The following is a 541,023-nucleotide window of genomic DNA, read 5'->3' on the forward strand; positions in this document are numbered from 1 at the left end:
ACCTATGCACTAACTAGAAGCAATACACCTAAAACACAGGATACAAAAGTTGAAAATAAAAAGTGAAGAAAAATATGCTAACCAAATAACCTAAAAGAAAACTGTTGTGGCTATATTATCAGCCAAAATTGATATGTAAACAAAAGCAATACTAGAGATAAAGAGGGTCATTGCCATTAATAAAGTTAACATTTATTAAGAATATATAACAATCCTGATTATATGCACCTAATACCATATATAAATCTGAAATTTACAGAACTACAAAGAGAAACCATAAGAATAACAAGACTCCAACACAACTTTATAATTAATAGATTAATAAATTGATAAAAGTTTGGAAGAGTTGAAAAATACAGTTAATAATATTGACACAACGTAAAACTTATAAGTTGCTGTGCTGGGCTCTGGCAAACTGTTATACTGTAAAAGGGTTAGAAGTTGATTCAGATCTTAATTTTCTTCATCATAAGGATAGCTAAAGTGGTCTGGGTGTCTTCAACCTTACAGGTCAGTCTCATCTGACCTCAGGCAGCTTCATTCATTTACTTTAGCATGACATGACACAAGAAAGTTTGAGAAGAACTGAGATAATGGACTTATACAGAAGACTATGTTAAGTAACCGAACATCATTTTCAAGAATATATGGAACATTTATGAATATTATCGACTATATTGTAAGCCATAAACTAAGTCTCACTATACATCAAAGAATCAGAATTAAGCAAACATGTTCCTTTACAATTACATTAAATTAGAAATCAGTTTCTAAAAGGTAAGTAAAAGTCCATATATTTGGGAATTATAAAAATACATTTCTGGCTGGGCTCAGTGGCTCACGCCTGTAATCCCAGCACTTTGGGAGGCCGAGGTGGGCGGATGGATCATGAGGTCAGGAGATCGAGACCATCCTGGCTAACAAGGTGAAACCCCGTCTCTACTAAAAATACAAAAAAAAAAAAAAAAATTAGCCGGGCGTGGTGGTGGGCGCCTGTGGTCCTAGCTACTTAGGAGGCTGAGGCAGGAGAATGGCGTGAACCCGGGAGGCAGAGCTTGCCTTGAGCCGAGATCGTGCCACTGCACTCCAGCCTGGGCCACAGAGCGAGACTCTGTTTCAAAAATAAATAAATAAATAAATAAATAAATAAATAAATAAATAAATAAATATACACTTCTAAATACCCATGAGTAAAAAAACCTGAAAGCTGAAATTTAAAATGAAACTGAAATACCACTTACTTGTAGATTATAGTTACGTGATACTTAGAGGAAAATATGTAGCCTTAAGTGTATATATTAGGAAACCAAAGGTGAACATTGATTTATTGAATACTAATCATAAAAAGTTAGGAAATAAACATCAATAAGCCAAATTAGAAAAAGAAAAACTGGCTGGGTTTGGTGGCTTACACCTGTAATCCCAACACTTTGGGAGGCTGAGGCGGGAGGATCAGGAGTCTAGGAGTTTGAGAGCAGCCTAGGCAACAGAGTGAGATCCCACTTCTACAAAATTTTTTTAAAAATTAGCCAGGCAGGGCTGGGCGCGGTGGCTCACGCCTGTAATCCCAGCACTTTGGGAGGCCCAGGTGGGCGGATCACGAGGTCGGAGATCGAGACCATCCTGGCTAATATCGTGAAACCCCGTCTCTACTAAAAATACAAAAAAATTAGCCGGGCGTAGTGGCGGGCGCCTGTAGTCCCAGCTGCTCCGGAGGCTGCGGCAGGAGAATGGCATGAACCTGGGAGGCGGAGCTTGCAGTGAGCCAAGATCGTGCCACTGCACTCCAGCCTGGGCGACAGAACGAGACTCTTCTCAAAAATTAGCCAGGCAGGCCGGGCACAGTGGCCCACACCTCTAACCCCAGCACTTTGGGAGACCAAGGCGGGCAGATCACCTGAGGTAACGAGTTTGAGACCAGCCTGGCGAACATGGTGAAACCCCTTCTCTACTAAAAATATAAAAATTAGGTGGGCGCAGTGGCAGGCACCTGTAATCCCAGCTACTCAGGAGGCTGAGGCATGAGAATCACTTGAACACAGGAGGTGGAGGTTGCAGTGAGCCAAGACCGTGCCACCTCACTCTAGCCTGGGCAGCAGGCTGGAATGAAGTCTCAAAAAAAAAAAAATTAGCCAGGCATTGTGGCACACACCTATAGTCCCAGCTATTTGGGAGGCTGAGGTGGGAGGACCACTTGAGCCTGGGAGGTCGAGGCTGCAGTGAGCTGTGATCCGCCACTGCATTCCAGCCTGGACGGCAGAGTGAGACCCTGTAACAACAACAACAACAACAACAAACAAACAAACACCAAAAACAGAAAAAGAGCAACGATTAATTAAAGAAAAAAGAAGAAATAGAATTAACAAAACTCAAATTAATTCTTTAAAAACACTGATCATACTGCCAAACGTCTAGAATAGTAATGTGCAACGGAGGGCAATTTTGCCCCCCAATGCCCTCCCTGTTCCTCTTTCCTAGGAGATATTTGGTAACGTCTGGAGACATTTTGTGTATACAGGCACAACCTGTGGTGGGGATGCTAGTGGCATCTAGTAAATAGAAGCCAGAAATGCTGCTAAACATCCTACAACGCACAAGACAGCCGCCTACAAGAAAGAAGCCTCGGACCCAAAATGTCAAGGTTGAGAAATGCCATCTAGATAGATGGATCAAGAGTAGAGAGAAGTCACAAGTAAACAATATTAAGGATGAGAAATGGGGCCATGTCTGCAAGTACTGCAAAACTTAAAAAAGAAAATAAGAATATTAACTTCATGCAAAAATGGGTGAACATTTAGATGACATAGATAAATTCCCAGAAAAGTATAAACTACCAAAATAAACTCAAGAAGAAACAGAAAAATGAAAAGATTCTACAACGATTAAAAAATGGTCTCAGTGTAAAACTTTCCTGCAGAGAACAGGCATGCTCCTACACTATGGGTATAGAGTGTAGTATAGCACATACTCTGAAGGGCAATTTGCCATATTTACAAAAATTATAAATGTTTTATTCTGTGACATAGCACTCTCATTTTTAAGAATCCATTCTATAGATACAGCAGGATATATATTAAATGATATTTTACCAGCATACATGCAGTATTATTTATAATAGCAAAAGTTTGACGACAATAGAAATCTGCTTAAATGAATTTTGCTATAACTGCCACATGGAATATTACAAAACTACAAAGAAGAATAAAGATAAGCTCTATAGACTGATGTAAAAAGGTCTCTGCGATATATGTTAAAAATGTAAGAAAAGCATCCTGGCGCAGTGGCTCACGCCTGTAATCCCAACACTTTGGGAGGCCGAGGCGGGCGGATCACAAGGTCGGGAGAACAAGACCATCCTGGCCAATATGGGGAAACCCTGTCTCTGCTAAAAATACAAAAATTAACTGGGCCTGGTGGCATGTGCCTGTAATCCCAGCTACTCAGGAGGCTGAGGCAAGAGAATCGCTTGAACCAGGGAGTCGGAGGTTGCAGTGAGCAGATATCACGACACTGCACTCCAGCCTGGCGACAGAGCGAGACTCTGTCTCAAAAAAAAAAAAGTAAGAAAACCATAGTGCAGAACAATGTATAATGTATGCTGCCTTTTGCATACGGATGGCAGGGGTGGAGGAAGAAAAATATGCGTATATTTGTACTTACTTATATTTGTATAAAGAAAATCAGTGCACACGTGCACGCGCACACACACACACAAAATCAAGAGAATGGGTGAATCTTGAGAGGGCTGGAACATGAATTTTCAGTCAAAGAATAGAAAAAGAAAATTCTCAATTCGTTTTATGAGGTTATGATAATCTTGATAACAAAAACAGATGACAACAATGGTTTAAGATTGGAAAATACTCAAAGCCACTCAAGAATATAGGTATAAAAAACTCCAAACAAAACATTAGTAAAACCATTACTAAAATATATTTAAAACATCTTGACAAGTTTGCATTCCAGAGGCATAAATAATTTGAGTACATTAAAGATCTCAATAGATGAAGAAATGCAATAGAGAAAAGTCAACATTTATTTATTAAAAAACAACCAACCAAACAAAAAACCTCCCAGGAAACTGAGTCTAAAAAACATCTTACTTAACGAGAGCAAAAAACTATCCAAAACCCTACCACAAACATCATATATAAATACTAAATGCATAAGCCTTCAAATCAATAGCAAGAGAGGGATGCCTGTTATTATTGCTTTTATTTGGCATGTCTCTGTGGCTTCCTTATCAGGAAAATAAATTGAAAAAGAATTATAACTACCTATATAATATAATGTATTTCAAAAATCCCAAAGAAATTACAGAAATATTAGAATTAGAGAGTTTATAGGGATGCCATACATAAAAATCAGTATGCAAAAGTGATTTCATTTTTACACGATAGTAAAGGGTGCAACTTAAAATAGTTAACATTTAGAAATAAATAAATGGTGCCTTGATGTAAATCTAGCAAAGATGTGCAAAACTCTGCTGAAAAACATTAAAGTTGATCTAAATAAATGGAGAAAAGTACCATGTTTGTGAATAACAAAAAAATGCAATGTTGTGAAGATATCATTTTTTTCCCAAATTTATTTATAGTCTCAATGTAATTCCAATCTAAATCCCAACACGCTTTTTAATGAAGGCTGAAAGACTGATTCTAAAATTTATTTGAAAGTGTAGAGGGCCAAGAATAGCTAAAATAACTCTTGAAGGAGAAGTGTAAAGTTGTCAACATTGGATTTGTTGGGACACTATTGTGTTCGCACAGTGATAGATAGACCAGTAGCACAGAATAGAGAGCCCAGAAGAAATCCAGAGTAACATTGGGTCACTGAGGTGGCACTGTAGATGGGTGGTGACATTATGGCCTATTAAATAAGCTATATTGGCACAACTGCATAGCCATCTGGATAAACAAAACAAAACAAAAACCATTCCTTTTTCACATGAAACACAACAATTATGATTAAGGTTGTAACTGTGAAAGACAAAAATTTACAATTTTTAGAGGAAAATGTAAAAGAATATCTCTGTGTCATTGAGATTTGGGGAAGATTTTTAAAACAAGGTATAAAAATCACAAACAATAAAGGAAAAGCTAGATAAACTCAGTAAAATTAAAAATCTTTCTTCAAAGAAAGGGTAAAGAGAATGAAAAGACAAGTTACATACTGGAATAGAATCCAGAATATTTAAATAACGTGTTTGAACTAATAAGGAAGAGGCAAATAACTCAATAGGAAAATGGCAAAAAAGACATTATGGCCAACGAACAATAAATCTTCCATTTATCAAGACATATCATTTAAAAATTAAAAGACAAGCTTCAGACTGAGAAAAGATATTTGCAACTCATATAACCAACAGGGGATTAGAATGGAGGATATCTGAAACATTCTTTTTTTTTTTCTTTAAGACAGAGTCTTGCTCTGTTGCCCAGACTGGAGTGCAGTGGCATGATCTCAGCTCACTGCAAGCTCCGACTCCCGGGTTCACGCCATTCTCCTGCCTCAGCCTCCCGAGTAGCTGGGACTACAGGCACCTGCCACCACACCTGGCTAATTTTTTTGTATTTTTAGTAGAGACGGGGTTTCACCATGTTAGTCAGGATGGTCTCGATCTCCTGACCTCGTGATCCACCCACCTCGGCCTCCCAAAGTGCTGGGATTACAGGCGGAGCCACCACGCCTGGCTGGATATCTGAAACATTCTTAAACATCAGTAAGGAACAGATAAACCACGTGCCAAAAAAATGCACAAAAACTATAAACAGGTTATCATACATACAAAACCTAATGGCCATATGGAAAGATGGCGAACCTCATTAATAATCAGGGAAAAGTAATAAGGTACATTTCAGACACTAAAAAGTAATAAGGTACATTACATACACATTTGGCAACAGCAAAAATGTTAACATCTGACAAAATCCATTTTGTCTGGAATGTGGAAGAGTTGGCATGCATATTGCCACTGGTGAGTTTGTACTTTATTACTTATACTTTGAAAAATTATTTGACAATGTCCACTTGAAAATGTCTGTTGAAGGGATGCATGTTCTTTTATAGAGCAATAACACTGCTAGGTTCATATCCTAGAGAAAATCCCAGACGTGTAAACAAGATTTGTGTGAGAATGTTTGCAGCAGCAGTGTTTATAAAGATGAATAAATGGGTAACATCCTAAATGTCCTACAACAGGCAGTGAATATGGTCAGCTGTAAACTCTTACAAGGCACAGAGCCCTTGCCTAAACACTGTGCTAAGAGAGTAAACTCTAGCCTGCTCTCACCACACCAGGCCACCTTCTAAAGGCAGCCCCAGCTCCCAAGCTAAGTCTTTGCTAAAGAAAATGCAACGGTCTGGCGCAGTGGCTTGGCTCCCTCCTGTAATCCCAGCACTTTGGGAGGCCAAGGTGGGTGGATCATGAGGTCAGGAGACCGAGACCATCCTGGCTAACATGGTGAAACCCCATCTCTACTAAAAATACAAAAAAATAGCCAGGTGTGGTGGCACACACCTGTAATCCCAGCTACTTGGGAGGCTGAGGCAGGAGAATAGCTTGAACCCGGGAGGTGGAGGTTACAGTGAGCCGAGATCGCACCACTGCACTCCAGCCTGGGTGACAGAGCAAGACTCCATCCCATAAAAAGAAAACGCAATAATGCCAAACTGCAAAATGTATATTGTTCAACCCATCTTGCCAAACCATTTTCAGCAATTCTTCACCTAATTCCCCTTCTATAATTTTCCATTTTCACATACCCCTCTTAGTCCTTTTTTTGTTCCCCTTTTGCACTTCCCAATAATCCTTTTTTATTCTTTATCTGTTTTCCCCTTAAAAACCTCAGTCATCTTCCTCTTAGTTGGAGTTGAGCTAGGATTTATACTGGAGTCTCTCTCCCCTACAGCAGCAGTATGAATAAAATATCTGTCTTGCTACCTTTAATAAGTGTCTGGCTCTCTTTTTCTTTGGAAATAAAAATATCTCATTTTATTCCTATACTGGAATACTGCACAGCAATGAAAATCAATAAACTAAAGCCACATGTATTAATATGGATATATATTACAAATATAATGATATTGAGAAAAAGGAAAGCTGCCAAAAGTGCACATAGAATATTTATGTAAAATTTTAAAAAAATGACACTGCACTATATATTGTTTAGAAACACATACCTAAGTAGTAAAAATACACAGAAATGAAAGAAAATGATAACACCAGATTCTGGATGATGTTTACCTCTGAGAGAGAGGGAAGGAAGGAAGGAGGGGAATGCATCAGACAGTGTGCACACAAGACAAGGGGCTGTGACTATCTTAGTTTTATTTCTCAAACTAAGTGGTGGGTACATAGTTGGCCATTGTACTAAGCTTGATGTCTTCTTAAATACATGAAAGTTTTCACAATATGTGTAATAGATGACTCCCAACCTAGGGGAAATTTACCAACTACATTAGAAGTCCTAGCATATATACAAAATGTCAGTGAAAAAGGAGGCAGATATAGATTAGCACAAAGCCTAGAAAAAAGAAGGAAAAATTATGGAGCATGACCCCCAAAACCAATTTAGAGACAATTTCCCGACCCAGGCCCAAGTTCTGGTGTTTCCATTTCTCTGTTGCTGAAACTGATGTATCAGGCTAAGACATACAGTGCACTCACTCTGATCTGACTTCAATCTCGTCAAGTGATGGCATCATTTGGTCTCCTGTACAGATATTGTCTACAGGGAGAGAATTTACTGATCATGTTCAAATAAGTATCTGGTCTAGTTGCCACTTTATTTCTAATTTTCAGTTAATTGGTGGGCATTTTGACCTTTTAATTACAATCTTGTTGACTTCCATAGCACGATTCAGCATCCAAGCCCTGAATCTGCACAGACAAGGGATAGGCTCTGAGTCACAGTGAATTTACAAGGAAGGTCATACTACTTTGAGCACCTTTTATATGGCTGGACAATTGCATTCCACTGGTGAAATCCAACCAAGAAGTGCTTTTCATCGAAAGCACAAGCAGTAACCGTACCTATGTGCATACATAACTTATTAAAATGTTCATGTCAGGTGTTGTTGTTTTAGTAGAATTGGAGGTATATTTACTTCCTTGTACCTTGAAGGCAGGCATGTACTTCCAAGTTCCTCTGTCTCAAGGGGGTTTGCTTATAGCATTTACCCTCTGAGTTAAAAATGAAAACTTCAAGTCCCTGCTCTTCAACCCCAGGACATTTCTCTGTCTTCAATTGTTTCTTTGGGAGTTTAATTATAGGTGGGCAAAAAGGGAGAAGTTGATGCTGGGAGTCAAAAGAGCAAATCTTGACATGGAGAAAGAGAAAGGGAAAGAGGCAAGTAGGCAGGAGAGAAAGAGAGAGAGAGAATATATAACTTTTTCAAGCATGAGAAGATAATGAGTGTTTAGGGCGTATCTTTGAGGGACAGAGATATATGCCCCACTTACACTTGCTATGCTACATTGGAGGTTAGCTGTGCTATGAAACATCTGTGGAGGGAGACTTCCAAGCACAGACACTTTGAGAGGACAGCCAAAAGCCTCTGTGGAAGAACCTTGGAGAGGACTCCCGTGAGAACCAGATCAACAGCAAAATGCAGAAGGAACAAAGATGGGGACAGGAACCTCATTTTCTGGGCAACATGAAAGACTACTTCTAAGGAGGTAGAGGACCTCCTAAAACACTTTCATAATTGAATTTCATGCAACCTTGAGAAGTGGGGCCATGACATGAGAATTAATTTGATTTACACAAATAAAGCAATGTAAAATTTCTTGTAGTAGAGTGTTGAATAATTCATATCTACTATACTACAGTGGTGAATTAATGTTTTCAATAATTGCTTGATTTCACATTATCGTATTTGAAGGCCAGTCCTCCTTTGGAGTATGCAAATAAGAAACTTAAGAGACAGAGGGGTTAGTACTTTATTTAGGATCCTGTCATTGTTACCTGTTACTGCCTACAAAGACCCATATTTAGACCATACAGTCTACTTAGAAATACCCACCCAAATGCACAGGCATCTCTTTGCAGAAATAAGCCATGCTTGTGCTTTGTTGCCACTGCCCTGCTTTTTAGCCTCCAATTTTACACTGGAGCATTTACATCAAGTAAACCTTTCTTGATGTAGGGAAGATATTATGGGAAAAGACTGAGTATTATAACATAGGAAAGAATTACCTTTCTCACACCACATGTATTTGCTTTTGCCATATTTAATTGTTTGCCTACAATGTGGCAGCATAGTTTTAGACACTGGGGTTATAAAGAGGAATGCATGAGTCTCTGCCCTCAAGAAGATTCAAATCAGTGCAATTCCATCTACTCTGCATTGCTGAATTAAGTCAGAAAAGTCTCAGGTCCTTCATTAGCAGTGGTTGGCAGAGCTACATTGTTCTCGGATGCTGGCTGCTAGGCGAGTTGGTGTTTTATTTTTCAGAAATTTATAGCCCTAAAGTGTTATTAGGGCCAGAGGGAAGGGGGAAAGGGCAACTTTCCCTCTTAAGACTTTTGTTTAATGATTGCACCAGATTCACTATGGCTCAAATGGCTGACACTAAGTACACTAAATATTAAGAAAGCAATATCACAAAATTGACTTTTTAAGTGTTGACATTGTGTCCTGATTATTTTACTTGGCTGCTGTTTGTCAATGTTAGCTGCACTAAAATGATACAAATTTCTGTCTTGAAAATTTTATTGTCCTCATTTTCTACCCATGATAATTAAAGAAGTAAAGATAATTGGGCAAATGAAGATGAAAAAAGCATGGTAATCACTTGTCATTCTATTCTAATCAGCAGATAATTCATCTAATTTAGACACATTACTATTTAATCTACCACCTTTCAATTTGGGTAATGTTGCACTCTAATCAGGAGAATTAAAAGCTTATTCAATTATAAAGGGATGTTCCATAAGGTGGAAAAACAGGAAGATCTTAGTTATTTCTATGTGCATTTTGCTTAATAGCATTACTTATGTCACCAGTGAAAGGCAAACTCTTCAGCTCTACTTTTGGAGGGCTTCAATGAAAAGTAAATAAAAGCTTGCTTAATCAATACCTCATGTTCAATAGGAAAAAAGAAACGATTCTAAAGAAAAGTGAAAACAAAAGGCTCTACTGAAATTTCAAATTGGTCTCATTTCTCCAAAATTAAATATACTCATATGAAATCATTCCACTGGTTCTTTCAGATTTAGTAATTTTATCACACTTCATTCATAATAGCCTTTTCCTTTCATCTGTAGATACAAGAGAAAAAAGCCCACCAAACAACATAATGACAAACAGCTGTTGGATATGATAGACATTTCCTAGGGAAAAATATGCTTAATATTATTTTTTCATGTTTTGTAAGTTGCTTGTCATGGAACAGTTTGTTTATAATGTATTTGTCATTTTACATAAAAAATGGGAGATTATGCAATGAGTCTAATTACATTCATTCTGCATGTTAAAAGCAGTTTTTCCCTGAGTATGGCTAGGAAAAGAATTCCTACCAAAAATTCAAAGTTTACACCAGTTCTGCACTGCTGTCTCTTACCTGTCATGCTGGGCAGCAGCAGTTGATTCTGACATTTTTGTTTTTGTATATTTCCAAGAGATCTCAGAAAAGCACTGTAGTGGAGCCATAATATCTGAGACACAGAATTCTCCCTATACCCCAAGAACTCTCAAGGGTCTTGTGGGGTCCCACTAGGATAGGCTTCAAAGAAAAGGGCTTTGTCACTTTTCTGACAAAACATTAAACGCAAGAGGAAAGCCCTTCTACTTGTTCTATACTAAAATTCAATTTCATTTCAAAAATAAAAGTTGAGTTAAACTATTTGCTACTTGTTGAATAGATTCTTAAGTTTTTCAAGGAGCTAAATCTTTTCCTAGCCAGAATGTCTAAAAAGTCAGGGGTCATTTTTGGTAAATGTTTAGCTATGATTATGTTTTTGTTTTCTAAGATGCTGGCTGAGTAGCTTGGATACAGATGTAACCGTTAATAGAAGGATTTGAGGATTTTATTTTTAAATCTAAAATTTTACAAATCTACAGAGTTGTCTGAGTTGTCTAAGAACATTAGAAAAGAATTGATTCATTCTTGGGCCTCTGCTTTGTCCTCTTGCTGTTGCTGAGAGAACTGCCCTAGGCAATTTATCAAGCAGAGGTACCCATTTACTATACCACACGACCCAAGACTGAGCCAAGGGATTCCATGGCCACTGACCTACAATGTGATGTTATAGGAGCTTTGTCAATTCACTGGATGAGTCAGATTCTTTTTTTTTTAAATCTAGAGATTATTGAGAAAACCACATAGTTGGTAGTAGGTTTGGACTGAGAAAGGCAGAGGGAAGCAGAGGGATAAAGAATACCTAAGAAATACAGTAGAATATTAAGACAGGGATCCATGTATAAATGCTTCCAAAGGAACATGTAATAGAGTTCATCTTTTGTCATCATCACAGCTGCTGTCACTCAGACCACCAGAGCTATTGCTGCATCATGAAAAATTTCTACCTCAACGAAGCTTGGAAGGTCATTTATTCATTCAGCAGATATTTATTGAGCACTTCCTATATGTCAGGCACTGTTTTTAATGTGGACAACACAGCAATAAAATAGACAATACATCATACCCTGCATGGGTTTATATTTTAATGGAGAGAGGCGAAAAGTAAAGAAACTAAAATAGTAAAATGCATGGGAGAGAGGAGAAAAGTAAACAAACTAAAATAGTAAAGTGCATGGTATATTAGAAGAGGAAATTGCTACGGAGAATATAAAGCAAGAAGAGGAACATGGAGGGTAGAGAAAGTGACAGATGGTTGCAGCGTTAACCAAGATGGTAAGGAAAGGCCTGGGAAGGTTATACATTTGAACAAAGATCTGCAAGAAGTGAAGGAGCTATCCACGAGGATACATATGGGGCAAGAGTGTTGCAGACAAAGGAAAGAACTAATGCAAAGATCCTGAGGTGGGGATAAGCCCCACATGTGAGAGGAACACCATGGTTGCATCAGATTGAGTGAGGGGCAGAATAGGAGGAAGTGAGGTCAAAAGGGTGGGTGCAGAATTTGTAGGGCCTTGTAAGCCATTGTACAGATTTCTGCTTTTACCCTGAGGGTGGTTGGGGAACACGTGGGAAAATTTTCAGCAGTGATCAGACTCATGTTTTAATAGGATCCCTATGGATTCTGTAATAAATATAGAAAGTAGCGGGTAGGGGCAAGCAGTCATGAGATCATTCCAATAATTCAGATGAGAGACGGTCGTGGTTTGGACCACAGTAGAGACTGTGATGAAGGTGAATAGTGTTTGGATTCTGGGCATATATTTTGGGTATGTCCATGTTCCTTTGCGAATTATGTAGATTCTTATTTACTGAACTCAAGAAGAGACTACATGTGGAATAAAAATGCATTAATCAGAAAAATTAATTGACTGGCTTCTGCTTCTGGAAGGATTGAGTAGAAGTACTTATCCCTATTCCCTCTGTTAAATACAAGTAAAACTCCGGACGTTATACATAAGAAAACTCTGGACATTATATGGAGAGAAGCAGCCAACCAGCTAGGGCCCTAGAGACTCAGAAAACAACAAAGCAGTGAGTTCCCCGGTTTCCCTTTCTGTATCATATATTCCTTACTGGGAACTGAAGAAGCCAGAGACCTGAAAATGCCAATGAGCACGGACAAAAAGGCCTTCTCTCTCTAAAAGGACCAGGATAGGGAAGCCTAGCAAGACAGAAAACTTTTAGCTATAACCTCTCTATTCCATTCAAACAGCATGAAGAAAACTGTGGCCTCCCTCCCACCCATGCAGACAAACTCACTGTGGGAAGTTACACTTCCTCACTCAATAAACTGCAATGAGGCATTCCAAAATTCCCACCGGGGCAGTGTTAACAAAGTCCAAGTAGCGAGGCAGGATTTTCATCCCAAAACCACCCATCCTGATAACAAGGCCCCACCGTTTATCCCATGGTGGTATCTGCAGAGATCACTGGAGGACCCTGGACTTCTTACCCAGCTGTAATGAGGCACTCTTCCTCTCACCACATGGGGAAGAAGATGTCAGAAGAAACTTAGTGGAGAGTCACGACACTCAGTTTCACCAGCAGCAATGAGACCACCCCACGCTAGTGTCAGTGGAGACCCCATCAGCAGCAGAAACTCTCCCCCAATCTAGCAGTAACAAGGACTTCCCACCTGTCCTCAGGAGGCTGGGTAGGGAACCTAGACTTCTGCTTCCACCTAGCGGTAACAAGGCAGTGCCCCTCTACACTTGTCAGAGCTCTTAGAAAAACCAGTTAAAATAGTCTAAATATGATTGAGTCTCCTTAACATAAGACAAAAATGTCCAGGTTTCAATTTTTAAAAATACTATCAGCCAGGCGCGTGGCTCACGCCTGAAATCCCAGCACTTCGGGAGGTCGAGGCGGGCGGATCACGAGGTCAGGAGATCGAGACCATCCTGGCTAACACGGTGAAACCCCGTCTCTACTAAAAATACAAAAAATTAGCCGGGCGCGGCGGCGGACCTGTAGTCCCAGCTACTCGGGAGGCTGAGGCAGGAGAATGGTGTGAACCCGGGAGGCAGAGCTTGCAGTGAGCCCAGATAGCGCCACTGCACTCCGGCCTGGGCGAAAGAGCAAGACTCGGTCTCAAAAAAAAAAAAAAAAAAAAAAAAAACCATCACATCATAGTAATACTAAGAACCAGGATGATTTCAACTGAATGGCAAAAGACAATCAATGAATGCTAACACCAAGAGAACCAAGATGCAACAATGATCTGAAAGAGATTTTAAAGCAGCCATAACAAAAATACATAGATGAGCAATTATGAACATGCTTGAGATGAATGATGAACTAGAAAGCCTCAGCAAGGAAATAAAAGATATGAAGAAGAACCAAAGGGAAATTTTAGAACAACCACCAAAATGAACACCTCAGTGGATGGGCTCAAGAGCAGAATGGAGAGGACAGGAGAATCAGTGAACTGGGAGACTGAGCAATGAAAGTTACCCAGTGTGAACAAAAGAGAGGAAAGTAGACTGAACGAATAAACAGAGCCTTGGAAATATGTGGGATTATAACAGATCTAATATGTATGTCATTGGTGTTTCCAAAAGAGAGGAGAAAAAGAATGGGACTGAAATGGTATTCAAAGAAATCATAGCTAGAAATTCCCCAGATTCAGCAAGAGACATAAACCTGCACATTAAAAGAAACTGACTGGCGGGGGGCGGTGGTTCATGCCTGTAATCCCAGCACTTTGGGAGGCTGAGGTGGGCGGATCACGAGGTCAGGAGATTGAGACCATCCTGGCTAACATGGTGAAACCCCGTCTCTACTAAAAATACAGAAATAGCCGGGCGTGGTGGCGGGTGCCTGTAGTCCCAGCTACTCGGGAGGCTGAGGCAGGAGAATGGCGTGAACCCGGGAGACGGAGCTTGCAGTGAGCCGAGATCACGCCACTGCACTCCAGCCTGGGCGACAGAGCGAGACTCCGTCTCAAAAAAAAAAAAAAAAAGGAAGCTGACTGAACCAAAAGCAGGATAAACCCAAAGACATTCATAGCTTGAATGGGTATTGAATTTTGTCAAATGCCTTCTCTGCATCAATTGATATGATCATGTGATTTTTCCTCTTTGATCTTTTAATATGATTGATTTTCAAATATTAGACCTAACTTCCATCCCTGGAATAAACTACACTTGCTGGTGGTGTATAATTCTCATAATATATTGCTGAATTTGATTTGCTAATATATTGCTGAGGTTTCACATCTGTATTCATGAGGGAAACCAAAATCTCTGAAAGATTTTTTTAAAGATATAAATAAATTTATTCTAAAATTTATGTGGACAGGCAAGGCAACTAGATATAGCTAAAACAATTTTGAAAAAGAGAAATAAAGTGAAAGTAATCAGTCTACCCAATTTCAATACTTATTATATAGCTAAGATAATCAAGATTGTGTGGTATTGTCAGAAGAACAGACACATACATATCAATGGAACAGAATAGAGAACTCAGAAACAGACTCACAAGAAATATGCCCAGCTGATTCATCACAAAGTTGCTAATGTATTTCAATAAAGAAAAGAGCCTTTACAACTAAAGATGCTGGAGCAATTGGACATCCACAGATGAAAAAATAAGCATTAATCTAAGACCTATATCTTATATAAAAATTAACTCAACGTAGATTACAGACATAAATGTAAAATGCAAAACTATAAAATGGAAAAAAAAAACATTGGGCTCTAGCACTAGTCAAAGACTTCTTAGACTTCACATCAAAATCACTACCTATAAAAGAAAAAAATGGAAAAATTGTTATCAAATTTAAAACTTTAGTCTGTGAAAGACCCAGACCCTGTTAAGAGGATGAAAAGATAAACTACAGATGGAAAGAAAATATTTGCAAAACACGTATCTGACAAAAGACTAGTATCTAAAAATATATAATGAACCCTCAAAATTCAACAGTTAAAAAAATTCCATTGGAAAATGGGCAAAAGACATGAACAGATATTTCACTAAACAGGTTATACAGATTGCAAATAAGTACATTGAACGGTGTTCAACGTCATTAGACATTAGGAAAACACAATTAAAAACCACAAAGAGAGGCAGGTGCAATAGTGCATGGCTGTAGTCTCAGCTACTCAGGAGGCTGACACAGGAGGATCCCTTGAGCTCAGGAGTTGAAGACCAGCCTGGGCAAGATAGTGAGACATCATCTCCAAAAAATAAAAAAAATTTAAAAAAAAACTACAAAGAGTTATCACTATATAGCTATAAGAATGGCTAAAATAAAAAATAGTGACAACACCAAATGCTAGTGGAGATGTAGAGAAACTGAATCATTCACACTGTACTGGTGGGAATGTAAAATGGTACAGTCTCTTTGGAAAATAGTAAGGCAATTTGTTGAAAAAGGAAGCATGCAATTACCATATAACCCAGCAATTTCTTCTGAGCATTTATCTCACACCTATACCTGAATTTTTATAGCAGCATTGTTCATAGTCACCCCAAACCAGAAACAACCCATATGTCCTTCACTGGTGACTAGTTAAGCAAACTATGGTATACTCATATCATGGAATACTAACTCAGCAATAGAAAGGAACTGACTAATGATACATGCAACATGAATTAATCTCCAGAGAATTATGCTGGGTTTTAAAAGCAAGTTCCAAAAGGTTACATATTGTATAATTCTATTTATATATCATTCTTTAAATGACAAAATTATAGAAATGGAGAACAGTTAGGCCGGGCGCTGTGACTCACACCTATAATCCCAGCACCTTGGGAGGCCAAGGCAGATGGATCACGATGTCAGGAGATCGAGACCATCCTGGCCAACATGGTGAAACCTCATCTCTACTAAAAATACAAAAATTAGCTGGGCATAGTGGCACGTGCCTGTAATCCCAGCTACACAGGAGGCTGAGCAGGAGAATCGCTTGACCAGGGAATTGGAGGTTGTAGTGAGCCAAGATTGTGCCACTGCACTCTAGTCTGGGCAACAGAGTGAGACTCCGTCTCAAAATAAAAAAAAAGAAAAAGAAAAAGAAAAGAAAAGAAATGGAGAACAGTTTAGTGGTCATCAGGTGTTGAGGAGGTGGAGGCAGGAAGGAAGTGGGTGGGATTATAAAAGGGCAACATGAGATCCTTGTGGTGATGGAAATATTCTGTAGCTTGACTGTGTCAATGTCAATGTAATATAGTACCTATTGTGATATTTTACTGTGGTTTTGATAGCTGTCACCATTAGAGGAAATGAGTGAAAGATCTCTGTATATTTCTTATAATTACATGTTAATCTATAATTATCACAAAATAAAAAGTTTAATTTTTAAAAAAAGCAAATACATGAAAATCAGTATGGAAAAATAAACAAAGTGGTGCTAACCAATCTGAGTCCAAGATTGAAGTTGTGCTATTACCAACATTGGCAAGTAATTATAATTAATTTAAAATCGAATTAAATATTTTTTCTTTCAAAAATATTTGTTTTCTTCCAGGTAATGAAAAACCTACATAATCCTTCCCCCTTGTGCTTTTGCACCAATTCAACAACAACGCCTTTGCAAAAACAAGGAAAGGCACTGAAATGTACCCTTTCCAAGATCTCAAACATATTCTGAAAGTGGCCAGATAATGTCCTTCATGTTCACTGAATTAATAACTGAACTAACATTGTTTGTAAAACCTTGAGCTGAATTGGTCTGGCCCTTTCCTAGTGCTTGTTCAGAGTTGCAATTTTATACTCATAATGTAATTTACTTGATTAACAACTCCTCTGGCTTGTAAACTCCAAAAGGACATGGTCCATGCCTGGCTTTATTAACTTTGTCTCCATATGGTCTATCCCAGAGTCCGGTGCATATAAGTCTACCATATACAATAGATGCTTGATGAATTGAAGAATGCATTAATAAATGACTCTTTCTGTCTCTGCTCACTTCATCATTACCACTGCCCTAGCAGGAAAGAGCCTCATAGACTTATCTTTCAGCCTAGGGAATGCACTAGGCAGTTAGCTCATTGGGACCTATGGTTAGATTGATCTCGAAGCATCTTTCCCACTCCATTTTTGTTTATAAGGTTAAGGGATATTCAGCTGTACCTAGGGTTGTAGCTGCTGCTGCTTCTACTTCTCCTATTTCTATTAGAAGTGATTTTTCTAAAATGAAAGAAAAAGAATACTTGGTATCCACTCAATTGGAAACAATGCAATTGTAGAAAATAACTTTGCACTCTAGTTCATATAACCTGGATTTAGTTAGGGACTTCCTTTTCTTTGAGCTACACGGCCATTAGTTGGATTTTCCTTATAATTTTTTCTAGTGAGCCCAATAAGTCACAGAGAAAAATACAACTGATCGTCTACCATCGTACCTGCATTTTAATGTTCTAGGATCCAAAACAAGTAACACATTCTATTTTTCTCATTTAATATGACCTTAGGATTTTAAGTTGTTATTCGATCACTATACAGGTATGCTAGCTGTGACCACACTAGCTTTGTTGAAATGTATTTTTGCCTAAAGGATGAAGTTGAAAATACTAAACAATTTTCAAAACAGAAAGTAAGCAGAGAGTAGATGTTTTAACGGACGATCTTGCCCTAAAGATAAAATATGCATTTACTAACTTAGAACTGAAGGCAGTGTAGAAAGCTATATATTTTTATTTGTATAGTCACCAATTATTTTACAAAGAGAGATCATTGAACTATTTGTAATATGTTAATTACGTTGGACATTCACTGCTAATGCACAAATTTTACATTTTTTTTTCAAAACAGAATTTCTGAGCAATCAACAGGAAAAAGAATAGCAATGTAAAGTTCCTATGTAGGAACTACATTTCATATGCAACTATCTTGATTATCAGCGTCTCCTCGAACCTTTCCACCGTCCCCTACCTCCAAAAGCCCACTCTTCTACTTCTGGTCTTAATCTTGATTACCTGTCATAACTTACCACGTACTAAAATTAAAGGGCTAATTTAAAAAAAGGAATGTGGGGTTCAGGTCCTCAAAACTTATGGTTGAGTCACAATCTACCTTTTTAGATTATTTCAGGAAAATTCCAAATAGCAGAAATAAAATTTTGAAGTCAAACTGCTTGCTTTCAATAGTATCCTTCTTAAATTATCACTGAACAGAATCACTGAACAAATCCCCATATCTTCTTTATATAGTACATTTCATACTTTTTTTTGCAAAGTAAAAATGTTAAGACCAAAGAAAGCTTTTCCCCCTCAAATGGACGGTGTTGAAAAAAGATTAAAGGGATCAATGCTTTAGATGGTGACTTTTTTTTGCCTTTTAAATTCTTTTTTCTGTAATTGAATTGTTAGCAGAATAGTTTTCCATATCCATACTTGTGTGTGGATTCTTGGTAATGTAGATTACATTATAAACAAAATGTCTGCATCATAAGCAAAATACCTGCCTCATTTATTTTTGTTCAATTTCAAATAAACTATTGTACTTTTTAGCTTACTTTAAATCATCTCCCTATAAATGTGTCTTACTCCTTAGCTTTTTTATCAGACAGGGTCTCACTGTAACCTACACTGGACTGCAATGGCGCATCCATGGCTAACTGCAGCCTCGACCTCTCAGGCTCAAGCGATCCTACCTCAGCCTTCTTTGCAGTTGTAACCACAGGTGCAGCCACCAATCCCAGCTAATTTTTAAAATTTTTTTGGTAGAGACAAGGTTTCACTATGTTGCTTGGCTGATTTCAAGCTCCTGGGCTCAAGTGATCCACCTGCCTCAGCCTCCCAAAGTGCTGGGATTATAGGTGTGCACCATCACACCTGGCCTTCCTTAGCTTTAGCAGCTTCCATTATAGCTGTGGGAAATGAAAACTGGGTTGGTTAGATAGTAAGCTGTTCACATCCAAATTGTCACCGTTTTACCTTCCTAAATGTTTTGGTGGGGTGGGGGTTGCTTTTTTGTGTGTGTGATTAAAATAATATATTATCATTTAAAATTGTACCACCAGAATGTATAGTAATATCTTTCAAAAGAAGCAAATGGTCAGAATGAATAATATTTCCTAAATATTAGCACTTGGTAGGGTTTCTAAGAAACCCTGAGAAAACTGAGAAAGCATCACCACTTATAAAAATTTCCTGGCCGGGCGCAGTGGTTCACGCCTGTAATCCCAGCACTTTGGGAGGCTGAGGCAGGCAGATCATGAGGTCAGGAGATCGAGACCATCCTGGCTAACACAGTGAAACCCCATCCCTACTAACAAAATACAAAAAATTAGCCAGGTGTGGTGGCGGACGCCTGTAGTCCCAGCTATTCGGGAGGCTGAGGCAAGAGAATGGCCTGAACCTGGGAGGCGGAGCTTGCAGTGAGCCGAGATTGTGCCACTGCACTCCAGCCTGGGCGACAGAGTGAAACTCCGTCTCAAAAAAAAAAAAAAAAAATTTCCTTAAGAATTTAAGTCTGCCTTAGATATTCAAATTAGCATATCTGATTTTCATGAAAAATGAAATTTTAGTAATGTTTTACACAATCTAAATGAGCTACATCTGAAGGGAAGTTGTATGTCAAAGGATTTATAATGACATCTAATCTGAAGGTAAGCTACATTTTAAACAGAGAATATGAACAGAGAATAAGAGCAGAGTTTGTGATTACAAATTACAAGCTTTTGAGAGCATCCAGCCAATTTGAAAATTCTACTATTTCATAGGGTAATGAGCTGCCATTTTCCCCATTAATTGGTGTGTTATTACAATGACAGGATACACTGTAAATATCACTAGGCAGAATAAATGGCATTTGGGAAAAAATAAAAAACTGTCACCGGCTTTTGTCGGTTTTTTGCAGCCCATCTTTGCAACCTTTGACCCCAATTCTGGGAAACAGCATGTCCCTGCAGATTCATGTTGCTCATTAAACAAGGTCTGGTGACTCCGTGAGATAATCATCACCACAGAGTGTAATTGGCCTTTCGGAAGAAAAAAGAAAACTAGGCACATTTATCCATTTATTTGATTCTAGTGCCTGCTGGAAGCAGGCACTGCAATTAAAGAGGAAAAGGAAGCATGCAGAGATGAAAACAGGTAAGAGAGAGTGGAGAGGACCTGCTCAACAAGTAGGCTTGGATCTAGCTTTACATATAGGTACGATCTCTCAGTTCATTTATTCAACAATTTTTTGTGCAATGCCTACCAATTGCCAGCTCTCTGCAAACTGTTAGAATAGGGGAAATGAATAATCATAGAAATGTAAACCAGTAACTCTAGAAAAATAAAGACAAAGGATCTTGGGAGCGAAATTGAGAAAATTTCCAAGGCTATGCTATTTGAGCTAAAGTCTGAAGACGAGAAATACCAGACAAAGAGGGAAAAAGTTATTTCTGAAGGTAGGTATAGCAGAGCAAATGCCCTATGTTAAGAGGAAGCATAGCAAAGACAAATGGAAAAAAGGGTGAGTGTCTGGGGTGGAGAAAGCACAGGGGAAGTGTTGTATGAGTTGAGGCTGGAGATAAGGAAAAAGCCAGACTACGTAGAGCCTTGTAGACCCTCACATGGCCTGTGGAGGGTTCCGAATTCCACTGACTAATATATTACCTCCCTCAAACACATGCCATTGGTCTTGTCACTGGGAAATAAGGCATACTGATTAAGAGTTGGTTGCCCACACTGCTAATTGAAAGTCTTAGGCAGGAATTTGGATGACAAAAGAGCTACAGAAAACTGTGATTCCAAAAAGTTAACTTTGCATTCTACATACTGGTTTGGGTTCTGCCTTTGGGTTGGTAAGGTGATAAACAGAAGAGGCTATCTGAAGAGAGACCTGGAGAGAAGTGATACTGTAAGAGTGACTGACTGTTTCCCTTTCTCTTTATTTTAATATTCTCGGGAAAAAGGTCTGCCCCTGTGGAAGTTAGATAGATTTCAGATCATTATAACAAATAACTCTTGTTTTTTTTTTTTTTTTCTTTTCCTGAAACAGGGTTTCGCTCTGTCACTTAGGCTGGAGTGCAGTGGTGCAATCATAGCTCACTGCAGCCTCAACCTCCTGGGCTCAAGTGATCCTCCCACCTCAGCCTCCCAAGTAGCTGGGACCACAGGCATGCATCACTGCACCTGGCTAACAAATAACTTTCTAATAGAGCAATCTGAAGACTGGGCAAGCTTTCAAAGAGGAAGACTGTTTTTGTGCTTGAGATGTTTGTGTATAGTCTTGACAGATGGGCCAGGTGCCTGAAGCAGATATGGAAAATAAATATTGAAATACAGAGTAGCCATACATTTGCCATTCCTTGTATTCCTTATTATGCAGTGAACATTCTTTTGTTTAGTCAGCAGCATTTTGTTGCCTGAGTGGGTATGAAACAACAGCAAAAAAAAAAAAAAAGCCTCTTGGTTTTCAAAAGCCAAGGCCTAAGAGCCTCAAAGGACCCAGACCATAAAAATTTCACCCTAAACAATAGATTTGGGGAGATATATTTGGAGACACAGTCTACAGTCCCCTCTATTAAAGAAAAAGTCTTTGGATCAGAAAAGGAGGAGAGAGTTGGAAACAAAGTTAGAAGCTGAGATGTATTTCTGAAAATTATCTGTACTCTGACCATTTCTGGTCCCTGACTCCCGTCTCTAACCTGGTCCAAATCCAATTTAAACCTTGATAAGCATGAGGAACTGAAGACCAGGGTAACTCACTGGCTCCCTGCACAACCAGATTCTTGACTACCTCTAGGAAAATGCAAGGATCATAATTTTACCTATGTCCTAAGGAGCAGAGGAGTAGAGAAGACAGTTTCCATGGCCAAAAGTAGAATAGGAGTAGCATACTGCATTTAAAGCATCTGAGAAGCACTTGCACATGGCACAGAAACTTGAAAAGGTTTTTCTACAGGGGCAAAGAGATGTAACTGTAGCTTGGGTGGACCAATAGTTGCAGACCAGAAGAAAAAGAATTTCAGTATGTTCTTGTTTGCTTGTGCTAGTTAGTTACTGCAGACATCCATTTTGATTGTCTTTGCCTGCGCCATTTTCACTTTTAGACATTTAAAAAATATATTTTGATATGATCACTGATTACAACAGAAGTCAGCGGGATATATGGCAATAAAGACCAGGTCCCACCTTCCTATATATTGCCATTTGATAAGTTTCCTAGACAGATGAAAAGAGGAGGATGGGAAAGAGCTCCTAAATTGAGATTACATTTTCATTACCCAGAAGAGTGGTAACCTGAAAATAGAATTTATATTCATTTTTAGAAAGATGATGTTATGGCCCCTCCAGCCGGACTGTGTGGGCTGAGAGTTATATTTATCTATTCCTCAGAGTTTGTAGCAACATGCAGTGGTGGGTTTTCGTGTAGACTTACTTTTTGAGACACCTATCAATATGAGACAGGTAGTGCTAAATCAGAACTTTGTTTACCATCTGAAACAAAAATCTATTCCCCTTTGGAGAAGAAAAACTATTTATCTGAGAATAAAATAAATTTAAAATATAGATATGTAGAAGTGAAAACAAAAACCCTGAGCCCAAACAATCTAGATTCTCCAGGAAAATGTCACCGGCGTGTCAAGAATCAGCAAGGATGTTGTTTGTCTTACACAGTTTCCACCAAAGTCATAGCCCAATTCTCACAGGCATCTCAAACCTAATAAACTTCTCGCTAGAGTAACACAGACTACACATGATTTTTTGTAAACCTGACGGTAGTCACTTTGACTCAGAGAACATTGGCAAGCTGTCCCCTGCCTCTAAGCCTGTCTGTCAGAACTATTTCAACTAAAACACATCACTGAAGCAGTACACACATCTCTTTGGTCCACATTTAGTTTGACCCTAATGTATTTCTACTGCACCAAACTATTGCCTTTAAACATGTTTTGCAATCTGGGATACCAGAAAACAATTTGGGGAAGTCAAGTGAGAATGGAACCCTCGCTCTGCCTGGTACACAGTTATTCTTTAAATGAACTGAGGGTAGAAGAACAGTGTTGTGCTACTATAACAGAACACTACAGACTGGGTACTCTATGAAAAAACAGAAATTTATTCACTCACAGTTCTGCAGACTGGCAAGTCCAAGATCAAGGCACTGGCACCTGGTCAAGTGACAGCTTCCTCGCTGCAGCCACATGTGCAGAAGGCAAAAGCCTCCTGACAGCTAAAAACAATGTGAAGCTACTTTTATAAGGGCCTCAATCCCACTAATAAGGGAACAGCCTTCATAGCCTAATCAGCTCTTGATACTTAAGAGGCCCAACCTCTTAATACTATCACATTGGCAACACCTGAATTTTGGAGGGAACACATTCATACCATAGCAGTAGGTAAGACGAACTTAGATGATGGCGGATCAGTAAACCTACAAATAACAATAAATGGACAAAAAATAATACCTTATAGGGATTAGTGTCCAGAGAGGCCCAGGAACTTGAAAAAAATGTGCTGTGACTCTGTTATTCCAAGCTTATACCAAATTATCATTCTTATACTTGGTTTGCCTCTCTTCAGTATTCCTCTTTCATATAGATACATTATTTAAATGTTAATAGAAATAATACACAAATGGAGTCTCCTTTAAAATATATATATATAGGCTGGGCGCGGTGGTTTACACCTGTAATCCCAGCACTTTGGGAGGCTGAGGTGGGTGGATCACGTGGTCAGGAGATAGAGACCATCTGGGTTAACATGGTGAAACCCCGTCTCTACTGAAAATACAAAAAATTAGCCGGGCTTGGTGGCAGGTGCCTGTAGTTACAGACACTTGGGAGGCTGAGGCAGGAGAATCGCTTGAATTGAGGAGGCAGAGGTTGCAGTGAGCTGAGATTGTGCCACTGCACTCCAGCCTGGGGGACAGAGCGAGACTCCATCTCAAAATAAAATAAAATAAAATAAAATAAAAATAACACATCAGTCTTGTCTCTTTCAAGTCTTGTGTTTGTAATGATAATCAAGGATGGATGTCAGTATAGCACAGAAGCTGCGTTGATTCCTACATGAAATTTTTGTATCTTACTAGTATTTTGAAGTGATCACAACAGGCTTTCTTGTAATTAAAGAGAAAGTCTTAGTAACATATGAAGACCTTGACAGAAAAAAAAGGAAATCCTGCAGGAGTGCCTTCCTTTAGTCCAAGTAGTAACTGGTCTGCCTCGATTTCCATACCTTTAAGCTATCTGGTGAAGCCATGAGTGCAGACGAAGCAGTTGTGAGGGAAATATTTTCCCCTGGTTTTAAAAAAAAGTGATTGATGAAAAAAAGCTGCTCCTTCTTTTTAATTTTGACGAAGCTGGTCTCTACTGGAAGCAAATGCCCTGAGGATGCCCTGATGAAGAAAACAGGAATCAGGGTTTAAGGCTGTAAGGATCTACTGATTGTGGTTGGAGATTAACTGTTAAAGTTGATTTTATTGGTTCTCCACTTATACAGTCAGATAGATTTTGAATAGTTTGTCCCAATCCTATCTTTTTCATAAGCCTGGCTATTTTTAGTGTGCAATTATACAAAATATTTGGTGTTTCAGGAACACACATATCACTTCACAACAGAACAAACACTCTCACAGGTTGGGTTCTTTGGGAAGTAGATTCCGAGACAGACTTGGGTGTGCAGAATGTTTGCTATGAAGGACTCTTGAACAACATCTGTGGAAGCGAAGAGAAGGAAACAGGGGAAAGGGGAAAATTAGCCACAGTGCAGGCTGAACAGCCTCAGCTGATTCCACTGGGTGGCTCTGGAGATAAATGGCCGTTAGAGTGCTCAATATTGATCCAAAATAGCTGGGCCTTTATACTCTGCCATTGATCAGTTAGTTGGTGAATGTGGGCCACCCACTCCTGCCATCCAGGGCCATAACCTTGAGTGAGGCAGCTTTGCACCTAAAGCAACCGCAGAAGGGGATGGCAGTTGGAGGTTGTCTGCTGAAAACATTGTGACTGGCAGCAAGTCCTTCCTTAAAAGGGGATCTGGACAACATATCTCCATGTCCACCTCAACCTGAATTATCAATAAACTAGAGATTCACAACTTTTACTCCCACAATTCATCATTCTTAGGATTTGGTGTGCATCCTTCCAGACCTTTCCCTCTGTATTAGTTTCCTGTTCTCTGTGTCTGTATGCATGGATGTGAGTGTACAAATAGCATTATACAATAGGTTTTTTCATTCATCATGTCTCAGAGATCTATCTAGTTTGATTCTTTTGGATCTGGCACATCCCTAACAATTTTCCATTTATGAGTATTGTTGAAGGAATAGCTGTTTGCCAATCCAGGATCTATTCTACCTTCCTCCTTCCTCCTGATTTTATTTAGAATCACGACATGCCCACATAAAATGCTACATGCTCTCTTGTAGCTAGGGTGATACATGACACAGTTCTGGCTCAAATCTGGAAGTGGAGGTCACTATGTGAGGCTTTTAGAAAAGCTTTTCAAATGCCACTGACTCTGCTGTCACAATGTCCCGTCCCTTCTTCCTTCTGAAACACAGTTGTGACGGTCAGAGAGGGGGGTCAGGAGCCCCCTGTGACCATGTGGTTGGGAGCAACACTTACAGGCAGCAGATCAGAAAGACAGAAGGAGTCTGACACTTGGATGATATTTTGAATTTGCTACACCAGCCCTGGACCAACTACCTCTACATTCTGCAGTGTGAAAAAAAATAATAATAATGCATTTGGTCAGAACACTCCAAATTGAGTTATCTATTGTGTACAACAGGAACTAATCCCCAACTAATTCAAGTGTATCTGTTTACTTACCTGTTCCAAATTGATAGACAATTTGTTTTCGACTTTCCCTCTTACAAAGCCGCAATACGTATCCTTGTATATGTCTCCTTAAGCATATGTGTGAATGTTTCTCTAGAGTAGATTTAAAAAGGAGGAAACCCAGGCTGATAGGGTATGCACATATTTAGTTTTAACCAGTGACCTGAGAGATTATGATATTTCCACAGCAGTGAATGAGGACTCTTCTTCGCCCTCATCCATCCTAGATACCAACTTTGATATTATTCCTTTGTTTTTTTTTCTAGTCTGACAATAAAACAATTATTGCTTTATTTTGTATTTTTCTGATTACCAGTGAGGCTAAATGTCTTTTCATATGTTTGTGGGATAATTCTGTTTCCAAACTTTATGCATTTTTCCACATAGTTGCTTGTCTTTTTCTTACTGATTTTAGGAACCTTGCATTTGACATTTATCTTTCCCTCTGATATCATGATGTTTTAAACATATAATATAAAATTAAATTCTGGAATTTCATCAATTTTTTTTCCTCAAGTTTAATTTTAGTTGATAATGTCTTAAAATTTGTTACTATGATAATTACAGTTATAAAAGTAACTTTTTTACAGTAAAGTTTCACTGGATCAACTGAGAGAAACCAGACTGAATGAGAGGAAAGCCCAATTTACAGACTAATAAATTAGTGATTATTAAATTGCATTAATCAGTAAATATTTGCTATAGTACTTCACTATTAAAAAGATATTTAAAATTAATAAACTAATTGTTTAACTTTTAATAGGTATCATCACATTATTCTAAAAACATTTTGCATATTCTAGAGTGCAGAATTTATCAAAATCTCCACCAAGGATCTTTTTGGAATTTGTACATCAAAATTTACAAAGTTGTTTATCTTAGTTCAATGTAACATTTATTCAATGTAACTAAAAATGTATACTAAGTGCAAGAAACCATGGCAAGGACACACCAAATAAAAAGTCAGCTGTAAAAAAGATTGGAAGGATAATTGTAATAATTATAAGAACTAAAATGTACTGTTCATTTACACTACATATCCAGGCACAATGCCAAGTTATTTACCTTCAATAAGGAGAAAATAATGACAAATCAGAAACTGTCAATCTAGATAGATAGTTATTTCTGAAATAGAGTTTCTCTCTAAATCCTGTATATGAAATTCAAGAGTCAAGGAATCAAAATATTTTGTCAATTTCCTTTCTGAATCCCTAGCAAATTATATTTCACCATATGTTTGGTAAATATTATGGAGTTATATAAGTTTCAAAGTGAACTTCAGTTTAGAAAGGTTTAAATTTTTCAAAATTTCTGGATAAGTAAAGTACAAATTAATGTTTACGGTACCGATGGTGCTCGTTTGGCCCTTAGCCAAATTAATCGTGAGTTTAAGGCCCTGCTTTATAACAGGCAGGCAGCTGTAACCGGTTTTAGCTTGCGCTAGGTATGGTCCGAGGATGCCTTATGCATATAATCAGCACCCAGAGATCCTAGAGTTTTCTAGCTCCATTACCCATGACAACTTTTCAACATGCCTTTCAAGCTGTTATTGTTCTTTGGGGAGGAGTACAACATGTTATAATTGAGAGTATGGGATTTAAGATAAAAAGCATATATTCAAGTCCTGATTTGGGGACTTAATGACCTAAAATCTCTTGAAATCATCTGAGCCTCAATTTTTTCATCTGTGAAGTAGGAAGCATAATAAAGCCTTCTGCATGTAACTTCTATGAAGATCAGATGAAAAATGAGTGTGAACGTTCTCTGTAAATTGGAATGTACTGTACATGCTATTATTTGTGGTTGTTGAATTAAATAATTGCATTGAATGAATTCTGCCTCAAGGTGTTAAGTTTGCCTACGTGGAGAAGAGAATCATTGAGATCTGTCGGCATCTCCTTTATGTCCCTGTGATAGCCATGGTGGCTCTATCTATACCTACATCTCAATTATATCTGCATCAGTGCATCTTTATATCTGTGTTAAAAGAGAGTGACGAAACTATGACAAACCGGAAAATCCATTTTCTGCCTCGAGAAGGTTGTTGTTACTCAACAGCAGCTCACTAGTTGCTGCCCAGTATTGCCTCAATCTTTAAATTTCAAGACAAGATTAAAAAATCCATGTGATTTTTTTTAATTGTTAAAATATGCTCTGGGTACCATAAATGATTGGGTCTGGCCCATTAGCTTCTTTTTTGGGATTCATGGCCTAAAACCAATGCAGACAGAGCTATAATACTTTGTCGTCCATTCTCTCTCGGGTCATTATTCAATCTTAGTCCTCTATGTTTTATCACTCCGGTAGGAAAGCAAGGATTGTCTAGGATGAGTCAGCAGATAGGCTGCCGTCCACTGGATCAGGTACCCAACCTTGGTTGCAAATTGGAAACACCCAAAGACCTTTAAAAATTGCTGAAGTCTGGGTCTCAATCCCATAGATTCTGATTCACATGGCCTCAGGTATAACCCGATCTTCGGGATTTTGTAAAGCTTCCCGAGAGATTCTAATGGGCAGCCAGGATTGTGGTCACTGAAGTGATGAAGGGAAATTGGGAGGGTTCACCCAGTGCCTGGAGCAGTGGTTATTAGTAGGTGATTGGGGGTAAATTCTCCAGCTGGCAGTGGGAACGTGCCAAAGTCTTATGGGGATCATGTTAGCAATAGGAATAGTCCTGAGTACTTAGAGAAATGCTCGTGGCTGAATGAATGGATAAAGAAAATGGATAAGAAAATTTCTTAAATAATATTTCTTTAAGTATTAATTATTTAAGTACATATATACTTAAAGAAATATTATTCAGCCATGAAAATGGAAGAAATACTTCTATATGAGAAAATGTGAATGAACCTTGAGGGCTTTATGCAAAGTGAAATAAGCCAGACACAAAAAGACAAAAACTGCATTATCTCATTTGTACTTGGAATCTAAAAGAGTCCAACTCAGAGAAGCAGAGTACAGTAGTGGTTGCCAGGGGCTGTGGGGTCCGGGGAATTAGGAGATGTTTGTCAAACGGCACAAACTTATAAAATGAATAGATTCTGGGGATCTATTGTACAGCATGGCAACTATAATTAATAATACTATATTGTATGCTCGAAAATTGCTAAAAAAGTGTTCTTGGCCCAGCACGGTGGCTCACGCCTGTAATCCCAGCACTTTGGGAGGCTGAGGCTGGCAGATTACAAAGTCAGGAGATCGAGACCATCCTGGCTAACACGGTGAAACCCCTTCTCTACTAAAAATATTAAAAAAAAAAAAAACTAGCCGGGTTTGGTGGCCGGCGCCTGTAGTCCCCCCTACTGGGGAGGCTGAGGCAGGAGAATGGCTTGAACCTGGGGGGCAGAGTTTGCAGTGAGCCAAGATCGCACCACTCCGAGATTGCATGCACTGCAGCTTGCATGACAGAGCGAGACTCCGTCTCAAAAAAAAAAAAAAAAAAAAAAAGGAGTGTTCTCACCACAGACACATGTGAGGTGATGGTTGTGCTAATTAACTTAATTGTGGCAATCATTTCACAATGTATACACATATAATATCATCATGTTGTATCTCTTAAACATGTACAATTTTAATTCATCAATTTTACCTCAATAAATCTAGGGGTAAAGTCCTAATAGGAAAGGACTTCTACAGTATTTTAGACCATGCTTAAATTTAAAAAAATTTTTCAGACAATGCTTAAAATTTGCATTAATTCTATAATAGTTTGTTTCTACAGTATTTAACAAAAGATGCTTTGCTTTACTTTGTCATTCACTTAGCTTTGTACCATATGTGATGTGAAATGAGGCTCCGTACTTTTGTAACTTCAGCACCATGTGCTATTCTTGCCTGTCCAGCTCTCTGCCTTCTGGAAACAGAACTCCTCTCTGCTGTAGGAAACCCATTTCTGAGATTCAGGTGAGGTTGAGGATGGCTCCCCATGCAGCCTGCCCCCATCCCACAATATACACCAAGACAAAGAAGGTGTGTGTGTGTGAGCAAAGCTAGACATACCCTCCACCTTCCTAGGCACAGTGGCTGATACAGACAATAGTCTCAAGCAGCATAGGCTTCCCTCAGATTTGATACATGGGTGTTGGTGGAGCGGGTGGGAGGAAGGGACTGTTCTCCTTGGGGATGGAGAATTGGGTTAGATTCATTTGTGGCCATCTATCTCAGCCTTAGAGAGGACACTGAAGAAGAGTATGAGGCCAGAGTACAGAGAGAGAAACAAAGATGAGAGATCCAGAGAGCTGATAACATCGTCATTTGAGCCCTTTGTATCCAGCTGTCTGAATGTTTAAGTTACACGTGTGAGGATATTTTCCTTTTTGCTGAAGCTATGTCAAGCTAGGATTCTGCTGTTGACTGTTCTACTGAAAGTAATTCTTATCCTCCACTCCTAAGCTGATGTAAGCAAAGTCATCAATTTACCTGAAATCATGACATAAACACCTGCTAAAATAGGACTGGAATGCAGCAGCTCGATCTAGGCTCACTGCAAGCTCCGCCTCCCGGGTTCAAGCGATTCTCCCCCTCCCGAGTAGCTGGGACTACAGGTGCCCACCACCATGCCTGGCTGATTTTTTAATTATTATTATTTTGGTAGAAACGGGGTTTCACCATGTTGCCCAGGCTGGTCTTGAACTCCTGAGCTCAGGCAATCCACCCACCTCCGCCTCCCAAAGTGCTAGGATTACAGGTGTGAGCCACCGCACCCGGCCGAGAGCTTTATCTTTCATACCAGATTAATATTTTATCAGAAAAGAATCCTCCGCATAGAAAAATAAACTGTATACCAATTAGACCAGACAGTAAATCTGGAGAGATCCAAGCTCTGGTCAGGTCCAGCTTTACTCTTTTTACAAGACCTAGGAGAGGAGCTCACAGAGATAAAAGAGGAAGATACACTCAGTGTGCTATTGTTACAGCTCACATTTTTTCTCTTTCACTTTTACATTTTTGTCTTTCACTTTTCTTTCCCCTAACTGACCTATAAATTCAATGTTATTCTCATAGACAATCCCAGCAGTGGTTTTGTGAAAACTGGCAAGCTGACTTTACATTTTACCTAAAAATACCAAGGGTCAGGTATAGCCAAGGAAATTGCAAGAAGAAAAAAGAAAGCAGATATCAGATATCAAGACTTATTGTAATGTTATAGTAATTTACAGAATATGGTATTGATGCAGGAATAGACAAATAGATCAATAAAACTCAACAGAGCATTTTTTTAACCTTTAAACCAATTTCAGACTTACAGAAAAGTTGTAAAAACAGTACAAAGAATTCCCTCATATCTGTCAACCTCCTTCTCCGAATGTTACCATCAGATTGATTTTCAAAGCAACTTTAAATTTGACATATAAAATTGTTTTCTAAGTTTTGTTTTAATTTGTGGGTTTTTTTCTTATCATCTGTGACCCTGAAATATTTTTTGTATGTTTAGTAGTCAGTGTATTTTCTCCTTTGCAAATTTTCTATCCTGATAGTTTCCCCATCTTTGGAATCTTCGCGTTGTTCTTGTAAATTTGTCTGAGGTTTTGTATTTTAAATGTGTTAGATGTGTTTGTCGTACTTGTACAAACGAATTTAACTTATTCTTTTCTTTTTAATTTTTTGATTACATAGTTTTGTGTTTTTAAGTATTTAAAAAATCTATTTATATTTTGAGAACCATTTTGCATTTAGTGGTGGTACATCATTTTATTTTTTCAGGATATATTTTGAATTCTGGAAAAAGCCAGAAACAATTAGTAAGTCAAGTGTCCAGAGTACAGATAAACAAATGTTACTGTGGTAAGAAAACTACAGATCAAAAACCAAAACCATCAGCAGCTGGATGATAATATGATGATAACATTATGATTTTCTTGTGTGATCAAGCAATTGCTTAAAAGCCAATTTCAAAAATATTTTTTAAATGGCAGCATCAGTTGGATGATATGAGATCCCATGGAAATTAATTTGAAGGATAACAGAAAAAACTATTTTCCCATTATGACTTCTGCGATCTAATGAAGGGACACATAGTATGAAAGACTCTGAATTTCTTTCACAGTATGAAAGAAATTGAGTTTTGTTAGCTCTGTCACTTTTAAGGTGTGTAATTATTGACAAGGTTTGTATTTCCTCTGTTCATTCAACATATTTGTTAAGTGCCTACTATGCACTAGGCTGTGTCTTAAGTGCTGAGTATCTGTTAATAAACTAAAGAGCCAAAAATCTTTGCCTTGTAGAATTCATATTCCAGAGAAGACAAACAAAGAATAAACAAAATAAACAATGGCATAGTAGGTTAGAAGATAGCAAACACTACCTTCTAACATTACTTCTAAAATTAAGTAGGGTAGGAGCATAGAGGGTGTGAGGGTGAAGGAAATGGACTTTTGCAATTTAGAAAGGTGGTCAGGAAAGGCCTCACTGAGAAGGTTACAATTTAGCAAAAGCTTCAATGGAGCAAAAGCTTGATGGAGGCGAAAGAAAAAGTCGTGTTGATATTCTGGAGGTAAATATCCCAGGCAGAGGAGAGCAAGAGCCAAGTCCCTGAGGAGGGCTGTGCTTGGAGTGGTTTAGAAGTGGCCTCTGTGGCTGAAGTGGAGTGAATGAGGGCAAGAGTAGCAGCAAATGAAGCGAGAAAAATAAGGGGAGAAGAGCAGGTAGATTATGCAAAGCCCTAAAGGCCACTCTGAGAACTTTGGCTTTTATCTTGAATGAAAATAGGAGCTACATGAGAGTTTTAAATCAGGATCTGCCTTATGCTTTTTTAAAACAATAATATGTATTTTTATTATAGCATAATTTTTTTTCACTCGGCAACCACTCATGAACATTTTCCTGTGTCAATATACGTTTATCTATAGGTAAGATTATTTTTTCTTTTTTTAATTTATGCATAATAGATGTACATAGTTTGGGGGTACATGTAATAATTTGATATATTCATATAATTTGTAAAGATCAAGTCAGTGTGCCTTATGCTTTAATTGGATCACTCTGGCTGCTCTATTGAGAATAGACTGTGGAGGGACAAGGGTTGAAGTGGGGAGATTAGTTAGGAAATCGCTAGAATAATCCAGATGAGACATAGTGACAGCCTAGCACAGGCCAGTAGGGTAAGAGGTAGTAGCTTGGTACAGAAAGGGTTCAAATTCTAGATATATTTCAATTTAATTTTCTCATATATACCGATCTGAATAATAGGTATTAAATGATAGTCATAATAGCTACATGTATATCAAAATTATCTTAATGAATTGCTATCAATTTTGACGTTACATTTCTTAAAATGCTCCTTAAAAGTGTAAGTTATTACAGAAATGTGAAGTGTATGGTTGGAAGAAATAAACATCTCTGCTGGAGTAATATTCATGTGTGGAATAGAGGCCAACCATGCCATCTAATTGTAAGACTTTTCCATGAAAACAGATGAGGGCTCAGGGTCATTCTAAGAGCATGGGGAAAAATCTTAAAGATTGGTATAATCTTTATACCAATGACGGTAAAGTTTGAGGGCCAGTCGAAAAGGCCTGTTGGTATTTGATAGATTTTGTCCATCCAGAGATAATTGTTTATAGATGGTTATATTCTTAGACCTCATTGGAATGGCCAATTAAATGTGACTCAAGAGCCAAGATATTAAAGTATCTTGGACAAGTATATAGCCTTCCTCAAGGTCAGACTGGGAAATATTCCCTAAGAAGCAACCTTAGCTTCATGTACCTGAGGCCTTAAAGATTCTAAAAGTTGGAGGTGCCAGAATGCACTGATACATGATGAGGGCCGGGCACCATGCTAGACATTTATGTGTGTTAGCTCATGTCATCCACACAGTAACCCAACCAGATACCTGAAATCTCATTTCATGGGTATGGAAACTCTGGTTTATCAAGGTAAAATAGGTACAATGACTTACCCAGAGTGATAGAGTTAGCGAGTGGTGGAGACGAGATCTGCATGCATGGAAGCCTGTGACCTTTTTCTTATATTTTACAAAGGAAATATGTAGGACTCCATGTCCCCAAGGTACTTTAAAGGTCAATGCTAGGAGATAGAATGTGGATGGATTCTGGCCATTTCCATGGCAACCATGGGGATGGGACGCTCAAAGAGATGTGAGAAGTTATGGTTTCCACACCTGGTCACGCATTACAACCACCATGACTATCAGAGATACACATTTTCTTTCATGTTGAAAGATTTCCAGGTAACTTTTATGTAGACAGCCTATCACTGGCCTGCCATTCTGTGCTTGATGAAGAGCACTCAGAATTAGGTGTAGGGAAAAAAGTAAATCGCCTGTGACGTAGAGTCCATAGGCAGCAATCTGAGACTCAGTGGCCAGAAGAGTCCAAAGAAATCTGGGCTTGCCATTTAAATCAAATGTAAAAATTTTTTCCTCGATTTTGTTTCTAAACAATTAATCCTTTTGAGGTGCTAAAGGCATCATTTCCTGCATTGTGAAAGTCTCATGGAATGATACAATATTAGAGGTGGAAGGAAACTCAGCAATTGTTTCTCTTCAAGAGCGGAGAAGACCAAGACTCAGACGTAAAGTGACTTGTCAAAGGTCACTAGAATCCAGATCTGACGCTCACTCCAGTGCAGTCTCCACCAAGCCATTCTGCCTCTCTAAATACTTTTCTCAACATTGTGTGCCATTCTGCTGAAAAAAACTTGGTATTCTCGGGGTTTAATTTCAACATTCAATTTTGCCTACCTGCAGCTGTCCCCAGAAACAAATACTGAGTACTGAAAAAGCTATTCCCTGTCCACCCAATTTTAATGATTTAAATTTCTTCAGCAAGCACAGGACCCTACCTTGGGTTTTTTGTTGTTGTTGTTGTTGTTGTTGTTGTTGTTGTTGTTTTGAGACAGATTCTTGCTCTGTCGCCCAGGCTGGAGTGCAGTGGCGCGATCTCAGCTCACTGCAAGCTCCGCCTCCCGGGTTCGCGCCATTCTTCTGCCTCAGCCTCCCAAGTAGCTGGGACTACAGGCGCCCACCACCGCGCCCGGCTAATTTTTTGTATTTTTAGTAGAAACGGGGTTTCACCGTGTTAGCCAGGATGGTCTCGATCTCCTGATCTCGTGATCTGCCCACCTCAGCCTCCCAAAGTGCTGGGATTATAGGCGTGAGCCACCGCGCCCGGCCCTACCTTGGTTTTAAATGTCAGGACTTTTCTGTATTTCATTTTCATTTCTAAAGGTTATTCTAATATAAATGGGGGAGGGGGAGCAGAGCTTGTAGGTCTCTTCATTTGCCTCTTAGTCATGCTTTCAGTGTTAAACAAACCACATTTTCTGAGTTATTTCCCCAATAACTTTTACACCAACACGTTTTGGAAAGAAAAATGAGGGAAACATTTGCTACACCTAAGCCATTTCCTATCTACTCTTCTGCTTTAAACAAACACTTCTCTAGCTAAAATGTTCTCTGTTCATGCCTGGAGAACCCAGGCTTCACTGAAGGAGCAGCTGCTGATTGGCTGCTGCAGTGTGGGGAAGGGAGGGAAATCAGATCAGTGCCGTCCTCCTCCTGGACCAGCTGCAACTCATCTGTTTCCTTCTCTCTTTATCTTCATATTTTGGGCCAAAGAATCGGGACATCTGCTTCCTGGTGCATCTTCAGTTGTACAGAAAAACTTGAGTAACATGCTGTTAGCCTAATATTTAAAATTTTTTCTGTCATTTTTATAAGGCAAAAATTATTACAAGCTTTAGTGTCTTTCTCTTCATCTTTCTCTCTTTTTAAAATAATGTCTCTTAAAAAAATAGTAAAAAAAAAAAATGTTGCTTTCCCCAGGAAACACTCCTTGACTGTTAATACAGGTTAGATTCCAGTTATATGCCCTCATAACCCCTTGTATGTCAGCTTTTAGCATTTAACTACAATTACAATGAATTATTCAATCATGTAACTCACTGATGTCTCTTACCCACTATGACGGCAAGGACAATATATGTCTGATTTACTGCTTTATCCCTGGCCTAGTACAGTGCCATGCACCTGGAAAGCACTCAGTAAATATTTCTTTAATGAAAAAAGTAAAATAAAATAATATCTCTTTACTTCGAAGCATCAAAAATTGTGGTAAAAAAAAAACAGGAAAGTAGTAGGAAGATCTAGATTCTTCTTAAACAGTGATGTCATTCTGGTTTGGCCACTACTCTTTGGTCAATGGGAGTCTCAGAAATTAATTAAGGTTCTTGAGGTTCTTCAGACACTTGGCCCACATATCATGGAATCCCTTACTTGAAATGTTACTGTATCGCGGCCGGGTGCGGTGGCTCACACCTGTAATCCCAGCACTTTGGGAGGCCGAGGTGGGCAGATCACGAGGTCAGGAGATCCAGACCATCCTGGCTAATATGGTGAAACCCCGTCTCTACTAAAAATACAAAAAATTAGCCAGATGTGGTGGCGGGCGCCTGTAGTCCCAGCTACTTGGGAGACTGAGGCAGGAGAATGGCGTGAACCCGGGAGGCGGAGCTTGCAGTGAGCCAAGATCACGCCACTGCACTCCAGCCTGGGAGACAGCGAGACTCCGTCTCAAAAGAAAAAAAAAAAAGTTACTGTATAGCCATAAGAAGGAAAACTCATGTAATTCCAATTAAATACAATAAAACTGAACTAAAGTTTTTTAAAAAGTCACTGGACAGTAGGCTCTACTTAAGGCTTATCATCTGAAAGAGGAAGACATTTATTTTAAAATATTCGGTTTATTAAAATACCATGACTTGATATGTAGATTAGGACTATTCCTTTGGACTCAGCATCATGTTGTTAAATTGCAGAGAAAATAATGGAGAAGGAGCAGGACTTTGGTAGAGATGACTTTAAGGAGAGTTGAGGGAAAGAATATGGCTTTCCCCCACAGTCTCTCTCTCTCTTTCTTTTCCCCTCACCTCACCTAACCATGAACTTAACCTAATTTTTTTTTTTTTTTTTTTTTACATGGAGTCTTGCTCTGTTGTCCAGGCTGGAGTGCAGTGGTGCAATCTCGGCTCACCACAACCTCCGCCTCCCAGATACAAGTGATTCTCCTGCCTCAGCCTCCCGAGTAGCTGGGATTGCAGGCATGCACCACAACGCCCGGCTAATTTTTGTTTTTTAGTAGAGATGGGGTTTCACTATGTTGGCCAGGCTGGTCTCGAACTCCTGACCTCGTGATCCGCCCACCTCGGCCTCCCAAATTGCTGGGATTACAGGCGTGAGCCACTGCACTTAGCCCTAAAATTATTTTGCTCCTGAATTTCTGACTTATCTCCTTCTTTGGACCACCCTCAGAAAAAACTATCACATAGATATTGTTTTATGATTTGTTTTCTTATAATGAACAGTTAGCATCTTCACATTCTCCTAATCCACCAACCAGTGCTTTTTGTTTTTGTTTTTGTTTGAGACAGGGTTTTACTCTATCATGCAGGCTGGAGTGCAGTGGCATGATCATGACTCACTGCAGCCTCAATCTCCCAGGCTTAAGAGATCCTCCCACCTCAGCCTCCCAAGTAGCTGGGACCACAAGGTGCACGCCACCACACCTGGCTAATTTTTGTATTTTTTGCAGAGATGGGGTTTTGCCATGTTGCCCAGGCTGTTCTTGAACTTATGGGCTCAAGCGATTCTCCTGCCTCAGCCTCCCAAAGTGCTGGGAATAGAGATGTGAGCCACCGTGTCTGGCCTCAACAAGTTTTCCTAAGCAACCTACCAGGGTGTGCTATGTGACACCAAGAGAGGACACACAGATAGGACAAAGCTATTCTTTGGAAAGGGAAGTGAGTACCCCTTTCACTTCTCTGCTATGAACCTGGGGGGTCAGTTTGGGAGGCAGAAGACCTGGAGTGAGCTTTGGAGACAGCACACAGAACAGAACTTAGAAATCTAAGAGGCAGCATCTCGGGAAAAACCGAAACCAGATCTGGGCAAACTACACAAACCAGTCATGATGCCAAATGGACTATATGCTGAGAGAGAGGATCAAGGCATGAGGCAGCAGAGTGACGGGAGCCTGGGGAAGTCAAAGGGAAACTACAGGGTTCAAAACAGACAGTGGGAGGCAGGGCCCAGGCTAAAGCTGAGCTTGGATGCTCTTAATATGCTACCTATGATGGTGATGGTGTCTGGACGGTGTCCCCTTGGCTCTTCCTACCCATCCCATCTGTGCTGGTAATTAAGTCATGAACTCTCAGCTCCAAGCCCATCCTTCTATAATAGGCTCTGTGATGCTGGGGTGGAGTCCTACTGACAATTCTCCTTTGCCAGCTGTTTCCCTGGTAGGCTCAGCCCATAGCGGGTGCTAGAGAGAAACTGCTAGGCAAGAGGAGGTAGAACGACCTGATCCCTCCCGCTCCTGTCAGCCTTGCCTCAGCAACAGCCCTGTCGTAGCAGTGATCATTGATTGCAATGCTTTTCCTACAGTCCTCTGAGGCACCCTGTGTTCCTTCCATGGAAAACTGGGTCCCAGCTCTCCTCTTTCAAGCTTCTGTGTTCTAATAACCCCAACCTCTTCCCTTTGCTCCCCTAGCCTAGGATGGTAGCTGCTTCCTGCCATTACTAGTTCTGTGTTATTTCAGTGTCCTCTCTTTGCATTTCCAGTCTTCCAATGCCTTTTAAATCAATTCCTTATATTAAACTCTCTCTGTTAATGTAAGTGTGGTCTCCATGTGTTTCCTTGACTGGATCTTGCCTGACTGAAGGGTCAATCCTGTTGAAGGTGGGGAACCCACCTGCTTCTTTTTCTACGTGCACCGAGCACTTACTCTGGAATTTTGTTGAGTGGACTTATTTAATCCTAATAGTCCAGTGATGTTGCTGTTATCCCCATTTAATCCTGGTAGCTGAGACTCAAAGAAGTTATGTCGTTTCCCCAGAGTCACAAAGTACATGCTATTAGAACATGCTAATAGAACTTGATTCAGACCCAGGCTTGCCTGACTCCCAAGCCCTTCTCTTGTATTCCAACTTGCTGTCTGCTGTTCCTGCCAGTGTCCCAACTTCCTCCTTGCACTCTCCCATCATCTCCTTCTCTTTCCTCTGAGTGGGGTGTGCGGAGGTGGTTGAGTCCTGGGGCAGAGGAACAGAAGGGCCCTGAGTGCCCATGAAAGATGGGTGGAGGGGAGGATGTTGAGGCTACAGAGTCCACTGAGTTGAAAGGATCCATGAATACAATACAATGCCTGGAGTGAGAATGGCGCCGCCAGTAGTGAAAATAGCCAGGCCAGGGAGGGAAGCATTGGGTGGGAATTCTGAAAGCGAAAGCCAAGACAGGATGAACTTGGGAAGCAATAGCTTCTGCTTTGAAACTGCTGCCTTTTCCCTAAATAGGTTCAGATACCTTGAGAAAGATTAAGCTACAAGGAAAATGAGTTCTGTTTAGCATTATCCTTATAGCTTGCATTTGCAAATCTTAACAATACATGGAACATTGGACAGTTTAAGGCACAATGTCATCTGGCAACACAACAACTTTGTGGGATTGTTTACCTTGCTGATGTTCTGGCTCTTATAATGATGTTTCCCTTTTCACTTCTAGGAGGCTCAGAGTCCAAAGAGTAACCCACCTTTTGCAAATGAGTAAACTTTGTGTCACCACAGCTACAATAATTTTCCTTATATTATCTGTGATAATTTTATTTCAACATTTTATCTTGCATTGCATACATCTTTGTGAATCTCCTCGAAATCTTTTGGAAAAAAATTCCGAGGACATTTCTACCTCCATCTATATGTTCATCTAAATGTTCTTCTATAACTTTTTCTCGACCTCCATTTATACTTCATTTCTACTGTCATTTATTTCCTCCTTGCCTCCGTTTCTGCACTGATCTGCTCGGACAGCTGTGAGGGAGAAATGGATAGTCCAACTCTGTCTTTGTAGTCTTCCAGTTGTGTGTTTTTAACCCAAATTTGAATATGAAAGCCTAATTATGAAGCTTTTGACATAAAGATGGTTCACATCTGGTCTTAGAAACCTCCACTGTGTTTCTACAAGAAAGCCAGTCGTTGACAGACATACTAATGGGCCTGTGATATAGAACTCAAGCCTTAAAAAGTTCTAACCCATCAAGAAATCCCATTCATCATTTCATTTTCTGGAAAGGATATAAAAAATGAAATGTCAGAGCTATAATGTCAGGACTGTTTAAAATGTCAAGTGCTTGTTGTTGCATAGCCTGGCTGTCTGCTGTTCTGATCAAACCTCCAACTGGCATAATAATTACAGATGATACATCGCATTTTCATGCACAACTGGATGCAAATTTATAATGAATCATATGAAAACATTCTCACTGCCCAGCCTGAAGTTTTTCCCTCTTACTACATAGCTTAAGATTTTTCTTTTGAAGCAGAGCATCATTACTAATGCAAGACAGCATTCATGAATAAGAAATAAGTGCAGAAAAAAAAGTTTCTCAGATAAGCCAGAACTCAGTCATTTATAATATACAGATGCAACAGGAGCAAAGAGGCAGCAAGCACATTTACCACATGGATGTTTAATCTAAGAATGCTAAACTGTGGAGACACTTTCCAATGGATAATCCAGATCTATTTCAAGGTGTAGATTAAGTGCACAAGGAAACACATATGAGAGCTCTAATTTGAACAGATAGGTATGGAGACAATCCTTTAGTGTAATCATTATGTTTTAATCTGCAGAGACAGCACAGAAAAGCAACAATGCATCTGTTTAGGATCTTTATGCAAGTCTCTACTGGATTAAAATAAGTGCTATATTCACAAGCCTATATGAATTATAACAAAGACCTGAAATCAACAGCATGTACATGGGGAAGATTCTATTTCTTCTCTACTGAAATGTTGTGCTCATTGATAGCTGGGACAGGTATTCTCACAGCTACTTCATTTTCACCTTCCCTAGACCAGCCTTGTCAGGAGATTTGGAGGAGTCTGTCTCCATGTCTGGCTGCTTCCCATTACAGATTACTCTCAGCACATTGGAGAAGTCGAAGCTCTTGTAAACAATCTCCAGGAGATCCTGATCTTTTGCCATGCCATTGATAAATTCTTCTAAAGTCAATTCCCCTGGAAAATAATAAACAGTTAATAAGAGGCTTTGTCTATACCACTCACTGGCACAAATGATATACTCACTGGTATGTTTATTGATATTCTTTTGATATCCTTTCCCCTCAACCAGACTCTAAGATCTTTGAAGATCTTCATTTAAACAAAAAAAAAAAAAAAAAGCATTCACTGGTGGTGTTGCCAATGAAAATAAAGATAATGAAACTATTTTTACGTTTAGTTGAAAACATCAGGTAATGCCCCAGATGAAATAAGAGCACATATGCAATTATATCTCTGCACAGTATTGGTTTTTGGACTTTTAATCTTGAAGATATGACCAAGTCTTAGGAGCATGACAGATTGGAGATTTTTAAGATCAAGACAAAATGACTACTCACAAGGCTATTTTCAATATTCTTCTCTCTGAAGAAATAATTCTTGGGACTGTCTAAAGCTGTGAGAAAGCTTCAACATGTGTTCATTCCACAGGTTATTTTTGCTCATTAGTTCTCTACTCCTTTTCTGGTTTTTGAGTCCTGATCTTATCACCTTGACTTACACCTTAGGTCTGTGCTGGCCAGCCCACTGCTGTAAATTTATCGCCTTATATCCATGTGTCCTGGCTGCCATGTTTTTCTACTACCTTCACCCCACAAGATGACTTTCAAACATTTTTGGGGAGGGGGAATTCTCTGTTGATATAAATCATTTGGGTTGGGATTATGAGTGTGTTCAAGTTGAAGGGTACAGATGCAGTTATTGATCTCAAAGAGACTGTACCCAGGGGAGGTTTGTGGATGGATAGATCAGCCAAAGACGGACGGAGTGCATTCAAGAACTGGAGAAAGTACATTCAAGGAAGGAAGTCAACAGGGACTGAAGTCAGGTGTTAGGCTGTACCTATACTTTTTAATGGAGAAGACAAATATCTAAAATACCACAATATTGATTCAAATGTCAAACAGCATGCATCATCATATATTCGTAAGACACCTCCCTTTTGGTTTCAATGCAAAATGCTAAAATGCATTTTTTAAGAGAAAAATCTAATCTGTGTTCTTTATGTTTTGCTTATGCCAAAGAAAGGTCTGTGAAAAACCTTAGTTAACAGCAGTCATGAGTAGGGCCCCATGTGTGTCACAGAAAAGGTACAATCGTAGAATAAACCATAGGGAGTAGAGAAGATTGCAAATTTTTAAAAGTGGTATGTGTGTGGCAGGGGAGAGTCCCATGGGTCAGTGGCAACGGGGTAGGGAACCTCAAACAATCACAGAATAACCGCCCTTTGCAAAAGAAAATCACAGCTGGCAAATTCCCAACCCCAAAGACTTTTCAAATTTATCGGGGCTCAGCATGACCAAGAGAGAAGTGGAAGTGGAGCTGGAGACAGTTTTGACTGTTTAGTTATCAAACTTCTCTGCTATAACTACTGGCTATAGAAGAGGCAGCATCTGAAAGAACCGGGATATAGTAGTGGTCTCAGCTGAAAAGCAATACAGGTTACTGACATGGAAAAGACAGAAAAGATGGAAGTATTCACTGCTGTTTTTTCACTTTCTTCAAAACACTTGTGAATTCTGCTTATTAACTTTTTTCATGTTACCTAACCACTTACCATAAAAAAAAATCTCTGTTCCAAATCATCAAACTCTACCTATAGTAACATGTTTACCATATCTAAACTACTTCTTTTGAAATTTTCCTCAGTTTCCCTCCAGCACTCAACATTCATTCATTTATTCATCATGTTTATTAAGCCCTAACCACAATTACCATTTCTATTACCACACAGCTACCGCCACTATAGCCGACGACAGTGCTATGAATATGGTAGGTGCTCAGAAGGCACACACTGACTAATTGCCTTCCTTTATCTGATGTTCTTTAACATTACTTCCTATTCTGCTTTGATTTGACTGTGGATTTACGCCCCAACAAATTAAAAGAATGGGCTTCCGTATTTCCCTAGAAAGAGTCACCTGTGGAGGTCCAGAAGCTTCCCACTAAAGAATCTACCAGCAAGGCCGTGAGCGGTGGCTCACGCCTGTAAACCCAGCACTTTGGGAGGCCAAGGTGGGCGGATCACGAGGTCAGGAGTTCCAGACCAGTCTGGCCAACATAGTGGAACCCCATCTCTATTAAAAATACAAAAAAGTAGCCGAGCGTGGTGGAGGGCGCCTGTAGTCCCACCTACTTGGGAGGCTGAGGCAGGAGATTCGCGTGAACCCGGGAGGCGGAGGTTGCAGTGAGCCGAGATGGCGCCACTGCACTCCAGCCTGGGTGACACAGCGAGACTGTCTGAAAAAAAAAAAAGGCAAAGATTCTACCAGCAAAAAGCCAATGCCTGTGAGAGATGATAGAGCAGGGAGATCATGGGACTTAGAAGTAATCTGAAGTCATTACTGAGTTTTTATTACTTTGTTTTATATATACAGACACATTTCAATTTTTTTTTCTTCTTCTTCTTTTTTTTGAGACGGAGTCTCCCTCTGTCTCCCAGGCTGGAGTGCAGTGGGGCTATCTCGGCTGACTGCAAGCTCCGCCTCCCGGGTTCACATCATTCTCCTGTCTCAGCCTCCCGAGTAGCTGGGACTACAGGCGCCCACCACCACACCTGGCTAATTTTTTGTAATTTTTGGTAGAGACGGGGTTTCACCATGTTAGCCAGGATGGTCTCGATCTCCTGACCTCGTGATCCACCCACCTCGGCCCCCCAAAGTGCTGGGATTACAGGCGTGAGCCACCGCACCCGGCCGACACATTTCAATTTTTGTAGGACATTATTCAGAAACTTCACGATTTTATTTTTATAAGTTGAAATATATGTAATTGGAATCTACGTTGTTTAGGGCTATTTGTTGTATTGGTGGGTGCATTCTGTATGTCTGGGGACCCTGAAGGTCAGTATCACTGGTGGCCCTTTCATCACTCACTACCAATTTCAGGAGTTTCATTAGTAATAGAATAGCTACCCAGGAATGTTTAATTAGTCCTGTTTTTGCAATCCGGTTACCTGTTGATATTCCTAAATCGTGCATTTCTTCCCATTTACATCTTAAATAATCTTTTATAACAAAACAAAACATTCTCCTTCACCCCCACCCCCTCAAAAAAGCAGAATTTACTGTGCATGCCTACATTAGCATTTCTGGTCTAAAGAAGTCATCCTGGTTTTAAAATAAATCAGCCTGTGTAGAGGATTTTTTAAATTTTAATTTCTTTTCATTATAACTTCATAAAATATTGAGCTGGGGCTGGAACAGTAGCAAAGATAGGTTGGAGAAGATTCAGGAGATAAGAATAACCAAGTTGTCAAGGGAGGATGCTGGTGAAGATTTTGAATGTCACAGAATTGTGTTTATTAGCAAGGTGGCACTAGAAGCATTTAGCAACATTTTACAGGAGAGCTTTAGCATGCAGTAGTTTCTTTTCCTCTACGTGGAAACTCAGTTCCCTCTTATCTCCTGGTAATTCTCGTTTTCCCAGTTTGATTCAATGTGACCCTCGTGGCTTTTCACAATATTCCAGTCTAAAGCACTGGTCTTTCTTGTTAGTTAATCAATAACATTTATTTGTGTCCTGACTTTGTTCTTTTTACCCAAAATATCTGCTCAATAATCACCCTTTTTGGCCGGGCATGGTGGCTCATGCCTGTAATCCCTGAACTTTGGGAGGCCGAGGCGGGCGGATCGCCTGAGGTCAGGAGATTGAGACCAGCCTGGCCAATATGGTGAAACCCCGTTTCTACTAAAAATACAAAAATTAGCCGGGCGTAGTGGTGGGTGACTGTAATCCCAGCTACTCGGGAGGCTGAGGCAGGAGAATCACTTGAACCCGGGAGGCGGAGGTTGCAGTGAGCCGAGTAGTGCCATTGCACTCCAGCCTGGTGACAGAGAGAGACTCCGTCTCAATAATAATAATAATAATAATCACCCTTTTCATTTCCTGTTTGGCCTCTTTTCACCTTCACCGTTTGTTATTAAGAGCCACTTAAGTCTCCCTTACCCCTGTGCCTTAGTTGGCTCTATGTGAGACTTACCGAGGCACTTTCTGCACTTGATGTTGTGAACACCTATAAATCTCCCTAAATCATGTCAAGAATGATGCCTAAATAGAGCATGGTAGAATATGGATTGCTATTCTTCTGGTGGTAAAGCCTGCAGAATTCCACACTGAATCATTTTTCCTGACTTGTCTTGTTGTCTTCTCTGTTTTCATTTTTGAATAATATTGAATGTTTAGCTTCAATTTTTTGCCTCTGTCTCTTCAAGCTCTCTTTCCTGATGCTTTTGTTCGTAATATAAAAATAAAACTAATTTGTTAAATTATAACAATAATATGTCCTCATGATTAAAAAAATTGAATAATACAGAAAGATGTAAAGAAAAGAAAAAAATTGCCCTTTAACCTCTTTCTGGCACCTGGTCTGATTTCCCAAAGGTAATTAACTCCTGCTAACTGATCCAGGTTTATATTTTATGAAGTTTTTAACATATATACATGTATTTGTTAATTTCAAAAAAAAAAAAAAATTCTAGATACCTTTCTTCCTATAGACAGAATTGCATATTGTTTCTTGATTTAATCTTTTCTTTATTTCTTACATGACATCTTCTTAGCAGACACTCTTTCATTTCACAGTTATTTATAGAGCACCTACTGTGTGCCAGCATAGGAAATATCAAAGTAAACAAAACGGAAATGGTTCTGGCCTTTGTGGAGCTCATAGCTCTTCATCTTGTTATAAATCTAGCATTAATCCTGTACCTTTATTTTGCTTAACCTTCTAACTTTGATTTGCTATTATGAGAATTATGTTTAGAATATTTCACAACTGTTGTGTATTTTTCTGTCACAACAGATGTGATGTTGACCATTCTTTTGCAAACAATTAACAATCAAATTGGGATTTTCATATGCATACCTAAAGTCTTTTTAGTTGTATCTTTGTGTGCTGTGATCATCTTTACTTTTGGTTTCAATATTCATTATATTATCGGCATAATGATGTGCTTGCTTTTTATTTTGAGAAATAAATATATATATATATATATGTCAGTGTACAGTCAACAGCATTTTGGTATACTTAATTGAGCATCTCTATTTCTATCAATGCTGATGTTTTGATAACAATGATAATGAACAATAAAAAATTATATTTGAGGTATACAGAGTTTAGCTTTTACAAATGTGAATAGACATTCTCCTCTGTGGTGCTAATTCCCCCTTTATTTGTAAATGAAGCACTTCATATTATTCTTCTCTGTCAAATACTGGCCAAATCCTTTTGTACTTCTGCAAATATCAACCTTTTATGTCTTCATCACTTTTTCTTCCTTGTCTTTGATTACACTGGGCTGTCTCTGTTCACCAGCACATTTGTTAACATCTTTTTCTTGATGTATGGAATGATCCAGCTGTCTCATGATGAAACGATGTAACAAATGTCAATAATTTTTATACAAAAGCAAGTTCTATCAGTTTTAGTTCTGTATATGCATTTGCTAAGAAATAGCGATTCATAGGTACTCCAAAGTGTATATAGATGTGGATGTGCGTATATTTTTTTTACTTAAAATACAAGTTTTTGGGGCTGGGCACGGTGGCTCACACCTGTAATCCCAGCACTTTGGGAGGCTGAGGAGGGTGGATCACAAGGTCAGGAGTTCGAGACCAGCCTGGCCAATATGGTGAAACCCCGTCTCTACTAAAAATACAAAAATTAGCTGGGCATGGTGGGGGGAGCCTGTAGTCCCAGCTACTTGGGAGATTGAGGCAGAAGAATTGCTTGAACCCAGGAGGCGGAGGTTGCAGTGAGCCGAGATCACACCACTGCACTCCAGCCTGGGTGACAAAGCAAGACTCCATTTTAAATAATAATAATAATAGTAATACAAGTTTTTATAAGAGGAAACAATTAGTGTATTTAGTTTTATAAACTATTCTAGAAACCATAATTCATCTCCTTTTTTCTGTCGCTGACTTATTGTTGTAAGTGAAAGAGCTCATCTCTCTAACTTCAGGTAACCTCAGCTATTGCCCAGGCACAATTTCTCTTTTCTGAATTCACGTCTCTTTTAACCCAGCCCTTTCTACTTCAAGTTCCTTTCTAATCACAGTCCCCATTTTATCGATTCCTTATACTTTGCCCTTGGGGAACCTTCTTGGATAGTAAACAAAAAGTCCTGAATCATATTCATGTTTTCTCGAATACACTATCTGTGTCCTCAAACTAATAGAATCTTAGTGTTTTCCTAAGAATACCAAAATCTTCGTACTTCTCCGAGGAAGGTCACTTTCCTATTCCCCTCACTCCTAGCACTAGAAGCAGTGTTCATGGATATTATTAAACATTCTTGACCTGCCCTTTTGAAAGTCACTGTATAAACCAAGTCTTAAAACTTTGTGATGTCCCATCTACTTCCGGAGTACTCATTCTTCTACATCAGTGCTTTCAGCCCCAGGCTGAAATGGATGATTTACTCTACTCCAATCCCTGCCATCCTGCAGCACCTCTAAGATTAAAAACAAAGTGAAACAGAATAAAATCTACAGCATTTCTCCAGTTCGATGACCACGATTTTCAGTGGCATATTCCAAATAAAGTCTTCATTGTCCTCATCAGACCCTCCACTCTCCATTTCTCTGGTCCTTTCCTGGCTGCACGTAGCCTCCTTATCTACTCTGGGTAGTCTGACTCTGTTTCTTACAAGCTTTCACATGTACTGACATGTTTCATTATTTGATGTCAGTATACTAGTAAGTGAGCATACTGAATTGAGATTCAGGAGAGGCAGATCTACACCGAGGTGCTTAAGAGAAGAAGATTGATGCAACTGATGCATCTTCAAATTTCTTTCTTGAGCAGTATACTCTTGTCCAGTCGTTTGGCTTTTTTGCAGCAGTGGCTGCATTTGAGCTTCCTCCCGGCCTCACCATCCCATCCTGCCACGCTGAGCTGCCACATTTTACTAGTACAACCTGTCACACTCAACATGGGAACATGTGTCTCTACTGCCCTCTTGTGTCCACCAGAAGAAGTGATGCATGGTGGGCAGGTTGATGCCTTTGGAAGGAGTTTTGGAATGATGACAACTGTGATTGGCATGCCAATGCCTCTTATCCGTTTTCTTAAACCTTTTACTAATATCCTATATTTTTAACAATGTCAAATTTTCTGTTTTTCAAGGACCATTCCTAGATCTTCTGCCTCAATCTCAAGTCTTTATGCTCACCTACCTGTTTGCTGATATCAAAGCTACATGGTAGAAGCACTCATTTCTCTTGGGCTGTCTGTGTCTTCTCTCTTCACTCCTACCTCTGAAGAAGAAAGGTACCTCCTCTGAGCTAAACAGGAACCCAGATTACAGAGTAGAAAGAGCAGATGGAGAAATAATCAGAGCAGAAATGTAGATAGAAAAGGTAGAAAAAGCAGAAATGGAGGCAAGTGTGGACTCTTCTCCAGAAATGTTTAGTCCAAAGGAAGAAAAAAGCCTGATAGTAGAAGAAGATAGCATAAATGAAGGAAAGTTTTCTGCAGTAGGGAAAACTTGAGTTTATTTATAAGCTCAAGTTTTCTGTTACTGGAGAGTTTTCCTCTCCAGTGGAGAGGAACTGATTAATAGAATGTGTCTCAGAGCAAACAGCAGAAGGTACTTACTTCATCCTATATTATTCTGATTTATTTGCTCATCTCACCTTTACTCTTTATATATCCCAACATGTCAAGCACCACACATTGGAAATGAATATGATCAATAAATATTTACTCAATTGAATCATACTGAGAACATTGGATTGGTCCCATTATGAAGCCTAAGTCACAACTAGGGTTCTCTTGAATGGTTCCTGCTTTTGTCTAAATAACACTCCCCACTACCACCATCTCCTACTTTGTAGGAAAAGTGATCCAGTAGAGAGTAGCTCCATTACCATCATTGTTTATATCGATCTTATGGAACACCAAGTTGATGAATTCTTCAGGACTCAGAGTTTGCTGGCCATTGAGGGCTTGTACCGCCTGCAAAAAGACATTAAATGAAAGAGGTCAACTTTTCTGGAAGCAAATACATTTTGCAACATTTCTGCTCCGATGTGACAGAATTTGGGGATGTGTTGTCGGTTGCTATCCAACCTGTACCAGTTGTTAAAAGTAAATAAAAAGAAAAGATTGTATGTCAGTTCTGGGTAATGAGACTTGGAAATTAAATGAACTGAATAAAGACTGAAGCCCTATTTTATACAGCATACAGGGATCCATTCAACATATTAGATCACAACAGATGCAATGAGCCCATTGGAGAAAATATTGTAGTGGTCATGATCATAAGAATTCCAGACCCAGAAAACAGATATTGCTCTCAATTTCAGACAGATTGATTTGGGTCTTATGGATGAAAGTAAAAGGATGACCACAATGCTGTAAGAGTCTCAAGCTTCCTCTCCGGCTTCCACCGCTGGCACCCCTGGTTCTTTGTGCCCTTTTGTGGAATGATTGACTGGGGAGACAGATATATACACCTTAGAAGGGCCCTGAATTTCTCCCACATACTGTCAGGGCCCAGGGGGCAAATGACATTTCCAGCCTTCCTAGAGGGAAGATGTAGCCAGCCTCCCCTAACTCCAAGGTGATTAAATTAAATGACCCAGACTTGACATAGAACTTCAAAATAAAATGAAAGAGGATTATTCATTTGGGAATTTGAACATAACTATCTTGATTGAACATGAAGGAATCTTTAGAAAAACTTCTAGCAACATATTTCAATTAGAGGACACAATCATAAATATGACTCTCTCTCTCTTGCTTCTTCTCAAGCATTACCAAACTTGAGTTCCAGGAGTAATCATAATAAATGATGGTAGCTTTTTATTATCATTATTAACCAGTCTTGGCTTTAGCAAGTTTAGGTCTGATGGATCTCATGGTTAAATATAGGACAGTATTTAAAGTAATAGTTACATACATACAGCATCACATTTGAAGAAAATTTTAAGGATTTCTCAGTGTTTGGTCAGAGGCTTCAAAAGCCTAGAAAATGTGGCCAAGTATCCAGTATCCCCACATTCTGAAGTGATATTAGCCCACATAAAAAGTCATGATAAAAAATTGTGAGATCTTGATTTGTTCATCACCAATCTTCAGGTCATATAAGTGAAAGTGAAATACTGATTGGAAAGTGGAGGAGCACTGAGGGGATAATATTTTTGGAGGGAGTCCTCAGCTTGCTCCGTTTTCCTTCTTTTTTTTAATAGAAGCAGCAGGATCAGGGGATAGGCAAGAAGCTTTTTTTTCTTCTTCTTCTTTCCTTCCTCATTTACTATATGCACTCTTTCTTCCCTAGTTTCCTAATCGCAGTCTCTGAGTACTCCCTATGTGGGAGCAGGAGGACGCAGGAGAGAAAGGGAAGCAGGAGAGTTCTCACTTGGCAAGTACTGTCCCCATTAGCTAATTTCAGTGTTCCCTGGCCTGAGAGGTGTAGACTCTCTCTCCTGCAATTCTGTAGGCATGAATCATGCATCTTGATTCCAGCTGGTCCCTTTCCCGCTTAGAATTTCTTAAAATCTGCAGCCGGGCACGGTGACTCATACCTTTGGTCCCAGCACTTTGGGAGGCTGAGGTGGGCGGATCACGAGGTCAGGAGTTCATAGACCAGCCTGGCCAATATGGTGAAACCCCGTTTCTACTAAAAATACAAAAATTAGCCAGGCGTGGTGGCGGGCGCCTGTAATCCTAGCTACTCAGGAGGCTGAGGCAGGAGAATCGCTTGAATCCAGGAGGTGGAGGTTGCAGTGAGCCGAGATCGTGCCATTGCACTCCAGCCTGGGTGACAGAGCGAGACTCCGTCTCAAAAAAATAAAAAAAACTCTTAAAATCCGCACAATTGCCATTTTTAGACTAGGCAATTCTTTCTTGTTCAGGGCTGTCCTGTGCACCGTTGAATACTTAGCGGCATCCCTGGTCTCTGAGCAATAGATGGCAACAGCCCTACGCCCTCTCTACTCTCCAACTCACCAAAATGTCTCCAGACATTGTGAAATGTCCCCTGAATAGACAGTACTCTAGGTCTACCTGCAGCTTTGAGTTTTCTTCACCTCTTCCAGTGGCTCTGCAGGATAAGATCTAACATAGCTCTATGCCAGCTTCCTCTCACAGTGTTCCATGCCTGATCTATGGAAAACACCCTAGCATCCTTTGTCCCAACAAATTCTAGGAAGGCAGATACTTCCAAAATGTGCACCCTTGCTGCCACTGTTTGCTTCTTTAGACTTCTCACTCATGACTCAGACACTCACTGCTGTGGCCCTCAAATTGCAGGATACAACCACATCTCAATGGTTTCCTAACATCCCCATGTTATTGACCTGGGGGGTCCTACTAAACAAATGTCCCTCAAAAATCCTTAAAAACCTTTCTCTTGACTGTTTTATACCCTTGAAGTGAGATTAAGCTGTAACTATCTCCTTTGTAGAGCCTGCCTATACTGTGGTACTTCCTTGCAATCTCTTAATGCCTGGGCTGAATTCCATTTTAGCCTCTGTATTGTATGCAGAGAGAACTTAGATTATACACTTTGTATTTACCTTGCTGATTTTTTTCACCTGCCCATTATATAGAAAGTGTGTTCCTAGGCTACCAATTTCTCAATAAGTATATATTCCATTGCATTAATTTATTTAAACATTTTCCTCTTTCAGTTTTTTAAAATTTTTTGCTATCTTAAGAGATTCTGTGATATAAATCACAGGACTTTTATCCTTAATAATTGTTTTTCCTGACTCAAAATAAGTAATGCTAACTCTAAAACAAAGATCAGCTTTTAGCCTCTTGACGCAGATTACCACATTTCCCGGAATGTTTTCTCCACTTACACCCTCTCCACAGTGTGTAAGGTGCATTCCTTACCATGCTCTTACCAGAATTTGCTATTATTGTTTTTAGTACTGATTAATTTAATTAGAGACGAATGGTATCTAATTATTAAATTTCTGTTCTGTGCTTTTATTATTTCCATTTTCCTATGTTCTTTTTTTCCCTTTCTAAGTTTAGCCCTTAACTTTAAGGGCTTAATGCATTAAGCATTAAGAAATGCTTTGGTGGCATCCTAAGATCTGTATGCTGTATTTACATTTTCATTGTTTTTAGAAAAAGCTGAGTATTTAAGAGAATATTTTAAAATTTACACGAGGTTGTGTATTCTCTATAGAATATTTGATTTCTAATTTTGTGTTGCAATATATAAGGTATAGGCAGAATTTCTAAATTGTTCACTTGCCAAGTGAATCCTAGCACATTTTTTTTGTGTGAATGATCTATGTGAAATTAAAACATTAGCAATATCGGTATTATCCTACCCTTGAATTCTTTCCATATGTTGGTTAACTCTACATTCGCTTATTTAGCTTTACATTTTTATCTGCTTTGAACGTTTGTTGAGAAGTTTAATTATAAAAGTAGTTCTACTCACTTATTTTTCTGGCATTTTTGCTAATATTTCTACTACGTATTTTATTTGTAACTCAGCTCCTTCATCTATGAAACAAATAATTTGGACCAGATCATTTCTAAGACATCTAATTCTAATGCTCTTTGAGTCTGCCTTACAAATTCAATGTCTTGAATTCATAATATTAATTACACCTCTTATCTTCATTTAGGTATAGTGTCCTGCTTAACCATTTTTTTACTCTGGGATCTTTGTTGTTTCATACCATGATAATAACTATCTCCTACTCCATTGGGGTGGTGGTACAGTGGCTTATAAAGGCACTTATTGAACTTTAGATATGGAAAAGATCTGAGATCCCTGAACCAACTATTAGAAATACTTCAGTATAGCTCCCAGAAAGATTAGTCCTCACATACCTTCATTCTTAGTCCATGTCTCTTGTTAAATATATATAAACCATCTCATAGTTTAGCTATTCCTCACAAGGCATTCTGCACTGAGGCACAGAAAAAGATAAGTTGCTTTACAATATCATATTTGTTTCATTTCTTCATCGCAATGCTCTGTTAAATTTGTGAATGTCAGGGTGGACTGCACCAAGAAGAAAAAGCTGATTTGCTGTTGCCCATTCAGTAATCAATAGGTTAAGTAAAGCTTATATTACTTCAGCAATTCAAAATGTATATCGCCAAAATAGCCAACCCCATAGACAGCTGTTACCTACTCCATAGGAAGGGAAATTGGGTTAACTATATAGCGGCCTGAAAAGGATACTTTACTACTTCACTTACCATGAACATGTCCAGTAGTTCATTTTTGTCAATAGAACCATTTCCATCAGCATCATACAGCTTAAAATACCATTTTAATTTTTGCTCCATTTTTTCTTGCATGATTAGATTTACAGCAGCAATAAACTCCAAAAAGTCAACAAATCCATCCTATGGAAAGTAAGATGAAAAGAGAAATAAATATTTAAGAAGAATAATTGTTTTTTATTTGAGAACTCAGCATTCGTGAGCAGGGCCTTTAGTATAACTTAAATCAATCCATAAGATTTCAGCATAAAACTTTTCCCTAGTGTTTCATTTAAAAAAAAGTTTATAGACACAAGTGACTTTAATTTTACAATTAAGCGCCTTAAGTAAATAGGCATTATTTTTTAGTGTAGTTTTAGGCTCACAGCAAAATTGAATGGAAGCTACAGAGGTTTCCTGTATACTCCCCGTCCCCACACATGCATAGCCTCCCACCAGAATGGTACATTTGTTACAGTTGCTGAACCTACACTGACACATCATCATCACCCAAAGTCCATAGTTTACATTAGTGTCCACTCTTTGTATTTTACATTCTGCAAGTCTAGATATATAATGCCATGTACACACCATTATAGTATTGCATAGAGTAGTTTTGCTATCCTAAAATTCCTCTGTGCTGTGCCTATTTAATCTTCCCTAACTCCTGGCAACCATTAATCTTTTTACGGTCTCCATAGCTTTACCTTTCTAGAAAGTCATATGGTTAAAATTATATAGTATGTAGTATATAGTATGTAGCTTTTTCAGGTTGGCGTCTTTCACTTAGTAATATGCATTTAAATTTCCTCCATGTCTTTCCAGGGTTTGATAGCTCATTTCTTTTCAGCACTAAATAATACTCCATTGTCTGGATGTACCTCAGTTTATTTATCCATTCACTTCCTGCAGGACATTTTGGTTGCTTCCAGATTTTGGCAATTATAAATAAAGTTGCTATAAATATCTATGTGCAGATTTCTTGTGGACTTAAGTTTTTAACCCCTTTGGACAAATATCAGGGGATTTGGATGATATGTAGGAGTATGTTTAGTTTTTAAGAAACTGCCAAACTATCTTTCAAAGTAGTTGAACCATTTTACATTTCTACCAGCACTGAATGAGAGCTCCTGTTGCACCACATCCTCACTGGCATTTGGTGTTTTTAGTGTTCTGGATTTTGGCCATTCTAATAGGTGTGTAGTGGTATCTCCTTGTTTTAACTTGCAATTCCCTAATAATATATGATGTTGAACATCTTTTTGTGTGCTTGTTTACCACCTGTATTTCTTCTTTGGTGAAATATTTGGCCTATTTCTTAATCAGATTGTTTTCCTTTTTTCAATTTTTTTATTTCAATAGGTTTTTGGGGATCAGGGGGCATTTGGTTACATGAATACGTTTTTTAGTGGTGATTTCTGAGATTTTGGTGCACCCATCACCTGAGCAGTGAACACTGTACCCAATGTGTAGTCTTTTATCCCTCGCCACCCTCTACCCTTTCCCCAAAGTCCAATGTATCATTCTTATACCTTTGCATCCTCATAGCTTAACTCCCACATATGAGTGAGAACAGACATTGTTTGGTTTTTCCATTTCTGAGTTACTTCACTTAGAATAATAGCCTCTACTTTTTTCCAGGTTGCTGTGAATGCCATTGTTTCATTACTTTTTATGGCTGAGTAGTATTCCATGGTGTATACACACACACATACACAAACACACACACACACACACACACACACACACACACACACACACATATATATATGGATAATTTTCTTTATCCACTCATTGAATGACAGGCATTTAAGCTGGTTCCATATTTTTGCATTTGCAAATTGTGCTGCCATACACATGCATGTGCAAGTATCTTTTTCATATAATGACTTCTTTTTCTCTGGGTAGATACCTAGTAGTGGGATTGCTGGATCAAACAGTAGGTCTATGTTTAGTTTTTAAGGAATCTCCACACTGTTTCACATAGTAGTTGTACTAGTTTACATTCCCACCAGCAGTGTAAAAGTGTTCCCTTTTCTCTGCATCCACACCAACATTTGTTGTTTTTTTTATTTTTTGATTATGGCCATTCTTGCAGGAGTGAGGTGATATTGCATTGTGGTTTTGATTTACATTTCCCTGATAATTAGTTATTTTAAACATTTTTCCATATGCTTGTTGGCCATGTGTATATCTTCTTTTGAGAATTGTCTATTCATGTCCTTAGCCCACTTTTTTATTATTATTATACTTTAAATTCTGGGATACATGTGCAGAACGTGCAGGTTTGTTACACAGGTATACACGTGCCATGGTGGTTTGCTGCACCCATCAACCCATCATCTACATTAGGTATTTCTCCTAATGCTATCCCTCCCCTAGCCCCCTACCCGCCGACAGGCCCCTCCCTGTGTCCATGTGTTCTCATTGTTCAACTCCCACTTATGAGTGAGAACATGAGGTGTTTGGTTTTCTGTTCCTGTGTTAGTTTGCTGAGAATGATGGTTTCCAGCTTCATCCATGTCCCTGCAAAGGACATGAACTCATTCTTTTTTATTAACCCACTTTTTGGTGGGTTTGTTTGGTTTTTTCTTGTTAATTTGTTTGAGTTCTTTGTAGATTCTCGCTATTAGTCCTTCGTCGAATGTACAGATTGTGATATTTTCTCCCACTCTATGGGTTGTCTGTAAACTCTGCTGATTATTTCTTTCGCTGCAGAAGCTTTTTAGTTTGATTCCTATGTATTTATTTTTGTTTTTGTTGCATTTGCTTTTGGATTCTTGATCATGAAGTCTTTGCCTAAGCCAAGGTCTAGAAGGGTTTTTCTAGTGTTATCTTCTAGAATCTTTATGGTTTCGGATCTTTGATTTAAGTCTTTGATCCATCTTGATTTGAGACAAGGATCTAGATTTATTCTTCTACATGTGGCTTGCCAATTATCCCAGCACCATTTGATGAATAGGGTGTTCTTTCCCCCACTTTATGTTTTTGTTTGCTTTGTCAAAGATCAGTTGGCTGTAAGTATTTGGCTTTATTTCTGGGTTCTCTACTCTGTTCTATTTGTCTATGTGCCAGTTTTTATACCAGTGCCATGCTGTTTGGTTGACTATGGCCTTATAGTATAATTTGAAGTTGGAAATATGACGTCTCTATATTTGTTCTTTCTGCTTCATCTTGATTTAGCTATGCAGGCTTTTTTTTGTTGTTGTTCCATATGAATTTTAGAATTTTTTTTCTAGCTCTGTGAAAAATGGTGGTATTTTGATGGGAGTTGCGTTTAATTTGAAGATTGCTTTTGGTACTATGGTCATTTTCACAATATTGATTCTACTCATCCATGAGCATGGGGTGTGTTTTCATTTGTTTGTGTCATCAATGATTTCTTTCAGCAGTGTTTTGTAGTTTTCCTCGTAGAGGTGTTTCGACTCCTTGGTTAGGTATATTCCTAAGTATTTAACTTTTTGCAGCTATTGTGAAAGGGGTTGAGTTCTTAACTTGATTCTCAGCTTGATCGCTGTTGGTGTATAGAAGAGCTACTGGTTTGTGTACATTAATTTTGTATCCTTAACTTTTGCTGAATTCATTTATCAGTTCTAGGGGCTTTTTGGAGGAGTCTTTAGAGTTCTTTAGGTATATGATCACATCATCAGCAAGCAGCAACAATTTGATTTCCTCTTTACTGATTTGGATTCCCTTTATTTCTTTCTCTTGTCTTATTGCTCTTGGTAGGACTTCCAGTACTAAGTTGAACAGAAGTGGTGAAAGTGGGCATCTTGTCTTATTCTCAGGGGAAATGCTTTCAACTTTTACCCATTCAGTATGATGTTGGCTGTGGGTTTGTCACAGATTACTTTTATTACCTTAAGGTATGTCCCTTCTATACCAATTTTGCTGAGGGTTTTAATCATAAAGGGATGCTAGATTTTGTCAAATGCTTTTTCTGTGTCTATTGACATGATCATGTGATTTTTTTAAATTCTGTTTATGTGGTGTATTACATTTATTAACTTATGTATGTTAAGCCATCCCTGCATCCCTAATATAAAACCCACTTGATCTTGGTGGATTATTTTTTTGATATGCTGTTGGATTCGGTTTGCTAGTATTTTATTGAGGGTTTTTGCATCTTTGTTCATCAGGGTTATTGGTCTGTGGTTTTCTTTTTTCTGTTAGGTCCTTCCTGATTTTGGTATTAGGGTGATACTGGCTTAATAGAAGGATTTAGGGAGGATTCCCTCTTTCTCTAGCTTTTGGAGTGGTGTCAATAGGATTGGTACCAATTCTTTTTTGACTGTCTAATATAATTCAGCTGTGAATCCTGGACTTTTTTGTTGGCAATTTTTTTGTTACCATTTCAATCTTGCTGCTTGTTATTAGTCTGTTCATAGATTCAATATCTTCCTGATTTAATCTAGGAGGTTTGTGTATTTCCAGGACTTTATCCATTTCCTCTAGGTTTTCTATTTTATGCACAAAAAGGTGTTCATAGCAGCCTTGAATGATATTTTGTATTTCTGTGGTATCGGTTGTAATATCTCCTGTTTCATTTCTAATTGAGCTTATTTGGATCTTCTCTCTTCTTTTCTTGGTTAATCTAGTTAATGGCCTGTCAATTTTATTTATCTTTTCAAAGAACCAGCTTTTTGTTTCATATACCTTTTGTATTTTTTTTTTTGTTTCAATTTCATTTAGTTCTGCTCTGATCTTCATTATTTATTTTCTTCTGCTGGGTTTAGGTTTAGATTAATCACGTTTATCCAGTTCCGTGAGGTGTGACCTTATTTGTGCTCTTTCAGACTTTTTGATGTAGGCATTTAATGCTATAAAGTTTCCTCTTAGCACCACTTTTGCTGTATCACAGAGGTTTTGATAGCTTGTGTCACTATTATCATTCAGTTCAAGGAATTTTTAAATTTCCATCTTAATCTCATTGTTGACCCAACAATCATTCTGAAGCAGGTTATTTAATTTCCATGTATTTGCATGGTTTTGAGGGTTCCTTTTGGAGTTGATTTCCAATTTTATTCCACTGCAGTCTGAGAGACTACTTGACATAATTTCAATTTTCTCAAATTTACTGAGACTTGTTTTGTGGCCTACCATATGGTCTATCTTGAGAATGTCCCATGTGCTGATGAATAGAATGTATATTCTATAGGTGTTGGGTAGAATGCTCTGTAAATATGTGTTAAGTCCATTTGTTCTAGGGTATAGTTTAAGTTCATTGTTTCTTTGTTGACTTTCTGTCTTAATGACCTGTGTAGTGGTATCAGTGGAGTATTAAAGTCCTCCGCTATTATTGTGTTGCCATCTATTTCATTTCTTAGGTCTAGTAATAATTGTTTATAAATTTGGGAGCTCCAGGCTGGGCATAGTGGCTCACGCCTGTAATCCCAGCACTTTGGGAGGCTGAGGCAGGTGGATCACCTGAGATCAAGAGTTTGAGACCAGACTGACCAACATGGTGAAACCCTGTCTCTACTAAAAATACAAAAATTAGCCAGGCATGGTGGCAGATGCCTGTAATCCCAGCTACACGGGAGGCTGAGGCAGGAGAATCGTTTGAACCCAGGAGGCAGATGTTGCAGTGAGCTGAGATCATGCCATTGCACTCCAGCCTGGGTGACAGAGCAAGACTCCATCTCAAAAAAAAAAAATTGGGGAACTCCAGTGTTAGGTGAATATATATTTAGAATTGTGATATTTTCCTGTTGGCTAGTCCATTTATTACTATATATTCCCCTTTGTCTTTTTTAACTGCTGTTACTTTAAAGTTTGTTTTGTCTGATATAAGAACAGCTACTCCTGCTCGCTTTTGGTGTTCATTTGCTTGGAATGTCTTTTTCCACCCCCTTACCTTAAGTTTATGTGAGTCCTTATTTGTTAGGTGAGTCTCTTGAAGGCAGCAGATAGTTGTTTGGTGAAGTCCTATTTATTCTGCCATTCTGCATCTTTTAAGTGGAGCATTTAGGCCATCTATATTCAATGTTAATATTCAGATGTGAGGTATTATTCTATTGATTGTGCTATTTGTTGCCTGAAGGTCTGGTTTTTTTTGAGACGGAGTCTCGCTCTGTCCCCCAGGCTGGAGTGCAGTGGCGTAATCTCAGCTTACTGAAAGCTCTGCCTCCCGGGTTCACACCATTCTCCTGCCTCGGCCTCCCGAGTAGCTGGGACTACAGGTGCACGCCACCACGCCCAGCTAATTTTTTGTATTTTTAGTAGAGATGAGATTTCACCATGTTAGCTAGGATGGTCTCGATCTCCTGACCTCATGATCTCCCTGCCTCTGCCTCCCAAAGTGCTGGGATTACAGGCATGAGCCACTATGCCCGGCCTGTTTTTTTTTTTTTCTTTTCATTGTGTTATTGTTATATAGGTCCTGTGAGATTTATGCTTTAAGGAGGTTCTATTTTGGTTTATTTTGAGGATTTGTTTCAAGATTTAGAGCTCCTTTTAGCAGTTCTTGTAGTGCTAGCTTGGTACTGGAGAATTCTCTCAGTATTTGTTTGTCTGTAAATGACTGTATCTTTCCTTCATTTATGAAGCTCGGTTTCACTGGATACAAAATTCTTGGCTGATAATTGCTTTGTTTAAGGAGGCCAAAAATAGGACCCCAATCCCTTCTAGCTTGTAGGGTTTCTGCTAGAAATCTGCTGTTAATCTGATAGATTTTCCCTTATAGGTTGCCTGATGCTTTTGCCTCGCAGCTCTTAAGATTCTTTCATTTGTCTTGACTTTAGATAACCTGATGACTATGTGCCTAGGCAATGATCTTTTTGTGAAAAATTTCCCAGGTGATCTTTGAGCCTCTTGTATTTGGATATCTAAATCTCCAGCAAGGCTGAGGAAGTTTTACTTTACTATTCCCTCAAATATGTTTTCTAAACTTTTAGATTTCTCTTCTTCCTCAGGAACCCAATTATTCTTAGGTTTCGACATTTAACATAGTCCCAAACTTCTTGGAGGTTCTGTTCATTTTTTTTAATTCTTTTTTTTTTTTTTTTGTCTCTGACTGATTGGGTTAATTCAAAAGCCTTGTCTTTGAGCTCTAAAGTTCTTTCTTATGCTTATTTGATTCTATTGCTGAGACTTTCTAGTGTATTTTGCATTTCTCTAACTGGGTCCTTGATTTCCAGAAGTTGTGATTGTTTTTTATTTACACTATCTATTTCACTGAAGAATTTTCCTTTTCCTTTCATATCCTGTATCTTTAAGTTGGTCTTCACCTTCCTCTGGTGCTTCCTTGATTAGCTTAATAATCGACCTTCTGAATTCTATTTTGCAGTTCAGAGATTTTGTCTTGTTTTGAATCCATTGCTGGTGAGCTGGTATGATCTTGGAGTCTTCTTTTGTCATACTATCAGAATTGTTTTTCTGGTTCCTTCTCATTTGGGTAGACTATAACAGAGGGAAGAACTGAGATTCAAGGCTGCTGTTCAGATTCTTTTGTCCCATGGGATGCTCCCTTGATGTGATGTTCTCCCCCTTCCCCTAGGAATGGAGCTTCCTGAGAGCCAAACTGTAGTAATTATTTTTGCTCTTCTGGGTCTAGTCACCTAGCGGAGCTACTGTGCTCCAGGCTGGTACTGGGGAGTATCTGCAAAGAGTCTTGTGATCTGTCTTCAGGCTTTGCAGTCGTGGATACCACCACAGTTTTTCAGCATCTCAGGGAGACTGCAGTGGTGATCTAGTTCTTTCAAAGTGTCTGTGGATTCTCTCGACTTTCCTGGTATGTACCTGTGGTAGTTCTTGGAGCAAAAGTCCATGATGTCAGTCTCCACACACTGCTCCATCCATCTGAGCAGGAGCTGCAAGCTAGTCCTGCCCCTCTCCACCATCCTAATCCAGATTGTCTTCTTATTGTTGAGTTTTAGGAGTTCTTTTTGTATTCTGGATAACAGCCCTTCATCAGCTATGTTTTTTGCAGATATTTTCTCCCAGTTGGTGGCTTGTCTTTTCATTCTCTGACAATGTCTTTTGCAGAGCAGAAGTTTTTAATTTTGATAAACTCCAGCTTATTATTTTTCATGAGTTATGCCTTTAGCATTGTATCGAAAACATCATTACCAAACCCAATGTCATCTAGATTTTCTCCTAAGTTATCTTTTAGGAGTTTTATAGTTTTGCATTTTATATTTAGGTCTCTGATTCATTTTGAGTAAATTTTTGTGAAAGGTGTAAGGTCTTTGTCTAGATGCTTTTCTTTGCACGTGGATGTTTCATTGTTTCAGCACCATTTGTTGAAAAGACTGTCTTTTCTCCACTGTATTGCCTTTGTTTCTTTGTCAATGATTAGTTGACTAGATATATGTGGGTCTATTTCTGGCCCTCTATTCCATCATATTGATTGATGTAACTATTCTTTCAGAAATACCACACTGTCTCAATTACTATACTTTTACGGTAAGTCTTGAAGTCAGGTAGTTTCAGTCCCCCAAATTTGTTCTTCTCCTTCAATATTATATTGGCGATTCTGGGTCTTTTGCCTCTCCATATAACATTAGAATCAATTTGTCAATATTTACAAAGTAACTTGCTAGGATTTTGATTTGAATTTCATTGAATCTACAGATCAACTTGGGAAGAAGTGACACCTTGACAATACTGAGTCTCCCTTTCCATGAATATAGAATCTCTCTCCTTTTATTTAGTTCTTTGATTTCTTTTATCAGAGTTTTGTAGTTTTCCTCATATAGATTTTGTACAGATTTTGTTAGATTTATACCTAATAATTTCATTTGAGAGTGCCAATGTAAATGGTAATATGTTAACTCCACTTATTTATTGCTGGTATATAGGAAAGTGATGACTGATGACTTTTGTATAGAAAACTTTGTGTCTGAAACCTTGCTAAAATCTCGTATTAGTTCTAGGAGGTTTGTCTTTTGTTTTTGTTTTTGGTTTTTTGGTTAATTCTTTTGAGTTTTCCGAAGTTGAATATCACGTTATTTGCAAAGACAGTTTTATTTTCTCCTTCCCAAACAGTTTAAATTTTATATACTTTTCTTGTCTTAATGCAGTAGCTAGGACTTCCAGTAAAATGTTGAAAAGCAGTGATGAGAGGGGACATCCTTGCCTTGTTTCTGATCTCAGTGGGAAAGCTCTTAGTTTCTTACCATTAAGTATAAGGCTTACTGTCAAGTTTTTGTAGATATTCTTTATCAAGTTGAGATTAACTACCTTTTTAGAGAAAATGTTTACTTCTTATGCCAAAGAAACAAACATAAAATGCCATGATAGAAGGCTGAATCCTCACCACTGAACTTCTTCAATGCCTTTCTTCTTCTGAATTTCTTCAGATTTTGTCCTCTTCTGAAGACAAAGTACCAATTTTTAATAGAAGGAAAACATATCAAGCAGACAAATTTTATATTCCTTTTAATAGGAACTGGTTGATATTTTTGGACTGCTAAATTCCAGGTTAGGATTTAAGTGCACAGTTTTAGGTATGAATCAAAATTAATGAGGCTCTTTTCTATAAAGATTTTGTCGTATTCATCAATCTTGGAGAAGATTATTTAAGGACTGCAAGTTTAGGTAGTGTCCCTTATCCTGTTTTCTTATTGGTAAAACATTTTCAGTTGAAACAGAAACAATCTGTGTCACTCTTTAGAATCATATGCTTCAAACCTGGCATACGTAAATGTTCAACTGTTTTAGGAAAGGTGGCCAGCTCTAGGGAGGCATGTGACTCATTCTTCGCTATTTTCCCATGTGAGTTCTGATGCTAACGGTGGCATATCCAGCACAAGAAAACATGCTGCAGGCTGTAGTCTTTCTGGAGTATTTGTGATGCCAGGGCCTGTTTACAAAACCGGGATGTGACATAAAGTAAACCACTGCTCCCCGGAAATAAAGAGCTTTAGATTTATCAGTCTGTAAAGTGTTACGTGTTTGACTGAGTCTCAAGCTTTTGTGAATAGTTTCACGAAGTCTATAAGAAAAGCAACTGAGAAACAACCAATAGTTCTGAATTGGGAAGCAAAGGCTATTTGGCTTTTTAAAAGTTTTTAAAAATAAGATTACCACAATATTTCAGATGTTGGAAGCTAATACGGTAATCACTGTAGCATTGTTTTCTAAACTTATTATACTTTTATTTTCTACACTGTGGATGTTTTACTTTTACAGTCAGAAAGTGATAAGAAAACATTTCAAAGTCATTTTACTACATTTAGTATTAGATTTTTGTGTTTTACAACTTAGACCTCTTTACCCCATCACTAACTCTGATACTTCTTATAAGAGATAAGATTTCTTCTAACAGATAGGATTCTATTTGAATGGGTCTCCTAAAAGAAATTTGTTCAAATACACAAAACCTAACTGATTTTACCTTTTCGCTGCTTGCCTTTCCTACTGCTCACTGCCACTTCACTTTATTAATCCCTAGCAGAGCTATGACTGAGACAAGCGAAATATGTTATTATAGGGTTGAAATTTATTTAAGATGACAACGAGGTATCATATCTCCAGATTGAGCAGGACATGACCATTATTTTTCAGAAACAGGTCTGGAAGTGTGGATGAAATAAGCTGAATGGACAGTATCCAACCAGAGGTACATTTACTCCCAGGCCTTCCTCCAGGGTCTTTAGGGTTGACCAATCAATTCAGCAGTCTCCTGGACAGTTATTGTGTGAATTTACCAAAGAGTCACAGGAGCATCCTCCCTGCAAGCCTGGCTTGTTATTAAGTTGATCCTCCAGAGTTTCCATAAAAGCCTTTTATTTGATGATGGTCTGTTTCACTTTACAAGTTCCACTTCAGTGACTGCATTTTTCAATGTCACCTGCATGATGAATGGCAAAAGGCTAAATAGAGCAATGTTGCCCTTAGAACATTTGATATTTTATTTTTAGGTACAGTACATGGGTGGTCCTAATATCTTTCAATTCAGGCTTTAAGAGCTCTGGGCAAGCCCTTACCATGAGATGCACATAAATATTTTCACTGTATGGTTTTTAAATGAACAACCTGGTTAATCAAACCTTTCTACTTAGACAAGGGCATCCTCTTTCAAAAACTTTTGTAAGCAAAACATTTTGTGTTTTCATTTCAGTATTCTGTCATGCACCCAGGCAAGTTAATCTTTACAATTTACAGCCAATTCTTCTGTTCCATTATCTTTCTGTTAAGATTTTGTAGAAATTTGCATTGGTGAAATGACTTTGGCAAATGTGATTTAATGGCTTGTGTTAGTGTTGGAGGGGGTTTAGGGTACATACTTATTCTATGAATCAGGAGGAAAAAAATTATTGTTTTCAGTTCATCTATGGATTTCAAGGGCTGGAGAGGGGGATAATTATCACTGCAAAGGTGAGGAGATGTCCCTGCAAATGTGACTAAGAAGGATGCAATAGAGAAAGCCCAAAGGTTTTCTTTGGGGTGATCCAAGGGAACAGTTTTTTTTCTTCCTTCTTTTTTTTTTTTTTTTTTTTTGAGACGGAGTCTCGCTCTGTCACCCAGGCTGGAGTGCAGTAGTGCAATCTGGCCTCCCGAGTTCATGCCATTCTCCTGCTCAGCCTCCCGAGTAACTGGGACTACAGGCGCCCACCACCACGCCCAGGTAATTTTTTGTATTTTTAGTAGAGACGGGGTTTCACCGTGTTAGCCAGGATGGTCTCAATCTCCTGACCTCGTGATCCGCCCACCTCGGCCTCCCAAAGTGCTGGGATTGCAGGCTTGAGCCACCGCACCCGGCCGGGAACACTCTTAAGCTCACGTTTCCGTAGTTGAACTTCAGGAGTCCCCTGACACACAGAACTGTTTGGAAATGACGAATTCTTATTGGCCTGAGCCTGAGTGGGGTTCATAAATTCCTTGCATGAGAATCATATGGGGGATAATGAAACATGCAGATTCCTAGACCTCCCACCAAAAAAAAAAAAAAAACAAAAAAAAAAAACAGCATCAAAGCTCCTTGGGATATAGTCCAAGAGTCTGCATTTTAAAATGCTCCCCAGATAAGTCTTATATATCCTAAGATTGGAGAACCATGGACCTAAGCTGTTTTTCTAATCCACACCTTTCTCTGTAGGCAATTTTATCATCTAGCCATCTCTCCAAGTGGCTACTGTAGTTGTGATTTATTCCAATGTGAATTTATGTAACCTTATTAAAACTAATTTGAAAAATTATGACCCATATGGCTCAGTCTCAAAATGATATATGCTATAACAATAAAGTCCAGCAGGCCGGGCACGGTGGCTCACGCCTGTAATCCCAGCACTTTGGGAGGCTGAGGCGGGTGGATCACCTGAAGTTGGGAGTTCAAGACAAGCCTGACCAACATGGAGAAAGCCCATCTCTACTAAACATACAGAATTAGCCGGGCGTGGCGGCGCATGCCTGTAATCCCAGCTACTTGGGAAGCTGAGGCAGGAGAAATGGCTTGAACCTGGGAGGCAGAGGTTGCGGTGAGCCGAGATCGCGCCATTGCACTCCAGCCTGGGCCACAAGAAAAAAAAAAAAAATCTCAAAAAAAAAAAAAAAAAAAGAAGAAGTCCAGCAATCAAACATTAATTTCAAAATAATGGAAGGCATTTGCTTGCATTTCTGGAATACATATGAGTTGCAAGAAATTTTAAGGATTTCTTCACAACACCCCCTTCCTCTCTCATCTGCTTCTCCACATATGTCATACTCTTCCATTTCCTAATCTCTCACTGCCAGCCCTAGCATGAGAACATTTTATCCTTTTACTCCACCAATTTTTCTTGTAATTCTACATCACAAAATTGTAAAGAATCTATTTGGCAATGGCAGAATCCCCCTTTGAAACTGAGGAAGGAGAAGAAATTAAGAGCTCGCAAAGCCAGAACCCATTTTACCCATTCTAGTGAGGCTCAGGAAAGGAGAGTTTGGAAGCATGCATATAAAATATAAAATAATTTTAACCCCAACATGTTTATTGATGTATACATCATGTTCTGGAGTGGATTCCAGGGAAAAGTTTAATGGGGGGCTAGGGGAGGAGGTGTCAGGATATGAAAGTATAACAGCTTCTCAGGCCCTTAAGGGAGTTTGGCTCCATTATATATTGTGAATCGTTTCATAAGGGGGAGAGGAAAGAAATAAAAACTATATGGAGACTTCAAATTTAAGGTTTCTTCTGGTTCCTAAAACCTATGGAAGGTCAACATCACTAATCTTCAGAGAAATGCAAATCAAAACCACAGTGAGATATCATCTCATACCAGTCAGAATGCCTATTATTAAAAAGTTAAAAAACAGTAGAGGCTGGTGAGGCTGCAGAGAAGAAGGAACATTTATATACTGTTGGTGGGAATGTAAATTAGTTCAGCCACTACAGAAAGCAGTTTGGAGATTTCTCAAAGACCTTAAAACAGAGCTACAATTTGACCCAGCAATCCCATTACTGGGTATATACCCAAAGGATTATAAATCATTATACTATAAAGACACATGCACACTCATGTTTATTGCAGCACTATTCACAATAGCAAAGACTTGGAACCAACCCAAATGCCCATCAATGATAGATGGGATAAAGAAAACATTGTACATATACACCATGGAATACTATACAGCCATAAAAAATGAGTTCATGTCCTTTGCAGGGACATGGATGAATCTGGAAACCATCATCTTCAGCAAACTAACACAGGAACAGAAAACCAAACACTGCATGTTCTCACTCATAAGTGGGAGCTGAACAATGAGAACACATGGACACAGGGAGGGGAACATCACACACCAGGGCCTGCTGGGGGGTGGGTGGCAAGGGGAGGGAAAGCATTAGGACAAATACATAATGCATTCAGGGCTGAAAACCTAGATGACAGGTTGATGGGTGCAGACAACCACCATGCCACATGTATACCTATGTAACAAACCTGCATGCTTTGCACATGTATACCAGGACTTAAAATATAATTTTTAAAAAGTCAAAAAACAATAGATCCCGCCGAGGCTGCAGAGAAGAAGGAATGTTTATATACTGTTGGTGGGGATGTAAATTAGTTCAGCCACTACAGAAAGCAGTTTGGAGATTTCTCAAACCACTTAAAACAGAGCTGCCATTTCACCCAGCAATCCCATTACTGGGTATATATCCTAAAAGAAAACAAATCATTCTACCAAAAAGACGTATGCACTTGTAAGTTCACAACAGCACTACTCACAATAGCAAAGACAAGGAATCAACCTAGGTGCCCATCAACAGTGGACTGGATAAAGAAAATGTGGTGCATGTACACCATGAAATACTATGCAGCCGAAAAACAGAACAAAATCATGTCTTTTGCAGCAACATGGATGAAGCTGGAGGCCACTATCCTAAGGAAATTAACACAGGTACAGAAAAGCAAATACCACATATTCTCACTTATGTTCTTGATCTTTTTTTTTTTTTTTTTTTTTTTGAGACTGAGTCTCCCTCTTTCACCCAGGCCTGAGTGCAGTGGCGCTATCTCAGCTCACTGCAAGCTCCGCCTCCCGGGTTCACGCCATTCTCCTGCCTCAGCCTCCCGAGTAGCTGGGACTACAGGCGCCCGCCACCACGCCCGGCTAATTTTTTGTATTTTTAGTAGAGACGGGGTTTCACCGTGTTAGCCAGGACGGTCTCGATCTCCTGACCTCGTGATCCGCCCGCCTCGGCCTCCCAAAGTGCTGGGATTACAGGCATGAGTCACCACACCTGGCCTGTTCTTGCTCTTAAGTAGGAGCTAAACGTTGGGTACTCATGGACATAAACATGGCAACAATAGAAACTGGGGACTACTGGTTGGGGAAGGAGAGGAAGGGAGCAGGTGTTGAAAAACTACCTATTGGGTACTATAATCACTATCCGGATGATGGGATCAGTAGTATTCAAAACCTCAGCATCATGCAAAATACCCAGATAACAAACCTGTACTCCTGAATTTAAAATGAAAATTGAAAAAAAAATAAAAAATAAAAAATATAAGCACATTTTTATATCTATAAAGAAAGCATAAAGGCCGGGTGCGGTGGCTCATGCCTGTAATCCCAGCACTTTGGGAGGCCGAGGAAGGCAGATCATGAGGTTAGGAAATGGAGACCATCCTGGCTAACGTGGTGAAACCACGTCTCTACTAAAAATAGAAAAAAAAAAAATTAGCTAAGCATGGTGGCATGCACCTGTAGTCCCAGCTACTTGGGAGGCTGAGGCAGGAGAATCGCTTGAACCTGGGAGGCGGAGGTTACAGTGAGCCAAGATTGCGCCACTGCACTCCAGCCTGGGCAACAGGGCAAGACTCCGTCTCAAAAAAAACAAAAACAACAAAAAAAGAAAGCATAAAAATATGTATGTACGAATATATGGTTAATTTTTTTCCTTTCTACCATTAAATAGATGAAACTTTAGAAGTCGAAATAAGGAAATAATCAAAATAAGGAAAACGAGAGCTTGTAGTGCTTCTGTCCAACAGAAAACCAGAAGTGGAATATATGGTCTTCAGGCAATGTTCATGAGCTCCCAGAAATCACAGGTGTTTTCAGGATATGATCAATTTGTAGGCAGGTACAAAGTTAAATTATAAGGCTTATATGAGGTGGGGTGTGGCGGCTTATGCTTGTAATCCCACCACTTTGGGCAACTAAGACAGGTGAATCGCTTGAGCCTAGGAGCTTGAAACCAGCCTGGGCAACATGGTGAAGCCCCGTCTCTACAAAAAATACAAAAATAAACCAGGTGTTGTGGTGTGCACCTGTAGTCCCAGCTATTCAGGTTGAAGTGAAAGGATCACCTGAGCCCGGGAGTTGGAGGTTGAGATGAGCTGTGATCTCAACACTGCACTCCAGCCTGGGTGACAGAGTGAGACCCTGTCTCGAAAAAAAAGGCTTATGTACATGTGAAAATATTATCTTATTATTTATTGCTAAGTATAAAAGCTACCATTAATTTTTCAAAAAAAAAGAAAGAAAAAAGCCTATGTCCTGGACACTGTGTTAGTCACTTTCAATGCATTATTTCTAATTCTAACAGCAATTTTGTAGGTCATCTTATTATTCTTACTTTACAGAGAATAAAACTGATTTTCAGAGAAGTTAAATAAATGAATTAAAGTAACAAAAATGAGGACGGGGTAAATGCAGGATTTAAACCCAGTCAGCCACACTCTTAAAGGCCTTGGTTTTTGGTACCACCCACTGTTACCCTCAGAATTCATTACAATTAAATTGTCTTTCTAGGAGAGGCGTCACAGACTTGAGTAGATGGGACACGTTCAGTGCAGTGCGCTATTCTGGATTCCTGTGTGTGAGCTACTTGGTAGTAGACAGAATTGTATAAAGTAAGGAAATTCAGAGGTGCTTGGAGATGAAGATGCTGCACCTTGGAGCCTGTGTTCTTTTCATACTAGCTCAAGGGAAGTCTGGCCTGGGTACAATAATCTGCTCAGCCTCCTGGAGACTTTGAGCCCAGACAGCTCTTGGGGCCACCACTTCTAGGGCCCTCCCACACCTCTCCTTCAGTGCCATCTGGCTCATTCTCTTTTTATCCTCCTCTGCTTCCTGGTGTATTTCATGAACATTTCTTGTGTCCATTTTGGAATCCTTAGCCCTCTGCCACCCGCCCGTAAGTTTAACTTTCAGCACCCCATAGACAATAGTCTCCCTCAGCCTACAGTGTACCCAGGAAATGTTCCCAAATGCCCTTCCAAGGCCTGACGTGTTCATCCTTGTCCAGCCTCAACTGACCTTGTTGTTAATCTTCACCCACACTCTCGGCCAGGAATCCACAGCTGGCTTTTGCTGTGCAGTCTGTCTTTGCTTTGATTCAGCATCTCTCCACCCACCTGCCATCCAGGGGGCCTCGTAGCTGCATTATAGGCCAGACTAATTCTTCCATTCTCCCCACCCTGTGCAATCCCTGGGTGAAATTTCACTGCAGATACCATCTGATATGCCCAGTATGGTCCCACCGTTGCTCCCTCTCTGTTTGCTTGCGTAACTCCAGAAACAGATACTAAAATGTTATCTTAGTATATTTCAGAGACATCTGCTTTGGGGTTTTGTCCCAATAATAGAGCTATGAATTTATAAATTGAGTAATGTCATTAAGGGAACTTGGCTTGATTTCATTGCTTCAAATCTTAAGAATTTTAGTTCTAGAAACAGTCCTTTGATTTTAGATGGGAAACAGACTGAACTAATAATAATAACATAATAAACGTTATCATGATGACAATTATAATTACTGGTGTTGATGTAATACTTGCTATCCATATAAGACCAGGCACTGTGCTTTGCACACATGAGGCCTACACAGTGTTAACAAAGAGTTCTAATAAGGCCCTACACAGTGTTAACTAAGAACCATAGCATCTAGAGTTCTAGTAATATTAAGACTACAGAAGGAGGGGAACGCGGTGGCTCAAGCCTGTAATCCCAGCACTTTGGGAGGCCGAGGAGGGTGGATCATGAGGTCAGGAGTTCAAGACCAGCCTGACAAAGATGGTGAAACCCCGTCTCTACTAAAAATACAAAACTTAGCGGGGCGTGGTGGCAGGCGCCTGCAATTCCAGCTACTCGGGAGGCTAAGACAGAGAATTGCTTGAACCCGGGAGGCGGAGGTTGCAGTGAGCCGAGATCGCACCACTGCACTCTGATAGAGCAAGACTCTGTCTAAAAAAAAAAACAAAAAACACAGAAATAGAAATTGTTGTTATTACAGCAACTAGGGATAAACCCATTTATTCTATGTACTCTCTAATTTAGGAAAACAATCCATCTCCAACAAAAATTCACTGAACTATAGACTCAGATCAAAACTGATTCCCCACACAGCATTAACTTTCAGTTATTTTTCATAGCATCACTATCTGTGAAAAATTCATGAATTTTCACAGCCCCATAACCTGAAGACATTTGCATGCTTTCTTTAACATATGACACTTTTCAATGACATTTTACCAGCTGTGGTGAGTTGGTAGCAACATATGATTGAAATGTCTCTGAAAATGATTACTCAGATGGTCAGAAGTAAGGAAACCCAGACGGCTAGCATAAGCACATTACACAATTGATCAATAATTGTCAGTGACATTTAATTTACATTTTAGGAACTTTAAAAATAGGCAATATAAGGTCCTTTCAGATTAAATATATATTAATACCTTTTGTGAATTTTAAAAATCTGTAAGGGAAATGTTGCGTACAGGATTTATGACCTAGCCTATTTTCACCCACAGATACTAATATTAGCAGCAAACACAGTCTCTATGAAACATGGAATTGCTGGAACGTCCTGATGAGAGGCTTGCCTCTGTGAGATCAGAAATATACTGCTGGCTTGGAAATTGGTTATATAATGTGATCTTTATGCAGATCTGAGATCACACACTGTTGTTCTTGACTTGACCATGACTGTAATAATTCAAGGGGTTCTGAGACAAATGACTTCTCATAATATTTACCAAATGAGCTCTTGATTATTAATAGGTTTTCTGGATATCAGAAAGCCCTAGCCATCTGCCCCCAGAATGCAGCCAGCTTAGCAGGTCCACTGTGAATCAGAAGTCATCTCATGTGGGTTTGGGGAAGGCAAGACAATTGTCCAAGTTTGACCACTTCTGAATACTATAGTTAATTACTGCAGACCTAGGACTACAGTCACAGTAGCCTTTTGCAAGGAAATTCCTCAGGTAGACATTATGGGCTTCCTCTTATAAGCATCTGTCTTCCTAAACTGATATTGCAACAGATAAAATAAAACCCAGCTTCACCCTTATTCAATCAGCCTTTCTCCTACAAGTGTTTCATTTCCCTTTTAAGAGCCTGGATCCTTGCTCCTTAATGAATAGAAGAGGTGAGTTGAGAATGTAGAAAATGGCAGAATTTGATGGTGGGATGGATGGTTATATAACTGTTAATATATTACTTGCTTCAAGGCTTTTTTTTTTTTTTTTTTTTTTTTTGAGACGGAATCTTGCTCTGTCACCCAGGTGGGAGTGCAGTGGCATGCTCTCACTGCAACCTCCGCCTCCCGGGTTCAAGAGATTCTCCTGCCTCAGCCACCCGAGTCGCTGGGATTACAGGCGCCCGCCACCATGCCCGGCTCATTTTTGTATTTTTAGTAGAGACAGGGTTTCACCATGTTGGCCAGGTTGATCTCAAACTCCTGACCTCAGGTGATCCACCAGCCTCAGCCTCCCAAAGTGTTGGGATTACAGGCATGAGCCACCGCGCCCGGCCAAGGCTGACTTTTTTTTTTTTAACCAGGACTGTAACTAAAAGTCAGAAGAACTGCTTCTGAATTAGTAGTTTTGGACTCAGAATCCCCTTTCTTTATGTACCCATGGCACACATATAGACGGCCCCTTAGTTTTCTGTCACTTAGACTGCGGTCTCTCTTGGATAGCAGTGATCCTCATGTGTGGCTACACATTAGAATCATCAGGCAGCTTAAAAAACAAAACATTGTTTTGATTTAGTTGTTCTGAGTTAGAAACACAGCCACTGGTATTTTTAATAATGTCTCTAGGTGCTTCTCATATATAGCCAGAATGAAGAACCACAATTTCAATAGATTCTGTTAAAATACATGAATTACAACAGCTTACATTTAAATGTATGTCAGTGGGTAAAGTTGATGTCTTTAACAGGTAAAATTCTGTGAGAAGCTTAACCAAAATGTTGTGCTTGATAGTATATATGAAAATTCTTTGTAAATTATGAAGTGCCAAACAAATATGATGTACTTTATTATCACAACAAATGCTTCCTGAGAGCTTCCATGCTAGTAGCTCTGAACCCTTAAGAGATTGCAACTTAATGATTTACAATGTAATATAAGATCATTTGCTTCCAGTAAATGTATCTTATGAATATAAACCGTTAATTGTGGTCACCTTGTAGGCCAGAAAACCCAGTACAGCGTTATAGGTTGCAGGGTAGCCACGGGTTAATGAACAGCAGTGATTATGACACAAGTTAAAAGGCATGTTGCCTGCTCCAATTTTTAAGGGCTCCTATACAAAGAAGCTAGAGAGCAGATAACCAAAGGTCACTTCTGAATTTCAAGTAGAGCTGGGGCTCCCAAGCATGAGTCCTGGGTTATAGTAAGACGATAGTCAAAATACTAAGATGATTCTCATTTAATGAATTTCATGCCATGATTGGCAGCCATTGCAAGGGGCAAATGTTGCCCAAAACAGCACGAATAAATGTCCAAAGCATTAAGAAAAATTAAAAACAAGAAATGGCAGGAAAGCAACTCCTGCACCTGTAGAAACACCTTTCGTTTGGAAATACAAGCTTGATAAGAAGTACTGTTAAATCTGCACTGTTATCAAACCTGTGAGGGCTGAGGTCAGAGTTATCTGCATTTTACAGACAAACATTCCATTCATTTGTGGACTGGATTGCACATTTTTTCAAAGTGTTTTCAACTGCATTATTTCACATGAGCTCAACGATAATGCAGGCAGCATAGGTCTTGTCCCAGTTTTGGAAATGAACGATTTGAGACACAGAGAGGTTAATGGTCTTGTCCAAGATTACATACCCCAAGTAAGGGTCAGAGTGGGGACAGGAGGCCAGACATTCTGATTCTTCCCAAGGTGCTGCCTGCACTCTCCTGTTGCTGGGCTGTGATTCATATCATAAAGAGATTCCCTAAGGGGCTCATTTAAAAAAAAAACAAAACCAGCAAGGACTTCTGCTACATTAAAGCTAAGATGTGGTTTATGAACAGATTTGTAGGTAAACCATCATCACATCCACTGTAATAATCATTATTCAAATCCCACAGCCCCGCTACTTCTCATTCCTCTTCCTGTCCAGGATAAACCTCTGCCCTGTTTCTAAGAATTCACTCATCATCCCCTCAGTCCTGATGTCCAGGCTTTGGCTGAAGCTGCTAACTGAAAATAACAACCTAAGGATTTTCTGGGTGTTTTGTTTTATCCTGGAGTTTACATGAACCTAATGCTGACAACTGTTCTTCTGGCTTAAACTGGCACTCCATTTGTGGTTTGAGTTCCAAACCCATACATTTAGAGAAACCATTTTACCTCCCTCTGTAAAGATCTTTGGAGTCCCAAAAGAGGCAAAGACTTTTGACAAGTCTTTTAGACCCGTTTCCCTCCTCCATTTCATTCCCCTGCCACCAAAAATCAGACTTCTATTAGTCCAGTTTTGCCCTTTGGAAATGGGCTCATCCCTGCCTTCCTGCATCTGACAAGTGAGTATTCTTAGAGGAGTTTTGGCCTAGTTTAAGGGTCAACAATGACACTCTATTTGGATAAAACCCAGATGCCTAGGTGTGGCCCTGAGGGCCATTTATTTACCTTCACACCTATTACAGCAACAAGAAGTTGGACCAGAAGCTGGAGGTATCATCAAAGGCTGACTTTCTGCTCTGAGACTCTCCAAGCATCTCAGTGCTCTGAGTGTCTCATTTCTCAGCTAGGATGTAAGTGTAGTCCTGACGACTGTTTGGTTACCCATATGGAGCAAAAGTTCTAGTTGAGACACCTAGAGTCTGTAGCCAGTTATGCTCTAGCTGTAACCCTCTGCCTCAACTAGACCCCCAAATGCCATCTCCCTCTTCCCTCCTGCTCTAATTAGAGCTGTTTTTTCCATTACAATTCTCAACTCCTTTGTTAAAGGTGGAATAACACACCAATTCAAGGGTGCAGTCAGCATTCTAATCCTGATGTGTAGTTTCTGGCAAGTTACTTAACTTCTCTGTGCCTCAGGTTCCTCATGTGTAAATGCGGATGAGAAAAATAGTATCTACTCTATAATATTGTTGTAAGGATTCTATGAAATAATAAACATAAAATGCATAAAAGGGTGACTGGCACAGAAGTGTTGAGTGTTAGCCTTTATGAGTAATAATCAAAGTTTTTCACTTCTTTCAAGATCCCCAAATGCCTCAACTTCTCCAGAAAGCCTTTCCTAACTAAGTCCATCGCTCAACCTCTGCTGCATCTTCTGATCCCAGCAAATGAACCTTGGATCACACAGTCAGTCCTGCTTATACTGTCTTGCTTTATTCATTGGTTATATAATCTCGATATAACTTTTTTCCTCACCTAGGTTATAAATTATTCGAGGGAACAGAAAATCATGTTTTCTACCTATTCACACACCCCTAGCCCCACACAACCCTAATATTTGAATGTAATTTTTCTATTCTTACCTGCCCTGCTGGGATGGGATTGAAGAATTCCCCTAGGGGACCCTTCACCATATTACCAGGTTTAAAAGCAGCCCTTAACACCATGGGTCCATTTGGAACCTTGGAACCACAGAGTTAGTACAATGTGAGGGAAACCTCTCTCAAGCTTTGATTCTTTATTTACTTCTTTTTATTTTCTGAGGATGTGCCTATCTTCCCCACTAGATTGTAAAGTCAATTTAGGACAGAGACTAATTATTATCCATCTTTGTGGCATCCTTCCCTCCTCCATGCCTCCAGGTGCTTAGTAAATATTTGCAAGTGCAGTGAGATAATAATACAGATGTTAACTATGTGAGTTTGCTCCTGGCAATCTCTCCTGTCATCCAGGTCTCCCCACATTCATAAAGACATTCATTGCCTAAGAGATAGGTCACTGTAGCAGAAAATGAAGCAGGAATCAAGAGTTCATTCTTAGCTCTCAAGTTTCAAAGGTTGAAGCCATTTAGGATTCAGAGCATAAAGTTTATGCCATAAACAAAAGATTTAGAAGAATGCATAATTAGAGAGAGTTTTTCTAGTTTCTCCACTCTACTCCTAAACTACATGAAGATTCCATAGGCTGGGAAGGTGTGGAATAAGGGAAGGAAGAGAGAGTTGCCAGGTATCGAGGGGGAGTGGGGGCGCTGATATGTGAGAGCCAAGAATGGTTGGATGACAGATAATAGAAACACCACGTTTGGCAATTGTAAGAGCAGAAGCACCCGTGATTCACCTCCTGGGTAGAGATACACCAAGTTCCCCTGCACCTAGCGTAGACTGGGAGAAAAGGCTGTAGGTGTATGTGGCCAGAGAAGCCTGACCCAGACTAAGAGGCCTTGGAGTATAAAGTAGCTGAGGGAGAATCTGACTTAGGAGGCATAGCTGTGAAGAAACAACAGCCCTCTGCATGAATCAGGAGATAAGGAGGGGGACTATCTCCACAAATACTGGTGTAGACAGATTCTCCCCCAACACCTTGAGGTTTGGATGCACATTTGGGGTTTACATGCAATCCTGGAGAGTGGCGGGAGAGCCCTCCTTCGTAAAGGAGGACTCAAAATATAAATTTAGTAGAAAACTACAGTAACATTTCTTGAATGCCTGAGTATGGAAGCTGAAATTCTTACCAGATACACAAATAAGAAATACATTTTAGTCTGTTATCCCTCACGCCCCCCTCACTTTTCCCCACAAGTCCCCAAAGTCCATTGTATGATTCTTAAGTCTTTGCGTCCTCATAGCTTAGCTCCCACATATTACTGAGAACATACGGTGTTTAGTTTTCCATTCCTGAGTTACTTCACTTAGAATAATAGTCTCCAATCTCATCCAGGTCACTCCACCTGTACCCCAATAACTTATAGAAAAAATTTTTAATTAAATAAATAAATATAATGATAAACCAAATTTAAAATAAGCATATAAAGTCTGTGGACAAAACAAGAAATCCAAATAAAAAATAAACATATAAAGAAAAGAAATATATTTTAAACTTCTTCTTGAGATAATTACTCCAATTAAGCACTAAGTTACAATGTGGAAGATATGGTGGCCTCCTTTAGAATATATATGGGGAAAAAAAGGAGGGAAAGAGAGGAATGGAAAGGAAAGAAGTGCATATGTAAAAGTGAGCCTACTTAAGTTGTTTCCTGCAGGGTAAACACACCTGATAGGAATAATTTCAAGGGAAACCTGAGGATGACCCTGTCTGGCAGATGCACCTGAATGTGTTCTGAGCTAGAGAATCTGGGAGTGGCCAACCCAGAGATTTGTTTCTTGTCTATGAGGAACATCTAAGCCCCTGTCCCGTCCTGTGGAACATGGGTCACAGGTGATTGAGGCCCTGAATTTTAGGTTAAATGAAGGTTGCCAGGTGGAGGTCAGTAAGGGGAGGGTCTTAACTGAAAACACTATAGCAACTGCATGCTGTTTGTAAGTGACTGCAGTTTTCCTGCCCAGCCCGCCACCACTGGGCCATGCAGTTATGTTGTGCAGCCCCTGCCACTGGGCTCTCTCTCATATATAAGCCCCTAATGCAACCCCGTGTCTCATTTGCTGGCTCTGGGCAGCTTGTTTGGCCTCTTGAACCTGGTGCCTTCCTTATGAAGGTTAATAGGGGTTCAGCACAACATCTATTATTTTATTTAATCACTCAGTAAATATGTTTGCTATCTCCTGTATGCCATCATGCTATAATAGGTGCCCGTTCTAGGGAAATGTGGGATTTGAGGGGGTCAATAATCCTCTTATTCTTCATATTTCTGTACTGTTGTTTCATGAGGATGAATTGATGCACCACTTGCACTTAAAAAGAGAAAGGAGACTTGGAGAGGAGTAAACGGAGGGTGAGAAAGAAGGCAGCATGCCTGAAGTGCAGAGCACAGGATGAGTGCAGGGCCAGGTGCTCCTTCATCCTCAGCCTCTGCATGGATGTCAGTACAGCAGAAGGAAGTTCCACTCTGTGCACTCCCTAGGAGCAGAGCCAGAGTGCAGGTGCATTCCCAGAACAGCAAGTACTTTCCCGAGAATTGGGTGTTTTGTATCAATCTCCAAGTGAAGCCTACGGATGCTTAGGTGAGAATAGTGCAGTCCCTGCCCACTTTCACTGCCTTTGAGGAACCAATGGCCAGCAACAAAAATCTACAGTTTCTGTTATATCTGTGCTGGCCCGCACCTGGCCCTCAAAGGCTCACTAGGCTGTCACCAGGTTTTGCGTTGGCAGTGGTAGTTGCTGTGGCTGGTCTTTGGAGCCCACCTAACTTCAAGTCCCATCATCTCACCTGGTTTAGGTGTAACACTGACCACAAGAGCCACATACTTTCATTTTGTACTCATCATGGAGACTTTATATTTTGACACGTTTGCGCCAGTCTAGGACATTGGCTTTGAAGTCGGTAGAATTTTAATAATGGAATGGACGATTCCCAGTTGTAGAAACTAAGGAACTTGTGTTGCCAAGTCTTTCCCAGAGACAGATCTTAATTTTGAGAGGAGCAGTTTCCATCACTGACCTCACCTAGTAAGATTTGCTGTCTTCTGTGCTATCTTTAAATTTTTAAAGCATCCTGTTTTTAAGCATGTACGTAGAACATGTACATATTTAAAAATAAATACAATTAAAAGGCCTATAATTAAAAACACTGAACTTGTGGGGTTTTTCCTAGTCTTAACGTTTGTAATTAAGATGCTTATTCTTATATCTTGATTTATTAATTTTAGACATTGGCTTCCTGTTATACTAAAAGAGAAGTATTTAATTTTATGACCCTCATATAACCCAATGATATGCTGGAGCGTATTTCATCTGCCAGTGTGAGCTGATTGTTAAATTGTATAAGCCAAGTATTAAACAGTCATTAGTTTCAAAATTGGCCACCGCGCGAGTATTTACTCTATGGAAATCAGCAAATGTCACCAGAGTTACCTGCCCTTGAACCCTCTGAGCTAATGAAGGATTCGCCAGCACACTATTGTTCTCCCACCAGATTCCCTTAACTGTAGTTAATCTAAAAGAGTTTCATTTTAATGATTGTGGTAATTTGTTTTTTGAAACAGGGTCTCTGTCACTCAGGCTAGAGTGCAATGGTGCAATCACTGCTCACTGCAGTCTCAACCGCTCCAGACTCAAGCGATCCTCCCACCTCAGCCTCCTAAGTATCTGAGACTATAGATGTGAGCCACTGTGCCCAGCTACTTTTTTTGTGCGTTTTTTTTAGAGACAAGGTTTTGCTATGTTGCCCATGCTGGTCTCGAACTCCTGCACTCAAGCCATCTGCTCGCTTTCTTGGCCTTTCAAGAGTGTTGGGATTACAGGCGTGAGCCACCATGCACAGCCTATGGTACATTTTGTTCTCTGCATAGCCGTGGCATACCAAAATTATTGACTTCCTTGTTATACATGGAGTTAGTAATTGCCTCATTGTAATCAGCCTGACACCACCTGAACCTAGCAGACAATTCACTAAAGTAAGACAACCAATAATTATGTGCCTGTAAAGTATTCTTGCCAAACAAATCTGAATCTATTTACGTTTCTATAGCTAAATACCGGTTTATAGGTAATATGAAGAATCAAAAGCAAGTTAGATGACACAAGAGGACAATCAGATACATTTACAATGCGGGATATTCTACAGAACCAATGACTCACTTTCCCTAATGAATCATTGGCATGAAAAAGGAAGAAGACGATTAGAGAACTATTACAGAAAAAAAAATGAAGACTTGAGAGTCATAACCACAACTGCAACATGAGCACCTTGTTTGGATCCTAGCTCAAATCAAGAATCTGAAAAAAAAAAAAAAAAAAAAGTATGCTTGAAACAATCGAAAATTGGTCCACAGACTGGGTATTAGATGATATTAGCAATTATTAGTTAATAATAATGTGTATTTCAAAATCACTAAAAGAGTAGATTTTAAATGTTCTCACCACAAAGAAATGATAAGTATGTGAGATGATGTATATTTTAATTAGCTTGAGTTAATCATTTCACAATGTATTAACTACTAACAGCCTGCTATTGCTTGGAAGCCTTACCAATAACAGAAACAGTTGATTAACACACTGTTTCTATGTTATGTATACTGTATAATGCATTCTAACAATAAAGTAAGCTAGAGAAAATAAAATGTTATGAAGAAAATAATACGGAAGAGAAAATATATTTACTATTCTTTAAGTAGAAGTGGATCATCATAAAGGTCTTCATCCTCATCAGGATATCCTCACGTTTGAGTAGGCTGAGGAGGAGGAGGAAGAGGAGGGGTTGGTTTTGCTGTCTCAGGGGTGGCAGAGAAGGAAGAAAATCTGTAAGTGGACCCTCACAGTTCAAACCTGTGTTGTTCAAGGGTCAACTGTGTATCATACCATAGCATTATACCCCATAAATATATACCATTATTTAAAGTTTGTCTATTTAAAGTTTGTCTATTTAAAGTTTAAGATGGAATTACTGTTATTTTTAGGTATGCTAATGGCATAGTACTTATGGTTTAAAAATGTCCTTATTGGTATAGATGAATAATAAATATTTTTAGGATAAAATTACATAATGTTGGAGTATTTTTTCTTTTAAAAAATCCAGAAAACATGTAGGAGGACAGATGAAACAAAAATGGCAAAATTTTTATAATTGCTGAAGCTGGGTGATGGGTCTATGAGAGCTATTCTACTTTTGTATGTGGAAAATTTTCATAATAAAAATGTTTAAGGTATTTCATTTTAAATTTTGGTAGTTTTCCTTGTACTTTGCCTTGTTACTTTCAGTCAAATATAGCATCAGATTTGTTAAATATTAAAAAATTAATATTGCTTTTGAAATCCTCAAACATAGTAGCTGATTCATCAATGTCATTTTTTAAGGTCTTCCTCCCAGGGTCCCCCTTCTTCCTTCTCAAACGGGATTAGCAGCTCACTGGGCTTTCTGCATATAGCTGTTGATCTGGACTTTCCTGTTCTATGATCCTCAGACTGCCCTCACCTGATTTCCTATGTTGGATTCCTCTTTCCCTGTTTGTTGATACATGTCCTCTGATATGGTTTGGCTCTGTGTCCCCACCCAAATCTCATGTTGAATTGTAATCTTCAATGTTGGGAGAGGGACCTGGTGGGAGGTGATTGGATCATGGGGGCGGTTCTCCCCTTGCTGTTCTCATGATAGTGAGTTCTCACGAGATCTGGTTGTTTAAAAGTGTGTAGCACTTTCCCCTTCGCCCTCTCTCTCCCGCCACCATGTAAAGACGTGCTTCACCCTTCTATCATGATTGTAAGTTTCCTGAGGCCTCCCCAGCCATGTCTCCTGTGCAGCCTGCAGAACTGTAAGCCAATTAAACCTCTTTTCTTTATAAATTACCCAGTCTCACGTAGTTCTTTATGGCAGTGTGAGAACAGACTAATAAACCCTCATTTTTGATGGAGCACCTACTCCAGAGCTTCCTAAAAAAAAGTAAGTGTGAAATAAATTTTCTAGTCTTTGCATGTCTTTATTCTCTCTTCATGTTTGATTTGGCTCGATAATTTCCTCTCAGAATTTTGGAAGGTTTTTTTCCACTTTTAGCTTCTGGTGTTGGTGTTAAGAAGCTCAATGCTATTTTGGTTTCTATTTCTGTTTTCTTTCCTTTCTTGAAAGACTTTAGGATTTTCTCTTTACCCTTCTTATAAAATTTCTCAGAATATGCTGTAGGTTGATGTCTTTCTGCATATTGTGCTGGGCCTTGTGAAACTTGTGTCTAACAGATCTGGGAATTTTTTTTTTTTTTTCCTGAGATGGAGTCTCACTCTGTCACCCAGGCTGGAGTACAAGGGCACGATCTCAACTCTCTGCAACTTCCGCCTCCCAGGTTCAAGCAATTCTCTTGTCTCAGCCTCCCGAGCAGCTGGGATTACAGGTGCCCACCACCACGCCCGGCTAATTTTTGTATTTTCAATAGAGATGGGATTTCATCATGCTGGCCAGGCCGGTCTCGAACTCCTGACCTCAAGTGATTTGCCTGCCTCGGCCTCCCAAAGTGCTGGGATTACAGGCATGAGCCACTGCAGTGGCCAATTTTTCTGATTTTTTTGTTATAATCTCCTATTTTCTCTGGCCCCTTTTTCTGTGAGTCTTATTAATAGGATAGTAGACCTATTCAGCTCAATTTAAGGAGTTTACTTGGAGAAATCCATGTGTGGAAGGAAACAGGGAGGGAGTCTGTAACAGTTGAGCCAGCTGTCAGACCATGGTGTCAATCTGATCCAGGTGAAGAAGAGAGGAAGGGAAGGTTGGGAGAAGTGTCCTAGGCACTCCTGCAACCGAAGGTCCAGCAAAGCTGCCAGGGAATCCCTGAGCCAAAGCCTGTAGACAGAGGACTCTCCTGTCTGTTAGGAATAACCCGGCCTTAGTATTTTTGCTGCACTCAATCACTGGTGGTAGTCTAAGCCCAGGCAGCATGGACTCAGGGCAAGCACAATTTGAATTCTAAAGTGAAGCATCTAGGGCATTGGTCAATTACATTCCCCAAAGGTCTGAGGTGCTAAGGCCATAGCCATTCCTATAAAATAGGTTCCATTACCATTGTGACGGTTGAATGTATTCATCTATTCAGTGCACCTAGAGCAGTGTCAGGCACATCATAACCACTCAAAAAGTGGGTTTTGTTTTCCAGCTTTATTAAGGAATAGTTGACAAATAAAAATTATATATATTTATGGTATACAATATGTTATTTTTATGTGTATTCAATGTGAGATGATTAAAAGAAGCTAATTTCTATATCCATCACCTTATCACATACTTACCTTTTTTTGTGGTGAGAACATCCAAGATTTTCTTTCTTAGAAATTTTCAAGTATGAAATATTTTATTAACCATAGTCACCATGCTATACAAGATGCCCAGAACTTATTCATCCTGCATAACTAAAACTTTGTACCCTTTGACAAACATCTCCCTATTACTCCTCTTCCCCATCACCCCCAGTCCTTGGCAAGAGCCATTCTACTCTCTGCTTCTATGAGCTTGACTTTCTTAGGCTCCACATATCAGTGAGGTTGATTATGCATTACTTGTCTTTCTGTGTCTGGCTTATTTCACCAAGCATGTCCCCCAGGTTCATCTATGTTGCTGGAAATGACAGGATTTCCCTGTTTTTTTAAGGCTGAATAGTATTCCATTGCATATACATGGCACAGTTTCTTAATCCATTCATTTGCTGATGGGTAATACTTGGGTTGATTCCATATCTTGCCTGTTGTGAATAGTGCTGCAATAAACATGGAGTGCAGATAACCTTTCAACATACTGTTTCCATTTCCTTTGGATATATACCCAGAAGTGAGATTTCTGGTTCATATGGTAGTTCTATTTTTAATTTTGTGAGGAACCTGCATACTGTTTTCCATAGTAGCTGTACTAGTTTATATTCCCACCAACAGTGTGTAAGGTCTCTCTTTTCCCCACATCCTTGACACTCAGAAAGTGTTATTGTTATTGAATGCCAAGGAGAAATCCACCATGCTGTGTGATTAGCAAAAAATATTATTATAAATTTTATGCTTTAAATCTCAGAATGTATTTACTTTTATTTTAAGCACTATCCTAATAGGCTTGCTTAGCTTGAATACAATCCAAAGCCAGGTTAGAAATGGCACATTAAAAAGAGATCAAAAGCTCATTAATATTATAACAATAAGAAAGCTGTGAAATGTGAGGTTGACAGCAGGAGAAAAGACAGAACAACAAGAAAAAGCAAACAGAATGATAAAAGCACAAATTTTCAGGGTTTTTAACATTAGGAAACAGCTCCAGAAACTTCAATGGGAATGGGTGTCTCATGATATTACACAGAATGTAACAACTGCTGTTCATAATAATGACCCTGATATATTAAGGAAGTGCTTTACCAGCACTTTGAGGAGGTAGAAAAGTATGAAATGCATTTTAAAATAATTTCCATCTATAGCACATAAAAGAAAAAGAAAAATATTGCATGATCTCATTTACATGTGGAATCTAAAAAAAAAATCAAATAGAGTGGTTACGAGGAGTGGGGTGGGAGAAGAGGAAATGGGGAGATGTAGGTCAGAGGATAAAAGTAGCAGATATGTAGGAGGAACAAGTCTGGAGATTCATCACACACCATGAGGACTACAGTAATAAAATTATACTTATACGCAACTCATGCTAAATGAGTAGATTTTACTGCTCTTGCCACAAAGACCAAAAAATGGGTAATTATGTGAGATGATGGATGTTAATTTGCTTCATTACAGTAACCCTTTTTCCTATCCATATGTATCTCATAACATCATGTTGCATACCTTAGACATACACAATAAAATTCATTTTAAAAATAAAATTTAAAAAATAAAGTCGAACTTATAAAAACACAAAGAAAAAAAGAAAACTGCAGAGAAGCTGCATAGAAATAGTAAATCTTTGGGGATTCTGGACAGTTGCTAGTTTTATCAATTCATCTAATTAAATATATGACTTTTCCTGTGCATAATTGCACATCATTTCTTAGTATCACTTGATAATGAACAATCCTTACCCTTGTCATTTTACCACCTGATTTTATATTGAGATCCCCACACCTTTTGTGGCATTTGTCATTACTGCTTAGGCTCACTTCCTTCCTAAGCAAACATAAAATCTCTTTGATGAATAGCAGCAGAACTTCCAAGCCATCTAAATTAAGCTCCTGGGATGGGTCGGGCCATTCCTGTGGTGGACACTGAGAGGGCTCTCACACCAAGGACACACACACACCTGTTTGGACATTGTCCCTGCTTCCTTGACAGTGGGCTTCATCTGACAGCAGATCCTTGCTTCCACCCAGGACTCCTTTCCACATGTTCCCACTCTTGCATGTGAACCACTGACATGTACAATGCGTTCACAAATACTGGGCTAGCAACCTAACGGCTGGCATGGGATATGACATCAACGCCTTTGGATAATAACTGTAAAACTCGATAGCTCATTTTCTAACCTCTCAGGAGTACTTAGAGCCTAAGAAGCTGCTGTCTAGAGCAACAGACTTTCATCCTGATATTGGGCTGCTTATAGCAGCCATACAAAGAGTGAAGCACAGAGAATGACAGAGAGAAAGAAAGAGAAAACTGAGATTGAGAGCTGAGAGAGACATACACAGGGAGAGGCAAATAAAGACAACGTGGCATCATGCTTATAGTATCTGGAACACACTTCCAGGATTAATAACAAAAGCGGAATCTGTCACATTTTCCCACTGATTTGTCAGCTCCTTGAAGATCGCCTTTTGCTTGCATTGACACTAAGTAAAATTGATGAGGAGGAAAGCACTGTCATGCTGAACAGGCAGTGCTTAACTCATATTTGGTAACAAAGCACAAAAGACCATACCATAATGTCCTAAAGAAATCTGTTCCTGACATTGCTACAAGGATTAAAACAGCTGTTAATTTTGCACAGGTTTAATCTTCCCAAGTTCCTGCCTGTTACCTCCTTTTAAGTCACCTGCTTCTTGGTTTAAAGTATTTTGCTAAATTCTACACATCCTATCAAACAACCAGTTTTTTTTTTAATTTTACTCAATTTACCTCCCCTTCTTTCTCTTCTATTATCAGTTGGATGGCCTTCTAAAGTCATTATTTTCTATTAGCATTTTCTCTGTTCCTTTTTATTCTAGTCAATATCTACACATTTTGAAATATACAAATCTACAGTAAAATAACCAAAATAAACAAGTAAAAGCAGGCAGAACCTGAGCCTGATATTTCAGGTTGTTGCTTTTTTGTCTCTCTTTTTTTTTTCAATTCCATATATTCTTTTCTCTTCTTTGTATTTTTTCAAGAAATGAAATTAAATGCACTACAGCTCCTCAGGAATGAGTAAATTCAAGATAAAAGTTGAGTAACAATCTTTAGAAACAAAAATTTGTCTGAATTTAAAACTGTTAAGCTTCCATTTTTCCCAAACTAAATTGGTAAACTATGGGGAAAAAAGTAATATGAAGCAGTTTAACTTTTGATTTGAGTACAGACAACATGTTGGCTAATTTGTATTGATTATATCTGCCAATCTAGATGCAATCACACTTTTAAAAGCAGAGTCCTGTAATTTGCTTTTCTATAAAATGTCACCAATGCATTAAATACTTCGAAAACAGTCTTTGTAAATCAATCTGTACTTATTAGATTTATTTAAATGATAGCATTAGAATTCCATGCCGAGATTTAATCTGGTTTTAAAATAACTCCCTACATGCAGAACACTTCCTAGGGTGGGAGAGGCTAGTTCCCAATTATTTTCATGCCGTCAGTACTAAAAGTATTTAATGACTCACTTACCTACAAGCTGTGAGTTGCCTGAAGACCTCTCCATTCAGTGGGATGTACACATTTTACTTAAGGCTATTTTACAGGAAAAAAAAAAAAAAGGGAAGAGTGCAGAACCACAGCATTTTCAAATGAAATGAAAAATGAAAGATCTTACCTTGTTCGTGTCAAAGGTATTATAAACTTGATCAATATGTTTATTGGCCTTCTGATTCAGACCTTGCAGACCCAAAAGTGTCTTAAATTCATGTAGTGTTTGCAGGCCGGATGGATATTCCATCATAAATGTTCTGTACCACACATGGGTCTCTTGTGTAGGAACTGCTTTCTGATCACCAGCTATAGATTTGCCATTCCCCATCTTGACTCACAGTCTACAGCTTTTCCTCAGGTTGTTTTCACTTAAGTTTTTGCTGGATTTAGTCCCTTACTCCTCACTAAAACTGAAGGCTAACATATGCCCTCAGAAAGCTACTCTAAACCTCTTACAGCAACAAGCTAAATAAGAATAGAAAGCCAGTGAGATTAACTTATCTGCCCAGTTTTAAAACCAAGGTCACTTGGCACTTGGTAACTAACATGCTTACAGTCATGCAGAGACATAGTTTTTTGTGAAGGGAACACGCAATATTTTAGAGAGGGTGATCCTTGTTATATTGTTAGCCATAAATTTTGCCTACATTATTGAGTGGTACAGTGGGTCTAATGGCAGGAACTTTGAGTTGCAATCAGGAAGCCTAGATTCTATGCTTTGTTCTACCACTTATTAACTATATTGAAACATTACTTACATTCTCGTGTTTCCTCATCTGTAAAACAGTAATAAAAGTTTCTGCCTTTTCATACCTGAGTATTGTGAAGATATATTTAGATAACATTTTACATGAAAAAATCATACATTGAGTATTATTAAAAAGAAGTCTATGTATAAGAGAGAAAAATAGGTAAAGAGAATTAAATAGTAGTAAGAAGAACTTCAGATGTAGTAGTCAGATAAAGGAACATATTGGGCTGTGTCTTCTGGCAGTGTTCTTCCTTTCTCTCCCCCACCCTCTGTTCTTACCTTTTTCTGGTCTCTCAAGTATCTACACATGCCACTGGCCTGCCAGCTTTATCTCACTCCAGTTTTCTAATCTGGCTAATCTTGTCCTAACCAAGCCCCATTTGCCAATGAACTTAAGAACAGGGTCAATGGACCTAAGAACTGTATCCAAGGTCCAGTAGTGGAAATGAATGCTTTGTGTGGTCCTCAACCCATTTTGGTACCAACCATACTTAGAACCAGAAAACCCCAGGTAGAATATAATTCTGTTACCCCTAAATTATAGTTCTCCTTTTTTTTTTTTTTTTTTTGAGATGGAGTCTCGCTCTGTCCCTCAGGCTGGAGTGCAGTGGCATGATCTCAGCTCACTGCAAGCTCCACCTCCTGGGTTCACGCCATTCTCCTGCCTCAGCCTCCAGAGTAGCTGGGACTACAGGCGCCCGCCACCACGCCCAGCTAATTTTTTGTATTTTTAGTAGACATGGGGTTTCACCGTGTTAGCCAGGATGGTCTCGATCTCCTGACCTCATGATCCGCCTCAGCCTCCCAAAGTGCTGGGATTACAGGCACAAGTCACCACACCTGGCCTACAGTTCTCTTTTCTAACCTCACTCAATTCTTTCTTTTATTTTCATTTTGGCCCAGCTCATATATCTGGTCTCTGTCTTTGTCCCTATTCCTTAGTCCTGACTGATTACCTGTTTATTATGAAACCCTTGATTCCTAAGAAGTAGCCATCATGGCCTAAATGAACTGCCTTGACCAGAAGTGGTGGTGGTTACAGTGAATATGGTTAATTTTGTTTCAAACATATCAATGTAGACTCTCAATGGGACATTTCGATGTCATAATTAGAGTTAAATAAAAGGGCTGGGCACAGTGGCTCATGCCTGAAATCTCAGCACTTTGGGAGGCCAAGGTGGGTGGATCCCTTGAGGTCAGGAGTTCGAGACCAGCTTGGGCAACTGGTGAAATCCCATTTCTACTAAAAATACAAAAATTAGCCGGGCATAGTGGTGCACGCCTGTAATCCCAGCTACTCGGGAGGCTGAGGCAAGAGAATCAGTTGAATCCTGGAGGCAGAGGTTGCAAGTGAACTGAGATTGTGCCACTGCACTCCAGCCTGGGCGACAGTGAGACTCTGTCTAAAAAAAAAAAAAAAAAAAAAAAAAAAAAAAAAAAAAAAAAGGTGAAAATAAGGTCATAGAATGTAAAACTCACCCATTTGAACCCATTTGAAAGAATTACTTGAAACCATTAAAGTGAATGATACTCTTTTTTGGACAGTAAAAAGGACAAAGGGGAGACAGTGAGGACTCAGCCTCGGGATTATTCAGCTAGGAATTAGAGAAATATCCTGCTAGAATTTTCAAAAAGCATTCTTTGGGGAAGTCCCCTTTAAGACTGTTTCTAAATGTCTGCCAGAGGATGCTCAGAGGTGCTGACTTTTTATCACCATTAACATTTATTAATCACTAATTTTTAAATTAAAGAAAAAATGGATACAGATGATGGCAGAGGAAGGTAGTAAAAGTTTTCAAGGAGGCAGGAAAATCCTTTGAGGAAGGAAAACTTTGGATGGATCAAGAATATAAGGACCTGAGATCCAGAAACTGTTTCTTCATATAAATTCTACTTTAAAGAAAATTGGCCAAGCGCAGTGGCTCACACCTGTAATCCCAGCACTTTGGGAGGCCGAGGTGGGCGGATCACCTGAGGTCAGGAGTTTGAGAGCAGCCTGACCAACATGGTGAAACCCAGTCTCTACTAAAAATGCACAATTAGCCAGGCATGGTGGCACGGCACCTGTAATCCCAGCTACTCGGGAGGCTGAGACAGGAGAATCGCTTGAACCCGGGAGACGGAGGTTGCTGTGAGCGGAGATCGTGCCATTGTACTCCAGCCTGGGCAACAGGAGTGAAACTCCGTCTCAAAAAAAAAAAAAAAAAAAAGAGAAAAGAAACAAAAAGAAAACCTGCATAATGATCATTTGCTGATGCAGAAAAAAACTTTAAAATTATTTGTAAAATGAGAATTCTTATATTGAATACAATATTGTATTAAAAAATCAGGAGTCTTGCTGTATAGAACATTAGCCAGTCATAAGATCATGGGAAAAAGCCTTCATTCATGATAGGCTAAAAAATAAATCTAACTGCAATAAATATAACTAGGAATGTGCAAGATGTATTTGAAGAAAATTTTAAAATGGTACTGTAGGGTTCCAATGAAGACTTGAGGATATGCAAAGGCGTATCTTGGTCTTGGGTAGAAAGACTTACTATTAAAAACCATATCAGTTCTCTCTATATTAATCTGTATTATCACCACAAACCCCCATCTAAAAAAAAAATAGAATTTGAGGGATATTGGTGGCTACAAAATGTAATTCTGAGAATCAAGCACAAAAAATACACAAAAAATTTTGAAAAATAAAATTATTAAATAGCCCTACCAAAAACACCATGAATCTGGCATGAGAAAAGATGAAGCACTCAATGAAAAATAAATAGATTCTTTTTTAACTAGACTCAATTACAAATAAGAATTTAATATGCAATAAAGGTGGTATGGTAAGAGAGTAGGAAAGAACTGATTATCAATTAATAATTCTGGGACAAAGCTATGGCTATGTGGAAATGCACATACACACATACATAAACACAAAGGATTTCTAACTTACTTCTTACACCAAAATAAATTTTAGATGAATCATAGGTTTAACAATATAAATCACTATAAGAAAACAAAGCAAAATTGTTTTATAATTTTAGAATAGGAGAGTCCTCTCTAAATATGACCATAGAAGCCATAAACAAAAGGAAATTAAATCGTAATCTTTAAAAAAATCCCAGATGACTCAAAACACCATAAAAACAAAAATAAAAAGTTTGTTAGAAAATATCTGTAATATATATCATATAAAAAAGATAATATCCCTAATGCGAAGATAGTTCTTACAAATCAATAAGAAAAATACCCACCACCAAGTAGAAAAATTGACAAAGTCCAATTTAAAAATCTGAATGACTTCTAAACATATGAAAAGATGCTCAATCACACTCAAAGTATAAGAAATGTATGTTCAAACTACAAGGATATACCACTTTTCACCTGTTTGATCAGCAAGATAAGAAAGTCTGGTAATCCACCAGGTAGGTGAAGGTGTGAGGAAAAAAACTCATACACTGCTGTAGGAGTGTAGACTAAAAAAATTTTTTCAAAGTGCTATTAGGCAATATCTATTCATAATAAATGTATATACCCTTTGATCCAGCAATTTGTTTGCTGAGACATTTGACAGACATAATTGTACATGTGTGAAATGAACAAATTTATAAGGATATTCAAATGTTGTGCATATGTAAATCCAAAAGAACAATAAAAACCTAAACATGCATTGATAAGGAAATGGTTAAACAGATTTAGTATTTCCATTGAATAAAATAATAAGGAGCAGTTGAAGATAACGAGAGGTTATCTCATTAGCTCTCTATACATATGTATTATTACATGTACTGGTCTCAATATGGAATGATCTTGAAGGTATATTGAGTGGAAAAAAGCAACAGCAGCATCTTTTGGATGCTATTACATCCATATCTATAGCTATATCATGATATATATGGTTTTACAGATATTGATTGGGGACAGATTTACGAGGAACTGGTAAAAACATGCCTCTTGAGAAGAGTACCTAAGTGGCTAAAGACAAAAATGAAATAGTTTACCATATTCCATTTCCCATGTTCCAGGCTTTTGCTATGTGCATATACATAAATTAAAATTATACAGTTTCACAAATGAATATTAAATGTTTTACTGTTTTTGTCTAAAGTTTCAGACATTTCTAAACAAAAAAAAAACACTTATCAAGAAAAGTGTAAAAACATACTTCTTTACGTATATGTAAATGTAAAACAACAATTTTTACATATGTGTAATATGTATACATATTATGCTTAGGAGATTTATTCTTTTACTATGACTAAATAATAAAATTATATAAGCTATGTCTCAAAGTTTTGGGGGGATTTGTATTTTCTGCTTGACTGAGTGTTGGCTATAGTGGAGAAAGGGCATAATGTCTTTCTTTTTCAATATCTTCAAGAGGAGGTGATTCTGTAGTCCTTCACATATCGATTTTGAAAAAATCTGCTTTTAAATGTTTTTAAGGAATAACAAAATTACAATAACAATCTTTTAAGGAATAACAAAAGTTAAGCTTGAGTGACATTTTCATTTTTTTCAGTAGCTCACATGAAAATTAGAGAACTCTAGATATTATTAATATTTCTGAAAGAAAAGGAAGATTTAGATAATTGGATTAGGGAATACATAAATTGTAAATCGGTCTCCATTTCTAGAGTACACAATTTTCTTATTTGAAAAAAATTATTTCTTATTTCTTATTGTTAAACAGAATAGACTTTACAGTAACAACAACAAAAAAGAAAAATTTTTAAAAGAATCTTCCAATTTTCTTATTAGCATTTTTTAAAAGGTAATACCATCTCTGACTTAATTTTCCGAAGTCTTTTCATTTTTTTCTAAAGGGAGTCTATGTCTTGCATCTATAGTTACTTTATTTAAATTGTTCTGGAAGAGAAGATTATCTTCTTTAAGCAAAGCTTCTAAATAAGTGTCAGTCTGCTCCAGGTCACCTTCTGGACCACCCTGGAAAAGAGAAGCAACAGTCACACCAGGGAAAGAAGCTGCAGAGCTTATTCCTGTAATTTGGGCAGCCTCCTAACAGTCTTCCCTATGACTCATGCTGCAACAAAAGCCACCTTACATTTGAATCATGCTTTTAACCTTTCAAAAGGTTTTCTCATTTAATGTCATTTTATGCTAACAAGCGGTTAGAAACTTGGTTCATTTTTTTTATTCTGTAGTGGAAGTTAGTACAACTTTTTTTCTCTTTTTAAAAAATTACTTGCTATATTCCTAAAGCCTCCTCAGTCTAATCTCATCCTTCTTTGTTATAGACTGTAATCTCCTATTTTTAAAATTAATGAATCTTTAGCCTTGTAGGCAAAAACAGACAAGTAGCCAAATTTTGTCTTCTTTGTTTCCTCTATTTCCATTGCAGCGTCTTTTCCCTCAGCTCTTGGCTTACTACCCTGGTCTGTCTCCTGTTTATCCTCCCCTTCTCTCTTTTACTCAGCTCCCTACTGAGGCGATTTCATGCTCTCCTTTCCTGGACTTCTTGATCCATGGAACAGTTAGACGTATGAGTTGGGTCTTCAAAAAGTTCATGGAAAATGCATATTATGAAAAAACTACGTAGGCATGGATTTCAAAAATTTTGAACAAAAATCAACTCACACTAAGTTGTTATGACATATTTGACCAGGATCTAGTCTGAAGCACTAAAAGGATAAGATATCAGTTTGAAAGCAGCCCCTATCAGAGCAACATGAATTCTGCTGCAATTGAAGCAAGAACATACATCAAATTTATGGTGAGGCTTGGGTGGAAGAATGGTAAAATCATTCATGCTTCATGAAAAGTTTATGGGGACAATGTCCCCAATGGAGAGCCTATAACAGAGAAGGATGAGATTAGACTGAGGGGGCTATAGGACTATGGCAAGTAATTTTTTAAAAAGAGAGAAATCAGCAGTTAACAAATAACAGATAACTTAAGAACAGATGAGATGATGTTGAAGAGGAAGCTAGCAATGTCAGACTGTCCACATCCCTTTGCAAGGAAAAAGTTAATCTTGTTCATGCTCTAACTGGAGAGGATGGATGATGCTTAATAGCAGAAACAATCGCCAACACCACAGACATCTCAAGTGGTTCAGTTAACACAATTCTGACTGAAAAATTAAACTTGAGCAAACTTTCCACTCAATGGGTGCCAAAACCATTGTGCCTAGATCAGCTGCAGACAAGAGCAAAGCTTTCAATGGAGATTTTAGACAAATGGGATCACGATCCTGAAGGATTTCTTCAAAAAACTGTAACAGGAGATGAAACATGGCTTTGCAAGTATGATCTTGAAGACAAAGCAATGGCTACCTAGAGGTGGAAGTGGTCCAGTCAAAGCAACAGTGGTCGGTCAAGAGCAAAGGTCATGACAACAATTTTTTGGGATACTCAGGGCATTTTGCTTGTTGACTTTTTTGAGGGCCAAAGAACAATAACATCAGCTTATTATAATGGTGTTTTGAGAAAGTTAGCCAAAGCTTTCACAGAAAAATGCCTGGGAAAGCTTCATCAGACAGTCCTCTTCCACCAAGACAATGTTCCTGCTTATTCCTCTCATCAGACAAGGGCAATTTTGTGACAGTTTTGACAGGAAATCATTAGGCATACACCTTATAGTCCTGATCTGACTCCTTCTGACTTCTTTTTAAAAATCTTTAAAAAAAAATCTGTAAAGGGCATCCATTTTTCTTTAATAATGTAAAAAAGACTGCATTGACATGGTTAAATTCCAAGGACTCTTAGATCTTTAGAGATGGACTAAAAGGCTGCTGCCATTGCTTACATAAGTGTCTTGACCTTGATGGAGATTATGTTGAGAAATAAAGTTTACATTTTGACTTTTAACTTTTAATCCCGTTTTTCCATAAACTGAGGTCTCCTTGAATGTTCCCTCTTGGCTGACTGATCTAAATCTCATTCCCTTGGGCCCAACTATGGGATCAACTAACTCTCCAACTGAACGAACAGATAAGAGGATTTTTAGGAAGGGCCTTTCAGAAACAATCCTAGCACTAAGTGTCTAGCACCATTAACCTCGCCTCTGCATCTTTTCTCTGGTTCCATAAAATATGCTTCAACTTTACTCCCTCTACCACAGATTTGCTCTAACAAGGCTGAATTTTACTGAGTTCCAGCTTGGTGACTGGGACACTGTTCCTACAGATGGATTACAATGATGTTGATATTTACCTTGACTTCCAAATATTCGCTGACCCTGAAGAATGCCCTGTGACCCTGACACAAAGCACTTCTCGTCCTGTTAGATATAATCTCATCTTTTGGCTATTATCCTCTGCCTGGTGGAATAAACTTCTTCCAGGATGCTACATTATTTCCACACTCGGCTTCTTCATGTGCCTGCCCCATCTCTATCTGCTCTGGGTCCCTCATCTCGATTCTCTGCTGTACTCTACGGCAGTGGCTCTGGCAACCAGAAACTGTGAAATAGAAATTTCATGTGGGGCGATGAGAGTAATACATTTGGGCAGGAGCCCTTTGAGTACCTCTCCACTGAGATTAGGCAAAAGAGTTTCATACTCTGCTGGCTGAAGCCCTTAACTTGCCTACCAAACTTTGTGAATACAGCAAATTAAATTAGTATGGTTACTCTGGCTGCTGCTTAAGAACCTAGAGGTTTGGCAGAGAAGGAGTAGTAAACGATTATTCTTTCAGTTTTTCTTAGCCTAACGTGGATTTGCTATTATGAAAGCCAATTATTTTATAAACTTGTTTAATAGTCAGGAAGTGGTATTCAATTTCTAGGATACATAATTTCTTTGGTCTTTCTAGTTTACTTGTTAGTGAAACAATAATCGTCACTGAAACACTACCATGTGCTAGGCTCCATACCAGACTTTTAACACATGAAAACATTTGGCATTCTTCACAGCCACAAGAACCAAAAGGAGCTCTACTGAAATCCTACTCTCATAGCAATAAATAAACTAGACAAATTGGCTGAAGTGGTATGGTTGATAGAAGCGCAAATACAATTACCTTTATATAAAAATTAGCATTAAACATCTTTCTAAATTTTAATAACATAACATTTTAACTGTTGCCTAGACCATCAAAGGGGAGAGGGACATCTCTTTTGGCAATATACTTAAATTAAGCAAATAAAAAAAAAAAAAGCTTTTCTGCATTTTGTTTTGTACTTAATACAAGATAAATTTCAGATAAATTAAAAATTTTTTTGAAGTGGGAAGGGACTCCCACGTTTAAATGTTCACAACCAGGAATGAAACCCAGGCAGCCTGGCTTCAAGGTCCATGTTCTTCACACATTATACAGATATATGTATGGCGAGTTTCTTGTCTCTCCCTAGCCTTTTCAAGGGCAAGGCAATCCTCTAGCCAATCCTCCATAAGGGTCTCAGTTCTTGTCCCCTCACCTTGCATGGCCCAGGAAGGCTCTGTCTCCTGTTCCAGCACTCAGGGCCTATATTTGAGGACAAAATGCCACAGGCTCCCTAGGCTCACTGTTCTGGCTTGGATTTCTCAATTTATTTCTAGAATCCACAGGAAGACTTTCAATCCTGACTACATATATTTTCAGTTTTGTTGTATTTTATGCAACATTTCCATGTGCTATAGAAGATGGGCTCTTCCTCATCAGTTCAACCTATCACATAACTCAATTCTTTATGCATTGAAACGTACAAACAAAACTGACAGTAATCCATACTTACATGATGTTTCCTGACTTCTCCAAAACTGTCCTCTAAGATTAAGAGGATTTTTATTTATGCATTAAAATAAAAGTAAAGTAAAATATTTCGCTGTCTGAAAAAACTGAAAAAATTACCTACTGGTCACATGTTATTAAGGGGACACCAAGGATGATCATGCTATACCAACAGCACAAGCAAAGATTCTGAACTAAGATACAAAAGAATGTGTGCCTGTAGTTCCAGCTACTCGGAAGGCTGAGGCAGGAGGAATCACCTGAACCCAGGAGGCGGAGGTTGCAGTGAGCCAAGGTCGCGCCACTGCACTCCAGCCTGGCAACACAGCAAGACTCCATCTCAAAAAAAAAAAAAAAAAGATACGAAAGAACACAGAGTTTCTAAATGTTCTAATATATGCCTTCACAGTTCATTTATTTATGATTTCAAAATCCTTATGCAGAGAGTAAGGGCTGACTTAAGTGACTTGTCCAGGTCAGTAAGTGAATGACAATGTTAGGAGAAGTTAGCTGAGTTCTCGTTCCATAGAGTCTACTCCTACTGCTCAAATACAACTTTTTCACTCACCAGTTGGAGTTTCTGCAACAATAGTGCCAGTTTTATACGAAGATTCTTCAGCTTATCCTCAGAGATTTTTCTTTTATTTTCACATTGCCCCAGAGAGATTTCATTATGTATTCCTCTTGTATTTGAATCATAGATAATGGACTGCAATTTCCTCTTTATTTTTTTTTCATATTGGACCATGTAAGTATTCTGTATCTGGGAATGTTTTAAAAACAGTTTTAGCATGTTTTTAAAATATTACTTTCCCTCTAATATCACTAGACAATTTCATATTCCAACTCTGCCTACATGTACCAAGTGTCAACTTCGTAGGTGGTCTAAATTTAGGAAATATTGATACCCTTAAGGAACTTACATACACTCTGATAGAAGACTAAGAGAGAAGAGAAAAATGTATAATATTTCAATAATTGTAATTATAAGGAGGAAAGAGACACATGACAGTGAGCTTGGAGACCTTTGGTCTGGAATGAAGAAGAAACCTCGTAAAGGTTGAATCTGTTCTCCCAATGGCGATCACCAGATTATTTAAGGCACAAAGTGAGCAGGTGCCTGTGACTCTCTCCACAGCACCAGTAATTCACAGGCAATGACAGAATGGCCCACCACTTGGGGCTGTCTGGCAGATGATGTAGTGTTACTTGTAAGGCAAGGCTGTAGCATCTAGAAAGCACAGAAACTACAGAAAGAGGAATTCCTGTTCTCACTCTCTTCGGGTTCCTTATCGTGATACAAAAAGTACAGATAGTTATGTATATGACCCTCATTAATAGAAGAATCTTGGTTGTTCTCCAAAATTTCATGCTGTGCCTGAGGCACTCATGAAGCAGAAAGAGGTAATGGAGAGGCCAAATGCTTCAGTTTCAGAATGACATTAATTGCTTGTATAAACATTTCTAGAAGGCCAAGAGATATTCTGAGAAAAGAGATACACGGCAAATCCCATTTTGATAAGCATTTTGATGTTTATGTAATAAGGAGATTTCTGCATTCTAACATGACTGGGTTGCCAAGAAAGTTGTAAGGTAGCCTCATTTGTCTTTTGGGCCTACCCTTCCCTTTTCAGACCCTCCACTACGTTGACTATGTGCAGACCCTTCTCTGACATCCACATCATCTCCTTTAGCATTCGCTGACCTCACGAGTTTCCCCTTTTTCTACAAAATCCTTTAAACAAGCAAACAAAAATCCCTACATATAGGAAATTCTGTTTAATAAATATTCACTAACTAGTTCCTAACTCGAAAGCACTGCATTTAATTATAGATGACGTGGAGATATATAGGGTACAGTCTTTGCCCTCAAGAACTCTCTAGTTCACAGCATGAGATAATACAAATGTGCACATAAATCTTATGGAACATAAGGACCTTGTGCCCCCAAGAAAGGCACTAAATAGCAGGGATTCAGGACAGCAGATAATGCAGCACTCACAGCAAGGGAATTTCAAACACATGGGTAAATCCTGCCTTGAAATCCACGCCACATTTCAAGATCCTGGAAGGGAATCCACTTTTGAACATCTTTAATTCAACCTAACAAGTTGATGACTTACAACTAAGGTAACCACCACCTCCACCAGGAAGCTTCATAGATGCTTCCTATAGAGGCTGCAGGCAAACCCAGGGAGAGATATCTACTGCCTGAAGGTGGAGTAGAAGGAATAACTTAACTCAGCTGGAATAAGGAGGACAGTGTTACATACAGTTCACCTGTCACTAGCCACTTAATTACAGTTTTCAGAACTCCAGAATTTTATAGCTTTTGCCATGCTGAATAACAGTCAGAAAACACTTTTTTCATAAAAATAAAAGCCACAATAAAATAAACCAAAACAAATCAAAGATAAATATCAAAAATGGCAAACATTATGGAAACATTATTTGAAAAAACAATAGTATTGCTAATCAGCCATCAAAAGGAACCTGCTATTGACACACTTAAATGGACCCGAAGTGACGCTGAATAAATAAAGCAATTGTCAAATGACACACACATATGATTCCATTTCTACAGCATTCCTGAAAAGACAAAGCAATAGAGATGGAGAACATATTAGTGGATGCCAGGAGTTAGAGGTAATTGTGGAAGGCCTGAGTGGATATGACTATAAAAAGGTAGCATAAGGGAGATAATTATGGTAATGAGAATTCTGCATCCTGATTTCAGTAATGAGAATTCTGCATCCTGATTTCGGTAATGGTTATACAAACTTCCATGTATGATAAAATGACATACAACTATACACACACATTTTACCAAATTCAATTTCCTGGTTTTGATATTGTACCATAATTATGCATAATTATGCACTGGGGAAACCGGGTGATGAGTACACAGGACCTCTCTGTACTATTTTTGCAACTTCCTATGAATCTATAATTATTTTGAAATTGAAAGAAAGAAGCAAAAACAAAAAGCCTCGACACTATTAATACGAGATGAGACCAAGAATGTTTATATAGTACACTACAAAGTCATATTCAGTCTCTGAAAGTTTACCTTTTAGTAACCAGTAAACTACGTTTTTATCAAATTCTACAGGCCAGCCTTTTGGTTTATTCTCTTGCCTTTCTCTCCAGGAGGTTCTGCTAACCTCTCCAGGAAGTTTCTATGAAAGGTAACACTTTTGACAACTTTTCAAGCTCAGTGTAAAAGGACATCTAGTTGTACTAGCTTTTTTGTGTGTTAACATTTTAATTAAGGTGAGAAAATAATTGTAACAAGATGAGAGGCTTAGTTCTGCTGGTTAAACCCACTCTTGTAGAAGTATCTGCAGATCAAAAACCAAAGTCTTTCCGAACTACATTAATTCAGAATGGAATTAGGATTTGAAAGAAAGGATATTTAACTGAGATTTTAATTTTCTACCTTGAATTCAAAGAGTAGGAGCTCTAGCAGTTTTGCAGCTCCAAAATCCTAATGAGTTTGTGCAAAGTAAGGAAGGCCTACAACATCTATAGATTTTGTACCATACAAACAGGAATATTCATTTAAGTGTTTATGTTGGCAGTCACTAAAGCAGAAACAATCAACTTTGATTCAACACGTAACTATTAAGATCCAGATGCATTCAAAGGCACTGGTTGAATGCTGCTAGAATACAGAGTTTGATGACAGGATTATTAACTTCAAGGATTCTATCATCTAACTGAGGAGAAAGTGAAATATAATAAACTATTATAAGATAGAAATGTTAACTAATGCTAAAACAAAGTTTTAAGGTTCTCCCAGAACACAGAGAGGTCAAGATTAATTTCACATGGAAAAACTGAGAGTCTTCATATAAAACATAATATTGACCAAGCTCAATGGGGAAGGATTTCAAGAGGCCCACTGTGTATTGGGAGAGTCGATAGGAGTATTTTGGGGAATATCAGGAGGGGAAAGGCTCAGAGGTAGACCAGTGTAAGTAAGTTGGAATAACTCTGGGGCACTCATTTTAGATGGAACAGAGGCCTGTGAGGAAAGAATAAAAGATAATGGTTTGAGTCAGGTGATGCAGGACCACCAATGCTATTATGAATCATCTACTACTACAATAGTAGTTATGAAAACCACTGTTGTGACCAAAGAAGCCAGTGACTTATGTAAGTTTCTCCCGTGCTTTGATGTGGCTCTCTTTATTAAATGCACACACCTTAAATCAAGTTGTTCTGTGTTTTGCTTACAAGATCTCATTTCAGTAGGAACTGCTGGTCTCCTGACTGTTTATCTCGCTTTGATTTTTTAATCCGACTTGTCCTGCATGTTAAGGGGATACTGCTCATCATCTATGCTAACTCTGTTCACCCTGAATAAACACATGTCTTATTCACTCTGGCTCCATTACTAATGGTGTAGACATTGGAAAAAATATTTAGAAACAGATATAAAACGGTATATATAAGCTTGGATAAACAGCTGTATGACAGTATAATTCTTAGCAAATTTCAAAGTTTTACAGTGCATTCAAATCAGAGTCCCCTAACCAGTAAGTGGAGAGCTACAGGAAGATCCAGGAGCCTTACAGATAAGCTCCTCAAGCTGACTGCCACAGACTTTCGGTTGGGACAATGAATTCCTGGTGGGCCAATACGCCAACCCATCTACCACACATACCCCACAGAAATATATTACTGTCAGCATCTCCTCAATATATGTCTCATGATGTAATGTCAGGTCTCTAGTAACTTAAAAATAATTTTTCTACACCAACAGGCTGAGAAGTTGTAATATACTTATTGCAAGTAATACATGTGACCTCTATCACAAAGATGAAGTATTCAAGTCTGGATGAGACTAAGATGAAATAGCCAGGTGTGGTGGTACAAGCCTGTAATCCTAGCCACTTCAAGGCTAAGCCAGGAGGACTGCTGGAACCCATGAGTTCAAGATCAGCCTGGGCAATGTAGCAAGATCCTATTTCAAGACAAAAACAAGCGACACGAAAATAGAGGGGGTGGGCAAAAAAAAGTTGAAAAAAAGTAGAATGAAAACAACTTTGGAGCGGGAAAAATCAGGCTCCAGTTCTGAATCTGATCATGACACTGGGATATTATCTTTCTGAATCTCTATTTCCTCATTGCTAAAAGAGATAGTGGTACCTACCTACCAAAGTTGTGAGGATAAATGTGTTAATATAGAAAAGACCTAGTTCAGTGCCTGGCAGCTCTAGTGGCTCCCAATCAATCAATCCCAGTTTTACATTATTGATGAAAATAATATTAGTGGTAGAACAGCATCAAAATATATTGAAAGTAAACTTTGTCTTTTATTCTTGTTAGGAAATGTTGACAAGTAACTCTTCAAACTGAAAATGTTCAGTTACTGCTTTTACAGCAAAATGTTATTCAAAAAATAAATTCACTTTTCAGTTGAACAGTAATGGGAGACCAATAATTACACCTCCCCTTTTATTTCCAGTTGTTTATCACCGTCCAGTTGATAGAAACATCAAAGGCAAACGTATGAACAAGGGTTGTTAAATTTAGGCCCAGTCTGAACTTTAAATACTGTGTGATACAGTCTTTGTAAGAAGGAATATGGTTTAGGTTCTACTTGTCAAGTTTGCCTAGTTGTATGTCTTTTGGGAATTTACTTCACCATTCTTTTTCACTTATAAAACAAGAATATTCAGATGTCTTCCATTGTAATTGCTTCTTGGACTTTTGGCTAAGATCAAATGCAAAGGTACTCCATTACCTATAAAAACTATGAGGCAGTGTCTCTGCTTAGAGTCATTCTTTGCACAACTCCAGGAAGGGCCAGTCACCTCTCAATCTTTACAGATTTTCATTATATGAGAGCTTTCTAAAGATGGCTGTAAACATAAGCATACAGAAGAAGATGCTAATGGATGCACTAATATGGAGCTAGTGATTAGGTGAGAAAGCACAGGTAAAGTGTCAACAAAGACCCAACATTTCAGTATTGATCCTGGTGTCAAAGTTCTTGACTACTCTGGCCTGTGCGATGAATCTGGGAATCTTCATGGCCATCCTGGCTCCAACATTCATCCCCTACATCAGCTTGGCCAAGTTCACATCTTGGAGTACCAGGGTTTTTTTTTTTATTATTAAGTGTAAAATAAGGGATTTGAGGACATATGATTTTTTGAGATACTTCTGTAGTAGAACTGAAGGGCACTCTGGACTCTTTCTCCCCCAGGAAATCCTTAAGGACTAGATACACAGCATTATTTGATAACTGTTAAAAAAAAATCTACCCAGAGGAAGAGAAAGGTTGTAAGGAAATACATAAAAATATTAATATCAGTGATCTTGGAATGGCTTGAGGCTATGGATGAATTTTTAAAAATTGCTTTTACTTCTTATATTAGCATTAATTACTTTTATGTCTACTTTTAGAATGGAAAAATCACTAACTTAAAAACTATTGATAAGGTACTTAAAAAACTCAGAGCGATATCAAATTGTTGGAAATAATTTAAAACTTTAAAATTTCTGCTTCAGTCTAGCATTTTGAGGATTCGGTGAAAATATTTCTTTAAAAGCTCAGAATGTCCTGTTTCCTATTCAAGATACAGTCCTACTCCAAGTGTTTCATAGCTTTATGTTATAGAAATGTTAGTATTTTAAAATTCAAAAATATGTTGCTTTATGACACCTGATAAGCTATACATTAATCTAAGTCTCGATAAGTGAATGCAAATTTGATTTCCTTTCAAACCTAACATTTGGAAATGTACATTATTTATCCTTTCGAACACAGGATCATTTAGAATATAAATGGTGATACTGAAAGGAAGCTTACCTGGTTGAAACACATTTTCAGCTTTTTGTTCATCTGCTCTGGGCACTGCTCCAGCTGTTTTCATAAATGATAATAGAACAGGATATTAGCTTTTAGAGAATGTGCTGTCTACAGCAGAGTTATATCACACAAGCATTGAGTATAAAAAGCATCAAAGCCTAGAACTGGCCAACATTGGTACTATGGGCCTTTTAAGTCTGGGTCTAATTAAATTAATTAACTAAATTATACTTTGCTTCCTTCCAAAAAAGGATTAAGTCAGCTTACATAAATGAATACAGCACAGTTAAAAAATTGTGCAGATACAAAACTCAAGGTGAAGGAAAATTAAGCGATAAAATAATAAATATTCAAAGGGAGATGTCGAGAGCGCAGCTGGAGTCTGGGTTTCTTGGAAGGGAGTGTCAGAGAAACAGATGGGGAAGTCACTGGCATGTGGGGGGTAGTATTAATATTTTAAAGTTAGAAATTAGACGAGGTTACCTAGAAACAGCATTTAATAGAGAAAAGAAAGTGGCCCAGGAATGAGCCTTCAGACATGCCAACATTGAGAAACCGTGTACAACAGGAGCTGCCACAAAGAAGATGGGAGGGAGGAAAGCAAAAAAAATAAAAATAAAAATAAATAAAAAATAAAATGGGCAGTGTGCAGTCACAGGAGCTACACAAAGAAGGTGCTTCAAGAAGGTGAAAGTGGTCACCTAGGTTGAAGGCCTCTGACAGGTCAGGTAAGAGTGACACTGCACTTATCAAGAGGTCACTGGTGGCCCTGACAAGAACAGTCATAGTTCAGCTGTGGAATCAGAAGCCCCACGGGAGAGGATGAGGTGAGAGTAGAGGGTAAAGAGGCAGAAACAATGATTACAGACTAGAAAATTAGGGATTGTGCCCAAGATCAGACTCATATAGTCCCTCTGTTGCATTCATAATTTGTGCTATTTTCACCAATACCAAGTGTATCCATCATCTCCACAGGCAACACCGAGCATGGAGGTGGAGAAAAGGCCTCCCACCCTCCTGCACTAGGCAGCTCTTCCCTCCACTTCTGCTGAGCAGCTTGTCAGGCATGTGCACCTCACTCAACTTCACCACAGCCCTGCGGGAGCCCTTTGTAGACTACTCACTGTTACTTAAGCATAGCCAATAGATGTGAGGCTTACTCTTTGCACCCCAAGCAGCTGTTCAAAGTTTTCTTTCCAATCACATCTGGTACTGTTCCTGAGAGGAGATTTGGTAAACACAATTTTCTTCATCTATCTCAGTGATGTCTTGGTGATTTCGGTAAGATTAGTGCTTTGGATACCTAATGTGCCTGACCTACCCAATCCTCAGCTCAGCTGCTCATAAGAAGCAGCTGAGGAGATGTATCTAAGGAACAGAAACTCTGTTTTTGGTGGGGGAGAGAGAAGTCAGGGACTATGTCCTGTTTCTTTTCATCTCTGCAACTATCTGTCTGTAAGATATTTTCCACCTTGTTTAACTCACAGCCACAATAATTTCAAATATAGCTTTAATTATGAATCACCATTTGGTATAAAGATGCTCATCTTTATTCACTTAAGCCACTCTAGGTCCTCTTATTGGAAACACTTTACATTTTTCTTCACTGAGATTCAGGCTATTCTATCATTCCCTCACAGTTCCAAAAAAAACCAGCTTACCTCACAACTTAATGCAGGTTCTTCCAATTCTGATGGTAGCTGATGCTCAGGAAAAAAATACAGAAGAATCTCCCTAGGAATACAAGCACAGCAGATATGGGAATATACTAGGATAACAGAGGTAGCACTCAACTGTCAGAACTGGGTTTGTCTCCTGGGTATTAAATATCCTGGCAAAGATGAACATTAGTTCCCCCCAAACATTTTGTTTTTATCACTGACATCAAAGTGTTCTTCAGAAAGCATAGACTGGGGAGAGGAAGGTGGGTGTGGCTATAAAAAGGCAATAGGAGGGACCATTCTGGCAAAGGAACTGGTCTGTATCTTGACTGCATCAATGTCAATATCCTGATTGTGATTCTGTTCCAGAGTTTTGCAAGAAGCTAGGTGAAGGGTACAGGGGATCTCTCAGCATTATTTCTTACAACTTAATGTGAACATACATTTATCTCAAAATAAAAAGGTTACTGAAAGAGGAAGGAAGGAAGGAAGGAAGGAAGGGAGGGAGGGAGGGAGGCAGGGAGGAGAAAAAAAAAGAAAAGAAACCAGCCAACCTCACAATGCCTCGCAATCCATGAACAACCAGTCCAGGAAAGGCCTGTACCTAGTTGAGTGTTCTCTTCTGCAGAGAACTCAGCATTGCAAATTTCCTGGAAGAAAGTAGGCTGACTACAGACTTACTGACTTTTTTCCTGAGAAAAACCAAAGAGTTTAAGTCTCCAGAGTAATTTTTGCATAAGGGACTCCAAGACTACTCTTAGAAATCATACATGGACCCTGCTCTTTCTAAACAGTGGTGGCCATTGTTCTGACAGGTGCTTCATTTTGTCAAAGGACAATAGCACCCATCCTTCTACTGTGACAGCTTTTCTAGGATTAATCACCTATATGACACATATTTCATTCCTGGGAGAATATGAGATCTAGAAATTTACAGCCACCACATCTTAAAGTGTATAGTATTCTAATGCTGACGTATTCCAAGAGCCTCATGTATATTATCTAAGGGATTTGCAAAATTTTTCCAGTTGTAAAATAATATGGTATACCAAAGAGAAAACAGCTCTTTCTTCCACAATTTATATTCCCCATACTTTAAGTATATTATTTGTATTAATACATATTTATAATTTCAAGGAGATTCAAACCGAAAAGCTGAAAATTCTTGGCATTGCCCAAACATTAAATATGACATACAACACTCCTTAGAGTTATTTGTCTGGCTAGCAAGAAGATAAATGGGGTAGGAACAGGATTTAAAAAAGGTGGAGCAGCTTCCAGGTATATGAGATGAGAAGAAATCATATGAAAAGAAAAGTTGCAACAGGAGTTCCTGGGAAAGAACACCTGGGTCAACACTACGGCCGTTTTGTTGGAGCAGGAGGGGTGAGAGACCTTTTACACAAACTAAACCTTGCTTCTCCTCAAATTCAGGCTCCCTTTCCCCACCACAGGCTTGAAACCTTTTCAGAGCATTGGTTCTTTCCATTGTGAGTATAAATTCTTTTGCCTTTAAATTTAGAGCAAATCAGAAATCCCCTAAGAAAACGCTCTTAGACAAATAAATATTAGATGGCAGCATTTACTAGGGAAGGGGAAAAACCAAAGGAGAAAATTGGGGTGAGAAAAAGTTCTGGATTAGTTCTCGATTACTTTCAATCTGTGGCATCTCTATTTCAAAATCTACAGCAAACATCATCTATAGTCTGAATACTGTCTTACACATGTACTATTATTTCTAAAATTAGACACATAATAGATATCTTTAAACACGATTTCATGTTTACTGAAATCACAGTACCTTTTGCCATTTTGCATTTTCTCAACTCATTAATTCCACAGACATTCTTTAAACCTCTACTAAAACACCTTTGACCTTCAGTGCCCCACAGAGCCTGGCATCATGCCCCCATGCCAGGAACCCAATACAATCTTACTGAACTGATTTGGCCTAGTGGGGCAATAGAGACAAGAAAGCAAGCTATTCCAATACCATGTGATAAATGCTTGGAGGACAATGAGAAAGGTGCACCATGGAGACCAGAAGAAGGGGTTCTAACTCATATTTCAGTAGTGATAAAGGAAGAGTGGGAGTTAGCCAGGTGTAGCAGATGGGGGCATGTGAAGGAAGTATTCCAGGCCACCTGCACCATACACCAGAGAATTTTGTATTTTTCTTTGGGAAAAAATCTGACCAAAAAGTTGGTCAGATTCAAGTATTTTTTCTTGGTGTTTTTTTGTTCGTTTTTTGTTTGCTTTGTTTTGGTTTTTTTTTTTTTTTTTCAGACTGAGTCTCACTCTGTTGCTGAGGCTGGAATGCAGTGGTGCGTGATCTCAGCTCACTGCATCCTCGGCCTCCTGGGCTCAAGTAATCCTCCCAACTCACCCACCTGAGTAGCTGGGATTACAGGCGCACGCCACCACACCCAGCTCATTTTTGTTATTTTTGTTTTAGAGATGGGGTTTTGCCATGTTGCCCAGGTCTCAAACTCCTGGGCTTAAGTGATCCACCCACCTTGGCCTCCCAAAGTTCTGGGATTACAGTCGTGAGCCACCGCACCCGGCCAATCCAACTATTCTTTATAAAGTACTAGAATTGTGCTAAGCACTGCTATCATTTTCTACACATAGTTTCATGTAATCTTTATGGAAACTCTTTGATTGAGGAATTATTCCTATTTTCTCTGATTTCCTGGCTATTACAGACACCCCCACCCCCCCACCAGGCCCAAGCAAGTTCCCTGGACCCTCCTTCAGTGTCTGTCTCCCTCCTGGACTCCCTGGTATTGAGCCTTTCACTCTCTTCCACATCAGATTGCTCCTAAATAGCTTCTCCCTTGGAGATTCTGGTCTGTAAGACTGACTAGAGAGGAAGACAAATTACCCAGCAACTTGCAGTCTCTAAACACAAACACACAGGCCTTTCCATTTTCCTGTAAAATTAATTCAGGAAAGCAATTAGATTCTGTAAAAACCTATAGGATACCAAAAATCACATACGTAGGGTCTGATTGTAGATGCTTAAGAACTCTTTAAAAATTACTTCAGTTTTATTGTCTTGAGTCCCTTTCTTGAATGATATTCTTCAGCAATACTTTCTTTGCTCTTGAGGGTACATCTTATCAAACCTCTCTCTATCCTCAAACTTGAGATTTCCCCTAGAACAGACACAGTGAGCCAGGAATCCATAAAGTACATTTAAAGGTGGGCCAGGAGACACGAAGCACAAAATTATAGGAATAAACCTGGATTCATTCACTAGTATCCACTGCATTAAGTAGATGCACTTGGGGCAACTCCTGAACCAAGTGCTGCCATTTCAATGGGACTTTTGTCCCACTTAGGAACAGGAATAGTCCTTCTCTTGAAGCATTTACTCAGAATTTTACGCCCAGAGTTGATAATAAAATCAGAAATTTGTCTTTGTTTAACATTGTCTTTCTTCTCAAGAATTCAAGAAATAAATATCTTAAAGATATCTTCCAAAGTTGTTACTTTCATTCAGAATCTTGGCTATGAAGCCCATCTCAGATGAATTTCTGTGGAATCCACATCTATATCTGCAAGTTTGAATTCAAAGTTTTTAGAGAGTTTAGTTAAGTGAGCTGAACCACTAAATCAACACCATCTCTACAAATTATGGCCAAGCTTTGAAAAGTTCCAGCTAAGGGCCATTTCCATTTCACTCCATAGTCATATTCCTTTCTCAACAAAATAATTTTTACTAAGAAAAATCTTTGACCCATGTTGATACAACTCTACTCTTTCTAAACATGGTAGACATGGGCAGGAGTCCATAGAGTTACCTGGTCATCCAGCTGTTCTTTTAAACAATAACCTAGTTAATTAGCTTAGTCCTAGCTGAGGAGAAGAGCAAGCCTCCTACTGGAGGTTGACCAAAACTGTCTTCCTTAACTCAGTAAAAGACTAGTATGAAATGGAAATGGCACAGTTGTAATAATGTTTTTTGGCAGACCTCAACTGCTAGTATATGTATTTTCATGGCCTTTTCCTTTAACAACTGGCAGAAATGTTAAAAAGTTACTTTCTTTTTAAAACTTTTTTTTGGTATTTTAAAAATCTAAGATAACAAAAAGCATGTTTATATTTTATAGAGATGAAATAAATGGAGTCTGCCTTATCAAGTTTACATACACAACAATAAACCAAAACAAGGCATTACATTTCAACAGTTAAGAGCAAGGACTGTGAGGTCAGATTGCCAGGGTTCAAATCCAAGCTCTGTCACTTAAGTGTTATATAATGCTAGGCAAATTACTTATCCTCTACATGTCTCAGTTTTCTCATCTGCAAAATGGTGATAATAAAAATATCTATTTATAGGATTGTTGTAAGATGACTGAGCTATCATATGCAAAGCCCTTAGGACTGTGCCTAGCATATAGTAAGTGCATAACAAATATGTATTATTACTAATATTATTGCTATTATTATTATTATTGAAAGAGATTTGAAATGTAATACTACTCCAATGTTTAGGATCATCTGATAAAATTTAATAGTCTGGAACCAGTTCAGCTTATGTACCACTAACTTAACACCACTCAGTTGCACTCCAATATTTAAAAGTATTTTAACATCCAGTAATACTATTTACTGCTTTTTACATGAATCCCTTTCAATTAAATTAAAAGTATTATTTAAATATATGCTGATATATGTTAGACATACTGTTGACAATTCAATCTGTTTTCAAAGATGTTACTTTATTTGGGAAGTCAACAAACTAATACACAAAAAGCAAGAAGTAATATAAGACAGGAAAATGCCTGACTGAGCATAATTAGGTAATGAGTATGTACAGTAAAAACTACATTTTTAATTAATTGTTAGCATTAATTACACAGAGATGGCCAGACACTACCTTGGCATTGTGGAAATTGATAAGGATGACGTCACGTCCAAAGTGACCCAAATGGAGGGAACACCCTTTATACTTCAAAGGTCTCTAACTACTACTCTTTTTTATCATGTGACAAGAAAGGTAAATATGGTAAACAATTCTGAGTATTTCTTTATACTTTATACCCTTTACATTGTACACAGCTGACCACAATCTTCATGCCTTGAAAAACTAAAAGTCTAGTAAATTCAAGAAATTACATGTGGACCAGATATAAAATAGCAAATAATACTACAAAAACAACAACAAGAAAAACAACAAAATACCTTACAAAGAAAACAAGAAATCTGTTTTCACTGGTGAAATTTGAGAAAACATACTACATGTTGCTGAAAGCAAAAGAGAAAACTGGTATGACAAGGAGCTCATTTTGTTTCAGTTAAATCCTGTGTTCTGTCCAAATTTTTTTATCATAGAATATTTTTAATAAAATAATCACCATACAAAATTTAAGCTGGTACAGAATAGAGCTGATATATTAACGCATTCAGCTTTCAGAGTGCTCAGTTGGTAACAGTATGATGATTCTAAGCAATAAAGAGTCTGCCTGTTCATTAGAGTTTCTGGGAAATTTTAATTTTCTAGTGATGCCTAATGATAGAAGTGGATGCAATTTAAAGTCTTAGTACACTCAATCAGATTATCCCCTTTTTGATCACATGTAACTCACTAAAATTAATAGAAATGTTACACTTAGACAAATAAAAATTAGCCAAGAAAAAAAATCAGGAAAATAATGAATTTGAAAAAGAAAGTTGATCTATCTGAAAAAGAAATTTAAGTAGCTATGCATCCAAACTCTGCTGCAACACACTCAGACAGGTCTCTCTAGGTCTCCTAGTGTGAAGAGAGGGTATATGCTATATATGATTAAGAGCATGGGATTCCAAATCAGAAAGCCTTGCCTTAAACCCCAGCCCCATCCTTCATATTTGTGTAATTGTCCATGAGACTTGTAATGTGTTAGTTCCTCCAAGTTTCAGTCTCCTCATCCATACACAATATTTAAAAATAACACCATTCTCATGAATTTGTGAGAATAGAAACTAATTTATAAAAAGTAAGTGGGTGGATGCCTGAAATATAATAAAGGTTCAAACCTGATAGCTATTATTGTTATAGCTATTATTGTTACTATTATTTTTATGGAGACAGGGTCTTGCTATGTTGCCCAGGCTGATCTCGAACTGCTTGTTCAAGCAATCCTCCCACCTTGGCCTCCCAAAGTACTGGGATAATAGGCATGAGCCACGGTGCCTGGTGTGATAGCTACTATTATTAAGAAGGCCTGATTCACTTGTAGTAATGTCCGAATAATTGAACATGTGGTCATATCTATACATTTTTAATGATACTCACATTTATTCAAATATATACAGGCACATGCATATAAAATTTACTGTATACTACTATGCTTTAGTGACCAACCAATAGGCCTGAATTTTAGGACCAGTAACATATCAGGGTTCAAATTTACAGCAATCCAACTTCAAAGCTGAGGACCTTAAATACCACTTCTAGAAAAATACAGGCAGAGGGTGGGAAACTAGTTAGAGAATCCCATTCTTTAGGGATTATACTGTAAGCTACAGCAGTATAATACTGACATCTATCTAGATCATTGGATAAGTGGCTTTTTTTTGAGATGGAGTCTTGCTCTGTCACCCAGGCTGGAGTGCAGTGGCGCGATCTCAGCTCACTGCAAGCTCCGCCTCCCGGGTTCACGCCATTCTCCTGCCTCAGCCTCCCTAGCAGCTGGGACTACAGGCGCCTGCCACCCTGACTGGCTAATTTTTTGTATTTTTAGTAGAGATGGGGTTTCACCGTGTTAGCCAGGATGGTCTCGATCTCCTGACCTCATGATCCGCCCACCTCGGCCTCCCAAAGTGCTGGGATTACAGGCATGAGCCACTGCGCCCGGCCAAGGCCTTTTTCAACCTTATAATGCCTGAACCATGCTGAGGTCTGGCCTGCTTTTGTCCCATTTCCAGGCTAGTGGAAGACTGCCAACCAGACCGAAAGGGATATTTGGTGGTCAGAACTTGGTGTTCTGGAATGTAGCAGTCTGTATTCATTGCTCCATCAACAACTTGTCTCTGGATCCCTAGTGTCAGTAGTGAAAATAGATCCCTCTACAAGGTCCTTCCACATGTAACCAGGAGTGCTTCCTCCCTCCTGGGGCAGGACTGGTGTTAGGCATGAGACAGCAGGTGGGGTCTTCATGCCCATGTAGTAATCACAGCCCTGCACTCTGGATGCTGCTACAAAGACTTTCACCACACCCATGGCATCTGTGGAATTGAGTTCAAGTCTACTGGGGTTAGCAGTCTCCTCTCATAAACAGGACCACAGCCTGGGCCTTAGTAGAGGCTACAGTCCCTATGTACGTGTTCTCCTCCACCTTTCTCTTTCTTCCTACCTGCTTCTACTGTTTGAGAACTCTCATCTTCAGGAAGATCATGTCAATCACTGACGAAAAAATCAAGTAGCTATCCTAAGGAAAAATACCATTCCAGGTAGGGCATGTTGTTTGTTTTCCCTGGCCCGAGCATCTCACCCCACACAAGACCCTTAAAACCCAACAAAAGTCTGTGGATCCCAACAAAACCAATGAGGTACATTAATTTAGTGGTGCTACCAGCCCCACCTCCCACCCTCCCATATGGCACCTATTTTAGAGCACAAGTCTGTATATAGACTTCTTTGACTTGATTTTAAGGCCCCCATCTATTATCAGTCTCTATTTGGAAAAACCCTGAATCATGAACTTTTTCCTCTCCTTGTCTCCATCCTTTGAGAAATGAGACCCAGACATTTAAATTCCTCAAATACCATGTCCACAAATGTTAACATTCTACACAGAACAAAACAAGTAAAACTCAATTTCCCTCAATAAGTTCAGTATCCAAGACTAAAACAAACCAAAAAAAACCCAGAGTTTTTAAAAGGCCATACAATGTCATAAGAGCCTTTGTTGGGGAAAAAAGAAAGAAAATTCAGTAAAAATTATTTATTACATTCAAGAGAAGACTAATGTCCACCATACTGCCAGACTATGTAACAACAGGCAGTTACCAGTTCTATTACAAGGGATATTTAACCCATAGTATATCTAAATCAGCATAGTTAGGAGACAAGTCATAATGTCACTCTACTGAATTTATTCAGTATCATTAAAACTCAGTAGGGAAAACAACAGGAGTTGTCACTGCTTAGAAAGTTAAACAAAGCATGTGGAAATATGTGAGTAAATATCTTTACCTTAACTTAGACTTCAGTTTTCTCACTGTTTCCTTGACAGGTGTGCTTTGAGAAGACGCTGGCGAAGAAGCAACTTTACAACTGCCACTCACAGAAACTCTGGCTATGTGTCCAGAACTTAGATTCACATCTTCCATCGGCACATTGAGCAAGCTGAGGTTTGTCATTTCAAAGTAGAAATCATGTTAGGTATTAATAATTTCAGAAACACTAATATACAAAAATGAGTGAAATGTTCATATACAACAAATGAGAACAAGAACATGCGTGTAATGCCGAAAACTGCCACCACTGTAGTTACATGAAACAAATTCTTAATTAGAAGAATTTATATTTATTCCAGTCACATATTTTTTTCAAAGTTTTTAGGTAGTGACAATTAAATGGAATTGGTGATAATTTATTTTTAACAGTAGTCATATACTACTTGTCTTTCACTTGATGAAAGAGACTTTTTAAACCTGTTAAACAACTATACAATATTTTTTGTAAGCCTCATGGTAACCATATGGCAAAAATCTACAATGGATATACTTAAAAAGCAACAAATTAAAACATACTGTAACCAAGTAGCCCCATTTTTCTAGGAAAAAGAAAATGAGTTACTATTATTTTTTATTTTCTCTTTTCTCCATTTCCCCATTCCCCACTTACCTACATAGTCCTTTAGAAATACAATTATAACCTTTTACCTCCCCTTCACCAGAAACTCCCTAGAGGGCAAGTTCATGTAACTTTATGCTTAGAAGCTCCAGAGTGGAACTTTCAGCCACCAGGAGACTGCCTCCAGAGGTAACAGTTGATTTACAATCCAAAGTCCCACTACGAAACTCTCTCCCACCTAGAGAGTTTTCAGCCACCTTTACAACCTATTTCTGCCCATGAAATGCTAACTCAACTGCCCAGTAGATAAGGCACCAAGCTAGCATGGGGACCCACACACCTGCTCACCTCCTCCCCTGAGGTGCCATTCATGATAGGCCCCCTTTAAAAGTGTCCACTTTCTGCTGCAAAGGTGAAGTGGTACCCTTAAGGCAGGAAGCCCATACTTCTTCCCCTAAGCTAGCTTTGGAATAAAAAGTCACTTTCTTTACACCAGACCTAGCTCTTGTTAATTAGACTCTGCAAGCAGTGGGCAAGTGAACCTGCGATGTGGTTACAATATTACCAGAAAAAATCACTTAACTAAGAATGCAAGAGACTTTTAAACTAAAGTTTATTTTAGCCTGAGAGAAAAGCATAGAATAAAACAGAAAAAGAACAAAGTAAGTTGAGAGAAATACTTAGTCATGATCTGGAAGAGGAAGAAGAATGTTCAGAGCTACTGGGCTGGAGTGAGCAGGAAGCAGATGGAAAGAGATGAGATGAGAACGGTCAGTGTTGGGATTGCAGGGCATCGTGGGCATGGGGAGGGAACTAGAGTTTCTTTGAAGCAGAGTGGGCACTACCATTGGAAGTTTTCAGGCATGGGAACAAGGTGATCTGATGCAGGTTTTAAAAAGATACATGGCTGCAGCATGAAAAATAACTCACGGTAAGGATGTATAGTTTGTTGATGAGACTAAAGCTTTCAGTACCATAGGGGGAAAAAAGTACAAGAGTCTGGGGGCAGTACGACATGGGAAATGGAGCTGGGGAGGGCAGGTAGAGGTCAGATCATGAAGGGTTTTGTTTGTCAAGTAATAAAAAGATTTTTTTTTGTAATCCTTTCATGCTGATGTCCATAAATTAAGATCACAGCTCTAGAGAATTTTACATGTTTATAAGATGAGGATCTTTTAAAATTGGATAACAGTTTATATCAAACGGAATGTGCTTCTACTGTCAACAGCTCTTTGGCATTAATTATACTGTCTAACTTTGCTGATTTTTTTAAGATTAAGAACATTATATAAACTAATGCTTAATTGCCTGTTAAAGAATATTTACACAATGTCTGAATGCTCATTAGTTATAACCTTCTTTATGCTGACACTTCATTAAAGAAGTCTTTTTCTTTAACCATTTTAGGGATGTTAAAGATTCATTCATGTTGGCATTGAGGTTGAAGGGTAAAAAGTACTATACTAGAGCACAGGAGATTCCTCTCTAAACCTCTGTTTCTTGTTCTGTTGAATAATAATAGGGCCTACCTTATAGAGTTGTACTGAGGATATACAAAGAATGTAGCTCAATGTTTAGTGTAAGTGGTCAGTAAATAATACCTATTTTTGTTGTTATGATCATCTTTATCATCACCATCATTAGTAATGCATTTGATAAGTTTCTTCCATTAAGATTGTTTTTCCCTAGAAGAAAACCTAGGCAATACCATTCAGGACATAGGCATGGACAAGGACTTCATGACTAAAACACCAAAAGCAATGGCAACAAAATCCAAAATAGACAAGTGGGATCTAATTAAACTAAAGAGCTTCTGCACAGCAAAAGAAACTACCATCAGAGTGAACAGGCAACCTACAGAATGGGAGAAAATTTTTGCAATCTATACATCTGACAAAGGGCTAATATCCAGAATCTACAAAGAACTCAAACAAATGTACAAGAAATAAACAACCCCATCAAAAAGTGGGTGAAGGATATGAACAGACACTTCTCAAAAGAAGACATTTATGCAGCCAACAGACACATGAAAAGACGCTCATCATCACTGGTCACCAGAGAAATGCAAATCAAAACCACAATGAGATACCATCTCACACCAGTTAGAATGGCGATCATTAAAAAGTCAGGAAACAACATGCTGGAGAGGATGTGGAGAAACAGGAACGCTTTTACACTGTTGGTGGGAGTGTAAACTAGTTCAACTATTGTGGAAGACAGTGTGACAATTCCTCAAGGATCTAGAACTAGAAATACCATTTGACCCAGCAATCCCACTACTGGGTATATACCCAAAGGATTATAAATCATGCTACTATAAAGACACAATGCACACGTATGTTTATTGTGGCACTATTCACAATAGCAAAAAAACACTGCATGTTCTCACTCATAGGTGGGAATCGAACAATAAGAACACTTGGACACAGGGTGGGGAACATCACACACGGGGACCTGTCGTGGGATGGGGGGGGCAGGGGGAGGGATAGCATTAGGAGAAATACCTAACATAAATGACGAGTTAATGGGTGCAGCAAACCAACATGGCACATGTATACCTATGTAACAAACCCACACGTTGTGCACATGTACCCTAGAACTTAAAGTATAAAAAAAAAAAAAAAGAAGAAGAAGAAGAAAGAAAGAAACGATCACCCAGATCAAGTTATGGGACATTTTCACCAGCCCAAAAAGTCGTTAAGGCCCCTTTCCAGTCAATCCTCACCCATTCCCACTTTGGCAATCACCATTCTGATTTCTATCTCCATGGATTATTTTTGCTTCTTCGTGAAATTCACATAAAGGAATATACTAGTTTTGGTTTTTTTTTAAATGCAAAAAAAAAAAGATTGTTTTTCGTGGACTGTTTCTAACATTCATATTGTATTTACAAGTCAACAGTGATTCCAAAAAAAAAACAATCTCATAAAGACCAAAAAGTATTACATGAAATAATATATACATGCATACACACACCTGCATACACACAAATGTGTTTTAGTTTTTGGATGATTCTTAAATTGTAAAGCAAATTTTCATAAATAATTCTAAGTCAAAGTATTGGCCATGAGAAGACCTGGCAACAGCACTGGGGAAAAAAAGTTACATCACTTATTTAATCAACAAATATTACTGAGTGCCAAGTATGAGTCAGTGTCATTCTGGATATCAGAGACACAGGGATAAGCAAGACAGTCCCTACTCTCATGGAGTGCATTGGCATCTAGTGAAAAATAGAGAAAATAAGCAAGCTAAAATTAAAAAATGGTAAAAAGAAATAGGTGGTAAAGGAGATACTTTAAAATAGTAATACACGCTTTGAAAAAAATAAAACAGGATGATAAAAGTGTGACTTGTCAGAAATGAGATGGGCTACTTTAGATGGAGTTGTCAGAGAAGACCTTTCAAAAGCTTAGAATTATGAAGAAGACAAGAAGGCCTCTATCCTTTAGGAACCTGTATGCAATGGGAAGACAGAGATTCAAACAGATAACTTCACTTGACTGTGATCACTGCTCACCACTGCATGTCAGATCACAGAATTTAACAAATAACTACGGAACAAATTACAATATAATCTCATCATTGCAACAGTGACTCTGTGAATACCTGAGTTTGGTGAGGAGAGTCAAGGAGACCCTAAAGAAGGGAACACTTGAACTGAGACTTAAATGAAAGGGTAACTGACACTGGCATATGAGTTGCTGAGGGCATTCAAGTAAAGGAAGTGGTACAGACAAAGGGGGGATGAGAAGATGTAATAAAAGAGAACTACTAGTAATTTAGAACCCTTTGGGAAGCAAAGTGGGGGCTAAAAGTAGAGGCATGAGAGAAGAGGATCTGTGCCATGCTAAGGAGTTTGTGACTTACCTTAAAAGTAGTAGGGGCTGAAAAGGCTTTGGAGTGGAAGAGTGAAGTGATGAGGTTTGAGTGCTGGATTGACTCACTACCCTGTCAGCAAGTGCAGGAAAATAGCCCCTCTCTGTTTTTTCTTGCTCTTAATTCAGTGTGCTCCTATGCAAAGAGCACAGGATTTGGATTCAGAGAAACTGGGTCTGAATGCCTGGAAAGCAGCTTAGATGGGTTTGTACAGAGGATAAGAGTTTGCTTCCTTTAAAACATTCTTTTAATTCTATTGGATATCCAAAACATTCAGCTGATTTCATTTTAAAAGTGATAAAATTCTCATGTCAAAAAAATTCTAGCACACAATGATTATAATTACATGTATGTATGACAATAAGATAATGAACCACAGAGAAAAAAAAATCAGTTAATGATTTCATAATCATACCTTATATATGTGTGACATTTTCAGTTCTTTGACTACATTAAAGTAATTTGAATTGGTTACTTGCTGTGGGTAGGAAGTTAAGCCAGCTCCATTTCATTATTTCCAGTTCTTCACGAAAGAAATGAAAAGGTTTGGGGGTAAGGTGTATTGCTAATTCTTTCACATCTCTGTTGTAAAATTTGGTTCCATTCTTGATTGCTTTTGTTGCTATTATTTCCTTTCTTCTTGTATTTAAACATTGATAATTACTTTTCAGCAGGATAATTGCACTCACTTGGAATTTGTATAACTGTAGTACACTCACCTTTTCCAGCTAGGTAATGAAGAGCTTCTTTTCATTGCTAGAACATCATTGCACAGCTCCTGTTTTTCTTCAAAAGAACATAGACAAACAATCGCATTTGGATGATCACACAATAAACTGAACCAAAAGAAATGTTAGCAGTTCATTAACTACCTCTGTATAATATGGATTTGTATTGAAACATCCATTTATAAAACTGTACCAGTTGTAACGAGATCTATAATATGTTCTTAAGGTAGTTTATAATGTTTTAAAATAAAGTTTATGTAGTATATATAGTTATCCAAGAGAGTGTAGCTTTTTTTTGGTAATTTTTAAATGGACATTTTTTACCAGAGCCTGGAGTATGATCAGAACTGTTGATTCCCTGCTTTCACCAGCCTCTACCAAGACAACCATCTTCCCCCAATAACCCACTCTCTCCTATTTGGGGTTCAGGTTCAAAGACATTCTGACAGATCCCGATGAAAAATGTGTCTCCAGTAGGAAAGTGAACTTTAAAGCAGGAAGAGACCTAGAGTCATTTAGTTAGTCTTCTCACTCAGAGGACCTCAGAATTATAGGTTCACAGAACTTGGTGATTTATTTCCAGCTCACAGCAAAGCAGAAATTCTATGATCCACTTGGATTGTTTTAAGAGTGTCTTGGGGACAGTATAAGCAATGAGTCAATGTGTCCTTCTTCCATGTAGAAGTCTTTATTACAACTGTCCAGATATCTTGTTCCACCAAGTAAACCTTTACCAAGAAGTTTAGGGTTATTGAAGGCTAAGTAGAAGAGGACATCAACAAGCAAAGTTCTAGATGGTGGGTAAATGGCTGAGGATCTGCCTGACCCTTTTAAGGAAAAAGAATGAATGGACAGATGTTTTCCAACCATGCTGTAGGCACCATTGGTTTTACTCACTGACTTGCAATGCAAAGTGAAAATTTTTAACCCAACAGCTAACTAATTCAAAATAATAGTCATTTGAAAACATTTCACAATTTGTTCCTGCCAAACCTAGGATGAGTATTTAAAATTAAATATTAATTTTAGGATAAAATTGTATTAGCAATTTTTCTAGTACAATTTGGAAATCCAACAGAACCATACTTGAAGTCACAGTAGTAGTTTGAACTGTCTATAAAAGATTGGCTTTAAAATTAAGACACCCTTACAAAAGAAATCCTGATGGTGGAATTGCAAATTATTGTAATTAAGATGAAAAAGAAAAAGTGTGATTTCTTAGGGACCTCACTAATGGGTTCAAACATAAAGTTGTGAATGAATAGCTGATTAGGTTACCTAAGCAACAAAGTATGAAGGAAGGAAAAACGTGCCACCAAAAGAGAACATAAAACCATGGCATGGATTGATAAAGAAAAGGATTGGGAATGATGAAACCAAATGAGCTGAGACTAAGAAGACTAAGATCTTTAAAACTTATTTCAAAAGAAGATGAAGACAATGAAAATAATGGATGTGTTTCTTGGGTCCAATGGTATAATATCAAAATTAAAAGATAATGGCATAATAACATTAGAATGCATAATAAAAATTACAGTAATAATAATGAGCACTAAGAAAATAAAATATTTTGAATCCAGTTTGTTTTCAGCTTCTCTATCCACAGAATTATTACTGGATTGAATACTATCAGATGGAAACTTCATGCCTTAAATAAGTTCCAGTCTTTTACCTGAGACACATTACATCCCCTGGGCATGAAAAAACTAATAAATGTGTTTGTTGAACTACTTTTAGGGACCTCAGAAGAATCACGAAAAGCAGAAAGTTACTAAAAGATGAAAAAACGGGGACTGTCATCATCATAATTTTCAAAACAGATTTTGAAAATTATTGACCTGATATCAATCCTAATCAAAATTAGAAGGAGAATTCAAGACAGAGAGTGGCATAAGTCTATGGAAATTTCAGGCAGTGTGGCAGTGCTGGGGACACTGTCCTCAGCCAGAAAGTGTCTCTCTGCCCCGTCAAAACACACAAGGTTGGCAGCTCACCCTCTCTCTACTCCTCTCACTTCTAGAACAACAAACTTAATTTTTTAAAATCCAAGTTGCTGACAAACTTCTGATCTATATATCAGGCTGTCAAGCCATATTGAAAATGTCTCAAACATTATAGCTAATATATATATATACATGAGCTGATTTTTTTTTACCTTGGTTTAAAAGAGGAATTTCCTTTTTTTCTTGTTTCAATGAAACATCAGTGTTGCTTTTATCTGAAACCTGAAAAACAAGCTCTTTATTTAAAACTGTACAAAAACATAGGACATATTATAAACTTGACAAAAGACCTTGAAAAGCAGTGTCCCCAGCAGAAAAGAAATCATAATGTTAGCAGCAGTAAAGCTATGCACTTTTTATAAAGGGAACAAATGGTACATGTACAAAACGATAATCGCATAAATCTCAAGGATGATTGCATTATCATAGTCATGTTTACTCATTTGATTTCTTTAAAGGGATTTTTGTATTTCTACTAATATTTGTGCAGATATTTTAAAAATTGATATTACACATTGATGTAACAATGTCTACAACAAATGGGTCAAGTATTTGATTCACCAGCAACAACCATTGAGCCTCTATCGTTTTGAGGAAGCTTAGGGTACCTCTGGTTGCTGCAAAGCAGACAGAGTAGGAGCTCAGCATCCCTGCAATGAAAACTTTGAAGAGTTTGGGGCTGGGGCCTGTAGTCCCAAAGCATAATAGATAAGAAGATGGGGAAAGGGAGTTGACCTGGAATACTGGGGGATGGGATATCTCATCTTCTGACAGAATCCCAGGCCAGTTGCCTGAAAGGGGCTGCAGAGCCTTAGTGTGTTGATTGTTGGAGCCAGGAGGGTTACTGGCACCTGGAGAGAGAGGATGGATATGTGCTGGTGTGCGATTGGGAGGCTGAGAGGGTGGGAGTGGATGGGGGACATTTGAGGGGTGGAATGTACCATTAATAAGCCAGGTATATCATCACTTTGGGAATCCTGTTAAGATCCATTTTACAAGGCTCACATAAAGCTGACTTACACTTTGGGAATATACCTTAGATGAGAGAGAGAGAGAGAATGTGTCTGTTTATGCCTGCGGGGAAAGACACCCAGAATGCTCCCTCTATGTATTTTGTAAAACTGTGAGAAGCTGGAGGAACAGGCAGTTATGAAAGAAAGAAAATGAAGAAAGCAAGCAGAAGGCAAAAGCTCCTGTCTGCTCCTTGTTCCGAAGACCCCTGAACACGCACTGATACGCACGCAACCATGTCCCCATCTGTTACTTCATGTAAGATAGGGAGCTGTCAGGTTTTTTGAAGTTTGCTCATTGTGGACATATCTTTCATCTTTCATGCCCTCTCTAACCTGCTAAACAAATGTAGTCTAGAGAGGATGTCAACTCTCTTTTTTTTCCCCTCCCAGGAAATAAAGGAGTATTTTTACGTAGCATTCTGGAAACTGTGCTCTCTCAGGAAGCAGGTTAAATGGGCACATGTGTAGCCTAGCAACAAAATAACTGTGTAGCTGCCTATCATTGCCATTTTCCATTTCACCTAAATCAAGAGCAAGAAAAGCCTTATGGATAAGGGGAAAATAAATAAGACTACTTCTAAGCTACTTTTGTCTATTTCAAAAAATTTTTGTACTTAAACTGTAAATAAGTTCCTGCCCCAGGAAATAATAAACATGCATATTTTTAAAGATTCATTTTGAAAAAAATCTTGAAAGTGACCTTAAAGTGTATGTTTTATTTACTTCTGATTAACATAAAATTTAAAGTTTTCTTCTGATGCACTGATATATAAGGAAAATCTACATGATATTAAGTGTCTCCAACTTCAGACTAAAGACTTTTCAGACCAGTTTATAAGCAGCATAGACTATTATCAACAACAGCTAATAGGAACCACAAGATAAGCTTATGAGAGGAACTATTTAATGTCTTTTCCTATAAGCACTTTGTTATAATCCATGATGATTATAACAAAATGTGTTAATTTTCTTTGGTAACTTTCTTTTATGATGAAATCAAACAAGATGAAAGTATCCAAGGTTAATGAAAATGACAGCACTCCCAGAAGAGAAATTTTGTTGTTGGTTTTATTAATACAGCCTCACGAAATTAATTATGTTTGTATTCTATTGTTTAGTTCTCTGCTTTGAGCTCTAAAGGGCTGTTTTTCCTAGGATCAGATATGCCTTCTTTCCCCAAAAATGTTACTTGTACAAAGCTCTGCCATCTCTATAACATGAAAAATTTCTTTTATTTTCCTTTGCTGTATTATCTTTATTCTGATGTTTAAAAGATTTTTGGATAAATGATTTAAAGCCTACAGTATTTTCTTTGAAATAACATTGTGTAAATCTGATTTTATAGGATGCTGCCTTCTATTACAATATAGTTGAGGGTCTGAATTTTTTCAAGATGAGACAAGAAAACAGACAGTTGTTTTTTCGATTATGTTATTTGTATATTTGATCTTACTTACAAAGGTCTTTCATTTACATTAATTGGTTTCCTTATAGAAATGTTCTTCAGTCACTTAGGCTTAACTGTGTCTCATATTCTGAAGCTGGAGGAAATCTCTTGCCTGAGATTTTTACCTATATCATGAAATAGACAACACCTCATACAAAGTAAATGAGATTATAGCTAAGTCTTAACATAGAGTTTAAGACATCTTAATTAAAATTATGTTAACAATGAGCAGGATGGGATTTGTCAGTTCTCCAAGGGATGTGATGGATCAACATAATACTGCATGCTCAATTTTGTAAAGTATCTACTTAAGAAGATAAATAAATCATAAATAAGTCAGAGGAAAAAAGAACACGCCACAGGCAGCTGTGCAACACCTATTTAATTTCATTGCTGTTAAGGAAACTTAAAAACTGAGTGATATCACTTTATCTGATTTCTTTACTTCTACTCCTTTACCTCTCCACACCTACTTCAAGCACTTATTATTATGAAGGAGCCATAAGGACTATAAGACCAGTAAATACCTTTCTGCCAACTTCAAAGACCCCTTCTGTTTGCACTCGTCCACAGTTAACATTATGTTCCAGGCCCTCCCCTTCAGTCAGTAATTTATTCACTAACATTGGGTTTCTAGTGTGGGCCAGATACTACCACGGCGAAAAGTTCGAAGTCCTGCTGATATGGTTTGGCTGTGTCCCCACCCAAATCTCATCTTGAATTGTAGCTCCCATAATCCCCACCTGTCATGGGAGGGACCTGGTGGGAGGTAATTGAGTCATGGGGGCGGGTTTTTCCTGGCTGTTCTTGTGACAGTAAGTCTCATGAGATCTGATGGTTTTATAAAGGGCAGTTCCCCTACACATTCTCTCTTGCCTGCTGCCATGTAAGACATGCCTTTTCTCCTCTGCCTTCCACCACGATTGGAGGCCTCCCCAGCCATGTGGAATCTCTTTCTTTATAAATTATCCAGTCTCAGGTATTTCTTCATAGCAGTATGAAAATGGACTAATATACCTACCTTTATGGAACACATTTTCTACATTCAATAAATAAAAATATAAATAATATACTGTCAGGTAATGGAAGTTCTGTGAAGAAAAATAACACAGGTGAGAGAGAGTGATGCAAGTTCCTGCATAATCTGACCCCCCCACCTCTCTGTCGTCATCTCACATCTCCATCTGGCTCTTCAGAAGCTCTTTTACAAATATGCCAGGCACACTCCTCTCACGTCTTTGGCTTGTTGTTTTATAGACTTGTTTGTTCCCCCAGCTTTTTCCTAGTCTTTCCTAAGCATCCACTCAGTGGGGCCATCTGCGGTCACTCTACCTAAAATTGCAACTCCTGTTCATCACATGCAACACAGATACTTCCTATTCCCTTCCCATGCTTTCTTTTTCTCCCTAATACTTGTCATTATCTACCATACACCATATTTACTTATTCATCTTGTCTATTGAATGATCCCCCAACTAGAATGGAAGCTCTGCAAAGGCAGGGAGGATCGTCTGTTTTTACCCCTGCTGGATCCCTATTGTTTAGGACAGTAACTGATGTTCAAGATAGTCACAGAATAAAAGAAAGTAAAAAAAAATCAAGTCATGAAAATACATGTGTGCTGCTGACAGTGGTGATGGGGGTGGTGTGGGTAGTGGAGTCCAGGTATATGAACGACAAAGGAAAAGGCTTAGGTTTATGTTTCTCTCTTTCTCTCTCTCTCTCTCTCTCTCTCTCTCTCAACTGTATTATTTTTCTTCACAGAATTTATATGACCTGATATTATATTACATATTTATACTTTTATTTATTTAATATTCCTTAGGGTACTGGAGGCCAACAATGGTCAGGGTGGCTACAGTAGACTAAGAGAAGGAATGAGCAGTGGGGTCTGTAGCCTCAAAAGACATCAGGCCAGGACATCTAGGGCCTTGAGGGCCACAGCAAAGTCACTGAGTTTTGTTCTAAGTATGAGCAGAAGCCATGGAAGTGTTCTGAGTAGGAGAATGACATAATATGACATATTCTGGATGATATACTCAGATTTTTACACTGTAGAGGCCAAGAGAAACAGTAAGATGATTTATAGGAGTACCGCTGTAGTCCAGGTAAGAGATGTCAGTGTGTTGGCCAAGGTGGTAGCTATGGAGGTGGTAGAATATGTTCTATGTTTAAAGGTTGATTCAGCAAGATTGCCTGATGGGTTGAGTGCAGGATGAGAAAGGAGGAGAGAAATTCAGGATGATTCCCAGGTTTTGGCCAGAGTAGCAGTGAATGGTGGTATCATTTACTCAGTTAAGGAAGCATGAAGATATTTCTTGGAATTCTTTCCTCTCTTGATCTTCATAGCCTTCTATGTCTCAACTCTCTCTGGGTAGTTCATCCTTTTTCTGTCTACTCTCAACTTCTCAAGGAACCTATTAAAATTTCTGGAGTTAAGCTGTCACACTTTAGGCAAACAATGGCTTCATCGGCATCATCAACCCTAACTTTTCACCTTTGCTCCAGTTATTTCCAACTGATCTCATGACACACGTGAATGTCTTGCTGAAACTTCAAATCCTCAGTCCTATCCAGTCCTATCTTTGACCACTTGGTCAGATTCCCCATCAATGCTCTTCATTCTATTCACAGTACTGTTTTTGTTCCAGATTGCCATCTCAGAACTGCTTTCATTATTTAGTTTTCCATATTTCTTACCAAGCTGTACTACCTTTCTTTTAAAATTGCTTAAGTTTTTCTTGTCTTTCTATACTACGATTTTCAGGAAGCATCCATCCTACGTGTTTTTGTTGGTCTTTAGTTTCTCCTTTTTACAGTCCAAGCCATTATCCCAATCTGATTAATTTTTTTAAACAAAATATCCATGATTAAGTGTTCCTTCTTAAAACCATCCCTAGGCCCTGCATGCTACTATCTCAATCACAAACTCTTTATCTGTCTTTCAAAGCTCTTTTCAATGTGATTCTAAGTTATCCAGACACAATTTTAGTATTTCTTAACAAATATCTCTTGTTATAATCAAAATGTTCTCTTCAGAGTTCCCTAAAATTACCATACACACTCTTGCTTCCACATCTCTGCCATGTAAATGTTCTACCTGGAATGGCTTCTCTCTTCTCTTCCTTTCTTAAAAGTTGTATCCACAACTTTTAAAGACAAGTATACATCCTACTCTTTCCAAAACATCTTTTTTGTTATTACTCCAGCACATATTCTTCCTTCCTCTGAATAACTATTAACAGTAAGTTGCATACAGTTTATTTACTCTTACTACTGTCATCAAGTCAAGCATTTTATCTATATGACCCAGATAAGACTGGACCCTACAGCAGCCTTGGATTCTTACTTGATCCTTCTAAGCAAAACTCAAAACGTGACTCCATCTCCCAAAAACAAATCCAACTCTATAAAGCTTTGATAAACTTACAGATTTTACTAAAGATTATATTGGAAAATGGAGGAAATGATTACATGTAGCAAAAAATTGTATCAACTAAATAATTTTAACTTCTTCATCTGCTAACTGCCTCATCTCTCTCTGCACACCTGCAGCTTCTCCAGTTCTGCAGCTCCCGGTATTTTCACTTTTGGCAGTGCCCCTCTCCTCTTCTATCTTCCACATAAGCTCACTCTTTAAGCTCTCTTTTTCCACAAAGAAATTTTACTTTGTCAATTTTCATTCTCCTAGCTCACCCAATAAAGGCTGAATTTGTCTTCTTCAGAATTACAGAAGGTGGCTTTAAAAAATACTTTTTATAATGCAAATAATTATTTTCATTCTATCATGAATATAATTCTCATAACAACCTTGAGAATAGATGGCATTATTACTCTCGTTTTATATACAAGAAAACAGAATATCAAAATTTGACACAACTGACAAACCTCATGGAGGTCTGAATTTGAGCCTGGGTCAGCCTGTCAGAGTGTACAGCCTGTATCCTTTCCATAACATAATACTACCTCATGGTGTTGTAAAACTGTCTTAACCAATTTTTTTGTTCCTTCAGCACAACAATCAGATACTTGACTTTTTTGGTGTCCCTCAAAAATGTCTAACATAGTATTGTTCAATAAATTTGTTTTGATTAATTGGCTCGTGGTTGCTGGTAGTTCAGACTTTAGCACTTGAATATTTAGATTCCTTATAAGTCATCCACAAGGTTTTTCCTTAGATCAGGGACTATATCACACATTGTTTTTGTGTCTCTCCGTACGTTTGCTGGAGAACTGATGAACAATCCTGTGGAGGATGAGTATAGATGATCTTTCCTTCAAAGCCCTTAGGGCAGCTCTGGTTTGCATTTTGTAAGAGGGCTTCCCGTGAAATGTCTAGTATTATTAGCAATGATCATAGCATTATACAGATTCATAAAGAGGTAATGGTAGCATCATCAACCAGGAATGGTAGCATCATCAAAGCTGATGAGAAATCACCCGCTTTTGAAATTAAGGCAACTTCAGTAATCTGAAATTATGTTATTGTACTACCTGTACAGTTTTCTATTTTAAAAAGGCATTCTGTTGGGAGTCAGAAAAATGATGTGTATCTAGGGTGAATGCAGTTGATTTAGGGACTAATTTTGCAAGTTTTTGTTTTTCTTTTTTATCTGCTTTTAGGTTACTTTGTCACCTTTTCAGTCTCATTGTTATGATTCGCTATCATGTAGTACTGATGCCAAACACAGTACTTATAGTTGTTTTTCATTTGTTTTGGCCACCATAAAACATAAACCTAGACACGGTAGCAACTCATCAGCTCATCTAGATGTTCTCCAGTTTTTATAACATACCATGAAGGCCCTGGTAATGATCTTAGGGATTCAGAGTGCACTGATGCTTTTTCTAAGCTGGAATCTGCCTCTTTTGAAAGCTTCCCCAAAGAGCTGACCAGGTACAACTGGTAAATGACTTGGCTCAGTTCTGAGACAGGAAGATGGTTCCATCTACTCATTGCTATGTATCTTTCTTGAGCCTCAGAAAGTGCTCTGTTCTAGACACCAGAGGATACATGTTTCATAATAAATACAAGGTTTCATTGCCAAACTCCTGAAATACTTTTGTCAGCAGTGTTCTGACCATCACGTGCTTAAAAATGTCTATAGATTGGGAAAATGAAACACATCCCTCTGTCAGTCTGCTCTTGAGGCCAGCTGCAAGCCAAAAGAAGACCTAAATGACCACAGAGACAAAAGGGCCAGTCAGTCAATAAAAAAAATTGTATGGTTCCTGGTTATTAAATAGAAGGTCTATTCTAACCTTACTATAACCACACCATACAGATTCTTTCATGTCTTAGCAAATCTGGGTTTGCCTCTAACATTCAGAATAGTAACTGAAAGATTATTATTATAAAATATGAATAAACAACAAACACCAATATTTATGAGAAGGGTATATGTTGCTTCATGTTAGAATTAGAAAATTTCTACAATGTCGGTTTGGAGAGTGTGTTCCTCCAAGATGAAAAAAAGGCATGTACATGCCTTTTTTTAAATAAAGTCAGTACTTTTATCGCTCTGTCTTGAGCCTCAGCACATTATTGCTATTCAACTTCTCCAACTGCTGGCATCGGTAATTTTATTCCCCTGGTGTTCCTCAGTTTTGCGGCTCATTTCAAATTGATCATTTGCTTTCCTGGCCATCTATTGTGGTCTGCCAACCTATTCTTCCCAGTCACCTTTCAGAATAGATCCCCTAGGATGTTTAGTCTGTGTGGTTACTTCTTACCTCTCACCTGGTGATGTAATTTGGATGAGCTGTTTACTTCTTTGATAGGATGTAAGATTATCTAATCTCATTGTTTCATTTGTACTTTTATCGTTTTTATGAAGCATTGTATAGTAACACCTGATCAGAGTGCATCACTTTTGAGGGGCATGGAAAATACCAGATCCATTCCCAGATCCAGGGTGGTATGGAGTTTGCCTGGAGTAAAGTTGAACTGCCAGTTTATCACACAGCAGTGCACAGGAGTTTGTAACTATATCTAAACAAACCCTTAATTACAGCAGTACCACAGGACACTGTTCTTGCAATAACAGCAGAACTATAGCAACATCTACTCAGACACTGATCCTCCTGACAAAGGCTAGCATACCTATAAAAGGTGTGATTTAAAAAAAATTCCACTTCCTTCCCATCCGGGATTAACTGGGACAAATTTGAACTTTACACATGGGTTTGGAAATGCCTGAGACAGAACACACTTCAGAATACCCACTATTCATTAAAAAACAGGGCAGGACATGTGTTTTGAGCATGGAAGACAGAAAATAATAAGATTTTCTGGAGGCCAAAGGTAAAGCAACAACAGCTCATGGAAGGGGTTGGTGGTAAAGTTATGACCACAACCATATTACTAGAGTGATAATCTTGGACAAGAAAAATACTTTCTTTTTTTAGAAGCCAGGAATTAGTGGAGACCCCAAGAAGATGAGCCTCATGACTATGACTGGACTCTAGCTTGACTAGAAGGACAAAAGCTGGGTCTTAGAAGAAAAGAACTATTAATACATTGTTTAGGTCAGATTTAGGGTGAATATGGAGGGAAACGGGCTAAAGAGAGCTTAGGCTGGGCAAGGCATGGATGATGGATTGGTCTTTTAAAATTGATTCAAGACACTTGGCTGGAGATGCCCATCTAAAAAACTTTGGAAACACAAGCCAAAATGCTGAATGTTAGCCAGTGCCATATATCGGTGGACCTTGAAACTCTCATGCCTGAGTAAAGTGTATTTATGTACTTCAACTGACCCAAGTGGAATGGGGTGATTGAATTCATGTAGGGGACAGTTATGAAGGTGGGAGGTAAAGGGAGATGTCATATGGGGAGTGATTACAAAAGGAGGAGCAAAGTCAAACAGCTGGGGCTCAAGGTGCCTACTTCCTGGCAGTGTGACCTTTAGCAAGTTTAATTTTTCCCATCTGTAAAATAGGGGTGAAAAGAATACTTGCCTCTCAGGTTATGAAGAGGTGAGATGAGATGATGGAAGAACAGTACCTGAATTTCATCATGGCCACACAGAAAGAGAAAAGCCTGACGCTACCACAATACACATGCCTGTGCACATGTGCGCGTGCGTGCGCGCGCGCGCACACACACACACACACACACAACTAGAATTTCTGGACAATTCAGCTTTATAGGGTCAGAGATAATAAATATGAACCACCCTAGTTACCCTAAAATGGTGGAGGGAGCTGTAGCTGTGCTAACAAGATTATGAAAAATAAGAAGTTTGCTGAAATGCAGAGTCCCATACCAAATATCTCCGAAGGTCCAACTGAGAGGCTATCTAGAGCATTTGGAAAAGGATTAAGATTTTGTAAAGAAAAACTCCTCATTATTTTCCTGGCAGTTTTTTAATCTCCAGAAAATGCCTGGAGCTTTAACCAAATCCCAGTTGGAAACTTCTACAGCTCCAAATGATGTGCAAGGTCTTGCCAAGAACATGCTCATTGCATGGACTTTGAAAATGAATGGTTCACACTGGCTAAAAGGCCAAGCACAAACTAATATCAAAAACAAAAAATGCGGCCGGGAGTAGTGGCTCATGCCTGTAATCCCAGCACTCTGGGAGGCTGAGGCGGGCGGATCATGAGTTGAGGAGATGGAGACCATCCTGGCTAACATGGAGAAACCCTGTGTCTACTAAAAATAAAAAAAATTAGCCGGGCATGGTGGCGGGTGCCTGTAGTCCCAGTTACTCGTGAGGCTGAGGCAGGAGAATGGCGTGAACCTGGGAGGCAGAGCTTGCAGTGAGCCAAGATCGCGCCACTGCACTCTAGCCTGGGTGACAGAGCGAGACTCTGTCTCAAAAAAAAAAAAAAAAAAAAAAAAAAATGCTGTGGAAGCAATACCAACAAAGAATATGAGCAGAAGTAACTAGAGATGGGACAAATGAAGCTCCACACCACATGAATGACTTGGAGCATGTTAAATGGGAGGCATGGTGCAGAACGAAATGCCAGACATTAGAAATGATCAGAAAATAAGGATTGTCCCACTGGGAAAAGAGGAAACAAGAAGAATGTGGTTTTTAAAAATTGCTTCAACAAGGCTGGGCATGGGGCTCATGCCTGTAATCCCACCACTTTGGGAGGCCAAGGTGGGTGGATCACTTGAGGCCAGGAGTTTGGGCCAGCCTTGCCAAGATGGAAAAACCCTGTCTCTATTAAAAATACAAAAATTAGCTGGATGTGGTGGTGCATGTAATTCCAGCTACTCGGGAGGCTGAGGCAAGAGAATCGCTTACAGTGAGTGGAGATTGTGCCACTGCACTCCAGCCTGGGTGACACAGGGAGACTCTGTCTCAAAAAAATTTAAAAGGTAAAATAAAAAAATAAAAAATTGCTTCAACAGACCACAGGCCTTAGAATAAAAACAATAAGAGCATTCAATCAAGAATTGAGGGACTCAGTGGGGGTAGGGAGGGAAGTTAGGAAAATAAATAAAACATAACAGTGAGCTACAGCAGTGAGGTAATTTTGGAGAATGAATGATCAGATGGCTAAAATAATCAGCAATGGTAGGGTTAAATATGAATCTGGAAAGTAACAAATACTTTTTTTTTCATTTCACTAGAAATTGCATAACTATTAGTACAAGAACCAGAGTGAGATGTTGCCTGAAACATGGAACAGAGAAAAATAAAGTGCCTTAATATGGAAAAAAAAATCCTTTCAAAAGGCAGACTGATAGACATTTATTGATTTTATTAACATAGCAAAAACAAATCTGCCAGTCAGAATGGAGTTATTGTCCCGAAAGCCTGAAAAAAAGTACAGTTATAGGAGCACAGGTAGGCATAGGGCAAAGGTTCGCTGAGTCAGTGCTCTTTTAGTATTATAGTTGCATTGGTAACATCATCTCTGTCATGTCTCTTGGGGAGGTGGACACAGCAGGCTGTCTTAGCTGGACGCCTTTTAAATATTCAGGCACCTAGCTCACCAGCAACTGTCAGATTATAATTGGCCAGCCCATGCAGATGGGCATAACGGGACAGAACGCATAGCTTAAGTCAATATGTGCCTTCCAGTTGAACTGAAGCTGTATTTATCTTTTAAATGACTGAACTGATGTTATGCTATAATACCACAGTTTCATGAATTTGGATAATGTGAAGTCATCCCCGTGAGATGAAGTTTCTTTGGTGTGCTGAATATACCATATTTCTTAGTTTCTTACACCTAAAAATAAGACCCTAGGTCCCACAACCAGTAAACTTGCCAAAATAATAAATACCACCTTTGGGGGTCAGGGGAGGGAGTCTTTTGTGGTAGCTAATTATTCTTCCTTAAGTGACAACCTCCTGCACCACCATTAGCACTGAGTGCCTTCCTTCTTGAAATTTAATAGACACAGGGGCACATACACTCACACGTGCACACAGACACATGCTATAATTAGAAGATAATTAGGAAGGAGCACGGGGGATGGGATGATCTTTTTTTAATTTCTAGGTTTAAGAAAGTACAGACAGACAACTTTGAGGAGCAATTATTTCCTACTTGAATTATTGCAACTACAGCCAAACAGAAATTAATGTGCATCTCTGGATAATACGTGTTTATCCAAGTTAATTAGACACCATGAGTATGAAAACAGACATCCTGCTAGGATCACAGAGACACTAATAAATCATACCACATAGCTACACACAAGTAATGTAAGAACTTGAGAACTATTACCTAAAAAGACAATATTTTAAATATAAACATCATCTCTAATTCCTGAAAAGGCACTTGCCAAAAGCTGTGTGCAAAGCTGAGAGAGGTGACAAAGTAAGGGCTCCATGAAAAACTCACACAGACTTTGAAACTTCTGAAAAGCAAGTGGTGAACAGTAATATTCACAGGTACAATTATATTACATTTTGCTTTGAAGAGGTCAAGAGAGGCGGCATTATTTACAACACCAGTTGCAGTTTTGTCTTTCTTTCTAGCCTCCGATTAAATTTTGACCCTTTTCCTTTTGAAAATACTTTGGTGTTTACTTTTTTCATTTAGTTGTTCTTTATTGTTAATAGTGAGGCTATTTCTGTTCCCATTCACAAATTATGTCTGCACCTTTTTAACATCCCTTCAAAGGGCTACTTCAAATAATTACAATTTATGCATGAAATCATATGATGTCTGGGAATAATGGGGGCAGGGAGGGAATATGGATGAAACAAGGCTGGCCACAAGTTGGTAAACACTGGAGCTGGGAAATGGGCACACAGGAGTTGGTTGCACTATGTTTAAAATTTTCCAAAATGAAAAAATTTTTAAATAAAACTTTCATTATAGTTACATCAGGTACCTTGTGACAATAACTTTCTGGTGAAGGACATTATCATAAGTTAAGCTAAAGTCAGAAGAAATGATATGTCTCTCATTGGCACAAGTGCAATTTAAACCTAATCCACAAATCTATATAGCATTTTGAGGGACCTTACCCTAAAGACACGTCCAAAGAGGCCAGGTCCTTTTCTAAATACTCTCACTTATCATGTCAATAATAGAACCACCTAGGCTACTGTAGTTACTCTTACGCGGGTTAAAGTTTAGCTATAAGCTTCTTGGCAATCAAGGTAAAAATGAAACTATAATGAGTAATAAAATTTATATTCAGATAAAAGAAAATACCAAATAGATTTTTCCCTGACATTAAATTCTAATGTGTAAATTACTTTTAGTGAGTTTTTTTTAACAGAAAGGACACTATATAACATAATGAACACCATGGCTTCACAGATGAAGCATTTCTTATATAGTCAGTCCTTGAATCATTTCCTCCTAAACACCAAGGGCTTTTTACACTTGGTTCAGTGAAGGCAAAGCAACTCGATTCTACAGAAGCCCAGATATGTATTCTTTGATATCAACTATCAAGTTAGAAATACGAACATATTATTTAAAGGAGAAAATGGGGAGCATGCCAATAATCCTTGAATACACTTTTCTCTGCCTAATTTAAGTCAATTCAGAATTAAACCTTCTGGTGAGAGTCCAAATTACAAATTACAGAAAGGTTCATATTCTTCGGATTTGGGAATGAGTTTTCACAATGACCTTCAAGTTATATATATAACTTTTGTATATTTTTGCCTATTTACATATATATTAAGGCTTTCTTACCCAGATAACTAAAACAGAAAGGTGCCGTGGACTAGGGGTGGAGATGTGTAAGTTCCAGATATATCCCTACTAGTTTATGTAGCCTTGAGCAAGTAACTTAAACTTTTCTGAGTCTTATTTCTTCATCTCAAAACTAGGTTTTCCAACTAAATGTTTCCACTACTTTGAGACACTAACAGATCCCTCTAATCTTTGTGAATATGAAAATCTCAAGGTGTCATTTAGTGTATAGTTTATCTCACCAGGATTATATCTGAATCACTCGTGTTCTCATCTTCAGTCAATACCTTACATTCCTCTACAAAGTTCAGACTCTGCTTCCTTTTCATTTCCCAAGAAGCGGCCTATAACAAGGAATTAACAAAAAAAATACAAGGATTAGTGGCAATCAATGGTACATACTAAACTACCTTCACTCTTCATTCTGCCTCTACTTACTGCAGACTTTTGTAGGATATATAGCGAAAATTCAATTTCCGATCTTTGTGTATGATAAGCGCTTGATAAGACTTAGAGCATATCTGCCTTCCTAATGCCATGCTGCTTAGGTTAATATTAAAATTAATTATATTTCCTGCACCTTCTCTGTTAGTGGTAATGCCTAGTGTGTTTATTGGACAGGATATTAGAAATTTACTACAAGTAATCTTCGAGTAATCAAATGTTGTTTCAATTACAGTTTAAAATCTGATTAAATTCATTTTTCAAGTGCTTATAAAGAATTTCACAATCTCCTGATTTATCCAGGAGAAAATTGGGTTTTCTAGATTTTCTTAAAGATATAATGTCTTCTGGAGTGAAATTAGCTTATCTTTCTTTTTATTTTTATTTTTTTTGAGATGGAGTTTCGCTCTTTCACCCAGGCTGGAGTGCAGTGGTGTGATCTTGGCTCACTGCAACCTCCACCTTCCAGTTTCAAGCAATTATCCTACCTCAGTCTCTAGAACAGCTGAGATTACAGGTGCCCACCACCACGCCTGGGAAATTAGCTTATCTTTCTAAGAGCTGATATACAATCTGTCACCATTTCTTCATCTTCCACTTAGCAGTAAATTCATTACTTTTAATGGCAAAAACAGCAATTACTTTTGCACGAATCTATAATCTTGTTTCTACCCTTTCTACTCCAACAACAAAAATACTCCTGAGATCATCCCTCTTACCTCTAAATCATTAAGCCAACAGACAATTTTTAGGCCTTTGGCCAGTTGAGTTGGCTTCTCAACAGAATTTAGCCTTCGTGACAGTCTCTCTTCAAATCACCCTTTTCCCCCATTTTGGCTTTAATGAAATAATAAATTCCTGGTTTCTTCTCTTACTGCTCTGGCAATTCCTTCACAATCTCTGTGCACATCTATACTCTCGTAGCTAGCCACAAAATGCTAAAATTCCTCAAGCTTCTGTCTAGTCCTTCTTTTCTTCTTACCCATTCAACCTCACTCATCCTTAGGTATGTAAATACCTCACAAGACTGTCTCCTATTTAAACCTCACCTCTGAAATCCAGACTCATGTATATGACTTTTCTCTTGGCACATCCTCTTGGAAGCCTCAAATTATGTAAGCTGAACTCATGCTGTTCTCCACAAGCCCAGTCACCTTCTACAATTCCCAATTTCAATTAATGGAATCACCATTCAACCTGGTGAAAGAACTCAAAATTCTGTAGTCATTCTGCCATTTTCCTCTACATGATCCTCTATATCCAATAAAGACTGCCTCCAGGAAAGGGCAGAGTTACCTCCTCCATCACCATCATCCTAGCCTACACCACTGTGATCTCTCCATCAGAGCATGGTCAAGTCTCCTAACTGCTCTGCCCACATTCACTTTTGTTAAGCATTATCTGTGAAACAGAAATACCATGTACTGGTTATCAGTTCCAGAGGAGGAGTCTCATAACTTCTGCCTATAGTATCTTGGTTATTGGAGTTGCCAAAGAAAACACAACGCAGTCAGGCACTAGATGGAACAATGCTTTACTCACATAGAGAAGAGATAAAGCAAGATCAGCCTCAGAAGTGTGTATCAGTCCCCCATGGCCCAGCAGCCTCCTCCATCAGCCAATGTTGGGCAATTGGCTACATGCACCCTTCTCATGCTACAGGAGACAGATGCTGTGTTCCCTCCCCAAGGAAGACAGATATAGCAGTGGGGTTGACCAAGGTTTCATGTGACACACGCATTTAAGCAGTATAGAAGAGCATACACTGGGCTTGCAACAGAGAAAGATATTTCTGCACAAGGCAAAAAACCCAGCATAGGCCATGTGTGCTCTTTATCTCTCGGTAAGAAAGAGTCCCAGGCTCAAGGTCCATCTTTATGCATCAAAGTGGAGGCTAAAAGGCTATACCCCTGAGACTGTCTTTCCCAACAACTCTGCTCTCTACTAACCTTTCTTCTATACTCGGCCAAAGCAATCTTTACTAAAGAAAACTCTGGTCATGTCACTTCCCTGCTTGAAACTCTTCAATGGTTTCCCATTACTTATAGGATAAATGCAAAACCCCTTATGACTGGCCTATAGTACCTGCCCTACTCCTTCACACCACAGTCCATTTCCATCTCTTTTCCCTGCCATAGATTACTTGTCTTTTTAAAGTTCTTTGTATTCACCATATTCCCTCTTTAGCAAATGCTGTTCTCATTGCTTAGAAGTGCTTTTCCTCCCCTTCTACCAATGTAATTACATTTCAATCCTAAAAGGCTAGTTACCATATTTTCTGGGAAGATGTTCCTGTCCTATCAGAGTCAAAAACCCTTATTATAAACAGTCATGCTACTGTGTCATAAAAACTGCCATAGTAGCAGTTGACGTTTGTCTCTGTAATTATTGGGTGTCTGTCTCTATCACTAGACTGTAAGTTTGATGGTGGCAAAAACCATATGTGGTTTTATTAGCAAATCTCCTGTGACTGGCATACTGAATGGCACACAGTAAAATTATACATATATATATATATACACACACAGACACATCTATGTTTACATTGGTATATGTATACATATATGTGTATATATATCTACATGAAGTGTGTGTATATTGCTTCACATAGCTTTACATATTATATGTGTATGCACACACACACACACACACACACACACACACACACACACGCATGCATACTGAGTCCCTGTATTTAATGTCTAAAATGTTTTGCTCTAATACTTGGACACACTCCCAACTTCTCAATGGACTGTATGTTTTTAGAGCATGCAACATATCTATACAATAAACTGACAAATCCTAAATCTTGAAACTGCACAGCTAATGAGTTTTTCTGGAATTCCAAGTTAAAAGAGATATGATTATAAAGTGATAACATGCAGGAGTTCGAACACAGCAAGGGTTGAATATCTGAATATATAAAACTTTACATTCAAGTACAATACATAATTCAAATCAACAAAAAACCTGAAATTCTGTAGGTTGTAAACAGATTCAGCTTGGCTCATATAGTCTCAAGAAAAGATTTGGGCAAAAATTTCAAAATCATAGGAAAATGGACTTGAAATACTTTAAGAGGATGAGCAGCCCAAAAATGGTATTAAGGAAAGGCTGCCTTAGGAGGTAAGGATTTTTACTAAAGATTTTCAGAGAGTCTGTATACCATTTGCCGAATATATTATAAAGGAATGTGTGAGAGATTTCTATAATGTAACTACTATTCAAAATAATTCCTTTTGAAGCTTGCAGTGAGCTGAGATCACGCCACTGCACTCCAGCCTGGGCGACAGAGCGAGACTTCGTCTCAAAAAAAATAAGAATAAGAATAAGAATAAGAATAATTCCTTTTGAAAAGACCATGCATAAAATATCTTGCCTCCCTCCATGACTACACTCCCACCATGACTACCCACTGTCTTACACTGGGCAGAACTCAGCAGATATTTGCTAATTAAATAAGTTTATGGCTTTCAGAGCCTATAGCAGTTCATTTGAATATTTTCTATGGTGAACAATATCGACTCTTTAAGGTCGAATTTAATTTGTGGAAATAGTAAAAGGGCATTAGAAGTCAAATGTGATGGACAAGGTAGATAAACTAGGCAGTAAATTTTGGCTTAAGAAGATATAAAATGAAAGTTATTGAGATGATGTCTATAATCATTCAGCACTGCACCTAGCACAGGGTAAATGCCCATTCAATTGTAGGCATTAATATTGTTATAAGCTGAATCTGAGGGCAAATTCTCAAAAAAAAAGAATTAAATAATGGCAACTCTGTAAGAATAAATGTGTTGTGATTCTTTTCAAAGAAGTAAACTCATTTGGACACATGAAAATTCTAGAGTTGTGCATTTGTTAACATGACTCTCAACACTTAGTAATACATTAACATTATATCCCAGTTTTTTCAGAACCTTGATTACAGGGTAACAATATGTATGATTTAGTTAAGCATTTTTCCTATAAAGCATTGAATGCAAAACTTAAAGATTAAAGGTTTATCCTATATGAATATTTCTCCCTTAAATACAAATTTAAAAGCCTTTTCCCACCTGGGCATTCTTCAGGCACCCTTCAGTTGGTTGAGCTCTCCAGACAGTGGTAATATTAGCAATCTGACTTCTCTTTCAAAACAGAGAATACAGAAAAAAAAATTAGAAATTGGGACCTTGTCCAGGAAACACAGATTGCAATGTATATTTTATAATTAAAGTGTCTTAAAATGTGAAAATGAAGCAAAACCTTGACTGAATGCTATTTCCAGAATGAGTGAATTGTTTTGTGAATAAGAAACAATAATAATACCTGGGATCTCTCAGCTAGTTTGACATTTTCTGGCAGAGCTACTGGAATTCTCTGCTGTTGAGAGTTCATTTTCTCCTCCATAGACTTTTTCATAATTTTTGTTTCTGAAATATACTCTACATCAGAGTCTGTCTCTTCTATGTTTCTTTTCTGTCCTCTACGGCTCGCTGAAAGCTCAAAGGATGAAAGAGATTCATGCTTCAAGTCATCGCCCAAAAGCCTGATTTTCTGGGTTTTGGTATTTTCCTTAAATAACAAAGAACATGTTTTTATTTTTTGGTAGATAGCCTATTTATAATTAATCACCACTTCTCTCATAACCTCATTATAATAGGTATTTCTTATTACTACTAAAAAGTTTTTAAATCAGAAGCTTAGAAACAACTTTAATAATGTATAATGCCACAATGGCTCATTAAGAATTTGATTCATAAATAGCTGCAAAGTTGTGCTGGGTCAAGAAATCTGATTTTGAGGAATAAAAAGCCCAGCAATTGAGAACATACTGTGCATTCTGACTTTCCCCCAATAGAGGTTCGCTTGCCTTTGGCTCCCCGCTGCAAACAAGGCTGGTCGTCATCCCTACCCACATTCACATCCTGCTTCCTGCCCCTTGCTAGCTGCTACTGCAGCCAATGAAAGATGTATTTGCTAAGAGATCTAGAATACATGTGCCTGCTTGTTAGAGCCTACTCTCTTTTGTAAGAAACCAAAAATAACTATTAGAAGGACAGGAGTTGAGGGCAGACCACCAAGTGACACTCTAGTTATCCTAAGCATATCATTATCCTCCATAGTATTAGTGTCCACTAGTCAAGTAACCCTCTCCGCAACAGTGCTGAGGGCTCAACGAAACTCTTTAGCTCTCATTTTCCTTCACATAAACCACCAACATTTTGTAAAGTTATGATACAGTTGTGTATACTAGTTTGTTCATGGCTAAGTCAAATCTCAAGGCATGAGACAATGTTATTATTACAGAGGACTTACGATGACATGTTACAATCTATTTCCCATGGCAAATTACTTGCAGGTGATTTTTACTGCTCTCCACTCCAGAAGAATCCCTTTCTTCATCTTGCTCTCAGACTCTGGTGATAATTTATTACAAAACGGGTAGGTTCTAAGTCTGGTTCTGCAATTCAGGTATGTGGTGATCTTAGATAAATTACTATAAAAGGAGGGAGTTGGATTATAAGACTATACCAGCTCCAACTTATTTCTGGGTTCATTGGTCTCTGATTCCTTGATATACTAGCAGAAGGTGCAAATTTAAAAAACACAAACACAAACTAAGAAGATAGCATGGAAACAACTGTTCCAATATTTAAAGTGAATAGTAAAGAAATGCCAAAGATACAAAATACATTATGTATATCAGAAATCTATTTATTTAAAGGTTGTCTGAGTTTATAAATCCCATCGTCTGCCTGTTAAGAAATGTGAATAATTAAAATTATAAAGAGTTCCATATTTTTGTGTGTGACTGATATAACTGAGAAGCTCTAACTAAAGGCTCAAAAATGTTCCTCTCTAAATTTTAAATTCTACATAAGAACAGACATTTGAGGAATATAACGTAACATGACATTTAGCAAACACAAGAAATGATATAGGAACTATATATACAACATATTTCTAGGCAAATTCACATCCATAGACAAAAAATATATATGTATATATCCCTAGAAAGTATTGGAAAGAAATACATTATTTAAAAAGGTTTTTATGTGCAGGAAGTAAGATAATGGGTGATTTAAATTTTATTTATATTTTACTTTCTAACTTATCCCTAATAAACATGTATTACTCTAACAAGAATAAAATGGCAGTTAAAATCTACTAGTGCTTCACTATGTGAACCTCATAAACCATGATGACAGTTGGCCCTTGATAAGGCTTCTCCTTCACATGGTTAAAACATGACACAAATTGCTTAATCCTATATTAATTACTCACCTTATGTGCTGAAGTTAGGCAGGTGGAAGTGACAGTGATTTCGTCCACTGGTATAAATTGAGGCTTTATGGGAAAGCAAACCATTAAGGCAAATGTAAGTAAAAATAAGCTTCAACTGGCATAGGGTAATAATTCAGCATTCTCCATTTCTTAAAGAAGGGTCAAGATAGCAAACCCTCATGAATAATTGTTCAAGGAGTGCATTTAAGTTTAGATATCCTGTAGTAATGTTCTGATTAGTAGTGACAAGACAGTGCAAGAAAATCCAATGGTTTGTTGAAGCATTATGGATCAAATGTGTTATGAACAAGGCACTGCTCTGTTGAACTGGGTCTCGTTTCCAGCCTCCACAGCCCTTGTCTCTTTTCTCTCAAGACTCTGTTCCCCACCTACAGAGTACAGGGTCTGGAAGGAATTCTGACCTTAGGCAGTAGCACTATCTAGTTCAGAGCTCTAGGTGTCAGCTTCAATGGACTCTTGAGGGTAAACTGGCCTCGACTGTGTCCTTAACGCACTCAATGCCCAATCACATTTACTATTCCTCAGGCTTATTTTCATGTTTCCATACTTTGGCCTGAAATGACTTTCCCAACCTTGTCCATTTGTCAAATTCCACTCACCCTTCAAGTCTCAGTTAAATTATCTATCCTGAAGGTCTCCTCCAATTCCCCAAGGGAGAACTAATTGCTTTATCTTCTATGCCGTCATGGCATTGTTTCTCTTCACATGTTTATGGAGGTAATATAGTCACATATGACAACACATGTTTAGAAGTATATTAAAATGAAGCCTCTTTACTACTTCATTCTCCACTTGTCTAATTCATATTCCATTAATATGTGACCACTGATACCACTGTCTCGCTTAATCTTTCTGGAGATGTGTTTATATAGCATATATAAGCACATATATATGTGTGTGTGTGTGTGTGTGTGTATACATATATATACAAATTTTTCCCACTTTTTGTGGTAGGGAAATATGGTAGCATATTATACACATGGTCTGAATTGTTGAATCGTGCCTTTTCATCGAAGGATATATCCTAGAGGTTTTTCTCTTTAGTGTATAAAGAGCTTCTTATTCTTTTACAGCTGTATTATATTCCAGTGTATTGTTGTAAAAAAGTGTATTTAACCAGGTCTATTGACAGACATTTGGATCTTCTCAATCTTTTACTATACAAACAACCTTGTAAATAGGTAATTTCACATTTGGGTGAATATGTCCATATAATCAATTTCCAAAAGTGACATTTCTGGGTCAACAGGTACATGCATTTATAATTTGGATAGACACTGCTAAATTTCTCCACCAGGCTTTTTGGTGGCCTAGCATATAGGCCTAGTATATACGATTATTCCAAGGGTACTTGAAGAGAAATACATACTTACATACTCTATTTTGAGAGTGCAGAGTATATATATATATATAATTATATGTATATTGCTATTATTATTATTGATTGTTTAGGTATCCCTGAGCTGAGAGTAAGTTAAAGTTTCCTATTACTAGTATGATTGTCTCTTTTTTCATGTATCACTTGTAATTATTGCTTTATTGATGTCATATACATGTTTGACATTAGTTCAATCATTTTATTTTATCCTTTACTTTTATAATTTAAGTTTTTAATGATACATTGTATTTTCTTTTTTTCTGGTGACCTCCATTATGATGATAACTATATATAATATTTTTAGCTTTCTCTGTCTTTAGACAGGATCTATGTATTTCCTACTCTGAACAGTGGCAAAATTTGTTTATTTTTTCTTCCCCGTTTTCTTCCCCTGATATTTATCAACAGTATGATCCTTCTCAGTGTTTACCTTAGTACTAAGAAGTATGCTAAAATCAAATAAATGACACCTCTTGGTCTCCTATTACAGTTGAGGCAAACGTCAAACTACTTTTCCCCTTCTATCACCCTTGACTTTCCTTTTTGGTTAGCCGAATTATTTTTACATTGCCAGGGTATTTACATTCAGTTTGGTGTCTAATGTCACATTTGTTTTAGGCTTTTTGCTTTAATTAAATACAGTCAATGCTTACATTCAGTCCTTTGATGTAGAATTTTCAGACATCTCTTGCTGGTTGAAGTTTGATCCCTAGTAGTTTCCTCAAAAAGAGACCATGAGAATATTTCCTGAGTTCTTTCCTATTTTTACGTTTTTTGTTGTTTTTTTTTTTTTTTTTGAGACAGAGTCTTGCTCTGTCACCAGGCTGGAGTGCAGTGGCGCAATCTCTGCTCACCGCAACCTCCACCTCCTGGGTTCGAGTGATCCTCCTGCCTCAGCCTCCCAAGTAGCTGGGACTACAGGCGCATGCCACCACGCCCAGCTAATTTTTGTATTTTTAGTAGAGACAGGGTTTCACCATGTTGGCCAGGATGGTCTCCATCTCTTGACCTCATGATCCGCCCACCTCAGCCTCCCAAAGTGCTGGGATTACAGGCGTGAGCCACCACGCCTGGCCCTTTCCTACTTTTAAATCTATTTAGCTGTAGGCTTTTTATGTGAAGAGTAATTTGGTGAATATAAAAGTCTTGGTTTACACTTCCTTTCCATGAGGATCTTACAGTTTTTACTTCATCACCTGAAGCTGATTTTTTTTAGAGAAGTTTGAAGCCAAAGTGAACTGTTTTGTCCCTATAGGTGACTTGATGTTTATACCTCTTGGTCAAAGGAATCTATATTTTTTTTTTACAGTGGAGTAATTTTATTATAATATATGTCTTACTGTTGACTATTCTGGGGACAGTTTTTCCCTATTGTGGAGCATACCATTTCAAACACGTAGCTTCAAGTTTTACCGTTTTCCTGAAAAGTGTGCCTGATTTATACCTTTAAAAATGTGTTCTTCCATTACTCTGTTTTCCCTGGGTATTCAAATTGTTCAAATATTGTGTCTCCTTCTTACTGCTATCATTCATGATCATTTTCTGTGTAACTAATTGTAAGCAATTCTTTCCTAATTTCTATTATTTTATTTGCTTTTTACTTTTATCTTCTATACCAGGGGACAGCAAACTTTTTCTGTAAAAGGCTAGATAGTAAATAGTTTTGCAGGTCACATACAGTCTCTGTTGTGTATTCTTTTCTCTCTCTCTCTTCTCCCTCTTTCTCTCTTTACCATCTACAAATGTAAAAGTCATTTTCAGCTTGTGGGCCATAAATGAACAGGACTAGATTTGGCCCATAGGTAATAGTTGGTGACCTTTGCTCTATATCCCCACTATGCTTACCAAAATGATAATTTGCCTTGTGTTTTTTCCAATTGTATGATTTCATTTCTTCTGTTTAAGTTCTGCAAATTATGTTTTATTTCATTGTCTCGTATAGTCTCAGCATCTCTTCATAAATCCTTATATTTGTTTCAGAATCTTCTTTCATAAAAATGATTTTTTTCATTGGGTTTTTAAAAATGTATGTATAAATGTGTATGTTTAATTTCCTTCTGATGTGCATTTTAATTTTTCTTTTCTCTAATTTACAGCTTTAGTGAGATATAGTTGACGAACAAATAACAGCACAAAATTCAAATACATAATTTGAAAGATTTTGATATATGTATAATAATCAAGATAATTAACATACTGATCATCCCCAAAAGTTTCCTTGTCTCCCCACCACCTCTTCCAACCCTGCCCCATCCCTAACCAACCACTGATCTGCTTTCTCTTGCTGTCAATTAGCTGTATCTTCTGGAGTTTTATATTAAGTGAAATCACACAGTATGTAATCTTGACTTCTTTCACTTAGAATAATTATTTAAAAACTCATCCATATTGCTGTGTGAATCAAGAGTGCACTCCTTCCTGTTACTAAGTAGCTTTCCACTGAATGGACATGCCATAATTTGTCCTTTCGCCTTTTGATGGTCATCTGGATGTTTTCCAGGTTTTGGCAATTACAAAGCTACTTAGTATAAGCACACATGTACAAGTTTTGCGGTGGATATATGCTTACATTTCTCTTGACTAATACCTAGGAGTGGAATATCTGGGTCATATGATAGGTATATCTTTAACTTTTTAAAAAACTGCCAAACTAGGCTTACTCCTATAATCCCAACCCTTTGGGAGGCCAAGGCAGGAGGATCACTTGAGGCTAGGAGTTTGAGACTGCTGTGAGCTATAATTGTGCCACTGCACTCCAGCATGGGCAACACAGTGAGACCACATCTCAAAAAACAAAAACCAAAACAAAAAAAACCCTGCCAAACTGTTTTCCTATGTCACTTTACCATTTTGCATTTTCAATGGTTGCTCTCTATCCTAGGTCAACATAGCGTAATCATTTTAACTTTATCCATCGTAGTGAGTGTGTAGTGGTTATCTCATTGTGGTTTTAATTTGCAGTTCCCTTAATGATTAACGAAATTGACTTTTCATGTGTTTATTGGCTATCTGCATGTCTCCTTTGATTAAGTACCTGCTTAAATGTGTCTATTTTTTAACTGCATTGTCTTATTATTGTTTTTGTGCTTTGTTTTTGTTTTTTTTTTTTTTGAGATGGAGTTTCGCTCTTGCTGCCCAGGCTGAAGTGCAATGGCACAATCTGAGCTCACCGCAACCTCCGCCTCCCAGGTTCAAGCAATTCTACTGCTTCAGCCTCCAGAGTAGCTATGATTACAGGCATGCGCCACCACGCCTGGCTAATTTTGTATTTTTAGCAGAGACGGGGTTTCTCCATGTTGGTCAGGCTGGTCTTGAACTCCCAACGTCAGGTGATCCGCCCACCTTGGCCTCCCAAAGTGCTAGGATTACAGGCGTGAGCCACTGAGCCCAGCCGAGTTTTAAAAGTTCTCTCCATACTCCAGATACAAGTCCACTGTCAGGTATTATTTTGCAAATATTTTCTCCCAGTCTGTAGCTTGACTTTTCAATTTCTTAACAATGTCTTTTGAAGAGCAAAAGTCATTAATTTTGATGAGGTACAATTTAAAAAATTTTCTTTTTATAGATCATGCATTATGTGTCATTTTTTAGAAATATATGCCAAATATCAGGTCACTAAAATTTCTTCCTATATTTTCTTCTAGGTTATCTTTTACATTTAGCCCTATGATCTATTTCAAAATAATGTTGTATATGACAGGAGGTAAGAATCAATGTTTGTTATTTTGGGGGATATATGGCTATCCAAATGTTTTGGTTCCATTTGTTGAAAAGATTCTTATTCTCTCATTAAAATGTCTTGATCCCTTAGTTGAAAATCAGCTGGCTATATACATGTGGGTCTATTTCTAAACTCTCTATTCCATTTCATTGCTATATTTGTCTCTTTTTACACCAATACCACACTGACTTAATTACAGTTTTATTATGAGTATTAAAATTAGGTAGTATGATTCCTCCATCTTTGTTCTTTTTTAAGGTTATTTTTTCTAAATTCTTTGCATGCCATATAAATTTTAGAATCAGTTTTTAGTATCTATCAAAATACTTGTTTGAATTTTAATTGATGCCAACTGGGGAGAATAGACATCTTAGCAATGTTGACTCTTCAAACTCATGACATGGAATCTGTCTTCATTTATGTGTTTTATTTAATGTTTTCAGCAGTGTTCTACAGCTTTCAGTGTACAGGTCTTACATGTATTTCGTCAACGTTATCTGTAAGTAGTTCATATATTTTAATGCTATTGGAAATGGTATTTTTCAATTTCAATTTCCAACTGTTTGCTAATATATAGAAAAAGTTAATTTTTATATATTGATTTTGTGTCCTGCAACCTTGCTAAAGCTCATTTCAGTAGTTCTAGTAACTTTCTGTAAATATTATCTGTTTTCTACATAAACTATCAAATCTTGAAAGAAAAAAAACTTTTACCTCTTCTTCTGTAATCTGAGTGCCTTTTCTTTCTTTTTCTCTCTTTTCACACCATCTAGAACCTCTTGTACAATGTGGAACTGGAGGGGTGAGAGTGAAACTCCCTTGCCTCATTCCTGACCTTAGTGGGAGAACATTGATTCTTTCACTAATAAGCAAGATTTTAGCTGCAAGTGTTTTGTAGATGCCCTTTATCAGTTGAGAGAGTTTTCTTCTATTCCTGATTTTCTGAAAATTTTATCAGGAATGGCTATAGTTGCTTCTTTTTTGTCATTTATATTTTGCTAGAATTCTTTAACGTTTTTCTTGCAGTATTTTATTTATGTTATATAATTATATGGTTTCTTATTGACATTTTACTGGAATCTTTGTTTTTTTAGTGTATCTGTTTAGATGCTACACTAGTTTGTTTTTTTAAACATGTCATTATAAAAGTTGGATTTTCCAGGACCAGCTCTTTGCCAGAGCTTTCTATAGAAAGCGTTAAGTGGAGGGCAAATTTCTAGGCAAGTTATTTTTCACAAGCCTAGCTTCTTTTCCTCTGATCTCTACAAAAAATACTGCTTCTGCAAATTGTGACTTATTTGAGTCCTTTCATGTGCATTTCACATTTTCTACTAATGTGAATCAAAGTTGGTCCAGTAGGGTTCCTGTTGCCTGCTGGCTATTGCAGATAACGGCTATAGCTTTTCCATCTCTAGATGTGTCCTTCTTCAGTAAGTGTATTTGTATGGATTCTTTTGATATGCTACCGCTGGGCTCTTCCTTAGATTTCTCTTCTATTCTTCCTGTGGAGCTCCTGCATCATCTTGATTGCTTTGAGCAGCCCTGAGAAATATGTTGATATACATCTATGCTATGGCTTGAATGTGTCCCCCCAAAAGCATGTACTGGAAACTTAATCTGCAATGCAACAGTGTTGGGAGGTGGGGCCTAAAGGGAGGTGTTTAGGTTATGAGGATTCCATTCTCATGAATGGATTAATGCCAATTATTACAGGATTTGAGACTGCAAGTTCAATCTCTCTCTCTCTTGCCTTCTTTCCCTCCCTTGCTTTCTGCCATGGGATTACACAGCAAGAAGGCCCTGACAAGATACTGGCACCTTGATATTGAACTTCCCAGCCTCTAGAACTGTGAGAAATAAATTTCTTTTCTTTATAAATTACCCAATCTTTGGTATTTTGTTATAGTATCACAAAAGAGACTAAGACAGTTTCCTAGTTTGACTAAAATTTCAGTTTGCATTTTTGTCTTCCATTTTCTGTGTTGCTCTTAGAAGACTTTCAGAAAATGGGGAAATGCTAAATCTATATAGCCATATTTATACCAAAAGTCCCCTATAACACTTTACCTACCTTTATCATTGTACATATCACAATGTCTAATAGTTACATGTTGACATGTGGATCTCTTTCAATAAATTGTAAACTCCCAATTATTTGTTTTTATCTGTAGTACCTCATACAAGATTTTGAGTATTATAGGTTCTCAACAAAATGTTGATGATTGGCAGGATAAACAGATGCTTCTAGAGCCCACTGCTCACCTCTTTCATAGCCAAAACAGTACCACAAGTCTACTCTACATTCAAAAGGTGGTTATTTCTCCACTACTTGTGGGAGCTTATTACACCATTCAGATGCTTTATATTAAATTCCAGTGTATACTCTCTTCCAGTGTTTGAATCACTCTGGGATGAGTCTTGTTCCTGATACAGCAAAATGGATTTCACAATGTATGATTCTCTTAAATTATTTGGGTTTGTAATATTTTAGGTGCTAGCTTGAAGATAATTATTTCGTGCTAGTTTTATTGTAATGGATTTTGACCTGAACTATTAATCACATCACTAAACAGAATTTTGAGTAAATAAAAATTTTATAAGTTCTATAAATTACACTCTTTCATTTTAACATCAGAGTTGCTTCTAAAAAAGAACTTAAGATATTATAGAAAAACACAGCAAAGATGTATGTCTCAACTACATTTTGAGTAGAAAGACATTAATAATTATGTCAAATAAAACTTGTTTGTTTTTTGAGACAGAGTCTCACTCTGTCACCCAGGCTGGAGTGCAGTGGCGTAATCTCGGCTCACTGCAACCTCTGCCTCCTGGGTTCAAGCGATTCTCCTGCCTCAGCCTCCCGAGTAGCTGGGGTTACAGGCACCTGCCACCACGCCCAGCTAATTTGTTCGTATTTTTAGTAGAGACGGGGTTTCACCATGTTAGCCAGGTTTCGAACTCCTGACCTCAAGTGATCCGCCCTCCTTTGCCTCCCAAAGTGCTAGGATTACAGGCGGGAGCCACCACACCCAGCCCCAAATGAAACGTTTTAAGGTAGTACAGAAGCAAGAACAGACATAGCAATGACCTCCAGTAACAGGGTGAAGGCAAAAATTCACTCACAATTGGAAGAACACAGCAAGAGATAGGGGAAGAATTCAAAGACAGCTGCACTGAGCACCTTTTCTACCTTAGATCTATACCTAGAAGATTATACCATAGTCAATGAGTGGGTTACATTTTAACTGTATCTTTAGTAAAGTGCACCATATCCTTAAGAATGTTGGGTCTATTCCTCCCACCCATCTGAGTTCTGCTCATCTTCTTTAATTCTATCACATGCTACTTTCACTTTGTAACTCCAGGGGTAGCTGAAATTCAGTCACTTTGAGGAACTTACACTGGTCAGTCTTTTCATCTCTTAAAACTTATCTACCTCTGAAATGCTTTTCTCTTCTTTATAATTTATAGTTCTTCTAATTCTTTCAGGATTATTATCAATGTTCTTCATATGCATAGAAACTTCTTTTCCCACAGTTCTTTCTCTGAATTTACTATACCCCTCTTGACTTCCAGTCCATTCCCAATTCTGCCTGAGAAAAACAGTCCATCACATCAGCTATGCTCTGCCACGCATAATCCTCAATCTTGGATCAATGACATCATTTTCCATCTTTGCAGAAATTCCAAGCTGCTAAAATTTGTGCAAGTTGAGTATCTCTTATCCAAAATGCCTGGGGACAGAAGTGATTCCCAGGACAGTCTGTCTGGGAATCAGATTTGGGACTTTTTGAATTTTGGAATATTTGCATATATATAATTAGTTATCTAGGGAACCCAAGTCTGAACATGAAAACCATTTATGTTTCATATACACCTCATACACACAGTCTCAAGGTAATTTTATACAATATTTTAAATACTTTTGTGCATGAAACAACGTTTTGACTGTTTTGACTGCAACCTGTCACATAAACCAGATGAATTTTCCTCTTGTAGTGTTGTATCACACTGAAAAAATTTTAAATTTTGGATTATTTTGAATTTCAAATTTTCAGATCAGTGATGCTTAAACTATATATAACCACTGAATCCACACTACAAGAAATATGCATAATTCTCATACTCTTCTGGACAATCTTTTCACTTGTCCCTAACTAGCTTCTGTATCCATCTCCACAAAGATTGTTCCAAATCTTTACTGTACCCTCCATATAAAGCCTGCCTCTTTCACTCAGATGACCCTGACTCCTCTTTATAGGAAGGAAAAAAAAGTTAAGATTTTTAGGTGTGTGTGAACACCCTTAACTTCTTTTCTACAATCTCAGAGGAAAAAATGTCCCTCTTCCTGCCCTAACTTAAACCCTGCACCGGGGTCCTCATAATCCTTACTTCCTGTCCTTGCTGGACTCTCTACATGAAAAAGGTCCCAGGCCGGGCGCAGTGGCTCATGCCTGTAATCCCAGCACTTTGGGAGGCCGAGGTGCGCAGATGACTTGAGGTCAGGAGTTCAAGACCAGCCTGATCAACATGGTGAAACCCTGTCTCTACTAAAAAATACAAAAATTAACCAGGCATGGTGGCGGGCGCCTGTAATCCCAGCTACTGGGGAAGCTGAGGCAGGAGAATCGCTTAAATCCTGGGAGGCGGAGGTTGCAGTGAGCTGAGATCGCACCACTGCATTCCAGACTGGGTGACAGAGCAAAACTCCATCTCAAAAAAAGAAAAAAGAAAAGAAAGAAAAAAGGAAAAGGTCCCATCACACCTGTGTGCTGTATTTCTTCAATTTTACTGGCTTTTTCCTCTTACTCCAGAAACATTGTCTAATCTCTCCTAACCATGAATTTACCTCAACCCTACCTAATGCTCTAGCTGTAACCCCATGTTTCTTTGCTCCTTTAGTACAAAACTTCCTAACACAGCTTATTACCCATGGCGTCTATTTCTTTACTTTCCATTCACTACTTCCCCTCATCCCACCTGGCTTTCCCTCTGAAACTTATCTTGCTGAGCTTGGCAATCAATCGCCTTTCTGTTATAAGGCCCAATGGACTTAGCACGATGCTTAGATCATAATAGATATAAAGGAAATACTTGCATACTTAATTTAATAATCTAATGGAATTGAAGTGAAAAAGTCAAAGCAAAATAGTAAAACACAAGATCAGGAGAAAGTTTTCTAAAGCATTAAGACAAAAAGTAGGATACTTTTGGTTTATCTTTTGAAGCATCTTCTGTGGAAAGAGCGATATACATAAAATTAGTGCACTAAATTTGCACATGTTAAGTGTACTAAATGAAGTTGACCTAAACGAAAAATGTAAATAGTTCCCCTAAAAGTTTTCCTTCTGGTTCTAATTAGAGATAGAGATTTCCACTAATAGATACATTTCAACTAATAGATGAAGATTTTCAGCATCAGTTTTGGGGCTGGCCTATAGTTTTAAAAATACATTTTTTTAAAATCACATATGTACTTTTTTTGAGGAATGCATTCTTACATCTTTGATTGAATTTTTGTAAAATAGAAATCTGAATAACACAGTTAACCTACTTCAAAATCTGAGTTACTTAATGAGTAGCTGTTTACCAATGATAGCATCTTTTTTTATCATCATCATCATCTTTTCAGATTTCAAAGAAGAATCATTACCCTAGAAAGCTTGAAAATATCAGTATTCATTTTTAAATGACACTTATAACTTCTCCCAGCAAGACTATTACATTTCTTTATGAGTTCAGAAAGTCCCGCAAATCACACACTGAATCAGTGAGAGCTGCATAAGATGAACTGTCTCTGGAAGTAGAAACACTGAAGAATCCTTAAACCAGGAATAAAGAAGTGAATATTGGTGGTGCATACATCTGGGAAGCAGCAGAAATGGAGATTCCAAAGCACCAGACCAAGAGATTCTTGTTTAGTCCGTCTGGTGTAGATCTCAGGAGTGAATATTTCTATAAAATTGTGACATTGTTTTCAAACAGACAGTCCCATAATCTTAGACTCACAGCCCTGGAAAGTAAAGAATGCTCCTTTCTAATTTTCTATCAATTCTTTGTGGGACTATAGAGAAAATACTTTTATGTTTCTGTACAGTTAGGATTTTCTGATTAAATTTACTTCACTTGGGACCTGGACTAAAAGAACAAATCTTAGAATTTAATCTGCAACTGATTATTAGTGGAGAGGGCATGTGAAGAGATTTGCCTCCAGAGACATTTACCTCCCTGGAAATATGTGTTTACATTTTAAGGGAGGAATAAAATCTGGGACCACAGAGACAAGACCAGAATTGTAAAGCTGGAGAAACTAGTCTCATCTTCCCCTACCCCCAGAGATCTGTTTATATTCCAAAGGGTAAGAGTTACAACTCAGGGCCCTTCCCAAAGAGCAAAAGAATGTGGAGAGGGTGGTTGCCACTCTCATACAGAAATGTCCAGATACATTTTCTTAGGAGTTCTTTGCCTGCAGTACAAATTGTAAGATATCATCTGATCTGACTCTCACCCAATCCATTGCTCCAGGGGTAAAAACCAGAGCAAAGGGTGATTCCTTGTGTTATATATAATACTTTGCTCTGCTCCAGAAATATCATGTTTATATTCAAAATGGTATTAGTAAATATAGATATTTCAAACATAACTGCTTGTGATAGAAGATTGGCAACTGATATTCACGGGTTCTAAAATTTGAATGGGTCTTTGCAAACATCTAGCTTAATTCCTCACCTCCACCTTTTTTACTTGTTAAAACAGGAACTCCTCGACTGTGTCCTCTCCCTATTCCTCTCCCAAAGGAAGAGAGGAATGATCACCAAGAGCAAATGAACGGCCAGTTGCAGTGAAGCAACACCGGTTCCATGCTCAGGAGAGAATGCTGCGCCTCCTCGTGGTTTCCTGTGCCCTAAATGTTCAGAGAAGCTTCTCTAGAAATGACCTATAGACATGATCCCTGAAAATACAGTCTTAATCTTCTTCTTTTCACCGGCCTGGTGGTACTCAGATCAAGGACTACAGACACCAGACAGGCCTGAGGTCACTTGGCTTATGAACAACAGAGCTGGGACCTGAAGGCAGGGATCCTAACGCCAGGCCAATGCTGTCCACCACATCCTGCTGCTTGCATCTCCTTCTTCAAAGAGCTCGTAAGCATTGCCCCTTCTGTAAAGCTTTCCAAAGTCACTTTGCCTTCCAAACCTGCCCACTATAGACAGAGCTACTCAGAAAAAGAAATTATGTTTACAATTAGCAGTTAATTTCTCAACTTCTCTTACACAGAAGAGCTACTGAGCCAAACTGAAAATAGAAAAGCAGAGTCGTTTGAACAGCTTTGAACTAAGAATCAATCCTACATTTCAGATCTACCCCTATTCTTACATTGTTTACGTCACGTTGGCCAGAGGGGCAATATAATTTAGTAATAGAATGAGGGGTCTGGAACCAGTCTGCGTTGGCTGAAATCATGGTTCTGCAGTTTCCTAACTCCATCTTTGGCAGATTATTTCTCTGTGACTCAGTTTCCTCATCCACAAAATAGGAATCATAACAATCATAGCATTGTAATAAGGATTAAATGTCAGTGAATTTACAGCACTGCTGATAGAGGCACATTCTAAGTGTTATTATCATTTCACCCCTCCATTCATCCTTCTCGTTAGGTTTCTTCTCGTTAGGTTCCTACAGTTACAGGAATTAGGTAGTTTTAGAATTCACCAAAAGTATAGATAATTATGGAAATCTTGGGGGAGAGATTGGAGAGAAGGGAATTGGAAATATGAAAAATATGTAATTCTCCTTTATTACAAAAAAACCCTGCAGTGACCACATGGTATAATACATGCAAAAACAAATGGTGGGTGAACCATGAAGTATATGTAGCTTAAGTGGCAACATCCCTCCCTTACAAAGCCTCTTCCATGGCGCTGTCCTAACTTCATATTTATAGTTTGGTATTTTCTGTTTTAAAAGGGATCCCAAAAATTGTATGAACCTCAGGCTCAAACAAAACAAAACAAAACAAAACTAGATCTGCTCCTGTTCAGATGCATTTTAAGTAATACTTCATTTTATTTTCAAATGCCAGAAATTATTCCTAGTGGTCTTGGCTTGTGCCTACAAGGGGGGTCCCGCCAAGTGGAGGAAAAGTTATTCTAGACCCTTGTGAAGCAAAGTTCATGGACTAACGTCAGTTAGTTCTTCAGGACTCAATGCAAATCCCTGATGTGTCAGGAGACCTTACACCCTGGTTAGAATGCTGGACTTGGTGGGGGAAGACTAACTGAAGGAGTGGAGAGGTTAAATCACATGTTGGTAAAGTACAAGGTAAAAAATAGACCCCAGTTAAGATTAAGTATGAGCCTGTAATCCCAGCACTTTGGGAGGCCGAGGCGGGTGGATCACGAGGTCAGGAGATCGAGACCATCCTGGCTAACACGGTGAAACCCCGTCTCTACTAAAAATACAAAAAATTAGCCGGGTGTGGTGGCGGGTGCCTGTGGTCCCAGCTACTCGGGAGGCTGAGGCAGGAGAATGGTGTGAACCCGGGGGCAGAGCTTGCAGTGAGCCGAGTTTGCGTCACTGCACTCCAGCCTGGGCGACACAGTGAGACTCTGTCTCAAAAAAAAAAAAGATTAGGTATGAATTTTACTCCAGCCTCCAGGAATTGAGACAGAGGAAGGGAGCAGATTCAGATCACAAATATGGTCAGGTGACAAGGATTGAATGAGGTTGAATCAGGGGTACAAGATACAAGGTTTAAGTTCAAAATCAGAACAACAGTCATGAAACACAATTCCCCAAACTGAATTCAAAATGTAAAGTTAGGTCCTAAGTAAGAAGGAAATTGGGTCAAGCAAATTGAAAAACAGGATTCAAGCTGAGAGAGGAAGACTCAGGTGGGCTGGTGCCCAGAGGGTACAGGCGTGGAGGCACAGACTTCCTTGACAGGGGAGCAGCGAGCAGCCTGCTGCGGAAGGAAGCCAAAGACTTGTATCTTACTCTGAGCACAGTCAGGGAACAGGCCCTGAGGTGTACCCCAGACGCCAGACAGCCTCTGATAGTCCCTGATTAACATGCACACTAACTGGGGACTGGTTGTACCTAGAGTTTAGATGCTTAAGGAGTTTTTGTAGGGTAGAGATCAAATAGGTGTATTTGCATTAAAACCCAAATCAGTATTCCCTGCAGTGAAAATCATTTCAGGCAACACATCTGAACCTCTACTCCTCTCTCCATCTCTGCTGATGTGAACAGGAATCACTGACTAGCATGCAAACAGAGGGATGTAATGTGGCAAGACTGCCTGCAACTGTCAAAGCTATTGCTGTCCTTCTGGGAGGAAAAATGTGTTCCCTCTGGACTCAAACTCCTCTTGGCCTTTGACGACAGCATTTGGTCACTTCTGTGAAACCCAGGAGTAGACAACAATGGATGGCATTCCTCAGTGTCAACCCCATGGCAAAATAAAGTTGCTTATGAAGCCAGGAGCTGAGAATATCCTGAGTTCCCTGCACCATGCTATGCCACAATGCCAGGCTGTTCTGATGCCCTTTAATCATTAGTGCTGTCCGGGTCTGTTTAGTAAACCACAAATGCTGTTCCATCAGGAAGTATGATGTCAGCTTCTCCAAAAAGGATGAGTAAGAAAATAATTTGGAGAAGCAGTGCAAGTTAAGGAGTTGAACTCCTGTTAGACATCTACTGTGCCCAGCATTGCACCAGGTGTGGTAGTAGGAGGTACACAGAAGAAAGCAACAGATGATACCTGCCTTCAAAGGACTTGTACACTAGTTAATCATAAGGCAATTTGTTTAATGTCTCATTTGGTATGCCATGAACACAGGGCATAGGACCCACAAGTGTGAATATATCATGCATTATCCCTCTTCGAAAAGCAATACATCACCATAGAGAAATGAGATCTTTGTAGTAAGAGTAATAAAGTAAAATATTTCATCTACAATAACTAGAATAGCCTCTTGTTAGACAAGGGCCTTTAGGTGTCACAAATTTTAGATCATGACAGTTTATATAAGGAGGCTGAAAAGCACTCTTGAAGAATAAATATATTTTCTATGGCATCTGTCACTATAGTTATAGAGATTTGAAACCTCAGCAGCCTACACAATAATGACACATTAAAAAGATTAAGTTCTACATGGAAAAATGCATTCACATTCTTCATACAAAGCTGTACTCAGATACGCCATTCAATCTGAAAAACACAGCTAAAAGTTCGGCAAGCCTTCTTTGTTATGCATTTACTGCTAAAACAATCAATGTGGGAATTGCCAGATTATACTATTTCATTTCTGTCTGTATGTGTGTCCACATGAGCACTGAAGAAGAACAGAATTCTATTGCTGGAGTTTCTTCTCACCAGGCATGAAGTCTTATAAATGCTATATATTTGATGGGATGACTATGAACATGACGAATGAAATCCAAATGCAGTCTCTGTACTCCAATCCAAATACAACAGTTTATTGTGACCAGGTATAAGAACATTTTGGTCTTCAGTAATATATGCAGAAGTTGGTCAGCCTAACCTATGTAGAGTCAACCAATCCAATCAAATATAAAATATTCACCTTTCAGGAATTCTGCATAAATCAAATTATTCTTTCCATCCTTCATTGTTTGCTAAATACCTATTACATGAAAGCTGCAGGCCTAGGTACTATTGGGAATGCAAAGATGAAGAGAAATAGTCCTTTATTTCAAAAAGCATATAGTCTGATATGGCAGACAGATGAGACACATAAGTAACTATAATATTAGACATAAAGTGACTATAATACCAGGTAGAAGTAAAACATGCTCTAAGAAAAACCACATGGGACAAAGGGAACTGGAAGGAAGAAGGTACTTTTCTAAGTAGGTAAATGAAAGATACTTTTCTAAGTAGGTAAATGAAGGAGATACTTTTCCAAGTAGGTAAATGAAATGAAGGAGATACTTTTCTAAGTAGGTAAATCATACAGGGATTGGCAATAGTTTTGGATCTTGAAGGACTGGAGAAGGACCAGAGGCTGCTCCAGACAAGAATGCACAAACAAAGGCCTGCAGAGCCACATGGAAGTGAACACTTGTAAGAAATATGGAGAAGCTCAGTAGCAGCACCATACAGAGTGAAAGAAACGAATGCTATTATATTAATAGAAAGGCAACTAGTGTCAGATTATAGACAGCCTGGGCTGTAGGCCAAGAAATGTATAGTAAATACAAAAGATTAATTCAGAAAGACCTAGGGGACACATAAGCAATTCATCACACATTGCAGAAATATATTGATTATGCAAATACACTACTCATTAACATTACTTAGGTATAAAGGGGTAAATATAGGGTAGCTTAATTCAGGGAGAAAGGTATGATCTGTCTTTTAATGATTGAGGGTATTAAGTGGATTTTAGATGGTACCATAAAATCCTGAATAAAGTGTAACTAAAACTAGATTCTGTGTGCATGATAATGACACAATCATCCTTGTCACACAATAGAAGGTAGAAGAGAAATTTTAAGTTAAATCTGAGAAAGAGGCAAATTTGAGAACGGAGAGGTCCTGAAATACAGAGAAATTTATTTTATAACATTATGGTTTTTAAATTATTGCCTAGGTTTACCAAAAAATAACAATTATCCAGCTAATATGCCAATTACAACTGAGCAATCCAGTGAAACAATAGAAATAAAAGCTTCATCACTTGGCCAGCAGGTGGCACTTGTCACTCGGTATAGAAAACAGCAGGTAATGTGGAATGAAGCTGAAAGTAGTTAGAAACAGATTACTTATTCATCTATTCAAAAGGATAAAGATGGGGATGGGTTGTATTCAGAAGCACAATTTATAACAAGGATCTTGGCTTGTTGACATAGCTTATCAATTACATGGAGGACAACCCCTTTAGTCTATAAAATGCACCACAGGTGACAGATCTTGAATTTGAGCTCTCCTATTAGGTTTACTGAACTTAGGTATTTCCCTTAACAAATATGATTTGCAATATATAAGTTTGTTGCTACTGTAAATGTTCTTATGTCCTTTTTGTCTGTATTTTTCCTATAAGACTGCGAGAAATATGGTGCTGGAATTGGGCAAAAAGGAAATAAATTCCAACTTCACCATTTAAAGTTACGTGCTTTGATTAAAATTATTTTTAACTTTTTTGGATTTCACTTTCCTCTTTGTTAAAATAGATATAACTAGCTGGAATGTTGTAGGAATTAAATAAGATACCATGTGGAAACGATACCTTTAGATCTAGCTACTTCATTTTCTCCTATGGGACAACATCTAATAATTAGGATAACTCTCTTACCATCTAATCATTAGATACCCATAGAACCTAAAATCCAGAAAGATTTTTGATTTACCTGGTCAACCTTTCATTTTCCAGATCAAGATGCCTGCTACCATTAAAGCTGAAATGCAAGAGAGTTAAGAGATAGGGTGTGCAGGTTTAGGTCATTTTTATATTCACTACACAGGTCTGGTCAATGGATAAGTGGTCATTGGGAGTGGGATGGAGGAAGAGAAAACAGGAGGTGGGCAAATAATAATTACATGGCATATATTGTATGATTCTGTGATACTGAATGGGTGAATGGACACCAAAAATAGACATACAGTGAATCATAGTAATAAACTAGCCAGTTCTTGATTTTTTCAGTGATGTCTAGCCTATATTTGAAACTGAATGGGGCCAATGATGGCCTGTTTTTCTAGCTTTCCCATCCTTTCTTATCTCACATTCCAAAACTACTTCTAAAGGGTTTTAGAATGAGGACAGGAAATTTACACTGAACATTGCATGGTTTTTAGTCTTAGTTTTGACATCAGATAAATATCACCAAAACATAGTTTCTGAACATGTTCATGGATTATTTTTGTGAAAGGAGGAATCAAGGTCATCTTTCAGAGGTCTTCTGTTCAGTAATTACCATATTATAACTATATGGGAGTTGCATCATTGTAACAAGTCACACCATTTTTAAAAGAGAGATGCCACACAAATACTGAGTTTAATTTTTAAAATATGAAAGCTTAACATGTAATTTAAGTGACTGGTTCCATGAAAGAACAAATCAGTGTTCAGCTCCAAGTGTTCCTTTAGGTTGTTTTTCTCACCTGAAATGCCCTATCCTTTTCCCTCTATTTATCCTAAATAGACTTCAAGATACAAGTATCACTTCCCCTATATAACTTTCTTTGGTTTCTTTTTCTTTTTTCTTTTTTTTTTTTTTTTTTTTTTTTTTGAGACAGAGTCTCATCTTTCCCCCAGGCTGGAATGCAGTGGCGTGGGCTCACTGCAACTTCTGCCTCCCAGGTTCAAAGGATTCTCCCACCTCAGCCTCTGAAGTAGCTGGGATTACAGGCGTGAGCCACCACACCCAGCTAATTTTTTGTATTTTCTGTAGAGATGATGTTTCACCATGTTGGCCAGGCTGGTCTCAAACTCCTGACCTCAAGTGATCTGCCCATCTCAGCCTCCCAAAGTGCTGGGATTACAGGTGTGAGCCACCATGCCCAACACCCCTATATAACTTTCTTTGATTGAAGCTGCCCTCACTATCTCCTGCAGTAAACTTCTATTGCAGTGTCAGTTACAATAAGAAAACACATGTGAATTAATATTACTTTATAGTGGTTGCTCATTTTTAAATAGCTGTTAGACTTGATCCACAAAAAGACTGTATAATATCTGACGGCATGTTTTACTTATTGATTCAACTACCTATTGAGTACCTGGTATATGCCAGGCACTGTTTTGGTTAATACAGATTCACAGTAAGTAAAACCAACACTACCCCTGCTCTCACAGAACTTACATTTTGGTATTACAGATACTCTGTATTTCCCATAATTCCCAGCCTGGGACAGACCTGAGGGCAAGTATGTGCTCAATGATCACCTCAAAATTAACTGGTTGCCTTTGGTTCAGTGAACCACAACCCAAAGCTTTCCTTGGTTACCACAAAAGCAGGGTCAGTTACAAGCCCTGAGTACCAGAAAGTATGTAAAAGATGTTAGGAATCTTTTCACAAAAAGATTTTGTAAAATCTTCCTTTTGCAAAAGGAAAAAGGAGGATGGAGTGGATTCTTATGTCCTTTGAAGTACTGGCAGTGAATTTCTATATAAGTACTGCTAAATTTCTTTGTTTACATTTGAAACAAACTGGATCTATAACCTTGGCTTAAATCTTATGAAAAAAAATCAACTACCAACAAAAAAGAATAAACAGAACTGTTGGCCCAAATCTGCTATTCCACCAGCTGCCATCAGATTCTCTACCTCAATGATGAACACAACATCCAATTCTAAACAAACAACAAGCTAATTAAGTCTTGATGATTGGCATTATTAGTATACTGGGGTTGGCTATCACTGCTATAGAAAAGAAAAACAATGTCCAGAGATGGCAATAAAGATGCAATCAATTCATAATGTGCTGAATGCCTTCACAAAGCTACCAAGTGTGGTAAATAAGAAACAAAATTAAAATATTTCATAACAAAAAGATCTGAATGTACCTAATTATTTATTAAAAGTCTGTGAAACCTTTATTTCTGACTTTTGTCTGACAAGAAACCATGACTAAAGGCCTTAAAAACTGTAGAAAGTTGAGCTACTTTTTGGAGGTGGGGAGTGCTTAGGAGAATGTGTTTCCAAAGTGACTCTCAGTATCTTTCCAAGAGAGACCCTAAGACTCCAGGGTAAAAAGGAAAGCTCTGGTTTCTTTGGTTGTAATCTCAGGTGGTATCTGACTTGCACTGCAGAACCCTAGCAAGCTAAGTGAGGTAAAAGAGTAATCTTCTATGAGCCCAGGAAAACACTTACTATAAGCTGCTACAGCTGGGGAGCTTAAATCCCACTTCATCATTGAATTTTCTATTTTAATAAGCATTTTATTTCCTGACATCTATAGAAGTGTCCACACATTTGGACATATGCTACAACTGCTATTTGAGGAAGCCAACAGGCTTCACATTTAAAAAATGATGAATTTATGTGCTAAATCTATAGAGGTTTAATTATTAGTCAAGAAAATAAAATAATTTTTCTACATGCCACATTTTCTTACACTCGAAATTGTCATGGTTACCTATGTTGATTGATAGTAATGTTTTATTTATTGAATTTTCTTAACAATTAAATATGCTTTGACTTTCTAAGTTAATAGGTTAATGTTTTTTAAAAGAACTCTTTACCTTAAAACCCTCCCTCAGGGAAGAATGAAATAAAAACAGCCTAACCTTTGGAGTTACACAAATTTGTGTTGCGCCTTGACCACATGACCTTGGACATGCTGACTGACTCTATAAGGTTCTATGTGCAGCTGTGGAGTAGAAATAAATGTCCCTATTTCTCACATGCATTGTCGTATAGATGGGCTTAGATATCACATATACAGTATTTTTTTTTTTTTTACAAAACTCACCCTCTAGAACAGGTCTTAGATCCAAAATTAAAAGATGTCAAAAAGGACAGGAAAAAGATTATACACATTTTATTGTGTAAACCACTTTAGTCAATTTGCACATATGAAACCAACAGTTAAAGAGTCACAGTAGAATTAGGGAGGAATTAATCACAACTCACCTGTGGCTGCTGTTCTGCCAGTCTATTTTGATACTTTATGACCGACTCTCTAAGTTGCTTCTCTTTCTCATTTTTTGATGGTGATATTGTGCTCATGGTGCCCAGTGGGATGGAAGGTAGACATTCTACCTGATGACAACTTCAGAATCAACAAGTACAAGATTAACATCAGGAGAAATATAAAACTACTTACTGTCTGTAAAAGACGATTTACTTCTACAAGGAGTTACTCTTTATGTCATATATCCAAAATTCAAATAGGAAGGAAAAGCATTGTATCCGTGGCTTTCGATAACAAATAACCTTACATCTCCAATTTGCATGGAAAACAGCCTAATAAAAAATGTGGACAGTACCATATATTAACGAGGATGGGAAAGCATCAATTATATTGCTAATGCTTCACTTATTCTACATTATCATAAAATGAGGCCTTTTGCAAAAATTATTTTAGATCACTGAGCTTATCTCATCACTGCCATTTCCCCCCCCAAAAAAGGTAGCGAAATATATATGTCTCTTTAAAATATAGCAAATAATTATGCCTCTGAAACATATGGATTATCTGTTTAATAACCCCAGGATCACTGTGAAGACCCGTGACTACCCGTGATGTGATGTAGGATTCAGCAATAGCCTTGGGAGGTAATGAGATGCGTTAAAGCCCCTTCCCCAAATCGCCCACTGGTCCTGATGGCAGCATCCTGCCCAAGTGCTCTGCTGTCGTAAGAGTATCTGCTTTCCAGCCTTACAGATATGCTGTTCTAATAACTTGTGGGTTAGTAAATACATAATAATGTAGGATGATTTGTAAATGAACAATAAACAGGCTATGGATGAGCACATTCCTTGTTAAAATTACAAAAAAATACTAATAACCCTCAAAGCATATGGTTTGGAAGGTTTGAGGCCATTTTTCCTTTTCTTACTTTTGTTTTTGTGGTTATGTACTGGGGAACTGAGTCAGCCAAACTGCTGAAAAAATAAGATATTATTTTGTTCACTTCGGTATCAAGGCTTGATACAGACAAGAAGTTCAGCTCCCACTGGGCATAGCTTTGATTCAGGGCATGGAGGGGAAGGAACACGCAGTAGTGTCGTAAGACGCTGAGGTCAGTTCTTCGAGCCCACTCTAGGTCACAGAGTTTTCTATTATTGATTAGGGGTAGGGAGGGGAGGAGTTCCACTGAGCTACCAAAAAGAGGAGGGACAAAGTCCACAGAAAATACATGGGTGTTAGGCCAGGCAAGGGAGGAGGAGGCTGAGGATCGAGAGAGGACTTTCTCCCATCTGAAACAGTGAGGGAAAAGGGAGGCAGATGAGACCCATCACTTCTCTGTTCTTCAGGGCTGCAGCATATATTTTTCTCGCCCCATACCAACAGAGAAGAGTTAGGAACTACAATCAAATTCAGGTACTACTGTGAAAAAACACTTAATTCCACCCACATATGGTGTTTGTTATTATCGTTATTTTCAAAGAAAGGTGTTAGGTAAACAAATTCTAGGGACAACTTCTATATATACAGCAACCCACAGTGTTGATTTGAAGACATCTGTGGGGTGGCATCTATACAGGCTTCTACTTCATTTCAGAAAAGAACCTGTGACAACATTAAGTTTTTATTCAGAAGGAAGAAACCTCAAGCATTTTATTAGAATGCAATTCATTCAACTGTCTTCATTTAAAGATGTTTGGAAATGAATTACACTTTAATATGCAATACAATCCATAAATATTTTTTAACATCCTTTTCAAAATTCAGACATTTTTGGTTCAGCCAAGTAATAGGCATCATTTTTTCTCTGCTGGTAATCCCTATTTTCAATGCAGATAAGTGCATGGTATGAATGTAATGGAAGCAAACTGATGGCTATTTCTCAGATACTGTGTCAAAAATGTATAGCCTCCCTCTGTGCTTGAAGTGGAAAACAAAACCAGGCTCCAGTGGTTTGAAAAAAGAATGGCTCCACCTTACCCTCTCCGGGTATTACTGAATACTACCATTTGTAAGATGTATTTTGTCCACTAAAAAGTATCTGAATGAAACTAGGCTTCCTGAAATGGAGAAGGATGCCTTCCAACAGACAATGTGATAAGGCAGGAAGAGTACAGGTTTTGCATCAGAAACTTGGCTTCCAGTTTCAGCTGTAGTGAAGAATTCTGGGCAAGTCACTAATCCTTTCTTAGCCTCTCTATTTTCTTCTCTGAGAAATGGGGAAAGTTCATAGGCCTTTTATAAAAATGGAATGAGCATATATAATTGCAAAGTAAGAGAAAGTTATTACTATGTTTCCAGCCCAAGTTCTAGTTACACATTGTTCATTCAAATGCTGTCTGTTGGTAATGGCCTTGCTGACAATTGGCAAATAACTACTGACAAGAAACCGTATTTTCTGTAAATATAGACAATGACACTTTTCACCCCATTACTCCGTCCTGCTACTCACAGACTATTCCCTAATAAATAATTATACTTGTCATCACTTTAATACACTTATTTTAAGTGATTCTATCCAAGTCCAATGGCACATATGTCAGGGGTTTTGCCTAGCAATAATGTATTTTGAAGCATATTCTCAAGGTATAGATGGCCCATCCTACCATTTTGAATCAAAGAACTGAGCAAGGTCATCAGAACAATTTCTTCCCCCTCCCTGGGAATCATCATATCTACATCACTGTTAAGGAGCTCCCATGAAGGAAGTGCCAAATCTCAATTAACTGCCCTTTTAATCAATTTTGCTTTACATCTCCCCTAAATTTCTTGCTGCCACTTTAAGCATATTTTTGTCACAATCTTTTCAGTGAAAATAAAACACAGATGGTTAATATCATGTCAGTATATTTAAAGAATCAAGGACTTAAGAAAATTATAAATATAAGAAAACTTTTTTGCACTTTAGACCTTTAAGGTCCATCAGTTTTCTGTCAACATGGCTAAATTTATCTAGCCACTCATCACAAGTGGCACTGTTTTTACGTGTAAAAGAGACAGAATTAAATCAATAAGATCTTGTATTTGATAGCGCAAGGTGACTACAATCAGCAATAGCTTATTATACATTTTATAACTAAAAGTATTATTTGAAACATTCTAACACAAAGAAATGATAAATGCTTGAAGTGATGAATACCTCTATTTACCCCGATGTGATTATTACATACTATATGCCTTATCAAAGTATCTCATATACTCACAAATATATATACATATCATGTACTCATACAAATTAAAAATTAAATTTTTAAAGAGAGACAGAATTAATACAGCTTTGAAACCAATTTTACAATGCTCTGAGGTGGTACTGTTACTTTTCAGAAGGGGGTGAGTCTGTGCCAATGCAGGGACAACAGTAAGTTGAAGGTAAGGGAAACTGCAGACGACAGCTTCCCAGTTCTGTAGGTCTGAGAGTGCCCAAGACTGGTCTAAGAAATCCTAGGGATAGGGTTACATCTGTGGGAAGTAGCCTAAATTCTGGGATCAAGGGCCTCTAGTGACCAGGGACTTTCAGCAGATTGTCCTAACTATGGGGCTTAGCTGGATCCAGAGAAGATGCATAAAGATCCTATAATTATACCACATTCCAGTGTATGGGAAGCTTAGTTAAAGGGAGGTTATGTAATTTCTGAGATTTCACAGCTAATAGAACCAGGAGTCAAACCCAGGCAGTCTGTCTCCAGAGTCTGAACTCTAAATACAATCCTAGACTATATGAAAGTTCTTAGTTCATGGTAAGTTCATATGATTAACTATTCTTAATATTGAAACTGAGCCAACACTTTGTTCCTATTTGGGAGATATTTAAGTCCCAAGTTGGGGATGAACGCAGGTTAGGAAACAGAAGATCTTGGCCAGTGGCTTCATACATAGGTTTCTTAGCCTGGATTTGCGTTTTAATTCTCATTTTTCCAAAATAAAGAAGAATAGAACAGTGTTTTATAATCACGGTCCCTGGAGCTCTAGGCTTTCTGCAGAGTAGGGAACAGAAATAAAAAGTGGATACCTTAGGTTCCCAGCCTCTAATTCAATCAGGACAGTTTTGCATTTATCTACTTATTTTTGGGTTCTGTGACAAGTTTTTATTTGGGAAAAACAAGGTTGCATTGCAAAACAAGAAAGGGATACGAAAAAACCTGGGCCATGAGAAATCTAAGACCCTTTGCCACCTCTGACATTTTTCTTCAGTCTCTAAATATAAATAACCTGAGGACTCTAGATGAAAGGGGTTTTAGCAGCAGTTTCCAAATGTTTTCTTTTTCTTTTATCTTTTTGCTCTTCTTTTTCAGAGCTAGATAAAAAAATAACCAAACAGGAGTTATTACCCTAATGTCTATATTAAAAATATTGATTCACGTATCCAGCTCAAAGGACTTAGAACAGACTGCATGGAAAAGCAATGCTTGACTTAGGGGTGCTTTTGTTAAAGGGGAATACTAACCATTTTCCCTATGGGGGAAAATATTAGTCTAAAAGGGCTTGTAATAACATTGACATCCTTCAATATTTAATCAGTCTTTTTCCTGTTTTAGTCTGAACTTTTTCCTCCAAGAGTGTAAAGCAATGAAATCAATATATGATTTAAGCAGAAAAAGCATACGGTCTAACAGTTTAATGCCCCTGGAGACACTCTCTGAGTAACACTCCTGTACAATAAGGACATATGTTGTATGAAAATGAACTGGAAGGAAGAACTCTTAAGTACCAGGTTGTGGTCTCCCATGGGTGGAAGTGCAGAGCTGCTCACCCCAACGTCTTCAGATAGTTACACCCAGATTTCTATTACTTGATGGAAAAGCACGCCAATGAAATAATCTTTGCACAGGTAGCAGGGCATTAGAAAGAGTTTGAAGAGATACCAGATACTAAGCTAAAATCTATATTATAGATTGACATTTTCAAGGTTCATACATATGAACTTTAGAAATTAAAAATGAATAAAGAATTTTAGAAAATAATCAAAAATACCTGTTTTCCAAGCGGTTGGGATTATTAGCACAAATCCAAATGTCAAAAAATTCTTTTTCCTGATAATTAGTAGAGGAAGGCAAGACTCTCCATTTAAGACAAAGATCTGACAATCAAAACAAAATGACACAGAAAAGAGATCAGAAATGAATCTATCATAGTAAGATGTCAGTTTGCACATATCAAAAGTATGAGGTATCTCTCAATCCAAAGACAACTGAATCCTTCATCATATACCATTATTCTTGATGACACATCTATTCTAGGGTTCTATGAGCTACTTCAAGACCCCACCAACAAGTTATTATTATTATTATCTCAGTTCCCTCCAGTTAGTTTCTGCTACTTTCAGCCAAAAGAACCTTAAATAATACATCCACTTCACCTCTTCTAAAACCAAATTAATAATTTCAGTGACTTGACTCTCCCATTTTCTCTGACCTACTACCTGTCTGCTGACAATACCACTTTCTGTCTCCAACTACATGATTAACATAAGAAGGAAAACCATGATCTCAACTAGTATAAAATTAAACTGAAAGAAAGAAAGAAGGAAAGCAAGAAAGGAGGAAGGAAGGAAGGAAGGAAGGAAGGAAGGAAGGAAGGAAGGAAGGAAGGAAGGAAGGGAAGTTAGTTTTTTGAACCATATACACATTTTCTTCTGTACTTTCTTCTGTTCTTATTCCCCTCTCCAGTCTATAGTTTCTGATTTCTTCACCCACTTTCCAAAACAGTCCTTCCTTGCCTTTAGGACGAAGGCACACTTCCCTCTCCAGGCTACACTTACATTTAATCCTGAATTCCCTCCAGACACACTGCTAACGGCTCGTAGGTTAACACTTGTCCCTTTCATCTAAGGCAGAGAGAGTCAGTACACACAAAGGTTAAGAACTTGAACAGCTCCACCTCTTACCACCTCTATGATCTTGGACAAATTATTTAACTGCTTATATTTCAGTATCATTATCTATTAAAAGATTAATATTATATTAGTACTTATCTAAAAGTTACTGAGAATGAAATGACATCCTCCTCCTCATCATCATCATAAAAACCAACACTGCTAGACACTATCCTTAGCACTTAGTAAACTTTATTAATTCACATTATTCTCAAAACTCTATAATGTAGCTACAAGTACTAATCTCATTTCATAAAAGAAGAAACTGAGACTTAAAGAAGTTAAACAATTTGCCCAATTTTGTATAGCTCTTGAGTACTGGAGATTGGATTCTAACAGTACCTGGTACAAATCAAAATCACAGTAACTGTTATCCATTATTATTAGCATGTGACAGGCTGTCACATACTGTCATCAATTTCCTCAATTATACCTTCTAAGTAACTGTCTTTTAACTCTCACTGCCACACCTTCATTCAGACATTTATAATTCGTCACCTGGATCCTAGATTACAACAATAGTCTCCTGTTCTAGCCCTTCACCAAGTCATCCTTCACTGAGCTGCCAGAACAACTTTAACTACAAGTTACCTCTGACCAGTCAGGTCTTCCTTGGAATACTCCTAGGCAAAAGGCTGCGGAGGTGCTCCCCGAGAGCTGTATAAATACTTCTACAGAGTTTTACACACTATAGGCTGCTTTTTTGTTTGCTCGTCTGTTTTTCTCTACTGAGCTGTTAGTTACAGATATTAGAGACTGTCTTTAACTCCCTGCCCCTTTGTGTAGTGGCTAGAAAACATATCAGTAAGTGCTGAATGTAATTATCCTCCTATGGAAAAAATTCCAATACCTCCTGCTTGCTTATCAAAGTAAAACCTTATCCTGACATTCAAGAATCTCTAACACCTTTACCCAACCTAATACTTTTGTCTTATTATTTATTCATTGTTCAGTGATTCAGTTGTCAGTTACTAAATTCCTACTATGTATTAAATAGTGTTACATATTAAAAATAGAAAGATGGCTCTTTCTATTACTATTTCACAAACATTTTAGCTGAAGTGTACACCTGATATTAATTCACATTTCTCTACTCTTCATCTCTGCCTATCAAAATTCTATTTTAATTAATTAATTTATTTTTTTGAGACAGGGACTCACTGTGTTGCCCAGGGTGGAGTGCAGAGGCACAATCACAGCTCACCACAGCCTCAACCTCCCAGGCTCAAGCGATCCTCCCACTTCAGCCTCTCAAGTAGCTGCGACCACAGGTGTGCACTATCATGCCTGGCTAATTTTTGTATTTTTTGTAGGGGTGGGGTTTTGCCATGTTGCATAGGCTGGTATCAAACTCCTGAGCTCAAGCAATCTACCCACCTCAGCCTCCCTAAGTGCTAGGATTATAGGCATGAGCCACCATGCCTGGCCTGAAACTAGTTTAAAGACTATCACAAATGCTACTCCATCATAGAATCTTGCCTCTACTCCCCCATCCTTTTCTTTGAACCCTCAAATAATTATTTGTCTCTAGTATATCACTTACCTTATTTTTCCCTGTATTACAATTATTTTCACACTTATAACTTTCTTCCAGACTGTAAACTCCTGGAAAGCAAGATGTCTTACCTTTGTCTCCCTCATCCCTCATTTCTTAACACAATGACTTGCATATTTAAGAGCCCTTAACATTTGGTAATTATAATGGACTTCAACACTCACCACATTGTATGATGAATGGGATACCCATGGCTTGTCTTCTTTGATATTGAAAAGAATTTAAAGGTTTCTCCACATCGATGTCATTCTGGTATCCAAATTCATTGCAAAACAATGTTAAATTTCTATTATCTTTTAAAAAAAAAAGCAGGCAAAGAATAACAAAAAAAAATCATTAAAATCAAAACAATTGGCAAAGGGAAGTTTGTATATACAATATGATCTCAACTGTGTAAGTATTAATACATATACAGAAATAAGAGATTAAAATATCAATATTGGTTGTCTCTGAATAGTGATATGATGAGTGAAAACTATTTTCTGCTTTAGTCTTTTTACATTTTCCAAATTATATGCAGTAAATCTGCAATATCTTTATAATAAAAATAAATAGCATGTATTTTAAAAGTTATGTGTTTATGCAATAAAACATATTGACATTTAAAGCATTGTTCTTAAGCATTCCCAGGAAAGACTGTACTGATTAAACTTTAAAGGGCACTCTTAAAATTATTGATAGAAATATTTATCTTTCTTATCTCACAGACAGAGGTGGGGTTTTTAATCTTTATTTTATCTCTGGTTCCTTTTCTCTCCAGTCTTTATTGTTTATGCACTATCCTATCCCCAAATTGTGTATTTCCTCCTTGCTTGAAAACACTACTCATCATGGAGGACTGTTAGAGAGTCGTTTTGTTCTTATTCTTTGATCCAGCAATTATACTGTTAGGAATTATCCTTACACACATACATAAGTTGCCATGTATATTATAGCATTGCTCGACTAGTAAAAAGTTGGAGATAATGTAAAAGCATATGAATAAAGAACTGACAAATTCTGTTCCCCAAAAATGGAACAGTGGGAAACCTTTAAAACGGAGGAAGTAGAGCTAAATGTAGTGTTGCATCAAGATCTCCAAGTTAAAGTTTTAATTTTTTAAAAATATATATATATCAAAGAGTATCCCTAGTGTAATCACTTTATGTAATGTATGAAAAGCCTGTCCATATAAAATTGCGATGCACATTTTCCTGAATGGATACAAAAGAAAGTTTTAACAGTGGATATCTTTAGAGCAGAAAGAGAGGTGGAGAGGAAGGCAAGGGAAAATACTTTTACTTTTCACTTTTTATTTTTCTTAGCACTTTGAGTATCTGTACATGTGCATATAAAATTTAAAGAAAAAAAAAGAATCCATGTTTGACTGTTTTGTCCAATATGATAACCACTAACCATGGTACCAGCCTTACAACAACCTTAACATACGGCTATGTAATCCATGAAAAATGCAAATAAATGACCTAACACTTTATTATTCCTGTTAAAATTTTGGCTCAGGGTGCTATGGGGCTTAGAGATCAGCAGAGAAAGAACTCAGCTTTCAAAAGGGTCTTCACAGTTGGGCTGGGCTAAGCAGACCTCACAAATTCTCAGGTCTGCCCTCTTGTCTCTTCACAAAATCCCCAGCTGCTCTTGCTCCAAATTTTCCTTTGGATTTGGCTTTTGGGGCTTTTAATTCAGACTTTCAGTTTCTTCTCTTGGCCCAGTATTTGGTTTTTGTGGAGAATCAAGCAATTCCATCTTAAATACTAATCTGCCGTGTTGACTTATGATTAACCCCTGTTCTGGAAATGCCTCTAAAATTTCTACTTTATCTACTGTTACTGTAAATCCTTCCCTTAGGTCAAAACAACCCTTGACCATAAAACCTGGAATTAGGTAGATTCACATTGCATTCTTACAATTCACTGAGGGGTTGACTTCAATTGTCCTACACATTCTTTCCCTACGGTTTTTAAGTCCTGGGTCTGGGGGTTAATGGCACAGGGATCCACCATTCTTATCTCACCACAGCCTAAGACATAGCTTTTGTTCCTAAGACCCTATTAAATGTTTCTTTCTAAGAAACTGGATTTGTCAGCCTCTTTCTTCGGCCTCTCAGCTTCCTTAGCCTTTGAGGGTAGCGTCACATGGACTTGTTAACAGTGGAACTGTCTTGGTTCATCTCATACTCTTCTTCTCTGTACACCAGCTCCTGATGTACTACTCCCTGGTATCTAGAAGGGTTGATGAGGTTTTGCTTCTCTGATTTCTTTCTATGTGTTTGTGTGTTTTTAATTATACTTTAAGTTCTAGGGTACATGTGCACAACGTGCAGGTTTGTTACGTAGGCATACATGTGCCATGTTGGTTTGCTGCACCCATCAACTCGTCGTTTACATTAGGTATTTCTCCTAATACTATCTCTCTCCCAGCTCCCCCACCCCCTGACAGGCCCTGGTGTGTTATGTTCCCCTCCCTGTGTCCAAGTGTTCTCATTGTTCAATTCCCACCTATGAGTGAGAACATGAGGTGTTTGGTTTTCTGTCCTTGTTATAGTTTGCTCAGAATGATAGTTTCTGGCTTCATCCATGTCCCTGCAAAGGATATGAACTCATCCTTTTTTATGGCAGCATAGTATTCCATGGTGTATATGCGCCACATTTTCTTTATCTAGTCTATCATTGATGGACATTTGGGTTGGTTCCAAGTCTTTGCTATTGTGAATAGTTCCTCAGTAAACATACATGTGCATGTGTCTTTATAGCAGCATGATTTCTAATCCTTTGGGTATATACCCAGTAATGGGATTGCTGGGTCAAATGGTATTTCTAGCCCTAGATCCTTGAGGAATTGCCACACTGTCTTCCACAATGGTTGAACTAATTTACACTCCCACCAACAGTGTAAAAGCATTCCTATTTCTCCACATCCTCTCCAGTGTGTGTTGTTTCATGACTTTTTAATGATCACCATTTTAACTGGTATGAGATGGTATCTCACTGTGGTTCTGATTTGCATTTCTCTGATGAGCAGTGATGATGAGCATTTTTTCATTTGTCTGTTGTCTGCATAAATGTCTTCTTTTGAGAAATGTCTGTTCATATCCTTTGCCCACTTGTTGATGGGGTTTTTTTTTTTTGTAAATTTGTTTAAATTCTTTGTAGATTCTGATATTAGTCCTTTGCCAGATGGGTAGATTGCAAACATTTTCTCCCATTCTGCAGGTTGCCTGTTCACTCTGATGGTAGTTTCTTTTGCTGTGCTGAAGCTCTTCAGTTTAATTAGATCCCATTTGTCTATTTTGGCTTTTGTTGCCATTGCTTTTTGTGTTTTAGTCATGAAGCCTTTGTCCATGCCTATGTCCTGAATGGTATTGCCTAGGTTTTCTTCTAGGGTTTTTATGGTTTTAGGTCTTACGTTTAAGTCTTTAATCCATCTTGAGTTAATTTTTGTAAAGGGTGTAAGGAAGGGATCCACTTTCGGCTTTCTTCATATGGCTAGCCAGTTTTCCCAGCACTATTTATTAAATAGGGAATCCTTTCCCCATTTCTTGTTTTTGTCAGGTTTGTCAAAGACCAGATGGTTGCAGATGTGTGGTGTTATTTCTGAGGACTCTGTTCTGTTCCATTGGTCTATATATCTGTTTTGGTACCAGTACCATGCTGTTTTGGTTACTGTAGCCTTGTAGTATAGTTTGAAGTCAGGTAGCGCGATGCCTCCAGCTTTGTTCTTTTTGCTTAGGATTGTCTTGGCTATACAGGCTCTTTTTTTGTTAAGACAGAGTCTCACTCCTTCACTCAGGCTGAAGTGCAGTGGTGTGATCTTGGCTCACTGCAACCTCTGCCTCCTGGGTTCAAGCAATTCTCATGACTCAGCCTCCTGAATAGCTGGGATTACAGGTGTGAAGCATAATGCCTGGCTAATTTTTGTATTTTTAGTAGAGATGGACTTCACCATGTTGGCCAGGTTGGTCTTGAACTCCTGACCTGAAGTGATCCACCCGCCTCAGCCTCCCAAAGTGCTAGGATTACAGGCGTGAGCCACCGTGCCCCGCCTGCTTCTCTGATTTCTACATTAACTATTTAGTATTTACTATATCAAAGCAGAGGGTGCTGTAGATTAAAAGAAACATGGATTTGAGTGCTGGTTCTGTTACATATTAGTTGTATAGTTGTGGGCAAGCCACTAAACTTTCTCATCTATCAAGTGAGTGACTGCAGTAACCTGCCTTGCAAATTTATCACAAAGAATAAATGTGAAGGCACACTAAAAACTATAAAACTTGGAGGATTCTGGGAAGAAGATAGAGTAGGAAGCATCAGAAGTCTGTTTCACCACCTAGACAAAAACTGCACTGGCAGAATCTCATGTAACTATTTGGGAACTCTGGAGTCTACTGAAGGCTTACAACTTTCAGGGGAAGGGATGGATATTAAATTGCAGTTAATTTCCGTCATTTCAGCTCTCAGCCAGTAGTAGCTACCCATCCTACACTCCATGTTCCCGGAAGATCTTTCACACAGCTTGCTGAAATTAGGGTGGGGAGAAAAAAAGACCCTGTCCTCCAAATAATGGGGACTCCTGCTCTGATCACTGATTACTGGCTATGATCACAGAAGTATAGATGAAGAGGTGAAGGCCATTTTTGTTATGCCTCTCCCTCATGGTTGCAAGCCCCTCCCCTTCTAGCTGGAGTGAATTCCAGGGGATTTAAGGGACTGGTGTCTTTTTTTTACCTCCTTTCATTTATCTCCTTTTCACCTTATGGAAACCAGACATTGAAGACTAGTGCATCCAAAAGCTGCTACATGTAGAGAGGAAATTAGGAAGTCACTGCACGTGTCCAGGCAAAGGCACAGGCTCAGGCTCAGAAAAACCCAAGAAAACCTTAAGTGTATAGCTCAGGCTGATCTGCACAGAGAGAGCCTACAACAATTTAAACAACAACAACAACAAAAAACAGTAAGTCTTAGAGAAGGAAGAGACTCTGATTTCCGGAAATACAACACTGTTAGATTCAAATGTCCAGTTTTCGGCAAAAAAAGAAATCACAAGTCATACGTAGAAACAGGAAAGTATGGCACATTCCAAGCAAAAGAATGAATCAACAGAAATTGTGCCTGAAAAACACCTGATGGCAGATCTACCAGACAAAGACCTTAAAATGACTGTCTCAAAGACACTCAAAGAACTGAAAGAAAGAAAGAAAGAAAGAAAGAAAGAAAGAAAGAAAGAAAGAAAGAGAAGGAAGGAAGGAAGGAAGGAAGGAAAGAAAGAAAGAAAGAAAGAAAGAAAGAAAGAAAGAAAGAAAGAAAGAAAGAAAGAAAGGAAAGAAAAGAAAGGAAGGAAGGAAGAAAGAAACAAAGAAATAAAGAAAGAAAAAAGAAGGCCAGGCACAGTGGCTCATGCCTGTAATCCCAGCACTGTGGGAAGCTGAGGCAGGTGGATTACCTGGGGTCAGGAGTTTGAGATCAGCCTGATCAACATGGTGAAACCCCATCTCTACTAAAAATACAAAAATTAGCCAGGTGTGGTGGCACACACCTGTAATCCCAACTACCTGGGTGGCTGAGGCATGAGAATCTCTTGAAACTGGGAGGCAGAGGTTGCAGTGAGCACAGATTGTGCCACTGCACTCCAGACTGGCTGACAGAGTAAAACTCTGTGTCAAAAAAAAAAAAAAAAAAAAAGAAAGAAAGAAATGTGAAAAAGTCAAGAAAATGATGTATGAACAAAATGTAAATATCATAAAGAAATATAGAACTTAAAAAGAAAATAGAAATTATGGAGCTGAAAAAATACTGTAACTGAAATTTAAAAATCACTAGAGGGATACAGAGTCAGATTTGAGAAAGCAGAAGAGAAGAGCCACCAGGTGTGGTGGCTCACGCCTGTAATCCCAGCACTTTGGGAGGCCAAGGTGGGTGGATCACAAGGTCCAGAGATCAAGACCATCCTGGCCAACATGGTGAAACCCCGTCTCTACTAAAAATACAAAAAAATAGCCAGGCGTGGTGGCGGGCGCCTGTAGTCCCAGCTACTCAGGAGGCTGAAGCAGGAAAATGGCGTGAATCTGGGAGGCAGAGCTTGCAGTGAGCCGAGATCGCGCCACTGCACTCCAGCCTGGGCGACAGACAAAGACTCCATCTCAAAAAAAAAGAAAAAAAAGAGAAAGCAGAAGAGAAAATCTGAACACAGAAGTGAACTTTAATACAGAATAATGAAAACTAAGTCTAATGAACAACAACAAAAAAATATTGAATAAAAGTGGCCAGGCACAGTGGCTCACACCTGTAATTCTAGCACTTTGGGAGGCCGAGGTGGGCGGATCACCTGAGATCAGGAGTTCAAGACCAGCCTGGCCAACATGGTAAACCCCATCTCTACTAAAAATGCAAAAAAATTAGCCCGGGCGCCATGGCTCAAGCCTGTAATCCCAGCACTTTCAGAGGCCAAGGCGGGCAGCTCATGAGGTCAAGAGATCAAGACCAACCTGGCTAACATGGCGAAACCACGTCTCTACTAAAAATACAAAAGTTAGCTGGGTGTGGTGGCGCATACCTGTAGTCCCAGCGACTCAGGAGGCTGAGGCAGGAGAATTGCTTGAACCAGAAGGCGGAGGTTGCAATGAGCTGAGATCGTGCCATTGCACTCCAGCCTGGTGACAGACTAAGACTCTATCTCAAAGCATGAGAATTGTTTGAACCCAGGAGGTAGAGGTTGCAGTGAGCCGAGATTGTGCCACTACACTCCAGCCTGGGCAACAGAGTGAGACTCCATCTCAAAAAAAAAAAAATTGAATAAAAGTGAACAGAGCCTAAGAACTAGACATCATCAAGTAAGCCATTATACACCTTATGGAAACCCTAGAAGAAATGAGAGAAAGAAAGGGAGAGACTATTCAAATAAACTGCAATGAGATACCACTTTATACTCATTAGAATCCTACTCATTAGGATTAGGATTATTTTGTGGGAAAGAACCCAGTCGGTGGGAAGTAAAATGGTGTGGCCACTGTGGAAAAGAATATGGTAGTTCCTCAAAAAATTAAAAATAGAATTACCATGTGATCTGGCAATTCCACTGCTGGGTATATACACAAAAGAACTTAAAGCAGGGTCTCAATTTTCAAAAGAAGACATATAAGTGGCCAACACGTATATATTTTTTAAATGCTCCATGTGACTAAGCACCTGGGAAATACAAATTAAAACCACAGGGAGATATCACCTCATACCTGTTAGAATGACTATTACCAAAGACATGAAAGGTAAGTGTTGGCAAGGATGCGGATAGAAACAAACCCTAACACTGGTGGCAAGAGTATGAATTAGTGTAGCCATTATGAAAAATAATATGGAGTTTCCTTCAAAAATTAAAAATAGAACTACTATATGATCCAGCATGTCCTCTTCTGTATATTTATCCAAAGGAAATGAAATCAGTATGTTAAAGAGATACCTGCACACCCATATTCATTGCAGCACTATTTATAAATAGCTAAGATATGGGATCAATCTACATGTCCATCAATAGATAAAGGGTTTCAGAACATGTGGTACCTATACAATGGAATACTATTTAGCCTTTTAAAAGAAGGAAATGTCATTTGCAAAGCCATGAATGAACCTGGTGAACATTACGTTAAGTGAAATAAGCCAGGCACTGAAAGACAAATACTGTATATTTCATTTATATGTGAAATCTTAAAAAGTCAAACTCATAGAAGCACAGAGTAGAATGATGGTTACCAGAGGCTGGGGGAGGGGGTTGGGGAGATGTTGGTAAAAGGATACACAATTTTAGTTAGGCAGGATAAATAAGTTCAGAAGATCTATTGTACATCATTGTGACTATAATTAATAACAATATGTTATGTACTTGAAAATTGCTTTTAAAAAACACAGGGCCTTGAAGAGAAATGTGTATACCCATCTTCATAGTAACATTATTCACAATAGCTAAAACATGGAAGCAACTCAAGTGTCTATCCACAGATGAATGGATAAGCAAAATGTGGCAAAATGTGGGGGGGGGGGGGTGTGTATAACAGAATATTATTCAGCCTTAAAAATGAAGGGAATTTGACATATGCTATAACATGGATGAACTTTGAGGACATTATGCTAAGTGAAATAAGCCAGTCAGAAAAGGATAAATACTGTATTGTTCCACTTACATGAGGTACTTAGAGTAGTCAAAATCATAGAGACAGAAAGTAGAATGGTGGTTGTCAGAGGATGGAAAAGCGGGGAATTGGGAGCTATTGTTTCATGGGTATAGCATTTTAGTTGTGCAAGATGAAAAGAGTTTTAGAGATGGATGGTAGTGACAGTTGTACAGCATTTAAATGTCCTTAACATTACTCAACTGTACACTTAAAAGTGGTTAAGATGGTAAATTTCATGTTATATGTATTTCATCATAATGAAAAAAAAAGAAAAAAAACACAAAAGAGCCCTGCAGAAATTTAAGTTTGCTGTTGTCACGTATTTTTCCTCTTTAAAAGTTACTTCTCCATGAGCACTGCACTTTTCCAAAGGAGGAAGTGTGCTTTATAATTCTGCATGTCTTCAACTTGTAGGTCGGCATCCTGCACCTAACAAGCCCTCAACCAACGTTGCTGCTATTCTTGACAAAATGCCTCATTAATATGTTGTCTGAAATAAAATGAAAGTGGAATAATGTCTCTTCCAAAAAACATTAACCAAAATATTTCTATCCACCTATAAAAAGAGCCATGCAGATAACCCCAAATTCATTAACTCCAAAATTATAAATTATTTTAACATCCTCAAGATAGGTCGATTAAAAAATTCAGTTTACTACTACAAAGAGTAGATGGCTGAAAGCACACAGCTAATTTTCAAAATTATAAAAGAGTACATATCTTAAGACTTTTGTATGAAGAACCAATAAGCTCATTAAATTAATAGGATAATCCGGGATTAATGCACACAGAATTAAATTCTCAATTTCTAGAAGAAGTATCTGTGAGAAAAAAACTGAAAGGTTAATTTACTGCCAGCTATGTATGGAATACTTTATTCAGTAGATTCCTAATATTTAAATTAATCTAATGAATTGTTCAGGAGCCTCTTTAAACCAAGCACCTGGGGAAAAAAAAAAGGGAAATACTTGTAATCCCAGCACTTTGGGAGGCTGAGGCGGGCGGATCGCGAGGTCAGGAGATCCAGACCATCCTGGCTAACACAGTGAAACCCCATCTCTACTAAAAATACAAAAAATTAGCCAGGCATGGTGGCGGGCACCTGTAGTCCCAGCTACTTGGGAGGCTGAGGCAGGAGAATGGCGTGAACCCAGGAGGCAGAGCTTGCAGTGAGCCGATATCACGCCACTGCACTCCAGCCTGGGCAACAGAGCGAGACTCCACCTCAAAAAAAAAAAGGAAATACTGCAATAATTTACTGAAAATTTGCCAAAAACCAGTAACTACAAGAGCAGCTGACACATATTTTGCCTCTTAAAAATAAGAGAAATGTGTGGGGCATGGTGGCTCATGCCTGTAATCCCAGCACTTTGGGAAGCTGAGGTGAGCAGCTCATTCAAGGTCAGGAGTTCAAGACCAGCCTGACCAACATGGTGAAACTCTGTCTCTACTAAAACACAAAAAATTAGCCAGGTGTGGTGGCGGGCATCTGTAATCCCAGCTACTTGGGAGGCTTAGGCAGGAGAATTGCTTGAAGCCAGGAGGTGGAGGTTGCAGTGAGCGGAGATCATGCCACTGCACTCCAGCCTAGGCAACAGAGTGAGACTCTGTCTCAAAAAAAAAAAAAAAAGAAAAAGAAATACAACATCCTCTTAGATGTCAGTTTTGTATCTGTTCATAGAACATACAATGACATTCAGGGAATCAGTGAGCCTAGGAGAGACTCAATCAAATTCAATAGTAAACTACCACAGCAAAGCTTTGATGGTCTCCATCAAAATAAGGAGGCCTGAAACAGTTTATAAACTCAAAGCACCAGAAAAATGGTATACCTGGAGAATGTTAAATCAGTTCCCACTTTCAGGTGGTTCTGCATCTAAATAGATGATTATATTCTAAAGATCTCCTGAGATCGAAATTTCATACCTTTTCTCAGGGAACAGTTAAATCACTCTTCCTCCTCTGTTGAATACTGTCCTGTTTGTCATTACCCCTCTCATTTAAAGCTAATGTAACAGCCAGGCATCAGACCCTTCCTAATCTGGTCCAAGGTGGGATCGCTTATCATCTTTGTTCTTAATGAAAGCTCTGGATTAGGGATGACAAACTGGTTTCAATTGATAATGTCAACTCCAATCAGTTGGTAATGATGCCTGGTACACTGTTGAGAAGAACCATGAGGCCAACTGCCGTTTATCAGGAAGAATTGCCATGATGATTTAGTGTGTGGTGCAAGGGTAATTGAGGCCTATTTGCTATCCCTGTTTGTTTTTCACTTCCCAAGGTGGTCTACTTGAAGTGAAAAAAAGCAAGACAAGATATATTCAGTGGTGGTGAAGATGCTACAGTCCTTCTTCCCTTTCTCTTGGCTCCTGGGTATGGTGGCATGCGGTTGTGCTAGTCTCATGTTATGAGTCCAGTCAGTGGCAAAAGTTATGTGGCAGCTGCTGTCAGAACATTTCCACTTCTCCACTCTACTGTAAGCACAGTACGCTCCCCTGCAAAACTCCAGTAGTCTGCAGCTGGCCCAATTCACTCCAAATGTCAGCTTCCTCATTTGACATGGCCATGTAGCATCATTTTCTCTAGTTCCGTATCACTGGTTACCCACCTTCTTAAGTGTGAGGACCTCCGTATGCTGCAAGAAACTTTTAGAACCCCCACCCTCAACCTAAGAAAATATATGATGACAAAAAATAAACAAATTATGAATTTAATAACACTGAGTAATTTTATATTTTACTACCCACAACTACATCTCTATACATATAAAAATCTATAGCATATAGATGTATGAGGCATAACGCCATCTTAGACAATTATTTGTAGACTTAGGAATTCATGGACTCCCTGGTATACTCTGAGATTCCCTAGGGCATTTTGGCTCCCAGTTGGGAACCACATGATGCTGTGCGTGGAGACTAGAAGGGAGAGGGCTACAGGCCTCATTACGGCAAATCTTCAAAAACAACACTGGGGAAAATTATGTTTCTCCTGGTTCTTTCTTCAAGAAGAAATAAATTTGACCTTCTTTTTTTAGGTTATATTTTTATTTAGTCATTGTCACTGCTCTCCTTTGGATATATTCCAGTTTCCCTCTAAAATGTGGAAATCAAAACTAGACATAAAAATCAAGTCCAAAGTGTATTCCTAAGGAATTCTGTGTTATCATGGGCAATAGCCTAGTCAGCTCTGTATGTGTCCCCAATACCTGGGTTAGACTACCTTTCTACTAGAACTCTCCTTACTCAAGATATACATGAAGCCTACTGACTAAACTAATGCTCCTAAAAGCCTAAAGACCCATATTTGATTTTTATTAATACAATGTATGCTTAATTGTCTACATTATTTTATTTTTAATGGATTAGAGGAATATTTTAAAATAAACTTTATTGTGTGTATTTAAAGTATACAACATGTGTTATAGGATACATACAGATAGTAAAAGGGTTACTACAGTGAAATAAATTAATATATCCATTTCACACAGCTACCTATTTTTCTTGTTTTTGTAGCAAGAGCAGCTAAAACCTACTCAGTGTAAGTCCCATATACAGTACTTTTTTTTCTTCAAAGATGCATTGTGAGCTGCTTTATTATAGTGAAATGAACCATTTAGCAAACTGTGAACTTCATAAGCAAGTGTTTAAAACATGATTTTCAAAGACATTCCTTACCATTGTGTTTAAAGCCATAATGGAAAGAGTTTACATGTACACGTTTAAAAGATGAATCTCAGCATATTACTTCAAAGATGCATTGTGAGCTGCTTTATTACAGGGAAGTGAACTGTTTACCAAACCACAAACTCCCATATACAGTACAACTGTATTACCTACAGTCCTCATATTGTACATTAGGTTTCTGATTGCAGTTTTAAATTCAGACTCATTAAATATAACTTACTCTTCTTAAGCAGGCTGATGAGGAGAGTTTTGAGGTCTTCCTTTAGGTATGGCAGGGAAAAATCAAACTATAAGAATCAAATTTTATTGAATTCCAGAAAGAATAAGGGTCCTAAACTTTTTAGTATTTTATTTGCAATACGGCTGAGATCCTCGGAGATATTTTAGCAAAAAACTTCATTGTAGATGTAAAAAATGTCATTATCATGATAATACAGGTACAGTCAGAAAGGAAGCATAAGTGCTTTCAATGGTAGTAATTTCAATTACCAGCTGAAAGCAATGTAAATGAATTAAATCTAAGAATGTGGTTTTTTTTTTCCAACAGTCAATTTGATGAACTCCTGAACCATCTTTTTATTTGCTGGGAGCTGACATGAAGTAATTATTTTAAACAGAGTACATATTTATGTCATGTAAATCAATTAGGCAAAATGTCTATATCATATTTTAATCTTTTAATTGTCTCTTACTCTTTTCACATCAAGCTTTTATCCAAAGCAATTCTTTAGCAGTATAGAGTTCAGTTGCTTCTGTTAAACAGTAAAAATACCAACAAGGGTAACCAAGTAGTAGATGAAAGACAGTTTTTCCTTATAGAAGTATTAGAGCTGATGAAGAAAACATAATAGAATGAGAATATAATTTTTTGAACTCCTAAGGAATCTACGCATTGATCATGACTGCTAATATCATTAAAAGAGAGACAATCAGCCTCACAATGGAAGAACACACTACCACCTATGAAACATCTTGACAAAAAGCCACATCTGAATGGGCAAGCTGCTAGTCTACCAATTTAAATAAAAATGAACACAATGGAAGAACCTGTTGAACTACTCCTAGTAATGCAGTGAGCAAAATCTAGACTGTGTGATAACTATAAGACAACCAATCTGGTTTTCTTACAAATAAACTTAAGGAAGAACAGAGAGGAGGGGAGTGGAAGAGGGAGAGAGTGTGAGACAGCGATAGAGAAAGAACCTTGCAGTTTATGACAGGAGATAATTAGAAATATGAACAACAGACTGGATATTTTATTATATTAAGAAGGTAATAACTTTTAGGTAATGATATTTGTAATGTGGTTTTTAAACAGTACTTACTTTTAGAAATGAATGCTAAAATACTTAGGGATATAATTATACAGGGTCTGAGACTGCCTTCATAATCCAGTTGTGGGGGAATAGTTGGGCTACAGATGAAACCAGTTCACCTACAAGTTGATCACTGAGGCTGGCTGATGGGTTTATAGAGTTTCATTATAATATTCTCTTTAATTCTAATTTTGAAATCTCCCATATGTATTAGTTTGCTAGGGCTGCCGTGAAAAAATACCACAGACTGGGCGGCCTAAACAACAGAAGTTTATTTATTTTCTCACTATTCTGGAGGCTGGAAGCCCAAGATCAAGGTATTGGCAGGCTTGGTTTCTTCTGAGGCTTCCCTACTTTGCTTACAGATGGTCACCTTCTCCCTGTGTCCTCACATGTTTTTTTCTTTGTGTGCACCTATCCCTGGTATGTCTCTTTGTGTATGAATTTCCTCTTCTTATGAGGACACTAGTCAGACTGCATTAGGGCCCACCCAAACGACTCCATTTTAAATTAACTATTTCTTAAAGGCCCTATCTCCAAATACAGCCCGAGCTACTGGGAGCTAGGGCTTCAACTTATGAATTTGAAAGGAATACAATTCAGCCTATAACACCATAATAAATTTAAAAGTAATATAAAATATAATATTGATAATATTTTTAAGTAAAACGGGTACATACATAAAATCTTTAACTTCAAAAACTGAATTAAAAAGATATGAACTGTTTCTCAGACTACATCTGCAAATAAACTTGTCTCATATTCTCACCTTTTAATATTTGCTTCATCACTCGACGTGTATCCTTAGCAAAGCTGTTATATTCATTTTCCTGGTAGTCCCTTTCTGAGATCTTAGAGACTAAATTGCATCATATGGAAAACAAAATTCTGTTGTGAGCAACTAGCTACATCCAGGTACTACAGCATTGTCTATGTTTTAAGGAAAATATTCATGTAACAAATATTATTTCTCACTTTCAAAATTATGCACAAACTGGGTAATTGACAAGGGTTAGGTGATAGCATAATCAGGAAAACATGTCCCAAGGTACCCACTTTTACTCAGTGGAGATCACTGATAGAAGGCCAGGGTCTGATTTTCCTGTCCTATGCAACAGGGTTTACATGAAGTCATAGAGAAAATACTAGCCAGACTTTACGTAAATCTGGGAATATAACACATTAGTTAGAAGTTAGCATTAGATTCCAAAAAAAAGGTCATTACAACCTGAAAGAATGAGGCCTAATAAGGCGATAAACTTTACGAGGGATAAATGTATGATTCTACACTAGGGCTCAAAACCACTTACTGGAAAAAATAAGAAAAGAGAGGTATGGCTTTACAAGAACACATATTAATATTTTTGTTAAAAACTTTAATGGTAAGGGGGACACTGAGGGTCAATAATGTGTTTACGGAGAGTTCACATATTATTAGGTGTACCAATAAGATTCCAACAACTCAAAAGAAAGATGAGGATCCCATTTCAGTCAAGGCTGTTCAGGTTTCATCTGGCACATTTTGTTTCCAGATGATACACTTTAAAATACAATACTAGGACGGTAAATATATTTAATACCATGTCAAATGAAGAATAATTACTATTCTTGAACTTGGAAGTGTTAGTCAAGATTAAACAAAGACTGAAGAGAGACATAATCTTGTCTTCAAATACCTGGGGGGGCTGCCATTTGGAAAAGCTTTAGGCCTATCCTCCTGGGCCCCAAGCAGGAAGAACTCAGGAGACCCAGCTAACCCCTCCCCAACCTTTAGGAATATCACTTCCTCAGGGAGGCCTTCCCCGGCCTACAGACTGTGGGCTCCTGGCCACTGGTTTCTGCAGTTTTCATTCTTCTCTGTTGGGCACTAATCCTATTTCTAATTGTCAAATCGTGTTAGCCTGTGTCTTAGTCCATTCAGTTGCTTTTAACAAAATACTATAGACTAAGTGGCTTATAAATAACACATTTATTTCTCACAGTTCTGGAGACTGGGAAGTCCGAGTTCAAGGCACAGCCAGATTCTGAGTCTGGTGAGGGCTTGCTTCCTGGTTCTTAGATGGCTGTCTCTCACTTGAACATCACATGGAGAAGGGGATAAGGGGTCTCTCTTGGACCTCCTTTATAAATACACTAATGCCAATCACGAAGGCTCTGCTCTCATGATCTCATCACCCCCGTAAAGTCCCAGTTGCTAATACCATCATCCTGGGGGTCAGATTTTCAACACATGAATTTGCAGGAGAGACATAAACATTCAGACCATAGCACCACCCTAGACTGTAAGTTCTCAGAGAAGACAGACCATGTCTGATTTGTTGGTCCTAGAACACTTGTGCCTAGCATAGTTGAATGAAAGAACCCATGAGATATGGATTTGGATTTAATATGAAGATTTATGTATTTTTTTAATAGTGTTGTGCAAATTCATGGGCTGCCTCAAGAGGGAGCAGTTTTCCTTTCACGGGTGGCCTGCATTCAGTCTTAAAACGGCAGTGAGAGTGAGCGGATTAAAGGTGACTAGGCTAAATGAATTTTACCCTCTTTGCCAACTGAAGAACTATGATTTGAATTCTTCTGGGAAACATCAGCTCAATTCTGATCCATTTTGGAAAAGTTTAATAATAAATTTTTCATAATTGCTCCTGTTCAAACCCAAATTTCATTTGTTTCTCCCCACTTTTTATTTATCCTTCTCTCCCTACTCCCCAAAGCTGATGATTAATATTTCTATTTTATTGTAAGGATGTATAAAGCTTCAGAAAACATAGTAGCAGACAGTGAGGTGAAGTCAGACTTAGAGACAAGGAAAATATTTCTGAGATTGTTAGCATCAGCTGGGCCAAAAGTAAATGTAGATTTGATAAATGACACAAAGTCATTACCTCTCCATTTCTCTTTTTGCTGATTCGATTTTTACAAGGACCCAATTTTCCCTAAAAACACATCAGACTTTCAGCAAATATTAAGACTGCATCTTTTATTTACAAGGCAAAAAAATCTACCTAAATACTTTTCATTAAAACTGTGTGCCCTGTAATACTGGTTTTCAGATAGTCAAATATTATATAACTTTGGTTATTCCTGTGGGAGTTAATGGGCAAAGACCTTGAAGGTCATTCTCCTTACAAATTACTAAAACTACCAATTCTGACCTTGATTACTTGATTTAGTTTGATAATGAAGTTTGAGGATGAAGTGAAATATGTGAATAAATACACATGCCTGCTATCCTTCCTCTACTCTCTACCTTCCTTCTAGAGGAACATCTTTTGTGACAGTATCCTCTAGCCCTCTATCAATTCATAGATAACTATGGAATTGGGAAAACAATATGTTATCAAACAATAATAATAAAAACACAAATATATTTATTTCAAACCCTATTATATCTGTTGAAAAGGTTAAGAAACAGGTAGATAGAAACAATTAGGTAGAAGGTGAGAAACAATTAGATAAGGACAGGGAATTAGGTAAGGAGTGGGGGCTAGCAAATGATACCCTGTAGTTGGGAGTACAACTGTTGGGAGGGTACCCACACACCAAGCAAAGGGGCTTCGAGAGAGCTCCACCCACAAAGAGGACTGAGTATGACTCTCCTAAGTGTGACCTAGATGGAAATAATTTTTATGACCTTTAAATCTAATGCCTACCTCTTTCTGAAGACTTAATTCTTTCTTCTAAGGATGAAGACAAGGAACGGATTACAGCGAAGACAAGAGGAGTATGGGGAGGTTCATGATTTTCAAATGCTTAATGTTTTCCTTTTGTACCATGTCATACTAGCAGTTAAAGACCAGAGAGTAGATGTTTGAGTTAAACCTCACTATGTTTATGTTGATATTTATACCTTACACGTTTTCTACAGCTTTAAGCAAACCTTGCCAAACAATGTAATGAGTCTCATGTTTAGCATAACTTCATACATGTCTCTGAAAAAAAAATACATGTGGAAAAAGATATGCCTATCCCAGGAAAAATTACATAGGTATACTCTTCAGAGCAGTGCTTCTCAAATTTGATTGTGAATATAAATCACCTGGAGATCTTGTAAAAATGCAGATTTTAATTCAGTGGGTCTCAGGTGGGGCCTGGGATTCTGCATTTCTAACAAGTTCCAGGTGATGTTGATAATATTAGTGCACAGAACACACTCTGAGTATGTTTTAGACCATGACATGAAAACTCAGCTTCGGCAGGAAATCTGTCCCCTCAACCTCATTTCCCCTTTCATAATTTCCCACTGAGTTCCTACGCTTTTCCGTTTTGCTGGTGAGAAAGTTTTAGGTACGGCAGGATGGATACAAATGGAAAGAAAATATTCTAAAATTACAACTTCAAGTGAAGATTTTAAGTTGACTCAAGGGTAGAGACATATTTTTAATGTACATGAATTACACATACTTCACCCAAATCATTGAATACATGATATTCTATTTCTTGACATAAATGGAGCCCTATGTCTGCCTAATTTAAAAGTAAGTTTATTTACAGACGACCTATAGAATGGGAGAAAATATTCACAAACTATTCCTCTGACAAAGGTCTAATACCCAGAATCTATAAGGAACTTAAAGAAATCAACAAGCAAAAGATAACCCCATTAAAAAGTGAGCAAAGAACACAAACAGATACTTCTCAGAAGAAGACATACATGCAGCCAACAAACATGAAAAAAAATGGTCCACATCACAAATCACCAGAGAAATGCAAATCAAAACCACAATGAAATACCATCTCACACCAGTCAGAATGGCTTTTGTTATAAAGTAAAAAAAAAAAAAAAAAATGTTGGTCAGGCTGTGGAGAGAAAGGGACACTTACACAATGTTGGTGGGAATGTAAATTTGTCTCGCCACTATGGAAACCAGTCTGGAGATTTCTTTAAAAACTAAGATTTCAACTACCATTCAACCCAGCAATCCTATTACTGGGTATATACTCAAAGGAAACTCAGTTGTTCTACCGAAAGGACACATGCACCCACATGTATGTTCATTACAGTGTTATTTCCAATAGCAAAGACACGGAATCAACCCAGGTGTCCAACAACAGTGGACTGGATAAAGAAAATGTGGCACACATATGCCATGGAATACTACACAGCCATAAAAAAGAATGAAATTGTGTCCTTTGCAGCAACATGGATGCAGCTAGAGGCCGTTATCCTAAGCAAACTAATGCAGAAAAAAAAAACCAAATACCACATATTCTCACTTATAAGTGGGAGCTAAACACTGGGTAAACATGAACATAAAGATGGAAACAATAGACACTGAGGAATATAAAAGAGGAGAGGAAGGGAGACAAGGGCTGAAAAACTACCTATTGGGTACTATGCTCAACACCAGGGTGACAAGTTTAGTCATATCCCAAACCTCAGCATCACAAAATATACCTCTGTAACAACCTTGTACATGTACACCTTGATTCTAAAATATATGTTGAAAAACAAAAAGAAGTTTAATTAATACACAGCACATAATCTCATTGTTCAGGTGTCTCTGAGGAGTGAGGTGATCTAAATAAATCACATTTTTCAGATAACTAAAGTTTATCTTTTTAAGTTTCCAGATGTATTTATTTTAGAAATTTTTAATTGAAATCTTTCTGGAATTAACATACTCAAGAATTTTTAACTATGCAAAACAAAGTCTAACATATCTGCCCAGGCGTGGTGGCTCAGGCCTGTAATCCCAGCACTTTGGGAGGCCGAGGAGGGTGGATCACGAGGTCAGGAGTTCAAGACCAGCCTGGCCAAGATGGTAAAACTCTGTCTCTACTAAAAATACAAAAATTAGGCGGGCGTGGTGGCAGGTGCCTGTAATCCCAGCCACTCGGGAGGCTGAGGCAGAGAATTGCTTGAACCAGGGAGATAGAGGTTGCAGTGAGCCGAGATTGCATCACTGCACTCCAGCCTGGGCAACAGAACAAGACTCCATCTCAAAAAAAAAAAAAAAAGTTTAACATATCTACAATTACCCAGGGTCAGTAGTTTTTACTCCATGGTATGACATAACAACATTATAAGAGCTACTAAGGTCTGCATGGGACTATGTGCTCTCACACAGTGGAGTCCCAGTGCCCAGAGCAGGGTTTCTCAGTCTATTTGGAGCAATCTTCTGCTTCCTTCCACCATGGTCAGCTGCCACCTCACTCTGTTCTCTGATTGCCATTCCCTTGCAATTTCTAATCTGCTGCTTTGTTTTTCACGACAGTCTGGGAAAGATTCTGAAATGGGCTCCCTTCTCACTCCTGTTTTTAAAGCAGGAGCTCCCTTTCAGAGTTTTCAGTTGCTGGTAATCTGAATTCAGATAATCATGTCAGCTTAAAGAAATCACAGAAAGTAATCCCTCTGTAAGTATCTCCTACTATGACTATTGAATACTCACTGATGCCGGTGTCCTTACAGTACTGGACCAAGTACTGTCCCATGACTTTTAGTAGATGATTATACTCTTGGACATTGAGAAATTCCTGTTTATTATGGGATGGTTCCATGACCTCCAAGGGTATATTAACAATTCCAACCACGCCTGCGCCAAGTCTGAGAAAATATATGCATATTTAAATTTTGAAAATTTGGCTAAAGAAAAAAATCAAATATATTCTGGTCATTTGAAATCATTTTTTTTTTCAAAAATAAATTCATTCTGTTGATCTGGACCATGTCAAAGTTTAACAAGTTAGCTAATTATGTTATCATAAGTCTGTGGTGATCCCAACATGTTTGGTCCCATAATAAAAAAATCACTTTAGCACAATGTTACAGAGTTAATACGACTCGTTTTACAAATCTATCGCCTTACGTGGAGAGTGAGGGTGGGTGGGAAGGCAAGGCCTTTTGACATTAAAAACCATGGTGCCTTACTGCAATAAAGGGCATGATCTTCTAAATGACAGTGGCCAGAGAACCCCTTTCTTTCTCCGCATTTCATCTAACAGATTGGATTTCTCCTCTTCATTGCAGAGGTCCTTGGGGTGCTCAGTGAATTCTATGAAGGAATCACAGAGTTGGCTTATCCATGAGGATCTCACTGGAAATCTGGTTGGTGACATAACCTGCTTTGGCAAAGAGCATACCACTGTCTAAGCCTTTAGGGCTCCCCACTGCCTTTTGCACGGCACATGTGTCAAAGCCTCACAATTTGGGGTCCCTGCCTATAGTGTTTTCTTACCACTTCACTCTTCCACCTTGCTTTCCTTTCACTATTCATTCTCTAAGTCTAAATTTGGGCTTCATTCTTCTAGAAGGCCTAAATTGACTTCTCCAGTTTGCTCTACTGCCCCTCCTAAATGCTCTTTTTGCACTGGATGCTCACCTCTAACATAACATTCATTCATTCATTCAAGCTCAGCACCAAGCCCTGTTCCAGGAACTAAGAATATGGTGAGAACCAGAAATACAGGTTCCCCCTGGCTTTGAAGTTTCTCTTTTACCGAAGGGTGGCAGGCATGAAGCTAATAAACAGATAAATATACAAGATCATTTCAGATGGTGATAAGTGGGGTGAGGAACATAATGCAGGTGCTGTGATATGTGAAGAGTGACAGGTGGTGGGGAAGGAAATGGACCAGTTTTAATTAGACAGTCAAGGAAGACCTTCCTGTGGAGAATACTTTAGGCTCATGGCTGAATGGCATGTTAGGGCCAGCAGTAAGAAAATCTGAGAACAGAAGATTCAAGGCCAAGGAAATGGCATGTCCCAAGGTCTCAATGCAGAAGTGAGCTTAGGAGGTCTGAGAAACAGGAAATGCAGAGAGGGTAGGGTATTAGTAGGGGGTGAGGTCCCACAGCCAATCAGAGGCCAGATAACTGGAAGCCCATGGCAAGCAGTTCTATTCTGAGTACACTGGGATTTAAGCAAGAAATCCAACTAATCTAGGTTTTATTTATTTATTTATTTTTTGAGACAGAGTCTCGCTCTGTCACCCAGGCTGGAGTGCAGTGGCACAATCTTGGCTCACTGCAAGCTCTGCCTCCCGGGTTCATGCCATTCTCCTGCCTCAGCCTCCCGAGTAGCTGAGACCACAGGTGCCCGCCACCACACCTGGCTAATTTTCTGTATTTCTAGTAGAGACGGGGTTTCACCGTGCTAGCCAGGATGGTCTTGATCTCCTGACCTCGTGATCCGCCCACCTCGGGCTCCCAAAGCGCTGGGATTACAGGCGTGAGCCACTGAGCCCAGCCATAATCTAGGTTTTATAAGATCATTCTTGTTATTTTCATACAATATAAAAAATATGCATTTATATGCTTGTCCTTTTCACTGGACTATACATTCCTTAGCAAAAGGAGCATTTATCAGCAGAGCTTAGTATAGTGCCTGGCATACAATGCTGCACTATAGGTGCTTGTTAAATAAACAATGAATGAATTGCTAATTCCTTGAGAGTGAGGAAGCAAGATAGTAAATGCTCCCTGACCCATTCTATTGGTCATGATTACCTTGTCTGACCCTGTCCTTTTCTGTGCGTCTCTTCAGGACTCTACATCATTGATGAAAGCAGCTTGAGAAGTTTCAGACCATTGGGAAAGCACAAGAATGTATTACGCTAAAATCCAAATAGGCTAGAGAGTTTTAATAACATATGATCATGAAGCTAACTGGCATGAACTCATACATGTAGGGTTGCTTTACAAGACTATGGATTTTTCTTTTCCTTCTCTTCTAAAATGTATTTAATAAGCTCGTATTATTTTTAAATTGGTAAAGCATTAAAAATTTATGGCAAAGAGGTGGCACAAGGAATGGCCCCACATCAAGTTGTTCAATAAATGCATTGAAAAAAATTTCCCAAAGTGTGCTTTTTCCTTAGAGCATGCATGCAGATTCACTGATACTATCAATGAGGCAGATTAATGCCTGCACTTCAACAGGAAGGGTGAACAGAGACTATGACACTTGCTCCCATTGTGATTAGTCACTCATCTCACTCCACAGACAGAATCTTACTGTAACATCCCTTTCTCTGCTTATATCTCTGAAAGCAAAAACATACTCACAAGGACTTCAGTTTCAACTGTGAGCCCACTTTTTCATGCATTTTGATCAAACGGTTATTACTGTAAATGAACATTCCAGCTTGGCTTCGGTTTTCTACGTTCACTCCATAGAACAGGGAGAGCGTTCTTGCTGTTTTTAATTCTCTAGAGTTACATTTAAAAAGTTTAAAAAGTTGTTTATTAAATAAACATACACAGTTTAGGAAACTGCTAATAATTAAACTAGAAGGTTAACGTCAAAGGCATATATCCAAATATTTTGCAAAACCTGGTAGGCACACTCAGTTGTCTCTGTATAGCCAAGTATTCTGCATAAACGTGATGCCAGTAACTATGCCAGTCAAACAAAGGATTTACTGATTCAAAAACACATCTGCCAATTTAAATTTACAAGAACTAGAAAATGCTAAAAGAGTTCTGAAATATTAACGGGTCGTATAGGTACATTGCAGCATTTTTTACAAAATGATGACTTGGCTATTTTAAATTTTAGGTATTTCTAACAGTAGATGTGATTTCTAAATTTCAGCATGTTCTCAAGTCTCCAGATATCCTACATAGATTGGAATGTGCCAAAAGATATTCTCTGGCTTCCTCTCTAACCCTTTCCAAAATACAAGGTAAATAAGTTATTATAATAAAGCAAGTTTACAAGGGCAACAGAGATGAGCTCCTGTTTTTCTGACTGACCTTCTATATTATGTTTTGTGTGAGTTTTCTATTAAAAGTGTAAAATAGAAATTGAGAAATACCAAAATGTGATAAAAACAGCTATGGTAAGGAGTTATGATATAAACACCTGTAATATCAGAGGCTGCTGGAAGCTATGAAAATGCCTGGATGTGAGAGGCACACCTGGTTTCAAATACAAGCCTGTCTTTGTAATAACCATGTGACCATGGATGGTGCCTCTTAAACTTTCTGTCTCATTTGAAAAATGGGAGTAATACCTACCTAGCCACTTGTGATGTCATAAGAACTAAAAGAAATAATGTTAAATATAAGCCTGGAACAGATTAGGTATATAACAATCATTATTTTCTTTACCCAATCAAGAATGACACCAAAAATAATTCTCCTGCACTTACCCTGTAGCTCCCCTCTCTCCACAAACTTGGCCTTTTGTTTTCAGGCTTATGACCACGTGCTATTATAATTGACATAATATACTTATTGGACTAATTAAATGCATCTATCATTAAAGAACAATGATAAAGTTCTATCAGTCCTTCCATGTGGATATGATATATATATATAGAACATAAGACATGAGTTAATATACTATATATTTATTAAACACATGTATATCTAAGGTTAAATATATAGGAATCAAACTTTTTCTCAAAAATCACTACTCAGTAATGAGATCCCAAAAGGATATTCAACAAAAGTACTGACTGTATAAGGGATACCTAAATAGGGTATTACAGGATACGACATAGTCACTCTACAATATTAAAGGATATACTGATATTCTTCTATTAAAAAAAACCCAGCATTTTGCCATTAAAACAAGTTCATGGCAACTGGCATTATTATTAATGAAGTGTTGATTGGTCACTTTTCAAACATTTCACTGTATGAACCATCTCATACAGTGAACTTGTTTCAAGAAGGTTTTTATTTCTAAAGACCTTAGAGAGGGCTTTGTTTTTAAATTACAATTTCTATGACATTTATTTACATTTTTCTAGTAAATGCATAAGTAACATTTCACATTTATTTATTTTGATAAATGCAAAATTTACATTTAAAATTTAAGTTTTGAGGAAAGTTATGGTTGAATGTCAGTGCATGGTTCACGAAAAATAATGTTAAGAACTAATCATATTTCCCTTAAAAATAGTTTCACAAAGGTATCACAGCTTTCAAAGTCTGATCTTATGTGGGCAGCAGTGATTATTTTAAGTTTAACTTCTTCAGCATTTGAGTTGGAGAGCAAGTTCATCTTACAAATGTAAATATTTGGTTTTGTTAACATATCCTTCCTATTTTCATTTTTAGCGATATATAAGCAATACATTCACGTGAAACATTATTTCCTATCTTAAATTTTAAGCTACTAGACAAAGGGAAGAAACTGGAACCAACTCTCCAGAATTTAAATGGCAAATGACACAGAAGGAAAGTGAGTTATCAGCTGTTCCTCCGGGCAGTTCACTTTCACTTCCTCATCCAGACATTTTCATCTAGCCCAATTAAATGCTGAACTAATTTTTCACTTTTTTTTTGGAAGTTTTAACATTATGTAGACACACGTGTACGTGCAAATATATACTTTATCAATGTTTTACATTGCTTATCTTGGTTGTGGGAACTTGACTATATTAGGTTTCAGATTATAAGATGTCACAAGCTGAAAAAAAATTGTCACAATAACCACTAAATCTGCCTACTTAGAAACCAGAATTTGTTTTAACAGAGTACAGAGGATTCCTGCAAACAGAAAACCTTGTGTCTTACCTTTGTTTCTCTTTAAGATTCTTTTGCTTTGCTTCTACATCTTCCAAAGCTCTCTGTAATACATCCTGGAGAAATGCATTGGTTGGGAGAGAACATAATGCCACTGAATTAACAAAAAGCAAGTTGATATTATCCTATTATCCAAATGTTTCAAGGGTAACAATAGCTCACATTACCTAATGCAATTCTACCATCATAGATTCTCAATACTTGATAAATTATTCAGTTCCAATACTTTAGAAGATAAACCAAATCCTAACCCACTATTCTCTTTTGTACATATCCAGATATCCTCTCTGCCTTTTAGAGAAAGAAAGTTTATTCTCTATAATGACACAACGGCTTTGACAAAAACTACATGAAAACTTGGGTGAGTTATTTAGTGTACCCAGGCTCTGACTTTTGTTTGTGAGAACAATAAATGCTCAATTATGTGACCACGAAGTGTTTTTGCAGGAAAAAAAAAAAAGATAATTGAGAAATTTTGTTAGTAGCCAACAGAAAATATCTCCTTCATATCGAATTCTGGATACCTCTAATATTTCTCAAACTTTCCCTTTATAGGATACCCCATGCCCAGTTACCTTTCTTATTAAACTTTTGATTTGATATACCAACTCATTCACTACTCTAAATCTGGTATGCTCCCTCTAACCAAGCAGAAGAGGAATAATTCATTATTGTTGTTCTCAGGCATAAGAATAGCCTCTTAACATGCTTCATTCACCTGAGGTGAAAGGTGGGTATGTCTTTTGATGTATGGCATACTACTGAATGAACACTATTTTCACTGAATTTCAAGTAAAAGAAAGTGGAAAATGGTTGGCAAGTATTCCATTTAAAATTCATCTTCCCATAAGAATTTAAGACGTCAAAAGTTCAGGTCATTCTGCTTTGCTCTCTTCTCTGCCTTAAAGAAACCAGAGTGCATCAGAGCAACAGGACAAATTGGTCAAGGACTTCCCCACCCTGCCTGGCAGTGCCCCCAGAGCACAGAACAGAGGCAGGGAGAAGAAACAGCAGAAGGCAAAAAGGAAGCAAGGTCCTGACCCATTAGTCTTTTTCTGGACTCTCAAACATACAAAGCAAAGGGAAATGATTTCTTAAAAACAAAATTTTAAAAAGCTTAAACTATTAAAAATCAATGATCAATAACAATAAGATAGGTTTACCCTTAATTTAAAAAAAAATGAAAAAAAAAAACTAAGAGAATTTGGGGCAAGCCATGGATAGAATTAACTTTGGGGCATTACCACGAGCTACTCTTTGATGTCATCCCTTACTCAGGACCTTAGATATGAAAGGTCTTTATCAGACACAGCCTTGGTCCTGGAAAGTCAAATGGCAAAATCACTGAAAGGATTCATATATTCAGTCTGTAGAAGAGGATGAAGAGAAGGTGAAGTAAGGCATTTTACCTCCATATTCCTACTTATCCCTTTGTATGTAAGCAAATAAATATGTTGCTTAATCATTCACCATCATTTAAAGCTTCATACCATATTTTTGGTAAAAGTTAGCAAACTTACATGTCTTGTAGCAATATTCTTTTTCTCTTAGTTGCAATGCATTATAATTAATAATAGTTCTTTTTAACTTATCTTACTCATGGGCATATTGTTAAGAATTACAAAGAATGTTTATGAACTGTGTGGAGAAACTCATAATAAAAGAGCTTTGTAAGCTGGAAGCATTCTTATTAATATTCATAATTACAGTATATAATTCCTAGCACTAGAAAGAAGGATTGCTTGTTAGACCTTTCCTTCCTTTCCCCATTTATTTAGGTCCACAGGGAGCTCTAATTTGAATAGATATTTTCAAGGAGACTCGATAGGCTAGTTTTTTCTTCTGCTGGCTTTTCATTATTTTTTCCCTTTCTCCTGTTACTTTCCTTTCCATTTTAAAGAAATGGGTTGTGATGCTGTTCCCCACCATTTCAAATTCACCCCATGTTCTGTTCATCTTTTCTCTCTGCCTCAGCCTTGCCCCGACTTGCTGAGTTTCCTCTCCTTTCTCTGAACTCATCTATTCTGTTTACCTGAGTTAAAATCAACTTAATCTTCTGAGCTTATCTGTGCTTAAAAGTTTAGGAAGTAGATGATAAGAGACAACTATGCACAGGAAAAAGCAAATGACACAATTTGCCATTTAATAAGACTACTCTCTTTACATGTCGTACCTTGGCAGAAGATAAAGAGGTTCTGTCACACTGGTTTACTTTGATTTGTGCTTCTTTCAATATGGATTCAGCTGGAAGTAGAAGCCAAATAGTTATAACACAGCAAAATTATTTCAAGCAATTTTAAGTGAGTATTTTCTATACATGTAGCATGACCAGTGAAAAAGGCATACAGACCATGATCTGAGAAAACCCTATGTTCCTCTTATAACTTTTACACATGTTAAATTTTCCTTCTATTGGGGTTTCATTTAGGTATGACAATTTACAGGACATAAATATACAAATATAAATTCAGAAGTCATGAGTTTTTAGCTGACAGAAAATGCTTTAAAATCCACAAAATATGGATATAGAGCTACTACTCACTCCCAGATACTAGGGAAGAGAGTTTTGTTCCTGCAGTAGGAGGAGTGAATATGTAGAACATCCTTCTTTTTTTTTTTTTTTTGAGACAGAGTCTCGCTCTATCACCCAGGCTGGAGTGCAGTGGCGCGATCTCAGCTCACTGCAAACTCCCCCTCCCAGGTTCACGCCATTCTCCTGCCTCAGCCTCCTGAGTAGCTGGGACTACAGGCGCCCACCACCACACCCGGCTAACTTTTTGTATTTTTAGTAGAGACAGGGTTTCACCGTGTTAGCCAGGATGGTATCAATCTCCTGACCTCGTGATCCGCCCGCCTTGAGAACATCCTTCTTAAAGCGGATGCAGTGCAGGGATCTAAAATGACCTAACACAGTGCTATGACAAGCAGGGTTTCTTAGTTTATTTTATTTTTTAAAATAGAGACACAGTCTCGCTATGTTGCCCAGGCTGGTCTTGAACTCTTGGCCTCAAGTAATTCTCCCATCTTGTCCTCCCAAAGTGCTTGAATTATAGGTGTGAGCCACCATGCCCAGACAGACAAACAAGGTTTCTAACAAATATCAATCTAGTTTGAAGTGTGTTCAGGATCATACTTATAATAATAATTAATATCATGAGTAAACAAACTCAGAGATGGAAAGAATGTGTTTTGAAGTTCCATAGAGACAGAAACTACATTTAATTAATTGTAGTAGCTCCTACAATGCCTAGAGCAATGTATGTCTCAAAATAAGTGCACAATTAACATTTGCTGAATGACTGAACAACAATGATGTAGGCTACAGGTAATCGCATACCAATCTTTACTGCTTCTTCTGCCTTTTTAACTTCATCTTTAAATGCTCCTTTAAAAGAAGATGTGACATAAAGATACTTTCTGGAAAGAAACAAAAAGAACATAATCAAGTCAGATTATCATTTTAAAATACATAAGACAATATTCTTTAGTAAGACTATATGCTCCAGAGATACATAATTATTAAGAAAGATTCATCGAGTGAGTTGCATCCAGCTGGTAAATTAGCAAACTTTATACCTAAGTGAATTTCCTTGCCTTTCACTACTTAGAAATGTTGTTTTTTTAAGGAAACTTCATGAGAGCGATAAGAAAATCTGCCCACACAAATGTTCACTTAGACATCTAAAATAGGATAATTTTCTTTAAAAAATTCTATGAAGTTGTTCCCTTATCAAAGTTTCTGGTTAATATGCATAGCCCTCTTACTCAGATTATGATCGACACTGGATAAACTACTTCTCCTAGTCCCAAAACAATTATCTCTAACTGCGATGCTGAGAAACACACATTCATGTATCATTTTAAATTACTAAAAGCACATTTTCTGCTTTACTGATAGAGAAACCTGTTTTCAAGGTCCATTGTTTTAGTGATGGCAAAGATGCTCTAGAACAATAAAGGAAAAAAATATACATACATATATATATCCATAAACTCAAAGAGAACAAAGCATAGGTGAGAAAAGCTCTACAGAACCTGAGGTTCTCTGAATACAGTTGAAAGTATGTGCACCTGTTATAGAAAATTCCTGGAACCGGGCTTTTAAACATTGGTTTAAATCATCATAGAGAGAAAAATTCTAGAATAATATTTGGTTTGAGAATCCTCAAAGCTCTGTAAACCCTAAATGTACATCAATAAGAAAACTTAAATAAATCATAGTGCTATGCAATATATTTAACAATGACAAAGTCTCCAAGATTTAACTGTAAGAGAAAATAAGTTGTACATAATTTTATGTTTAAAAAAACCTGTGTGTGTATGCATGCGTGTGTACATATATATAATGTATAGAAAACAATCTGGAAAGATATTTATTAAACTTCTAACAGAGATTCTCCTTTGGGGAACATTATAGATTGCTATAGCACATAATGAATCACAACTGGTAAAAGGGGCTTTTGGTTATTTGATTTTTCCCCCATATCTAATTCTGTATTGTATAAATTTTTATTAATTTTACTATTTTTATGAGGAAAATAGAACCCTTCTCCATCAAGAGAAATAAAAATATGAAGAAACACTAAGTACCTTTCAAGGCTTTGTGCTGCAGAAGTATAGAGCATGACTTAATACAGCATTTTGGGTGACTGGTTTGATCAGAACAACTTGCAGAAATTTAAACTTTCATTGACTTTAATTTTCACACTTAAAACATTTGTTCAAAATACTCTGGCCAAAATCAAATATAGTATTTTAAAATTTAAGTTGAAAAAAAAACACACTTCAAGTAAACTACAGTTCTGAACTTTTATTAACACAGAAAAAATTAGCCCCCAGTTGTAAATCATAACTGCATTGGAGTATTCAATCATTATTATTTAAGTTATAAGAGTTTACCTGGTTTAGTTATATTGTAAAAATAATTCTAATCCTTAATTATTCTTTACAACATGTAATTAGGCAGGATCAATAATTTTCTGGTTCGTATAATATTGATAGGTAGAGATGTGGACGTTGAATAGACCTCCCAAATTTAGTGTGCCTACTATGATATGAAGAGAACTCCAGCCACCATTCCTCCTAACCTCTACACTTGCACCTCCTCTATCATTCTGAAGATTTTGTTCAGGATAAAAACTCAGAAGGCCTTCTGGACTCCTCATTTTCTCTCCACCCCATATCCAATCCACTGGCAAGTCTTGCTGGCTTTACCTTCACAACATATCTGTAATCCAGACACTTTTCATCCCTTCCACTATTACCACCTGAGTTCAAGCTCATTTCTCTCCTAGAATACAGTAATAGTATCTATCCTACCTCAACTTCCCTCCTTTCTTCTTGTCCCATGAAATCAATTCTCCACTCAACAGCTAGAATAATCTTTTAAAAACATAGGTCAAGTAATGCCACTCCTCTGCTCAAGTCATTCCATTCTCAATACAGCCACTTCTTCTTGTCATGTTCCTTCAGGCCTTACCTGATCTGCCCAATCTACTTCGATCTGTTTTCTGTGTTCTAGCTAGACTAGCCTTTGATTCCTGTCTTTGCACTTACTGTCCCCTCCTTCTAGAACCATCTTCCCACAAAATTATTGCATAACTCACTGTGCTACCCACCATCCAAGATATCTCCTGTGTTTTTTTTCCTCCTGGTATTAATGCCTATGTGTGGTGCCCCCACACCCCAACACTGGTCAAATCTAGGCTGAGCTGTGGCATGGCAAAAGTGATGGTCTGTCACTTTTAAAGATGGGTTCTAAAAAGTTGCAAGTTCTACTTTCTTCTCTTGAATTGCTCACTCTGATAGAAGTCAGCCATTATGTCATGAAAATACTCAGGTGGACCTATGCAATGGCCTTTGTTAAGAGGAACTAACTTGCCCCAAAAGACACACACACTCATATGTTTATTGACACATTATTCACAATCGCAAAGACATGGAATTGGTCTAGGTGCCCATCAATGGTGGATTGGATTTTTTAAAAAGTGGTACATATACACTATAGAAGACTACACAGCCATAAAAAAGAATAAAATAATGTTCTTTGCAGTGACATAATGCAGTGGAGACCATCATCTTAAGTAAATTAACACAGAAACAGAAAAACAAGTACCTCATAGTCCCATTTATAAGTGGGAGCTACACACTGAGCACACATGGACATAAACATGAGAACAACAGACACTGGGGAATACAAGACGGGGGAGAGGGAGGCAGGGATGGGGGCATGGGTAGAAATGATCCCTATTGGGTACCATGCTCATTAGCTGGGTGACAGGATCCATACCCCAAACGTCAGCATCACACAATATACCCATGTAAAAAACCTGCACATGTACCTCCTGTATCTAAAAGTTGAAATTTAAAAAAAAGAATTACCTGATATTTTATCATCAATTTTAATTTACATGTTGTTTTTCCTCCCCCACTAGAATGTAAGCTCCATGAGAGCAGGAATTTTCTCTTTTTTTCTTTTTTTTTTTTTCTGAGACAGAGTTTCACTCAGTCGCCCAGGCTGGAGTGCAGTGGCATGATCTCAGTTCACTGCAACCTCCACCTCCTGGGTTCAAGTGAGTCTCCTGCCTCAGCCTCTGGAATAGCTGGGATTACAGGTGCATGCCACCACGCCTGGCTATGTTTTTGTATTTTTAGTAGAGATGGGGTTTCACCTTCTTGGCCAGGCTGGTCTCAAACTCCTGACCTCAGGTGATCTGCCTGCCTCGGCCTCCCAGAGTGCTGGGATACAGGCGTGAGCCACTGCACCCAGCCCAGGAATTTTCTCTTTTTGCTTTTGCCAAATGTCCAATGCCTACAAGACAGCCTTGCACATAGTGGTCATTCCATCCACTTGCTCTTACGCATTTGTATAATAACAACTACTATTGGTTAACAAACTTTTCAGAAACCTTGCTGTTTTTATGTTTAACATAAAACACTGTTTTATTTTAGCCCTCATAATAACCTCAGTGGCAGAGGAATTCCCAATTCACAGTGGAGAAGAGTAAGACTCAAGTAATTGCCAAAGGTCCACAACTAGTAAATGACAAAACCTAAATTCAAATCCAGATTTGGCTAATCCACATTTCGCTTCCAATTATCATACTGTAATAAAAGATTAAATAATTCAGCATTGTAAAAATTCAAAAATGGATGCATGGTGTACAAAAGAATCACTGTTCAAAAATTACTAGTCTGATAGGTGGGTGGGGTGTTAGCATATGGAAAGCATCCCTAAATAATGAATTCTGTTTCAGAAGCATAGTGTTGCAGAGTATTCAACAAGAGAACATAGCGTTAATGTCCCAGAATAACTTAAAAAGGACCATGCGGTTCCTATGAATGCACAGTAACACCCATCCCAACTCATTTGGGCTCCTTTCAGCATTATGGGTCTATGGTTAAGCAATGTTAATGAAGAATGTTTGTTGCCTAAAATCAAGTAACACAACCATATAATAACTTGTCTTTATTATATAAACAATATTTTAAGACTCCAAGAATTATAGACTTATAAAATGTTTAAGAGACCTGAGAAATCACCTAGAAATTTTTTCCAAAGTAATAATTTATTCTATGATCTAGACTCCTCCAGAGACAAATTTGTACACATCTTGGGTGGGAGTCCCTTCCATTGCAATATACTCGAATGGGAAGCAGCCATCACTGGATATAAGTAATTTAGGTAGATTACACTCAATTTACTAAAACTCCCTCAGAAAATAGAGACAAATCCACATTTTCCATGGACTTAAACTATTTTTTACCCAAACTCACGAGAGAAATTTAATGTGAAAAGATCGGCTATATTGATTGATCCAGGAGACACTTGGCGCTTCCCAGAAGAATGAGACTGATGAAAAGGAAACATTGCTTTGATATTTATTAGGAAATGAATGGACTGATTTATAGGGAAAGTCTCAGGATTGGTATATTTTATTTTCAAAAGATGATGGGCAGTATAATTAGAGATCAAAAGTAAAGCTTTTGCGAAATCCATTGGTGCGTGGTCAGGGAGTATGATGCAGAGATCTATAATTTTTAGTATTAATATCTTTATGAGTGATAGCAAGGCCCTACTCAGGACAGTAACTGCAGTTTCATGAAAATAAGACAAGATGACAAATGCAGACATATAATAAAGAGTTAATGTGGTATAGGAGAAGAAACATTGAATTTGGATTGGTAAAGAATTTAGAGCCAGAAGGTTTGAGTTCTTTTCTAGTTTTAACATTTCCTTATCTCTAAAATGGTGATGATAACCTAACACACAGTGTTACTGCAGAAATCAAATGAAATAGTTCAGGCAAAAAGGCACATATATAAGTAGTGTACACAAATTAAATGTTTCTCCCAATAGATATCAAGGTCCTCAAAACAAGAATTAATCTTATCTTTTTTCTATTTTTCCATAAGTTATTGGGGTACAGGTGGTGTTTGGTTACATGAGGAAGTTCTTTAGTGGTAATCTGTGAGATCCTGGTGCATCTATCACTCAAACAGTATACACTGCACAATATGTTGTCTTTTATCCCTTGCCCCTCTCCCACTCTTCCCCCTCAAGTCCCCAAAGTCCATTGTATCATTCTTATGCCTTTGCATTCTCATAGCTTAGCTCCCACATATCAGTGAGAACATAAGATATTTGATTTTCCATTCCTGAGTTACTTCACTTAGAATAATAGTCTCCAATCTCATCTAGGTCATTGCAAATGCTGTTAATTCATTCCTTTTTACTGCTGAGTAGCATTCCATTGTGTGTATATATATATACCACAGTGTCTTTATCCACCTGTTGACTGATGGGCATTTGGGTTGGCTCCATGATTTTGCCATTGTGAATTGTGGTGCTATAAACATGCATGTGCAAGTATCTTCTTCAAATAACTTCTTTTCCTCTAATCTCAAACTCACAGAAAAATCTGATAAATGTTTGGTGTGTAAATGAAAGACTACCCAGAAACCACATCAAGAAAATGACCATTCTGATGGCATGCATGGTTGGAAAAAATGGATATTATAATATGTAAATATAAACTTAAAGGCCGGGCCTGGTGGGTGGCCAAGTGCAGTGGCTCACGCCTGCAATCCCAGCACTTTGGGAGGCCAAGGCAGGTGGATCAGTTGAGGTCAGGAGTTTGAGACCAGCCTGGTCAACATGGTGAAACCTCATCTCTGCTAAAAATACAAAAATTGGCCAGGCGTGGTGGTGCACGCCTGTAATCCCAGCTACTGGGGAGGCTGAGACAGGAGAATCACATGAACCAGGGAGGCAGAGGTTGCACTGAACCAAGATTGTGCCACTGCACTCCAGCCTGGGTGACAAGAGAGACTCTGTCTCAAAACAACAACAACAAAACCTTGAAAACATTTATGTTAAAGTAAAAAAACACACAAAATATAAATCAACCAGATACATATTTATAAATATATTCATTCTATATGTATAATATAAATATGTATATATATGGTTTAATAGTTCAAATGTATTGTGTAAACAGAAGATATACGTGAACTGTGATCATTTAGTGGAACTAATCACTGTCATAGTACCTAAAATTCACTGAAGTAAAAAACAAATTTCTACTCGGGGTGATGATCTAACTTAGCATGCTCACTGCAGTATGTTTCTATTACTGCCAAATATTTGTTCACATCCAATTACTCTTTAGCATCCCTTCCTGGATGTGGTTTAAATTTTGTTTACAATGTAAAAATCTTACTATCAAAGTCAATGTCCTCACTTTGACAACTTTGGGGAGCATATCAATTTTATAAATAAAAACTCTGTGAAGATAACTGAAGAAAGATGAGTTACCTGGGTCTGTAGAGGCAATAGCAAAGATGTTTAGTTTTAACTCTCTTGGCTTGAATGAATATTCTCATCCATGGGTTAAAATACAGAACAGATGTGTAGGCTCTGAATGACCACCTCGCTGGGAAACTGAAATAGAAAATACAAAATGTCACAATACAGAGGACACAACAACTACATCTCTTTGAGAAGAAATAACATCAGACTATCAGGTTATTATTGTTACTACAAGAAGCTTCAAGAACTTTTCTTCTAAAACTAATGACACCACAAACACCAGCAAATATCACAACACTCACTTCATTAAGGAGGCCTCTAAACACAAGGCCCAACACAAATAACCTACACTTTGGTTACAACTGAACTTTTGTTGGCAACCAACTTATTCTAAGTAGACTTATAACAGCAATCTAAAATATACTTTCCATTAAAGCTGTTGACCTAGGAGAACAAAGTCAAGTCAAATCAACAAAACAATCCCTCGTTCAAACATAACAAAAAGAATCTAGGCTCACATGAATAAAAAGCATTCCCATTAAGTCCTTATAAACAGAGAAATACAGTAAAAATGTTTCATTTGCTTTCAAAATTATGAACAAGAAACATAAAACTTCATTCCATAAGTGCAATAAGTATTAAAATAAGTATTTATGGCCAGCTGAGGGGAAGCATCTGACCACACGATAATGAAAAAGGAGAAAAGAGAAAAATAAAGAATCGGAAGGCAATAAAACGGAAGCAAAACCAACATAAATAGCCTATGAAGAAAACTACCCTTGTAAAGCTGCATTTTGGGAAATCGCCATGTCATTGTATACTTATAACTCCAGGGAACTTCTATATTAAAGTCCGTTTATGAACTGTAAATCCTCTCCAATAAGATAGGAAATAAAGATCCACAACAAGCCCAGCCATGCTGAAGAAGCGATGCTCTTTACTACTCGGTCACAGAAAAGGCTACTCCACAAGGTCAAATGGAAAGCAGAAAGCAGTAAACCCATCATTTTTACACTTGTATCTCAGTCCAGAATAAGACAAAGATGATGGGAAAAAAAAAAATGTGAAGCCCGTCTAAAGGGGAACTACTCAACAGGTTAACATTATTGCCAGTAACTCAGTAAGACAGGCAGAGCTCCAAGGAATTTTCGAAAATGAAGATGAAGCCATAAGAAATTCAAGAATTGCCTGGTTGGTTTTAAGTTCCTTCAGGCAGGATCTGAAGCTCATTAAAAAGTCAGGAATTCATCTTAATTGTTCCAAAGGAAATTCTCTTAAATAAGTCTTGAGCAGAATTTTCCCAGTATAAATTACATATTAGTATCTAGTCCATCACTCTTATTCCCTAAATATTAATACTAGTGTATTTTTTAATGTAACAAGATAGGCTGTCTGTATTCGAGTGTTGCACTACAAATACAATAATGTGGCTGCTTTTAGTATACCCAGAACTGCACAATTAAGTATGTCCTCACCTGATAAAAGAAACGGAAAGAAGTTACCTTGGGATGCTTGCCATTGTTTAAATCCTTTCTGGATCTCCTGATGTTAAATTGCTCTTGTAGCTCTTTCTTCTGACTCTCTTCAAAACTGATACGTCTTTATCATTTGAAGGTAAAAAAGTCAAAAGTAATTCAGAGCCAACTTTGAGAATTTGAGAAATATGGTGAGAGATAAAACCAGCTAAACATATATATACACACACACATATATGTGTGTATATATATACATGAACACTAATACTTCTACCTTTTAATAGCTCAATTTATTCACTCATTCAGTAACTAGTTATAGGTAAATATTCATAGCATGCATGTTGGGGATCTTCAAGGTCTCCCCTATGTTAGGAGATTCACTGGAAGGACTCATGGGCCTTAGCACACAATTGTACTCATGCCTTCGACATCACAGTGCTGCAGTGAGGACACACAGTGGCTGACAAGGGAAAAAAAATAGGTGGAGTCTGGAGGAATCTGTCTGCTAGCTTTCCTACATTCTCTCCTTCTCATGAAAGTTCACATACAGCATAATTTTCTCAAAGCTATAAAAATGCAGCAACATGTGTGTGATGTTTCCATCTAGGATAGCTTATTAGAGACTTAGCATCCAAGGTTTTTATTGGGAAGCTAGCCACACAGGCACCTTCAGCCCAGCATGTAGCGAAGTTCCAGAGTCCCAGAAGGAGAGGAGGTTTGCATATAAGCCATATGGTTTGCATATCTAGACACAGCAAGCCACTGTTATCAGCTAGGAAAGGTTTTATGTCATTGTAGGAAACTGTTTACCAGGCAAGTTCCCAAAAGCTGGCCACAGACCAATTTTGCAAGCAAGCCTTTCTAAGAATAGACACCTGCTATGTTAACCCTTTTCTCTCACATGCCTACTTTTAGAAGTTCCTGTTTATTTGTGACAAAAAGAAGGGTACTACCTCTTATTTGTGATGCTTTTAATAAAAAGAAGGCAAAGAGGGCTAAATATAAAACCTGTAAGTGAAATGGGCCACGTCATTATAAACGTCAAACTTTTTAATGTGATGCATAAGATCCTTCATGGTCTGACCCCCGCTTAATTCTCCAGTCTCATCTCTTGTCTTCAGCCTGGCCATTTAGGACCATTCTCAGTTCTCCAGCCATGCAATCAGGCTTTCTTATCCCCAAGGCTGGCATATTCAGTTCTTCAGCCACTCTTGCTTGGCGCACCCCTTTTCACCCTGCGGTATACAACTTGAAACTGCACTTCCTTTCGAAGCCTTCCCTCAGCCCCGAGAGAGATGAAGTGCTCTCCTTTGTGCTCCCCTCCTTCTGTACTTCCCGCCGTCAAGGCACCTGCCACTCAGTGCTGTCATCCTCTGTCTATGCATCTGCATCCCCAACTGGCTGTGAGATCCATGAAGCTAGCGCTCTCATCAATAAAAATATGTTGAATAAATGACAATCATTCAGGACTTCCCTGGCTTAATTTGGAATAAACAACAGAGGTTCCTTATGTATGACGGATTATCTTCAATGGCAATGCTACCACTCTTTACAAATAAAGCCGTCCACTTAGGAAAGGGAGATAAAAACATGCTAAATCGTCAGGATATCTTCAGAAGATGAAAGGAAAAAATACTATTACTCCACACTCACCAGGAACTGTTTCCATGTATTCTTCAAGAGTATTTCTTCCTGTTTCCTTCTAAATACCTTTGTTTCCTGTCTCCTTACACTTTGTCAGAAGTGTCCATATCTCTATCTTTCTCTCTCATTTTCTATGTAACTGGCTACGATAAGAAACTGAAGAAAGGAAGAGACAGAACAATCTCCCTCAACACACACACACACACACACACACACACACATACACACACACACACACACAGTCACAGGACAGATGTGGGGAAAGAGGAGAGTATTTCAAGGCAGAAACTGGCTTCATAGTCTGTGGATATAATAGGAGGGCATGGAGTAGAATCAATGCTTTTGTCCCCTGCTCAGCACTGGGTATTCTTAACAGTCTCTAATTTAGCCCCTACCTGTGGCTGTGCTTTCTGTGTGGCCTCTTGCTTCTCCCAATCTGTCCACAGTATTCTGCTGCTGTTTTAAATGCTGCTCCATGTGCCATGCATCATGGGTGGATCAATGTGTTGCAGTCATCAAACTGTGTTAAGGGCAGTGAAGGAGCCAGAAACTAATGTTCTGTGGCTAAGGCCATAGCTCCTTATCTGCTGATTCAGATTCTCTGTGGCTGGAGTCTGGAAACGTGAGGTTTTTAAAGCTACCCAGGTGATTCCTTTGATTCTGCCACTTTGATTGGACACCACTGCCTACCTGACCTAGTGGACAGGGTAGTATGTAAGGCAGGTTGCCACAAAGAGGGGAGGAGAACAGTCTCTCACAGGTGTTTGGACCTAGACACGAGCTGAGAAATACAACTCCTCCATTATTCACACTGGGCACACAGACAACAGACCCCCATCTAGCCCAACAACTGGGCTACTTTTCCTGGATTGAGAAAATGACTCTAAACTGCAGACTACATTAGGTCCCTTTTGCAATATCTCAGAAGTGCCATATTTTTATTCGTGAAAATATTACATAACCAAAATTGTTTTCTAAATTACTCAAGTCCTTACAAAATCTCTGAAGACTTTTTGAAGTTGAAATTAACAGGGTTTGTATTATCTTGAATATAAACAAGTGCATAAAGATTTTTAACTAGTTTAAATTCTGAACTTTGAAGGGGGTAACCAAATTTAATATTAGGGTAGATTAAACCTATGAGAAATGTCAACTCGAAGAGGTAATTTTTTTAAAAAAGTTATAAGCTACACAAAGTAATGAAAGTGTTTCTTTTGTGACAACCACAGTATGGCAAGCAGCACATTAGAACAATTTGAAGCTATAACTTTTGATGTGTTCCTGGGCAGCTCAGTTAAGACATAAAAAGTAGAGACATGGAATGCTGCCCAATGACTGTCAATTTAGAAACATGCTGGCAACGTGGCACCTAATTTTAAAACATTACTTAGCACAAAATTTCAACTGCATTACTCTGTATTATATCATCACTCTCAGAGCTGTTTTTTGGATGGGTTTTTCTAGCTGCCTGAGATCGATCCCGAGCCATGGCGGATTTCAGGGATGTGGCAAGCCCCTTTGATGACAGCCAATTGCATGGCATGCCTTTTTTACTAGGGGCTGTGCTTTTTTCTAGTTTCTTACAAAGTTGAGTGATTAATATTTGTAATGTTTTGAAGATAGTTAAGTCACTGAAAGCAACATGAGCACACAAAAATAATATGAAAAAGAGACAAGGTGAAATGGACACATGGTCCTCACCTCCAAAAAAGGAATCAAGAAAGATGATATAAGGGGTGATCTGGCCTTCACAGTTTGGAACTTGAAAGAGATTTCAAAGGTAACAGAAGTACTTTACAAAATCTTTTAAATTCCCTCTCTCACCCTAATGAAGATCTCCAATGATCTTTAAGGATGAAGGACAATGGAACTGACATCGAGAGTCTAAACACCTTACAGTGAAAGCATTTGTCATGTCCTTAGAAAATTATCTAGACATTGACATTCAAATCAATTTACTTGAATGTAATTCATTTTTTATTTGCTATGTACCAGACACTGACTTACTTTCCACAGCATGATAGTAAGCTAGAAAGAGGTGTTGTAGGAAAAAGTAGAATGAGGGGAATTGTGGGGATTACTAAAATGTACAGAGATTTTCCATTTGCCTGGTACTGTGCCTGTTCTATTTAAACAGCTTCCATATGAAGTAGATGATGTTATAGCCTTATTTTATAGATGGGAACAGAGAATTTTGGAGACTGAAGATAACTTGCCACTAGAATTAAAGCTCTCCCAACAGAACTCAAGTCACTCGATGGCATATCAACCTAGAGTTCTGGTCTCTTCAATTTGCTCCTACAGAACTGAATTCAAAGATCTGATGTCCATGTTTTCTAGTTCTATACATACGTCACTGTACAAAATAAGTCATATGGCAGTAGACAATCAATATCTCCCAGCCATTCAATTACACCTAATGTCTCTGCTGATAGATCATGCCATTATGTAAAAGAATATCCTTTTGGAAAAATGAAGACATTTACAGAATCAGGCTAGTAGACTAAGAATACATATTATTCTCCTGCTGAAATTCAAGGAAGACTATTAATAGTGTGAAGAATAAGAAAACTATATGACCCACTGACAGACACACAATGGGAATTATTAAAAGTTAAGAGAAAATATTTGCCCATGCCTACGTCCTGAATGGTATTGCCTAGGTTTTCCTCTAGAGTTTTTATGGCTTTAGGTCTTATGTTTAAGTCTTTAATCCATCTTAATTTTTATATAAGGTGTAAGAAAGGGGTCCAGTTTCAGTTTTCCGCATATGGCTAGCCAATTTTCCCAACATCATTTATTAAATAGGGAATCCTTTCCACATTGCCTGTTTTTGTCAGGTTTGTCAAAGATCAGATGGTTGTAGATGTGTGACATTATTCCTGAGGCCTCTGTTCTGTTCCACTGGTCTATATATCTGTTTTGGTACCAGTACCATGCTGTTTTGGTTACTGTAGCCTTGTAGTATAGTTTGAAGTCAGGTAGCATGATGCCTCCATTGTTCTTTTTGCCTAGGATTGTCTTGGCTATATGGGCTCTTTTTTTGGTTCCATATGGAATTTAAAATAGTTTTTTTTTTATTCTGTGAAGAAAGTCAATGGTAGCTTGATGGGGATAGCATTGAATCTATAAATTACATTGGGCAGTATGGCCATTTTCATGATATTGATTCTTCCTATCCATGAGCATGGAATGAAAACACCAAAAGCAATGGCGACAAAAGCCAAAATTGACAAATGGGATCTAATTAAACTAAAGAGTTTCTGCACAGCAAAAGAAACTATCATCAGAGTGAACAGGCAACCTACAGAATGGGGGGAAATTTTTGCAATCTATCTATCTGACAAAGGGCTACTATCCAGAATCTACAAGGAACTGAAACAAATTTACTAGAAAAAAACAACCCCATCAAAAAGTGGGCAAAAGATATGAACAGACACTTCTCAAAAGAAGACATTTATGTGGCCAACAAACGTATGAAAAAAAGCTCATCATCACTGGTCATTAGAGAAATGCAAATCAAAACCACAAAGAGATACCATCTCACGCCAGGTAGAATGGCAATCATTAAAAAGTCAGGAAACAGATACTGGAGAGGATGGGGAGAAATAGGAACACTTTTACACTGTTGGTGAGACTGTAAATTAGTTCAACCATTGTGGAAGACAGTGTGGCAATTCCTCAAGAATCTAGAACCAGAAATACCATTTGACCCAGCAATCCCATTACTGGGTATACACCCAAATAATTATAAATTATACTACTATAAAGACACGTGCACACGTATGTTTATTGCAGCACTATTCACAATAGCAAAGACTTGGAACAAACCCAGATGCTTATCAATGACAGACTGGATAAAGAAAATGTGGCACATATACACCATGGAATACTATGCAGCCATAAGAAAGGATGAGTTCATGTCCTTTGCAGGGACATGGATGAAGCTGGAAACCATCATCCTCAGCAAACTAACACAGAAACAGAAAACCAAATACCACATGTTCTCACTCATAAGTGGGAGCTGGACAATGAGAACGCATGGACACAGGGAGGGGAACATCACACACCAGGGCCTGGCGGGGGATCGGGGACTAGGGGAGGGATAGCATTAGGAGAAATACCTAATGTAGATGACAGGTTGATGGGTGCAGCAAACCACCATGGCATGTGTATACCTATGTAACAAACCTGCAAGTTCTGCACATGTATCCCAGAACTTAAAGTATTAAAAAAAAAAAAAAAGTTAAGAGAAAATCCTGAAAGTTCTCCAGAGGAAAAAAATAAGTAATTTACAATAATTTGGTAATCACATTTCTATCAGACTTCTGATCAACAACATGTATTCAAGAAGTCAAAGAAGCAAATAGTTCTAAGGGAAACTATTTTTGAACCAATATTTCTATAACCATTTAAACAAATATTGAAGTGGAAGGGAAAAATAAAGACACTTGTAGAGATACAAAGCTTCCAACAGACTCTGAAAGAATCATTTCGGGATATAATAAAGCAAATTGACTAATAAATCCAAGAAAGAAGATACAGGATGGAAGATATAGTAGTAAACAAACACACAAAAAACAAATCTTCTAATTTAGTCTAAATAATTGTTCATGTCTGATGTAATAAAAATGTGTAATTAAAATCCTACAAAAAATAATTTTAAAAGGTGGAACTGGAAAGGAAGAAAGATAAATACATACTAAGACCATATCTTATTTGTGAAATGAAATACATACTAATTAACTCTACAGTTTGAAAATAAAATCATAAGTTTAGACATGTTTATTAAAAATGTAAAACTAATCCACTGAAAGTATATAATGGAGCAACTAATTTGCAAATCATTAGAATAGAAAAAAAATAAACTTTTCCTTTTGGGAAAAAAACCACAACTCAATTATTATCAAAAAGTGGGGAGAGAAAAAATAAAGCAGAATAAAATAAATTAAAAAATAAGAAAGCTCAAATAACAACAAAAGAAGCAAGGCAAATACAACGTATAAGCAGGCAGAGCAAGTCCAGCCATAGCAGATGTCACAGTAAGTGTGAATTAGCTAAAAGACAGAAGCAGTTAGAATAAGCAAAAAAAAAATCTAGTTATATGCTGTTTGTAACAGACAAATCAAAATCAAAATATCACTGCTGGAAAGAAAGTGGTGGCAAAATACACAGTAGGAAAATGTTAACCAAGAAAAAGCAAGTCTAGAGAGATTAATATTAGACAAAAAAGAAACGAAGTGGGGGAAATAACAGACACAGACGGGCATTATGTATTAATAAGAGCTTCACTTAAGATTACACATAAGTCACAATCTAATGACTCAGACAAATAGATAACAAAAACTAGTAGAAATACAAAATGTATGTACATAGCAATAAATATTGTAGAAGATTCTAACATACTGCTCTCAGAAACCGAGCAATGAAGAAGAAAAAAAGACATGGAAGATTTGAATACTTAATTAAAATATGTATGCAAATGAAATGGATAGAGCTCTGTCCTTATCAGAGATTCACTTTTAAAAAAATGTTTAAGACATAAGCCCATAAGAAAATCTGAACAGATTTCAAAGAGCAGATATAATACAGGCTAGATTCTCTGACCACCATACAATTAGAGCAACAATAAAAAGATATCTGACTCCTCTCTCCAAAAAGCAAACATATGCACTAGTAGATTTAAAACATTTTTAAAAAGCAACTCTTGAATAAGAGGAAATCAAAATAAAATTATAAGCTATTTAGAAATAAACAACAGTAAGAGTTCTATATTTTGAAACCTGTAGAATACAGCTATTATATAACGCAGAGGAGAAATAAGAACCTTATTGTTTAGATTAGAAAATGAAATTTAAAGTCAATGAATAAAACACATACCTCAAGGAAGTAGAAAAAGAAAAATAAACAAATCCAAAAAAGATATAAGAAAATAAAGAAATGTAAAATAAAAGTAATCCCAGCAGACTTAATTTTAAAAATCCAAAACTGTTTTATTTTTAAAGTCAATTGAAATAAATTTCTTTGGCCAAGAAAGAGAGATGGGAGAATACATGATATAAGAAGAAAAAGTGAACAAAATCTATCAGAGGAAAACATAAATTTTATAAAAACTCCATGTCAACAAACTGGAAAATATAAATAAAATGAATGTTTTTATAAGAAATTATAAATGACAAATTTAAGCCCCAAAATTCCAAAATCTGAATAGAATAACAGTCTTAGCACCATTAAAAAGTAATAAAAGAAATAAAGTAATAAGGCAACCAGATTTTCAAGGAAGTTCTAAAAAATCTATGGGCAGACAAAAGACTCACTTTACGTAAACTCTTCCAAATAATAGAAATGGGGGAAGAAATTCCCAACTCATTCTATGAGGCTACCATAATCTATATACCAATCAATACTAAATAAGGAAATGATAATAAAAGCACAGTTACAGCCAGTCTCATGTGCAAACATAAAAGCAAAAAATTTAAAGGATCAACAAAATGAACACAGTCATGTAAAAGAATAATACATCATGATCTTGTTGGGTTTATCTGAGGAATGCAAAGATCACTCAACATCATAAACTCTCTCATAATAAAACACTACTTTAAAGGAGAAAAACAAAACTAAATCACTTCAACAGATGTCAAAAAGCATTAAAATTGAAACCTGTAGAATACAGCTATTATGCAGAAAAGAATAAGAATCACATTTCCTCACACAAAAAAATAAATAAAACAAAATGTACTCTATAAACTGAAAATACATTTCTCAATTTCACAAAAGCCATTGATTAAAAAGAATAGTAACTAGAATAAATATCACATATAATAGTCAAACATAAAAAATGCCATTAAGACAAAAACAAAGCAAAGAAGCATACCTACTATTACCACTTCTATTTAACTAGCCAACTAAATTAAGAAAAAAGAAAAAGGATGAGCAACAGAAGACACAAAATCACAAAGCTGTCCTTATTTGCAGATGATAAGACTATACAGAAAATCTAATGAAAACTATTAGAATAAAAGAGTTCAGTAAGTGGTCAGATATAAAATCAACAGGCAAACATCAATGGTTTTTAACAAATGAATAATTAGAAAAGCAACGGAGGAAAAAAATCTTATATGAATACCAAGAAGAGTCATAAAATACCCAAAAATATACCTAACAAGAAATATACTAGAACTATATGAAGAAGTAATAACAGCTAACAATCACTGAGTACATATTATGTGTCAGGTAGTGTCCTAAGCACTTTTCATGTCATAAATCACTTAATCTTCTCAACAACCCCTGGATATAATACTATTATTTTTATCAACATTATTTTCAGATAAATAAACTGAGGTCCTGTGAGGCTAAATTCCTTTCCCATATCATGTATTAGTCCATTTTCACACTGCTGATAAAGACATACCTGAGACTGGGCAATTTACAAAAGAAAGAGGTTTAATTGGACTTACAGTTCCACATGGCTGGGGAAGCCTCACAATCATGGCAGAAGGCAAGGAGGAGCAAGTCACGTCTTACATGGATGGCAGCAGGTAAAGAGAGAGAGAGTTTATGCAGGGGAATTCCTCTTTTTAAAACCATCACATCTTGTTGGACTTACTATCACAAGAACACCACAGCAAAGACTTGCCCCCATGATTCAATTACCTCCCACCAGGTTCCTCCCACAACATATGGGATTTCAAGATGAGATCTGGGTGGGGACACAGCCAAACTATCACCATAATAATACAGCTTATAGAACTATAAACTGAACCCAGACAGTCCTTCAAACTCCTGTATTTAATTACTATGATATATTATGATGTTATAAAACTCCATTCAATTATATAAAAGAAGATTGGAATAAGAACCAACGTATAAGTGTGCCAGTTCTCTCCCATTTAATTATAAATTCAAGGAACTACCAATCAAAATCCCAAGAGCATTTTATAATAAAACTTGAAAAGCTGATTTTTAAAATTCAGATAAAAAAAGAATATTTGCAAGAATAGCAAATAATGATTTTTAAAAGAACAGTGAAAGAAAGGCTTGGTATTTGCCCTTCTAAATATTAAAATACATTATAAAGGCTGTAGCAATTAAGTTCTAATGGGGCAGGAAGTGAAAAATATATCAATGAAAAGGAATAGTTCATCCAGAAACAGAACCATGTATGATAAAAATTTAGTTTATAGTACTGATTTATTTCACATAAGTGGAAAAGGCTGAACTATTTCATAAATATAGATTTATTAGAACAATATTAAATTAATCCTTCACCCTCCATGTACACACACTTTGCACCATATTCAAAAACAATCAAGATAGATTAAAAGACTATAAAGAAATAAACTAAGATTCTTAGAGTAAATTATAAGAGAATACATCTAAATCATGGTTAAGGAAAGCATTTTTGAGCTGAAAATTACAAAATAAGAAAAACAAAGAAAAATGTTGACAGATACAAGCTCAAAAAAATTGAAAAATTTTATAAGACAAATAACAATGCTGAAAGTCAGATTGAGAGACTTCTGCTTCCAAAATGGTGGTGCAGAAGTAGAAGCAAGCTGGCTTCACATTCCCCACAACAGAAAACCAAAAACAAATAGACAGTGCCAAAATTAATACCAGCAATACCACAGAACTCAAATATCAGGATGGGAAAGTTTCCAGAGCATAGTGAAATGAAAAAATTCTTAGCAGATGGTACAAGAATTAAACTTTTTTTTTTTTTTTTTTTTGAGACAGAGTCTCACTCTGTCACCCAAGCTGGAGTGCAGTGGCACGGTCTTGGCTCACTGCAACCTCCACCTCCCAGGTTCAAGTGATTCTCCCACCTCAGCCTCTGAATAGCTAGGACTACAGGCATGTGCCACCACACCCAGCTAAGTTTTGTATATTTACTAGAGACAGGGTTTCAGTATGTTGGCCAGGCTGGTCTCGAACTCCTGACCTCGTGATCTGCCTGCCTCGGCCTCCCAAAGTGCTGGGATTACAGGCGTGAGCCACTGCGCCCAGCCAAGAATTGAACTTTCATACCCATGATGATCTTTCCCCCAATCTGCCCATCTTCTAATATGCAGAAAATTTCCTCCTGACTCACAGTTTCTATACCAGAAAAAGTGAGAGCAAGGTGAACAACCAGCTTCCCCACTATCCTGGGTTCCCCAGCAGGAGATCTGTCCCTGCTTCAATCCACGAGAAGCCTCACAAGTGTCTGGAGGGAGAAACGTCCTTGAGGACAGTAGGAAACTACTGTCCTCAGCCCTGGAAACTGTGCTAGGTAACTCAGACAAATCAAGTGGCCGTTCAGCAGCATCACACTGCAGGAAGTATGTTCCACAGGTCCCTTGGGCACAAACCCCCAGCCAACCTTCCCACACTGCTGGGGAATCCCCCTTAGGACTTTCCCTATTTAGGACAGGGCAGTGCTCTGATGATTTACTAGAGCCAAGGCCAACCTGGGTTATAGCACCACCTAGTGCCGAAAAGAAGGCAGCAACCTAGGAGAAAAATTTAAAAAAAAAAAAACCACCAGGTAAATTACGAATAATCTTCAAGCAAACATACCCAGTGAAAACAAAACAAAACAAAAACCAGACAGAGAAGACTGGGAGAGGTCATTAATCCTTCAGTGCAAAGACATAGATGTACATCCACAAGAAACAACAGCAAACAGAGAAGCAGGACCTGCCCAAACAAAGCAAGGAATCAGTGACTGACCCTAGTGAAAAAGCAATATGTGAGCTCTCGGATAAAGAATTAAAAATAATAGTTTTAAGGAAACTCAGTGGTCTCCAAAGTAACACAAAAAAGTAATTCAGTAATTAAAGAAATTTAATAAAGTGATTGAAATAACTTAAAAATCAAACAAATCTTGGAACTGAGAAATATACTTACTGAACTAAAAAATTCATTCAAGGCTCTGCACAACAGAATAGATCAAGTAGAGGAAATAATCTGTGAGCTCAAAGATAGGTTATTTGAAAATACACAGAGGAGCAAAAAGTAAAAAAAAATGAAAGAAACAAAGATGCCTACAAGATACAGAAAATTACCTCGAAAGACCAATCTAAGAATTACTGGTGTTCAAGAGGGAATAAAGCAAGAGCAAGGGTTAGAAAGCTTACTCAAAGAAATAATAACAGAAAATTTTCCCAAACTTGAGAAAGAGACCAATATCCAGGTATGGAAGCTCAGAAAATACCAAACAGATCCAACCCAAATAAGACTACCCCAATGCATATAAGAATCAAACTCTCAACAGTCAAAGACAAAGAGAGAATCCTAAAAGCAGCAAGAGGAAAGAAGCAAGTAACACATAAAGGAGCTCCAATTCGTCTAGCAATATACTTTTCAATGGAAATCATACAGGACAGTAGACAGTGAAACAATATTTTCAAAGTGCTGAAAAAAATGCTGCTATTCAAGAACACTGCATCCAGCAAAGCTATCCTTCAAATATAAAAGACAGATACAGCATTTCCTAGACAAACAAAATTCATCACCACCAGACCCATCTTACAAGAAATGCTAAAAGTATTTTTTCAATCTGAAAAAAACAAAATACTAAGGTAAAGAAAAAAAAAAACCTTTTCGAGATACAAGATCCACTGGTAAAATTAATTACATGAACAAACCCAGAATACTATAATTGTGGTGTACAATCTACTCATTATGCTAGTATGAAACCCAAAAGACAAATCTATCAAAAACAATAATATCTACAGCAACCTGTTAAGAGATAGTAATATAGTGCTGGGCGCAGTGGCTCACGCCTGTAATAAGAAGGTGCCCATCAAAGAAAATCCCAGGACCTGATGTCTTCACTGCTGAATTGTACCAAACATTTAAAGAAGAACTAATACCAATTCTACTCAAACTCTTCAAAAAAACTGAAGAGGAAGGAATTCTTTCAAACTCATTCCACAAGGCCAGCATTGCCCTGATACCAAAACCAGACAAATACAACCAAAAAGGAAAACTACAGGCCAATGTCACTGACGAACACAGATGTAAAAATCCTCAATAAAATACAAGCAAATCGAATTCATCAACACATTAAAAAGATCATTCATCTTTATCAAATGAGATTCATCCCAGGGATGGAAGGATGCTTGAACATATGCAAATAAATAAACGTGAAACATCACATTAACAGAATCAAGGAGAAAACCCTAGGATCATTTCAATTGATGATGAAAAATCATTCAAGAAAATTCCACATCCCTTTATGATAAAAACCCTTAATAAACTGTGTAAAGAAGTAATATACCTCAAAATAATAAAAACTATGTATGATAAACACATAGTTAACATTATACTGAATGAGGAGAAATTGAAAGCCTTTCCTCTAAGATCTGAAATAAGACAGGGACACCCACTGTCACCACTTTTATTCATAATACTGAAAGTTCTGGTCATAGCAATTAGCCAAGAGAAAGAAATATGGGGCATTCAAACCAGAAAGAAAGAAGTCAAATTAGCCTTGTTTCAGAATGATGTGACCTTATATTTACAAAAAACTAAAGACACCACCAGCAAACTGTTAGAACTGATAAATTAATTCAGTAAAGTGGCAGAATACAAAAGCTGCATACAATTAGTAGCATTTCTATATGCCACCAGCAAACAATCTAAAAAAGAAATCAAGAAAGCAATCCCATTTATAATAGCTACAAAGAATATAAAACACCTAGAAGTCAATTTAGCCAAAGAAGTGAAAGATCTATACAAAGAAAATTATAAAATACTTATGAAAGAAACTGAAGAGAATTTGAAACATAATGGAGATATTCCTCACTCATGAATTGGAAGAATTAATGTTGTTAAATATTAAATACCACCCAAAGCAATTTACACATTCAATAGAATATCAAAATACCAGTGGTATTCTTCACAGAAATAGAAGAACAATCCTAAAATTTATATGGAACCACAGAAGACACTGAATAGCCAAAGCAATCCTGATCAAAAAAAACCAAAGAACATCACACTACATGACTCCAAAATACACTACGAAATTATAGTAACCAAATCAGCATGGTACTGGCACAAAAACAGACACAGAACAATGGAACAGAAGAAGACACAACCCAGATATAAATCCACACATTTATAGCCAACTCATTTTTGACAAAGCCATCAAAAATGTGCAAAGGGGAAAGGACAGTTTCCTCAACAAACGGTGCGGGGAAAATTGAATATACATATGCAGAAGAATGAAACTAGACCCCTATCTCTCATCATATACAAACATCAAATCAAAGTGAATTAAAGACTTAAATGTAAGACCAAAAACTATGAAACTACTAGAAAGCTAGCTAGAAAACATTGGGGAAACTCTCCAGGAAATTGATCTGGGCAAAGGGGTGTGTCTGTGTCTATCTGTCTGTCTGTCTGTGTATGTGTCTGTGTGTGTGTGTCTATCTGTGTATGTGTCTGTGTGTGTGTGTCTGTCTGTGTATGTGTCTGTGTGTGTGTAAGAACTCAAAAGCAAAGGTAATTAAAACAAAAATAGACAAATGGCATTACATCAAGCTAAAAAGTTTCTGCAAAGCAAAGAAGATAGTCAACAAAGTGATGAGACAACCTGCAGAATAGGAGAAAATATTTGCAAACTATCCACCTGACAGAAGATTAATATCCAGAATATATAAGAAGCTCAAACAACTCAATGGCAAAATACCAAATAATCTTATTTTAAAATGGGCAAAAGACCCGAATAGACATTTCTCAAAAGACAACATACAAATAGCCAAAGGTATATGGAAAAATGCTCAACATCACTAATCATCACAGAAATGTAAACCAAAACCACAATGAGATATCATCTCACCCCAATTAAAATGGCTTTTATCCAAAGACAGGGAATAATGGATACTGGTGAGGATGTGGAGAAAGGGGAACCCTCGGATGCTGTTGGTAGGAATGTAAATTAGTACAGCCATTTTGGAGAATAGTATGAAGGCTCCTCAAAAAACTAAAAATAGAACTACTATATGATCCAGCAATTCCATTACTGGAAAGAAACTGAATCTATCAAAGAGATATCTGTATTCCCATGTTTACTGCAGCACTATTCAACATAGCCAAAATACGGAATCAACCTAAGTGCCCATAGTGGATGAATGCATAAAGAAATGTTGTACATATACACAACAGAATACTACTCAGCCATAAAAAAGTATGAAATCCTGTCACTGTAGCAACATGGATGAAATTGGAGGTCATTACGTTAAGTGAAATAAGCCAAGCACAGAATGACTAATATAACATGTTCTCATTCATATGTAGGAGCTTAAAAAGTGAATCTCATTAAGATAGAGAGTAGAATGGTAGTTACCAGAGGCAAGGTAATAGGATGGGGATGAAGAAAGGTTGATTTAATGGGATGAAATATACAGTTAAATAGAAGAAATAAGACCTACTGTTCAACAGATCAATAGGGTAACTATAGTTAACAATCATCTGTGGTACAATTCAAAATAGCTAGAAGAGAATAATTAGAATGTTTGTAGCATAAAGAAAAGAAATATTTAAGGGGATGAATATCCCAATTACCTCTATTTTAACTTTACAAATTATATGAATGTATCATATACCCTGAAAATATGTATATCTATTATTTACCAATATACTCTTTTAAAGTTATTTTTTTAAGTCGAGTTGATGGAGAAAGGAGGAAGTGTGTATAATTATAAAGGGTAATATAGGGGATATTTGTAGAGATGCATTGGTGGATTTCTATCAAACCTGATGGATTGTGTTCATGCCCTGGTTCGCGTCCTGGTTATCATATTGTACCTTGGTTTCGCAAAACGCCACCATTGAGGAAATTACAACCACTTAACCCAGTAATAGTATTTCTGAGAATCAACAGTAAATAAATACTTGTCTAAATGTCTAACAATTTAAGTATAAAGACTGACATTGTTCCCAAAAGTGAAAAATTAAAATCAACCTGAATGCCCACCAACAGAGAAGTACTGATGTACAGGTGGACCATCCCTTATCTGAAATGCTTGGGACAGGCATGTTTCAAATTTCTAATTTTTCAGATGTTGGTAAAATATCAACATTTGGGAAATCTGGATGAAAGATACATGGGAATTTTCTGTATTATCTTTAAAACTTTGAAAAGTCAAATTATTTCAAAATTTTAAAAATGGTAAGTTATATCTAATATAAAGTGACAGATAATAAATATCTAGAAGATAGATTTAAATCCCAAGTAGCAAAATAATTTCTACAGTAGAAGAGAGACTGGGGGAGCTGAGGTGGAAAATGAGGACGCACTTTTACATTGCTTTACCTGTTTATGAAAGTTTAAATATTTTTCAATGAGTTAATATTTGTAATACTAATTGAAGCTCCTCCCTTCATTCCCACTCCATCCTCTGCCCCCCAAATTAATGCCTCTTGAACAGGTGCTGAACCACCTGGCAAACAAGGGAGAGTGAGGTATATGAGAAGTAAAGAAAACTATTGCTTGGCAATCAGGCAAGAGAAAGAAATAAAAGGCATCCAAATAGGAAGAGAGGAAGCCAGACTACGTGTGTTTGCAAACGACATGACTCTATATCTAGAAAACCCCATAGTCTCAGCCCAAAAGCTCCTTCGGCTAATAAACAACTTTAGCAAAGTTACAGATACAAAATCAATGTACAAAAGTCACTAATATTCCTATACATTAACAACAGCCAAGCCAAGAGCCAAATCAGGAAGGCAATCTCATTCACAATTGCCACAAAAAGAATAAAATACCTAGAAATATGCCTAAACAGGGAGGTGAAAGATTTCCACAAGGAGAATTACAAAACACTGCTCAAATAAATCAGAGAAGACACAAACAAATGGAAAAACATCACATGCTCCTGTATAGGAAGAATCAATATCATTAAAATGACCTTACTGCCCAAAGCAATTTACAGATTCAATGCTATTCCTGTCAAACTACCAATGACATTCTTCACAGAACTAGAAAAAATTATCTTAAAATTCATACAGAACCAAAAAAAGAGCCTGACTAGCCAAAGCAATCCTAAGCAAAAAGAACAAAGCTGGAGGCACCACATTACCCGACTTCAAATTATACTAAAGGGGTACAGTAACCAAAACAGCATGGTACTGGTACAAAAACAGACACATAGATCAATGAAACAGAAAAGAGAGCCCAGAAATAAGGCTGCACACCTACAACCATCTGATCATCAACAAAGCTGACAAAAAGAAGCAATGGGAAAAGACTCCCTCTTCAATAAATGGTGCTGGGATAACTGGCTAGCCATATGCAGAAGATTGAAGCGGGACCCCTTCCTTATACCACATACAAAAATTAACTCAGGACGAATTAAAGACTTAAATGTAAAACCCAAAACTATAAAAACCCTGGAAGACAACCTAGGTAATACCATCCTGGACATAGGAACAGGCACAGATTTCATGACAAGATACCAAAAGCTATTACAACAAAAGCAAAAATTGACAAGTGGGATCTAATTAAACTTAAGAGTTTCTGCACAGCAAAAGAAACTATCAACAAAGTAAACAGACAACCTACAGGATGGGAGAAAGTATTTGCAAACTATGCATCTGACAAAGGTCTAATATCGAGCATCTGTAAGAAACCTAAACTTACAAGAGAAAAAGAAACAACCCATTAAAAAATGGGCAAAGGACATGAACAGATATTTTTCAAAAGAAAACATACATACAGCCAACAAGCATATTTAAAAAACCTCAATATCACTGATCATTAGAGAAATGCAAATCAAAACCTACCATCTCACACCAGTCAGAATGGCAATTATTAAAATGTTGAAAAATTACAAATGTTGGAGAGGCTGCAGAGAAAAGGGAATACTTATACACTGTTAGTGGGAGTGTACTAGTTCAACCATTGTGGAAAGTACTATGGCAATTCCTCAAAGAGCTAAAAAGTAGAACTACCGTTCAACCCAGGAACCCCATTACTGGGTATATACCCAGAATAATATAAAGCATTCTGTCATGAAGACACATGCATGCAAATGCTCACTGTAGCACTATTTACTATATCACAATAGCAAAGATATGGAACCTAAATGTCCATAAATGACAGATTGGATAAAGAAAATGTGGTACATATACCATGGAATACTATGCTGCCATATAAAAGAACGAGATCATGTCTTTTGCAGGAATATGGATAGAGCTGGAGGCTGTTATTTTTAGCAAACTAACACAGGAACAGAAAACTAAATACTGCAGGTTCTCACTTACAAGTGCAAGCTAAATAATGAGAACACATGGACACACTGAAGGAAACAATAGACACTGGGGTCTTGAGCATGGAGGGTGGGAGGAGGGAAAGGAGCAGAAAAGGTAACTGTTGGCTATTGGGCTTAATACCTGAGTGATGAAATAATCTGTAAAACAAACCTCTGTGACATGAGTTTACCTACATAACAAACCTACATGTGTACCCCTGAACCTAAAATAAAAGTCTAAAAGAAAAGTAATGCTTAGATCCAATTCAGTGGCATATCTTACATGTAATTTTAAAATCCATATTAAGATTCCATCCTGGTATCCACATAAAGAGGTCTATGTCCTATGAATGAAATAAGATCTCTATGTAAGGAATGCCAAAGTAGAATTACAGTCCTACAGATTTCACAGATGAGAATCCATACTAACCACATAGGAGGTCATGATGGGCAGTGATTCATTTTAAAACTCTCCACTAGCCTGTTAACTTCTGTACCCACTCAATAAAGGACTTCTGAAAATGACTCTAAACTTTAATCATCTGTATGACTGTAAATGAAGCTTACTAAAAGCCACCAATAAGATAGAGGGAAAGAATTAACTAAGGATTTTGTTTTGCACAAATGGACTATTTAAAGAGAAAAAAATGCGATTTAATGGAAGAAAACATCTACAAAAGTTTGAGATGTGGGATTTGGGTCCAGAGTTCCAAAAAATTACCACAACATAAATTAGTAAACACACCTAGCCCAGCCCTGAAGAAACATCTTGTTTTCTGTCATTAGCCCACTTTCATTTTCTTCACTGTTCAGTATTCTTGTCATTACCCCCACCCTTTGTTTCAAACTCTTGATTTTCTTTTGATTTTTTACAAAGTTATTTTTTGTATCTTCTTCCCTTTCAGAAAACACTGCCTAAGTTTACGGCGACATATAAATTTAAGATAATTTTTACCCTGCAAATTCAACTCACTTTCTGCATATAGCCCTGGAACCTATGTATGATTCCCTGGCACTCTCCGTAAGTCATATTCACAATTTCAAAATTCAATTTAATATTTCACACATAAAATGCAGACTTGTGTATCATGTGCATTCTGAAATTCTGATGACTGCTATCTATTGGAAAAATTTTTTTTAATTTAAGTGGAAACAGGTCACCTTTAAACTGATATTGCCAAACCACAGGCCACCACTGTTCATGTGCTTGAACATCACTTCTACTGAAATTCTCTTGACGTGATTGTCATCTTGAAAGAAAACCCTGCCACTGGTCTGATTACTGCTGTTAGTGCCTCAGCCCAAAGCAGAATGATAAAAGGTTTTGAATCCTATGTTTAAAACTGTTGTCAAAGCCGGGCGCAGTGACTCACACCTGTAATCCCAGCACTTTGGGAGGCCGAGGTGGGTGGATCACCTGAGGTTAGGAGTTCAAGACCAGCCTAACCAACATGGTGAAACCCCATCTCTACTAAAAATACAAAACAATTAGCCTGGAGTAGTGGCACATGCTTGTAATCCCAGCTACTTGGGAGGCTGGGGTGGGAGAATCATTTGAACCCAGGAGGCAGAAGTTGCAGTGAGCCGAGACTGCACCACTGAACTCCAGCCTGGGCAACAAGAGCAAAACTCCGTCTCAAAAAAAAAAAAAAAAAAAAAACACGATGTCAAATGTTCACAAGGACTATGTGAAATAAATAATGCCAAAACACCTCTTCCCTGAGGCCAATACGGCTTGAAAGTTTGAATTTTCACATTCCTACACAGAAAATTAAATTATTTTCAGAATCAGCAGGACTCTAATATCTAAGACCAAACCTGAAAATTACATAGTTTCAAGATTTGAAAATTGTTTTGGACAGCTGTACAATCCTACCCAGTAGAGATAAGGGGATACAATAATCACCAGGAAAAGAAATGGTAAAAAATGTGTTATATTATAAACTGCACCAGATTAGAGGTTCAAATATCAGAAGCCATAAATGAAAGAGGACTCAGAAAAAAGACCCACCTTGGACCAGAACTAATCCTTTAGGACTAAGAATTTATGTCTTTTCTAGTCTCTTACTGAAGAGTAATTGGATATTAATGTTAGAACCCATGGGACCACACCATTATCCATAACCTTGTGTGGTAAACTATGTACCATTTTTTAACAAGTTAAAAATACATGTATGTTGGCCAGGTGCGGTGGCTCATGCCTGTAATCCCAGCACTTTGGCAGGCTGGGGGAGTAGATCACCTGAAGTCAGGAGTTCAAGACCAGCCTGGCCAACATGGTGAAACCCCGTCTCTACTAAAAATACAAAAAATTAGCCGGGCAGGGTGGCACATGCCTGTAATCCCAGCTACTTGGGAGGCTGAGGGATGAGAATCGCTTGAACCCAGGAGGCAGAGGTTGCAGTGAGCCAAGATGGCACCACTGCACTCCAGCCTGGGCAACAGGGTGAGACTCCATCTAAAAAAATAAATAAATAAATAAATAAATAAATAAATAAAAAGTATGTTCTAAGTTTAAAGGGAGCTTGGGAGTGATGGGGAGGAGACAGTAGGTCAAAATCAACAATGAAGTGGAATTAAGGGCAAATCTTTTACAGAAAAAAACTACAGAGGCACTGCTACCCCCGAGGAGGTGGTGATACTATCCCTTCTTGGCACCATCACAGTACTCGTGTCAGAGGCCATGAAATATATCGCGTCCTCAGTTCAGAAACTATGAATCCTCTTTACAGTGATTCCTCCTTATAAAATCCTAGCCCTGTCTTTAAAGGCTTTTCTTGTGATTAAACTAAAAAAAAATTTTTGCTGAAAAACAAATTAGAAAATCCAGTGTGATCTATGTGCCAAAGTGAAAGTGTACATGTTTTAGGTCTGATTCATTTTCTTTATTTTGTAATTAACTGCCTAAATGGCTAGAGAAGCTCTGGCTTCATTACACAATCTGGAAACAGCAAGAACATCTTTCCAAAGATGTAGCTGTCAAATTATCCCTCTAACAATGTATTGTTTTCTAATGCCAGTGTAGAAATGCCAAGGCACTCTGACAGATAACTGTTTCAAAATGCTTTTAAATAGCATGAAATATCGGTTTTGGAACCAGCTGGCAACTAGAAGGGCAGAGGCAGCAGGAAAAGGGGAAGATAGTAATAGAGATGCTGAAAATTCTGGGACTCCTTTCTGACACCGGCATATTAATGCTGGCACAGTGGTTCCCAGCATTTGTGGAACAGCCATTAGGCTGAATATTTTTTTCCAAAAGAAAAAAAATCCCTCCATTTATGTGTATATTAGGAATTCTACATGTTGGAATACGAGAAAAAACATACAACAGCAATAAGGAGAGAAGGTAATCTAAAAGTGTGTTATCAAATAGCTATTTGCTAACTGTGGAAAGAAATTTCTAAATTTCACCTCATTGGGAAAAGCAAAAGAAGTTCTCTGTAACCTGACATGTCTACTTGGGTCTTAACACCTTAGTCTAAAAACATATGGTAGCTACTGGCCACCTGTGGCTATTGGGCATTAGTCCAAATTCATATGTGCTGTATGTTGCAACACACACACTGGATTCAAAGACTTTGGATTTAAAAAAAAATACAAAATATCATCAATATTTTTCATATTGAAATTTAAATGACAATATTTTAGATATATTGGATTAAATAAAATCATTATTAAAATTAATTTCACCTATTCTTTTTACTTTTCTTAACATGGCTACTAGAAAATTTAAGATTAAATATGTCCCTCGTTGTGGCTCTCATTATATTTCTATTGTACAACACTGAAATACAAAATAAATCGCACTGGATTAAATTACCTTTACAATCTCTTCTAGCTGTAGTATTCTGAGACTAAAAAACTGCAGGCTCGAGCTAAGTTGTAAGTAACACTGTTATTTTAGAGAAACCTAGCTTTTGTTGCTATTTCATTCTTTCTCCACGCTTTTTCATGCAGAAAATAATGATTAAATTGCCACTTGGTCATATTCCTTTTTGCTTCACACTATCCTAATGTCTGTCCATTTTTAATGATCTGTAATGAATAATAAACTCTGCAGGTTTTTTTCAGTTTTAATATCTACAAATTAGGAGTCAAGGTATTAGAAAGCTTTAGAAGTCTTATATTCCAGTGGTCCCTAAATATGCTGGCACCTCTGAATCATCTGGGGAACATTTGAAAAAGACTGATTCCTAGGCTTGGTATCTGGACATTCTGACTCAGCAGGTCAAGATGAGGCCCCAGACCCTGTACTTCTCAAGAAACATCCCAGGGCACTCTGAAGCTTAAAGTTTGGAAACCACTGACCTAGCCCAACTTTACTAGTAACTAGGGTAAGATGAATTGTCCCAGTGCTAAAACCCAGTGACCTCAGACCTGGAGCCAGGATGCAGGGCTCCTAACTCTAGCTCACCACCATTGTTGAAAAACATTCTGTCAAACACACACATACTCCTCCAGAGCTCCAGCCATCAGTATATCTTCTTTGTCAGTTTTAACATCCAACTCTGGTTCTCCATTAAGCAGAAGCTTCAAGTTATAAATAACCAGCAAAGTACCTGGTAGAAAAATAGATGTTTGACTTGTCAGTATTTTAAATACACTAAATGCTAGTCATTGTGCTATCATTTCATCTATGGAACTGAGTCTGCTATAAAATTTTCTTTTGTACTTCAGTAAATAGTATGTTTGGCTAACTCTTTGGCTAAGCCAAGATATGTCTTCTAGCAAGTTTCACTCCCTGCCAAAGAGTGCTGAGTTTCTACAGTATGGTGCCTCTTATTATAATTCAATTCATTACAAGTCTTTCAATGTGGATTTTTAAACTTTGGCACTCTTTTCATAATTTGCATTATGAAATTTGTTAAGAGCCTGAGCCAAGCTTGTGTTATAGGTAAAGCTCTCATTGGTAGTACTGAATTTAACACACATAAAAACAAAGAAGGGTTTTTAAACATTGTACAAATAAGAAATATTGTTTTCATACACTATAGCAGGTGCTGGTAAATTTTTTCCATAAAGGGCCAGATAGTAAATATTTTAGGCTTTGCAGGCCATACGGTCTCTGTTGCAACTATTCACAATGTAGCTCTGCCACTGAAGCATGAAAGCAGCAATGGAGAATACATAAATGAATGAGTGTGGTTGCGTTCCAATAAATCTTTATTTACAAGAACAGGTATGGGGCCACATTTGACCCGAGACCATAATTTGCTGACCCCTGCTCCAAGGCATGATTAACAAAAAAAGTCCAAATTATTTCCAGTTGATTATGATACAAAGTCAAACAGGATCATTAGAGTAATTAAGAGGACAACTAATTATACTTTTTGGTAGTTCTTAAACACAAGGGAGAATAGCATAGTAGCTAAGAACATGGGCTAAATGGCTGTGTCTAAATCCTGGATCAACTGTGCCAGTAGACACAGTGCATTCGACGTGTTGAACAGAAAGTTGGTGGAGGTGGAAAGAATGGGGAAAAGATCTGTTAATCTGGAGAAGAATGTCTGCAATACTTTTGCTAACTCTTTGCCACAGAGACATTAATTCGTTATTTTATAAGTTGCTAACTCTCTTACATACCTGTTATCACTCTATCTCAAATGATGCAATAAGTGTCTCCTAACTTTGCTATCTAGTGCAGCGACTGTGGAGTCCCTGTGGTCATAGCCTGTATCATCCTCTTCTTACCCAGTTTCACCAAGCTCATGCAAGTACACATCCTTCTCCCAGTGTCAGGGATTTACAGTAATTTGTTTGGATGCTCTTAAGACAAAGCTCATATGGATAAAATAAATGACTGTCCCCAGTGTGAATCCACATGAGATTATAAGAACAAAAAAAATGAAAACATATGTACAGTGTCTTTGATAAGACACTGAAAACAAATACTTCCATCAAATTGTCAGAGTTTTGATGATCTTACCACATTTTCCATAGATCACATCAAACTGCTGCATCAATTCTGCTTCAGTTTTAAATGGGGAGTATTTATAAATTATAGATAATTCCATTGCAAATTTCTGGGGATCATCTGTGACAGATTCTCTGGTTCTTATTAACCATGAGGGCATTGGAACTACAACCTATTTAAAAAAAAACACATCAATTTACTATGAAATACACAAAAAACATTATTCTTTTGTCTTATCTATTTCATTCCACTCTTCATCTAGACAAATTACAAAACACTAAGTTAAAAGTTCATTTTCCTCCTATAATCTAGTTGTATAAGAGACACATAACAAATGTGTATAGACAGGATTGTATTTTAAAATACTCCATTGTGGAATATGGGAACAGATGGAGTGTACTTCAACTCCCTCTTGAAGGGTAGAATGGCAGAGGAAACAACAGAATCAGCATTTTAAAAGTTGAAAAGCAGATGACAGCACACGCAAGAAAAGCAATCTAAAGCCCAAGCCAGAAAGCAGAGCCAGCCTGACTTGCAATTCAGAATTCCTACACTGTAATTCTCAGGGACTGATGGCAGGAGTTAACTCTAGAGTTGGGGTAGGGGGAGAAGAGAACTATAAGTAGCATTTAGATCCCCATCAGCAACAGCTCCTCCTCAACCCCCAGGGTCTGGATATTTACCCTCTGGAAAGAGTAGAACAATGGATTTCTAGACTGGAAGACATACCAGGCACTGCTCTTGTGGGCACCTTACTGAGATTAGATAGACCGAGTGAAAGTATACTTAGCAGATGCTGAGATCTTCAGATCTCGTTCCCATTTGTCTCCCAGAAGCTGACAGGTAGGTCTGTAGGCAGAAGACTAGGAGTCTTCCTTGAAAAATCTGACCAACCCAGAAGGAAAGACACAAAGACAATTACATTAAGGATTCCCCAATAAAAAAAAAAGCTCAGTTAGATCACATTATTGTGACAATCATAGCAGCCAGGCCCCACTCACAGTCTCAGAGCTTGCACTCGTCATTTTACTGGACTTATCTTTAAAGTATTCAGGAGTAACGGCCATCTAAGAAAAGCCTCTAATATGATAATAGAGAACAAATAATTATAAACAAAGTAACTCAGTGAAAACAGAAACCATAAAAAGATGAAAACTTCAACAAGGCAAAAATCAATTATTGTTAATATCTTCAGAGTTATAAGAGAAAATACTGTATCCATGAAACAAGAACGAGATATTTTTGAAAAAGAAACATTCAGAGAATAAGAAAGACTTCTTGGAAATTAAGAATATGATTACAGAAAAAAATTCAGTGAAAGTGTCAGAGGTGTCTGAATCAGAGTGACTCCATCTTGAACAGGGGCTGGGTCAAATAAGGCTGAGACCTACTGGGCTGCATGTTCATGTTAGGCATTCTTAGTCACAGGATGGGATAGGAGGTGGGCACAAGATACAGGTCACAAAGACCCTGCTGACCCAGCTTCACTAAGAAGCTGGCCAAATCCCACCAAAACCAAGATGGTGACCTCTGGTCATCCTCACTGCTCATTATATGCTAATTATAATGTATCAGCATGCTAAAAGGCACCCCTACCAGTGCCATGACAGTTTACAAGTGCCATGGGAATGTCAGGAAGTTGCCCTATATGGTCTAAAAATGGGAGGAAACCTCACTTCCTGGAATTGCCCACCCTATTCCTGGAAAATTCATGAATAATCAACCCCTAGTTTAGCATATATAATCAAGAAGTAACTATAAGTATACTCAGTTGAGCAGCCCAGGCCACTGCTCTGCCTATGGAGTAATCATTCTCTTATTCCTCTACTTTTTTCTTAATAAACTGCTTTCACTTCACTCTATGAACTCGCCCTGAATTCCTTCTTGCACAAGGTCCAAGAACTCTCTCTTGGGGTCTGGGATCAGACCCCTTTCTGGTAACAAAAGGGTTCAAAAATAAATATTAGAACAACTCCCAGAAAATAAAGCAAAAATATAAAACTCAGAAAACAGGAAGGAAAGGCTAAGAAAATTAGAGAACCACTTCCAGAATACAATAGCTAAAAAACAGGAGTTACAAAAGGATAGAAAAGAGAATATGAATAGAAGAAAATCATCAGCTATTACAAGAAACTATCCCAGAATTGAAGAATATGAGTTTCCAAATCAAAAAGACCCAGCAAGTGACCAGCACAATGGGTGTAAATAGACCACGCAAAGGCAAAACACTTGAAATCAGAATACTGAGACAAAGAAGATTATTTTGACCTTCAAAGAGTAAAGGCAAGCAAACAAACAAACAAAAAACGAATGGGTCACATATAAGATTAAGTAATTAAATGGCTTGAGACTGCTCAATAACAACACTAGAAACTAGATAATGAAGCAAAACCTTCGAAATCCTGAAAGAAAATAAATTCCAACCTAGAAATAATATCAAGCCCAACTACCATTAAGTGTTAGGGTAGAATAAAAACCTTTTAATGCATGTGAGGTCTCCAGATATTTTGCCCCCTATGTTCCTTTGCTCAAGAAGTCACTGGAGAACATGCTGTACCAAGGAGAGAGAGCAAGCTATGGAAGAAGATGTGAGATCTAGGATCTCAGAGATGACACAGAAGAGAGGGGAAGGGAATCACCAAGACGAGGGCAAGGGCAGATCACAGGATGGCAGCTGAACACCACCATGGAAGCAGGAGTGTGAGCTGCAGCACAGGAGAAAGCCCTGAGCAGACTTCATCAGGAAGATGGGACTGAGAGGACAGCACTTTGAGACTGGGGTTAACACAGTGACACGAACACAGAAAACCAAGCAAATATTCAGTGACAGTAATACACATAAAAAACTAAGCAGTCAATGATTAATTTTAGGGGAAATAAGTTGTACATGAAAAGGAAAAATAATAGTTGATGGCTTGGTATAATTTGAACAGTGTTTATAAAGTCTTATAAAGTAAACACTGAATATTGTCATAGCTAAAATTACAATAAAGCTATGTTGAGGGCGGGGGATGAGAAGACTACGATTATATGATAGAAGCAGAGAAAAAAGGTAGGTAAATCCTCTTTTATAGTGGGAGGTTAATAGATAATGCCTAGATAAAATCAAGAAGTAGCAATACAGGCATGCTATTTAGAGATACATAGGTAAATATCAAAAGAACAGGCCATTTATTTTTATTTTTATTTTATTTTTTTGAGACAGGGTCTCACTATGTTGCTCAGGCTGGCCTCAAACTACTGGGCTCAAGTGATCCTCCCTCTTCAGCCTCCTGAGTAGCTGGGACTACAGATGCACTCCACCGTGCCCAGCTAGAACTTGTTAATATTGTTGTTAAGAGGTTGTCTCTGTGGAAGTAGAAATGGGAAGTGGTTGCTGTTTTTAGTTTTTTTTAAAAAAGGGAATGGCCCATTTTAAGAAAGCTATAATTAAGGGTTAGCCCAATTTTCCATGCCCTTTACACACATAACATGCAACATAAATGCTTACAGCATCACTTTTCCTCAGGTCAGGCTCCCACACGGCTTACTCCTTTTTACCTGCAGACTGCTCCTGTCACCCAGCTCCACCCACTGGCAGTCTCACAGTCCTACACCGTCCATCCAAACTCCATATGCATCTCCAGGTCTGAGACTTGCTGAGGCCATTAATCTCCAGTACCAGCTTTTCCGGCTGCAAGTTGTACTCTCTCCATAAAACCCTCATTGGGCACTCGAGGCCCTCTATCTCTCCATCCATATCATTGCTTTTGATAATCTGGTAACAGTAGCCACACAGACTCATTGAGGAGCATTCTTTTTAAATACCCTCACTTTTTTATCCAATTCATATGTGTCTACCTTATTTTGTGATAAAGCTGAAGACTCTTAGATGGCCATATGACCTTCTGCTTCTTTTCTACCTTCATAGAGTCTATCCAGTACTAGGCAGAGAGTAGTTCCTCAACATGTATTTGTTATATTGAATTATAACTGACAGCCATAATAATAAAACTCAGGCACTGGTAATTAATAAAATGCCTCTGGATCAGCAAATGGAGTTGAAATTATGGTCACCAGAGTTACAGTTTTAAGTCTATTTTGCATTAATTTCTTTACATTTTGTATTCCAAGTCTTTGACTCCAATATTTTATTTATTTTTAAAATGATAATCAATTTATGGCATATATGGTGGAAAGATTTTGCAGGTTTCTTCTAAAAAGCTCATCATGTCTAAGGGAGCCTCTTACTTTGGGAGATTTGAGCACATGGATAATGAAAATGAAGTTCTCAGGAAAGGGTCAAGAGGACAGGTCTTTGATGTCCCCAGAATGTCTTGATACCTTCTCTCCATTTCCCAAACATATTCCTAAGTTTCTAAATAATATCAGAAAGAACCCATGACAAGACTTCACCTCCTGAGAGAGTAAATGAAAGCAACATCATTGCTATGGGAACAGAAGGAAAACTTCAACTCTTACCTCACTAAGACTTTCTTCTTCACAGAATGTCTGAGAAAAAAACACACAGGTCATCGTTTCTTCCTTCTTCGTAAAAAGAATAAAGTCTTTTCCAATTCTCATGGACCCACTATATTAAAAATGAAGAACATCATGTTTTACACCTCAAATACTAAAAAGGAAGAAACAGGCAGACTGTTATCACCGTGTACTGTAACAGGATGTTCTTTCCAACACTCTGTTCTGCTGACCCGTCATCAAGAGGGTACAATTTTTTTTTTTTCAAAGTAAAGCAGAAGAATTTGAACTAAGCCAGCTCCACACTCTTGCTTGAGGTTTGGCTGCAGGGGAAAGGGTCCATTCAGGGCTCAAAAGAACAATCATCTGTCTCAGGTAGGAGCCGTACAAGTGAGCCTCATGTCCTGACCTTTCAATGCAGCATACTAAAACAAAGAGCTGCAGACACAGCACCTAGGTTAAAATATGCTTTGGGAAACAACAGAACATAGAGATGCAACAAAGCACTAAAGTACAGGGGTACCGCTTCAGGAATCTTTGAAAGAGGATTTATTTTATTATTTGGGAGAATTAACCTAAAATGTTGTAAAGATAAAAGTCAGTTATGGGCCGGGCGTGGTGGCTCATGCCTGTAATTCCAGTACTTTGGGAGGCCGAGGCGGGCTGATTACTTGAGGTCAGGAGTTCGAGACTAGCCTGGCCAACATGGTGAAACTCTGTCTCTACAAAAATACAAAAATTAGCTGAGCATGGTGGCTCATGCCTGTAATCCCAGCTGCCCAGGAGGCTGAGGCAGGAGAATCACTTGAACCCAGGAGGCGGAGGTTGCAGTGAGCCAAGATCGCACCACTGCACTCCAGCCAGGGTGACAGAGTGAGAATCTGTCTCAAAAAAAAAAAGTCAGTTTTGTATATGGAGATTCCAACACAAAGTAGGTCACCCCTGCCTCAAGTTTATATATTTTTTAAAGCTTTACATGCCTGCATCATTCTGTGTAAATTGCTTTATAAACAGTGTTCCCAGTATCAATAATATATGTCTTAAGGGAAAAAAAATTCTCACCTTTTAAGACCATTGCCGTATTGCCCTATGAACTTCAAGGTTGACAGCCGTTTTTTGGATCGTCCAAAGTAAATGATGTCTGAAGCTTCCTCTGTAATTGACAGTGACTTTTAAGGTGGTTAGGAAGACTCTTTGACACTGGCCTGAGGCCCAGCTGTCAGGACCTCACATTCCTCAGAACATCAGGACAAACCCATAGCTCTTGGGTCAGCCCAGAGACAAGGATTTTCATCAGAATCCACAGTCTCTGACAAGGGTCTTAATGGTATTACAGTCAGCCCAAGGTACGGCAGGCTCCACATTCATAGACTCAACTAATCTTGGACTGAAAATATTCAGAAAAAAATAAATTGCGTCTGGACTGACCACGTACAGACTTTTTTTTTGTCATTATTCTCTAAACAACAAAGTATAACAACTATTTAATAGCATTTACACTGCATTGGGTATTATAAGGAACCTGGAAAAGATTTAAAGTATACAGGAGGATATATATAGGTTATACGGAAATACCGTGCCATCTTCTTTCCACAGCTTTTGGTATCCTAGAAAGGTCCTGGAATCCATTCCCTACAGATACTAAGAAACAACTGTATACTGAAAGAGATGAGACAGACCTAACCATGTGGCCTTAGGTAGAGTTTAAAAGTCTGAGCCTTAATTTCCATGTGGTGTAAGAGGCAACTACGTAATACTTATATCACGGTGTTGCTGATGAAGATAAATGAAACAAATGAAATGAGATGATGTATTTGTGAAATCCTGAACACAAAACTTGGCACTTGGTGGGTGTTACCAAATTACAAGTGTTATAATTACTTGTACCACTAGTAATTTCCCCACGAATTTAGCCCTTAACCAGGCCCATGTGAGACTAAGAGGGGCAGGATGACCTCTGCTCTGATACTACCTGGGAAAGAAGGCTAACCATTTCAGACGTTCCAAATCATTCTCCCGACCTCTCCAGGTATTCTGGAATTCTAGACAGTAATCCTCTGGACTTCAGAATATATTAATACCAATCTCCAGAACCAAGAATGTTCTTCTTGTTGGCCTACCTGAATACATGCTGAAGAATTGTCCTGAGGACCCTCTGTCAGTCTGGGTACAGATATGCTATAGTTCAGTGGCACATGGTATGAGGTGTGTAAAAGCCACCAAACATTCTGCTTCTCTGAAACTAACTGGACCTCCTATGATATGTTCCTATGAGGGGTTAGGCATTAGGTAAGGATATCCATAATGACAATCTTAGCTAACACTTATTGATTGTTTAGTATATGCTAGGTACTATGTTTATACTTACATGCACAGCTTATTTAATATTTATAACAAAACAAGAAAGGTATTATTACTATGACCTGCATGTCACAGATGAGCAAATGTAAGTCTAAGGAGTTTTAAAAACCTGCCCAAGGTCACAGAGCTGATAGAGGGTACAGCTAGGATTATAACCCAAAGTTCTAAGTCTTGGTACAGACATGGTATAGCTCTGAACCAAATCCCATGTGTTCATTACACACTACATGAACTCACGTGCATGGTTACCCGGTTCTGAGCATGGGAATAAACCACTGAACAGGCCAGGCATGGCTCCTGCCTTGGACAACACTATGTCATGGTAGGAGAAACAGATTGAAAGTAAACTAATAAATAAGATCATTTCTGACTGAGTATTAAGTGAAGAAAACAAAACCAGGGTAATGCGATAGAGAATTAACAGGAACGTGGCCTGCAGACAGAATGATCAGGGAAGGCCACTGGCAGATGGTTAACATGAGATGGATTCAAACGATGAGGGGTCAGCCATGTGTGGGTGGAGTGTTCTAAGGGAGGAAGTGGGAAGAACAAGAAAAGGCCAAAGAGGTGCATAGGGCCAAATAATGTAAGGTCTTGGAAGAGATGCTGAGAGTACAAATTGTATTAAGTAATGGAAAACCACTGAGGGTTTTCAGCAGGAAAATGATATTAATGTACATTTTCAGCAGGAAAATGTACATTAAAAGAAAGAAAATCACTCAGGATGCTGTGTGGGGAATGGACTATAAAGGGGCAAGACTAGAGAATTTTTTAAAAACCCGGAAAGTACTGTAGTCATTTTCTATGGGTCAAGATTGATCTAGCTCCGTTTGAACAACGGATAGATTCTACTTTTAGTCATCTTCCTTCTACTTTATTACTAGTTGATGCTACTATGTAACTGAAGTGTGAGTTCCTTCTGAAGGTCTGAATATCCGTCACTTGTCTGTGTTTCAAACATTTTGTTCATGACCCATATAAAAAGAGTTGCTTCTTTTCATAAGGAATTCCCTTAGAATATATCACATATATTCTGTCATTTATTTTAGGAATTCAAAAAAATGAACTTAATATTCAGGCTAGAAGTGAAAAATTACTTTTTTCAGCATGGGTTTTTTCTGTTGTTGTTACAAACTCTTCTTTCTCATTTAAACAATAAAAGACCAAGAATACTTTTAATCAAAATGACCTGGAAAAATCAAAATTATCCGAAGTCAGAACAAAACTGGGTGAAACAGTCTTTCTAAACTTGCTAATACTCTTCAACTATTCAGACCAAGGGGAAACTTCAGAGCTGAAATAAGATATTTGCCATACCTCATATCTTCAGCTTCTATCAGCAAATCAATATTTGAGCATACTGATGCATCCTTTCCTCAGTTGTGGAACTGACCATGGCAGTTCCATATTACTGAACTCTCACCATTTTTTAAATCTAGTGGTCAAAAACCCTGGCTTGTGGAACACACCATGTTTAAAGAATTCAGAAATACAATACCTAAAACAACCCAATGCCCTCAGATGGAATCACATTTCAATTTCACAGCACACAGACACTGTATACCCATAATGTGCTGGCTTTGTGCTAACCTTGAATACACAAAGATAAGTCATGAAATATATTGTAGATGTATTCTTTATGATGGGAACATTCATTTGAAGCAAGTAAAGCTTTCAAAATGCAGAGGAAAAAACAAGGCTAAAAACAAGGAGAGGAAACCTCTACCTCGAGGTTAAGCAAAATTAAAAATAGCCTACAGGCACAGGAAACTGCCTGGGGCTCTCACAAGCAATACCTAAAGGATGAGCTAAAAACAATCTCAGAGTCTATTCAGTGACTATTTGTTTTCCATTCATTCCCAGATGCTTATTTCTTACAATCAGTAACATTTGCCTTTCATTTTTCTGACAATATTAATATACATTTACTTTTTGTCTTGGTTTAGATGGTTACAATAAATTTACTCTGCCAGCTGGGATACTTAAACCTAAAAAGTTCAACAAAAAGTCTGGGGCTTACTTTCTTTAATAGCTCCATACCTGTTTTTGCATAGATAGCTCAATTTATTTATTTTGTAGGTTTTCAGACTGTTTCCTTTAACAGCCAGTTAGGTATCTAGATAATTAACTTACCAGGGCTCATGCCACATCCATCATCCAGGAAACACAACATGAATCCCCCCTGCAGTTTTTCATTATCCACTGTAAGAGAAAGCAGTTATTACTAATAAATATCGGGCTTAATTTGTTAGTCAGAAAGTCATGCTGCTAGAATAATTATTCGTCTTCCTCCAATGCAGCCACAGAGTGACAGAGTTATGGCACAAAGATGGAGCCTAGAGTGGAGTCTTGGCTACAGCTTCACAAGAAACTGCAGGGGAAAAATAATCATGCAACATAAAGGCTTTAAATTAACACAAAACATCTACATGTGAAAAAATTATGTATACAGCAGGACATGTTCTGCTCTGCAACTGGACTAGTCCTTTAAATGTCAGGCATTTCCTCTCTGTGGGGAGGGAAAAAGGTAAATGGTGAAGTGACCCCAGGATCCTTTGCTCAAACTGACCAACCTCTGTGCCCTTCCACCAAAGCACAATTATAAAATAAATCTAGGCCATTCTTATTAAATCCATCAGGCTCCCTTCTAAGTAGTTAATTCTCATAAGAGCCATTTGTGAGTGCATCTTCATGGGAGCAAATACTTACCTCTTCAAGACGCACTTAATTTTTGAAAATGGCTAAGTTATTTGAAATCAATTTTAATGATTTGAAGATATCATTAAATTACATAACATAATATTTGGTTTACAAAAATGTTGGAGGTAGGCTGGGTGTGGTGACTTATGCCTATAATCGCAGAACTTTGGGAGGCTAAGGCAAGAGGATCACTTGAGGCCAGGGGTTCAAGACCAGCCTGCCCAAGGTAGTAAGACTTTGTCTCTAAAATAAATTAATAAAGTTAAAGCTGTAACTAAAACTAATGAGACTAATTTTAGTGCCCAGTTTGTAAACTGGCCCTGAAAATGATTTCAGTAGTTGGACATAGGAGTTCTAGCACATTTCTCTTTCTTAAATGACAGTGTTATTCAGGAATAATTTATGCACAATAAACTGCACATGTTTAAAGTGCACAATTTGACAAATTTTAACACACACACACACACACACACACACGTATGAAATCATAACCACAGTCACAGCAGCGAACATATCCACACCTCAAATGTTTCCTCCTGACCCTTTGTAAATCCTTCCTTAGGACCCTTCCACGTCCCATCACCCTCACCTTACCCTCAAGCAATCACTGATATGCTTTCTGTCCCCATAGATTCATTTCCAGCACATTTATTAAGTCAACTTCTCTGTTCAAAAGTCACTTAGAGACTGGATGTGGTAGCTCACGCCTGTAATCCCAGCACTTTGGGAGGCCAAGGAGGGAGGATGGCTTGAGCCCAGGAGTTCAAGACCAGCCTGGCCAACATAGTGAGACCTTATGGCCACTAAAAATTAAAAATAAAAAAATAGGCTGGGCACGGTGGCTCATGCCTGTAATCCCAGCACTTCGGGAGGCCAAGGTGGGCGGATCACGAGGTCGAGAGATTGAGACCATCCTGGCCAACATGGTGAAACCCTGTCTCTACTAAAAATACAAAAATTAGCTGGGTGTGGTGGCGTGTGCCTGTAGTCCCAGCTACTCTGGAGGCTAAGGCAAGAGAATCTCTTGAACCCGGGAGGCGGAGGTTGCAGTGAGCCCAAATCGCACCACTGCACTCCAGCCTGGGCGACAGAGCGAAACTCCATCTCAAAAAAAATAGCCAGGCATGGTGGCACATGCCTCTAGACTTGGCCACTTGGGAGGCTGGAACAGGAGGATCACTTGAGCCTAGGACTTCAAGTTTGCAGTAAGCTATGATCACACCACTGCACTCCAGCCTGGGCAACAGAGAGAGACCCTGTCTCAAAAAAAAAAAAAAAAGTCACCTAGAATTAATATTTTAAAAAGTAAGTAAGTTTCAAGACAGCCCATGAATACATACTTATAAAACATACTTAATCTTTCTGGGTTTATAATTTCATGGTGATGTGCCCGCTTCTAATCCCCTCTTCTCTCCAATTTACTTCTTTGTCTGTAAACTTTTAGGATCCGGACTACCATTTCATTTTCCCAGTTCCTTCTCTCTACCTAGTCCTATGGTCTGCTTACCTCAACTTCTGTGTCAGGACATTCCTCCTCTCCCCCTTTAAAGTACTTGTTCTGTTTAGTCCTCCCTCAAAGGCTGATATTTCCTCACTGTTTAATGAGGGGAATCCAACCCTGTTGAGTTCTCTGCATAAGGCAGTAGCTCTCAATCTTGGTTGCACATTGAAATCAACTAGAGATATTCTAATGTAACTGGTCTTGGATAGGGTTCAGAAATTGGTATTTTCTCGTAAAATTTCCCTCAGTTATTCTAATGTTCATCCAGGATTGGGAATCACCTGATGCAAAACCACGTTCAGCCTCGGGCAGCTCTGCATGGTAGCCACAGCTGATTTGCACTTCTTTGTAAATATTTCTCCTAGAAGGAGCTTGCAGAAAGAAGGGTATTCCTTCAGTAAACGGCTGGGAAAGACCAAAGATTCCCATCAGACATATACTACAGTATCTCCTTTTTTTGTAAATCCATATTAGGAATTAGAGACAAATAAGTATAGCCTCAAAATTTAATAATCCCCCATTATCCACTCTGAAACCTGGCCTTGTTTATTTCAATTCCTTAAAACTATGAATTTCAGGTATATTTTATCACTTGTTAATTACGCGTGTCCAAAACAAAACAAACACCTCCTCCCACGTTAGACTTTCTCCTCCTCCTCGTTTCCTGTTCAATAAATGGCATCACCCTGCCCCTAGGCTTCAGCTGTGCAAGTCAAAACCTCGGATCATCATTATGTTCTCCATCTCCTCACCCCTCACACGGGCAACCATCTGGTCCTCTCAATTTCACTGCCTTAATGACTCCCATTTGACCACTTTCTCTATCCCCAGTATACTGCCTGGGGATACAGACACCATCTCCTTTCTGGATCACAACAGCGCCCTACCTTCTTGCTCTCCCTACAGTCACAGGGTGCAGCCAGTCTTCCATCAGTCGTGCATTTCACTGCTCTCCTGCTTCAAACCTCTCCATGGCTTCCCAATGCTCTCAGGATAAAATCCAACCACCTAACAAATCTTGTTTGCCCTCCATGACCGGGCCATCTGGATAACTCTCCAAGCTCATTTCTTGTCTTTCCCTCACCTGCCCATACTGCCACCTTCCACTCCTGCACAAACACTCCCCTTGAACAAATCTTAAACATCTCAAACATTTTTTCTACATTCTCTCCATATTCCAGTTGCTGCACATAATGCCCTTCCACCCTTTCCACGCTTCACTCACCAGGCGAATGTCTATTTTCTCTTTCAATTAGTTCATATCAGACTTCTTTTAGGAAGCCTTTCCTAATCCTTCCATGTCATTAGTGCCCATAATTAATGACCCCTTTATCTCTGTTTTTGTACCTTTGTAGTATATTAAAATACCTGTTCGTGTATCTATTTGTCTTTTGGACCAATGGTTCCTACACTTTTTTGGAACACAGTTACCTCAGAGATATAAGGAAAGCTATGGACCCTCTACCCACCAAAGTACAGCTACATACTACATTTTTCATGGGCTCCACACTAAAATGCCAATTTCTTAAGAGTGTAAACGCAGCACCTAGCCCAGTGCCTGGCATTTAGTAAGCACTAAAAAAAAGTACCGAATGCATATCCATGTTTACTGGAACTAATACACACAAACGTATAAAACACCACGGGAAACATATTTCATTTGAATTTTATAGCCTTCAAATTAATTAGTTGACAGAAATTTAAGATTGACAATAATTCGAGGCCACAGTAAATAATCTGAAAACTAGTCCAATCTTAGATTAACTTTGTATCCCCAGAATAATCCTATGTATTGATGCATAAGCATTGTCCCTGCTTTTTTTATCCATTTTTTTAAGAAAATCAGTTTGCTAGGTTGATAGCCATAAGATGGCTTGCCTCAATAAAAAATGAACAGGTAAATCAATAAAAACATGAATAGGTAATTTTAAGCTAAACTGAACTATAAGTTCAGTTTTTCACAAAATATACATAAACACAAAAAAGAAGTAAGTGCCAGCCATGCCTGGTGGCTCATGCCAGTAATCCCAGCACTTTGGGAGGCTGAGGCAGAGGGAATCACTTGAGGTCAGGAGTTTGAGACCAGCCTGGCCAACATGATGAAATCCCGTCTCTACTAAAAATACAAAACTTAGCCGGGTGTGTGCCTGTAATCCCAGCTACTGGAAAGGCAGAGGCAGGAGAATTGCTTGAACCTGGGAAGCGGAGGTTGCAATGAGCCGAGATGGTGCCACTGCACTCCAGCCTGGGCAACAGAGTGAGACTCCATCTCGAAAAAAAAGGAGAAGTGCCACTTTAATCTCAACTTGGTCAAGATCTTATTTTGTTTGTTTATGAAGATAAACTGAGTACTTAGAGAAAGTAGGGTGAAATAAACACTCTCATTCCCTGCTGGTCTCCAGTCACAAACCCCAAAGAACATAATGCGTGGATTCTGATTACATTTGTTATATTTTGTGACTATGGATAAGTCTTCTCAATCCTCCATCAATTGTGCATGTGCTCTGAATGAAAGGCAGCTTACATCTGTCTCTCCTCCTCCATTTCTAGTACTACTGCCCTATTATAATTCTCATGAAATCTTGCCTAGGTAATTCCCATAGCCATACCTCCCTGCTATCCTTGCTTTCATACTTCTCCAGACTCTCTTGTAAGGTATTTCTGGAATGAGTATCTTTCTTTAAAAAAGAAAAGAGCTCAGCCAGGCGCGGTGGCTCAAGCCTGTAATGCCAGCACTTTGCGAGGCCGAGGCGGGCGGATCACAAGGTCAGGAGATCAAGACCATCCTGGCTAACATGGTGAAACCCCGGCTCTACTAAAAATACAAAAAAAAATTAGCCGGGCATGGTGGCGGGCACATGTAGTCCCAGCTACTCGGTAGGCTGAGGCAGGAGAATGGTGTGAACCTGGGAGGCAGAGCTTGCAGTGAGCCGAGCTCGCGCCACTGCACTCCAGCCTGGGCGACAGAGCGAGACTCCGTCTCACAAAAAAAAAAAAAAAAGACCACATGTCTACTTAGAAAACTGACACTGCTCAAAGTTCTTCAGTGGTCCACTGACTGCAGAAAAAACCTTGGTATGGTATTGAAGATGCTCATTCATTTGGTTCTGACACTTAGTGCGAGTCAACCGAGCCTCAGCATTGTTCCCTGAGTGCTTTTTCACCAGACATCTGTGTGGCTCCCTCCCTTTCATCATTCAGGTCTTTGCTTGTGTGTTAGCTATTTAAAGAAACCCTCTTAGACCACCCATGAAAAGCTGTATACCCCTTCCATGGCTCTCTGTTCTCTTATCCTGCTTTATTTTTTTCCCTTTTAGCACTTATCATTGCCTTGTATATTACATATTTGTTCATTTCTGTATTGTCTATCTCTCCCCATTAGGATATATGTTCCAGGGGAACAAAGACCTCAACATTTTTCTCAGTGCACTATCCCCAGTACCTAGAATAATAGACAACAAATTATTACTGAATAAATTAATGAATCTGTGAACTAGCCTATCTCCATTTGTTTTCTCATAATTATTACCTAGACAGGAATATTCTTTTCTTCCTGGAGTATCTGACAAAAATCACATTCATATTTCAAGCTCTAGCCCCTTAATATGAGGCATAATTTCTTCTTTCCCTGTGTTCCCACCATACTCTGAGTCTCTCCTATGCAAGAGTGTTCATCTTATTTTACTCTATTGGATATGGAAGGGAAGATGACTTTTTCTCACTAGAAAGGCCCTATTCTGTGCCTTCACTCACTTTTCCCCTGTGGAGGTTAGCTCACTCACCTACTGGTCACTTAGGGAAGAATAAACTGGGGAGGCTCAGTTCTGACCCTGCATTTTCCTCCTAGGAGAGAGCTGCCTGCAGAGAGCGTGAGTCCTGATCCCTTGTCCCAGGGCAAAAGAGTTTCAGAGGAAGCCCAACTCCACTGGGCGGGTGAGTCCACGTGATCCCGGGGTCTGACCTGCAAGTCCATTTGCTCTCTCACACTAAGCTACATACTCCAGCCTAACATTTATCAGCAATAAAGGCTGACTCTTTTTCTATTTCTCAAGTTTTTCAGGACCTGGAGAGGAGAAGGAGATGAAGAGTGTCATTTATTGTTTCCTCAGTTATCTCAAGAGGTCCACGTCTATCTCTCTCATGAAGCGTAAGCACTCCTCTGACTCAGAACACTCAGTTAACTGAGGTGCTTTTTAAACAGAGATATGGATTTAGATCATGGAGCATATCCTCTCACCCGTGACCAGTAGCCAATATTGCAGAACAGCTGACAGAAATGTGGTAGGGATGCTGCGTGACTACCTGGGCATTACTCTACAGAGCTGGATCACAGAACCTAACTTCATTAGCATCATAGTCTAATGAGATAACTAGTGAGTGCAATAAATACTTGATGACTACGAATAAAGTCAGCAAAGAAAACAGATTTGGTTTGGATTTTCTAGCCCTCATACCGCACATTCACGTACACACTTTGAAACTACTAAGTTGGGAATGATGTATGCTTAATTATGAATAACCGTTAATTTAATATACTTTTTAAAAATAAAACTGTTTCTCATGGCAGGCAAATTGAGTGCTCCAAATCACTCTGATACATTCACAAAACTCTGGAAGACCTAATTTTGTAAATGGGTCCTTTAGCACACAATTTGACTCTCAGAGTATACTCTCCTCACCCTGGCTCCCCACAGGGTCACTGTACCCACAAAGCACTTAGATTACATTAAAATTCTATAGAATGTGGTTTTATTTCATGAAATAAAATACAAGCAAAATAACTACAGTCTTTCCATTAGAAGAAAATAAAAGAAGAAAGCAAATCTGCTCACCTGAAAAGACATCAAGTCTTTCAGCCCCTGCATCTCTGGAAACAATACAAAAATATTATTTCTTCAATATGAAATGAATTGCTTACATAAGGTATAACCTATTGTCAGATATCAAACAATACAAAAATCCACTTAAATTGCTTCAAAATCAATTTCTAAAACGTTTCACCGTGCTATTATATCATAAGACCTATGATTAGTCATAATTTGAGAATATGAAAAAGACTGCAACTCAGAAATGTGAAAGAAGAGATGGAATTTAGTGGGAATTACACAAAAAACTAACAAAATGGATATAATTTAAAAAAAAAAAAAAAAAACAAAAAAAGCTGGCTGGCAAATAATCCAGAAGTCATGGAATGTTTTTCATATTTTAGTTCAAAAAAAAAAGAAAAATCAAATTACTAGGTAATAGTGTACTATAAGAAGACATTTTAAAGAACATACATGGAAGGAAAGAAATCAACATGTTAATAGGAGTTTTCTCTTTGTTAGAGGTTGGAAAACTATAGCCACGGACCAAAATGGCCCATCAACTGTTTGTAAATAAAGTGTTATTGGAACACAATCATGCCCATTCATTACATAGTATCTAAGGTTGCCTCAGCACTACAGTGGCAGAGTTGAGTAGTTTCAAAGGAGACCCCGTATCCCACAGAGGTGAAAATATTTGCCATCTGGTCTTTTACAGAAAAGGATGCTGACTCCTCTTCTAGGTGATGAGAGTACTGATGAAGACTGTTTTAAAAAAAATTCTCCATTTTCTAAAATTCACAGATATTATTTTTGTATTTTTTTACAATTATTTTTAAAAGTAAAATTTTTAATAGAAAAGAAGAAAAGGCCAGAAGACTCTGGCTTCAATATCGAGGGTGTGAGAGAAAGGAGGAAGGCATAGGCAAGGAAGACTTAGCTGATGAGGAAGAAGGTAAGTTAAGGCAGGGAGGAGTCTAAAAGGAAGCTCAGTGCAACAACAGCAACTATGTAACTCTGGTGGGGAAACCTGAGCGTCTCTCCAAAGTTCCATCAGTTCTAAACCCAAAACTCCCAGACAAATCTGAGTAGGTACACTGTACTTGCTCCACAGGCCTAGAAGTTAGTCCCATATAGCTCCTTCCTCTAGCCAATTGCTGCTTCTCAGCCCTCCCTATATAGACACTCTGGAGTTACCACTGCCATTTCTTGAGCACCTCCCATGTATCAAGTAAGCACTGAATGGTGTATTTTTGAAAATTCTCTTCCGATCCTTACCATAGTTCCATAACACATAGGTATCAATATCTCCATTATATAATCATGCATTATACAAAGTACCATGTACACAATAAATGTTTAATAAATGCCACTGTACTGAAATGTAAGTTTTTAAAGAGGTAGTTTTTTCATGCAGCACTTCCACGGATTAAGGCATAAAATAATTCACCTTTATCATATATTAAGACATTTTATAATAATCTTTGTTCTTTAGCCCAGGATACTTCCTTTCTGAAGAGCTATTGTATTAGGAAGAGGACCCTAACAAATCCTTCCTATATCACCACACATTCTTCTTCTCTCTCTACAATATTCTTTTAATATCTTTCAGTTCTAATTTTTAAAACTACAGGAAATCATTAAAATATTGAATACAATGATATAAAAGAATTTCTTAGAATAACATGGGGACTTCATAAAGTTCTCCTTCGTAAGACCAACTCAGTATCTTAAGTCTGTTAAATAGCTTCTTTTGATGTCAACTACTAGCATCTAAGCAATGGTGGAAAACTCAAACGTCCATGAAGAAAGAGGGACTGAAGGGTTGAGGCTGTCCACGGGGGAAAACTGGAAATGAGGCAAAGCTGAAGGCATGGGCTGGTCCCAAGAGAGCACCTGCTACTCACCTCCAGCCCCTGATCCCGTGGAGGAATGTGGCCTTGAGGTTGCTACTTCTCCTAATCTTTCAAGGAAGGCAGAGGGCCCAAATTTTTTATTTGGTATCTCCAATATCTTAAACCTTATAAACAATTCCTTTTTTCTCCCTTCCTTTTCTTTATAAACACTGTGCAAACTTTCACTATAAGCCAAACACACATAAGACAGGCTGGACCTGGTCAAGGGGCTGCCAGCTTACAAATGCTGCTCTAAGAATTAGTTTATCGATCACATTTCTCTCAGTCCCCTGAGTCTGAAGTCAATCTTTCTTTCCCAATCAACCTCTACTACATAAAATGTTTCTTTTATTCTACTTCTTCCACATTCTGATTTTACTTGTCCTCCTTTGTTGAATGAATGAAAGAAACAACTTCAAAGGAGAAAAGACAGTTGGAAAAATAGATAAATGTGTTCTTTCAGACTTGCAGATGTCAAGTTGCTGAAAGTGGGCCCATTCAGTAGGAGGCAGGACCGATGACATAGGAGGAGCCTTGCTTCCAAGCTTTGAGCAGCAGCAACAGTAGCAACCCTAAGCTCCTTTAGGGAAGCTAATCAAAAGTGTTTATCTTTCTTGGCTTCATCCTTATTAGCTCCTTCCAAGCTGAGTTCATGGCTCTGAACAAGACTTTATTCTTTTTCTCTACTTCCCTCCCTTTTTATGATTCCATTAGCTCAACAGAGAGAGTTTCCTAAAAGGAGGAGATAACGACTTTCTACTTAGTGCAGGGCAGGAATTTCTGGATGGCTGGTTAATTGACTACACTTTGTGGTCACACTCTCAGAAGGGTCATCTCCCATCTAAGGCAAAAAATGGGGAACAAATGCAAAAAAAGCTAAAACACTGTTATCAACCAGTGGCAGGGAATTTAGGCTCCTACTGAGATCCTTGATCTAACAACTGCACATTACTTCCTGGATGGACTTTGCTTTCTAAGCAAAAGGTAGGAAAAAATCTTCTGTTATGGGGAATACCAATATAAAACACGTCAAATGCTTTATTCAATTTAACTGAAAAAAAAAAAAATGAAGCCCCTCACAAGCTCCCACAAATACACTACTGAGCAGAACTTAAACTGTTTAACGGGTTCCTTAATCATTAATACATTTATTAGAGACAGTAAAATACGACAGTGAGGTTCTGCAGCCAGACTGCCCAAATTTGAATGCCAGCTCTGCCAAATATGAATTATGTGACTTTGAATAAATCATCTAATCTCTCTATGCATCAATTTCCACACATGTAGAACTAGGATATTAATTCCCATCTCAGAGTGTAGATATAAGGATGCATGACATAATGCTCATATATAAAGTGCTTATGTATGTCTGATATATAGTAAGAGATCAATAAGTTAGCTATTTTCTTAACTATACAATTTGCTTCTACGCAGACTTCAATAAATGCCCAAATACATGTGTAAATTCTCAAGACAAGTATACACTGACATATAATTCAAAAAATATCTAAATGAATATGTACAATTAAATGGTTATTAACATAAAAACAGACTTCAAGTTTGATCATAAATTAAAATTAAATAAAGGTGAATAATTATTTCTCTCAACTATCCTTTTTCCTAGAACACCTTGATTTTATAGGAAATCAAGTCACAAAACATTCCAGATGGGAAAATATGACATGATCTTTTTATCTTCCCATGTAATTAGACAAGAGTTATGTCATGAAATTCCCTCAGTAACTGTTGTTTACAGATAAACCTTACCTTGCATTGTCCAGCAATTCAGCCAGTGCTCCAAAAAGGAAACTGTGAGTGGTGCTGATGAAGAAATAAAGAGAAAACAAAAAGTTAAACCAGGTGTGTAATCAATGTAAAAGCTTTAAGATTCTTGCAGACAAACGTTCTCCAGTTCCAGACATCTAGTGAATTAAGAAGTTACTCTAGAAACAACTCTCTCAGCACGGTCAAGATTCGGAACTAGATACCCTCCATTATGAAGCGAGGGTTAAAAACACTTTTGCCAAAATATCCTGTCCACTTCTAATAAAATAAAAATTTAAGGGCCTTAGTATCTATCATTGAAATAAACTTTGACCTTTTAATATTACTTTATAAGCATGTTTTCAAGTGAGGTTTTTCCCAGAGGATTTTTCATTAAAATTGTATTATTTAAAGACAAGATATTTCTGAAGAATACTGATCAAAATCCTTGCCTACTAAAAGGCCATAAGGCTCCATGTGCAGGCAAAGGAACTGGCAGGAAGCCCTTGCGTGCCTCACCAATCTGTATTTTTCTGCAGAATCTTTCCACCGCTGAAAAGCCTGCTCCTTACATAACCTTAAAAATGGCCTCAGGTCACTTTCTCCTGTACCCTCGAATGCCAGGTCCTCGGTAACAGAATGCTCCAGACAGCCTTCAGTATTTACAACAGTTTGGAGGGTGCACAGTTATCTGAGGGTGGAATCACACTAGCTTAAGGCTCCCATGCTTGCTTCTCATGTCCTGATGAGGCATATTTCAATCAGCAACCTTATCACAGCATTAAGGGAATATTCAGCATGCAATTTTCTTTCTATATTTAGTAAACAGGTAACAGAAGCAAGAGAGCCTCATTTATCAAAAATACATCTGCTCTTCTATACAAGAGAAAGCATCATCTGCAACCTCAGGCCACAGGACAACACTTTAGTTTAAAATGTATTTTTAAAACACACACACACACACACACACACACACACAGAGAGAGAGAATATATCCCCACATTTTGGAGTTTCAAACACAGAGGATGATTAAAAGTCTCATGAGTCAAGTAAGCTTTAAATTTTGTAATTAAGAAAAAAAACTACTAAAATGTTATTGTTACAAAAAGATGTCCTTCACCCAAAAGAAAGCCATTATAAAAATGTAAAATAGTGTAAAAGAGAAATACGATATGCTTTACAAAATCAGGACTTTAAATCACAAGCCCTTCTAGGAAATTTAAAGTACATGATTCAATATACAAAAATTCAATACATAAACAATCCTTTAGAAAAGCAACTGCAGTAATTCTGACCAAAAATGTCATATGAATTTCTGCACTAGCTCATTCAAGAGATTGTCACTGACTGCCTACCATGTGCCAATGTGTACAGGCAGGGTCTTGGATGTCCTGGAGCTCAAGCTGGTGGGGTACACGGAAAACACACAAGTAAACAAACTTATGAGGATGATATTACAGATTTTGACTGAGTGCTAACTTCATAGTAGTGATGGGAAAGAGTAACTGGTGAGGAGGGGCATGGTGGTAGGGAAAGCACCTCTTGGTAAAAGGTATTTAAACTGAGTCCTGAAGGATGAGAGAATTCACTCCCTTGCAGAGTACGGTAGAAACTTTTTACCAAGAGCAAGAGATACAAAGACCCTCGAAGCAGAAAAAGAGCTAAGGAGACCAGTGAGCTCCGCTTATGGTAAAATGGGGAGAACAGGTTGAAATGAGGGCATGGCTGGGTCATGCAGGGCTTCCTAGCCCACAGAGAAGAGCTTGTACTTGGCTGACATACAACTGGAAACCACTGTAGTGTTTTAAGAAAAGGGGCGTAAGTTGGTTTACATTTTAAAAAGCTCACTCTGGCAGCTTTCCAGGAAAATGGACCATCTAGCAGCCAGAATGGGAAGCAAAGAACCCAGTTAAGAGGCTGTCTGGAGTAGTCTGGACAAGGGACAGTGGTGGCTTGGACTAAAGTCAGTGGCAGTGGAGACAGAGAGAAATGGATGATTTGAAACATATTTAGAGAAAGCATGCACTCTGGATTGGACATAGAGGTAAAGGGAGAAATTTAAAAATCACTCCTTTTGCAGTAGGAAGTCTCAAACAAAAATCTACCTGGGCAGAGCTCAGTGGCTCATGACTGTAATCCCAGCACTCCGGGAGGCCGAAGTGGGAGGATCACCTGAGCTCAGGAGTTCAAGGCCAGCCTGAGCAACATAGCCAGACCCCATCTCTACTAAAAATTTTTTTAAAAAAAGAATTAGCCGGGCATAGGGGTGCATGCGTGTAGTCCCAGCTACTCGGAAGGCTGAGGCTGGAGGATCACTTGAGCCCTGGAGTTCAAGGCTACAGAGAACTATGATCATATCACTGCATCCCAGCCTGGGCCACAGAGCAAGACCCTGTCTCCAAATCCAACCAACCAATCTAGCTGGAGGAGCTGAGAAGTCTTCCATTTGTATCTAATTTTGTTGTTACTCCATGTCACTGTCACTTGTTAAGTTACTACACCACCAGTTGAAAATGGTACTGGGGAAGTGGCTACCACAGGGTGGTTTGGGGGAATGGAGGTTGTGAAGCAGTAGCCACAAAATCCATATAAAACTGAGGCTGAGGAATTTTTCTGAGATAAAATTCACAGTCCTTCCAGCACTGCCCTGAGCATTTTTCTTAAACTCACTCGAAACTATTATTTCTTCATTTGTCTTCCACCTCAGCTACCTTTTAACTTTTTGTTCCACCTTTTCCAGCTTGACATCATTCTCTAAAGAGAGATGAAAACTGAGTATCTGCTGAATATTGCCTGTTTAACTCTGCTATGTTAAAATTATACAGTCTGTCCCACAGAGCAAGGGTGGCCTTCCCTGGCTTTCTTTATACCTCCATTTCTGTGGTTTCAAATTTGGTACATCCCTGATATCTGTTCCTATATTTAGTAAATCCAAATTACCAAAAGATGTCAAAAAAAAAAAAAAAAAAAAAAGAAACATAAAGAAAAACCCGGACGTTCCACTGTGAATTAAATAGCACTAACTGCTATAATTTGCTGTATGGGAAATGGCAGATGAGAGAAAAAACCTCTGTCATTCCCCTCTGCAATCTGACTATCTGAAATGACACCTGAGAAGCTCTAAAAGGCAGACAGGCATGGCAGAGAAGAAGAAATGACCAAATAACTAAAAGGTGAGATTCCTATCCTTAGAGAGGTTACATTTTTGAAAAGACTCAGGAGGCCATAGAGTTTGAAATCAATATATGCAAATTACTCTGTTTGAAGGGCAACTTTAATGTTTAAATTGTCAGTGTGTTAGGCAGACTAAGGTTAGGCAGGATTGGTAGAATCACAGTTCTGCTGACCAACAATTAAACAGTTGTGTTAAATGATAAATGTAGGGCCTTCCAACCACTTGGTGTTCACTGAAGAGCACCTAAAGGGTTCAGCCTGGCCCAGAATATATCTTTATTATGCTTTCATCGTTTTAAAAAAAGCCTATACAGCTCAAATAAATAAATAAATCCATAAATCAAGTTCACTTGCTGAGTATTCCTCAGGGGACGGGCAAAACCTTTCTTCATGGCGGGCGCAGAGACCCTCCCCGACCCCGACCCCACCTCGGCACTCACGAGTTGGCGTGGATGAAATCCAGACGCAGCTGGGCCCGCTGAAGCGCAGGGTACCTGTCGTCCATGCCCTCGAACACGACCCGCGCAACTCAAGGGGACAAGGACACCTGACCGGCAGCCGTTCGCCTGCGCCCGCGCCCACTCCCACGCCCACGCTCACGCGCAGAGGGCGGGTTCAGCAAACACGTGCTCCCCCTTGCGGCGGGACCGCGAAGCTCCCACTGCGTCGTCGACTCAGTTGTCTCGCGAGGTTTGTTGCTTGGTCTTGGAGCCACAATTTGAGAATGACGTATCTGAGTTAGAGTCTCCTGGAATTGAGGTTTATGTAACTTTTTCAGACGGTTGTTCCCCACCCTGCTCCTCTCAATCACTCCCCAGCTGGAAAATGGAGCCCAAAACTGGTATTAAAATTTGATTCGAAATGATTACACATTCACACAAGATGGTGGGGGAACGTGGGCGGCAAGGCAGGACAGTGCGGGGAAGGTGAGTGGGTAGTTCTCTTTGCTTGTCCATTGTGTTACATAGAACCAGAGGTAAGAGTGCTCTGTCCTGTAATCCTAGCACTTACCTTCCTGTGTCTCTTGAGTTGATCATGTTTTTTCTATTTGGAGGAAAAAATGAAAAACAAAAGTGACAAGCCGGAGAGAAAACAAAAGGAATAACTAAAGACAATCAGAACAGAATTTGGACTTTAATATAGCGGCTTGTCCCTAGGTGAGAATAGCTGCCCCCACCTGAATGGATCACTAACCTTTTTTACCTGTCAGCTGACATGCGACTATTGCACTTGCTGGCCTGGCTCAATGCCTAGATATTCGGTATTGCTCCAAAAGATAGAACTAGGCAGGTAGAAGGTAGGGGTGCGGGGTTGGGGCGGGTAGATAAATATGAGGAAGGACTGCGCAGATGTGTAGAACAGCTGTATAAATAAATGGTGTTTCTCTACTCACAAAGCCCTGAGTTCTTAAGTCACCAAAACCCAAGCTGATTCAATGTCTTTTGACTTGGAAACCAAGGTAGTTCAATAATACTCAGCAAAGATTTTACATGATAGTCATAAAGTCAGAAACAAACATCTATTAAATAAAGAACTTGAACTAGATGTGTTTGTAATTTCCAGGCATCATACAGGCAGTGAAGCTCTCAGAAAAGAAAAAAAAAATAGTTTTGGAGTAGTCATTCTACTTCCAAAGAGAGGAGTTTATCAACTACTACATTTATGGGAATCAGGAGAGGAAGAGAGAATTTGAATGGCAACCCGAAGGAACATGATGTTCTAATTTCAAAACTGGAAGTAAACATAAACATTTCAAGTAATTTTCCTGATTGCATTTTTGTTTTAACAGTGGCTGATGTGGTGATGTTTTGACAGCAAAATTCTCTTTACTAAGCAACTTGAGCGATCTTTCCAATTTTTCCTTCTATAGAACTTCACAAATACGATATTTTATTTTCATTTTATGAGCAAGAAAAGCTTGACAAGTCTCTTCTGGATTTATTTTACTACCCAATTTCCAGCTGCTATCTCAAAGCAATTTACTATCGGAAGAGCACCGGAGCCACCAGCCTATAATTAGTAAAGGCTGTAATATCTAATTTTTATCAGAGGGAAGGGTGTGATTATTGCAGAAGCACTCCTTCTTATAATCTGAGCAGAGACTTCCTACAGTAAGTGGCCAGCCCCAAAGCACCAGACAGTACTGGTTAGCCTGGATGACAGGGACAGAGAGAATCCATTAGATTGTGCTTAAAAAGAGGCCTGAAAGTCACTGCACAGAATCCACCAAAAGCCATTCCCCGCCTCCCCATTTCAACACTGTTTAGCCACTCTGCCATCATAAAGGCAAACCTTGTTTCTCCACAAGGAGTACTTTTGTGATTGCTTATTTCAGCCATATCCCTCAACCCTGCCTCAAGATTCATTTTAACATTATTTCATGGTAAAAAAAAAAATACTGGGGGAGTGGCAGGGAGGGGAAATTTAAAATAAGAATGCCATTTGATCATCTAATGATTGGTACTGATATTAAGGAAAGCCTGTTTGGGATAAAAGACTCATCAGCTCTTCCTAACTTAACATTTCAGATTTGTAAAATTCATATTGTAGTCACAAATAATGGCTCAAATCTTTCAGACTACACTTTCCCTCTCATTTAAACAGCTATTATATGAACCAGTGTTTCATTGCTCTTCACAAACATATTGAACTCAAGACAAATTTCATAAGCATAAAAAACTGATGTTTTGAACCTACCGACCATCCACAATTGTTTGCCATTTCTTAAGAACTAGAATTTAGAAGTGACATTGGCATACTATAATAAACACAGAAAGCAAATGCTATTAAATTGATGATATTAAAAGAGGCCAAGGACCCTCAATTGGCAATAGGAAAATACATCTGAAAACTTCTCACACTCTTTGCTTTGGCTTCCATATTTGTCTCCTCCAAAACTCATGTCAAAATTTAATCTTCAATGTGGTAGTTTTGAGAGGTGGGACCTTTAAGAGGTGATCGGGTCATGAGAGCTCTGCCCTCATGAATGGATTAATTCATTCATAGATTAATGAGTTATCATGTGAGTGGGACTGGTGGCTTTATGAGAAGATGAAGAGGGACCTGAACTAGCACATTCAGCCCCCTCTCATTATGTGATGTCCTGGGCCACCTGGGGACGCTGCAGAGAGTTTCCACCAGTAAGAAGGCCCCTACAAGATATGTCCCCTTGACTTTGAACTTGTGAGCCTCTATAACTATAAGAAATAAATTGCTTTTCTTTATAAATTACTCAGTTTTAGGTATTCTGTTATTAGCAACATAAAGTGAACTAAGACACTCTTCTTATTTTATTGCATTCATGTGAGACAATCTGATTAGTGTGTTTTTATCTCTCTCAATCTACTCCATGTTAGACAATGGTAGAGTTTTCATTGCATTAATCTAAGTTATTTATATTACTGGAAATCTTTATGCCCAGGTATGCAGCACAGTGGTAAGCACGTCTGAAAATTGTAGAAAAATACGAGGTCATGAATTTGCCCAAATAGTAGTGATGGTATTAGAAGATTTAGTAAATAGGGTAGTCACTTTGGTTTGGGTAACCCAATAGCCATTTCCAACTGTCTTATTTCCATCTCACAGCTGAAAGCTTGCTTTCCTGTACTCTTCTGTAGTGAGGGATGACCATTTGACCCAGTCTTCAGAAATAAGATAGATGTAAAAGTATGCTAAGTGGTTTCTAGAAAGGCTTTTGCTTTCCTATTAAAAGGCACAGGCCGGCCTGGCTCTATCTCCCTCCTGTGTGTCTGCCTTGAATACAAGCACGATACCTGGATCTTTGGGTGTCATTGGCATCCTTGAGGAAAAAGTCAAGAAAATCACTTGAAGCTGCTACAAACATTCTCGAATTACTAAACCAAAACCAGCAGTCTCTCACCTCCAGATTTTTTGTTGCAAAACAAAACTGAAGTTTAATCCTTATTTGTTTAAGTAATTAGAGTTAGCTTTTCTTTTACTTGGAACCAAAGCTATTTTAACTGATATAGAGTAGCAAAGCATAATGCCAGAAAGCACCAGAAGTAAACATTCTTTTCATGGTTGGGCATCAGCAAAAGAATATTTATTATAAAGAGTGATATTTATGTTTTTTCTTGACAGAAGTGGTAAATGTGAATTGGCAGAAAGGAAGGAAGACACTGCAGACGGGAGCAACCACTGGAACAAAAAGATAGAGGAAGGGGCAGGACATACGTGTATGGAATATAATAACTAGAATCACTAGACTGAAGCACAGGAAGGGACAAGGTTGGCCAGGTAAAGAAGGAGAGCCTTGAAAGATGGGTTTGTGTTTCAGGGGTTTGCGTGTCAGTAAACAGGTTTATGTTTACTGTGATACATCATTTAGAGTCATTATTGGCTCATCTAGTGAATCAGCCATCTATTTGGTGAAAGCCAGCTCTGTGGTCATCCCAAGAGGGTAGAAAGAAAAACACCTGTTCTTGCATTCAAAAAAGTTATAGTTTAATAGAGGCAAATGTATCAGGTTTCAATCTAGGAAACAGAAACCATTCCAGGTACTTCAAGTACAACGAAATATAATATAGGGAAATGGATATTTATAAAACTTCTGGGAGGAATAGAAGGGCCAAAATCAGGGGCTCACCACTGGACAATTGAATTCAGGCAAACTTCATAAAGCTGCAGAGCATAGGGCAGCATCTGCTGATGCCACGGCTTTGTTGTCTCCAGTTACCTATGGGGATGGCTTCCAGATGGTAGAATGCTGAGCCTGGCCATTGCCTCTAAACCCTCACATCCCATGTTCTGCATGCTAGCAGCAAAGTATTAAAAAAGAGACAGAGACAGAGACAGAGACAGGGAGACAGAGAGACACAGAGAGAGAGAAAGAGAGGAAGAAAAGCATCTGACTTCTGATTTATAGAACATAGTCTAGTTGGTAGAATCCTTTTTCACAACCAGAGCCTTGGTTGCTAAAACATCTAAATGTAGTTTCTAGTTTTTCATCCTCTCTTACAAAACAGACTGAAGAGAAAGTACACAGAGACAGAGGGAATTTCTACTGCATTAATAGGCTTTTAAGGCATCAATTAGAGAAGTAAGGTCTTAGAGGTTCTCTGAGAGAAGGCTGGTCTCCAAGGAGGGAGGCGGGTTAGGAAAGATCTCAAAGAAGCAATGAAATTTGAACAATGCCTTGAAAGATGAACTTACATTTGCCAGGAAAAAGAATCAGAATTGGCATTCTATGTAGACTGCCCAGTTTAAAAAAGAAAAAGTATGAAGCTGCCTGGGCATTCAGTAAGTAGCTCATTATGTCTGGAGTGTTTTGTGCAAAGTGGGGCAGGAGAAGAGGAAATGGAAGTTTAGATGGAACTTGAAAGGAAGTGAAACTCAGATCATGGTGAGTCCTGAATACCATGCAGAAAAATTTGAAATGTATCTTGAAATGAGGCTTGGGAAACCAGACCCAAGCCTCCAGCAGTGGAGTACCATGAATGAATTTAGTCCTCATAAGGATCATTCTGGATGCATGTGGAGACTAGACTGGAGGAGTTCAAGACTAGAAGCAGAGAAGCCAGTTAGAAGAGTGTTGCAATAGAAAGTAAGAAACAGAACTCTTGAGCTGGGGAGAATCTTGATATTAAACAAAGAAAAAGTGAATTGGATGCCCTGATAACTTATTTAGCTGGAAAGGTCATCCCTAAAAGACTTGAAGTAAAGTGAAGAAGAGATAATGGAGATAAGAACTAGAGTGGTGTGGCTCTGCCTCTGCCTCTGCCTCTGCCTCTGCCTCTCCCTCTCCCTCTTCTCTCTTCCCTCTTCCCTCTCCCCTCTCCCCTCTCCCCTCTCCCCTCTCCCTCTCGGTCTCCCTCTCCCTCTCTTTCCACGGTCTCCCTCTGATGCCGAGCCGAAGCTGGACTGTACTGCTGCCATCTCAGCTCACTGCAACCTCCCTGCCTGATTCTCCTGCCTCAGCCTGCCGAGTGCCTGCGATTGCAGGCGCGCGCCACCACGCGTGACTGGTTTTCGTACTTTTTTGGTGGAGACGGGGTTTCGCTGTGTTGGCCGGGCTGGTCTCCAGCTCCTAACCGCGAGTGATCCGTCAGCCTTGGCCTCCCGAGGTGCCGGGATTGCAGACGGAGTCTGGTTCACTCAGTGCTCAATGGTGCCCAGGCTGGAGTGCAGTAGCGTGATCTCAGCTCGCTACAACCTCCATCTCCCAGCCGCCTGCCTTGGCCTCCCAAAGTGCCGAGATTGCAGCCTCTGCCCGGCCGCCACCCCATCTGGGAAGTGAGGAGCGTCTCTGCCTGGCCCCCCATCGTCTGGGATATGAGGAGCCTCTCTGCCTGGCTGCCCAGTCTGGAAAGTGAGGAGCGTCTCTGCCCGGCCGCCATCACATCTAGGAAGTGAGGAGCGCCTCTTCCCGGCAGCCATCCCATCTGGGAAGTGAGGAGCGTCTCTGCCCGGCCGCCCATCGTCTGAGATGTGGGGAGCGCCTCTGCCCTGCTGCCCCGTCTGGGATGTGAGGAGCGCCTCTGCCCGGCCGCGACCCCGTCTGGGAGGTGAGGAGCGTCTCTGCCCAGCCGCCCCGTCTGAGAAGTGAGGAGACCCTCCGCCCAGCATCTGCCCCGTCTGAGAAGTGAGGAGCCCCTCCGCCCGGCAGCCGCCCCGTCTGAGAAGTGAGGAGCCCCTCTGCCCGGCAGCCACCCCGTCTGGGAAGTGAGGAGCGTCTCCTCCCGGCAGCTGCCCCGTCCGGGAGGGAGGTGGGGGGGTCAGCCCCCCGCCCGGCCAGCCGCCCTGTCCGGGAGGTGAGGGGCGCCTCTGCCCGGCCGCCCCTACTGGGAAGTGAGGAGCCCCTCTGCCTGGCCAGCCGCCCCGTCCGGGAGGGAGGTGGGGGGGTCAGCCCCCCGCCCGGCCAGACGCCCCATCCAGGAGGGAGGTAGGGGGGTCAGCCCCCAGCCCGGCCAGCCGCCCCGTCCGGGAGGGAGGTGGGGGGTCAGCCCCCCGCCCGGCCAGCCGCCCCGTCCGGGAGGTGAGGGGCGCCTCTGCCCGGCCACCCCTACTAGGAAGTGAGGAGCCCCTCTGCCCAGCCACCACCCCGTCTGGGAGGTGTACCCAACAGCTCATTGAGAACGGGCCGGGATGACAATGGCGGTTTTGTGGAATAGAAAGGGGGGAAAGGTGGGGAAGAGATTGAGAAATCGGATGGTTGCCGTGTCTGTGTAGAAAGAAGTAGACATGGGAGACTTTTCATTTTGTTCTGTACTAAGATAAATTCTTCTGCCTTGGGATCCTGTTGATCGGTGACCTTACCCCCAACCCTGTGCTCTCTGAAGCATGTGCTGTGTCCACTCAGGGTTAAATGGATTAAGGGCGGTGCAAGATGTGCTTTGTTAAACAGATGCTTGAAGGCAGCGTGCTCGTTAAGAAACATCACCACTCCCTAATCTCAAGTACCCAGGGACACAAACACTGCGGAAGGCCGCAGGGTCCTCTGCCTAGGAAAACCAGAGACCTTTGTTCACTTGTTTATCTGCCGACCTTCCCTCCACTATTGTCCTATGACCCTGCCAAATCCCCCTCTGCGAGAAACACCCAAGAATGATCAATAAAAAAAATAAAAATTAAAAAAAAAAAAAAAGAACTAGAGTGGTGTGAATGTAAGGTCTTGATTAGGAAAACTTAGGAGCAGGCTTTTCTAAATGAGATCAACAGATAGGAAATGCATGGAGAAAATATGTTTTGGTGGCTTAATTTACTACTTCTGGTATCTGAGAAAAGCAGAAAAGAAATAGGGGCCAAAAGTCAGTTCATGCTTTTAAGTCTTAAATCCTGAGCCAATGGCATTGTTGTTGATAGTACTGGGCAAGTCACAAAAAATTACCAGGTTGAGAGGTGGAAGAAAATGAGTTCATTTTTGTCAAAGTAGGATTTAGCACTAAATAGCATATCAAAGTAGAGAAAAATTGTCAATGAAGTTTAAATAAACATATGATTTTCCTATCTTCAATGGAATTAGCTAACAATGAGTTGTCATTTTTTCAATAAAATACACTTTTTGTTATGGAAAATAACTGGTGAAGTTTGTGAAACTTGTGTGCCTCTAAAATCAGAGTCTGAGGAGCTAGCTCATGGGGATAAAAGGAGCCAGTTAAAAATACCAGGAAGGAGAGAAACACACATAGGTAAACAGAAGGGGACATGCAAAGTCTATAGGTATTACTTAATACCTTTTAAGACTGACCAAAAAAATGTATAAAGAAAATTTTCTGCACAGAACCCCCATTTAGATGCTATTGTCCAATTTCTGAATTGAAGCTGTCAACTCAGTTGGCTTCCAAGAATTACACACCAGTCTCAATCTGAAAAGACAAGACAGGGTTTTCTATAATTGTATTTGCTGGGATTTGTCCATGGAAAATGAAGAGAAAATAGCACATAGAAATTCCTCCCAAACTTGTTTTATCTTCTTTCAGCAAAACCTTTTAAAAAAAACCCTGGCAAATAGCCAACTTTGGTGCATTATTAGAATGCAAAGTGATAAAACAAGACACATTGATCTTTGGGGCACACTGTAATAAAAGCCTTTTAAGAAGTTCAAAGGTGGAAAAAAACCTCACACATGTAAGGAAGACTTGTACCTTGACCTTTGAGCACAGCACTTACAGACATGCAATGAATCACTGGTAATTCAAAGGAAGAGGTAAGCACACTTTTCCTGCTGTCACAAAAAGAACTGCCTCTTAAAATTTCTTATCTAACTCAAATTGCAGACTTTTGAAGTGAATCAAATTGTCTTGTATTTTCTCCAATAGACAAATGTCAGTCTGAGGAACTTACTTACCGATCATTATATTATCTTCCTCTCATATCATACAACAACAACATACAGAAAATGCCTGGTATATTTTAGACACTCAAAACTTTTTGTTTCTAATTGACAATTTGTTGACTGTCTGATTTTCCTTGTACTAGTGTCATATCCCTCCCACATCAAATTGCCAGACTTCTGTCATTTGAAGTAAGCTTTAAAATGTCATCTCTGCTGGGCACGGTGGCTCACGCCTGTAATCCCAGAACTTTGGGAGGTTGAGGTGGGTGGATCACGAGGTCAGGAGTTTGAGACCAGCCTGGCCAATATGGTGAAACCCCATCTTTACTAAAAATACAAAAATTAGCCAGGCATGGTGGGATGCACCTGTAGTCCCAGCTACTCGGGAGGCTGAGGCAGGAGAATCGCTTGAACCCAGGAGGCGGAGGTTGCAGTGAGCCGAGATCACACCGTTGCACTCCACCCTGGGTGATAGAGCGAGACTTCATCTCAAAAAAAAAAAAAAAAAAAGTCGTGTCAACCTAAATAACAGAGAGAGGCCCTCTAAAAGAAAAAGATATCTATTAGGGAATAGAGCATTGCAATAGGAATATGCAATAGGAATATGGCATGCATATTCCATAGTAAACTATGTGCATATTCAGGGAGGTAAAGGAAGTCAAAGATTTTTTAAAGAAAAAATGAAAAGGATAACATAATTGTTTTGAAATAATTATCCTTGGCTACAAAGATCGACAGCGCAAAGGTGATTCCCGTCCAAGGTTAGACGAGCAGTTGCTGGGCAGATGTTCTTGCAAAAGTATTTTTTGTGTGAGGTCACGATGGCCTTTATACGAGGTTATGATTTTTGCAAAGTCTTCTATGATAGTTTTGTTATCAGACATACAAGCATGAGAACCCTCTCTGCCTGGCCTTCCCCGGCAATTTTGTCAGGGTTTTTTGTTTTTGTTTTTGTTTTAACACTAGTGACTATTTTAATTCTGACAACTTTCACAGTTGTAATAAAAGCATTTTAAAATAGGCACAGCATTTGTGTATAACCAAAACTGCACACTTTTAGAATAATTTTTTGTTTTATTTATTTATTTTATTGTTGGATATTCATTATTTTTGTTTCACCATAATAATTATATGACCATAAAGTAACAATTTTTAAAAAGCCCAACCTGTTAAAAGAAATAAGCCTATAATGTGATGTCAGGGACCCTCTACCATCAGCCCAGTACTCCACCATCCCTTTATTTGTAGCCTGAAATTTCTTCAACAAGGCATAATACCTTTCACTGTACAGATACCCCTGGGAAAAAATGATAGGATGTAGTGGAGGAGAATTGCTGAATGCTGGCTGATTGTAAAAGCACAAGTTTCAAGGTTCCAAATTGTGAAACACTGATATTATCCTGCTCTTCTGGCTGAGAGGCATTTGCTGGATATTCCTAGCTTGAATGGGGACTGAATTCCTGTCCAGATAAGGGGACTGACTCTTAGACTTTATCCTGGTATGAAGGTTAATGATGGAGCATCTTCGTGGGTCTTCTGACTGATAATGTGAAATGCCACTGGAAAACATTGAATCAATAAAAAATGCCAACCGGCTTTGATATGCCATGTGTATATGGGGATTGAAACTCCATGACATCTCTCAGGTTTCCAAATTCCACACCTTTTTGTGTAGAGAGGTTGGGAGGGAGAGTGAGTTGTTCGTTCTGAGTCTGAATCCCTTCCACAGTGGCTTCCTGCCTTTGCATCATTCTCTGTAACAAGCATCTTTCAATCTCTCTTTTTTTTTTGGTGGGGGAAGCATGGGAGTATCTATTTGTCTTGAAATCACTCACTTGTCCTTCCCCTACTCCTGGAAGAAGCACTCTCTACCCTCTAATCAGTTACTATCAAACTAGTAGATGGGTTGTCTCTATTCAGAATGTCACTCCCTGCCAAAGCGAATCACCTCATCTTCTAAGGGGGCCCCCATCTCCAGGTAGCCTGTCACTAATGAAGAGTGATAGTTGGAGTGGATATCATCACTCCGAAAGCAACCACTCCAAAAGTGATATTTTCTTTTTTCATATATCCAACCCTTACAGATAAAAGTCTTCAAAAATACCAGAGATAATGAATATTTATTATAATTAATTTCCCACTGGCAAAATTTTCTCCCAGAAAGATGCATACCATATGCCAAGGAGTTCATGGGACTGTTTGAAACATTAGAAACTTTATTCAAGACAGCTAGGTGTATGACAAAATTGTATATAGTTGATCATATACCTACCCCCTCTTGTGTCTTTCACCTGCCTCTGGTGCACAGACATACCCCAACCTCTGCCATAGTCTCATCTTTATACCTGTATCTCAATCGGATCATTAAATATTTTTGTTTAATTATCTAAGATTGGGTGCTAATGTTGTTTATTCTTTCTAGGTTTGTAGTTTCTTTTCCTTTTTCTCATTTTCCTTTTCAGGACTATATGTCTATATTCTTCACCCAAAGCTCTTGTCTTTATAGCATCATAGTTCTCATCTAGAGTAACCAAAGGCTTAGGTACTAGTCCGTTCTCATACTGCTATGAAGAAATACCCAAGATTGGGTAATTCATAAAGGAAAGAGGTTTAATGGACTCACAGTTCCACATGGCTGGGGAGACCTCACAATCATGGGAGGAGGCCAAGGAGGAGCAAAGGCACATCTTATATGGCAGCAGGGAAGAGAGAGCGTGTTCGGGGGAGCTGCCTTTTATAAAACCATCAGATTTCATGAAACTTATTCCCTATCATGACAGCAACCTGAGAAAAACCCACTCCCGTGATTCAATTACCTCTCACCAAGCCCCTCCCATGACAGGTGGGGATTATGGGAGCTACAATTCAAGATGAGATTTGGGTGAGGACACAGCCAAACCATATGGGCTTACTACTCTTGGGAAGAAAATCTGATGGTAACAATGGAAAATACAGCATCCTACTAATACTGGAACATCAAAAAGGCCAGACTCTGTAACCATTATACCTCTATTAAAAGTGGAATTTCTACAAAATTCCTCCTAGGAACCCTTGGTATGGGGATAATAATAGTTTTGAGATCCTTGGAACATGCACTAAATTTGATTTTCTAGTTCCAAAGGATAATATTCTCAGGCTTGCTTGAGAAACATATATTACAACTGATAACAAAGAAAAATGATTATGCTAAGTCATTTAATGCCTATTACATGACCAGGATAAATTAAATAATCTGGATTTAAGACTCATGAGAAAGTCATTAATTCTACCTGAGGAACCTCCAAAAAATGGAGCCAAGGCCTGCCATGGATATAGGAAGCCCCTGGCAATCTCCCCAACTCACTCTTGCCCATTTCCATCTGCTCTGGTACATCTTCTTTCCATGAAAAAGAAATTAACCCATCAACCTGTTGGGTGACCTCAGTGGGAGTGAGAACTAAAATTTCACATTAGCTTTAACATGTTGGCCCAGAGATACAAATAATTTAACAATTTTGAATTACTAGGAAGGAAATGGAATCGGGAGATGGAGAGGGAAGATTGTAGAATAGCATTTCTTGTCTTCCTCAAACCTCTCTTCTATTCAAGAAGGAAAAGAAAGAAAAAACAATTCATCAATGGACCCGTCTACTGGGACTGTTCCTTCTGATATTCTCTATCAGCTTTCCAAAAACTCTTTTTTTGTCTGGGCACAGTGGCTCACACCTGTAATCCCAGCACTTTGGGAGGCCAAGGCGGGTGGATCACATGAGGTCAGGGGTTCAAGACCAGCATGGCCAAAATGGCGAAACCCCATCTCTACAAAAATTAGCCGGGCATGATGGCGTGCGCCTGTAATGCCAGCAACTCAGGAGGCTGAGGCGGGAGAATCATTTGAACCCAGGTGAGCTGAGATTGCGCCACTGGATTCTAGCCTGGGCGACAGAGCTGAGACTCCATCTCAGGAAAAAAAAAAAAAAAAAAGTCCTTTTCTTTATGGAAAATCAGAAGTTGGTAGTAACAAAACTGCCCACATTTGAAGGGTTTTGTCTTTGCTACTTTCATGGACTGAATTGTGTTGCCTCCCCCCAAATTCATATGTTAAAGCCCTAACCCTCAGTACCTCAGATTGTGACTGTAGTTGGAGATAAGGCTTTTACTGAGGTAATTAATTAAAAATAAGGTTGTTGGGATGGGCACTAATCCAATCTGGACTGGTACCTTTCTAAGAAAAGGAGATTAGAACACAGACACCAGAGATACGTATGTGCACAGAAGGATGACCATGTGAGGAGGTAGCAAGAGAGTGGCCGGAAAAGAGCCAAAAAGGAGACTTCAGAGGAATTCAAACTGCCAACACCTTCTTGGACTTCCAATCTCTAGAACTGTAAGAAATAAATTTCCATTACTTAAACCACCCAGGCAGTAGCATTTCGTTACGGCAGCCCTAGAAAACTAATACAGCTACCCAACAATCATGCATAAGAAGTAATTTCTGCTATTCTTATTCATCCATTGTGGCATCCCTCATGTTCTCCTTTTAACCTCTTACACCTTCCAAGCTAGGACTCAGAATTCTGTTTACTCTCTCCTATTCCCCTACCCACTCATGGCATTTAATTCCCATACACCTTCCTCCATATCCCTTTGCTGTATCAAGTCTCTGATTTTTTCCTCAAGGACCCAGGAATTTCAAGGAATACTTTAAATCCTTCAAAGCTAAGCCTTTCCCTGGTGAATCCAACTGTTGGTTTTACATGTACTGGACCGAAACACATGTACTTAGTTTTGATCCTGAGAAAGTCACACTGCTGAGGGCTCAATTACAGGTTGCAGCAGAAAAAGCATCATAAATCCTAGAACAGCCTTTACCTCAAATCTACGCTAGATTATCAAGTTTATCTTCTGTGATTACCAGAACCATGGGAACAGATTGAATCCCTGTGGAACTAATACTAATGTCCACAGAGCTACCTGCAGAGAAAATCTGGCCTTGTTCAATTCTACAGTGAATCTCCAGAAACGCTTTTTTTTTTCTTTTAGTTTAGTGAAGCATGGAAGACTTAGGAAATGACAGACTGTGTTTTGATAGTGAGCCAATTGGGCAAGGTCCCTTGATAGTTCTGTGCTCTGTAAGCGAGCTAGCACATTGCTGATGCTCAATAAATGTCACATATTGTCAACTATCAATTATTCAGAGTGTAATGAGAAAAATGCCTTGGCATGCATTACCGCAAAGCTTAATCACGAAGCTGTGTGACTCTAATACCATATCATATAACAGATTGGTGTTTTACTTAAATTGCTAGACTGTATACATTTGTATTAATGACACATCTTTAAATGACTCCAACTTGTTTATAGTGACAACCAACAGAAATCACTGAAATTATTGAACATCAGTAACAGGAAGTTTTTAAAGTAGGCCTAAAGAGTATTCATAAATGTACTGTGATGGCCCCAAATGATGCCTTGCTGATGCATAGTGTCCATTCAAGTCCCCTGACCTTTCCTCAGGCTCTGTTTTCCTGGATTTTTCTTCCTCCCCCAACTCAATTTGTCCTCATGGGAAAATCCAACTCACCTCACTGGGAAACATTCCCTGAAACTATTTTCTCCCACACAAGGAACAATTTTGATGTCTGTTTGTAATGCTAGTACTTGGAACAGTGCACATGGAATATGTTCAAATACATGGATTTTGAAACGTACTTAGAGCCTAGAAAGTGTCTGATAAATAGTTGTTGAATGAATGAATAACAACTGAAGGATAAAACTAAATTCTCAATTTTCTGTCTTTTAACGTTGCTCTTTGGTGCATATACAAATTAGGAAATAAATGGAAAAGAGTGAAAAGAAAGAGATCTTGGACAACATGAGCTTAATTGTCATCTTCAGATCCAAGGTCATATTGGATCATCTGAAGATCCAAGATTGGTCATTTTAAGATCCAAGATCCAATATGACCTTTGATCTTAAGATGAAAATTAAGCCCCATATAATGGGGAGCTCTCCTCTTCCTCAATGCAGGTAGGATCAGTCAGTCTTTGAAAGATCCTGAGCTACCTACAACTACTTATTCAAGTCCTTAAGCTACATTTCCAAACATTAAGCCTAAGTTATCTCAGGCTGTAGCAAATTTTTCTTTTTCAGACGGAGTCTCACTCTGTCGCCCGGGCTAGGCTGTAGCAAATTTTAAAGCCTGCAGTAACCACATTAAAATGAATACAAGGGCAGAATACATTTCTCTAACCTTTTAGCTAATTTCTCCAAGTTAATCTGGCTCCTACTGTTAATATATGGTGAATATATGCCCTCATGTCCTGATGACAGCAGCATTAAAGCCTCAGTAGATACGAGAAGAAGTATAGTGCACTTGAGTTGAGTGGAAAGATTAAATAGGGAATATACTTCATCTGTGTCCTCAGCAAGGCCTGATTTTATTCTTAAATTGAGAAAAAAATGAAAACAAATGTTTCAGCTTCCAAGACAGAACCATATTCTACACAATAATTGAAAAGGAGTTTTTAATTACACTAACTAGGTCCGAATCTTGTTATCTTGTGCCTTGCTAAAGAGCTACTTTCTGCGGGTAGCTCAAGACTTTACAGAAACCATCATTCATTCTTAGGATGTGGTTGCTAGGTCATTCTCTGCTTAAATACCAGGATATTCTCTCAGTCCTAGGAAAGAAATGGCCCCGCTAAGAGGTTTGACCTGATAATGATGACACATTATACTAACAATACAAATTATAGTAAACCTGTCAAATCAGTTAAAAATGATTCCCTTAACAGGTACTATAGTAAAATTTTGTTCTCATGTAGCAATTATTTGAGAGTCTCAAATAACTTCATATAAATAAGTGCTATCACCTGCTCACTTCCAATAAGTTGACTGTAGTTGAAAGTTCATTTCAATGTTTAGTTAAGAGTTAATATCTTCTCCTCCCCCAACACGTTGGCTGGCTCTCCACCTTTTACTGATGCCAGTGATGACATTGAATCATACCAAGCTGTACTATGCCCTCATTCCTTCTTATCAGAATTTTGTAAATGAGCATTACATTTTCCAAAGCTTTGTGGTTTGTAGAGTTGGATTGCCTTGCTGGCATGACTCAGAACAGAAACTAAGTTCGGCTTGCTTCTTGATAGTGTAAAGGTTTTTTTGTTTGGGTGTTTTTTTTAGTTTTTCTTTTTCTTTTTCTTTTTTTTTTTTTTTTGGAGACGGAGTCTTGCTCTGTCACCCAGGCTGTAGTGCAGTGGCGCAATCTCGGCTCACTGCAACCTCCGCCTCCCTAGTTCAAGCAATTCTCCTGTCTCAGCCTCCTGAGTAGCTGGGACTACAGGTGCGTGCAACCATGCCCAGCTAATTTTTGTATTTTTAGTAGAAACAGGGTTTCACCATGTTGGCCAGGCTGGTCTCATACTCCTGACTTCAAGTGATCCACCTGCCTCAGCCTCCCAAAGTGCTAGGATTATAGGCATAAGCCACCGTGCCCGGCCAAAAGGTTTTTGGTTTTTTTTTAACCTTTCTTTTTTCTTCTTTAAAATTTTTTAAATGATAGCAGATCTGATTTCACATGTTTGTCTTCTAACATTTATTTTTTGTTGATACGTAATATGGGAGCTTACCAAGGTCTGTCATATCATATTAAAGTAATGATTTCTAAGTATAAAGCATCAGAGTTGTAAACAGACTCCGTTGACAAGCTTCATTAATTCTTCCCACTTGATCTTTCTATTTTTCAAAGATATTCCAATTTGATTTCAAAGAGCATTTCTATATCTTTATAATTAAGATTGGCAATTTTCATGGATTTCAGCTTTTTTCTTTCATAGATCATAAGAAGAGACAAGTTCTGGGGAAAACTATTGAAAACCCAAGCATCAACATCAAAACAAAACTACAACATTCTATTTGTTTTCTGTAGCCAGTTAGAAAAGACTGTAAACTGATAGGCCAGTGCAGGAAAATACTGACTCCAATTAATTCAATTTAATTTGAATCAGTTAATTCAATTAAGTTCAGTAATGTTTACTGAGAACTATTATATGACCAGCACTGTGCTAGGCACTGAAGGCACACAAACAGGAGTAAAAGGTAGTACCAGCCTTCAGGAAGCACATAATCTACCCGGAAATACTGAAATGTACCTACATAACCATCATGTGGGAAAACATGGCCTAACGATTAAAGGTATGCAGATGTAAGAAAAAGCAGCCAAATCTGAATTGGGGGATCTGAGAAGGCTTCATTCACCAGGAAGGATAACAGTTTCTGGCCCATGAAGGATCTTGTATTATATCTTCACCTTCCCGATAAAACTGAGTTGCCCAGGCCACATTCACCTCTGGGCCCAGTTGGGGCCACACTTACCTAATTTGTCTCATTTTACTGGCTCATGCTCTTGTGTGTGAACCACATCTCTACTTCTGCTGTAAAGCTTTACCCTGTTATTTCTGAACACACCTTGGACAAATTATGAAACTTGATAATACTGTCTCCATAGAATTGCTGTATTAAATGAGAAAATGTATGTAAAAATTTATGGAATAGCTGTTATTATTTTATACTTGCATTATCTAACCCATCCAAAATAATTGACTGATGACCCATTGAGAGAAGTAAGGTAAAAGAGATAGGAAGCAAAGCCCCTCTCCCATTCCTCCTCCAGACAAACTTCACTTTAGGCCTATAAGTTTAAGAATGATAAAAGTAGAGAAAAGAAAGATAAATTTCTCTTTTGGTGCCATGATCTCGTAGTTTGAAAAACAAAAGTATTTGTTCTCACTCATAAGTGGAAGTTGAACAATGAAAACACATGGACATAGGGAGGGGAATACACACACCAGGGCCTGTCAGCGGGTCGGGGGGAAAAGGAAGGGAGAGCATTAGGACAATTACCTAATAATGCATGCTGGGCTTAAAACCTAGATGATGGGTTGATGGGTACAGCAAACCACCATGGCACATGTATACCTATGTAACAAACCTGCATGTTCTGCACATGTGTCCCAGAACTTAAAGCAAAATTAAAAAAAAAAAAAAAAAGAAAAGAAAAAAGAAAAAAAAAGTATTTTCCTATTATTTTCTTGATATTATTCTAGTTTATCACACAACTAAAAATTTATACCTCTTTACAAAGTAAAAAATAATGGAGACTTACAGAATTGTGGCAACAGCTATTGCATCTCCCAAAACCTTGTATAGGTGGACACATGGCTTAAGCTTCCAAGATTTTGCAGTGTGTGTTTCTAGTTAGCTGTCTTCTAAAACCTTTCATTTATCATTAAATGGAGGCATAACTCCCAGGTAGGTTTCTAAACACCCTTTACAATTTAAAGATAGTCATCAACAAAGTTGTTTTCTACCACTTTTATAGATCCATACCAATTCATTACAGATTGCATAATCTTAATGAAACTGGCACACAGGCATAATTTGTCATTAAGAATAAATTGTATGATGATGAACTCAGTCGATTAATCAAGGCACTGAAAAGGGCAATTGCTTGAAAAATGAAAGTACTGTTCTGGTTGTATTGATTATGTACTGTTTTTGGAAACAAACACATTTTACAATGCAGTAAAACATTCCTTGTTTTTAATTAAACTTTTTTTTTTTTTTGAGATGGAGTCTCGCTCTGTCGCCCAGGCTGTAGTGCAGTGGCATGATCTCAGCTCACCGCATCCTCTGCCTCCCAGGTTCAAGCTATTCTCCAGCCTCAGCCTCCCAAGTAGCTGGGACTACAGGCGCATGCCACCGCATCTGGCTAATTTTCGTATTTTTAGTACAGACCAGGTTTCACCATGTTGGCCAGGACAGTCTCGAACTCCTGACCTCAGGTGATCCACCTTGGCCTCCCAAAGTGCTGGGATTATAGGTGTGAGCCACCACACCCAGCCAATAATTATTATTTTTAATAGTTATTATTATGACTGCTGGTAGTAATCCACGGTATAGATATATCACGCTTTAACATTCAGTTGTTGAATGACATCTGGCTTGTTTTTAGTCTTTGCCTGTTGCTAATAAAGCTGTTATGAACATTCTTCTACAGATTATTTCTTAACGTTAAGTTTTTATTTCTCTGAAACAAAGGCCCAGTAGTGTAATTGCTGGGTTGGACAGTAATTGCAAGCTTGAATTTTTAAGAAACCACCAAACTGTTTTACAAAGTGACTGGAAAATTTTACATTTCCACCAGCAATACGTGAGTGATCCAGTTTTTCTACCTTTTTTTAACATTACGTTAATCTATGTAGATGGTAAAATTAGTAAATAAATAAATTACCCACATAAGAACAGCCTGTAAAAAGCCAGTTCAAAAAGTCCAAAGGGTAAAAAGGCAAGAGGTGTATAAAAAAGCCACCTCAGCCTCTCTCTGTGTCTCAGCTCACAGGGCTTCCAGGTATGCAACAAATGCTTTATACTTCTGAAAAGTACCTGATATACCCTAAGGCTTTTTCCAGCTAAATTAAAGTAAATAAATCTTTTTTTTTTCCCAAAATAGGATCATGGCCTATAAAATGCTTCAAGTAGTCCTGTGCTCAACATTGCTTATCGGTAAGAGCCTATTTCTTTTTTATTTATCATGTCTCCTACAGCCATCAGGTTGATAATTCCTTTTGTCTTCTTAAAGAAATGAACAAACACGTTTTTATCCATAGGCCTATTCTATAGCACTGGGGAAACCAAACTATTGTAGAAGGCTGTGGTTTTGAACATGTTAATGTTAACTGTGTGTGTGTGTGTGTGTGTGTGTGATCATTTTATTTCTAATTATATATTAACATGATACTGTTGCTAAGAAGCCTAATTGCTGCTGCCTCCAAATAAGTGCTGTTGTGTCCTTGAACAAAGAAAATTTTAAAATATCTTTCAGAAGTATAATACTTAACATAGTACCATTATATGAAGACCTCAAAGTACTTTGGGAACATGAATTTATTAACCTTTAGGGCAAGCTGTAGCTCAAAGTGGTGCTTTAAAGGCAGATCAAGGAAGGCACCAGAGGCCAGGCGATTTGCTGCCAAAATGACCCGGTAACTCAGTGGCTTCTATCAAAATTGAACTGAGAGGTCATTTGTTTTGCTTGTAACAAAAACTGAAAACACTTACAAAGATATAAATTATCTTCATGGTTAAATCTCTATAATTTATAAATATTTCTGATGCAGATGCTTAAATTAGAATAAACTTTTGCTTCTATGAAAATCTTGAGACTCATGCACAAAAATTATATTTTTCCTGAAGCCCTTCCCACACACAGCTAGATAGATGTATATATGTGTGTGTGTGTGTGTGTATATATATATATATATATATATATATATATAAAATAAGCCTTCAATTCCTAAACATAGAAATAATTTTAATAATGAGTTTTAATCATAAATATTGCAATTTGCTGTTGGGTCATGTTTAAATATGTGATTGAAACATTTTTAGCCAAGTTATTATTAAGCAGTTATAACCAAAGCATATACAATCATACACAATTACAGCCCACATTGCCAGATGAAGAAAGTGAGGCTGGCTCAGTTTAAGTGAGTGTCTCAGAGCACATTGTAATTTAAAGACATTAGCTGGTTATAACTCACCAGTGTAATGCTTTGCTTTGACCACTGATCCGTGCAGTTGACTTTAGAGGGGGTAACGGTGGTGGATGCCTGCAAGGCTAAAGCAATGCTGGCTGGTCCACATTCACCTATGAATGCTTCAGGGTCAAAAATATTTGACAAAGGAAATGGTTCTGCAAAATTTTTAAAGAGGCTTCAAAGACTTTCTTAAGAAACAAGTTTGAATTTACTTCAACTCCAACTGAGATACAAATATGTCTACCTATAAAGACAACTGGTTTGATTGACTTGACTCTAAAAAAAAATAATAAAGTTATCTAGTTGAAGTTTATGAAATAGCAAGTTGAGAACTAGAAACTAAGGACAGAGGTGTATGCACACTGCTGGATTAGCCCTTCAGATCTCAGGAAAGAAGGCTTCACTGCTTGCAGATTGAGGAGACTGATGCCTTCAGAACTGGATTCATTCATTACAATAACTGGTTTAGCTGACAGTTTCTACATCATGTAGCTCTAGAGAAGAAAGTAGTAGCTTGAATGAACTTTCTTTGCTTCTTTTCCTCCACATTTTCTTTTAAGAATACAGCCTATTCATCTGTACTTCTCTGAAGCCCTTCTGCTTATTATAAGAAAACCACTATTTTTTTTTAAAGTTTATTTTCATGTTTTTTAAGTTTTCTCTATTATAGCTTAGTCGTCCAACAAATTACTTTTCTTTAGAATTTGATTTAAGGGAGGTAGGGAGAAGGTCTCATTTATCTATTTTCCTGATGGGAATGCTGAGGCCAAAAACAATGAAAGGCCTTATCCAAGTAATTAAATTTATGGGCAGAGTTGACAAGTTATTGATTATTTTCAAAACAGTAACTTATACGCATTGGAGCTGATTCTCTAGTCAGAGAATTAGAAGTTCAAGTGTTGTGATTTGATTTAAAAAATAAGCATATAAACCTGTCTTGAACATTTAGGTCAAGAATTGCCTTCTTTCAGAAATGAAGGAGAGATAAAGAAAAAAAATTTTAATTGCCTTCTTCTATAATGAAATCAGCAAATATTAATGCTACTAATTTAAATTCCTTTTATGTGTCAGGGACTTTGCATAGGCTATCTTAGTCAGTTCTCATGACCACTCTGAAAATACTAATAGATGCTATGCTCCTCATTTTACAGAAAGAGGGAACTGAGGGCTTAGGGAATTCAAGTGACCAAGCTACACAGTCAATCAATGGTAGAAGCTGCATTCATGTCCTAATCCTACATCTACCACTTATGAGAACAAAACTCTTCTTTCTGCTACACAAACTCTCCCCTCTGGCACTGCAGTGACTGACATGGGCTAGCAGCAGCTCACAGAGCAAGACGTCCTCTTGAAAAAGTGGTAGAGGCAGTATCATAGCCGTTGCTTCCATAAGAAACAACCAGGAGTTAAGAAGCTGGGTGACCTTACCTGACAAAATTGAGCAGAACCAGGACACCACCAATGACTTTCAGTGACAGTTCCTAGTTGTACTAATGGTGAAGAGTAGCAACAGGGCATTTATTAAAACCAAACAGCTTTATATCACATACAAAGGAAATATGGAAATATGGAAAAAAAACAAATTTGAAAAGTGTTTTTCTAAGTGAACCAACTTTTGAACGCTATTAAGATTTATACTGGGTTTTTTTTGTTGTTTCTCATTTGTGTATTTTTTTAAAGGATTGCTTTCATTCTTCTGCTAAAATGAAAAATAGATTTATTTTCCCTTAGCAATCATGTTCTCCTGATCAGATTTGGCAGCTGGAGTTGACCCATACACGAAACGATTTGGGGGTCCATGCCCATATTGTTGACCTGCGATCAGATCTGTCCATAAAGTGCAAGTATGTCTTCTGGTTTTAGACAGGGAGAATAATAAGCTGCCTTTGGTCTGTTTTTCCTCTGGTAGTTCCACCTCTTATTTTTCACTCCACAGTTAGTAACCAATGCCAGTTTGTCTTGAAAGATTTTTGATTTGCTTTGTTTTTTGACAAGAGCTTTTAAGCTCACATATTCTAACACACAACCCTGTCAGCATCCCCAATCCCTTTCTTTTTGCTTTCTTCTCTACCATAGGAAGACTAGCCCTTTTCAGTCATCCCTGCAGCCCTCCAATTCCTTAGAGATTCTGTATTCTCTGACACAGTTTTGGTTTATTTTTAAAGATTTTGTTCTTAATTTTACCTACTCACTTGGGCTTATGACTGATTGATACTCTCAAGAAGATACATAATGAGAATAAACTGGAAAATAATTTGGCTGGAAAAAAAAATGTTGTTGTAGGAAAATCCAGGTTCTTGTCATGTGACCAGGAAAGATTAGGTTCGCAGACACTTTGAAGGGTGAAGGGGACGGAATTTATTGGACGAAAAGGAAAACGGTAAAACAACACAGCAAAGTAGGAGAATGGTTCCTGTTAACAGGCCCTCATTTCACAGATTGAATCCCAGGTTCCTACACAGGAACAGGAAGGGCCAGGCCCCTCCCCGCTGCAAACGGCCTGAGCTTCCGTGGGTCCACCCCTTCTCCCAGTGACCAGGCTGGTCGGAGGTTCTCCTGGGACCCCTTTATACTTGGTTGTCTCAATGTCATTGCTTATGACTAGATTCATTGAGCAGTCTGGGTGCTGTAGAAAAACTGTTTTCCTACACATATGGCATCATCTGTCATATGTATATGGAGATGGGGATCCCATCAACACATGTAGGCAATGACCCAGAAAGAGTCACTATTGAATCAAATACAATGCTGCCTTTCATGAATTATGAATTTCCATGTCTACAAGATTAAAAGTAATAAAAGAACCACCAGCTCCAAAAACATGTCCAAGGAAATTCTGTGGCCATAAGAGTGAGTGCCAACATTGTGTATGTGTGTTAAGAGCAGGTTAGAACAGATTTAAGTTAAACCCAAGTGACACCACTTCCTGTTTACTTTCCAAAATATTCAATATGTCAGCAATTGTAATGCCAGTAAAGTGGAAGTTACTGAGTTAAAAGGTCAGTTAGAAAGCATCCTGTTAGACCTTTGTTTTTTTGTTGCTGTTGTTTGTTTTGTTTTTGTTTTTGTTTTTTGAGACGGAGTCTCTCTCTGTCGCTCAGGCTGGAGTGGAGTGGTGTGATCTCAGTTCACTGCAACCTCCACCTCTCAGGTTCAAGCGATTCTCCCGGCTCAGCCTCCTGAGTAGCTGGGATTACAGGCATGCACAACCATGCCTGGCTAATTTTTGTATTTTTAGTAGAGACGGGGTTTCACCATGTTGCCCATTCTGGTCTCAAACTCTTGACCTCAGGTGATCCACCCACCTTGGCTTCCCAAAGTGCTGGGATTATAGGTGTGAGCCACCCCACCTCGGCCCCTGTTAGACCTCTGAACAGGACACTAGGATATGAGAGCCGGTCAGCAATTCAGCACCCCTCTCCATTTTTTCCAGTTTCCTTTCACCCTCTTTGCCTTCTGTTGTGTTACTTCCTTTATCTGCCCTGTGGCTTTTCACCTTTTGTCTTTTGTAAACCCGCTTCATTTTTCTATCTTTCCTTTGATTTTTTTCTTGATTTCTCTCTCCATCTCTTTTCTTCTATTCTCCTCTGTTTCTCCTTCACATTTTTCTCTCATAACCCAAATTGCTTCTCTTCCATTATCTGTCTCTCTCTCTCCTTTTCTCACCAATTTTTATCCAAGTTCAAGCAAAGTGAGGGAACATGTTCTACTAAACACAACTCTTCTGTCTTGCACTACACATTTTTGGGTCAGTGACCAAAGGTAATGGGGAAAGAAATAAAATAGCTATGCCATTGTGTGTAAAAATTACTTACTTAGTGGGGCGTGGTGGCTCATGCCTGTAATCCTAGCACTTTGGGAGGCAAACGCAGGCAGATCACTTGAGGTTAGGAGTTCAAGACCAGCCTGGCCAGAATGGCAAACCCCATCTCTACTAAAAATACAAAAATTAGCCAGGCGTGGTGGTGCATGCCTGTAATCCCAGCTACTCGGGAGGCTGAGGCACAAGAATCACTTCAACCCCAGAGGCAGAGGTTGCAGTGAGCCAAGATCGTGCCACTGCACTCTAGTCTGGGCAATAAAGCAAGACTACATCTCAAAAAAAAAAATTACTTAACAAAGAGAATATTCAAGTTTTAGAAAACATGAACGTAAACATGAGTATTTTAGTCTCTCACTAAATCGTATAACTCCCCCTACATTTACAGAAATCTTGGAAATTTTTACACCATTACTAAGACATTTATATATCCTTTTCTCCAGATCCTCTTTTGTACTTTACTCCTAGTGACCATTTATACTTTATTTCAGTACTTAATTTGTGTGTGTCCATAATTTTCTGGGCAGTTATTTCATCTTTTCTTAAAAAATAAATATTTTAAAGGCAAGGACTGAGACTCAGCAGTTCAATAAAAATAGTAAACAATAAATATTATTAGGTACTTATGCTGAGTGCTAAGTGCTTTACTTTCACCATCCCATACGTAAATATCTTTGAACTTTAAGCAAGCCTGCACTGCTTACTCTCCATCTCTAGTAGCAGGTATCAGGTAATACCCCAGATATCAGTATTACCTAGACCCTAAGGGAAATAGCTAGCAGTAGACCTCTCCTATGGATCTGCCCAGATATTTTATGTCTTCTGACCCCACTGAATCTCATTGCATTTATTTCAAAAACATACAGACATTGAAGGTTACATATGGGAAATAATTCGGTTGTGCCTATCTGGGAATGACAAGCTCCCACCGGAGTGCCCTGGCATGTGCTCTGTTTTTTTTTTTTTCTCCCTCCTTTTTTAGTGAGGCTTTGAGCAACAGACTATTGGGTTCTTTAAGCTACTCTTTCTTCACCACCCTCCAACAAATAGCACCCTTCTTCTTTGTCCAGTTTTGATCAAGTTGAGAAATAAAGAAATAAGATTATGGAAGGCAATCGATTTCCTTTATTCCTGAGAAGGGCTAATTTGGAAAATGTAGCTTAGTATAAGTACATAAAGGGCCTGATGACTGGACCCCCAAATTTGGCAAATTTATAACCAATTGCAGGTTGCAGAACCAGAACAGGAAGCATGCCCTAGGAGGGCAGTTTACTCTCAAGAGAAGAAGAAAGAGCTAAGCTGGACATGGTCAAGTTAAACTTCTTGGATTTACAAATTAAGTGAAGCACTGCCCCTTCCCAGGAGCAGAGCACACATAGGGGTGAAGAGGGGCCTAGGCTTACCCTAAATGAGCTTCCTCTACATCAGCAAAAAGAGAAATCTGCCAGCAGACTCTGTCCTTTAATTCTGTATCTTATTTTACCTTAGGCTTTCTGATCTTTTAGATATATAGGTTCCTACCACAAGTATCATTTCAAGGTTATGTGTATAGGGTATAGAATATTGTCTTTTCCCCACCATTATGTTTAAAGAGTTTTTTTCAGCTTTCTGTGGGTGCTAGTAACATAGAGACTTTCATTTCTAATGATGCAGTTTTCATTATGCTCATACTGCTCATTAGCCTGCAATGGGTACTCCCCACTTTGTTCATAATATGAATACATTTTTATCTGTTTTGTTTTAATTATTGGGTAAGTCTACTCTGACCTTTCTTTCACTTATTTCTGACTGTCGCAGTGCTAAATTTTTCAGTAAGTTCCTTGAAAGTAGTAGGAACTGTGCCCACTAAGCATATTCTCTGTGCTTCCGATAACACGATACCATGCATAGAAAGTAGTTTTTGATTAATGACCTATTTGTTATTAATACATTCCAGATCAAAATATTAGAGCTGGAAAAGACCTTAGTGGTTGTGTAATCCAGACTTGTTTCACAGAATAAAAAATGGAAGTGTAGGAATAAGAAGTGGCTCAATGACCTAGCTGGTCACTGGCGAGGCCAAGAAAAGACTCTGGGTCTCTGATCCTTCTTGGCTTGTGTAAGGAGAGCTGTGATCCCAAATAGTGTTTGCTTTATACTCTGAAGTGTTTGCCTTGTTTCTACTTTACAGAATTTTCTGCAGAGGATATTTAAGAAATGTTTAGACAAAACATTTACAGATCCTATTAAAGCTGACTATGATGTGAGTAAAAAAAGGGGCATGTGTAGGGAGTTGTAAATAAAGAGAGAAGGATATTTTTCATAGCTGATGATCATGAAGTTTAAGAAAGGCATTAACCTGGTTGATATTGCCTACATTTTTTTAAAAAACTCATTTAAAAATCAACACAGCAATAAAACTCAGGGTTCAGTTTTCAAACCCCAGCAATATTAGATAGGTTCACAAACACAAAACCCTGGTCTTGCTCTCACTAACTTTCAAGGTTGATCAGGCAGAATGAAAAAGGGAGGAGAAATTTCTCAAGCAGAGAGGATAATAGCCTGCCCTTCTATATTACTTGCATTTTTATTTCCAGCCCTGCCACTGACTTACTATATGACCTTGAGTGAGTCATTTCATCTCTGCATGTCAATTTTCTCAATTTGTAAAGTAGGATAATAAATACTAGTTTCTGTCTCTCTCATGGGTGGTGTTATCATCATCATCAATTAAGATTTATTGGATGCCTGTCGGGCTTATAATGCTGAGGTAGGTGGTTTGTCCTAGGGAGGAGAAGGAGATTGTATCGGTAAAACATTTTCCATGAACCAAAAGGTAAAAGACTTACAAAAGACAGAATTATTAGAGCATAAAATAGCTATTGTATATATTTTAAAGCATGCTTCTCTGCCAAGATTTATGCAATAGCATTTTTTTCTTAGTGATTGTATAATGCACCAGGATGACTATGGTACAGAATTCTGGTTTTACTTTTAGATAATTCCAAGTAACACTATCTTAAGCAATTACTACAGATTCACTATGTAGCTATAAATCATATCCTAAGCATCATTTACTTAGACCTATTTATTGTTTACTGATGGAATTGGATCTATTTTGCACAGCCACTAATTTTGTTTTGAAAAAAACACCTATTTATTAACAGAATAATAGCACATAAAATATGTAACACTGTAACACACACCTTTTCTTCAAAGAGAATAATCAGAAATCTGAAAAGTGACCCATTAGTGCATTTCATCTAAAAGCAAAAAATCAAAGCTGGTTAGTCCACACTGGTCAGCCCAAATGAATGCGTGTTCCTTCCTCCTGTCTTCCTCAAATCAATCCTGTTTTCCCATCCCACGTTCACCAGATTCAGGCCCTTCTTATCTCTCATCTGGACTATTGAATAGCCTCTGATCTCGTGTCCCTCACTCTTCTCTTCCTTTTACTATCTGTCCTTACACCACTGACAAAAGGATCTTTCAGAGTAAATCTGTGAATGAATAAATAAAATGTGGTATATATACATATATATTAAATACATAAAGTATTACTCAGTCTTAAAAAAGGAATGAAATACTGATGTCACAATGTGGAAGAACTTTGATGGTATTATGCCATGTGAAGTAAGCCAGACGGAAAAGAACAAATACTCTATGATTCCACTTACATGTGGTGCCTAGAACAGGCAAATTCATAGGAAAAGAAAGTAGAATAGTAGTTACCAGGGGTTGGGGAGGGGTTAATGCGGAGTTGTTTAAAGAGTGAGAGTTTCTGTTTGAGACAATGAAATAGTCCTGGAGATGGATAGCGGTGATGGTTACAAAACACTGTAGATGTATTTAATACCACTGAATTGTACATTCAGAACTGGTTCAAGTGATATGTTTTATGTTACGCATATTTTACCATAATACAAACAATTTTTTTAAAAAGTAAATCTGGTCCTTCCTATCATTTTCTTATTCAGAAATGATTATTAATTATTTAGAGTAAAGCCCAAACCCTTTGGTATGACAGTTAAAATCATTCAGAATTGAGCTCCAACTTACCTTTCCAGTGTTATCTCTGACCACATCTACACCACAACCCTACCTTTCAATCATATTGGTAAAATGAAAGTCACCAACCCTGAATCTTCCTTTGCTCCTCCATTCTTTAACTCTCCAGTCTCCTTCAGCCTAGAATACATGCGCTTTGCTTCCACTCCCTTCATCCTCATTGTTGAAGTGTAACAAATCTTTGAAGCTCAACTCAAAATAAATTTCTCTGTGAGGTGTCCATGACAGTATCAAAATTGCTCCAACTATGGATGGTCTGATCAAATATGTCTTCTTCTAATTATATATGAACTCTGACTATAATGTGAATTCTTTAATGGTAAGGGTTATTTGTTGTCTATCTTTGCATGCAGTAGTGATTAGCAAGAGTTATTTTTGTTTATCTTTCCATGCAATGATGATAATCAGAGCAAGGACTAGGGTGAGAGAAGTGAGGAACTTACGGTACAAAATTTGTATGACCCTGAAAGTGAGTTCCTTTTATCCTAGGTGTCTCACTTGCCTCAACCTAGTCTCAACCCTTGTGATTAGCTATTTACCTTGACATCAGTAAGTGCGTATAATGCATTCTATAAGTTATCTACTACTGCATAACTAATTTTTCCAAACCTTAACAGCTTAAAACAACTAACATATTATTGCAGTTGCAGGGTCATGAATTTGGGAGTGGCTTAGCTCAGTGGTTGTGGCTCTGAATTTATTATGACGATGCGGTAAAGATGTCAATGGGGGCTGCAGTCATCTGAAGGCTTGACTGGAGCAAAAACATCAGGTTCCCAGATGGCTCGCTTACCTGGCTATTAGTGGGAGGCATCATTTCCTTGTCATGTGGTCTTCTCCCTCAGGGCTGCTTGAGCGCCCTCACGACATGGCAGCTGACTTTTCTTAGAGCAAGTGGTCCAAAAGAGGGGCAAGGCAGAAGCTGTAATGTCTTTTATATCCTAGCCACAAAAATTGCACACAGTCATTCCACAGTAGCTTATGGTTATGTACGTCAGCCCTATTAAATAAAAGAGGGTACTACTATACAAGAATATGGATAACAAGAAGTAGTAATTTTTGGGAGCCACCTTAAAAGATGGTTTCCACAAACTTGCTGGTTGGATTATACTAAATTGGATTAGCTAGCAGCAGAACAGTATTAATTCTGGCATCTGTCACTAATACCTCCTAAGTTTAAATGTTAACTAATATTATTTTTTTATATAAAACTCTTCTATCTAGCCAACTCTGACTATTGTTTTAAGATACTGAAACACATCATTCCTCTGGCTTAAATTTTTTAAAAAATGTTTCTCCTTCTCCCATCCTGCTAAATCCAATTTTTTCTTCAAGGAGCAGGTGAAACAACTTCCTTGACCGAGAAAACGCCTACTTGTACCCCAGTGTCTTAGTGCTCAATAACAACATCTTCTCCTAAATTCCTTTAGTGCAATCAAATCTTGTGTTGCCTCGTTTTGTCTTTTATCTTTGACCCTGGATCCCAAATAAACAGAGAGCCCCATAGAGGGGAATTTTTATACCGTATAGCTTGCTATAACCCAGGTTTATACAGAAGGTTGGTCAACAGAGGACTGCTAATAATGAGGTTAAGTGCCTAATGTAACATTACTCACAATTAGATGTTGTAATAAATGCTTCTTTATCACAATGAACAGATTGTATTGTTGTCACATATAGGTCAGGAGAGAATGTGTTCTTCCTTTGTATTGGTTCGTTATAATTCTGAACGCAATTGTGTTTTACTTGAGAATGAAAATACAACACAGATTGTTAAAATCTCAAGATCTTTAAAAAGTCTGGATTTTTAAAAATTATCATCTCTTTTTTCTTCTTAATCCTGGAGTAGGAAGGAGTTGCAAAATACAAGGTGGTTCGATTTGATGGTGAATTGATCAATGCCAACAATTGATCAATGCCAAACCACAGTGTCAGGTTTGGGAGCAGCATAGTTCAAACAGAAAGATCAGTTCTATTTTGGAGGGCTAAGAAAGGAAGAATAAGATTGTTGACTGCCTAGTTTGAGCCAGATAGTTTACAGTCATCAATTTATCCAGTCCTTACAGCAAGTGTGTGTGCATTATTATACCCCTTAACATGCAAGAAAACTAAAGTGCGAAGAAATCAAGCAACTTTCCCCGAAAAGTGATAGGGCTGGAATTCGAATCCAGGTGTGGAGGCCCCCATGCATGTATGGAAGCTCTGATATCCTGCTCCATCCACCACATAGCACTGGCTTTCAAGGTGAACTAAATACAGGTCAAATTGAGTGGTTAGCATACAGTGGTGACAAAGGGCCAAGGAGTAGCTGTCTCACTCAGAGCTTAGCTTTTCCAGAGTTTCCTCCTCAGGCCCCCAGCCTACCAAAGATCACAGCTGGGTCTCTTGAAGAGGAAACATTGAGATGTAAACTATTGCTCTAAAAGATGCTGTGCTCTTGGACTCTAAATTGCAGGAGCATTGGGAGCGCCATTTTTGTTGGAAGACCCTGCAAACCAGTTCCTACGTCTCAAAAGACATGTAAATTTGCAGGATTACTGGGACCCAGATCACAGTTCAGATGTGTGGGTAAACACACTGGCTAAGCAGGTATTTGTATTAGAAACAAATGGTCCTTCACCATTTATCTTTTTAAATAGTCATTGCATTAGCTGACCACTAATTAACACATGACTAGCCTAGCCCTGATTTTTCCTCTCTAGACACTCTGAACTATATCTGCTTTTTCTTGCCCATGAAGTGGTTTTTGCCTGGTAAACTCTGCCTCTTGCTTAAAGACTAGACTCAAATGTCCCTCTGAAGCCTTTCCCTTCTTCTCAGGGCGACATTTGTCTTTCCTTCTCTCCCTTTTTGCATGCTCTTTCACAAATAAATAGCTCTCAAAATGTCAATTGGAATTACTTGTTTTGTGTACCCAACCTACCTACCTAGACTATAAAGGTAGGGTCTGTATCTTATCCTTCAAGGTAATTATTCTCGGGAACTAGCAAAATGATTGTTATATAGTCAAAGCTTAATAAATTATTACATGTATGTGTAGATTGATGAATGGATAGTGGTCGGACTTTAGTTCACTTTCAGTTGTTCAGTAGCTAAATATCCCCGGTGACAATTATTCAAGGCTTTAATGTTGTTCCTCCTTTTGCTTGCCTTTTGTACATTTTCCTATTCATTTGCATTCTCGCTGCAAAAGAAACAAAGAAGAAATTTGCATTGGCCTTTTTTATTCTATATTTACTTTTCTGATAGAAGAAGACATTAAAACTCCAGGCCAAATGAAATTGCTGAATTATCTGAGTATTTCAATTATTCATGATCTCCCTCTTACAATTTAGCAATTTAGGAAACAAAGTTGTATAATGAATGAATGAATTCTTTCACTTATTCTTTCTTTCTTTCCACATATCTCAGGATCTGATTATCATCAGGCATGAGGATTGTATAAAGTCATAAAAAGTTGAATGTCCTTGTTTTCATGGGGCCTTGATCTTGTCCGTACTCCACATAACTGGGTCTTAACCGGTCTACCAGGATCTGCTTGTTTTGCACTTGCTGATGAAAACTACTAACTGAATAATGCATCCAGTTTTATGGCTGTTTTTGTCCAATAGGCATTATTTAGCATTATTAAAACAAGACATTTGTTTATTTGGTCAATTAAGTGATTAAGTAGGCTGGTAGACTGTGTCTTCTTTATAGAATGTTGACATTTTCAGGTACTCTCCTGCCTCTACTTGTAGACCAGATTTGTACCAACTGACAGGCACTATGTAATGTAGCAAGACTCTGCTACATTGGTTTATACTGTGGCCCCACAAATACTGTAAAATATCTGAGTATTGAAATAAACAGATAATTAAAAGTATGAAAACCAAATTCTATTTGGTATAATTCTTCCATTATATTTTTCTCATCTTTTAGGAATATCTGTATGATAATCAGAATAACTGATGCAAGATGTGTTCTACACACTCAGAGATCATGACTTGTGTTTCCTTTTCTTGAAGGCTCGTGAAACATGGATTGCTTTGAAAACAACAGCACAGTATTATTTGGATATGAATACCTTCACCTTTGACATGTCTACTGCCCAGTAAATATGTTTTCCTGGTTAAAGCAGGAGGATGAAGATGGCAGAGGTTGGAATGGCATTGTGCCAAAACCATGGGTTTTAGAGATCTGAGGGTATATCCATGCTGTTTACTACATTATTTATTATGTCTGTCTCAAAGTTGTTGAAAACAGTAGTTATGAAAACCCATGTAGGAAACTGGAATAAGACATTCTCAATAAATGGTAGTTCTCAAAAAAAGAACTAAAAAAAAAAAAGGCTGTAGTAATAACATTTACCAAAACGATGGCATTTATGGGAAAAGGAAAGCAAAAACATAAACAAAGAAAAGTAGTTTCATTAAACCACTCTGTTCATAGCTTTTACTCTCTATTGCCTCTTCTTTGAGAGAGTTTTTTAATTCAAAGAAGGACAGGGAGCTCTCAAATGGAGCTGATCCTCTTCTCTCTTCTTCAGTGCTTGTCGCATTCTTAAGTCAGTCGATTTTAAAACCATGACTTTGAAACGTTTTTCATCAAAGGTGTACTGCTGAGTGGAGAATACAGCCTTACCTTAATACAACAAGTAGATAGTGGCTAGGAACTCAATGGAAGTCATTCACTTGTAAGTGCAAACTTCTTCCAAGTTTTGTAAAATTTTTGTAAGCTTTGCATTCTGTTCCACAATTTATTGATGTTTGTTTTAATGTGAAATAACAGTTTTGACTCACTGGCCAGGCACATTTTATAATTTTTTCAATTAAAACTGAAAAATTGGCCATAGGGAAAAGTGGACTGCATTTATCCTATAACTTTCCTAATATTCATGGATTACCACCTCAGTTTGAGAAGCATTGAGATGATACAACTAATTGCCAAGATTGCCCCCCAAAATCACAGGTAAATGGAATTTTTGTCTTCAGAAGTCTATTTATCTCCATTCTCTATTCTCTATTTTAGTTGTTCTCTCGAACAATTTATTTTTACCTTTTAAGGTAAATGGAAACATTTCCCTAAGACCTTAGTTGATCTTATGTGGTCTTAAAACAATCTTAAGCACTTTTTGAGTGGCAAGTAAATCAGAAAAACCAAATGCCAAGAAGTTGACTGGAAGGACTTTGGCCTCAGCAATTTCTTCTCCAAAAGGACACTGACAGCTGCTCAGTGTTTCACATTTCCCATCCTATGGCCTAGAGGTGTTTTCAGTGAGAAATTTAAGGCTAATTTATAACTTATTAAGTTAACTGCTATCCATTTCCAATAAATATGAACATAGATTTTTAAATTACATCTGAACAAACAAAACAAAGATGATGAATCATTTAGTTTTGCAGTGGGAAATAAGTTTGAGATTGTACATAAATATATCTTCAGTGTTTTACCAATAATATACATTTTACTAACACAAAGTTTCATTCTTTAATTATTTAATAAAAAATTGAGAATGTCTGTGTATTAGGGTTCTCCAGAGAAACAGAACCAATAGGATATGTATATATAGAGATGCTCCTCAACATACGATGGCGTTACATCCCAATAAACCCGTCACACGCTGAAAATATCATAAGTCAAAAGTGCATTTAATACACCTGACCTACCCAACCTCATAGCTTTGCCTAGCCCACTGATATGGTTTGGCTCTGTGTTCCCACCCAAATCTCATGTTAAATTGTAATTCCCATGGCCGGGCATGGTGGCTCACACCTGTAATCCCAGCACTTTGAGAGGCTGAGGCAGGCAGATCACCTAAGGTCGGGAGTTCGAGACCAGCCTGACCAATATGGAGAAACCCTGTCTCTACTAAAAATACAAAATTAGCCCGGCGTAGTGGCACATGCCTGTAATCCCAGCTACTTGGGAGGCTGAGGCAGAAGAATTACTTGAACCTGGAAGGCAGAGGTTGTGGTGAGCCAAGATCATGCCATTGCACTCCAGCCTGGGCAACAAGAGCGAAACTTCATCTCAAAAAAAAAAAAAAAAAAAAAATTGTAATTCCCAGTGTTGCTGGCAGGGCCTGGTGGGAGGTGTGGTGATCATGGGGGTGGTTTCTAATGGTTTAGCGCTATTTCCCTAGTGCTGTCTTGTGAAAGAGTTCTCACAAGATCTGGTTATTTAAAAGTATGTAGCATCTCCCCTTAGCTCGCTCTCTCCTGCCACCGTGTGAAGATTTGCCTGCTTCCTCTTCACCCTTCCGCCATGATTGTAAATTTCCTGAGAACTTCCCAGCTGTGCTTTCTGTACAGCCTGTGGAAGCGAGTCAATTAAACCTCTTTTCTTTATAAATTATCCAGTCTCTTTACTGCAGTGTGAAAACATACTAAACATGCTTAAACATACTCAGTACACTTACCTGGGCTTACAGTTGGGCAAAATCATCTGGCAACACAGTCTACTATAGAGTACTGTGTTTGTGTGGCTGATTGGGAGTCATGGCTGGCTGCTGCTACCCAGCATCAGGAGAGAGTGCTGTACCACATATTGCTAGCCTGGGAAAAGATCTAAATTCAAAGTATGGTTTCTGTTGAATGTGTATCACTTTCGCACCATAATTAAGTTGAAAAATTGTAAGTTGAACCATAGTAAATAGAGGACTGACTGTAAAGAGAAAGAGATTTATTTTAGGGATTGGCTCGTGATTATGGAGGCAGGCAAGTCCAAAGTCTTCAGGGTGGGCAGGCAGACTTTAGACAGGGGAAGAGCCAATGCTGCATTTAACACCTAACGCAGTCTGCTGGAAGAATTCCCTCTTCCTTACGATAGGTCAGTTCTTTGTTCCTTCCAAGACTTCAGCTGATTAAATAAGTCTCATTCCTATTATACAGGGTAATCTCCTTAACCCAAAGCCAACCAATTTAATGTAAATCTTATCCAAAAATACACTCACAGAAGCATTCATTTAATATTCGACCATGTTTACATATTCTACTGGAGGATTACAAACATAAATACTGTGGTGACTCTGAACTCTTCTGAAGCAGGTTTTCATTGTGAAGTTTAAAGGGAACTCTGTTGGTTTGCCTTCTTCACCTGCTTAATACAGAGGCCCACTATGTAACTGGAAATGACAGGTAAGGATAATCCTACTAAATCCAGACTCCCAGAGGCTTCTGTCCAAATTTGAGGCTCACTGGTCTGACCCTATACAAGCACTCTTCTGCCTAAGCTTTCCTGCATTTTCTGTAGAACAAGTCAACATATATGCCAAGGATCAGGCTGACCCTTTTTATGTCTCTTGAACATCCTACCCTCTAGAATTCATGTAATGTTGATTCACATGCTTTCCCAGTGGACATTTCAATGCCATATTAATACGGGGAAACAATTCCAAGTCTTCCTTTGATGATATGAAAAGCATGGTGCTAATCTTGTTATGTATCCTATTCAACCACTTTTCAAAACCTTCGACTGATTAAAAAAGAGGAAGTAAACATTTATTGAGATATATATTCTGCTGTGCACTATACGAAACCGTTATACCCTTTACCATTGAATTATAACAATCTGATAAGGTAGGTCCTACAGATCCCATTTTAGGGCGATGAAAATTAAGGCTTAAATTGTCTAAATAGAGCTAACTGGAGGCAGCTCTGTAACAGCAATTAAGAGTGTCTAGACTTCTGGCCAGGCACAGTGGCTCACTCCTGTAATCCCAGCACTTTCAGAGGCAAAGGTGGGTGGATCACTTGAGGCCAGGAGTTCGAGACCAGCGTGGCCAACATGGTAAAACCCCATCTCTGCTAAAAATACAAAAAAAAATGAGCCAGACATGGTGGACTGCACCCGTAATTCCAGCTACTTGGGTGGCTGAGGCACGAGAATCGCTTGAACCTGGGAGGTGGTGGTTGCAGTGAGCTGAGATAGCACCACTGCTTCCAGCTTGGGCGATAGAGTGAGGCTCTTTCTCAAAGAGAGATGTCTAGACTTCAATCATGGCTTCACTTTGGCTGGCTGTGGAGTCTTATTGACACTTCTCTGTTCTCAGCTTCGTCTTTAATAATATAGGAATAATTGGATCTACTTATTGTGAGGAATAAATAAGATGAGGTAGAACAGTGCCTGGCATGGAACTAAGCACTCAATAAAAGTTAACTGTTACTATTAGCTTTCCTAAGGTCACATAAAAGTCTATGCCCTTTTTGGTTTTTCGCAATGTATTCCAGAATTCTGTTATCCATAACTCAAAGCTTCCCCAAACCTGGCCTTTTTAAATTATTTCATCTACTCCCCTCAAATACTCTTTCTACCTTGTATCATTTATTGATTCATTTATCCACTCATTTAACAAACACGACTGCCATCTTTCCTTGGCCTAGGTATGGTGAAGGTACAAAGAGGACTGAGACACAGTTTCTTCTCCGTAGAGCTTCTAATTTAGTAAGAGAGAAAAACATCCACTGCATTTATACAGAGGAAAGCTACATTGATTCAAGTTACAAATTTATATGTACACAGAGGATAGAAAACTTACTCAGCCTGGGGGATTCAGGGAAGGTTTCACTGAGGAGGTGGATTTAGATTTAGGTTTCAAAGAATGCAGAAGAGTAACATATGCATATGTAATTATAGCATATAAAATTGCTATAATTACAACTTTTATGTACAGAAGTTTATAGTACACTTACCTACATTCATCACTATCACTGTTGTATGTAAGTATACCATTATCAGGAGGCTGAGGCAGGAGAATGGCATGAACCCAGGAGGCGGAGCTTGCAGTGAGCCGAGATCATGCCACTGCACTCCAGCCTGGGTGACAAGGCAAGACTCCATCTCAAAAAAAAAAAAGTATACCATTATATTATTGCAGTGCAGTTGGCCTTCCATATTGGTAGGTTCTGCATCCACCAATTCAACCAACTGTGGATCAAAAATATTTGAAAAAATAAACAATAAAAAATAACAATAAGACAACGAAAAATAATACGAATGTTAAAACCCGTACCCTGTAACACCTATTTACATAGCATTTCCATTGTATTAGGTATTATAAGTAATCTAGAGATGATTTAAAGTATACAGGAGGATGTGCATACATTATATGCAAATACTATGCCATTTTATATAAGGCACTTGAACATCTGCAGATTTTGGTGTCTGTGGCGGGGGTGGGGGTCCTGGAACCAATCATCTGTGGATAGCAAGGAACAGTTTTAAGGTTAGGATTTAATTGAGATTTATATTTGCAACTCCAACGATATCTAGGACAATGTTTGGTGTGCAGTAAGTGTTTGATGAATAAATGGGTACTGATGAGGATGGTGCCTATCAGGAAGCCATAGTCACAAGATTTTGCTCTTACCCTTTTATGTCAGTGACAGGACAAACAAATACGATGTGATGTAATTTATCCACATTGCTGTCCAGTGAGTCAGTAAGAGAACTGAATAAGAACTCAATAGTATTTTTTCATTTCTGCTTCTTCAGTTTCATCCACACAGCAGAGCCAGTCTCAAAAGATATCCACTTTTGTGCCAATTCATTATAATTTAAATAGAATAACTAATGGATGAGAACCACTGTACACATAACAAATTAAAAATGAAGGTATTTATTTTCCTGTGTGGATTTTACTTATTCCATTTACTTTCTTCAGATTGACCTCAAATATCTCAGGCAATTGAATCAGGCAGAAAAAATATATCTCTCACACTGTTATCTTCAATGACAGTGGCAATCTGAATGAATTTTATTGAAAGTAATTTAGCATTGACTGGTTAAATATACAAACTACCCATCTAAATCAGAGATAGTGCCGGACTACTTCAAATTAGAGACAAAAAATAAATATTTGGAGATTACATCACAAATTGGAACTGTCTTAGAAGGCAGTTCAAATGTAAAAATGAAATAAATTATTTAAATTTAAAATATTTTACTCCATCCATCAGTGACAAAAGCAGCTGCACTTTCTCTTTCTAATCATAACAATAGAAAACAAGCTAGCTATTTTTTAACAGACAAGTTGAGGAAAGATATGCCTTCTTAGCTCCATTCTTTTGCCCCATTAAAAGTATATTTTCGAAGAGGTATTCTGGTGATCTTTAATCCAGGCAGTAACTATACAGAGAAAAAAGTAGCCACACCTGTAGTATAGTTGAACTTTTAACTACCTTTAAAGACCAGACAGGAATTCTCTGGCATTTTTCCTGAGAGTTTTAATGTTTAACTTTGGGTTGTGCCCCACTTGGGGAAAGAATATGGAGGGAGTATAGCCTGGTATTTAAGAATGTAGCCTCTGGAGGCAGAAGTCTGTTTAGGTCTTATAAACACCTAAGGGCTGCTATTGTTAAAGTTACAACTGTACATGATTATGGTAGCAGTGTTGAGGAAATTCCTACTGGGGACCCCAGTCAACAATTTTTAAAAATTTTTTTTAAATTTTTTGTTTTTTTAGAAACAGGATCTCACCCCGTCACCCAGGCTGGAGAGCAGTAGTGTGATCGCAGTTCACCACAAGCCTCAAACTCCTGGGATCAAGCCTTCCTCCCGCCTCAGCTTTCTGTGTAGCTGGGACTACAGTCACATGCCACCACACCCACCTAATTTTTTTATTTCTATTTTGTAGAGACAAGGTCTTGCTATGTTGCCCAGACTGGTCTCAGACTCCTGAGCTCAAGCGATCCCCCTTCCTTGGCCTCCCAAAGCCCTGGTATTAGAAGCATGAGCCACCACACTCATGGCTAACAATATTTTTGATCACCTCAATTTCTCTGATACACATACTATCACAGATCATTTCCCCTTAATGTGCCGTAAAATAATTACCCAAATGATGAACATTTACATTTTAAAATTCAAGGAGCTCCCAGTAGTCAATAATTCCAAAGCAACAGAGATTAGTCTTGCTATTGTTCTGTTTTTCTAAAGAATCTCACACGTCATCCACACCAGTTCTACATTTGTGGGCTTGCTATGTTTGAGGCGCTACAGCTGCTTTGTGCAGGGCATCAAAGATGAATGAGACCAGTTCCTGCTGGTAAGGATCTCCAGATATGCAGTGAAGTGAGGAGCTACTACTGTCTGTGCACACTACAACGAGGTAAAGTGCCACAACAGAAGTCCTGTCCGCAAAGGGTTCTCGATGGCTGGGTGCCTGCCTGGAGCTCCGATCTCATCCTGCACTCTTCTCCCCTCTCTCTCGCTCACTGACGTGTTCCAGAGCATTGGCCTCCACTATGATTTTACAGCACGTCAAGGCTGCTCCACTGTCAGCAACTGACGCTTCCCTCTTCCTGGACTCTTCTTCCCTGTGAAATTTAAAAGGTTGATTTCTCTCCATCATCCAGGTCTCAGCTCGTATTCCTCTTCAAGGATAGCATCCTTACTATCTGGTATTAAGTAGCTTACTGTATCACTTTATTCTTGCTGCTCTAACAAATTACCACAAGTTCAGTGGCCCACAACAACTTGAATTTATAATCCTTTTTTAAAACTTTTTTTTATTTTAGAGACGTGATCTTGCTATGTTGGCCAGATTTGTCTTGAACTCCTGGCCTCAAGCAGCCCTCCACCTCCATCTCATGAAGTGCTAGGATTACAAACATGAGCCACCATGCCTGGCCCTTAATTTATAATTGTATAGACCTTTAGGTTATAAGGCTGACATTAGCCTCACTGGGTTAGGATCAAGGTGTCAGTGGGACTGTGTTTCTTTCTAGACAATCTTGAGAGAAATCAGTTTCCTTGCCTTTTTCAGTGTCAGGAAGAAAATATAATTTTCTTCATCCCTCAAAAGTTTGTAGTTGGGACAGACCCTTATAATAAAAGAGACATCATCAAGAGAAAAACAATTTATTTTAAAATACAGGGCATATCGCACAGGACAAACCTCAGTGAAAAGTACAGTGGTCCTTTCTTATCTGCAAGTGATATGTTCCAAGATCCCCTCTAGATGCCTCAAACTGTGGATAGTACTGAATTAGTGTACTATCAGTACTGAATTAGTGTACTGAATTAGTGTAGCGAATACCTACTGCATTAGTGCATTCTCACACTGCTATAAAGAACTACTTGAGACTGCATAATTTATAAAGAAAAGAGGTTTAATTGCCTCACAGTTCCACCACCTGTACAGGAAGCACGGCTGGGGAGGCCTCAGGGAACTTACAATCATGGCAGAAGGTGAAGGGGAGGCAAACATGTCTTCACATGGCAGCAGAAGACAGAGAGTGAGGGGGGAAGTGCTACATACTTTTGAACAACCAGATCTTGTGAGAACTCACTATTATGAGAACAGTAGAGGGGAAATCCATCCCCATGATCCAATCACCTCTCACCAGGTCCCTACCCCAACATTAGAGATTACAATTCAGCATGAGATTTGGGTGAGGACACAGAGCCAAATCATGTCACCTGCATATGCTGTTCTTTCCTATACATATATACCTATAATAGTACATTAGGGAAGAGTAAGAGATTAACACCAATAACTAATAATAAAATAAGACAATTATAATAATATATCCTAATAAAAGTTATATGACTGTGATCTCAATCTCTGTCTCTCTCTCTCTCAAAATATCTTATTTTACTCAGCCTTTTCGGTTTTTTTTTTTTTTTTTTTTTGAGACAGAGTACCACACCCTTTTGCTCAGGCTGGAGTGCAATGGCGCAATCTCGGCTCACTGCAACCTCTGCCTCCCAGGTTCAAGTGATTCTCCTATCTCAGCTGCCTGAGTAGCTGAGATTACAGGCACACACCACCACACCCGGCTAATTTTGGTATTTTTAGTAGAGGCAGGATTTCGCCATGTTGGCCAGGCTGGTCTCGAAACTCTGGCCTTAAGTGATCTGCCAGCCTTGGCCTCCCAAAGTGTTGAGATTACAGGCGTGAGCCACCACGCCTGGTCTATAGTCAGCTATTTTTTCATTACAGTTGACAGCAGGTAACTGAAACCATGAAAAGCAAAACTGTGGATAAGGAGAAACTACTGTAACTCAAGGCAGTGGCTTAGAACTCTGGCTTATATGGCATCTTTAACAAAGAAAAATAAATCTATAGAGAAAAGACAGGATAAAGGAAAGTGGTTTTAGGCTTCCAAAGGTGGAAACCATGGCAACATAAATGTATGGGAAGACACTAATGGAGTAAGGTTTGTTGATTCCTCTGGTCCCCTCTAATAAGCATTGTCTCTAGTAAAGGAGAATTTATATCCTGTAAGCAGAAAAGGGGGAGGAAAGAGAGAGGAGAATTCCTCCACTGCTGCTTCTTAATTGCCTTAGGCTCAGCAATAATTTTTATAACAAGGAGGCATATTTTGGGGTGACATTTCTAAGACACCGCATTCCTTGGCTTGTGGCCCCTTCCCATCATCTTCTCTGCCTCTTCCATCACCACCATTCTCTCTTTCTCTTCCGACTCCTCTCTCTCTGACAAAAGCTAGGAAAAGTTCTCCATTTTAAAGGACTTGTGATTAGGTTAAACCCACCTGAATAATCTAGCATAATCTGCCTATTTTAAGCTTCTTCACTTTAATCATATCGGCAAAATCCTTTTTGCCATATAACAGAACATATTCACAGCTTTCTGGGATTAGGATGTGGACATCTTTGGGGGCTGTTATTCTCCCTATCATCCTTAACCTTCCCCTAGTTTCTCTCTATTATGTTGCCATTTTTTAATTTCTTTCATTTTTCTTTGAGACAGCGTCTCACTCTGTCACCCAGGCTCGAGTGCAGTACAGCAATCACAGCTCACAGCAGCCTCAGCTAATTTTCTTTATTTTTTGTAAAGACAGGGTCTCATTGTATTGCCCAGGCTGGTCTCAAACTTCTGGCCTCCCACCTTGGGCACTCGAAGTTCTGGATTACAGACATGAGCCACTGTGCTGGGCTGCTTTTTTGTTTCTTGTTATTTTGTACAGCACTATAGGAAATTCTCTTGTTTATTAATTGATAATGTACTTATTTTTACATATTTAGTCCATGAAAAGCCTCCCTTCCACCTCATTTCCCTTGTGCTACTCTGTAATCTTCTTGAGAATCAGAACTTGAGCTACATTGATCACAGTAGCATCCCCAGCCCCTAGAGTGACTGCTGGTAGAAATTATTGTTAAATAAATAAATAAATAAACTAAATTTTTATAACTGGTATAAGCTTTAGAGAGGAGGCACAGCTTAAGTTGCTCGAAGATATGTAAGAAAATTATCGGGTGACAATCAGAGAAACTTTCCAGCATGTGCAATAGAGAGCAGGGTCACCACAGAATGATGATACGATGGTGCTCTTGGAGGAGGCCAAGGATGTGAGAGGCTGCAAAAAGTGAGTTGGAACCAAATCACTAACAACTGTTTAGAAATAATAAGAAATACATAACAAGAAATGTTGAATGATTTTACATGGAGAAGTAACTTGATTAGCTTTGCAGTTTAAATACTCTATATCGCTGGTGTCATTGTCAAAGAAGATTGCTTGGAGGGAGGCCAAGTGGGAGGCTGGGAAGCAAGTTTTTTTTTCTATCTTCCAAGGTTTTAGCTGGTTAATCCGATGAACTAATGAGTGCCAAATCATTTATAGAAAATTGCTAATAGAAAATCCATCTCTTTATCTAGGTAATGTGTATTATAGTAGTTGACACTGGAGATAATATTCTTTCCTCTAGCAAGTGGGGAAGACTTTTGGCAACATACCAAGCAGCCTTCTTAAGAGTTTTTTTTTTTTTTTTTCACTCTTGAAGCACAAGTTACATAAAGTCCACTGCTATAATAATTTCTTTTCTTTTTTTTTTTTTTTTTTTTTTTTTTTTTTTTTTTTTTGAGACGGAGTCTTGCTCTTTTGCCCAGGCTGGTGTGCAGCAGCACGATCTCGGCCCACTGCAAGCTCCGCCTCCTGGTTTCACACCATTCTCCTGCCTCAGCCTCCCGGGTAGCTGGGACTGCAGGTGCCCGCCACCACGCCTGGCTAATTTTTTGTGTTTTTTTAGTAGAGATGGGGTTTCACTGTGTTAGCCAGGATGGTCTCCAACTCCTGATCTTGTGATCCGCCCGCCTCAGCCTCCCAAAGTGCTGGGATTACAGGCGTGAGACACCAAGCCTGGCCGAATAATTTCTTTAGAAACCAAAAGATTCAGTTGTATATGTTCCAGTCTGGCAGTGTCATACAAAGTTACATTTGGAAAGATATTCAAGCAGTCTTTTTCTCTCTTGCTCTAATTTTACAACGGTATAAACAAAACTAAACATTGCTACATGATGACGGCTTATACTTAAGCAGTAAGAAAGTAAAAGACGCCATCAAACTTTCAAGTGTGGGTGACGTGAGTAATGAGGGTTTTGAAAAGAGAGATGGCAGCAGGAAAATCTGATAGACTCTCAAAGTCTAGAGATGACGTGTTTGGTTTTAAGCACTTGATTTCATGTTCTATCCTCCCTTCATCCCATTTCCTATTCAGAAAACATTATGCACAAACACAGACATTGTATTTGGGAAGTTATGGACTTACTTCCTAACTGAAGATTTTCATGTGAAAAAGACTTTAGTTAATAACATATCTGCATTGGTTCATTAATTGTTACCAATGTATTACACTAATGCAAAATGTTAATAGGAGAAGCTATGTTTGTAGGAATAATGTCATGTGAGAACTCTGCTCAATTTTTCTGTAAATTTAAAACTTATAAAAGTAAAGTCTTATTTTTTTTAATGACAGAGAGAAAGTAACACTTTGACATTACATAACTATAGCAGTGCCAGCACCGCTTGCCTACCAGAATGTTTTACTCAGAGATAGCATGATCATGCACTTGATTTGCCCAGGATGATCCAGTTTATGTCTGTTGTCCAGGTGTAATTATTAACTGAGCCTCCCTTTGTTCTCAGAAGTTTTCCATTCCCAATGATAAATTGCATGGTCACTGTACATAGAGGGGAAAAGAGAAGTAAAATCTTTTTAACGTATGTCTTTGACTGTGCCCCTTTTTTTTAAGAGTCTCATCTAAGCCTCATAATGTTCCTATGAGGACAACTTTGTCTTCTTCAATTTCCAAATGGGAAAACTGAAGCTCAGAGAGGATAGTCATTTACCTGAGACCATACAATTCATCACTGGCAGAACCACCAGTTAAACCTTGATCTCTATGACTCCAAAGCTCATGCTCTATTTACTGTAGTATTTCAATTCTGGAAAAAAGCCAGGTGATCTTTGGATATCTTTCAAGATGCTGTAATTTTTGAAGGAATTCTATAGCAGCTATACTAAGAAGCTCATATACATGGTACAAGGTAGTAGAAAGTAGAGATTATATATAAAGAGTTTTATTTACAAAACTCTGAGCACTTTGGGAGGCCAAGGTGGGCGGATCATGGGGTCAGGAGATCGAGACCATCCTGGCTAACGTGGTAAAACCCCTTCTCTACTAAAATACAAAAAAAATTAGCCAGGCGTGGTGGCAGTTGCCTGTAGTTCCAGCTACTCTGGAGGCTGAGGCAGGAGAATGGCGTGAACCCGGGAGATGGAGTTTGCAGTAAGCCGAGACCGCACCACTGCACTCCAGCCTGTGCCACAGAGCGAGAATCCGTCTCAAAAAACAAAACAACAAAAAAAGAACCTCTGATAAATTTTTCTTCAATAAATTATGATGATGTCACAGTTAATGTCTGTTCTATCCCTGGATAATCTGATAATAATGATGGCTGTAATCCATTATCTCCCATAAGTACAGTGATAGGTAGCCCTCAGATCTGCTGGCTGATCTCAGCATATCAGAGAAAAGCTATTAATTTGTGCCACTACATCTGTGCAGAGAGGAGGGAGTCTTTGGGGAAGCAGCAAATCCTGCAGGCTGTGGCAGCAGCTCACATTTCTGGCTGACTGGAAACACCAACCAATCTTTTTTTTTTTTTGAGATGGAGTCACGCTCTGTTGCCCAGGCTGGAGTGCAGTGGCGCAATCTCGGCTCACTGCAAGCTCCGCCTCCCAGGTTAACACCAACCAACCTTTTACTTTTCTTCCCCCAACACTTTTGGACTCATTTCAAAGACTGCAATATCCTGGCCAGATCTTCCATACACATTTTTCTCTTTCACTCCGAAATTCTCACAATGCATCCACCATCCCTACCATTTGCCATCATTCCAAAACAGTGAGGCCTGCCTTGGGATGGGATCATTTCAGTTGTGGCAGAAGAACAGTAGTAGCAGCTGGATTAGAAGTTGTTTCATAAAGGACCTCTTCAAAAGATGATCAAACTTTTCTGTCTCAATGGAACTTTAAAAAGTAGGTAATGGGCCGGGCGCAGTGGCTCATGCCTGTAATCCCAGCACTTTGGGAGGCCCAGTTGGGTGTATGGCTTGTCCTCAGGAGTTCAAGACCAGCCTGGGCAACATAGTGAAACCCTGTCTCTACAAAAAATACAAAAATTAGCTGGCATGGTGGCTCACCCCTGTAGTTCCAGCTACTTGGGGTACTGAGCGGGGAGGTTTGCTTGAGCCCAGGAGGCAAAAGTTGCAGTGAGCTGAGATCATGCCACTGCACTTCAGCCTGGGCAACACAGACCCCATCTCAAAAAAAAAAAGTTCATTACAAACTTTATTCTTTGTGTGGTGCTTTATATGCATCATCTCTATCATCAGACACACCTGGATTGAGCCTCAGCTTCACCACTGAGTTCTGCCAATAATACCTCTGTGTTCTATAGTTCTTTGTTCCTCTCTGTTCCACAGTTTCCTTATGTAGAAAATGGAGGCAATAAAAATACCTATCTCATAGGGTTGTGGTGGGCTGGAATGACATAAGGCATGTAAAAGACAGTCTGACAAGGTCAGTTCTGTGAGGACAGGGGAGATTGATTTCACGCCTAAATATGTAGCTTATTAAAGTATGGTCTGAAACCTGAGAAAAACAAGCAATGGGGAAAGAATTCCCTATTTAGTAAATGGTGCTGGGAAAACTGGCTAGCCATATGTAGAAAGCTGAAACTGGATCCCTTCCTTACACTTTATACAAAAGTTAATTCAAGATGGATTGAAGACTTAAACATTAGACCTAAAACCATAAAAACCCTAGAAGAAAACCTAGGCATTACCATTCAGGACATAGGTGTGGGCAAGGACTTCATGTCTAAAACACCAAAAGCAATGGCAGCAAAAGCCAAAATTGACAAATAGGGATCTAATTAAACTAAAGAGCTTCTGCACAGCAAAAGAAACTACCATCAGAGTGAACAGGCAACCTACAAAATGGGAGAAAATTTTCGCAACCTACTCATCTGACAAAGGGCTAATATCCAGAATCTACAATGAACTCAAACAAATTTACAAAAAAAACACAAACAACCCCATCAAAAAGTGGGCAAAGGACATGAACAGACACTTCTCAAAAGAAGACATTTATGCAGCCAAAAAACACATGAAAAAATGCTCACCATCACTGGCCATCAGAGAAATGCAAATCAAAACCACAATGAGATACCATCTCACACCAGTTAGAATGGCAATCATTAAAAAGTCAGGAAACAACAGGTGCTGGAGAGGATGTGGAGAAATAGGAACACTTTTACACTGTTGGTGGGACTGTAAACTAGTTCAACCATTGTGGAAGTCAGTGTGGCGATTCCTCAGGGATCTAGAACTAGAAATACCATTTGACCCAGCCATCCCATTACTGGGTATATACCCAAAGGACTATAAATCATGCTGCTATAAAGGCACATGCTCACGTATGTTTATTGCAGCACTATTCACAATAGCAAAGACTTGGAACCAACCCAAATGTCCAACAATGATAGACTGGATTAAGAAAATGTGGCACATATACACCATGGAATACTATGCAGCCATAAAAAATGATGAGTTCATGTCCTTTGTAGGGACATGGATGAAATTGGAAATCATCATTCTCAGTAAACTATCACAAGGACAAAAAACCAAACACCACATGTTCTCACTCATAGGTGGGAATTGAACAATGAGAACACATGGACACAGGAAGGGGAACATCACACTCTGGGGACTGTTGTGGGGTGGGGGGACGGGGGAGGGATAGCATTAGGAGATATACCTAATGCTAAATGACGAGTTAATGGGTGCAGCACACCAGCATGGCACATGTATACATATGTAACTAACCTGCACATTGTGCACAAGTACCCTAAAACTTAAAGTATAATAATAATAAAATAAAATAAAAATAAAAAATAATAACAAAATAAATGGGAAGGGATCCTGGACAGTCTTTCTTTTCTTTTCCTATCTTTTCTCTTACTCTTTTTTCATATTAAAAAAATTTTAATAGTCTTTATTTTCTCTAGTTTATCCAAATAAAAAAATAATCCTTTAGAAGAAATAAATAAATACATAAATAAATAAATAAAGTATGGTCTGGAGGCTCCTGGAGACCCACAAGATGCTGAAAGGGGTTCCGTCAGGTCAAAACTATTTTGGTAAAAATACCAAGATGTTATTTGCCTTTTTCACTCTTTCTCATGAGTGTAGAGTTTTCCAAAAACTACTTGCAACAGATACATGCAGAAGCACATAAGGGAATCCAGGGGCTTTCTATTAAAGTAGACCGTAAAGAGATTTGCCAGATTGTAAAACTATGTCATAATTCTATTTTCTTTTGTTTTGGAAAATATATTTCTGATACATGAAAAATGTTAATTATATTAACATGTAATGGTTTTATATTATCATTGAATGAATTAATAAATACTTTTTAAAAATAACCGGTTTTGGCTTGGTGTGGTGGTTCATGCCTCAGCACTTTGGGAGGCCGAGGCAGGCGATCATTTGAGGTCAGGAGTTCGAGACCACCCTGGTTAACATGGTGAAACCCCCTCTTTACTAAAAATACAAAAATTAGCCAGGCATGGTGGCATGAACCTGTGGTCCCAGCTACTCAGGAGCCTGAGGCAGGAGAATCGCTTGAACCTGGGAGGTGGAAGTTGCAGCAAGCCAGGATCATACCACTGCACTCCAGCCTGGGCAACAAAGTGAGACTCAGTCTCAAAAAAAAAAAGTCGTTTTCAATTTCTAATACAATACATATCAGTGGCTGTAACCCCCATAATCATGCTGGAGCCCGGCATGCTGGCAAGTGCCTGTAATCCCAGCCACTCAGGAGGCTGAGGTGAGAGAATCAGTTGATCCCAAGAGTTTAAGGTTGTAGTGAGCTATAATCAAGCCACTGCACTCCAGCCTGAGCTACAGAGCAAGACCCTGTCACTTAAACCAATCAGTCAATCAATCAAAACTCACTGACTCCTTAAATAATGTCTAAGAATGTAGAGGCTTCTCACGACCAAGAAACATAAGTACCACTAATCAAGCACAAGCCTGACACACAGTAAGCGTTATTAGTAAACCATATAGTAAACATGATTGAATGACAAGCATAGGGCCTGGCTTAGGATAACTGCTCGATAAATGACATTGCTATTGCTGCTGGTGTGGTGATGTGCGGATGGTAGTAATGAAAATCACAGTAGGAAGTATGCTCATAGCCTTCTACAAGACTGGAGTAAATAACGGTGATTTTCAGATACAAATCTTACCTTGCTTTAGGCTGCAGATGTAAGTTAGACTTTAATGTAACAAAATTATGTTAAGTGTTTCGACTCTCTTCCTCTTGGCTTACTCCTTTTCTAATGGAGATGCTCGTTCTCTTCTTACCTAAAGCATTGTAAATTGAGTTTGGGTCTGAAAAATTCAAAAGTGTTATGTGTGGTTTCAGACTGAAGGAGTTGGAAGTCAGAAACTTTGGATTTTACAAATTAAGGAACCAGAACATGTACTAAGGATTTGCTGTGAAAATTGGATGTGAGAACATTCCTCCAAACTTCTCATTGGATGGGGTGGTAGACTTCGCATCTCCCCAACCCTTCTCTCAATTTCTCCATCCTCCTGTATGTCTAGTCTAGCTACTGGAGGAACATAGATCACTTTATTTGGATATGCTGGTAAATTGGCTGTCCAGAAAGAAAAAAAAATCTTCAGTTTGTGGTATTTGCTGATTTCCATGGAGTAAATGCTGCTACCATGGGCAGTTTCAATTACTAATGTAATATTACTGAACTCCAAGTTGGGACGAGAAGAACATACTGTAATTGGCTCTCACAAGCTGATTTAAGCAGTTTCCCAGCACATCTGTTTCTGGCCCTCTATTTTGGTAGCGCAAAGTTGAAATATCTGACTTGCTCTCCTACATCTTTAATAGCTGGCCCATCCTCTCCTCTATTTTGTTGTCTAATACTCCCAGCTAGTCAATATCCCCAGGTCCCAGGATTATTTCCTGCTACTTCTGCCTTCATGCTTTAGCTAACAGTGTCACCTCTGGGTACTAATGTGCTCTACTACATCCTTCTGCCTACTCATTTGCTATCCAATTCTTTGTGGAAAAACTAAAGTGCTTCTTCCTCCCTATCTTTTCTGAACACACGAAGCTATCACTCATATATCTCCTGTAAAATGATAGGACATATTGAGGAATAATATCTAATCTCAGAAATGGTAACTTTATTATTACCCAAAACGTGTTAGTATGGTGTTGTTGGTGTTATTGAAATAGCTTAGGACTACATAGAGAGCACTGCATCGCTAATCCTGCCATTAGTGTACTAAGTTGTCATAAGAAAATCACCTAAGGCTGGGTGCGGTAGCTCACACCTATAATTCCAGCACTTTGGGAGGCTGAAATGGGCTTATCTTTTAAGCCTTGGAATTCAAGATGAGCCTGGGCAACATGACAAAACCTCGTTTGTCTCTACAAAAATTAGCCAGGTGTGGTGGTATGCACCTGTAGTCCCAGCTACTCGGGAAGCTCAGGTAGGAGGATCACTTGAGCCCAGGAGGTCAAGGCTGCAGTGAGCTGTGATGGTGGCACTGCACTCCAGCCTGGGCAACAGAGCAAGACTCCGTCTCAAAAAAAAAAAAAAAAAACACACAGAGAGAGAGGGAGAGAGGGAGAGAGGGAGGGAGGAAAGGAGGGAGGGAGGGAAGGAGGGAGGGAGGGAGAGAGGGAGGGATGGAGGGAGGAAGGAAGGAGGGAGGGATGAAGGAAGGAAGGAAGGAAGGAAGGAAGGAAGGACAGACCTAGACATTCTGAGCCTTGGTTTCCTCATTTGTAAAATGAAGGTAAAGGAATACATGATTTCAAAGAATATTGTCCATTTCCATTTATTAGATTCCATTATTCTGTTAAAAAAAGTAATTTTTATAAACAAAAATCTCAGGACCTACTCCTATTCTTAAAATTCAATGTCACTTTTATTTTGAAACAAGTCAGCTTCACCATGTTTTAGCTTATTATTACCCTTTTCTAATATTTCATATTTAAAGTAATCCTGTTCCCCATCAGCTTTCATCTCAGTTTCTCTATAAGATCAATTTTATACCTTTCCGACAGATAAAACAACATATAAGTGCTTTTGATGAGTGGTTCAAATGAAAATTAAAACAAAACTTTTTAACTAACTTTAAAAAAAAGATCATGTCAAAGAATTAAAAGCACACAAAAAGCTACCTAGGCAGAAAACTCCTTAGAGGGAAAGTTTGAGATTCTTGAATATTTTTAAGTTCCTTCTGGTGAAGTATTTTCTGTATGGCCATATCTTTAGGGTCTAAAAGAAGCCGTTAGAAAAAAACTGATTTGAGGCTGGGCTCAGTGGCTCATACCTGTAATCCCAGAACTTTGGGAGGCTGAGGTGGGCAGATCACCTGAGGTCAGGAGTTCGGGACCAGCCTGGCCAACATGGTGAAACCCCATCTCTACTAAAAATACAAAAATTATCCAAGCGTCATGGAGCACACCTGTAATCCCAGCTATTCAGGAGGCTGAGGCAGGATAATCGCTTGAACCCGGGAGGAAGAGGTTGCAGTGAGCTGAGATTGCACCACTGCACTCCAGCCTAGGTGACAGGGCAAGACCTCATCTCAAAAAAAAAAAAGAAAAAGAAAAAAGGAAAAGGAAAAAGAAAAAGAAAAAAACTGATTTGAGATAAAATTTTGTTCGCATGCAGCTTCATGGGAACTAGAAAATATATGGTGAGATCAAGTTTTATATTTACTGAGAAAGCCAAACTATATTCTTGAATAAAATGCAACTAACTCATAATTCTTTCCACAATCCTTTCCTTTATATCTTTCTAGAGATTCCAAAGTTTTTTGTTTTTTTTTTCTTTTTTTGCAGAGACAAGGTCTTGCTGTGTTGGCCAGGCTGGTCTCAAACTCCTGGGCTCAAGCAATCTGCCTGCTTCAGTCTCCCAAAATGTTGGAATTACAGGCATGAGTCACTGCGCCCAGCCCCAAAGTTTTCTTTTTTATCCCTAAGTTGAGTTCCAACCTTTTCAGAATCTTACGCATATTTTCTCTTTGCCCACATTAACTCAGTGTGTGATGGGGTAATTGCAAGGCAAGGAGCTGTGTGTAATCCCTTTCGCGTGGTTTGACTTGGCATTTTAAAATTTACAGTTTCACCAGTGGGAACAAGCAGAATGGCTCAAGCTGATATGAAGTGAAAATTTTCAGCTGTTTTCTCAGCATGCTAGGTAGTAAAATCAAGGAAATGCAGGTTGTAAGTGAATATAGAGGTCATCTATTTTCTTGCAACTTACAGTGTAGTTGAGGACCAGCAGCATCAGCTAGTTTGAAATGAGCTCAGGCCTCATCTCAAACCTGCTGAATCAGACTGTATTTTAACACGATCTCCCAAGTGATTTGCTTACCTGCAATACACCATCTCCAACTAAGTGGTAATGCAGCCTACACTTGAGTGTGTTCAGTCACAGCAATGCCCTACTTCAAAATGCAACTCATTCCAATTCCTTCTTCCTCCAAAATATCTAACTACTACTTAAGATTCATTTGGAAACATTGCCTTAATAACTTCTCTTGCTCAAATGGATCATTCAATGTCCAAAGTTATTAGTCCCAAACTTGTACCCAAGTGCAGTCTGAACCTCTCCATCCTTATTTTTCAATCTTGCTTCTGTGGTGCCTGTACGCCAACAAAATTGCTCTACCTGTGTTTCATAACAACTCTAGCAGTCACTTCTGCCAGTAACTTGGTCCACAACATTCTTCCTCTCTGGAACTCTCTTTTGTTCTCTCTCTACTCGTATAGATTCTATCCACCCATAAAACCCTCACCTCTTGTGATTTTCCAGTCACTGTAACAGGCTTTCCCTGTTTTCATTGGTTTCATCATTATATAGGCATGGTAAGGCCAACATAGCAAGAGATGATTGCCATTTGAAAAGGTTGTTTGTACATTGTAATTCCCAAGACGGGGAGGCATGCTATGCTGTGGGACTATGTATGGAGAAGCACCAGGGTCAGTTAGGAGGCAGAGTGTGAGGGGAACCCAAAGGCAAGAGCCTTTAATGTGGTTTTCATGAGGTGGAATGGGGAAGGAGTAAGCAGGCTTAGGATTGGCTAGCATGAATGATTTTAGCTGGCTCTGGGGCATAGAGGCTGTGCCTAGTTGTCTGATACCTGGCCCTGGGATAATAAGGGCATGTGGAGAGCGGCCTGGAGTATGAGATGCCAATAAGAGAGGTAGCTGGAAGTATGAGCTCTGGATTAGTTGGTTTGCATTTGAAAGCCATGCTCAGGCCAAGTTATTTACTATCTCCAGTATTTACTCTCTCTAGGAATTCGCTAGCCCTGAGAGGGGAGTCCCTCTGGGGTTAGCAAGGCTCCAGCTATCAAAGCATCAGAACTTGGAAAATAAAAGACATGGTTAATGAATCTCAGGAGTACTTTTGTCTTAGTCTGTAGAAGCAACATTTGTCTTTGTACTTTCCATAGGAGGCAAGGAGAGGAAAATGTGATAATTCAATCATCCTGCAGATGGACTTCCAGCTTCCACTCTCAGCGATAACAGTGCACAAGGGCATCTTGGGCATGAAGGAAGATTAATGGGAGAAGCCAAAGCAACGGTAAGAAAGTTCTTCTTCAAGCATTTCTCCCCTGACATACACCCAAATCTCTCTTGTTCTCCTATAGTAGAGCTAGAGATGCTCTCTAGATATTGTACCCAGGCTTTAATTCATCAACCAAAATGTTCACTGATGACAAAACTGGTAGTCTCCTGCTGGACAGTCACATAGATGGCTCTGATTTCAGCAAACAGGGCATCTCCTCTAGGGTTTCGACTGCCTTGCCAAATTCCTGATTTCTCAGGGAGAAAAGGCAAAGTGTCTTAGCAGCCTGATGCATGTCTTCGAAAAAGCTTAACAAGTATTCCCGGTTTGTGGTGGAGCATGGGTATGTGTGCACACATACATAGGTACGGACACACACACACACAGAGTCATGCACACACAGGCATACACACTCAGAACAGCAGATGACAGATACTCTGACTTATATCCCAGTCAAGACATGCCTGAGCCAAATGGAACTGTTCCTTCTTTTCCTTTCAGTCCAACTAAAGTCCCACATTACTACACAAGGTACCCAGCTGATGGCAATGTGATTAATGCAGGCCAACTGCTGCAGATCTGCAGTCAGGAAAATCCATTTTGTCTCCCCATTTAAGTTCTGGGAGCACTCTTGGAGAGAACACTTGTGAGATCTTTTTAGCCAGCTGGATGTAGGACATTGTAATATTAGGGAATGTGATAAAGATTTGCTTACGTCCTTGTTCACCTAAGGATGATAGACAAAATCTTAGACAACTGAAAAAGGACAAAGGCATGAATTATTCAAAACAGCAAATAATCTGGAATCAATTCTTATAATGCAAAATTACTGTTCAAAAGTGACTTCTTGTTTCTGTGATCCTTAACTGCCCATTCACATGCACTAATGAGCTGCCAGGAAGGTAGCTGAAAGCTCTTTGTTTCTGGAAGGGCTTGCTCACTGTAGGTGATAGAGCAGGGCATCAGTCATTTCTCTGAGAGATTCCCAGGTGTCACTATCCAGAAGTCTTTTCTCTTGGCTTGGCAGATTCTCAAATGTCCCACATCGGGAGGCGAGGGATAGGTATAGACCTAGTTGATACCATTCTGGGATACAAGTGGGAAGGAGGAGCTGAAGAGTCGCACCATTCAATATGTACTGGTTTTGCTGTTCACTGTTTTTGAGGATTTCCTTTTCCCACTCCAATCAATCATCATCTGGTCCCCGACTCCAGCTCTTTTTTTTTTTTTTTTTTTTTTTTTTTTTTTTTTTTTTTTTTTTTTTTTGAGACAGAATCTTGCTCTGTCACCAGGCTGGAGTGCAGTGGCGCAATCTTGGCTCACTGCAACCTCCGGTTCTCGAGTTCAAGTGATTCTCCTGCCTTAGCCTCCCGAGTACCTGCGACTACAGGCGCCTGCCACCATGCCCAGCTAATTTTTGTGTTTTTAGTAGAGACAGGGTTTCACCATGTTGGCCAGGATGGTCTCAATCTCTTGACCTTGTGATCCACCTGCCTTGGCCTCCCAAAGTGCTGGGATTACAGCCATGAGCCACCTCACCCGGCCCACTCCAGCTCTTTTAACAGTGAGATGGGTAGGCTGCCTGACTGCATGGGTTAGGGGAGGGCATCCACAGTTTTAACTATTTCTTGAGCAGAACTTCAGTCAATCCCATTTCCAGTCATACATGCACACATGCCTCCAGATGTATCTAGTGTTCCTTGTCTGTGGGAGTTTGGCGGTAAGAATCAGCTTACTTCTTATTTTTCCCCCATTACAAGCACTGATGTTTCAATTTTTTCTGATTGATTAAGGTGATTACCACTGACGCATCTGCTTACCCAGTTGTTAAGTTTTGTTGCTTCCCTTGAATGCTGTCATTACTTATCTAGGTTCTTAGACTCTTATACCCTCTTTGGGAGGGGTGGGAGAAGAACCTGTTAAAGAAGGATGAGTTAGTCACACTTCTCCAATCATGACATATCAACAGGGAAGGGCCACCTCTTGTTTATTTGTTTATATGTCGATTTATCTTTTATCTTTTTTCCACTCCCAACCCTTTTCTTCTCCAAAGACAATGTTTAATGTGCATGGTTTTGTTTGAGTTCTTAAAAATGTGTATTTTTTGTTTTGTGTATATAAATGTAAACATACACATGGTATGGTGTTCAAATTCTTATTCAATTTCTTAGTCTTTTTCATTCAGCATTATGTTTTTACGATACAATCACATTACACTGTCTACCTCTAATGACTTATATCTTTCCTTATTCCTTTACTGGTATTTCCTTTAATTATGGTTTGATTGATTGGAGTTTTGTATTATTTTTTTTCTCAAAACATACCTATAATTTAGCTCTATCATTTTAGTTTTTTCTAAAATAGAGCAAGAATTCAAAGATATTCTTCAGCAATTTGAGTGCAAAATTCTCCCCAAATTTTGGTGATTTTACCCCAATCTTTTATAGCTACCTCACTCACATCGAATCTAACACTTGCATATTCCTCTCCTGAGGGCTCATAATTTTTATTAGAAAGAATAATTGTCTTTCAAACATATTTTAATAAGTGTCGGCAAAATATAATTAAATTAGATCACTGTAATAACAGGTACAACTAGCCTAATCCCGTTTGAGGGTAAACACAACAGAATCTTGGTAAACATACCGCTCAGTTGGAGGAAGAAGTATGGCAGCATATTAGACAGCAGCGAGTATTCAGCAGGCCATGGGCATCATTTGGAAAATCTTACATGTGAATGTGAACATTGGTTAATCCAGAGAGTCATTCCACAGAACTTCTACTATAGGTTTTGTTTGCTTGCTTGTTTCTGAAAACACCCTATCATTCTCATTCTCTTTTGTTTGATTTATTTAGATTTAATTGTGCTTAAATAAGAGTAGCTCCACCACAGGCCAGAATGGAAAAGAGTTGAAAGTAAGTCTCTGAGAAGCTGGCAGGAAGATACTGGTACTGTTTTTGCCAAATGTTTTTATCCTAAATATGCGGTATCAAGGTTCTAGCAAATCAAATCTCCTCACACTTTTACACTGTTGGTGGGAATGTAAATTAGTTCAACCATTGTGGAAGACAGTGTGGTGATTCCTCAAAGATCTAGAAACAGAAATAACATTTGACCCAGCAATCCCATTACTGAATATATACCCAAAGGAATATAAATCCTTCTATTATAAAGACACATGCATGTGTCTGTTCATTGCAGCGCTATTCACAATAGCAAAGACATGGAATCAACCCAATTGCCCATTAATGATAGAACTGGATAAAGAAAATGTGGCACATAGTATACCATGGAATACTATGCAGCCATAAAAAGGTACAAGGTCGTGTCCTTTGCAGGGACATGGATGGAGCTGGAAGCCATTATCCTCAGCGAACTAATGCATGAACAGAAAACCAAACACCACATGTTCTCACTTATAAATGGGAGCTGAATGAAGAGAACTTACGGACACATGGTGAGGAACAACACACACTGGGGCCTGTCGGGTGGAGATGGAGAGGGAGAGCATCAGGAAGAACAGCTAATGGGTGCTGGGCTTAATACATAGGTGATGGGTTGATCTGTGCAGCAAATCACCATGACACACGTTTATCTATGTAACAAACCAGCACATCCCACACAGGTACCCTAGAAGTTAAAATATATGTTGACAAATTTAAAACAGGAAAAAAAAGTTTTACACTATTCCATTGTATGGATACTTGACAATTGATTAAAACAGTATTCTATTTTAAAAAATCAAATCTCCTCTTTCACCTAAGATTTAAAATAGGTTGATGGTTGAAGAATAGCTACAGAGATGTCTGAACCAAAAATCAAATAGTACAAAGCTTTGGGTTGTTTACAGTCATCAACCACTTAGGCAGGTTCATTTTCCCAGTCTGCATTCTCAGCAGCAGTTCCGGTACGATCTCAGGTGAATCCTTGTATTCTTCCGGGAAACTTGTCCTTAAATGCTACAAAGAACCTTTCATCCAAGAAACATAAAACACTCTGTAGACATTATCTCATTCTCCCTTCAGAACGTCTGTGGAAAGAATCAGTAAATAATAAACTGATGCTGTACAAGAAAAGAAACTGAGGCTTAGAGAGGAAATTGGCTAATTAAAGACTATTCCACAGGTGTTAACTAACAGACAGGAGTCAAGTGCCACTTTTTGTGGAAACCCCTTTTCCCATTCTACTTACAAAAAAGGAAAGGGAAGTGAATACATAAATAAATTTAAGCATATTTTGACATTAGTTTCATAATTCATTTAATCTAGTTTAATCTAGTACCAATAAAATACTAGTATCAATCAAAAAGAGGAGTTTGAATTAATGCTGAAGCTGCTTTTTCCTTCTAAGTTAAAAGTAGATATTACTTTGTTGTTGTTTTTAATTGATACTTGGAAAACAGAAATGGAATGAGAAGCTCAAATTAATTAAAAAAACCAATAGCACATAGTAAAATTTTTGTTGTATTTCTGGCACCCTAGATTTTTTACTGGCATATGAAACCTTTATCTGCCAATGATGAGCTAGAAGACAACCAGCTGAAAATGGCACAGAAATTTATATTTCAAAGGAAAAGAAAATATAAACTAAAAATAATCATTCTCCCATTTCTAACAAATTATTATTGAAATTTACATTTACATCAGGGCTGGAAGAAAATCTGTTTGCATCGAATAGGAGGCAAATATTTATACTTTTGGTTTACTCTAAACCAAATCAAGATCAAGTTAATCAGAAATCAAATTGAATTTTATGTGTGGTGGGGGCCTCAGTTTGTGTCTGAGCTGTGTTCATCTTAAGATTCACTCATTTCTTGGCATAGCTGCAGAACTGGTGGCCCAAGGCTCCCAGGAGTCTATTTATAGACAAGCCTGTGGAGCTGTATTCTGGGAGGAGGGCCCTCCTTATCCTAAAGGAAAATTCCTAAAGGAAGACTCATATGAAGTGCTCCCAATTGTCTAGAATAATGGGAATAATGAGACAGATGTGAGAGGACGGACTCTTTCTCTGGTGCAGGGTCAGGCACTAAGACCAGAGGTGGCACAAGGCCACGAAGTCTGAAGGCAGAACTGCTGTCTGACACGGAAGTGACAAGTCATCAAGAAAGTGCACTCACTTCTCTGTGCTCTTGGTGCCCATCATGATGAAAAATTCAAGATTTTAATACAGGTGCAAAGCCAATGGAACTCATTTATAATTTACAATTACATGGTTCATATTATGCATTGTCACATTTCCAATAGAGGCATTTTGTTTGCCCTCTAGGACAAGGGTACACAAGCTCTTTTTCTTTTTTTTTTTTAATTATACTTTAAGTTTTAGGGTACATGTGCACAATGTGCAGGTTAGTTACATATGTATACATGTGCCATGTTGGTGTGCTGCACCCAGTAACTCGTCATTTAACATTAGGTATATCTCCAAATGTTAACCCTCCCCCCTCCCCCCACCTTACAACAGGCCCCATTGTGTGATGTTCCCCTTCCTGTGTCACATATACACTATGGAATACTATGCAGCCATAAAAAATGATGGGTTCATGTCCTTTGTAGGGACATGGATGAAGCTGGAAACCATCATTCTCAGCAAACTATCGCAAGGGCAAAAAACCAAACACCATATGTTCTCACTCGTAGGTGGGAACTGAACAATGAGAACACAAGCTCTTTTTCTAAAGAATTTGATAGTAAGTTTTATGTGCGTCCGTGTGAAGAGACCACCCAACAGGCTTTGTGTGAGCAATAAAGCTTTTAATCACCTGGGTGCAGGCGGGCTGAGTCCGAAAAGAGAGTCAGCGAAGGGAGATAGGGGTGGGGCTGTTTTATAGGATTTGGGTAGGTAAAGGAAAAAGGGGGGTTGTTCTCTGGGGGGGCAGGAATGGGGGGTCACAAGGTGCTCAGTAGGGGAGCTTTTGAGCCAGGATGAGCCAGGAGAAGGAATTTCACAAGATAATGTCATCAGTTAAGGCAGGAATAGGCCATTTTCACTTCTTTTGTGGCGGAATGTCATCAGTTAAGGCAGAAACCGGCCATCTGGATGTTTACCTGCAGGTCACAGGGGATATGATGGCTTAGCTTGGGCTCAGAGGCCTGACAGTAAGTATTCTAGGCTTGCATGTCACATAGGTCTCTGGCATTTTCTTTGTTTTTTGTTTTGTTTTCACAACAATTTAAAGATGTAAAAACCATTCTTAGCTTACCGGCCAAAGAAAAGTAGGCCATGAGCTGGCCCCTGTTCTAGAATGTCGGGCCTTATGCTGGTATCTGGGTAGCGTGTGATTAAGGGCTTGGTATGCTGTCCTTCCTTCCTCCCTGTGCCACAATTATGACACTCAGTCAAATTGTTGAGTTCTTTCACCAATCCTGAATATTCATATCTGAGGCCTCCAGCTGTGATTAAAGGATAAATAAATAGATAATCTTGTGCCATTCCAGGGGTTACAGGCAGCAATGTTCTGTGCTCCATGTTTTGGAACAAGCTAGAGTTGGGTTAATGAAGGGCAGTTTCCTCATTTTAGGCTACTATAGGAGCATGGACTCCACACGGTGGCTCTTGAGTAACAAGCTAACCAGCCCACAGGAATACTAGGGAAGGAAACAGGGCCCTGGGCAGATATTAGCAGTCAGGGCTTGTGGGGTGAGCAGTAGCAGGAGCCACCTGAGGCTCTGCAGATGTGCCACACCCGTGGACAGGCAGCCTGGGAAGCTCTGGCTGTGGGCACTGAGCTAGAAATTGAAGAAGAAAAGGAATGTCATGACAGGTGCCATATGGGAGCTGGCAGGACTGTGTTTGCAATCACCTGTGAGACACCACCTGGAGACATCCAGGAAAAAAGGCAGCAGGGACTTTGTAGAGGATGGGGACAGAAGCAAAGGAACACTGTCTTCTATTGTTAGTGTTACCCAATTTTATATTTTAATCTAAAGGCTTAAAGATGGCCTGGAGAAACACAGTTCCCAGGGGTTTGCCAGATTGATCCTGATGTTGTTTTCCACTCACATAAATGGAAATAACAGTTTTCTAAAAGAGAATAGTGCTGTGTGATCAGGAAACCAATATGCCATCTCCAGTCTGGCTACTCAATAGCTGCATGACTCTGGAAAGTACCTTAATTCTCCTGGCCTCAGGCAGTTTCTCCATATCACACAGAGAATTAAAGCAAAAATGTCTAAGAGCTCTTTTTGTTTTAAATGTGTTCTATAATTATTTAATGTTAAAGCCATTAATTAATTAAAAACTGTTGATTGAGTCACCTGCTATGTTCCCAACATGGTGCTAAGTAATGAGACCACTGAAAAAAAGTTCCTCTGCAATCAAGAATCTCTGTTAAAGTAAACTAACAATCATGACTCAGGTTATTTCAAGCTAGGGTAGCGGTATGCCTGTGTTGCTAGGAGATTGTAGAGGATTTCTACACTTGCATAGAAATGAGAACCTGGAGCAGAGTTCCGGTGTTATTGAGCAGCAAGAATGAGAGCAGAGGGGGAAGCAAAGGTGGCACATTGATTATAACACACAGCTGAGGTCTCGATCACACTAGATGTCTCCAGTCAGTCGTGTGGAAATCGATGTGCTTCAGAACAGTCTGTAAGTAGAAATCTGTGTGCTTTCACAGTCTGTAAAGGGTGGGGATAGGGCATGGGGAGAAAGGCGTAAGAGTCTACCTGTTCCTCATTGGTAAAAATAATTCCATCCTTTACATTTACAGATTGGATGACCTGGCTCCAGGATCAGGGAAGTCAGAGCCCAGACCTCGGTTCACGGTGCTTCCTCAGATTCTGGGAATGCTGCAGGAAGCTGAACTTCAGGGGCCCAGTGGGTTCAGGCCCCAGACACCAGGGTCTTTGCAGTCCCATCATGGTGAGTATGAAGGAGCCATGCTAGAGCACAGCCCTCATCTGGAAAGGGCTAAGGGTGGTAGGGTTAAGAGTTGTGGTGATGATGGGGTAGGGGTTCTTCACTGAACAAGTGACCCAGAAAGCAGAGAAAGCCCAGTGAATCTGGAGAGATGCAAAAACTAGGGCCAAAAAAGACTAAGGCAGAGTTGAAAAGGCTCCCCAGAGGAGGTGTTGCTTGAATTGCAGCTGGTAAAAAAAGAAGGAGTTTCCAAGTCAACAAGCTGGGGAGGGTGGGTGAGAGTTAGTGGGGATGATAATGAAGGGTTGGGAGCAGGCAATTTTCAGACAAAAGAATAATATTTGCAAAGGCACAGAGTGTGAAAGAAAATGATCAGTCCAGTGAACTGCAAGCACTGCCTGGCTGGGAAATCATGGCACAAGAACAAAGAGAGGCTTCTTTACTCCGGACAGTCATTCCATCATTGCCAATTACCAACCAGAAATTGAACCTGCATGGGACAAAATGGAAAAGATTTTGTTATACACAAATGTCATGATAGAGAGATGACAAATCATCATCATTCATTTATTTATTCATTCATTTAATTCAATCAAACAAATATTTGTTTTATACTTACTGGGTGTCAAACATTTTTTTGTACTCAAGATTTAAACCACAGGAAAGTCCTGTGCTCTATGTAAGCTGTGTTCTTTGGATACTCTGACACAAGCATATTTTTAGTTACTGCTCTTCAATCTTCTTAATTTCTTCAGTTTATAGTTTTGATTACCAGGGTGTGTACGTGTGTGTGGTTGGTTGGGTGTGGGTGTGTGTATTAATTCCCATGTTTTCCTAAATAGGGGTTCATTAATTCTTCATTCTATACTTAATTCTCTCATATGTGGCATCTGTGAAATGAGTGTGGCAACTTATTAATTAAATACTGACTCTTGGAACATTTTGAGCACTGACAATTTTAGTCATAAACAGACGACTGCTCTTTTCTTGCCCCAGAGCAATGATAACATACATTCAATTGTTGTTACCTGTTTTTATAAAATGTGTGAAAGGATTTTTTTATTCACAACTTTGACTATTACCACTTGAGTTCATGTGAATGATATTTTAACATGCCTTGAGTTTTTACCAAGCCATTCTGTACTGCTGGATTTAAACATCTTTGCATGAAGCAGAGTTGGCGTGCTATTATACGTTGCAGACTTGTGCTTCTCTTGTTTTTCTGGCTCACTACCTCTAGCACTCCAATTCCGAAAATTCGTGGACTCCACCTGGTTCTACAATCCAGTGCCTTCATCGTTACTCACTGTTCTTCACTCCCCTCAGGTCCTTTCTTCCGTCTTTACGGGGCTTAGAAGTCATGGTCCATTGTTGTAACACTTCCTTGTAGACACCTACAACTCCCTCCCAACACACACTTTCTTCCTCTAACTTGTCTGAAAAAAATCCTCAATTCTGATTACTCCAGCTCTCTGTTTACTCTATGCCTGCACCTGTGCTATGGTTGGGGAAAAAAGCAAAACACAGCTACGCTGACAGATCTCACTGTAAATTCATGACCAGAAATCTCTCACATGGGCCCACGGCACTGCCAAGGAAAGGCCACTACATTTCAAGAATCTCCTTCTTTCATTTCTTTAGGCGAGCATTTAATATCTTCTCCTTTGACAAACTTTCAATATCTCCTCCTCCACCCTCATTCTTGGTCAGTGGCTTTGGTTCCTATTTCCCTTAAAAAAAAAAAAAATGATAAGAAGAAAACTACATACTCTCAATCATATCTGCTACCCTACTTGTACCCATGCTCCTATATACTCACATTCCGCCAGTTATTCAAGATATAAACTACCTGGACTCCTATCTGAGGACAGCCCTCCACTTGTCACTGGATTCCATCCTCTTCATCTGCATTCAAGAATATCGCTATAAAGGCCTGGCGCGGTGGCTCATGCCTGTAGTGCCAGCACTTTGGGAGGCCGAGGTGGGCAGATCACGAGGTCAGGAGATCAAGGCCATCCTGGCTAACATGGTGAAACCCCGTCTCTACTTAAAATACAAAAAATTAGCCGGGCGTGGTGGCAGGCGCCTGTAGTCCCAGCTACTCAGGAGGCTGAGACAGGAGAATGGCGTGAACCCGGGAGGCGGAGCTTGCAGTGAGCCGAGATGGTGCCACCGCACTCCAGCCTGGGCGACAGAGCAAGACTCCGTCTCAAAAAAAAAAAAAAAGAATATCGCTATAAAAAAAAAAAGAATATCACTACAGCCATTCTCTCCTTTCACTTCTGCATCATCAATTTTCACTCCCTCTACTTGTTTCTTATCAGCCTATAAACGTGCTATATTTCTTCCACCTCAAAAGAAAAGGAAAAGAACCTTCTCTTGGTCTCACATTCTTCTCCCTCTCCCTCCACTATTTCTCTGCACCCATTAATTCTCATCCTCTCCTCCCATTTACTTATGAACGCTCCAATTTTTTTTTTTTTTTGCCCCCAATACCACAAAAACTGTTCTTGTCATGATCAACAATTTGTAAAATCCAGTGGTCAGTTCTCGATTCTTATTTTACTTGACTCATCAGCAACATTAGGCAGAATTGGCCACTTCTGCTTCATAAAATATGTTCTTTACTTGATATTTGGGACATCAAGTTCTCTTCCCACCTCACTGGCTCCTCCTTTTCAGTATCTTTTGCTGATTTTCAAATCTTTCTGACCGCTAAGTGTTGCCGTGCTCAAGCTAAGTGCTTCTCTTCTCTGTTTACATTCTCTCTCTGGTGACTTTAGCCTGGCCTGTAGCTTTAAACATTATCTGTATTCTGATAATGTCTAAATTTCTTTCTCCAAATTGGAGATTTCTCTGGGTTTTGGGACTCTTATATCCAAATCACACTAAATATTTTCACATGGATATCTGTGAGGCATCTCAAAAGTAATATATTCACTATTCCTGTTCTCTTCCCCCATTCCACAAAAACCAGCTTCCTTCCACCCATTTTTCCCACGTTGGTAATTGCCAATAGATTTTTCCAGCTCTTCAAAACAAAGACAGTGCAGTATTCATTACTTTTTAATTGAGATAAAATTCACATGCCACAAAATTCACTCTTTTTAAGTATACAATTCAGTGGGTTTTGTGCAACAATCACCACTATCTGATTGCAGAAGATTTTCATCAACCCGAAAAGAATCCTTGGTTCAGTCATTCTTTTTTTCTTGCTGTTTGTTTGCTCTAGTTTCTTTTCTTAGGAAAATGCAAATTAAAACCACAATGAAATATTACTGCATACCTATCAGAATAGCTAAAATAAAAAATAGTGATAACACAAAATGCTGGCAAGAATGTGAAGAAAGTGGATCATTCATACATTGCTGGTGCACATGCAAAATGATACAGCCACTCTGGAAATAGAGACGTAGTTTGGTAGTTTTGTTTTTATTTTTCATTTAAGTCATTCTTGACTCCTCTTTCTCACACATTGCACTTCGAATCTATCAGCAAATTCTGCTAGCTTTACACTCCAAACACATCCAGAACCTAAGTACTTTCTGTCACCTACACTGTTATTAAAATTGGGATGTTCCAGGATTACAAAAACAGTGCCCTACCTGGGCTCCTTGATTCTCACCCTTGTCTCCCTGTCAACAAAATAGCTGTAAAGAGTCTTTTAAAAATCGAAATTAGATTGGCTGGGTGCAGTGTCTCACACCTGTAATCCTAGCACGTTGGGAGACTGAGGCAGGCAGATCACCTGAGGTCAGGAGTTTGAGACCAGCCTGGCCAACATCATGAAACCCCATCTCTGCTAAAAATACAAAATTATCCAGGCATGGTGGCGGGTGCCTGTAATCCCATCTATTCGGTTGGCTGAGGTGGGAGCATTGCATGAACCCAGGAGGCGGAGGTTTCACCGAGCCAAGATCACGCCATTGCACTCCAGCCTGGGCGACAAGAGTGAGACTCAAAAAAAAAAAAAAAAAAAATCTAAGTTGAATGTCTCAATACGCTCTTCAAAATTCTCTCATGGCTTTCCTTCCCTTTAGAGTAAAATCTAACCTTTACGCAGTTTCCTTCAAGGCCCTGCATGATCTGGTTCTGTTAGTTCTCTGACCTCTCTCTTCTACCTCTCTCCTGCTTGCTTAGTGGGCTCCAGCCACAGCAACCCCCTTGCTGCTCTTCAAACATGCCAAGCACACCCCCAACTCAGCCTCTCTCTCATCAGGTACCCAAGAGGCGGCCTCCCTCGCTTCCTCCACGTCTCTGCTCAAATGTCACCTTATCCATGAGTCCTTTCCTGAAATTTGTACATTAAATAATATTCACCAGCACTCCCAATCCTCCTGGCTTGTTTTAGTTTTTTTTTTTTCCCTCATAGCATGTATTTCCATTTGACATAACACCAATATACTTGCTTATGTACTTACTCTTTTTTTTTTTTTTTTTTTTTTTTTGAGACAGAGTCTTGTTCTGTCGCCCAGGCTGGAGTACAGTGGTGTGATCTCGGCTCACTGCAACGTCTGCCTCCCAGGTTCAAGCGATTCTCCCACCTCAGCCTCCTGAATAGATGGGATTACAGGCACCCACCACCACGCCCAGATAATATTTGTATTTTTAGTAGAGATGGGGTTTCAACATATTCACCAGGCTGGCCTTGAACTCCTGACCTAAGGTGATCCACCTACCTCGGCCTCCCAAAGTTCTGGGACTACAGGAGTGAGCCACCATGCCCAGCCTATACTTATTCCCTGACTTCTCCCAACTAGTATGTAAACTTCAAGCTGACAAGGAATTTGTCTTAAAACAGTATCTGGCATGTAAGAAGCACTCAATTAATATTCATTCACTGAATGAAAGAAGAAAGGAAAGAGCATATGACAAGAAAAACAACAACAACAACAACAAAAAGGATAAGCAAGACAATCTACGTTTATAACAGAAGAATTGAATCTAGGGGTGCTCGTTAAGAATTGTGATCAAGCTTAAATTTTTCCCAGAAAAAAAAAAGATGTTTAAATAGTACAAGAAAATGAATACGACAGATTGCATCTTGTAATAAGTAAGTTCTAAAGAGAGAGAGTGTTCCATGTCTGAAAATGTCTAGCTGATAGCATCATGGGCATAATAGTGGATCTTCATCTAAGTTTATTCAGTCTTTACCCAACTTGTCCTGGATGGCCAAGAGACTAGCAAAGGTTGGATGCAGGTGGAACATACTCTGACTCAGGGATACTTATTTCATGATTAGACAGCAGTTTCCTAATCATTGTCCATCCCTTCTCCCCATGCACACGATTCAGCCCTTAGGGTTATCTCTGGATACCCATCACTTGGGTTGCTGGGCACTCTTGTGTAAAGAGAACCAGCCCTGAGAAAAGAGAAATTTCCTTCAGCAGTCTACACCTTCATAGATGAGGGTAGTAGCAACAGGAGAAATCTATTTTACAGATTAAAATCAGAAGAAAGGAGAAATTTCTGCTAAGACAGAGGAGAACAGTAGACTGGCTATCAACAAGATAAACTATAGAAAAGCGATCACTAGCGTATGAACCATCCCCCAAGGCACTGTAGGTCAAAACAGATGATCTAGGAACCTGCAGATGAATCCCTCTAGAACAAGAAAACAACATTAATAAAAGTTTATATTTATTGAACTTTTTGTTAAGTGGTTACCTAAACCTTTTATGCATATTGATGAGTTTAATTCTCACCATAACCTTACCGGGTAGGCATCATTATTATCTGAAAGGCAGCGAGATTAAGTAACCTGCTCAAGGCCACATAATTAGGAAATGAAGGGGTCTTGAGATGAACCCAGACAATCTGGCTTTGGAGCTCATCATCCGTTTTTTTAAAACAAAACAAAACAAAACAAAAAAAACCCTGTTGTATACACTATAATATGCATTTTAAAGTGTACAATTTAATTATTTTTAGCATATTTGTGAAGTTGTGCAACCATCACTACAATTTTAGAACATTTTCATCACTCCAAAATAAGCTCCATACCCATTGTCAATCACCCTCCATTTTTCTTCAGCTCCCCAAACCCAAGAAACAACTAACCTACTTTCTATCTCTATTGAATTAGCTCTTCTGAACCTTTCAGATGAATGGGATTATACAATATGTGGTCTTTGATTCATCCATGTTGTAGCATGTATCAGCATTCCATTTCTTTTTTATCAAATGATACTTGGTTGTCTGGATACACCACATTTTATTTACCCATTAATCAGTTGAAGAACATTTGCATTGTTTTCACATTTTCCTGTTATAAATAATGCTTCTGTGAACATTCATGTACAGGCTTTCATTGCTTTTGTGTATACATCTAGGAATGGAATTGCTGGGTCATACAGTAACTTGGTATTTAACCTCTTGAGCAACACATGGTCTTAATCACTACACAGGATATTTCACACAGTGGATATGAAGTCACAACTGTCTCTCAAGATTTTGGGGTTGTTATTGCCTCTTACATTCTAAAAACTTTGTGTTTTTCTTGTTTTGAAATTCAACATACTGTTATTTCAGCATAAAATGGAACTTGGCTAATTTGAAGCTTGAGGTCAACACATTTTAATGAATCTATGATATGTGCCAAGGACTATTATAAGATCTATGATGGATACAGGGAAAAAAATATATTTCTATGAACAGTCTTTATAGCTTTAATAAACCCTCATTGAGCATCCACCAAGTGCCACTCACATTAATCCCTCATTGGCCAGGCATGGTCATGTAAGTCTGTAATTTCAGCTATTCAGGAAGCTGAAGCAGAAGGATTACTTGAGCCCAGGAGTTTGAGGCTGCAGTGGACTATGATCATGCTTGTAAATAGCCTCTACACTCCAGTGTGGGCAACATAATGAGATCCTGTCTTTAAAAAACAAATCAAGACAAAACAAAATGCCAAATCATAAACTCTGTCTACTTGTAACTTAAAATCTTCTGGAGAAGACAAATACATGTCAATGTGAACTTTTATAAGAACAACTAAGTATAAATATGTGTTGTTTTGAGATCCTATAATAGGAGCAAGAACTCAGGGAGGTCAGAAAAGGCTTCCTTGAGAAAAAAACACTTAAGTGAAGATCTGAAGGGTGGGAAGAGTTAACTGGTGAAATGCAGGAGGGGAGAGGGTCACTGGCAATTAAAACAGCCTGTGCCAAGGCATTGATGCAAGAAGGAACCATGTAAGCATGAAGTCTGCAAAGAAGAGAGAGCGAGGGCTCAGGGAGCAGAGGATGCTGGGAATGAGAGGTGAAGGGGCCAGACCATGCAGAAACTTATAGGCCAATTTAAGAAGTTTGTGGCCAGGCGCGGTGGCTCACACCTGTAATCCCAGCACTTTGGGAGGCCGAGGTGGGCAGATCACCTGAGGTTAGGAGTTTGAGACCAGCCTGGCCAACATGGTGAAACTCCATCTCTACTAAAAATACAAACATTAGCCAGACATGGTGGCAGGCACTGGTAATCCCAGCTACTTGGGAGGCTGAAACAGGAGAATCACTTGAACCTGGGAGGCAGAGGTTGCAGTGAGCTGTGATCACACCATTGCACTCCAGCCTGGGCAACGAGAGTGAAATTCTGTCTCAAAAAAAAAACAAAAAAAAAAGTTTGCTTTTTAATATTAAATAAAAGAGAAGTAAAATGTGGTATGTTCATCTAATGAAATATTATTCAGACATAAAAAGAAATGAAGTTCTAATACATGTTACAACATATAAACTTTGGAAACATTATGCTAAGGGAAAGAAGCCAGACCAAAAAAAAAAAAAAAAAGGAGAAATGTATGATTTAAATACAAAACCTAGAATAGGCAGATTGAAAGAGACAGGGAGTAGACTAGAGGTTAGCAGAGGATAGGGAGGAGGGGGAAATAAGAAGATATTGCTTAATGTTTATAGAGCTCCCGTTTGGGATAATGAAAAAGTTTTGGAAATAGATAGTGGTGAAGGCTGCACAATATAAATGTACTTAATGCCACTATATTATACACTTAAAAACTGTTAAATTGACAAGTTTTATGTTATATATATTTTACTACAATAAAATTTTTTCAAAAGAAGAGAAGCCATTAACAAATTTAAAATACGCTGTGTAAGGGAGTAGAACATGACATGATCAAATTTAGATTTTGTCAAGGTCACTTTAGTTGTAGTATAGAACTGGATGAGATCCAAAATGGATATGAATGGACCAGTTAGATCAGGACAGATCTAATAAATATAAATTTTAGATTAGTAATTGGTGGAGATGTAGGGAGGTAATAAGGATGTCAGTCTGAATAGGGAATACTGTAACAGATCCAAGTTTGAGTAGGTCAAAATTTGAGTTGTGTAATGCCCATGGAGTGATATCAATTAGATAGTTTGTCATGAGTCTGGAACTCAAGGGAAAGATATAGACTAGAGTTATAATAAAAAGACTCAAATCTCTCTTTTAAAAAACTGTGACATTGTTGAGGCCACAAGATTTGCCTATATGGACAAATTTGGAGAAAATACAACGTGGTAAGTGATCAAATACCAAAATGTTTTGCATCAATAATAATTTTTAAACTATGGAAATATAGAAAAGAGAGAGACAAATGCAGTCCAGAAATACTGGGATACATTACTTGAAGGAGTGGGGGTTGGAGGTGGCCCAAGAATTTGGCATGATTTGATTTGTCAAAGAGGAGGGGAAGAGAGGGTTGTTGGTGGAAAAGCTATACTAATCAGTGGGAAACTGTGAGGGCTCAGCAATGGTACAACTAAAGAAAAAGAACTGAGGCTGTGATGGATGGTATAACAAGGCTATAACATGATTATACATTACCACCACTGGGTGCTTCAGACCACTAACTCAAGTGCACGGAAGGCGTTGTGCTGGCCTCTCACCACAGGGCCTGTGGAAGCAGCCCAGCCTCCTAGCAGGACTCCAGGCTCTCCTGCTGAAGCTCTATTCTGAGAGCCAACCGCCATACCCAACTTGGCGCTTGCAGCCTCACCACTCTGTAGAGCACTTGTGCTGTTCTCTGTAGGTGGGACCACCTGGCCTCCGGAAGAAGCCATTAAAGACCTAGGGCCATCAGTGACTCCCCACAGAGTTGGTTAATGGAGATGAGCATTATTCAAAGGGGAGCATGCTCTGGGGCTCTGAGCACAGTGGGTCCCTTTCAGGAACACAGAGATTCATCATCACACATCCCTACTGCTGAATCAGTGCTCAGATTATACTCCTGGATCCGTTGCTTGGACCTTGGCAGAAACAAATATCTAGTATAGGGTACCCAGCTTAGTGCCTATCCCCACATGTACCCTTTAGCTTTTGTGCTTTTAAGATGGGAAAATGCACCAAATCTACAGAAATTTCAAAAAGAAAAGAAGGAAAGACAGGAAGGGAGAGAGGAAGGAAGAAGGGAAGGAAGGAAGGATGGAGGAAGGGAGGGAGGGATTTAGAGAGGAAGGAAGGACTCATCGTTGAAGGAACTATGAAATTGGCACTCCTGATTTTTTTTTTTTGAGCAATTTGGCGAAATAGTAAATTGTTTTTAAAATCTGTGCAGTCATTCTACATTAGGAAAATGACTCTAAGGACATGATCTAAATAAGTTTTATGCACAGATGTTCATTATAGAATTATGTGAAATAGTAAAAAGTTGTAAAAAAAAAAAAACCTTAATGTCCAACAATTGGCAAATAGTTAAGTGAATTAAGATACCATGCATTGTAATATTAGTCATCAAAAATATTTTATAGAAATTTATTATTTTTATTTACTAAAGCTTAAAATATTTTGTATTGTAATATTAAGCCACAAAATCAAAATAGTGTGATCTCAACATTTTTAGGAGGAAAAAAAGACTGAAGAGATATTTGAAAAAAAATAAATAGCAGTTATCTCTATGGGTAATGGAATTATAGGTGATTTTTAAAAAATTTACAGATTTTCTTCAGTATGCACATAGTTAATTTGTCATTGTAAATAAATAAACATCTAATTAGAAAGAATAGAAAAAAACACAATGGGAGAGTGAATTGGAAATTCTGATTAAATCATTTTACTTGTATGGAATTCGGAATTATGTCACATTCTGTTCCGTCTGTTGACCACAAGCACTGCCTTTCCCCTCCCCAGAGTCATCCCACTTAGTCAATTAAGTCAGTGGAAGCTCATTCTTAGAGGAAGTTCCAGGGCAGGCATCTTTTCTGTTTGCCATCGAGAAGCTGGCTGGCATGGTTTGGAAGGAAAGCATCCCGCCTCGTGAGTGTCAAACACTGATTTCAGCCTGGCCCCTGTGCTACGGTGCCTAGTGTGACAAGGTGCAAGGCCAAGCAGGGGCAGCCTAAACTGACAGCTGGTGCCTTGGGCTTTGCCAGCCTCACTGAGTGGCTAGCCAGCTTGAAAAGGCAACAGGAAGCAGATGGCCAGCCCAGTCCTCTCTCTGGCTGGCCTATGACAGCCATCTGGAGAAAAGAAAATTGATCCGCCGCCTGGAGAGGAAGGTGCTGGTAATAAATAACTCTGATTGTCACATTTTGCACACTCAGGGCCCAGGGAAGGGCTGTGGAAGCTCTCCAGGTGTTGATGGGAAAGCAATCCCAAGCATCATAGCTCATAGGATACACACAATACCCTTACTGGAGGCAGCGCTTTCTGGGATCAGGAGCCCACAGGACTCAACAACCCCACTAATACAACAGGACTCACAGTGGTGTGAATGCCACCCACGCAGGCATATAATAATGCAGAAAGCCCTTTCTTCTCTCAGGAGTGCAGGCAGAACAACATGCCACTTTATGAGATCCTCCATTCCTCTGCATTTGCCTCTCTGTCCCAAGTTCTCCAGCTGTCCTTTATGCCCCTGAGTTAAGTATCAGTTCTGTAAGGAATCATTTGTAGCCTAAGTTCAGTTACTCCATGTATCTTCAGATGCATTCCTTTTTGACTTAAATTTCTGGCTTCTCCAAATGAAGATTATAAACCCCAGTTCTTTTTTTTTTTTTTTTTTTTTGAAACGGAGTCTTGCTCTGTTACCCAGACTGGAGTGCAATGGCACGATCCCGGCTCATTGCAACCTCTGCCTCCCGGGTTCAAATGATTCTCCTGCCTCAGGCTCCCAAGTTGCTGGGATTACAAGCACCTGCCACCACACCCAGCTAATGTTTGTATTTTAGTAGAGATGGGGTTTTGCCATGTTGGCCAGGCTGGTCTCAAACTCATGACCTCAAGCAATCCACCTGCCACGGCCTCCCAAAGTGCTGAGATTACAGGCGTGAGCCACCATGCCCGGCCTAAATTCCAGTTCTTTAACGTTTGGGAGACTCTGTGTTCTGGAAGTTGAAGTATCAACAAAGGGGTGCGTGAGCGAAGGCAAAAGGAAAAAAGAGAGAAAAAGGTGGGATAATCAACTAAGTCTCCTGCTTCTGAAGGTCAGTGTGCTGTCTGCATTTTCTGTGCTTTCCTGCAGCTCCGTAGCCCACCGTTCAGTCAGGCAGACCATCACTCCCTGGTTAAGAACCTCAGCAGCCTTTTAGATACCACCGCGGGCAAGTGCCGCAAATGACTCTGGGCAAATAGAAAAAGTGTGCTCTCCAGACCGACGCAGCCCCTCTCCAAGGAATAGGACATGTAGGGTAGAGCAAGGGCTGAATTTTGGACCTCAGTCACCCCTTTGGTTGTGTTAAAGCAGGGAACCGCCAGAACAATAGCCTGCAGAGACACTGACTGGAGGGTTTAGCCCACTTCAGGTTGTGAAAGGAAAATAAATCTTGGGACACCAAAATCACTACACTAAAGGGGAAAAATCAAGCTGGGAACTGCTTAAGGCAAACCTGCCTCCCATTTTATTCAAAGTCATCCCTCTGCTCACTGAGATAAATGCATGTCTGATTGCCTGAAAGACTAATCAGAAACTCAAAAGAATGCAACGATCTGTCTCTCACCTATGACCTGGAAACCCCTCCCCCACTTCAAGTTGTCCCGCCTTTCTAGACAGAACCAATGTACATCATACATATATTGATTGATGTCTCATGTCTCCCTAAAATGTATAAAAGCAAGCTGTGCCCTGACCACCTTGGGCACATGTCCTTAGGACCTCTTGAGGCTGTGTCACAGGCGTGCATCCTTAACTTTGGCAAAATAAACTTCCTAAATTGCCTGAGACCTGTCTCCGATATTTTGGGTTAACAAGGTCTTCACCACTAACACAAAAATAAGGCCCAAATTTTATCATGTACGTAAACTGCAATTCATTAAAGGATCTCAAAACCCATAGTTTATTTTTATTTATTTATTTATTTATTTATTTATTTATTTATTTATTTATTTATTTATTTTGAGACAGAGTCTTGCTCTGTCGCCCAGGCTGGAGTACAGTGGTGTGATCTCGGCTCACTGCAACCTCTGCCACCCAGGTTCAAGCTATTCTCCTGCCTCAGCCTCCGGAGTAGCTGGGATTACAGGCACCCGCCACCACCCCTAGCTAATTTTTGTAGTTTTAGTAGAGACGGGGTTTCACGATCTTGGCCAGGCTGACCTTGAACTCCTGACCTCGTGATCCACCCGCCTCAGCCTCCCAAAGTGCTGGGTTTACAGGTGTGAGCCACTGCGCCCGGCTGGTTTATTTATGTAAGCATCAATGCATTTATTCAACAAACATTTATGAAGGCCTACTCCATGCTCAGTGCCAAGATAAAAAGTTGAGTAAGCCATGATCTCTATTTATAAGGAGCTCCTTTGATAAGGAAAACGTAAGTGTTTATATATATATGTGTGTGTGTATGTGTGTGTGTGCATGTGTGTGTGTTTGTACCTGAATTTATCTGTTGATTATTGATTATCTATCATCTATCTACCTATCTATCCATCCATCCATCCATCAATCGATAATGAAAACTAAATGTTTGGTAAGCATGAGGGGAACCTCCTCTGCATGGAAAAGTTAGAAAAGCATGAAAGCATTTGAGCTGGCCCCTAAAACTGTGAGTAAGACTTCTTTCTATCAAAAACCCTATTTTGGGGGAAGGGGGACAGCATACCCTGTTAAAAATCTACATTCTGACTAATAATAATGTGACTAATTTCTGGCCAGTGAGATGTGAGTAAATATGTGAGACTTCCAAGAAGTCTTCTTAAAGGGGAAGGAATGAATATTTTTCTTGTTTTTGCTTTCAGCCTGGAACTCAAATGTGATGGCTGAAGTCCTAGAAACCACCTTGAATTATGAGGTGTACTTAAATTATGGGGTGTACTTAAGTCATGTGCTGGGGGTGGTAAAACAGAGAAATAGGAGTCTGGGGCCTTGATACCTGTGGGGCTGCCACACCATCCTTGGACTGCCTCATTCTTGGCTTTTTTTATGTAAGAGAAATTTAAATTTGTATCTTGTATGAGACACAGGTAAGTTTTTTCATTATATATATATATACAAATCGAGGCCGGTCACAGTGGTTCACGCCTGTAATCCCAGCACTTTGGGAGGCCAAGGCTAGCGGATCACCTGATGTCGGGAGTTCGAGACCAGCTGACCAACATGCAGAAACCCCGTCTCTACTAAAAATACAAAATTAGCCGGGCTTGGTGGCCCATGCCTGTAATTCCAGCTACTCAGGAGGCTGAGGCAGGAGAATCGCTTGAACCTGGGAGGCGGAGGTTGCAGTTAGCCGAGATCATGCCATTGCACTCCAGCCTGGGCTACAAGAGCGAAACTCCGTCTCAAAACAAACAAACAAACAAAAACAAACCAACAACAACAACAACAACAAAAGAAAATCGAAATCTAATGACATAGATGCCGGGCGCAGTGGCTTGGTTGGGCACGGTGGCTCACTTCTGTAATCCCAGCACTTTGGGAGGCCAAGGCAGGCGGATCACCTGAGGTCAGGAGTTTGAGACCAGCATGGCCAACATGTTGAAACCCGTCTCTACTAATAATACAAAAATTAGCCGGGTGTGGTGGCAGACACCTGTAGTCCCAGCAACTTGGGAGGCTGAGGCAGGAGAATTGCTTGAACCTGGGAGGCGGAGATTGCAGTGGGTTGAGGTCACACCACTGCACTCCAGCCTGGGTGACAGAGTGAGACTCCATCTCACAAAAGAAAAAATAAAAAAGAAAGAAAGAAATCTAATGACATAGAGACTTAAACAGCATGACATGTTTGAAGAATGACATAAAGCTCATAATATTAGGTTGGGGTTGGACAAGGAGTATGGTAAAAATAAAGATGAATAGGTATTCTGAAAGGAGATTAATTAGGGTTTTGGATCCATATTGAAGGATTTGGATGTCTTTACAAACAAAAGGGATGTGATCATAATTGTTTCTTTGGAAACTGTATAGAAGGAGAGTGGGTTAGAAATAAGAGAAACATGGAGCAAGGAAATCATTCAGTAGATTGTTGCTAGAGTCCAACCAAAAAATGACAAAGGAGTAAAAGACATGGACAGATCAGAAGATAGTTCTGAGGCAGGAGAATAGGGAATTAGGGTAGCCAAGGGTTGGGGCATAAGCAAAGGAACAGCAGGTGCAGCCAGTTCTAGGCAAGACTGGGCTGCGTACAGGCCATATCTTCAATCCTGTGACAAGACAGATATTTCTACTTCAGCCTCTGATTGGTTGCAGGCCAATCCTTCATAGGATGTAACCAATTGGAGGCCTCTAAAGGGCACCTAGGGGTGTTGCCAAGTTCTTTTGGCTTTATAAAAATCCTAACTGGAGAGGCTCTTGTGCAGCTTGCTGGAGCCCAGTCCCACTCAGTGAGTTGTCTTCAATACATCTGTGCTTTCATTACTCCCTTATTCTGTTGCGTTGGCTTTGGTTGCTTCATTCTTTTGTTACTTTGTGCATTTTGTTCAATTATTTGTTCAACAGGCCGAGAACCTGGGCAACTCTATTCGGTAACAGTTCTAGGGCAGAACTGACCTCCCAGTGGATAAGGAGGATGGAGTTCATGATTCCCGCTTGGGCAGATGGTCATAGCATTAGCTAAAACAAAGACACGGTTGGAGAAATGGGTCAGGAGGCAGGTTCTAGTGAAGTCCTACAATTAACTATTTATCTTGTGACCTTACACAAGTCACTTAACCCCCATGAGTCTCACTTGTAGTAGTGATAAATAGGAAAAGTTGAACTCAGAAGTCCCTACCTCTTTTATAAATATATGTATTTATAAAATATAAAACATATATAATATATATTATAACTGGGGCCTGTTGCGGGGTGGGGGGAGGGGGGAGGGATAGCATTAGGAGATATACCTAATGTTAAATGACGAGTTACTGGGTGCAGCACACCAACATGGCACATGTATACATATGTAACTAACCTGCACGTTGTGCACATGTACCCTAAAACTTAAAGTATAATAATAAAAAAGTAAAAAATATATATATTATATAAATGTATATTTATAAAATATAAAACATATATTATATAATATATTGTATAATATATGTATTATATTATATATTTTATAAATATATACAATATATAAATTATAATTTATAAGTATAAATTTATAAATATATAAGTGTACAAATTATAATACATATATTATATATCCATATATAGTATATAGTATATTATATTATATATTTATTATATATATATATATATATATATATATATATATATATATATATCCATTTCACAAAACAGTTAAATTCCCATGGTTCTGTGTGGTGACATCTCAAGGAACAGAAGCTGTTGATTCAACTCCACATACCAGGACGCAAGCTCTCACATAAAACATCTGAGGAACTATTCAACAAATTTATAGTTGATCCTTTTGTTAAAAGTCTATACATTTCCTTTTTATTTTAGTAAATAGGCAATAGATTCATACAACTTGAATGGAAAAGAGGCCGACAGATACATTCGGTCTATTTTCCAGAGCCTGAAGCTCCTAGGAAAGAATATGAATTAACTCAGTCAATGTGGCTGGGTGAAAATTACACTATGTAAATAGATGTCGGGAAAATTAATAGATTATCCTCATACTTACATCACTGTGCCAATTATTAGAATCCAAAATAAATATCTAGAAAGGTTTCTAGTTATAAAATCTCAGATTGTATAGATTACTTTTTCTTTTGCACAAATTTTGGGAGTTGAACTGCCTCTTTTACCATACCCATGCCCCCAAATCAAGGTCCTAGCATCCTCAATAAGAATTTGTTCTTTTAGGTAGCATTTTTGTTGTTGTTGTTAAAGCTTGAGATTTCAAACTGAATTGCTCTGCAAGGGTTTTCTCATCTTAGGTATAATAACAGAGTGGTGAAGGTGAGGTATGGGAATTCATTGAGTTGATGTTAAAAAAGTCCTTCAGGCTATGGGAGCCCTGATATACTCCTCTCCTCAAAAGCTAACTTTATCCATACATTCCTTTATTTAATATTTATTGAATGTCAGCCAGTCTTATGGATCACAAAAAATGGAACAGAAAGTAGAAAGATAAATATTTCTACCCTCATGGAGCTTATGATAGTCTAGCACAGAGGAGCAGAAACGGGTAATAATTTAAATGTAAATTCTGGGTTGGAATGTGGTAAGTACTAAGGAGAGAAAAATAGCACAAGAAAAAGGGATTGTATATATTAGATTATTTTTTAATTATCTTTTTTATGGGGCAACACCTTTTTCTGTAAAATAGAATGAGTGCTTCTGATTGTGCGTATTAAAGAGGAAGATTAAAACTTTAAATAAGGTTTCCAGAAAGGCGTCACCAAGAAGATGAGTAAGGACCTGAAAGAAGTGGCCTAAGGATGTGAGGCCTATATTTGAGGAAGAGCAATCCAAGCCGGTACAAAGGCACTGGGGCAGGAAATTCCGCAGGCCGTTTGAAAAACAGGAAGCAGGCCAATGAGAGAAGGGAGTGGACAGGGGAGTTGAGAGAGTTAAAGAGGTAACAAAATAAGAAGCTGAGATGTGAAGCCTAAGGGATCTCCATCAGATTGGATGGGACAATAATAAAGTCATTTCTAATGATTTGCCAAGTTACAAAGCAGAAGATGAAGTCATGGAAAGCTGCTGAGATATCAGGGAGCTAAAATGTCCCATGTTTTAAAGAAAAACCCATTCTCTACCAGACTTTTTTATTTCTGTACTGATTTTAAATTTAGCTATGAGAATAAAACTAAAGAAAACTGACTTCAGGGAAGGTCAGGAACTCAGCTGTTAAAAAGCCTTTCTAAGGAAGATATGCAATATTTTCCAGCTGTGCTTAGACTAAATTCATTAGGTTTGTCCATGGTGAATGATGAGCTCTAACAGTCACTCACAGCTCTGTGATGCTGCAAGTCATCTACCCCTCTGCTGCTTTCCTGGTCTCCATCTTATTCTGCCTTGATTTTTTTTTTTTTAATAAACCCATCATCCCATTCAGCCTGATTTCTACTGCAGGCTGAGTTCTGCAATGAGTTCTCAGCCCACAATGAAATTTTCATCAGCTGAGTCATTGTAGTTGAATAGACATAGTCCCGTCCCCAGGAAGAGGACAAGATGACCTAATTGGGCTTTTTCATTTCTACCACCAGTGATACCATGAATACAACACAATAAGTAGTGTGCTTAGCATTGTAAAAGAGTAGAACTTCTCTATATTTAAAATAATCAGTGCTCAGTAGAAGCAGAACAGTGTAAATTAGTGACTCTAACACTGGAAGTTAGAACATGAAAGTTTAATTCCTAGTTTTATTACTGATTTACCATGAGATCTTAATTGATGTGTGGCATTGTCCTCAGCCTTATTGTCTATAGCTGGAGAATCTAAGCCTTCTTTTATTCTGTAGCTTCTGATTATTGGCACTATCAGAAATGAGAAGGAGCACAGTAATCAAAGCCATTTCCATTTGGCTCAAGAATTATTAATTTACTTTTGTGAAACTGACTTTTTGGGAAGTCACACCATTTGAAATTAGAGTATAAAGCACGCTGTTGATTCCAGAAAAATTAGAAATTATATGTACTGTATATGCTTTGTATCTCATGACCTTCCTCCCTTTCTTACTCCTCTTTCTTCCTTCCTTTCTCCTCTTTTTTCCTTCTTTCACCGCCCAAAGTAAATCTGCCTTTCCTCTTTATTTTCAAGCAAGCTTTCTAGATCACACCTTGTCTAGAGGCTGGAAAATAATTTAGTTTTTAAGAAGGGAAGTTGGAACCCCCTGGACTTTAAATACTCATGTTTATAACATCTTTTCTCGGATAAAATAGCAGGTTAAACAAAAAACAAAACCCAGGTAACTAGATCAGATTATAAGTACCAGCATCCAAGGTCAGAAAAATCCATGCACAACAGTTTCCATGGACTACCCTGCTTTGAGTAGACCAAGGAAGCAGTCAGCAGAGGCAGGCTTTTTGCTGGATGCAATGAATGCAAGGCTTACTTTTGAACTTAATATCATCTAGCGTCTTATCTCAATTCTAGATGAAATCTAAAGTATTTTCCTTCCTCCAGTAATCCAAGTTACCTACTATCTAGGCCTCTTAAAAACAGGAAGTCTTAGAAAGTACCCTCAGAAGTATTTAAGGAGCTGAACACAGTGGAAGTTTTATATATGTATGTATATATATATAATATATATTATATATACATAAAATATATATATACTTTAAGTTCTGGGATACAGTGCAGAACGTGCAGGTTTGTTACATAAGTTTACACGTGCCATGGTGGTGTGCTGCACCCGTCAACCATCATCTACATTAGGTATTTGTCCTAATGCTCTCCCTCCCCTAGCCCCCACCCCCTGACAGGCCCTGGTGTGTGTTGTTCCTCTCCCTGTGTCCATGTGTTCTCATTGTTCAACTCCCACTTATGAGTGAGAACATGCAGTGTTTGGTTTTCTGTTCCTCTGTTAGTTTGCTGAGAATGATGGTTTCCAGCTTCATCCATGTCCCTGCAAAGGACATGAACTCATCTTTTTTATGGCTGTATAGTATTCCATGGTTTACATGTACCACATTTTCTTAATCCAGTCTATCATTGATGGGCATTTGGGTTGGTTCCAAGTCTTTGCTACTGTAAATAGTGCTGCAATAAACATATGTGTGCATGTGTCTTTATAACAGAATGATTTATAATCCTTTGGGTATATACCCAGTAATGAGATTGCTGGGTCAAATGATATTTCTGGTTCTAGATCCTTGAGGAATTGCCACACTGTCTTCCACAATGGATAAAAACCCTAGAAGAAAACCTAGCCATGCAGTGGAAGTATTTAAGGGGCTGAATGCAGTGGCTCATGCCTGTAATCCGAACACTTTTGGAGGCTGAGACAGGAGGATTGCTTGAAGCCAGGAGTTCAAGACCAGCCTGGACAGTATAGTGAGACCCAGTCTCTACAAAAATTTTTTTTAATAAAAAATTAAAACATTAAAAAAGAAGGGCAAAGTGCCATGATATATAAAGTTTACCCTTGAATGGTTTCCAGGGAAAAAAATCTAGACAGATATCACAAATGATAAAGCAAATGGAGTTAAATGTTAATAATTGATGAATCTGGGAAAAAGGTATATGAGTGTTATTTGTACTATTTTTATTTTTGCAACTTTTCTGTAAGTTTGAAATTATTTCTACACATATATATAAAGCAGGTACTAACAGTATAACAGTATTTTGTATATATATATTACACATATGTATGAGTCTATATATGTACATATTACGTGCATAGAGAAAGCTCTAAAAGAAAAGGCACTAAGGTATTACAAAGAGGATATCCAGGTGGAGGGAATGTAAAGTTTTATTTTTCTCCTGCCTATATTAGTTTTCTACATCACACACATACTATATCTGTAATAATAAACATATTTTTAAAGAGCAAGTAAATGAAAACCAGGAAAATATACCATTTGTATTACAAGGAACACCAAAATTTTGGCCATAAGTCCTTCAAGAGGACTTACGAATCATAAATTGCTTTGACTCCTTTTGAGCAATGCTCTTACCATCATATATAAAGAATCTTTAGGGATGTGCAGCCACATATGTTGATGCTGAGGCCTGATTTATAATAAACACTAAATATGTCAGCTAGGTCAACCACTCACCATGGTGTCTGGTTAGGTCTGGATGAGCATGAATTTAAGTATATTGCTATTCATTCATACCTCAAATCCACCTCATTTACGTGTCCCTGAAATTTGTCAGTAATGGTTTGTCTTAGGTGAAATTACCAAGGTGTGAGTAGTATATGAGGTTGCAATCCAACAGACAATGGCTGGTGAATACCACTGGCTTGTTTCCCTTCTTTGACTGGACATAACAGCTCCCAGACCTCAATTTTGACATCCATACGGGTAACAAAGGCATAGCAGGGTTCGTGAAGGCCAAGTTAAGTTTCCCCAACTGCCTTTCACTGCCTGGTTTCAGGCTTTCAAGCAGCAATCCCTGAAAAGTTGGAGAGGCCACATGGCCATCAGCTGGTGTCTTGTGCCCTTGCTGGCCTTAGTCCTCTCTTGATAAGGCAATCTGTGAAGTTGTTGATGGCTTAGCTTTTAGAGAATACCCTTCATACTCTACTCTGTTCATCACTCACCTCAGAGAAGCTTTTAAAGTTGGTGTCATTTGGGCTAACAGGTATTTTTTTCCAGAAACAGTATTTATTCTGCGCTGTGTCTTTATATCATAGTTCATGAAGCTTTGTCAGCATTTGTACTTACCAAGGGACATCATCAACCCTGCCCTTGCTAACTTTAAGTCTTTGCTCTGGCTTTCCCAGAATCCTGCCAAAAATGATTATGTCATCTAAATAGATAAATGCCTCTAGGTAATTCATATCCCCCAATTACCTTCTCCATTAAACACTGAAAACTGGCAGAGGCCCTGGAAATATGTTCGGGCAGTTTTTCAAATTAATATTCCACCCCTTTCTCACATACAGGGCAGATGAAGTCAATTTTTTTCTTGATCTCCTTTAGCCGTATGTGTTTAATCATTCTTACTCCTCAAGTCCAGAAGTGACTTCCAATGTCTCCTTGGCAGTCAGTCCAAGATGGCTTGAACTTCTGGGACAGGTTGCTAGTCCATTTTGGTGCGCATATTCAGAATGCAATAGTCCATGTAATGATAGTTTGCCAGATTGTTTTTACACCACTATGATGGGCCATACCTAAGGCTCTAGAATTTGGGTATAATGATGCTAATGACTCCTTAATATGCTCTCATATGTATTTCGTTTTTGACCTTACAACCTATCTAGAATGCTCCTGGAAAGTGTGTGGATCATTTTAGTTCTGTTCTTTGTTGTCAATCTGAACATAATGTAGTTTTCATTCAAGGAAGGAGAAAAATTGTTCCTATCTTAAAAGTTGTTCTCCGGGGGAGGAGCCAAGATGGCCGAATAGGAACAGCTCCGGTCTACAGCTCCCAGCGTGAGCGACGCAGAAGACGGTGATTTCTGCATTTCCATCTGAGGTACCAGGTTCATCTCACTAGGGAGTGCCAGACAGTGGGCGCAGGCCAGTGTGTGTGCGCACCGTGCGCGAGCCGAAGCAGGGCGAGGCATTGCCTCACCTGGGAAGCGCAAGGGGTCAGGGAGTTCCCTTTCCGAGTCAAAGAAAGGGGTGACGGACGCACCTGGAAAATCGGGTCACTCCCACCCGAATATTGCGCTTTTCAGACCGGCTTAAGAAACGGCGCACCACGAGACTATATCCCACACCTGGCTCGGAGGGTCCTACGCCCACGGAATCTCGCTGATTGCTAGCACAGCAGTCTGAGATCAAACTGCAAGGCGGCAACGAGGCTGGGGGAGGGGCGCCCGCCATTGCCCAGGCTTGCTTAGGTAAACAAAGCAGCCGGGAAGCTCGAACTGGGTGGAGCCCACCACAGCTCAAGGAGGCCTGCCTGCCTCTGTAGGCTCCACCTCTGGGGGCAGGGCACAGACAAACAAAAAGACAGCAGTAACCTCTGCAGACTTAAGTGTCCCTGTCTGACAGCTTTGAAGAGAGCAGTGGTTCTCCCAGCACGCAGCTGGAGATCTGAGAACGGGCAGACTGCCTCCTCAAGTGGGTCCCTGACTCCTGACCCCCGAGCAGCCTAACTGGGAGGCACCCCCCAGCAGGGGCACACTGACACCTCACACGGCAGGGTATTCCAACAGACCTGCAGCTGAGGGTCCTGTCTGTTAGAAGGAAAACTAACAACCAGAAAGGACATCTACACCGAAAACCCATCTGTACATCACCATCATCAAAGACCAAAAGTAGATAAAACCACAAAGATGGGGAAAAAACAGAACAGAAAAACTGGAAACTCTAAAACGCAGAGCGCCTCTCCTCCTCCAAAGGAACGCAGTTCCTCACCAGCAACAGAACAAAGCTGGATGGAGAATGATTTTGACGAGCTGAGAGAAGAAGGCTTCAGACGATCAAATTACTCTGAGCTACAGGAGGACATTCAAACCAAAGGCAAAGAAGTTGAAAACTTTGAAAAAAATTTAGAAGAATGTATAACTAGAATAACCAATACAGAGAAGTGCTTAAAGGAGCTGATGGAGCTGAAAACCAAGGCTCGAGAACTACGTGAAGAATGCAGAAGCCTCAGGAGCCGATGCGATCAACTGGAAGAAAGGGTATCAGCAATGGAAGATGAAATGAATGAAATGAAGCGAGAAGGGAAGTTTAGAGAAAAAAGAATAAAAAGAAATGAGCAAAGCCTCCAAGAAATATGGGACTATGTGAAAAGACCAAATCTACGTCTGATTGGTGTACCTGAAAGTGATGTGGAGAATGGAACCAAGTTGGAAAACACTCTGCAGGATATTATCCAGGAGAACTTCCCCAATCTAGCAAGGCAGGCCAACGTTCAGATTCAGGAAATACAGAGAACGCCACAAAGATACTCCTCGAGAGGAGCAACTCCAAGACACATAATTGTCAGATTCACCAAAGTTGAAATGAAGGAAAAAATGTTAAGGGCAGCCAGAGAGAAAGGTCGGGTTACCCTCAAAGGAAAGCCCATCAGACTAACAGCGGATCTCTCGGCAGAAACCCTACAAGCCAGAAGAGAGTGGGGGCCAATATTCAACATTCTTAAAGAAAAGAATTTTCAACCCAGAATTTCATATCCAGCCAAACTAAGCTTCATAAGTGAAGGAGAAATAAAATACTTTATAGACAAGCAAATGTTGAGAGATTTTGTCACCACCAGGCCTGCCCTAAAAGAGCTCCTGAAGGAAGCGCTAAACATGGAAAGGAACAACCGGTACCAGCCGCTGCAAAATCATGCCAAAATGTAAAGACCATCGAGACTAGGAAGAAACTGCATCAACTAATGAGCAAAATCACCAGCTAACATCATAATGACAGGATCAAATTCACACATAACAATATTAACTTTAAATATAAATGGACTAAATTCTGCAATTAAAAGACACAGACTGGCAAGTTGGATAAAGAGTCAAGACCCATCAGTGTGCTGTATTCAGGAAACCCATCTCACGTGCAGAGACACACATAGGCTCAAAATAAAAGGATGGAGGAAGATCTACCAAGCCAATGGAAAACAAAAAAAGGCAGGGGTTGCAATCCTAGTCTCTGATAAAACAGACTTTAAACCAACAAAGATCAAAAGAGACAAAGAAGGCCATTACATAATGGTAAAGGGATCAATTCAACAAGAGGAGCTAACTATCCTAAATATTTATGCACCCAATACAGGAGCACCCAGATTCATAAAGCAAGTCCTCAGTGACCTACAAAGAGACTTAGACTCCCACACATTAATAATGGGAGACTTTAACACCCCACTGTCAACATTAGACAGATCAACGAGACAGAAAGTCAACAAGGATACCCAGGAATTGAACTCAGCTCTGCACCAAGCAGACCTAATAGACATCTACAGAACTCTCCACCCCAAATCAACAGAATATACATTTTTTTCAGCACCACACCACACCTATTCCAAAATTGACCACATAGTTGGAAGTAAAGCTCTCCTCAGCAAATGTAAAAGAACAGAAATTATAACAAACTATCTCTCAGACCACAGTGCAATCAAACTAGAACTCAGGATTAAGAATCTCACTCAAAGCCACTCAACTACATGGAAACTGAACAACCTGCTCCTGAATGACTACTGGGTACATAACGAAATGAAGGCAGAAATAAAGATGTTCTTTGAAACCAACGAGAACAAAGACACCACATACCAGAATCTCTGGGACGCATTCAAAGCAGTGTGTAGAGGGAAATTTATAGCACTAAATGCCTACAAGAGAAAGCAGGAAAGATCCAAAATTGACACCCTAACATCACAATTAAAAGAACTAGAAAAGCAAGAGCAAACACATTCAAAAGCTAGCAGAAGGCAAGAAATAACTAAAATCAGAGCAGAACTGAAGGAAATAGAGACACAAAAAACCCTTCAAAAAATCAATGAATCCAGGAGCTGGTTTTTTGAAAGGATCAACAAAATTGATAGACCGCTAGCAAGACTAATAAAGAAAAAAAGAGAGAAGAATCAAATAGACACAGTAAAAAATGATAAAGGGGATATCACCACCGATCCCACAGAAATACAAACTACCATCAGAGAATACTACAAACACCTCTACGCAAATAAACTAGAAAATCTAGAAGAAATGGATACATTCCTCGACACATACACTCTCCCAAGACTAAACCAGGAAGAAGTTGAATCTCTGAATAGACCAATAACAGGCTCTGAAATTGTGGCAATAATCAATAGTTTACCAACCAAAAAGAGTCCAGGACCAGATGGATTCACAGCTGAATTCTACCAGAGGTACATGGAGGAACTGGTACCATTCCTTCTGAAACTATTCCAATCAATAGAAAAAGAGGGAATCCTCCCTAACTCATTTTATGAGGCCAGCATCATTCTGATACCAAAGCCGGGCAGAGACACAACCAAAAAAGAGAATTTTAGACCAATATCCTTGATGAACATTGATGCAAAAATCCTCAATAAAATACTGGCAAACCGAATCCAGCAGCACATCAAAAAGCTTATCCACCATGATCAAGTGGGCTTCATCCCTGGGATGCAAGGCTGGTTCAATATACGCAAATCAATAAATGTAATCCAGCATATAAACAGAGCCAAAGACAAAAACCACATGATTATCTCAATAGATGCAGAAAAAGCCTTTGACAAAATTCAACAACCCTTCATGCTAAAAACTCTCAATAAATTAGGTATTGATGGGACGTATTTCAAAATAATAAGAGCTATCTATTACAAACCCACAGCCAATATCATACTGAATGGGCAAAAACTGGAAGCATTCCCTTTGAAAACCGGCACAAGACAGGGATGCCCTCTCTCACCGCTCCTATTCAACATAGTGTTGGAAGTTCTGGCCAGGGCAATCAGGCAGGAGAAGGAAATAAAGGGTATTCAATTAGGAAAAGAGGAAGTCAAATTGTCCCTGTTTGCAGACGACATGATTGTTTATCTAGAAAACCCCATCGTCTCAGCCCAAAATCTCCTTAAGCTGATAAGCAACTTCAGCAAAGTCTCAGGATACAAAATCAATGTACAAAAATCACAAGCCTTCTTATACACCAACAACAGACAAACAGAGAGCCAAATCATGGGTGAACTCCCATTCACAATTGCTTCAAAGAGAATAAAATACCTAGGAATCCAACTTACAAGGGATGTGAAGGACCTCTTCAAGGAGAACTACAAACCACTGCTCAAGGAAATAAAAGAGGACACAAACAAATGGAAGAACATTCCATGCTCATGGGTAGGAAGAATCAATATCGTGAAAATGGCCATACTGCCCAAGGTAATTTACAGATTCAATGCCATCCCCATCAAGCTACCAATGACTTTCTTCACAGAATTGGAAAAAACTACTTTAAAGTTCATATGGAACCAAAAAAGAGCCCGCATTGCCAAGTCAATCCTAAGCCAAAAGAACAAAGCTGGAGGCATCACACTACCTGACTTCAAACTATACTACAAGCCTACAGTAACCAAAACAGCATGGTACTGGTACCAAAACAGAGATATAGATCAATGGAACAGAACAGAGCCCTCAGAAATAATGCCGCATATCTACAACTATCTGATCTTTGACAAACCTGAGAAAAACAAGCAATGGGGAAAGGATTCCCTATTTAATAAATGGTGCTGGGAAAACTGGCTAGCCATATGTAGAAAGCTGAAACTGGATCCCTTCCTTACACCTTATACAAAAATCAATTCAAGATGGATTAAAGATTTAAACGTTAAACCTAAAACCATAAAAACCCTAGAAGAAAACCTAGGCATTACCATTCAGGACATAGGCGTGGGCAAGGACTTCATGTCCAAAACACCAAAAGCAATGGCAACAAAAGACAAAATTGACAAATGGGATCTAATTAAACTAAAGAGCTTCTGCACAGCAAAAGAAACTACCATCAGAGTGAACAGGCAACCTACAACATGGGAGAAAATTTTCGCAACCTACTCATCTGACAAAGGGCTAATATCCAGAATCTACAATGAACTCAAACAAATTTACAAGAAAAAAACAAACAACCCCATCAAAAAGTGGGCGAAGGACATGAACAGACACTTCTCAAAAGAAGACATTTATGCAGCCAAAAAACACATGAAGAAATGCTCATCATCACTGGCCATCAGAGAAATGCAAATCAAAACCACTATGAGATACCATCTCACACCAGTTAGAATGGCAATCATTAAAAAGTCAGGAAACAACAGGTGCTGGAGAGGATGCGGAGAAATAGGAACACTTTTACACTGTTGGTGGGACTGTAAACTAGTTCAACCATTGTGGAAGTCAGTGTGGCGATTCCTCAGGGATCTAGAACTAGAAATACCATTTGACCCAGCCATCCCATTACTGGGTATATACCCAAATGAGTATAAATCATGCTGCTATAAAGACACATGCACACGTATGTTTATTGCGGCACTATTCACAATAGCAAAGACTTGGAACCAACCCAAATGTCCAACAATGATAGACTGGATTAAGAAAATGTGGCACATATACACCATGGAATACTATGCAGCCATAAAAAATGATGAGTTCATATCCTTTGTAGGGACATGGATGAAATTGGAAACCATCATTCTCAGTAAACTATCGCAAGAACAAAAAACCAAACACCGCATATTCTCACTCATAGGTGGGAATTGAACAATGAGATCACATGGACACAGGAAGGGGAATATCACACTCTGGGGACTGTCGTGGGGTCGGGGGAGGGGGGAGGGATAGCATTGGGAGATATACCTAATGCTAGATGACACATTAGTGTGTGCAGCGCACCAGCATGGCACATGTATACATATGTAACTAACCTGCACAATGTGCACATGTTCCCTAAAACTTAGAGTATAATAAAAAAAAAAAAAAAAAGTTGTTCTCCTAGTCTCTCCTTCCCCTTGTTGGGTACTGAGAAATCAAAATCCAAACATTTTGCTTTAATTTGGTAGATACCATGGATGCAACTCTGTTTAGAAAATCAAGGGTATGTCATATGTCTCTGTTTGGCCAATGTGTCCATTCTCTTTTTTTAGGTAGCAGAAAATAAACATGAGTAGAAAAACACATCTAAATATGCAAGGTTGGCCGGGCGTGGTGCCTCATGCCTGTAATCCCAGCACTTTGGGAGGCCAAGGCGGGCAGATCACGAGGTCAGGAATTTGAGACCAGCCTGGTCAACATGGTGAAACCCTGTCTCTACTACAAATACAAAAATTAGCTGGGCATGGTGGCAGGCGCCTGTAATCCCAGCTACTCAGGAAGCTGAGCCAGGAGAATTGCTTGAACCCAGGAGGCGGAGGTTGCAGTGAGCCAAGATGGTGCCACTGCACTTCAGCCTGGGTGACAGAGCAAGATTCCATTTAAAAAAAAAAATGCGAGGTCTGCCTGCTGCTAACACCACTGGCTTGCCTTTCTAAAAGATTGGAATTTATTCTCCTAAGTAATGACCCACTCCACAGGCTTCCCAGAACAGTGCATACAATACTAGATTATCTATCTCCTAAATGATCCCAGAGCCACGGGGAAAAATTCAAGTCTAAAATTTAAAAAATTAGTAAAAGCAAGAGTAATTCTCTGAACTTAAGTCATGCAGGCTCAAAGCTGTTTACCTCTGACTTCTGAGATGACATCAACATTTCCCATTAGAGCTTCAACCTTATATAATTTGAGGGCTTTCTATAAGAGAAATAATACAAAATTACATATGAAAAATTAGATGTGAAGGAGACTGTTTAATTAGAATGAGAAAAAAATAACAGCACATTACAAAATTCAAAAAGCTGGCTGTGGCAAATAAAGACAGCCATGATTTCTTTGCTACTCATCCCATTGAGAGGTGAAGTCTAGTTCCACTTTCCTTGAATGTGGACTGGCTTCAATCACTTGACAAATTTGCTATGGCAGAAGTGAGACTGGGTCACAAGAAGCTTGTTATATACTTTCACTCAGGCCTCTTGGAACACTCGCTCTTGTAACCCATCCACAATGCTGTGAGGAAGCACCAGTATTCCCAGGAGACCTATGTGAGCAGGAACCAAGGCTCCTGGTTGAACAGCTTCCAACTGAGCTGCCAGTCAGCAGCCAGCAACAACTCTCCAGCCATGCAGTGATTACCCCTACTGTTGAAAACTATTCTCTAGCCATTTGCCATAGTGATTAGAATGAGGCTCTGGAGCCAGACTGCTTAAACTTGAATATCTGACCCCACTTTATAGCTGCATGACTTTGGGAAAGTTACCTAAGTACTATACTTCAGTTTCCTCATCCAAATAATGGAGAAATAACTTTCTATTGCAAATGGTTTTTGGAATTAAACAACCTGAATTGATTATTATGTGAAGAGCATGTAAACAAATGCCTGCAAGTGTTCAATAAATGTGAGCTATTGTTGTAAGTAGGTATTGTCTAAGCTTCCACAAAACTCTTTGATGCTGGCTACTAGAGAGCGTTCAGCAGTCTCCTAATGCTAACCTGCCCCTCTTCTGTGTGATTCTCTGAGGTCTTCTCTTTGGTCTCTTACCCTCAGACCTCCTCTCAGGCTTCAGTACTTTCCTGGCTTCCCCCAGGAAGATGGAGTAGATCAGGCACATCATCGACTTTCCAGGTGCATCTTTCTGGCATAAATTCTGTATCCTTTTTCTTCAAGTCTTCCCTTTGAATACTTTACTACTTGCCAGTATTTTATTCATACTATAAAATTATGATTTCTCAAGGCAATCTGTATGTTCTGATTAAGAAAAAGTTTTCATACAAGGAGGTTGGCTCAGGTGAGTACAAAGATGAATGTTTTAAAGATACATGTTCTCCCTATACTTCAGCATCAGACAGGAATTTCCTCATCTTCTTTGACCTTTCTGCTCTGAATCACATTCCTTCTCACCCTTTCAAGAACTTTACTCCTGAAGTTATGCCTTTTCTCTTCTGCATCAACCAAACTTTCTTTCCTATTGGGTCTTTCCTCTTATGCAAATATGCACCATTACCATTCATCCTTAAAAATAAAATCAAATAAAACACCCTCTGACCCAACAATCCCTTCCACTTATTAACCCAATTCTCTTTTCTCCTTTACAACCAGTTTTCAAAATGTTTCTATATACATCATTTCAATTTCTTCATCTCCCATTAACTCTCAATCAACTTCAGTCTCAACCATAACCTGAAACTCTGTCATCCTAAGGTCAATAACAACATCCAGTTCTCTGACATCATCTGAATTGACCACACGGAAGCACTGGCACAGCTGTACACTATCCTATTCTTGAATTATTCTCCCCTTAGCTTCCCTGACATCATCTTCTCCTAGTCTGGCCACTCCATTTCACTCTCCTTTTTCTCTTCTTCATCTGAATGTTACATTCTACCTGGCTCTTCACCCATTTTCTTTGGATGATCACATCCATTTATGTAGCTTTTAAAACCATCTATTTGTTCACATTTCCCTACTTAATATATCTATTCCACCTTCTGTGCCCCTACGGTTGTATATTCAACTGCTACCCTGACATTTCTTAGCAGTTTTACATGCATCTCAAACACAACATACCAAAATACAACTATTGACTTTTCCCAGGACTTGGGAAAATTGAATGAGAAGGCCAAACTTGGGCATAAAGCACAATAGAATAGGGGAAACTCATCTTCTAATAATTTTTTAAGGAAATAACTTAATATTTAATGTTTTAAAATAACACCACATAAGTAGTCATAAGGGTTAGGACTTGATTAGACATCTTTATGTTTACGTTATAATTTAGTATTGTTTTCATTTCATCTTATTTTTAAAGAAAGGAGGCAATGCAATATTTTTAATGCATAAGACTTCTACAGAGGCTAATCAGTCTCCATCCTCCCTTAGTTTTCAACCTATCAGTAAATACATCGGCACTCTCATCCATTCAATTTTAAAGCCAGATACCTGGTTATCATTCATGATAACCTCTCCAATTTCCCACATTCAATCCGTGAGCAAGTCTTGGTGTATGGTTCCCCAAAATAGCTCAGTCCATAGGCTGCTCTTTACCACTGCCACAGTTACCCACTTGTAATCTCTCACCTGGACTACTGCAAAGAACCTGCTTACTGCACGTTCCACTTTTACACTTGCTCCCTTCTAATACATTCTTTAATCAACATAAAAATTTTAAAAATTCCAGTGGCTCACACCTGTGATCCCAGCACTTTGGGAGGTTGAGGCAGGTGGATCACCTGAGGTCAGGAGTTTGAGACCAGCCTGGCCAACTTGGCAAAACCCCATCTTTACTAAAAATACAAAAATTAGCCGGGTATGGTGGAGGGCAACTGTAATCCCAGCTACTCGGGAGGCTGAGGCAGGAGAATCGCTTGAACCCAGGAGGCAGAGGTTGCAGTGAGCTGAGATGGCACCACTGCACTCCAGCCTGGACGACAGAGCCAGACTCCATTAAAAAAAATTAAAATTCATAATGTCACTTTAGAAGTCTTTTTAAAAATTCATAATGTTGCTTCCATTGCTAAGCACCCCTTAATGGTTTCTCACTGCTTTTCAAATATAATTTCAAGCAGGGCATGGTGGCTCATGCCTGTAGTCCCAGCACTTTGGGAGATCAAGGTGCACATTTGAGGCCAGGAGTTCGAGACCAGCCTGGCCAACACGGTGAAACCCCCACCTCCACTAAAAATACAAAAATTAGCTGGGCATGGTGGCAGGCACCTGTAATCTCAGCTGCTTGGGAGGCCAAGGAAGGAGAATCACTTGAACCTGGGTTGCAGTGAGTCAAGATCATCAAGTCACTGCACTCCAGTCTGGGTGCAGAGAGAGACTCTGTTTCAAATATAAATATATATAAAATATATAATTTTATGTAATATATAATTTTATTTTATGTATAATATATATATAATTTCAACTCCTTGCCATGGCCTTTTGCTCTGCCTGTGCCGGTCACTGTACTTTTCACCGTTACACCCTGGACACCAGTTCCTATTCCAGTCTTATCTTGCCCTTTCTCATCATTTTGTCTCTGCATTCTTCAGTGACATCTTCTCAGAGAAACCTTCTCACTGGAACCCACCCTCTAGCCTTCTCTCACCTAGCCCTGTTTGTTATCACAGTTTGTAATTTTCATTTCATTTGGAACGTTCATTTCTTTTGCTTGCTTCCTTTTCAAATGTCTCTCCCACTGGTCTGCAAACTGGATAAGATCAGAGGCCTTATTTACTGTGTCTTTATGCCTGATGCATAGTAGGGGCTCAAAAAATTAATGGTGAATTAATGGATTATACTCATAAGTGGATTCAGGGTTCACACTAATCCTATGACAATAGATCCAGTGCTTCTTCCATGCCCTTTCCCACTAAAATAAACAACTCTAAAATTCTGGGCACTAGACTAAGTCAACTTATTTGCTTTTAATCACAAGACATAATAAAGAATCAAGCCCGTAGCCTGTTTTTAGTGACTGGCAATAGAAAGAATAAATAAGTAAATGAGCAAGTGACTCGCATCTTCTATTTCCTCATTAGTAAAATAAGAAGGACAATAATTTTTAAGTTCTTTCCAGCTCTAAATTTCAAGACCCCTGAAAGTGTCATCAGGCAAATATTTCAATGACAGGCAGGAGGTTCAGACGCAAATCTAGACTCTGCTTCTGGAAGCTTCATAGCAAGTTTAGTCTTGGAAGTGATACAGAGATTTTTCAGAAATTCATCACAACATGTTATGTCATCTTCCTGTCTCTATTCTGTTTGAAAAAAACAGAGATATTCTTTTGCTTATTTCTTTTTGAAAATGGGGATGTTATATGAGCTTCACCATTACTTTGTGAATACTGATGAGCTTAAGAGGTGCTTATAGTTTACAATATAATCCACATGAACACTTAGTAAAGTGTTTGTTGCAAAATAAGTCTCTCATAAATGGTAGTATATCTATGTAAGTTTTCTGTATGTATGCATATAGATATACACCAAATTTCACATTGTCTTTGACACCCGAGATGTTTCCAACATGAAAATAGGAAAAGCTGGCTTTTTTTTTTTTTTTTTTTTTTTGAGACGGAGTCTTGCTCTGTCGCCCAGGCTGGAGTGCAGTGGCACAATCTTGGCTCAGTGCAACCTCCACCTCCCGGGTTCAGGCAATTCTCCTGCCTCAGCCTCCCCAGTAGCTGGCATTACAGGTATGCCCCACCACTCCCAGCTAATTTTTTGTATTTGTAGTAGAGACGAGGTTTCACCATGCTGGCCAGGCTGGTCTTGAATTCATGGCCTCAAGTGATCCACCTGCCTTGGCTTCCCAAAGTGCTGGGATTACAGGAATGAGCCACCACACCTAGCCGAAAGCTGGCTTTTTAAACTTCCTGTCTCAATCCTTTCTGAAGAAGAAATATTGGACGGCTTTGAAAGATAATTTAGAAGGATAGATTTGGCCTCTTTGACTATGCACACACTGTTTTTCTACTCTGAATATGGTATATTAAGAAGAGTGAGCAAGTTGACAAAATTCAATAAGGTATTTAACAGCTTCTGATGCTTTCTAACCCAGGGTTTCTCAGAATTAGTATTCTAATATCTGTGGAATTTTTTATTAGGCTTTAGTAAATCTATTTGATGTGTTAAAACTCAATCACACACTAAATGCAGCTGAGCATTTAGACTGTTAATTTCAGTCCCTCTATACATGGGTATTTACTCCAAATGACCTATCACATTGAATAAAGATTGTTTTCTAAGACATTTTTTAAAGCCTCTCACTAGTGTCTACTGAATTGGTGGTCAAGTACTAAACCATAAAAATCATCCATTAGAAGCTGGGAAACATACAACCCAAGATGGAATAAGCTTGGTAATCATTTTGACAAGGGTGAAATCGAAGTAAGAAACCTTGCTTAATCCACTGAACCGAATGTGGGGAAGTGTAATAAAGACACCGCCCTCCAGCACTGTACTCAACCAGATACTTCCGTCTGGGTTGGAGGAAATGGAACCACCAGAAGCAGCCTAACTCATGGCATGGTGGTCTGTACTCAGCTAAGCTTTGACAAGCTGGCACCCAGTCCTTACTTGGGCACAGGCACAAATCTAAAATCCGCTCTTAGGCACAGATGCATTGGCATGAAATCTGTCCGTAGGCCCAGGAACTGGGACTTTTGGATACATTTGCATAATATATCATTCCAACAAAGTAATTGAAACTGTGGGGGGTGGGCAAATGTGATAAAATACAGCAGGCAGAGGAGGAAAAATTCAGACATTGTTGGCATCAGACCCACAGTCTTAAGAGGGAAAAAAAGTATTTTGTGTAGAAAATTTCTGGAAGAATGTATGCCAAATTGTTAATAGTAGTTATCTCTTAGAGAAATTATTGTTAAAGTTTTTTTTTTGAAATTGCACATTTCTATAACTTTTTTAAAGCATATATTACTTATGTGATCAGAAAAAAAGAATTGGAAAGCAAAAAATGTGCCACACCCATAATTTATTTGCCAGCAATCAATTCCCAGTTCTTCACTTATAGACCACTGAAAAAGAAATCTGGAATTTCTCCTTTTTGATATACACTTGCAAGGACCAACCTGTCAACCCCTTTACAAATGTTAAAAGATTCCTGGTCTTCTTTATGGAATAAACTCCCCACTAAGTAGATTTGCCTAGTATTCAAGGTGAGGTTGAGTCATATGTATAAATAAAGACTTTTAGTTCATCTTCAATAAGACAGAATGTTCTTTAAACCAACGGTACTGGAAGCAAATAATTTCATTAAAAAAAGTTTGGTCAAAATATTGAATGGTGTTTTTCACCTGCCACAGCAATTAAAATGCCTGTAACAAAATACCATTGAGATAAATTATAGTCCTTTGTTCAGAGCTCATCAGAAAAGATCTAATTTATAGCATTGACTATAACTTGTGAAAAAGTCTCTGTCTGAAAGCTAATACCATGATAAATTTTAATCATGTAGATAGAACTAGCTTCAAAGCCGTATTAATTATACATTTAAGCTCTACATACAAACTCATACATCACAGTACACCCAGAACATGTAAAATACAGTCTGAACCAAATTAAAATATGCCAATTTCCTCAGCAGTTATTTGCTTTTGATATACTGTAGTTATTTCAGTCCAGTCTTTATAAACATTAAATTACTGCTGTGTTTTCTTAGCCATTTTGCTTCCTCAGAGAGAACTCTAAGCTCTGGTTAACTTTCTGATTTTATACTTCTGCAGAATACAAAGTGACATCCAGAATGCCTTTCTTCATCCAAGCTAAGTAAAAAGGTTAAAAGTTGCTAGCAAGTTTTACCTTTCCACAAAGTCTACCAGCTGTGCCCACCACCCACCACAATTCCTACTCTCACACTCCTATTACTCTAGTTTTTCACCCCAGCATCACAAATACAGGTCAAGTCACCAGAGTCCCATAAGTATAGGCATATATTCCCTGCTTCAGAAATGGCTTCACTACCACTACTGAAAGCAGCCAGTCAGCAAACTGTTAGCAATCTGTGACAGGATAAGGAGCTGTGCCAGATGTGAATGAACATACTGCTTCCTTCATTGAGAAAGTCTTTTTACAAAGAAAATATGAGCTGAACTGAATGGCATGCTTAGTGTTGTAGTGAGAATTGTATATATGTAACATATCACAGTGATAAATAAAAATAAAAATTTGTAGATTCAAAATTTAGTTTTTTTAATCTCTCCTGTCTTTAGTTTCCTAGTTTCCTTCCCTAAAGTAACCACCTTTACCACTTTATAGATATTCTATGCATATGAAATTGTGTGTGTGTAGAACAAAAAAAAAGTATTATATACAATATTCTTTACTCTTTTAACATTGCATATTGGATATTGCCCCAAATCAATACATATAGAGTAGCTTTATTCTTTATGAAGGTTGCATAGTTTCTCATGCCATGCCTGTACATAATTTATTTATTTTTATTTTTTTATTTAACCAGTTCTCTAATATTAATATTTCTGCTGCCTTCAATCTTTTTGCTACTCCAAGCAATGCTATGATGAATATACTTTTAAGTTTGTCATTTAAGGTGTGCTGAGTATATAAGTAGGTAAACTCCTGTAGTAGAATTGCAAGATCAATGGGTATGTGCATTTGTAATTATGATAGATATTGTTAGATAGCCTCTTACAGAGTTTACACCAAATTGTATCCCCAAAGGCAGCGTATAAGATGCTATTTTCTTACACTCTTTCAATACAGTATGCTATCAAATTTCTTTTTTCTTTGCCAAATTGACAAGGGAAAATGGCACCTCAGTATAGTTTTAATTTTTAATTTTTATTATGTATAAAGTAAATACCTTTGCTTATGTTCAGACCCATCTGTATTTACTTTAATGCAAACTATTTTATACTGTGTTCATTTTTTATTGGATTATTGGTCTTTTTCTTACATATTTATTTGTATATGCTGAGGAACATACCCTTTGTTCTATGTCATGAGGTGCAAACAAATATATTTTCCTGGTTTGTCATGTCTAATTTGTCTTTGCTTAAGGTATTTTAATGCCATGACAATTTTATTGTAATTATATGTGGCCAAATTAATCAACTTTTTCTTTTATGATTTCTTAGTTTTGGATTAACCTTAGAAAAGTCTTCCCAATACACACACATACGAACACACACATACCCACACACCTATGTGTATACATATATAGTATTTTCCTAGTATACTTATATTTTAAGTTTTCTTTGTACATCTTGGAAAAATCTGGAATTTTGTTGTAAGTAATGAGGTAAGGATCCAAAATTAATTTTATTTTCCAGATAGCTATCCAGTTGTCCCAATACCATTTATTATTAGTTTGGTGCAAGAGTAATTGCCATTACATTGCTTACCCTCTGACTTTCTATCCCATTCTTGCCATATATTAACATCTGATACATATTTGGATCTACTTACAGACTGTCTTGTTTATTCCATTTATCTGCCTGTCAATTCATGCAAAAATTAATGTAATTATTATTATATTAATGTAATTACAGTAGTGCTATATTTTAACATTTGGGTGGGTAATTAACTTGCTACTCCTCTTTTTCAAGAATTTTCTTGATGTTTTAAAATTTTCTGTATGAATCAACACTTCCAGTTCCAAAAACAAATGCATAGATAAACAATAAATACTCTTACTGTATTTATTGGTACAGTAAGAGAATTAAGCTTATTACTTAAATTAGGAAGAACTGACATGTTTATAATATTGAATCTCTGTATTTAAGAAAATGTATGTTTTTCCATTCATTTGTGTAGATTTCATACACTTCTTGTTACATTTATTTCTAGAAATTAATTTTTGTTGCTATTGTAAATGTGATGATTTTTTTCATTATATCTTCTAATCGGTTATTGTCTGTACCTAAGAAAGCTGTTGATTACTCTTTATTATTGTATTCAAGTAGTTATGAATTCCCCTACTGTTTGCTATAATTTTTTAGTTTATTCTTTTGTGTATTCCATGTAAGCAAGTATAACATTTGCAAAAACAATTTTACTTTCTTTTTTCAAACATATATATAACTCATTTCTTTTTTCTAATTGCATTGGCAAGTATAGTCAGGACTATGTTAATAAAATAGTAGAGATAGTAGACACTCTGGCTTCTTCTTGACATTAATGGAACAACATAAACCCATTTTAAGCTAATAGTCACCATCTAAAAGCTAGCATCATATTTAATGTGTTCCCAGTGTGTTTTAATTAAACATAATGCTGGCTTTTAAAAAGTGACTATTAGTTTAAAATGTGTCCATAAAGTCTTTAATTGATTGAGGTTTTTTCAGTGCTTGTTATATTATGATTTATATTATATTATACATATGATTATATTATTTCTCTTATTTGTTCTTCTCATAGGTGAATTATATCAACAGAGTTACTAATGTTGAATCAATTTCCCCATTCCTGGAATAAGCCAATACTATTATCCTCACCAATGCTCAGTCATTGTCTCGGGGCGCAAAGCAGGGGAAGAAAGTGTGGTTTTTTCATGAACACCAAGTGGATCTAAAAGGGTGGCATCCAGAGGCTGTCATCAACTACGCTCCTCATAGCAGCTTCTCTTAAAGGAAATTTGAGCGGCACATTTCTGCAGCCAACACATGAGTCAATAAAGCACTGGAAGTCAAAAAACCTGAGCTTCAGAACAATGACTTCCAACCAGCGGTCCATGTGATCTTGGACCAGTAATACACTCTTTGAGATTCACATTATTTCTTGCTGGATAATATAACAGAGTAGTGCACTAGTGTTTTTCAAGGTATTTATTCTAATACTAGCTCCAAGAATAGTGTTTAGCACATAACAATCACTCGATAAATATTTGTCTGAAGAAAAGAAATGAATGAATAAATGAAAGAGACATTAGGAAAGAGAAGATGAAGCCCTTTAAAAGCATATGTATAAAAGGAGCTTCAAAATATGGATTCTATCTATATCTTGTTACCATTCTCTTCCTATCACATTCCATTCCTCAGATACTGAATTTACAGAGCATAGCAGCTGCTTGAACACGTAATGGCTTTTATAACTCCACATCTTTGTGCATGCCGGTCTCTTGCCCTGGAACGCCTTTTGATCCTCTGTGACTGACAAAAACTGTCAGAATCCAGCTTCAATGTCCCTTCTTCTCTGAAGACTTTCTTGACATCTCCAAGTTAGGAATCATTTCTCTCTCCTTTGTGTCCTCACAGTATTTTTTTGGTATATCTGCTATAGCATTTACTTACTCCATAGTGATTCGTCTGTATATCTTCCTCCTCCCACTAGATGATGGAACACATTAAGAGACCCTTAACTAATGAGCTACAATTAAATGTAGGCATGGAAGGATATTGATTTCTCTCATTTATTCTCAGCTCCTGGGGTAGGCAGACAGTGAATCAGATGCCTCTGACCACAAGCACATTCATCCATTTATCCCATTGTGCAAAAACACATCTGCTAAGCATACCATGATTTGAAAAAGATAGGGAAGAACTGCCTTAACATAACAATCCATGTTCAACGTCTTTGTACACTGGGCACCTTGGATGGAGCCTGGTGCATAAATATTAGCAATACATGAACTCACATCTTTTGCATACTGAATGAGTAAAGAAATCGTTCTTAGTTTCAAATTGTTATTGAGACTTGGCATTCACTGTTACATAATTATTTTATTAATATCTGTCTTTTGGCTAGACTAAAATCCATTGGAGATGGAGTCATGTTTATTTTTTGCTTATCATTGTATCCCTAGCACAATGTTTGGCTGGGGCTGGAATATGGTAGATATTTAATAAGTACTTGTTGGATAAAGAAAAAACAAACAAATTATAAGACTGCCCCAGGTGGCTTAAATTAAAATCTTTTTAGAATCTTTGTACCTCAGGTTGGCCTGTCAGGCCTGCCATGTCCTCAACAGTTCCTGGGGATCCCTATACTATGTTCCAGCTCATCCATGCAGAGTGCTTTCTACCTGCCTGGCTTTCATAATAGCTGCTTATTTCCTGATTACCATTACCTTGCATGTTCTGCATCTGTCCAGCCATCAGAGAAAGGGCAAGTATAAACAGACTAACTTTGGTACTAGTCACTGGCAGTCTCCTTCCAGAGGCATAGTTAAGTACTTATATTGCCCTCAGAACATGTCTGTCTATGGGCTCATCACACGGTACTGTAATTGTCTGTTAACCTTATCTTTGTTGCTGCAATGCTGGGCCACATGGCTAGCATCTCATAACTGCTTATCCAGTGTTTGTTGATCACTCACTATATTGGAAATTATTAATCAACCAACCAATTATCACATCAAATAAATATTAAATGATCTGGTGTTCTCTGCAGTCAATATTGAGTCCAGCAATGGGCTTGGTGTTGAATGGATGCCAATAAAGGACAAAATACTTCTCTGCAGAGTTCACAGAAAAGAAAATTTTTTAAAAAAGGACAAAAGTGTTCCAGGGAAGGTTAAAACAGCATTGGGACAATGGAAAGGGTAAAAGCATGTGTTTCAAAGCTGAACTTTCTGAGCTTGAATCTCATGTTTTCTACTTAGTAAAGGGATGCTCTTGGGTAAGGATATCTGGGATATCAATCTTGTCACTTACAAAAGAGAGATGATAAACACAAACTACCACTTGGGTTGTTTCAAGGATTAAGCAAACACATGCATTTAAAGTGTTTGGAAGAGACTAGGCATGGTGGCTCACACCTGTAATTGCAGCACTTTGGGAGGCTGAGGCAGGCAGATCACATGAGGCCAGGAGTTTGAGACCAGCCTGGCCAACATGGCAAAACACCATCTCTACTAAAAATACAAAGATTAGGCTGGATGAGGTGGTGCACACCTGTGGTCCCAGTTACTCAAGAGGCTAAGGAGTGAGTCTTAGCTCCTCAGCTAAGGAACTAAGCGAGGTGGCAGCGAGTCAAGATTGCATCACTGCACTCCAGCCTGGGTGACAGAGCAAGACTCTGTCTCAAAAAATATATAAAATTTTTTTAGAAAGTGTTTGGGCTAAAAGAAGCTATTTATTTGAGACTCAACAACCAGCCCAACCATATGCTTCCATTTTGAAACAATTGGAGATGGCCTAATAGGAAGAGCTCCAGTCTGCAGCTCCCAGCGTGATCAACGCAGAAGATGGTGATGTCTGCATTTCCAACTGAGGTACCTGGTTCATCTCAATGGGACTGGTTGGACAGTGGGTGCAGCCCATGGAGGGTGAGCTGAAGCAGGGCAGGACATCACCTCACCCAGGAAGGGCAAGGGTTCGGGGGATTGCCCTTTCCTAGCCAAAGGAAGCTGTGACAGACTGCACCTGGAAAATCAGGACACTCCCGCCCAAATACTGCGCTTTTCCAACAGTCTTAGCAAATGGCACACCAGGAGATTATATCCCACGCCTGGCTCAGCAGGTCCCACGCCCATGGAGGCTTGCTCACTGCTAGTGCAGCAGTCTGAGATCAACCTGCGAGATGGCAGCCTGGCAGGGGGAGGGGTGTCTGCCATTGCTGAGGCTTGAGTAGGTAAACAAAACAGCTGGTGAAGCTTGAACTGGGTGGAGCCCACCACAGCTCTGCAAGGTCTGCTGCCTCTGTAGACCCCACCTCTCAGGGCAGGGCATAGCTAAACAAAAGGCAGCAGAAACTTCTGCAGACTTAAACCTTCCTGTCTGACATCTCTGAAGAGAGCAGTGGTTCTCCCAGCATGGCGTTTGAGCTCTGGGAACAGACAGACTGCCTCCTCAAGTGGGTCCCTGACCCCCATGTAGCCTAATTGGGAAACATCTCCCAGTAGGGGCCAACTGACACCTCATACAAGCAGGTGCCCCTCTGAGACAAAGCTTCCAGAGGAAGGATCAGGCAGCAATATATGCTGTTCTGCAGCATCTGCTGGTGATACCCAGGCAAACAGGGGTCTGGAATGGACCTCCAACAAACTCCAACAGACCTGCATTTGAGGGACCTGACTCTCAGAAGGAGAACTAACAAACAGAAAGGAATAGAATCAACATCAACAAAAAGGACATCCACACCAAAACTCCACCTGTAGGTCACCAGCATCAAAGACCAAAGATAAATAAAACCACAAAGATGGGGAGAAACCAGAGCAGAAAAGCTGAAAATTCTAAAAACCAGAGCACCTCTTCTCCTCCAAAGGATTGCATCTCCTTGCCAGCAATGGAACAAAGCTGGATGGAGAATGACTTTGATGAGTTCACAGAAGTAGGCTTCAGAAAGTCGGTAATAACAAACTTCTCCGAGCTAAAGGAGGATGTTCGAACCCATCGCAAGGAAGCTAAAAACCTTGAAAAAAGATTAGACGAATGGCTAACTAGAATAAACAGTGTAGAGAAGACTTTAAATGACCTGATGGAGCTGAAAACCATGGCACGAGAACTATGTGACACATGCACAAAATTCAATAGCCAATTTGATCAAGTGGAAGAAAGGGTATCAGTGATTGAAGATCAAATGAATGAAATAAAACGAGGAGACAAGTTTAGAGAAAAAAGTGTAAAAAGAAATGAACAAAGCCTCCAAGAAATATGGGACTACATGAAAAGACCAAATCTACATTTGATTGGTATACCTGAAAGTGATGGGGAGAATGGAACCAAGCTGGAAAACACTCTGCAGGATATTATCCAGGAGAACTTCCCCAACCTAGCAAGGCAGGCCAACATTCAGATTCAGGAAATACAGAGAACGCCACAAAGATACTCCTCGAGAAAAGCAACCCCAAGACATATAATTGTCAGATTCATCAAGGTTGAAATGAAGGAAAAAATGTTAAGGGCAGCCAGAGAGAAAGGTTGGGTTACCCACAAAGGGAAGCCCATCAGACCAACAGCGGATCTCTCAGCAGAAACTCTACAAGCCAGAAGAGAGCGGGGGCCAATATCCAACATTCTTAAAGAAAAGAATTTTCAACCCAGAATTTCATATCCAGCCAAACTAAGCTTCATAAGTGAAGGAGAAATAAAATCCTATAAAGACACATGCACACGTATGTTTATTGCGGCACTATTCACAATAGCAAAAACTTGGAATCAACCCAAATGTCCATCAATGATAGACTAGATAAAGAATATGTGGCACATATACACCATGGAATACGCGCAGCCATAAAAAAAGGATGAGTTCATGTCCTTTGCAGGGACATGGATGAAGCTGGAAACCACCATTCTGAACAAACTATCACAAGGATGGAAAATCAAACACCACATGTTCTCACTCATAGGTGGGAATTGAACAATGAGAACACTTGGACACAGGGCAGGGAACATCACACATGGGGGCCTGTCATGGGGTGGGGGGCAAGGGGAGGGATAGCATTAGGAGAAATACCTAATGTAAATGACGAGTTAATGGGTGCAGCAAACCAACATGGCACATGTATACATATGTAACAAACCTGCACGTTGTGCACATGTACCCTAGAACTTAAAGTATAATAATAATAAATAAATAAATAAATAAATAATAAAGTTGATTTCTAGTTTAAAAAAAAGTGTTTGGAAGAGCCTCTGGTACACGGTCAGTGCTCAGTAAATACTAACCATGATTATTATTGTTATTATTAGAAATTATTTCAAGGAGGAGCCCCAGACCCTGAAGAGTAGTAATAACTGCCATTTATTGAGCACTTACTACATGCCAGGGAGTCTGCTAAAGGTTCCATATGTGTTTATGGAACCAAGCCAAGACCTCATTTAGGCCTTGCCACAGATCCCGTGAGCCTACATACCATTAAACACACTCTACAGATGAGCAACTGAGGATTCAGAGAGTTCAAAGTATGTTGCTCAAAGTGGTAACAATTAAGTGCCCAAACTCTCTTCTCATCTGGTCCTCCCTCCTGATCCTGCTTCCTTTGTCTACAGAAAAAAAGCAATTTTAACCCCAGAGAAATTGAAAGAATCTGGTTTTTGAGGACTGGACTGTTTTTAAGGACTTGGGGGAGGTGGTATTAAGGGGTTAGAGGACAGATTTTATAAACTTCTGGTTATAACTTTCTGGTTAGAGATTTTGCAACATTTAAAATGTGGCATGATGACCAGTGATGAGCATTTTTTCATGGCTTCCAATCCTGCACCTTCCACCTAATAAATCTAAACAAAATTACAAACTTCCAGGTCCTCATCTTTTTTTTTTTTTTTTTTTTTTTTGAGATGGCGTCTCACTCTGTCACCCAGGCTGAAATGCAGTGGCACAATCTTGGCTCGCTGCAACCTCCGCCTCCTGGGCTCAAGTAATCCTCCCACCTCAGCCTCCTGAGTAGCTGGGAACACAGGCACATGCCACCACGCCTGGCTAATTTTTTGTATTTTTGGTAGTGATGGGGTTTCATCATGTTGCCCATGCTGGTCTTGAGCTCCTGAGTTCAAGCAATCCACCTACTTCCAAAGTGCTGGGATTACAGGCATGAGCCACTGCACTCAACTTTTAAATGTTTGTTTCGTCTCTAAGGAATAAATGAGATCATTGTAATGTACGTAAAACAATTGACACAGAATAGTCACTTGATAAATATAACTATTAATTTTAGAGCATAACTCATATGTTTTATAATGACCTAAATTTTACCTGCAAAACTACTCTCAGAAATTATGTTAATCTTTAAAAACTCATGATAGCCACCAAAAATGTTTTTCATAAATATTTTGATCTTAGAACTCTTAGAAAGAAAATCACATAACTACATTGCTTTTCAATACTTACACTTATATTCTAATTGTAGTTTTGATCCTACACTGAAAAAAAATAAAAATTTTAAAAAATGAATTTATCTCTTATGGTCAAGCCCACAGAAATGATCCTTTTAAAGTGAATACTAACCAAAAGCTCATAGACCAATGAAACATTTTAGAGACCCCTGAAATAAAGCTGCACACCTACACCAGCTCATCTTCAACAAAGTTGACAAAAATGAACAATGAGGAAAGTACACTTTATTCAATAAATGTTGTTGGGAAAACTGGCTAACCATATGCAGAAGAATGAAATTGGACCCCTACCTATTACCATATACAAAAATTAACTCAAGATGCATTAAAGACTTAAATGTAAGACCTCAAACTACAAAAGTTCTAGAGGAAAATCTAGGAAATATTCTTCTAGACACTGGCCTAGGCAAAAAATTTATGATGAGGACCCCAAAAGCAAATGCATCAAAATCAAAAATAGACAAATGGGACTTAATTAAACTAAAGAGCTTCTACATAGCAAAAAGAAATGATCAACAGAACAAACAGACAATCTAGGGAATGGGAGAAAATATTTGCAAACTATGCATCCAAATATGATCTAACATTCAGAATCTATAAGGAACTTAAATGAATCAACAAGAAAAAAGCAAACAACCCCATTAAAACATGGGCAAAGGACATAAACAGACATTTCTCAAAAAAAGACAACTAGCAGCCAACAAACATGAAAATATGTTCATCATCACTAATAATAGAGAGATGCAAATTAAAAGCACAATGACATACCGTCTTACACCAGTCAGAAGGGCTATTATTAAAAAGTCATCCCAATGTACAGAGAAAAAAAAAGTCCAAAAACAACAGATGTTGACAAGGTTGTGCAGAAAAGGGAATGCTTAGTGGGAATGTAAATTAGTTCAGCCACTCTGGAAAGCAGTCTGGAGATTTCTCAAAGAACTAAAAATAGAACTACCATTTCCACTCAGCAATTCCATTACGGGGTATATACCAAAGGAAGATAAATCATTCTACCCAAAAGACAAATGCTATCATATGTTCATTGCAGCACTATTTGCAATAGCAAAGACGTGGAACTAACCTAGGATTGGATTTTAAAAATGTGGTACATATACACCATGGACTACTATACAGCCATAAAAAAATTGAATAATGTCCTTTGCAGCAACATGGATGCAGCTGGAGGCCATTATCCTAAGCGAACTAATGCAGAAACAGAAAACCAAATATCACATGTTCTTACTTACAAGTGGGAGCTAAATCTTGGGTTCACACAGACATAAAGATAGGAACAATAAACAATGAAGACTCCAAAAGGAGGAGGCAGGTGGGCTGAAAAACTTCCTTTTGGGTTCTATGTTCACTATCTGGGTGATGGAATCAGTAAAAGACCAAACCTCAGCACCGCACAATATACCCTGTAACAAACCTGCACATATACCCCCTGAATTTAAATTTAAAATGACAATTAAAAAATCAAATAATAAAGTAAATATTAAACAAAAGTACTCCCTTTTCAACTTCTAAGATACACATAATAATTGAAAATACAAGAACCTGGCTGGGCGCTGTGGCTCATCCCTGTAATCCCAGCACTATGGGAGGCCGAGGCAGGCAGATAACCTGAGGTCAGGAGTTTGAGACCAGACTGGCCAACATGGTGAAACCCTAACTCCACTAAAAATACAAAAATTAGCTGGGCATGGTGGTGGGCGCCTTTAATCCCAGCTACTAAGGAGGCTGAGGCAGGAGAATCGCTTGAACCTGGGAGGCAGAGGTCACAGTGAGCCAAGATCACGCCACTGCACTCCAGCCTGGGTGACAAAGTGAAACTCCATCTGAAAAAAAGAAAAAAGAAAATATGAGAACCTAAGATACAAATATCCAATCATTATATTAACATGAACTTTTTAAACAACTTTTTCTCTTGCTCACTTCGGCAGCACATACACTAAAATTGAAACTGATGCAGGATTTTTCTTGACCCCTTCCCTAGACTCACGGCAGGGACATTCCCCTCTATTTGGCCCACCACGCTCAGCCCCTTGCAGAAGGGAGCACGTAAGCGAGTGAGTGCAGGATCTGGCCGGCTGCTCTGCGTGCTGACACAGGAGCAAGCTCCGTGTGGAACCCGCGGCCAGACTAAGCGTGTTGCCTCAAGGGGAATGCAGGCACCCAGGTGAAGGTGCTTTCAACCCTGAAGTCCCAGAGGAGGTGTTACAGCACTCTTTTAGTTCCACCATCCACAGTCCAACAACAGCTGTGTCCTAGCAGCTCATTTGGCCACTTGCCTCACTGAGGAGGATGGCTGCCCTCTGCTGGCGAGGGCAAAGGGCCAGTATGACAGCCTTTCTGGGTGCCCATACTCGGTGGGTCCCAAGTTCTTGTCCAGAGTCCAAGAAGCATGAGGTCACATGGATTGTTAAAGGATGGTGAAGGCAGAGAATTTTACTGAGCAATGAAAACAACTCTCAGCAGAGAGGGGAGCCGGATAGGGGATGAAAACGGCGGGTCGTGGTTCCCAAAGTTAGATTGTCTCTTCTCTGAAGTTAGGCTGTCTTCTCCTCTACCAACTGAGTCTGGGGTCTTTATAGGCAGAGGATGGGAAGTGCATGCTGATTGGTTTGTGAGTATGCAAAAAAGGTTAAAGCAAAGACACCACTCAAAGATGGGCATGACAGTGTAGAAAACCAATTAGGAAAGGGTAGATATACGTTAAATAGGTGAAGGGTGGGGATCAATCAGAGGAAAGCATGCCAAACAGGAAGACAAGTTCTCAATCCAGTCTGAGGATTTAACTTGTAGCTTGGCTTTCAGGCTTTAAACCGTCTTCAGCTTGGAGGTGGGGTTTCACTGGGGACCCTCCCCTTTCTGCCTAGGCATTTGGCTGCCTTCTGTCACTCTCAGAACAATACAGAGATTATCATGGCCCCTACACAAGGATGACATGGAGATTCATGAAACATTCCATTTAAAAAAACAGTAAAAATAAATAAAACAAAAAAATTTTTAATTGACAATACTTATACATAATGATATGATGTATAGTGATCAGATCAGGGTAATTAGCATATCCCTCATCTCAAACATTTATCATTTCCTTAAAACATCAATACATGTCTGACTGGCTATAGTAGTCAATTTGGATAGATGGAGGTTCTATTTCAGTGGATGAAATACACAGGCTTTTAGAAAATTCTGAGTAGGTGGAAAGGTTTTTTTTTCTATAATCTGAGTGGAGATTTCTTTTGATCTGAGAGGACAGCAAAGATCAGGTTAAAAGTTTGCATGAGAATATATATCAATTATTTAAAAAGCAAAGATTGTAGTTGATAAGATGGTTTCTAGAGAGAAATGCATTTCTCTGTAGAGAAGATTGTACAGCCTTATAATTGTTTCCATTCACATGGAACAACTCCAGCTGCTTTCAAAAATCAACAAATGATAAGCAGAAGGAAGATGGAAAGAAAACAACAGAATTTTTGCTATGTCCAACTGATAAACACTGGATTGCCTATAAACTATGTTGAGCATAATTAAGCACAGAATTAACATCATTTGTAATGCAATGAAAAAAGGCAGCTGAGACAAATGCGAAAGATCGCCGATACATTGCTTTGATGATCTAAATCAACACTGCCAAGTTTTATATTTACAAAAAAATATGAACAAAGGGTCAAACAATTAATTTTCCTTCTGGATGCATGTGCATAAGCTATGGCTAAAGGTTCGAAGAAATTTTCATCCCATTATTCATCGTTTGTTAAATCTTAACTTCTTCCATGAACCATGCCCATCAGTGTATCTAATTACCTAGAATGAATCAAAAAAACAGTTCTAACCTTGTATTTCTTAGCTACAGCATCATGGGCAAGAGATAAATGTTTTTACTAAAACTTTCAGGCCCCTATTTATGATAGAAGTCAAAAAAGAACACATTGTTTGATGTTTCCAATGTTTTAAGTATGGTGCAATCACTTGAAATATGTCATTCATTCACTCAACAAACATTTACTAAGACTATATTTTGATAGGCAGGTTCCCTATTAAGTGTTAGAGATATGTGTTATAAATTTCTCACAGTCTAGTAGGAGTGACAGGCATATACAGATGCAATTTTAATACAATAAGAAATGCAGTGATAGCACAGAATTCTGATGTGGAGTGGGAAGTAGGTGGGGAGTGGTGGCAATTTGCACAGACAAAAGACATTTTACTTTACCTTGTGGGAGAAAGGAGTCAAGAATACTTTCTTAGAGGAGATGATGACTACATTGAGATCTCAAGGAGGAACAGGATGGATTTTCATAAAAATCTTCATTAGTAGGTAGCATAATTTTCTCCATTTTATAGGTGAGGAAATGGACATACTCTGACTCAGAGCTGCTGAGTGGCAGAACCAATATTTTGAACCCAAGCCTACCTGATCCCGGTGTCATACATTTCCCAATGTACTGTATTTTATCCACTGGTAGGAGAAAAGTTGAAAGTGGAAGAAAATACTCTATATTTAGCTCCAAGTCATAAAATCTTTTTACCATTACTGATCTGACCTAGCAATTCCAGCACAACATTCCCTTCTTACAATTTTTCCCATGTTCAGCTAAGAAAATATAATTGCTGGCTTGTATTTCTACCATATACTCTTAGAAATTCTCAGGAAAAGCCAAGACATTATAGTTACTTTGGAGAGGAATAGGTATGAAAACCTAAAACTGTCACTAAGAACAGAGGACATTCTATTAAAATCTTTGTAATAAGTGGCCAGGTGCTGTGGCTCACCCCTGTAATCCCAGCACTTTGGGAAGCCAAGATGGGAGGATTGCTTGAAGCCAGAAGTTCAAGACCAGCCTGAGCAACATGGTGAAACCCCATCTCTATAAAAAATACAAAAATTAGCCAGGCTTGGTGGTGCACCCCTGTGGGCCCAGCTACTGAGGAGGCTGAAGTGGGAGAATCACCTGAGCCCAGGAAGTCAAGGCTGCAGTGAGCCATGGTCATGCCACGGCACTCCAGCCTGGGTGACTGAGTGAAACCCTGTCTCCAAAAAAAAAAAAAGTTGTAATAAGTGTCTGGAAAAATTTTTAATGAGAGGGAGGTGCGGCAGCCTGAAGATCTTCTGGAATAAGGAATTTATTTACCTCTTTACTATAGTGCAGAAAAGGAGTTTCTTGATCACTTGCCTACCTTTATGAAAGAATTAGGGCACAGTTTTATTTTTGACCTACTATATTACCAAATTGAAAAAGACTAAATAAGAAATTTAGAAAATTAGGAGCTATCCTGATTACCAATTGCCAGCAGTTCATGCTACTTCAGATTTAGCAATCCATGAAAGAAAACTAAGAGATTTCATTGACATTACCATTACCATTGATGCATATCCCTATATGAGATTGGGAATAATTTACAGATAAGTTCATTTAGCAGATATTTATTGGTGACCTACTATGTGCCCAGCCATGTTCTGCCCACTAAGAATTTAATGTTGAGCAAATCGTAGTACCTGCCCTTAGGAAACAATCAAGCAATTAGAATATAAATGCATAGAGCCCAGCCCACTCATTTTACCCATGTGGAAATAGATGTTAAGAACATTAGTTTGTCTAACTCTGTTCATTCATTGTTGGTGAAAGGAAAATTGATACATCCTTTTTTGGAAGACAATTTGGAAATACATCTTAAAGTTGAAAATGTTCTTAGTTTTTGACACAGCTATCCTAAACAGGAATTTATTTTTCAGATGTACATGCAGAAGATCCAAAGATATGTGTCTGGTAATATTCTTGCAGCATATTCATATTATGGACATACTGGGAACAATCTAAAAATCTATCAACAAATGATTGACTGAATGACATATTGTACAGGAATTTACAAGATGAAGTCAATTTGACATAATGTAAACATGGGAAGACATTCAAGACCAATTGATATATGGAACAAAAGGTGTAAAACAGCTTGGATAATATGGTTCTTTCTTAGTCTAAAAAAGAGAAAAACACTACAAATACATGTTTAGAAAAATAAATACTGTGGAAATTAATACCAAATTATAAGCAATGGTTAATAAAATAGCTACAGATAATTTTCATTTTTATGTAGTATATCTCTATAATATTGTATTGGACTTTTTTCTTTTAAATGAGGTCTTGGTATATTGCCCGAGCTAGTCTTGAACTCCTGGGCTCAAGCAATCCTCTTGCCTCAGCCTCCTGAGTAGCCGGGATTACAGAAGAGTGCCACCATGACTAGCTATTTTTTCATTCTTTAAAAAAGGAGAATGTTCAACTAAGTTGATGTGATCTATAAACACTTTTTCTCTTAAAAAAAGATTAGACTTTTTAACTTTCTAGGCTTTTATAGCTATGAAAGTACTTTGAAACTACAAAGCCTTAGGCAAATTATGGGATTATTTCTTTGTACTAATTATCAATAATACATATATTGGAGCACTCTGGAAAAGAATATGCTTATGCAGAAAAGATTTTTAACTCTTAAAAATAACATTAAAAATTAGAATAATAGCATTGTTTTATAGTTTCTTATAAGCATTCTTTAACTTTAGTTCAGGTCTCCTGAGTCCTAATCCAGTTCTCTTTTCATTCACTTTCTTGCCATATGGGTTATCTGTTAAAAGCTTTTGCCTGAAGGCAAAAATTCTTCTAAGCAACCACTAATTCTCATTACAGAAAATGCACATTTCAGAGTGTTTCTATGAATGGAAAAGAAAGCTGATGATAATGCTAATAAGCACTTGTAGAAATATACTGTGGAAACTAAACTTTATACCACAAGAATGTAAAACTAACCAGTGACTTGACCTGTCCATGTGGAGACCTCACAAATTACCTAGAAATAACAGTAACCAATGCACTTGGGAGCCATTTTTGCAGAAAGTAATCATAATCTTATAAAATAAAATATTTATATTTAGATGCAAGAAGGCAAAATATGGAAGTGCTCCTCTCCATCAAACATAAAACGCTATCAAACTGAGATCAGAAACTCCATGTGTAAGAATGAGGCACATGATGGGAGAACTGAAGTTTCTACAAGCCTGGACAAACTGCAGCCAGGCTCCAGGCTCCCTTGAAAGAGAGAAGTTGGCTGGAATTGCAAAATGAAGTGTCAAACCACCTAACAGATACTTTAATGCATGCTAAGTGCTTTATTTGCAAATTCATAGGATTCACAAACCAGAAGTTGAAGAATGCAATATTTAAGAAAATGTAACACTTACCAGTCTTCAGATTTGGCCACCTTTGTGTGCCACTGTGAAAAATAAAGATATCAGTTCATTCAACTCAAACAAGATTTGAATTGCCCAAATGGGTGGTTGAGTATGTAAAAGGATGTAAAAATGGAAATCTCTTCTGAGGACGAAGCCAAGAGCCATCAGACAGCAGAGACAGCTGTGAAACAGGCCATCTCTACAACTCAGAATAAGGTCTGTGCAGATATTTCTATACCTCTCACTTACATAAAAGGCATAAACCGGTACTCTCATTTCAAGCCTAGTGAGAGGGCTCATAGGAACCACTTGGAGAACATATGTGTCCCTACAGTATGGGGGGCCCTAGGGAATAATGCTGTCACCCAAGAAATCTGAGGGGTGAGAGAGGCACTGTCTAGAGGAGAAGCCAAAGGAGGGAATATGACATTGGATAGCCTAAAATCTCAGAATTTCCAGAGCAAAGGGTCCATGGGTGTTCCCTATGGACTTGATGTCGGTTGTGGGTACAAAAGCCAGTGTGGGATTATCTTAGAATCTGTTAGTGAGGTCTCTCATGGGGCTAACAGACCTCAGCAAAGAGATACTAAGGGCTTCACCAGATTCCATGTTGCTGGAGGAAGGAGGAATCCACCATCAAAGCACAGATGTATTTCCCTATTTTAAGGACTGCAGTTGAGAGAGCTTCAGTGACAGGGACTCTAAAGTACCCAAACAGAGTCAGCTGTATAATTAGACATTTGAATGTTTGCTGGAGGTTTTATCATATTAAGAAATGATTAATGTCTAAGTTTGATAAAGGTATTGCGGTTTTTAGGTAGATAGATGGTAGATAGATGGATAGTTAAACATTAAATATTGAAAAGGAATTCTTAAATTTTAGAGTTTTGCTGACCTATTTATAAATGAAATAGAAATGATATATATGAGATTTACTTCAAAAAAAAATATGGGGGGTGAATGCAATGGCTCATGCCTGTAATCCCAGCCCTTTAGGAGGCCAAGGAGAGCAGATCACTACTAAAATACAAAAATTAGTTGGGCATGGTGGCAGTCACCTGTAATTTCAGCTATTCAGGAGGCTGAGGCAGGAGAATCTCTTGAATCCAGGAGGCGGAGTTTGCAGTGAGCTGAGATAGCACCATTGCACTCCAGCTTGGGTGACACAGCAAGACTCCCTCTCAAAACAATAAAATAAAATAAAATAAAATAATATGAGGCTGGAGCGTAGGGCAAAGCTTCACAACACTGGATTTGGCAGTTTCTTTTCTTGCACAGGCAACAAAAGAAAAAATAGACAAACTGCACCTCATGAAATTTTTTTAAATTTGTGCATCAGAAGATACTACCAACAGAATAAATAGACAACCCATAGGATGACAGAAAATATTTGCAACTCAGGTGCCTGATAAGGTACTGATATCCAGAATATACAGAGAACACCTAAAATTCAACAACAATGAAACAACCAATCTAATTCAAAAATAGACAAAGGACTTGAATAGGCATTTTTCCAAAGACATACAAATGCCTATCAATGTGCCCAGTGAAGCTGGGCACAGTGGCTCATGCCTGTAATCCCAGCACTTTGGGAGGCCGAGATGGGTGGATCACTTGAGGTCAGGAGTTCAAGACCAGCCTGGCCAACATAGTGAAACCCCATCTCTACTAAAAATACAAAAATTAGATGGGCGTTTTGGTGGGTGCCTGTGGTCCCAACTACTCAGGAGGCTGAGGTGGGAGAATCGATTAAACCCGAGAGATGGAGGTTGCAGTGAGCAGAGATCACACCACTGCCCTCCAGCCTGGTGGCAACAGACTGAGTGAGACTCTGTCTAAAAATATAAAAATAAAAAATTTTTAGAAAGCCAATGAGCACATTAAAAGATGCTTAGCATCACTAATCGTTAGATAAATACAACTCAAAACTACAATAAAATGCCACTTCATGTTCATTATGTTGACTACTTTCCAAAAGCAAAAAGTAGAAAATAAATGTTGGCTGGATGTGGAAAAAATGGAATACCTGTACACAGTTGGTGGTAATACTGATACGGACAAGAGGCAGGGAAATACCAGGTAGAAAAGGATGGGATCCCTGGTGAGGGCTCTACCCTCAAGCCTGGACCCTTGGCCCAAAGTGAGAACGTGCATTCCTGTTTTCCCAAATGAATGTTGCCTTTTCCAAAACCACCTTGGCCTGCCCCACCCCGCATCCTGTACCCATAAAAACCCCACGCCCCACCGGTGGAGTGGCAGAGCAACATGGCAGGGAAGTAGAGAAGAGAAGAAGCAGCTTGACATTGGTGAGAAGCAGCTTGATGGTGGGCCTCAGAGAAAAGTTTGGCGGCAGAGAGCTGAACTCCAGGGGAAGACCACCTTCCTGCTCCATCCACTTTCCAGCTCCCCATCCTGCTGAGAGCCACTTCCACTGCTCAGTAAAATTCTCTGCATTTATCATCTTCAATTTGTTCATGCGATCTGATTCCTCCTAGATAACAGACAAGGACCTGGGTGCAGGTGCAAGAGGCTATCATACTGACTCTCTACCCTCCACTGAGTTGTCTAACATTCAAAGCCATCCATGGATGGCAAAACTAAGAAAGCACGCTGTAACTCATGCTCTCTGGGGCTCCAGGAGTCATGGGCAACCCCTAGATGCTGCCTCGGGCCCGCACAGAGTTCTGCTCCAGCAGGTTGCCCAGAGTGCTTGTCCTGGCCTCTGCGCTCACTCTTCTGCATGCTCCCCTTCCCACAAGGGCTTGAGAGCTGTGGGCTGAGTAAACGAGCCAACCCTTTCATGAGTCCCATGAAAGGGTCAAGCGACCTATCCCATTTCAATATAAAATGGTACAGCAACTGTGGAAAACATGGTGGTTCTTGAAAAGATTAAAAATAAAATTACCATATGATGTGGCAATTCCACGTCTGGGTATATACGCAAAAGAATTGAAAGCAAGGTTTCACAGGAGTATTTGTATACCCATGTTCATAGTAGCATTATTCAAAATATCTAAAATAATGGAACAACCAAAGTGAATACTGTGAGATGAATTGATAAGCAAAATGTGGTATGTACATACAGTGGAGTATTATTCAGCCTTAAAAAGGAGGAAATTTTGACATGTGTTATAACATAAATTAACCTGGACAACATTACACTAAATGAAATAAGCCAGTCACAAAAAGACAAATACTGTATAATTGCACTTACATTAGGTAGTTAGAGACAGAAAGTAGAATAGTGCTTGCCTTGGGCTTTAAAAGAATATAGGGATGAGTTTGGGGAGATTGAAAAAAACAAAACTGGCCATTAATTGATAATGCTTGAAGCTGAATGAAAAGCACATTGAGGCTCATAAAGCTATTCTACTTCTATATATGATTGAAATTGTCCAAATAAAATTTAGAAGAAAAACAAAGAGTAAGTTTTACATCTTTGCTAAAGATGCAAAGCAATGTATATAATGCCATTTTGTTGGTGTAAGAAAGAAAAGAGAATAAGAATCCATACTATTTGCCCAATTTTGAAGGGAACAAAAAGCAAGTGTTAGACAAATAATCCAAACTAAAAATGCTTACAACAAAGGATGTGGAGATTGAAGTGTAGAAGGTAAGGATGAAAATAAGACTTTTCTGAGAATACCTTTTACTATATTTCTGATTTTTTACATATGTGAAGATTTTAAATATTCACAAGATCAATCACAGTTAAAAAGCACATTCTACAGTTGAAAATAAAGTAAAGTGAATGCATCTAATTATGTCAAATTGGTGAACTAACCACAAAGAGAAATAATTATCCCAGGTCATTTTGAAAAAAAATAGGGGGGGTGTGTGCTCTGACATTTCAACCCAAGGATATAGCCTAAAGATGAAGTAAGGAAATAAACCTTCAACTTCACTCAACAGATTTGTTACTGGTAGGAATACCGGTATTGCAATTTTGAAACAACGTTCTATATTTTGAAAGATAAAGCAAATAATAAAATTTGTTCATGTAATTAGAAATTAAACTTTACAATGTAAGAGAAAAGGGTATACAACTATAAAATTAAGCAAGTTAAGGAAAAAATCTGTATTAGTAAATTAGAATTGGAAATGTTGCCATGAGGTCATAATTTTTGTTTGTTTTATTTTGTTTTGAGACAGAGTCTCACTCTGTCACCCATGCTGGAGTGCAGTGGCGAGATCTCAGCTCACTGCAACCTCCGCCTCTCAGGTTCAAGCAATTCTCCTGCCTCAGCCTCCTGAGTAGCTAGAATTACAGGCGTGCGCCACCACGCCCGGCTAATTTTTGTATTTTCAGTAGAGACAGGGTTTCGCCATGTTGGCCAGGCTGGTCTCAAACTCCTGGCTTCAAGTGATCCACCTGCCTCCGCCTCCCAAAGGGCTGGGATTACAGACGTGAGCCACTGCACCCAGCCAGGCGGTCATAATTAAAATATATATCCCTCTGTCTTGGAACATGGGGGTGAGGGGGTTGCTGAACTCTTGAGAAAAAGAAGACACATTGGCGGCTCAGGACATGATTCAATTTTTTAATGACAAAAAGTAATCATGACACACACCCGGATAGGACGGGAAAAAAAAAAGGAAAATAAATGCTTCGGGGGTGGGGTCAAGATGGCTGAATAGAAGCAGCGGGAATCGGAGACTGCCATCCAAAAGATCTGAAACAGCATGCGGATTCTGCACCTGCAACTGAGGTACCCAGTTCTGTCATTAGGACTGACTAGGCAGCTGGCGTGACCCACGGAGAGGAAGGAAGAACAGTATGGTACAGCGACTTACCTGAGAGCCACACCGGTCAGGGGCTCCCCCAGCCAAGGGAGGCAATGGGTAAGCACGCTAGCCTGCCTGGGAAACCCTTTTTTTCCAGAAAACTGCAACCCACAGATCGGAAGATCCCACTCGGGAGCCCAGGCCACCAGGGCCTTGAGTCTCAATGGAAGCATGCAGATTCTCAACAGCCATTGGGTTAAAACCGACCTAAGTAAGCCTGCTGAGTTCACAGTGGGAGGGGCAGCCATGACCACTGCTGCAGCTGCCTGCAGTCTAAGCCATCTGAGCTTCTTGGGGGAGGGGCGGCAGCCAGCACTGTGGCTGCAGGGCTTCCCTGCAGGAACTCCAATTCTACCCAGGGGCTCAGGGACAGAACTCTGATCTCCCTAGGCCTGAACCCCTAAGGGGGAGGGGTGGCTTAAGTCTCCACAGACGAGCAGACTTACAAAAAGTAATCCAGTCAGCCCAGACAAGCGGGTTCCCCCCACCCCCTCCCCGGCACAGTACACCTCCTCCACCAAGGGATAGCCAAAGTGCCTCCTTAACCAGGTCTTGCTTCCCATGCCACCCAACTGGGTGAGACCCCCCCAACAGGAACTGTCAGATATCCTATACAAGAGCATTCCTATTGGCATCAGGTCAGTGCCCCTCGAGGTCAGGGATCCCAGAGGAAGGAGCAGGCACCCATCTTTGCTGTTCTCCAGCCTCCTTGAGTGACATTTCCAGAGGCAGGAGCGAATCAGATGAATAGGGCCCAAAGCGAACCGTCAGCAAACTGCAGCAGCCCCACAGAAGAGGGAACTGACTACTGAAAGAAAAACAAACAAACAAACTGAAAGCAACAAGAACAGCATCAACAAGAAAAATAGTCCCCAAAAAAACCACATCCAAGGGTCAGCAGTCTCAAAGATCAAAACTAGAAAAACTCATGAAGATGAAAAAGAATCAATCAAAAAAACGCTGAAAACCCAAAAGGCCAGAGTGCCTCTTCTCCAAATGATCGCAACACCTCTCCAGCAAGAGCACAGAATTGGACAGAGAATGAGATGGACAAATTGACGGAAGTAGGCTTCAGAAGGTGAGTAAAACAAACTTTGCTGAGGTAAAGGAGTATGTTCTAACCCAATGCAAAGAAGATAAGAACCTCAATAAAACATTAGAGGAGATGATAACTAGAATAACCAGTTTATAGAGGAACATAAATGACCTGATGGAGCTGAGAAACACAGCATGAGAACTTCATGAAGCATATACAAGCATCAATAGCCGAATCGATCAAGTGGAAGAAAGAATATCAGATATAGGAGACTATCATGCTGAAATAAGGCAGGCAGATAAGATTAGAGAAAAAAGAATGAAAAGAAATGAACAAAACCTCTGAGAAATAAGGGACTATGTAAAAAGACTGAACCTACGTCTGATTGGAGTACCTGAAAAAGATGGGGAGAATGGAACCAAGTTGGAAAACACACTTCAAGATATTATGCAGGAGAATTTCCCTAAGCTAGCAAGACAGGCCAACATTCAAATTCAGGAAATACAGAGAACCCACTAAGATACTCCACGAGAAGATCAACCCCAAGACACAATCATCAGATTCTCCAAGGTCAAAATGAAGGAAAAAATGTTAAGGGCACAAAGAGAGAAAGGCCAGGTCACCTACAAAATGAAGCCCATCAGACTAACAGCAGATCTCTTGGCAGAAACCCTACAAGTCAGAAGAGAGTGAGGGCCAATATTCAACATTCTTAAAGAAAAGAATTTTCAACCCAGAATTTCATATCTGCCCAAACTAAGCTTCATAAGTGAAGGCAAAATAAAATCTTTTTCATATCCGGGCATGGTGACTCATGCCTGTAATCCCAGCTACCTGGGAGCTGAGGCAAGAGAATTGCTTGAACCCAGGAGGCGGAGGTTGCAGTGAGCTGAGATCACACCATTGCACTCCAGCCTGGGCAATAAGAGTGAAACTCTGTCTCAAAAAAAAAAAAACCATTTTCAGACAAGCAAATACTAAGGGAATTTGTCACCACCATTCCTGCATTGCAAGAGCTCCTGAAGGAAGCAATAAATATGGAAAGGAAAAACTGGTACTAGTCACTGCAAAACACATGAAAATATAAAGACCAATGACACTATGAAGAAACGGCATCAACTAGTGTGCAAAATAAACAGCTAGCATCATGATGACAGTATCAAATTCACACATAACAGTATTAACCTTAAATGTAAATGGGCTAAATGCCCCAATTAAAAGACACAGACTGGCAAGTTGGATAGAGTTGAGACTTATCAGTGTGCTGTATTCAAGAGACCCATCTCACATGCAAAAACACATACAGGCTCAAAATAAAGGAATGGAGGAAAATTTACCAAGCAAATGTAAAGCAGAAAAAAGCAGGGGTTGCAAACCTAGTCTCCGACAAAACAGACTTTAAACCAATAATGATCAAAAAAGACAAAGAAGGGCATTACAAAATGGTAATGGGATCAATTCAACAAGAAGAACTAACTATGCTAAATATATGTGCAACCAATATAGGAGCACCCAGATTCATAAAACAAGTTCTTAGAGATCTATAAAGAGACTTCAACTCCCACACAATAATAGTAGGAGACTTTAACACCCCACTGTCAATATTAGACAGATCAATGAGACAGAAAATTAACAAGGATATTCAGGACTTCAACTCAGCTCTGGATCAAATGGACCTAATAGATATCTACAGAACTCTCCACCCCAAAACAACAGAATATACATTCTTCTCAGTGCCACATGGCACTTACTCTAAAATTGACCACATAATTGGAAGTACAACACTCCTCAGCAAATGCAAAAGAACTGAAATCATAACAGACAATCTCTCAGACCACAATGCAATCAAATCAGAACTCAGGATTAAGAAACTCATTCAAAACCACACAACTACATGGAAATTGAACAACCTGCTCCTGAATGACTCCTGGGTAAATAATGAAATTAAAGCAGAAATCAAGAAGTTCTTTGAAACCAATAAGAACAAAGAAACAATATATCAGAATCTCTGGAACACAGCTAAAGCAGTGTTAAGAGGGAAATTTATAGCACTAAATGCCCACATCAGAAAGCTAGAAAGATCTCAAATCAACACCCTAGCATCACAATTAAAAGAACTTGAGGAGCAAGAGCAAAAAAAAAAAAAAAAAGAAAAAAATCCAAAAGCTAGGAAAAGACAAGAAATAACTAAGATCAGAGCAGAACTGAAAGAGATAGAGACAAAAAAAAAATCTTCCAAAAAAATCAATGAATCCAGCAGCTGGATTTTTGAAAAAATTAATAAAATAGACCACTAGCTAGACTAATAGAGAAAAGAGAGAAGAATCAAACAGACCCAATAAGAAATGATATGGGCATGTCACCACTGACCCCACAGAAACACAAACTACCATCAGAGAATGCTGTAAACACCTCTACACAAATAGAAATAGAAACTAGAAAATCTAGAACAAATGGATACACTCCTGGACATGTACATCCTCCCAAAACTAAACCAGGAAGAAGTTGAATTCCTGAATAGACCAATAATAAGTTCTGAAATTGAGGCAGTAATAGCCTACCAACCAAAAAAGCCTAGGACCAGACGGATTCACAGCCGAATTCTACCAGAGGTACAAAGAGGAACTGGTACCATTCCTTCAGAAACTATTCCAAACAATTGAAAAGAAGGGACTCCTCTCTAACTCATTTTATGAGGCCAACACTATCCTGATACCAAAATCTGGCAGAACACAACAAAAAAAGAAAACTTCAGGCCAATATCCCTGAGGAACATCAATGCAAAAATCCTCAAAATACTGGCAAACCGAATCCAGCAGCACAGGATACAAAGCTGGTTCAACATACACAAATCAATAAGTGTAATCCATCACATAAACATAACCAATGACAAAAACCACATGATTATCTCAACAGATGCAGAAAAGTCCTTTGATACAATTCAACATCCCTGGCCAGGCACAGTGGCTCATGCCTGTAACCCCAGCACTTTGGGAGGCTGAGGCAGGTGGATCACAGGGTCAGGAGTTCAAGACCAGCCTGGCCAAGATGGTGAAACCCCTTGTTTAATTTAGTTTAGAAACTACTAAAAATACAAAAATTAGCCAGGCACGGTGGCAGGTGCCTGTAATCCCAGCTACTCTGGAGGCTGGGGTCGCTTGAATTTGGGAGGCAGAGGTTGCAGTGAGCAGAGATCATGCCACTGCACTCTAGCCTGGGCAACAGAGCAAGACTCCATCTCAAAAAAAAAAAAAAAATTCAACAGCACTTCATGTTAAAAATTCTCAATATACTAGGTATTGATGGAACATATTTCAAAATAATAAGAGCTATTTATGACAAAACCACAGACAATATCATACTGAATGGGCAAAAGCTGGATGCATTCCCTTTGAAAACCAGCACAAAACAAGGATGCCCTCTCTCACCACTCCTATTCAACATAGTATTGGAAGTCCTGGCCAGGGCAATCAGGCAAGAGAAAGAAATAAAGGGTATTCAAATAAAAAGACAGGAAGTCAAATTGTCTCTGTTTGCAGATGACATGATTGTATATTTAGAAAACCCCATTGTCTCAGCCCAAAAACTCCTTAAGCTGATAAGCAACTTCAGCAGAGTTTCAGGATACAAAACCAATGTGCAAAATTCACAAGCATTCCTATACACCAACAATAGACAAGCAAGCAGAGAGCCAAATCATAAATGAATTCCCATTCACAATTGCTACAAAGATAATAAAATACCTAGGAATACAACTAACAAGGAATGTGAAGGACCTCTTCAAGGAGAACTACAAACCACCGCTCAAGGAAATAAGAGAGGACACAAACAAATGGAAAAAGATTCCATACTCATAGATAGGAGGAATCAATATTGTGAAAATGGCCATAATGACCAAAGTAATCTATAGATTCAATGCTATTCCCATCAAACTACCATTGACATTCTTCACAGAATTAGAAAAAAAACTGCTTTAAAATTCATATGGAAACAAAAAAGAGCCCACATAGCCAAGACAATACTAAGCAAAAAGAACAAAGCTGGCATCACACTACCTGACTTCAAACTATGCTACAAGGCTACAGTAACCAAAACAGCATAGTACTGGTACAAAAACAGACATATAGACCAATGAAACAGAACAGAGACCTCAGGAATATGATCACACATCTAGAACCACCTGATCTTCAACAAACCTGACAAGAACAAGCAATGGGGAAAGGAGTCCCTGTTTAATAAACGGTGCTGGGAAAACTGGCTAGTCATATGCAGAAAACTGAAACTGGACCCCTTCCTTACACCTTAAATAAAAATTAACTCAAGGTGGATTAAAGACTTAAATGTAAAACACAAAACCATAACAACCCTAGAAGAAAATCTAGGCAATACTGTTCAAGACATGGGCATGGCCATAGATTTTATGATGAAATTGCCAAAAGCAGGCCGGGTGTGGTGGCTCATGCCTATAAACCCAGCACTTTGGGAGACAGAAGTGGGTGGATCATGAGGTCAGGAGATTGAGACCATCCTGGCTAACACAGTGAAACCCCATCTCTACTAAAAATACAAAAAATTAGCTGGGCATGGTGGCGGGCGCCTGTAGTCCCAGCTACTCGGGAGGCTGAGGCAGGAGAATGGCGTGAACCCGGGAGGCGGAGCTTGCAGTGAGCCGAGATCGCGCCACTGCACTCAAGCCTGGGGACAGAGCAAGACTCCATCTCAAAAAAAAAAAAAAAAAAATTGCCAAAAGCAATTGCAACAAAAGCTAAAATTGATGAATGGGATCTAATTAAACTGAAGAGCTTCTGCACAGCAAAAGAAACTATCATCAGAGTGAACAGGCAACCTACAGAATGGGAGAAAATTTTTGCAATCTACCCATCTGACAAAAGCCTAATATCCAGAATTTACAAGGAACTTAAACAAATTTACAGAAAAAAAAAAACCATCAAAAAGTAGGCAAAGGATATGAACAGACACTTCTCAAAAGAAGACATTTATGCAGCCAACAAACACATGAAAAAAGCTCAACATCACTAATCATTACAGAAATTCAAATCAAAACCACAATGAGATACCATCTCATACCACTCAGAATGGCAATTATTAAACAGCCAAGAAACAACAGATGCTCGTGAGGCTGCAGAAATAGGTACACTTTTACGTTGTTGGCGGGAATGTAAATTAGTTCAACCATTGTGGAAGACAGTGTGGCAATTTCTTAAGGATCTAGAACCAGAAATACCATTTGACCCAGCAATTCCATTACTGGATATATACCCCAAGAAATATAAATCATTCTATTATAAAGATACATGCACACATATTTATTGCAGCACTGTTCACAATAGCAAAGACATGGAACCAACCCATCAATGATAAAATGCCCATCAATGATAGATTGGATAAGGACAATGTGGTACATATACACCATAGAATACTATGCAGCCACAAAAAGGAATGAGATCATGTCCTTTGCAGAGACGTGGATAAAGCTGGAAGCCATCATCCTCAACAAACTAACACAGGAACAGAAAACCAAACACTGCAAGTTCTCACTTACAAGTGGGAGTTGAACAATGAGAACACATGGACACAGGGAGGGGAAAAACACACACCAGGGCCTGTCAGCGGTGGGAGGGGAGGGAGCATATCAGGACAAATCCTAAGGCATGCAGAGCTTAAAACCTAGGTGATGGGTTGTTAGGTGCAGCAAACCACCATGGCACACATATACCTATGTAACAAACCTGCACGTTTTGCACATGTATCCCAGTACTTAAAGTAAAAAATAAACTAAAAAAAAGAAAAAGAAAAAAGAAGGCCGGGCATGGTGGCTTAAGCCTGTAATCCCAGCACTTTGGGAGGCCGAGGCAGATGGATCACCTGAGGTCAGGAGTTCAAGACCAGCCTGACCAACATGGCGAAACCCCATCTCTACTAAAAATACAAAAAAATTAGCTGAGCATGGCAGCGGTCACCTGTAATCCCAGCTACTCGGGAGGCTGAAGCAAGAGAATTGCTTGAACCCGGGAGTTGGAGGTTGCAGTGAGCTGAGACTGCGCCTTCGCACTTCAGCCTGGTCGACAGAGCGGGACTCCATCTCAAAAAACAAAAAAGAAAAAGAAAAGAAAAGAAATGCTTCAAAGTCAAATTAAATTTATCTATTTAATTAAAAAATTGCAAATATACTGGTGAATGAAAAAGAAAAAAGAAAAAAACAAGTTCCAGGGGAAGAAGAAGGGTGGGGGAGGAGTGGAGAGAAGTACAGGGGCATAAAAAGAAAGGAAAACAAGCGTGTGTGCATAACGAGCCTGGAGAGACCTTTTGTGTCAGGCTCCTGTGAGACTTGATGCTCCTGAGAAACCTCTTGGGAGCTCCTCCGCAGAGAAATGAGAACAGAACCCTTTCTAGAAGCTTTGAATTAACAGATGAGTACATTGCAAAGAAAGGACCCTATTTTCTGTTTATTTCTGTTCGTTTCCTGTGACTGATTTTATTGTTCCTAATTACACCATAATTATTAAATACCCTCTGGACTTTAGTACCAAACAAGAGACGATCAAGAAGAATGACTTACAGAGGAACTAAAGGATAACTTCAAATTAATGTGTACTAAATGTTTGGTTTACAACAAATCAGAGAACATTTATTATAAAGCTGCAAGATGCTATTGCAAACAGAGATAAAAGCTCTTAGCCAAAGAATATAGAGCCTGAAGCAGAGGGTAGACTTCATGGCAAACTTGCAAAGAACTCAAAAGCAGAAACATAAAAGAACACTCAGCAGACCAGGGAGGATACAAGATGATAAAGATACTGATGTCAATACCTTTAAAAATTGTAGTAAGGAAAACAAACTAAGCAAATTTAATTTAATTTAATTTAATGTAAAATGACAAAGATATTCTTGAAGATAAATTTAGAAGCAATAATTTAGAAAAATAATAGGAGCAGATTGAACACATCGTTAAGGAATTTGGAGGAAAACCGGCCAGAAAACTTAAGAGTTGGAAGGAAAAGAACCAGATGGGACTTTTCTGTTCTGTTAATCTTGTAGTGGGAGAATGAGGCTACTGCTCTGTGAAGACAGGAAATGAAAACTGAAGGATTTCAGTCTGGAGTGAATAACGTGCAAGAAGATAGCAGGAAAAAAAGTGATAATCTAGTGATATTCTGTTTTTATAAAGCACATACTGATGCCATCTTTGCAAATCTTAACAAGAGTAATTTTGACATAGTCTTCTGGATTTATGAGGGAAAACATTCTTTCAAGTGCTCTTAGTATCCATGATATTTGACCACATGCCAAGATTACCCATATGCTGTATAAATAATTTAGTGAATGTTCTAAGCAAAAGGCATTCTAGAATTTTCCAAGAGTTGGAGAACATCACTTAAAGATGAAGGCCAGAATAGGACACGTGACATAGCAAAAGACATGGAGGTTATCAAAATTGATCCAGGTTGTTTAGACTCTGAATAATCAAGACAGGTTCATGGCACAGAGTGCAGTGGAATAATAGCACTCCAGGTGAAAGTTTTGACTAAACATGCTCAAGTATTCAGCTGAAGGAAACTTGATGAAACCACCAAATTAGTCAGTGAGCTCCAGGAGACTCAGAGCATCTGAGCATCAGGCCTGCTCTCAACATTATCTGTCTCCGATGGCCTCTTACAGAGCCATGTATCTTGCTGAACAAGTGACCAACAGTCTGAAAAATTGTACAATTCCAAATTATAAGCATGTATGGAGTTGAAAAAGCAATGGGGATTTCCATTCTTTCCTCCAACACTGAATACAACTTTGTAGCTTTAACAGAAGTACTGAAACAATTAAAAAGATTAATTTTGCTAACTAGAAATGTAATCATATTTGAAACTAATTGCATTTTATTATATACTATGTACATTTTTTTCCTTTCTTAATTTAGAAAATCCTTACAGGAGACAGTAAATATTTTTAAACTGTATTTTTAGTTAGAGTATAGAACAATTGATTTGAGTGTTCCAAAGATTGGGCAGGTATTAAGTAATCATGCTGAATGTTGGATTGTGGAGAAAAAAACACACGCACATGAAAAAGTTAGGAAGCAATGACATCCTAGTAACAACTAAAGCAACTAATGCCCAAATATTGGTTTCTACCTGTTACTCCTCATTAAAAAGAACCTGGTCTTCTTCAAGATTAATGGATTTCAAGTCTGGAGCAGGAAGCATATAAAATCAGTCTTGGATATTTTATGCCAGAGACAAAGGAGGCTTTAAATATCAATGAGTTCATTTCAAAAGAATACAGCTTGAGAAGGGCTTATATACCAAATTTGGGAAATTTTGAGCCTGTAATTTCACCTGTAAGTAAGCATAGGTGAAATTAATTACAGGAAAAAAAAGAGAGAGTAAGGTCGGGTGTGGTTGCTCATGCCTGTAAACCCAGCATTCTGGGAGGCCAAGGAAGGAGGATTGATTGAGCCCAGGAGTTCAAAATCAGCCTGGGCGACATAGTGAGACCCTTTCTCTATATAAAAATTTTAAAAAAAGAAAGAAAAAGAGAGAGGAAGAAGAGAGAAGTTCAATTATAACCACTGGTGGTGATTATTATACCAACTATTTTTTTCTTTTTCTTTTATTTTGTATATTTTTTATTTCAATAGTTTTTGGGGTAGAAGTGGTTTTTTGTTATATGCATGAATTGTACAGAGGTGTACTCTGAGATTTTACTGTACGTATCACCCAAGTAGTGTACATTGTACACATGTGTACTTTTTTATCCCTCACTCCCTTCCACCTCTCCCTTCTGAGTCCCTAAAATTTATTACATCACTCTGTGTGCCTTTGCTTACCCATAGTTTAGCTTCCACTTATAAGTGAACACATGTGGTATTTGGTTTTCCAATCCTGAGTTACCTCACTTAGAATAATGGCGTCCAGCTCTATCCAAGTTGCTGCAAAAGACATTATTTCATTCTTTTTTATGGCTGGGTAGTATACCATAGTATATATATACCGCATTTTCTTTATCCACTCATCAGGTGATGGGCACTTAGTTTGGTTGCATATCTTTGCAATTGTGAATTGTGCTGTGATAAGCATACACATGTAAGGGTCTTTTTGATATAATGACTATTTTTCGTTTGGGTAGATGTCAAGTAGTGGGATTGCTGAATTGAATGGCAGATCTACTTTAGTTCTTTGCCAACTCGTTCTTTCTGAAAGTCCAAAGTTAAACCAAAATAATTAGATATTCATCCTGCCTTTTTTTTTTTTTTTGAGATGGAGTCTCTCTCTGTCGCCCAGTCTAGGGTGCAATGATGTGGTCTTGGCTCACTGCAACCTCCACCTCCCAGGTTCAAGCGATTCTCCTGCCTCAGCCTCCTGAGTAGCTGGGACTACATGCACATGCCACCATGCCTGGCTAATTTTTGTATTTTTAGTAGAGACAAGTTTCACTATCTATGTTGGCCACACTGGTCTCAAACTCCTGACCTTGTGATGCCCCCACCTTGGCCTCCCAAAGTACTGGGATTACAGGTCTGAGCCACCGTGCCTGGCCCACACTCTGACTTTTTAAGTGTAAGGAAAACGCTTTTTTACAGAAGACTACTAACTAAGTAGTGTAGAATAATTATAAAAGTAGAAAAATCCTTGTCTGGGCATGGTGGCTCACACCTGTAATCCCAGCACTTTGGTAGGCCAAGGTTACCTGAGGTTAGGAGTTCAAGATCAGCCTGGCCAACATGGTAAAACACCATTTCTACAAAAATACAAAAATTAGCCAGGTGTGATGGTGGGTGCCTGTAATCCCAGCTACTTGGGAGGCGGAGGTGGGAGAATCACTTGAACCCGGGAGGTGGAGGTTGTAGTGAGCCGAGATCACATCACTGCACTCCGGCGTGGGCGACAAAGCAAGACACCATCTCAAAAAAAAAAAAAAGTAAAAAATCCTCAATCTGTAACTCACCATAAAATAATTGATACATGCAATAATCATTAATAACTGCCAAAATCTTTAGGGAAAATGGTTTTGGGTAACAGTATACTTATACAGCACCCTGCAGATTATTTGCTTATTAAAATGAAAAAATTCACCTTTATAATGAAGAGATCACTACCGTAATCAAGTGATTAAATTTAGCATCATCTAATAATATGTATTTCTGAGGGGTTGAAATATAAAATATTCAGTGTATTAGTCCCCTCTTCATGCTGCTGATTATCAGACATACCCAAGACTGGGAAGAAAAAGAGGTTTAATTGGACTTACAGTTCCACATGGCTGGGGAGGCCTCAGAATCATGGCAGGAGGTGAAAAGCACTTCTTACATTGCAGTAGCAAAAGAAAATGAGAAAGAAGCAAAAGCGGAAACTCCTGATAAACCCATCAGATCATGAGACACTTATTCACTATCATGAGACTGGCACAGGAAAGACTGGCCCCCATGATTCAATCACCCCCGCCCTGGATCCCTCTCACAACACATGGGAATTCTGGGAGATACAGTTCAGGTTGAGATTGGAATGGGGACACAGCCAAACCATATCATTCCACCCCTGGCACTTCCAAATCTCATGTCTTCACATTTCAAAACCAATCATGCCGTCCCAACAGTCCCCCAAAGTCTTAACTCATTTCAGCATTAACCCAAAAGTCCACAGTCCAAAGTCTCATCTGAGACAAGGCAAGTCCCTTCTGCCTATGAGCCTGTAAAATCAAAAGCAAGCTAGTTACTTCATGGATACAATGGGGGTATAGGCATTGGGTAAATACAGCTGTTCCAGATGGGAGAAATTGGCCAAAATAAAGGGGTTGCAGGACCCATGCAAGTCTGAAATCCAGTGGGGCTGTCAAATTTTAAAGCTCCAAAATGACCTCCTTTGACTCCAGGTCTTACATCCAGGTCACGCTAATGCAAGAGGTGGGTTCCCATGATCTTGGGCAGCTCTGCCCCTATGGCTTTGCAGGGTACAGCCTCCCTCCCAGCTGCTTTCACAGGCTGGTGTTAAGTGTGTGTGGCTTTTCCAGGCTCACGGTGCAAGCTGTCAGTGGATCTACCATTCTGGGGTCTGGAGGAAGGTGGCTAGGCAGTGCCCCAGTATGGACTCTGTGTGGGGGCTCCAACCCCACATTTCCCTTCCACACTACCCTGGCAGAGGTTCTCCATGAGGGCCCCACCCCTGCCATGAACTTTTGCCTGGGTATCCAGGCATTTCCATACATCTTCTGAAATCTAGGCAGAGGTTCCTAAACCTCAATTCTTGACTTCTGTGCACCCACATGTTCAACACCACATGGAAGATGCCAAGGCTTGGGGCTTCCACCCTCTGAAGCCGCAGCCTAAGCTGTACATTGGCTCCTTTCAGCCATGGCTGGAGTGGCTGAGACACAGGGCACTAAGTCCCTAGCTGCACACAGCATGGGGACCCTGGGTCCAGCCCACGAAACCACTTTATCCTCCTGGGCCTCTGGGTCTGTGATGGGAGGGGCTGCTGTGAAGGTCTTCTGACCCTCTGAATGCCTGGAGACATTTTCCCCATGGTTTTGGGGATTAACATTAGGCTTTTTGCTACTTATGCAAATTTCTGCAGCCAGCTTGAATTTTTCCTCAAAAAAATTGGGTTTTCTTTTCTACTGCATCATCAGGCTGCAAATTTTCTGAACTTTTATACTGTTTCCCTTTTATAATGGAACACTTTTAACAGTACCCAAATCACCTCTTGAATGCTTTTCTGCTTAGAAATTTCTTCAGCCAGATTCCCTAAATCATCTCTTTCAAGTTCTAAGTTCCACAAATCTCTGAGGCAAGGGCAAAATGCCACCAGTCTCTTTGCTAAAACATAACAAGAGTCACCTTTGCTCCAGTTCCCAACAAGTTCTTCATCTCCATCTGCGATCACCTCAGCCTGGCCCTTATTGTTCATATCACTATCAGTATTTTGGTCAAAGCCACTCAACAAATCTCTAGGAGGTTCCAAACTTTCCCACATTTTCTTGTGTTCTTCTAAGCCCTCCAACTGTTCCAACCACTGCCTGTTATCCAGTTCCAAAGTTGCTTCCACATTTTTGGGTATCTTTTCAGAAACACCCTACGCCTGGTACAAATTTACTGTATTAGTCCATGTTTATGCTGCTGATAAAGATACACCCAAGGCTGGGCATGGTGGCTTACACCTGTAGTTCCAGCACTTTGGGAGGCCAAGGCAGGCAGATCACCTGAGGTCAGGACTTTAAGACCAGCCTGGCCAACATGGTGAAATCTTGTCTCTACTAAAAATACAAAAATTAGCTGGGTGTGGTGGCACACACCTGTAATCTGAACTACTAAGGAGGCTGAGGCAGGAGAATCATTTGAACCTGGGCAGTGGAGGTTGCAGTGAGCCAAGGTCACACCACTGCACTCCAGCCTGGGTGACAGAGCAAGACTCCGTCTCAAAAAAAAAAAAAAAAAAAATACCCAAGACTGGGAAGAAAAAGAGGTTTAATTGGACTTACAGTTCCACACGGCTGGGGAGGCCTCAGAATCATGGCAGGAGGCGAAAGGCACTTCTTACATTGCGCAGCAAGAGGAAATGAGAAACAAGCAAAAGTGGAAACTCCTGATAAACCCATCAGATATCGTGAGACTTATTCACTATCATGAGAACAGCACAAGAAAGACAGGCCCCAAGATTCAATTACATCCCCCTGGGTCCCTCCCACAACATGTGGGAATTCTGGGAGATACAATTCAAGTCAAGATGTGAGTGGGGACACAGCCAAACCATATTACACAGCAATCACTTATGAACTCTTCTTGCTCAGAATGTTTATCCAAAATTTAATAAAGCCTTTAGAACTAACTTCAAATTCACAGCAAAATCAAGAAATAGAGGATGATGTTAAATGACACAAGAAAAGAATTGGCCAAATCCAGACTGTGGGGCATTTTAGAAGACAACTGGTCTAGTCTTTTTGAAAAACTAATATCAAGAAAAATGACAAGGGACTATTCTTGGATTAAAAGAGATTAAATAGATATAAACACCAAGTGCAATGTCTGAAACTTGATTGAGTTCTGGTTCAGAATAAAATCATTTTGGAAATAATTGTGCAATATAAATATAGATTGAACTTTATATTCAATTTTTATGTTTGATCATTATATTAAAGTTATGTAAGAAAACATCTTGGCTGGGCATGGTGGCTCATGCCTGTAATCCCAGCACTTTGGGAGGCCGAGGTGGGTGGATCACCTGAGGTTGGGAGTTCAAGACCAGCCTGATCGACATGGAGAAACCCCTTCTCTACTAAAAATACAAAATTAGCTGGGGTGGTGGCACATGCCTGTAATCCCAGCTACTCGGTACTCGGGAGGCTGAAGCAGGAGAATCACTTGAACCGGAGAGACAGAGATTGCAGTGAGCCAAGATCGCGCCATTGCACTTCAGCCTGGGCAACAAGAGCAAAACTCCATCTCAAAAAAAATAAACAAATAAAAAAGAAAACATCTTATTTTGGCCGGGTGCGGTGGCTCATGCCTGTAATCCCAGCACTTTGGGAGGCTGAGGTGGGCAGATCACAAGGTCAAGGTCAGGAGTTTGACATCAGCCTGGCCAATATGGTGAAACTCTGTCTCTACTAAAAATTGAAAAAATTAGCTGGGCACGGTGGTGCGCACCTGTAGTCCCAACTACTTGGGAGGCTGAGGCAGAAGAATCATTTGAACCCTGGAGGTGGAGTTTGCAGTGAGCCAAGATCGCACCACTGCACTCCAGCCTGGGCAACAGAGTGAGACTCCATCAAAAAAAAAAAAATCTTTTTTTTAGGAGAATCACACTGAAATCTGCAGCAATGAGGTGTCATAATGTCCACATTTCACTTTCAAATAGACAAGAAGTAAAAGCAAATGGCAAATGTCAAGCATTGTGGAACCTAGGTGGTGGGTATGTGGATGTTTATTGTAATATTTTTTCAACTTTTTGGGAATGTTTGGCATTTTTTCATAATAAAACTGAGGAGAAATAGAAGAAAATATGTGTAACTCATATCCCTGATAAAGGACTTGTATTCAGTGTATATAAAGAACTCTTACAACTCAATAAGAAGAAGACAATCTGATTTCAAAGTAGGCAAAGGATCTGAATAGACAGTCCTCTAAAGAAGGCAGATGAATGGCCAACAACCATGTGAAATGATGCTCAACATTAGTAGTCATTACGGAAATGCAAATCAAAACTATTTCACATCCACTAGGATGGCTACAATAAATGAATAAATACATATATATTGATACATATATAATGACAAGTACTGGTGAGGATGTAAATAAATGAAAATTTTAATGCATTGCTAATAAAATTGTAATTGTTAATGAAATTGTAATTGCTTATGGAATTTACACACAGACTGATAGTTCTTCAAAATGTTAAACATAGGCTGGGCGCGGTGGCTCACGCCTATAATCCCAGCACTTTGGGAGGCCAGGGTGGGTGGATCACGAGGTCAGGAGTTCCAGACCAGCCTGGCCAACATGGTGAAACCCCATCTCTACTAAAAACACACAAATTAGCTGGGTGTGGTGGTGTGTGCTTGTAATCCCAGCTACTCGGGAGGCTGAGGCATGAGAATCGCTCGAACCCAGGAGGTGGAGGTTGCAGTGAGCCAAAATCGCACCACTGCACTCCAGCCTGGCAACAGAGCAAGACTCCATCTCAAAAAAAAAAAAAAGTTAAACACAAAGTTACCATATGACCCAGCAATTCCACATTAAGAAGTATATCCAACAAAAGTGAAAATATATGTCCACACAAAAACTTGCACACAAATGTTCATAGCCCTGTTATTCATAAGAACCCAAAAGTGGAAACAATCCGAATGTCCATCAGTGAGTGAATGAATAAACACTGTGGCAAATCCATACAATGAAATATTATTCAGCAATACAAAGGAATGTTCTGATACATGCCTTAGATATAGATAAAACTTGAAACCTTGAAAACATTATGCTAAGTGAAAGAAGCCAGACACAAAAAGACAAATACTGGATGATTCCATCTATATGAAATGTCTAGAATAGGCAAATCCATAGACAGAAAGAAAGTAGAGGAGTGGCTGCCTGGAGCTGTGAGAGGGGATAATGAGGAATGGCTGCTAACACATATGGAGTTTATTTTGGGGGAAGATGAGAATGTTCTGGAATTAAATGGGAGTGATGCACAACTCTTTGAACATAAAAAACATTGAATTATATACCTAAAACGATACGTTTTATGGTATGTTACATACAAAAATACTTAAAAGACGAAAACAAAAACTACTCATCCCAGAAATTCATACGGTTAGCCTTGAAGCTTTGAGAGTATTAATCAGTAATGAAAACTTTTCTGTTTTCTTTACTGCTGTTTCTTTCCTAACCCTGCTTCAGCACCCTCCACCTGGGGTCTAAAACCCCAGTTATGTAGCTGAGTGATGGAAGAGTAGAGATATTACATAAGAAAAGATAAAATTAGACAACAATGTATCTCTTTCCGACATTAGCCTTCCTGCCTACAACAAACTAGCTAGAGAGAGGAGAACCCTCATTTTAAACGAAGTTCGGAATGAGTACTGTTAAATAGAAATAGACATTTAATTTCTGAACTGGATTACCTGCAAGTGGCCAGAAATATCGTAATGCAACCAAAATTTCATTCATGGAAAGGGATCTAATGGGACAATTGAAGGTAAATTAATAAATTAATTGAAGATAAATTAGGATTACATCCTGTAAGTTGGTTCAGTTCAATATACCAATTACAACTAAAAGATGTAACTGACAACTCGGGTGTCAAGTAGCGCAAAATACTAAGCCTTTTTATCAGGCCTGCACAGAAACTCTCCTCTGCTCTTGTTGGCTATGGTCCTACTTCCTGGACTAGCTCCAGATAGTCTTTCTAATTCTATAGCAATAAAACATAAATATGGTGTAATAATGATGTATATTAAGATATATTTTAACAAGAGTGATCAGATGTTAAAGAATGCACCTTTGGGTTTCCATATAGATACTAACATTTAAAATTTCCTCAATCCAACTCCAAAGGGAAGAAAGGGTTAAAAAAAAAAGTAATAATTACAACAGCATGTGTTACATGCTATATCAAGATAGTGTGGTATAGTCAAAAGAACATCTACTGCAGAGCAAGGCAGACCTGGGGTTAAATTCTGGCTCTACAGATTCCTAGGAAATTGGCCTTGGGTCAGTTCCCAATCTCTTTGACTCAGTTATATCTCCTGTAAGCACAATATTTAGTTCTGTTGCATATAGTGCTGGTTTGTTATAGGCTGTTTGTTTCAAAAGTAATGTTTTTGAGAGAAGAATCTATTTATTACTCCACTGAGCAGGAAAATTTGTATATATTTTTCTCGTGACCCATCAACCAGCACATAGAGTAAGTGACATCATATGTTCCCAGCCAATTTATTTGCTTACTCTGTCATGATCATTCTTTTTGCCATTATTATTATTATTCCATGTCTTTTTGAGCAGTTTGAACTTTTAATGGATGGTGAGCAGCAAGCAAATTGATATGTTGGAGATGCTGCAGGACACTATGGCAGAGTTGCACAATGAGTGTTAAAATGTACGTTTTATGGTAAGTGAGCACCTTCCAACTACTGGTAGAGATAACTAATGGTAAAGTTCAGCAGTCAATCAGGGGTTAGGGGAGGTCTTTTGAAATATAAAGATCAACTAAAAACAGCCTTGTAGGGAGTGACCAACAATTGTTTGTATAGTAGCCTGCAGAAATTATGCCTGCAGGAATGTCACAACTTTTGATTTGAAAAGTAAATGGTGGTTGCCTGTGTATGGTATCAGGAAAAACATTCCCATGGCCTTTTGCTGTAGGGATCTCTTACAGTCCAGTTAGCCTTTTTGTGTCAAATGCAATCATCCCATGCTACATACAATTTGTCTGTAAAATTCTTACAGTGCAATGTGATGTAGATTAAATGAGATAGCCTATAAAAGTCTCCTCTCAAGTCAGAGGTTGCATGGAATCTAATTAGACTAATTAGATCTAATTTAATATCTGAAACATAGTAAATTGTCAACAAAACACTTTTTTTTTTTTTTTGAGATGGAGTTTCACTCTTGTTGCCCAGGCTGGAGTAAAATGGCGCAATCTCGGCTTACTGCAACCTCCGCCTCCCGGGTTCAAGCGATTCTCCTGCCTCAGCCTCCTGAGTAGCTGGGATTACAGGTGCCCACCACAATGCTCAGCTAATTTTTTGTATTTTTAGTAGAGATGGGGTTTCATTATGTTGGCCAGGCTGGTCTCAAACTCCTGACCTCAGGTGATCCACACGCCTCAGCCTCCCAAAATGCTGGGATTACAGGGGTGAGCCACTGTGCCCGGCCAACAAAACTCTTTTTTAATAAAGGATTTTGCTAAGAGTTATGGTTGGAAATAGGGAAGCAAGGCATAAAGAGGCCTAACCCAATCTAAAGCATTAGATGACACATGACATAAATCTTGAATAAATAGGAGTTTATCATAAACTACATTCAGTGTAGAGAGAGAGCAGCATGAGCTAGGGTGGAGTGTGAGAACACCTGTGACATCAGGGCAACTGCTAGTAGATTAGTATGACTGAATAAACGGTGATGGAGAAAGAGATGAGACAGTGTAAGATCATAAGTATTGGGCCTTCTCTGAGAGATCCTGAGGAATGGTCGAAAGAAGGTAAGTGGGGATGATCACTATGTTGTATCACTGGCTGCAGTGTGGAGGTTATATTGAAGAGGAAAACAGTGCAAACAGGGAAGCTTATAATGCAAACAAGATATAAGCCTCTTTTTTTTTTTTTTTTTTTTTTTTTGAGATGGAGTCTTGCTCTGTAGCCCAGGCTGGAGTGCAGTGGCATGATCTCGGCACACTGCAAGCTCCGCCTCACAGGTTCACACAATTCTCCTGCCTCAGCCTCCCAAGTAGCTGGGACTACAGGCACCCGCCACCATGCCTGGCTAATTTTTTCTATTTTTAGTAGGGACGGGGTTTCACCACGTTAGCCGGGATGGTCTCGACCTCCTGACCTTGTGATCTGCCCACTTCGGCCTTCCAGAGTGCTGGGATTACAGGTGTGAGCCACCGCATCCGGCCATAAGCCTCTTTTTTTAAGGTAGGTACTCAGCTAGGTGCAATGGCTCATGCCTATAATCCCAGCATTTTGGGAGGCCAAGGTGGGAGAACTGCTTGAGCCTAGGAGTTCGAGACCAACCTGGGCAACATAGTGAGACCCCCACCTCTACAGAAGATTTTTTAAATTAGCTGGGTATGGTGCCATGTGCCTGTGATCCCAGCTACTCAGGACATTGAGGTGAAAGGATGTCCTGAGACCCGAAAGTTGAGGCTGCAGTAGGCTGCGATTGCATGACTACACTCAGCCTGGGTGACATTGCAGGACCCCTTCTAAAAAAATAACAAAAAGAGAGAGAGAGAGAAGGTAGGTACTGACTGGATGTGGGAGATGAAGGAGCAGTCAAGGATAACCACAGAATTCTGGTTTACTCTACTGCGTGGAAAGATGCAGCATTCACTGAGAATACAGAATACCATATCCAAATGTTCAGAAGGCACAGGGACATTTGAGGCTTGACCGGATCCTCTAGCAGTAGCCTAGTTTAATTATTTAAGACAAAATGAAAGTCTTATTTGCTCCATGTTGTCTTCCATGTGATTCCACAATATTCTGTTTGCCTTTGTGTTTCCTATGCTGCTGATACGGTTTGGATTTGGGTCCCCACCCAAATCTCCTGCCGAATTGTAATCTCCAGTGTTGGAGCAGGGGCCTGATGGGAGGTGACTGGATCATGGGACGGATTTCGCCCTTGCTGTTCTCATGATACTGAGTGAGTTCCCATGAGATCTGGTCGTTTAAAAGTGTGTAGCAACTCCCGCTTCTCTTGCTTCCTCCTGCTCTGGCCATGTAAGACGTGCCTCCTTCCTTTTCGCCTTTTGCCGTGATTGTAAGTTTCCAGAGGCCTCCCCAGCCATGCCTCCTATACAGCCTGCAGAACTGTGAGCCAATTAAACCCTTTTCTTTATAAATTACCCAGCCTCAGGTAGTTCTTTACAGCAATGCAAGAATAGACTAATACAGCTGCCTAAAGATTATTCCCCATTTTATCAATTGAATATCTACTTCAGTGTAATTTCTGTGTATAGTTCCCTAATTGTTCCAGGCTCTGTGACAGAAAGGTCATTTGCCCACATGACAGCTGTTGCCCTCCTTACCTGCAGAACACCAGTTTTATTAGGGATGATGATGATTTCAGACACACCTAATCAATCCTTACTGCTAATAAGCCAATCATGTCAATTCCACTGCATTTTTCCATTTACTTTCCCAATTTTCAGTGAAGCTAGCCATGGCCATGGGACCCTTTTCTTGCAATTAAATTTAAAACAGAATTTACCGGAAGTTTTCTAGGAAAACTTTTCCTCCCAAGTAAGAAAGAAACTCCTTTTTCCTCCAACTTGTCCCCTTATTCCTCCTTGGAATGCCAAGGTTGGGGATATGATGCTTAAAGCTACAGGAGCTGTGTTGCAGAATAATTAAACTTGCCAAAGCCAAAAGAGAGAACATCCTGTATCTTGTTGTTGAGTTCATTCAGCCTTTGCCCATAACCGGGAACTACCTGCCTCCTGACTGCTGATTAAACAAGATAACAAAGATCGTTATTGCTTAAACCACCGTTAGCTGTGTGTTCTGATGTTTGCAGCTGAATGATATGGGTGTCTAAATCTTTTGTCTCCAAATTTGAAGGCAAGAATCAAGTACTTGGTTTCCGTTTTTTTTTTTTTTTTTTTTTGAGAGGGAGTCTCGCTCTATTGCCCAGTCTGGAGGGCAATAACGCAATCTTGGCTCACTACACTCTCCGCCCCCCAGGTTCAAGTGATTCTCCTGCCTCAGCCTCTTGAGTAGCTGGGATTACAGACACCTGCCACCATGCCCAGTTAATTTTTGTAATTTTAGTAGAGATGGGGTTTTGCCATGTTGGCCAGGCTGGTCTCAAATCCTGACCTCAGGTGATCCACCCGCCTTGGCCTCCCAAAGTGCTAGGATTACAGGTGTAAGCCACCGTGCCTCGACGTGTTTGGTTTTCTTTAACATTTGACTTTAATTAATTTGTCAAAGTGATTACTACTTCCCTTTTCCCGTGTACATTTTCTCAGCTTTCCCTTCAGAGGGCTGCATAGGAAACTACATTCTAAAGAAGACTGAGCATACACTGAGGCAGAAACTGGCAGCTTACAGCATGTTTGCAAGTTGAAGCATGGGAGGTAGCTTTTGCTTCCCCCCAACAGCTGAGACTAAGAGAGTCAACGATGTCTACAAATCAACCCCACTTTCCAATAATAATGACTACATTTATAAAGCTAAAATTCATATGATTCTTACAATGTGCCAGCTGCGGTTCCAATTTTTATCCTCATAACAGCATAATGACATTAGTACTTTTAATCCCTCCATTTTACAATGATAAAACTGAGTCACAGAGAGGTTAAGAAATTTACCTGAGGTCACAGAGTTTACAAGTATTAGAGATGGGATTTGAACCCAGGCATTTTGAAACTGGGTACTAAGTCACATGCTGCTCAGACAGCTACAGATACAGCTTTTTATCTGCAGGCTCTGCTTTAGGGAACTAGTACAACAAATACCTCATTATACTGAAAAATATACATTGAGTAGTATCTTATAAGAAAATCTACAGCTCATCCAAAATCTCTCCCCAACCCCAGCCAAAAGAAAAGAAAGAAAGAAAACAAAATCCACAGCTCATATTTTAAAACAGAATCAGGGAGCAATTGTTAAATGGTGTGGTGTATTAATCAGGTTCTCTAGAGGGAGAGGACTAATGGGATAGATGTGTACATGAAAGGAGTTTATTAAGGAGTACTGACCAGCCTGGCCAACATGGTGAAACCCCATCTCTACTAAAAATACCAAAAAAACTAGCCGGGCGTGGTGGTGCATGCCTGTAGTCCCAGCTATTCAGGAGGCTGAGGCAGGAGAATTGCTTGAACCCAGGAAGCGGAGGTTGCAGTGAGCTGAGATTGTGCCACCGCACTCCAGCCTGGGCAATAGAGGGAGACTCCGTCTCAAAAAAAAGGGAGTACTGACTCACACATCCACAAGGTGAAGTCCCACAATAGGCTGTCTGCAAGTTGAGGAGCAAGGAAGCCAGTCCAAGTCCCAAAACCTCAAAAGTAGGGAAGCCGACAGTGCAGCCTTCAGTCTGTGGCCGAAGGCCCAAGAGCCCCTGATAAACCACTGGTGTAGGTCCAAGATTCCAAAAGCTGAAGAACTTGGAGTCTAATTTCAAAGACAGGAAGCATCCAGCACAGGAGAAAGATGGAGGCCAGAAGACTCAGCCAGTCTAGTCCTTCCATGTTCCTCTGCCTACGTTTATCCTAGCTGCACTGGCAGCTGACTAGATGCTGCCCACCCAGAATGAGGGTGGGTCTGCCTCTCCTAGTCCACTGACTAAAATGATAATCTCCTTTGGCAACACCCTCACACACACACCCAGGAACAATACTTTGCATCCTCACTCCAATCAGGTTGACACTCAATATTAACCATTACATATGGTCAATGTTGTTCAAAACATTATTTAAAATTACATTTTACAATCATTTTGATAAGCTTTTGTGATGCTGGAGCAGCATCCTGATAAGTGTATCACTTGTGAAAGCAATACATTACAACCTGTTTTTATACTACTCTATTCTTGCTGTAAACAAATTTCTACTTTAGAAGAGTTCAAAGGACCATAAATGTTGTCTAGAAACATGGAAAATACTTAAAGAATAATGGAGTCCAAGGGCAAGAATCTACATCTGTGAAGTAAAATATGTACAAAAATTATTTGTAACATTTTTCAGTGTTATTTTTAGAATTATCTTAGGATTTGCCCAGAATCTGTTAATAAAATAATTTACAGTGTCACAGACAAAAGTTTTTGTCTTAAAGAGTTTCACATTTTCTGAATTTAGAAAAAGTACTAAAAATAGACCAAGAAGCCAGAGAAACCAGCTTTACCCAAGACTAACAATGTCACATTTAGAAAATTAGATGTTTTATTACTCATTCTGAAGGTTAGGATAATGACCCAGCTTCCTGAATTATACCAGAAGTCTAGTTGTGGTCAGGAAATATCAACGGTTGCATAGCGACCCATGCTCTGGACTGGAGAAAACATAGTGTTCATGGAATTTTGTCCTTTCCTCTAGTGCTGGTTTGTGTGCTGTTTCTTGTTCAGGAGCATAGGAGCTTAGAAAGTAATTTCCTTAAAAGATAATAGGCAGCCAGTTAGGTCTGCCTGTGGTCCCATCCTCACCTTCTAAGAAGCAATTCTGAGATTACATCAATTGACAGAGGATTATTTTTATGAAGTTGAATTAAATACAAAGCCCTCAACTTCTTCACCAATCCTTTTTAAAACTCTCCCACATTGAAACAAGAGTTTTGGCACCACACTCAGAAATGAATGTTGAAAACTGAATTGTTTAATCATGTTGTTTTATCTCTCTTCTGCCTAATTTTATTCTTTTTAACATATATTTTAATGCAAAATATTTCTACATGGTTTATTCTGAAAAGCAGTAATCAATTGATCCCTCCCCTTTTCTTTCTCTTCCATAGGGGCAACCATTTCCAACTATTCTGGCTTTTAATTTTAGCATTTAACTCCTTATCTGCAATTAATATATTTATAATGCTAATTGATAATTTTTAATTTTAGTCATTTATTAAATTTCCTCTGCAGAACATGAGAACTTAGCTTCCTTTCATGCTTATCCCTCCCCAAAGTACAGATTTTTCTCTTTCTTTCATCCTTCTTATAAAGATAAAACTTAATTTTAATAAAATATTCAGTATTGCATCATAATGACTATGTTAAATACTTTCGAACCTAAGCCATGATGCTTTTTTTCTTTTTGTATAACTTTTTAGTTTACTTAATATGTACCTACATTACCTGGGTTTCTGGGTATCTAGCAGACTTAATGTCACTGGTAGAAGTGCATTATACTAATTTCATTTCTTTGTGGTGCTCTGACCTTCCCATCAAAACTGGACTACTCAACTCTAGGCCTGCTGCCTAGCCATCATCACAGCATCCCTCTATCATTCTTCCATGATATTCCCTTTTCTCTCACTTGTGTTGGGTATCCTGAAGTTCATTTTTCTCTCTCTCAGTTTTCTCCTTCTGGAATAGTACATTCTCCCATAGCTTCCTAAGAAATGGTAAGCTGTAAGTTAATTTTCTAAGAATATTCATTTCTGGAATGCCTTATTTGTTCACCAAACAAATCTTTTTTTTTTTTTTTTTTTAGAGACAGGGTCTGACTCTGTCACCCAGGCTGGGGTACAATGGCATAATCACGGCTCACAATTCCTGGGCCCAAGCGATCCTACTGCCTCAACCTCCTTAGTAGCTAGGACTATGGATGGGCACCACCATGCCTGGGTAATTTTTTTTTTATTTTTATTTTTTCTGAGAGAGAGTCTCGCTCTGTCACACCAGGCTAGAGTGCAGTGAGTGGCGCAATCTCGGTTCACTGCAACCTCCACCTCCCAGGTTCAAGCGATTCTCCTGCCTCAACCTCCCGAGTAGCTGGGACTACAGGCGTGTGTCACCACGCCCAGCTAATTTTTTGTATTTTTAGTAGAGACGGGGTTTCACTATGTTAGCCGGGATGGTCTCAATCTCCTGACCTCGTAATCTGCCCACCTCGGCCTCCCAAAGTGCTGGGATTACAGGCGTGAGCCACAGCACTTGGTTATGCCTGGGGAATTTTTTAAAATTTTTTCTACAGAAGGAATCTCACTATGTTGCCCCAGCAGGTCTTGAACTCCTGGTCTCAAACATTCCTCCCCCTCAGGCCTCCCAAAGTGCTGGGGTTATAAATCTGAGCCTCTAGGCCTAGCCACCAGACAAATCTTGACTCATGTCTCAAGATAGGTCAGTTCTTACCTTCTCAAGGAAAACTTTTCTGATTGCTGTTGGCAAAGTTAAGCTTTATCGCCTATGTGCTTCTATATAATTTCATTCATTCACAAATTTACTTATTCATCTACCCATTCATTCATTCATACATCCAGCAAATATTTATTGAATACTCTCAAAGGCCAGGCACTGGCTAGGGACAAAGTTGAAGAAATCACACTAGATTTGAGTTTGTTCATGCAAGAGAAGCCAGTAAAAGAGACTGAGAAAGGGGCCAATGACAAAGGGCCAATCAGACAAGTGTGATGTTACAAAAAAGGGAGTGTTTTGTGAAGAAAAAGATAATCGACTTTGTTAGATGATATTGAGAGGTATAGTAAGATAAAAACCAGAAGTATGCACTTAAGGTAACAACACAGACATCATTGATGACTTTGGTAAAAGCAATTTCTTTGGCGTATTGGGCAGGAAACTTCACTGAAGCAAGCTGAAAGAAGAAATCAGGGAAGCAGAGATAGAAAACATAGGTAGCTCTCTGGAGAATTGTCTGGCAAAGGGAGCAGAGAAGTGACGTCGTATTTGATGAAGAATGTGTGGTTAAATCACACACACAAAAAAGTGCAGCATGGAAAATGCTGCTAGGACTCATCTGATAGAATCGGAGAGGCTGAGATGTAAGAAAGAGGGGCCCCCAAAGAATCTTCTAGCTCTCGCTCTTTGTCACTCTCTGTTCAACCCTATATATCTGTCTTCTAGGTGATGATTTTTTCCCTTATTTTGTTCATTGTTGTAAATTAATTATGAGTGGAACATTCAATAGATTTCTCAAAATCAAAATTAGGTTCATTTTTTCCTAATTCAACTTCTCAGTCCACTGAAATATTATTTATCCCTGGGATAAAGTTCTGGCCCTACTTAAAAATGATCTGAGCTTGGGCAGGTGACATAACTAAGTTTGCTACAGTTTCATTAAAATAGGCTTAATAGTAACACTTAACCATAAACTGTTTTAAGACTTAAATGACACACTAGTAGGCCGGGCATGGTGGCTCATATCTGTAATCCTAGCACTTTGGGAGATGGAGGCAAAGTGGATCACTTAAGCTCAGGAGTTTGAGACCAGCCTGGGCAACATGGTGAAACGCTGTCTCTACAAAAAAAAATACAAAAATTAGCCAGGCGTAGAGACTCATGCCTGTAGTCCCAGCTACTTTTGGGGCCGAGGTTGGGGGAGCGCTTGAGTCCAGGAGACAGAGATTGCAGTGAGCCGAGATTGCACCACTGCACTCCAGCCTCACTAGTAAAGCACGTAGAACAATGCCTGATACACATTAAAGACTCAATAAATATTAGCTGTTGTGTGGCTATTGTTGTCATCATCAATCAACTCTCTCTTCTTAATTGTCATCATTGTCATTTGAGGCTGAGAAGGGAGGAGAACGGGTGGCTGCAAATAAATAACATTTTGCCTAAAACCTGTCCCCTTAGGTGGAGGTAGGGGCACATTTTCACTTTTGTTTGACCTATCACACACACACACAAATGGAATGCTCATGTGTGGCACCAATTCTGATGTTATAATGTTCAAATTTTTCCATGTTGGAGTTTTAAAGGATTAAGCCAAATATAATTTTCTGTGAAAAATATAAAGTCTGAAGTCTCTATAAATTTTGTATATGAAATAAAATTACTTTTGAGTTTATTGCCTTCAACTGTAGCTCAAGAAAACAGCAAAATAGCAAAACCAGGCAGTTGTGTGGTCTTTTGCTAACTCTTTGAAAAAACTACTTGTCATATCTGTCCACTTTACCTGCCTTATAAGTTTATTTCAGGATGCTCTCTCAGGCTTCCAACCCTGTTTACTGAAATTCTGTCTCCTGCCAAATCACTTTATTTTTTCATAATACAATGAAAAATGTCAATTAACAAATAGTAACTAACAATAGAAGATTTAATGTTTTAAAATGTGAGAATGAGCCAGGCACGGTGGCTCACGCCTGTAATCCCAGCACTTTGGGATGCCAGGGTGGGTGGATCACCTGAGGCCGGGAGTTCAAGATTGAGACCATCCTTGCCAATGTGGTGAAACCTCGTCTCTACCAAAAACACAAAAATTGGGCCAGGCGCGGTTGCTCACGCCTGTAATCCCAGCACTTTGGGAGGCCAAGGCGGGCAGATCACGAGGTCAGATCGAGACCATCCTGGCCAACATAGTGAAACTCCATCTCTACTAAAATACAAAAAACATTAGCCGGGCATGGTGGCTCGTGCCTGTAATCCCAGCTCTGTAATCCCAGCTACTCAGGAGGCTGAGGCAAGAGAATCCCTTGAACCAGGGAGTCAGATGTTGTAGTGAGCCAAGATCGCGCCATAGCACTCCAGCCTGGCGACAGAGTAAGACTCCATCTCAAAAAAATATATATACAAAAATTAGCCCAGTGTGGTGGTGCGTGCCTGTAACCCCAGCTACTCAGGAGGCTGAGGCACAAGAATCGCTTGAATCCAGGAGACGGAGATTGCACCACTGCACTCCAGCCTGGGCCACAGAGCGAGACTCTGTCTCAAAAATAAAATAAAATAAGATAAGATAAAATGTGAAAATGGAAAAGTTTCAACAAAAGATACGATACATATATACATTTCAGTCACTTATATATAATCACAACTTAAAGAAATGCAGAGGATGGGATTTTATAACGCTGCGATACACACAAAAAACTATAACAAAAACATGAGCTGAGGGATAAGCACCTAACTCCCAGTTAAATCAGTGTGCTAACAGATTTGTTTCCCAAATGGCCAATAGATTATATTAGCAGTACCAGCAAATTAAAATAAATTTTGTTTCCCCATTTGTAAAAGGTGGTTTTAAATAATCTTGACTATAATCAGACTATTGTGGAGTGTTTAGTCAAAGATCTTTTAAGGAGGTCAAGTACAAAAATGGTTGAGTTCTTCTGCAACAATGATGAAAATGACAGAGCCAGTTAGAATATCAAAGATTAAACATGAAAAGAACCTGAGAAATCATCTCACCTTAATCTCTTAAATTATGTAGAGAAAAATTGAATGTCAAGAATTTTGAAGGGTCTGAGATTTTACCCTGCCTGCAAGCTAATGCATTACCCTGTCTACAGTTTTGTATGCGCTGGTAGAAGACATGAGACCACGGGGTCAGAAACAAAAGACTTTACTATCCAGGCCACAGCAGGCAACATGAGCTTCATGTTCATACTGATATCCTGTTTCCAAGTACCATATGGTGATGAGGATGTGGGCCTACATAGATACTGCACATGCAGTAGAATTGTGTTACAGTAGTTGAGATACCCTCAGCTTAGGAAACCCTCAATCTTATAGGGAGAATGCTAGCAAACCTGCCTAATATTTCTCAGGAAGGAAAAAATTATATTTATCATCCTGGTTAGGAAACAAATCTGTCACCTGACCTGGAAGGAGATATTAGGCATATAAACAGAACAAAGATGTGAAAGCCTCTTGCCCAGATGCCCAAAAATATGAGAGACACATAGAGAATTGTCTCCCAACACTGAGATCTAGTGAGGAGAAAGAGATTATTTAAGATCACCAACTAAAGTGCTGAATTCTTAACTAGTACAAAAAAAATGGTACAAATACATAATTTAATATTTGGTAGATAGGTGGACAAAGCCCAAGGTGACATCTTAATAAGTTAATCTCCTTTCCTTGAGGGCAGGCAGAATCTGTGACTTAGTTTTCATTAATAGAATATGCTAAAGGTGATGCAATGACACTCCCATGATTAGGTTACTCTATGTGTCTATCTAGATCTATCTATAGCTTAGCATACCTGAAGTATATAAAAGGTCATATATGTATGACTGCTAGCAGACCAAAGTTGAGACCTTCTAACCTTGAAGAAACAAACTCCCATGTTGCAACTGCCTATGTAAAGGTTCATGTAGCGGGAAATTATGAGTGGCCTCTAGGGTCTGACAGCCAATAAAACCTGGGGCCTCAGTCATACAGCCACAAAGATCAGAATTCTGCCAACAACCTAAATGAGCTCAGAAGCAGATTCTTTCCTAGTTGAGCCTCCAGATAAGACAGTGGTTTAGCCAACGTGTTGACTGCAGCTTTTTGAAACACTCAGCAGAGGACCCAGTTAAGCTGGGCCCAGGCTCCTGACCCAGAGAAACTGTGGAATATATGTTGTCTTATGGTGCCAAATTTGCAGTAATCTGTTACATAGCAATAGAAAACTAATACACGACGGGCGCGGTGGCTCAAGCCTGTAATCCCAGCACTTAGGGAGGCCGAGGCGGGCGGATCACGAGGTCAGGAGATCAAGACCATCCTGGTTAACGCGGTGAAATCCTGTCTCTACTAAAAATACAAAAAAATTAGCCGGGCGTAGTGGCGGGCGCCTGTAGTCCCAGCTACTCGGGAGGCTGAGGCAGGAGAATGGCGTGAACCCAGGAGACGGAGTTTGCAGTGAGCCGAGATCACGCCACTGCACTCCAGCCTGGGGGACAGAGTGAGACTCCGTCTCAAAAAAAAAAAGAAAGAAAACTAATACAATAGCTCAGCGTAGACCAGAATTTAACCTGTTGGACACCTTCTTTTTTTGTCACAATAAAATAGAAATGAGATCTTCTTGAAATTTATCCTGTAACTATATTGGTCTTGGCCTGGAAGGCTTAAGCTGACCCTACTTAGATCATTCCTTAGATTGTCTAAATTATTTCTACCAATAAATCTGGTTGGTTGGTTGTTTGTCTTGCTTCATAGTCACCCCATCCAGAATAGAACCAAAGTTAAAAAGCCCTTCAGTTGATTCCCCATTCCCACTGGTGAAACCCCATCAATTATCCCAATCCACAGTCTTTATTGAAACTCTACAATTTGCATATTACTATAAAATTTAGCACTTAGTTGTTCTTACCAGTTGTAATTTTTTCCAGCATAATTGTATGTCCTCTCTTTTTCTTACAGATATTTTTATATTTCTATGACATTTGACACAGAGTTAGGCAAAAGGAGATGCTCTTAAGTATGTGTTGTTTGACAAACATGATCTGAGTTTTCAGAAGTTCCTGCTAACAACTGATCTGCCCTGGATACTGTAGAATTTATTTAGTACAAAATTGTCACCTCCTTTACCCAGTCAGTTTTGGTTTATCCCAAAATCCTCAGGACTGAGTTATTACAAAAAAGAAGAAGAAGGAGGAGGAGGAGAGGAGGAAGGAAGGGAAGGAAGGGAAGGAAGGGAAGGAAGGGAAGGAAGGAGAAGAAGGAGGAGAAGGAGAAGAAGGAGAAGAAGGAGGAGAAGGAGGAGAAGAAGGAGAAGAAGGAGGAGAAGGAGGAGAAGAAGGAGAAGGAGGAGAAGAAGGAGAAGGAGGAGAAGAAGGAGGAGAATGAGGAGAAGAAGAAGGAGGAGGAGGAGGAGAAGGAGAAGGAGAAGAAACAACCACCTCTGGAAAAAAATAAGATCTTAGGTCACTTTTGGAGTTAGTTCTATTTTTAGTCACCATGTAATATAACTTATACATAGGTCAGAGGGCACATCCATTTGAATACTCGGGATCATCTAAAAATTAAATTAGAGTTTCAACATATTTGCTCCAAAAAGAAGAATAAAATAAATAATTCAAAGATCATAAAAATGAGGAGAAAAAAATATTCAAGATAACAGTGGCTCACGCCTGTAATCCCAGCACTCTAGGAGGCTGAGGCAGGTGGATCACTTGAGGTCAGGAGTTCGATAATAGCCTGGCCAACATGGTGAAACCTCATTTCCACTAAAAATACAAAAATTAGCCAGGTGTGGTGGCAGGCATCTGTAATCCCAGCTGCTTGAAAGGCTGAGGCATGAGAATTGCTTGAACCCAGGAGGCAGAGTTTGCAATGAGGTGACAGTGCCACTGCACTCCAGCCTGGGCTACGGAGTGAGATTCTGTCTCAAAAAAAAAAAAAAAAGAAATGTCAAAGATACAAGATACTTCTAAAATTGCAGACTGTTATAAACAAACAAACAAATATGTGTCTATCATTATCGGATGCTGATAAATCTAGGCTATAATTTCATTAGCCATAATTTTAGACCAGTCACTCCTCATAACTAGAATTCTCTATAGTGGCAAGCAGCCAGCTTGCTTCGGATGATGTGTCATAAAACTACATCATAAACCTTTTGCATTTCACCCCAAACTGGAATATATCTGTCAAGATAAAGTAGTAAATAGTGTCAGGTTTGGCTTTCTGCCTTAAAAAAAGAACTAATCAGGCCAAAAAGATTGATAGTGATTGCTATGACTCTTACATCCTTGCACATTTTCTACAGTGACTATTAGGGAACAAAAGCCAAACATTTGTAAAAATCTAGTCATTAAAAAAAAACCTTCTTAACCTAGAAACAAAGTGCTAACAGGGTGCTATTGGGATATTTTTTGACCTATCCATATTTGAGAAATAGTCTCTCTTTCTTCCTCTTTCTGTCTCAAACATACACATATGCATACACACAATTTGAAGTTTCTTCTTATCTCTTATTTACATGAAACTGTTTGAGGAATTTCAAAATTATAAAAACATTGAACCAATCCTACTGCCATTTTAGCCGTAAACCAACAGCTATTTACTGATTCCTTTTGAAAATCACTGTGTTGGCCAGGCACAGTCACTCACGCCTGTGATCCAAGCACTTCAGGCGACTGAGGTAGGAGAATCACTCGAGCCCAGGAGTTTGAGACCTGCCTTGGCAGAGTGAGGCCACATCTCAACAAATGATAAAAAAATTAGCTAGGCATGGTGGCTTGTGCCTGTGATCCCAGCTACTTATGAAGCTGAAGGAGGAGGCTCTCTTGACCCTAGGAGTTTAAGGTTGCTGTGAGCTAGAACTGTGCCACTGTAATTCAGCCTGGGCCACAGAGTGAGACCCCTGTTTCAAAAAAGAAAAAAAAAAAAACTGGCATAATTTTAAATCACAAAGTCTAAGTAGATTTAGGGCTCAGTATGTATTTGGAGAATTCACAATAGCAAAACAAGCAAAGAAAACAGCATCAAAACTGAGAGAATTCATCACAAGCATATCTGCCCTACAAGAAACACTAATGGAAGTTTGTCAGACTGAAGGGCAATGACACCAGATGGAAACTTAGTTTCATAATAAAAAGAGTACTGTAAATGCTGTTTTTTAAAAATATATTGTTAATGTACTTATAAGAATACTATATTTTAGGGATTATAATGTATGTATATTTATAATATATGACAAAGGTCAAGGCAGGTAGATCACTTGAGGTCAGGCGTTTGAGACCAGCCTGGCCAACATGGCGAAACCCCATCTCTACTAAAAATACAAAAAAATTAGCTGGCTGTGGTGGTGCGTGCCTGTAGTCCCAGCTACTAGGGAGGCTGAGGCAGGAGACTTGCTTGAACCGGGGAGGTGAAGGAGGCTGCAATGAGTCAAGATCACACCACTGCACTCCAGCTTGGGCAGCAGAGCGAGACTCCATCTCAAAATATATATATATATATATATATATAGACACACACACATATATACGTGTGTGTATATATATATACATACATATATATGACAGTAATACTACGAAGAATGAATGGGGTAAGTGAAAATATAGTGCTATGTAGTTTTTATATTATATGTAACTTAGTATAAGTTATGTATTAGTTACAGAAAGACTGTGATGTTATGTATGCATGACTAAGTAACTACTGAAAATAAAAGTATTTTAAAAGCAATCAGAGGAATTATATTTAAAATGATGTTAAAAATAGTATATACATCGATATATAAAGTAAACTTCATGACAAAGACTATTTCCAGAGTTAAAAGTTACATTTCGTAATGATAATAGGGGCAATTCATCAGGAAGCATAATTCACATAAATATATATGCATTTAAATTTACATAGCTTCAAAATACAAGAAACAAAATTAACAAATGAGAGAAACAAATCTATAGTAATAGCTAGAGATTTTAACTCATATCCCAGTAATTTATGGAATAATTTAAATAAAAGTCCAGTAAGAATTCAGAGATTTGGATTTCAATCTCAGTCACTTTGACCTAATGGATCAAGGTGGTTTTATAGAACATTATATATAATATAGAACATTATTTATAATAACCTCAGGATACACATTATTTTAAAGAATACATGAGATTTTCACAAAAATAGACCATATGATGGATTCTGCATATAGTAAATGTTAACACATTTTTAAAGATTGAAATATTACACAGTAGTTTCTCTGAACACAACGTAATTAAATTGTACATAAATTACAATAGATTAACTAAGAAAGCTCCCCAAATTTTGAAATTAAACACCAAATTTATAAATAAACAAATAAATGACAAAAAAACACAAAGGAAATTTGAAAATGTTATGTTCTAGGCAGACAGAATGAAAATACAACAAAATTTATAGGATACAGCTAAGCAGTGTTTAGAGGAAAACTTAAAGTTTTAAATCTTGTATTAGAAAAGAAGCTTTTAAAATGACCACGTTTCTATGTTAAGAAGCTATGGAAAGAAGAGCAAATTAAACCCAAAATAGACGGTCATAAGAGCAGAAACAAGTAAAATATTAAATAGACAATAAGGAAAATTAACTCAATAAAAGTTGAATCTTTAGAAAGAGTAATACAATAGAAAAATCCCTAAAGACAGACTTAAAATAAGAAAAAAATACATATTGGCAATATTATGAATAAAAAGAGGGGCTATAAATATCAAACAAATAATGAGAGAATGTAATGATCAGCTTTGTACCAATACATTTAACAACATATATAAAAGGTACAAATTTACTGAAAAATACAACTTAATAAAAGTGAAATAGAAATAAAATTTGAATGATCCTTTGTCTATTAAATAAATTGAATTTGGACTAAAAAATATTCTACCAAAACAAACCAAAAAATCCCTCTAAGCCAAGTTGGTTTCACTTATGATTTCTAGTAAATGGGTTTCAGCGGGCTAAAATCAAGGTGTCTGCAGTACTGAGTTCCTTCCTTGAGGCTCAAGAGAGGATTCCAATTTACTCATCTATTCCAGATTCTAGAGGCTGCCCACATTCCTTGGCTTGTGGCTTTCTTCCATCTTCAAAGGCAGCAAAAGCCAGTGAAGTCATTCTCACATTGCATCACTGTGATTCTGACTCTTCCACCCTTTTCCACATATAAGGACTTTGGTGATTACATTGTGCCCACTTGGATAATCTAGGATAATCTCATAATTTTAAGGTCAGGTGATTAGCACCCTTAATTCCATCTGCTACTTTAATTTCTGGGGATTAGGGCATGCACATCTCTGGGGAGCCACTATTCTGCCTACCACAATCTGTATCTCCACATACTAATAACACACTCCTTGTTACTTGAGAATGAATTGCACACATCTTACTTCAGAACAAATCGCTGACATCATATCATCTCATTCAGACCTATTTCAGTATGTATTTTTTTTTAAATAAGGATTCTACTAGCCAGGCATGGGGCAAGCACCTGCAGTCCCAAATACTTGGAGTTAAGTGGGAGGGTTGCTTGAGCTCAGAAGTTCAAGGGTCCAGTGAGCTTTGATAGTGCCCCTGCACTCCAGCTCGAGCAACAGAGGGAGACCCCATCTTGAAAAAAAAAAAAAGATAAAAATTATTTTAAAAAGACAACAATCACACCTAAAAAAATCAGTAATAATTTCTTGGCAGGTGCAGTGGCTACACCTGTAATCTCTAGCAGTTTGGGAGGCCAAGGCGAGTGGATCACTTGACCTCAGGAGTTCAAGACCAGCCTGGGCAACTTGGTGAGACCCCCATCTCTATAAAAAATACAAAACTTAGCCAGGTGTGATGATGCATGCCTGTAGGCCCAGCTACTTGGAGGGCTGAGGCGAGAGGATCCCTTGAGCCCAGGAGGTGGAGGTTGCAGTGAGCCGAGATCGCACCACTTCACTTCAGTCTGGGTGACAGCGTGAGACCTTGTCTCAAAATAATAATAATAATTTCTTTAAATTATCAATTATTGTCTTAAGAGTAACTATTCAGTAATTAAATTACTCTTATTCAAATATAATTTTTAAACTATTTTTCAATTTGTTTGAAACAGAATTCAAACAGAATTCATATGCCATTGAATAATTTTCTATTAAAAGGACAATATTTCTGAGGATTCCCTAATATTAAATTATTTTAATTATATTGTTGACTAAATACATACAAACATGAAACCAGAGATAAATTCCTCAAATGTGAATCTCATACATTTATAAAATCAAAAATATTCTTGAAAGAAACCTATGACCCCAGTTTGAGAAACATTGTTCCTGCGTCATTGTCTGCAGAGTTCATTTTAAAATTAGTTTTTTATGTCTTGTGAGTGCTCATTATTGCCTAAACTATTGCTTACTTTCTTGTTTCATAGTCATTTTTACAAACACATTTTGGTCACCTACTATATGCCAGTCACTTCTCCTAGCTACCAGAAACAAAAAGGGGAAGAAGACTTGCTTAATGGCTCATAGTGAACTTTTCAAAAAATTTTGTATTCTCAGAACAACTGTAATACGAGCTCTGTGAAGGTGGGAACCAGCTCTTAGGCATCTTTGATTCCCCAGAAGGCCAAACAGAGTGCATTTACAAAGTCATTACTCAATCAATGTTCAATAATTAATTAGAGTTAGAAGCCTATATTTTAATCAGTCTGTTAAATGTGACAGGCAGACCTGGACAGGAAGTACCATGTTACTACACAGTATTCTCTTTTCTGCTGAAAAGAAGAAGAGGTGAGTCCGTGTGCGTTGGCAGTTATGGTGAAGACACAGTTGCTTGGTGAAAGCGACAGGTGTAACAGCCACTGTGGTAACTTGGAGCCAAGCAAGCTATAAAGCTGACCTCCTCAGTGCAGATCCTTACCAGTCAGTATAATAGATGGATAGCTATTATGGGTCAACAGTGATGAATACGATTTGCTCAAAATAACCCAACATATTCAGCTCTTTGGGGACAGTGAACATTTATCACTGATTGTTAATCCTTTCAGGAGTCCATTTCAAGGCTAGCAAGGTTCTTTTCTGGATTTATTTTTCCTTTGTGTATCAGGCCCAGAGTCCTACTCATTCAGAAAAATGTTTACTTTCAGGGGCTATGCTAGGTATGTATCTCCTGGGTATTTAATCATGGAACTGCATGGTAGATGAGTCCCAGATCCTAAGGCTAACTTGCTACCCTCTTTCCAGCACGTACAAAAAAGAGAGACTCTTTGGCTTGCATTGTTAAATGACATCTGGTACAAATTTCAGTATAACACCTGAAATGGATTAGACATTGATAGACAGTAATACGTTTTAAAACAATAGATTAATCTATTAATTCTCAAAGAGCAAAGGCCTCAGGAAAAGTATGCTCAGGGAGTACAAAGGAGTTTTGAAACACATAGCACATGTTGCAACTGTCCAAGTGGGTAGGTAAAATTTTGTGGCCTTGAGGAGAATGGGAGCATAGAGACACTAAAAAAGGAGAGCTATATCCCAATTTCATAAATCTGGGGTTCTTACTTATGTTCATGCTCATCCCTGAGTATAGGATAAATCCTTTATGTGCAGAGGCCAGATTGTGCATGTCTTTGCGCCCCAACTGTGCAACTCAAAGCATCTTTATAGGCCAACATCATCATCATCATCACCATCATCATCATCATCATCATCACCATCATCATCATCATCATCATCATCATCTAGGAGCTTATGAGAAATGCAGCATCACAGGCCCCACCCCTGCCATACTGAATCAGGATCTGCATTAAAAAATATCTTCAGGCTGGGCGCGGTGGCACACGTCTGTAATCTCAGCACTTTGGGAGACCGAGGCGGACGGATCATGAGGTCAGGAGATCGAGACCATCCTGGCTAACACGGTGAAACCCCGTCTCTACTAAAAATACAAAAAATTAGCTGGGCGTGGTGGCGGGCACCCGTAGTCCCAGCTACTCCGGAGGCTGAGGCAGGAGAATGGCATGAACCCAGGAGGCGGAGCTTGCAGTGAGCTGAGATCATGCTACTGCACTCCAGCCTGGGGACAGAGCAAGACTCCATTTCAAAAAAAAAATCTTCAGGCCAGGCTCAGTGTCTCACACCTGTAATCCCAGCACTTTGGGAGGCCAAGGTGGGCCGATCACTTGGGGTCAGGAGTTCAAGACCAGCCTGGTCAACATGGTGAAATCCCGTCTCTATCAAAATACAAAAATTAGCTGGGCGTGGTGGTGGGCACCTGTAGTCTCAGCTACATGGGAGGCTGGAGGCAGGAGAATCCCTTGAACCTGGGAGGTGGAGGTTGCAGTGAGCTGAGATCACGGCACTGCACTCCAGCCTGGGTGACAGAGTGAGATTCTGGCTCAAAACAAAACAAAACAAAATCCTCAAGTGATTTGAATATATGTGAAAGTTTAAGAAACATGCCTCTATAGTACTAGCATAGTGCCTTATGCACCATAAGACTCACTACATGTATTTAATTACCCTAGAAAAACAAAGGCATAATAAACTATAAATTGGTTAGGTCTGTAGATCTGAGAGATATAACAGTCTGAGAGAAAAAGATAAAATGCAGGCGCACTATAACAACATGTACCTATCAAAGATATTGTGGGTTTTTTTTAATCCATCATAACAACATGCCAAAAGAATAGATGTTCTAGAGCATCTACTCTTTTTTTTCTTTTTTTTCTTTTCCTTTTCTTTTTTTTTTTTTTGAGACTAGGTCTCATTCTGTTGCCCAGGATGGAGTGCAGTGGCACAGTCCTGTCTCACAGCAGCCTCAACCTCCTAGGCTCAAGCAATCCTCCTCCTTCAGCCTCCCAAGTAGCTGGGACTACAGGTATGTGCCACCACACCCAGCTAATTTTTTTTTTTTTTTAGAAATGGAGTCTCTAAGTGTTGCCCAGGCTGCTCTTGAACTCCTGACCCCAAGCAACTCTCCTAAAGTGGTTCCTAAAGTGGAGAGATTAAAGGCATGAGCCACTGTGCCCGGCCAAGTATCTGCTTTCAAAGTGAGATGTTTGCCCCTAGAGGTATAAAAAACAATTCAATGGTACATAAGGTGAACATATTAAAATTTTTCTTTACATTTTTATTTTTTAAAGGAGCTATACTAATAGTTTAGCATTCAGATTGACATTGGTACCTATACTCAATCCATATGTAAAATAGTTCATGAGATTAATAGCAGCACTCTCAGATTATTGAAATTTTCTCTAGTTTATGTGTGTCTTGTTAAATGAATGCAACTAAGTGGACAAATGACTTCGGAAGATTCCTTCAAGGGAAATGCAGATTTAAAATAATTCAAATAGGCCAGCCATGGTGGTTCACGCCTGTAATCCCAGCACTTTGGGAGGCCAAGGCTGGCAGATCACCTGAGGTCAAGAGTTCAAGACCAGCCTGGCCAACATGGTGAAGCCCCGTCTCTACAAAAATTAGCCAGGCATGATGGTGGGTGCCTATAATCCCAGCTACTCAGGTGGCTGAGGCAGGAGAATCACTTGAGGCTGGGAAGCAGAGGTTGCAATGAGCAGAGATTGTGCCATTGCACTTTAGCCTGAGCAACAGAGCAAGTCTCCATCTCAAAAAAAAAAAAAAAAAAAAAAAAAAAAAGATAATTTAAATATAAGGAGAGGAGACCAGTAACACAAAAGGCAAAGTGGGCAGTTATAATCTTTTTTTTTTTGTTTTTTTCGAGACAGGGTCTCGCTCTGTCGCCCAGGCTGGAGTGCAGTGGCGAAGTCTCAGCTCACTGTAACCTCCTCCTCCTGGGCTCAAGTGATCCTCCCACATCAGCGCCTTAAGTAGCTGAGACCACCACACCCAGCTATTTTTTGTATTTTTTGAAGAAATGAAGTTTCACTATTTTGCCCAGGCTGGTCTTGAACTCCTGAGTTCAAGCGATCCTCCTGACTCAGCCTCCCAAGGTGCTGGGATACAGGAATGAGCCACCACACCTGGCCAGTCATAGTCCTTAAGCAGGCTCTTTATTGGTCACATTCCAGATAAAAACAATGACAATCAAATCAAGCCTAACCTGATGTCAGCCAAAAATCCTAAAATGACCAAAAAGTTTATTTGAAATATGTACTTATACCCACATGAAGATCTTTATCATTTTTTTACTAAATATATGTTTAATTACTTTATTATTTAAAGTTTTTTTAAAAACACCATAATTTATGATGAGCTTGTCCTACACATGCATTGCCATTTCTGCATATTGTGCTTCGTGAGGCAGATCTTCCAGGAGGCCAGCTGATAAGCTAAGATCTGAAGATAACTTAGAAAAAAAAAAGCAAGAAGCAGAACGCTGCATAAAACGAGTTATAATTTTTGGAAGAAAGAAACCCACAATGCATTTTAAATGTAAATACACATCATCATAAAATTTTATTATTCCAGCCTGGGTGACATAACAAAACCATATCTCTACAAAAAAAATACAAAAATTAGCTGGGCGTGGTGGTGCATTCGTGTAGTCCCAACTACTAGGGAGGCTGAGGTGGGAGGATCACCTGAGTCTAGGAGGTCAAGGCTACAGTGAGCCATGATTGCACCACTGTACTCCAGCCTGGGTGACAGAGTGACCCTGTCTCAAAAAAAGAAAGAGAGAGAGAGAAGTAAGTAAGGAAGAAGGAAGGAAAGGGAAGTGAAGGGGAGGGGAGGGGAAGGGAGGGGAGGGGGAGGGAAGGGAAGGAGAGAGGGAAAGAAGGAAAGAAAGGAGAAAGAAAAAGAAAGAAGGAAAGGAAGAAAGAAAGAAATTTTAGAATATTGAGGTCAAAGAGAGGAAGTCATAGTTAAGGATCAGTAATTAGAACACCTTTAGACCTCTCCACAGCAATATAGAAGCAAGAACACAATGAAAGAATGCCTTCATTATTCTGAAGACAAATTATTTTTATTTCAGAATTCAATATCCAACCAAATTATTAATCAGTGTGAGGATAGAATACAGATATTTTAGACATGCAATTTCTCAAAAAAAAATTACTTCTCAGAAAGCTCTTTTCCAAAAAGCTATAGATATGCTTGATTAAAATACAGTTATGAACCAAGAAAGAGGAAGACATGTAGTACCAAAAGTCAGGGGATCAAAACCAGGAGCAAGGGAAGATAAAGATAAAGAGAAATCCTGGATAAGAGGAGAGGGCAAGGCCGGGCACAGTGGTTCACGCCTGTAATCCCAGCTCTTTGGGAGGCCAAGGCAGGAGGATCACTTGAGGCCAGGAGTTCAAGACCAGCCTAGGCAATGTGGCAAAACCCCATCTGCACAAAAAAACAAAAACAAAAAATGTTAGCTGGGCATGGTGGCGCTTGCCTGTAGTCCCAGCGACTTGGGAGCCTGAGGCAGGGGTACTACTTGAGCCCGGGTGATCGAGGCTGCAGGGAACCATGATCTTACCACTCTACTCCCAGCTGGGCAACAGAGCAAGACCCTATCTCAAAAAAAAAAAAAAAAAAGAAAGAAAGAAAAGATAGGAAAAGAAAAAGAAAGGAGAGGACAAACACTCCTGTGTGGGGCACGTTGGAAGACTCTGGGAGATACTTCTGCAAAGATCATATTGACAGACTCCCTCAGTTGAGTGAGCATATTTAGAGGCTCAGGCAAACTGACAGAAGGCTTGAGGTTGACATTTATGGTGTGCTATTATGTAGGCAGATACTCTTCTAAGACACTTTGCATAGGAAACTTATGCAATAGATGTATTTATTGTACCTATTTTACAGAAAAGGAAAGAAAAGCACAGCAGATTAACTAGATAGCCCAAGATCACACAGCTAGTAAGAAGCATCACAGGGCTCAAAGCCAGGCAATCTGACTGCAGAAACTTTTTATTTTTATTTTCATATTTTTCTCTCCATTTCCACAGGTATCAACAGAGACTTTCCTGAAACCATCATTTTATACTGACTCCCCACGGGCATAGAAATGTTGCCAATTAAGAAAAAGAAGAAAAATTTAACTTCAGGAAAAGCAGAAAATTGTGTAAGAAAGGAAAAATAGCTACAATTGTCTACATGGTGGTGTTGTAAATGGCATTTTCATAGTCATAGTAACATAAACATTAAATAATAACCTAATATGCAGTGATGTTTAAAATATTGAGGCTGGGTGTGGTGGCTCATGCCTGTAATTCCAGCACTTTGCGAGGCCAAGGTGGGCTGATCACTTGGGGACAGGAGTCCGAGACCAGCCTGGCCAACATGGTGAAACCCTGTCTCTACTAAAAATACAAAAATTAGCCGAGCATGGTGGTGCACGCCTGTAGTCCCAGCTACTCGGGGGACTGAGGCAGGAGAATCCCTTGAACCCGGGAGGCGGAGGTTGCAGTGAGTTGAGATTTCACCGCTATGAGTTGAGATTTCACCGCTGCACTCCAGCCTGAGCAACAGAGTGAGACTCTGTCTCAAAAGAAAAAAAAAAAGAAAAAGAAAAAAAAAAGAAAAGGAAAGGAAACAAAAAAGAAAAGAAGAGAGGAGAAAAGAAAAAAGAAAAGAAGAGAAAAGAAAAGAAAACGCAAGCACATAACAACAGCAGGGGGAGCTGTCAGACTGCCACGCGGAACTGACAAACTCCCCAGCACGGTGCGGAGTTCTGGAGCAAAGATTAAAGGAATTTCACACTGGAAGGGACTGGGCAGGCCATTGTTCCACCACCTAGCTCAGACTTTTGGAAAAGAGAAGGACCTTTGTTTGAATATCTCGCTGGAGGCTATCAACTCACCACTTCTGGGAGCTGGGCAGCCAGTCCTTTCTTCCTTCCTTTTAAAAAATTGATATATAATAATTGTACATATTTATGTGGTACATGTGATATTTTGATGTATGTATGAACTACGGAATGATCAAATTAAGGTGGTAATTAAGATATCCACCACCTTAAACGTGTATCACTCCTTTGTGTCGGAAACATTCCAAATCTTCCAGCTATTTCACAATATACAATAAATTATTGTTAACTATTGTCACCCTTCCATGCTATCAAACCTATAACTTATTCCTTCTAACTGTATTTTTATACGCATTGACCTACCTCTCCTCATCCCCCACACCTGACATTTCTCAAAAGAAGACATACAAATGGCCAACAGGTAGATTAAAAATACTCAACATCACTAATCAGGAAAATGCAAATCAAAACCACAATTAGATATCATCTCACCCCAGTTGAAATGGCTATCATCAAACAGACAAAAAAATAACATATGCTGGGGAGGATGTGGAGGAAGGGGATGCTGGTACACTGTTGGTGGAAATAAAAACTAGTGAATCTTTTCTTGAAGGGAGACTTGAAGTGTGTCTCTTAGTATTAGCCAAGATATTTTTTTTCTGTTAAATTTACAGCCACAGTGCACATGTATTCATGTACTGTTTGCTGTTTATTTTCCATTTACCTACTTCAACATTTATGGTCATATTATTTTAAAATTAATAAAATAATTATTACATTAAAATTATTTTAGTATTAAATTCAATACAACGTGTGTGCTCATTTCAAATATAAAGGGATACGATGAAAACCAAGTTCCTAGGCCAGACTTCAGTTGCCCAAGATTTCCTTTCCAAAGGAACCACAATGATCATTTCTTGCATATCCTTGCAGAGATAGCTATTAATTAATAAGCATGAAGTGTTTAGAACATCCCCTAACTCAAGGCAAAGGCCATACAAGTGTCTGCTGTTAGTAACAATAATAGTATTGGAGGCGGAGGTGTTAGCAGCAGCAAGGTAATGGTAACAGTTGTAGCAATAGCACTCGTAGTTAGTTGTCTATATCTACTTTAATCTTTTTAAATGGCTGCATGGTATTATAACAGTGTAATATAATTCTTAAAACACTCCCCTACAGAAGGGACAAATGAATTACAAAAAGCTACTATAGTTACCATAGTCTTCTAAACTAATATAAAAGACAAATACATAAATTAGATGTGTCAAAAACAAATTATCAAGAAAAGTCTGCATGCCCTGAATTAGAGCACTAAAGGGAGAAGTGGGAAGACTTGGGCTAATTTGATGTCGAGTGTGGAGGAGCGGTAGGAGTCATATAATTATTCAGCTTCATCTAGTTAAATGTAAGTACTGGAAACTTACACCTAACACAGTGTAAGATGGCATTTCAACTGGCATATGCAAATGTGTTTATTGGCAGAGATTTCACAGACAGGGCCATTAACAAAACAGATTTCTAATTAAATCAGTTTCACGGGTAACTACTGAAAGTCTCTCCTCAAAAGATGGGGCCGTGCCCATAGCCTCAATGTTACCTTTGTATAGTACACACGTAAGTTGCAGAGGTATCTTAATTTCAGCAACTTCTCTCACACACAGATATTCTCACTTTATAGTAGCATAGCGTTTAAGAGAAATAACTCCGGGTCCACGTTGCCTGGGTGTTTGAATTGTGGGTCTGCCATTTATAGCTGGGTGACCTGGGGTAAATTACTTAACTTTTCTGAGCTTCCTCTTCCTTTTCAGTAAAATAGAAGTTATAATAATACCTGTCTCATAGAGTGGTTGTGACTATCAAATGAGTTAATGTATATGAAGGACTATGAGTGTTTGTTGCTATTAACAACGGTGTATCTTTTTTATTATATGTATCTCATTTTCAAACTTAATCCAGTTCTTGTCATGGAACATTTTAATGTTCAGTTGTGATTTAAATAATTTCACTTGAAAGGAAACCTTATCCAGATATTAAGTCTCTAGTGATTTATGAAGCCACAAGACTGAACCTAAAACCCAAAGTCATTCCATCAACAAGAAAGTTTTAGCCTTGGCATATTTGACAACAGAGCTGAAGAATATGGCCCTAGGAAAGGCTTTTGTAGTAGACCAGATATGAGAAACACTCGAAAGCAGTACACAGCATTTCCCAGAGGAAATCAGACCACTAGTACTTTAGAAATGATTAATAATGTTAATGAGTATTTAGCATCCTTGGAAGCATAGCTTAATTGACTACACAGTCCTAGGGGACTAAGAGAATGAAGTGTAAGAATGGAATCTTGGCTTTACTTGAGCCAATTTTTCAAGCCAAAAAAATTAAACAAGGATAGGAATACATGTGTCTGAATAGTTCTACTTAAAAAGTCAAGAGACATCAGGTCGTAGGATTAGGAAGGGAAAAAAACACGATTAATTTACATTGGGGTTGTACCATTGCTTTAAGCAACCTGTCCTTGCTTGTAGATGGAAATTTGGAATATAAAAAGTATGCTATCCCTAAATTTCAGGTAGCTTACATAACCTGAAAGCCACTTGCTCTACTTTCAGAGGGTGTTCCTAAAATAGAATTATTTATGGTGGAGAAAATTGTACTTTAAGGTGGAAATAGCTGAGGGAACCACAGACCCATGTGGTTTTTGGAAAAGAAAGCCCTAATTCTTTAGATGCATTATTAAAATTATCAGTGAAGGGGTAATTGGACCCACAGATTCCTTTTGTAGAATTCACTAAGGAACATGAATTAAAGATACTAGCATCTTGGTTGGATGCCAAGAAATATAACAGTACAAATACAGCCTTGAGGAAACACTCTTTTTTTTTTTTTTTTTTTTTTTTGAGACAGAATCTCACTCTTGTTGTTCAGGCTAGAATGCAATGGTACGATCTCGGCTCACTGCAACAGTACGATCTCAGCTCACTGCAACCTCCGCCCCCCAAGTTCAAGTGATTCTCCTGCCTCAGCCTCCCCAGTAACTGGGATTACAGGTGCCCACCACCATGCCCAGCTAATTCTTGTACTTTTAGTAGAGACAGGGTTTCACCATGTTGGCAGGCTGGTCTTGAACTCCTGACGTCAGGTGATCCACCCGCCTTGGCCTCCCAAAGTGCTAGGATTACAGGAGTGACCACTGTGCCCGGCCGAAACACTCTTATTGAAAAGACAAATGATACTTCTAATGTAAAGTTAAATTGCAACAAAAGGCATATACGATAATTCAGAAAACAAGAAGTGTAGCTCTCAACTCTTCTGTGGGAGGGCTTTGCCATTTGATCCTTTTATGGGATATGGGGCAGGGAAAGGTGAGTGAGAGGACAGGGCAAGGTGGGAAGAACAGCTGTAAGTAAAGCCTAGATGTGAATGAGAACAAGTTCACCAGTGTCAGCGGGAGCAGAGATTTTGCATTGGGAAATCTGAAAAAAAGAATAGCATCACATTAAGAACAGACATGAACTTCCTATTAAGACATTGTCAGAAAGAGGTAAAGAGGTTTCAAGTAGGAGAGTTAAATGAGGTAAATGCTAAAGATTATTTATTTGACAGTCAGGACATTTTGGAGGAAATTACTACTGGAGAGATGAGACAAAGTACTGTCTCAGTTCCTGCCATCAGCGCTTCCTAACTTTTCAAGGTTCCTGCCTTACATTGGTGTAGTTTGTCTTTCCTTTTCTACACGTTTTACTGAGAACTACTGAGAATCACAATAATAGCTGCCATTTATTAAGGATCTGTTTTCTGCAAGTTTTATAGACATTCTCTCACAAAACAACGGCCCAATCTGATAAGAAACACCCCTGTTGAGGAAACAGGCTGAGGGAGCGTGAGGAGCGCCCCTGCTTTCTCAAAGCTGGTAAGTGATAAAGCCAGGACTTGACGATGGCTCTGTTTAACTGCAACATCAGTATTCTCTTCACTATACCTTTAAAATAAGGGAGGCTGAGGCCGGGGTCAGTGGCTCACGCCTGTAATCCCAGCACTTTGGGAGGCTGAGGCAGGTGAATCACCTGACGTCAGGAGTTTGAGACCAGCCTGGCCAACACGGTGAAACCCCGTCTCTACTAAAAATACAAAAAATTAGCCCGGTGTGGTTGTGGACACCTGTAATCCCAGCTACTCAGGAGGCTGAGGCAGGAGAATCGCTTGAACCCCGGAGGTGGTGGTTGCAGTGAGCCGAGATCGCGCCATTGCACTCCAGCCTCATCAACAAGAGTGAAACTCCGTCCCCAAAAACATAAATACATAAATAAATAACATTCAAAAATAAAATAAGAGAGGCTGAAGAAAAAAAGGAATAAGAGTTTTGTCTTTTTGAAATTTAGTAAGCTGTGGGAATTCTATGAACCACTACATTTCATTGCTCAGCTTCATGATACCTCCTTCTTTCACTGTTAGTCATATCTGTGGGGAAAAAAATAAGACTGAGAAATCTAGCCCCTCTTAAACACCACTCATGCTTTTTATGTGTAAGCTATTTATTCATTCATTGAAGAAATGTTGACTGAATAACTACTATCTGCTAAGCATGCTCAATCTTAATCCAATAGCAAAGCTGGAAAAGGCTCTTGAGATGTCCCAATAAAACACATTTAAATGCAGTGATAAAAATGAATAAATAGATATAATGCAGCAAGTAGACAACCGTGTGTTGTTTTTTTACCTCATCTACCATTGTTTCACTTGAAAGACAAGTCCAACTTTAAAATATAGGAATAAACCTTAACTTTATGGAATAGTGGTTATAGTTACAGATTCAGAAAATACATTTCACTAACATAAAAGTGTCTGAGGATTTTTTAGAAAGCCTCCTTTAAAAAAATATCTAAAATCACTTTCAAGAAATGTTATACAATTTATAGCCAGGTGTGGTGGCTCATGCCTGTAATCCCAGCACTTTGGGAGGCCAAGATGGGAGGATCACTTGGGGCCAGGAGTTTCAGACCAGCCTGGTCAACATAGCAAGATCCCATCTCTTAAAAAAAAAAAAAAAAAGAAATGTTCTACAATTTATAGTATTGGCCATATAGTCACTAATCTGCCTCCATACAATAGACAATAAATAGCAGAAGGTCAGTATATTTCCAAGTTGTTAATCTCCTTCTCTGATTAGTGCATGCTTAGTATTTATTTATTTATTTCTTTTTTTGAGATGGAGTCTTGCTCTGCAGCCCAGCCTGGAGTGCAGTGGCACGGTCTCAGCTCACCGCGACCTCTGCCACCTGCGTTCAAGTGATTCTCCTGCCTCAGCCTCCTGAGTAGCTGGGATTACAGGCATGAGCCACCACCCAGTTAATTTTTCTATTTTTAGTAGAGACAGGGTTTCACCATGTTGGCCAGGCTTGTCTCAGACTCCTGACCTCAGGTGATCCTCCCGCCTCAGCCTCCCAAAGTGCTAGGATTACAGGCATGAGCCACTGTGTCCAGCCACTTAGTATTACAGATTAATAATATCACAACTCTGATACCATACTTATCTGTGGGTCAATAAAATTTTTTTTAATTACCTGTTAGTTCATTTGTAACACTTCAAAAAACAGACCACATGGCACTTTGCCGTCTTTCTCCTGATTTCCAGGAGATCCTGAGTTGAAACTACACTGGGAAGGGATCTAAGTCATATTTGAAAGGGGATGCATAAACATATTTGCATGCATATGCATAAAACATCTCTAGAAGGCCATGTGGGAGACTCTTAACATTGATTCTCTTGGAGGAAGAGACCAGGTGGATAAGATACAGGTGGGAGGTTTTTCACCCTTTGGTAACTTAAGTTTTGATCTGTGTGAATGAATCATTTACTCAAAAAATAAAAATAAAGATAAATCATATTTGTTGTACCTATTCTCAGTTCCACATTAGTCTTCTGGTAAACAGTGTATTAGTTCATTTTGCATTGCTATAAAGGAATATCTGAGACTGGATAATTTCTAAAGAAATGAGGTTAGGTCGGGTGCGGTGACTCATGCCTATAATCCCAGCACTTTGGGAGGCCGAGGCGGGTGGGTTACCTGAGGTCAGGAGTTCACAACCAGCCTGACCAACATGGAGAAACCCCGCCTCTACTAAAAGTACAAAAAAATTAGCTGGGCATGGTGGTGCTTGCCTGTAATTCCAGCTACTCGGGAGGCTGAGGCAGGAGAATCGCTTGAACCTGGGAGGCAGAGGTTGCGGTGAGCCAAGAGCACACCATTGCACTCCAGCCTGGGCAATAAGAGCAAAACTCCATCTCCAAGAAAAAAAAAATTGAGGTTTATTTAGTTTACAGTTCTGCAGGCTGTACAAGCGTGACACCAGCATCTGCTCAGCTTCTGGTGTGGCCTCACCAGGGGAAGCTTACAATCATGGTGGAAGGCAAATGGTGAGCCAGAGTATCCCATGGTGAGAGGCAGCAAGAGAGAGAGGGAGGAGGTTCCAGCCTGTTTTAAACAATTAGATCTTGTGTGGACTCATAGAGTGAGAACTCACTCATTACTTCAAGGACAGCACCAATCCCTTTGTGGGGGCTACGCCCCCATGACTCAAATACCTCCCACTAGGACCACCTCCAACACTGGAGTTCACATTTCAACATGAGATCTGGAGGGAGGAAAAAAACGTCTAAACCATATCAAACAGCCTTTGACTTTGGATAATAGTAGCATGGGCCAGATGCGGTGGCTCACGCCTGTAATCCTAGCACTTTGGGAGGCTGAGGCGGGAGGATCACAAAGTCAGGAGCTCAAGACCAGCCTGGCCAACATGGAGAAACCCTGTCTCTATTAAAAATACAAAACTTAGCTGGGTGTGGTAGCGGGTGCCTGTAATCTCAGCTACTCATGAGGCTGAGGCAGGAAAATCACTTGAACCCGGGAGGCGGAGGTTGCAGTGAGCCAAGATCGTGCCAATGCACTCCAGCCTGGGAGACAAGAGCAAGACTCCGTATCAAAAAAAAAAAAAAAAAGAAAAGTAGCACGAAGATTCCTTTGTCTAGACTCAGCAGTCTCATTTTGATTACACAAAATAATTGTAGTTTATATAAATAAATAAACATCCAGAGTTTAACCAATGAAAGCAAAGAAAAGGACATTTTCAACATTGTACTGGATATTAGTGCACATGAGTTCTGTGTGGTAGATTATAATGATAATGTCAATTTGTTCACATCTCTCTAACTCCCTCCCTTGGGTAGCCACCTCCCTCTCTGACTCTGTGCTTGGCTGTGTGACTAGCTTTGGTCAGTTGGACAATATACATTGTGACTTAAGTAGAGGGTTGAAAAGTGCACGTGCATTGAGACTTGCCTTATCTTGCTTCAGGGAACTCTGGCCACCATGGGAAAGAGCTTGGGCTAGTCTGCTGGGTCATGAAACTTATGTGGCCATTGCCTAGCTGACATGGAACCAACCTTTGTATTTACAAATGAGGTTCCCCCTTGACCACCTAGCCTGTCATCTCCAGCATATGAGTGAGGCCATCCTGGATGACCCAACCCCATCCTAAACAGCCAAGACTAAGAGAACTATTCAGAGACTGTTTTAAATAGCTCTGTTTTGGGGTGGTTCATTGGGTAGCAAAAGCAAACTAATAAAGTCTGCAATGTGCATAAAGATTCATTTAGAAAATACAGCTAAGTAAATCTTATAAATATTTTAAAAGTTTCTCTTTCACTTAATATGTGCCAGATAGCTTTCATATCTGTAGAATTATCTCAGTTTTTTAAATGGTCTCATTATATTCCGTGGTAACGTGATTTAACATTCACTACTTGATGTATTTTGGTTTTATAATTTAAGAGGAATAATACTGCGTTAAATTTCCCTTAAACCACAAGCATCTTCTATTAAGTTCCTTTCCAGGATAATAAGGAGCACTAACAATGATTAGCTCATTGCCAGCTCCCCAGTAGGCTCAGCTATGTCTGAATTTCTGGATCACATTTACAAGCAACATATTCTCCATACTTCATCAAACCCCTAGCTCTTAAGTTGACTTATTCAAGTTTGTTTCCTCTTAGAGCCTTCCATTGTACCAGGCCCTTTTTCACTCCAAAATTGCTCCCATCATTTCCAAAATAGACATACATTCAAGATTCAACTTCAGTATTGAGGATTCAATCAAATAGCCAAATTTTGGGCACTGAGCCTTATGATAGCTATAGAACCTAAAAAAGCTATTTCCACATGAAACACCCACCCACACCAACATCATCAATTTATTTCCTTGTTTGTTAAACAAGAAAGAACAAGAACAAATGATTCATCTACATGTCATTATTTCTTCAACTGAGGATGTAAGTTTATCAGTTCTGAACAGAATTTATAGGTTAAAGGAAAGAGAAATTTTCCTTAATTCCAGTCTTGCCTTATGTTAAGGAGACATATATCCTGTTTATTTGTATGACAGTTAAGCATTATGTCTTATATCTTACATAAAATTAAATAAAGTGTAGCTGCCCAACTTAAAGGGGCCTGTTTCGTGGCCACTGAGAAGTAGCTTAAACTTTGTTTGATCAGATGGTGCCAGAGAATGTGTAAATATAAATTTTTAGAATTTTTTTTCTCTTCTAACATGTTTCTCTACTTCTAGAAATTCAGCTTCATAGTCATGAGGCTATGTGTCACTTTGCAGGAGATAGCTCCTAAATTCATCTCTCTTCTAAGAAAAAAGGAAATGAAGCAGCATAGAAGAAAACTTCTGTTTGCCCCCTCATGTAACACTATGTGCAAGAAAATTTTAATTTGAGGGACTGCTGATTTATTTTTACTTCAGAGCCAAAAAGCATAGGAGTTACATCTTTTTAAAATGACATGTGGAGAAAATCAAGTATTCTGAATCATTTTCTTTTAAAGTCTCTTCTGGAGACTTTAAACCAACTCTCAAAGTAGCAACATTTTCTGGTGGATCCTGAAGTTCAGAATCCTATACAGATCATTTACTTTTCTCCTTTGGTCTCTGCACAATGGAAGACTGTGAAGAGGAGTATGTGAGGACAAAGACATAGCCGTCACTGGGGACCCAATTGTGGTCAAACAGACCTAGAGTTTATTTAGTGGAAGTTTACCTATCAGGGAATGCTCTTGGCTGTTTATACCAATTCTGTTTTTTGCTTATCTGCTTGATTGGAGGTTTTTCATCAACCTCAGGGGCCTATGAGACAATTTTGCTAAAAATTTTGCTAAGGAAGAGTAGAGTTGGCCGGGCACAGTGGCTCACGCCTGTAATCCCAGCAATTTGGGAGGCTGAGGCAGGCAGATCACCTGAGGTCGGGAGTTCGAGACCAGCCTGACCAACATGGAGAAACCCCCGTCTCTACTAAAGGTACAAAATTAGCCGGGCATGGTGGCGCATGCCTGTAATCCCAGCTACTCCAGAGGCTGAGGCAGGAGAATCGCTTGAACCCAGTAGGGGGAGGTTGTGGTGAGCTAAGATCATACCATTGCACTCCAGCCTGGGCAACAACAGTGAAAGTCTCCAAAAAAAAAAAATTATTATCTTTTTAACTCTTCCATTACCATTACATATCAGGTTCTAGTCTTATTAAAGTTGCTGAAATGAACTTAAATAAACACATTTCTCTCTCTCTCTCTTTTTTTTTTTTTTTTGAGATGGAGTCTCGCTCTGTCCCCCAGGCTGGAGTGCAGTGGCCGATCTCGGCTCAATGCAACCTCCACCTCCCAGGTTCAAGCAATTCTCCTGCCTCAGCCTAGGAGCAGCTGGGACTACAGGCACCTGCCACAACACCTGGCTAAATTTTGTATTTTTAGTAAAGACGTGGTTTCTGCACGTTGGCCAGGCTGATCTTGAACTCCTGACCTCAGATGATCCGCCCGCCTCTGCCTCCCAAAGTGCCGGGATTAGAGGCGTGAGCCACCGCGCCTGGCCAAACACATCTCTCTCATTTTTATGCTTTGCGTGCACCGTTCCCTATAACAAAATACCCTCAATTTCTCATCCAAAACACTACTTGGTTCCAGGATGTCCCATCTGCGGTATTTCCGTTCTTACTTTGGTACCCGAAAAACACCCTGTTACCTTCAGCGGATTCTCATATCACCTATGGCTGTCATATTATACAAGTTGAATATCCCTTACTTGAAATACTTAGGACCATTAGTGTTTCTGATTTCGGATTTTTTTTTTCTGATTTTGGAATATTCGCATTATATACTTACTGGTTGAGCATCCTGAATCCAAAAATATTAATCCAAAATGCTCCAATGAACATTTCTTTTCTTTTCTTTTTGAGACCGAGTTTCGCTCTTGTTGCCCAGGCTGGAGTGCAATGGCACGATTTTGGCTCACCGCAACCTCCACCTCCTGGGTTCAAGCCATTCTCCTGCCTCAGCCTCCCAATTAGCTGAGATTACTAGTATGTGCCACCATGCCTGGCTAATTTTTTTGTATTTTTAGTAGAGACGGGGTTTCTCCATGTTGGTCAGGCTGGTCTCAAACTCCCGACCTCAGGTGATCCGCCCGCCTCGGCTTCCCAAATTGCTGGGATTACAGGCGTGAGCCACCGCGTGCGGCTGAATATTTCTTTTCAATATTATTGTTGGTGCCCCAAAAGTTTCATATTTTGGAAGAATTTCAGATTTCATGTTTTTGGAATAGGAAGGCTCAACTGTATAAATCCTCCCAGACTTTGAGTTGTCTGAAGACAAGGATTTTATCTTGGTGTGAAAGACAAAATAATAGCCTCCCAAAGATGTCTCATGTCTTAATCTCTGGACCTGTGCATATGTTGCCTTGCATGGCAAAATAAACCTTGCCAATGTGACTAACAGCAGTTGGAGTGAGGCAAGGAAGGGGTCATAAGCCAAGGAATTAAGGCAGTTTCTAGAAGCTTGAAAAGGCACGAGAACACGTGCTCCCTTAGAGCCTCAAGAAGCCTGTTGATGCCTTAAATTTAGAACTTTTGTCCTCCTCCTGTAATCCCAGCACTTTGGAAGGCTGAGGCAGGTGGATCACGAGGTCATGAGTTCAAGACCAGCCTGGCCAACATGGTGAAACCCCGTCTCTACTAAAAATAAAAATAAAAATAAATTAACCAGACATGGTGGTGAGCGCCTGTAATCGCAGCTACTCGGGAGGCTGAGGCCGAGAACTGCTTGAACCTGGGTGGCAGAGGTTGCAGTGAGCCCAGATCATGCCACTGCACTCCAACCTGGGTGACAGGGCAAGACTCTGTCTAAAAAAAAAAAAAACTAACTTTTGTCCTCTAGAACTGTAAAATAAATCTGTTTTAAGTTGCTACGTTTGTGGCATCAGTAGTAAAAGAAATTAATATGCTTAATAATCTTTTTCTTCTAGAACCAACTAGAGTACTACGTTTAGAATAAGTAAACAATCTTGGTCTGGGAGAATTTTTCTCTGAAGCTAAATGTGGCTAAACTTTTGACCCACGTCAGTTATTTACTTTAAGCCTAAACTTAGAGAAGTGTGGTAGCTCATGCCTGTAATCCCAGCACTTTGGAAGGCCAAGGTGGGTGGATCACCTGAGGTCAGGAGTTCGAGACCAGCCTGGCCAACATGCTGAAACACTGTCTCTACTAAAAATACAAAAATTAGCTAGGTGTGGTGGTGCACACCTGTAATCCCAGCTACTCAGGAGGCTGAGGCACGAAAATTGCTTGAACTCCGGAGGTCAAGGTTGAAGTGAGCCGAGATCCTGGCATTGCACTCCAGCCTGGGCAACAGAGGGAGACTCTGTCTCAAAAAAAACAAAACAAACAAACAAAAAAAAGTCTAAACTCAGTAGCCACTTAAGTGATTAATAATTTAATCAAACAGTCATCTACTTTTTTCTAATTAATAACAATCTATTATTCACCCTCTTGAGGGAGGCAGGAGAGCACTAAGGATGGATTAAGAAAATTGGTGGACTGTGATCCTTTCATTGAGAAATTGATGTTTAAGATCTATAAACTATGAGTAACTTTTAACTAAGCAAAAAGGTTAGGAAGATTCCTTTCCTAACCCTTTTCCTAATATAAAGATTCCTTTATATTAACTCAGCCATTGGAAGTAAAGAGAAGGCTGGTTAATACAAAGGAATAAAAAGAAAGCCAGTTTAGCTGAAGGCTAGAGAGCAAAGAAGAGACAGGATGGATACTGGAGATACAGGAGATGAAGACCAGGCCCTTAAGGGCCTTGTAAGAGGGGGTTCCCATTGGCTGAGAAAAATGGGAAAGCTTTGAAGGATTTTAGCAAGGGGTGGATTGGGATGGAGAATGACAAGACCAGATTCTGCTTTTGAGAAGAGCCCTCTAGCTTTACTTTAAAATGTGAGTGTTGAATTGGGGCAGATGTGCACTCAAGTGAGGGGATCTGAGGAGTTGCTTCTTTGTTTTCAGATTTTTTAATTGAATAAAATAAATGAGCTCATGTTAAAAAAAAAAATTCTACCTCACCACACCTATGACTGACATTTCAATCAGTAGCCTAAGTAAAAAGACGCATGGATATCACCCAATCTTATGAAGGCCCAAATAGAACACAAAGGTGGAAAGAGGGCAAATTCTTTCTCTTCTTGAGCTGGGACATCAATTTTTTTCTTGCCCTCTCGCCTTCCCACAACCTTCTCTAGACTGGGAGTTACACCATCCGTTCCCTTGGCTCTCAGGCCTGAGATTGCAGATTGAGTCACGCCAGATATCCTGGCTCTCCAGCTGGCAGACAGCACACTGTGGGACTCCTTGGTCACCATTATTGTGTGAGCCAATTCCCATAATAAATCTCTTTTTGCATATTTACACATATCCTATTGTTTCTCTGGGGAACCCCGACTAACACACATAGTATACATCAATTCAATTCTGGGAGCAAGTGGAGATGGTGATGATGGTAGTGTGCCTAAGAAGTGACAAAATTATAAAACACCTAGGAATAAATTTAACCAAAGAAGTTAAAGATATCTATGAGAAAAACTATAAAACACTGATGAAATAAATTGAAGAGAAGTGACAAAATTAATGTTGGAAGAGGAGGGTAAATCACTATGCATTACAATAAACTTGGTGTTTACACTCTTCATCACCATTTTTTGTTTGTTTTTTGTTTTGAGACGGAGTTTCTCTCTTTGTTGCCTGCCTAGGCTGGAGGGCAATAGCGTGATCTCGGCTCACCGCAAACTCCGCCTCCCGGGTTCAAGTGATTCTCCTGCCTCAGCCTCCCAAGTAGCTGGGATTACAGGCATGCACCACCACAACTAGCTAATTTTGTATTTTTAATGGAGACAGGGTTTCTCTATGTTGGTCAGGCTGGTCTTGAACTCCCAACCTCAGGTGATCCACCCGCCTCGGCCTCTCAAAGTGCTGGGATTACAGGCGTGAGCCACCGCACCTGGCCTTCATCACCATTTTTAAAAACATTATTTAAGGCCGGGTACGGTGGCTCATGCCTGTAATCCCAGCACTTTCGGAAGCTGAGGCAGGCGGACTACCTGGGTAGGGAGTTCAAGACCAGCCTGGCCAACATGGTGAAACCATGTCTCTACTAAAATACAAAAATTAGCCGGACATGGTGGTGGGCACCTGTAATCCCAGCCACTCAGGCTGAGGCAGGAGAATTGCTTGAACCTAGGAGGCAGAGGTTGCAGTGAGCCGAGATCATGCCACTGCACTCCAACCTGGGCAACAGAGTGAGACTTCGTCTCAAAAGAAAAAAAACAACAAAAAACAAAAAAAACCCCACTATATTATCTATATTCTGGCTTATTTTACTCTCTTACTCCATTTATCCTAATCAATGTATTTACCAATTGATATGTCATTTTTCTGATTTTGATTAAATTAGTTGCTACAATACTCCCATGAAAAATTTTAAAATACGTTCTCATTATAAATCTATTAACCATTATTTAGTTTCAAATGTATTTTATTTAAAAATATAATTAAAAAAACAGCCAGGTATGGTGGCTCACACCTGTATTCCTAACACTGTGGGAAGCCAAGGAGGGAAGATAATTTGAGGCAAGGAGTCTGAGACCAGCCTTGGAAACACAAGTGAGAACCCGTCAGTATAAGAAAAATACAAAAATTAGCTGGGTGTAGTGGTGTATTCCTGTAGTCCTAGCTACTTGGGAGGCTGGGACAGGAGGATTGTTTGAGCCCAGGAGTTCAGGCTACAGTGAGCTATGATTGTACCATTGCACTCCAGCGGGGGTGACAGAGCCAGACCCCATCTCTAAAAAATGAAACAGGCCTGGCGCGGTGGCTCACGCCTGTAATCCCAGCACTTTGGGAGGCCGAGGCAGGCAGATCATCTGAGGTCGGGAGTTCAAGACCAGCCTGACCAACATGGTGAAACCCCATCACTACTAAAAGTACAAAAATTAGCCAGGCATGGTGGTGCATGCCTGTAATCCCAGCTACTCAGGAGGCTGAGTCAGGAGAATTGCTTGAACCCAGTAGGCAGAGGTTGCAGTGAGCCGAGATTGCGCCACTGCACTCCAGCCTGAGTGACAGAGCGAGACTCCATCTCAAAAAGAAAAAAAAAAAAAAAAAATAACCAGTTATAAAAGAAAAAATAAATATCTATGTATATGTGTGCATATATATTTACATACATGCATATACATATCTACATACTGCAAAAAATTTTTAATATAACAATTTACATAAATACATTCATAGAATAATTCTAAAAATCATAAATGACAATTGGAAAAACATGGGAAGGTATAACATATTCTTGGAAGGAAGACTCCAAGACCTAAAAATGTCAAATCTCTCCAAGTTTATCTATTAATTTGATGTTGATCCAGTAAGAACTCCCAAAGAATTTTTTTTCTCCTGGGAGGGTAAACAATTTGATTTTAAAGTTTATATGTAAAAATGGACTAAGTAATAGCTGGGGAAGATTTTTTTTTTTTTTTGAGACCGAGTCTTGCTGTCCCCCAGGCTAGAGTGCAGTGGCGTGATCTCGGCTCACTGCAGGCTCCGCCCCCCGGGGTTCATGCCATTCTCCTGCCTCAGCCTCCCAAGTAGCTGGGACTACAGGCGCCCGCCATCTCGCCCGGCTAATTTTTTGTATTTTTAGTTGAGACGGGGTTTCACCTTGTTAGCCAGGATGGTCTCGATCCCCTGACCTCGTGATCCGCCCGCCTAGGCCTCCCAAAGTGCTGGGATTACAGGCGTGAGCCACCGTGCCTGGCCAGATATTTTTTTTAATGGAGCAGTAAAGCAAAAATAGTCCTATTAGATACTAAAATTAATTATTGTTATTATTATTATTTTGAGACAGAGTTTCGCTTTTGTTGCCCAGGCTGGAGTGCAATGGCGCGTTCTCGGCTCACCGCAACCTCCGCGTCCTGGTTTCAAGCGATTCTCCTGCCTCAGCCTCCTGAGTAGCTGGGATTACAGGTGTGCACCACCACGCCTGGCTAATTTTTGTATTTTTAGTAGAGACGGGGTTTTACGACGTTGGTCGGGCTGCTCTTGAACTCCTGACCTGAAGTGATCCACCCACCTCAGCCTCCCAAAGTGCTGGGATTACAGGCATGAGCCACAGTACCCGGCTAGAAACAGGCCTTCTTAATCATCATGGGATGCATAGGAATACACACTGAACTAATCTCTATGGAGGGCAATTTGGCAAAAATTTTTCTCTCTGTTGCTCAGGTTGGAGTGCAGTGGTGCGATCATGGCTCACTGCAGCATTGATCTGGGCACAAGTGATCTTCCTGCCTCAGTCCCCCAAGTAGCTGGGACTACGCGCACACACTACCATGCCCAGCTAATTTTTTTTATTTTTTTGTAGAGATTGGGGTCTTGCTACATTGCCTAGGCTGGTATTGAACCCTTGGCCTCAAGCAATCCTCCAACCTCAGCCTCTCAAAATGTTGGGATTACAGGCGTGAGCCACCACACCTAGCCATAAAAAGTTTCAATGACTAATATCCATATTTTGCTTAGCAATTTCATTTCTAGGAATTTATAATAAGAATAGACTCGGCCGGGCATGGTGGCTCATGCCTGTAATCCCAGCACTTTAGGAGGCCGAGGCAGGCGGATCACCTGAGGTCAGGTGTTCGAGACCAGCCTGACTAACATGGAGAAACCCCGTCTCTACTAAAAATACGAAAATTAGCTGGGCATAGTGATGCATGCTTATAATCCCAGCTACTCAGGAGGGTGAGGCAGGAGAATCACTTGAACCTGGGAGGCAGAGGTTACGGTGAGCCAAGATCACGCCATCACACCCCAACTTGGGGAACAAGAGAGAAACTCCGTCTCAAAAAAAAATAGACTCATGGTAGTGCAAAAATACAATATTATTTACTGCATCATTTTCATAAGAATGAAAGATTGAAATAAATTTTCCTAAACATGCATATACTTTGATGGGATACACACAAAAAAGCCTTAAATCCTCATATCGTGAAGGAAGGAGACAAGGAGAAACAGTATACCCTTTCTACAACCCATGAATTTTGAATTACATTATTTTATTATGCACATATACACACTCCCAATCTTCAAAAAAAACATGAAAAACGTTCTCATATTTTGATTTTCTTTCAATGTTTTAGTTATTTTATGTAATATATTATCTCCAACATAACCCTAATGATGTAAAATTTATCTCTAATTCTCTTACCTGTACCCTCATTCGTTTTCTTCCTAACCCAAATTGTCTAGTATGTTCATCAAAGATTTGAAAGCAGATCTCTTCTAGAACATAATTGTTATATAGCCTTTAATGTTCTACTTTTTAATCTATAAAAAGCTAAATATTTCAAATACATCAATTCAATAATAATTGATTAAATGTCTTACTATGTGTTAGATTTAAGATAGAGTGATAAAAATATAGCCTCTGGCCTGGACGTGGTGGCTCACACCTGTAATCCCAACATTTTGGGAGGCCAAGGCAGGTGGATCACTTGAGGTCAGGAGTTTGAGACCAGCCTGACCAACAAGGTGAAATCCCATTTCTACTAAAAATACAAAAATTAGCTGGGCGTGGTGGTGGGCACCCGTAGTCCCAGCTACTCGGGAGGCTGAGACAGGAGATTGCTTTAACCCAGGAGACGGAAGTTGCAGTGAGCCGAGACTGCGTCACTGCACTCCAGCCTGGGCAACGGAGCAAGATCCATGTCTCTCTCTCTCTCTCTCTCTCTATATATATATAGCCTCTGGCTTCAAGAAATTTGCTTTCTAGGAACTATTGAACAATTAAAGACAAATTATGATTTTTTGGAATCAGGACAACTTGATTTAAATTCTGGATTCTGAAAGTATTAGTTCTCTTTGCTTAGGCAAATTGTTAGTCTCACCGAATCTGTTTTCTGAATGGCTCCTTTTTCGAGTTCAGATGTGACTTTATTTTAAAAAGCCTTTCCCTTACCACACAATGATAGAAGCACCCATCTAGTACTGCTTCTTGTTGGCTCCTTGTCTCTTTGTAAATGTTGGATCTCCATAGTTACATCTTACAGTATCAGTCTTCCTTACCATCCTTTACATTATATAAGGGTGGGGGCCATGTCTATTTTTTTTTCACCAACTTCTAACCCAGCCCCTGGCACATAGAAATCATTAACAGATGAAGACCATTTTTCTTCTCACCCTGGTCTCTAGGGTTATGTCTAGACAGACCCATTTACTCTTGTCCCTTCCTTGCTCGAGTCAGGCACCTCTCCCTTATCTGTCCTGTCTGCAGTGCTTCCCATTTGTCTGTGTCCCCAACCACAGTCAGTTTGTAACATCAGAGATTTCCTGATGGATCTTTAACACACACTGAATGAATACAAGGCCAATTGCAGTGACTTTATTTTAATGGGTTTTCAGACATACAGAAAGGGATTCTTTAGATGGGGCTGTGTCACTAGTCAACCATCTTCACTGTGGAGTCCTAGTCACTATGATTTTGTTTTGTAGATCATGAGGATTCATTCAAATTGTCTCCTCTTCCACTCCTTCGTAATAGGTTACATGATCTGAAAGTACATCCCTCCTTTAGTACCTAGAAGCAAATTTGAAATGGTATATTTAAGAGCCGCTTTGAGCTATACGCAGAGTTTGGGGTCAAGAGAGTTAGGGTGTTTTGTGCACTGCAAGAGGAAAAGAAATGGAACAAACGTAACTTTTAATAGAGAAAGAATGGCAGATGGAAATACTAGACAATAGTGTATAGTCAGAATTGGTTTCCTTTGGGTTACTGAATTGGACCCCTTCTTAGTTATTTCAAAGACTAATGATACCATGTTTTCCAATCCTGTGTTGGTCTTCAGGCCAGTCTTTAGGCAAGACATGTTTATACTAGAAGACCATTGATTAATGATACTTTCAGAAGGCAGATGCTATAGCATTTTGAGAGCCTGACTAAGCACTCAACTGGGATGGCTTCCATGTGATGTACAATGTGGAAATTTTTCTGTTCTATTCTCCGTGTAAGTTTGGGCTCATTCTAAAACAGTCTGCCTACTGGACAACTGTGCCATTAGCCATCAATAGGCTGAGTTCAGGAGAGCCTTGTTTTAATTCCACAGAATATACTGCAAGTCACAAGCACACATATTCTCAAGCTCGCAGAGTTCTAAATGTAAGCAGTTAAGTGTAAAGGGTGAGGTGAAGTGCTTACTTGGACCATAACATCTTCCTTAACTGCCCTTCTTCCCTTTCTGCACAGAGCTGAGAACTAAGAGGATAAATTACTAAATTAGCCTTCATTCAGAAGGTTCTGTAGAAAAACTGTTTATTAGCTGGGCGCGGCGGCTCATGCCTGTAATCTCAGCACTTTGGGAAACCGAGGTGGGTGGATCACGAGGTCAGGAGTTCAAGAGCAGCCTGGCCAATACAGTGAAACCCTGTCTCTACTAAAAATACAAAATTAGTCGGGCATGGTGGCCAGTGCCTGTAATCCCAGCTACTTAAGAGGCTGAGGCTGGAGAATCGCTTAAAGCCAGGAGGTGGAGGTTGCTGTGAGCCAAGATTGCACCACTGTACTCCAGCCTGGACAACAAGAGCGAAACTCCATCTCAAAACAAACAAAAAACCAAAAAACTGTTTATTAGTTTTTGATACAAATGTCAGGTTTTGAAAGCTATTGCCAAATTCAATTCAAATTGAGAACTCCATTATTTGATCTGTTGTAATAATTAAATAATTGTTCACATTAATATTTTAAGTAACAAAATTAAGATTGTTTCTATTTGGTATTTGTATAATTTTCTTTTTGGAATAAGAACAAATTATTGGCCAGGTGTGGTGGCTCACACCTGTAATCCCAGCACTTTGGGAGGCTGAGGCAGGCAGATCGCCTGAGGTCAGGAGTTCGAGACCAGCCTGGCCAACATGGAGAAACCTCGTCTCTACTGAAAGTACAATCGTCTCTACTAAAAATACAGGTGACTGCCACCATGCCCGGCTAATTTTTGTATTTTTAGTAGAGGTGGGGTTTTACCATGTTGGCCAGGCTGGTCTCAAACTCCTGACCTCAAATGATCCACCCACCTCGGCCTCTCAAAGTGCTGGGATTACAGATGCAAGCCATCATGCCAGGCCCCTGGTTTTCTTTTATACAATACAAGTCTGATTTATAAATATATACTTATACGTATATATCTATATACACAGATATAATATCTATATTTACATATAGATAGAGAGACAAATAGCATATATATATACAGAAAGAGACAAAAAGCATGATTTGTAGACAAAGGAAGCATCAGATCAAGACTAAGATATGGCAGAGATGTTGAAATTACCAGACCAGGAATTTAAAACAGTGTTGATTAATATGCTAAGGGCTCTAACAGAAAAAGTGGACAAGATACAAAACAGATGAGTAATGCAAGTGGGAAGATGGAAATTCCAAGAATCAAAATAAAATGATAGAAATTAGAAGAAAATACTAACAGAAATGAAAACTGCCTTCATGGACTCATCTATAGCTGGACTGCCAACAAAAGAATCAGAGGGCTTAAACAAATGTCAATAGAAACCTCCAAAACTGAAAAGCAAAATGAAAAATCTTTTTAAAAAGAACTGAATATCCAAGAATTGCGAGGCAATTACAAAAAGGTTTCAACATGTAATGAAAATACCAGAAGAGAGAAAGGAATAGAAAGTTGTGAAGCAATGACTGAAAATATCCCAAAATTAATGACATACAAAACCAGAGATCCAGGAAGCTCAGAGATAGGAAGTAGGATAAACACCAAAAATTCAACACCTAGGCATATCATACTCAAACTGCAGAAAAACAAAGACAAATAGAAAATCGTAAAAGTAAGAGAAAAAAACACCTTAACTGTAAAGGAACAAAGGTAAGAATTACATTGGACTTCTCTCCGTAAGCCTTACAAACAAGAAGAGAGTAAAGTGATATTTAAAAAGAAGGAAACAAAGCTGGGCGTGGTGGCTCACGCCTGTAATCCCAAAACTTTGGGAGGCTAAGGCAGATGGATCACCTGAGGTCAGAAGTTTGAGACCAGCCTGACCAACATGGAGAAACACTGTCTCTACTAAAAATACAAAAATTAGCTGGGTGTCGTGGCACATGCCTGTAATCCCAGCTGCTTGGGAGGCTGAGACAGGAGAATTGTTTGAACCCAGGAGGTGGAGGTTGCAGAGAGCCAAGATCGCGCCATTGCGCTCCAGCTGGGAAAACAAGAGCAAAAACTCTGTCTCAAAAAAAATAATAAAAAAAAAAGGAAGGAAAGAAATGAGAAAATTATCTGCAAAAGATATATCTGATAGAGGACTGTTATTCAAAATATACAAAGACCTCTTAAAACTCAATAATAAAACAACCCAATTAAAAAATGTGCAAAAAGGCCAGGCAAAATCCTAGCACTTTGAGAGGCTGAGGCTGATGGATCACTTGAGCCAGGAGTTCGAGACCAGCCTGGGCAACATGGCAAAACCCCATCTCTACAAAAAAAAATAGAAAAATTAGCCAGGCATGGTAATGTGCACCTGTAGTCCCAGTAGGATACTGAGGTGGGAGAATCTTGCTTGAGCCCAGAAGGTCAAGGCTGCAGTGCGCCATGATCACACCACTGCACTCCAGCCTGGGTGAAAGAGCAAGACATTCTCTCAATAAAAAATAAATAGTAAGTTAAAAAATAAAAATTGTGCAGAAGACCTGAAAAGACACCACACCAAAGAAGATACACAGATGAGAAATAAACATATAAAAAGATGCTCTACTTCATATCATTAAGGAATTCCAAATTTAAAAAAATGTGATACTGGCTGGGCACAGTGGCTCATGCCTGTAATCCCAGCACTTTCAGAGGCCAAGGTGGGCAGATCACCTGAGGTCAGGAGTTTTAGATCAGTCTGGCCAACATGGCGAGACCCCATCTCTACTGAAAATACAAAAATTAACCAGTCATGGTAGCGTGTGCCTGTGGTCCCAGCTACTTGGGAGGCAGAGGCAGGATAATCACTTGAACCCAGGAGGCAAAGGTTGCAGTGAACTGAGATCACGCCACTGCACTCCAGCCTGGGTGACTGCACTCTCTGAGAGAGTCTGTCTCAAAAAAAAAAAAAGCACTGAAATACTGTGGCACGCCTATTAGAATGGCTAAAATCCAAACAATACGAAATACTAAGAAAGATATGGTGCAACAAGAACTCTCATTCATTGCTGGTAGGAATGCAAAATGCTACAGCCACTTTTAAAGACAGTTTGGCAGAAATGAGCTATCAGGCCATGACAACACATGGAGGAATCTTCACTACATATTGCTATCTGAAAGCCAATATGAAAAGGCTACACACTGTATAATTCTAAGTATACACAACATTCTGGAAATGGCAAAGCTATGATAGGCCAGGCACACTGGCTTATGCCTGTAATCCCAGCACTTTGGGAGGCTAAGGCAGAAGGACAGCTTGAGGCCAGAAGTTTGAGACCAATCTCGCCAACACAGTGAGACCCATCTCTACTAAAAATTAAAAAATAAAACTAGCTGGGTACGGTGGCACACACCTGTAGTCCCAGTGTCTCAGAAGGCTGGGCCAGGAGAATCCCTTGAGCCTAGGAGTTCAAGGCTGCAATGAGCTATGACTGCACCATTGCACTCCAGCCTGGGTGACTGAGCAAAAAGATCTATGGTTTCCAGTGTATGGGCTTGCGGGGAGGGATGAATTGGTGCAACACAAGGGATTTCTAAGGTAGTGAAACTATTCTGTATGACACTATGTTGGATAAATGTCATTTTACATTTGTCAAAACCATAGAATGTACAACACGAATAATAAAACCTAATATGAACTATAGAGTTTAGTTAATAATAAGGTATCTGCTCGGTGTAGAGGCTCACACCTGTAATCCCTGAACTCAGGGAGCCTGAGGTGGGAGGACTGCTGGAGCCCAGAAGTTTGACTAGCCTGAGAAACATGGTGAGACCCCATCTCTATAAAAAAATAATAAAATAGCCGGGCACGGTGGCTCACGCCTGTAATCCCAGCCCTTTGGGAGCCCAAGGCGGGTGAATCACGAGGTCAGGAGCTCAAGACCAGCCTGGCCAACATGGTGAAACCCCATCTCTACTAAAAAAATACAAAAAATTAGCTGGGCATAGTGGCGGGTGCCTGTAATCCCAGCTACTCGGAAGGCTGAGGCAGGAGAATCGCTTGAACCTGGGAGGCGGAGGTTCCAGTGAGCTGAGATCGGCGTCACTGCACTCCAGCCTGGTGATAAAGTATGATTCTGTCTAAAAATAATAATAATAATAATAATAATAAAATAGCCAGGCACAGTGGCTCACGCCTGTAATCCCTGCACTTTGGAAGATTAAGCGAGTGGATTGCTTGAGCTCAGGAGTTCAATGGTCTTGAACCAGGCTGTTCACCTGAGCAACACGGTGAAACCCGTCCTCTACCAAAAATTAAAAAAAATTAGCTGGGCATTATGGTGTGTGTCTGTAGTCCCAGCTACTTGGGAGGCTGAGGTGAGAGGATGGCTTGAACACGGAAGGCAGAGGTTGCAGTGAGCTGAGATCGTGCCACTGCACTCCAGCCTGGGTGACAGAGCCAGACCCTGTCTCAAAAATAAACAAATTTTTAAGAAAGAAAAAGAGGCCGGGCACGGTGGCTCACGCCTGTAATCCTAGCACTGGGAGGCTGAGGCAGGTGGATCACCTGAGGTCAGGAGTTCCAGATCAGCCTGGCCAAAATGGTGAAACCCCGACTCTACTAAACATACCAAAAAAAAAAAAAAAAATTGACTGGGGGCTGGGTGCGGTGGCTCCCGCCTGTAATCCCAGCACTTTGGGAAACCGAAGCGGGTGGATCCCAAGATTAGGAGTTCGAGACAAGCCTGGCCAATATGGCAAAACCCCGTTTCTACTAATACAAAAAAATTAGCCGGGTGTGGTGGCACATGCCTGTAATCCCAGCTACTCGGGAGGCTGAAGCAGGAGAGTTGCTTGAACCCGGGAGGTGGGAGGCGGAGGTTGCAGTGAGCTGAGATCACGCCACTGCACTCCAGCCTGGGCAACAGAGTGAGACTCTGTCTCAAAAAAAATAAAATAAAAATTTAGCTGGGCGTGGTGGTGTGCACCTGTAATCCCAGCTACTTGGGAGGCGGAGGCAGGCGAATTGCTTGAACCTGGGAGGCAGGGGTTGCAGTGAGCTGAGATCTCATCATTGTACTCCAGCCTGGGCGACAAGAATGAGACCCCGTCTCAAAAAAAAAAAAAAGAAAAAGAAAAAGAAAAAGAAAAAAGAATAATGTATCAATATTGACTCATTAGTTTTTTTTTTTTTTTAGAGACTATGTTGCCCAGGCTGGAGTGCAGTGGCAATTCACAGGTGTGATCACAGAGAACTACAACCTTGAACTCCTCCTGGGTGCAAGTGATCCTCCTGACTTAGCCTTCCCGGTAGCTGGGACTACAGGTGACTACCACCATGCCCAGCCCTGCCTCATCAATTGTAAAAAATGTAGCACACTAATGCAAGTTACTAACAGAGGAAAATGGAGGGGGTGTGAAGCACCGTGTACATGGGAATACATGGGAACCCTATACTTTTCACTCAAGTTTTCATTTTCAAAAAAGAGTCCATTAATTAAAACAAAACCAAATTGTATTCTGTGCAGCTAACTATTTAGTAAGTCAGTACTCAAGGCATCAGGAGATACCAAAGATGGTCAGGACACAGCACAGCAATGATTGGGATGCAAGTTATCTACAGACGCGCCACCATTTGTACTTCCTGGTAGACAGCAGACAAGAGACTTTGATACATTTATGTCCTGTTTTTTAGTGAATAGGGGGAAGGCAGAGAGTTTCTCTTGTATGTGACTCTTTTCAATTGCCTTCAAATCAAAATAATACTTATTTTGAGGTGGCATATTCTCATCTCTTACATTGTATTCAAACAGGTTGCTGCTACTTCTCTACTGTCATTAATCTTTTCATCATCTTCTTATTCCTGTAAGGCAAGTAGAAAAGAACTGTGAAATATTGCTACAGCAAGGTAAACCATCCCTTACCAATCCCTTTAAAATGACCAATAAAATAAAGCATGCACTTCTGGGCCGGGTGTGGTGGCTCACGCCTGTAATCCTAGCACTGTGGGAGGCTGAGGAGGGCAGATCACCTGAGGTCAGGAGTTTGAGACCAGCCTGACCAATATGGTGAAACCCTGTGTCTGCTAAAATTACAAAAATTAGCCGGTCATGGTGGCACAGGCCTGTAGTCCCAGCTACTCAGGAGGCTGAGACCGGATAATTGTTTGAGTATGGGAGGCAGAGGTTGCAGTGAGCCGAGACCAAGCCACTGAACTTCAGCCTAGGTGACAGAGCGAGACTCAGTCTCAAAAAAAAAAAAAAAAAAAAAGAATGCACTTCTGGAGTTCCTGAGTCATTTGCCCTAAAACCTAGGAATGGTGCACAAAAAGACTTTATGTACTAAATAAAGGAAAAGGGTTGTTCACTTACTCTCAGGGCTTACATTCCACATACTGCAATGGATCTCACATCTTTTTTTTTTTTTTTTAAGACAGGTTCTCACTCTGCTGCCCAGGCTGGAGTGCAGTGGCACTATCACAGTTCACTGCAGCCTTGACTTCCAGGGCTGAGGTGATCCTCCCACCTCAGCCTCCCCAGTAGTTGGGACCACAGGTGCATGCCACCACACCTGGCTAATTTTTTTATATAGAGACAGGGTTTCACTATGTTTCTCAGGCCAGTCTCAAACTCCTAAGCTCAAGTCATCTGCCCACCTTGGCCTCCCAAAGTGCTAGGATTGCAGTTGTGAGCCACCATGCCCGGCTTCCTTCATCTTTATACTCTCCATTCCCCTCTCTTCATGCAGCTCCTCCCCATTCATAAATGCTTATGGTTTTTTCATTTAAAAAAATTTAAGGCTGGGTGCGGTGGCTTACTCCTGTAATCCTAGCACTTTGGGAGGCTGAGGCGAGTGGATCACTTGAGGTCAGGCGTTCCAGACCAGCCTGGCCAACATGGTGAAACCCCATCTCCACTAAAAATACAAAAATTAGCTGGGTGTGGTGGTGCATGCCTGTAATCCCAGCTACTCCGGAGGCTGAGGCAGGAGAATCGCTTGAACCTGGGAGGCAGAGGTTGCAGTGAGCAGAGATCATGCCACTATACTCCAGCCTGGTTGACAGAGCCAGACTCCATCTCAAATAAAAAAAAAATTTAAAAAGGAAAAGAGAGAAAGAAAGAAGAAAAATGGGAAGAAGGGAAGAATGACGAGAGTCAGTGAGGGAGGGAAAAAAGAGAAAGAAAAAGACAGAGAGAGACGAAAAGAAAGGAACCTCCCTTGAGGTTACTGCCTCAACTAACTGCTCTCTCTTCCTGCCAGGCTCAGCTAATGACGGTGATCAACATGTCCTGCTTCTAGTTCTGCACATGTTCTACTCTAAGTTACTGAAATCATATTTTGGCTTCTACTGATCCTCTCAATCTACTTTCAAAAAGGCCATCAGCAGTGTCCTAAACAGCCAGTCCCAAGAGCACCACATTCATCATTACCTTACATGGCCATCTTGCTGCCAACCATTATTTCCTTCTAAGACTCTGTCCATTGCTCCCTTTACTCACTCATCTGCTAACCTCTAACTGTGTTCTGTCTTCGCTGTCCACCTTCCACTGATACGCTGATTATCTTTAGGGTTCCTCCCTCAGTTCCTTCCTACATACTCTTATCCACAATGTATGTGCTGATGACTCCCAAAGATGTTTAGCTCTAACTCATACTTCTCTCAGAACTCTAGAACTTGTCCCAAACACCATAGATTCTTCTCCACTGAATTGGACTTCTATGTTTCCTCCACTTCTAAGACAGCATCTTGCTCTCATTACTCCTACATCTTACATTCGTCTCATTCCTCCTTAAATGCTTTGTCAGTGTAATGAATTATCTCTTTCTGAATTACTAATCTCTTATTTATACTCCCATCTAAGATTTAGCCCACTTTCTTTTCTTTTTCTTTTGTTTTTGAGACGGAGTTTCGCTCCTGTTGCCCAAGCTGGAGAGCAGTGGTGCGATCTTGCCTCACTGCAACCTCCGCCTCCCGTATTCAAACGATTCTCCTGCCTCAGCCTCCCAAGTAGCTGGGATTACAGGCACATGCCACTACGCCCAGCTAATTTTTGTGTTTTTAGTAGAGACGGGGTTTCATCATATTGGTCAGGCTGGTCTCAAACTCCTGACCTCGTGATCCGCCCGCCTCGGTCTCCCAAAGTGCTGGGATTACAGGTGTGAGCCGATTTAGCCCACTTACAAAAAAAAAAAAAAAAAGCCCTTAATTTATCTCCACACCTCTCTCATCTCACTTCCACCCAATTTTATCACCAAAAGCTGAAATTTTTACTCATGGATGGACATCGGGAATTCTATAGTCTAAAGCAGTGTTTATGTGCATGTATATTTTCCTGGAGAGCACATAGTTATCATTATATTCTCAAACAAGTCCATGTCCCAAAAGTTACTGGGAGATGATGACTTACAGGATAATGTAGACATAAAATCTTTCATGGTCTGCTCCTCCACTCCCCAAACTCATTTCTCAATATAAGCTTCAATCACATTGACTAACTGGCAGTTTCTAAATATATTATATTCTTTATTTATTTTTAGTAGAAACAGGGTTTCACCATGTTGGCCAGGCTGGTCTTGAAGTCCTAACCTCAGATGATCTGCCCACCTTGGCCTCCCCAGGTGCTGGGAATACAGGCATGAGCCACTGCAACTGGCCATCATATTTTTTATTTCCCTGTGTTTGTACTGACGACTTCCACAACTGGTAAGCTCTTCCTCAGAACGTGTAATCTTCTCTTAAGTTTCCCTAAGCTATTCCAATATAGATTCTTCCCATATATTTTCATAGCTTTTCTTACTCTTTTTTTTTTTTTTTGAGACGGAGTTTCACTCTTGTTGCCCAGGCTGGAGTGCAATGGCACAATCTCAGCTCACCGCAACCTCTGCCTCCCGGGTTCAGCGATTCTTCTGCCTCAGTCTCCCGAGTAGCTGGGATTACAGGCATGTGCCACCACGCCCAGCTAATTTTGTATTTTTAGTAGAGACGGGGTTTCTCCATATTGGTCAGGCTGGTCTCGAACTCCCGACCTCAGGTGATCCGCCCGCCTCGGCCTCCCAAACTGCTGGGATTACAGGCATGAGCCACCGCGCCTGGCCTTCTTACTCATTTTTAGTTGAGTAGGCTAGATGGATTTTGTTTTTGCATTCCAAGGTGAGTATCTGACATGTATTAAAAACTCAAATGTGTGTTTTTTTCCTTTAGAACAAGTCTCTAAAATTGAGGCAGAAATCAGGTCCTGACTTGTCAGATGCTTTGTTAAGGCTAAGAACTAGCCACATTTAGGCACAGCACGGTGGCTCATGCCCTTAATACCAGTACTTTGGGAGGCCGAGTTGGGTGGATGTCCTGAGGTCAGGAGCTTGAGACCAGCCTGGCCAACATACTGAAACCCTGTCTCTACTAAAAATACAGAAATTAGCCGGGCACGGTGGCTCACACCTGTTATCCCAGCACTTTGGGAGGCCGAGGCGGGCGGATCATGAGGTCAGGAGTTTGAAACCAGCCTGACCAACATGGTGAAACCCTTTCTCTACTAAAAATACAAAAATTAGCTGGGCGTGGTGGTGCATGCCTGTAATCCCAGCTGAGACTCGGGAGGCTGAGGCAGGAGAATCGCTTGAACCCAGGAGGCAGAGGTTGCAGTGAGCTGAGATCATGCCACTGCACTGCAGCCTGGGCGAGAAGAGCAAAACTCCATCTCAAAAAAAAAAAAGAACTAGCCACATTTATTGAGTTGTAATTCACTAGTGAGTTCTTCTTGCATCCTATTTTTGCCTGATCTATGTGGCAAATTAAGAAGACAGCATGTTCGCCCTCTGCTTTCTACTGTTAAATTATTTAGAAATCCATCTATACACCTACTTTTCTGTGTGCCATGCTTAACAAGATACATAAGGGTTACCTCTTAGCACAGTCGGGGCATAACATATTATCTTCTATGCCTGGGGATGGGAAAATGCAGGCAGGTAACAAGAAGAGAGAAATCATCCTCCTGTGAGTGGTAGGCACCCAGGCCTGACCTGCATGAAACTGCAGGCGTACCCAACCCTTTGTGTCTGCCGAGAGAAGTCTGCCATGGACCACACACCACCTGACGCCTGGAAAGGAAAAACAAATATAGACAGCAAAAATCAAGATAGCACCCCAACACAACCTCTCAGCAAGTCACTCTTGAATTTGCTCTTGTATTCTGCTCACAAATCAATTGAATGAGATGCATGAAAACCTAGACCACATGACACTATGATCTAATTTCACAAGTTACATAACACAAAGAATAGTAATTGTTGCTGGCTAGGCGCGGTGGCTCACGCCTGTAATCCCAGCACTTTGGGAGGTTGAGGCGGGAGGATCATCTAAGGTGGGGAGTTTGAGACCAGCCTGACCAATGTGGAGAAACCTCATCTCTACTAAAAATGCAAAATTAGCTGGGCATGGTGGCACATGCCTGTAATCCCAGCTACTCGGGAGGCTGAGGCAAGAGAATAGCTTGAACCCGGAAGGCAGAGGTTGTGGTGAGCTGAGATCACACCACTGCACTCCAGCCTGGGTGACAAGAGCAAAACTCCATCTCAAAAAATAATAATACTAATAATAATAAAATAAAATAAAATAAAAAATAATGGTTGCCATTTTGAAATGCTTGTTTTGTGTCCAATATTTTGCTAGGTGATTTATGTGTATTAATACATTTACTCTTAAGTACACTATTAATATTTACCTTCTATTTGCTTTTCTTATTATTTCTTATTCACAGGTGAGATAAACGAAGCTTATGGTGTTAAATATCATAAGTTACTCAGAGCCAAGTCATGGATCCAGGTATTCTGACTGACTTACAGTCCATTTACCTAACCACTACATTGTACTGCCTCAGCTATAGGAAACAGACAAGCGTCTGTTTAAAAGTGTAAGGAACAGGCTGGGCGTGGTGGCTTACGCCTGTAATCCCAGCACTTTGGGAGGCATAGGTGGGTGGATCACCTGAGGTCAGGAGTTCGAGACCAGCCTGACCAACATGGCGAAACCCCATCTCTACTAAAAATACAAAATTAGCTGGGTGTGGTGGCACGCGCCTGTAATCCCAGCTACTCAGGAGGCTGAGGCAGGAGAATCGCCTGAACCTGGGAGGCAGAGGTTGCAGTGAGCTGAGATCACGCCATTGCACTCCAGCCTGGACAACAAGAGTGAAACTCCATCTCAAAAAAAAAAAAAAAAAACGCGTAAGGAACAATTTAAGTAGGGAGATGTGATATTTGCAAGAAAACAAGCAGTACTCTTATGGAACGTCTGAAATTGAGAGAAAGTCAGTATTCTGAAAGACCTACAGCCCATTTACCTAACCACTACATTGTACTGCCTCAGCTACAGGAAACAGACAAGTGTCTGTTTAAAAGTGTAAGGAACAATTTAATTAAGGAGACGGGATATTTGCAAGAAAATAAGTGGTACACTCATGGAACGTCTGAAATTGAGGGAAAGGAGCAGTCACAGTGAATTTACATATCTGTAAATAAGCAGTACATGTAGTGTGATAGCTCCCCGATTAGACTGTGAAACAAGAGAAGATGTGTGTGTTTAGCACAGTATATACCCAGCAGCTAGACATACCTCTGGACCACAGCAGATGCTTAACAATTGCAGAATGAAGAGAAATATAAAATGATAAGTCACTGTGGGATAATAGTAACTCATACAGCATATTATTAAAAATTAGAAAGAGGTGTCCTCTTTGGGAAGGCAGTGCCCCCAGGCACACAGCTTTATGGCTGGACAATGCCTTTGCACAAATTATTAAAAGGTGCCCACTGTCCCCACATAAACGAATGTAGCTTGAAGAGCAGAGGATATGCCAATTTCAACTTCAAGTCTTCCTTCTGGCTGGTTTCCTTGTATGATGAATAATGTGTCCTACCATACTAGTTAGCTGGAATAAAATAGGATCTAGAATACTTCTGGAAATGGGAAAATGGGGGAGTAAAAAAAGGATTCAAGCCAAAAAGGAAGGTGACTTGAGATAGCAGACCCTGGAAATAAAAGCAATAGCAAGAAAAGAAGAGCAGGAGTTGGAGAAAAGTGGAGTTAAGTTATCCTCAAGATTTCTTAGAGGGCCCCAGGCGCGGTAGCTCACGCCTGTAATCCCAGCACTTTAGGAGGCCAAGGCAGGTGGATCACCTGAGGTTGGGAGTTCGAGACCAGCCTGACCAACATGGAGAAATCTCGCCTCTACTGAAAAAAAAAAAATACAAAATTAGCCAGGCATGGTGGCGCATGACTGTAATCCCAGCTACTCGGGAGGCTGAGGCAAGAAAATTGCTTGAACCTGTGACCTCAGGTGATTCACGTGCCTTGGCCTCTCAAAGTGCTGGGATTAAAAGCGTGAGCCACTGTGCCCGGCCAAGATTTTTTTTTTAAAGACAGAGTCTGGATCTGTCTGTCAGGCCAGAGTGCCATGGCACAATCTCAGCTCACTGCAACCTCTACCTTCTGGGCTCAAGCCACTCTCCCACCCCAGCCTCCTGAGTAGCTGGGACTACAGGCACACACCACCATGCCCGGCTTTTTTTCGTATTTTTTGTAGACAGGGTATTTCACCATGTTACCCAGGCTGGTCTCTAACTCAGGAGCTCTAGCAATCCTCCCACCTCGGCCTCCCAAAGTTATAGGCATACAGGCATGAGCCACCAAGCTCAGCCACTACTATTCTATGAAACATGTAAATCTTCATTTTATATAACAGGATACTTGGCCGGGAGCAGTGGCTCACACCTGTAATCCCAACACTTTGGGAGGCCGAGGTGGGTGGATGGTCTGAGGTCAGGGGTTCGAGACCAGCCTGGCCAACATAGTGAAACCCCCTCTCTACTAAAAATACAAAAAATTAGCTGGGCGTGGTGGTGGGTGCCTGTAATTCCAGCTACTCAGGAGGCTGAGGCAGGAGAATTGCTTGAAACTGGGAGGCAGAGGTTGCAGTGAGCCAAGATCGCGCCATTGCACTCCAGCCTGGGCAACAAGAGCGAAACTCCATCTCAAAAAAAAAAAAAAAAAAAAAAGAACAGGATACTAAGGCTTAAAGTAAGTAACTTGCCAATGTCACATATCCAGGAAATGGTAAAGCAAGAATTTGAACCAACACATTCCTCTTATTCACTATGTCATAAATGCCTTAAGGAAGAGAGAAAGAAAAGGGGAAGACCTCAGACTGTGGTCCAAGATTATCAGGTTATGCTTAGTGATGGAAAAGGGCCACTACTCAGTCACCTGATTTAGAGACCCATCCAGACACAACATGACTATCCATCAATATGACAGATAGAAGAAAGATGTCCCATGTGAATCCAATTTCTAATCTTCAGATATTTTAGCAAATGCCTTCCCTTTGACCACGTTTCAGTCTTGGACTAATAAAAGTTAACCTTGTCCTCTGGAGTGGGACTCACACTTTAAGGTTGATCTTACCAGAGGCTTGCATCAAAAAGGCCTCAACAGAAACAGGAATGGAACATGAATTCAAAGCCTTAGGCTGAACAGCTCTTGCAGCAATTCTTGCCCATGATGCCAACATGGCTCCCGGTGCTGAAGTTATCACTTCAACTGTATTGGTCTCTTCTGCTCTCTCATTCATCTCATAACTTCTCTGAAGCCTTGCTCTCTTGGTCACTGCCTTGCGTTTCCTCGAACATCGCTGTAATCTGGTCTCTTGTGACATTTCAGGCATATCCTGCAAATGAAATTCACGATGAGTATTCAGTAAACCGCTAGGGCTGTAAGGACTTTTGGGTCAATTTTATTATTCTTTTTTTTTTTGAGACGGAGTCTCGCTCTTGTTGCCCAGGCTGGAGTGCAATGGCACGATCTCGGCTCACCGCAACCTCCGCCTCCCAGGTTCAAGCTATTCTCCTGCCTCAGCCTCCCTAGTAGCTGGGATTATAGGCATGTGCCACCATGTCCGGCTAATTTTGCATTTTTAGTAAAGACGGGGTTTCTCCATGTTGGTCAGGCCGGTCTCGAACTCCTGACCTCAGGTAATCCACCCGCCTCGGCCTCCCAAAGTGCTGGGATTACAGGCATGAGCCACCACACCCGGCCAATTTTATTATTCTTTGTACTGACCTGAACATGTATGTCAATGTGGGAAGGGTTTCGGAATATTAGTTCCCATAAACTGTAAATTCTCCACTGGGAGAAATTTTGGGTTGTTGAAACTGTGCAGGGGGAGGAAAGGTTGCAACTGACATCCAGCTGGTAGAGGCTGGGGATGCTGCAAAACATACTACAATGTACAGGGCAGCCCCCAAAACAAACAAAAAATTATTTGTTCCGAAATATCAATAATGCCACAGTGAAGAAACCCTGCCTTAGAGGTACAACACATAGATATGGTGCGACGGTAGGGACCGGACGAATCATGATCAGAACCCACCTTCACACCATCAACACACTCATTACTCACTTGCCGTTGTTCAGGGTAAGCATGCCTATGAAGCCTCAGATAAACTTCGATTTTCTTAGGAAATGAAGAGAGAGATTAAGTTAAAAGTTGACAAAGACTCCCATAATTATTCCCAGCAGCAGATATTCACCCAAGTGTACTAACCTTGCCATTAGTACTCAAACCGAGTTGTTGACACCAGTCCCGCAAAGTGTCCCGACACACCTTATTAATGGGAGGCAAAATGGTCGGCAAGGGAAGGGCTGGTATTTTGCATCTAGCTTTTTGTGGAGCTGTAAATTGCTCATTTGTTTGAAGTAGATGACCTAAGACAAGAATGGAACCAAAGTAGTAATAATTTAAAGTTGGCAAGATTATTTTAAAATTTTACAAAGATCTAGGGTCGGGCACGGTGGCTCACGCCTGTAATCCCAGCACTTTGGGAGGCCGAGGTAGGCAGATCACGAGGTCAGGAGATCGAGACCATCCTGGCTAACATGGTGAAACCCCGTCTCTACTAAAAAAATACAAAAAACTTAGCCGGGCGTGCTGGCGGGCGCCTGTAGTCCCAGCTACTTGGGAGGCTGAGGCAGGAGAATGGCATGAACCCGGGAGGTAGGGTTTGCAGTGAGCCAAGATCATGCCACTGCACTCCAGCCTGGGCGACAGAACAAGACTCCGTCTCGTCTCAAAAAAAAAATTTTACAAAGATCTTTTCACATTTCTCACAACCCAATTTGCATATACACATATCAATTTTTATTTCTCATATTAAAAATGAGGTAACAAGGCCGGGCACGGTGGCTCACACCTATAATCCCAGAACTTTGGGAGGCTGAGGCAAATTCGCCCAAATTACTTGAGGTCAGGAGATCGAGACCAGCCCGGCCAACATGGTAAAACCCCGTCTCTACTAAAAATAGAAAAATTACCTGGGCATATGGCCAGGCATGGTGGCTCATGCCTGTAATCCCAGCACTTTGGGAGGCCGAGGTGGGTGGATCACCTGGGAGTTTGAGACCAGCCTGACCAATATGGAGGAACCCTGTCTCTACTAAAAAAAAAAATTCAAAATTAGCCAGGTGTGGTGGCACATGCCTGTAATCCCAGCTACTAGGGAGGCTGAGGCAGGAGAATCGCTTGAACCTGGGAGGCGGAGGTTGTGGTGAGCCAAGATCGCGCCATTGCACTCCAGCCTGGGCAACAAGAGTAAAACTCCGTCTCAAAAAAAAAAAAAAAAAAGAAAAATTACCTGGGCATGGGGGTGCACACCTGCAATCCCAGCTCCAGCTACTCAGGAGGCTGAGGCAGGAGAATTGCTTGAACCCAGGAGGCAGAGGCGGCAGCGAGCTGAGATCACACCACAGCACTCCAGCCTGGGCAATACAGTGAGACTCTGTCTCAAAAAAAAAAAAAAAAAAAAAAGGGAGGTAAGAGATTCAGGTATTTAAAGACTTGCCCATTATAATAGCAGACCTGGGACTCAAACCTATGTAGGTTTTTTTTGTTGTTTTTTTTTGAGACGGAGTTTCGCTCTATTGCCCAGGCTGGAGTGCAGTGGCGCGATCTCAGCTCACTGCAACCTCCGCCTCCTAGGTTCAAGCAATTCTCCTGCCTCAGCCTCCCGAGTAGGTGGGACTACAGGCACGCGCCACCATGCCCAGCTAATTTTTGTATTTTTAGTAGAGACGGTGTTTCACTATGTTGGCCAGGCTGGTCTCGAACGCCTGACCTTGTGATCTGCCCTCCTTGGCCGCCCAAAGTGCTGGGATTACAGGCATGAGCCACCGCACCCAGCTTGCTTTGTTTTGTTTTGAGACAGGGTCTTGCTCTGTCACCTAGGCTGGAGTGCAGTGGTGCGATCTCGGCTCACTGCAACCTCCACCTTCCAGGTTCAAGTGATTATCATGCCTCAGCCTCCTCAGTAGCTGGGACTACAGGCTTGTGCCACCATGCCTGGATAATGTTTGTATTTTTTGTAGAGACAGGGTTTCTCCATGTTGGCCAGGTTGGTCTTGAACCCCTGGCCTCAAGTGATCAGCCCTCCTTGGCCTCCCAAAGCACTGGGATTATAGGTGTAAGCCATCATGTCCGGCCTCAAACCTATGTTTGGATTCTAAAATCCACGTTTCTTTTATGCTACATATAGCAGCCTGTTATTTTCTGTTGCCCTCAACAACCAACTGAATAGAACATTATGTTGGATTTATCCTCCAAAATGTCTAGATTTTGGACCACAAAATATCAGCTCTTCCTATAGAAATCAAAGAAACCATCACATTGTCTATCCCCAATCAACAATGGTCCACATCATTCTGTCAGCCTGAATCATTTTTCTCTACAGCTCCCCATTTCACCTCACTCTGCTTAGCTCTAACCCATCATTATTTACTTCATCTTGAAATCCTCATTATTGGCCTAGAAGATAAAATCCTTCTGAAAATACTTATTTGGGCCGGTCGCAGTGGCTCACGCCTGTAATCCCAGCACTTTGGGAGGCCAAGGTGGGTGGATCACCTGAGGTCAGAAGTTTGAGACCAGCCTGGACAACGTGGCAAAACTCCATCTCTATTAAAAATACAAACATTAGCTGGGCGTGGTGGTGGGCGCCTGTAATTACAGGTACTAGGGAGGCTGAGGCAGGAGAATCGCTTGAACCCAGGAGGCGGAGGTTGCAGTGAGCCAAGACTGCACCAATGCACTCCAGCCTTTGCAACAAGAACAAAACTCCGTCTCCAGAAAAATTTAAAAAAAAAAAGAAAAAAAACACTTATTTGATGCTTTTATAGGAAGCACTAAGACACTGAGCACAGATACAAAGGGTCATGATTTTAAGAGCTGCTATTCGTAATTACTTGCTAAGCAAAATACCAGATGTTTTCCAAAATTATTTAATCTTCGTAGGAGGCAAATATGTATTCATCTCGTTTTTATAGAAGAGGAGATTGAGCTTTATGTGTTGGGAATTTGAACTCATGTGGAGCTGGTCCAGAAGAGCACTCTCTGTCCAAAGCGCTCCCCATGCTTATTTTGTGTCTTAAAAGTAAGGCAGTACAGGCCAGGCGTGGTGGCTAATGCCTGTACTTTGGGAGACTGAGGCGGGCACATCACTTGAGGTCAGGAGTTCGAGACCAGCCTGGCCAACATGGTGAAAGCCCGTCTCTACTAAAAATACAAAAATTAGCCAGGCTTGGTGGCCCATGCCTGTAATCCCAGTGACTTGGAAGGCTGAGGCAGGAGAATCGCTTGAGCTCAGAAGGCGGAGGTTGCAGTGAGCCAAGACTGCGCCACTGCACTCCAACCTGGGTGACACGGTGAGACTCCATCTCCAAAAAATAAATAAATTAATTAAAGTATGGCAGTACATTGGGCTTAGCAAGCGAGAAGTATGAGAGTTTGCAAAATTTCTTAACACAGATTAACAAGGTGAGATTTAAGCTGGGTGTTGTATAGTCAGAGGATAGGAAAGACAAATCTTACTTTTTCCTGGGCTTCCCAGAGTTGTAGGAGTAACTAACTGAGCAATCCCTGTCCTCATACCTGGATTGTATTTCTTAGGCTTCTCCAGTTTGACATCAGAAGTTGAAGAAACGCTTGGTTCCATTTGTTCCATATTTGCGTCATCTTTAACTGGCACCAGTGTCAAAATCACACTTTCCTCATCATCTACTTCCCCCTCCAAGAAATTCTGGAAAGAGAAGTCAGTCACTGATTTTCATTTGATGCGGTACAACTAAACTGCTTGCTTTCAAGGCAAAAGTCATGAATAAGGAACTGAGAAGACAGTAGGTGGATGGAGAAAAGAATTACTGGGATTCCTAGAATGTGATGTTGATTAGCAGACCCTTTATTAAATAAAGGAAACATGGAAAAAAACGGGCAAAAGCCAATTTACATGTAGGTGTTAATGAAAGAGAAAATAGAAGGGTAGGGCTTGGGTTTAGAGAATTATTTCCCTCAGGGCCTTCCTCCTCATCAGCCAAAACACAAAATACTTTCATTAAGTCTCCTAAATCTGTATGGAGTGTGTTCCTGCCTTTCCATCTTCTATCACATGATTCCCAAGATTCCCAATTCCCATATCAAATTTCACAGCACAAGCAATAACCTCCTGTTATCCCCAAATCCACTGTAACTCTGCTATTTCTGCACCGATTGTTCCATGCTTGTTGAAAATTATTCAATGGCTTGTCATTGTTATTCTGGTTAATGACAAAACTCAAATTAGCTCACAGAGCTGTGTAGCTTACAAATTCTCCAACAGTCTGGTCCCTGCCTGCCTCTCCAGCTCATGACCTCTGAGCTTTCTGAGCTCCAGCCACACTGGGCTCATTTCAGCTCCAAGACCTGAGGAGAGTGTATCTGTTTTACTCTCTGTTGCTTTCACAGAAACACAGCAGTCTACACAGAGTAGGCATTCAATGTTGTTTTTATGATCTGATGAATAAAAGATAAAGTAGAAAAGCAGGTAGATAGAAAGAAACTAACATTTACTGGTTCTCTACAGTACACAGGCACTATGCTAGGTGTTCTTTATTTCTCAAATTTAATTCTCATAGTATACTTGTAGTAATTTATTAATTTTCCTGCTTTACAAATGAGGAAACTAAATGAGCAATGCCATAGAGTAACACAGGCTTGAGTATGGTTCTGAAGTTAGCTTTTCTTCTCAAATCCAAGGGTGAATAAACTCCATTCCAGTCCTATTGCAATATTCTCTTCTAGTGCTGATGCCACACTCCTGTCTCCTATTTAACCTCTTCAGTAGTTTCCCATTACTCTTAGTTTACTTCAAAATAACACTGACATTATTTAGGGAATACTACTCTATTACAGAGAAAAGTAGGGGCTCAAAGCAGCTATGTGACTTCCCCATAATCATATAGCTAATATTGGCCAATTCAGTCCTTTAGCCAGAGGACGGGTACAGTGATGCCTGTAAATACACTATGACACCTCCTCTAGTTTCTCATAGAGCCAGGACTACCCAAGCCTAATCTTGAAACTCATTTGGTACCAAGGCCACTGGGAGTAGATATTTCCTACTCTGAAAGAAAGTAACCAATTGGTCACTTTACTTTATGACTTTATCCACATTACCGCCTTCACTTTCTTTTCACCTTTGCTTTTAAAAAAAAACTTATTTTTAATTTTTAATTATCTTTTCTCTAATATTATTATTCTCCATGCCATTTTTATTTATTTATTTTTACCATTTTTATCTTGTCCAGCTATAGCACTTCTCATCTTTCCTACCAAAGAAATATTTTCCTTTGGACTAAGAGGAGAAAATTTTACTTCTTTTTACTCTCATCCAAATGCACATAAAAGCACAATCACATGAAAGAAAACTAACAATCTATTTGCAAAGAAGAGGAGGTTTCAAGATGGAGATTTCTTACATCCAGGAATGAAGATTTGTGGTAAAAGAGAAACATAAGGGAGACCTAGAAAGACTCTGAAAAGCGACTGTGAGAAAAGTAATTCTATTAGAATGAAACTTACCTTCTTGCTGCTATCCAAATTTGCATCTGACATTTTCAGCAACACCCTGGGGAAGGCAAGGACAGCAATGTTAAGGATATGGTAGTTTACTTCTCTTAACCTGCTTTCTCCTTTTATAAGCAAATGTTTCCTTCTACTTCCTGTTACCCAGATGAGCTCTTGTTTTCCTTTCCTCCTCTTTTTGCCCTCCCTCATTTTCTGGTAATGGGATAATTTTATCAATTTTATACCCTGTCTTGTCCATTCAGTGACAATGTTTTTTTAAAAATTAGGCTGGGTGCGATGGCTCATGCCTGTAATCCCAGCACTTTGGGAGGCCCAGGGGGGGCGGATCGATTGAGTCCAGGAGTTCGAGATCAGCCTGGGAAACATGGCGAGACCCCCATTTCTACAAAAAAACACAAAAATTAGGCGGGCGTTGTGGCGAGCGCCTGTAATCCCACCTACTCGGGAGGGGTTGGTGGGAGGACTGCTTGAGCCCAGGAGGCGCAGGTTACAGCGATCCGAGATCGCACCACTGCACTCCAGCTTCGCGAGACTCTGTCTCAACAAGTGAAAGAAGGAAAGAAAGAAGAAAAAAAAATAGGTGAAACTTGAAAGAAAACTGAAAATGACAAACACTTGTTGACAAGTTCCAATGGAATGAACAGAATGTTTTAGAACAGTTATAAGACGATATTGGTAACAAATTACTTATTACGAAGGGAATGGAAAAAAGATTCAGAGCATTTTACGCAGGTATTTTATACCTGATTTATGCACGGGGGTATGTTACTCACTGAAAGATTCCAGATTTAAATTGTGGGGGTTGGATAACATAATCTCTCTTCGATCTAGTTCTAAATACAAATATTAAGCCTGCAATAATATTGAGCTGGTTGGAGGAGAAGGATTTGGCTGTTCAGAATAGCAACAAGAGCCAAAACACCAAGGCAAGTGGTGGAGTAACGAAGGCAGAAGGAACGATGCACTTAGGAATTGCTGGAGCCTAATGTTGGACACGGAATGTGGCAAAATATGAAGCAGGTGTTCTCATAGGTCACTCTAAGAAGCCAGAGCAACTAAAGGAAATTTCATTCACCAATAATATGGCAGCACTGGACAACCAAGTACCTTTACAATGGGCTTTTTCTGTCCCTGGGAAAATGATTTGGTCCATTAATCTCAGGACCCAGGGTGACCATGGTCCATTTAAGTTACTAGTGTATTTAACACATTCAAAATATTGTCTGGACCTGGCACGGTGGCTCATGTCTGTAATCCTTTGGGAGGCCTTTGGGAGGCCGAGGAAGGACGACCACTTGAGTCCAGAAGTTCGAGACCAGCCTGGGCAATATAGTGAGACCTCATCTCTATGAATAAATAAATAAATAAATAAATTTACAAAAGAAAAAAATGTAGTCTGAAAAAGCTCAGCTTCAGTTTACTGAGGAACTGATTGGAAAAATAAATTATGAGGCCCCACCCCACCACCCAAGACATCCTGAATCAGATCATGGAGGGTGAGGCTGAGGGGCTGAGGAATCTGTGCTTCCACAAGCCCTCCAGGTAATTTTTTCTTTTTTTCTTTTTTTAGACAGGCTCTGACGCCCAGGCTGGAGTGCGGTGGCGCGATCATAGCTCACTGCAGCCTCGACCTCCTGGACTCAAGCGATCTTCCCACTACAGCCCATGCCGTCCCACCCCCGCCCCTCCCCCCACACTCCAGTAGTTGGGATTACAGGCCCGCGCCACCACGCCCCGCTAATATTTAAATTTTTTGTAGAGAGGAGACCTGGGATGGAAGGAGATTGCGGGGACGGAGAGGATGTGGGTAGGGGGCCTCACTGTGTTGCCCAGGCTGGTCTTGAATTCCTGGCTGAGTTCCCAGACTCAAGTTGATCCTCCCTCCGCAGCCTTCGGAGTGGGTGGGACTACAGGCCTGCACCGCCACGCCCAGCCCTCCGGACGATTCTTAAGCTCCTGAAGTCTAGAAGCCTTAGCTAGATCAGGCCATAAACAAAGGGCTTTGGAGACAGGCAGTCCGCGGCAGATAATGATCGGAATTCCGGCTCCTCCCTTCCAGGGTGGAACCTGAATGCAGCCCTCTAAGATGCAGCCAGGAAAGCACTCCGCCTACCCGGTTGGGTGTGGCCCCTGGTGCTTTGAATGGGCAATTTAGAGGAAAGCTGACCTAATGGCCTGAGTTGATCCTAATGCCTTAGGTAGGGACAGGATTTCGAGTGGGAAGACCATTTCATTACCATGTTTTCTTTTCTTCATTGCATTTTTTACAATATAATCATTTTAGGCCGGGCGCGGTGGCTCACGTCTGTAATCCCAGCACTTTGGGAGGCGGAGGCGGGCGGATCACCTGAGGTCAGGAGTTCAAGACCAGTCTGGCTAACATGGCGAAACCCCGTCTCTACTAAAAATACAAAAATTCGCCGGGCATGGTGGCACATGCCTGTAATCCGAGCTACTAGGGAGACTGAGGCAGAACAATCGCTTGAACCCGGGAGGCGGAGGTTGCGGTGAGCCGAGATTGCGCCATTGCACTCCAGCCTGGGCAACAAGAGCGAAACTCCGTCTCAAAAAAAAAAAAAAAGTAAGAAAATCTATGAAAATCTATGGGAAGAATCTATATTGGAATAGCTTAGGGAAACTTTAGAGAAGATTACACTTTTTGAGGAAGAGCTTACCAGTCGTGGAAGTAGTCAATACAAACAGGGAACAGACTCCCTAGCTACTCGGGAGTCTGAGGCACGAGAATCGCTTGAACCCAGGAGGTGGAGATTGCAGTGAGCCAAGATCACGCCACTGCACTCCAGCCTGGGCGACAGAGAGAGACTCTGTCCCCCCAAAAAAAAAAAAAAAAAAATCTTATTTGTTTTCCTGGGGTTTTTTCCCCAGCTTTTTGAGAATGTTTTATTATGGGAAGGTTCAAACATGTACAAAAGTGTGTCTACTTTTTGTCATAGTAATTTACTTACAGCCAGTCTGGTTACATCTAAATTGCCGTCCATTCCTCCTCCATGGGTTATTTTGAAACAAGTGCCAGATCGCCTATGATTTCGTTCATAAATTCAGGGAAAAGGCCGGTGCCATGGCTCACACCTGTAATCTCAGCACGTCAGGAGGCCGAGGTGGCAGGAACAGTTGAGCCCAAGAGTATGAGACCAGCCTCGGCAAGATAGTGAGATCTCATTGTTACCAAAAAAATAAAAATGAAAATAAAAATAAAATAACCGGGCGTGTGGGTGTGGTGAGACATGCCTGTGGTCCTAGCTACTCAGGGGGCTGAGGTCAGAGGATCCCTTCAGCCCAGGAGCCCGAGGCTGCAGTGAGGCTGTCTCAATAAATAAATAAATAAATCCAGGGGGAAAAAATACTTCGTTCCTATTATAACTACGATATCCTTTTTACATCTAAACATAATTTAAAAAATCATTATTTAATATTATCAAAGTATTCAAATATATGTTATGTTCAAATATCCAGCAGTATTCAAAACTCCAATTATCTGGCTGGGCACCGTGGCTCACGCCTGTAATCCCAGCACTTTGGGAGGCCAAGGCAGGTGGATTACCTGATGTCAGGAGTTTGAGACCAGCCGGCCAACATGGAGAAACCCTGTCTGTACTAAAAATACAAAAATTAGCCAGGCATGGTGGCACGCACCTGTAGTTCCAGCTACTGGTGGGGGCTGAGGCAGGAGAATTGCTTGAACCCAGGTGGTGGATCTCAAAAAAAAACAACAAAAAAAAAACTCCATTTATCTTATATATTTTTCTCTTCCCTCATTTTCTTTTTTTTAACAATCTATTTGAATCAGCGTCCAATCAAGGTCTGTGATAAATTGAAATAGGCCTTAAATTTTTCTTTATAAGTTATCTCCATCTGTTTTTATTTATTTATTTTAGGATCTCACTATGTTACACAGGCTGGGCTTGAACTCCTGGGCTCAAGCAATCCTCCTGCCTCAGCCTCCTGAGTAGCTGGGATAACAGGCACATGCCATCACACGCAGCTTCCACTTCTTACCTCTTACAATTCACTGTTGTTGTTATTGTTGAAATAATTGTGTGAATTTCCTATAGTTTCCTATTTGAATTTTGCCAGTTCTTGTTTTACCCTTTAGTCTGTTCTAGCTTCTGTTGCCCAGGCTGGAGTACAGTGGTGCGACCACAGCTCACTACAGCCTTTACCTGCTGGGCTCAAGAGAACCTCCCACCTCAGCCTTCTGAGTAGCCATGGCTACAGGCATGTGCCACTGCGCCTGTCTAAATTTATTTTTTTGTACAGACGGGGTCGCACTATGTTGCCCAAGCTGGTCTCTCCCAGGCTCAAGCAGTCTCCCGCGTTGGTCTCCCAAAGTGTAAGGATTACAGGTGTGAGCCACCACACTGAGTCTGCTCTTTTAAGTTTTTAAGAAAAATATTATTTCTGTCCCTCTTCACTCATCTGACGCCTCGTTCTTTAAGCTTAAATGCATTTCCTAAGAGTAACCCTAAAAGAGATTCCTCTTGTCATTCTGTCATTCTAGTCCTTCAAAAAAAAATCATTTGAATCTGTAATTTTGTATGTATTTGGAATCTTACGGTAATTTCATCTCCTCAATTAGCAGGTTCTATGACAACAATGGCCAGGTTGGTTTCAGTCACCTTTCAGAGCCTTGCACTCTGGCTCAGAAGAGAAGCTCAATCAATACTAGAGGTTTTTGTTGTTGTTGTTTTCTCGAGATTGAGTCTAGCTCTGTCGCCCAGGGTGGAGTGCAGTGGCACGATCTCGGCTCACTGTAAACTCCACCTCCCGGGTTCAAGTGATTCTCATGCCTTAGCCTCCCGAATAGCTGGCGTTACAGGTGCCTGCCACCATGCCCAGATAATTTTTGTATTTTTGGTAGAGACGGGGTTTCACTGTGTTGGCCAGGCTGGCCTCGAACTCCTGACCTCGTCATCCACCCACCTCGGCCCCCCGAAGTGCTGGGATTACAAGCCTGAGCCACCGCACCTGGCCTATTTTTTTTTTTTTATTTTTTGAGACGGAGTCTCGCTCTGTTGCCCAGGCTGGAGTGCAATGGTGTGATCTTCACTCACTGCAACCTCTGCCTCCCGGGTTCAAGCGATTCTCCTGCCTCAGCTTCCCGAGTAGCTGGGATTACAGGCGCCTGCCACCACACCCAACTAATTTTGTATTTTTAGTAGAGATGGGGTTTCACCATGCTGGCTAGGCTAGTCTCGTACTCCCGACCTCAGGTGATCCGCCTGCCTCGGCCTCCCAAAGTGCTGGGATTACATGTGTGAGCCACCACATCCGGCCAATGCTAGGGTTATTAATATTGCCTGAACCTCCACATTTCTACCCCTTCCCACCCAACTCTGTTGTATAGCAGATGTCTGTTTCTTTGCTGCTGGTAAAGGATTTGGTGTAAATACTTATCACAGACTAATTTGACTATTTCTACCAGACTGTGGCACTCTGAAGTTCTCAGACACATCCTTATTCCCATGGGGCTCAGTAGAGTGTCCAGTTCGTAGAAGGCTCTTCATTAGGCCCCTAAAATAACTCTAAAACAGATACCACCAATTTTAGTTTGGGAATTAGTGTACGTATACTTCAAAGCTTAAAAGTAGCCACTAACAGGGGGCTGAACTATTAAAAACAACCTTCAAAAAAATCTTTTCAGCTGGGCACAGTGGCTCACGCCTGTAATCCCAGCACTTTGGGAGTCTGAGGCGGGCGGATCACGAGGTCAGGAGATCCAGACCATCCTGGCTAACAAGGTGAAACCCCGTCTCTACTAAAAATACAAAAAATTAGCTGGGCGTGGTGGTGGGCGCCTGTAGTCCCAGCTACTCAGGAGGCTGAGGCAGGAGAATGGTGTGAACCCAGCAAGCGGAGCTTGCAGTGAGTCGAGATCGGGCCACTGCACTCCAGCCTGGGGGACAGAGAGAGACTCTGTCTCAAAAAAAACAAACAAACAAACAAAAAAAAACCTTTTCTGAATACCTTTTTTCTTATTTATTCCAATAATAGACAATAGTCCTGAAATACAAATGCATTACTTTTTTTTTTTAATTTTTATTTTTTGAGAAGGAGTCTCACTCAGCTGCCCAGGCTGGAGTGCAGTGGCGCCATCTCAGCTCACTGCAACCACCATCTCCCAGGTTCAAGAGACTCTCCCATCTCAGCCTCCCAAGTAGCTGGGATTACAGGCACCCGCCATGATGCCCAGCTAGTTTTTGTATTTTAGTAGAGACAGGGTTTCACCATGTTGGCCAGGATGGTCTTGAACTCCTGACCCCAGGTAATCTGCCCGTCTTGGCCTCCCAAAGTGCTAGGATTACAGGCGTGAGCCACCGCGCCCGACAAAAATGCATTACTTTATTCAAATACATACTTTATTTTCTGTATTGTAAGGTAAATAAAAATGCATTGTATTTCTCATTTAGATAAGTGCTTTCAAAATCATTTTTATTTTTTTAAATTTAATCTTACCTTTTTTCAAAATAGCTTTTATTTATTTGTTTATTTTGAGATAGGATCTCACTCTGTTGCTCAGGCTCGGGTGCAATGGTATGATCAGGGCTCACTGCAGCCTCTCACTCCTGGGCTCAAGTGATCCTCTTGCCTCAGCTTCCCCAATAGCTGGGACAACATGCTCATGGCAACACACCCAGCTAACACTTTCTAAATCAGAGAAATATGTTCTTTTTTTGTTGTTGTTTTTGAGACAGAGTCTCGCTCTGTCGCCCAGGCTGGAGTGCAGTGGCGCAATCTTGGCTCACTGCAAGCTCCGCCTCCCGGGTTCAAGCGATTCTCCTGCCTCAGCCTCCCGAGTAGCTGGGACTAACAGGCGCCCGCCACAACCCCAGGCTAATTTTTTGTATTTTTAGTAGAGGTGGGGTTTCACCATGTTAGCCAGGATGGTCTTGATCTTCTGACCTCGTGATCCGCCCACCTCGGCCTCCCAAAGTGCTGGGATTACAGGCGTGAGCCACCAAGCCCGGCCAGAGAAATATGTTCTACAAAAATAGATGTTTATGGAACACCAATATATAATAGATAAAAGTGGAGCGACTCTGGTTGGGTTTTTTTTTTTTTTTTTTTTTTTTGAGGCGGAGTTTCATTCTTGTTGCCTAGGCTGGAATGCAATGGCGTGATCTCGGCTCACCACAACCTCCATCTCCCAGGTTCAAGCGATTCTCCTGGCTCAGCCTCCTTAGTAGCTGGGATTACAGGCATGCACCACTACGACTGGCTAATTTTGCATTTTTAGTAGAGACAGGGTTTCTCCATGTTGGTCAGACTGGTCTTGAACTCTCAACCTCAGGTGATCCACCCGCCTCGGCCTCCCAAAGTGCTGGGATTACAGGCATGAGCCACTGCGCCCAGCCGCATCTCATATATTTCAGTGAAAATACAGTATGGCACAGTCAGTTTGGAAAACAGTTTGGCAGTGCCTTGTCAAGCTAAATGTACACTTAATATATGGCCCAGCAATCTCCTTCCTTGAGTATTTAGCCCAAATGAGTGAAACTTCAATATTCAAACAACAAATTACAGAGAGGTTTATAGAAGACTTATTTGTAATCATCAAAACCTAAAAATAACCAAATATCCTTCAAGTGGTGAAGGGTTCACAAACTGTGGTACCTCCACAAAATGGAATAGCACTATTCATTAATGAAAAGGAGCAAACTAATGATACATGCAAAAACATGTATCAGTCTCAAATACATTACGTTAAATTAAAGAACTCAGGCTCATTACATTTTTACAACATCACGGAAAAGCCAAATAATTAAAATGAAAAATAGATCACTGGGGCCAGGCGTGGTGGCTAAAGCCTGTAATCCCAGCACTTTGGGAGGCCGAGGTGGGTGGATTACGAGGTCAGGAGATCAAGACCAGCCTGGCCAAGATGGTGGCACCCCGTCTCTACTAAAAATACAAAAACTAGCTGGGCGAGGTGGCTCAGGCTTGTAATCCCAACACTTTGGGAGGCCAAGGCCGGCAGATCACAAGGTCAGTTCGACACCAGCCTGGCCAACATAGTGAAACCTCATCTGTACTACAAATACAAAAATTAGCTGGGCCTAGTGGTGTGCACCTGTAGTCCCAGCTACTCAGGAGGCTGAATCAGTAGAATCACTTGAACCCGGGAGGCGGAGGTTGTGGTGAGCCGAGATCACGCCATTGCACTCCAGCTTGGGCAACAGAGCAAGACTCCATCTCAAGAAAAAAAAAAAGCCGGGCCCAGTGGCACATGCCTGTAATCCCAGCTACTCAGGAGGCTGAGACAGGAGAATGGCTTGAACCTGGGAGGCTGAGGTTGCAATGAGCCAAGACCTCGCCACTGCATTCCAGCCAGGGTGACAGAGTGAGACTCCGTTTCAAAAAAAAAAAAAAAGGCCAGGTTCGGTGGCTTATGCCTGTAATCCCAGCATTTTGGGAGGCCAAGGCGGACAGATTATGAGGTCAGGAGATGGAGACCATCCTGGCTAACACGGTGAAACCCCATCTCTACTAAAAATACAAAAAAATAGCTGCGTGTGGTGGCAGGTACCTGTAATCCCAGCTACTTGGGAGGCTGAGGAAGGAGAATCATTACAGGCGTGAGCTACCACACCCGGCCTGAAACAGGAGTTTGAAGGAAGAGCAGAATGTAGAAAGTTCTTAACCTTTGCATTCTAGTTAGAGCTGCATGACTTCTGGAATGGGGAGGAATTCTTGTCCAGTCTGTTTACCTCTTTAGAACCCTCCTTGGTGTTATAAACCCCCTGATGTATTGTGGTCCTCCTCCTTGTCATCTACCATGGAGATAAACAAGACTTCTTTCAATCTGTAGCTCTGACATGTACAGAAATATTAGGGGTAGAGTTATGTGACACAAACTATTTCCTCTTTAATTTCCAAACTAACCATTTTTTCTCCTTTGCAATAAAATTTAGAGTGAAATGCACAGATCTTGAGTGTACACTGTAATGAGCTTTAAAAAATGAGTAGCCAGGCCGGGTGCGGTGGCTCACGCCTGTAATCCCAGCACTTTGGGAGGCCGAGGCGGGCGGATCACCTGATGTCGAGTTCGAGACTAGCCTGACCAACAGGGAGAAACTCTGTCTCTACTAAAAATACAAAAAATTAGCAGAGAGTGGTGGCACATGCCTGTAATCCCAGCTACTCGGGAGGCTGAGGCAGGAGAATCACTTGAACCTGGGAGGCGGAGGTTGCGGTCAGCCAAGATCGAGCCATTGCACTCCAGCCTGGGCAACAAGAAACACTATGTCAAAAATAAAATAAAATAAAATAAATGATTAGCCAATTCCCCCAATCAAGATAGAAAATATTTCTATCACCAGAAAAATTCCTTTGGGGCTCTTCCAGTCAATTCCCATTACTTCCGCCCTTTGGAAAACCAGCTTTACTTTTTATCACCAAGATTAGCAATTCTTACACTCTTCTGCAGGACTTGTGAAAACACATTGCTGAACCACCCCCTGTGTCATTCAGTAGGTCTGAGATGAAGTAATATGCATTTCAAAGTTCCAGGCTAATATGGATGCTCCTGGTTTGGGGACTAAATGAGAATCACTGTCACATTTTATGGAAAACTTTTTTTTTTTGAGATGGAGTTTCGCTATTTTTGCCCAGGCTGGAGTGCAATGGCGGGATCTTGGCTAACTGCAACCTCTGCCTCCTGGGCTCAAGCGATTCTCCTGCCTCAGCCTCCCAAGTAGCTGGGATTACAGGTGTGTGCCACCACGTTCAGCTAGTTTGTATTTTTGGTAGAGACAGGGTTTCACTATGTTGGCTAGGCTGGTCTCAAACTCTGGATCTCAGGTGATCCGCCCCACTGGGCCTCCCAAATTGTTGGGATTACAGGTGTGTGCCACTGCACCTGGCCCTTTTTGTGTGTGTGGGACGGAGTCTCACTCTATTGCCCAGGCTGGAGTGCAGAGGCACAATCTTGGCTCACTGCAACCTTTGCCTCCCAGGTTCAAGTGACTCTCCTGCCTCAGCCTCCTAAGTAGCTAGGATTATAGGCATGTGCTACCACACCCAGCTAATTTTTTTTTTTTTTTTTTGAGATGGAGTTTTGCTTTTGTTGCCCAGGCTGGAGTGCAATGGCGTGATCTTGGCTCACCACAACCTCTGCCTCCCGGGTTCAACCAATTCTCCTGCCTCAGCCTCCTGAGTAACTGGAATTACAGGCATGTGCCACCACGCCCGGCTAATTTTTGTTTTTAGTAGAGACAGGGTTTCTCCATGTTGGTCAGGCTGGCCTTGAACTCCCAACCTCAGGTGATCCACCCCCTCAGCCTCCCAAAACGCTGGGATTACATGTGTGAGCCACCGCATCCGGCCAATTTTAGCTTTTTTTGAATACAGAGATTGTCCTCTCGTTACTCACTGCAAGATCCGCCTCCCGGGTTCACCCCATTCTCCTGCCTCAGCCTCCCGAGTAGCTGGGACTACAGACGCCTGGCTAATTTTTGTATTTTTAGTAGAGATGGGGTTTCACCTTGTCAGCCAGGATGGTCTCGATCTCTTGACCTCGTGATCTGCCCGCCTCGGCCTCCCAAAGTGCTGGGATTACAGGTGTGAGCCACCGCGCCTGGCCCTTTTTTTTTTTTTTTTTTTGAGGCAGGGTCTCTGCTCTGCTGCCCAGGCTGGAAGGGCAGTGGTGCGATCATGGCTCACTGCAGCCTCAACCTCCAGCTCAAGCAATCCTGCCATCTCGGCCACCCGAATAGCTGGGACTACAGTCCACAGGCCACCACAGCGGGCTAACTTTTGTACTTTGGTGAAAGGGTTTCAATATGTTGCTCAGGCTGGTCTTGAACTCCTGGGCTCAAGTCATCTGCCAGCCTCAGTCTCCCAAGTGTTGGGATTACAGGCGTGAGCCACTGCCCCTGGCCCCTGTGGCTCTTCACATATGGCTATGTCTAAGTGTCATTCAAAGCAAGGTAGACTCAATTAGCCTGAGACAACAGGTGTAATCAGGACTAATTGTTTCCTCATTATTAGATTTACATTATATTTTTGGCAATGATATTGTGTACTTCCCATTGTTTATCAGAAAAGACATTTTAGTTTGTAACATTCCTGGTGGTGCTAAGTTGGAATCCTTGGTTAAGGTGGCTGTAGCCAAATTCCAATTTTTACGTCAGTAAGCCCCATCGTGCCAAAATGTAGAAATTTTATTTCCATCAACAATATGTTCAGAAGCCCTGACCAACGTTTACCCTTGGAAGCTGCCATGTCCCTTTGGGGCCAAGAGAAATTTGCAAGGCTGGCTCCAGGTTTCCCACACCAGATACAATGTGGGCACAGACCTATTTGTACAAGTTATCTTAACATCCAGATGGGAAATTGGGAATATAAATCTCTTCTCTCAGCTCCCCCCAAAACAGCAAGATGTCATGCCTCTGCCAGGGAACTCATCTGAGACACAGGGAGTTTATAGCTCCAACTGTCTTCCTCTTAGCATTCTGGGAGCATAGCAGGGAGACAGGGAGTGGGGGACTGAATGTGATTGATAGGAACTTTGGGGGAGGCCTGTGAAAATTAGGGTGATTTGGCAAGTATGTAACCTTAAGGTTTTATCTTGCTGGGGCAGGAAGATGAGTAAATAAACTGTCTTACTGGTAGACTCCAATTATTAATTTATTTTGTATATAGAGAAATTTAAGTTTATTGAAATGTGTTAGAAGCAGGGGAAGTATCTACAAGCAGAATCGTAAAGCCAAGGACATTTCCAAATTAATAGAAAGGAAGGAAACAGAACAGAAACTTGACCCATCCAAATAAAGCAGGGGAGAAGTTTAAAAAGGAAACAAAAGGAACAATACACATAGTATAAGAAAAAATGTCTATTATTTATTACACAATAATTCTGACCACCAACAACCAACGGCGGGGGCGGGCAGGAGAGAAGAACATCTTGCTTCTCAACAAACTTTCCTCCCTTGCTTTAACATTTTTGAGGATTCTTTCCCAAACCTATTACACCTGTATTATGATGGTTACAAATTTTCCAACTCTTCCACTCCTTCCAGTGCATTATTTTTAGTATCTTCATTAAACGGGCAAAAAAAAAGATCCCCTACTTGTAATAACAAAACAATGTTGGAAACTGTCATTAAATCAGGATAAGTGAAAAACAGATCTGTTCCCAGACTCGCAGGACTATAAGTTTAGGAAGTACACAAAAAAATTAAAAATTAATTACACAATAGGATACATTAAATATGTGCAGCTTTTTGTATGTGAATCATACCTAAGTAGTTTTAAAAACAAATGATCCAACCCATACCACCAACTAATAAAGAACAAACGAGTCATACAAAAGAAAAATCACACTTTTTGGTTTACTCCTACTTGAGTTAAGAACACTAACAATAAAATTTGCATGCAATGAATATGGTTCTCTAAATACAACAGATGAATTATTTTACATACACATCTTATTTTTATTTATGGAGAATCGGTTAATAAACACATTTTAAATTCAATATATTATGTATTTATGAGCGGGAAGCAACCTTAAACATTTTAAACTCCAGAAATATACAAAACAATTATAAGTGAAATAATACAAAGTCCCTTGTGTTTTGATCCTGGAGTCAAACCATAGAAATCTCAGGTTATTAAGAGAACTTTGAAAAATATTGTTTAGAATATTAAAAATCATGTGTTTGGGGGAGGGAGGGAATTAACAGCCTTTCTTTGCCTTAAAATACTTTACGTTTTATGAAATTGCAATTGGAATGAAGCAGCTCCTAAAGTAGTCAGTGTTCAGAGGAAGAGAAAATTGAGCACAAGAGCCAACTACCATTTTACTCAAGTCCATCACAATGCTTAGCTGAAGAACTCACTTAAAAGAGCTGTTGAAGGTCAGGCGCAGGGGCTCATGCCCATAGTCCCAGCATTTTGGGAGGCTGAGGAGGGTGATCACTTGAGTCCAGGAGTTTGAGACCAACCTGGCCAACATGGTGAAACCCCATCTCTACTAAAAATACAAAAAATTAGCTGGGTGTGGTGGCAGGTGCCTGTACCTAGCTACTCAGGAGGCTGAGGCAGGAGAATCATTTGAACCCAGGAGGCGGAGATTGCACTGAACTGAGATTGCACCACTGCACTCCAGCCTGGGCAACAGTGAGACACTGTCTCAAAATACAACAAAAAAAAGCTGCTGCTGAAGTCATGTCTATTTTAGAAAAGTAGTATGAATGAGTTTTTCTACATATTAACTACAATTTATGGTAATTTGTGAAATGTTTTTCCATTTTTAAATGTAAGAGTCTCTATCTCCACTCACAAAGCAACAGGCACTGCTAGGGGTCTTAGGCTAACATCTGCCACCCCACCAGTCTGCATGGCCCATAAACAGGTGCAGAGGACCAGAGTTCACCTGTCAGCAGCACCGCAGAATCCAACTCTCCAGCTTTTCTGCCATTAATTACCATAGATGTGGCCTTTTTCCTGATATTCTATTCCCATTGGAGGCTTTTTATTAAGACCTTGTTCCTATAAAGCAAATAAAGTATTTGTTTTTAAAAAGAATGAAGAAATATTAAAAATAGCCAAGAAACCCGCTGCTGGAATGCTGTTGAAATTGCCCTTACAACTTTAGGATCATAGGTAGCAAGCCTGTGATCCTGTCATTCAAGAATGAAGATCATCAGCCAAGTTATCATGCCTCTGTAATATATTCCCTGACTTGTGCCAACCATGGACAGGAGGCCTTGGAGGGGCTCTTTTCATCACTTTCCCAAAAACCTAAGTATGTCATTAAAGGACTACCCAAAGTGACCTCCTCAGTTCTCTTCAACTTGCTTGGCATAGAGAGATTATCAAAACACTCACAGCAAAAAGTAGGATATCCCAAAGAAGGAAAAGCCAATCACACATTCACATACTTCCTCCTGTGGGAGATGGTCTTGCTACGTTTCCCAGGCTGAGAAATTACCGATCTCTCCTTTCCATCTAGTCGATTCTTCCCTTAACTTAAGGAACCTCTTCTTTGATATTCATCATGTTATTCTAGGTGTTTACATGCCCACCATCCCTGTTAAGACTGTAGGCTACTTAAAGGAAGAGGTTTTTTGCTAGTCATTATTTCTGTGTAGAGCATACACTTTGAATATAGTAATTATATAATGTTTGTTGCTCCCAGAATTCTGTGTCTCCAGGTAGAAGCATTAAACCCTGACACATAAATGCTTTCTTTTTCCTGGGGATAAACTTAACTGAGTAATAATTTTCTTGAAACTCTTTACTGACAATTTGAGCTTGAAATACCTGGCTATTTAAGATTAATGTATATCTTAACTTTCTGCAATTGAAAATCCGGCACCCACTTTTAGTTTGTAGAAAAGCATCAGGTAATTACCTGTGAACACATTTGGGGCACAACATATTGTCTTCAAGGTGCGGGGGTGGAAAATTGGAGGCAGGAAGCAAGAAGAGTGCACTCACTCTCCCTTCTTGCTTTTCTGGAACCCAGGCTTGACCAGCATGAAACTGCAGGTGAACCCAACCATCTGTGTCTGCAGGGAGACTTTTCCCATGGACCACACACCACCTGACACCTGGCAATGGCAAAGGAAAGAGACAGGTACCCGCACACCAGGATGACATACTGATGTAAGACTGCATTATGGCCCATCACCCTTGATTGACCAGCTCCAAGATGTGAACCCTGAAATCCTAACTTAACCTCTTCTCTATTCTGTTCTCCTTTAGAAAAGCATACAAGCTGGGCGCAGTGGCTCACGCTTGTAATCCCAGCACTTTGGGAGGCCGAGGCGGGTGGATCACGAGGTCAGGAGATCGAGACCATCCTGGCTAACACAGTGAAACCCCGTTTCTACTAAAAATACAAAAAATTAGCCAGGCGTGGTGGCGGGGGCCTGTAGTCCCAGCTACTCAGGAGGCTGAGGCAGGAGAATGGCGTGAACCCGGGAGGCGGTGCTTGCAGTGAGCCAAGATTGCACCACTGCACTCCAGCCTGGGTGACAGAGCGAGACTCCATATCAAAAGCAAAACAAAACAAAAAGCATACAAGACAGTTCCTGTTAAAACTTAAAAATCTAGTTGGAAGTAGTATAGTTGTAGGTGGGCAGATGGTAGAAAGACTAACCCAGAGTGTCTGGAAAGGGCTTCATGAAATAAGCTCAGGGGTCTCAGCTCTTAACACACATTGGATTATGCTAAGCAGTTTGTCTTCTTTTGTTGTACTTTCTGTAATTCTTCCAACATATAAGGTAGGTATTACCCATTTTACAATGAAAACGCTGGGAAATATTTTAAATAACTTATTAATGCCATTCTGGGGCTCAGTTGCAGGCAATTAATTTTAGACCTTGCCTTTAATTTAAATTGCTTAAAGGGTAAAGAAAGAAAACCAGACTGCTATCCCCTTCTGATGCCATCAATAATTTAGAGCAGTGGTTCTCAAACTGTGGTCCCCAGACCAGCATCCTTAGTACTGCCTGGGAAACTGTTAGAGATGCAAACTCTTGCCAGGTACGGTGGCTCACGCCTGTAATCCCAGCACTTTGGGAGGCCAAGGTGGGAGGATCATCTGAGGTCGGGAGTTCGAGACCAGCCTGACCAACATGGAGAAACCCCATCTCTACTAAAAAGACAACATTAGCCGGGCATGGTGGCACATGCCTGTAATCCCAGCTACTCAGGAAGGCTGAGGCAGGAGAATTGCTTGAACCTGGGAGGTGGAGGTTGCGGTGAGCTGAGATCGCGCCACTGCACTCTAGCCTGGGCAACAAGGGAGAAACTGTCTCAAAAAAAAAAAAAAAAAAAAAAAAAAAAAAAGGAAAAAAAAAAAAGAAATGCAAATAAATGCTCAGGTCCTGCCCTAGACCTGCACCAGAAACTCTGTGGGCAGGGTCCAGGAATCACCGGCCCTCAAAGGGATTTTGATATACCCTAAAATGTACCAGTGATTAATATCTACTAAGCTTATTTCCCCATTGGACCAGAATAAGCTCTTCATGTTGCGCTTACCAGAGGCCTCTTGTGGAGATTCCACTGCCTCTGGTGTCCTCGCCCTGGCTGAAATTCTCGCCCAGGAGGCCAGCAAAGCCTCTGGGGCAGAAGTTGTCACCACAACTGTATTAACTCCCTCAAGGAGAGCAGTGGAATTTTCCAGGGCAGGCGGCTCCCCCACAGGAGGAAGAGCCACTTCAGGAGGATGTGTCTCAGAACTTTGCAGGGACGTTTCCCCCTTTTCCACCTTTAATTTTTTTTGCAATGATTTCCGGATTTTGGCCTCTTTTGCTGTGCTAGGAAAATCCTACAAAAAGGGTTAAATAATAAAGATAAAAATACAGATTAAAATTCTAACAAAAATGGCCTAAGGAGCTCTTGATCAAATACAAAGTTTCACTTAGGAGGACTAGGTTCAAGAGATCTATTGTACAAGTTGGTAACTATACATAGTTAATAACAATGTACTGTCTTCTTGAAAATTGCTCAGTTGGCCACCCAGTGGCTCAGGTCTGTAATCCCAGCACTTTGGGAGGCCAAGGTGGGTGAAACACTTGAGGTCAGGAGTTCGAGACCAGCCTGGCCAACATGGTGAAATCCCGTCTCTACTAAAAATACAAAAATTATCCAGGCATGGTGGCTCATGCTTGTAATCTCAGCTACTCCAGGGGCTGAGACAGGGGCATCACTTGAACCAGGGAGGCAGAGGTTGCAGCCTGAACTGCAGCCTAAGTGACAGAGGGAGACTCTGTCTCAAAAAAAAAAAAAAAAAAAAAAAAGAAAGAAAAGAAAAGAAAAGAAATGAAAAGAAAAAAATAGAAAAAAAGAAAATTGCTGGCCAGGCACAGTGGTTCACGCCTGTAATCCCAGCACTTTGGGAGGCCGAAGTGGGTGGATCACCTGAGGCAGGCGCCTGTAATCCGAGCTACTCTGGAGGCTGAGGCAGGAGAATTGCTTGAACCCGGGAAGTGAAGGTTGCAGTGAGCCGAGATGGTGCCACTGCACTCCAGCCTGGGTGACAGTGCAAGACTCTGTCTCAAAAAAAAAAAAAAAAAAAAAAAAGAAAGAAAGAAAGAAAAAAAAGAGAAGTAGAGATGGGAAATATTGTTCTTTCTTAGAACTAGGGGTGGAGGAACAAGGTGAGGCTAAGACAGTTCCTTTACTCACTTTTGAGGCTACAATAGGTAATTAGGATAAGCATTGAAACGTCCATCCTTTAAAAAGTTACCTTTTGATTTGGGTAGGCAAAGGCACACAGGCGCTTATATGCATCCAATTTCTAAGACAATAGAAAACTGAGTTAGTAAGGCAAATAAGGTTCCTACCCTTCCTCCCAGCAGCACCGTCCCCAGCCTGGGACCTCACCTGGCCTTTGGAGCTCAGCTTCAATTGTTGGCACCAGGCCCGCAGAATGTCCCGGTGAATCAGATTAACAGGTGGCAGTTTAGAAGGTAATGGAGGGATTGGTATCTTCTTCTGAGGTCTGGGGTTGTCAGTGTGCTCTGCCTTTTTCTTAGGGCAGAGCACTGAAGCAGAATGGAATCAAATGAGTAGTAATTATCTTTGTGTAGCTTTTCTGAATTTCAAAAGTAAAATCACTTTTTTTTTCTTTTTTGAGACAGAATCTTGCTCTGTCGCCCGGCTGGAGTGCAGTGGCGCGATCTTGGCTCCCTGCAACCTCCGCCTCGTGGGTTCAAGTGATTCTCCTGCCTCAGCCTCCTGAGTAGCTGGGATTACAGACGCCCACCACCACGCCCGGCTAATTTTTTGTATTTTTAGTGGAGATGGGGTTTCACCATGTTGGCCAAGCTGGTCTCGAACTCCTGACCTTGTGATCTGCCCACCTAGGCCTCCCAAAGTTCTGAGATTACAGGCCTAAGCCACCGCGCCCAGCCTAAAATCACTTTTAGTTAATAGTCCAATCCCTCTCAAACCTAGGATTTACCACTTCTAAAACCCAGTTTTATTCCTAAATTGCCCCACTACTGAGGTACACTTGCTCCTTTGTGAGCTCCTTAATCCACAGAATCCAGGTGGTGGCATCGGAGGTTGCACTTCCATCCCAGGGGAATTACCGCTGTCTTAGACTTGAGATCATACTCAGTGGTGTCCTCTACCCCCAGAGCAAAATCAACACCTGACAATGCTACACAGGCAACCACTAATACCCTTAATTCTGCCAGCCCACCCTAGGTCAGGGAAGCACTCTGGTTTCATAGCAGGTATGTTTCCTTAGCTCTGCTGTGTTTCTGTTCATCCCGCTTCTGCACCTCACATACCTTGTCTTCATTCAGTAAAGATTTCTGGCTGGGCGCAGTGGCTCACACTGTAATCCCAGCACTTTGGGAGGCCGAGGTGGGTGGATAACCTGAGGTCAGGAGTTGGAGATCAGCATGGTCAACATGGTGAAACGCCGTCTCTACTTAAAAAATTAGCTGGGCGTGGTGGCACATGCCTGTAATCCCAGCTACTTGGGAGGCTGAGGCAGGAGAACTGTTTGAACCCGGGAGGCAGAGGTTGTAGTGGGCCGGGATCGTGCCATAAAAATTTCTAAGGCTGGGCATGGTGCCTCACACCTGTAACCCCAGCACTTTAGGAGGCCAAGGCAGACGATCACTTGAGGCCAAGAGTTTGCAATCAGCCTGGCCAATATGGTGAAACCCTGTCTCTACTAAAAATACAAAAATCAGCCAGGCATGGTGGCACACGCCTGCAATCCTAGCTAACTTGGGAGGCTGAGACAGGAGAATTGCTTGAACTCGGGAGGCACAGGTTGCAGGGAGCTGAGATGGTGCCACCACACTCCAGCCTGGATGACAGAGCAACACCCTGTCTTGGTGTCTCAAAAAAAAAAAAAAAAAAAAAAAAAAAAAACCAGCCTGTAATGACACTAATAGTAGGGTTTACTCTGTACATATTACTTCTCAGGCATAGTCTAAGTGCTTCACTTAACTACTCTATGTAAATTTTAACACTCCATTCCCACCGCTTAATAAAGGTAGATATTGTCCTAACTTATTTTTAGAATAGGAAGTCCGGTTTCAAGAATGGATCTTCAAATTTACAGCTGTCTGTTCCCAAATCATTGCACACTGAAATCCTTAACTCCAAGTAGCAAGTGAAGGAAAAAATGATCAGCAGAACCAAATATGCTGTGGAAGTCTGAAGATAGGAAGGGATCAGTTAGAGCAGTGGTGACCAAAAGATGCTTCAGGAAGGTAACAGTTTAAGCTTGGCTTCCATGAAGTGCAGGATTTGCACAATACATGATGGAAATTTCTTCCCTGGTTTTTCTTCTTCAGAAAAATTCCTCTGGCTTCTAAGACCCGAGAAGGTGGGATTTGAGAATTTGAAGACCTCTTACCTTTACTGCCTTTGATAGACATTTTTTCTTTGGTTCTCTTTGCTGATGTTCCTGGCAAAGCAATTGAATTTGGTTGATTAGAAGCCTGCTGATCCTCTTCCCTCGACTTCTCTGTGGAGGTCCACTGGGGAACAGAGGAGCTGGTCAGTCATTCCTCTAGTGTCCAAACCACACATACACTACCTGCCTCAAGATAACTCACTTCTAAGGCACCAACGCAGTTACTGGACTCCACTGGCAGTGTGGATTCTCCTCTGGGTATCATCTTAATACTCAGTTTCATTTACAAGACTGGGAAACAATGATGGAAAAAAAGGGAGGAAGCCAGTTTGAAAGCACATGAAAAGACAGATACAAACAAGAGTAGAAGAAAACAGCTCTGCCTTGAGGGGAAAAAGCGCTTAGGTAGGCTCACGCCTGTAGTCTGAGTGCTATAGGAGGCCTAGGCAAGAGGATTGCTTGAGTCCAGTAACTGGATACCAGCCTGAGCAACAACATAGTGAAACCTTGCCTCTACATAAGGAAACAAAATTAGCTGAGCATGGTGGTGTGTGCGTGTAGTCCAGCTACTCGAGACTGAGATAGGAGGATTGCTTGAGCCAGGGAGGTAGGTAGAGGCTGCACCACTGCACTCCAGCCTGGGTGACAGAATGAGACTGTCTCAAAAAAAAAAAAGAGGCCCTTAACTCACTTACTATATTCCATCATCTCTCACCTGGCAGAATTTTTTCCCCCAGTCCTTCATTCTTGACGCCTTCCAAATAATTTTCTAACACTGTTGGCAGAGTGACACTATGAAAAGTTTCAGTGGTTTATTGCTCTTAACATAAAAGTAATTGTCTTTAACATTACCTACCAGCCTCTTATCTCCTATTTCACACTGCTCTCCCTGACCAAGCTCCAGCCACATAATTCCTTTCCTTTCCAAAGTTGTTACATTCCTCAGCCCCAACCTCCACCCTACTTCTATTTACACTTTAAAATCTTACACCTTAAAAATCTTACTCTTCTTTTAAAAGTCTCACCTCAAGTGCTATTTAACCTGGTCCTTCCAGACCAATCTACTAAATACTACCTCATTTCTACCACTTGTTAATTGCAATTACATTGGTTTGTGTGATTTCTTTTTCATCATAGGCACTCAATAAATATTGGTTCATTGAATTAAAGGAAGCAAAGTGGGAGTGGGGAAAAGTTGTTTAATCCAGAGACAGTAACATATATTGAGCCTCTGTCTCATACTAGGCATTGGCTTTGATATGCTCCTCACTTTCATTTTTTTAAAAAATATTTATTTATTAAAGAAAAGGTCTTGCCCTGTCACACAGGCTGGAGTGCAGTGACAGGACCATAGCTCACTCCAAGCTCTACCTCCCGGGTTCAAGTGATCTTTTGCCTCAGCCTCCTGAGCAGGTGGGACTACAGGATAATTTTTTGTAGAGGTGAGGTCTCCCTATGTCTCCCCCCACTGATCTCAATCTTCTAGCCTCAAGCAATCTTCCCGCCTTGGCTCCCCAAAGAGTTGGGATTAAAGGCGCGAGCCACTGCGCCCAAGGGTTCCCTATTTTCTTTTTCTCTGAGAGGAGTCTCGCTCTGTCACCCCGGCTGTAGTGCAGTGGTCCAATCTCGGCTCACTGCAACTTCCATCTCCCCGGTTTAAGCAATTCTCTGCCTCAGCCTCCCCACTAGCTGGAATTACAGGCGCCTGCCACCACACCCGGCTGAATTTTTCTATTTTTAGTAGAGATGGGGGTTTCACCATGTTGGCCAGGCTGGTCTCAAACTCCTGGCCTCAAGTGATCCGCCCACCTCAGCCTCCCAAAGTGCTGGGATTACAGGCGTGTGCCACTGTGCCTGGCCTTGGCCTTCCTTTTTTCATTCATTTAATTCTCATAGCAATCTGGCAACAATTACTTCTCAGACACAGAAGCTGAGAATCAGAGGTAACATAAAGACACAGATTAGGGGTACATTAGATATAAATTAAAATTTAAATATAAAGGCTAGGCTCCGTGGCTCACGCCTGTAATCCCGGCACTTTGGGAGGCCGAGGTGGGCTGACCGATTGAGGTCAGGAGTTCGAGACCAGCCTGGCTAACATATCGAAACTCAGTCACTACCAAAAATACAAAAACTACCTGGGCGTGGTGGTGCGTGCCTGCAATCCCAGCTAATCGAGAGGCTGAGTCAGGAGAATCGCTTGAACCCGGGAAGCAGAGGCTGCAGTGAGCCGAGATCGGCTACTGCACACCACTCTGGGCGACAGAGTCAAACTCATTAAAAAAAAAAAATTAATATAATAAAATTTCTCCTAAATCTAAATCCTTTTCTTCACTTTCAGGGTGGATTACTGGACAAATTAACATTTGTATGGCATTTTTACATCTCTATAGCAGTTCTACATTTTGATTTGAAATTTATATTTGCATAAACCTTACAAAAAGTACTCACTTTGGACCTCACAAAAGACTTAAAACCGAGACAGTTAAAAATGACCCAGTTCAAGTCAAGAGGACCTGAGAGCGCTCGGATATGGCCGTTCAGTGCCTGTGCAACGTCTTAAATCCTCTCTTCCTTCAGTTTCTGTCTGCATTGTTCCCAATGTCTGGCTTCTGATTACTCCTAGGTCCTAAGGACGCTGGGAAAAGGGGACGAATTCATTCTCAGCACCCTCGGTTTAGGATCTGTGTCCGTCTAAAGGAAATTAAGGGGTTTCATTCTTTTCCAAACTCAGCTCAATTACCTCTTCCTAAAATCTTTCCTTTAACACCCTTTTCTCCTGTTACCATTTCCCTCTAGCCCCCATATTCAGTTAGTTCTTTCTGACAGGACTAAGCACCTCTTCAAAACAGAAAACCCGGGCCGGGAGCAGCGGCGGGCGCCTGCAGTCCCAGTAGCACTTTGGTAAGCCGAGGTGGGAGGATCGTTTGAGCCTGGGCGGTTACAGTGAATAGTGATGGTGCCACTGCACTCCAGCCAGGGAGACAAAAGTGAAACCCTGTTCCAAAACACAAACCTGAAAACCTAATTTTTTAACTTTTTCTTTTGAGGTGGAGTTTCGCTCTGGTTGCCCAAGCTGGGGGTGCAATGGGGCGATCTCGGCTCACCGCAACCCCCGACTCCCGGGTTCAAGCGATTCTCCTGCCTCAGCCTCCCGAGTAGCTGGGATTACAGGTGTGCGCCACCACACCTGGCTAATTTTGTACTTTTAGTAGAGACGGGGTTTCTCCATTTTGGTCAGGCTGGTCTCGAACTCCCGACCTCAGGTGATCCGCCCGCCTCGGCTGCCCAAAGTGCTGGGATTACAGGCGTGAGCCACCGCGCCCGGCCTCTTTTTTTTTTTTCCCCATCTTTTGACACACTCAACCTCCTCAACTAAACCTAGAAAACCTCATTTCTTACTTGTCTGCTCACTCCAATATACCAGGCTGCAATCATATTCTTGGGCCTTACTCTTAAAATAAAAAAAAAAAAAGTCAAGAGGAGAAAATTCGAAGGCACATTCTTTTCTCCTTAAAGGAAAAATCAGGAGTGCCCAGGGAAGACAGAAACACAAAGACAGACAGAAAACAAATCCACTAAAACTGTACTGACCTCCTTGCCTTTTGCCTTCTCCATACTTGTAGAAGAAGCGGAGCCTCGCAACATGCTTCCAAAATGGCCCCTGCCCCAAGATTGCTATTTGCAAAGTCTCCTCCCACTTCCTGCCGCCCGAAGACCCTTTTTCTCTCCACCTCACCTCTTCTTTTCTTCTCCCCTTCTGTTCCCTCCCCCACAATTTGTAAATGCTAAAATTGCATTCTTTCTTATTCATGGGGTGACTTTTGTCTGGGTTGAATTACTAATACTATTCCTGGCCCTTTTCTGTTCACTTTAAATGTAATTATCCAAAGTATGGTTCCGGAGACATTGGGAGATTGAGCACTCCTTCAGAACGATTCTACGGGGAAAAAAAACAAAAAACAAAAAACAAAAAAACAGTGGCCAGAGACTTGAGCAGGATGTGTGAAGGGATTTAATAATGGAACTTGTGGCAACAGTAGACTTCAGAGACCAGACTGGCGGCTTGAAGAAAGCTATTTTCTCGTACCAAATACATTCCATTTCCTAAGTAAGTTACTCAACCAACTAAAACTCCAGGTTTCTCTGTACTAATACCGAGCATCTTTTCATCTGCCAACGAACTAATAATAGTAGCTTTTAAAGTCTATAGAGTATTTGTTATTTATTTTGTAGAGGGCAAGTGGGGGGGTCTGGCTATTTTGACCTGGCTGGTCTCGAACTCCTGCCCTCAAGTAATTCTCCAGCCTTGTCCTCCCAAAGTGTTGGGATTACAGGCGTGAGCCACCACTCCCCGCCCGAGTATTTTTTTATATCTCAAATTGTGAGTTTTAAATTCAGTCATTATTGTTCCCCATTTTATATATGACTAAAGTTGGTATAAATTTTTATTGGTAACTTTTTCAATAGCACAGTAAGTGAACCCCTAACCTACTGACTCCCAAAGAAGTTCAAGTTTTTCTCCTTAAAATAATTTGAAAAATCTTTCCTCAGATCAGTGCTCCCTGTCAGATTGTCAAGAGATGTGAAGTGAAGGAAGCAGTGGCTGTGCGACTGAAACCCTCCCTTGTCAGGGTCCAAAGTCTCTTTTGTTCTTTGGTTTACTTTGTTGTTTTTTTTTCCTACATCTCATTGCTTGTCCTAAAATGATAAATAAGAGACTGTCTTTATCCAAATGGTGTTAGTAATCTGCTCACAGGCTAGAAATCCACGGACAGAAAAAGTAAGTAAACGGAGCCCAGGAATAGAGAAGGAAGTGCAGGTTGTGGACTGGGCAACCCCCAAGGCGGCAAAGAGGAAACCAGGTGAGTTGAGGTCATCTGGGAGATATTAGGGCTTTGATTTAACAATTCTTTACCACAGCCTTTGGTAACCACCAGTAGGACTTTCTAATTAAGGTTTGTGTATAAAGTGTATAACTGAATCATCTTTCTTTTGTCAGTGTAATTGAACGTAACATTCAGAATAACTGGAGTTCTGGGCTGGGCATGGTGGCTCACGCCTGTAATCTCAGCACTTTGGGGGGCTGAGGTGGGCAGGTCACTTGAGTTCAGGAGTTTTGAGACCAGCCTGGCCAACAATGGCAGAACCCCTTCTCTACTAAAAATGCAAAAATTAGCCGGGCATGGTGCGTGCCTGTAATCCCAGCTACCAAGGAGGTTGAGGCAGGAGAATTGCTTGAGCTGGAGAGGCAGAGGTTGCAGTGAGTCAAGATCGTGCCATTGCACTCCAGCCTGGGTGACAGTGTGAGACTCCATCTCAAAATAAAACATAAAATAAAAATAAAACATAAAAACACAGACACCAAATCCAGGCCAGATTGATTCATTTTTAAATGTAAGGCTTTAGCAGCTAGCCAGACAGGATTTAAACCCAACCTCCCCTTCACTAGCTGTGTGACCTGGGCAATAACGTTAGGTCTCTTTGTTTTCTCATCCATGAAATGAGAGTCATGAAAATAATAGCCTTTACTTAGAGGGTTGTGGGCATGTCTGGAGAAAACAGTGTCTGGAGAAAACAGTGGCTGGCACAGCACATGTTGGGATCAGAAGAGCAGGGCGTGGTGGCTCATGCCAGTAATCCCAGCACTTTGGGAGGCAGGAGAATCGCTTGAGCTCATGAGTTCAAGACCAGCCTGGGCAATATAGTGAAACCCCATTTCTACCAAAAATACAAAAAATTACCAGGCGTGGTGGCGCAGGGGTGCCAGCTACTCGAGAGGCTGAGGTGGGAGGATCGCTTGAGTCCAAGAGGTGGAGGTTGCAGTGTGATCATGCCGCTGTACTCCAGTCTGGGTGACATAGTGAGACCTTGTTTCAAGAAAAAGACAAAAAAAAAAAAAAAAAAAGAGTTGGAGAGGAATGAATTTGAGAGATTTAGGGGTATTCTGGTTGGGTTTTCTTTTATTTTTCCTTTTCCTTTTTTTTTTTTTAAGAGGTCTCCCTATATTGCCCAGGCTGGTCCCAGGTGAAACTCCTGGTCTCACATGATCCTCCAGCTGTAGCCTCCCGAGTAGCTGGGACTAAAGGCCAGCACCCCTAAGCCCAGCTTTTTCTTTTCGCTTTCTTTTTTTATAAAAAGTTTTTTAATTGTGTAAAATGAACTGAATTAATGAGTCCTTTAGTTTACCCGGAGGCAGTGAGTCTTCCAAAGTCATTAATCTGCATCTGCAGAAAACAAACCAGCATTGATTCATATGTAACACTGTTTCCTAACAGAATGGAGAGAGGGGGCAGGAGGTGTGGCTGTGGGGGAGGGAGGGAACCCTTGTCTGTGTCTCTCTGCTGTGTATTCCAGAAGCGCTGAGTCAAAAGCTGGGTTTATTTAATATCTATATAGAGTTCCCCAATTTATAACAGTGCATGAAAATACCTCTTTCCCCATGTCCAAGAGTCTAGTATTTTAACAAGTACACTAGTACTTGACACACCTAATTTATAATAATTCTACCTTGTAGTATCTCCTATAGTGGATAATCATTGCCGTTTTAGTGGTTATTTTACTGTAGGAAAAGGTGAGTCAGTTAAAATTAAATTTAGGGAGTAAGGCAGATCATGAGGTTAATTAATAACTTTTGTTTAAAAAGGGAAAAGTTGGAGGTAGATGATAGATCTGGTTATCATCAAAAACAAGAAAACCCAAACCTATTTGCTTATAAACAATTTCCCTCCCTCCCTCATTTCCTCCCTTCCTTCATATCTTATTTTTATTTTTTATTTGAGACAGAGTCTCGCTCTGTAGTCCAGGCTGGAGTGCAGTGGCGCAATCTCAGCTCACTGCAACCTATGCCTCCTGGGTTTTTAAGCGATTCTCGTGCCTCAGCTTCCCAAATAGCTGGGATTACAGGCGCCAGCCACCACGCCCGGCTAATTTTTTTTTTTTTTTTTTAATTTTTTTTTTTGAGACAGAGTTTCGCTCTTGTTGCCCAGGCTGGAGTGCAATGGCGAGATATTGGCTCACCGCAACCTCCGCCTCCCGGGTTCAAGCGATTCTCCTGCTTCAGCTTCCCGAGTAGCTGGGCTTACAGGCATGTGCCACCACGCCCCCTAATTTTTTGTATTTTTAGTAGAGACGGGGTTTCACCTTTAGCCAGGATGGTCTCGATTTCCTGACCTCAAGTGACCCGCCCGCCTTGGCCTCCCAAAGTGCTGGGATTACAGGCGTGAGCCATCATGCCCAGCCCTCCTTCATATCTTTTTTTGTTTGTTTTTTTTTTTTTGAGACGGAGTGTCGCTCTGTCGCCCAGGCTGGAGTGCAGTGACGCGATCTGGGCTCACCGCAAGCTCCGCCTCCCGGGTTCACGCCATTCTCCTGCCTCAGCCTCCCTAGTAGCTGGGACTGCAGGCGCCCGCCACCACGCCTGGCTAATTTTTTGTATTTTTTAGTAGAAACGGGGTTTCACCGTGTTAGCCAGGATGGTCTCCATCTCCTGACCTCGCGATCCGCCCGCCTCGGGCTCCCAAAGTGCTGGGATTACAGGCGTGAGCCACCGCGCCCCGCCATATCTTAAGCACTGAAAATAAAAAGGCGAGTCTGGGCGCGGCTGCACGCCTGTAATCCCAGCACTTTGGGAGGCCGAGGCGGGCGGATCACTTGAGGTCAGGAGTTTGAGACCAGCCTGGCCAACATGGCAAAACCCCGTCTCAACTAAAAATACAAAAAACAGCCGGGCGTGGTGGCGCGTGCCTGTAATCCCAGCTACTTGGAAGGCGGAGGCAGGAGAATCGCTTGAACTCGGGAGGCAGAGGTTGCGGTGGGCCGAGATCGCGCCATTGGACTCCAGCCTGGGCGACAGAGTGAGACTCTGTCTCAAAAAAAAAAAAAAAAAGAAAAGGTGGCTTTGGTCCTTAATTACCACAAAGTAGGAAGAGTTCCAAAATGCCAGTAAACATAGTATCATTGACTCAAATACTTGTTTTTTTTAGACATCCTCTTTTAAAAAAAAAATAACATATTGGGGGTGGGTGGGTTGGTCTCCTTCCATTCCTCAGGCTGGTCTCAAAACTCCTGAACTCCAGGGATCAAAAGATCCTCCCGCTTTAGCCTTCTGAGCAGTTGCAGGTGTGCACCACCACATCCTGTTTGGACATTTACTTTAAAGAACTGGATTTACTAACCAGGGGGCAGATTTACCATGAAGCTAATTAAGTTTCAGGTCCTTTACTTGCACTGGCCCATTCCAAGTTGCTGTCAGGCCCCTGGCAAGCTTGCATTCGTAATTATATATATATATTTTTTCTTATAGAGGGACCACCAGAATTGTATAACCTTCAGGCTCCACAGATCGGCTTCAGTGACAATGCTTACACATTGAAATGTTTGTTTAAAACAGTAACACAGGCTGGGCGTTGGTGGCTCACACCTGTAATCCCAGTACTTTGGGAGGCTGAGGCAGGCGGATCACTTGAGGTCAGGAGTTCGAGACCAGCCTGGCTAACATGGTGGAACCCCGTCTCTACTAAAAATACAAAAATTAGCCTGGCGTGGTGGCACACGCCTGTAATCTCTGCTACTCAGGAGGCAGGAGAATTGCTTGGACCTGGGAGGCAGAGGTTGCCGTGAGCCGAGATTGCGCCATGCATTCCAGCCTAGGTGAAAGAGCGAGACTCCGTCTCAAAACGAAACAAAAAACAGTAACGCATCTGGGAAATCTCCCCTAATATGCTTTCCTTTTTCTTCCTCTACTAGTTCCATGCTCCCAACCCCCAATTAATTGTGCTCCAGCAGAATCATCTCGATTATTAGGTTTTCACTTTTTGACTCTCTTCCTAAGTGCTAAGTGCCAAAGGAATTCTGTGTCCTAGGGCCATAATTAGCACATATGAAATTTTGTATACATTAAAAAAAAAAACCACTTTGGGGCTGACAAATTGCAAAAAGACTTAAGTGCACCAATTAGAAAAAGTTGCTACTTCCTCCAGGCTCTTGCAACTGTGAGTGAAGTCACAGGGCTTGGCAAATGGCTCCTGAGCTTTATTTCAGCCCAATTCTTGTCCGTTCTCAGGTCCCCCTCTCAGAGACTACAATCTGTACAACCATAGGGGCAGCCCTGTGTCCCTACTTTATTTCAAGTTTGTTAAACAGATTCAGATGCTTTTTAAAAAATCCATTTTATGGCTGGGCGCGGTGGCTCACGCCTGTAATCCCAGCACTTTGGGAGGTCGAGACAGGTGGATCATGAGGTCAGGAGATGGAGACCATCCTGACTAATATGGTGAAACCCTGTCTATACTAAAATACAAAAAAATTAGCCGGGCGTGGTGGCAGGCGCCTGTAGTCCCAGCTACTCAGGAGGCTGAGGCAGAAGAATAGTGTGAACCTGGGAGTTGGATCTTGCAGTGAGCTGAGATGGCGCCACTGCACTCCAGCCTGGGCAACAGAGCGAGACTCCATCTCAAAAAAACAAAAAAATCCATTTTAATATTATTTTTAATTGACACGTAGTAATTATACATATTTATGGGGTACAGTGTGATATTTTCATATATGTATACAACATGTAATGATCAAATCAGGGTAATTATTATAGCCTATTTACTGCCTCAAACATTTATCATTTCTTTGTTTTTGTTTTTAGAGACAGGGTCTCGGTCTGTTACCCAAGCTGAAGAGCAATGGGATGATCATGGCTCACTGCAGCCTCAGATTCCTGGGCTCAAGTGATCCTCCCATCTCAGCCTCCCAAGTAGCTGGACCTACAGACATCCACCATCATGCCTGGGTAATTTTTCAATTATTTTGTGGAAATGAGGTTTCATTATGTTGCCCAGGCAGGTCTCAGATTCCTGGCCTCACACTATCCTCCTGCCTTAGCCTCCCAAAGCGCTGGGATTATAGGAATGAGCCACCACACCTGGCCCTTATCATTTATTTGGGTTGCAAACATTCAAAATCCTCTCTTCCAGCTATTCTAAAATATATGACAAACTGTTGCTAATTATAGTTACCTTGCCTGGTGCGGTGGCTCTTGCCTGTCATCCTAGCACTTTGGGAGACTGAGGAGGGAGAATATGCTAGAGCCCAGGAGTTTGAGACCAGCCTGGGCAAAATACTGAGACTTGGAGTGCAACGGTGCAACCACAGCTCACTGCAGCCTAGGCTCAAGTGATCCTCCCACCTTAGCTTTCCAACTAGCTAGGACTCCAGGTGCGTGCCCACCTAATTTATTTGCCCATTTTTAGTTGTAATTTTTTTTCTCTTGAGTATTTTGGGTCCTTGTATATTCTGGATATTAGTCCCTTTTTTTTTTTCTTTTTTTTTTTTAAGATGGAGTTTCACTCTTATTGCCCAGGCTGGAGTGCAGTGATGCAACCTCAGCTCACCACAACCTCCATCTCCTGGGTTCAAGCTATTCTCCTGCCTCAACTTCCCGAGTAGCTGTGATTACAAGCGCCTGTCACCACACCCGGCTAATTTTGTATTTTTAATAGAGACAGAATTTCTCCAAGTTGGTCAGGCTGGTCTCGAACTCCTGACCTTAGATGATCTACCCGCCTTGGCCTCCCAAAGTGCTGGGATTACAGGCGTGAGCCACCATGCCTGGCCTATTTAGTTCCTTTTTTGGATAAATTTTGGTTTGTTTCCTGTGCTTTTGAGATCCTATCCATAAAATCTTTGCCCAAACCAATGTCCTGAAGCAATTCTCTTATGTTTTCTTCTAGTAGTTTTATAGCTTCGGGTCTTACATTTAAGCCTTTAATCTATTGAGAGTCGATTTTCATATAGGGTGAGAGATGGGGTTCTAGTGTCATTCTGCTGCATAGGCATATCCAGTTTTTCCAGCACCTTTTATCAAAGACTGTGTTCCCCAGTGTGTGTTTTTGGCACTTTTGTCAAAAGCCAGCTGGCTATAAATATGTGGATTTATTTCAAGGTTATCTTTTCTGTTCTGTTGTTCTGTGTCTGTTTTATGCCAGACCATGCTGTTTTGGTTACTATAGCTTTTATTTTCTTTTTTCTGACAGTCTTGCTCTATCGCCCAGGCTGGGGTGCAGTGGTGAGATCTCAGCTCACTGCAACTTTCACCTTCCAGGTTCAAGGGATTCTCCTGCCTCAGCCTCCCAAGTAGCTGGGATTACAGGTGCGCACCACCACGCCTGGCTAATTTTTGTATTTTCAACAGAGATGGGGTTTTGTCATGTTGGCCAGCCTGGTCTCGAACTCCTGGCCTCAAGTGATCCGCTCACCTCAGCCTCCTAGAGTACTGGGATTCCAGGCATGAGCCACTGCACCCAGCCTACTATAGCTTTATCGTATATTTTGTTATTTTTATTTTATTTTATTTTTTTGACATGGAGTCTCGCTCTCTTCCTCACCTGGGACTGCAGTGGTGCAATCTTGGCTCACTGCAACCTCCGCCTCCTGGGTTCAGGCGATTCTTCCACCTCAGCCTCCTGAGTAGCTGGGACTAAAGGCGTGTGCAACCATGCCCAGCTAATTTTTGTATTTTTAGTAGAGATGGGCTTTTGCCATGTTGGCCACGCAGGTCTTGTATGTTGATTTTGTATCCCACAATTTATTGAATTTGTTTATCAGCTCTAAGAGTTTTTCGGTGGCATCCTTAGGTTTTTCCAAATATAAGATCATTTCCAAATCTTAAATGGTTGAAAATTACAACTGTGCAATTTCCTTATTCCTGATGGTTTCCCCTCTCATTTCCAAATGGTCTTGTATTTGACTGGTGCAGTTTGACTTCCTCCTTTCCAATTTGGACGCCCTTTAATTTTTTCTCTTGCCTAATTGCTCTAGCTAGTATTTCCTCACATGCTTTTGAAGCCAAGATATATGACTGTATGTTTATCAACACTCAAGGAGATTCATCACTGTTGTAGAGGACATTGATAAGTTTCCCAAAGTGTGTTTTTCAGCAAGTCAACTGATAGTGCCTGTAGACTGAATAGTGTTGATTTCCCAAGTCATTTGCTGATACATTTCTGGGGAAGAGAGGCAGTTGTGAGACTGCAGGCCCTAATGAAACGATTTCAGTTGAAAACAGGCTGGCTCTGAACTATTCTTTGTTATCATAAGAACTCACTGAAATATAATGACCTACTTTGAAGTAAAGGAAGGAGCTCATAAAGATTTAGGTAAGATGAAGTGACTGAGATCATTTTTTCAGCTCCCTCTGTCAGCATCCTTACTTCCTTCTTCTCGTTACCCATCAAGTCCTAATGAATCTACCTTCTAAATGTTTCTCAGGGCTGATTCTTCGTTTTCATCCTCTAGTACTATCTGCATTCAGGATCTCATTTCATCTCACCTGCATCACTGTGATAGCTTCCTTATTGATGCTTTTGTCTTCATCCGGTCTCTCACCCCTTCCAAACCATCCTCCACGTGAGCCTGGCTATGGAAGGCTGTTCTGCCCATCTCCAGGGAACACAGCTCTGATGTGAATGGCACCCCCTGGAGTTCTTTCATTTCTTGTATCCCAACAACTCGGGGAATAGAAAACATGAGTACCTGAGGCTTTTTTACATACATAATCATCCCAAGGAATTTATGAGTGAGAGTTTCTAAAAGCAAGCTAATTTAATCCTGTAGCATGTTTGCATTTTTGCTCAAAAGCCTTAACTCTTGTTAAATATAATTCACTTTCCTGTGGCTTTAAATGTTACCCAGCTCTGAAATAAGGTGGCTTTTATGATAAGAATTGCTTTCCTCCTGAGCTTGAAGCACAGCCATGCGTAGAACAGTAAAACTAACTTAAATGAGAATGATTACTAAATAACTGTGGCTTCAAAGAGAAGATAGGTAATAATACTTTGCATTCATACAAGCCTGCCTTTCATTTGAGTATCGCAAAGGAAAGCAAAATGTAGCTGATGCTGTGTTATGGTTGAAAATTACAACTGCGCAATTTCTTTATTCCTGTTTCCCCTCTCAAATATGATACCGAGTTAAAGCATCTCTAGAATTCAATGTGTATTGATTTTGAACACAGGCTTTTTCTGTCTGTTTTCTACCCCTTTAACATCAACCACAAGTTGCAAAGGCATCAGTGAACCACATGCTTTTGTGGTTTTGAAGCATTTGCTATCACTGGAGAAAAATATAATGATAAAGGATAGAAGAATTTCTTACTCAGCTGTTTTAAACTTATGGTGGAAAAATAAAGAGATGAAGATAGAGACAGAATATTCTCTGCACCCCCAGAATCAGTTCATTCATGGTGCTAACAAACACTTCAAGAATGTGCCAGAGAACTCGCCTGATTCACTTTACTGAAACACAAGATTCACAAGGTATGCTTAGTGGTATAAAAGGTAACTGTTTCCATTAAGGCCCTGAATTACAATACTGTGAATGTTCTGAATATTGATAGATCTAGAAATCCTAGAAGTACATTGGTAGGGACCCTCTTTACATACTTCCTCTTGTGAGGTTGTAAACTTCTTTTTGGTGGCTTTAAAATAGTAATATAGGCCAGGCATGGTGGCTTACACCTGTTATCCCAACACTTTGGGAGGCCGAGGCAGGCAGATCGCCTGAGGTTAGGAGTTCGAGACCATCCTGGTCAACATGGTGAAACCCCGTCTCTACTAAAAACACAAAAATTAGCCGGGCGTGGGTAGCGTGCATCTGTAATCCCAGCTACTCGGGAGGCTGAAGCAGAATTGCTTGAACCCGGGAGGTGGAGGTTGCGGCGAGCCAAGATCACACCACTGCAACTCCAGCCTGGACAAGACTCAGTCTCAAAATAAAATAAAAAAATAAAAAAATAATGGTTTCATATATAATACTCTGGTTTCTCTTCAGGTCATATAAATCTTTCTTTCTTTTTTTTTTTTTGTGGGGGGAACAGTCTTGCCCTGTCGCCCAGGCTGGAGTGCAGTGGCCCTATCTTGGCTCACTGCAAGCTCCGCCTCCTGGGTTCACACCATTCTCCCGCCTCAGCCTGCGGAGTAGCTGGGACTACAGGCGCCCGCTACCACGCCTGGCTAATTTTTTTGTATTTTTAGTAGAGACGGGGTTTCACCGTGTTAGCCAGGATGGTCTCGATCTTCTGACCTCGTGATCCGCCCGCCTTGGCCTCCCAAAGTGTTGGGATTACAGGCGTGAGCCACCGCGCCTGGCCCAGGTCATATATATCTTTCATTTTTTTTTTTTTTGAGATGGAATTTTGCTCTTATTGCCCAGGCTGGTGTGCAATGGCGCAATCTCAGCTCACTGCAACCTCCGCCTCCTGGGTTCAAGAGATTCTCCTGCCTCAGTCTCCCAAATAGCTGGGATTACAGGCATGCGACACCACACCCAGCTAATTTTGTATTTTTAGTAGAGACAGAGTTTCTCCAAGTTGGCCAGGCTGGTCTCAAACTCCTGAACTCAGGTGATCCTCCCGCCTCAGCCTCCCAAAGTGCTGGGATTACAGGCGTGAGCCACTGTACCTGCTCATAAATCTTTCATCTTTTACTAAAACTAATTTTTTGTTTTTTTTTGGAGACGGACTCTCGCTAGTCACCCAGGCTGGAGGGCAGTGGCGCGATCTCGGCCCACTGCGACCTCCGCCTCCTGGGTTCACGCTGTTCTCCTGCCTCAGCCTCCCGAGTAGCTGGAACTACTCCGGGGCTCAAGCGATCATCCCATCTTGGCTTCCTAAAGTCCTGGGATACAGGTGTGAGCCACCGCGCTGAGCCTTTATTTAATGTTAATTAAAATCTAAATAGCCACATATGTTCAGTGGCGTCCATGTTTAGATGGCACAGCTATGTCTCCTTACATCCTTGACTATGGTTCCTTTTTTAGATCAACCCTCACCTCCAAGGAGAACTACTAATGTAGGCAATTAGCAGCAATTATAGCAGGATAGTCTCAGAAAACCATTGGAATTGGTGCAGTCTTGTGTGGGTGCATTATCTAGGGAGCTTCCCATTTTGTCTATGTATGGAATTGTTTTTAAAGAGAATAGATAAGACCATTTGTCTTAGTTTGTGCTGCTATAACAAAATACCACAGACTGAATAATCTATAAACAATAGACATTTATTTTTTATAGATCCATAGACAAAGAAGTCCATGGTCAAGGCATCAGGTGATGAGGCCCCAGTCTCTCTGCATCTAAGATGGTGCTTTGTTGCTGCATCCCCTGGAGGGAAGGAACGCTATGTCCTCACAAAGCAGAAGGGACAGAAAGGGCAAAAAGGGGTCAAACTCCCTCCATCAAGCCCTTTTATAATGGCATTAACCCATTAATGAGGGCAGAGTCCAAATGACCTAAAGGCCTCCCAAAAGGCCCTACCTCCCAATACTGTTGCATTGGTAATTAAGTTACCAAGATATGAATTTTGGGGGACACATTCAGACTATAGCACCATTCAATCCACATGACCCTTATATTAGCCTATGTAATACCAAAAGTAGTAATTAGGTTATTTACACAGATTGATTACCCTGTGTAGACAGTGAACAACGGCTCTGATGCACAATTAAGATGAACTTCACAAATACTGTCCTAGAGATGACTTTGGTAAAGGGTCATAGAAAACTTTATGAAATGCATTTTTTTTTTTTGAGACGGAGTCTTGCTCTGTCCCCCAGGCTGGAGTGCAGTGGCTCAATCTCGGCTCACTGCAAGCTCTGCCTCCCGGATTCATGCCATTCTCCTGCCTCAGCCTCCCGGAGTAGCTGGGACTACCAGCTCCTGCCACCACACTCGGCTAATTTTTTGTATTTTTAGTAGAGACGGGGTTTCACCGTGTTAGCCAGGATGGTCTCAATCTCCTGACCTCGCGATCCGCCCGCCTCTGCCTCCTAAAGTGCTGGGATTACAGGCGTGAGCCACCGTGCCCGGCCATGAAATGCATTTTTTAAGCATGTTAGAATATTTAGGTATGATACCTCATTTGATTTGATTCAGAGGCAATTTTCAGACAAATGTCCAAAGGAGAGAGAGAGACTCAGCTAGTGGACATAAGCTTTCTTGACACTACAGTGAAAAAGATATTAAGAATATTAAATCCCTTCTGCTCACGTGGGGAAGTTCATTAGCAAGAGCCAGAGGTCAATTCCAACAAACATATACTGACTCCTATGGGCCAGCACTGACAAGAATTTAATGATAGCGCAGTTGTGTTCCTGGCAGATGCATGATGAGAGTTGTGCTTTAGGAAACTTACTTTGATCAGGGGCTATTGTGGGACTTCTTGCTAGGGACAGGGAAGACCAGAATGAGGTGGTTGTTGGTGGGACCGGAAAGGCAAGTTATGTGAAGCCTTGCAAAGTCAGAATCTCAGGGGAACTTATAAGATATGGGAATTAAACTTTGTTATAATAATGAGGTTTAAATTTGGGTACTAGGAAATGGTGCTATTATTCACATCACATTAGAACAAAAGAGATATGGAAGAGAGGAAGATGTACTGTGAACTTGAGTGATTCCTCCCTTCTTGGTTTTTGCAGAGCACTTCATATAGGTTGCATAGTTTTTATTCTACAAAATAATGCTTTGCTGGATTGGGAGTTCCTAGATTACAAGGACTACATGTTATTTAACTTTATATTGCTAGTACTAGACTAAAGGCCTAGCACAGAGATATTGACTAAGTCATGAGTAAATGACTGAATGGATGAATAAAGAAAATGCTAGGGGCCCGGCGAAGTGGTTCACGTCTATAATCCCAGCACTTCGGGAGGCCAAGGCGGGTGGATCACAAGGTCAGGAGTTTAAGACCAGACTGGCCAACATGCTGAAACCCCGTCTCTACTAAAAATAAAAAAATTAGCTGGGCATGCTGGCGGGCGCCTGTAATCCCAGCTGCTCGGGAGGCTGAGGCGGGAGAATCGCTTGAAGCCAGGAGGCGGAGGTTGCAGTAAGCCGAGATCGTGCCACTGCACTCCAGCCTGGGCGACAGAGCGAGACTCCATCTCAAAAAAAAAAAAAAAAAAAAAGGAAATACTAGGGACTTGGGTTAGTTCTCTTAATTGCTGCCAAGCCTAAGTTTAGGTGTCTCCACAGCAGTGTTGCCATTGGCTCAGATAAGGAATATTAATGTCGAATATATGTCATAGGTCTGGGTTTTGGTTGGTAAGTGGTGGTGGGTGGTAGTGCGGGTATGTGGTGTGAAGTAAGCAGAGGGTATTGTGTGATGGATAGAAGAAAAGACATCTAAGTAGGTACATTTATTTATTTAATGTATTTATTTTAATCTTTTTTGTCCTTCTTTTTAAAACAATATTTTTTTGTAGAGGTGGGTTCTCACTAAGTTGCTCAGACTAGTCTCGAACTCCTGTGTTCAAGCGATCCTCCTGCCTTGGCCTCCCAAAGGGCTGCGATTACAAGTGGTACATTTATTTTTAGTATGCTCCTACTTCCCTTTCTATTACTATGATTAAATTTTGTTTCTCTATTTCCTAATTCTCAGATATCTATTCATTTATTAACTCAACTAACATGCATTTTCACCTAATGTATACCAGGCATTGTGTAATGTGCTGGGATACAAAATCCAAAGAGCAATTTCTGGAGTGCAGGTTATCCTAGCCATTAGGCTTGTGCTGTTCTCTTGCAATTCATATTAGCATGCCCAGTGAGTCTTTGATAGTCTCTTTGTTTTTTGGTGCAATATGATATCCCATGTTTATCTTACATTGCATCATTTCTCTTTGAAATAGTTCCCCTTACTTCAAAGAAATGCATAGTAAAATTTATGCTATCTAAAAATGTCTTTTTTTCTGCTTTAAACATCTATTTCATAGGGAGAATGTTTCAACCTTGAAAAGTATTAACATTGGGTCTTTATTAGTTGTAAAATATGTATTTACTTTTTTAAGTTTAAAGGCATCTTGATAATTTTCCATGAGACTTAGCAAAATTCCAATATTGATATTTAATATTTTAAAGTAAGCCTCTTTCTTAGTGATTCCAATATAGATCCAATATCTGCTTTGGATATAATAATGATCTATAGTATAAATTGGGTAAAAACCATATTCAAATGGCATATCTTTTAAAACACTAACTTTGTTTTGGGAAGCAACAATTTTGCAGTGGCATGATCTCGGCTCACTGCAACCTCGGCCTCCCGGGTTCAAGCGATTCTTCTGTCTCAGCCTCCGCGTAGCTGGGACTACAGGCACATGCCACCATGCCCAACCAATTTTTGTAGTTTTAGTAGAGACGGGATTTCACCATGTTGTCCAGGCTGGTCTCAAACTCCTGACCTTGTGATCCACCCACCTTGGCCTCCCAAAGTGCTGGGATTACAGGCGTGAGCCACCGCACCTGGTCCTGGAAAGCAATAATTTTTCTTTAGCACATTGCTAAACAAAGCAAGAAAGCAGCCATTACAAATAAACTCTTCCTACCTTTTTTTGTCCCTTATCATTCTTCTTGCTTAAGAAATAAATGTATCATGCTTTCCCACATGATAATTTGATCCTTTTTTTTTTGGAAACATCTTGCTCTTTCGACCAGGCTGGAGTGCAGTGGCACAATCATGGTTCACTACAGCCCTAACCTCCCAGGCCCAAGTGATCCTCCTGCCTCAGGCTCTGGAGTAGCTGGGACTACAGGCACGCATGCCACTGTGCCTGCTTGATATTTTTAGTTTTTGAGGAGACACGGTCTCACTATGCTTCACAAGCTGGTCTGGAACCTGTGGCTCAATGATCCTCCTGCCTCAGCCTCCCAAAGTGCTGAGATTACAGGCGTGAGCCACTGCTCCCAGCCTAGAGTTGTTTACTTTCTTTTCCACTCAGTTTGAGCATTTGTATAGGAAAAATAGCTAATAATAAGGATGCTGTCTAAATAATTACTTGGAAAGTAATGAACTTTTATAGAATATTTGATTCATAAACTTAAAAGATTATGTAAATTAGTAACATTAGTTAATAACATTGAAATACTTTCAATAGGTTTTGGGCATTGGGAAAATGATTTTAAAATGAAAATACTTTCATCATTCATTAATGCCAGTACAGCATGACTTGCTCTTAGTTTGCATAAATAATGTAGGTGCATTCTTCAGAAAAGGTAACCATCTTTGCTAAAGCTCTTCATGGTGCCTAGCAGAATTTAGAAGCTATAATCTCAGTTGATGTAGTCAGCTTCAGAACTGTCTTACCCTTACAGATGGAATGTCAGTATTGCAACTGTGATGCCTTTATATCATGTGAGAAGAACAATAGAGTCCTGGGAGGCAAGTGCAGATGACCCCAAGGTCCTTGTGGACAAGGAAGTAAAAGCTAAGAAGAAATGGCACGTTTCTTAGGAAACATTTCAATATTGTTATTTATACAAGGATGCAGAGAACAGTACAGCTGGAGAATTAAATGGAGAGATCAGCGCACAGATGGGTAAGAAAGCACTGTTTTGCCAACTGGATAACATCTGGCACATTAGAGTCAACCTAAATACCTAACAAGCTAAACAAAAGTTCAAGTAGCAGATGATCTCTTTATCTTTCTGCAAAGAGCAGGAACATAGCAGCCAAAAATGAGTCATGTTAGATGTGGAAATAAGAGATACAGTTTAAAAAATAAAATCCTCCTTTAAACAGTTATGGAATATGCAGCTGGAATTGTAGCAATCAGGAAAGTGAGAAGAAGGCAGTTTATAGAAAACCTATAAACTATTAACTCCATTGCAGTGGTTTACTATATAAAATACAGCAAATTTGTCTTCCACTCAAGATTGCTAGCATTTATCAGATTATCAGCAGTGCTTATAAGGCAAAACAAACAATTTTTTCAGAAGTAAAGCAGAGACATATATTGGTAATCAATTACAGGTCCATGACTCTAATAAAGCTTTTTTTGAGATCAACTTATAAAATGTTCTATGCATTATCAATATTTTTAGGTGACTTTCATGCCAGAATTTCTATTCTTGGCTCTTTCTCTATATTTTGCATCACCATGCCTGGGATACCTTTCTGAGACAGTGAATCCAATCTGAGGTTTAGTCACAGTAACAGAAATTAAAATGGCATCAAAAATCCAATCTGTTTTTTGTTATTTTCTGACTTAGGGAGGAAAAAACCCAAGTTGGCAATTTGACCTTCATATTTGATGTTTCATTATTGAAGAAATGTAATTTTCAAGTTTTTATGTTATTTTATTTTTTTATTTTTCGGATTCAGGGTCTCGTTCTATTGCCCAGGCTCTCTGAGGAGGGAACATATAAATGGAGAACTGAATAACAGGAAGGAGCCAATTACATAAAGAATGAGGCAAGAACATTCTAGACAGCGGACAGAGCTAGTGCTAAGGTCCTAAGGCAGGAATAAACATCATTAGGAACAAAGCATGGAAAATATAATGTGTGTGTGATGAAATTACTGGTTGCATTAAATATGATGGCAATGACAGTACAAATAGTAGATAATTAACAAATCCTTAGGAGAGGAAATAAATTTAAAGTGTCCATGAATGGTGCTGATAACTGCAATGTGGTCACAAAAACGAGCCAGACACGTTTACAAAGGTCCGGATGTACCAGAATGAGTGAGTTTAATTCCTGAATTAATTCCAGTGACTCCTGGCCTAGACTCAAAGCCATCATAAGAACATCATCAGAATGGATCCAAAGAGTAGAATATTTTTTCTGCAGTTCGAACTTTAGGAAGAAGTCAGACTATAACATCACCATTGTAAAAGGCAATGGCTTGGCCAGGCACAGTGGCTCACGCCTGTAATCCCAGGACTTTGGAAGGCCGAGGCAGGCAGATCACCTGAGGTAAGGAGTTCGAGACCAGTCTGGCCAACGTGGTGAAACCCCGTCTCTACTAAAAATACAAAAATTAGCTGGGCGTGGTAGCGGGCACCTGTAATCCCAGCTACTCGGGATGCTGAGGCAGGAGAATTGCTTGAACCCGGGAGGCCGAGGTTGCAGTGAGCCGAGATCGTGCCACTATCCAGCCTGGGCGACAAGAGCGAAACTCCGTCTCAAAAAAAATAAAAAAGGGCGATGGCCTATAACAAACCCAATCCTCACTCTCACCTCCACTTTTAAATCTCTCTTTAAAAAGCACTGTAAAAATATTTTATACAATCTTCTAGTTCTTTTGTAGTATTGGCCAGTAAATATTACTATTTATCATCAGTAAGGGAAATAAATCTTAGACTTCCATCTCCTCCCAATTTAATACTTTTAAATAAGTTTTAAATGAAATTTGCATTTCCGTGAAATTATTCATTCTACTCTGACCCTTCGTGAGTAGTTTCAATGCTTTTGCTTACAAGCTGTCAAGCTGCAGATTTAAAATGGTAACTACTTGTTGAGGCTGAAAGTTCAGAAAACCTAAAGAGAATGAGATACTGTTTTCATAGTTCCCTTAAATAAGTAATGAGGCCGGGCGCGGTGGCTCACGCTTGTAATCCCAGCACTTTGGAAGGCTGAGGCGGGCGGATCACGATGTCAGGAGATTGAGTCCACGGTGAAACCCTGTCTCTACTAAAAATACAAAAAAAATTAGCCGGGCGTGGTGGCGGGCGCCTGTAGTCCCAGCTACTCGGAGGGGCTGAGGCAGGAGAATGGCGTGAGCCCGGGAGGCAGAGGTTGCAGTGAGCCGAGATCGCGCCACTGCACTCCAGCCTGGGCGGCAGACCAAGACTCCGTCTCAAAAAAAAAAAAAAAAAAAAAAAAGAAAAGGAATGATAAATTATAGAAAGGCATTTTAAACTAAACATTTTGCAACAGTACACTGAAGAGGCTAAATCATTGTGTGATAATTTGGAGTGTCTCCCTTTTCCCTTACATCCAATCTACCCCAGTGTCAGAAGTTTAATGTAAAAGAAATAACTTTATTAAGGGAAGAATAGCTGTCATAGACCCTTTCCTGCAACTTAGGAATCATGAGACCTGTGAACTCTTACTTGCTCCGTAAGTCAGCCTAGGAAGTGACTTAAAAGGCTGTCAGGAAACGCACAGGGGGCTCATTCGCTGCCTGGTGAGACCTGGGAGAAATCAAGTCTTCAGAGATGCAAATTAACTGCAGAATACAACCTATTGTTGTATAGATTCAGTTTAAAGAAAAGGCTTTCCTGAATGCAAGACAAAATGGACTTTTGAAATGCTGGGGACTGACAGAGAAGTTGAGTACTTCATTCTAGGCTTTCCATATGAAGGGAATTAGGAATTTTAGACTCAGGATCACACTTGTAAGAACACTGTGTTTTGCAACTTCTTCAGGATTGTTTTATTTGACATCTTGTTGCCTACTAATGAGAGCAGTTAACTCAACATTAAAAGCCAGTATGTGTGTATTCAGGGCCAATCAGACTGCCCTTCTCATCCCTGAGAATCCCTGGGAAGAGAAATACTTTTTCTAGTGACCAAAGAAAGGAAAACAAGGTGATTCCGTGGGAACTGCTACAAGAAGACATAAAGGAAAACGGAGCATGGGCAGTCAGCTGAGCATGAAAAACAGCTGCCTGTCACCCACTGTGGCTTTAGGGCAGCGGCCTTTCTGACCTTTGGAAGATAAGTGGCTTCCAGAATTTCCGACGCACAGGCTGCACCTCAGACCAATTATGCCATTACTCTAGGGTGACCCAGGTAACACTTTTGTTTTTTTTAAACAAATTAGGTTCCCAGGTGTTTCCATAATGCAGTCAAGGTTGAGTCCCCTCAAACTTTCAGGTGCTCATGAACCACCTGGGGATTTTATTAAAATGCAAATTCTGATTCAGTAGGTCTGGAGCAGGGCCTGAGTTCTGCATTTTCAACTCAGCTCCCAGAAGCTACTTATTCTGCTGGGGCAGGGGGATCAATGCAATGCAAACCCTTGGACAGACATTAACTCTAGCAGAAGTAGATTCTGCATAATGATTTCAATGCCTACCATTAAGCCAGTGATCGACATTTAAGTAGCAGAAATTTAAAAATGTAAATCTTGAAAATCACAGTAAGTTTAGAGTATAATCTAAATGCGTTACTACTGTTTACAAGTCTTTCAATTTGACAAGGTCTCTGAACTCTCCCCTATCACTTTCCTCTGGCTTACTCTTCTTCAGGGCAGAGTTATTCTTGCTGCTTCTCATACATGCCAGACCCGTCTTCCCTTCACAGCCTTCAAACTTTCTGCTCCTTGGAATTCTTGCTTAGAATACCTGCCCCTCCATAACCTCATGGCTTGCTCCCTTTTCATTCAGCTCAAATGTCACCTCTTCAGCCCTTCCCTGAGCACCCATTCTGGAGAGACCACTTTCCCTCTGCTTCTCTGTCTCATAGCCCTCTCCCCACATGGCACTGATAGCTATTTGAAATTGGTCTGCTTATTTGTTTGCTTATTGACTAAAGGAAACAAAAAAATATTTTACACCAAATATACTTATTTGACATATTTAAAGATGGCTATTTAGAGAGCCTGAAAACATAAGAATAGCTAAAAAGCTTTTTCTCTTCTCTCCCTCCCATAACCTCTCTTGCCATGCTCTGAGCCCCTCTTCTTTCTGTAACCTCAGGTGGTATAAAAGCATCAACTATCTGGCCCTTTCTTTTTTTTCACTGTTGTTGCCCAGGCTGGAGTGGTGCAATGGCTCAATCTCGGCACACCGCAACCTCCACCTCTTAGGTTCAAGCGATTCTCCTGCCTCAGCCTCCTGAATAGCTGGGATTACAGGCATACACTACCATGCCTGGCTAATTTTGTATTTTTAGTAAAGACGGGCTTTCTCTGTGTTGGTCAGGCTGGTCTCCAACTCCCGACCTCATGTGATCTGCCCTCCTCAGCCTCCCAAAGTGCTGGGATTACAGGCGTGAGCCACTACCCCCAGCTTATCTGGCCCTTTCTTTGAGTTTTTAAAATCTGTGTTCCTCCCATGCATGCATGTGTACATTAATGTTTTGTCTGCCTTTCTCCTTTTAATCAGCCTTTTGTCAGTTGATTTCTAGTGAACCTTCAGAGGGCAAAAGAGATTTGTCTTAGCCCCTACAAGTTTTTCTCTCCCTCCATAAGAATATTAACCATGAGAGAAAAGCCTCTGTTCTAGGTCCCTGCTACATTCCCAGATCCTAGAACACAACTGAACCCATAGAAGGACACAGAAGAAAAAAAAATGAAAGCGAATGGTAAGGCCAGGCGTAGTGGCTCACGCCTGTAATCCCAGCACTTTAGGAGGCTGAGGCAGGCAGATCGCGAGGTCAGGAGTTCAAGACCAGCCTGGCCAACATGGTGAAAACCCTTTTCTACTAAAAATACAAAAATAAGCTGAGCGTGGTGGCGGGTGCCTGTAATCCCAGCTACTCAGAAGGCTGAGGCAGAGAATTGCTTGAACCTGGGAGGCAGAGGTTGCAGTGAGCTGAGATCGCGCCACTGCCCTCCAGCCTGGGCAACAGATCAAGACTCCGTCTCAAAAAAAAAAAAAAAAAAAAAGGAGAAAATGAAGCCAGGCGTGGTAGCTCACGCCTGTAATCTCAGCACTTTGGGATGCCGAGGTGGGCAGATTACCTGAGGTCAGGATTTTGAGACCAGCCTGACCAACAGGGAGAAAACTCATCACTACTAAAAATACAAAAATTAGCTGGGCGTGGTGGTACATGTCTGTAATCCCAGCTACTCGGGAGGCTGAGGCAGGAGAATCGCTTGAACCCGGGAGTCGGAGGTTGTGGTGAGCCGAGATTGCGCCAGCCTGGGCAACAAGAGCGAAACTCCGTCTCAACAAAATGAAAAATAATAATAATAATAAAATGAATGATAAAAGTATCAGTCTGGGTTTTCCAAAGAAAGAGAGACAGAGAGGTTCAGGAATTGGCTCACATGATTGTGGACACTGGCACATCTAGAATCCATGGGGCAGGCCAGCAGGTTGGAAACTCAGGCTGAATTCTTTCTCTTTTGGAAAACTTCAGTTTTTTTGTTTTTGTTTGTTTGTTTGTTTTGAGACGAAGTCTCCCAAGCTGGAGTGCAATGGCGCGATCTCAGCTCACTGCAACCTCCACCTCCCAGGTTCAAGTGATTTTCCTGCCTCAGCCTCCTGAGTAGCTGGAATTACAGGTGCCTGCCACCATGCCTGGCTAATTTTTGTATTTTTTTTTTTTTTTAGTAGAGATGGGGTTTCACCATGTTGGCCAGACTGTTCTCGACCTCCTGACCTCAGGTGATCCACCTGCCTTGGGCTTCCAAAGTGCTGGGATTACAGCTGTGAGCCACTGTGCCCGGCCAACTTCAGTTTTTTTGTTTGTTCATTTTTGAGACAAGATCTCATTCTGTTGCCCAGGCTGGAGTGCAGTGGCACAAACATGGCTCACTTCAGCCTTGACCTTTTTGCTCAAGCAATCCTCCTGCCTCATTTTCCCAAGTAGCTGGGACTACAGGTGCAGGCCACCACATCTGGCTAATTTTCACAATTTTTTTGTAGAGATAAGGTCTCACCATGCTGCCCAGGCTGGTCTCAAACTCCTGGGCTCAAGAGATCCTCCTGCCTCATTCTCCCAGTGTTGAGATTACAGGCATGAGCCATGGTGCCCAACCAGGATGTTGTTGTTCTTAACCTTATTCTTTTTTTTTTTTTTTTTTTGAGATGGAGTTTCACTCTGTCATCTGGGCTGGAGTGCAGTGGTACAGTCTCAGCTCACTGCAACACTGCAACCTCCACCTCCCAGTTTCAAGCAATTCTCCTACCTCAGTCTCCCGAGTACCTGGGATTATGGGCACCTGCTATCATGCCTGGCTAATTTTTGTATTTTCAGTAGAGACAGGGTTTCACCATGATGGCCAGGCTGGTCTCAGGCTCCTGACTTCAAGAGATCCTCCCACCTCGGTCTCCCAAAGTGCTAGGATTACAGGTGTGAGCCACCACACCCGGCCTAGGAACCTTATTCTTTTTTTTTGATACAGAGTCTTATTCTGTTGCCCCGGCTGGAATGCAGTGGCACAATCTCAACTCTCCGCAACCTCTGCCTCCCGGGTCTGAGTGATCCTCCTGCCTCAGCCTCCCACGTAGCTGGGATTACAGGCACGTGCCACCATGCCCAGCTAATTGTTGTATTTTTAGTAGAGACGAGGTTTCACCATATTGGCCAGGCTGGTCTCGAACTCCTGACCTCAGGTGATCCGCTTGCCTCAGGCTCCCAATGTGCTGGGATTGCAGGCGTGAGCCACCTCTTCCGCCAGTAACCTTATTCTTAAAACCTTCATCTAGGCCAGGCGAGTTGGCTCATGCCTGTAATCCTAGCACTTTGGGAGGCAGTGGCGGGCAGATCACAAGGTCAGGAGTTCGAGACCAGCCTGGCCAATATGGTAAAACCCCATCTCTACTAAAAATAAAAAAAAAATTGCTGGGCATGGTGGCAGGCACCTGTAGTCTCAGCTACTCAGGAGGCTGAGGCAGGAGAATCGCTTGAACCCAGGAAGTGGAGGTTGCAGTGAGCTGAGATCATGCCACTGCACACTGCACTCCAGCCTGGGTGACAGAGCGAGACTCCGTCTCAAACAAAAAACAAAAAACAACCTTCATCTAATTGGATAAGGCTCACCCATATCATGGAGAGTAATCTCCGTTATTTAAAATCAATTGACTGTAAATGTTAATCACTTCTACCTAATAACTTCATACCAACATCTAGACTAGTATGTAACCAAGCTGGGCACATAGCCTAGCCAAGTTGACACATAAAATTAACCATACCATTCCATTAGGTGATGGGGATAAAGCAGTGCAAAGATAATAAGGTCTTTGTTTTTGTTTTTTTTTTGAGACGGAGTCTTACTCTGTCGCCCAGGCTGGAGTGCAGTGGCATGATCTTGGCTCACTGCAACCTCCGCCTCCCAGGTTCAAGCGATTCTACTGCCTCAGCCTCCCAAGTAGCTGGAATTACAGGCACCTGCCTTGAGTCCCAGCTAATTTTTGTATCTTTAATAGAGACAGGGTTTCACCATCTTGGCCAGGTTGGTCTTGAACTCCTGACCTCAGATGATCCGAAGAGAGGGTTTCACCATGTTGGCCAAGCTGGTCTCGAACTCCTGACCTCAGATGATCCACCTGCTTTGGCCTCCCAAAGTGCTTGGATTACAGGCATGACCCACCATGCCTGGCTGCAGTTTTTATTTTATAGATGAGGAAACTGAAATTTAGAAAGAAAAATACCCTGTCCTGAGGCACACTGCCAAGAAATAAAAAAGCTAGGATTCAAACATAGATTTTGGACTATGAGACTGTTAGTCACTCAGTAATATTGTTCTGATAGATATACTTGTTCTGATTTTATACTTTTGCAGATAAGAACATAAAAGCTTAGAGAAGTAAAAGTACATATTCAGAGACACATCATATATGTTCAAGCCAGGATTTGAAGACATGTTTGCATGACTTCAAAAATCATACTTTTTCTTCTGTACACTATGTTAACTACTGGACTACCCTAATAGACTACCCTAAACTACTTCTGGATCTAAAATACAACAATCAACAAAACCATAGATACGAAAATTGAAAATTATCTGCAGCTCATCCTAGTCTTCCATATCCAATAATGCCATTAATTCTTTTTTTCTTTTTCTTTTTGTTTTTTGAGACAGAGTCTCGCTCTGTCACTCAGGCTGGACTGCAGTGGCAAGGTCTCTGCTCACTACAAACTCTGCCTCCCAGGTTCATGCAATTCTCCTGTCTCAGCCTCCGGAGTAGCTGGGATTACAGGCATGCGCCACCACACTGGCTTATTTTTGTATTTTTTAAGTAGAGATGGGGTTTTGCCATGTTGGCCAGGCTGGTCTTGAACTCCTGACCTCAGCAGACCTGCCAGCCTTGGCCTCCCATGCATATATTGCATAATGCTTCTATTGAACCCATCACTCAAATAGTGAACATAGTATTTTTTTTTTTTTTTTTTTGAGACTAAGTCTCGCTGGAGTGCAATGGCGCCATCTCGGCTCACTGCAACCTCCCGGGTTCAAGAGATTCTCCTGCCTCAGCTTCCCAAGCAGCTGGGATTACTGGCACCTGCCACCACACCTGCCTAATTTTTGTATTTTTAGTAGAGACGGGGTTTCACCATGTTGGCCTGGTCTCCAACACCTGACCTCATGATCCGCCCTCCTCGGCCTCCTAAAGTGCTGGGATTACAGGCGTGAGCAACCATGCCTGGCTGAACATAGTATTCTCTCTTTTTTTTTTTTTTTTGAGACGGAGTCTCGCTCTGTCGCCCAGGCTGGAGTGCAGTGGCGCTATCTCTGCTCACTACAAGTTCCGCCTCCCGGGTTCATGCCATTCTCCTGCCTCAGCCTCCCAAGTAGCTGGGACTACAGGCACCTGCAACCACGCCCGGCTGATTTTTTGTATTGTTAGTAGACACGAGGTTTCACCGTGTTAGCCAGGACGATCTCGATCTCCTGACCTCGTGATCCACCCGCCTCCGCCTTCCAAAGTGCTGGGATTACAGGCGTGAGCCACCGCGCCTGGCTTGAACATAGTATTCTTAAATATGTTTCTTCTTTTCTTTTCCTTAATTCAGACTGTTATTTAACCAGTTTTCTTCTGAATTACTGTTACCACTTACTGACTGATAAGGTCTCCCACCTTCCCCTTACCCAGTCCTCACTATTACCCCTAGTTGAGCCGTCCGAAACACAGATTTTTAGCTAGTCCTTGGCTAGAAAATCTTTATCGTTCTCTATTTTCTATAGAATTAAGTAGACTCCTTCCCTGTCTGTCAAGGTTTTACATAATCTGTTCTCAAACTGCTTCCATTTGCCACTACACCTTTCAAGGAACACAGTAAATATCTTTTATTCAGCATAGAGAGTGTATTTATTTTTATTTATTTATTTTGAGGCAGAGTCTCACTCTGTCCCCCAGGCTGGAGTGCAGTGGCACGATCTTGGCTCACTGTAACCTCGGACTCCTGGGTTCAAGCGATTCTCCTACCTCAGCCTCCTGAGCAGCTGGGACTATAGACGCCCACCAGCACCCCTGGCTAATTTTTGTATTTTTAATAGACACGGGGTTTCAACATGTTGGCCAAGATGGTCTCCATCTCCTGACCTTGTGATCCACCTGCCTCGGCCTCCTAAAGTGCTGGGATTACAGGCATGAGCCACCGTGCCCAGCTGTATTTTTAACTTTTATTTTGAAACAATTTCAAGCTCATAGAAATATTGCAAGAATAGTACAAATAACCACTGTGTACCCTTTAGTCAGATTGACTAATGTTTAACATTTTGCTATATTTGCTTTCTCTCTCTCTTTTTATACATGCACGCACACAGACACACACAAAATGTTCTTTCTTTTTAAAAAACAGGATCTTACTTTGTTGCCCAGGTTGTAATAGAGTGGCATGATCATAGCTCACTGCAGCCTCAATTTCCTGGGCTCAGGCGATTGTCTCACCTTAGCCTCCAGAGTAGCTGGAACTACGGTCACTCACTACCATGCCAGGCTAATTTTTTCTAGAGATCGGGTTCCACCATGTTGACCAGGCTGGTCTCAAACTCCTGAGCTCAAGCTATCCACTTGTCTTGGCCTCCCGAAATGCTGGGATTACACGTGTGAGCCACTGCGCCTGGGCACAAATTTCCTAATCATTTGAGAATAGGATGCATAGATCATGTTTCTTTCTTCCTCAGCACTTCATTATTTCCTAAGAAGAAGGACGTTTTCTCATGTAACCACGTATCAACCACATATGGTATAGTTATCAAATTCAAATATTGATACAATATTTTTGTCTTATCTACAGTCCCTATTTCAATTTTGTAAATTGTCCCAGTAATGTCCTTTACTGCAATTTTAAAAATAAAGTTTAAGGCCAAGCACGGTGGCTCATGCCTTTAATCTCAGCACTTAGGGAGGCCAAGTCAGGAGGATGGCTTGAGGCCAGGAGTTCAAGACCATCCTAGGCAGCATAGTGAGACCTTGTCTCTACAAAAATACATAAATGAAGTTTAAGGGGAAGACATTCTATGACTCAGAATGAGGTGTTGCCTGATGAAAGATAAAAAATCAAGGATTTGGTCTAGGATTATGTGTTGTACTGATTGCCACATCTCTTCAGTCTTCCTTAATCTGCAACAGATTGTCAGTCTTTTTTGTTTGTTTTCTTTTTCATGACATTGACATTTTTGAAGAACATAGTTTAGTTATTAGAATGACTTAATCTGGGATTGTCTGATATTTCTTCACAATTAGATTGACTGAAGGTTTTATTGTGTACAGAGAGGGGGAGGGGGCTCAGTTCTTGGCAATTTCCTCATAGCAGCCAGACTGGGTCGCAGCTCCTCCTGCTGCTTCTTGACATGGACGTGTGTTCCCACCCTTTTCTTGGTGAACTTGAGGGCCCGTTTGGTGCTTGGAGTCCTTGAGCAGCTCCATGGCATGCAGCTCGTAAGGGTGAGAGCCACACACCTCTTGGATCATGTCCCTTGGATTTTGTATGCTTGGTGAGGCGCCTGCAGTGGTGGCTGTGCTGTGCCCCGCTCACCTTCTTGGTTGCCCTGGTGGAGGCCATGGGCCATAGGGTAGCGCAAAGTCCTGGCTGCTGCTCTCCAGGGTAGCTGTGGGAAGGGCCCAGCCACTTGGAACTCTAGGATTCACAGCTAGATCTAAACTATGCATTTTTGTCTGGAATACTATGCAAGTGATGTGCTAGTAATAATAACCATGGTTCCATAGCTGTAATATGACTATATGCATAACACAATAAGCCAGAGTGCTTCATCTTTTAGTCTCCCACATCGCAGCTTATCCAAGTTGAATCCTATTCGTTTTTAAAGATCAGCCCAAGTTCTACCTATTAGCCAGCTCCCTGCAGCCAACACAGAGTTCTCCTTTTCTGAAGTACTCAATCACTTGTCTAATTCACACATTTAGCTACTGCTTAATAATAGGTCTCTGTGCATTGCTTATTATCATTGCATAAGTAGACATCTCATTTTCCTGTCCTTGAAGGCAGAAGCTCTGTTTATTTTATTCTCTTGAATACTCCATAGTTCCCACTCAGTGTAAATTTTCAGTAACTACAAGCTGTTGCTTAAGAGAGCTTAATGATTTGGGTTTCTCTGATAGTGGTGATTAGTGTAGAAGTGTGGTTGAAACAACAGGATCACCTGTGCACATCCATAGTGAATCTCTCCTTGGCTCACACAGGATTTTTAATCTCTGTTTTTTTTTTTTTGGAGACAGTCTCGCTCTGTTGCGCAGGCTGCAGTGCAGTGGCACAATCTGGGCTCACTGCAACCTCTGCCTCCCAGGTTCAAGCGATTCTACTGCCTCAGCCTCCCAAGTAGCTGGGATTACAGGCACACGCCACCATGCCTGTTAGAAACTAAGACACAAACACATACCTTAGCCTGGCTAATTTTTTGTATTTTAGTAGAGATGGGGTTTCACTGTGTTGCCCAGGCTGGTCTCCACCTCTGGAGCTCAGACGATCTGCCTGCTTCGGCCTCCCAAAGTTCTGGGATTACAGGAGTGAGCCATCGTGCCTGGCTAATCTCTATTATTAAGAAAATTCTAATGAATCCATATACGGCCGTGCATTGCTTAATGACAGGGATACATTCTGAGAAATGCATCGTTAACGTGATTTTTGTCATAGGAACATCATAGAGTGTACTTACATAAACCTGGATGATATAGCCTACTACACACCTAGGCTGTGTGGCATAGCCTATTTACAAACCTGTACAGCATGTTACTGTACTGAATACTGTAAGCAGTTGTAACACAATGGTAAGTATTTCTGTATTTAAACACATGTAAACTTAGAAAAGATACAGTAAAAACATGGTATACAAGATAAAAAATGGTATGCCTATATAGGGCACTTACCCTGAATGAAGTCTGCAGGACTGAAAGTTGTTTTGGGTGACTCAGTGAATGAGTGGTGAGTGAATGTAAAGGTCTAGGACATTACTGAACACTACTGTAGACTTTATAAACACTACACTTAAGCTTCACTAAATTTATTAAAAATTTTTTTCTTTCTTTAATAGTAAGTTAACCGTAGCTTACTAACTTTTTTTTTCTTTATATTTTTTGAGACAGGGTCTCACTCTGTCACCCAGGCTGGAGTGCAGTGGCACCATCTCGGCTCACTGAAACCTCTGCCTCCTGGATCAAAGCGATTCTCATGCTTCAACCTCCCAAGTAGTTGAGATTACTGTAACTTTTTTACTTTATAAACTTTTAAATTTTTAAAAACTTTTTGACTCTTTTGTAATAACAACTTAAAACACACATTGTACATCGTACAAAAATGTCTTTATATTTTTTCGTATGCTTTTTCTATTTTTAAAATTGTTTATTTTTACAGTTTTAAACTTTTATTTTAAAAACTAAGACAAAAACACATACCTTAGGCAAGGCCTACACAGGGTCAGGATCATCAACATCACTGTCTTCCACCTCCACATCTTGTCCCATTGGAAGGTCTTCAGAGGCAATAATATGCATGGATCTGTCATTTCCTATAATAAAAATTTCTTCTGGAATATCTCCTAAAGAACTTGCCTTAGGCTGTTTTGCAGTTAGCACTTTTTTTTTTAATAGAGTACACTCTAAAATAATAATAAAAAGTATAGTATAGTAAATACATAAACCAGTAATGTCATTTATTATTATCAAGTAGTATGTACTGTACATAATTGTACATTCTATATTTTTATAGGACTAGCAGTTCAGTAGGTTTTTTTATACCAACATCACCAGAAACACATGCACTATAACATTATGATGGCTACAATGTTACTGGACAATAGGATTTTTCAGCTCCTTTGTAATCTATTTTTATCTATCTATCTATCTATCTATCTACTTATTTTTGAGAGAGAGTCTCCCTCCGTCACCCAGGCTGGAGTGCAGGTGACGCGATCTCTGCTCACTGCAACCTCCACGTCCCAGGTTCAAGTGATTCTCCTGCCTCAGCCTCTGGAGTAGCTGGGATTACAGGCATGCACCACCATGCCTGGCTAATTTTGTATTTTTACTACAGACAGGGTTTCACCATGTTGGCCAGGCTGGTCTCAAACGCCTGACCTCAGGTGATCCACCCACCTATGCCTCCCAAAGTGCTGGGATTACAGGTGTGAGCCACTGCACCTGGCCGCATTTCCTTATTTATTATTATTATTACTCTGTTTGTAAGAAAAACAGGTAATATAAGAGCCAATATATTTTTATATTTAAAAAAATTAAGCCAGGGGCAGTGGCTCACGCCTGTAATCCCAGCACTTTGGGAGGCTGAGGTGGGCAGAGTACCTGAGGTCGGGAGTACAAGACCAGCCTGACTACCATGGAGAAACCCTGTCTCTACTAAAAATACAAAAAACAAAACAGCTGGGCATGATGGCGGGCACCTGTAATCTCAGCTATTCAGGAGGCTGAGGCAGGAGAACTGCTTGAACCGGGGAGGCAGAGGTTGCAGTGAGCCGAGATAGCGCCATTGCACTCCAACCTGTGTAACAGAGTGAAACGCCATCTAAAAAAAAAAAAAAAATTAAAGTGGTAACATATATTCATTCACATTGTAACAAAATTCAATCTGCACAAAAAGATAAACAGTGAATATCAGTCTCATTTTTATTCCTGACCTTAATCCCCCAGTTGCTCCTCAAAGGCCACTACCGTTGTCAGTTTCTTGTACATTCTTCCAAATATGTTCTGTGTACCGTCTGTGCTTCAGTTTACTCATCTGCAAATAGGGATAGTAATAGTGCCTGTCTCACTGGGCTCTTGTGAGGATTAAATGCATTAGCATGTACATAAGCACAACGGTGCCAGTTACAAAGGTGCCATGTACAAACCACTTGATCATGTTATATAATCATTTGATGTGCTGTTAAATTCATTTTGCTAGGTTTTGTTGAAGGTTTTTATATTTATTTTCACTAGGAATATTGGCCTGTAGTTTTCTTTCCTTATAATGTTTTTATCTAGCTTTGGTATGAGAACAATGCTGGTGGCTTAAAATGAGTTTAGAAGTGTTCCTTTCTTTTTAATTTTTTATTTTTTTTTCTTTGAGACGGAATCTCACTCTGTCACCCAGGCTGGAGTGCGGTGGCACGATCTCGGCTCACTTCAAGCTCCACCTCCCGGGTTCACGCCATTCTCCTGCCTCAGCCTCCCTAGTAGCTGGGACTACAGGCGCCCGCCACCACACCTGGCTAATTTTTTGTATTTTTAGTAGAGACAGGGTTTCACCATGTTAGCCGGGATGGTCTCGATTTCCTGACCTCGTGATCCGCCCGCCTCGGCCTCCCAAAGTGCTGGGATTACAGGCGTGAGCCACTGCGCCCGGTTGCCTTTCTTTTTAATTTTTTAGAAGAGTTTGAAGAGGATTGGTGTTAATTCTTCAAACTCTGTCATCTAGTCCTGGGCTTTTCTTTGTTGGGATTTTTTTTAATTACTGCTTCAATCTTCTCATTATTTTTCTGTTAAAAATTTTTATTTCTTCATGACTCAGTCTGATTAAGTTGTATGCTAGAAATTTATTCATTTCTTCTAAATTATCCAATTTGTTGGCGTAGTTATTCATAGTAGTCTCTCATGATCCTTTGCATTTCTGTAGCACCAGTTGTACATACCTCACGTTTTAAAAGTTTTAAAAATTATTATGCATGTACTAGTATGAAGATTATATATTGGTCTGTCCAATAGACATATAATGTAAGCCATATATGTAATATTAAATTTTCTAGTAGCCACATTTTTAAAAAAGGAAAAAAAAGAAAACGTTTTAATAATATATTTTATTTACCACAATATATTCAAAATAATATCATTGAAACATGTAATCAAAAAAATATATTTTAATAAGGTGTATTCTTTTTTGGTATTAAGTCTTTGAAATTTAGGCTGTATTTTATGCTTACAGAACATCTCAACTGAGACAATTTCTGATTTAAGTGCCTAATAGCTACATATCGATAGTAGCTATAGTAGCTAATGTATTTTTTTTTTTTTGAGATAGAGTCTTGCTCTGTCGCCCAGGCTATAGTGCAGTGGCCATGATCTCCGCTCACTGCAACCTCCGTTTCCCAGGTTCAAGCAATTCTCCTGCCTCAGGCTCCTGAGTAGCTGGGATTACAGGCATGCGCCACCACGCCTGTCTAATTTTTGCATTGTTAGTAGAGATGGGTTTCACCATGTTGGCCAAGCTGGTCTCGAACCCTTGACTTCGTGATCTGCCTGCCTCAGCCTCCCAAAGTGCTAGGATTACAGGCGTGAGCCACCGCGCCTGGTTGTAGCTACTGTATTTTATAGAGAAAGTCCATGAATTGCAGGTAGAATTTTTTTTTTTTCCTCTATCATCTTAGGTCCAGCGCTGGGTCTCTGCAAAGTAAATTGACAAAAGACAGATTAATACAGAAATACAACAAATTTAATTGTATGCATGCACAGGAGTTCACAAAAAATGTGACTCATGGATGTGGTGGCTGGGTGCAGTGGCTCACGCCTGTAATCCCAGCTCTTTGGGAAGCCAAGGTGGGCGGATCGCCTGAGGTCGGGAGTTTGAGACCAGCCTGACCAGCAAAGTGAAACCCCATCTCTACTAAAAATTAAAAAAAAAAATTAGCTGAGTGTGGTGGTGCGCGCTTGTAATCCCAGCTACTCGGGAAGCTGAGGCAGGAGACTCGCTTGAACCCAGGAGGCAGAGGTTGCAGTGAGCCGAGATCGTGCCATTGCACTCCAGCCTGGGCAACAGAGCTAGATGCCGTCTCAAAAAAAAAAAAAAAAAAGTTATTTTAGAATTTTAAATGCCACAGCAGAAATAGATTTCCAGAACGGTTAATGTAATGTGAGGAGCAAGGGCTTCTCATTGTTCTTAGGAAAAAGGCTAAATTCCTCTTAGTAGCCCATGTCAGCAGCTGGCCTGCCCTGTCTGCCCTCTGCTGGTTCTGCACCAACCATGCTCAGGGCCACTTATGGAGTTCTCCCTAGGTTCCCTATGAACCTTTTTAATTCTGCTGGATGCTTCCTCCCACTGACCCTCCAATACATGTGCACACATCTGCCCCCTTGCCTAGTGAGTAATGTATGAATCAGTTTATTATTTACTTTTTCATTTATTTTTGAGACAGGGTGTCACTCTATTGCCCAGTCTGGAGTACAATGGTATGATCATGGCTCACTGTAACCTTGAACTCCTGGGCTCCAGTGATCCTCCTGCCTCAGCCTCCATAGTAGTTAGGACTACAGGTGTGCACCACCACATCCAGCTAATACATTTTTTTTTTAAGAGATGGGGTCTTGCTATGTTGTCCAGGCCCAGTCTTGAACTCCTGGCCTTAAGTGATCCTCATGCCTTGGCCTCCCAAACACTGAGATTAAAGATGTAAGCACCCAGCCGGCATCAGTTTAAAGAAAAATATATATATATGCTTGTGTCCAAATATTGATTCATTTTATTACAACATAAAATATATACAAACATAAAATTTATTTTTTTGAGACAGAGTCTCACTCTGTTGCCCAGGCTGGAGTGCAGTGGTGTGATCTCAGTTTACTGTCACCTCTGCCTCCCAGGTTCAAGTGATTCTCCTGTCTCAGCCTACCAAGTAGCTGGGATTACAGGTGGGTGCCACCATGCCTGGCTAATTTTTGTATTTTTAGTAGAGACAGGGTTTTGCCATGTTGGCCAGGTTGGTCTCGAACTCCTGACCTCAAGTGATCCACCCTCAGCCTCTTAAAGTGCTGGGATTACAGGTGTGAGCCACCATGCCTGATTGGATACAAATATAAAATTATAACTCCTATGTTCACAGTTCATATACAACATCACACCCCAAATAAATTTTACTTAATGGCTATTAACTAAAAAGAAAGAGACCATATGGCTAGGCACGGTGGCTCACGCCTGTAATCCCAGCACTTTGGGATTACAGGTCTTTTTGAGCTCAACATGACTGGTCTATAGGTGCTGTGTCATGACACACACCATTCACCACTCTCCTCTATGTGAACTACTGTGAAACCGTCTTTGTTTCAGCATTCATGATGCACATTTGATCTTCTCTTGGCAGGAATACAACACATACATATTAAATTAGTCTATTCTCTTTCTTTCTTTCCTTTCCTTTCTTTCTTTCTTTTCGTTTTCTGAGACGGAGTCTTGCTCTGTTACACAGGTTGGAGTGCAATGGCGCTATCTTGGCTCACTGCAACGTCTGTCTCCCGGGTTCAAGCAATTCTCCTGCCTCAGCCTCCCAAGTAGCTGAGCATTACAGGTGCGCACCAACACACCTGGCTAATTTTTGTATTTTTAGTAGAGATGGGGTTTCACCATGTTGGCCAGGCTGGTCTCGAACTCCCTTGTGATCTGCCTGCCTCGGCCTCCCAAAGTGCTGGGATTACAGGCATGAGCCACCATGCCTGGCCTAAGTTGATATCTTCTTTTCACCTTAGCCTGAGATTACTACAGTTGTACTACTTGTGGCCAACTCAGTAAAAAACACACATGTTCAATGTGAGCTTCGGGCAGAACTCAGTTATAAAAAATGATCCAGAAAGTGTTTCTGTTAATTTTTAAGGTTGTCATCACAGTGAAAACAGAAAATTAAAAGATGTCTCATAGAGAACCCATGGGCCGAAGATTATCTTGAGATAATATTTTTTATTTATTTCTGTATGTTCTCTCCAGAGCTCAGAGAGCTCATCTTAAGTAAGATTATGTGACTACCCTCAACCCCCAAAAGTAAGGCAGGTCCCCCAATTATATATATATGCTTTATACCACCAGGTACTCTTTTATCTATTTATTTATTTATTTATTTGAGACGGAGTCTGGCTCTGTTGCCCAGGCTGGAGTGCAGTGACGTGATCTCGGCTCACTGCAACCTCTGCCTCCTGGGTTTAAGCGATTCTCCTGCCTCAGCCTCCCGAGTAGCTGGGACTACAGGCACCCGCCACCACGCCCGGCTAATTTTTGTATTTTTAGTAGAGACAGGGTTTCACCATATATATATACACCTTTTTTTTTTTTTTTTTTTTTTTTTTTGAGATTGAGTCTCACTTTGTAGCTCAGGCTGGAGTGCAGTGGCACAATTTCAGCTCACTGCAACCTTGGCTCCCGGGTTCAAATGATTCTTCAGCCTCAGCCTCCCGACTAGCTGGGACTACAGGCATGCACCACCATGCCTGGCTAATTTTTGTATTTTTAGTAGAGACGGCATTTCACCATTTTGGCCAGGCTGATGTCGAACTCCTGAACTCGGGATCCGCCCGCCTTGGCCTCCCAAAGTGATGGGATTACAGGTGTGAGCCACTGTGCCCGGCCAAAGATATTTAATAAATAGTTTTTGAGTGATTAAGTGAAGCAGCTACAAATCAAGAGACTGGAGTGCAAGTCCTATCTTTACTTCTGCTTGTGACATTGGCCAGTTATTTATCCTCTAGATCTCCATCTTCATATTCCATAAAATGAGACAAGTAGAGTAGATCAGAGATTCCCAAGCTTGGCATCAACTGGAAGGCCATTTAAACAATATAGATTGTGGATTTCCACCTGTAGATATTCTGATTTATTAAGTCTAGGGTAAGCCAGATAATCTATTTTTAAAACTCCTGAAGTTACAGTGTGCAGCTGAGGTTGGAAACCACTGAAGTAGCTCCAACATTCTATGATTCTTTGTATATATTAGTCCTTAACTTGAATTAAGCATATAGTGATTGAGGCTAAATATTACTAGCTAAATAAATGTGCTAAATATTACAAACATTGGGACTAGTAATATGAGGAATATTTAGACTTTTCTGACCCTAAGAATGTGCCATTTGGCTGGGAGACATACAAGTCATCTGATATGTTAATGAACACATTGGTAGCACAGAATGCTGCAAAAGGCAGACAGAAGGCTTTCAACTAAGTCTGATGCTTAGGGAAAGATTGCAAGAGATCAACCTTGACCATTGAAGGAAAGGTAGGGATTAATCAAGAGGGGAAGGCTTGTAATCAGAAAAGACAAAAGTCCACAGACATGGGAAAATCTAGTTCACCAGAGTCCTGCAAGTGATTCACTAAAGTTGTAGCACAGCCAGAGGTAGGAGAGTTTAGCATTTTCTGGAAACAGAGTAGTTATTACAGGTCAGTGGCTGAGAGCAAGGATTTTTGAGCCAGAAAAATCTGGTTTAAATTCTGGTTTTGTTACACACAGCCTCCCTCTGTGACTTGAGAAGATAACTTGTTCACACTCAATTTTCTTATCTGTAAAAGTAGGGCCAACACCTGTCTTATAAGATTACTATGAAGATTAAGTGAGGCAAAATGAGACAATGTACATACAGCACTTAACACAGTGCCTGGTAGATTGCAACCAAAGAATACATCCAACAAAGCAAGTTCATTGCAGCTTTTCTTTGTGTATTTCAATTTTAATGGCTATACAATACTGATATTGTATTTAAACCTTTTTTTAAATGTAATTATTATTTTCACATAAAAAAATTCAAATGTATAACAGGTTATTCAGGGAAAAGTAAAGATCTTTCTCAAACCTTTGTGTCTGTTCTACTATTTGTTCTTCCTAGAGGCAACCAGGATATACCATTTTTTAACATGCCCTCTAGAGATATTCTGAAGTACATTTGACATAGCAATAAATTAGAAACAATAAAAATGTTCATTACTTTGGGAAATGTCTGTGGAATAGCCACCCTTTGGATATTATGTGGCAATTTGAAAAAGCAGGCTGCAAAATATGTGTTCATTGTGATATCTACCTTTTAAACAAACCCAAAAATATAACATGCAAAATATAATTTTATATTTATATATTATCTAATTATTAAGAATTAGGTGCACTTTGTTTTGGTGTTTTTACAGTCTAACATGACTTTTTTATATTTATATATTAATGATACAACAGTTTGCTTAATGAATAAATGTATTTTCTGGTCTGCTAACTTGAGGGAGTTACTCCCAAAAGTAATTTAGTCATAGTGAAAGGATTGCTGAATAAGTCTGTATGGCTCCAATTTAAAGCCTTACACACTAACACATTGCTTAGAATTCTATGATTGTCTTTCCTCTGAAGGCCTTGTAATTTTATTATTATAGCCTTCTAGTAGAAACAGCTAGGTGAATGCCTTAGTGTGATGGGGCATAATATATATCCTGAGATATCAATGGCTGTAAGACTCATTGCTGATTTAGTCATAGATGTTTTACTTATACACCACATGCATACATTAATTGAATGGTACATTTGGATTTCAGAAATGATCGAATGGAAAAAATCCTGCAGTCAAGTATACATGATATTTAAATGGCATTTCTGTATACTTTGTTAGAGACAAGTGAAAGAGGCAGCTTGTTATACTACAGGATTATGAAGACTTTCCATTAAGTATGATTATTGTTTTCCAATGTCTCATTCCTGTTTTCAAGTCATCTCAGCAGAAGAGGACAGACATTGTTTGCATTACTTTCTTTTGGTTACAGTAGTTCAGCAATCTCAATTTCCTTCCGTTTTTTTTTTCTTTTTTTTTTTTTGAGATGGAGTCTCACTTTGTCACCCAGGCTGGAGTGCAATGGCACAGTCTCGGCTCACTGCAACCTCCACCTCCTGGGTTCAAGCGATTCTCCTGCCTCAGCCTCCCGAGTAGCTGGGACTACAGGTGCGTGCCACCATGCCTGGCTAATTTTTATATTTTTAGTAGAGATGAGGTTTCGCTGTGTTGGCCAGGCTGGTCTTGAACTCCTGACCTCATGATCCATCCACCTAGGCCTCCCAAAGTGCTGGGATTACAGGTGTGAGTCACTGTGCCCAGTCTTTTTTTTCTTTTTTTAAGACACAGTCTCACTCTAGGCGTCCCAAAGTGCTGGGATTACAGGTGTGAGTCACTGTGCCCAGTCTTTTTTTTTCTTTTTTTGAGACAGAGTCTCACTGTGTCACCAAGGCTGGAGTGCAGTGGCACTATCTTGGCTCACGACAACTTCTCTGCCTCCTGGGTTCAAGAGATTCTCCTGCCTCAGCCTCCCAATTAGCTAGGACTACAGGCGTGTGCTACCACACCTGGCTAATTTTTGTATTTTTAGTGGAGATGGGGTTTCAACATGTTGGCCAGGCTAGTCTCAAACTCCTGATCTCAAGTGATCCGCCCACCTGGGCCTCCGAACAGTTTTGTTTTTAGGTACTTAACAATCTATGTATACACTACAAGATTTCTTTTCTGTTTCGTCTTCCTTCCTTCCTTCCTTCCTTCCTTCCTTCCTTCCTTCCTTCCTTCCTTCCTTCCTTCCTGCCTTCCTTCTTTCTTTCTTTCTTTTCTTTTTTTCTTTCTTGAGATGGAGTTTTGCTTTTGTTACCCAGGCTGGAGTGCAATGGCACAATCTTGGCTCACTGTAACGTCTGCCTCCCGAGTTCAAGCAATTCTCCTGCCTCAGCCTCCCAAGTAGCTGGGATTACGGGTGCCCGCCACCACGTCCAGCTAATTTTTTTGTATTTTTAGTAGAGATGGTGATTCACCTGTTGGCCAGGCTGTTCTCGAACTCCTGACCTCAGGTGATCAGCCTACTTCGGCCTCCCAAAGTGCTGGGATTATAGGCATGAGCCACCATGCCCAGCCTTCTGTTTTCTTTTTTTTGTTTGAGGTGTGTGGTAGTGGAAGAGAATGCATACTGGTCACACTAATGATACTAGAAATCAGATAATATAATACATATGCCATGTTACATGACACACCTAGTGAAGTTTGGGATGGTATAAGTTGTCTAAACACATTAAAATTTGATCATAAAGATATATTTATGTATTATATTTATATAATAAATTATATTGTCATAATAAACATACTATATTTAGTTTCATATTGGTTCAGGGCAGGTTGAGCTACCAAATGAGTTTATGCGAAACTTACAGAAAGATATTTTATTACAGACATTTGGTTGTGGACTCTTATTCTCTCTCTCTCTAATACACATAAATGTGTATGTGTTTGTATATTGTATGTATATCTATAATATACATATGTACATATAAACACACACACACACACACACTTATGTACAGTTCTTATATCCTATATATAGTTCCTGTGTCCAGCCAAAGGTGTTAGAATCAGTAGCTTTATTATTTAATAAACAACTAAATTTAATGTTCTTTTTCATTCACATGTTTTGTTTGTCTGTGAAGGGCATTTTTCTCTTCTGTCAAGGTGCAGTGTGGGAACATTGGTGATTTGAAGAAATAATTAGGCTTTCTTTTTCTTAGCAATTCTGCTGTATCAGTAGGGAATGGAAACGACTATTAAGAACATTCCCAAAGCATAAACTTTACAAACAGACAGAGTCAAATTTGAATCCCAGCTCTACTATTAGTTGGTGTACTAATGACATGTCAACAGGGGCTCATGTAAGTCAACCTTGGATACAAGTAGATTGTAAATTGTAGAAGTTGGTTAGTGATTAACTGGGAAAGAGGAAAAGAATAGTGGCTGGAAGAGCAAAAGGAAAGTAGCTAGATTGTAATACTTTATTTCTTTTTCTTTTCTTTTCTTTTTTTTTTTTGAGTTGGAGTCTCGCTCTGTTGCCCAGGCTGGAGTGCAGCGGCCAGATCTCTGCTCACTGCAAGCTCCGCCTCCCGGGTTCACACTTCTCCTGCCTCAGCCTCCCGAGTAGCTGGGACTACAGGTGCCTGCCACCACACTCGGCTAATTTTTTGTATTTTTAGTAGAGATGGGGTTTCACTGTGTTAGCCAGGATGGTCTCGATCTCCTGACCTCGTGATCCACCTACCTCGGCCTCAAAGTGCTGGGATTACAGGCATGAGCCACTGCGCCTGGCCTATAATACTTTATTTCTTGATTTTGGTGGTTGTTGCACCAGTATGTTAACTGTGATTATTCATCAGGCTGTATAACCTATGCACAGTATCTTTCCGGGTGTACTATTTATGTATGTATTATTTAATAAAATGTTTATAAGAGTGATAGTCTGAATCTTTGCGTCCCCCACAAACTGATATGTTGGAACCTAATCCCCAGTGCAATGGTATTAAGAGGTGGGGCCTTTGAAAGACAACTAGGTCAGGAGGGCTCCATGATCAGGAATGGGATCATAATCCTTATAATGGGGGCTTGAGGGAGCTTGTTTGCCCCTTCTGTCACATGAGGATACATAGAAGGAACCATCTTTGAAGCACAGAGGAAGCCCTCATGAGACACTGAATCTGCTGGCACTTTGACCTTAAACTTCCCACCCTCCAGAACCATGAGCAACAAATTTATGTTGTTTTAAAATTACCCAGTCTAGGCCGGGCATGGTGGCTCATGCCTGTAATCCCAGCACTCTGAGAGGCCGAGGCAGGCAGAACACTTGAGGCCAGGAGTTCAAGACCAGCCTGGTCAACAAGGTGAAACCTCATCTCTACTAAAAATACAAAAATAAGCCAAGCGTGATGGTGGGAGCCTGTAATCCCAGCTGCTTGGGAGGCTGAGGCACAAGAATCGCTTGGACCCTGGAGGTAGAGGTTGCAGTGAGCCAAGATAGCGCCACTGCACTCCAGCCTGGGTGACACAGTGAGACTCAGTCTCAAAAAAAAAAAGAAGAAACGTTGGTTTAGATTTTAATCTTTTGGGTAAAAGGAAGCCATTTAGTATTTTAAGAAAAAGAATGACAATCATTTGCAGTAGGGGGAATGTGAAGGCTAGAACAGAAGTGGAGAAATAATTATTTCAGCAGTTAATGTGAGAGATGATGATAATCTTAACCAAGACTAGCAGCGTCAATTGAGAAGACGGAATTGATCCAAGAAATTTCAAGGTGGTAAAATTGACAGGCTTAGTGACTGTGGTGGATACCTGAAAGGAAGACCCATGCCCAGATCTCTCTTCAAGGATGTTCAGTGACTCCATTTTCTGGGAGTGCCAGTTTCTGAAAATTATTATTATTTATTTTATTTATTTATTTATTTATTTATTTATTTATTTATTTATTTTTTGAGACGGAGTCTCGCTCTGTCACCAGGCTGGAGTGCAGTGGTGTGATCTCGGATCACTGCAACCTCTGCTTCCCAGGTTCAAGTGATTCTCCTGCCTCAGCCTCCCGTATAGTTGGGACTACAGGCACCTGCCACCACGTCCAGCTAATTTTTTGTATTTTTTTAGTAAAGATGGGGTTTCACCATGTTGGCCAGGCAGGTCTCGAACTCCTGACTTCATGATCTGCCCACCTTGGCCTCCCAAAGTCCTGGGATTACAGGATTGAGCCACTGCGCTTGGCCTGAAAATTATTTTTAATATTTTTATGTAATAAAAAACTAAACCATGAATGTATTTTTTTTTTCAAGATGAGATCTCGCTTTGTTGCCCAGGCTGGAGTGCAGTTGCTCTCAGTTCACTGCAACCTCTGCCTCCCAGATTCAAGTGGTTCTTCTGCCTCAGCCTCCCGTGTAGCTGGGATTACAGGCATGCGCCACCACGCCTGGCTAATTTTTTGTATTTTTTTAGTAGAGACAGGGTTTCACCATGTTGGCCAGGCTGGTCTTGAACTCCTGACATCAAGTGATCCGCCCACCTTGGCCTCCCAAAGTGCTGGGATTACAGGTGTGAACCACTGTGCTCGTCCTATGCAATTCTTTTCAATATTTCATGATAACCACTTCTAAGTATTGGTGACCTATACCTCAGGACTTCAGAAGTAGCATCAGAGACCTCCTAATAAAAAGAAGCTGGGCCGGGTGTGGTGGCTCACACCTGTAATCCCAGCACTTTGGGAGGCCGAGGCGGGCAGATCACGAGATCAGGAGATCAAGACCATCCTGGCTAACATGGTGAAACCCCGTCTCTACTAAAAAATACAAAAAATTAGCCGGGCGTGGTAGCGGGCTCCTGTAGTCCCAGCTACTCGGGAGGCTGAGGCAGGAGAATGGTGTGAACCCAGGAGGCAGAGCTTGCAGTGAGCCGAGATCATGCCACTGCCCTCCAGCCTGGGCGACAGAGCGAGACTCCGTCTAAAAAAAAAAAAAAAACTGTCATCTTCATTTTGCATACTGACTTCTGCTATTCCCAGGCTTATTTAAAAAATAAGCGAAATAAGCTAACTCATAAAGTACGCTACAAGCAGGAGAATTGCTTGAACCAGGGAGTTGGAAGTTGCAGTGAGCCAAGATTGTGCCACTGCACTCTAGCCTGGCGATAGAGCGAGACTCCGTCTCAAAAAAGAAAAAGAAAAAATAGTGGTCTTTAGTTATAATGTTTTCTATGTGGAAATTTTCTGAAAATTCTTCAAAAAGAAGTGCTTCTTTTGTGCTGTAGGAAATGATGAGACCAGTATACCCAATTCATCTTGGTTTCACAGACTTGCAGAGTGGCAAATCACTAGAGGGCAAACGTCGCACTGCCTTAGAAATGGAGTTGGTATTGGTGAATTCAACAAGAGGACCAGAAGGAGGAGGAAGAGGGAAGATTTTAATGCTGTGCAGTGGTGCTCAGGTCTAGGTCAAGAACAATGAGTCTCATATGATTGTCTCTTGACTTTGACTATCACGGTAGGACTTTACTGACAAGCCGGGTAATAACAGGGAAATCCTATTCCTTTTGCCTTCAAAATTTATTTTGTCTTTATTTCACTTGACCTGGTTCATTTCCTCTATAGTTTCTTATTTCAGCAATATTTATTGAACACTATCATGATTAATCAGGCACACCAGGTGCTGGTGACAGGAACAGTGAACAAAACGGACAAAAATTCTTGTAATCATGGAGCATGTATTCTAGTATGGAGATAAAAAATAAGCGAAATAAGCTAACTCATACAGTATGCTGCAAGCTGTAAGCTGTTGTATGTTGTGGAGAAAATAAAGCAGGGAAAAAGGAGTCAGAGAATGGTGGAGGGGGTTGCAGTCAGACTACCTGCTTAGCTGAGTCCTGCACAAGGATATTTGGGCAGAGATAAGTATGAGCTGACATCCAGCCATCTTCTGGTGAGAAGATGCCTTTTTCTGAGTAATGACAGGGCTCCAGAAGCCTCAGGTAGTGACCAAAATGTTAATCTCTGCCTTTAAATGGGACACTCTTCAAAATGTCCTTCTGGCAATATTGAGTTCTTAAGCTTTTGAATGCGTTGGATATAAGCTTTTGCCAAGGTTTTAAAATTTTATGCTATAACTTTAAACCTTTTTGTAGATGAGAAAATCACATATTATTGAATTAAAATCTTATTCAAGTCTAACAACATTCCATCGGTTGTATTTACTTTGTCTATATAGCCTGCTAGACTCTTACAGCAGAGTAGCAAATGGGTTGATGAGATTCTCTTCAGAGAATCAGAGTCAGGCTGAGCATTCTTCCATACGTGGCACTGTTGGTGTTTTTGGACTGATTATGTGAAGAGCAAACCCAGCATCTTCTTGGGACTCCAAGGAAAGTTGCATATTCTATAATTTATAGGGCCATTGCAATTTTTCTAATTAAAAACGAATATAACTTCTGCCCTTTTCAACCACAGCACATATGTTCTGTCTCCCATTGTTCCCTAGTAAGAGATAATGGCCTGGCAGTGTAGACTAATTTCTTGAGTATTTTAATTTGGAAGCCAATTAGCCCTCCCTATCTAAAGCACATTTTGACATTTTCTTCCCAAGACAAGCCAGTCTTGACTTTCTGCCCCTCTCTTGGTACAGACAGTGCATGTTACATGTATTAAATTACAATTATTTTAATAAAAAATTAAGATTAAAATTTGAAAACATAGTCTACTTAGAGATACCAAGTTGTGGAGTGTGCTATGTAAAATGAGGACAAAATTTTCACTGAACATCTTCTTTCCCTTGATATCACTGATCAATTTTTTTTTTTTTTTGAGACAGAGTCTCACTTTGTCATCCAAGCTGGAGTTTAGTGGCACAATCTCAGCTCACTGCAACCTTCACTTTCTGGGTTCAAGCAATCCTCCTGCCTCAGCCTCCCAAGTAGCTGGGATTATAAGTGTGTGTCACCACGCCTGGCTATTTGTTTTGTATTTTTTATTTATTTTATTTTATGTATTTATTTATTTTTTATTATTTTTTGAGACAGAGTTTCACTCTTGTCACCCAGGCTGGAGTGCAATGGCACGATCTTGGCTCACTATAATCTCCACCTCCTGGGTTCAAACAATTCTCCTGCCTTAGCCTCCTGAGTAGCTGGGACTACAGGTGTGCGCCACTGTGCCCAGCCAATTTTTTTGTATTTTTAGTAGAGACGGGGTTCTGCCACTTTAGCCAGGCTGGTCTTGAACTCCTGACCTCAGGTGATCTGCCCGCCTTGGCCTCCCAAAGTGCTGTGATTATAGGCATGAATCACCGTGCCTAGCCTGTATTTTTGGTAGAGATGGGGTTTAACCATGTTGGCCAGGCTGGTCTCAAACTCCTGACCTCAAGTGACCTGCCCCCCTCTGCCTCCCAAAGTGTTGGGATTACAGGCGTGAGCCACCGCGCCTGGCCAATATTTGATTCCTACCTTTTATTTCCCTTGTAATTTCTGTTTTGCTTTGATCAACTGATTTTGTCCTATAAGTTTCCGTACTCTCTTTTAGTGAGGATGAGACTACGGGGTTAGCCTCAGAATTATAGAAAAACTCAATTTAGAATTGTTAAAGGAGAAGATAGAAAAGGACACTAGCTTGTATGGATGAAGAGGGTTAGTCATTCTAACCATTCTGGAGTGGATGACAGTTAAATGTTAATCAGAATTGAGTCTCAGTGTCTTTTTTCTATTTGTGCTATTTCTCTCTTCCCTTGTTTCTCTTCACCATCTTGTTGAGCATTCCCCATGGCTTTTCTTGGGTAAAAGCCAGACAACCAGGTACTGCAAGAGCACCGAACCCCTCCCTTGATTCTACCCTTCATTTTGCCTCTAGATTTCACTCCCCTATATCTATCTCCATTACATTTTCTTTGTATCTACTAACTAAGGGATACAGATCTTCTTCCAATACAGAGTGTGATTGCAGCACAATTACAATTGAAACAAAAAGGAGAAGCTGACTTTGCTGAAAATATGAAAATTCATTCTGAATTCCTTTAAACTGTAGCACATATGCTTATATTAGTGGCAATACGAATTTGTAAGAAAAGGAAGAGAAAAAAGATCTGCCTTCCTTCCCTGCAAAATGGCATCACACATGACGATCAGAGACTGAATGTACAAATGAAAAATGGTTGGACCATATAAAAAAAAATAGAACTCTGAATTATGCTGCAACCTGCTTAGGAAACTAACTTCTTTATCTACAATAAGTAGTTCAGGACGCCAGCCTGCTATAAGTTGCGGGGACCCACTTGAAACACGAGAGTTGATACGAAGATTATTTTAAACTGAAGATATCTGAGATTCAACAGATGCAGGGAATAGCATCCTTGGAGCTTGTCTTATCTGACTAACAGCAGCAACTTCTGAAAAATGAGGCTACATAAATCCCCTCTCCTGGGGAGTTTCATGGCCATGAAGAAGATGGAAAGACCACCCACACTTGCATAAACAAACATTATAGCAAATTTTCTTAACTCCTGTTTGTTCTTCTAAAAACTCATTTGTTTTTCCTAAAGAAACCTATTTGTTCTATGAGAGCCATTTCTGCCCTCTCCCCTTTCTCTACTAAATTAGGTATATGAACCTCTAACTTCAGTGAGCAAACTACTTCTTTGTTGTATGTGAAGAAAACTTTTTTTCCTTTTTAATCTTTCTTTCGTCAATATAGGCCCCAGGTACTGAAGATAAGAATATAGAGAAGTTTTTCTTCTGACAGACTTGCTGGAAGCCAGGTGGCTATCGCTGGTAACAATCCAGGAAGCTAACGGATAACTTCTGTAACAACTGGACCCACACGGCCAGGACTTGATTAATGACTGACATCTACCCTAATTTTTGTGCCTACATCCAATTTAAGACCAAACAGAGAAAACGAAACACGCACCCCTAACCGATCATGCAGAATGCCCCTACTTCTGTTTAGCCCGCCTACAGCTTCCCCATGGCAATAGCCTCCAATCAGGATACACCTGAACCCTTCCCTCCCCACCCACTGCCCTGCTATAAAGCTTTCTCATTTCTCTGCCTTTGAATCACTGCCAAAACACAGCGACAGTAGCTAACTCCCTTGTTGTATAGCAGGCTGTGAAAAAATAGCACTTGCATTTCTCATTTGATTGGTCGTCATTTATTTCTATAACCATGTGTTTCATTCATGCAATTCAGAAGTTTCTTTGGAATAACTTGCAGAGTAAACTAAAAAATATTTATTTGCTATGATACTTTATATATATTTTCTGCTTATTTAAGTTCCCTACTGAGGTTTTGAAATTCTCCCTGATGCTGGTAGTATAAAAATCTTATTTGAAGCAAATCAATTAATCCTGAAGATGACTGAAAGATCAATATGAGATAGCTGCAGATAAACCAACTATTCTCTAAGCTCTAGGACACCTTCAAACAGCACATTCTGCCTTTTAATACAAGTATTTACACACTGATTTCAGTTGTAAAGAAATGAGAAACTTCAAGTATAAAAAGCTTGGGACTATGAAAACCAAGCGTTTTGTCTAAACATCTTTTGTTGTTGTTCTTGGTAAAAAAGAAGGCTTCGGGGCTGGTGGCACGCGCCTGTAGTCCCAGCTACTGGGGAGGCTGAGGCAAGAGAATCGCTTGAATCCAGGAGGTAGAGGTTGCAGTGAGCCAAGATGGTGTCACTGCACTCCAGCCTGGGCGACAGAGTAAGACTCCGTCTCTGGGTAGGGGGCGGGGAAAGGCTTTCAGAAATTTCGTAAAGTTTTAAGTTTGAAGCATCCTTTGTCAATAGCTCCCCTATCCTACCCGCAAACACATATGCACACACCCTACCACCACTGCCACTAAAAATTGAATAGAGAGTAAATGTCCCAGCTTAGCTAACGCTAGAGCAATTAAAATGTCATTAGATGCTAGACAGATTAATGGGGTTTTTTTTGGTTTGTTTTTTGTTTTTTTTTTTGAGACGGGGTCTCACTGTATCGCCCAGGCTGGAGTGCAGGGGCAAGATCTTGACTCACTGCAAGCTCCGCCTCTCGGGTTCACGCCATTCTCCTGCCTCAGCCTCCTGAGTAGCTGGGACTACAGGTGCCCGTCACCGCACCCGGCTAATTTTTTGCATTTTTAGTGGAGACGGGGTTTCACCGTGTTAGCCAGGATGGTCTCGATCTCCTGACCTCGTGATCCGCCCTCCTCAGCCTCCCAAAGTGCTGGGATTACAAGCATGAGCCACCACGCCTGGCCTTAGACAGACTAATGTTCATGCTAATGATCAACACAACGAGATTTGGGAATCAAGCCTTGCCCTCAACTATTCTGAAGTGGGCTAGTGCAAATGGACTTGGGCCCTGGAGCAGAAGTTGGGGCCAGGGGCCATGATGAGTGCTGGAATACATCACAGATATTATATTTTATTTTATAATTAAGTTGCTAGTTAAGTGGTGAGAGCCTGAGGCATGATTTAGAGTAACTGGTGATAGTTCTCTCTGGGAATGCTCCAGCCTGAGCTAACCTGGGGCATTTACTTTCTATTCCCTTTCAGTGGTGGTGGTGATGGGGTGTGTGTGCTGTAAAAGAAACTGATAATTTGGTTAATAGATAATTTTTGTAGAAAGCCATAAAATGACCTTGTGAATCTCTTCTGATTTCCAAAGGCTTCTGATTTGCTTTCATTCCTAGACGTCTAGTCATATCTCCTTTGTAGTAGTACTTCTATTTTTTTTTTTTTTTTTTGAGATGGAGTCTTGCTCTTGTTGCCCAGGCTGGAATGCAATGGTGTGATCTCGGCTCACTGCAACCTCCACCTCCCAGGTTCAAGTGATTCTCCTGCCTCAGTCTCCCTAATAGCTGGGATTACAGGCATGTGCCACCATGCCTGGCTAATTTTGTATTTTTAGTAGAGACGGGGTTTCTCCATGTTGGTCAGGCTGGTCTCAAACTCCCAATCTTAGGTGATCCGCCTGCCTCAGCCTCCCAAAGTGCTGGGATTACAGGTGTGAGCCACTGCGCCCGGCTCTTCTATTGTTTTTTTTTTTTAGAACTGAAATACATTTAAGTATAACTAAACATATGTAAAATATTATTCATGCTGTCTATTTTTTTTTTGAGGTGGAGTCTCGCTCTGTTGCCCAGGCTGGAGTGCAGTGGCGCGATCTCGGCTCACTGCAAGCTCCGCCTCCCGGGTTCACGCCGTTCTCCTGCCTCAGCCTCCCGAGTAGCTGGGACTACAGGCGCCCGCCACCATGCCCGGCTAATTTTTTTGTATTTTTAGTAGATACGGAGTTTCACCGTGTTAGCCAGGATGGTCTCGATCTTCTGACCTCGTGATCTACCCGCCTCGGCCTCCCAAAGTGCTGGGATTACCAGTGTGAGCCACTGCGCCCGGCCCATGCAGGCTATTTTTTTTCTCCTAGAATAGTGATTTAAAAAAAAAACTGAAAAATTAAAGTGAAAAGAGCATGGGCTTGGTAGCCAGACAGACTCGAGTTTGATTCTCCACTCCACCTGCATATCATGATTATTTACGGTTCTGGGGTGGGTCAGCTTTATGTTGGCATGTCACCAAGTTCAGAGCTTCTGTGCACCTTATTTTCATCTGTGTGTGTGTGTGTGTGTGTGTGTGTGTGAGAGAGAGAGAGAGAGAGAGAGAGAGAGAGAGACAGTGTTTTGCTTTGTCGCCCAGGCTAGAGTGCAGTGGTGTGATCTCGGCTCACTGCAGCCTCAACCTCCAGGCCTCAAGTGATCCTTCCGACCTCAGCCCTTGACCTCAGCCTCCTGAGTAGCTGGGATTACAGGTTCATGCCACTGCACCCAGCTGATTCTTTGTTTTTGTAGAGATAAGGTCTCACTATGTTGTCCAGGCTAATCTTGAACTCCTGAGCTCAAGCTATCCACCAACCTTGGCCTCCCAAAGTGCTGGGATTATAGACCAGAGCCACCACACCAGGCATTTTTATCATCTTTTAAGTCGCTATAAAAATATTTATCTTCCAAAGATTTTGATAAAAATTAACTCTAAAACACATAGAATTGCTCAAAGCAAATAGTAGAAGAGAAGTTTAGTTTTCTCATGTCGCTCTCTAACCCCATCTTTTGGTCTTACAAAAGATGCCCTGCTAACTTTCAAACCTTTCCTGGTGAGTTCAAGTCTCAGACGTCAATTGCCTCATTATAATTAGGCCCTCATAACCATTTATTATTTGGGAAACTCGTGGTCACTTTTTTGAGGTTTGGTTATTTATTTATTTTTTCACTGTGGCTTTCTTTTCATTTCTGCTGCCTGGCAGGACTGGGAGGAGATGGCAGTACCTGGCTACATGCCTCACATCCACTGGTCAAAGTATAGGCTTGTTCATAATGGATTCTACTGAGAAATACAGCAAACAGACTCTGTGTTCTGTGACTCCTGTCCCTTCATACACCCACCTGCATACTTCTAGTCATGGCTATGAAACTTGGTAGGCTATGAGTTTCTAGGTTTCTTTCTTTCTTTTTTATTGAGACAGGGTCTTATTCTGTCACCCAGGCTGGAGTGCAGTGGTGCGATCACGGCTCACTGCAGGCTTGGCTTCCCGGGCTCAGGTGATTCTCCCATCCTAGCCCCCTGAGTAGCTGGACTACAGAAGTGCACCACCACACTCGGTTAATTTTTTCATATTTTTGGTAAAGAGAGGGTTTTTGCCATGTTGCCCAGGCTGTTCTTGAACTCCTGGGCTCAAGTGATCCGCCCGCCTCGGCTTCCCACAGTGCTGGGATTACAGGTGAGCCACCACGTCCTTTTGTGTAAAGCTAATTAAGCGAGAGCAATAGAAAGAGTAATAGAGAAAGCATTCTCTCCCCCATCCCCATAAGTTATCACTTAATTAAAACTATTCCCATTTTCTAGATGAATAAATTGAACCTGTTGACAAACATGTACAGCTACTTTTAAAGCCATGGGAATGCCTTTAAACCTTAAGCATGTGCTCCATTTTTTTGGTGTTAAAACATAGCGCTCATGCCTGTAATCCCAGCACTTTGGGAGGCCGACGTGGGCGGATTGCCTGAGGTCAGGAGTTCAAGACCAGCCTGACCGACATGGTGAAACCCCGTCTCTACTAAAAACACAAAAATTGGCTGGGCGTGGTGGCGGGTGTAATCTCAGCTACTCAGGAGGCTGAGGCAGGAGAATCGCTTGAACCCGGGAGGCGGAGGTTGCAGTGTGCTGAGACTGCACCGTTGCACTCTAGTCTAGGCAACAAGAGCGAAACTCTGTCTCAAAAAAACAAAAACATAGCTACTTATATGCATTATCACAAAATGAAGTTGAGTACACTCCAGCTTGCACAGCCACTTTTAGTGAACTGTTTCAGCTTAGATCATAATTCCCTCAGGCTTAACTCTTTAGGTTTTAGCAGCTTAAATGTACACAGTATAGAGAAGGACTTTGTTTGGGGCTTGGAAAACAGTAAATCATTAGGCATCTTTAAAATGTTCAGAATATTTGAATAAATGCAACTGCACTGCAGCTTGCTAATGTAACATATTAGATGAACCCTAAATAACAACAACAGCTTGGAGAGACTCGAATGGTCCCTCTTTAATTTTGTTGCTGACACCTGGCAACATTTGGAACTATAAATAGAGTAGCAGGGAGGGGGAAGAAAGCCAAAGAGATTTCCTGTTGCTGTCTCAACACATAAAATGAGGTCTTTAAAGAAGAAGAAGAAAAATCACATCTGGAAAAAAATCAGGGGCCCATTCTACTAAAAAATGCACCTGCTATAGGCTCTAGCAGAGTATATTGTAGTTTAAACACCCTGAATTCTGGCTGGATTTGCAGGACTTGTCATAATTATGGGTGAAGCTGCAGGAAGCTGCTTAATTGTTCCAATATTAAAGCTTGATTTAGAGCCCCAAGACTTTAGGCTATAAAATTAGGGTGCAGGAGCACTGCCGCCTCTATTTGGATTTCCATTACCAATTATCCAATGTTGGATAAGGCAGAGGGAGTTGAACAAAGAAGGGAGGTAGAGGGTTACAAAATGGCCTTGACTGGGCCCTGGGTAAGGATCTAATTAGTGGTGTCAGCAAAGTAACCTATAGCCAGAGGGTATTCTAAAAATTCTGCTTAATAGATAGACTATTAAAGTTATTACCAGGCAGACAGAAACAGAATCTCTGCTTCTGTCTCATGTGAATTGGCTTCTTCCTTAATTCTCCCTCTTTCAGAAATCTAGGAATATATGAAGCAGAAATCATGACTTTTTGGTAGACTAAATCATCTGTTAGCAAGTGTGAAGGTGTCAAGAGCATAAACGGTGAAGGTTAAGCAGACTGCGCTTCAATCTCAGCCCTGCTTCCACTAGCCTTGTGATTTTTTTTTTTTTTTTTTTTGGACAGTGTTTCACTGTTGTCTCCCAGGCTGGAGTGCAGTGGTGAGATCTCAGCTCACTGCAACCTCCACCTCCTGGGTTCAAGTGATTCTCCTGCCTCAGCCTCCCAAGTAGCTGGGATTACAGGTGCGCGCCACCACGCCTGGCTAATTTTTTGTATTTTTAGTAGAGACGATTTCACCATGTTGGGCAGGCTGGTCTTGAACTCCTGACCTCAGGTGATCTGCCCCACCTTGGCCTCCAAAAGTGCTGGGATTACAGGTGTGAGCCACTGCGCCCTGCCTAGCCTCATGATCTTACTTAGGCTTCCCAAGTCTTGGTTTCCAAAAATCCCCACCTCATAAATATGCTGTGAGAATTAAATAAGATGATCCCCATCAAGAGCCTAGTGTAGTGCTGATGCTTAACCCCTTTTAGTTTCTTCCCTTCCCCTGAATACTGAGATATTTATTTTTTGGATACAGTTATTTAAGGGTTTTTTTTTTTTTGCTTTATTATTTTAACATTGCTATAATGCTAGAAGAGAAAAAAAAATCACATGTTTTCTTACACAGGGGAAACTCCAGCCATCTCAAATTTAGGAGTAAATTTAATGATGCACAGGTCTAAAACATTTCTCTATAGCCAAGTTTCTAATCCTTGTCTTGTACCAAAGGAGTCTAAGAGATTCAAGCATAATATTCAGCTATTTTAATAGGATTTCTAAGACTGTGAATTGGCTTATAATACAGGAAGCTCCTTCTTTTCATGCTAGGGTTGAAAGTCAACATTTTTTTCTTGAGGATTATAGGATTACCTTTTATACCGTATTTCATAAATTGTTATAAGAACTAGGGAACTCAATAAATGTTAAATAATGATATCAAATGTGAGTTTTCTTTTTTCTTTTAACACAAATGTATTAAATTGTCAATCTTCAAGTTTCTCTATCCAAGCCATTTATTCCAACTTAGTCTAGCAAAACAAACAAACAAACAAAAAAGTGAAAAATTCGCAAAATCCTTTATTTGCAAGTGGTCAAGTAAAACCAAATTGACACAGGTATCCCTCTAAACTAACTTGTGACATTTTCTCTGCACGTGACCCAGCCTGAGCAGGACTCTAGTTTCTATCAGTTTTCTTCTATTAACCTCTGATAGCAGCCTCCACACTAGTTTAAAGATCTCTTGCCCCAAATCAAATCTTTCCATGCTATGGAGCAGTAAAAGATTCTGTGTGACACAGAACTTTGCAGGGAAACCAGAAGAAAAGTGACATTTATTACCATATGTTATCAGTATCGAGACGCATTTAACATTTCCGAAATTGGAATGTGTCTAGGGCATCATATATGAAAGATTGTACCACCTAGGGCATCTTACATTAATTATTAGCTGGGGTAGATGTGACTAGTTGCCATTGCCCAGGTATGAGAGTCCTACATTATTAGGACTTGTTTCGCTCTTGTTGCCCAGGCTGGAGTGCAATGGCGCGATCTCGGCTCACTGCAACCTCCGCCTCCTGGGTTGAAGTGATTCTTCTGCCTCAGCAACCGGAGTAGCTGGGATTGCAGGCATGGGCCACCACGCCTGGCTAATTTTTTTTGTGTTTTTAGTAGAGATGGGGTTTCTCCATGTTGGTGAGGCTGGTCTCGAACTCCCAACCTCAGGTGATCCACCCGCCTTGGTCTCCCAAAGTGCTGGGATTACAGGCATGAGCCACGATGCCTGGCCGAGAGTCCCACATTATTATTCCTGGTGGGGTGACTGGAAAACTGCAACTCCTCAGCATTGCAAGCAATGGATCATATCAGGAACATTTGAGAATGACTATAAATCCTGGTTGTGGATTAGAAATCTTATACTGACTCACTTTATAGTGAGATCACAAAAGCCCCCAGAGATCACAGTGTTCTTTTGCTCTGACGGTATAATGGACAAAGTTGGTGGAACACCTTGAACATCAGTAATACTGAGTTGAAAAGTAATTCAGAAAATCCAGCCTGTGAATGTGAAGAAGTATTAGAAATATCTTGACCAATTTCGTTTACTTACATCTTCCTTTTAATAAAACACAAGAATGCATATAGATGGTATTTAAAGCCATCAGATAGAATGAGATCACCAAGGGAGTGAAGACAAAGGAGTAGGCGGGTGCAGTGGCTCACACCTGTCATCTCAGCACTTGGGGAGGCTGAGGCTGGTGAATTGCTTGAGCCCAGGAGTTTAAGATCAGTCTGGGCAACATGGTGAAACCCCATCTCTTCAAAAAATACAAAAACATTAGCTGGGTGAGGTGGCATGTGCCTGTAATCCCATTTGCTTGGGAGGCTGAGATGGGAGGATTGATAGAGCACGGGAGGTCGAGGCTGCAGTGAGCCATGATCAAGCCATTGTACTCCAGCCTGGGAGACAGAGTGAGACCCTCTCTCAAAACAAAACAAAACACCAGAAAAAAAACCCCAAAGGAGTTAGGTATCCTGAAAGCTAAGACAGAAAGCATTTCAAGAAGGGGAGAGGCATCAGGTTAGTCAAATGCTTCGATGAGGTCAAGTAAGATGACTGAGGATTGACTAGTGAATTTAGCCACATGGATGTTACTGATGACCTGATTGGTGCAGTTTGGTGTTTGCTGTGGGGTTGGCCTGATTGTAGTGGGATCTAAAGAGAATTCTAGGGGAGGAATAGGAGACTGGGAGTATAGATAATTATTTCAAAGAATTTTCATTTTTTTTTTTTTTAAAAGAAGGCTGGGCACGGTGGCTCACGCCTGTAATCCCAGCACTTTGGGAGGCCGAGGGGGGCAGATCACGAGGTCAAGAGATTGAGACCATCCTGGCCAACATGATGAAACCCCGCCTCTACTAAAAATACAAAAATTAGCTGGGCATGGTGATGCGCACCTGTAGTCCCAGCTACTCGAGAGGCTGAGGCAGGAGAATTGCCTGAACCCAGGAAGTGGACGTTGCAGTGAGCCAAGGTCGCGCCACTGCACTCCAGGCTGGTGACAGAGCGAGACTCTGTCTAAAAAAAAAAAAAAAAGAAAAAAAAAAAGAAAAAGAAGAGAAATGAGAACATAGCTAGAATAGAGGTAGCTTTGTTTTTGTGTATTGATAGAAAAACAGAATGTTGATAAAATTGTCCAACTGAGGCTGTGTGTGGTGGCTCACTCCTGTAATCCCAGCACTTCCGGAGGCCGAGGCAGGCAGATCTCCTGAAGTCTGGAGTTCGAGGCCAGCTTGGCCAACATGGCAAAACCCCGTCTCTAATAAAAATGGAAAAATTAGATGGACATGATGGCGGGAGCCTGTAATCCCAGCTATTCCGGAGGCTGAGACAGGAGAATCACTTGAATCCAGGAGGTGGAGATTGCACTGAACTGAGATCATGCCACTGCATTCCAGCCTGGGAAACAGAGCAAGACTCTGTCTCAAAAAATTAAAAAAGAAATTGTCCACCTGAAAGAGGAGAAAAAAAATTAGAGAGGAGAGATTTGCCTCGGCTGGCGCAGGTTGTAGTGGGCAAGTGGAAACATTGGGTTTCATAAGGAGCTACTAAGAATGCAGTTTTCAGACTTTCCAATCATGTTTTGTGCTATTCTCCTCCTGTTCTTCTCTTTGCCTGAGTCCATTCTGTCTTTCATTGATAGAAGCCCCCATTTTTATCTATTCAGTAAAGTGTTTCCTTTTTATCCCAGCTCATGAATTCATAGAGATCTCTCTTTCCTCTGAATTCATTGCTCTTGTAATCTGTTCCATTAAATTGATTATTAGTCATTTTTTTCTATGCACAGCTGTCTTTTCCATTAAATTGTAAGCCCCTTGATAGTAGAAATCATGCCCTGCCTATGGTAAGTACCCAGTAAAGCTCTCTGACTCTGTCTCTGCCACTTTCACTGTATATGATTTCCTTCCTTATAATCCCCTAAGGAGAAAAGCCTATTATTATTCTCCAGGTAAAGGTCCTTCATGTGTTAAAAAGTACTGTTAGACTGCTGGTTGGTCTCATCTTTTTCATTCTTTATTTTAATTCTCTGTTTTCATCTCTACTTTTTAAATTCTGTTTTTGGTTTCTTTTCTTTGGCACCTCTCCAGATACATGTCTTTTTCTTTTCTTTCTCCTTCTTAAATGTTCCTCCTTTGTTCCTTTATTCCTCTGTGAGTTTAACTGGGGAATCAAAGATCTGTGCAGAAAATGGGAACCCAGAACAGACTGAAGAGTAGCTGCTTTCTACCAGAGTGAGGACAAAGTGTGGGGGCGCTGACCAGATCGTGGAGGGGTGTGTGTGTATGTGTGTGTACGTGTATATATATGTGTATGTGTATGTGTGTGTATATGTGTGTGTGTGTGTATGTATGTGTGTATGTGTGTGTGTGTGTATGTGTGTATGTGTGGACATTCCAGGCAAAGGGAAGAATATGTGAAAAGGTACAGAGATAAAACCATGACATTTTGTCTCATACATAATTAGATATTTATTCTCTTGCCCTCAAATATTTGTTAAATGAATAAATCAATGAGTTAACTACTCTCATAATGATCAATCAATTTTTTTTTCTTTTTTTTTGAGACAGAGTCTCCCTCTGTCGCTCAGGCTGGAGTGCAGTGGTGCAATCTCAGCTCACTGCAACCTCCGCCTCCTGGGCTCAAGTGATTCTCCTGCTTCAGCCTCCCGAGTAGCTGGGATTACAGGCATGTGCCACTGCGGCTGGCTAATTTTTGTATTTTTAGTAGAGACGGGGTTTCACCACGTTGGCCAGGCTGGTCTCGAACTCCTGACCTCAAGTGATCCACCTGCCTCGGCCTCCCAAAGTGCTGGGATTACAGGTGAGAGCCACCATACCTGGCCTCAATCAATTCATTTTGGTTTTTTTTTTTTTTTTTTTGAGATGGAGTCTCGCTCTGTTGCTCAGGCTGGAGTGCAGTGGTGCTATCTTGGCTCACTGCAAGCTCCGCCTCCCGGGTTCACGCCATTCTCCTGCCTCAGCCTCCCGAGTAGCTGGGACTAGAGGCACCCGCCACCACGCCCAGCTAATTTTTTGTATTTTTTAGTAGAGACGGGGTTTCACCGTGTTAGCCAGGATGGTCTGGATTTCCTGACCTCGTGATCCACCCGCCTCGGCCTCCCAAAGTGCTGGGATTACAGGCGTGAGCCACCACGCCCAGCCACCAATCAATTCTTTTCTATCAGTGATGGCTAACCACTAGTTTCTTTCTATGTAAACACAGGCACAGGCTCATCTTTTATTTATTTATTTATTTATTTTTCAAGAAAGCTTTAGGGGATTTGGGATTGAGGGAAGAGAGAGACGCTCTCATATTGTTTTATATTGTTTTATACTCAGTACCTGTTTTAAGAAAAAACAACAAGGAAGTAAAACCAAAGACAGGCAGCCCGGCGTCAGGCCCGAAACCAGGCCTGGGCCTGCCTGGCCTAAACCCAGTAGTTAAAAATCAACTCATAACTTAGAAACCGATGTTATTCATAGATTCCAGACATTGTATAGAAGAACGCTGTGAAACTCCCTGCCCTGTTCTGTTTCTCTCTGACCACCGGTGCATGCAGCCCCTGTCACGTACCACCTGCTTGCTCAAATCAATCACGACCCTTTCATGTGAAATCTTTAGTGTTGTGAGCCCTTAAAAGGGACAGAAATTGTGCATTCGGGGAGCTCGGATTTTAAGGCAGTAGCTTGCCGATGCACCCAGCTGAATAAAGCCCTTCCTTCTACTACTCGGTGTCTGAGAGGTTTTGTCTGCGGCTCTTCCTGCTACAGGATAGCCCTTACTTTTTTTTTTTTTGAGACAAGGTCTTGCTTTGTCACCCAGGCTGGTGTGCAGTGGTGATCCTAGCTCACTGCAATTTCTGCCTCCCTGGTTCAAGCGATTCTCGTGCCTCAGTCTCCTGAGTAGCTGGGATTACAGGCGCACACTACCATGCTTGGCTAATTTTTGTATTTTTAGTACAAATGGGATTTCGCCATGTTGGCCAGGCTGGCCTCGAACTCCTGGCCTCAAGTGATCTGCCTGCCTCGGCCTCCCAAAATGCTGGGATTACAGGCTTGAGCCACTGTGTGCGGCCCAGGTTCATCTTTAGAATATGATTTTAGTTATAATCTGTTCACTACCCTAAATTCCCAAGCAGTAATAGTTAATATTAAGTAAACAAGTATGTGAGACAATAGAGCAGAGTGATAAAAAGTTTATACTCAGGATCCATATGCCAGTTCAAATCTCAACTCTGCCACTTGGCAGCTGGGTAACTTTTGGACAGATCGCTTATCCTCTCACCTGTTTCCTTCCTTGTAAAATGGAATTAATAATCATATATATTTCAGCAGGTGTTTACAAAGGTTCAATGATATAAAGTCTTTTAGTAATCCTAATCTTAAATCTAAATCTAAATTTAAATCAATATAAATCTTAATCTTATCTTCATTTTTAAAAAGATGAGTTAACTGAGGTTTAGAGAAGTTAAATAGCTTCCCCACAGCTATCCAGCTAGTAAACAGTTAGGGTTTGGTTCATCTTTACTACATAGTCTGTCCACTGTGCTGGCAGGAAAGACCCAGACAATAAAATAAGATGTCTCTACTAAGGCTTTTTTTTTTTTTTTTTGATGGAGTTTTGCTCCTGTTGGCCAGGCTGGACTGCAATGGCACGATCTTGGCTCACTGCAACCTCCACCTCCTGGGTTCAAGCGATTCTCCTGCCTCAGCCTCCCAAGTAGCTAGGACTACAGGTGCCCACCAGCACGCCTGACTAATTTTGTGTATTTAGTAGAGACGGTGTTTCGCCATGTTAGTCAGGCTCGTCTCGAACTCACGACCTCAGGTGATCAGCCCGCCTCGACCTCCCAAAGTGCTGGGATTACAGGTATGCGCCACCACGCCCAGCCTAAAGGCCTCTTTTTAACATAAAAAAGCAAAGCTGGAACTGAGGACACATAGCTGGTGGAAGTAAGGTGGTGTTCTTGAGGAAATGACTGTGGGGAGCAAATCTGAGGAGAGAGAAAGTTAATGGAGAAGTAAATAGAATGCCTGAAGGTTGGTGTTCACACAAGCTAAAGAAAAGAGGCAATTGTCAAGAAAGAAGAGGGTGATGAATGTTCCTCCCCTCTGGACTCAACTCACTTCTACTTCCGGAGCTTGTTCTTAGATGCACTGTCGGCTGGGCACGGTGGCTCATGCCTGTAATCCCAGCACTTTGGGAGGCCGAGGTGGGTGGATCACCTGAGGTCAGGAATTCGAGACCAGCCTGGTTAACATGGTGAAACCCGGTTTCTACTAAAATACAAAAAATTAGCCGGACCTGGTGGCGTGCGCCTGTAATCCCAGGTACTCCGGAAGCTGAGGCAGGAGAATTGCTTGAACCCGGGAGGCGGAGGTTGCAGTGAGCCAAGATCTCGCCATTACACTCCAGCCTGGGCAACAGGAGAGAAACTCCATCTCAAAAATAAATAAATAAATAAATAAACAAATAAATAAATAAATAAATGCACTGTCTTGGAAAACCTAAAGACAATATTCCCATTAGAAAATCAAAATTATTTTCAGACTCTCCTTGCCGAGTTACGACTTGGACACTGCATGAGGAAACAGAGCAGGATGGATGGCCTTGTTTCCAAGCCCCGTTTCCAATCTTCATTTCCAAGGATTTATTGCCATCATTTTTCTTGCAAATGAATAAATTATTTAATTATGCTGTCTAAGAATGGCAGAGCTATAAACCTTAATTATTCAACAATTTACCCCTTTAAAGTTGTTACTGGGACAATATTTTGATAATCTTCAGGAGCTATTCTGGTATCTCTACTATTCCTATATTCTTTGTTTTTTTTCTTTCTTTTTGAGATGGAGTCTCACTCTGTCGCCCTGGCTGGAGTGCAGTGGCGCGATCTCAGCTCACTGCAACCTCTGCTTCCCAGGTTCAAGCGATTCTCCTGCTTCAGCCTCCTGAGTAGCTGGAACTACAGGCACACGTCACCACACCTGGCTAATTTTTGTATTTTTAGTGGAGACGGGGTTTCACCATGTTGACCAGGCTGGTCTCAAACTCGTGGCCTCAAGTGATCCGCCCGCCTCGGCCTCCCAAAGTGCTGGGATTACAGGCGTGTGCCACCATGCCCAATGGTGTTTTGCCATGTTGGCCACGCTGGTCTCGAACTCCTGACCTCAAGTGATCTGGCTGCTTCGGCCTCCCAACGTGCTGGGATTACAGGCGTGAGCCACCGCGCCCGGCCTCTATTTCCATATTCTTAACCCTTCATTCATCATAATCCTGAAGGAGGAAGTCTAGAAAGAAAAAAAAATCGGAGGTAAGGTTTTGGGGGCGCGGGCTGCAGCTGTCGCTGGGCGCGTGGTGTGAGCGGTCTGAGCCTCCGGCTTACTTGCTCAGGGCTTTCTTCCCGCGTGTGCTTGGCGCTGCTCACAAACGCGCTCTCCTCTAGCACCGCCTGCTGGGCCGACCACGAGGCGCCTGGGCTCCGTGTAGCGGAAAATGCCGTGTGTTTCTAGGGAGGTGAAAAAGGAGCCCTCCACCGAAAGGCAGAATCAGCCATTTAAAGTTTTGGCAACGAAAACTGTAAGTCATGAGGCATTAGATGCAGGTATCTACAGTGCAATTCCAACAGAAAAAGTGGATGGAACATGTTGTTACGTTGCTACTTACAGAGATACCTTTCGGTTTGATTAGATAGAAAACCTAACAAACAACCTGTTAAAAGGTTTTAAAATTTTCTACATTCAAAAGAAAACTTCAAAGAATTTTCTTGGAATGTTGAGGAGTACTTCAAAGCTACTCCAGAGTGTTGGCTAGCAGCAAAGGAAACAGAAAAATTAAATAGGAATCTGGTCCATGACGAAACATGGACACATTCCTGGTGGGGCACCAGTAGAGAAAAATAACAAATAGCATTACTGGCATTCCTCTGTGGTTAATTATGAATTTGCAATTGATCTGGTACTAAAGCATCATCCTGAGGATCCTAGGCTTTTGGAAATTAGTGCCGTGCCATTATCAGATTTCTTGGAACAAACATTGCAGCTTATAGGAACAAATATCAATGGAAACCCATATGGGTTAGGAAGGAAGAAGCATCCACAATATGTTATACTACACGGACCATTTCAAATAAGAAACCTGCCTATATTGGGCCGAGCGTGGTGGCTCATGCCAGTAATCCCAGCACTTTGGGAGGCTGAGGTCGGCGGATCACCTGAGGTCAGGAGTTCGAGACCAGCCCGGCCAATGTGGTGAAACCCCTTCTCTACTAAAAATACAAAAATTAGCTGAGCGTGGTGGCAGGCGCCTGTAATCCCAGCTACTCAGGAGGCTGAGCCAGGAGAATCGCTTGAGCCCAGGAGGCAGAGGCTGCAGAGAGCAGAGTCGCACCACTGCACCACAGCCTGGGTGACAGAGCGAGACACCGACTCAAAAAAAGAAACCTGCCTATGTTGAAGCACAATGATCTGTTGTCCTGGTTTGAAAGCTGCAGAGTAGGTAAAGTGAAAGGAATAGTATGGGATTGCAGTGATGGCTGTTTAATTAAGGTCCATTACCATCGTCTATCCTCTTTGTTTACACTGGCCAATTGCAGATGTTTACATGAATTCAGAACCAGTAATTACCAATATGAAACTTAACAAATATGACTATGCTTTTGATACTGTTTAACAATTTTTTTAATCAGAAATTTAGTAGGCTTAAAGATGTAATACTTGACATATAAAATGCAAGTGCAATTAAAATTAGTTTTATTTATTTATTTTTTGGAGACAGGGTCACCCACGCTGGAGTGTAGTGGTGTAATCACAGCTCACTGCAACCTCGACTTCCCAGGCTTAAATGATCCTCTCACCTCAGCCTCTTGAGTAGCTGGGACTATAGGATCATGCCACCATGCCTGGCTAATGTTTTTAATTTTTAAATTTTTTTGTAGAGACAGGGTCTCAGTGTGTTGCCTAGTCTGGTCTTGAACTCCTGGACTCAAGTGATCCTCCTGCTTTGGCCTCCCAAAGTGATGGGATTACAGGGGCGAGCCACCTCACCTGGCCAGAATTAGTTTTATTATTAAAAAAAAAAAAGAGAAGACAATCTGCAAAACAGAAAAAAGAATACGTCTGTTAAAAACTACAAAAGATGGCTGGGTGCGGTGAATCGTTTGAGTTCAGGAGTTTAAGACAAGCCTGAGCAACATGGTGAAACCCCATCTCTCCCAAAAATACAAAAATTAGCTGGGCATGTTGGTGCGTTGCCTGTGGTTGCAGCTACTTGGGAGGCTGAGGCTGGAAGATGGCTTGAGCCGGGAAGGTGGAGGTTATAGTGAGCTGAGATCATGCCACTGCACTCCAGCCTGGGCAACACAGTGAGACCTCATCCCAAAAAAAATTACAAAAGACTGGGAGAAAGCAGAAACAAGTATTGGGAAGACTGTGCTATGTGTAGAACACTCCTGTTCCACTAATAAAGGAATGTGACCTTTGATAGATTGAGTATAGGGAACATATAATGGAAGCATTAAAGGGGTGGATCTTCCTTACTTTTTGCCTCCACTCTACACTTTTAGGTCAGACGTTCCCCGAAAGGGGTATTATCAGGCCTAGAGTAGAGACAGATGAGAGGTGGTTGAAATTACTCTATTGTTATTGTATAACATAATTAATATAAGCAGTGACTCTATGGGATCCTTTAAAGCTTTTATTTTCTGGGTAAACATTTGTACCTGGGCCAGTGCTGGAATTAGTGACTGCTTCCCACTCTTTCTGCTTTTCTTCTCTTGATCACCAGTGGCAGGAGGGTGAGGCTAGGTAGGAAGGAAAGCTTGATGTCTGGATGTGCCCAGGGAGGATTTGGGTTGTAGCTGGTCCTCTAATTCCACCTAGAGGTAAGAACTGGATGTGGTCAGGGAGAATCCTCTTGCTACTTCTCTCTTGCTACAAGCTGGCAGGCTCCAGTTTTACTAAGGAACACAAAAGAGTCCAGAATAGGGCGCGCACACACACACACACACACACACACACACACACACACACACGATCATATTTTTTGGTTCATTTAAAAATTTTTTATTGTCATATAATATACACAATAAAGTGTACCAATCTTAAGTGCTCCATGAACTTTTACATATGAAAACACCTTTTAACCACAATTCGGTTAAAATTATCTGAATATATGCAGCAGCCCAGAAGGTAATATGAGGTGTGTTTTCAGTAAATACTGTCATCCAAAGTAACTAATATTTATTTTTCCACCCAAATGTAGATGGACATTGGATTAACTTCTGGTGTGGACTATTATAAATAAAGTTACCTTAAATATTTGTGTGTGTGTGTGTGTGTGTGTGTGTGTATATATATATTTTTTTTTTTTTTTTTTGAGACGGAGTCTTGCCCTGTCGCCCAGGCTGGAGTGCAGTGGCCCGATCTTGGCTCACGGCAATCTCTGCCTCCCAGGTTCAAGTGATTCTCCTGCCTCAGCCTCCCAAATAGTTGGGATTACAGGCATGCGCCACCACACCCAGGTAGTTTTTTTGTATTTTTAGTAGAGACGGGGGTTTCACCATGTTGGCCAGGATGGTCTCGATCTCCTGACCTCGTGATCCGTCCACCTTGGCCTCCCAAAGTGCTGGGATTACAGGCGTGAGCCACTGGGCCTGGCCCACAGTATACATATTTTCCCCCTACTTGCTTTTTAAATTTTTCCATGTGTCATGAATATCATGTCATGGCATACACTGAAAACAAAATTCAGATTCTTGGCATGTACAGAAAAACCTCCTGAACAAAAACCTTTAAGAGTAAAACTTAGAAATCCATATTTTTTAAAAGGACCCCAGGGAATTTCGCTGTAAAAAGTAGATTTGAGGCACAGGCCCCGATTAACTCCTGGAGAGCAGAAACTAGAGTCACACATATTTTAGATGAACGACTCCTGTGTACTCTTAACTTTGTTAAGTGAATTTTAATGGTTCTGCTTTTTCCTCCATATTGATTATCTAGACCAGATTTTATGTTTGACTTCTCTGGAGAAATGAGGAGGAAAATCTTGGTCAAAGATAACTTCACTGATGCCATTTTAAACACAAAAGAACTCAGGGATCAATTGAGTGTCCCTAGAAAATGGGTTGAAACCTTTTTCTCTCCTGCTGTCTTTGTCAGATCATTTAGTTATAAGGTATTAATAACTGAAGCTGGATTGATCAAAACAGAGATATTAGATTTAGTTTTTCACTGTGAAAGCTAAGTGTGTGTCAGGATAGGCACTGTTAAAAAATAAAACCCTCTTATCAGGAAGCTTAAAAAGCACATAGCAAAGAGAATTTCAGTGGCCCAGAAGAGTCTGGAAAGAAGTAAAAGCACTGGCAAAGATTTACTTTGCAATTTATAGTACATATGAAATTTTTTTTTTTTTGAGACAGAGTCTTGCTCTGTTGCCCAGCTGGAAGGCTGGAGTGCAGTGGCGTGATCTTGGCTCACTGCAACCTCTACCTCCTGGGTTCAAGCGATTCTCCTGCTTCAGCCTCCTGAGTAGCTGAGATTACAGGTGCTTGCCAACACACCTGGTTATTTTTGTATTTTTAGTAGAGATGGGGTTTCACCATATTGGCCAGGCTGGTCTCAAACTCCTGACCTCAGATGATCTGCCTACCTTAGCCTGTCAAAGTGCTGGGATTACAGGCGTGAGCTGCTGCCCCGGCCAAATATGGGATGGTCGATGTAACTTATTCTTGAGACCAAATTTCGCTCTTGTTGCCTAGGCTGGAGTACAATGGCACGATCTCAGCTTATCCCAACCTCCGCCTCCCTGGTTCAAGCGATTCTCCTGCCTCAGCCTCCTGAGCAGCTGGAAATACAGGCACGTGCCACCACGCCCAGCTAACTTTGTGTTTTTAGTGGAGATGGGGTTTCGCCATGTTGTTCATGCTAGTCTTGAACTCCCGACCTCAGGTGGTCCGTTCTCCTGGGCCTCCCAAAGTGCTGGGATTACAGGCATGAGCTACCTTGCCCGGCTTGCATTACTTTCTCTGGACTGCTGTAAGAAATTACCACAAGCTCAGCAGCTTAAAGTAATAGAAATTTATTGTCTCACAGTTTTGGAGGTTAGAAGTCTGAAGTCAAGATGTTGGCAGGGGTGGTTCCTCCTGGGGGCTTTGAAAAAGAATCTGTTCCATGCCTCTCTTCTAGCTTCTGGTGGTTGCAGGCAATTCTTGGAACTCCTTGGCTTATAGATGCATCACTCCTATCTCTGCCATTGTCTTCACAAAGCATTCTCCCCATGCGTCTCTGTGTCTCTGTGTCTTTACAGGGTCTTCTTAAAAGGAGACCAGTCATTGGCTTATGGACCACCCTACTCCAGCATGATGTCATCTTAACTAATTACATCTGCAAAAATCCTACTTCCAAACACGGTTACATTCTGAGATTCATGATGGACATGAATTTGGGGGGGGGCATTATTATTGTCATTATTATTTTAGAGATGGGGTCTTACTATGTTGCCCAGTCTGGACTACAGTGGCATGATCATGGGGCACTGCAGCCTTGAACTCCTGGGCTCAAGCCATCCTCCAGTCTAAGCCTCCTGATAGGTGGGACTGCAGGCACATGCCACTGTGCCAGACTGGGTGGACACTATTGAACCCAATACATTACCTACTTTAGCAGACAATCCTACTATAGCTGAACTACAGAAACTGGAGCTGACGTTTCTGTACATTCTTTTTTATTTTATTTTTTTGAGATGGAGTCTCACTCTGTCGCCCAGGCTGGAGTGCAGTGGCGTGATCTCGGCTCACTGCAACCTCTGCCTCCCGGGTTCAAGCGATTCTCCTGTCTCAGCTTCCCAAGTAGCTGGGATTACAGGTGCACACCACCACCACGCCCAGCTAATTTTTTGTATTTTAGTAGAGATGGGGTTTCATCGTGTTGCCCAGACTGGTCTCGAACTCCAGAGCTCAGGCAATCCACCTGCCTCGGCCTTCCAAAGTGCTAGGATTACAGACGTGAGCCACCACGCCCGGCCCGTTTCTGTACATTCTTAGCAGAAGTTTTAAAAAGGGGAGAGAATATTGTTAGATCCTTTCCTTCTTCTTTTTCCAGAAATGAAGCATTTGGGCTTCCCTCTGTCTTTGTTACATTGTTAAGGGAAGAGCAGAAATAGGTGCCTGAGAGACAGCAGCAGCCCTGGCACCGTGTTTCAGGCCTCCACAAGCTCTGTGCTCATAGATTCTAGTGACCCTGTTTGGCTTCTCAGCCATCCCTTCCCTAGAATGCTAACCAATACAATTTCTTGGGGGGCTCCTTTAATTCTCAGTGTGGCCCTGGTAGTGGAGGAAGATAGTATGAATTTTTCTTCTTCCTTAAAGAGTTACAGTTAGTTCCTGTTTTGGCTTTTAATTTTTCTTTTTGGAGTTGTAATCTATATCTTTTCTTTTTTCTTTCCGCTGGTCCCCAAGGCAAATGTCAGGGCAAGAGTAGAGCTCCTCTTGCCAAGGATAGCTTCCAGAAGCTGCTTTTGTTGGCTCCTATATAAGCCGGTTACATAGGTACTTTAAGTTTTTGTTTTTCTCAGCATCATTTCTAGATGTCAGCTTGTTGTTATGTTCCTACTGGGCTGTTGCTAATGGTATTCGTACTATCACACAGATCATCCAAGGACAAACTTCACCAACCTGCCTAACCTTATAGAGTGTCATACACCCAACTGCTCCAGCTAAACAATTCTTGGGAAATTTGGCACCTGTATGTATGAGAGAGAGAGAGAGAGAGAGAGAGAGAGAGAGAGAGAGAGAAGGAGAGAGAGAGTGTGTGTGTGTGTGTGTAAGAGAGAGAAGCAGGGGGCTTGTCTGAGTTTGGGCTGCTATAACAAAATGTCATAGACTGAGTGGTGTTCACAACAGACATTTATTTCTCACAGTTCTGGACGCTGAGAAGTCCAAAATCAAGGTGTTGGCAGATTCGGTTCCTGGTGAGGGCCCTTTTACTGACTTACAAATGGACGCTTGCTCTCTACGTTCTCACATGGTTGAGAAGGAGAAAAAGGGGAAAATCTCTGTTGCTTCTTATAAGGGCATCTCTCCCATCATGAGAACCTACACTCCTTGCCCCACGTAAACCTGATTATGTCACCAAATCGCCATCTCCAAATGGGATCACATTGGGGGTTAGGGCCTCAACACATGGATTTTGAGGGGACACAATTCAGTTCATAGCAGGGCTGTTTAATATAATGTGGTTGTCATCTCCTGGACTCAGAAAACTTGAAGGCAACAATAAATTTAATGTTGATAGAAAATTATTTCAGTCAGCTTTCCTTGTTTCCTTAAAATAAAAGAGACTTTTAGGAGATGTCTAATGTTCTCTTCCTCACATTTTTACTTTTGATGATTTTTAATGAATGGGGAAGAGTTACAGCAACCTTCTCTTTTTTTTCCTCCTGATCCATTGAGAGAGGGCATTTCAATTTTTAAGCCCAGGACAAACATATTTATTTTGTTTTCTTCTCCTGCCCAGATGGTTAAAGATCATTAGCTTTAGGACATTCAAACATTTTCAGTCAGGACTCATTTTTTTTTTTTTTGAGATAAGGTCTCACTCTGTCATCCAGGCTAGTGCAGTGGTGCAGTCTTGGCTCACTGCAACCTCTGTCTCTTGGGCTGAAGTGATTCTCGTGCCTCAGCCTCAATCAAGTAGTGGGGATTACAGGTATGTGCCACCACACCTGGCTAATTTTCCTAATTGTGGTAGAGACGAGATTTTGCCATATTGGCCAGGCTGGTCTCAAACTCTTGGCCTCAAGTGACCCATCCGCCTCAGTCTCCAAAAGTGTTAGGATTACAGGCGTTAGCCACTGCACCCAGCCTAGGACTCATCTTCTAAAAATTGTTGTTATTGTTGTTTTGAGACAGGGTCTTGCTCTGTTGCCTAGGCTGTAGTACAGTGGCACGATCACTGCTCACTGCAGCCTCAACCTCCCCAGGCTCAGGTGATCCTCCCACCTTAGCCTCTTGAGTAGCTGGACTACAGGTGTGAGCCACTACACACAGCTAATTTTTTTTTTTTTTTTTTTTTTTTTTTTTTGAGACGGAGTCTCACTCTGTCACCCAGGCTGGAGTGCAATGGCACCCTGTGGGCTCATTGCAACCTCTGTCTCCTGGATCCAAGCAATTCTCCTGCCTCAGCCTTGCGAATAATTGGGATTACAGGCAACCACCACCATTCCCGGCTAATTTTTATATTTTTAGTAGAGACGGGGTTTCACCATGTTGCCAGGCTGGTCTCCAACTCCTGACCTCAGCTGATCTGCCTGCCTTGGCCTCCCAAAGTGCTGGGATTACAGGCGTGAGCCACCATTCCCGGCCAATTTTTATTTATTTTATTATTTTTTCATTTTATATATATATGTGTATATATATGTGTGTGTGTGTGTGTGTGTGTGTATATATATATACATATATATATATTTTTTTCTTTGAGATGGAGTGTCGCTCTGTCACCCAGGCTGGAGTGCAGTGGCATGATCTCGGCTCACTGCAATCTCTGCCTTCTGGGTTCAAGCGATTCTCCTGCCTCAGCCTCCTGAGTAACTGGGATTACAGGCATATGTCACCATGCCCGGCTAATTTTGTATTTTTAGTAGAGACGGGGTTTCTCCATGTTGGTCAGGCTGATCTTGAACTCCCAATCTCAGGTGATCTGCCTGCCTCGGCCTCCCAAAATTCTGGGATTACAGGTGTAAACCACTGTGCCGGCTTTATTTTTTGTATTTTTTATAGCCATTGTGTTTTATTTTCTGGAAAGTGTTACTCATTTTACTATTAAGTCATAGGTTTATTTTTATTTTATTATACTTTAAGTTCTGGGATACATGTGCAGAACGTGCAGGTTTGTTACATAGGTATACACATGCCATGGTGGTTTGCAGCATCCATCAACCCATCATCTACATTAGGTATTTCTCCTAATGCTATCCATCCCGTTGTCCCCCACCCCCCGACAGGCCTTGGTGTGTGATGTTCCCCTCCCTGTGTCCATGTGTTCTCATTGTTCAACTCCCACTTATAAGTAAGAACATGTGGTGTTTGGTTTTCTGTTCCTGTGTTAGTTTGCTGAGAATGATGGTTTCCAGCTTCATCCATGTGCCTGCAAAGGATCTGAACTCATTCTTTTTTATTGCTGCATAGTATGGTGTATATATGCCACATTTTCTTTATCCAGTCTATCATTGATGGACATTTGGGTTGGTTCCAAGTCTTTGCTATTGTAAATAGTGCTGCTATAAACATACGTGTGCATGTGTCTTTATAGTAGAATGATTTGTAATCCTTTGGGTATATACTCAGTAATGGGACTGCTGGGTCAAATGGTATTTCTGGTTCTAGATCCTTGAGGAATCACCACACTGTCTTCCACAATAGTTTAACTAATTCACACTCCCACCAACAGTGTAAAAGCGTTCCTATTTCTCCACATCGTCTCCAGCATCTGTTGTTTCCTGACTTTTTAATGATCACCATTCTAACTGGTGTGAGATGGTATCTCATTGTGGTTTTGATTTGCATTTCTCTAATGACCAGTAATGATGAGTTTTTTTCCATATGTTTGCTGTCTGCATAAATTTCTTCTTTTGAGAAGTGTCTGTTTATATCCTTTGCCCACTTTTTGATTGGGTTGTTTGTTTTTTTCTTGTAAATTTGTTTAAGTCCCTTGTAGATTCTGGATATTAGCCCTGTGTCAGATGGATAGATTGCAAACATTTTCTCCCATTCTGCAGGTTGCCTGTTCACTCTGATGATAGTTTCTTTTGCCGTGCAGAAGTTCTTTAGTTTAATTAGATCCCATATGTCAATTTTTGCTTTTGTTGCCATTGCTTTTGGTGTTTTAGTCATGAAGTCTTTGCCCCTACCTATGTCCTGAATGGTATTGCCTAGGTTTTCTTCTAGAGGTTTTATGGTTTTAGGTCTTATGTTTAAATCTTTAATCCATCTTGAGTTAATTTTTGTATAAGGTGTAAGGAAGGGGTCCAGTTTCAGTTTTCTGCATATGGCTAGCCAGTTTTCCCAACACCATTTATTAAATAGGAAGTCCTTTCCCCATTGCTTGTTTTTGTCAGGTTTGTCAAAGATCAGATGGTTGTAGCTGTGTGGCATTATTTCTGAGGCTTCTGTTCTGTTCCATTGGCCCATATGTCTGTTTTGGTACCAGTACCAGGCTGTTTTGGTTACTGTAGCCTTGTAGTATAGTTTGAAGTCAGGTAGCGTGATGCCTCCAGCTTTGTTTTTTTTGCTTACGATTGTCTTGGCTATGTGGGCTCTTTTTTGGTTCCATATGAAATTTAAAGTAGTTTTTTCCAATTCTGTGAAGAAAGTCAATGGTAGCTTGATGGGGATAGCATTGATTCTATAAATTACTTTGGGCAGTATGGCCATTTTCATGATATCGATTCTTCCTATCCATGAGCATGGAATGTTTTTCCATTTGTTTGTGTCCTCTCTTATTTCCTTGAGTAGTGGCTTGTAGTTCTCCTTGAAGAGGTCCTTCACATCCCTTATAAGTTGTATTACTGAGTATTTTATTCTCTTTGTAGCAATTCTAAATGGAAGTTCACTCATGATTTGGCTCTCTGTTTGTTATTGGTGTATAGGAATGCTTGTGATTTTTGCACATTGATTTTGTATCCTTAGACTTTGCTGAAGTTGCTCATCAGTTTAAGGAGATGTTGGGCTGAGACGAGTTTTTGGGGTTTTATAAATATACAATCATGTCATCAGCAAACAGAGACAATTTGACTTTCTTTCTATTTGAATACCCTTTATTTCTTTCTCTTGCCTGATTGCCCTGGCCAGAACTTCCAACACTGTGTTGAATAGGAGTGGTGAGAGAGGGCATCCCTGTCTTGTGTCGGTTTTCAAAGGGAATGAGTGCAGCTTTTGCCCATTCGGTATGATACTGGCTGTGGGTCTGTCATAAATAGCTCTTATTATTTTGAAATATGTTCCATCAATACCTAGTTTATTGAGTGTTTTTAGCATGAAGGGGTGTTGAATTTTATCGAAGGCCTTTTCTGCATCTATTGAGATAATCATGTGGTTTTTGTCATTGGTTCTGTTTATGTGATGGATTACTTTTGTTGATTTGCATATGTCAAACCAGCCTTGCATCCCAGGGATGAAGCCGACTTGATCGTGGTGGATAAGCTTTTTGATGTGCTGCTGGATTTGGTTTGCCAGTATTTTATTGAGGATTTTCGCATTGATATTCATCAGGGATATTGGCTTCAAGTTTTCTTTTTTTGTTGTGTCTCTGCCAGGCTTTGGTATCAGGATGATGCTGGCCTCATAAAATGAGTTAGAGAGGATTCCCTCTTTTTCTTTTGTTTGGAATAGTTTCAGAAGGAATGGTACCAGCTCCTCTTTGTACCTCTGGTAGAATTCGGCTGTGAATCTGTCTAGTCCTGGACTTTTTTTGGTTGGTAGGCTATTAATTACTGCCTGAATTTCAGAACTTGTTATTGGTCTATTCAGGGATTCGACTTCTTCCTGGTTTAGTCTTGGGAGGGTGTATGTGTCCAGGAACTTATCCATTTCTTCTGGATTTTCTAGTTTATTTGCATAGAGGTGTTTATAGTAGTCTCTGATGGTAGTTTGTATTTCTGTGGGATCAGTGGTGATATCCCCTTTATCATTTTTTATTGTCTCTATTTGATTCTTCTCTCTTTCCTTATTAGTCTCACTCTGTCGCCCA

General features: G+C 39.8%; 5 protein-coding genes, 2 long non-coding RNA genes, 1 other non-coding gene and 3 pseudogenes across 28 annotated transcripts, besides 13 other annotated features; 6 read left to right on the plus strand and 5 right to left on the minus strand.

Annotated features, from left to right (window-relative positions):
* Positions 1 to 40,929: 40,929 nt before the first annotated feature.
* GUCA1C (guanylate cyclase activator 1C) lies at positions 40,930 to 88,333 on the minus strand. Of its 3 annotated transcripts, none has more exons than XM_011513334.3 (4): positions 88,280 to 88,333; positions 53,574 to 53,723; positions 49,265 to 49,352; positions 40,930 to 41,347 (listed from the first exon to the last, which is right to left on the minus strand). In XM_011513334.3, the coding sequence occupies exons 2-4, from the start codon at positions 53,673 to 53,675 to the stop codon at positions 41,160 to 41,162; spliced, it is 378 nt and encodes a 125-aa protein (XP_011511636.1). In that variant the 5' UTR covers positions 53,676 to 53,723; positions 88,280 to 88,333; the 3' UTR covers positions 40,930 to 41,159. The 3 variants fall into 3 exon arrangements, with proteins under 3 accessions (XP_011511636.1, NP_005450.3, NP_001350813.1); NM_005459.4 differs by lacking the exon at positions 88,280 to 88,333 and adding an exon at positions 86,697 to 87,017; NM_001363884.1 differs by lacking the exon at positions 88,280 to 88,333 and adding an exon at positions 86,697 to 86,984 and having other exon boundaries at positions 40,933 to 41,347; positions 49,225 to 49,352.
* A 3,052-nt stretch (positions 88,334 to 91,385) lies between these two features.
* Positions 91,386 to 251,272, minus strand: MORC1 (MORC family CW-type zinc finger 1). 11 transcript variants are annotated; one of them, XM_005247362.3, is made up of 29 exons: positions 251,133 to 251,272; positions 247,522 to 247,575; positions 243,887 to 243,921; positions 236,987 to 237,055; positions 233,555 to 233,645; positions 232,496 to 232,604; positions 228,047 to 228,206; positions 226,574 to 226,679; positions 202,770 to 202,895; positions 196,290 to 196,369; positions 195,126 to 195,196; positions 192,944 to 193,008; positions 190,481 to 190,624; positions 187,866 to 188,020; positions 182,243 to 182,332; positions 168,478 to 168,606; positions 165,858 to 165,963; positions 160,889 to 161,027; positions 140,167 to 140,229; positions 138,208 to 138,453; positions 137,955 to 138,026; positions 133,695 to 133,796; positions 120,018 to 120,087; positions 117,854 to 117,920; positions 112,653 to 112,805; positions 104,468 to 104,540; positions 102,807 to 102,860; positions 96,552 to 96,746; positions 91,386 to 92,258 (listed from the first exon to the last, which is right to left on the minus strand). In XM_005247362.3, exons 1-29 carry the CDS (start codon positions 251,195 to 251,197, stop codon positions 92,103 to 92,105), a joined length of 3,045 nt encoding a protein of 1,014 aa, XP_005247419.1. In that variant the 5' UTR covers positions 251,198 to 251,272; the 3' UTR covers positions 91,386 to 92,102. The 11 variants fall into 11 exon arrangements, with proteins under 11 accessions (XP_005247419.1, XP_011510993.1, NP_055244.3 ...); XM_011512691.2 differs by having other exon boundaries at positions 226,568 to 226,679; XM_017006169.3 differs by lacking the exon at positions 91,386 to 92,258 and adding an exon at positions 94,502 to 94,734 and having other exon boundaries at positions 226,568 to 226,679.
* Positions 152,047 to 152,254, minus strand: LOC124906382 (small nucleolar RNA U3). The gene has a single exon (XR_007096345.1). It is a non-coding gene; the product is annotated as a small nucleolar RNA U3 (small nucleolar RNA).
* Positions 214,988 to 215,157: an enhancer, noted in NCBI's record as "active region_20223". NCBI's record gives its function as "activates an Ori minimal core promoter by ATAC-STARR-seq in GM12878 lymphoblastoid cells {active_cell/tissue: GM12878}" and the evidence as "EXISTENCE:reporter gene assay evidence [ECO:0000049][PMID:35858748]".
* On the plus strand, positions 234,594 to 243,478 carry MORC1-AS1 (MORC1 antisense RNA 1). Its single transcript, NR_144461.1, has 3 exons — positions 234,594 to 234,697; positions 242,902 to 242,987; positions 243,107 to 243,478. It is a non-coding gene; the product is annotated as an MORC1 antisense RNA 1 (long non-coding RNA).
* Positions 251,273 to 269,856: 18,584 nt separating the features above from the next.
* C3orf85 (chromosome 3 open reading frame 85) lies at positions 269,857 to 284,539 on the plus strand. 2 transcript variants are annotated; one of them, NM_001351622.2, is made up of 4 exons: positions 269,857 to 269,879; positions 269,982 to 270,034; positions 281,391 to 281,524; positions 282,943 to 284,539. In NM_001351622.2, the coding sequence occupies exons 2-4, from the start codon at positions 269,986 to 269,988 to the stop codon at positions 283,030 to 283,032; spliced, it is 273 nt and encodes a 90-aa protein (NP_001338551.1). In that variant the 5' UTR covers positions 269,857 to 269,879; positions 269,982 to 269,985; the 3' UTR covers positions 283,033 to 284,539. The 2 variants fall into 2 exon arrangements, 1 of the variants encoding a protein (NP_001338551.1); NR_161294.1 differs by lacking the exon at positions 281,391 to 281,524.
* Positions 284,540 to 311,302: 26,763 nt separating this feature from the next.
* LINC00488 (long intergenic non-protein coding RNA 488) lies at positions 311,303 to 318,399 on the plus strand. Its single transcript, NR_026767.1, has 3 exons — positions 311,303 to 311,433; positions 311,555 to 311,706; positions 316,159 to 318,399. It is a non-coding gene; the product is annotated as a long intergenic non-protein coding RNA 488 (long non-coding RNA).
* Positions 332,658 to 333,281: an enhancer, noted in NCBI's record as "OCT4-NANOG-H3K27ac-H3K4me1 hESC enhancer chr3:108918367-108918990 (GRCh37/hg19 assembly coordinates)". NCBI's record gives its function as "activates a minimal SCP1, AML or CMV promoter by ChIP-STARR-seq in primed H9 embryonic stem cells {active_cell/tissue: H9 hESC(primed)}" and the evidence as "EXISTENCE:reporter gene assay evidence [ECO:0000049][PMID:30033119]".
* Positions 358,267 to 358,365, plus strand: RNU6-1236P (RNA, U6 small nuclear 1236, pseudogene; annotated as a pseudogene).
* On the plus strand, positions 374,645 to 376,298 carry BRD7P7 (BRD7 pseudogene 7; annotated as a pseudogene).
* On the minus strand, positions 426,926 to 449,655 carry DPPA2 (developmental pluripotency associated 2). Of its 4 annotated transcripts, none has more exons than XM_011512444.4 (9): positions 449,475 to 449,655; positions 447,648 to 447,693; positions 445,683 to 445,830; positions 442,308 to 442,468; positions 442,164 to 442,217; positions 441,170 to 441,431; positions 437,613 to 437,808; positions 433,509 to 433,573; positions 426,926 to 427,142 (listed from the first exon to the last, which is right to left on the minus strand). In XM_011512444.4, exons 2-8 carry the CDS (start codon positions 447,678 to 447,680, stop codon positions 433,531 to 433,533), a joined length of 897 nt encoding a protein of 298 aa, XP_011510746.1. In that variant the 5' UTR covers positions 447,681 to 447,693; positions 449,475 to 449,655; the 3' UTR covers positions 426,926 to 427,142; positions 433,509 to 433,530. The 4 variants fall into 4 exon arrangements, with proteins under 4 accessions (XP_011510746.1, NP_620170.3, XP_011510747.1 ...); NM_138815.4 differs by having other exon boundaries at positions 449,422 to 449,655; XM_011512445.3 differs by lacking the exon at positions 449,475 to 449,655 and adding an exon at positions 448,761 to 448,874.
* Positions 457,388 to 457,888: an enhancer, noted in NCBI's record as "H3K4me1 hESC enhancer chr3:109043097-109043597 (GRCh37/hg19 assembly coordinates)". NCBI's record gives its function as "activates a minimal SCP1, AML or CMV promoter by ChIP-STARR-seq in primed H9 embryonic stem cells {active_cell/tissue: H9 hESC(primed)}" and the evidence as "EXISTENCE:reporter gene assay evidence [ECO:0000049][PMID:30033119]".
* Positions 459,282 to 472,774, minus strand: DPPA4 (developmental pluripotency associated 4). 5 transcript variants are annotated; one of them, XM_024453622.2, is made up of 7 exons: positions 472,752 to 472,774; positions 467,008 to 467,131; positions 465,009 to 465,169; positions 464,872 to 464,922; positions 463,662 to 463,950; positions 462,028 to 462,226; positions 459,282 to 461,162 (listed from the first exon to the last, which is right to left on the minus strand). In XM_024453622.2, the coding sequence occupies exons 2-7, from the start codon at positions 467,027 to 467,029 to the stop codon at positions 461,126 to 461,128; spliced, it is 759 nt and encodes a 252-aa protein (XP_024309390.1). In that variant the 5' UTR covers positions 467,030 to 467,131; positions 472,752 to 472,774; the 3' UTR covers positions 459,282 to 461,125. The 5 variants fall into 5 exon arrangements, with proteins under 5 accessions (XP_024309390.1, NP_001335857.1, NP_060659.3 ...); NM_001348928.3 differs by lacking the exon at positions 472,752 to 472,774 and adding an exon at positions 470,602 to 470,684 and having other exon boundaries at positions 467,008 to 467,058; NM_018189.4 differs by lacking the exon at positions 472,752 to 472,774 and adding an exon at positions 470,602 to 470,684.
* Positions 468,964 to 469,572: an enhancer, noted in NCBI's record as "H3K27ac hESC enhancer chr3:109054673-109055281 (GRCh37/hg19 assembly coordinates)". NCBI's record gives its function as "activates a minimal SCP1, AML or CMV promoter by ChIP-STARR-seq in naive H9 embryonic stem cells {active_cell/tissue: H9 hESC(naive)}" and the evidence as "EXISTENCE:reporter gene assay evidence [ECO:0000049][PMID:30033119]".
* Positions 469,573 to 470,181: an enhancer, noted in NCBI's record as "NANOG-H3K27ac-H3K4me1 hESC enhancer chr3:109055282-109055890 (GRCh37/hg19 assembly coordinates)". NCBI's record gives its function as "activates a minimal SCP1, AML or CMV promoter by ChIP-STARR-seq in naive H9 embryonic stem cells {active_cell/tissue: H9 hESC(naive)}" and the evidence as "EXISTENCE:reporter gene assay evidence [ECO:0000049][PMID:30033119]".
* Positions 470,182 to 470,789: an enhancer, noted in NCBI's record as "NANOG-H3K27ac-H3K4me1 hESC enhancer chr3:109055891-109056498 (GRCh37/hg19 assembly coordinates)". NCBI's record gives its function as "activates a minimal SCP1, AML or CMV promoter by ChIP-STARR-seq in primed H9 embryonic stem cells {active_cell/tissue: H9 hESC(primed)}" and the evidence as "EXISTENCE:reporter gene assay evidence [ECO:0000049][PMID:30033119]".
* Positions 472,008 to 472,615: an enhancer, noted in NCBI's record as "H3K27ac hESC enhancer chr3:109057717-109058324 (GRCh37/hg19 assembly coordinates)". NCBI's record gives its function as "activates a minimal SCP1, AML or CMV promoter by ChIP-STARR-seq in primed H9 embryonic stem cells {active_cell/tissue: H9 hESC(primed)}" and the evidence as "EXISTENCE:reporter gene assay evidence [ECO:0000049][PMID:30033119]".
* Positions 480,970 to 481,471: an enhancer, noted in NCBI's record as "H3K4me1 hESC enhancer chr3:109066679-109067180 (GRCh37/hg19 assembly coordinates)". NCBI's record gives its function as "activates a minimal SCP1, AML or CMV promoter by ChIP-STARR-seq in naive H9 embryonic stem cells {active_cell/tissue: H9 hESC(naive)}" and the evidence as "EXISTENCE:reporter gene assay evidence [ECO:0000049][PMID:30033119]".
* Positions 488,720 to 489,455: an enhancer, noted in NCBI's record as "OCT4-NANOG-H3K27ac-H3K4me1 hESC enhancer chr3:109074429-109075164 (GRCh37/hg19 assembly coordinates)". NCBI's record gives its function as "activates a minimal SCP1, AML or CMV promoter by ChIP-STARR-seq in naive and primed H9 embryonic stem cells {active_cell/tissue: H9 hESC(naive and primed)}" and the evidence as "EXISTENCE:reporter gene assay evidence [ECO:0000049][PMID:30033119]".
* Positions 489,456 to 490,189: an enhancer, noted in NCBI's record as "NANOG-H3K27ac hESC enhancer chr3:109075165-109075898 (GRCh37/hg19 assembly coordinates)". NCBI's record gives its function as "activates a minimal SCP1, AML or CMV promoter by ChIP-STARR-seq in naive H9 embryonic stem cells {active_cell/tissue: H9 hESC(naive)}" and the evidence as "EXISTENCE:reporter gene assay evidence [ECO:0000049][PMID:30033119]".
* Positions 490,190 to 490,925: an enhancer, noted in NCBI's record as "NANOG-H3K27ac-H3K4me1 hESC enhancer chr3:109075899-109076634 (GRCh37/hg19 assembly coordinates)". NCBI's record gives its function as "activates a minimal SCP1, AML or CMV promoter by ChIP-STARR-seq in primed H9 embryonic stem cells {active_cell/tissue: H9 hESC(primed)}" and the evidence as "EXISTENCE:reporter gene assay evidence [ECO:0000049][PMID:30033119]".
* Positions 500,052 to 500,219: a silencer, noted in NCBI's record as "fragment chr3:109085761-109085928 (GRCh37/hg19 assembly coordinates)". NCBI's record gives its function as "represses an EF-1alpha promoter that drives an FKBP-Casp9 reporter gene in an ReSE screen in K562 erythroleukemia cells {active_cell/tissue: K562}" and the evidence as "EXISTENCE:reporter gene assay evidence [ECO:0000049][PMID:32094911]".
* Positions 528,937 to 529,743: an enhancer, noted in NCBI's record as "H3K27ac hESC enhancer chr3:109114646-109115452 (GRCh37/hg19 assembly coordinates)". NCBI's record gives its function as "activates a minimal SCP1, AML or CMV promoter by ChIP-STARR-seq in naive H9 embryonic stem cells {active_cell/tissue: H9 hESC(naive)}" and the evidence as "EXISTENCE:reporter gene assay evidence [ECO:0000049][PMID:30033119]".
* On the plus strand, positions 529,635 to 530,431 carry RLIG1P2 (RLIG1 pseudogene 2; annotated as a pseudogene).

The sequence above is a fragment of the Homo sapiens genome, chromosome 3, assembly GCF_000001405.40.
Source record: "Homo sapiens chromosome 3, GRCh38.p14 Primary Assembly".
NCBI lineage: Eukaryota > Metazoa > Chordata > Mammalia > Primates > Hominidae > Homo > Homo sapiens.

What these genes read in the sequence shown, in the direction of transcription:
- DPPA4 (NM_018189.4), bottom strand. Translation starts at nt 470,655, where the DNA reads ATGTTGCGAGGCTCCGCTTCTTCTACAAGTATGGAGAAGGCAAAAGGC. An exon ending in GTCTATCAAAGGCAGTAAAG is followed by an intron (nt 465,170 to 467,007) that starts GTAAGAGGTCTT and finishes ATTCTGCTTCAG; the next exon opens with TGCTCTGCCCTAAGAAAAAG. An exon ending in ATCTCCACAAGAGGCCTCTG is followed by an intron (nt 462,227 to 463,661) that starts GTAAGCGCAACA and finishes TGCCATTGCCAG; the next exon opens with GTGTCAGGTGGTGTGTGGTC.
- DPPA2 (XM_011512443.2), bottom strand. An exon ending in CTTACCCTGAACAACGGCAA is followed by an intron (nt 441,432 to 442,163) that starts GTGAGTAATGAG and finishes TTTCATTTGCAG; the next exon opens with GATATGCCTGAAATGTCACA. An exon ending in CTTTTTGATGCAAGCCTCTG is followed by an intron (nt 437,809 to 441,169) that starts GTAAGATCAACC and finishes TTTCCTTTCCAG; the next exon opens with GCGTCAGGTGGTGTGTGGTC.
- GUCA1C (NM_005459.4), bottom strand. Translation starts at nt 86,900, where the DNA reads ATGGGGAATGGCAAATCTATAGCTGGTGATCAGAAAGCAGTTCCTACA. An exon ending in ATACCTTTGACACGAACAAG is followed by an intron (nt 53,724 to 86,696) that starts GTAAGATCTTTC and finishes TACTTTCCATAG; the next exon opens with GATGGATTTGTTGACTTTTT. An exon ending in GATCGATATAAACAATGATG is followed by an intron (nt 41,348 to 49,264) that starts GTAATGGAGCTA and finishes ATTATTTTCCAG; the next exon opens with GGGAATTGACTTTAGAAGAA.
- MORC1 (XM_011512691.2), bottom strand. Translation starts at nt 251,197, where the DNA reads ATGGACGACAGGTACCCTGCGCTTCAGCGGGCCCAGCTGCGTCTGGAT. An exon ending in GGAGCTCTGGAGGAGTATGT is followed by an intron (nt 202,896 to 226,567) that starts GTGTGTTTGACA and finishes TTTCTATTTCAG; the next exon opens with TTTCCCAGCGAGGTGGTCAT. An exon ending in CTGTAAGGACACCGGCATCA is followed by an intron (nt 182,333 to 187,865) that starts GTGAGTATTCAA and finishes GATGCAATTTAG; the next exon opens with TCTCTAAGATCTCAGAAAGG.
- C3orf85 (NM_001351622.2), top strand. Translation starts at nt 269,986, where the DNA reads ATGGCCTATAAAATGCTTCAAGTAGTCCTGTGCTCAACATTGCTTATC. An exon ending in GTGCTCAACATTGCTTATCG is followed by an intron (nt 270,035 to 281,390) that starts GTAAGAGCCTAT and finishes TCTAAATTGCAG; the next exon opens with GAGCATTGGGAGCGCCATTT. An exon ending in TAAACACACTGGCTAAGCAG is followed by an intron (nt 281,525 to 282,942) that starts GTATTTGTATTA and finishes CTTTTCTTGAAG; the next exon opens with GCTCGTGAAACATGGATTGC.